The following is a 565,983-nucleotide window of genomic DNA, read 5'->3' on the forward strand; positions in this document are numbered from 1 at the left end:
TAAAACGGAATCACGGGTTGCCAGTGGGCGTGGGCGGTGCAGCAAGTACTGCAAGCAACTACCAAGTAGCAAGCAGCGGACTTACTGCCAAGATGCTCAGCGAGCAAAAGGGGGATGGGACTGAATTACAAACCCTTGGCTCTAGCTGCGAAGACAATCCGATTTTCTTCTGGCCACAACAACAGAAGCTCAGCGGCACTAAGAGAAAAAAAGGTTTCGAGTCTAATAAATATTTAATCTTCTAAATTGTGATTTTTTCTCTGTGGAACTTGAAAACATCTTAAGTAACACGCTAAAAGCGAACTAAATGAAAATAAAAACAAATGAATCCAAAGGAAAAACTTACAATTTTCACCACAACAGTAAAAAGCAAAATATTCCTCAGTGTAGTACATTCAACTCGGTGTTCTCAAGGATGATTGCCACGAAATGATTGACAAATGAAGCAAATACCGTGAGGTGGCGTGAAACTATTAAACAATGAGCCAGCAAAACAGCAAGGGAATCAGCAAAACTTAAGGAAAATCCCAGCGCAGGAAGTGGGCCAAAGGCAGGGCGCAAAAAAGGACGCAGGACGCAGCTCTCACTCTAAAGTGTTGAATAAATAACTTGATCAGATTTTATAAATTGAATCAACTCAGTCGTGGAAGGCACTCGCAGATAATTGTAATTGATTGAGTTGTGGGACTGCTTAGTGGAGAGATTTTAGAGCGGGATAAAAGTACAAATCATTTTCGCTTTAAAGTGTTTTAAGTTTTCTAAATATAAAGCAAATCAAATTGGAGAAAAACTATGAATTTTGCTCATCAAATATTGTTTTTCAAAGCCACTATTTCGATTGGCATTTTCCCAGCCTTGCATTCAATTTATGCCTCATTTTCAGGTGCTTTATGTTTTTCCTCCCCCATTGATATTTTTCTTTTTCGCAACCACTTTTCAGCCCTGACCATGCCCACAGTTTTCCCCTCACTGGTTGGGGGGGTTGAGGAGTTTTCTTTTCAATTTTCCTGCCGCTGCTGGCGAACGAAGTCGGCAAACATCATCAACAATGTGCGAAACAAAAATTAATTGAAATAGCGGCAGCATCACAGCCAAGAGACAACAGCCAGGAAGTCCTTCCATTCTGTTTTCCCTTCATCCCTTCTTCCCTTTCCCCATTTTCCACACACAACACACTCACACACAACACTTTTCCTCAGAGCAAAAAGCCGGGAGGTAACGAGTACATAATAATAATCGTAAATAATATAAAAAAAAAAACAACGTGAACACGAGAAATAATGGTGAAACACTGAAACACTTAAAACGCGGCACTATCGTATATAAACTCGATTTATGGTTGCAAGTATGAGCAAAGCGTAGCATACTTTTAAGGGTGGCCGGGAAGGATATAAATTAGAGCCGAAATTTACACAAAAGCCCATTTTCCCATTTCACAGGATTCCTGAGATTCCCCTCTTAAATCCAACAAAAAATTTAGAACTTTTTCTTAGTTATTTTTGTCAGAACAAAGTTTTAATTTAATCAAATTAAATAATTAATTTAACATAAATGATAAAGTACGAAGTTAAAGTTTGTGATTCGAAAACAAAACTGTCATAAATCCAAGTTAAAAATACCAATAAAACCCATTGAACCAACTTTTTAGTGTATTTTGAGGACTTCCCAATGATATAATGGCCATATTTCAACCTTCCAACCCATGAGAATGTTTCATTATTGTTGTCTTAATGAAGTTCGCTTCAAGAGTTTTGGTCTTTTGCTTTTGTACAAGATTTGTTTACATATTTTTTCCCTTTTGTGGGTTATCCCTTTAAGGGGGGTTATTATATATATATATTCATTCCACCCACTTCAGATCTTTTGCTTGACTGACCGGTGGTAATTTGAAAAGTGTTAATCAGCAGAGCTCGTATCTTTGTGGGCGAGTTTATGGCCGAAACTTTTCCATCATCAGGTGCAGCCAATAATTTCGTTATTCAAACCTTTTTTTTTTTTAGGGGAAAGTGAACTTTTTTTGGCCTCTGCTCGCTTGTGCATAGTTCAAAAGGATACGAAACTCGTGGCTCATGAAATTGCTTGACATTCGGGGTAAATACGGTAGCGAAAAAATACAGTAAAAATGGCCAGAAAAAAAGGGAAAAAGGGCAAGTCGAATAAAAAGTTTTTCCACCTTAATGGAATTGCCAAGCATCCGGCAGAAGTCAGGGTCATGTCATACTATACGGGTACAGGTAGTAATATATATAAATATATATATCCCTGCCCACACACACACACACACACACATGTATAGGAGTATGTAAGTTAATTTCCATTGCCTGTGTCAACTCGCATGTCTCATGTCTGCCGGCAATTTTGCTCATTTTCTTTTTTGGGGGTCACAACTTGTCGCCTTCGCGAAATGCAAACTTCATCTATGGCTGCACTTCATCTCACCCACTTAAATACACAAAAATACACTGCAAGAAAGCTTCTTACTTATATCTTTCATAAGAAAAGAAACTACAACGACAATTTAAACTAATGTTAGCTTAATTTTTATAAATTCCATTTCAAAATATTCTTAAAATGTCCTAATTTACCTCGATTTCTCTCAGTGCCTTGGTAAGCATCCCATTTCTGGCGACGGCAGGCACTCAACTCGATTCCATTTGCCTCTGCAACTCTGCAACTGTTGCACTTTGCGCACTTTGGGGGTTCCCTAACCCTTTTTAAAGCCCCTCCCCATTCAACCCAACCTCGTTTACCGAATCCCTTTTTGCCCTGAATTTTGGTAGAATTTCTGGCTGGGGAAATATGCAAATACAGCTCACAATTTGGATTCTGTGCGGCTCTTGGCCGAAAATCAAAAATGGCAACAAATTCGAATCGCAAATCTCAAAAACAAAAAGCAAAACAAAAAAAAGATGAGGAAATGTGGGAAAATAAGAGAGCTCCATCCAGAGTGCTCAGGCAGGCAATCGAAACAATGTCAACAATGGCGCCCAATTTTCTGCACTTCCCCCTTTTCATTCCCTCCCTTAATCTCACCCAACCAATTTCATCTTCCCTTCAAACTCAGATGGGAAAGGGTTTTCCACAGATGCTAAAGAAAAAGCAGTTTTGGATTTAGTAAGATCTCTAAGAAACTTTTCTTTTCTTTTTTCCTCTATTTGAATATCAAATTTTTATGCATAATTCTATTTGTAATTATTTATTTAAAAAATACAATATTAAATCCTATTCAATTTAATTAAAATTCCATTTTCCACTCTTGATATTTTAAGCCCAGTAAAAAGCAGAGAAAAAAGAACAATAAGTTTTCTTTTGGCGTTGAATTTTAGATTCGCATTTAGGATTTTGCATTTACCATCTGCTGGCAAATCAAATTTTCGCCAAAAACAAAATAAAAAGAAAATATATACCAAGCATTTATAGAAATATGAAAAGTAACAAAAGAGCAAACCATTTAATCGATTTGACTGCCGGCGGAATTTATAGTTTTTCGGCTAACCAATTATGCAAATGCCCAGCGAAAACATGCAATCCTGTGGACCGCAGCACAATGAAAACAGAGCCACCAGCAGAACCACCATCACCAGCACAGCCACCGGAACCACCACTCTTGCACCACCGCACAGAGACCATTTAATAAAACTGACACAAAAACAAGCCAATGAACAATGTACAAAAGTTTTAAATGCACTTGGCAGGGACGAAGGGAAAGAGCTGCCAGGATAAAGGCTTTAAACAAATGGAAACCGAGATTCTTTCCGATTCTCTACTGTACTGCTGCTGCTGCTGCGAATTTACAATTATATATAAAAAATGACCAACTTGCAAAGCACTTGTTGAATAATTTACATCCAAATGGCATCGTTATAAATTCGGAATCAGACTTCAGTTTTTTAAGCGCAAACCAAGGATGCTAATCTCTATTTTTACTGCATTTACTGAGCTAAGTTGTTTACGTTGCCGACTTCTCATTTTCTGATTTATTTCATTAGAATTTGCATTATAGTTATGGTAAATAACTCAGCCAAATATTGTCCAAATATGGAATGGCATACCTCGTTGAATTCGTAATTAAATTTCCAACAAAACTGCATTCACACCTAAAATTTTTAAATTTCTTTCATTTTTCCCTAAAAAAAAGACGATGTTACCCCTTATCGAAAATGCAAAAGTTGGTTTCAGCTTATTTCCCTCTTTAAGTGACGGATTATGTCCATAGGTAAGCCAATATTGGTCCAAACATGGAATGCAATACCTTGTTGAATTCGTTATAAAAATTCTAAAAAAAACTGCATTCACATCTAAAACTTTTAAATTTTATAAATTTTGAGCCAAAAAGACGATGTTACCCCTTATCGAATATTTGATTTCTCCCAAAAATCTCAGTATTTTGATTATAACAAAGCCAAATTGCCCAAATATGGAAGACCGTATTCTTGAAAGTTAAATCAACAGAAAACTACTCTTTGCTATTGATTTGATTTCTAGCGAGTCGGGAAGATAACTTATTTGGAAATGATCACAACATATCAATCGATTGCGTTTAATTGAAGTGGCAACTTGACTTTCGTCCTGGTCACAACACACCATCACATTTTGCAGCCATCAATTAATCGGAAAATTCCGACCCCGACCAGCTCGTTGGCAACGCAAACCAATTAAGCTCAGCCGGTTAAGCCAATGGCTTTGGTAAACATACTCGGCTGGCTATGGGATATGGGATATGATGAGCCAGATACAATATAGTTTCGGATCGTGATTTTTTTTTTATATTTTTTCAAGCCATCATCTCGATAGTATGTACGCATACGTACGCCCATTAAATATTCAGCATATTTAACATAAATAATGCGACAAGCAGCTTAACTCGTATTCTGCATCAAAAGCTCATTAAAATTTTAACGTTTCGAGGGCTGTAAAAATAAATGAAATGCCAATAAATTGAAGGCGTTCCAGTCAAAAGGGAGCAGTAGCTATTTAAGGTATACGAGTATACCTATATAGAGGATATATATATACGAGATAATCAATCATTGGCTCAAACTCATTTGTTAAGCATTTTGCACCTGCAAGCGAGCAGCAAATTTGCCGCTGCTTACCTTTGATAAATGTCAAAACATTTTCACTCGCCGTTCGCTGCATAACAAATCAAACGTTTGACAGTTGTCACGGCGAAAGACAAAAGGACATACATTTCTAGGATATCACAGGGGTATATTAGATACTCCTGATACTTGAAAATATTTTTTCAAAAATACTTAGAAGGTGGAAGATAAGAAAGAACATAAATTGTAATTCTAATTTAAATTAATTATAATTTTAAAGTTGCCAGAAACAAAAATTTACAGTTTACAGTTTACAGTTTTTAAATCTGATCTGCACTATATATACTATATATTCCCACTTAAAACAAAACCACTTCCTTAACACTCAATTTCTATCTAAATAATAATAATTTCCAATTAGCTAGGATATAAACCATCATCAAACCGTTTTATTAACAAATCTTACTCGATTGTTATTTATTAATTGGCGCCCTCACAAATAAATGCATTAAACTATGTAAAACACAAATTGAAATGCCATCTTCTGATTACCGACCGGCAATTAATTAAATAATGTTTATTTATGACCAAAGTGGAGGCAGACATCTCGCATTGAAAGAGAGTCCTGCCACTCAATTAGCAAAGCCATGTGCCATGCATTAACGCAGGACCCTTTCCCATTTCGCACATTTTAGGGGTTAAGCTGCTTAAGTTCATTAGGCCATAAAAATAGCGCTCATTTGGACGCCTTGCAATTCCCGGGGCCATGAAAGTTGAGTGCTCACTCTCTCTTAGCCCCAAGAATGTAACAGTTTCAGGGTCCTTAAAACCAGAAAAAAGAAAACATAAACAGATGAACACTGAATGGGGGGAAACACAAGATGATCCTGTAACTAAAAATTAAGGAGCTAGAATGCAGTAAGTGAAATTACTCCACTTAAAGGAGTTTTTAGTTGATTTTTTCGAAGAAAAAGATATGTATAAGAATGAAAACTAGTTTTCTGTTTTTAAATATGATATAAAAAACAAAATTCTATATAAATTACAGTCATGTTTACCAATTTTCCGTTCAAGATTATTCTATTTGCCATTTTCAAGTGACATGAAGAACCCAATTCTCATTTTCTTTCTGGATTTTCCCATTTACATGCTCACCTTTTCTGCGGTTCTGGTTATCTTCCCTCTTCCACTGCTGGTTTTTCTTTATTTACCGCTCTGTGCAATTAGTAAGGATATAAATAAACAAAAACAACAACAACCAACAAACAAAAAATAGAAGATGGAAAATTGTGAAAAGACTGCTTGTTCTTTTGGCTGGCTTTTTGCCCAGTTGGCAGATTTTCTCAACTTCTCTATTTTTTTTTGAAGTTTTCGCACTTTTAAGGCCGGGCACTTTAAAAGGAAGGCGGTTGCCGAGCTGCTTCCTAACGGTTTTCTAATGAGCTCGACTTATGACGCCCGAGGCTAAGGCCAGTAGAATCTGTCGCCCACTTGCTCCACCTCTTATGGCGTTATGGATAAGAGCCCTTCTTCCCACTCCTCCGACAGGATGCATAAAATCCAAGCAATTTAAGCCGAGACACACACCAGCACCCTTTCCACGCACATGTCGTGTTTTGTGGGCAAAACAATGGGGCACTTTTAGCCCTAACTAAGTGCTCGACCCCCGACTGCCAACGCCTACCTACTCCCCCTTCTACGTCCTGGGAATTGTTATTCTTTAGGCTGCCCTATATGTTTGTATGTGCCTGTGTGTGTGTGTGAGGTGCGTAGGAGATAATTATGCCCAAGGATAAATATTCATAATATCGTTGTTCAGTGCTGCCACGCTGAAAGCCACGAGATGCAATCGTTTATCGTCTCCGGAATGTCGGAAGAACCTTAATGGCAAGCCGAAAAGGTAATGAGGAAATTTTGGTGGAAAATTTGAGGGAAAAGCTAGGAAAATTCATATATAAATGATTTTTAGAAGAAAAAATCTTAAAAATCAAAATAGTACTTAATCCAACTACAAGATGAATGGAGCAAAGCCGTCTAAAACACTCCACCAATCTCACTTAGGAAATGCCATTACAAAATCGCCCTAAAGCTGATAAATTGAATTGTCTCCTCTTGGCCATTATCCCGACCCCCTTTTCTCTTTTTTCCCCAACACCCTTTTCCAGTTTTGATGACTGCAATTTGTGGCCAAAGCGAGGCGAAGTTTCAAAGCAAAACTTGGTCAATTAATTCAGTGCAAATAGAACAACAACCAGAACAGAAATAACAACAACAACCAGGAAAAAAGGAGGAAAACCGAAAAAAAAGGAAAACAATTCCGATGATGACCACTTGAAGGATACTTTTGTTTTCCTGTTGTCCTCTTTTTTCCCCGCAACGGCATCGTTTTCCTGTTGCGTTCTTGTACACATCAGGAATGAGAGGAGCTGTCCTTATTCTGGGTAAGTCAAGGGAAATATTGTTCTTTTTTTATAGTTTAAAAGGAAATATTTTGTAATATTAAAAATAGTATTAACAACTTATCAAATTTTTAAATTTAAAACATATATGAATTTTCAAAATGTTTGTAAAAAGTTAAAGAAAACTGTAATACTTGCCAACACTGCGTATGAGTGATAAACTTAATGAGTGCTCAGATTAAGTTTATCACTCATACGCAGTGTTGGCAAATATTAAGCATACGTGTCGTATGAGTAGTTTCAAAAGAGCTGCATTTTCGGGAAACATTAGATTACGCATACGTATAAATATTCATTTATTTTTTAATAACGTAAACGCTTTAAATCTAAATAAGCAAATAAATTTAATAAAAAACCTCAAAAGTTGATTTTCTTCAACAGTTTTGTTATTTTTCCCCGCATTTTGTTGACTTTCCATGGGCATCACTTTCCCCACACATACACTCACACACAAATGCCCGAGTTTAACTTTTCACCAGCCCTGTTTGACAAATCCGTGGAGCACCCACTTACCAACTCGCCATACCCCCTTTGCCTTGTGCCGGACGCCACTGGAAATGATGGACATACGTGCCCGGAATCTCGACGAGATGGAACAATCGGGATGTACAGAATAGACCGGTCAACACGAAACTAATTTGTCATATTTCATATTTCTCAGCACAAATTTTTAACAAGCATTATTAAGGCTTTGTTTTTGGTCGAACAATAGCAAGTGGAACAACGTTTTCAATTTCTGTTTGGACTATCACTTAAATGTGTTTATTCACAGGAAATTATGTGACAGGAAATTGGGTTAAATAAATGTTATATTTTTGATTAAACTTGCCTTCTACATATTAAAAACAATTTAAGAATATTAAAGAAAAAATGGCCAAAGGCCACCCTTAACTTACTAAGTGTTTTCTTTCTCCATTGTTTTTCTTCTCTAACAAAGACCCTTTCCATTCTCAAGGATTCTGAAAGTATATCCTTCAAATTCAAAGCTTCATTTGATAAGATAATTGATCTGGCTAAATATTTGTGTAAGCATTTCCAACCGGATGTCCGATGCAAGCTCAATTGTTATTTTAATTTCGGTTTATCTTTGGGCTCTCAGTGCGAACAAGTTCAGCTGCAATTTGAAGACACCAACAGGCGATAAGCTCCCACACAGGACACGGGGAACAGGACACAGGACACAGGATACAGGACACATGACATTTGACAAGGGCTTAAGGGCGCAAAGCTTTAAAGGCCAGGCTCAATTCTACTGTTGCCCCTAAGCTGCTACACAGGAAAAATTTAAGGAAAACTTAATATCTAAATTGAGTTAAAATGGTTAAGATGGTAAATTTTCTTGCCTAAATACCATAAAAAACTAGCAAACTAATAATAAATGTTAGCCTCAAAACCGAAAGGAGAAAACCCAACTAATAACTACTATTTTCTCGCCGTGCCATATGTTTGGCCGATAAGAGGGGGCGGCCCCTTTGGGCCATAAAAGTTAAGATGGATTTTATTGGCAAGAATTGAGCGGGCCACACTCTCAGACGGAACTTTATTGGCACATAATTTGTTCGGCCATAGATGGAAAGGCATCTGGGGAGCCTCTGAGTCCTGAGCTCCTGAAGTCCTGGACCAAAGGAAGGCCATTTTCTCAAACGGAAACGGAAATGCACAGCAAAACAATGGCCGATAAGAGGCGTAAACAAATGCATCAAAGGAAACGAACATAAAAGCAGAGAAAATCTGTTTCCGGGCCACTTAAGAAGACAACAGTTTATCTTTTCTGTTTTTTTTCCGTTTAGACAAAACTGAAAAGTCCTTAAAGCCATTTTCCCTTTGCCCAAAAAAATGTGAATGCAAATTCGTGGGAAATTGCAACATTTCGTGGACAACAAAAAAAACAAAGGGGAATTAGTCGTGACCAGGCTAAAAGCATTCGCTGTTTCGTTTGGCACTTTGGGCCAGGTCGAAAATCCCTAAACCCCAACAAAAGCCATTAAAAGCCAGGCGGCGAAGGTTTAAGCGACTCAAATTTGCCGCCAAAAAACAAGACAACCGCCGAAAACCAAACAGAATAAAAAAAAATATATATAAATATATATATAAGCTACGACAAAATCTCGGCGGACTTGCCAAAAAAGGCTTAGCTAATGACAATTTAAGGATTTTCTGATTTTGTTATTAACATAAATTTACTCTCAAACGTAATGGCGGGTCGGGATGGGAGGTGAGAGGTGAAAGCGGGTAATGGCCTAGCGGATAAAGTGTTTTTGCCAACGCCAACTCCTGGCCCTAACCATCGTTCTCAAATCTCTTGCAAATCTTACTCAAAAGTAACAAATGTTTTCGCATTTATAACGAATTTAAAGTTGCTCTAGAAAATGTTAATCGATAAAAGATTTATATAGGAATATAGCTATATTTCTTGAGCTAAACAAGATTATAATAATGTTCAAAGCTGAGGAAAATCTAGAATAATTAACAGGAATATCTATACAAGAACATGATATACAATGTATCCCTTATCCTTTCATTATTATTAAGATTTAGAAAACATTTTTCCAGTATTTTACAGATACATTTTCCTACTGAAATCAAATTGCATGTACCCCTTAAATGTAGGTCCTGTAAATACACAAACACAAATGTTCCGAGTTGGCTTTTCGCACACATAAACCTTAATGCCTGGCGCACTTTAAATGTATGTGGGCCCGGGGTTTTCTTTTTCTTTTCGCAATTTTTTGTTGTTTTAGAAAAGAAAAAAAAAAGAGATGTACACAGCCGTATATATAAACGAGTATATATGTACGCATAACACCTTGGTGACATATGCCAACTTACGACAATGACATGCGAAACATCAGCGCAGCCCACAGGCCCCTGCTCGGTCACGCCCCCTTTTCCCTGACATTGGACTGAGCTGGAGGGGGGCTGTGGGAAATGTTAAAGAAGCAGACGAAGAACAACAACAATCAGATATAATCAGCAAGAAGAAAAAAAAACAAAAAACAATTTACCAATCTTAGATAAAGGAAATGCAGGCGAGAGACCTGCCTGTTGAAAAGTGTTTGAGGAAAAGCCATTATCGAAGGATTAGTAATCGATATGAGAAATGGGTAACCAACTTTGATAATCTGTTAACTAAATACGACAGATAATCCAGATTAAGTAGCATTACTTTAAGTAAGTTACTTTAAGAGTTTCCAAATCAAAATTATTTCTAATAAAGCTAACTATAACGATAACTATATTTCATTACAAATAGCTGATTAAATAAATATACGCAGAAAAACAATAACATTAACATATTTTCCTTATTATTAACACTTTCTTTCTCCCACTAAACTTTAGTATTTTCTTAGGTCAGTGGAAAAACGAAAGCTTATACTTTTACAATCTCTCGCCTCGGCTCGAATCGTAAACAGTTCATTTCCACTTATCCCACACTTGATTCGGATTCGGACTATACCCAACGCTTCCCATATATATACTTTTTCTAGCCCCAAAGCAACATCTGTAGCAGACCTGGCTATAAAGAAAAGTCACACATAAAAATGGAAGCTCGAAAAGTGGGAAATCAGAGCCAAATGTTTACGATTTCATGGCCATGTTTCTTGATTTTGGCCACGCAATACAACTATGGCCAAAATAATAGTTAACTTAGGAAATTAATAGGTAATGTTATGATTTCAATCTATAAAAAATCTTAAATATTAGCAATTTTCCAAGTTATAAATACATAAAACTTCTACTTCCTTAGCTACTCTCTAAAATAATTAGTAACTTGTTTATAAAATACATAAACATTGCTATTATCTCAACCAGCACTGTATGTAAAGTAGAAGGTTTCCCTAGACTTTCCTTAGTTGGTGTTGGGGTGAAGAAGAGTCTGGATAAACCCTCATAAAACACACGGCTAAAAAGCAGAGAGCCCAGGGAGAATCCTCTCGACTTTAGTTTGCTGACGATGTGTTTACTGCGTTTCACTTTCCTCGAAAGATTTTCGCTTACTTTTCCTCTTTTTTTCGGAGTTCTTGGAAAAGTTTTGATAGTAAGTCAAAAATTGAGTTGAGTTTAAACTCCCGATGATAAATGCAATCTGTATAAGTGTCACGCTGCTCGCAGGGGATTGGAATGATGCCCTAGACCTTCAGCCACTTGTATTACTTCATTTAAATCAGACCAAAAACATTAGGCCAGAGTCATAAAACATGGGGAAAATAATTTTTTTCTTTGGCAGCGAAGGTGGAGGTGGAGGCGTAGTAGGCGTCCGGGAGGAAATAAAAATGTAAATGTATCCAAAGGGCAGCAAATGAAATTATAACAGGGAGCTGTGGGTGTCCTTTCTGGTTTTTCGTTTTTTTTTTTCCCAGGGAGGCCCATTCAAAGTTTCCCCAATCCAGAGAAGAAAAAACATAGCCAACTAAATAAAATGCGAGGGCTATAAAATTGAGTGCAGTTGCCGAAACAAGAGCAATAAGAAAATCGCCAACGAAAATGAAAATGAAAATGTTTGTCAAGCACGAAACCAACTGGCCCCCGAAAAAATTCACATTGAACGAACACTTTTGACCGCAATATTTGGCAAATGTTTTGGGCCATAAAGAGCATTCCGGCTAAACAACAAGAATCTAAATCAAGAAAACAAACGACAGAAAGAAACGAAAGTGAAAAAGTGAAATTGAAATACATGCACATAATTTGAATGGGAAAACCTCCGTTTTGATTTCCCGACTCTAGACGAAGGTCAAAGGAAATTCTGGTTTAACCAATTAAGAAACTGCGGTCGACTGAGGTTGTGGTTTTTACTCTGGGATTTGGGAATCGAATTGATTCGGAGCCTAATCAACTAAATAAATGGTATGGAAAACCAGGAGTAAGGAAAATCTGTTTCCAATTTTCACAAATTTAATTAGAGAAAAGAAAAAGTTCAGTAATAAACCAAATAAAATGTCTTTGAGTTGGTTAAATATACAAAATATTCTCCCTTTTCTAATTTGAAAATATTCTTAAAAAATATTACATAGACTTTAATAGTTAATAATCTTTGTTAACACTTTAAAAATCATCTTTGATCTTCAGAAATAAGAAACCTAATAGTAAACTTGAATGTTTTTCAGGGAGAACTCGCGGAAAATCATTGAAAACCCCTCTGGGTCAAAATGGGGAGACAAATAATAGCTGTAGATTAATAATGAAAATATTATTATTATTTTTGTTTGCTGCACATTTCTCTTGCTGCCACTCAAATGACCGCGTCAGCTCGGCACCCTCGCCCGCCCCTACAATTTTCCTATATAATTTTCCTTGGACAATTTTATACGCGCCCCCTCCCTCCCTCTCAGCCCCGCCATCAACGCATTTTGTTTGCTGTGGATGCCAAAAGGACTTGGCGGCGTCAAATTTATGGCTCTTGACTCTCGACTCTTGGCATTCCAGTGCGCGTAGAATGCAGAATGCACCATTGTCAATAAAGTCCTTTCCTCACTCACCCAAACAGTTTGCCCTTCCGCTTTTCCCCAATTTTCCGCTTTAAAAGCAAAGATCTGTAACTTTTTTTGGCGGGCGAGTGAAATAAATTTTGAAGGCAGCCAGAAGAAGTGCATAAAATCAAACACAATACGCGAATAGAGCCGCAAATCATTTTGAAGGATACTCTGGAGTATCCTTGGACCCTTCTCTAATTAGTTTACAAGAAGGGGACGTGGAGAAGGCGAGCTGGCAAATGGAACAGAAAACAAATCAATGACAGATGATGAGTGGTAGCGACAAGCCACCAAGGGTGGCCACACTCGAAGAAAAATCATGTATTATAATGAACAGAATATTCAGAACAGAATATTTCAGAAACTTAACTTTTGTTTAATAACAAAACTATATTAAGTCTTTATGGGAAAAACTCTGCTGTTATTTTAACTTTTTAAAATGTAGAAAAAATCCGTATTATTTAGTTGTATCTTCTAGAGCCTTAATTTAAATCTCACAATCTAAGGAGTTATGTTTTTTTTCCAGTGTAATAAAAGGGCTGCGCTGGGAGGCTATTCAAGCCTCCACCCATAAATATGTATTTGTATATTCCCCCGTTTGTTCGGTTTATGTGACAGCCTCAAAGTGCATTCAAAATAAAGTATGCAGGCATCCTTTTTGTTGCCTTCTGTTTCCAACTGGTTTTCCCTTTTTTTCTTTTTTTCTTTTTTTGCCTAGTTTGAATGTTTTGCAAATAGAAAATCATAAGGGGAATAAAAGCTAGTTTCACAGAGGAAAAACTTCCACAAATTTCACAAAATTTTAAGCTGTAAATAAACTACAGTTTTAAGCTATAATCTCTGGAAGAATTATAGCAAAACAAAAATAAAAAGGTTCTTAGAAACCTCTTGCCACATAGATAATTATTTTGGTTTTCGTATATATTATTATTTTTTAGTTATATTTTAAACAATTATAATTTAGTTGTAGAAAATGTACTCTAATTTATATTGCAAAAGGTACTTTTGAAATCTTTCAGACTCTTTTTAAATATATATTTATATTTGAATATACATTTAACGGCCACAAAAATATTTAATTAACAAAAGCTTGGCAAAAAATGTGAAATGTTATTATTTTGTAAACGCATTTTATTAATTTTTAACACATTTTCCAATAGTTAAGTTAATAACTTTACCACTAGAAATAACACAAACCACAACTTTTAAGATTTCTGTGGTTTTAAAAATGAAAACTTTGAATATTCCTAGCTCACCTTTAACAGTTTCGTTTTCAGAACTTCAAATAAAAGATAAGTTTAGCAATGATTTGCCAATGTATATGAATTTTTCAACGCTTTCCACATACGAAAACACTTTTAAAGAAAAATAAAAAATTTGAAAATCACCCGAACCGTTAACCGTTAATCGGCGTTTTCGAAACTCAACCGTTTCGCTGGTGAACCGCTAAATTTCGGTCTGTGTCCGCTGGCAAGCGAACGCGTCGAAAGCTGAACTGCTACTTGTTGGCGTTTCGTCGTCCTCCGAGTGCCAAGCGGAGATGCTAGGGCAATGCAATAAAAACAGAGAACACACACACAGACGCTAAGGAAAAAAGGAAAACAACACAGACACGGAGTACGCACACAGGCGCGAACAGTTTTCCACCAGCAACCCGAGCCTCCCCGAGAAAAGTTCATTTTCCGATTCATTTTCGGCGAATTCGCTTCACTGCAAATTCGTCTGTTGGGTATTCATAAGCTTTGAGCTTTTCCCATTGCTTTTCCGGCCAAGCTTCGCGCTCGCTGCAAAGGAAAAGCCGGCTATAAAGGTAAACTAAGAGAGAGCAAGCTTAACTGACACTTTGGCGCCAGATTTTAAAAAATACTACAAAGCTTAAAAAAGCGTTAAGGTCTTTAAAACCACTTCCCATGACTAAATGTGAAGGACATGAAATCTTAAATCTCCCCGTTACCCTGATTTTTTATTATACAAAAGATATAGAAGTTAAATTATACAAAATATAGAAATCATGAAAGCAAAAGGCCGGCCCACTACAAAGGCGATCCCTTTATTGATCTTCTTGCTTATAGATTTTTCTGATCTTTTCGGACATTTCATAGAGCTCATCCATAACCTCCATATCATATAGCTTAGCATTCAGATAGACTCGCTGCATGTATCTGGTCATCGGATTAATTATCTTGACTCTAACTAACTCATCAACAGTGACATGGAACAAGTCATTAGAACTAGCTTTTTGCAATTGTGATTTTGCGGAATTTTCGACATATTTTTCTGATTGCTGATCCTTATTCTGATTTCTTGATAAAATCAAAGTTCTAGTTTCTGCCTCTGAGTCCCCCTTTATACTATCAGAATCAAGCTGGAATTTTCCCCTATCCTCTTGCTTTTCAATCTCAGCTTGAACAGATTTCCTAAGTTCATCGGCATTCCTTGCAGTAACCGCTTTCGATTTGGAGCTCTTAGAAGAACTCGATTTCCCAGCAGCTTTAGTTTCTTGACACAGCCTATGGTGGATTTCCTTATAATAATTAATCAAAGTTGGGACAGGAGGTGCTCTAATGCGACTCGAAGAAGACGATGATGGCTCACGTATCCAGGCCTTGCAAATCACACAATACGTTCTGGTAGCTTCTACACATTCTGGCTGAGAATTGGAAGCCGAAACATATTGGCAACGATCTGAATTTCTAAAGAGTTTTTCATCCTTATCTTTACGCTTCAGTTGCTTGATACGGCTCTAGGGATTTCAATTATAAACTATCTATCAATGGTCTTTATAAAAGGGTTTTAAGAAAGAAAATGGAATTGATTCTAGAACCAAAGCCCTTCTTAATCGTAGACGTATACTAGCTCTTAAGTTACTAATTATTAAACAAAATAACTCACCAGTTTTTCTAGTCGAGCATAGAAGCGATGTTCGTCGAATAATGGTGAATCCAGACCCTGAAGAATTTCTTGGCCAACATTAAACGGACAGTCAACATCCCCACACGTGCATAACAATTTCTTTTTCTTTGGCTTTTCCCGGTGCTTTTGCTCTAAGGAAGTCCTTTCCGAACAGTGACGAGAGCGACCGTTCTTCTCCTCTTCTTTGGTGATATAAGATGACTCTCCATCAAACTAATAATAGATTATATATTAAATAAACGAAAAAACTAAAAAATAAACGATAAATTCATTTTATAGTCTCACCCGTAGGCAACCGCACCATTCACACTTAGAAGGCTTAGTTGGTTGCATATCCTTACGATACTTAGCCGGTTTTTCCATCGTTTTAGAGCAATGGGAAAATGCAAGTAAAGATGAGAAGTTTTTCCGGATAACTATTGATTGAAAAATCAGCACCTTTAGAAGTGATGTGTTCTCATATGACATTAGTTTCCAAGAAGACTTGAACAGGACTCAGGAAACAAAAAAAAAGTTTCCTAATTTCGAAAAACCAAAAATAAATTACCAATTTTGTTAAAATTTTGAAAGATAAATTATAAATTTGGGAAATCACTTCAAAAATTATTTAATCAAAATTTAAATTTTTCAAATTTCACAAAACAAAAATTAAATGAAATATTAATTTCCACTCCGAACCATTGAAATGACAATATGTGACTTGTTGTTGTTGTATTTTTTAATTAATTCATAATAAAAGTTTCTATTTTTCGGTTGGTTTTTGTTTTTTTTTTTCTGTTTTGTTTTGTTTTCGACGCTTAGCTAATATATTTATTATATATATATTATTTATATGTATATCTACAATAGTTATTAGCATTATCATTATTAAACTGTTGTTTGCTTTCTTTTTGTTTCGAATCTGCGTAATTCGCAGATCCATTTCATTTGTTTGTTGGTTTGTTTGTTTGTTTCTTTCTTTTTTAGACAAGTTAAGATTTTAAAAAAAAACTCAAAATTACACTTATATACGTGTTTGTTAGTTCTTCTTTCCCCGCGCTTCTCTCTCGCTTCAGCTTTCGCTTCTTCGCTTAAATAACAACAAAATCTTCGCTTCTGCCAAATAAATTATATATGCATATATATCATAAATATATATATGTATATATATATATATACGGTCATATACTTGGTAAGACGTAATCGTAGGGCATACAAAAAAAAAAAAGAAACTAAAACAAATCTTGATGCAATTTCAATCGGAGGTTAAAAAATTAAACTGTATCTCTGTCTATATATAAATAGAAATTTGTGTTTTGTTATATTCTTATATTCTGATTAAAATAACTAATATACATTTTAGGTGTGGGCGGGGCGGGGCGGGGCTGTGAGGGGTTTGGTAAGTTCAAATGAATTAGTAAGTAACTACAAAATAAGAATCGTTCAAATACCAATTAGCAGGATATGAAGCCAATAATCAAAATGATAAACAAACATCTTCGTCCGCATGAATGAAAATAGGTTGGTTTTCAACGGCCTTGGGTCTTAGGATCACCAATCTATATATTATATATACATATATTTATATATATATATAATTGTCCAACTTCCTCGTACCGAGAAGCGCGCTTTCGGCTCGACTTGACTCGCATTTTGGTTGTCATCGTAATCATTTTATCATCATGATTTCTCATATCTAATTATGTTCGCTTGTTGTAAATATACAATCTTTCATATACTCTATTTATATATATTTATTTATATATAATTTGTATATAGTTTAATTAGCTTTTTATTGCAGTTGAGTATACTATGTTGACTTGTTTTTGTTTGTTTGTTTGTTTGTTGGTGTTGTTGTTGATGTTGTTGTTGCTGGTGTTCTTGATCCTATTTCGTTTAATTAACTTTTGTTTTCACTTTTCAGTTTTTAGTTTTGTGTTTGTTTTTGCTTGTTTTGTTTTTTTTCGATTCGTTACTAGGCTTTATCCATATTGCTTCTTGATCTTGATAGGTCTTTGACGGCTCTATTCTCCTTTTGTAGTTATCTTGAGTGTGTTGTTTGTGGCTATTTCTCTGGCTTTTCCTCCGCCTTTTGTTTTTGCTTATTTAAGTTTAGTTTTGTTTTTAATTTACGCTTTGCTAATTATAAATTATGTTTTAGTTTTTGTGTTTCTTGTTGGAGTTCTTGTTGCAGCTGTTGGTTGATTTATCCGGATCTTTCTTGTGCCAAGTCCATATAAGTCCGCTTAACCCAGTACCATATATTTTGCCACCAATATATGGTCGGTTTTACGCGAAGGGGGCAGAATGGAACTCGATCCGAACACAAGTTAATCGCGGGCTGGTAGTGGTAGTAGTAGTGGTGGTGGTGGTGGGGAGAGATGCGTCGCCCAAGTGGAGAGAAGTAGAAGGATGGAGCAGGATGCACGCAGTTTATTAGTCATTGTAATTGGCCCACCGCCAGTCGTTGTCATCCATCTCTAAACCATACCATACCCAGATATAACCATAATAAATTTGGTATAAATTGGGCATGCGAAACGAGGACAAAGGCTAGCTTCTGGCGGCGACCACAATGGACCAATCATCATCGCAATCATCATCAGCTGCGCCAGAATAAGCTCTTTTTGAGCCTGACAGACAGCTTGCGATGTACGCGCAGCCTAACCTGCTCCTGATCCTAAGTATCGTCCGACATGAACGCGTTCTGAGTCTTCGACTCCTCAATACGGCGGATCTGTTGGCGCAAATACATGATTCTACGCGAAGAAAATATATACAACATATAAATAAACATAAGATAGTTTCCTTTGGCAACTTCGCCTACTCACTTTTGTTCCTGCAGGGTGGCATTGATCTCGGTGCTGCGCACCAGGCTGCGGGCGCATTTTAGTTCCGCGCATATCCTCGTGCAGGTGATGTCGCCAAATAGGTGCGTATCCTCACAGCACTTCTGCGCCTTCGAGAAATAATATAAATAACAAATACAATCAGTTCGAGTTTTTAAATATTCATAAGAGTATATATATGAATCTTTCGAGGCCGAATTAGTGACAAATACTACCTCACAGCTTACCTGACGCTCCAGCACCTCCGCTTGCCAGTTAGTCACATGCGCGATCAGGTCGGCGCGGTAGTATTTGGCCAGCTTGGGCGAAATCTCGGGACCACGAAGGTTTGCCGCTTGGCCCGATGAACTCACGCAGCTCTGCAGCGAGCTCAGCGTGGCCGACGAGGTGCCATCCACTGGAATAACCATTAAACAATATTTATTTATATATGCTTAAACAATGTCAATGTTCAAGGACTTACATTTACGCTGCTGCTGGGCTTGCTGTGCCGCCTGCAACTGTAGGCTTGCCGCTGCTGCAGCTACTGCGGCTGCCGCTGCGGCGGCCAACTGTTGCTGCTCCAGCGACGTACCGCTTAAGTCCAGTTCCTGGGTAGGCGTGGGCGGGCCCTCGCCACCCGCCGCCGCCCCGCTGTTGCTGCCCATCGAGGTGATCACACTGATTCCGCTGACAGCGCCCAAGCCGGGCACGATGCTTTGGCTGCTATTCGCTCCACTGGAGCCGGAGGAGGCATTGCCTCCGGGCGTGGCCGGTGAGGCATTCGCCACCAGCACTCCGCCATCAAGGCTCGTCTTTAGGCCGAAGGGTGGATTGCAGGTGTAGGCGTTACTCACGTTATTTGTATGGCCCACAATCGTCGGGATGGGACTCTTGGTGTAACTCAACGGCGGCGAGAGGCTGTGATGCGGATGGGGCATGTACAGCGGGGAGTTCACATTGTTGTCCCTGATATAAATGATATAATTAAAATCTATTGCCCTATGATATGACATCGTTCACTTACCGTAAACTGCCGGGGACCGAGTTATTGACCGAATTGTAGGCATGGTTGGCCACTCCATCTGCCGCCGAACCAACAGAATTGACGCCATGATGTGATTGTACATCAAGGACGCCCAGACCCAGGTGCATCTTTTGGCGCATTAGCAGCGCCTGATCCTTGCCCTTGGCACCCGGTGGCAGTGGAGCATTCGAGTTTAGATGGTGCTGGTGCGGATCCTGGCTCCCCAGTGTGGGCACAGTTGTCTGCAATGCATTGGAATACGGTTAAAACATACAACAATCGAAAAAGTGTCTTATTATAAAAGCAAACTTACGCCGGAAGTGGAGCCAATGTGGCCGACAACAGAATTCCTTAGGCTGTTGCTGCTGGCATTGTTACTGCTGCCGCTGGCACTGTTGCTGCTGTTGCTGTTAACTATTCCCGACGACGACAGTCCGCTGGTGGGCAGCATTGTGGCACCCGTTACTGGGCCACCGCCCGCTCCGCTGCCGTAATGCAGTCCCGCCGCCGATCCCGCACCTGCCACCGAAGCGGAGGAACTCGCATTCGGATGGGAGGCCAAACGCGGCAGGGCATTGCCCATTGGCTGGTCGCTGCTACCACCTGGACCACCACTGCCCGGTCCACCGCCGTGTGTGGTGGGCGTGCCGCTCAGTGAATAACTAGCCTCCGACGTAGGCGTAGAGTCACCGCTTATGTCCATGTCAGCATTGTCGTTATGTCGACCTGTTGATAATAATTTAAGATTAAATACCTTATTGGAAATCGAATGCTGCTCTGTTCAAGCTTTGTAGAATCAAAGTACTATAGGATTCTTACCATCCAAACGTCTTCGATGACTGGGCGGACCATCGTTGTCGTTGTAATTCCATCTCAGTCGTGTATTGTCGCGCGAAGAATTGGAATGTTTGTATGCTGCAATGTAAGAATGATATTAGAATTACATTTTCTTTTTCAAGTGCGGATTTTTCAACATACTCGATCTGGAGAAACGATCATCGCGGTCCCGATCGCGATCCTTGTCGCGATAGTCTTTCTCACGATGCTGATCGCGCGGCAAATTTCTGAAATAACATAACATATGTTAATAAAGGTTTTCTCGTGGTAATAAAATCCCAGCTTTTACCTTTCTCTGTCTACCCATTCCTTTGGTTTCTCCCATTGAGAGATTTCCGTTTTGCAGTTGTAGTAATACATTTTGCCTAAAATCAAACAAATATTGTTGATAAAAAGCTGACAAGAGCAACTTGGCATAGATGGACTCACCCGATGAGCTGACATGCTCGCTCCAGTCGCCATAACGCGCCGTTCGCTCGCCACGATCGCTGCGTTCGCGTTTGTCTGCAAAAAAAAACACAAAATAAGCTTAGTAAATGGTGGAAATTGTAAAGAACATCTATTTCGACTTACCTGCATACTTGTCCTTCTTATACATGTCCCTGTCGCGATCGGATCCACGATCCCGCTTGTCGCGCAGGTCACGCAGGTCTCGATCCCGTTCCCGATCGCGATCGTCGGACCCCGAGCGTTTGTCATTCTCCCGCGAGGAGCAGAGCTTGCCGCTGGCATTGCTTCCACCACCACCACCGCCTCCTCCGCCGCCACCTCCTCCTCCGCCACCGCCACGGCGATCCCTGTCATGGTTGGTGCGATATGACGACTCCGAGTCGCGATCGTTGCCACGCCGATCACGTTTGTCTAAGGATGAAGATAAATATTTCGTTAATGATAATATCTTTACAGCTTAATCTGTCAAATTCAACTCACCTGAATATTTATCCTTTTTGTAAACATCCCGATCTCGATCCCGCATCTTTTGTATGAAGCTATATCGTTCGCCGCTGCCACCACGGCCATTACCGCCACCACCTCCGCCGCCGCGATGATCACTACGATCTCGGAGATCGTGCGAACGGGACGATGGCGAATCAATGTCCGGCGATTGGGAGCGGTAGCTGTTGCCATTGTTTAATGGCCCGCCACCATTGCCGCTACCACCACCGCCGCCACCTCCAGCGGATCCACCGCCTCCGCCACCGCCAGCGCCTGGCGACAGGTCGCGATCGCGATAATTGGAGGAACGATCGCGTTCATAGTCGCGCTTTGAACTGCTGTACTTTGAGCTCTGCACGGGTAAATAGAAGCGCACACAGTCTTTAGTTGATTTACATTCCCAAAAATTAATTGCACAGTGCTACAAAATACAATTTTCGAGGAGTACTTTTCAAGAGGACCCGGTGGAGATTTTCAGATATGGTCGGGAAATAGCTTGATATTCGGAAAATCTCTATCAAATCTTAAAGAACTTTAAATGTAAAATAAAAATCCAATCAATGGCAAACCAAAAGCGGGTTGTACCCAAAAATCCTTGAAAACTTAAAGAAACAAAAAAACTTTTTCGACCATTCTTAAAATCTTTCCAGAATCTCTTGAAAAACACTTCATCACTGTTTTATCCAGTGTTAGTAATTCATAATAGCGGTTGATTTAAGTCTCGGTTAAGTTATAACTTTTTAAATTATTTCATTTTTTGGGGGATATGGTGGTTAGTTGAACTAAATCTACTTAATAGGGAAATCATAAGTTAATGCATAAATGCCAGCTACTTTTGCCAATGTTCTCGCTTGTGATTATTGCCAATGCTAAGTAAACCAAAATAAAAACAAAAAACAAACAAACGAAATGAAATGAAAGTTAAGTGAAATGAAATTCCGATGGTTTGAAAAATCAAACGTGTAATTGACAAGAATTTTGAAATATGTCAAGTATTTGGTTCGGTTTTGTCTTTTTAAAGACTCTAAATTATAATATCCGAAATTAGTGGGTGAATTTTTAAGTTAAATTTTCAAATAAATTATATTTGAAATGAAAATTAAATATGAAGCTTCTTCTTTTTGTGTTATTATTATATTCGCTTTTTGATTCAAGTTGATGGGTTTATTTGTTGAGTAGCTCACGATTTTTTATGGTTTTTAATCAGAATTATCCTTTTTAATTTAGCGATTTATATGATGACTTCTTCATTTGCTTGTTTAAGTGTTTTAGCCAATATAAAATAAGTTATTTTACTTCATAATTTGTTTATGAAATAATAAATGTTCTGTGTTCAACGTCGTTTTGTGTCTTGTTTTGGTCAGATTTTGGTTCAAATTATACAAATTTTGAGGAAATATTTATAGCTGCTTCATTTTTGCTTAATTTTGTGTATAATTTCATGAAGTTGTTGAATGTTTTATTCATTTTACACATTTTTTTTTATATCCTTCTTTTATATGGTTTATTTTATGATGTTTTATTGCTGCATTTAACCGTTTTCGATAGTTTATGGTTCTTAATTTGTCCTTTTCATTATTGATCATTCATTTTTTAGGCATTATTTTTTATGGATTATTTTATTACTTACTTCTAGGCGACAGAGGCCAACTGCTGAAGGCGTCGACGTCGCTGCCAGCGATGATGCTGATGCGGTGCCCTTGCTGCTCGCATTGTTGTTATTACTATTACTGTTATTATTATTATTATGGTTGCTAATGTTGCTATTGCAATTGGCAATTGTTGTTGTTGAAAGGGAGAGATCAACAGCCATGTTGTTGTTGTTGCTGGATTTGTTGGTGCTGCTGCTGGAGGAGTTGCTGTTGCTCCTCATAGATAATTAATTATCTTGAATTAATTAACAATTATGTTGGTTTTCGTATTGATAATCCAATTGGTCGCTTTTGTTCACAACTTTTAATTATTTATTTGTAATTATTTTTGTTTTTAATTTCGCATTTATTATTTGTTTGGCTTAATTGATTGTTGTTGCTTTTTGTTTGAGGCACATTTGTGTTGTTGTTGTTGTTGTTGTTTTTGGTGTTGTCGTTGATATTTTCGTTAAATATTTGTGAAATCTATTTATGTTACTCAGTTGCACATTCATTTTTTGTTTGTAATATTTTTTATAAATTGGTGTATAATTGTTTACTACGTCTTCGTTTTTTAAGGCTATTTTAGTTTGATTAAGTTTTTTAATTGGTTTAGGCAGCGTTTAGAAATTGGTTATTAATTTGATTTCTATTTAAAATAGTTTGATAAATGTTTATATACTTTCGCTTTCGTTATTCTATCAATAATAATCTATATATATATATTTCGATTTAAAGCATATATTTGTGCTGTTCGGTTAAGAATTGTAATTGAATAATTTCATTCTAAATAGGATATTTTGTTGATAACTATATTTCTTCTTTCGTATTCTTGTATATCTCGACCTATTTAACTATTTATTTAAATTGGTTTTAATTTGTTTTTATTTGGTTTCTTGTTTCTTTTTGGCGTTGATGCGTAAAGATTCGTTTCTCAATTTAAGATCAGTTCAGGCTGCAATGCCGCGTTTTTGAATGGGTTCAAAAATGAAACACGAGTTTTGGTCAGTACAAAAATGGATGAGGTTACGGGAAAAGTAAGATTTTGGGATGCACAACAAACACAGCGATTTGAACAAAAGGAAGAATGTGAAATGTTAAACGGAAAATACCCAAAAATCTCAACTTTACAAATTGCAATTTTGTTGATTTTTCAGTGATCATCCAACTACATACTAAAATATCAGCAAATGGCAAATAGGGAAATCAATGGTTCTAGAATCTACGGTTTACATTGGCTTTTTATGATTATTTTTTCGTTTTTCTTTGGCTTTTGGGTGCACTACGAAAGGAGCTAAACTACAAAACCAAAAATATCCACTAAAAGCTGGCATACAAAATGTGATTAATTGCGCTTTAAAAGTGGGATCATGATCGGTCTGCTCACCTGGTATGATGTGTGACTGGTATGCTTCTCAAAGTACCTAAAGAAATGGGAAAGAAGGATGAAAAATATAATTAGTTTGGTTTGTAATGAAGATGAAAGTATTAAACATACTTTTAAACACAATTTTGTGCCCAATTTAATCATATCTTTGACTTTTTCATGGAAATAAAATGGTAGTTATATGATAATTATTCTTTCTTATAATTAATAATTAACCACGATAACAAAAATCCATCAAAAAATCCTTGGGATATGAAAAGAAAATGCCAAACGTAAATCGATTTCCCTTTCCTATTGGCTTTTCTTTTATCAATAAAAGCGCTTATCAATGCCGGCATTGATTTGTTGACACTCATTAATTTTAGTTGTTTTGGGTTCGACGAACAATCGAAAGCCGGCTAAAAAGCGATGGTAAATAAACAAATTAAGGGAAATTCGTATAATAAACAATCGATTTCAACTTGTTTTCAGTGCAACAAAAAAGCAACGGTAAATGTGACAAGAATTTTATTTTTTTGGCCTTTTTTTGCCAGCTGAGCGCGTGCGAGTGAGAGGCAACTAATGTGTGGTGGAATACCTGAAACACGTATATCGCGAGAATGGCAGAATCAAAGGAGAAAAATTAAAGTCACAAACTTAAGGTAAAATTAACTATTTTAAGAAAATCATTTAGTTATATGAAAATATGAAAATTTAGAGGTAAAAACGAAACGCGGGCAGTGACCGCACTGCGAGTTAGAGCGAGATGGCGATATAGCAGAACGTAAACAAAAAAATATACAATTATGGGTGTGTGCGTGCGAGTGTGGTTGTGTGTTGGGGATCACTGTTATTGCCGATATTACGGTATATTTTGTTATACTATATTGTAATAGATATATTACCCATCGTTCATACGCTGCGGTTTTCTAGCATGCATTACCATCAATGCAAGTTTTTCGCCAAATACGCTGCTGCTGCTTCTGTTGGTTTTTCTACTGCTGCTTCCTCCTCCTCCGTCTTCTACTTCCCTATAGGATGCTGCTGCTTCTTCTCCTTCGACGGCCGCTGCTGCTGCTGCTTCCTCTTCCCAAGCAGATAATGCAGCCTTATTCCGATTCTATCCAATTTTGTGGGGCCTTTGGCGCCTCCTTTTTGCTCCTTATTCTCCTCCGCCTCCTTTCGCCACCTCTTCTTCTTCTCACCTGCCAAGGCACGCGCGCTTGTATGTGTGTGTGTGTGTTGTGGCTGCTTGTATGGGAGGCTCTCAGTGGCATGTGTGTGTTGTGTGGCCCGTAACTTTATGTCTGATTGTGTGTGTGAGTGTTCCTAAATTGCGGTCGCCGTTTTATCGGCTTATTTTGCTGCCACCTAAAAGTACAAACGTTCAAGGCAATCCTTTAAACAGCTTCCTTTTTCAATCTCTTTAATGCAATTAGCATTGCGAACGCCTTTAATTTTTCACTTTAAACGCACGCACACACACACACACGGCATTGGCGTGCGTGTGTGCTTGCGAGCATGTGTGTGTGTGTGTGTGTGTGGTGTCGCTTCATTCGTATTTCGTTTTTTAGTTATTTGGCTCGTACCTTACCGCAATTCGTTTGCCGCTCGCCTTCTTCGCCTTGCTGTAATCGCCACATTTAGTTGCTCCACATCGAACGAGAATTGTTTAATTATATGCCGACTTGCTGCATTCGCTTTTTGGCCTCTATACTTGATGATTTTTTTCAATTCTTTTGCATTACGCTTTGTGCGGTCTGTTCGTCGGCACGGCTGTGTTGAGTTTGACAGCCATCAGTCCCGATTTCCATCTCGCTCGCACATTCTCGTTCCGTCATACGGTTGTCCCTATTCCTCTGGCCGCTTGGCGGGTGTTAGAAGAGTACGGCTATGTTATTAATATTGTTGGTTGGCATGGTGAACTCCAGGTGGCGTAGTAGTTTTGTGAGATTTTTTAGTGCGTTCTAGCTTTAGGCGTTGGACGGATAGCAAAATGGTCACTCAGCGGCTTGGCACTGCCAACCTGGCCGATATTTTGAATCTTATTTGAAAGTACTATGAAATTAAAAAAATAAACAATAGAGTTATAGTATTTTAATTCATATTTTTTCTTCTATGATATTCTATTTATATCACTTTTAATTTACGAATATGAATAATACTTCTTCTTGAACATCGATAGTATCGAGTAGAATTCACTACAGCTTTTATTATCGTTTTCACGATAGCCCATGAAAAATCGCCTCCATTTATCGATAACAGCGGCAGGCTGACTCCTGGAATTCCTAGAAATATTAAATAAATATTTAATTTATACGCATTTACAAGGAATGAGTTTAGGCGACTGTATAAATAACTTTATATATTTGACGGGTAGCGAGGATTACGCCCTTAATTTGGCAAAGGTATGTAAATATCCTGTGATTTCCGTTTTGTTGATGTTGTAGCAATGCGTCTATATTGTGTTCTTTTCATTCAAAATAGCTATGCGAACGCTTTGCCTTAAAGGAAAAGCGCGTTTTATTGATCACCAGTCGCCAGCAGGGTATGGCGAAGCGTTATCCATGGGATACGCAGAACTGCAGCAAATATCTGACCATTTTGCAACTGGTGGACGTTGAGAGCACCCCATTGCGTATGCTGGAGATGCAGAATAATGCCGAGTCTTTTCGGATTCCCGATCTGATTGTATTTGATCTGCAATCTCTGGTTTTGGATGCCTTGTTGCGTCCTGTTATGCAGCAATGCTCCACGGATAAAATGGTACGACACATTGCCAAATGCTCGGCATCCTTTGTCAATTATCGCGAAATCCTGACCAATTTGGAGCTCCAGAAGGAGGGTAAACCCATCGATACCATTGTGGTCATGTCACAGGAACCGTATCCCATGTCACCAGCCCAGTTTAAGCTGCTCATCGGTTTGTATTTCCATGGCAACGAGTGTCACACGAATTTCGGCAAACTCTCAGCCAGAATTCTGGTATCCCAGGGATTTGCCTAGCTCAAAAGCACAGGAGTTCTTGGGACCAACACAGTGCCTTATAGAGCTGCCCTTTGGGGTCTCCTGTTTTTGATCGAGACCCTTTATATTCTCTCAACCTAACTGACAGTAAGATGATTTTTGGTCTCTATACCTAAATAGTTATATACTCAAGTAATTTAAGTTAATAAGTTAATTAATATCAGTTTTTGAAGGATAAACTAAAGGCCAGACGAAGATATTAGAAGGAACTCTCAAAAGTATATTCGAATATTTTGGTTATTTATGTAAAAACAATTTAAAAGTTATATAGAATCCTTCCCAAGAAAAAGGAAAACCATATGGAATTTGTTGTTAGGCTAAAGAATAGTCGAATATTTAAGTTACCCATGGATTAAGAAAAGTTTGTAGAAAGTTTAAAGATTTTGCACCCTTTATTATATGAAAATATAATACTGCAGGAGTGCAAATCCTTTGAAGGAACTTTAGAAATACAAAAAGATGGAAAATATTTCCCATACATGGCATCCATGCAAAATGTTATACAAAAATTAAGCAATCGAATGCTCGATCAAATATAAGACTTTATTTTTAGGTATACTATTTATTCTAAAAGGGATTACAACTACCAAAAAAAAAAATGCAGATAATATTTAAACATTATAATATACATACATACATATAACAAATCTCAATTTAAGCAAATTTGAGTAAAATAAAAAAAAATTTGGAATACAGAAATGCATAAAGTACATATATATAATTGCCGTAAATATTATTGGAGAATGTATTCCGGAAATGTGATAACTGATCTCCGGAACGCAAGCCACAAAAGCCCGATCAAAAAAAAAAAAGGAACTAAAACTCTTTCACATGTAGCCCTCCCTGCCCTGACTTGCCCCGAATCCCTGACTGACTTTATCCCAAATGAAGGCTCAAATGTAGTCCAGCATGCCGCTGATGATTTCGAAGGCATCCCGAGCCGTGGGCTCGATGGCGCTGCTGGGCAGCAGATAGCCATGCACTCCATTGTCCGCCAATTGGATCGTATAGCTGAAGGGTATACCGATCTCGTAGGCGGCAAAGGCGTCCGCGCAGCCTGGTAAAAATCAAGATTAGCAAAAGGATTGTCCAGTTTTTATACAACTATAATACCCACCCGATCGCTGCTCGATTAGATCGTTAGAGGCATCGACCTTATATCGAGATTTACTGCCCTTCTTGCGCAATCCATCGGTGCCCACCATTGCCACGTCCAGGAAGTCATCCAATCTCTCTGAATTAAAAGTAGAATTGGCTTTGACTGGATAGGAAATCACTTGGCCATAGGCTTGCAGGGATATATACAGCTAAAAGTTTGGCAGTTTTAAAACATTATATTAGTTATTTTATAATTTAGACTTACCTTGATTTGCGTTCTATAGTCCATGAGGAATTCGGAGACTGCCTTGGTTTCCGGTTCGGAAAATGGAGCTGGGCCTGCGTAGAACTCGTTGCAGGGCGATTTGGAGCTGCCCCGTTTACCCCAATGATAGAGCCAATTCCTGTCTAGATCCACACCATGGCAGACCTTATCCGGACCCCGTTTCTGCTGGAGCCAAGTCATCGCCGAGTCGAGGAGGCCACTGGGTGGCGGAGTTTGGTGCTGTGATCTTGATTTCTTCCAGAAACGATCATACTCGTGGCTATAGGCATATCCATCGGGATTTAGAACTGGCATAACGTACCAGGTGGTGTTCCTTATGAATTCCACATCCTCGTTGCTTTCTGTTGGGTTTGAAAAATATTTTTTATGTTTTAACAATTTATAAGTTCTATATTTCTAACCCATCCACGTAGCCTCATCCCCTCAACTCAGTTTGTATTAGTTCACCCTTCGTCAGTCCGTCAGTCAACAAATTGGGAGCACTTAAAAATCTAGAGCTTAAGAACTTCAGGCATCAACAGCTAGCCACTTGCCCTTCAGTTGGACCAGGATCAGGTGGCGATGGAGAGGCGAAGACCCCGAAAATCATCGCGTCACTTCTTGCGCTCCAAAGCGAATCCCTCTGTTGACGGAGAAGGAGGAGCAGGTGGCGGTGGCTCTGCGCCATCTACCTCTAAGGTGGTCTACCCCAAAAGCGAGGGTGATGAAGCCCCCACGATCACATCTCTTCTGGGCGGTCGTCTAAACCGAGTTTCCCGCTTCACAAGAGTTCCACAAGCCCTGCAAATTACTGAAAATCCTGAGAAAACTGGCGTACCCGAAAGAGAGTCTGTACTATCGGAGGGCTCAGAATCGAATCCCGAATGGACGGTAATTGCAGAATCGGCAAGTCCTCGAGGATCGGCTGTTCATGGAATCGTGGGTATAGCATTTAATAACGTGGGAAGAGATTCGGAAAGTCCCCGTGTATCGGAGGAACTTCCAGAAGTTTTCAGAACATCATCCGTACGGCCTTCAACCGTGACATCGGGCAGTCTTCGTTTCAATACGTCTCAGGATGGGCATCCAACTGGTAATATTAATTTTGCCCCGGATTCGTTCTCTAGTGAGAACAGGAACAGCAGCTTAGTGTCCAATGAAGGCGATGGGAATGTCATTGTGGAACGAACGGCTCCGAGTTTGGGTTCCTGCCCCCAGGGCTGGGTTAATGCTCGATCGCAATCTAACGCTGGACCTTCCGGACGGGATACCTTGGGATTTGCCATCCAACTTGGCGCCGCCACAGTCGGTAACAATCGTTGCGGTTTGGGTGTTACTTGCGATGAGGATTGTGGTTACGGAAATGGTTGCGATGCCGGATGTAGTGAGGATCATGGGATCGAACCGGGAAGCATTTTCATGCCAGCAGCCCAAAATGCGCATGCATTGACAGCAGCAGTGAAATTGGGTGGTCCACCTCCTAATAGCAATCTGCGAGGTGCTCAAAAACCCCAAGTTGCCTATAAGCCCTGTCCAGCCTTACAGCGTGAATCTAATGGCGCAGATTTCGGGAGTGATCCGTTCAGCTTCTTCGTTACCTTTCTACTAGAAGTTCTTGGCGTACTAGTGTGAGAATCTTTTCAAGGAATATCATCTAAGCATAGTCTTAACCAATGAAAACCTTTTACTCTCCAGCTTTTTTGCCATTTGCACTATAACATTCTGGATAACTCTGGGTTACCATGTCGTTCAGTTGCTGCTGGATTTGAAGAACGCCGATCGCAATGTTCAGGTGGCGGTGGGCATTGTGTTTGGGCTGCTTTTCGTCGCGTTTGCCATTTCGCAGGTGACCAATCTAAGTGGTTCCTGCTGCCATGCAAAGGATCGAGCCCGTTCCAGGGCCAAAGGCGGTAGCGGCATTTGTCCCTTTCACAGGCCACCCAAAACCAACGCAAAGGCCAAACAAAAAATCAGTTCCCCCAAACCGAAGAGCTGTCCTCATAAAGCGAAGCTAAAAAAGGCAAGTATTTGCGGAGCCAAATATGATCTCCATTCGCATCGAAGACCACGCTACACCGACTGCGAGGGAAGGGCCATTTTCCTGAGCTCCAGACGATATGCCATACCCACCGAGATGAAGCAGCCGCCAACCATCGTTCTCTGGCTGCGCGATGTGCTAGCCCGGATGATGCAATAATACCATTAAGGATCCACTGCCCCCAAAAACAAACCATGACATCAACTGGATTGGGACTGACAGGGATAAACTATGACACCTCTAGATACAAATTCGATAATATGGATCCAAATTTCAGGTTCAATAAACTTTTCTAAACTGTCAATTAACTATATAACCTTTTTGCGAGATATTTTTAGAGTTAGTTTAGTTAATGTGTTAACTAATTACCTAGCAAATTTCAGGTATAGTAGAATATTACTCACTGTTTGTCTTCATCAGTCGCAGTAGCTCAGCTATCATCCAGGTGGCCGTCGCAGGTCCAATCCAGGCCATTCCTTGAGCTCCGGCCTCCACAAACACAGCGTTAGCTTGGCCAGTCTTTCGCTTCCTCTTGGGTCGCTTGACGGTGTGTTGATCCTCACTATTTGCCATCGCCGCCGACTGTTTGGACTCGATCTTTACCACAATCAAAGGACGCCCCTCGTATGAACGACCGATGTGGATGAGCTCAACCAGTTGAGGATGGCGCATGCGCACCGTCTCCAAATACTTAACGATCTCATCGTGGTTGTGGTAACGATTCCAGTTCATGGGCGGTGGCACTGTGGGCTTTGGTCTTGGCTTCGAAGGACGAGTTGTATGGAGATAATCCTCTTTGGCCAGCTCGTAGGCAATGGCTTTGCCCACATCGAAGATGAGAACTTCGTGGGCAATGCTCTCGTAGTTGAGGGTGCCCTGGAAGTCCACGAGCATCTTGGGGGGCACCAGGACATCGGTGAGGCCTCTATAGATTGCGGTTAATAACATTCTTCAGCTTAAACCTCCAGACTATCAACTCACCGGAGACTGGGTCCCTTCAGCCAGTGCATCTTAACTCCATCTTCGCCCTTCTTGAACTCCTCCAGCGCTCGGACCTGCTCCTCATCCTGCGGCTTGAGTCGCCATATCTGATACTTATCATAGCTTATTCGCCTGGGAACCTCTGGCCTGGATGTGGTGGTTGTGGTGCTTGTAGTTCCCCTGGTCGTCATCCGAGTGGCCAGTGCCTGAAGCAACGGATTACTGGTGGTTGTGGATGCCATGGCATTGCCCGTCGAATTGACAATATGATGGGCCAATATGCCAATCCAATTTTGTGGATTCCTCAGTGGATCCACAATGGTTAGGATGGGCACTTGGGCAGCCGCCGACGGTGTGTGAGTCGTCGTTGTGGTTGAGGTGGTCGACGTGGAGGTGGTGGATCGACGTCTGACCTTACGTTTTGGCCTCGAATCGAACCAGCTGGAAAACCATTCTGTTGGGAAAGAGGAAAAGCAGTCATATATTGGCTTTTAAGACTTTGGTTTCTTTGGTTTTTCCTTTTTGCGGATGTGCAGAAAGCGTGAAGGAAAACGAGAACCTAAACTCGAGAAACCCAAAACACCGTTAGCCATTCAATGGGGTTCTGGGTTTTCCCTTTTATCTCCCTGCTCATTCAGCCGATCTCCCCATTAACCGAGCCACTCATAAAACAAGAACTTGGCTTTTAATTGCATGGTAATTAGATGGTTAGCCAAATATGAAAACCAACAATAGAAAAAAAGGTATTCTAAATATAGAAGTAAGTAAAGGTGAATTGCTAAATCATCGTTACTATTTTTCAGATTTAAGAACTAATCATGCATGTGGTTGTACTCACTGTCATAGTCATCCTCGCCATCTGCCTCCGTGGCGGGCTTGCCAAATCCAAACCAGGATTCCAGCCATCCGGGTGGGTCCTTCGTGGGTGGTGGCAATGGCACTGGCACCGTGGTGGTAGTAGTGGTACTACCGATCTTCTTGTTGCGTCGCTGCAAACCAAACCAAGAGCTAAACCAGCTGCCAAGCGAGGAGGAATCATCGTCATCCTCCGAATCCTCATCTTCTGGCTCGGCATAGGCTTCATTGCTGTGGGCACTGTGATAGAGTGTATAGCTTGGATACTTTGATATGGGTGGACTGGCTGGTTCCTTGTCCTCTTCCTCATCCGGAGTACCAAAGCCATCCATGAATCGTGACATGGCCACTTGGACGGGATAGAAGATCATGCGGAAGAAACCACCTATTCCAGAGTCCTCGTCATCATCGTAATCTTCATCGGACTCGACTGGTCGCCTCTTGATGCGGATCTTCTTCTTGGCCATGGAATTCTTGGTACTAGAGGTGGCATCCTCTTCCTCGCTGCTTGATATAGCCGATGTGGTCGTTGTTTCCTCCTCAACCATTGCTCCAAAATCAGCGCCCTCCTCAGCGGAGCTGCTATCTTCCTTGAGATCACTCTGGGCCTCTGTGCTGCTACTTTGATTGGGTCTTGGTCTGTCCTTATTATTTTCCCCAACCTCGAAATAGTAGTCATCATCATCGTCCTCCTCCTCTTCTTCATCCTCGTAATCCCCACCAGACATTAGTTCGAATATATCAAAGCTGGGCAACTCGGGTCGTCCACGTTTGCGTTCCTTAGTCTTAGTTTTAGTTTTAGTTTTAGTTTTAGTTTTATTCTGATTAGTAGTTAAGGATACTTTGGGTAATTCTTCATGACTATGATTTCGGTGAAGTAGATGTAGAGCAGTTGGAATGTGTAGGACACCACCTGAGTTGGTCTCTTTCTTCTGAGTGGGTTCTGGCGATTTCTGTTTGGTCTTGCGCTTCCTGGACTTCCCCTTGGGTGAGCGTCGTTTAGGGGTATTCACTCGTCGAGCTGCCACAACATTTTGCGATCCAAGGGCTACTTTATTTTGTGAATCCTTTGATCCTGTTTTGACCTCAACCAAAGATCGACGTTGCCTACGGTGAAGTCTTTTAGAATTACCAATTCCTTGGGGGTTCTCTCTTTCTTCCAGATTCTTCAAAGAACGCTTAGTTAGCTTAGCTTCTTTAAATTCTTTTCTTGACTTCTTAAAAGCTTTTTTCACAATTTCCATTTTAGTCAGAGTCTTTAGAGAAAAAGAATGTCTTCCTGGATAAAGTGGCTCTATTAGTTTAGCTCCATTAAATTCTAGCGAGCGGCGTCTTCGAAGATTTAGTGGTTCCACCACCTCGAGGGGTTCCTGTTCTTCCAGTGTTTCACTTTCTTCCGATGGCTCTTCGCCAGTTCTCAATAAATGCTGACTGAAGACATTGGCCGTTGGCAAAGTGGCTTGCGGCATATGTGGTTTCTCCACTTGCGTATAAGCCGGCGGTGGTCGCGTGGTGGTGCTAGTGGTGCTGGGTCTCTTACCCAAGATAATGGGTAAAGGACCCTGGGAATTCCTCGTATTATTCCCCCCATAACCCGGTCTCTTTTTGATCACTTTAGTCTTGTTCTTTGGTTTCTTCTTGCGTCTCTTTCTTCGCGTATTTGGCTTTGGAGTGGTGCTGGTGGTGGTGCTGTTGCTGTTGCTGTTACGGTGGGGCAACTTCAGCAGCTGATCACTTACATGATTGATGGGTCCACTGGTTACCATCACAGGCGGTGGTCGATGATTTGGCTTGGGTAGCTTGTTACTTGGCTTGTTTAGCGGCTTTTTTGGCTTCTTCAATCGTATAATCTGAGGCCTGGCTGTGGTTCCTCCATTATGGACTGGATTCAGGGTGGATATAACCGTGCCAGGTGGTATAGATTGACAGTGCTGTTCGTATTGCCTTCGCAGATTCTCCAGATCGGCATCATACTGTGCCTTGGTTACATAAATGGCAATGGAATTGCTATCGTTTCGACTTTGAGTGGGTATATTACTTGGATTCTGACCCAATCCCACTTGACTGATGGCATACACAATCCCGGTGGTTGGGTGGGTGAAGTATATGGGAAATGTGGTTGCATTATTGCCTGGGGAATGTGGTTTCGGTTTTGCATTGGGTTTGGGTTTGGGTTCTGGTTCCTTAATCTCCAGCAGCTCGCTTTGAACATGAAATTGATCGGAAATTGAGGATCCCGGTTGACTATCCTCCACGGACTCAAAGACATACGGCTGCGATTGCTCTGGGTCCTTATCGAATAGTTGGAAATCCAATTCGGGTGGCTCGAAACGTATGGAGGTCTGGTGCTGATAACGCGGCACAAAACGGCGATCTTGGACGCGACGCTGGATGAGATTACGATCCCATCCCTGACGCACTAAACTATCGAACTCCTCGGCACTCGGATGATAGCCAAAATCGATGGCACCGGTTGGATCGGCCAAGATCCAGACATCGACGACCACGATTAAGAGCAAAACGGTCAACCCGGTTAACATGTCTCTTATTCTCGCCGATCTGACGTTGCTCCACGACAATGACGATGACTACGATGATGACTGTTTGGCTGCGCGGCTGGTTGGCAAATGAAACGAGCCCCAAGTCGCGGGCCCAACTCAGCCGGTCGGTGAAAGCCCCGTCTTCGGTCCCCTGCACCATCACAGTTTCGGCCACTTGGCTTTTGGCCCGTAACGCTGCCACCACTTCCATCTCCTCCTCCGCCTTATCCCCTGTGTAATGCTTTCGAGCTCCTAACCCCTCAACCTGTCGAACGTTCTGGCCACAGTTTGCTGGCAACTCCCAGCTCACCAACTATCTTCTTAACTGGCCTTGCGACAGTTATCGAGGCATGCCAAATTGTCGATCTAATCACCAATGGGGCAAACAAGGGTTAAGTGCTGGAAAAATTATGGAATCGAAAGTAGAAAGAGAAAAAATCTAAGGAAATATGTTTATAAAAGTGGCAATATATATCACTGGCCCTGATCTAATCTAAGTTAAATATATTAAAATGTATAAAAATACAAATATTTTTAGCTGAAAAAGATAAATTTTAAATCGATAAACTTAATTTATATACCAAGTCTTGTTTTTTCCTTTTAGTTCACATGGAAAACTTACAAATGAATCTACTAATTTCTCTCAGTGTAAGCCTGTGTGAGCTTGAGTGCTTCCCAAGTGATTCGGCTCTATGGAGGCACGCATCCCAGCAGATCGGGTTAGCCGGCATGTGGTGGCAATCTTGGCCAGGTCATTTGCTTGTGGTATGCGGCATGTACTATATAGTGTTTCTGTCTGTGTGTTGTGTGACTGAAGCTGTGGCTGTGTCATTGGTGACCCACTTAGGAGACACTGCTTTTTGCCTTTCTGGAGGATCAGGCGCCGGAGGTTGGCCAACAACAGGTCGGACTTGTCCAGTGGTGGGAGGAGGTGGGACTAGGCCACTAGGCTCTAAAAGCCAACATTAAATTGCTGGCAATGGCGACAATTCGATCTGATGGCTCATCATCGGGTCAGCCCAACTGTGTTTGGACTGGAATGGCTGGACATGGCAATATATTAATTGCAAAATGCCATTAGTATGTGGGAAAATTTATATTGATGATATAAACTAAATAAAGTAAAATTGATATTGATTAACATTAACATTATATGAAAAGATATATATTTTATATATTTAATTACGATTTATTTATCTTTCTTTCTATCTTTTAGGCATTTTAATGATGGGAAATTAATCCTCTTAGATTACAATCTCGCTTTCGGATACGGTGACAATGCTGTGAAGTGACTTGGAACGGTCGCAGAATGAGTTAAGAGATCAAAATTTCCGTTTCGGATATGGCGACAATGTCTAAATCCACAGCCGACTCTTCAGATCTTTCACTTTCTACGCATTCTGCAATTAAATATCATATTTTTTCATAATTTTCTGGCGGCTTTAGTTTACTTTTTTTGGCTTGTTGTTGGTGACTTTCCCTCCAGGGGCGGTGACCCCGCCCTTTAAAATCAGGTATGTCTATCTGTCACTGGGTAATTACAAGCACTAAGACAATAATATTCTCTGCTTATACGTACTTACTGGAGCGTAACTAAAAAACGTTTAACGTTTCAAGCCAACGGCAATTGACAAAAAAAAAGCGAAAAAAATACGCTTCGAAAACGCCTCAAGCGAATAAAAAAAAGGGGGAATGTCCGTATGTCTTTTAATAACAATAATAATCCACTGAATAATATAAACAAAAGCCACTGTTTGCTGAGGGAAAGACAACAACAACAACAACAAAATATAAGTAACATTTTTAATTGCAAGTTTTCTTTTTAGTCGGCGATCTAAACAGAAGCCAAGCATGTCAGGGGTTCCACATAGATGTCTAGATATAGAGACATAAAGACTATAATATATATACTCCCATATATATATCACGAGCAGAACTACCTGTTTTGGATGTGTTAAGAAGTGGAAAGACATCGCTGAAAGCGAAAGTCATCAAGGTTTCAGGGGAGTAAGTTTATATACTAAAACTATTTTAACAGATTTTTGTAGAGTGGGATAGACATTTTAAAAGATTCTACAGTTTTTGGCACACAGTAGTGTCAGCCTTTAAAGCAATAAAAAAAAGTATAATATTTATTTATAAACATCTAGTGGAAAGGTCAACCCTGAATAGAGAATATCCAACTTATAATGATAAAAATATTGAGAAGAGAATGTATTTATTCTAGAAAATAAATAAAACCATAAGCTAAAGTTCGACGACTCTTAAATGAAAACAATCCATATTTATTTTCTTAGCTAGCACATTTTAAACATTTTCATTTAATTATTCCTTTTTTTGTTTTGAAAGATTTATAAATCAGTAAAAAAAAAATGTATTTCATCTTTATAAAAAACTTTGAATGCCCTGTAAATATCTAATTTTTATAGAATAGCATATTGCTAGACTAGTGGTAGCTACTTCTCTTAATATGTTTTAATAAAACTTTACCTTTTAAAGTTATTCGATATTACTTTATATACTTTTTATATGTATACCCTCTTCTTTAGCAAAAACTGATGATCTCTCGTTAGGGTATTACCCATATATACTTTCGATCCGCACACGTTCTGACATGATTGTATTCGTCATTGGGTCGGCTGACCCAAAATGTGATTCTTTTTATAGGCAATCCCCCCATCCATCCACGCATCATCTAAAGAAAAAGCGAAAGATGCCAAATCAGAGGACAATGTTCGATCTTGTGAGGTGCCTAGGCTATAGATACACATATATATCTATGGTTTTATGGACTGTCCATCTATTTCCAAGGTCAGGGACAGGGACTCAGGGTCGGACTGGCGTTTCTTTGTGTTCTGAGGTCGCCGCCCGTCTCCAATTGAGCGATCTGCTCAAATAGTTGGCGTGTGTCCCGCGATAGAAGCCCATGGAAGTGGATAAACACTGGAAGAAAAGGGGATGGTACTTCTGGTTTAAGTAATAAACTTTACTAGAGTACAAAATGATATTGTCCCAAAATATACGAAAAAACGTCACAGAAACAATATATTTCCTTTTAAGTTAACACAATTAAGTACTATTTTTTTGCTGTGCACATTTATTATTGGAATTCTTTGTTATCTCACCGCCTTTTTCCATTAATTTATTTTTTACACAAATCAATAATAATAAAGCGAAATTTAAACGGTTCATTTACCCTAGATGTTTAGATATTTTTAGATTTCTTCTAATAGTTTAAGATGACTAAGACTACAACGACTATTAAAGAGAGCTTAAAAAAGGTATTTTAGTTTTATGTTTAAAATATTTGATTATTAAACTGAAAGACTAGTCAATAATATTAATAATAACTTATTATATTCCCATGCCTTTTCTCACTGTTATCTTCATATTTAACAGCCTCTGACGCTCAATAAGCGCAGCACTAAGTTTGTTATCTTTTTACTTATGAATTCCATTCATTAATTGATTTCATTCACTTCGGGCAACGCCACCTGTTGCGAGCTATGTGAACTATGGGATTTAATTAGAACAGCTGATCGACAACCTGTTGGCCAGCCATCTCATTCGCACTTCCATCTGTCGAATATTTTTGTAATGAGCCAGCAAAGGAGTGAGCGAGTGAGTGTGAGAGAAAGAAGAGGTGGGGGCGATGCTCTCTTCTGCTTTTGTACACTGTAATAAGAGGGGAACGCCAATTATTAATATCACAATCTGTATTTAAAGAAAAATCTATTCAAAATTAAATAAGTTCAAATAATAATAGGTATAATCTTTAACTATTTTGTAAATTAGATATTTCTAAAATTCTAATTATTAAGTGTATATACAGATATTAAATATACTTACCAAACATTATATATTTTCTTAAATTTTTCTTAGAATCCTAAAGAATGTGCTAATGTTTTTGCTGAGTGTATGGCCACCTATCTCACTCCCACTCGCTGGCCGTCCGAATAACCAAACGATTGTCGCCGCTTCGCCGGTCGTCAGTCTTGAATTTTTCGTGGAGCGATTAACACACAGCGAACACAGATCGTCAAAAGGCTAAAAAGGCCCCTCGAATCTAACCGCATCCGCATCCTAAATAAATATAAGACCAACAGCAAAGATCGCCGGCCAAATGCAGGCAGCGAAAATAAATCATTAAGATCAAGAACAAATTACGCGAGTGTGTGTTTTCTTAGTTTTTTTCTGCTTTTTTTTACCCGTTTGTTTTTTGCTTAATTTTTGACCGACTTTTGGGACAACCAGAACAACAACCAGAAGAAGGACAACAACCACAACATGGATGCCGAGGTGTGTAATTAAATTGCAATCGTTACGTTTAAGACCTATGCCTAAAAAAAGAAAAGAAAACCAAAACGCAAAAGTGAAACCCAAATAAAAGGCCGAAAAAGAGCCAGCCAAAATTGAAATTACGACGCACAACAAAACGAGTTAATTTTTGCCGGCTGTCGAACAACAACAAAGCCCAAAAATCAAAGGCAGAAAACCCAAAAAACAAAGACAACTTCTTTTGGATGAAAACAAAGTCACAAAATTCAAGTGCAAAGTCAGCGCAAAAAATTAAACAATATTTTAGGCACAGCTGTTGAGTTTTTGGTGGTTAAATCAACAGAGTCGCTGGCGGAGTTTATTTTTAGGGGGAATTTTATAGCGATAAGCCAGTTTAATAACAGCAATTAAGCCATGGAATGTGGCATAAAAAAATATTAGTGGCAACTCATTAAATATGCAAACAAATGTATTAACCTCGAAATGATGTGAATGACTAGGAAGTTTGGTTTTCCAGGGGGGTTCGAATGAAAATTCTATTAGGTAATTTGAAATTAAAAATCAATAAATTAAGGTATCTTTTTAGTTTTTGATTTGTTATCACCATAAGCTTATAATATTGGTGGCATCAACTTCCGTTAAACGAATTTATTGATTTGCACGAAATTCCTGCTTATCTATGGGCTTGGATTTATGGATTTGCTGGCACTTATCTGTAATGAAAGATTACCAAAGATTTATGGCAGCTACCAAAAAAAAAAATTAAAACCCTTTTGGGTTACACCCCTGGATTTTACGCCTCAGGTGTTGTTTTCCCTCTTGTTTTTGTTGCTGCTTGAAAATGCAAATGCAAAAGCTGGAAAATGAAAATTCGCACACTTCTATGCATTTGCTTGATCAAGGTCAGAACTTGTTCTGGCCGAAACACTGTTTTATATTTGCTGTCTATCTGTGTGATTATGCACTTAGCGAAATAGTTAAATATTAAATATAAAATAGTGGTAAATAAATATTTAGCTCTTATAAAAATACTTCTCTTAAGTGTAAACAAAAATAAGAAAATTTAAATACATTTTCTGATACTTAAGATGTCTTCAAACCAAGTTAAACATTAAATGGAATTTTTCTCCCGAATGCATTTGTGTGGCGAACAAAAGCTTTGCCAATAAAAACCAATCAAGGTTCCCTTTGAGCTTGTCAGATTTCCGGCAACATTAATAAAAGAGAAATTAAACATTTTTTTTTTGTGTTCTGTTGCCCAGCAGTGCAGTGAACCCTCGACGGAGTGACCATACCAGACCAGAGCCACACGCACCGTCAGCGGTGGAAAATTTTCCACTCGCAGACATTGCTCAATTCAAGAAGCAAAATAAGAAAAAAAAAAAAAAACACATAAGAAGGGAAATGAGACCGCACATAAATAATATCAGTTCGCAGCCTTGTTGACAGTTTGCCAATGGGAGGTGCCATGGGTTAAGAGAGGCGACTGTGGCGGCGGGGTGTTAAGGGGGTGGACCATACCACGCACTTGAAGACGTTCCTATCTGGCGTTATCTGCCATTAATTGACGGCATGCCAGTCAGCTGCTTTTCCACGGTAAAAGTCTGGTCTAGATTAAAGTCAAAGCTAATCAAGGGTATCTTAACGTCTAGTCACCCCTTCCCCGTTTTCCCATACCCATGGCCTACCTCTATAGTTGTTTCTTATTTAATTGGTGATAGAACTATCTATGACTTCCCCTTTAATACCCTATAATAGTTCCTAAGGAATATTTGATTATTTTATTAACTTAAATCAGTTTCTATTAAGCCATAAAAAGATAGAATATTATTTATGGGCCAGCTTAATCATGTTACAATTCAATAACAAAACCCCGTGAAATATATTGCCAAATCGACTCAAATTGAATTCATAATCGAAATACCTTTAGTACAGTGTAAGATAATAACGATTTATACTTTGTCTTAACTACTTTAAGTGCCGATAAGGAACGGAAATAATTGTCTAGATTTACACAAGGCACCAGGTGTGTGCGTCTGGAGTACCCTTTTAAATATCGCGTATACGTCAGGGGCGCCATGTCCTCCAGTAGATTGCGTATACCACATGTTGGCAGGTAATCTGAACGAGCTCTTGGAGAGGTGAGACGAGAGCCAAATGATATGAAGCGAAAGCAAAATCAGTTTGGCGATAACTCACTCATTATTTACAATACTTAAGATTCACTTGGAGCTCCTTGATAGATATATGAATTCTATATAGCATATGTATTGGCATTGGCAACAGGGAGATTGACACTTTCAACAACTTCATTTGTAGTTCAACTGACAAAGTGGCCCATAAATCATTTGCCATCTATTCCAATCAATATGCTTAATACTGCAGTAAAAAACTGATTGATAAGAACTTATCAATGATGATTTAAATAAACGTGAACGTGGGTTTTTCCTTAAAAAGGTTTTTAGCTATCAAATAAATAACATTAAAACGTGATGGGATTCAATTACAAGGCACGAACTGAATGAAAATGTAGTAAATGAGTCAAAAATAGCTTTCTATGCTTAATTTACAGAATAATTCTTTTGTTTAATGGGTTAATCATTTTTTCCCACTTCTTTAACACTGCCATATCATAATTACTCTCGATCAAAATTCGAACAACGCAATATTTAATAGCAATGTTTTTAGATTGTCGAGAAGTTTCAATTAGACCCATTGAACTTCGATGCTCGAGGCAGACACGTGCTATATAGATATAGATATCGGTGGGTCTGTTTGGCAAACGTTCGTGTGTCATCGAAAGGCCACTTATCTAGCCGACACTATATATAGATAAAGATATAGATAGCATTTAATTTGCTTTGTATTTGGCTTTTATGAATCCGTTTAATTGGCTTTTGATTTAGTTTGTGGCCTTATTTATGGCCCCAACTATCCCAAAAAAAAAAAAAAAACATAGATATCCTTATCATCCCGTATGGGGGAGAACTTTTCCATCTGTCGTTCTGAAATGGAAATCCCCGAATCAATTTATTACAGCCTTAAATTGTCCAGTCATTCAGAACGTTCCGTGATTCCCCGGATAAGATCTCCGTCTATGAACTTGATCATGGAAACTGACAGGCGGAAACACTCGAGTGGTTAGCGTTTTCTAATCGGACAATTAAAGCCCATCAACAGATCGAGGAAAACTACGGCGTTTATTCTATATATATATATTCTATATATTCATTTTAATTGTAAGCTTTTGTTTTAATTGTTCTTTTTCATCAATGAAAAACATAAAACTAAATCGAAAGGCGCCAAATCAACTTGAGAAAAATCAGACTGCAACAGTTCCTAAACAGGAAACTGTCGAAGGAGGAGCAACGGAAGAAACGACAGGAGGAGCAGTGAAGAAGGAGGATCACGATGCGGAGTATCATCCACCAACAAGGTATCACCAATCTTCAACTGCTTGCTCCTCGTAACCAACCTGTTAATCCTACCCCAACAAATTACCCGCAAATAACATCTTAACTAATGGAAATATCATGCTTACTAACCTTAAGAGTTTAAGCTTTAAGTTGTGGCTTTGAAATTTAGATTTAAGACACTGACCTATACAACTTTAGTTTTGAAATAAAGCTAACTATAACTTAATTAAGTATTTACCTTGATCCTGATCTCCTGCTTTAACCAACTAACCCCGCTTGCCAACTATAAGTCTGCTTCAAACGATCCTGACTCCCAGCTTTAAACCAAATAACATCCAGCATTAAGAATATGTTAATCCCGGAAATATCTGCATGCAATTTACCATGATCATGTAATGAAAATCAAACCTTAATTGTCACAGCTTTAACCTAATTCATCAGTATATAACCCCAGCGATATTCCTAATCATCGAATAACTATAAAACCCAAACCATCATCACCAAACCGTAATCCGCAATCCAAATTCCTGTGATGCCCAGTAACAGTACTCCTATAACCAATGTGATCCTAAACTTATCTGCAATTCGGATGTTACCCTAATGAAAATCCTGAATCCCAGCTTACTAACTTCAGCCTCAATAATAACAACTAATGGAGTTCCTATACCAATCCACCAGTGGACAACCCAACCCAACCTAGTTCCTAGTTAACCTCAAATCCCAAGATGATCTGTGTTCCTGTAATTCAAGCTACCTGGAGACGATTGTCCATCTGTTCAAGGGCAACATAGGACCTGGTCTTTTCGCCATGGGAGATGCCTTCAAGAACGGAGGTCTTCTGGTGGCGCCACTACTAACCGTGGTGATAGCCGTGGTCTCCATCCACTGTCAACATGTCCTGGTGACTTGTTCCAAGAAGATGCGGGACATCAAGGGAGAGTCGGTGTGCGCGGACTATGCACAGACAGTGGAGCAGTGCTTTGAGAATGGACCACCGAAGTTGAGGGGCTGGTCCCGAACGATGGGGCGACTGGTGGACATCTTCATTTGTGTGACTCAGTTGGGTTTCTGTTGCATCTACTTTGTGTTCATCAGCACGAATCTGAAACAGGTGAGTTTCGGTTAAAGGAGTTAGGAAGGAGATGGATACTGAAGATGACTTACCCATTTTGAAAGATCCTGCAAGCCTACGACATCGATATGAATGTCCATCTGGTGATGCTGCTGGCCTTTGTGCCCGTGCTCCTTAGTTCACTGATCACGAACCTTAAGTGGCTGACCCCCGTCTCGATGTTTGCAAATGTCTGCATGATCCTGGGACTGGCCATTACCTTGTACTATGCCCTCAAGGACGGACTGCCGGAGGTGCAGGAACGCGCCCTCTGGACGAATGGCTCACAGCTGGCCCTCTTCTTCGGCACCGCCATCTTTGCCTTCGAGGGCATTGCCCTGGTGATGCCGCTGAAGAATGCCATGCGAAAGCCACACCAGTTCGAGCGGCCATTGGGTGTGCTCAATGTGGGCATGTTCCTCGTCTCCGTCATGTTCATGTTCGCCGGATCCGTGGGCTATATGAAGTGGGGTGAGCAGGTTGGTGGAAGCTTAACCCTCAATCTGGGTGATACCATGTGAGTCCTGGCTTTGGAACTTTAGTCATTTGATTATATGAGGCTGTACATCCATCCATCCACAGACTGGCCCAGGCTGTCAAATTGATGGTCTCTGCCGGAGTTCTTCTAGGATATCCTCTGCAGTTTTTCGTGGCCATTCAGATCATGTGGCCCAGTGCCAAGCAGATGTGCGGTATTCAAGGACGATCGCTGCTTGGAGAGCTGGGCTTTCGGACTTTTATGGTCCTGGTGACTCGTAAGTATACGCCATGTGGACCCATTTTGAAATGAGGAAAACTTATATGGTTTTCCTCCAGTTGCCATTGCGGAAATGGTTCCTGCCCTGGGACTTTTCATCTCCCTGATCGGAGCACTATGCTCAACGGCTTTGGCCTTGGTCTTTCCACCAGTCATCGAACTGATCGCTAGGAGTGAACTTAACAAAGGACCAGGTGTCTGGATTTGTGTGAAGAACCTTGTCATCCTGGTGATGGCTCTGCTGGGCTTCTTCACCGGCTCCTATGAAAGTCTCAAGCAGATTGTCAAGCATTTTGGCGAAGAGGAGGTGCACTGAGAACTAACAACTTACCATGAGAAGAGCAGAGCCTTACCTCGCTGAAGATTTAATAAGGACTTTAGAAATAGAAGCACAAAAACGAACAATACAGGAATAGCAGAAGATCATCAATATCATCGATAGTCTATCAAACCTCAAAGTAATAACCAAAAGCTTTAGTTAAAGTTAATGCTATAACTAACCAGAAGCCATAAGAAACAATTTAAACAGAGCCACCAAAAAGCAATGCAACATCACAGGATCCCTTCACTATCTTAGGAGTATTATCAAAATAACACGATCAATAACCACATGGAACAATATACCTTAACCTTAATTATTTACATAAAAACATAACATTATTTGCGAATTTATTATCAACAAAAGATTTGGCCATATTTATATATATCTAAGTGCCTCCTTTTGTGTCTTAGTAAGCGTGCAGCGCATTTTACTTATTATAATTGATTATTTTTTTTTATAGATATTAAGTGGGAATAAACGATGCGACGTTTGTTTTGACGTCATCGCAAAATGACAAGAACCTGACAGATGTGTTTTTTGGGGTATCAAGTACTTGAAAAAGCCGACATAATAACAATGTTTTGCCTTTGAGTGGACATCTGGGAAGCTAAAAATGATGTTTGAATATTCATAATAATCATGTTATTTGCAATTCTCAAGGAATCCAGTTAAGCCAAACACTGAATCACAAATCATTTGCCACAAAAAACGTGCGAGTAATGGCAGTTATAAACTAAATGAGACGAATACTAATAAAGTTGCCGAACAAGTTCTTTGAAATGAAATTAAACTGAATGACGATTATAATTTTGTGATTATTATCCAAATTAGCTTTGATATTGACCCCGTTTCGAAAGAATCTATAAATTGGATTCTGATAGATATCGTCTGTCGACTTTCGCTTTCGTCTGGCGGTAACTGGTTAAGAGCCATACCGAGAATTAAATCTCGTTCTCTATCTCCCCCTATGGGTATTACACTAATCTAATCCGATCCGAACCGAACCGAATCAATCTAATCGAAACCGTTTTGTCTACGACCTTCAACTCAAACGATGAATGGAACTGCAGGCAATGTCGTTGGATATGCAAGGCGGAAGTCAGGAGCGCAGAAAAAGGAGGGTGATCATTAAAATAAGTTAAATAATTAAGCAAGTATTTAGATCTAGTTGTAATATTTTAGCTTAGAATGTTATTCTTCTAATGATAAATATCAATACAATGTTTATACCTTGAAAATTTGCTCTCCTAAAGACCAGAAACTAAGAAGAAACCTGTACTATTATTTTTTTACGATCTTGAAGATATTTTAACCTTTAAGTGCGCCCCTGCTGTCTGTTATGCATTTGTTTTTTAGTACCCCTTATATAATCCAATTGCTGAATTCCGTAAACATCGACAGATCGATCGGTTGGTCGTCCGTTTGATTGGAAGACTGTGAGGAAGAAGTGAGATGCAGCTACCGACCGTAGAACTTTGATTCCGTGCAATTCATTTAACTGGCGCTTCTTCAATCAAGGCGGTAAATTTCCGTACAAGTCCGTACAGGGAAGGGAGGGGCCTGTAGGGGGTTAAGGTAAAGGTGTAACGATCACGAATGCGGTGCTCTTTATGTTATATAGTATATATGGAATATTCATGCTACGCCAAAGAATTCGATGCGATGGGCACGTGCCATATGGAAATTGAATAGAAAACCGAATTCCGGAAAGCAGCCGGATCCTTGAACCTGATCGAACCACTTCCTGCCGGTAGAAACCCCATAACCTTAATGTATATATATATATCAGTAGGCAATGTCGTGACGCAATAAGCGTTACGAATCCAACATTGTACACTTGAAATACACTCGCATAGCCGACAGCAAGCAAATAAATAAATTAACTAACTTTGAATGATGAATGACAACATTTTTAGTGCCCATAAATGTCGTCGTCGCAGCACCTAAAAATAAATAAAGATCGCTTGACTCTTAAATGAATTTAAGGAAATTCCACTCATTTGTCTGGTTTTATATTTACTTTTCAAACTTTTCGTGTTATAGAAATCAATATTAGTTATTACCAATTACTAGCCTTTAAGTCACGTGCGGCAAAACAATATGAAATTAATTTCTTTTCACCATCCAATAAGGTTGTACATATGTACAATAAGCCAAATCAAATTTACATTAATTAGAAACAATATTCAATTCAGTTAATTTGCAAATATTAATTGCAAATTTTATCCAGTTTGTTTTGCTTTGTTTGCGCTGTTAATCTGGTCTTGATCTTTATATAGTATAATTTCTCCGAACTGAAATGGATTTGAAGGGGATTTTTTCTTAACTTCTGCTGAGATCAGCATACAAATTAGAGTACATTAAACTTGCACTTAACCTTAATGCTTTTACTTACCTGGTTATATATAATGTTGTATATAAAGATGTGATTTAATCACTGATCCTTGACGAAATAAGCCAATTCTTATCACTTTATCGATGAGTGATTGCCTGATATTTCCTATCTTTCTTCGGTTCATTGCATTTCCTCGGTAGTTTTCCATTAAGAAGTGGCAAATCTTTCAGGGAAAGTGATTTTGAACTACGTTGAGTCAGCCAATATAGTTGCAACAAAGCTTTCGAAACTACTATCGATAATAAGATCAGAATAGATCTCATACTCCCACAGTCTCCCACGCAGGTTAACCCTTTAATAACTATGAGCTTTAATAATTTGATTATATTGTTGAAATATTTCGAAATGGTCTTGATAGTATTGGATATTTAAAGAATATGTTTTGTTTTTTAAATTTTTTTCCTTGAAATTATTTAATCATATAAACTAATAGTAATATATTTTACAAAAACCCTTTTTATCTTTTAAATAAGAAATGCAATCATAGAGAGTGTTCTAAATTTTGTTTTGAAACGAGTGCAATGGGTTAAACGTTATGCGCATTTCTGCATCGCTCACACAGACAGACGCCCGCTCTTTATTTTTCTACTATTTTTTGTTTTTAATTTTTTTATTTTCGCTTTCTGACTTTTGCCTTTGGCAATTTTGCTTTTTGCTCGCTTCTGTTGGCCAACTCGAGCATTGAGTCTGGTTTGAGTTCTTGCCGCGAGCGGTCGATACCTCGACGATACCTCAAGTGATACTTACTCGCAGTCAATCAGCGCAGGTGAACATCGCTAGTTAGTTATTAAAGAGGCTTAAACACCGGATTGGATTAATTAATGCTGCGTATTCTGTGTCTGATAAATCAAAGAAGAAAAATGATAAATTAAAAATGCACAACTCCCGTACTTCGAGCAAATTGTGAATAATTAAGTGCTGCGGCCTTGACGGTTTCATTTCCAACTTCCCGGTTGTTAAAAGTGTTTTGTTTTTATTTACCCACGAGAGTGCGCCAATATTTTTTTTAATATAAATGTTTATGCAACAACAACTTACTGATATTCAAATTTAACTTAAAACTCGGAAATTGCAAGGGACCGAGTAAAGCTCTTAACACTTGTTCTGCAACAGGGTTTCTTTTGTTTAAACATTTGGAAATTTTATAATAACTTATACATTTGTGTAAAAATGATTTATGATATCAAAAATCACTCAAGGAAATCAAAAGTCTGCATAATTTACTACTTTTTTTAATGGTGACTCTGACATTGATGTGAACTGGTCTAAAAGTGATCTGAATTATAATGAATTAAACGTCTTAAATTGGCATTCAGTGTTTTTTTTTTACTTAATTAACATGTTGTCAATGATCAATCTATAGTGTGTTTTAAGGCTATGATTTTAGAATTTATTTTTGAGTAAAATAAAAGAAACAAAATTTAGTTTGGTTAGGCAATGGCTATAATTCAACCGATCTTGTGTGGAGCTTCTAGGGTTAAAAGCTTGAGTTTGAGAGAAGAAAAAGATAATGCTAAAGAGAGAGATAATGATAACTGTGCTTTATTCCTTCTTCTCTGTATCTCCTTCTCCCAAGCCCAAGTACCGTTGCAGATGAAAAAGACAAGAATAGTGATATAAAAAAAAAACACATTTTTACATTTAACTCACAGCAAAAGCAGCGCAACGATCAAAAGGCCTTAGAAGCAGGCAGCGACATGGGAAGGACACTGGAAATAACGGGAAAACAGCAGGAGAAGAATCCGGAGAAGGGAGCGGAAAAGGGTGCTGATCCTGAGAATGGTGACGCTGTGCGCAGGCGTGGCCACGAAACCAGCGAACTGGAGGCAGCCACACATCTCTTTAAGGGAAGTGTTGGCGCCGGACTTTTCGCCATGGGAGATTGCTTCAAGAACGGAGGATTGGCAGGAGCCACCATCCTCCTGCCCATCATTGCGGTGATGTGCGTCCACTGTGAACGCATGCTGATCCGTGGTTCGGTTTTGGCCGTGGAACGGACACCGGGCGTCGATTTCCTTGACTATCCGGAAACGGTGGAGAAGAGCTTCGAGCACGGACCACGCCCGCTTCGGAAAATGTCACGTTTTATGAAGCTTGTCGTCGAAATGTTTCTCTGCGTTACGCAGTTTGGATTCTGTGCCATATACTTTGTGTTCATCACGGAGAATCTTTACCAGGTGGGTGAAAAACTAACAGAAGAGTTACATAATAGATATAACCATGAACATTATGCTTCCAGGTCTTTCAGCAGAATGGCATCGATATCAGCATGAGCATGGTGATGCTGATCACCCTACTGCCGGCGATGATTCCCTCGCTGATGACCAATCTCAAGTACATCTCACCCGTATCGCTGTTCGCCAATGTGGCTCTACTTTTCGGATTGGTTGCCACCCTGACCATTGCCTTTTCGGATGGACCGATGCCCTCGGTTGGTGACAGGCATCTATTTACGGGCGGTGCCCAGTTGGCCCTGTTCTTTGGCACGGCCTTGTTTTCGTACGAGGGCATTGCCTTAATCCTGCCACTGAGAAATTCGATGCGAAAACCAGAAAACTTTAGCACCCGGTTTGGGGTACTCAACTCCACGATGTTCTTAACCACGGCCCTGTTTATCTTTACGGGATTCGTGAGCTATGTTCGTTGGGGCGAGGAAGTCGCTGGCAGCATAACCCTAAATCTAGTGGTGGAGGAAATGTAAGTATATTCAAATATACTATATATATTAGAATATCTGAACGATACTTACTCAATTTTATTACAGATTTTCACAGGTGGTTAAAGTAGTTGCTGCCCTGGGCGTTTTCCTTGGATATCCCATCCAGTTCTTTGTGATGATCAAGATCCTGTGGCCTCCACTGAAGCGGTCTAATAACTGTGCCCAAAAGTATCCCATTACGATCCAGGTGTGCCTGCGTTTCATCATGGTGATGATGACATGTAAGACTACTTAATATTTAGGAATATAATTTGTGCTTAAAATATTTATAATCTTACCATTTGTAGTTGGCGTAGCGCTGGTCGTTCCCAAGCTAAATCTGTTCATCTCGCTGATCGGGGCATTGTGCTCCACCTGTCTGGCCTTCGTGATCCCCGTGATGATTGATTTTGTGACGCGAGCGCAGGTTCCCAAGGGATTGGGGGTTTGGTCTTACATCAAGAACATCCTCATCCTGACGGTGGCCGTCCTGGGAATCGTCACAGGCACCTACCAGAGTATCGTAGAGATCGTCAAGGAGTTTAAGTAGGCTCTAAGCGCTAGCAAGTATGTTTTTTGTACATAAATAATGCTGTCATTCCTGTAAAGAACTCTACGTAAATGCTTTGCCCTGCTCTATTGTAAGCCTAATTCCTATACTATGTACTTTTTTTCTTCAGTTTTTTTTGTTAATAGTCTTAAGCTGTGCATTTGTTTATATGTTTAAAAATGTTTAATTGGCATTCTAAACAAAAAAGAAGGCATAAAAGAATATGATCTGCAGCAAATTCAAATTTTAATATATGATATGGCTTTGGTTGCGTCAAAGCCTTGGTTTGAAATTATTTATCGTTAAAATAATGTGTTAAACAAACGTTAATGATCGATTTTATAAACATAGTGAGATTTTGTATAAAGTATTAACTAGCTATCAAAAAAAACAATGTTTTACATCGCTATTAGCTATTAAGTTTGCTTAAAATGTGAAAATGAGCTTTTAAAGCGTACAAATCTATAAAAAAACGTTCACAATAAACAATTTTTTATCAAGAACTAATGAAATATTTTATATTTTATGTATATATTTTAGTCGCACACATTGTTTATGTTTTTACACTGTAAGCGTAACTTTAAATTATTAAGTTAAAAGGAGAGAGATCTGTGTTAGGGATTAAAAGTGTCCAGTTTTAGGGGGCTGAGAGAATTAGTGAATCGGATAGGTTAAAAATGTTTATGTTTTTAATATTTTTCAATAGCCTTTAAGCACTAACAAAACAAGTCGCACGGCGGAAAGAAAGAGTTTTTTGTGTAACTAACGACTAAAACTAACAACCACGAAATTTAACATTTTCTATAAGGAGTAACATCGTCTTTTTTAAGAAAAATGAATAAAAAATAAGATTTTTAGGTGAGAATGCAGTTTTCTTGGAAATTTAATAACGAATTCAACGAGGTATGCCGTTCCAGATTCGGATCATTATTGACTTAGTTATGGACATAATACTGTCACCTAAAAGGGGAAATAAGGAGAATTCAAATTTCTCATTTTCGATAAGGGGTCTCATTATTATCTTTTCCGAAAAACTTATTCTAATTTACATTTTTATCTTTGAATACAGTTTTAATAGGAATTAACTTAAGAGCTCAACAAAGTATGATATTCAATATTTGGACAATTTTTGGCTTTGTAATGATAATTTTTAACGAAAAATGAGGATTATGACTTTGAACGAAAAAGTTCAATATTCTTGGCATATAAAATTGTACATTGATAGAAATATTGTTTATTTATATTTTAAAATCGACAGTATTATTTCAGAATCTTTAGAAAACTAGCATTTTTACAAACAAAATACAGTAATATGTATTTATTAATACATTCCTGGTCCGGAAAGACTCTTCTCCATGAACTTTTTCTTGGCAAAGCATATCCACCACTTGCTGGGCTTGTCATCCGGAGTATCAAAGACTTTCTCCAACAATCGCAGTCCGGTTTCCTGTCGCAGTTGCAGGAAATATTGCCGCATAATCTCCGGATCGTCGGGTTTGGTGTAGATGGCGTTCAGGGGGAATCCCGGATCGCCGGGCAGATCGAACCGAGAGATGGCCAGGCTATAGAGCTCCTGCTGACCCTGTGCCTTACTCGTGCAGCGGGCCAAACGCTTCAAACATTCTGTTACGTACAGAGTTATGTAGATAAGAACTCGGTCCACTTCCGACTGTGATTAGATATGGTATAGAGGTTATTTAGGCGGTGGTAAAAAATACAAAAGAAAAAAGCAGAGAAAAAACATTACAAACATTAATTCAAGATTTTTGTTTCATTATTCATTCGAGAAAGATACAAATTTGCAAGCCATATTATTGAAATTTAACAGCGAATAAAAATAAAATGCAGAGATTATAAAATCGACTTTTTTTAAACATATTCAATATAATACACTAACATATTTCTAAAATTGAATTGAAACCTTATCATTTTTAGTTTGATAACATTCCTACATGACTAGTAAGATAACACAGTTTGGATTCATCATCAAAATATTTACTTTTGTAGAGCTTGAATCCCTGGCCTATTTAAAGAATTCTTCGAAATATTTAACATTCTGTGCTGACTATATTTTAAAATATGAAGTTCGTTTAGTTTTATCTCTGTTTTAATTCCTTTGTTTGGTAACTAACCTTAACTTCGTATGTGCGGAAAAAAATGTTTGACTTCCAGAAGTATAATGACTCATCGATGATATCGTTGGGAATATCAACATTGGGCGCTGGTCCTCGGACTTGTGTACGTAATGGCAGAATAGCCATATTGCCCACCGATCCATGGAACTCCTCGATCTCCGAGTGGAATGCCTGGCCATGTAAACAAAAAAGCGGGTTGCCAGTTTTTTCCAGTTAAAAGATAATGGGTAATAAATATTTGTTGTTCTTAATTTTCAAGTACTTTACTCACCGGCATTCTTATATATTTATTTCTTTTTGCAACGTCAACCGTTTAAAATAAACGAAATATAAAACTTTATATTTTATCAGCACTTTTTAGAGATGGGTAAATTTAATCTTTTTGAAGTTAAATAAACGGACCATCGCAGCTTATTACACCGGCCGCAGGGCTGGCAAAGTTTGGTATTTTTTGTCACTACTTAGAAGTATTAAAATTACTTACATGGAATTGTAGGCGACTTGACGGCGATTGTGGCACTGTATTTGGTATTTCGTTCTGGCACTGCTCAGATATATTAAAATTACTAACACCAAAATCGATGTTGACGACTTGAAGGTTGCTGTGTGACTGAGGGACACGTGTCTTTTTTGAATATGAAGAGCAAATTCGCGCCAAAATATCAGCCGCCTTCAAAGTGACCAGCCCATTGTTTATTAAAATGGTAAACAATGGTGTGAGTCCATGGGCAATGATATTGTGTCTTTGCTAAGAGGGATTTTTATAGATGGTTTCAGTCCTTACTTGACGAAATTGTGTCTTTACTAAGGGAATAAATAGAGGCGGTTTGCTATAGGGTGTTGAGTCTTGGCTAAATGGTTTCATGTCTTGGGTGAACAATCGATATCGATAACGATGGCGAACAACTTATCGCATTAACATCGATTTTAGTTCCAGCTCTAATCCAGTTCAGTCAAGTTTCGAACTCAGCCGGAAGAACACGTAAATAGTTAAAGTTGCTGCCGATCGCGTTAATTATCATAAATCTCAACTAGACTCGCCTTAAAACTAAAGAAGTGTTGTAAATATCACCAGGAATCGCAATCGCAATCGATTTATCGTGCGTTTATTGACCGCTTAATTTCCCGCCTTGTTTTGTTTTTGTTTTTGTTGCCAATGGTGTGCCTGTTGCCTTCCATTTACACTGAGAGTAATTCAAACTGCCGATGATGCGGGCGAAGCGGTGGAATTTAATTGCAAATAGCATTTTATCCTTGGCTGATTGCGGTTTCCTTTTCGCCATTGTTGTTGTTGTTCCTGCTGTTTTGTGCAGCAAATAAAACCCGTTTCACCACGCCATAGGGTGTGTGTGTGTGTGTGTGCGTGTGTTTTTGTTTGCTTGTTTGCGCGGCTTTTTTTTTTTTTGTGGACATTGTTTTTGTTATTATTGGATGCAAATTCGACAAAAACTGCAACATCTTTAAGGAACTCCAGAACAGACAGCAACGCAACTCAGACGAGGCAGGAGGTTGTAAGGTAAGTGAAGCTTCTTTTTTAAATATATATTTACATTTAAGATTTCTAAATATTTGAGTCCTGAGAGCTGCTTTTTGCCTTTTCTTATTAAAATATTAAACTATTTTCAAATTAAATAAAAGTGCGACGCCCTTGACAGTCGAGTGAAATGCAATGCACTGGGAAAAATGTTAAACTTATTTCAAAAACAAAACTTAGCTAGTAAGTTTAAAAGGAAAACTAACAAAGTTAATGCAGCTGTTGGCTTGCATACAAGTTACTTATTTAAACGCTGTTAATTGTTTTATTCAGCAACCCTAAATTTTGTTTCTTAAATCAGAAGATTAAGATAAACTTTGGTAAGCAATATAAAAAGGGTACAGATAAGATTATTCAGTTGGCACTCAAATTTTTGACTTATTTTTCTTCTAACAAGAAATGTTTTTTAATAAAAATCCTATAGGCTATTCCTTTAAATTAAATATTTATATAAATAACTTAAAGAAAACACGCAAACTTAAAGCCCAGTTGATAACAAAAACGAGAATGCATCGGCAATGCACTTTTGGTTAAATTCATATGAGAATATTTTATATTTTTCCCTGTGCAAAGAAAGAAAAGAAAAGGCAGGCCAAGAAATGATGACAAGAAGACGAGGCTTTGGCTCTTGGCCCGACTTCCAAATCAAATGGAATTTAGCCGGTTTCCATAAAAAGCAGCTCAGACAGGCGGGAAAGAGAGGGATTCTCGAGTGAGTGGGTCAGTTGTAGTGGCTGCGGCTGGCGAGGGTTAAGCAGCGGACTTTTTTTTTTATATATTTATTATTCATTGTAGGCTTTGGGGGGGGGGTTAAAACGGGGCGGCGAGTTGCGAAAGTTCAGTTGCGCGTTTCTTTTATGCCTTTTCCTTTTGGGGCGTGGCCGGCCGCCACCGCCGCGGATGCAACAACAATGAGCTCCTCCTCCGATCTGGCTTTAACTTTAAGATGGTTATGGATGCACTCCAATTGGATTCCGTATTTGATGTGCCAATTGGATGTGTTAATAACTTTTCTTTGTTTCCATTTCTTGGGATAATTAATCTGTGTTTGATGTAACCAAATTTCTTTTCAACAAATGTTTAATACTAACTTTCTTTTGGAAGAAACCATTTATTTTCTTTATTTTCATAGCACTTTTGATAATCTTTATGAAATGACAAACAACTTTCCTTATAACCACCAAATATATTTTAAAGATATTTCTCATTCTAAATTTATTACTTTCTTACTTAATCCAAGCCTACTTAAGCTTAAAGCCCAGCTAAATTGAAAATGAAAAAGAAAATGACCGAGTCAGAAGTGGAAAGCAGATTGTAATTACTGCATAATGCCAGTGGGTTTCCGCCATGTGGATATGGTATGACGTCGAAAGGTAGTTAGTTAGTATTACTATTGGGCCACAAAGCCCATTCCCAGCGACTGACTGACTGGAATTATGTAAATGGCTCAAATTGGCATCAGTGGGAATGGCAAGGCCAGTAAATGAATAGCCCGGCTAAATACACAAATAACCAGCGAATATAAAAAGCCAAGATACATATTTAATTATTTACCCGAGAACTTGTTCGGGGCTTATATTACCCCGCTGTTATTTTTTTATTTCGTTTTTTTTTATACATTTTTTGGTCTGCGAAATTTCAAATGCGAGTGGAACGTGTCTGAGATCAGAGAATACGAAAAAAAAGGGCAAACAACAAAGGAAGGCGGAAAATAAAGCACGGCAAAGCGAAGTTCAAGACGAAAATCAACGTTTGACTTGGGTTATGAATATATATTGCCAGTTATACACTATCTCAGGAATTAAGCTAAGTGCAAAGAGCAGAAAATGCAAAGCACAGTTAAGAGTTACAAATTGTCATTTAAAGTAGACAAAACACGGCTTAGTTTATAGCTCAAAAACAGCTAGTTAAATGTAAATTCAATTTATTTAAATCTAAAAGATGCTGTGTTTAATTTAATTTCTATTCAAATTAGTAAAAAGGCAATAAATGCAGCAACTTTCACGCTCTGACAGCAATTTATTGGCTTTTTATTGCCATTTAATAATGGGCTAGCTATTAAAAATAAAAAACACTTTAAAACTTATATTGGCTATGTGATCCCCAATCAATTTTAGAGCATTTTTAGTTCGATTTTTTACTTCCTTTGTCTTTTTTTCCTACGTTTTTTACACATTTTGTTAGTTTTTATGTTTGCTAAATTATTGCGTTAGGTGGGCTGGATATTACTGGCTCGAATTTGTTGATTTTCCTTCGCTCGATTGTTGTCATGGCCTTATATTAATTTGTTGCCTTAGCCGGCTCACCTAACAATTGCTGTTTTTTGTCAGGCCGGGCTTTGTGTTTGCTTTGGCTTTTTGCCTTTGCTCTAAGAAATGAGCTCAGTTTGGGCTGCAGACTCTCAGCCCACGTTTAAGAGGTATTTATTTAATTATTCCATGAAACTTGGGCGCCACTGCACGGCAAATAAAGAATTGATAGTACGTTTTCTGAAATGAAGGCATAACATATTTGTTAGCTATCTTAAAACTAATATAAAATATGCCTAATTTCTGAAATAAAGTCTCTGTAGAATAGCCAGTCTTATACAATCTATACCTCGTCAAATATAGTATAGAAAAAATGTGGGAAATCATGAATTAATCTGTGAGGAAAACATAAAAAGCAATGTTCGGCGTGTCATTTGTTTGTCGGCAGACAGCTCGTTTAAACATCAACACAACATTGGCAACGAATAAAACGAAAGCATAAAAACTCTGTTGTGGTTTGGACCCGCTTGCAGTTTGTGTGTCAACAAATGAGCAAACATATGTGGACATTTTTACACTGCCGTCGAAGCAGTTTGCCGACCAAGCGAAATGACTAACTTGGAATTTGATTTTTGCTAAGAGGAGGAGGTAGGGTTTCATATTCAGTCGCTCCGTTTATTTTTTCTGTGTGTGTCTGTCTGTTTTTTTTTTTTTTTTTTTTGCATCCTCGGTGGGTGGCAATGCCATTCCCGAGAAGTTTACTTTATCGTCGGGCATTAAATGGCCTCGCATCAAGTGCAAGATGGATGACGGCGTTCTGGGGAATCGTATTTGGGTTCCCATCTTCCAGTGCTCACTCCTCCTTCTCATCGCTCCTCCAATTTCACTCCTTGGCAAAATAAACCAAAGGGAAAACAATAGCGCTTGTTATGCAAAAATCTCTATAGGAATTCTCCAGAATCGCCTTTGAAGATCTTGTTCCCCAAAAGTCTCGAATTAAAGTGGCTTCTTGAAATTTTAGCAAGCCAGTGAGAACTAGAAAGGCATACCATGGCTTTTTCTGTGTTAATTTCAATGTTTAGCTTTGTTTAAACCTTTTCTAATACTTTAATTATAACATTTACATTATGTTCTATTTAAAAAAGATTTATTTGTAACATTTTGCGACCTTATGTTGTTTGTTTTTATCGCTTCCTTGTGTTGTTTTCATTTTTATTTTTCCAGTTTGAAAGGAGAAAACCTAGATTTTTGGCTCTTTTAATTATTTTTCTCGTTCCCATTCAATTAAGTTTAATTTTGGAAATTTTCAAATGGGAAATTTAACGAGCTTCCGTCTCGTTTTAATATTTTTCGTACTTTAATGATTTAACACTTTGTGACCCACTGTGCCGCATTTCCACGGGCCGCCAGCATATGTTTTGTTCTTTTTTCCCCTCTCGCACTCTCTCTACTTTTCCCTGCCTTTTTTAATGTGTTTTTCCATTTCACACTTTATGGTGTTGCAGCTGGTTGAAAAGCAGAAAAAAGAGCGGAAAATGTGGAAGTGGAAGTAGAAGCAGGAGCAGAAGCATTTTCCACCGCTGCACATGTTTCGATTTCCATTTCCCTTCCTGCGAAAAGTGCATTGCCAATATTGTTTTCTCTCCCCCCACGTTTCGATAACTTTTCTCTGTATCTTTTTATGACTCCTCCTCCACTTTATCTCCTTCTCCTGCTGTGCCTCCAGTTCGTCGTTATCCCCCCGCCTCCACCCACTTTCCGTTGCTTTGCACACATTTGCATCCGACACTTTTTGAAAACCGGACGCACTTTGTCACCGTCGCTGATCTTTAATGGTGCGTCCGTATCGGTGTGTGTGTGAGTGATGAATATACGGCGATGCACTGGGAAAAAGTGCATATGAGAAGGGTTGTAAAGGTAAAAAGAAAGGTACTAGTTTGAACCTAACTATAAAGAACTTTAAAAGTCACTCAGATAATAACAAAATCTGTAAAGATTTCCACTTATTTTTTAGGTCATTCAAAAGTATTTATATAAAGAACTAGACTATATGCATAGATTACAGATAATTTCTTTTAGTGTACATGCCATGTGCGACATGTAGCGATAGTTGGAGGCGACACCTTTGGCAGCGACAACGGTGCTCCCATTGCAATGTCACCATGTCGTTCGTTCCATTTCGCCGCTTTCAGTTTTTCCAGTCACTTCTAGTTCCATTCTCCATGTCATGGTTCCCTATGCCATTCACCATAGATATAGATATATTATATGTATGGATGGCATTCCCTATAGACCCTATAGTCCATAGTTCCATACCCATAAACGCACATTCATAATTCTCTCAATGGGCAGCGCTGTATAAATGCAGACAATAATAAACAATACCAAAACAGGCGCTTCCGTTTTCCGGCCGTATAAACAGTGCAAAAACAAAAGGAAAAAACTTAGTTTTTTGTGTTGCCCTTTTCGGTTTTTGTTGTTGTGGCGGAGAGTTCAACAAACCCCTTCCATCATTAACCCCTGTTCGCCCCTGGAATCCACGCACTTTGCGTGGGACAAAGATGGCCTTCATTTTCATCTTGGGGCTTGACTTTAATTAAACGCATTGCTGCTCAAAGTTGAATTTAATTGAATCAATAGACTAACTAAATTAAGGCAATAACGCCTACCTAAAATTAGGTGAAGTATAACAAAGATAGTGTATACCAGCCAAGTTATTAATTTCAGTTCTTAAAAAGCAATTATTGAGAAGTTATAAGAAGTAAGAGTAATCTTTCAGGCAAAGCTATCTTTTTACTTTATAACAATATAGATATTGGATTTACGTTTTAACAACAAAGTGCATTGGTAATATATTTATAATAATTATGGGTTTGCGTAATGGTTGCGTTATTTTTAAGTTTTTTAGTGGCTTAAATGTGGATGTAAATTCGCTTTGTTTGCTGCGTGTTCCGTTAATGAAGTCATCCAGTCAAATCAAGTTTTGTTGTTTCACTTTGCCTCACTTTACTTTGAATTACTTTACCCCCCACACGGCCACATACGCGCAACAACAACAACTGGAAAAACCGTACAACAAATAACAACAATAAGCCCTGCACAGGGAAAATAATATATTTTATGAGAATAGCCATTTAAGTTAAATATGTTTTCGAATTTATAAGTCAAAATAGGACAACATTTATGTCTAAAAATTGTGTTTAAAAGAGAAACTTAACTTTCTAATATAACTAATTTTGTAATAATATCTATTGATATATATTTCTTTAATGTTAAATATTCCAAAACTTTTTAGTTTTTGAGTACCTTAAAGATATTCTTTAAATATTACTAGAAAGAACCTTCCAAATGGTAAGAAAATCTCTCTCTACCATCTCAGAAGTGCATAATTTTCCATTTTCTACATTTAAATATAATTTTTTTTCTGACTGCACAACAACAACTTGGCCCGCTGATTGTGGTATACGGCATTGTCTTCGTCGCTGTTGTTGTCGTTGTCGTTTTCGTGTTAAATGCAATTGCTGCGATGTTGCTGCCGTTTTTTCCGCTGCCATAGTGATGACATCACGCATTTGTTTGCATTTGCATTTGCATTTGCAAAATGCACTCTACTCTGCAATTTGCCCCTTGATTTTTGTTATATTTGCCACAAATGATTCATAAATGGTGTCCCATTGTTGTTAGCTACTTCAATTGAACTCAATTGGTTGGAGATGAGCATCGGGGCGAGTAGTCAAGCGGCTGAGAATTGCCTGAAATTGTGTGTTAATTAGATTTTTTTTTTCTCTTTTCGTTTGTATTTCCCAAAAGACACGCTCGCTCTATGTGTAGTTTCCTTTTCTCCCCATTTTTGGGTAATTCTCTTGAAGTCATGAGCATAATTAACAAGCCACTTGACACACTGAAAGGCGGCCCCCACATAACCCTATTCGGAGATGGAGGTTCGGAGACCTAGAGATGGCCTGAAAATCAAGTCGGTTAATCAATTTCGTTCCACTTTTTGTCTTTAATAGCTTAATGTTGTAAGAAGATGAATATCAATTGGAATCATAGAGTTATTAAGATTGAATTCATATTTTTTATTAATTTATTTTTAATTAAATCAAATTTTTTCCAAACTGTACACTTCGTGTTAGTGACTTTCTTGCAGATACAAGCTTCCTTTGTGTATTGCTATCATTGTGAGTTTCTGTTTTATGTGTTTGTTGGCCTTTTTGACAGCTCCAAGTGGCGCCCACAATTCACAGTTACCCTTCTCTTTGCGTGGGTGGAGTTTTGAACATGTTAATAGACTTTAAAACTATGTCACAGCACCATAGAACATAAAAAGGGGGACGAGTTGGAAAACCCTTTCCGACAATCATTAATTTTCACACATTATTATTAAGGCGGGGTAGGCGGAGGCGTGGTGCTAAAAGTGGGTTGCATTTTATTATGCATAAGGCATGGGCGTACGTCGTCCCCCTTTTTCACCACTCCCTGCTGTCGCCGGCTATTTATTTATGTTTAATTTTACGCACGTAACTGTGCCGACTGACCTTCGCAAACAAATTGCTCTTAAAATAAAAATACAGGTGAACTTTAATAAGTAAACCGAAAGACTGAAAACAATAATGGAAAACCTTCATGAAAAGTGAAATAAATTAATATGTTTTACTAGAAATTTCTCTGTACTTCTTGGCCTTTTCGAAATTGATAAACTTTAGCTTTTATTTGGATCTCTTTTTTGTTTGCTTTTGCTACGCTTTGCCAGTTTAATTTTAATTTACAATTTGCAAAAAAAGAAAAAAAGAAAAATGAAAAGAAATTAGCAAAATTGGTTTATTTCGGTTTGCATAGATAATTATGTTTGTGTATTTTTATAGCCACGAAATGTGCTCGCAATTGTGTCAGCCATATGCATAGGTTGTTAGTATAAAAACCGTGTTCCACATTTCCACTTTTTCGTATTAATATTATTATTATTTGATGTCCCCGAAGGTCTTGAGATATTTAAAGGTACTCAAACATAGGTAAACAAGAGCATTTATTTATGGTTCGTGCTCTCAATAAGCTTAAGCTAAGATAAGGTGACATTACACATGGAAAACCACAAAGGGCTCTTTTTATAATACAATTACTGGTATTCTGATTAATAGACAACCATTCTTAATAGATCTTACTATGTGGCTTAGGTTAAATATATAGATATAGGTTATATAGTAACAATAATCAAATATATTTTTCATATTAAAATATTAATTTATTATGACCATTTAATGACACGTTTTTTATAATATTTCCTTGAACGTGAAGTGAAAACACAACATGTACTTTTGAGTGGAGTTCAAATTACCGGAAATTCTTAGATGTTTTGAATATACATATATCCAAGGGTTTCTTAATTCCCTTGTCCAAGTCACGTCTCAAGCTGAATTCCACGTTGGCTTACATTTGGCATTTGTTTGGCTTTGAAACAGCAAAATGCCATTAGCAAACGCCCTCAGACCACGCCCACCAGCGCACCAACAAAAAAAAATTAGAAAACTTGTCCGTGGATTGCGTTGGATTTTTGGCACTGAAATGGAGCCAAAACAGACAGCAGCCCCACAAAAAATAAGCAAATAAACAAACCGAGTTTTTTGCCAATTCAAAATATTGACAGTTGGCCTGCTAATGCACCTTGCATATAGATTTGAATTCCTCAGATGTAAAAAGAAAACATCTTTATATATTAAACATTGATGTTATATGATATTCTTTTGGCAAAAACACTTTGAAATCATACCTTAACACTTTGGAGTATCAATTTACCTTATAATAAGAGGCATTGTTTTCTTCCTGTGTAGCTGATGAGGCTGAAAGGGAGGCATATTTACCAGCTGTGTTTGCTCTCTATAAATAAAGTCAACTAAAAATGGCAAAAATGTATTCATCATCAGAGGGAGCTCATCATCGTCTGAAGTCAGATAATTTGTGGGGGATTTCAAGATATGGTAAGGGAGGGAGGGGTAAGGTAAGGGGCGTACCCCACACACATACGTTTGTACATCAGGATAGAGAATCTAGGGGTTAATGAGGGAAACGAGCTGGCTAAAATAATAAGGGAAGAAAAGGAAACTCTTAATTGCATTGACACTTCTTTTGTTTGATTATTTGTCTTGTGAGTAAAGATGTCTCATCGTTATAGTCACAGACCATACCTCTCTGAGTTCCCTGCCCTCCCTATACACGTGTCACATAATGGTCTTGATTGCCATGCACAGCAGGGGTTAAAATAATGGAGTTTTGAAAGTGTATATCTATATGGAAAGATCATTGATTAAGTACCAAAAACTTAAGGAAGTTATCAAGGTTTAGGTATAACTTTTAAAGTGTGTTTCCTTTTATCATTAACAAATATTAACTAAAAGAAAGTATCAAATCTAAATACTTTTAAAATCAAATCATAGGTTTTCTTTATGTGTAGTTAATTTTAAATTATCGGCTTTTAAAAAGTATGTTTGTTATCGCTTCCAAGCTTTTACATAATGCAAGTTCCGCGGCATATCTCTGCCGGCTCTTTCGATGATTTTCCATTTGCCTTTATCTTATCTCAATAAAAATTGAAATACCTTTGTTGTTGGCGGTCATAAAAAGCTTACAATAACACAAATGTTGGTTCGGAGGAATGGAGGCAATTGTGGAACTCATCTTGGCCTGGCCAACTCTTCTGACTCTTTTTTTTTTTTTTTTATTTGTATTGGTTTTTGTTTCGTCTTTTTTCTGCCTCGAAGCGACTATTCCAGGCCATTTGATTCACTTTTGAAAACGCCTTTGTTGTCTCGCCTTTCTTCGGTGTAATTTATTACACATCTTGTGGATTTTTCTTGTGCTTTCCCGTGCTACACCAGTCACACAAGATGACGTGCCACAGAATTTGAGGGAGGGGAAGCAAGAAGAAAAGCCAAAGAAATGAAAATAAAATAAAAGCAAAAGCTAAAATGCATTTCGTAATGTTTTGTTGTAATGATCGGTTGATGATATAGCCCCCAGAGTCCCTCATCATCGTGCTTATAAGCGATGCTGATGCTGATCATCATCAATGATGATGATGATGTTGATGGGGCACCATCAAAAAACTGAAGAAGCGTCTAGACGAAAAGCGAAAGTAGCGTTCAAAGGGTTAAGAAATTGAATTTTCAAGATGACATGCAACTGGAAAATGTATTTAAAAAAAAATGCACAGAAAATGCCAATAATCAATCGAGGATTTTGCAATTGATTTATTACCTAATATTAGTTTATTTCATAATCGTAAATCATATAATTAAACATAAGAAACTTAAGCTTTTTAATAATTATTTTCCATTAAATGTAACTCCATTGCTGGAATACTGAATACGATCAAAGCTCTTAAGTTTATATTGATAAGGAAAGGAAGGAAATCGAGTTCACCTGCCTATATATTAATTTATATATAGCCCAGTGATATGGGATATATATTGTGGAATATATGTTGGGTCTTGAATCATTGAAAGCGAATACGTTATGAGCCTAATCAATCAACAATAAACAAATAAATGAAAAATGCGGCCTTTGATAACGCACACACACACACATATACACTCGAAGAAAACAAAAAAGAGATACAACAGGTGAAAAAGCATGTTTTAGAAGCGGAAAAAGTGAAAGATATATAGGGAAGTCGCAGCACTGGGCATTAAAAGTTTTCACTTTTATTTTTGGGGCGCGGAAATGGTTGCGTTTGAGGGTATCTCCCCGCCTCTGCGTTCCACCTCTAAAGTTTTTTTGTGTGCCCCCTTTGGCCCCATCTATCTCTATCTCCCGGAAAGTATTTCCCCGCACCATTTCTCTCCCCCACCGAAAATCTGGAGTGAAGCAAACGAAGCTGAAAGACTCCGAATTGGGTCATAAACACCAAAAGTGGTCGACGGCAAAAAAGGCGACTGCGATTATGTGGCGGCATCATGATCATCATTATAATCCAGTGGCCTACCATGGGGGATTCTCGGGGGCTTAGCCCGATAATTCCAATAATTATTCGGTTGAAGTTTATATCAATTAAAGAGTTGGAAAGATTTCAGATTTTTGTATCTTTTTGATTTCAAAAACTGTTTCAAAATTTATGTACCATAAACTTTACCCCTTGGAAAAATCTCACTTTCAAGCCCCTGTTGAAATCTAATTTTATGGTCATCACGATCATGTCACTGATAATTCCATAACTTGGGTATCACTGTAGTTTGTTGGACCCCATCGTGTGTGGCGGCTATATGGTTGACCATTCCACATTGGATAACTTGGAAAATGAGAGCGCACGTTGTTTGCCTGATAAAGTTTTCAATCTATAAAACCAACACACATAACCATATATTCATTCATATATATTACTGCGCATAAATCATTTTCCACCATTTCTTGTCGTGGTTTGATTGATGTGCTTGTTGTTGTTATTTTTTAATTTTTTATATACATATACTTTTTTTTACTGTGGCGAGTGCAACTTTATCAGTTACAAGTGCGTGAGTTTGAGTCAGAAATGGGTTGGACATGGGGGGCTCCATTCGGTGCATATGACATCATTCGGAAGTTGGGAAAACAGTTTTAAGGTATGTAGCTTTACAGGTAATAAACTTGGGGATTGCTGGAAACGTAGGCTCGAAAAAGCTGATTTAAAGTTGATATTTTGCAATGTAACCATGAATTAACTTGTTTGTAAAATATAATTTGTATACATATTTAATTTTATACTGAAAGCGGTCTTTTGTCTGAAACATATATCAAAAATTCAGCACAGCTGGGGAATTCCCTCCCTTTCAAGAGCACGTGCTGGCGCACACACACACTCACTTATAATTAGGGAACCCCTGAAATCCCTTAACAGAAAGGAATATAGAAAACCCAATAACAATTACTGGCCAGCTGTCCATGCAACTCCCATATGACACTGGGCTGGGCATTCCTGGTATTTATTCGAGCGCACTTTTAATTCCCGCTCTTTTTTCCCTTTTGCAGATGTCCTTGACGAAAAAGGATCCGTTGCTGAGAGTCGCCGCCTCGGATCCGCATCTCGTTTCTCTGGGCGGCGGACGACTGAGCACCGCCGTAACCATCCACTACATACACATAGGTGAGTGTGAATGCGGCAAGTCCTGGGGATGGACCATTTCTCGTGACACGTTGTGGAGTACAATTAGTAGAAGATTCATTCCCATTTAGTTTTCGTTGTTCAAAGATACATTCGTGACACTGGGTCATCGCTAACATAGCCCAGTGGACACGCACCGGTACTCGGATGCGTCCCTCTCCCTCGCACGCCTGTCATTTGCGTTCAGTCTGTTGCTGCGGCCACGCGTGCGCGTTTTACCTCTCCCTTGCTCAGTCTTTTATTTATTTATTTTTTTTTTTTTGCCCTGGCAAGGTCACTTGTAAAGCGATAAGCAAAGTACCGAAAAAAAGCAATAACAACAAGTAGCAAAGCGGACACACAAAAAGTCTTGCGAAAGCAACGCACAAAAGACAACAAAATTGGTGAACAAACTGCGATAAGCTCAGTTTTTTTTGTCTAAAGTTTACAATGGGATGAAAAGTGTTGAAAAGATTTAAATATCTCGAACAAAAAATTTAAAACAAATTCTTTTTAGACATATCAACATTCGACAAATCTAAATCTAATCTATTTTAACGAAATTTTTCTATTAAAATATTAGTTTTAGAGTTTCTTAAAACTCTATAAATATTCCTGTATTATAAACGTATGTTTTTTCATAAATATTTTTAAATTTTGAATAATAGTTATAGCTTCCACTGTATCAAAACAGAGCAACGTTAAGAATATGCTTTTTATTCCCGAAAATCAGAGAGGCAAAGAGCGAGTGATGTGAAAAGAGATAAGAAATTGTGTTGAACCGACTGTAGAAATATTCCAACCTCACATTACCGAAAACCACCTCAAACGTGAAACTTTCAGTTTCCAAATTAAGTTTAAAGAAGGTTTATTAACTCTGTTTTGATTTCCATTTAGGTGACACGACGATTGGATCGGCGGCCAATTGCAGCATCTCGTTGAATGGAAGTGGGGTTCGTCCGCTGCATTGCACCATCTACAGGTATTTATCTTATAAAATTTACATTTTTTACTTAAAATTAAATTAAAATTCTCATAAAATTTTTAGAAGTGAAGACAACGAGGTAACCCTGGTACCGGAAAAGGACGCCCGCTTGCTGATCGACGGGGCACCGATTCTGGAGGAGACCAAGCTTAGCCAGGGTGCGATGATCACCATTGGCAACTCGAATTATCTGAGGTTCAACAATCCAGACGAGGCACAGATGATGCGTTCGGCGATGGGCTCCAACGAGAGGATTTCGATGCCACAGATCGATTTCACCCAATCGGCAAGGCAAGCGCATGAGCTGAGTCAATCCCTGGAGTTGGAATCCTTCTACGAGAGCATTATTAATCCGTTAAATAACCCATCGAACTACGAGCTGGAGTGCCCCAAGGTATTCTCCTCTGATCTGGTTACAGTCAACATGCCGGCCAAGGATGTTTTGGGACAGAAATACGCCAGCTTTGCCCGTAATCTTGCCGAGAATCATCGCAACGAAAAGCAGCTAAACAATCAGTTTGCCAAGGGTGTGGGCAGCAGTAGTGGTTACTGGAATGTGCCCAGTAATGCGGTGGTCTACAAAGAGCAGCAACACCAACAGGCTCCTCCGGATCTACTAACAAAAGTCAATAACGATCGCTATGATCGATATCCCAAAGCTGGTGGCTTGCAGATCTACTCCATGAATGGTGTGAATAGCGATATCAATAATGGTCTCGTTTCCGGCAATAACTCTAGCACTGGAGGAGCTGAACTCGAGGATATGCTAAAGATATGCACGGAGTACGCGGATAGAAACAATTCCATGGCACCCAACCACAATACTTCGAGTACATCCAGCATAACGTCGTCACCGATTGTCCAGAATCGCATAAAGACCAATGGTTCGTTGCCGCGGGACAAGAATAAGTCACCATTTCCACAGCAGACAGGAGCGGGCAGCACTGCAAATATTTCGCTCTTAAGCAGTTCCTCGGGCTATGAGAATGTGCGATTGCTGGGACCCAATCGTGTCGAGATCAATGGCCAAATCCACGTTCCAGCCTCTGCTGGAGAAGGAAGTGGAGTCGGTAGCGGCTCATCCAGTGGAATTGCCAACAGTGGACTAGCTCCAACGGCAGCAGTCAGGGCCAGTCATGAGAATCTGAATCAGAACAGCTCGGCAACTACTGGTGGGAAGTATGTGCCGCAGAGTCCGAGAACCAAGATCCGCACCAACTGCATGTCGCCCAAAAAGGATGTGTCCTTTGGCAATGCCTTTGCTCTGGCCATTAGTCCACCAGCACAAGCATCCACCGCTGCGGTCTCCACCTCCAAACCCATACCCATTCCCAGCCTGGTAAAGCCACCGTTGGCACCCAAACCACCGGCACCAAATCAGCAACGCGACTACGAGCAGCTTTTCAAATCCTTCGAGCGAAAGCAACAGCAATTGGATCGCTTAGTGCCAGCCAAGCGGAGCAACAAGAACATCAACAATCTCACCTTGAATCTACTGACTGTGGCGTCACAGGCACAGATGCCAAAACCGACCAGGAAACCAGCTCCGGCACCAAGGAGCATTCATCTGGAGCAACGCCAACGGCGTGAACTCATCCAACGACGCCAGCAGCTCAAGCGAGATTTGGCTGAACTGCCGCCCTCAGCGGGAATCGAGGGACTGGAGGTAAGGTTTTTGAACTTCTAATCTTCAAGATTAACTAAAGTATACACCTTTCTTTTAGTTGGAATTGGGTGAGCAGCCTTTGTCCCCCAGTGCCTCGCCGCGTCTGCAACTGCAGGCCCTGCAAAATCGAGTTCGTCGCCTAGAGGCCCAAAGGAACGCCACACGGGTCATGGAGGAAAATCAGCAGGCCAAACTGAAGCAGTCAATCGAAATGAAGCAGGATCAGCAAAAGAAGTAACCCAAATCATAGTCAAAAATAAAAATCATATAATAATACTTGATTACTTTTCCAGACTGCGAGCCATGTTGAAGCAGAAACCAAACAATGCATGCCTAATAGAGGAGCTGAATCTGGTTTGCGAATCTTTGGAGAGCGATAAAAAGACTTTCGAGGATCTGGAGTTTCAGTATTTCGAGGAGGAATCCGAGCATCATGCCAGCCACGAGGAATTCAAGAGACAAGAGCAACGTCTCACGCTGGAAGCCGAATTGGCTGCTCTACGCATTCAAATTGGACCCGATGAAGATGAACCCGGGTCGCCCAGCTCGCCGAGATCCACTGGCAGCAATCTGGTCAATGGCGTTATGTCCCAATCTCTGTTTGGCTCCGCCGAACTGCTCTGCCCGAAACGACGAAACGAAGAGGATTTAATGTCGAAGAGCGTTAACGAGAATATGTTTTATAATCATAAAATCGAGGCCAACACCAGCACGCCCAAGCGTCTGCCGCTACAGCTTTTCGAGGACTTGGGCGGCGGCAGCTGCGAGCAGATCAGTTTCAATCTTTCGCTGCAAGGTGATCGATTTGAGGTGAATCCATTGGAGCGACGTGTGCCTTCGCAGGATGACATCGATCGCAGCTGCAAGGTGGCCAATGATGCACCCATTTCGACCACTCAGGGGGCAAGCACCAAGATCTTCGACAGCATCAAGGAGATCGAAAGGAATCGCAAGCTTCTGCTGGCCCAGCAGGGTAGGAAATCCCATTTATTTAAATCAGAAATTGTATCGGGCTAGGGCTTTGCCAGTCTAAATCTAGTTTAGTTTTGTTAAATCATTTCAAATCCGAATCAATGATTCTTGTTTTAGCTAAGAAAACCTCATGAAAACTGGAATAGCTTCGCATCAGTGGTTCTTGGAACCGATTTGGTTACCTCTTGGTTTTGTTTAACAATCAAGTTGGTATGCAAATTCGGTTCAGTGGTTCCGGAATTCTTTATGTTTTCAATTTTATTACAAAATCTACCTTGAGAAGTAAAGTTTCTGTTAATTAGTCTAGAGCAACCTGTACATAAGAACTAGTTTTCCTACCCATCTCATATAGCTCTATAGATTTTTTAGATATCTATAATATTTGAATATAATTGAAATATTAAAACAATTACTGATACTTTGCTTCACGCTTCACAGGTCATCAGGTCATTGAGCACGAGCGCCAGAAGATGTACGATCTGAAAAAGAAGAGCCACGACGAGGCCCGCACCCAGTATTTGCTCTCCACCCAGCAATCGATGGAGCAGCAACAGCAACTGGAATCGGATGCCAAGTAAGTTGACCCCCATTCTGAAACCAATCCTCTACTCCACTGAAGCCCCAGCTAATTGAAAATGTGCCCCCCATCGAGTTAATTACCCGAACTGCGACGACAAAGATGCACTTCGAGTGCAGTTTACACTTGAATGAGGGGTTGGGTTTGGCCCTTGACAGTAGGCAACAAAGTAGGGGCTTTTAATATACAAAAATCTTACAATCTTTAGGAATTTTAAAGAGCTAAGTCAGCTGTAAAAATATTTTGAATAATATTACTAACCGTATTGACAGTAAATCCACTATTCCCATCAATTAGCATTCACTTTTCTTTAGTATAAATTATTTAATATCTTATCTTTTGGGCTGTGCAAAGTTGAATGAAATTGAAATTGATTGTTGATTAATTAATAGTCCATATATACCTATGTCACAAGTGTCTTATATAAATTAACTTTTGATTGATACTGATTTATTAGAATGACTGTTAAAGCTAAAGTTCTGCTAAATCAGAGATACAGCAAACTTGTTGCTCAGTGTAGGGTTAAAATGCCTTTTGGTTTGCTCATTGAACTCGCGGGGCTCTATAATTAATCAAACTTTGCGGCTAATAGCTAAACAATGTGTGCCCACCACTCCACCCCCTTCCTTGAAAACCGGTTGTTAAATCACTTTGAAATTTGAATTGAAAACCCAAACAAAAAGCAAACACACCAAAATCAATAAAGACGACGGCAATCGGTTTTGGGTGCCAAATAATAAACTTCCAACGATTGGAGTTTTATTTTAGTGCCCATTTGCTGATCGAGCGACGACGTCACCTGAGTAGCTTTTCTTTTTATTTATTTTCATTGATTTTCTCAGTTCCCTTGCAATTTCCTATGCACAGAAATAAATTTTGAAAGGGACATGAGCATTTTTTCATTTCATTTTAAATATTTTTAATAAATTGAGGCAGCAAAAATATAATATTCCAAACATCATCTGCTAAATTAGTACCAAAAATGTATTTTTCCGAAACATAAGTACTTTCATTACAATTTTTCTCTGTGTACCGTTGCTGATAAGCTTATCAGCTGATTTTGTATCCAAGTGTGCGTTCGCCGGAGTATCTATGTGCCTAAATCGTTGGATCGCTGTGTGCCAACTGTTGCATTCACATTCATTCCGTCCGCCCGCTTAGTCAGTTTTCAGTATTTCTGCTTTCGGCTTTCGATTTTGCAGTTGGAACTCGAGCGTAAACGAAATCGGATTCGAAGTATTTGAAGTCCGCCCGGGGAAATGAGTCATTCTAAATAAATAATGTATCGAATCAACGCGATGATTCCCTGCTGGTACGGTGATTAAATTGAAAAGAAAAACAATGACAGTGGCTGTGTGATAGGAATTGTATACATATAGAAGAAAATCCATAAAACATAGAGCTTGTGACTAAAGCTTTCGCATTTGTTGGCTGTATTAATGCAGCAAATTTGAATACACCTAGCAGTGCCGGTTGTGCTTGTGATTAAGAATCAAAATCAAAACAATGTCTATATTAACTAAAATATTTTTTAAATGGTGATTAATTAAATCTAAAGTGAAATTTTTGTATATTTAACTTTTCCAACTTAAAATTAACTATGATTTCATAGCTTTTTATAAGACCAAACCCCTTTTATGATATTTTCTGATTAGCTGATTATGAGATATATATTTTCTGTGCTATATTATATTTGGCCACTTAACCCATTATTCGATTTTCTACATTTCTCTCGTTTTTTGCAGCGGCGGCAAAGATGCCAAATTGTTCGAGAAGACGGAGATGCAAAAGCTCAATCAAAAGCCAGGTGACACATTGGATGAGCAGGTGCAAAAGACCGGTGGCGATAAGGAAAATAGAAAATCAACCGGCAGTAGTCCCACAACGATAGCAGCAACAGCAACAACTGGAACGACGTCGCAACAGGTGAGCTGACTTGACTTGACCCCGCCACAAAATTGATGACCTAGGCCAAACAAAATAATGAAAGCTTTTCAGTTTGTTTGTTATTTTAATATATATTCTTGTTCTCCCCCGGATACCGGGAATGATATTTTCGTGGCCGAAAACGCAATTGACCAGTGACCCCAACCAGTTTCACACCCACCATTTTATAGGCCATTTCCTTTCTGGCCATAAACAAATGGGGTTGGGTGAAGAGCCAGATGAATTTGTAATTCCAAAGAACAACCATTGATTAATGTTGCTATAACATACCCATGACGGATGTGTTTGATTTTTCAAATATTTATTGTTTTCCAATTTCATTTTCAAGACGAAAACTTATAATGCTTTTCTTTAGCTACTTATAAGTCCCAAGTTGTAATTTCTTTGTATATATCTAGACACATATATATATAGTGCACTGCATGTGGGGCTTAGATAAGGCAATGTGTGCATTGTTTTGGGGTTTATTAGACACCTCCGGTCTGATAACACTGTAGTGTAAATAAATGGATCCACAATGCGAGCTGATAACCGATAATGTGATGCCTACAAATGCGATTTTTACCTTGAAGTGGTTTCAGTTTGCCTTGATCGGAATTTATACGATTGCTAACTGAAAAATTCCTCAAGAGTATCATTTCGATTAGAGTTGTTCAGAATTATCTGCTAATATGTTTACAACCTGCTAATTTATAGCAATTAAATTAGAACTACTTGTGTTCTAATTTTAAGTAAGAGTTTATACCTTTTATTCACAGTAAAACACCCGATGACTTTATTTTTGCTTTGGAAACGAAAGTTCTTTGTATGTCTTATCATTTTCTGGAAGAATTTTACAGTGAATCAGCCTTTAAAGTTTATTATTACCATTGATGTACTTTCTACACCCAATTTTTATCAAACTTATATATATTGCACGATCATTTACAATTGTTAATGGTTCAATATTATTTTGATCACTTTCGCAAGCTTTCAAAGAATTAGTCTTAGTCATATTTTTTTGTTGTTTCCAGTTCTCAGTAAATCCCCTCTTTGCTTGTCCAAAGATTCATTCATTAAAGTTGTTTTCATTCAATGTGATTCCAGTGTATTTTGGGATTAATCATATCTTTTATATTGTTTTAATTGCTTTCGTTAGATTTAGCCAACTAATTAACACTGAACCACCCTAGTATTCAAGAACTGTTTCAAGATCACACGTTCATGGAAACATAAGTGCCAAGAGCTTGATGGAACTGGGTTAAGAGTAAGAGATGTAGTGGGAGTAAGAGTGAGATCCTGTGGGTAATTTTAGAAAGATTGTTTCTCTTTGCCGTGCACTTAGAAAAATCAACAAGTTTATTATTATTTACTTAATTATGTATTATTATAATTCTCATGATATGTTAAGTTATTTTTCATTTTATGAAAATTCCTACACAATGATTCCAAAAAAAGAGTCTCGTGTGGGTTTGTTTTCTGCGAAAAGCTTTTGAGTGAACATTTTTTTCCAAGTGCACCTCTCTCAGCCTCCTGGATGACGATCAAATCTATCGCCAGCTCGTTAGTCACGAGTTGTTGGCCGCCTCGGCATTTTTGTTTGCTGTTTTATTTTAGCCCGTGTTTATTTTAAAAGAATCACCACCCCAGCCACCTCGCCGTGCTCTCAATTGCGGATTCTATATGGACTGCACTTATTAATAAGTTTAATATTTGCTGTGGTCTTTGTTTTATTTTGGATCTCGCTCTCTCTCTAAGTTACGCATTACGTGTGTGTTTTTGGCCATGTTTACGTTCTACCTCGATTTAAAGACTTTTTGTTTATACGTTTCTCAAACTCGCCAATAGACTGGCCATCGTTATCTTCTCCCGTTCATTGGCCACAAAAATCCGCGGCCCATTACGGGTATAATTACCTCGATCTGGTTCTCGATCCTCCTTCGACTGCTGGACAATGTTCATGTGCGCCCCATTCGAGATCCGTCGGATAGTCTGAAAAAGCACCGTAGTTGTCGGCGGCGGCGGCGGCGGCAGCAGCAGCAGCCTCATCATCATCATCTTCTCTGTTTTTGTCGGAAAATCGCTTAGTTAGTTGGCCATTTCCACTGGAAGCACAAGTGATTTTTCAAGAGGAATATTTCCCATCCGGTTTTTCTTTCGATCTTCGTTCGATATGTCTGTGTGGATGACTTACGTGCAGCATCGACGCACGGATGCCAATGCACGCCAGCGCAATGAGTTGTATTATCTAGTGAGTGGAGTTGAAAGAAGTTTAATCACAATTATGTTAAAAAGTATAAAGTGGTCTAACTTAAAAGTTGAAACATTGCGGATTAAGTTAAAGGATATTCCTTACCTAAAATCCGAATAAAATGAAGATACCTTTAAAGGATATAAGGAAAGGACATTAAAGAAACCAAAAAGTCGAAAAGTAAAACGCAACTTAAAGACGAAAAGAAATTAAAAGTTAATGAGAACATAATAATACAAGTTTATTGATGAAATGAAATGTGCAAAAACATATACAAAATGCAAAGGCTATTTAAAATTTATAGACCAAATATTATTTTTAGCAGGAATACAAAGCATCGAAGACCTATTAAAAATTGATTATTCTCTTTTGCAGCAACGCCATTCGCAACCGGAACTGGAGCACCATGCCATTGCCCTGGGTATAGGAGGAGGAAGCGGTGGTGGTGGTGGCAATCAAATGGTGGCCCGCAGCCCGCGTCCCCTTTCCGAGGCCAACAATTGCGATGCAACAATTGAGGCACCAAAGTTTGGTAATGGGATGGATTCATCCTCGTCACCGGCCGTGGATAACAAGCGAGCCAGTAGCAATTCACAGGATACGGCATCGGCGGGCAGCGGAAGTGGGAATAGCGGAAGTGGTGGCAGTACGGCCAGCGAAAGGAAGCGCATCCTGCCGAAACACCAGCGCCCGCTCACCCGTTACCTGCCCATCTTCTCGCCAGATCTGAATCTGCGGCATCACATCGAGACCGCAGGCCACCAGATCGATCTGTGTCCCCATGTCTTTGTGGATGCCCACAGTTGTCGCGGGTAAGCTTTAAGGTTGTCTTTTCGAAAAAAACTGGAAATTAATGGAAATCTCTGTTGTTTTAGGTACCTTCATAAGTTGGGCGCTACTTTTCATGCCTGGTCAAGGCGTTGGTTTGTCCTGGATCGCCAGAGAAGCGCGCTGATTTACTACTCTGATAAATCAGAAAGAAAACCAAGAGGAGGCGCCTATTTTGCAGTGAGTATGACTTGGTTACTAATTAAAACAAAGTATTTATAACATATATTTTTCTTACCACAGACCATCGACGAAGTCTATCTGGATCATTTGAATGCCTCGAAGAGCGGTCGACCACATTGCACTTTCATTGTGAAAACGAAGAAGCGAAGCTATAATTTGCAGGCCGCATCCGATTCGGCGGCGCGTATTTGGATCGATGCCATCATCACCGGAGCCCAGGGTAATCTGGACTACTAAAGAGGATTCCGCGAAGGACTACTCTACAAAACCCTTCTGCCCAGTGCACAGTCTCAGCATTAGATGGGATTTATTTATAATTTCTAAGCTCAAATAACTATTAACAGAGAAACAAAAGAAAACCAATAGTAGCCATGTAAGACCAAAAAACAACAATTGCTCAACCACTTAGGGCAAGAGGAACCTATAAACTTACTTTTGTTTGGCGAACTAACGAAATCTGAGATTTCAGTACTGGACCAAAGTCAAGAACGTATTTTTTATAGACCTGTATTATTATGAATGTACATTTTACTTTGTCATATTCTGGTTAAGAACTATTTTTCTATCGCTAGATTTAGAAATGAATGTAAATCAAGGACAGCCCCATGCTACTAACACCGCCATTTAAAATCCTAATCATATGGATTAACTTATAGTGTTTTGACCAATAGTTAGGGGATCTCAGGATTACTAAAGTGTTAAGCCATGTTTTGCTAAGGAAAGTGATTTTGTAAAGCCCATGGTAGCTTGAGTAATCTTGTGGCACCCTGCCATTATTGGTCAATTATCTATATGATCGCATATACATATATCATAAACCCTAGACTATAACTATATACATATACAAATTGTATAACGATTTAAATGTAACAACCAAAATGACTCCTGAACACTTGAAGTTTCATCGTGAATTTACCTATTAACTTTATAATATTTGTATGTCTATCTATTATATTTTATAAAAATATACCATATATTTTGATAAATGTATAATTGAAATAATCGGATAAAGAGAGATATATAAGGGACAAACTATTTGCCCATTACTACGCCTAAGACTAAAACTGAACTTTGAACGATTTGCTCAGGCAGCTGAAAAGGATAATCAAAAGCAAAACAGAAACTGAGAAGCATGAAACTAATTATAAACAGTAACTATACATATGTTTAACAACAAATACAACCTAGTTAATAAAAATAATTGTTTTTTTTAGATAGTCACTTGCTCTTTATTTGATTTGGAAATGGTTAACGATATACAAAAAAATATAAATTTATAACTTTAAACGAATCCACCTTCTATGGATTTTAGTATTGGAGTCTTCGAAAGGCAGTTTTCTTTTTCAACAGAAAATTAAGTCACAACTTTTTATAGAACCTCACTGTTTCTTATATATTATTAAAAAAAAAAAAAAGTATTTGGTATCACATTCTGTCGATATTTAAAGTTTCACTTCTTAAGGTATTCATGGTTTCCACGATGTCATAATATCTATTTTTAATACTATGATAAAGTAATCAGGTTGGAATATCATCACGTGGAGATATTCGATATCACATCGGTTATATCTATAATGGATTTAAGGTAAATTAGTAAAAACAAAAAAAAAAATATAGGCCACACGTGAAATTTTAATATTTGTACCAAAAACAATTTAGAACATTTTTTGTTTCCCAAAAAATAGCAAAAAAAAAAAAGGTTGATGATTAACGATTAACAATGGATCCGGTAAAAGATTATTCAAACAATATGATGGTTCTTGATTATCGTGAATATCACTTTAAGAGCTATCTGCGATTGCCAGTCGATATACACAGAACATATACCGGTTTAATCAAGTGAAAAGGTGTGCGAAAAAAAATGTTTACAAATTTTGACTTTGCTTGAGAACGTTTCAGATGTTTCGCTGTCCGTTATACGTAAATTGTGAATACATTTGAGGTAGCATCGTTCAAGCATCAGGGCCGATTTTGTTTACAAACACAAATGTTGTAAATTCATCAATATAAAACTACAAATGGGTATTCAAAACGTTCCAGTGAGTACTACTAAATCAATGGCGAGCTGGTTTCGGTCTAAGAGGCATGTATACATATAAAGCTTTTTCCCCAACAACGTTTAAGGCATGTCCCAGCTATCGGTGCGTCGCCGCTTGGCCGCATGCATACCCAGTTCCTCATCCTCGTACCGATCCAGATACTCAAGCAGCCAGCGTACGTACTCGTTCATATACGGATCGATGCGGGAGATTACATTGAATGTAATCACAGCTGGCGGTCCTTGCTGATCCTTGGCCCCAAAAATACGCTGTACAAAGTGCTCGCAGTGGAAGATCGCGACACAAACATCCGATTCAAGGACCTCCAGTCGCAGAGCCAGCTTGGCAAAGGATTCGGCAAATTGCTTCAGCACAATGTATGTCTTGCTGGAGAAGACATCTATGGTAAGGAAAAAGATAGAGTTAGTAAGTTGACATCAATTAGAAGAGCACAGAAAATAGGTCTTCAAAGCTATTTTCTATCGAGTAAAAATGTAATTCTTTCGTTTTTAGAATAGTATTATCATGCTTCAAGTTAGTCTTACTCGGTCGTTCTTTCCTTGAGATAACATAGTACTTTTGCAGCATGTGCTGTGCTTTATCAGTGTAAGTTGTCTTTCGCTGGTGCAGCAGATGGATGAGCATGCGCATATCGTCCTCGGGAATGTTTAAGTCATCGTTCACCAAATTTAACCCTTCAATGCTGTACTGCTGGATTATGGAGTTCCAAAGGCTCTCGTTGACCTGATCACCCATATAAATAGGCATGCCAAAGATTCTGCAAAAAAAAATTATTTAATATAAAAGCAAAAGTTTTAAACTGCCTTCGTCTTACGGGCACAATTTGGCGAGGGTCAGCGTTTGATTGTTAGAGTTCTCTGGCTGCCAGTGTGTCCAGACGGCTGCTTCTAAGGGCTGATCGATTTGTAATTGCGGTATTGGCACCGCTCCATTTTCGATGCACTTCTCCAGCTGGCAGCTCTGCTCCTTGGACAGACGAATCCAATCCCCGGCGTAATAAACGCCCTGTTGGGCCATTAACAGAGGGCCAGCAACCACCCAATTGAAGCGCGTGGGTAGGGCATTGAAGGTCGGTTGTAGTCCATAGTCGTGCGGTCCCACGAATCGTGGAGCCAGTTGACCCACTTTATTCATCAGGCGATTGGCCATCAGGCTGTCGGTGGCGATGATGCACAACGAAATCGGTGCGCGCACCTCGTCAGTTTCAATTGAAACGATGCTGGCCAGCAGCACCATTTTCAGGTACACATAGCAATCCATAGGCACACTCTCTTGGCAGAGCTGTGCGCTCAGAGCATAGACAAACGAGTAATCGGAATACTGAGAAGAAATCAAATGATGTAGCTTCTTGATGCTGGACGGCACACAATTTAAATCCGGCTTGGGATAGTTCTGATCGTGTTTGGTTGGCGCACGGAACAGCTTGTGACGTTCAAGTGGTGATAAAAGATGATCATTGGCGACGCTTGCGTTTGGATCGCCGAGTGCGTCGTCGTCGACCTGTGCCTGGGGCGCCTGCGAAACCTTGGACTCCAGTAATTGGGACTCCAACTCCCATTGGGTATGGACAGTTTCCTGGTGATCTTCTCGATCCATATCCAAAAGCGTCTTGCTGTACAATAAATCCTGGTCCTGGGAGATACTTGATTTCGGCGACTTCTGCTGGACCTGCCCCTCTGCCGGCAACGAACTGAGCGTATGGGAAAATTGACTCGGACCTGATATACTGGACGGGAGGCGATGGGGGCTGTGCTGCTGGCTGGGAGGTGGCCAATCGGTAAAGATATCCATATCGGGGGTGCCCACACCAGTGGACGGGAGGCTGGCAAGCCGAAAAACCGACTGGCTGACTTCATGAGGAATATGTGCTTGCGGACTGCTCAAAATGCCTCCCGTTTGCGGATGGTAGTATATCATGGCCGGCGGAGTGCCAATGGTATTCAATTTAATTGTTGCCGGTGGTATCATGGCTTGGGTGGGTGGATTGGCTTGCTGTTGCGGTGGTGATGGAGATGCAGCTGCTACAGGGAGTAGCACTACTGGTGCCAAACTCGGAGCACTATAGTAATTGATAGGCTGTGGCTGTGGTAAGGAAAGCATTCCGTGAATAGGGTCTTGCACCGACATCGGAGCCAATTCATCTGAATTGAGGGTGCGCAAAAACCGTTGACGACGACGCCGTCGCTGTATTGAAAAGAAAAAGTTTTTACCACGATAATAACAATAAGTGTTTGTAATATAACTCACGGTTATTCTGCTACTGCGTGGAATATAGTCTCTTGGTTGATCGAAGAGTACTTCAGCGTCTTGATTTGATCCACCGGTGGCACGCTGCACCCTGGGTCGGAATTCTTGAGCATTTGAGTTCAACACGCTGCGCAAAGCTATTTGCCGGAGGTTACGGATCGTCTGGGTTCCTTGCAGGCGTTTCACGGGATACGGTTGCATTTGCTGATGCACAGATCTCTGCATCTGGCACGGAACCTCCTGTTCCTCTGGCGATCCCTCTGGGGAAGACTGCGTAAACTCTTGGCTCACCGACTGTAGGTTCCGCACCATTCTTTGATTGTTGTTGCGTTGAGCAAATCCCCGCGGCACAAGTCTTTGGCTTTGGTCATTTGGTGTGGGAGGCACCACATCGTCATCCTCGTCGTCGCCGCTATTATAATTTACAATTTCAATGCTCTGAGTTAGCCGGTGGCTGCGCGGGCCGGTAAGTATGCGGACTGGTATTGGGGAACTATTTTCAGTTGATTTTGCCATCTTTTCCGAACTAATAGATGTCTGAGTTACAGATTCAGTGTTCTGAGTTTGCCGTTGGTTGCGCGGGCCGGTAAGTATGCGGACTGGTATTGGGGAATTATTTTCGCGCGGAGTTGTCGCCTTCGCAAGACTCCTCGGTTGTTGCTGGGAGGAATTACCAGATTTATTCGACTGTTGCTGCATGATAGGGCTTTGCCGTTGTGGCTTCTGGTGCTGTTGTTGCGAAGAATGTTCAAAAAGTTTATGTTGCTTTTTTACAGGGATACTTTGCTGCTGTTGCTGCACGTGATTGCCCGGAGGTTTCTGCTGCTGCTGTTGATATTTACCAGAAGACTTATACTGCTGTTGAAGAGATTTTCCAGGACTCTTTTGCTCCTGTTGCTGAGGGTGCAACGAATTTTCAGGACATTCCTGCCTTTGCTGGACGGGCTCACCATGAGACTTTTGTTCCTGCTGCTTTACAGAATTGATAGAACTCTTCTGTTGTTGCTGCGCAGATTTGCCAGAAGACTTCTGCTGCTGCTGTTGTTCTTGGACAGAATACCCAGAACACTTCTTCTGGTGCTGAAAGGAATTGTCAGGACTTTTTGTCTGATGTGATATGTGATCGCCAGTAGATTGGTTTTGCTGTTCAATACAATTTTCTGACCCCTTCTGCTGTGGGCTTGTTTCCTCTCCATTGGATGACTGACCAGCAGCTTTTTGCCCAACTTGCTCGGTGGAATCCTTTCTCAGCAGAACGATCTTCCTTGGACTAGCTTCTAGACTTGTTTCTTGATCGTTGGCAGTCTTCTGACTGACAATAAGATGCACTGAAGCCGAACACTTGTCCACAGTTTGCTGCTTGTTGGAGTCTCCTGAAGAAAGAACCGAATCCGGCAGAAAGTTGGCCAGCACTGGTGGATTGAATATGCGACCCCGACGACCTCGAAAACGTGGTCCAGGATTAGAGTTGACAAAGGTTTCGTCGTCATCTAAATTAGCCACTGATGGCATTGATTGTTTGGCTCTCTTGAAACGATTTCCCAAATCTGGATATTCCTTAGTATCCACGTTATAGTTGCCATCAGGCGGAGTGTTTTCTTCAGTGGAACCCCAGACGTGCACTGGGAGATGCACTGTAAAAGATGCCTTTTCCTGATCCTCGCTTTGAGGTGTTGGGGTCATTATTGGAGTCACATCGCTTTCGAGATGGCCGTTAGATGGGATAGTACTACAAAAAAAAAAAGATAAAAGATATTTGAGTGAAATATTTGTAAGACTGATAAAAGTTTAAAGATAAACATAGAACGATACATACCCAATGGAGCTATCAATGGTCTTTGGAGATTCATTGCTTTGAATTTGAGATTGATTTGAAGATGTTATCGTGGTTTGGTTATGCTCTTCATCGCTGCGCAAAAAATCACTGAGATGAACAACATAGCGCCGGCGACGGCCTTTCTTCTCTAGATTTTTTTTAGGTGGCATGCTTCCAACTGATAAGTTGTGGCCGATGGAGCAAAGTAGCCAGTTATGAGATAGTTAGATCCCAACTTTAAATCACAGTCGTGGGAGTAGGCTAAGAAGGGCAATAAGTATTAGAATTTATTAGTTTTATATTCCAATAGTAGGATACACTAACTCACCTCTTAGGCGGATTAATTTGGGACGATGTAGGCAACCGGTGATACGTGGTGTATGAACTGTGGCACTTGGTAGGATTGCTAGGATTCGAAAGACTTCGGTAACGCGTAACTTTTGGTATTCACTCATGGGCCGAGAGCAACCCGAACACAAAGGAGCTGAAATATATCAAAGGAATGGATTAATATTTCCTACCAAAAATATCTGTTACATGGATTCTGTGAAAGGATGAACATATATACATATATTAATTGATTAATGCCCAGCCCATGATGTGTTAAATCTGCTAAATGGATTTTGTGGATAGTCAAATAACGATTAGAGTGCACAAATGGTATGGTATTAGTGTTGACAGAATTTTGATAACATGATTGGAATTTCTATGGGTTCCTAGTCTATTGGACATACCATCCGTTGAGCTGGTCTGTATGGCATTACGCATACAGCCACTGCCGCAGTACCAGATCGATTGCAGGCTATATAGGAAGATGTGAAAAAAACAAAGGAGATATAATTCAACTCTTCGGTTACCGAAGCTTCAAATATCCCAGCAGAGCAAACATAATTTGTTTTATCAAAGACCCTTAAAGGATCTACAAATAGTAGGAAATAATTTGGATAAATTTGAATATATGATACTACTTTATGTTTATGTATGTATGTATGTTTATGATGTAATTACGTAATACAATGGGTTCCCAATTGGATAACTATTATAATATAATTCGTGTCCAATTGGATTGTTCGTGTAAAATAATTCATATACATTAAAAGATTTTAAAAATTTACATAGATACGGAATCAAATTAAAGGAAACGGAATCAAGCTATTCTCTGCCGGAATATGTATATATGTACTTCAGAACTAACATCAGTGTTTCAGGCGGCGTGAAGGCTGCCAGAATGCCCTGCACCTGGGACAGTCCCAGGCGCAGCGACTGATTCCGAGGCTCGAACTGGATGCCCGGGCTATAGGGCAGTCCCACCAGGCGCCACTGAGCGTGCAGCTGGTTAATATCGATGGGTTTCAGCCCAGCGTTCTTCAGATGTGACCTCACCAGGCCGTATATGGAGTACCGGACAGCCTCTTGAAATTGCAGGGGTTCCTCGACGATTAGCTGAAGGAGTTTAGGCGAGATCTCAAGAAGTTGCTGGTAGTCGAAATCCAGACGCAACTGAATGGGGGCCAGCAGGTCCTCTGGCCGCTTCGAGTTTTTATAATTTGCCACAAAGCTGCCGGAGGACCCCTCGACCAGCTTAAGCAGCTGCGTTTGCCGGCAGAAGTGCTCCACCAGTTTCTGCTCATGAAATCTGCATTATATATCGGTTATGCGGTATGGTACATAGTGTATTTCACAAGCCACGTTTTTTCATGGATATAACATAAAAAAAAAAACATTTTGACGGCCAGGATTTCCGTTTACTTACTGGCTATTTAATGAAACCTCGTTGGTTGCTGCTAATTCCGCGCCGGCATCCACTGTGAACATCTTACACCAAAACACACAATTTATGATGATAATACAACACACACTCGATCCGACCAGCTACCAAAAATTTTTAAAATGAAAACTTTTTAACCTTAAAATATAAAGAAATTTGAACGCTTGTCCTGATTTCGATTACCGATAGAGCTCTGATAAATAGTGTTTCTAAATATCGATTTGTCCTCTGCTAGAGACGAAATATTCAGTATATATTTATTACTAGATCTAGCTGATAGTTTCCGATAATTTTAATATATATGGTTAATTTTATAAAATTTGGGTTTTCTGAAAATTTTCTTTAAAATAAACTTAAGAAGAATATATATTTACTTTATTTTTTTTAAGAAAAAATCGAAAAATGATATATTTGGAATCGCGGGACTTTTAAAAACAGAGCTGCCAGATCGTCCATTCCATGTTCTTTTAATGAAACATCATTTGAAATAAATCATTGTGTTTAGCTTAAATTATGTTATTTAACAATATACAATATAGTCAGTTCTTAAAATAAGCTACTTTAATACTCAACAGTATCGTCAAAAATTGTTAATTTTAAAAGGGCTGTCGAAACACCAAAGAAAAAACCAAACTGCAAACCCTATCCTGAGTATAGTTTCATACACATTTACATAAAGAGATATATATATTATATTTTTAAGATTAATGTAATGTTTCATGCCAAATGGATTTTTAAAAACATCTGCCACCCCATAGAAACGAGCTCAAATAACAGCTTCTTTCTCTGACAACAAAGTTTTATTGAAAAAACTAAAAACTATTAAAAAAAAAGATTGGTCTAAATTGGATTTTTCATCTTGTTGTTTATTTTAAATTTAGTGTATCATTTCGCAGTGTACACACGTTATTTGTATAAAAAAAAACAGACACAGAAGTTTGTTTTTGTTGGTAATGGATGTCTCCTTAACGGTTGGACTTGGCGACACGCTCCAACTCATCCTTCTTCTTGATAGCGTACGAGTTGGAAGAACCCTGGAAATACATTGTTAAATATAATTAGTAATTGTCAAATAATAAATTTAAGTTCTAATCCTATTTAGAGCTATTGTTCTTTTACGTTTCTCGTGTGCATTGAACTGAAAAGCTATTACAAGCACAAGGATAATAAAGGATGAAGATTAATCTTGTCCAAAAGCGAGACTACATAAATAAACCATGATGCAGAATTAGGTTGGACCAATTATTAACCGATACTACTTAAGATTTTTATAATTTGTCTGTTCTTTTACGTTTCTCGTGTGCATTGAACTTGGATATTATCACAAGCACAAGGATAATAAGAGATGGGGATTAATCTTGTCCAAAAGCGAGACTACATAAATAAACCATGATGCAGAATTAGGTTGGACAAAACGATTTGACTATCTGTGTTTAAAATCTTAGTTTTCTAATTGTTCTTTTACGTTTCTCATGTGCATGGGCAGTGTAAAGTGGCCACTAGCACAAGGATAATAAAAGATTTTTAAGATTGATTTAGTCCAAAAGCGAGACTACATAAATAAACCATGATGCAGAATTAGATTGGACTAATTTAAATGCCAGCATTCTTTCATTCTCCCTTAAAATCCTCACCTTAGCAGCGTTGATCAGCTCATCAGCCAGGCACTCGGCGATGGTCTTGATGTTCCTGAAGGCAGCCTCACGAGCTCCAGTGCACAGCAGCCAGATGGCCTAAAAAATAGATACAAAATAAAATCAATAAGTATATAAAAACAATACAAAATTAGCACAGATTTCACATTTTATCTTTTTGAAATCCCAAACATTACTGATTTGAAAATGTCTCTTCGTTTCATGCTCCAAATGTCGGTAAAATTACACATTATGGCGCTACGGATATTAGATAGAATTTCGATCTAGCCAAGTCTTATAAGCAAGCAGTCTCCAATCGAACCACAAGCAATTGCTGCCTGGCTACCATCTAACGTAAAATCTTCCAAGGAAACCCACCTGGTTGACGCGACGCAGGGGCGACACATCCACAGCCTGGCGACGGACGGTACCGGCACGTCCAATACGGGTGGAGTCCTCACGGGGTCCTGAGTTGATGATGGCGCTGACCAGGATCTGCAAGAAATCACAAATAAAAGGTAAAAATTAGTAAGATATCACTTGAATTCAACAATCTTGTTAGGTTGGTCTAAAAGTTGGCTTTATTTATGAGTTTTTGTTGATTTATGGCTTTATTAAGGTTGCATCTTTTAGACAATGCCCTTAAGAGGAATAGCTAATCATGGGGTTTCCTTTAGTCCAATTGAATACTACAACGCTGTGAATATCAACGCTGCAGTTTTAGTTTTGGACGGATAATGAGATCTCTTCAATATATTCATTTCTAATGTTGCCTTAAATTCCAGGAGAGCGGGAAGTGGTTTAATCTTCAAGCACTAGGATAATTAACACTGTTTCCTCTGAGTCTGATAGAAAATATGCTTTAGCTGGGATGGAGTTTCCTTCAACTAGCACTGAGGTCGACTCATTTCGAAATAAAACCCAATTTCTTCATACACTTTATAGTTTCTTATGTTGCCTTAAATTCCAGGAGAGCGGGAAGTGATATAATCTTCAAGCACTAGGATAATTAACACTGTTTCCTATGAGTCCCTAATGAGTTTATGCTTAGTTCGGCTGAAATTTACCATCAACTAGCATTGAGGGGGACTACTTGAGTTTAATTTTTGAATTTCTAGTGTAGCTTTAAGTTCCAGGAGAACCAGAAGTGTTTGCTATCTTCAGGCACTAGGATAGTTAAAACTCTGGTTCACTTTCAGTCCATTTAAGAGTTAATGCTTTGGAAAGTATGTATGAAAACCTATCCAGCATTGAGGAGGACTAATAACTAATACTGATTCGTTTAAATCTGGTTGATTAATGGTGATATCTTGTAGTTTTAAGTTCCAGGAGAACGAGAAGAGGCTTAGCTATCTTCAGGCACTAGGATATTAAAACCTTGTGGATACTCTGCGTGCCCATTCTACCCATGACCGAGTGACAATAATCTCTGGCCACAGTTTAGCATGAGCCGCTCATTTTGGGAATGGAAATATGATATAGGTAAGCGTGTCTATGTACCTGCAGAGGGTTCTCCCCAGTAAGCAGATGAATGATCTCGAACGAGTGCTTGACGATGCGGCAGGCCATCAGCTTCTTGCCGTTGTTGCGACCCTTCATCATCAGGGAGCAGGTCAAACGCTCCACAATGGGGCACTGAGCCTTGCGGAAACGCTTGGCAGCATAACGTCCAGCGGAGTGGGGAAGATAGCGGGCGAACTTCTCCTTCACCGAGATGTAATCCTGCAGAGAAATGTCGTTGACGGTCACATCGTCGCAAGACCAGCGGCCGAACAGCTTGATCTCTGGCAGCTCAGTGGTGGCAACCACATTCGTCTCCAGGATAGTCTCGGCGACCTCGGCTTCCATAGGTGCCGCTGGCTCCTCGAAGGTCTCCACCACGTTTTCAGCTACTTCGGCCATTCTGAAAGAGTTTTCCCCAAGGAAAGTAAATTAGTCACGTGTCTACAAAACCGATATATTAGCATTATGGATATTTGAGGGTTTTGCTATCTATTGGTTATTTATCTATATTCTGTATTTTTAACTAAGAAAAGAGTATATTGTATGAAAACGTGTTTTTGTTTATTGCCATATCTTAAGTATTTCAAAGATTTGTTTTATGACAATCATGGATAATTATTAGGTTTCACAATATAAATAAAAGAAAGTAAAAACACATTTTATACACATTCTGTAGCCTCAAATCCTCTTTAGAACTCTGCAGAGAATAGTTGTTTCAAAGTAATGATGGTTTCTGGATGAAAAATTTAATATTAAAACTTAAAAAAAAAGAGTTATGTTAGTAAATAGTAGTAAAGATTTCAACAGTTTTTCTGCCTTTTAACACGTTTTTGAACAGTAAATGCGCTCTATATGCACATAAACCACCACCACACATACACACTCGCGCGTTGTTGTTGTTGACTTGCGACTTTAGAAACGTTTATATCATTGCAACAATATCCTTAAGCCCGGATTTGTGTAATATATAATATATATATATATGTTACTTTGTGCAGCAAACAAAATATTAAAAAAAAAAATACAAAAAAAAAAAGAGGAAACCAACACGTGTGACGCACTCACACAGTCGCACTCGCGCGCACACACACAAACAAAAAGCCGACCGTTTTTAACCTCATTAAGTTGGGAATTGCATTTTTCTGCAGTTCGCCGCAATAAATTCACAAAACCCTCAATATCCACACTTGGCCCCAACATTTAGCCAACTTTTGGCCAAACTTTGGCCACAATACACATTATTAAACTTCGAAAATCCCTTACTTTGTCACAGAAGAAATCGAGATACGATGTCAGCGCAAAGGCAAACGCCTGAAAAAGAACATGTTACGGCAGTGTGGGGCAAGGCCAGAAAGTCACATTTCCGCCGACACGTACACGGTTGCATTTCGCGGTAGCCAGGGCTACAAAGTAAGTGAGGTATCGTTAACTTTCCGGTGGCGATAGTTTGTGATTATATATTTATTTCTTCACTTTGTCAAATATATTAACATCACAGGGTATATGTTAATTTTTGTTAAATAATAATGTATTCAAATAAAAGATATAAAACTCGTAGTTAACCACATTCATCATGTGCAATGAATGAACTTCTTATCGATATGCGGTATTTCACTGTTTTGCCATTCACAACGGTAAGCAAAGTTTTAAAATATATGGGATATTAATGGTATATTTTGAAAATGTATACTTAATTTGATTAACTTTTTAATAGTTTTCACATGATAAACGTAATTTGCATTATTGTATAAGCCTGGTGCCAGCTGCTACAACTGGGGCTTACTTATAAAATATCCGATAGTTTTTAGTGTTTTTAAGTATATTTTTCGGTATTTTAAGCGGTCACACTGCAAAGTAGGCCGAAGTTTCTCGGCCAATTGGGATTATTTCAGAATTTCAGTTACTAGCTCGTCATCAAAACAGCAACAACTGTTAAATTTTAACGTGAAACCGTGTTAATAGAAAATACAAATTAAAACAAACAAAATGGTTCGCCGTGGACGTTCAGCCAGCCCCCCGCCCTCTACTCGCCGGTAAGAAAAACAAAGAAAATAAAGATTAAAGATTGAGGAAAATGAAGAAAGCACCTGGTAAAAGGAGCATTTCGTAATCACTAAAAATCAATCGGATGATCTGGGTTTATCTTATGGACAGTATTTCGCTTTCCGCTGCTTTTTCCGGCCTTCGAAATGGGTTAAGGTTATGTAACCTTAACCCAATAACATGAGATGTTTCAGTGGTGTTTCCTATTTAGCGAATTTCCCGTCAAATCTAGCATTTTTGGGAGGCCCGGAAATATTCAAAAAACGCCGGTTTTTTTTTTTTAATTTTTCCAATACCCATCTTTTGAGGCCATATTTGCTTTTCCAATAAGATAATTGCGAAAAGTTCTTAAAGTTGATATGCAGTTAGTTAAGTTTATATATATATTACTTCTAGATTGAAATTACTATTAAAAATATTTGTTTAGTAATATGCTTATAAAGTAATCCCCAAGTTGTCAAGGTGGGAACTCATTATAACAGTATATTTCCATCCAAAGTGTTCTTATTTCGTCACAAAATAATTAACAATACTGCGGCAGGGCAAAGTCCAGAATAACAACTGATTGTTTTTGTTTTCATCAACAGCACCGCACCTGTGCAGGCTCGTGCCCCAGCCCCGGCACCCGCCCCTGTGCCAGCCCGTGCCGCTGCCCCACCACCACCACCGGCTCCCGTGAGTGCTCCACCCAGCGCCGTTGGCATGCCGGCACCACAGCAGCCATCGATGTTCCAGCAGATGGCCGCCACCGCTGGTGGTGTGGCTGTGGGCTCAGCCATTGGACACACTGTGGGTCATGGACTGACCTCGCTGTTTAGCGGATCCGGCGATAAGGAGGCAGCTGCTCCAGCTCCGGCGGCAGCCGCTCCTGCACCCCAGCAACCCTACTATGCCCAACAGCAGCCAAATGAACCGCAGGGTGCCTGCGCCTGGGAGCTCAAACAGTTCATCCAGTGCGCCCAGGGACAGGCAGATCTGACCCTCTGCGAGGGATTCAACGAGGCGCTGCGGCAATGCAAGCAGAGCCACCATCTCCAGTAGAGGTACCATCTCCGGTAGACTAGCACCTGGCCAACCACCGGATAAAACCTTTTGGATGAGTTCTGTCCTAGCCCTTCGTTTAGTTCTTAATTGTTTAATTGCAAGCATCTAAAAGAGAGCATTGTTTAATTGTAGTGCAAACTGAAATGTTAAATAGAAAATCCCATTGCCAGCCCAAATAGTCCCTCTTCCAAAAAACCAAAAAGAAATATTTGAAAACTATAACCTATGGGCTGTCAATGTGGGCCAAAACAAAACAATTGTTAAATGAGTTTTATTGCTAAAAATTAAGGAAATGTTGGAACATTACAACTATTATTGAATAACTTTAAAATATGATTTTTATAGTATAATTCATTTTTTATAGTTCTTTCTAGAAGATTTTGGTTTTGAAATACCTAGTTGAAAACTAATTTCCCTTTTCCGTCTTTTTGGAAAATGCAAATTTTGCATTGTATTGTGAAATGCGGCTAGTTATGGTTGCCAAAAATAAGTTTGGTGACATTGCACTTCTATAAATACCCAAATTGATTCATTTTCTTCCTATATCTGAGGTTTCTTTGTCACGTGTCTTCGTTCCCTTTGTTTTGATTGCAATTTGCTCTGTTTTGTTGAAATTCATTGGTAAACAGACCCGAAATATGATAAACATGTTTACCAATTTGTTTAAGGTATAAATGGAGGCCTATACTATATACATATTTACGTCTAATTTCATGATTAGTCATAGTTTGGTCTATCTCTATATTGATAAATGTTTTTTGAACCTCGGATTTTATGAATAGTATTAACAGTATTAACGTAATTTTGAAAAAGTGTTTAGAGCTCTTCAACCTATTTAAAAAATCGTAAAGCTAATATCTAAAAAGAAAACCCAAATAAAAATCGAAATTTTTGAATTTAAGACATCCAATCCGTTATTATTCCAGAAATTTAATATAGTGTCACCACCGTCCATAATTTTTAAGCGTATTGAGTGTTTTTATGTTTTTTGTAATGGGCAATACGTATGGAACAACTACGAATTTGACATCTAGTAACTCTAATTTCTTGTTTTTAACGGAGTCGAAACGGCTGTCTCTAATTATCCAAAAAAAAACAGTATCTATTTTTATGTAAAAACAAAGCTAAAACAAAGAGATACTTGAAAATAGGGAAAAACTATCAAGAAATGTGCCAAATAGATGAGAGCTATCATTTTCTAAGAAAGTTTCCCTGTCCGATTTTTTCAATTTCGATTTTCGAATCTGACAGTGAAGATAATGGACAGCTTAAGTATAGGAATTTAAAGTGAGTGTTATCCGATTTCAGAAAGGTCTCCGGGGAGGAGCATCTATCCACCAGGTGTGTGTATTATGGTGTATATTTGTAGTGTTCACTGCTCAATTTGGAATTCCGTTTCGAATATGGATTTGCCTTTGGTTGTCCGGTTTTTGCTTGTAAAAACGGTTGATTTGTCGTCTAGGTAGGAGGTCCGTGCTCTTTTACCTCCAGCACGGTCGGCTGGATGATTCATGAGATTTTTGCTTGCACTGAACGTCTGGGACTTGAACCTTTGTATTGATCACCGGTTGCCTGGGTGGCTTGACCTTTTTCATAGATCCCTTTGATACTTTATTCGACGTCGAGGAGTTTCGCTTGGCCAGAAAGTAACTCTCTGTCATGTCCCTGACTGAGATTTTCTTAGCGGCATTTCCTTTTCTCCTATACGACGTGGTTGCCTCGTACTTGTAGTTCCTGGCTGCATTCGCCTGCTTCCAGCTAGTGGCCACCTCCTTCTCCTTAATTCTTGGCTCTTCAAGATCCTTGAATGGATGTGCCGCCTTCCACATGCCCAGTTTGCTGGTCACATTCGGAAACTTCTTGATCGCAACGTTGTGAAAATCATTCACCGATGATTGGGTTTTATGTTCGAGTGTGGGTTTGGGCTTGGGTTGAGTCTTGACGACAAACTCCAGGGATGAGGAATTCCGTACCAGCCTCCGCAACGAAGCCTGCTTTTTGGGACGCACACCAATCGAATTCGATCGTTTGCCAGCGGCCCTCCGGCCATTGTTATCCCAGGTGTGGGCATGCTGCCGTATAATAGTAAGAAGCGACGGCTTGACCACCACTTCAACGGGTCGAGGCCGTTTGGCACCGTCCCTGCGATGCAGAGTTGTCACAGCCTGACGTGGTGACTCCCTGACCTCCAGATCCGATGACTGTATGAGCGATCTGGACCTTACGGGCTGCAGATGGATGAACTGCTCGCGGCGCACAGACACATGGCATTTGCCCTGCTCGAGAAGCTGTCGGGTGGGTGCATTCGGTTGATAGCCAATCCGATAAGAGCCACTGGGCTTGGACAAGGGGAACAGGTCAGCCAGATGTTCCTTCAGCATTGCCTGCTCCGGCGTCTTTTTGGCATCTTCTCCGTTGTGAGCAGAATGGTCATTCTCTTCCTCCTCCTCCGCCTCCAGCTCTGCCCTTGCAGCACGGGGTCTGTAGACTATCTCCTTGGGAATCAGTCTATGTTTGGCCCGCGACTCCTGGGCCATCAGATTTGTCGACTTTGCCGCTCGAATGGTGGGTCTTCGTACAGATTGACTACTGGTCAGATTCGTGCGCCCCCACGGCAATCTGTCCTTGGGCACCCAAATCATCTGCAAGGATAAGGAATTAATTACGATACAATAAAAAAGCCTCCAAGTTTATTAGTCCATCCTCACCGTACTGCTTGTTTGGACGTCCTTCATGCTTCTGGCGCTGGTTTTGCAGCTGGCATGCCGCAGGTGCTCTTGCTCGGCGGGTTCACCCTGAAAAAGGGGCACTGGCTGGTGGTTAGCAGATCTCCGCCAGCCCTCTAGCTCGGAGACAACTGGAATCTTTTGGACGCTGGGACGACGGCTGCGGCTCCTTCTTCTATTCCCACTGACCCAGGTTTGGGTTTTCATCCGAACGGAAGGCTGGATCTTCATCTGATGCTTCAGATTCAGCAATTGCTGCGCTCTGTGCTCCTTCTCGGAGCTTTTGGTAGTTATCCACTTGGTGGCCAATTCAGGAGTCATCAGTTCGCTGGGAACGTAGGGCTGTCGGTGGCGTCTACTTTCATCCCTGTGCTCACTGAAGTCGACCTCCCTTTCTGGCACTGGGAACTCCGATTGTCTATTGCGCAGACGACTGCCATCCCTTCGCCTTTGAAGCAGATGCTCTTCGTCCTCAGCCTGCTCCCTGGTGATTCTTAGCTGTGGCACCGCCTGGCGTTCTACCTCCTCCTCTACCTCTTCGGCGGGACCCAGCCTAGGGACATAGAAACGCTGGCTGAGCACACCCGTCCACATGTTAGACGAGGGCAGTAAAAGTGGACGCACCGATGACTTGCGCCAAATGGCCCACTCCCGCCCCTGAAGCGTTTTGGGGGCAAGACGCGTCTTCACAGGCAGGACACATGTCGTTGATTGTTTTGCATTTGGACCCTTCGGCAGGCTGCGGCGCAGGAAGCTGATGCTCGATCCACGTCGTTCCATTGCACCGGACAGTTTGCGGGTAAGACGGGCGTTGAAGTTCACGTATGGCCGCCACAGCAAATGGGTTTGTGCATTCTGCGTCTGCCTGGCCAGCGAGGCCAACTGTGAGGTCCACCGGAATTCCGGCTGGTTGACCATCATCTTAGCCACCAGCTTGTAAACCGCGCTGCTGTTACTAAAGGATTCTCCGCCGGAACCCTTCAGCATCGAAACCAAGCGGGACACTAAACAAGGAGATTCATAAAGGTAAAGTAATCTTTTTATTATTTCTTAAAATCTCGTACATTTTCCATATAAAATATATTCTATATCCTTAGTCAAACTATATTCTTATGTTAATTTATTTAAACTACCTAAGAAGATAAATAAAACTGCTCTAGATTCTTAAAGTACTCCCAAGGACACAAAGACTTTCAATGATTTGCAAAATCCTTAGAGGATTATTAATGGATTTTATAGATAACCCAGGGCAATGCTCAGAACCTATCTAGATTCATAGACTCACCCTTCATGGGCCGCAACTGGTTCTCCGTCTGAGCCACTATACTTTTCATGTTCCAGGCAAATCCTTTTGTGTGGTTTTGAATGTAAAAAAAAACCTTAAAACAAAGTAAAAAAAAACGAAAACACAAATATTTTGGATAAACGGATGCTTTCGCCTCGGAGCTGTTTAGTTGACTGATGTTGACATGGCCTGTCATTCCGGAACTCAAGGCCCACTCAATGCTATACTAAAATTATACATTTAAAACTTATTACAAATACATTTTAGTTACTTTCTAAGAATTTCGTTGTTGGGATCCCGGACTAAAAAGTTAGACTGTCTCGCTCTTTTTGGCCTTTGCCATTTGTCGTCTCACTTATAACTATGTCTTTAACTTAAAAGTAAACTAAACTTGATTTACAATATGGTTTGTTTTTTTGTCTTACATTTGGGCAATATCAGGCATAATTTAATAATAATAATTTTTATATAGATTTGTTACAGGTTATTACCGTTATTAATTAAAATCTGAGCTGCGGCGCATGCGCTTCGGATTGTTTTCGGTGTCAAGTGTTTGGTTTGGTTTGGATGTGCTCTTTCGATTTGCGAATGATCCATTGTTGTCCCGCAGGGTGAAGCGTTCCTCCTCACGCTTGCGGAATCTGCTTAGAACAGCCTCCGCCTTGCTCATGACCTCGTAGTAGTCGAGGTCCTTATTTATCCGATGTGGTGGCTTCATATTCTCATACTCGTCCTCGACCTCCGGGCAATCCTGGACATTTGATATAAAGAGTTGCGGCACCTTCGTCTGGAAGTACCAGGCGCCTAGGAAGTGTTTTTTCATCGAATTCATATCGTATACAATACGCTTTGGAAGATTTGTCTCCTGTCCCAGTATATATTGCAGTCTTTCGCCAGCCAAATATTCCATAAAGTTCAAGAAACCCAGATCATTATCATTCGATTGCAATATTTGGCTACCCTGCAGGGCAACCTCGTCCACCCTTTCCTTACATTGAGTCTTTTGTGTATATTCCAAGACCCAAAGGCAGTGGGCCTCGGACGGGGTTGACGACATCTTTAATTTCGGCACGTTGGGTAGTCTACAATTTTCCAGAAGTTGTACAATCCGTTGTCGTTGCTCGGACAAGTGCCATCCTGGTTCAAAGTACTCTAGGCGATTCGTGGGCAGTGGTGTTTCGATGGGCTGAGGCTGGACAAAGACGCGCAACTCCTCGGGAAACTGTTGGCAGTCGCTCATATCCTCGCCGGCCACAGACTGCAGGCGATCGATTGCCTCATTGAAGAGACGTACACAAAACTGAGGATACAGCTGGCAACCCACTTTAAAAGCTTCATCCTGCTCAGCAGCATGTTTTAGGCGGCCAAACAGTTCCGATACCAGATTTTCAAGCAGAAACTCACTGATCTCGACTTCATGAAATTGTCGCACAGATTTTTCCATTGTTTTGGCCAAAAATTTAACAGCAGCTTGCACTTCAGTCATCAAACGCTCGCGTGCTTTTCCGGATTTTTTAAAGGGAAAGGCCCTAAAAGAGCGCAGCTCTAAATGCTGGTAAGGAAAATCGGTCTCATCATAAACCTTATCAGCTGGATGCTCCACAATTAAAGCAACGTCTCGGCAGTGGCTTACTCTCATCAATTGCTTTAAACGCTGTGGCAGATGAGGCAAGTCTGTCTTTTCAGCAAAACAAATTATGCCATTAGCATTGGCCATATCCGCGGACTCCAGTTCTGGGGAATTACCACGAACTTTAACAACACTCAAGCCTATGCCGTGGGAAAGCGCCCTGATGTAGCCACCTTTTGCAAGCTGAGATCCTGTATCCTGTGGCTCCTGCAGTAGTCCCCTGTCCAGAACGTAACTCAAATGGAAACCCACTTTACTGCCGGGCAGATTTAGCACTAGCTTGTAGAAACGCCTGGCACCCGGTTGCTTTTGCGGCAGGCACTGGCTTAAAACACGCCAAAGATCTAACTTCAGCCAACTCCGCTCCTCCAGGCCAGTCAGAAGTGTGCCATAATTGCAGGGTTCGCCAAGTCTATAGCGTATGATTAGACGCATTGAGCTCTCTACATTGCGTTCATCAACCAAAAGAGTGGGATTAACGGCTCCAAAGCTTAAGGGTAGTTGGTTAAATAGTGTATCCTTCTTGTGTTGGGCATGCCCGTAGTTTCTCCACCGCCTCACGTAGGTCCGCATAATGCCCAGTTCGCGTATGGATTGCTTCATCTCCTGCTCGATCAGACGACGCGTTAGCACGTCCAACACAGATTCATAAATACGACAAGCTTTGTTATGTAACTGAAATTCACGCTTGCAAATCTCTACGAGACTATCATGGTATATATCCTGATAGCACTCCAAAGCCATGGCTTTCTCGCGAGTCTCTTTTTCCTGCAGCTCCACCTGACGCAGACGTTCCAGTTCCTTCCGACGCTCTAGCTCGAGCTGTAGCCTTTCCTGTTCCTGCTGGCGTTGCTTTTCTTCTTGCTTGCGACGCTGCTCCTCTTGGAATTTCCTTGCCTTTTCTTGACGCAATCGCTCTGCTTCGGCTAACTTGGCCTCTTGTATGGCCATTAACTCGGCTTCCCGTTCCTTGGCAGCGGCAATGGCCTGCTGGAGGGCCTGATGCTTGGCCTCTTCTAGTTTCCGTCGGTACTGCTCAGCCATAGCTTGGTCTTGAAGCTCCTGGGCGGGAGATTTGGGCAGGACAAAACTGAAGCCTCCACTGGGAACTGCAGGCTGAACACCCATCGTGCCTGGAGCTGCAAGTCCAGCAGTCATTCCGTTCGGTTGCATGGGCACCTTAAAAAAGTTCTCGCTTTGGTTTGACACTGCCGGTGGCTGCGGCGGGTTTTGTGGCTGCATAGGTTCTTGCTGCATACCAGGCAGTTGATCCTTGGCCGCCCAAGCAATGCTCTTTAGTACTCCATGCTGGTTAAAGCTATTGTGGGGTTGGTGGTTGAGATATAGGTCTCGTGGTGGCAATGGTTCACCGCAAATCACTTCGCCCACACTCTGCTGGCGTTTTGACTCCACAAGCTGCAAATGGGCGCAAAATTAGATGAACTGTCTTTCCTGTTGTCTATTTCTCTTACCTCAAACTGTCGTGACAGCTTGTAATCCGTGTCCACCGTGGGCATCGGGTTCAACGCCACATTGCCCGCATCGGTAACTTCTACTCCATAGTGCTGGACAAAATCCGATGCCTCCTGATCGCTGGCAAAGCTCAGCATGTCGGTGATGTAGGCGAGCGGCAGCGAGGCCACCTCATCCCTACGCGGATGCCTATACGCTAGGAGCAAACGACGCAAGGCATGCACTCGCAGATGTGTAAAGTATGTGACTAGAATGCAGGCACTCAGGTAGCTGGTCTCTTTGTCCATTACCATCTGAAAGAACCGCACAAAGTTTGTGTCCTGCAGGGCCAAGTGGAACTGAATGGCCTGACGTACTTCCGGACAACTCTGCAGCTCCGCGGGCAACTGGCTAATATCCCAAAGGAAATTGGCATCGGCCAGATTGAGTAAAACAATATAGCCACGGAATTCGGGCTCTCTGGGACACTGGACACCCTTTAAGCGGAGATCATGGTACATGTACTTCAGCGTCTGCAGGCATTTGGTTAGATTTTCAGCATTAATTTTGCTGTCAAATATACTAGGATCGGCTGCCACCAGACGGGCGGTACAATGGATGTGAAAGCGGGCACACTGCTCTACCAATTTGACAGCGCCCAGCGAGCACAGCTCCTGCTGGGTAATCTCCTTGCGAATGGATCGCGTGCGATCCCAAACGAAATGAAACCAATCGCCCAACTGCGACTCCTGCCGCTCACTAATATCCATGATTTCGTGCATCAGATAGGTCATAGTCATGTGCAGGGCGGTCTCGTTTCGCAGTTCATGTGGCAGCGGCGTCTCCTGGTCGGCACTGCTGCGCGAGTACTGTTTGATAGCTCTTTCATGACAGATTAACTCATTGGAGCCCCGCTGCAGCTCATAGATGGCCACCTGGCGTTGAAATTCCCTTAGCAGGCGTTCCTTCTCTGGACACATATCGGGGCAATAGCCCTGGGTGGCTCCAGTCAGTTTTCGTTGGCTTTGATTTATACGCAACAGCTTATCGCGAGCATCCAGAACGCGATACCTTTCTTCGCTTGTGTGGGCTGGTCTACGCATCATGCTCTCCAGATCCCTTTGCTGGACAGCTGGCCTTTCCCTAGCAGCAGGAGGATTTTTTGTGACTATGGCCGACGATGAAAGTGTATTGGCTGGAGCCCCACCTGGTGCTGGTTTCGAGGGCTTTCCTGGTGCGTATTCATTACGCCAGCCTGATTGCAGAGCACTCAACTCAGCCTGGACATCGGGATCAACCCATTCCTCAGTTTTCTGGGCCGGTGTGGTCTCATTCTCGGCATAAGACATCTCAAACCGGTGACCCTGGAAGGTACCGCCTTCGTGAAGTGCTCGCTCCGCCTCGTCCTCGGTGGCATAGCTAACTGTACAGGTCATCCGTCGAGGATGCAGGACAAAATTCATGAGATTTCCAAAGCGGCCGAAATGCGAGCGCGCCACGAATTTATCGAGGAACAATTCGGGAATGTGTGTGCATCTGTTGTGGGAATGAAAAGTACAGGTGGTATTCGTGATTCGCGAAAATGGATACTCACAGTAGTGTCTTGTAGTTATAGGCGCCGGGGCGGTTTTCTGCCATCGATTGAATATTTTTATATATTTATATTATTACTAATATTTTTATTATTATTAATATTATGCGTATTCAAACGGCAACAATTAATATACTAAATTCATTGTGGTACCATATTCAAAGATCTTTTTAAATTGACAGCAAATACTAAAAATATGGGCTTACTATTTTTCACAAAGTGAAATAGCCCTTTTCCACGATAAAATATCAAATTGGATTTCCCTACCTTTTTGATGTTAAAATATTTATATATTTAAATAATTAAATATTCCAACATTTAAAGAAGAGATATATCAGTTTAGTAATATAGTCTTAAGTGTAATGTATATATATATAATTTATATAAAATAAGAAAATAGGAAAGAACTTACAGAAACAAGACTTAAAAAACTTTAAATTCTTGAAACCTAATAGACCTAATAAGCTGGTTTAAAAACCTGTTATTTTTGTTATAATCATAATTTTAATAATACTTATTGCTAAAATACAGGTTGTGAGTAATAGAATATAAAAAATATTTTCAAATTGTATATTTTCCCTTTTGTATGCTATTAGAAGTCATAAAGATTGTTCTAAGAAACTGGTCTGAAAACTTTACATTTTTCTTATAATCATAATTTATTATTTCTTATTATATATTCTTAATACAGATACTTATTGCTAAATTACAGTAACATATTTTTTATATTTTAACATACACTTGTATATTTTCCCTTTTGTATGCTATTAGAAGTCATGAAGATTTTACTGAGAATTTTCTAATATAAAAGAAATATGAAAATAAATTGATTAAATAAAGTTTATAAGCACTAAAATAGTATCGCATTAACTCTAGTGTAATAAATATATTGCATCTAATAATTAAATATTTCATATAATTTATATATACAATAGAATTATATGAAATGGCAAGGCTCATCCATTTCGGTTTTCTTAGCAATAATTACTATTCTTAATAATCACACAATCTACATGTTGATAACAAACAGATTAATAATAATATATAAAAAAGCCTTTCTAAACTTGATTTGTATCTTAGAGTTTTATATAATATTGAAGGTACATTTTCGTTAATGCAATTTTCAATTGCTATCTAAAAATTCATAAAAATAATGATTATAGGCTATCGGCATTAGGGAAAATACATATTAAAGAGTTATTTCATTTGCTTAGCACCAAATAAGATGAAATATTCATTAATTTAATTGTTCGAATTAAATTAAATTATATTTATGTTCCATCCCTGGCATAAAAAAAAGCGCGAGAGTAACTTGCAGTGTGACCACTCGAAGAAATATCCCGCCAAAAGACAACGTGTGACCGGGTGGTGTCAAAGGAAAATACCGATATCTATCGATCATATCGAAGAAATATCGTCTTTTAGCCCATCTCCAACAAAATAGTTCATTTGTTGTTGCTCGTCTGGGTGAATTCGAATTTTGAAGCGCATCAAGCAAAGCGCTCTTCGTGTATTTTTTTGCATTTTTTTTGAGTTCAAATAGTTCGTTAATAAGAGTGGCGGTCAAACGTTAGAATTCAATATCCGATCGAAATAAGAAATATATAAAGTTTAAAGTGCTAACACAAATACAAAAAAAAGAGATAAAGAAGCGACGCCAGCGGGCGAAAAAGGAGATAACCGAAAACGAAAAACACGACTAAAGCAACGTTGAAAGAGAGTAAAAAAAATGATCGAACCGTAAATTTAAATGTACGCCAATATACAATAATGCAATAGTATTTAATAATTTGACCAAAACAAATGCCAAGTGAGAGATCGATAGCGAAGAACGTTAAAAAAAAAGAAGTAAATAAATGATCTTGGCCCGTTGTTGTTCTTGTTATTGCTGTTGCTGTTGTAACTCGTTTCTTTCTGTTGTTTTTTAATGCGCGCGTGTATGAATCACACCAACCAACACACAACAAAACAAACAATAACAACACAACGATGCGATACGGTGAAATATGCTAAGTAAATAGCAAAAGAGAGTTCGAGTTTCCAGCAAGAGAGTGAAAGAGATATTCAGCGAGAGGAAGAAGAGCGCTAGAGAGCGAATACAAGTACATACTGGAAAACGGTTCCGATCCTTTTTCCAGGCACGCAGCCATCTCGCTTGCACCCATGCCGCCCTAGACCAACTTTTGTTGCAGCTGCCTAACAACCGAAAACACCAACAACAGTAGAAGTGGAAAGGATAGGAGCAACAAGGATGGCCATAGCTGGAAAACGATGATGATGATGATGCGGTCGCAACAACACCAAGCTGCTGCAGGCAGACGAGCATAGCATCAAAAAAGTAGCTGAAAATAATAATAGAAAAAAATCCAAAAAAAAATATACGGAAAAAATCGAAATAAAAACGATCGCCCAATTTAATCAAGTGCATATGTGTGTGCAAAATAGAAAGTGCATTGCAGCAATCATAAGAAAGCCCACTACATATATATTATCGATAATCGGAAAAGATAATAGTTAATTGTTAATACGAAAAGTACGAAATGAAGGTCACCGTCTGCTTCGGCGACGTTCGCATTCTGGTTCCCTGCGGTTCCGGCGAACTCCTGGTCAGCGAGCTCGTCAAGGAGGCCACGCGACGCTACATCAAGGCAGCAGGCAAGGTAAGTGGATACTATCTATATAATATTTTAGATATATATAAGAATGTTTCATATTTTTATCATAATTATAACAATAACTGAGGTTCCAAAGTTAACATATGTATATTTGAGATTCTGGGGTTCCATTCTTATGAAATATCTGATATAATACTAATATTTATTTTATGACTTGGGTATATCTGCTGCCATGTTTTATAAGCTTATTTAGGCTGGTTACCCAGTTTATTAAAAAATGCTGACAAAATAACATTATTTATGCCGATAAACCCAAAACTATTTATTTTTTCAAGATTGTAAAAATATATTGCTTGTTTGCTATTTTTTCGTGTAATAATAACTCATTTCCCAATGACAGCGAGTTTAAGTTTGTATAAAATATGATTTACGGGTAAAAACATGTAATTAAAAGAGGGTAAAAGTAGGTAATGAAGTGTTGAAAGGGTTTATTTTGTTAAGCATTAACTAGCTTTAAAGTATATAATTAACTTTATGTTAAAAGAGTTTAGGCAAAAGGGTTTAAATTATGTTTCTGATGGTCTTAAAAGATCTTCAACAGCCATAAATCTGTAAAAAAGTTATAAACGAATCATTTGTTAGTCATTCGTCTACCGGCAATTGTATCTTTCGAGTGGTACCCCCCAAAAAAGGAGAAAAAACTGACTTCGTCATTTGTCCCGCAGTTCCGTAAACAATTTTCTCAAGAGCGGAAACGCTGCACTTGAAAGTGATGTAATTACAGGAGAAAAGAACCAAAAAAACTAGAATTAAACCGAACAAGAAAAGGTTCTGTAGCGGCGTCGGCGCTTATCGGGGGTAAGATATATATGAACATACATACATATATAGCGAAGATCAGGGCAAAAAGAAATAGAGTCTAGGTAAAATATTTGAATAATGATAAGCCCCCAAGACGAAGCCATAAAAACAAACCAAAAAAAAAGTGAGCGACAAAGTAAAAAAAGGGAATGAAAAGAAGATGATAACAAGAAGTAACAAATCGAAGAAGAAAGGGAAGAACTCAAAACAAGGAACAGAAGACTCGAATTATAATAAAAGTCAGCCGAGAATCAAAAGAACATTTTTATTTCACTTTGAACTCGTTTGAACCCGATCTCGATCAACAGGTAACCCCCCAAAGAAAGACCAAGGGAAAAAGGGTCGACAAATGCACTTTACAGGGCGAGTAAAGTAGAGAGCGAGGGACGAAGACCTTAATTAATCTGAAATAACATCTGAAATTCGTTGGGGTCCTCTATAATTAATCAAAAGTTCAAGGGAAGGCCTCTCCCCGATTTTCCAGGGAAAATTCTGATTCGAAATCAATTTTTTGTTGCGGGGGTTCTTCATTTTTTCCATTTTTGTTTGATAATGATTATGAGTTGTGCTTTTCTTTGCTTGCCGGAGCGATTAAGTCATTATTTAGATGGGTAGCGCCCTGGGAAATTGGAACTTCCTATTAAAATTTGTTATAAAGCTAGAAAAGAGCGTGTGAAAGATTCTAACAGGAATTTACATAGGAAAACTTATACTTATAACAATGATATTACTAGGATGCCATAGCTAGATATATACTAACTAAAATATACTCTAAACTATACTAAGAGCAACTACCTAAGATAAAATCTGGATGATTTACCATTACATTAGGATATAAAGATCATACTTTTATAGTTCTATGCGAAAGCTTCTTCCAACTACAAAAAAGTTATTGTCGAGATAATTTGTTTATTGCAGCTTAGAGAAAAAGTGCTGCACTAATTAGGCGTTTTCCCAAACCATAAATAGTCCGAAACCGAAGGCTTCTCTACTGGATTTCCGGTGCGGCTTTTAGTGTCTTGCGGGGATCGGGGTCGGGAAACGGCAAAGCTGCCTGCACTGTTGCAACGTGTGTGAATTTTCGTTTGCTTTCATTGTCTGGCCAAAAGACGAAACTGTGTCAGCTGCAATTAAGTGCAAAACAAAAAAAAACAAAAAAATATATATAAAGAAAAGGGGAAACAAACAGATCGGTGGGGGCAGAGGGGGTGGTGGTTACTAACCAACAGATAAGAAGCTTTCCATTTCGCGATCACGTGCTCCGCCCGATTCCAGACCAAAAAACCCCTCAAGAAAATGCAACATGCTAATTATGCAATTTAATGCTTCCACATGCCAGTGCAATTGAGGGGGAAGTGTAATTTGGATTTTTAGTTTAGTTGTTATTCATTATCATTATATTATCTTAAATACTGTTCAAGTACTTCCTATGCCAAAATACAGCTTATTAGCTTTGAAAGACCCCAAGACTTTACTAGAAACCATAGCTCCATTTTCGCTCTTTTTATTTTTATCAAATCTTAATATAATTGGTTAAATTTGAAAATTAAAATTTAAAACAAAGTAAAGACACATTTTTTTTAACCTCAACTGTCAACTGATTTTGTTTTTTGCAAGATCGACGAAATCGAATGACTTGCAGCTAGCTGCACTTCAAATTCTTCGGGCGCATGAGAGATACTATTGTATTTTTTATTTACTTCTGCTATTCCGAATCCGTACTTCTTTTAGTTTTTTATTCCTTTTTTGCAGCTGTGCGATTGTTTTGTTTTTCGCTTTTCGTTTCACTATCTTTGGCTGGCAACATGTGCAAGCTCCACTGTCTGTGAGAGGTGTGAAGTGGAGTAAGGAGAACGAAAACGAGAATAAGTCGGAAGATAAAGTGTTACCAACTGACCTATTGCAATGGCCGATATATAACATTGAAATACCTGCCATATGCTGCTCTAAGTGTGAGGTAATTGAGATTTTGAGCATAGTGTTCTTTGGTAACTTGGGTTTTGTGAGAGGAAGTTGGCTAAATTTCGGTATGGGGCTTGATCTAATGTAAAAACAGATAATTCGTATAAAAACAGAAAGATTGTTAAGGAAAAATTCAGCTATATGACATTATTTCTGCCAAATTACAATGCTATAAACTAGACCCATTTGACATTCGTTTCAGCTCCAATTCCCCGACATTACAAATCAAGGTCAATGTTTTGCAACAATATATGTATAGATACTTGAGTATCTTTAAAGGTATACTCAAGCGATACCTTGCTGCAGGTCTATAAAAGTGAATTTACAGGCGTTTGCATGGCTAATAATGAACTTGAAACTGACTTTTAAGGAGCCAGCCATAATTCTACGAACTCGAACCACATTGCAAATCGAATCGCAGCCTACAATATTCGCATAAAGCAAATAGTTTAACGCTCGGCTTTGGGTTAAGAGTAAAATATGATATGCGCATTCGATTCCTTTGTTTCGAGCTCTCGACTTTAGTGGGCGTTGCTTCTTATCACAACCCAAGCTCAGCTCTTTCCTCATTTGTTTATTTGTTTGTTTGCCTGGGAAACCAGAGATGTGGCATACAAAAAGACAAAAAAACTAAAAAAAAGTTGTATAAATACAGAAAATACCTAAGTTGAAACAAAAAAATTCATTGAGAATTTTTCTTGTCGCTGTTGCTGAATTCTTGGCATTAAGTGGCAACAACGGCGGCGGCAGCAGCTAAAGACTGAGACTGCGAAACCAGTTTTGCACAATTTGTAAATTATTTAGTCATAAAAACATATATCCCAAGCTCTCTTCTCTTCTCGGTTTCGCTCTCTCGCTTCACCGCTGTCCTGCCATCTCGCTTGCACATTTTGTATGATTAAATTTTTTGATTTTTCTACTCACGCTACTAATTGTTAGCGTATTTTAAGTGCGCTCTAATTGGTTTAAGTCAATAATTGCAATGCGAATATGTTAGCAACAGTGAGTGAGTGAGGGGAGAGAAGAAAGGCGGAAGGCGAGGGCGAGGGGGGGTATTATGTTTGGGGACAAGCTTTGACAATGGCAAATAATCGATAAATCCAAGCGTCAAACACCTTGGCCAGTTTCTTTTTATGGCCAATGGAATTTCGTTAGAATTTCACTGGCATTCACCGGCTAACGGGGAAACGTTGGTCGTAATTATGGAGTGAAGGTCGGAAATGACTGGAGTTTTATTAAGTTAAAAGTATAAACGACTAAATATTAATGTTAGTTTAGTAAATAAATGCTTTAATCTTTTAGTTTGTAGTATAATCTTCAGAGATCTTTCAGTTCTTCTCCTTGAAAAATATGGATTACAAATATTTGCAGCTGTTGGTCGAAAAGAAAAACGAGAAAATGCAAGCCAATTATGAGCCAATGAGAGAGGGGCCTTCCAGCAAGCTGACCAAAAAGAAAAACCATTTAAGGTGGACCTACCACACGCACACGTACAACCCACCCCGCCCATTCGTAGATAATCTCCCCTGGCATCTGCATTTTCCCACTTGCCTTCTGGGAAACCAATGGAAAATATGTTGGAAATAGGAAGAAAGAGGAAAATCAATTGCTTTTCAATTTTCTTTAACTTTTGCGGGCGATTGTTTTTCATAATTTCAAATTATAGGATTTTAATTAAAAGCAAACATTGTTACATGGCATAGTTTATGTAATGGCGTTTAGTTTATTAATTTATAAGAAAATTAAGTTCTTAAATTGTATTTTTCAATTTAAACCCCTGCTAAGAAGACTTTATAACTCACATTTAGAAGTTACTTAGAGTTGTTAAGGAAAACGCTGTAAAACAAACAACTCCAATCAAAATTCTTTATCGTAAAAAGTCAGCCAGCAATATAATGAAATGCTTGACTAGAACACCGCTTCCCCTGCCTTTGCCTCTGCCCCTGCCACGCCCCCTATCCTCGACGCCTTTCGTTCGGGCGTCAGGTAGCACTGTACTACGCCGTATCATATATATATGTATATATAAAGAGTGTAGTATATGTAGGCCCGAACCCAAACCCAAACTCAGACTGAAACTCAAACTCAGAAAAACTCGACTCTTGGGGGTTGTGACTGCAGCTATAATAGTTTCTGTTTTGTCGGTTGGCATGACAACAACCTGATTACACGTCAGTATGTTTAGCTATACATATATATATATATATATATATACATACCAATATATATGGCAAAAACAACGAGGTACAACAAAATAGCAGTTGACTGCGTCATTTTCTATATAGCCATGCCAGGCCATAGATATTATTATTGCAGTGCATTGTGGGCTGATTCACTTGGCCACGCTACCAAATTTGGAGCGAGAAATTCAATTGAATTATCGTTTCTCCACTCACATTATGTTTATAGTATATTATTTTCTAGCTTCATTTGTGTGTAATTGAAATTGGAAATAATTTCAATTGACACCCACTTAGTTTGGCGATATCGCCAGACATTGTTCGCCCACTGAGTTCTTTGATTAATTACATTTTATTCTACAACAGACTGCAGCGATCGATTGAATTACTAAACCATTTTTCTTGGGAAAGAACTCTCTGAAAAAGGTTCGTTTGCTCAAGGGCTTCTATGAATTTAAACGATGTCTTGCTTGAGTTTTTCACTTAAAAAGGAAATTTATAACAATTAAAGGGTAGCTTGCCTTTACATAGCTTTGAGTTTCTTATAAGAAATTCTTGATCAAAAATAAAAATAATAAGTATTAGTCACAGGAATTAGTCATTGATTGGAAATTTATTGCACCTTCTCGGCCATCGATTTATTGAGGCATTGTTCTCTCTATCCCCTTTAGTTTTCCCCCTACTATTTATCTCGATTGTTTACTTTTCATACCTTGCTAAATTGTTTTCCCCCTTTTTTGGGAATGAAAAACTCAAATTTGGTTTTGATATTGTGTGCTTGTGAAGGGGGCAAGTTGGGGGAATTAAATGGACATTTTTGACTTGCATTTGCATGCATGACACGACTGCACGACTATTATTGTTGGTGGCTTTGGAAAATTGCTGCCTTGAGCTGCATTTTCTATGAAAGTTTCCTTTAAAGTCATATTCTATTCCGTTTTTTGTTTTTTTTTTTAGATATTAGAGTGAATCCATCCTGAGTTTATCATTTGAAAGTCCGTTTATCAACATTTTTTGATTCAATGATCACTTTTCCTAGTTTTCGAGTTCACTTTTCGTTGCAGCTATGTCAGTGTATCCTAAAATTTTCACATGCTTACTCTGTAGGGCCCAACCTAAAGTGCATTTTTCGTTATCATATCGTGTAGAATTACAAAAACATTTTATTGCCACACTAATTGAGTATCTATTTTTGGTCACGCACGTGTGTGTGTCTTTGTGTGTGCACCCACCGCCCATTACTGCCCCGCCTGCCTAACCTCCGGTCACGCCCCCTCTCGTGCCGCCCCCATCCCTTGCGTGTTTTGTACATACTTATTGGTGGTTCGTGTGCTCCAGATGGGTTTGGTTTGATGAAGTCGCTTCCGTTTTGGGATGCATTTCAGGATCGGAGGGTTAGTGCCCATTATTGGGGTGATTGTGGGACGGGGGAAAGGAAAGGGAGTAGCAGCAGCTGCTATTTGAGTTGCAACAACAATGCCTTCCTTCCTGCAACAGCAAAACCAACAAAGCCAAAGGCAAATTAATTGGTTAATAATGCTATTGGACAAGCTTATGACAGCGGAAACACCAAAAAACACACCTAGCCAGCGACCCTTAACCCACCCAACACACAGCAACCCCACTCTGACTTTTGGCTTACTTATTAATATTACTATATCATTCGAATTAATGAGAAGTAATGAGAGTTCAAGGTGGAGAGCAGCACCGCTCTACGTCATATAGTCGTATTCATGCTTGGTTAGGTCGCCAAGGTGGCTCAAAAAATCATTAAATAAAAAACTAGAAGGAGAGAAAAATTGGGAGGTGGCAGTGCGTGTGTGTCGACAAGCTCCATTGAAGGGGAACCCCGGGGTCAAGTGCATACTGCTTGCCAAATAGTTCAAGTTCAAGTCGAAGTGGCTCGAAAAAGATCTTACGAAATGTAATGCAATTTGAATATATTATACAGCTCACTTAAATTTCTTTACATTTTGTATATTATTATTTGTATAATTACTTAAAAGCTCTATTTTACACATACCTAAACTGAACTCGAACTAATTATGGATCATTTTCAGTTGCATTTTGCATTTCAATTAGTTTTGTCTAATTTCTCTTATTGGTAAATCTTTTTTCATCCCACTACGATTATTAAGTGGTTCCTGTTCCGTGATTTTCAATAAAAAGCCAATCCAAAAAACACCACATACATATTTAATTCATTTTTTAATTGAGCTTTGTTGTGTGGAAAACTAGTTTGGTTTCGTTTTGTCATTAAACAAAAGTCGCAACCGACAGCGCTCTTAACAATGCACCGATCTGCTGGTCAGTGGAGCTCGAGTGGGCGTGTCACCTGCCGCCCAACACCACCGCCCTCTTCTTCCCGATCTATATTATTTTTTATAACGTTTTTTTTTTTCCGTTGCACAAAAGCATTCTCTGTGCAGCAACGTGACGTTTTCGGGAAATGAGTAAGCGCAAAATAAACACGATGTCCCAAGCACTGTTAAAAGAAATATATAGAAAATAATGTAAAATAAAAAAGCATATCAAGATGTGATAAAAATTTAGGGGTAAGATATAAAATTAAATATTTATTATGTACATAAATGTTGACATTCTTACAGTCAAATCTTGAATTTACCCTTCAAAGTTGATGTTAAATATTTATTTAAAATATTTTATAAAATAACTATAAGTTCAGAATAGGATTTATTTATTTTTGTCTTATAGTTTGAGGTTTTAAATATTATTGTTAAATTTTTTTATGTATTTTTCATTGTGTAAATATAGCATGTTGTCTACCATAAAACCGTACCCCCAAAAGCGTTCAACCGATGGCGATCGCAAATGCCTGATACATATAGGCACGTATCGGAATGTATCACACATATATATAATTTTTATTTATTTATTTTTTGCGAGTGTTTGCCAAAAGGGTTTGGGCTTGGGTCAACTACCCAATCCCGCAACCACATTTCGTACCCATCTCCAGTCATCGGCAGTCGCGGCGTCACCATTCATCAGCCATAAAGTACCCACTCATACACGCTCGGGAACGGTTGTTTGGTTGGTCAACTTTTGCACTTTATTCGCCGGGTTCTCTGCCATTCCATACGATTCCATTCGATAATTCCACTGAATTCCCAGCCAACTCAATCGCCGGGTAACCCAAAACCCAGACAAACTCTCTGTTGCAATTCTCAAGCCATTTAATATTTTTGGATGGAGTTTTGGTGACTTTGTTTTCATGATATAAAAAGTAACTTAAATATTTTTAAACATTTTTATGAAATTGTTAATGTTTACCTGTATTCTTATAAGCATTTAATATCATTTTTGTTTAGGAATATCAAAACCACAAATGAGCAGCTAATAGTTTCCAATTCTATGACTAACAATGAGCTTAAAAATGTATTTTTCTGAAATCCCCAACCCGAAAGGGCATTCTCATCTTCGCATTGGCCAGCCTTGAGTGTTTTTGTTTTCTTAACGTTTTTATTTCATTTTCAATTTGTGTAATAACCAAAAACGTAAGACTCAAAGCAGAACGTCGCTCACGTTTCGGTGATAAAGGCACAGAAATAACCAAACAGCAGTTGAGAGCGACAAAAACCGCATTTTTCTTCTCGATGATGCAAAATGAAAAATGAAGAAAAAAAACAAGAGGGAAAAACAACAATGTCTGACTGGCTGCTGCTGGAATGTCGAATGTTGGAATTGGCAGCCAACGGTTATTGAGTTCAAAAAAAGGCAAAGAGCTCGGCTTGCTTTTGGGCTAGGTCAGTATAACTTTGGCGGGCAATGAAAGCCGATACTTTCCAGAAACCAAACCAAATAAACGGAGTCATTAATTTCCAACCAGCTTTCGTTCGCCTCTAATTAATAAATGTTGTTCTTGTTTTCTTTTTTTTTTTGTAAATTTATTTAAACATTTGTCAGCCGGCAGATCGAAATGAACATTTCACAGAGTCTGAGTCACAGTTCCCCCCAAATGAAAACTAGCCGAAGTCTTTTTTCCCCCGCTCTCTATTTGTATTTATCCAGGTGTTTCCTCTAAATAAAAAAAAAAAACTGCGACGTGAAATTTTTACAAATGATTCATTCCAGAAGAGAGACAGAGTAGATAAAGAGAGAGATGAATAAGAAGTAGTGCCAAAGAATGCCGATGATGAAGGCCATCGCAAAAGGCTGTAAAGATAGTCGCGTCTTGGCTTGGCTTTGGCTTCTTTTGGATTTATTTTTTCTCTTTGTGTTTTGTGACCGCTTTTCGTAGGCGCTGCACGTGCAAATGCTTGAATGAAAATGAGAAATAGGAAGGAAGGCGAGCGAAACCACAAAAGGTAACGTCGATAGCTAGAAACCCATCGAAAAGCCCCCGCAATTGGGACACGCCCAGGCCAAATTGCGCACTTGCCTCCCCAGTTTGTTCAATTAATTAAGACAGGCGGTGCTGGCTAAGGTGGATTTAGTGTGAGTATAATAAAAAGGTTTTTTAGACACTACATGCGTATAAGGGTTACTAAACTGTAAACGTTTTTTTTTACATTTTGGCCAGGAAAAAGTAGGTTTTAAGTCTTTATGAACTTTCAGTACTTAATATTTCGAATTTCCACTGTACTTTGAGCGGGGGCGATGCTCTTGCTGAGCCACAGAGAGCTCTGCGCTCTTTTCTTTTTTGCATGCCCGCCACGCTTTTTGTCTCTCTCGCTTGCTCATTCTGCGTTCGCGCAATACGAAAGACTGAGGCGACAAACTCGACGCTGGCGGCAAATGGCGGACGAAGAGAAAAAGTCGTTCCAATTGAGCAGGCTATCGCATATATAAATATGCACATATATACACGTAGGCTTAGTAGGTGTGTGTATAATGCACCCACATGCCGCAACAACAACAATGAAAAGTAACAACAACTTTGGCCTGGCCTTGAAATTGCTTAGCAACAACAAAAAGGCAACAACGCAACTATTTTGCACGCCTTGAATTTAAATCGGAGAGAAAAATAACAAAAAACAAGGGGAGAGACAAAATTCTTCTTTGAATTACAAGATAAGATTAACATATCTGTGGGATTTGATTGGGTTAATTCTACTAACTTATTAAATATACTTTAAATAAGTCAACAAAGAGAAGTCAAGAATACTTCTCCTGTGAAATCAAAAATTTTTAACTCCATTTCAGAAATAAGTTTCGCTTTCAGCTTCCGCTTATCTAACAAAAAACAATTTTCTTGCTTTCCATTGGACTTTTATTTATGGCCCAAAGTCACCCAAGCACTTTCCTTTTATTTTTGGGGAATGTCGAGACAATCGCTCCCCCTCCACCCTCCCCCTGAACATTTTTGGGCATTTAATTTCACTTCCATGAACAATAAAAAAAAACCCCATCTAAAAAGTAAAATTAATTTCTATATAGAAACCTTTTTCCTTTTTAAACCAAAAAAAAAAAAAAAAACGAAGCATAAAAAGATTTGTCATCAGTTTGTAGCTGCCTTTGTGCATATTATTTTTTCATAGTTTTTTTTTGTGGAGTTAATTTTTTGACTGTGTTTCTTTATGATAATTGTTATTTGTGTTGAAATTTTTGTTTATTTTTTGTGGCTGCACAAGCCGACAAGCTTATAAAATAATCTGAACTTTTGCACAGGGTTGTCTTGGTTCAGGGTTTTCCTTCTATTTTTTTTTCTGCTTTTTTGGTTGGAATTCTAGCCAAAAAATGTCTTGGCCGCCCGCAAATAAAGTGACATTTTTATGTTTATGATTCCACAGCACAGGAACCAAGCCCATAAATTTCTCTTCTAATTTCGTTTTAATGCTTATGTGAAGGGAAGAAATTCCTGGAATTGGGAATCGTTTGACCTGAAACTGAGACTGAGAATGAGTTCCCTCATCCATTACAATGCAGGTCTCTTGAAGGCGTAGATAAAAAGAGGGTGTGGTGAGGTATATATATATATATATACCATATATATAGTATAAGTTAAATAGAAAGGGTCTTTGTTGGTAGTTCTATTTGAAGTACATATATTCAAGTGGCAGTTAGCATGAAATTGCGATCCTTTTGTTTGTTGGTTTGCTTGTCTTGGGTTTATTTTCTGACTGGAAAAGGAAGCTTTCATTTAACGCTTTCTTCTGGGGTACAGTATGTACTCATACAGCAGAATCCTAAGAAATATAATTACTTAACTTTATACAAAACCGTAATACATAAACCCAACCAAAGTTGGCATTTCCGTTTGGCCATAAACAAATTTGTTTGTCTTCTTAATTTCACAATAACTTATCGCCGTTCTTCACTGTACCTTGGCGTTCTGTGTCATGCGACACACATAAATGTAAATCTCGGCTTACGCTTCTCCTTTGTGCGTGCGTGTGGTGTGCCGTCTCTTTTTTCAATTCCGCAAACAATAAATTATATTGTTTTTGGATACCGCAGCGATGTGGAGTATAAGAATGAAAATAAGAAGAAGCCTTTCTTCGTCTTGCATTTCTCCACATCGGTGTTTTGCTTTTGTTTGGCCGAGAAGAGGAATAATAAGATAATAAGAACAGTCTTGAAAGAATCTCCAGTTACCGAAATACAGTGGACACTGGTTGAATGCAAATTTTGTGTTTTTGGGAGGGGCATTCTGAAAAGAATATTTGTATGAGCTGTAAAGAGCTGATTTCATTGTTATTGTTTTGGTATAAAGCCATTAAATATTTAAATAATAATATTATTTAGTTTCTAAGTTCTAATTTTTCAATCCAACCTGTACAGATCGGTTTTCTCAGCGCTTTATTGTTCGGCTTTTCCTTTGTGGTTTCTGGGGAGGGGATCCAGTTGATGGGATTACTTTACCCTATACACTTGATTGATTGGATGATTGATTGACTGATTGAGTGAAGTTGCAGCTACATCTCTCAGTTTTATCTCCAACTGGTTTGCCTTGAAATAAATGCGTTTCCGTCGTATCTTTTTGTTCATTTTTCTGTCCCTGTCCGTTTGTCTCTTTGGCTTGGCGGCTGTCTTGGCCTTTTTCCTCTTCTTCATCACCTGTTGCTATCTCACTTTCACTGCGATTGACTATCTCTTTCTGTGTTGGCTTTTGCATAACCGCGATTGAACGAGCTTTTGTAATGAACTCTGACCCCCGGGCTCCCCTCCCACTTTCATCGCCCCTCTAAACATGTTGCTGGCATTGCGGAAATTCACACACATTAAAAAAATAAACCAAAAAAAAAAAAAAAAAAAAAAAAGAAGCAGGCCAAAACGAAAACAACAATTTGAGCTTGCGCAATATCCGATTGGTTTATTGTTGTCTTGTTTCAGCTTAAACTTTTTTTGTTTATAGTTTTTGTTGTTAACTAAAGAGGAAGAAGTGACCCATGGCAAGCCGCTTAGTAAGTTACAATTGGGAGCGCCTTTAGATTCGCTTTTTTTTTTCTAGGCTCTCTGGGTCAGTTTTTTGTTTCTACTTCGATTTGTTTCGCTGGCGCTAAATGACTTGGCCAATAGCAAGGAAAAATGTTCAGAGGAAAACACAAGATAAGTGCTCTAAATGGGACAAATAATGATGAATCACTAGATCATGCTGCTAATGGGATTAGTTGGGGAATAATTACTCATCAGGTTGGTTGTATCTAAAAGAGTTTTATAGGCCTAGCTAGCTATTAAGATATCTACACTATGTTAGGTCTTATAAACTTGAAAAACACCTCTAAGAACTAAGCAAAGATTAGTATTCAGTTAGAGTGCCTTGTCTATTGCTTAATTTCTGTCGCATTTCCCAGAATTACCACGGCGCATTCCCCATGGACATTTGTCCATTAGGTAAATAGTTTCTCACACGGAATATCTATCCATCCAGGATCCTCCTCTGGCTGTCGCACATTTTAAAATTCAGAGCAAGCTGGTTGCATAAATAAACGTCAGAGCTGGCATTCGCTTAAAAATGTCAGAGGTTTGGCTGTGGCTTTGGCTTCGGCTTGGTTCTTGGGTTTGGTTTTAGTTTTGGTTTTGGTCCTACCCATTCCAGTTCTCATTCCTAACCATCCATCCATCCATCCATCCATCCCTCCTTCACTACTGATATTTCCCTGCCTTTGACACTGCAATTCCTCTCACGTTTCCCTCGCTCGCTGCGTGTCAAATCAAAGTGCGACTTGAGTGCGGCTCCCCAAAGAGTTCCCTCCACACCCTGCTCCCCGTAATCCCATTCCATATGGAGGCCCCACCCCCCGAACACACTACAACAACGGCCACGTACAGTGGAAACCCTTTAATTTGAAGAATATGCGGTATTTCTGTGGCACCAACTTGATCTTGGAACTTGGAAAGCTTTTATAAAGTAGTTTAAGTTTTAGGTAAAACATTTTTGTAACTATTTTTGAGCCATCAAAGTTTCTAAAAACATAACAGTTATTTTCACTGTACTACAGTAACCACACAACCACAACAACAAAAGCAGCTAGTCACGAGCCGTCGACTTTAAGCCGCTTGTAATTGATCGTGTCTTTGACATTAGAAAAACATTTTTTTCTTCACTCACCCACGCCTCCTATATTTTCCAACGCTCCCCGCCCATGGTTTTTCTAGTTTTCTTCGTGTTGTTGTTGCTGCTGCTGCTGCTTGTTGCATGGAAAATGTAACGCAAGCACGAGACATCGTCATCCGCCGACCAACTGGTGCACGGTGGCTAATAAAGCGCACGCAGCGACAGTAAATCCACTTAGCGGTGGGTGGTGGTGGTGGGGGAAGTGGGAGGCGGTGAAGCGGGAGTGGGAGTGGAAGCGGTAGCGGTAGCGGTAGAGGGAGAAACAGAAAGGAAGCCGCACAAATGGTCCAAAAGATTCAGAGAGTGTCAAATGAAATGAGACGTGGCCAGAGCAACAGGCAAGGAAAGCAGGAGGAAAATTGGAGTGGGTAATAAACAGTAAGCTTACGATACAGTAAACCCAAGGAAAAATAAGGAGTATATGCTATAAAATAATTTAAATATATATGTATAGCGTTAGATTGGATATATATTGACATTAGATTTGTAAACATTGGGGTTTACATGCTAAAAGTAAAAACAAATAATTTAAACAACAAAGGAAGGAGTGTTCCATGCTAATAGAATGATCACTGTATGTGTGGGAGGTGATGAAAAGATAGGAAGGGAGCCATGACTAATTTGCATTTAACATAAAAGTCACGCTCATTCTTAATAAAGAGGTCTCTTCACAAGTTTTTCAATTTCATTTTGATGTCAAATTGTTGGAATTTAAAAGCTTTGATTTTGTTTTTAATTATTAATAAATGAAGCGGAAATGTAGGTTATTAAGATTTGATATTTAGTTTTACTTCTGATATAATGCATATATAACCTATATTCTTTACCAATTAATAATAGTAGAACCTAGTAACCTAGTTAATAATGTCATTATCGCTGTTCTAATTTAGTGCCTACCCCAAAAAGTAATCCCTCCCCCACCAAAAGTTAGTAATCTAAAACTAATTTTCTTTTCGAATTTTATCTACTTGCAGGTGAGATAACAGCTAGTTAATTGAAACGAAATGAAGGCGGGGGTGGGGTATACTGTACGAACAGGTATGCCGCGTGGATGACCCACTTGAACGAGCATTTATTTCCACTGACAAATGAAAAGCAGGCACCGAACTGACACATGCCATGGGTGCAGTGAGTCGTGAGTTGTAGTCGTAGATGCGGTTCCAGAATGCAGAGATTCCAGTCTATGCACTACATATACTAAACTAAACTAGGGAACTCATTCTATATGGCTGGGTCTTACCTCAGAACTCATAGCCATCATATCTTATCAGCCCCAACCAATCGATGCATGTTGCAAGCTCAACAACCCCAAAAAATAACGAAAAAAATCAACAAAAAACCAAAAAAAACAAGAGGGGAAACGACAAACACTATTGGGGTAAATGGGACAGCAGGGGAAACCAAACAAATGCCAAAAACTAATAAATTATTTATGTCTAGGGACGAGGCAAAGAAAACAAAGACGACACCAAACAAACAACAACAAAAAACCGATGATAATAGAATCAGTTTTGATGTGTTCTAGAGATTGCAGATTGGAGATTGTACGAAAAAAGGAGCTTTAAAGGGGATTTTTTAAGTTCAAAGTAGTAGTCTATTTAAATTTATTCAATTTTGATTTGACTTCTAGTTTTCACTTAGTTTATAAAATTAAAATCAATGAAGTCAGTTTTAATTTTCCAACTCCAAGAAAATTACCTATCTACATGTACTTTACTCACTTTTCTACACTCGCTACCAACACGCCAATTCATGTTTAGCGGCCATTCGCTGTAAGCTGCAGTTGTATATGTGATCTGCTAGGTGGCGTAGTAAGTTAAAAGAGGAAGTACATCTTATAGTTCTATAGGAAGTGCAGCAGCATCTTAATAAATTAAAATTTATATATTTAAAAAATAATCATGAATATAAAATATACATTGCTTATATTCTTGATCTTGCATCAACTATACAGTTAAGTTTTAAAACTATTGTAGGAACATTGTTAGCAGAGTTCGCAACCAGAGGTAACTCTAAAACCTAGATGACAGCCGTTAAATATTTGTGGTTCGTTTTATTTAAAATCAAATTTAAATCAAAGTAAATTAGAAAAGAGAGAGTTCGACCTTGAGGTCAACGAAGCGCTACAATTACAACCCACCACCCACTTCTCCTTCTATTTTTGACGGACTGTAGAACAAAACAAAAGCGAAAGAACCGAAACGGAACGGAAAACAAATCAAAACACTCGAAAAAAGCCATCGAAAATTGGGTGAAATGGTGAACGAACTTAACAATTTGTTTGGGTGCATCTGTGTGCGTGCATATCTATTGTTTTAACACACACACATACACTCTTGAGCATTAAAGCCCAGATGCTGAGACAATGGACCAGTCGAGCAACTTTGTTTTAAACACGCGAAACTGTGAAAAAAAAACGAGACCAGCTGCTCGAAAACAGCTGAGAAGGTTTTCAATAACCAACGCCACAAGTTTTTCAGTTACAGAGGAAAAAACAACATAAATATTAGATTGATTACATAGAAATGCAGATGATTAGATTGAGTTTAAACAGGAATTCAGGGTGTGCTTACGAAGAACTCCATCTGGTTGTACTAGGCAGGTGTTTTATTAGGCTTGTTAATAAACCGTTTTCTATAGGGCTTAAATAATTTATGAAAAATACCTTAAAATTATTAATAATTTTAAGTTTTTTCTGTGTATCTACCTCGTTATATATTTTCCCACCTCCCCGGCGACTTATTGCTCATTAGTTATTGTCTGCTCGCATTTTGGCTGATGACAAAGCTCTTTTTGTTATTTTTTAAAGCCGAACGGAAGTTTGAAGTTTTGGTTGCCTTACAAGTTTTACAGCCATTGGACAGACAATGGGAGTTTTGTAAATGAATAAAAGAAAGAAAGAAAAGCCAAAGAAAGGTAGAACATCTCTAATTGCTGAAGAAAGGAAACTTAAGATTTGATTGATGACTCATCTGATTGAGTGATTGAGTGGTTTGCCGGCGGTGGAAAACCTGTGCATAATGAATTAATTAAATGCAATCAGAACTTCAGAGTTTCAGCTCATGACCACTCACTCTTTCTCTTTTTTGTATGCGGATACATAATAATAATGGCGTTAATAGTACCAGCAAACCGTGTACAGTGGGGACTAGGGAGGAATAACTAAATTATTATAAATATTTCCTTTTGGGAACATAAAATTGAGCTGTAAAATGGCTAAAAATTAAAAATCTTTGAGATACTTTTCATAGTTGTTAAATACAAGCGATTTACTAACCGAATAAGTGCTGTACTAATAACTATAGCAACGAATTGAATTTATACATATACTTCTCCTTTTGCTATTTCGTTTCTCTCATTAATTATGCGAATGTTGCCGAGTTTTTCCTCCGCATTTGCAGTTGTTGTTCGTGGAAAAAGGAAGCTTTCCAGTTCGTTTGGTTTCATAGCGCGAGAATTTCAGTTGAAAACGTTGAAAAAAAAACACCAATGCCTAACAATTGCAAATGCACTTGAAGGCCAGGCCATTGTGGTAGTTGTTGTTGTTGTTGTGGTTGTGTTGTTTTTGGTTCCAGAATAAGTGGAAAAAGGAAACTGCTAATGATGATGATTACCATCCCAACCATCGTCATTATCAGGCGTCGCCGACATCGTCGTCGCCGTCAATCGTTCTTGGCATTTTGTGTCTAGTTTACCTTCCTGCCACCAAACAACAACAGCAACAAGAACATCGCATAACAATGCCACAACGATCCACGTCCTGGCGTCAATTCTGCGTTTCCCTCGGCCTTTTGTTTTTACCCACCAACTAACTTTCCATCTTCAGAAACTCCAGGAACTCCTTCCCATTGCAACATAAATTTGCATTTAGCGAGGGCCTAGAAGATATCGGGGTATGTCTATTATAAGGTTAACTGTGTTCATATTCGATTGTAGGGTATAGAAGAAGATTCTCCTATAAAATATAGATACTTTTATTGTTTTTAGAGGGTTTTCCTTAAGTTTAACCAGATATTACTACACATTGGTGATTAAATTTTGTCCTATTCCGATAACACTTTTATACCTTACAACTTTTTTATATCAAATTCCTAATGTTTATGGCTAACAGAACACGATTTGAATAATCATTTTGTGTTTATTAGTTTGATTCCTTATATAAAGGGTATAATAAATTGTATCCGCATTCTGAGCACTTGTTGCTGCTTCTAATTTTGCTTTAGTTGTTGTTGTTCTGGTTGCATCCCCTTTTCCTACTGTTTGTTTTTGTTTTTGCGCATTTGAGTTTGCGTTCCGCTTGACAAAGTTCTTCTGCGCAGTGTTTGTTGTTGCTATCTTTGCCCGGTGGTCATTTGCCAACAGTTTTAAAGTCACTGACGCCGCCTGCACTTGCCAAACGCAGGTGGAAATGAGAGAGAGGGAGAGCTAAAGCAAAGAATGCTCTCTCAATACACTTTAAAAAAGTCTGTACGATTAAGTACGATTTTGTATATATTTTGCTAAAAAAAATATTTAAACTACAAGGCTGTCCCTCCTTTTAAAATATTTTTATTCTTAATTTTCTTTATGGAAAAACGTTTAAAAAACGTTCAAGGAAGATATAGTTATTCTTGTTTAATCTTTCTTTTGAAAAGTGTTTAATTAACAAAAATCACCTAACTTTAAAGCACTATTTTTCCCAAGTGCATCTTGCTCTCACCGGCTCCCTTACTCACCTGCGATCGCTCGCACTGCCTCGCTCTTTCGCTTCGGCGGTTGCGACTCGAGTGCTTCTGTGTGTGTGTGTGTGTTTTGTTTTTGCGACCGGGACCGCAGTCCGTACATCACTTCGCTTCAGAAATGCGTCGTCGTCGGACGTCGCCGTCGCTGGCCGCCGTCGTCGGTACCGCAATTGTTTAACGCAATTGTTTTAACGGTTCGAATTTAAAGTGCAAAATAACAAAAAATAAAACAAAAATTAATTGAAAAATTTGTATTTTTTTTTCGGTGTTTTGTTAGAGTGCCAAAAAAATAAAGTGAAAAACATGTCATTGCCACAGTTCTGAGACCATTGTGTTTTTTATATCTGAAGCTGCAAGAATCTAAAGTTTATTTAAAGTTATTTGCTATATCTGATAAAGAATGAGATATATCTAAACACGAGAAGGAAAAGCAGTTGAGATTAAAGTGAAGATAAGGCAAAAGTTTCTTATTTAATTATGCACAAGGCGAAAGCACTTGTTGTTAGGGGTGATTCTTCTTTATAAAGGTTTACCTGTGCTTAGTTTCCCATGACGATCGAGGAAGTGCAGGAAACGTCTTGACATGCACACAAATACACTGCGAAAAACTGTTTTACAAATGATAAATTGTTGTTAAAATGGGTGAAAATGTTTGAGACTTATAAACACAGAGTTTGTTTCTTTGGAAACTTAAAGATTTGAAATCTTTAAAAGTATTTCTTGACTAAATTCTTGAATAAATTCCAAAACCATCCCCCAATCTTGTTATTTTCTTGTTAGAGACACCTGTACTTGGAGAACCATCAAGAGTGGGAATCTTCCCACCATATGGTTCCTCTTTTTTTCTTGTATTTAATTTTGTAACTTTTTGTTGGCTTCTTTTGAGGATCGCAATGCGGATCCTTTGACCTTTTCCATTTATCTTTCCCCTTACCTTCGCGTTTTCCACATCCTCTACGAGGGCTAATAAATCCATTTGGGTTTCCAATTTCACTTGCTTTTACGGCGGGTAATTAGAAACAGACATTCCCACATATTTTCACGGCTGTTCGATGGCAGTGGAAATTACTTAACGATAGGGTTTCACGAACAAAAAGTTACATCCCCGGATTAGTTTCTATATATTATGGAATTACTTTACTATATGCATATGTAAGAGTTTTTCGAAATGTTCCTTTGTCGGGCTTGATTTTTGTGTTTTAATCACGAGTTTGATAACTTCAATCATTTTAATGCTTAGAGATCTCGTCAACTTTTTAAGACTTGCTGTTATCAGTTTTTGATGTCATTATATCTGAATACTAGTGATGTTTTCTAGCTGGAATTTCCCAAGTTTTACTGGTCCGAGAAGGACAATTAACATTCTTCAGATACATACATTAGATACTTCGCATGTAGTACAGTTCCAATGACAGGAAGTTCCATTGAGATACATGTGTAATTTTTAGCATATCCCCAACATGCAACTTAAGCCTTGAGAATGGACTATATAGCCTTGATTGGAGCGACTTTCACTTGGCAGGAATGCGCTTGTTGCACAGAACAAGAATCCGCATCCGAATGGGAGCGAGAACTAAAACTGTAGCTCGACAGATCAGGTTGGATGCCAGGGGGCGTGGCCGAGGGGGTAAGCAAAAGGGGGTGGTTCCACCAGTTGGAGTTGCCGCTTGAGTTAAGCTTGTGGTTGGCCTTCACTGACTTCGGCATCGATTGGGTGGGTTTGACCCACTAGAATGTTACTATATGCTACACATATGCTATATATATATATAGAAATCATATAGTATGTATATAATTCGGTGGCGTTCTATGTGCGCTTTCGATTCTTGGGGTTAATCTTATCGTTTTGAACAGATAAAATAACTTTCGTGTTACGGTTTTTCTGGCTTCGATTTGATAAAATATTTTCGCCATTCGCTGGGCTTCTTTATTTCTTCACAACCAGGGTTTTTCCAAGCATTTTTGGTGTAATCTATAGCGGGAAAGGTCGTATAACTATTTATGGATTGCCTGTCGGTGGGTGGGGTCATTGATGGTAATCTTGTTACCATCATTCCTCAATTATTCGATTTTCGTTTTCAAGTGGCTACTTCCCGTTCGGAGGTACTTAATAGTATTTGGATTTAATGATTTTCTATAGATCATAATGGATTTGATAGGCTTAAATGATATAAATATTCCTTAATATCAAATACTATTTGTTTTCTGTTACAAACACTTAAAATTCCCACAAATTTGTATCATTTGTTTGTTCATTTTTCTCCCTAATAAAAAACGATACCAGCTGAAAAGCCACAAGAGCGCCGACATGAAAACAAAGCATAAATACCAATAAATCGCTGGCTGTTGGCCATCAAACAAAACGAATCAAAACAATCGAAAATGCACAGTTAAAAGCCGGCTCTGCTTGATTAACTGTTTTGCTTTTGCCTTTGCCTTTCGGTTGCCAAGTGTCACCAAAGTGGCTTGAAACAAAAATAAATAAATACAAACTTGTTGGTTGGTTACAGACGGCAAAACTGAGTGAAAGTGACAGTGAACTCAATTGACCTGAAACGAATACGAAATACGAGCACGTGTTGAATCTATCTCTCTCTTACTAAACACATCTCTCTTTCTTTTATCATCTACCTGTCTCTCTTGCTGCCTTATCATTACGCTTTTTGTAGATAAAAATAATGCGTATAACTAGGATATTAAATAATGCTTGAATAATGAGAGTTGGTGAAGCTTACTCAAAGAGCATTCGGGTTTAACTACACATGGAGAAAATCGGAGGTTTAATGAGGAACTTATACAATAATATATAATATTTAGTTTAAGAACTAACAAATGTTTAAGGTAACAGAACAGTGGATAAAGTTTGGCTCATTTGTTATAAGAAAACCTCTTATCTTTCTACCACTTCCCCATTTGAACCCCCATTTGATCTCAGTGCGCGCACAGCTTTTACTTTTCTCCCCAAAACTTCCGCACTTCCTCTGCCTTTTCACGTACAATTAAGCAAAAGTCGCAGCCGTTTAAATCAATTAAGATCTGTGTTACTCAATCACAGCTCATTCGCCCAAGACCCACCTCCCTTTTCCCTCGCCAAAGGTTCACTCAACTCTGATTTTGGAGTCAAGAAGCGAACCGGTTGGGGATTTTCCCTTTTTCCACTTCGCCCTGCCGCCTGCCACCCTCTTAAAATAAATATATTTAGTTTTATTTTTTTTTATTTTTTGGCAATGGCAATTACGAGTTTTGAAGTTTGTAAGCAGCTTTTGTTGTTTACCATTCGTCTGTGCCCACTGTACTCACTGGCAGTCGCTTGTCGACGACGCTCCACTTTATAAATGGGTAGGAAAAGATGAAAGTTTTTCCCTGCTCAACAGCAATTAATATTAATACGTAACCAAAAGTAAAAAAAAAAAACTACACCGCATTAAGTAAACAATTTCGAAGAGTACATAAAGCGTCACATTATATGGCAGTTGCTCAAAACTTTTCCCTGTACAATTTCTCAATTTGTCCAGATGTCAAAGTGGGGATTTTTGAATAAGGGTTACGTTAGAAAAAGAGTAGGGTATAGGGTATTATCTATTCCAAGGCCCTGGCGGGTGGGGTAATAATTTGTTTACCTATCAGCAGAAATGTGAGCCAGCAAGCGCGTGTTTGTGAAATATAATTTGTGATTCAACGTTGTATTTACACGAATATCGGGTTGGGATTGATATAGCATATATATACAAAAAGGCTATTGGATGTAAATGCCAGTTTTCACACTTGAATTAGCAAGGGAGATTGCTCGTTGATGAAATAGTTACTTATAATGGATATAGTTTAGTTTAAAGTCCCATGACATGATAATGCCGTTTTGCAATGGTTCTCAAACCATTGATCTTGATTAAAGTGTCGCATAATTACCTGTGCAGTAATTAAGCAGAAAAGGGAAAAGGTAAAAGCTGGGAAAAATAAAGCCAGAGCAAGAAAAGTCAAAAGCAAAAGTTGATGAGCCGCAATATAGTGGATGGTTTCATTTCCCCCTCCCGATCTTTTCATAACACGCATGATGGGTGTTAAAGGTTCAAGCTCTTTTTCTTGTCGGTTTTTCTTTTTAGTTTTTAGTCGTTTTTTGTTTTTTGTAGTAATTATGGAAGGCTTTCTTTGGCCATCAACCTGGAATATAGTGGGGTTTATGGCGGAGCTTGTGTCACTTTTGCTAGCTTCATTGTGAAATATTTTCCCGCGGGCCAGCGACCTCAGCATATGGGAAATACTATACAAAAACTAGATGATGATTGACGCCCACTCCTCGATGCCATTATCTCAGTATCATATCATATCATATCATATCGCAGCGATTGATAATAATTGGAGTGCTTAATGTGATTGGGAAAGCCAAACCGAAATGGCCTGGCCATTAGAAAGCGTTGCAATTGACATTAATAGCCTTAAATGGCTGTCAACTGCATTTTCACCTTCTTCACTTGCGTTTCCCCAGACCGAACAGCTTTTCAGTTGTTTTCCGTTTTTAAAAAAACAGCATCTGCTGTTAACTGTCGTAACTGACCCTCAGTTACCCTTGTCCACTTAACTCCCCGCCTCCCCCCCCACTCACCAAAAAGAAGACCATATGTTTTCAGCTGGAAATCGAGGCAAACAGAAAAACAGACATTCTCGATACAATTATTTGCTAATTATTTGTGTAAATGCCCTCCATGATGCTGTACTATTTAGCTTTCTTTGTGCTATAATCATATGCTGATTTAGCTGGCTGCTAAAAAGGTGCCGCCTCTCTCCTTTCACTCAGCCCAACTCTGGGGTCTTGAAAGCTCGACACTTGGTCGAGAGAAAAGTGTAATTGTCTGGGGTTTCGCTCATGGAGAAATATGGTTTAATCATTTTGCTTGGCGATTTGTGCAAAATCAGATCACTGAAAAGATAAGTTTATTGTTTTTGCAAAGCAATAACAAGCTTGAAAAGTGATTAAAAGATAGAGTTACTCAGTTTAAGTACATATCTTAAAGAAAATTAAATAGTATTTTCTTGTTTCCCATACTATTTCCTTATATTTCCCTTTTACAAATTTCTTGGAAAATTCTTTCACGTTGATTTTCTCCGTTATTTGGCCCCGGCGCTAACAATAATGTGTTTTAAATCAACAATAGACGGCCACGCCCACCACCACCGAGTTGCCGCCCCTTTGTAGCTGCACTTAGCTGTAGTTATTTGTGATTTTTCCTTTTAGTTTTTTTTTTTTGCATACATTTTTTTTCCACTTTTTTTCTGCCTTTTGCTACACTTCATTATGGGGCCTTTTTTTCTGCAGATTTTTTTCCCGCCCTTTGGTGCATGGCATGCATAATGACAACGTGTAATTTGGCCTTTCTTTTCTTCTCCTGCATATTTCTTGCACGTTTGTGGCACTCACATTTTATCCCCCCTCGGTCCATCTATTTCAACATCCCCCCGACAAACTGCATTTCCCTCGAACAGATTGGGACCTCACGGCATCTCGTGGGTTGTTAAAGGCCTGATTGCGAATTATGGCCAAGTCTTTCAGAAAACTGAAAAACTGAAAAAAAAAGCTGAAAACTCTAGCGAAAAGCCACAAAGGAATCAACTCGGTTGGGGGCGGTCGGATTGTTGCATGTCTTAGGGGCGTGGCTGCATCACAAAACTTTATATGATCGCATTTTATGCTAATTTACGAGTATTTTTGCTCTTTTCAATTAATTTCTTCCCAAGGGAGTGGCCCAGAGCGCAGCGTTGATTTCATTATAAAATGCATATGATATTTATATGGTCGGTCGATCGGTGGGGGGATCTACGATCAACATTGTAACGCCATTTCTATGCAGGCAGTGTTTGTCTCTTATTATTTATTATATTTCCAATCACAACCAAGAAGGGTTTTGCTAATTGGTAATGCAAATTCGTGCGTGATCTGTTAACTAAAATATTTACTTAATGAATAAATAGGAAAATCATGCTTAAGTACATGATGAAGGTTAGTTACAATACTTACAATGACAAAGGAGATTTGCAAAGTGCAAGTAAGCTTATTGGCTTGGATTGCTAATAAGTGAATGGTTTTAACATTTAATTAAAATCTGCAATAAATAAATCAGCTTAATGCTGCCTTTTGGTTTACTTTTAATTAGCCAAATGACTGAATGATAAATCAATCAATGAATGAATGACTGAACTCATTCACCACAATGACCACTTCGAATTCAATGGAAATGTTAATGAATGAGGCAGACAGGCAGGTGAATCTCCACCCCTCCTCTGACCTTCTAGCCTGAGCGTGCGAATAACTATTAATGCTCATTTCAAGGGATATTAGTTTATCGTTTCACTTCCACTTTTCTTTCTGTGTAGAGCCAAACCAGTACCATAAGTTTGTTTAATTTCTGCACACGACTCCGGCTTTATTTTCGGCTTAAGCAAATATTGTCTCGGCCTGGAAAAATGTTTATGCGAACTCCAGTGTCTATATAAACATATCAATATATATATATTTGCATGAGTATATATTCCGAAAGTATCTGTATCTGTATCTGTAGTTAGTACTAAGGAGACTGACTGCCTTTTGCTGCGTCTAAAATTTCTAGTAGGCAAATAAATCGCATTTGCTAGCGGGGGTCGCTGGATATGGGAGATATATCTTGTCACGCTTCAGCGCGTTGTTGGCGCTTCAAAAAACTGCTATTGTTGTTGCTGCTGCTGCTGCTGCTGCGAACACCGAACGTCGCATTTATTACAGGTGTGTCTCACCATCCATCTCCCTTGCTCCCACGGCATTCAGGCATTCAAACTGCTCAGGTGCATAATCAAAGCGAATTTGTGTGCGAAATGAGTTCAACCTGCCGCCGTTGCTGCCACTGCCTGTTTGCTGTTGCTGTTGCAACTGTCCGTTGTCAGTTGATTTATCTATATATTAATGCATTATATATATATATTATGGAAGAAACTATATATATATTAAGGCATATGCCTCAACACGAACAGAGTGGCGCGTATGTAAAAAAAGGGGGAAATAATATGGTAGCCGTGCAAGTTGGAAAATTGCCTGGGAAAGGCCTTTGCCTAAGACTCTAAAAGACTCTCAGAACCGAAAAACTAGTTTGTACAAAAATTATTGTAAACCCAAATGAAAAATGGGGTTAAATTTTTGGTGAATGTGCAAAGTGGAAAAGCGAGTTGTTGTCTCTCAAGAATCATGTGTGTGTATATATGGTTTCCTTTTTCTTTTTCTTTCTGTTTATGGTTAATTTGATAAGTGCTTTTGTTTATTATCAATTGTGGTCTCAACTTCCTGCGATTGGGTTTAGATATCTCATTCATTGTTTACTTAAGATATATTCTGATTTTGGAATTTGATTTGTCAACGAGTACGGTTCTTCTGCCAGACAGAAATCATTATTCACTCTTACTTTATGGCGCCTTCCGAGAAGTACTTGTGACTTACAATGCCGTTGGCTAGAGTTCTGTTTTCGAATGTGCCGCAGATAGCATTTCCGTGTGCTTCCGATAAGGCAGCCAATTCACAGTGCAGTTTGATAGCGTTTTTGATAGTGCCGAGAGTGTTGCATCATCGATAAGAGTGTAGAAGCCAAAACACAAATAATAATAATAATGACAATGGCATAATAAAAGGCAATGACTAAGTGTTGAATCATAATTAATATTGCGCCCTTTTAAATATCATTTAGCGGTGAAATGTTCCTCAAATTACACTCAAACGGCAGTGACAAAGAAAAGCCAACGAAAAGCGAACTAAAATAACGTAAAAAACTCAAACGATTCAAGAATAAATATTATATAGGCGTATAAAACCAATAAGCAAATACCAAAGATCGGATTTGGAATGTTCGACGTACCGCCAAAATGTCCGGCACTGGCCAATAAGTTGGGCGGTCTCTTTGGCTGGCGACACACCTACAAGGTGGCCGCCAAGCACGAGGGGATTCCTCATGGGCAGCTCCACAAGTCCTACTCCCTCACCCTGCCCAAGCGGCCGCCCTCGCCCTCGGCCTACTCATGCGTGAAGGTAAAATCATGAAGCCAACCAGACATAATGATATAGGAATAGGCAGAAAAAGCACAGATATTGAAATATAAAAAATGTTGAACAAGTTCAAGATTCGAAAAGAGCTGCTCACTGAGAGAAAATTTATGAAATTATAAGAATTTTATAGATTAATATAGAGCAGTACTAACTTTGAATAAAATCATTTAAAAATTGATTAAAAAATCATGTTAGAGTTACGCAAATATTCCATTAATTTGATTACGGATTTCCATGATAATAATTTTTTACGTGCCGTTGGCTTAGCCATGACAAATCCAATCACAATCTCTTTTTGGCATTCCTATAGTTGGATATGACACTTGTTAGCCCCCCCGCGACCACGCCCACATTGCATTTTCAATCTTCTGTTTATGATATATGAGAACGAGATCGTGTTTGTCTGTTCGTTGCCGCATAATTTCCATTGACAAATGACCATAAAGAAATATAATCAGCCAGCTACAGTGGGTAAAAAGCGATTGAATATGGAGAAAAAAATGTGAGATATTTGTATATAATTTTAAGCTGATTACTTTGACCCACTGTGCCGGTGCAGTGCATTTTCAACGCTCCATTCACCGCGGCGAATCGCGATTTGGAATCCCAAAAATCGGAGCTGCATCCGATAGATACTTAGAATGCCTGAATGTGCGCGCTCTTTGACCCACAAACAAAGGCATCGAACAAGCCATGTGAAGAAACAAACCAAAAAACAAAGGCAAGCTGAACAAAAACATAAAGAAAAATAAAAAACGACGCGAAAAATAGCCGAAATTATTGCGCCAAGTTGACGATTCGTTCGACGTTCCAGTTCTGCAGCCCGTCTCAGTCGCTGAGCCTCCAACGCTTTTGACTGGTTTCCAGTCATGATGCAATTGTTTTGTTTCTTAAGCACAGAAAGAAAATACTGCAGATATATACAAATAAAGAAAATATACAATCTATAAAGCAATTATGAAAATATTCTTCGAAAAAAGTGATTACCAAATGTTAGAAATATAGTTTACGAAAAAGAAACCTTTAGATTAGTTTCTATAACTTTATAAATACTCAAAGTATTTTCTCTAAGTGCCCTTGTTGGCCGGCATTTGGCATTTGTTGTGGAATCCAATGGAATGCCAAAAGCAACACCGCCAGCTCCTTGGCTCTAGCTCTGGGCACAACGAGAAGATTGCAATTTGGGGCGCTGGAGGTCGTCGTGGTCTGGCTTATTAGGCGTCGCTCAGGGAGTTCAAGTTGAGCCCACGTGAGTCGACGATTTCTACAGCGAAAACGGACGACCGATGATATGGTAGTAGTGACTCAACACGTAAAGCGCTTGCTCCATGCGGAAGCACCAGATGTGCTGAGATGGATGTGAGAAGCGAATCCACGAGACGATGCGTCTCTTCCAGATTGATTTTTTTTTTTTTTTGATATAACAATATTAATATTTATTAAACGTCAATCAGCCAACTTAATGGCTATAATACGTTGAGTACTACATAGAACAAAATAACATAAATACCTAACAGGAAGGAAATTAACAAATTTTTATAACTAGATAACTAGAGATCAATGCTAATGCTAAATTTACTGCTTTAGGACTCGAGAAATTTGGCGTCCTCTTGTCCAGAGATCGGCTGGATGCCTTCGCTTTAAACGTCTTCTTATAGTAGTGTGAGCTAGCGAGGAGGCTAGGTGGTTTGTGTGAGCTGTGAGACGATCGTTATACCGACTCGAGTGCCTGTTTATCTGTTCCCTAATAGAGGGAATGTGGAGGTCATCTTCTAGAGCTTTGTTTCTGACGTACCAAGGCGCATTTGCAATCATGCGTAACGCCCGGTTTTGAACCCTTTGAATTTTCATGACGTTAGAATCCGAAGCCAAGCCCCATAGTTGGATGCAGTACATCATCGAGGGCACCACAATTGATTTGTACAGTAGCACTTTGTTAGCTAGGCTTAGCTTGCTCGTTGGCTTAAGCAACCAGTAGAGTTTCCTAAGCTTGGAACGACAAGTAGCTGCTATTTTCGAAGTATGCTGCCTCCACGTGAGGCGCTTATCTAAAATGAGGCCCAGGTACTGCGCCTGTGATGATTGCGGAATGATGTCGTCGTGAAGTTTGACCTCCGGAAGGGACTGCACTCTCCAAGCGAAACAGCAGTGTTGTGATTTCCTTCCATTAATCGCTATGTTCCACCTGTTGGTCCACTTGCCGTATGTGTCCAGAAATTCCTGGGTGATTCTTGATGCCTCGATACGGCAAGAGGAGTTGACTAGGAACGCCGTGTCATCGGCGTAGGTGGCCAGAAGTGTGTTTGGTTCATTCGGACAAGGCAGGTCAGAAGTGAACAGAGTATACAGCACGGGACCCAGGACACTCCCCTGTGGAACCCCAGCACGAGCAGATCTTATGCTTGACCTCACTCCTCTTACTTCAACCATAAAACTTCGACCAAGTAAATATGATTTAAGTAAGAGGAATTGGGCAGTCGGGAGAAGAGATTTCAGCTTATACAGCAGGCCATCATGCCACACGCGATCAAAGGCTTCCTTAACGTCGAGGAAGATAGCAGAGCTGTATTGTTTGTTTTCAAAGGCATTCAGAATATGGTGCACAACTCGATGGACTTGCTCAGGAGTCCCATGTTGCTTCCTAAAACCAAACTGGTGGTCGGGAATGGCGTCCTGTATGGTTCTTACTCCCATAATTCTACTAAGGAATATTCTCTCGAATATTTTAGAGAACGTAGGTAGTAAGCTTATCGGCCTGTATGATCCAACAAGGTTCTCCGGTTTTCCTGGCTTTGGAATCATCGTTATCACGGCACACTTCCATTGGGACGGGAAGTGGTGGATACGTAACATCGAGTTGAAAATGAGAACAAGAAACAGGACTCCCTTTTTAGGGAGAGCCTTAGCAACCCTGCTATCAATGCCATCAAATCCTGGCGCCTTGCTGGAGCGTAGCTTTTGAATATGGAGGCAAACCTCTTTTGGACTTATGTGCTTTATGGGGAGTGCATCCGGAGCAGGAGAGTTGAGAAAGGCCCGAGTGTCAGCGACATCCTCCGAGCTCGCAAGGTTGAATGGCTGAAAGCGTTGCTCTAGTTCTTCGGCAAAAGCTAATGAGATCTCTGAGTCTGATTTGCACCATGTACCGTCTGTTTTCTTAATTGGGATCTTCCTAAGAGGCTGCCTTTTTAATTTCCTTGTAGCTTTCCAGAGATTGAAGCCGTAAGGTTTGCTGGGGTCCGCATTGAGAAGCATTTCCTCAAAGAACTCACGCTTGGTTATACGCAGGAGTTTTTTAAGCTCGTCTTCAGTACGTCGATATGCTCTTTTGTCGACTGGATCTTGGGACCTCATAAATCTACGGCGCAATGATCTTTTCAGCCTTACCAAGTCCATAATCTCAGGTTTTAAAAGTGCCTGAGATGGATTGGAAGGTTTGGAGACTTGCCCGTAGGTTGACGATTCCGCAGCGATATGAATGTTCCGAGCAAAAGTTTCAACTGCATCGTCGATATCTTCAGGGGAGTTGAGCACCATATTGAGATTAACAAGTCTGTTAATTACCGCCTGAAACCGCGGAACACTTGCATTACGAGGAAGAATTTGAGGCCGCCGACTGATTTTTAACGCAGCGACTCTTAATGAAATTATTAGTGGAATGTGATCAGAGCTCAGTTCGAAACATTCTGTAATAGAAAGACTCTCCGGGCGTATCCCTCTGTAGACTGCAAAGTCAATGGCTGTTGGCGAATTCTGGCTGTATGGATAATGTGTGGGTCCTCCAGTTGCAAGGACCTGGAAATTTGATCCTTGAACAAGTTCCGCGAGCGCTCTTCCGCGAGAGGTTGAATTTCGAGACCCCCAGAGTCGATGGTGGGCATTCCAATCACCAGCGATTATGAAGTTTGTTCCCAGATCGTCAAAGAGTTTTTCAAAGTCTTCGGCAGAGCATTGAAAGTTAGGCGGACAATAAATAGACGCAATAGATATTTCACCAAGGACGGTTTTGACTTTTAACTGAGACACATTGAATATTTGGACTTTGTAAACTATAAGACTGGTAACATTGAAGGCAGGATTTTATAATTATGGCAGAGCCACCGCGTTTCCGATCGGCAGGATGGTTCGCTTGATGGGTATCGTAACCATGCAAGTTGTAATATGACCTTGAACAAAAGTGTGTTTCACTAACTAGCATAATATCAATATCATGGCTTTGAACAAAGAGCTCTAGCTCAAGGGCTTTGCTAGTGAGACCGTCAGCGTTCCACACACCAATGTTAAGGCCGATTTGACTCATGGTTGCGTTACATGAACCGGGAGAGATCCAGCGAAGGCTTCAGCTCCTCCTAGAGGGTGTTGTGGTAGCAATTTAGAAACAAGACCCATCATCGACACCATCATTTGGAACATCTTGTCAAACTGAGCTACAAGGACCGACAGTCTTTCGTTCGATTGCAAGAACATTTGCTCTTGACGTTGCCATTGAATCCTGTATTTCCGAGCTCTTCCAGATTGAAGATTTTAAATTCGAGATTTGATTTTTGGGAGAGGGCTGGGATGTTGGGAAAGACTTCCATAGCCAGCAGTCTAATGGGAATAACAGATGCAAGATCTGCTCGTCTGCAGATACAGTATGTGCTCTATAAAGTGAACTTTGCGATCTAAACAAAAATCAAACAAAAAATTTTAATGTTTCCGTTTTTCTTTTATTTTCAGCCCGATTCCTGGGTGACCGTGACACATCTGCAGACACAGTCGGGTATCCTCGATCCGGATGACTATGTACGTGACGTGGCCGATGACCGGGAACAGATATTGGCGCACTTCGATGACCCAGGACCGGATCCGGGAGTACCGCAGGGAGGCGGCGATGGAGCGTCGGGCAGTTCGTCCGTAGGTACCGGTTCGCCAGACATTTTCCGCGATCCCACCAACACGGAGGCGCCCACTTGTCCGCGTGATCTGTCCACGCCGCACATTGAAGTTACTAGTACCACATCGGGTCCAATGGCTGGGCTGGGAGTTGGACTGATGGTGCGTCGCAGCAGTGATCCCAATCTTTTGGCCTCCCTCAAGGCAGAGGGCAGTAACAAACGCTGGTCGGCGGCGGCTCCCCATTACGCTGGCGGAGATTCTCCGGAACGCCTGCTGCTAGACAAGGCCGGTGGCCAGCTGTCGCCACAGTGGGAGGAGGACGACGATCCCAGTCAGCAGCTCAAGGAACAGTTGCTTCACCAACAGCAGCCACATGCAGCAAATGGCGGAGGAGGCTCCTCCGGTAATCATCAGCCATTTGCCCGATCCGGACGTTTGTCTATGCAGTTTCTGGGCGATGGCAATGGCTACAAATGGATGGAGGCAGCTGAGAAGCTACAGAACCAACCGCCAGCCCAGCAAACGTACCAGCAGGGTGGTCATCATTCTGGCCACAACCAAAATGGTGCCTACTCTAGCAAGTCCTTGCCCAGGGAGAGCAAGCGAAAGGAGCCACTGGGTCAGGCCTACGAATCCATCCGGGAGAAGGATGGCGAAATGCTGCTGATCATTAACGAGTATGGCAGTCCGCTAGGACTCACTGCTCTGCCCGACAAGGAACATGGCGGTGGACTGCTGGTGCAACATGTGGAGCCGGGCAGTCGTGCCGAAAGGGGACGACTGCGTCGCGATGATCGCATTCTGGAGATCAACGGCATCAAGCTGATTGGACTTACCGAATCACAGGTCCAGGAGCAACTGAGGCGGGCTTTGGAGAGCTCAGAACTGAGGGTTCGAGTGCTGCGCGGAGATCGCAATCGTCGTCAGCAGCGAGACTCCAAGGTGGCCGAGATGGTGGAGGTGGCCACGGTGTCACCCACACGCAAGCCGCACGCTGCTCCCGTTGGGACTTCCCTGCAGGTGGCCAATACCCGTAAGCTGGGCAGGAAAATCGAAATACTGCTGAAGAAGGGACCAAATGGCTTGGGCTTTTCGGTCACAACACGCGATAATCCCGCCGGTGGTCACTGCCCCATCTACATCAAGAATATCCTGCCACGCGGAGCTGCCATTGAGGATGGACGTCTCAAGCCCGGAGATCGTCTACTAGAAGTGGATGGCACTCCAATGACGGGCAAAACTCAAACCGATGTGGTGGCCATTTTGAGAGGCATGCCAGCGGGTGCAACTGTGAGGATAGTGGTGTCCCGTCAGCAGGAATTGGCAGAGCAGTCTGACCAGCCGGCGGAGAAGAATGCTGGCGTGGCGGTGGCTCCACCAGTTGCGGCTCCAGCTGCTACATCCGTTGCAGCAGCGCCTCCCATTCCGGTCCAGAAGTCCAGCAGTGCCCGATCTCTGTTCACACACCAGCAGCAATCCCAGCTCAACGAATCTCAGCACTTTATCGATGCGGGCAGTGAATCGGCGGCTTCAAATGTAAGTTCAAGAAGAATATCTGGAGAATTGGATCTTTACTAATACAGTTCTTTCCTTTTATACCCACAGGACAGCCTGCCACCCAACAGCAACAGCTGGCATTCCCGCGAAGAGCTCACCCTTCACATTCCCGTTCACGACACCGAAAAGGCTGGACTCGGAGTGAGTGTAAAGGGCAAGACGTGCTCGAATTTGAACGCTTCTGGATCGAGTGCCTCCAGCGGCAGCAATGGACTGATGAAGCACGACGGCGACTTGGGCATATTCGTGAAGAATGTGATCCATGGTGGTGCTGCCTCACGCGATGGTCGCCTGCGGATGAACGATCAGTTGCTAAGCGTGAATGGTGTATCGTTGCGTGGCCAAAACAATGCCGAGGCCATGGAGACACTGCGCCGGGCGATGGTCAACACGCCTGGCAAGCATCCTGGCACCATAACCCTGCTGGTGGGCCGCAAGATTCTGCGATCGGCCAGCTCCAGTGACATCTTGGACAGTCACAGTCACAGCCATAGCAATAGCAGCGGCGGCAGCAATTCGAATGGAAGCGGCAATAACAATAACAGCAGCTCGAATGCCAGCGATAATTCCGGAGCAACGGTCATCTACTTGAGTCCGGAGAAGCGTGAGCAGCGCTGCAACGGCAGCGGAAGTGGAGGTGGTACCGGCAATGAAATGAATCGGTAGGATAAATCAGATTATATAGTAAGTGAATAAGAAATCTAACCAAATCTATTGCCTTACAGATGGAGCAATCCCGTTTTGGATCGCCTAACCGGTGGCATTTGCTCCTCGAACTCAGCGCAGCCATCTTCACAGCAGTCTCACCAGCAGCAGCCGCAGCCACATCCTTCCCAGCAGCAACAGCGACGTCTGCCAGCGGCGCCCATTTGCAGCAGTGCAGCTCTGAGGAACGAGAGCTACTACATGGCCACCAACGATAACTGGTCGCCAGCGCAGATGCATCTGCTAACTGGCCATGGAAATACAGCGCTGCTTATCGAAGACGATGCCGAGCCGATGTCACCGTAAGTCTGCTAGTATATTACCTTCTATATAGAGTTATTACTAACTAACTTTGTTGGATTTTTATTTACAGAACCCTGCCGGCGCGTCCGCACGATGGGCAGCACTGCAACCCGAGCAGTGCCAATCCATCGCAGAATTTGGCCGCCGGCAATCAGGGGCCACCCATTAATCCCGTAGTAGTGCCGGGCACACCGTCGACCTCCAGCAACTTTGATGCCACCTACTCCTCGCAATTGAGCTTGGAAACCAATTCCGGCGTGGAGCATTTCTCACGCGATGCCCTGGGACGTCGCAGTATCTCGGAGAAGCACCATGCGGCGCTGGATGCCCGTGAGACTGGAACCTATCAGCGGAATAAGAAATTGCGCGAGGAGCGGGAGCGAGAGCGTCGCATTCAGCTGACTAAGTCGGCTGTGTACGGTGGCTCCATTGAATCGCTCACGGCTCGCATAGCCAGTGCTAATGCCCAGTTCTCGGGCTATAAGCATGCCAAGACTGCATCCAGCATCGAGCAAAGGGAGACGCAACAGCAACTGGCAGCTGCCGAGGCGGAGGCCAGGGATCAGCTGGGTGATTTGGGTCCATCGCTGGGCATGAAGAAGTCCTCGTCACTGGAGTCGTTGCAAACGATGGTGCAGGAGCTGCAGATGTCGGATGAGCCGCGTGGCCATCAGGCATTGCGAGCGCCGCGTGGACGTGGCAGGGAGGATAGTCTTCGGGCGGCAGTGGTCAGCGAGCCGGACGCCAATAGTGAGTTGGTTTAGAAATGGATATTCCAGTAATTTGATTAATGATTAATGTCTGCTTATTTTTAGAGCCCCGCAAGACCTGGCTTTTGGAGGAGGGCGATCACGAGGGCGGATTTGCCTCGCAGCGCAATGGACCCTTCCAGAGTTCCCTGAACGATGGCAAACATGGCAACAAGTCATCGCGGGCCAAGAAACCAAGCATCCTGCGCGGCATTGGGCACATGTTCCGCTTTGGCAAGAACCGCAAGGATGGTGTGGTACCGGTGGATAACTATGCGGTAAACATTTCACCACCCACTTCAGTGGTTTCCACAGCCACCTCACCGCAGTTGCAGCAGCAACAACAGCAACAGTTGCAGCAACACCAGCAGCAACAGCAGCAGCAACAAATTCCCACCGCTGCACTGGCTGCTCTGGAGAGGAATGGCAAGCCACCGGCATATCAACCACCGCCACCGCTGCCCGCTCCGAATGGCGTTGGTAGCAATGGCATCCATCAGAATGACATCTTCAATCATCGCTATCAGCATTATGCCAACTACGAGGACCTGCACCAGCAGCATCAGCAGCACCAGATTAGGTGAGAGCGGGACCGCGCATCTTTTGCATCCCTTCATTTGGCCGGGTGTCGGAATATTAACCAACTTTTGTTTGTTTAATCAACTTTATTAGCCATTTAACCATGTACATGTCGTGTCTCTTTCTCGCCCCCTTTTTTCTCTGTCTGTTCCGCGTATCTATGTTGTTGTCCATGTGATAACCACCCACCTACACACGCACACTCACCCAAACACACACACCACCACTACTACTACTACTACTATAACAATTACACTGGTAAAAACTAACGAAGCAGTGGAGGTGATTCTAGCAAAGCCATTTCGGAAACGCTTTCGGAGTCAACACTCGAGTGCATGCGACAGCAGGTCATCCGGCAGCGCATCAAGGTCGAGGCGGAAAGGTAACCCACCCACTTACACCCACACCCACACTACCATCATTACTACCCACAAGCAGTGCAGTGCGGTTCGTAGATATAAGGCAGCTTTTTTGGTAATAGGCTTAGAGCATGAATCAAACTAACTTATGATTATAAAATTTTAATGCTTTTGGTTTTCACTCTCAAAACTGAGAAAAGAAACATTCATTTTTGTAAATTACTCATTGACATTCCTCACTTGCTTCCGCAGTCGCCGCCATCACAATTACCATTCCCAGCGGAGTGCCCGCTCGCAGGATGTAAGCATGCATTCGACGAGCTCCGGATCCCAGCCTGGATCCCTGGCCCAGCCGCAGTCACAGTCGAACGGAGGAGTGCGTCCGATGAGCAGCTACTACGAGTACGAGACCGTGCAGCAGCAGAGGGTGGGCAGCATTAAGCATAGCCACAGCAGCAGTGCCACCTCATCCTCCTCGTCGCCCATCAATGTGCCGCATTGGAAGGCGGCTGCCATGAATGGCTATTCGCCAGCCAGTCTGAACAGCAGTGCCCGGAGTCGGGGTCCGTTTGTGACCCAGGTGACCATTAGGGAGCAGAGCAATGGTGGCATACCCGCCCATTTGCTGCAGCAGCAACATCAGCAGCAGCAACTCCAGCAGCAGCAGCCCACCTACCAAACTGTTCAGAAGATGTCCGGACAATCGCAATATGGCAGTGCTGCCGGTTCCCAGCCACATGCCTCCAAGGTGTGACTATAGGTGTTGGCGCAAGCGCGCGCCACTCGCGATGTGCTAGCCGAGAACCGGGTCATTCTCAGCGAGGTCAACGAGGAGGTGGAGGTCTTCTACTTCGCCACCGAGTGCTGAACACATTGCATATAATAAGTTTCTTAGTTTGGATAAAATGGGAATTCCATAAATCACACACACACACACATCAGGGGTGGGTTGATTGTTGTAATCTATAAAGTGAAATTTGTAAATTTAACATCAATTGTAAGCCTTAAATGGGATTACTCACCAAAGGCAGAAGGAAATACATATTTTATAATTTGAGGTTTCAAAATGATGTGTAATTCCAAGAGAAGGTTGCTACTTAACTTATTTAATATCCCCATTAATGAATATATATCTATCCGTGATATTCGATTAAGCAAACAAAACCTAGACGTTTTCTTGCTAAATGAAAAGAATCAGCATTAGTTTTTCATCGTATATTTGCAAAGATCCCCTAGAATGGGACATAAAATTGATTTTATATTTGTAAATTTCCAAGAATACAACTTTGATTGATTCGATTTCAAGCCAATTGACCCACCCTAAAACACACATCTAAGTTAAGTTCACGATATATATAGATATATAAAGATTTTTGCATATTGGGCGAAGCAGAAACCAAGAGAGTATCGAGTAAGGAAAGTATTCCCAAAAGAAAAGTGCTTAGACATAAAAACGATAACGATTTGCGATTGTATTAAGCTTTAGCCGTAAGTCCAAGTCAAAAACGCCTTTGTACATAATTAGTTTACGCAGAAAAGCCAACAAGAAAAAAGAGAACAACATCTACATTTCCAGAACACTACGAAAGGTCTTAATGATTTCCATTGTCATTTAAACTTATATCTTTTTTTCCCCTATACCATTTACATATATACTTTTTTTTTTTTTGATTTGTACATAGAACTTGTTTGTTTGTTTTTTGTTAAGCTTTAAAGCGGACGCCATTTAGTGTGTGCAAACGTTTGGATTTGCAAGAAGCGAAAAGTAAAACTTATAGCCAACCCATATATGTATATCTAAATCATATAGCTATATGAGTTAGTGTAGTATATATATATATATAATTTTTTTTGTCCTAAACGATTTAACGAGCTTAGACAAGAAGTTTTGTGCAGCCGACCGCGGCCCAGGTCTCTAAAAAAGACAAGCAGCTTAACTTAGTTAATACGAACCTTAGATATGACATAAGCCGAACTAGTGGGTAAGCCTACATGTATAGCGAATATATACGATACTTTAATTTTTGTGTCTTAAGTAATTTTTGCGATACCGAATACCGAAGTTGCGAATTAAAAGTTACAAATTTTCATAAACAATTAGTCCTGGTTCCGATTTCCGTTTGACCACAACCACCCAACGACTAAATGCTAAGGATCCATCAACGCTTCACCTTGGTGCTCTTCGTCTTCGTCTTGGACTCACCCTCGGCGGGCGGTGGAGTGGATAGGCCATCGGTTGCCGCTATTGCAGTGGACTTGGACTTTTTTTTTTTCTTGGACGATCTGCCCTTACGGTGGACGGGTGCAACAGTGGGCAGCTTCGTTGGCGGAATGGGCTTCAGAACGGTGAAGTTCTTCAAAAGCTCAGGATTGGGCGTCTTATCCCAGTGCTCACTGGTGATTGGGATTGGAAGTTGTATATTAAATTATTAATGTTATGGAAAATGACTTACTCTGGCAAACTATTTGGCGGCACCACCACATCCAGGACGTTGTCTATCAGCCGTGTCTTCAGCATCCTATCATTTGTGGTGGTCGAGTGCATCGATGGCGATGTATTTATCTCGATTAGCCAGGGCTTAAGGTTATTATCAATGATGATGTCATAGCCATAGACCTCGAAGCAGTGCCGATCGTTGGCCATCACCGGAGCCACTGCGTCCAAAGAGTGCCGGATGGTTTCGGTGATGCGTTTCCACAGCATCTCGGAAACTCCCTCGCCTCGCATGCTGTCCAAATAGAGCCAGAGATTCTGTAGTGGCCACTTTCCACCGTGGATCGAATTGTACTCTTCCTGGAGTTGGGAAATAATGTTGTTATATTGTTAAAATGGTGGATATGAATCCTATCCCTACTTACGTTAGTTTTCTGGATGCTGACATTCGTCAAGTGCATGAAGACGTTGTCGATCTCGGCCTGGTCGTACTTTTCGGTGCAGAAGCGGCAGAAACCCTCCTTATAGAGATACGCCTTCAGCGGATTGAATGCGGTCACCAGTACGAAGAGTCGCAGGTCGAACTTCTTGCCACCGATAAGCAATGGATTGTCGATGTACTTGGAGATGACACAGGTGTCCCGGTTAAATTGCGGATAAAAAGTACGAGCATCGTATGCGAACTTCTTCAGCTTGGACAGCTTGTTAACCAGATAAATGCCAACGCCCTGGGATTTACTACATGGCTTGACGATCCACGTGCTGGCCGGATTGCGATGAAACACCTCTACAAACATCTGATAATCGGAGGGCAGGACAAAGGTCATGGGTATGATGTCCAGATGTTTATATCGGGTGCCTCCAATACCTAGTTTCGTTTCCGGCGGATGGCTTTGAGCCAGTGGATCGCCACGGCGTTCCAGATCCTTGCGATACCGCTTGATATTCTTGATCAGTAGATCTTTGCGGGACAACTCAACGGAATTCGGGAAGTGGTTGATAACCCTGCGGAGAGATCTCTACTAGTTAAGTCCCTGGAAATTTGTAATATTTCTTACTGATCGGATCGCATGCGATACGGATGATCGATGCCAAAGATATAGCGGCAGTTCTGGGTGCACGCCCAGTAGAAGTTCCATTCGCCATTGAAGGAAGGCACCTGTAGCCAACCCCGTTTCTGGAAATTACTGACCAGCGCGGACTTGTCCCAATCCGTACTGTAGTACATGCACTTTTGGCCTTTCGGTGGCCTCAGACGACTCCGGATAAATTGTACTTCGATGGGCGGCTGTTGGATTATTTTGACCTCTGGCGGCAGGTCATCGTCACTGGTGGAAGTGCCACCACATTTCTGGCGAAGATTCCTCAGAGCACTGGACTGACTCTTCATGTTCGTTGGGTGGTTGCGTTTTCTGGATATTCCTTTCTGCAAGACTCCAAAGAACTAATATTAACTGAGAATTTTCTCCTAATTTTAAGGCGATCGTAATTTAGTTGCTGACAATCTAGTTTTGGCCTGGCTGATTTCCCTGGAACTCAGCATCTAGAAAAGGAATAGTAAACCTTAATAGTAGTAAGGTTTATCAGGTAAGAATCGTAAATTTTTTTGAAAATCTATACATTGACCTTCTAATTTGTCAGTTTCCTTTCAGTTTCTTTACAGTAATTGACTTGTTCCCACGACTAATGACCGAGTCTTACTGTTTCCCCCAAAACCAAACCAAAAAGCACATCCGCTTGCATGATGATCTCCCCGTGGTAAAGAAAATGAAAGTGTTAATTCCCTGGAAGCTGCAATGTTTGCTCTAAAATTACGTTAGTTTTCTTGGGTTCTAAATAAATGTGAACCTTCTGCCGAATCCCAAAACCGCAGTGAGTGAAAATCTGACTTTGACACAAATATTTGTGACGCTAGTTCACCTGTCCCGGAGCCCACGAAACCCATTGAGTAATTTCACACATTGCTGGTCTTTTTTGGAACAGAACAATCGCCGACTATTGTCGAGGAACTCGACTTGGCTGGGTATAAAGTCGATGGTATGGTCACCAAAGTTCATCAGTCGTTGTGGCAAAGTCAAGAGTGGATTTTGGATTAGCTGGGACACCGGAGTTAAGTACACATATTACATCATCATGAAGTTCTACATGGGATTGGCGGCGATTGTGATGGTTTCTCTAGTTAAACCAGGAGAGGCCACCTTTGGCAAACTGAATCTTCTGCTTGGAGGAGCAACCACATCGGGCTATGGATCTGGATATGGTTATGGCTCTGGTTATGGCTCCGGCTATGGCTCTGGCTATGGATATGGATCGGGCTATGGATCAGGCTATGGTGCTGGCTATGGATATGCTCCTGAGAACGTGGTGAAAGTGATCAAGGTGTCGGTGGTGCCAAGCGGTGGAGTCGGAGGAGGCTATGGCGGCGGCTATGCTGGAGGCTATGGTGGTGGCTACTCTGGTGGCCTCTCCGGTGGTTTTGTGGGAGCTGCTCCGGCCATTTCTACATCCGCTGTGGTTACTCCGGTGGTCACTTCAGTGTCCACGCCAGTGGCAGCTCCTGTTCTTGCCGGTGGTGCCGGCTATGTGAGTGGTTTCGGAGGTGGCCTGACCGGAGGTTTGGGTGGCTATGGAGGCTCTTTCGGTGGTGGTGCAGCTCTGCCCGCCTCCTATGGCTTTGGAGCTGGTTATGGCGCTGGCGGTGGCTTTGGACTGGGATTCGGAGCACCACCACCACCATTGGGTCTGGCTGGAGGACTTTGCTAGAGAACGAGGAAACTACAGCTTCGAGTGGTACTTTTTTTTTTTGATAATTTTAAAAAACGATTTGTAATTAAAAGTTAACGATTTATAATAAAATGTATAAATAACGAGTAAACATCTTAAGAGACGTTAGAACAAAACTACTGCATTGACAAGCCCAAAAGTCTGCTAACAAAAGATGTACCCAAGAAACTAAAGTTCTATTTTTTAACTGACATTCCAGTTTTTTCTACTCTTTTATTCACCAAAAACTGGCGTTTGTAATCTTGGCATTTTGCAATTTGAAAGCTTGACAATTACAAAATAAAAATTTCGCACCTAATTGAAGAAGCCACCGCCCCCACCCTGATGACCTTCGTTTTGGACCTCTGAATGAAATCGAGAGTTGAGTGCTGTTTACGCACTCAGTTAGCCGGCTTTAACCCTTTCCACCGCCCTTAACCCAACAAGCCGCAGATCGTGAGCCCAACGAAACTGTTAATGGTAATCAAGTGCCAAAAACCAAAAGCAAAACCAAAGTCAAAGTCACAAGAGCCAAGCCCAAAAAAAAGATACGAGAATGTTGTACGCCCGTTGGGTGCAAATTGGTTGAGCTGGACCAGCTCCAGCTTCAGCACCAGCTCTATCTCCACCTCCATTTCCATATGTACATGTGTCGCAGCCACTCCAACCACTTGGGCCACCTCGAACCACAGAAAGGCCAAAGAAATACACCACAAAAAAGTAGACAATCTGTAAATGGAAATGTGTAAATTGGCTATGATTTAATATTTGCCAAGTTCGGACAAGAAAAGAGTTAAATTACAAATATGTTTAGCATACAGATGTAGAAAATACACTAAGTTTCTAAATTGTAAGATTCTTTAGTCTTAATATATGTTAAAGTTATTTTATGATTGGTTTAAGTTTGCTATTTTAAGAACTGTTTCTTATACATATCATGAAGTAGAAATAATTTTGTATAAATGAAGAAAGTGTTTAAGCTACTATTATAAATATTCTACATTTTCGAAACGCACTGTAGTAAAAGAATGTTCAATGGCCAGATTTTTTGGCCAACAAAACAAACAGAATAAGCTTAAGAATTTTGTATTCTGCAAATTTGTAAAATTCCACGCATCTTTCCTTAAATATTGTTTTAACGATACTCTCGTGTTTGGCTAAGAACCAGTTGTCAAGTTATGGGAACGTTAAATTTAGCCAGATGGAGCTCTGTTGGGATGACCCAATTTGCATAAATGTCTAGATCAATAGGGGACAAAAAAATATAAAACAAAAAGGCCAAAAAGCGACATTTACATATATGTAATATTTGATCTGAGATGTTTGGAAATGCGTCAGAAAACGTGGACGTGGCCGACGTGGACAGGTTTTCTGGTCGAAATCCGAGATGAACGAAGATTTCTGGGCGTGCTTGGGTTATTTGGATTTCGGGATATTTAACTATTTGGATATTGGCGAGGCTTTAACCCGTTGAGTTCCACGACTACGTGAAGTCATGCACAAGATTTCGGGGGACTGAATGAGTGACAATGCCAATACACTGGCCACGCACATGTGCCAGCGTGCACTGCGAGAAATTGGAGGTGTTTTTAATGTTTTTATAGTTTGTTTAACTTTTAACTCTTTAACTAATAATGTTACATTGATAGTTTTGGGTTCTTTTCATAATTATTGTTAGTTTGGTTATTATAATCTTATTTTTTATTTAATGAAATGTCTATAAATGGAGATTTCACTTTGGGAACTATATAGATATATCCTATATAATAAATTAGGTTTATATTATTATTATATTCCTCAATATAGCCTCAATCAAATTGGGACAATAATGAAATGAGACCATTAACATGCAACTCACATGGCATTCTCTGTTTGAATTTCCCATCGTTTGTTGACATTCTCAAGAAGGCCAGTCAGAGATGATTAATATTCAAGATATTTATTTAATGTTCTGTAAATTACTTTAAAATTCTTAATATTGTTACTTAGTTTAAGATCACAGATCATAATGCCCTTCAAATTATCGCACTCAATGAAGCCAAACATTTCGCTCAGTGCTAATTTGTGTGTTGGGGAATTACCTGAGCTTCTTGCGAATCCGTAACGCTCTTGGTTTTTGGATTTATTTAACTATTTATGTTTTTTTGTGTTTTTTTTTTTTTTTTGCTGTACCTCGGGAGGAGATGCGAGAAAATATCTCACTTGATGGTTAAGTAGTTGAGGTGACAGACAGATAGATAGATAGATAGATAGACAGCCGGTGGCTCAGAGCCCCGCCCAGATTTGAAATATATTTGGTCTCGTCTTGTCGCTTTTGGCCCATAAGTAACCATTTATGAATTAAGCAAATAGCCATAGTGGCTGGAATCTCATCTCGTTTAGAACTACACAAAAACGAACAGATACGAACTGCTCTGCCGCCTGCCGGGCTGGCCCAGCTTGCCGGGCTGGATGGGTATAAATTAGTGCCCCCTGTCGAATTGGGACATCAGTTGAGTTTCGTTTAGGTTGCGGACAGCATCAGTAGCATCACTAGCTTTACTAGTATCCCCCCCCAGCACTACCATGAAGTTGTACGTTTGCGTTTCACTGGCCCTTTTGGCCATTTCGTGCCCAGTTCCCTCCGATGCCCTGTTGGGCGCCAAATTGGCTCTGCTGAAGGCCATTGGCGGTGGTCTGGGTGGCGGTAGCTCCACCGGTGGTGGCTACTCCACTGGCAGTGGTGGCTATGGAGGCGGCTATGGCAGCGGTGGATATTCCGGTGGCTACAACCAGGGATACTATAGCCAGCCCAGCCGACCAGTCTACAGTTCGGGATACGGAAGCTCCTCATCATCATCCGCCAGCAGCAGCAGCTATGGAGGCGGTTATGGTGGTGGTTATGGCGGCGGTTATGGAGGTGGCGAGCAGGTCATTAAGGTCATTAAGGTGGTGGAGCAGCCCTCTTACGATTATGGACGCTCTTCCAGCTATGGAGGCAACTATGGAGGTTACTCATCGAGTGCTTCCTCAAGTGCTTCTTCCAGTGCCAGCTCCAGCTCCTACTCCGCTCCAGCTCCCGCTGTGACCTACTCCGCCCCGGCTCCTGCTCCCGCTGTAACCTACTCCGCCCCTGCGCCAGCTGTGACTTACTCTGCCCCAGCTCCCGCTGTTACCTACTCTGCTCCTGCTCCAGCTGTGACCTATTCCGCCCCGGCTCCTGCTCCCGTTGTGCGTGTTCAGGCTGCTCCTGCTGTTACCTACTCTGCTCCAGCTCCCGCTGTGACCTATTCCGCCCCAGCTGCTGCTCCCGTGACCTACTCCGCCCCAGCTCCCGCTCCAGTGGTTCGCGTCCAGGCTGCTCCTGCTGTGACCTATTCCGCCCCAGCTCCTGCTCCCGTGACCTACTCCGCTCCAGCTCCCGCTGTGACCTACTCCGCACCGGCACCAGCTGTTACCTACACTGCTCCCGCCCCCGCCCCAGTGGTTCGCTATGCTGCCCCAGCACCGGCGCCCATTAGCTTCGCTCCTGCACCCGCACCCGCTCCCGTTGCCTACGCTCCTCAGCCACAGAGCCAACAGGTGGTGAAGACCATCAAGCTGATTGTGGACGAGGATCGTGCTCCAGCCCCGGTTTATGGACCACCGGCTGTGGACTCCAGTTACTCTAGCGCCTCCTCTTCTGCCTCCGCCTCCGCTGGTGGCTACAACAGTGGTTACAACGGTGGATTCAACGGTGGTTACAACAGTGGCTACACTGGTGGTTCCAATGGTGGATTCGGTGGTGGATTCAATGGCGGCTGGAAGCGTGGCGGTATCTTCGAGAAGCTCGTTGGCTGCTAAACCATGGAGATCCAGCAAAAACCATCCTAACCTAATCGTACTCAACTATTTTTTTTCTAGTTCTAAAACGAATACTTCTATTTTTTTGTTCGATCGATGTGTACATAAAATAAATCATTATAACAGATATAAAACCCTGATATGCATCCATAATGTTATGTAATTGTTCGAGTCTTTGAAGAATATCTCTGTCTGCTATAGATATAGTATAGATATATATAATGTATTTTTCGGGGTTTTTTTCATGGTCTCCCCCCAATGCTAGGGTTCATTGTGTTATTGATTCTAAGCTAAATTAGCACCCAGTTGCTAACTCCCAACGAATCGGTGGCGATTCATATTCCAATTCCGGATCTTGGGAGATCGTGAAGAAGGCCCTGAGAATGGGGCTAAGATCGGTTCGGGTCTATAGGGTCTTTGCTAATTTGCATTTAAATATAAAAACATTTAAGATTATTTTCCTAGTAGGTTAAGATAAATCTAATCTTTGTGGAATCTTTTAGGCTTTTTATTTAAACGTTTGATAGAATTTTATATTGATTTTTATTTTTGTTATATTGATTGGAAAATAATATTAAGGAAAGACATTTTTGAAGAAAAATTGTTATAGTTTTTTTAGTTTTTAACCTCTAACTTGGTGAAAACAAGACGCCGAGCTAAAAGAGTGACTGTTTTGTGCATCTAACGACCAAATCTTACTTCCATATAAGTTTTGGACAGATATACGAAAAATAAATTTTTTGGAAAAATTCAGAATTTTTTAAAAGGGGTAACATCATCATTTTTTGTGAAAAATCTACAAAAATTTGGATCTTTAGGTGTGAATCCAGTTTTATTGGAAATTTAATAACGATTCCAACGAGATATTGCATTCCACATTTGGACCATTATTGGCTTAGTTATGAACACAACACTGTCGTTGTGGGAGCAATCGGCATAAACCAAATTTCACATTTTCGATAAGGGGTAACATCATCATTTTTTGTGAAAAATCTACAAAAATTTGGATTTTTAGGTGTGAATGCAGTTTTATTGGAAATTTAATAACGATTCTAACGAGATATTACATTCTACATTCACACAATTATTTCCATGAAAATCAGGCCGGAAAACTTAGCTTTTGAGTGTTTTTCTGTTTAAAATAAAATTAATTATATTGCCGCCTTATCGATAGAAAATTGCATATAGATTCCGTGATCTTTAGCAATCAAGTGTCATGCAATTCGAGGAGCAGTCATCCAAAGGTGTCACCGATGGGCGTTCAGCCAAGACCAAGAACTTCCGTTCGCCGGAGAATATAAAAGCAGGGAAGCCCAGCTAAGATTTGGTCAAACAAAATGCAAGCGTTTAATCAGCAATTGTTTATTTTAGTTGCTGTGGCTTTTGCGGCCTCAGTAGGTGGTCATGGGGTGGAGCAGGATCATCTGGCCAGTCATGGTAAGTATGATTAATGTTTACTGAATTAAATCATCTAACTATATATATATATCTTTACCATTAGCCTATGGACCCGCCATACACATTAGCTCTGGAGTACTCCAACTGGCTCCCGATACGGAGCCCACTCAATTGCTGCTGGTGCCCAATGTATACTCATCGTCACTGGGAAATCCCTGGCCGCATTTCTTTATGGACACCTTGACGGCATCACACCTGCCACACTCATCGATTCCAATGATCCCGGCCACCCCCTCGATTCATGAACCCCGCATCGTGGTCAATGATAATGTGGACTTTTCGCAGCTTAAATTGCCCCAGCATAAAGTTGTCCACTCCCATGGACGTTGAATGGTTTTATAGTGAAACTTTTAACAAAGTATCATAAATTATTATTTCTTAGCTGGCCCATTTTCTGTTTAGGGTTTTTTTCTATATATTTTTTTTTATTATTATCTTGGATTTTTGATTTGCTCGTAGTCTTACAAAGACATTGAATATATTTTTTCTATATTTTTACTCCACCCAAAAATATTTCCCAAATTCGTTTTAACTTAGTTTTATTTCAACAAGTGCTTAAAAAAAATATAGTTTTAGAGTAAGATAATCTTTGAGCATTTTGCTAGGTCTTGGATGCGACTATCACAGTCTTTAGTAGAGATGCTCCAGATGATGGTGCTCCAGATGGTGGTCATGCTCCGCCTGATGTTCCACCTGCTGTTCGAGTGCCTGGTGCTGAAGGTGATGAAGCTCATGCTCATCCCGATCCTTGAATTCGTACAGGGTGCTGTAGCTAAAGGCACCCTTGCCATGATCGATGCCGGGCACAGCCTTATGATCCTCATAATGGGAATGAACTTCGCTGGCCTCGGCATACTCCTCGCCGGCATCACTGCTGCCATAATCCGAGGGGAAACTCTCCTCGCCCAGATGATCACCCAGTGAGCCCAAATGATCCTGATCTCCGGAAGCACCAAATTCATGAGACGACGAGCTAAAGTCCAGTTTGGACAATGCCTCGCCGCCAGTCAGGCCGCCGGCATAATGACCCAAGAGGCCAGCCGAATGGACCACACTGGAGGACAGATCGTCTCCCAAAGGATAAGACTGGATGCCCAACATCAGCAGTTGGCCCAGCAGGATCATCAGTTTCAGGCGATAGGTGAACATAGTTGCAGTTAGTTAGTTTTTTTAACTAGTTTTGTAGAAACACTCAAAAAAATAATAGATAGTTAAAGAGTTTAACCGACGCGGCGAAATGTTTCGAGTCAACTAATTTACTGCTAGCAACTCCATTTGGTTTTATATGCTCGGAGCACTCACATTCGACCGCAAATACATGCCGCATTTTCCTGCATTTTCCAATGCACACTTTTCCACACACAGTCTTTTGTTTGGCGAAAAGCGAAAAAAAAAATGTTGCAACGGACATCTGCCTGGCGCGGCCGCTCGTTCGGCTGGAGCTGATAATTTGCTGCACTTACTCCGCATTACGTCGACGTCTAAGTGGCGGGGCCATTGAAAAGCCTGTTGCAATGGTGCGTATACGTAATAATTTTCGTCTTCTCTATCATTTTTTTTTTTTTTGGCCACTTTTGACCATTAGGCTGCCCCTGTTCTCAGCATTTGGCCCATTGCGTCATTGGTGGCATCCCTGTAGGCCTTAACCCTCCGCCTATTTGCACTCCCGAGGCGGAAGCTCAAATTTTTTGGCACAGCCCAACTAATTAGGTTTATCAACAGCAAATAGTGGAAGTAGAATGGCAAATACTAAGAGTTAGTCACATATAGCCGTATATATATATATATTTTGGCCCGAACAATGCAGTGAGATATGTCCATTGTGCAAAGCGGCCAAAAAATGCAATTAACTCCTTGAGAAACTTTGCTTTTCACATTTTTCTCACCTTAACTGACCAAACATAAAGTAATCTGAATTATATGCTAATACTTAAGGCTCAGTTCTAACTAAACATTAAACACTTATCTAATATTTTAAATAACTAATTTATGTACAAAAATGCCTAAAACAAAAAACTCTTTCACCTATTACACGACTTTAAGTTTTTCAGTTTTATAAACACATGTTAAAAGAAATTAAAGATTCATGGGAGTATAATTAGAGAAAACCAGTATTACATAAAGCTATAGCTTAATCACATTTGTGGGGATATAGCTTAATAGATATAGAGCAATCTGAATTGATTTCGATTTCATGAGCCACTCGCCTGCAATTAAAAGCCAGCAGAGCGAACAGCCCGCGCTTGATCGCCAGCATTTTCCAAAAAACCACACAGCTCCATGCGTCTGACATACTCACCCATATTCCCAGCCAGATATAGATACTATATACTATATCTATATATATATATACATGGAGCACGAGCTCCTCTGGGAGATTGCAAAAGATGGAAAAGCGAAACAAAACAGCAACCGATGTACATTTGTCGATTGTGCCTGCCGTCAATATGACGTGAAATGTGCGAATAATTTGGCAAAAACAAAGCCAATATCTAACGAAGTTTGTAGGCTCTAAATATTAGTAATAAATTATTTAACAACATATAAAAATATGTTTACTAAAAGTGCTTTAAGGAAACTTAACTAAGCATAATTTACTTTTAATATTATAGAAAATATTTTTAACCAACTTTCTATATTAGAAACTAGCACTAACTATAAGCACTTTACTAATAAATATTTTTATAAATTTATATGGTAGTTAAACCATTATTAGCATCAGCTTTCATATCATACGTTAAAACAGTAATCTGCATAAAATTGTAATAAATTACTAAAGTGGACATCATGCAGTGCTAGAATGTCATTTTTCTTTGGGTGTAGCCTAACATTCCAGTATATTTTCCAAGTCGGTCAGTTTGATTAATTGGCCAGTATTAATTTGCGAGTCCATCATTCAAATGGCCAACTGGAATGGAGGCACTCGCACTTGCGCTCTTAACGCTTCTGATTGCTGCTACTTGCTGCTTGCTTGTAGCAAGTAGTTGCTGCTGGATTGCGTGCCGGCAACATCAACGACGGCAGCCACGGCAACAGCAACACCAACAGTGGGGCACACAAATTACCAATGTAATAGCACCGCTTGTTTTCTGTTTAATTTTCAACGGTAGTTGATGGTGGGGGCGGTGGGTTGCGGATCGGATCGGTTAATTGGGAACGGAGGCGGAGCAAGGTGGTAATTAGGTGGCTCGCTTTTTGGCAGCCGGAGCAAACATTTCCTAACGCAACAAATATTTTTGGCTTGGAAATTTTGCGATCGCTACCTGGATTTTGCAAGCCCAGTAGTAATACTAATTCGTGATGATCGGACACTTGGAATCGTGGGTGATATCGTCGTTGAGTCGTGTCATAGAACAGCAGTTCTATATCGCCAAAAACTCATAAATTTCCCTTGAAATGACCAAAAAGAAAGGTATCTAACTGGACACCGCATATAAAAGGTAGACATGAGTTGGTTCTCTTCCAGTGTCTCTCGGATTACCATGTCTTTTTGGATTTTAGTGGTGTTGCTGGCTGGGATTTTAGAGCCCATTGTGGCAGATTCTCTGAAGGAATATAGACCATCAACTTTGGCTATTTCCGAAGCTTCCGAAGTGAAGAATCGAAGTGATTCTATAAATCAAGATTTGGAAAATAAAAGTTCAGTTAAATCTGATTCCGAAAAGGAAATCATTTTAGATTTTTTAAAGTCCGCCAACACAAGCTATTGCAAAAATGGATTTCTCAAAGATTGGCAAAACACAGAACAGGATACAGACAGCCTCAATCTGCGACAGCTGCCGAATCTGTACAAGGACATGCTCCTCGATCACCTGCAGGACCAGATGCGTCAACTATTCATTGGACTGCCCCTGGATATAGCCTTCTCCACCCTCAACTATATATGCAGCACCATTGTGGATCTCGGTGTGGTGAGATCTAAAGTTATCCCGGATGTGTCGCGAATGAAGTTTCTACTTCGGACAGAAAACCACTGTCAGAATACCAGTATACCATTGACCCAGGCAGAGGAGCTATGGAATACTCCAGGATTCTATCAGGATCGTCCGACGGTCGTGTTCATCACCGGCTGGAAAAGTAGTATCAACGATTCCAACAGTGGTCCCGTGGCCAAAGCTTATACCTGCCGCAATGATACAAACATGCTGGTGAGTCTTAATAGTTAGTAATGTTAAAAAATATATATTAAATAAGCTTGTTTTAGATTCTGGATGCCGCTGACTTTATAGACACCCTCTATACATGGTCGGCCTTGAACACTGAGGTCATTGGAGCTAATCTGGCCAAGGCGCTACTCCGAATGAACACCACCTATGTGACCAATCAGTTCCATTTGGTGGGTCACAGTTTGGGAGCCCAGATTGCTGGCTCGGCGGGCAGGAACTATCGGCAAATGTCGGGTGGATTAACCTTGAAGAGAATCACCGGATTGGATCCGGCTAATCCATGTTTCTACGATGGGAACGATCTGGAGGGTCTACGAAGTGGAGATGCACGATTCGTGGACATTATCCACTCGAATCCCGGCATGTTGGGTACCTCAAAGCGAGCTGGAGATGCGGATTTCTTTGTCCAGGGACGGATTCCCTTCAAAGAGGGTTGTGAGGGTCTAACCACGATTAGCTGTTCGCACCAGAGAGCGGTGGACTACTGGACGGAGACGGTGTATCCGACGAATGAGAATGACTTTCTGGGCAGGCGTTGCGATCGGTATTCGGAACTCCTGCTTGGCAGCTATTGTCGGGACACGAGGACTGTGATGGGATACGCGGCCAAGCCAACGGAACTGGGACTGTTCTATGTGGGCGCTAATAGGGCTGAGCCCTACGGTCAGAATGCCAATCTAGAGACGTTTACCTACTCCACCACAGAATGTGGAGCCTGTGAATGAGTTCTTTGACTGGGAAAAGTGTCTGTCTTAGCTTATTCTAACTAGTTTTCATCAGATATACATTATTATTGATTATTCTATCTAGTTTATTATATAAAACTTTCCAATTTACATCCCTTACATAAGCCATCTAAATCAACCTAGTTAATTTATGGCCTAAAAGATGAAAGATATCTTGGCATTTTTCAATCTGCTGTGACTTATCTCTTAATTGTTAAGCATCGCAGATAACCAAGGATTTTTTCACCGATAATTTCAAGGACAAATCCGCAGTCGAGCCCCTCTCCCTTACCCCTTTTTGGCCGGATAGCTGGCCGTTTGGTCCGTGATTTGTGTGAGAAATCGCCGAATGCTGATGTCAACGCAAAGTTAATTCTTTTGTGACGTCTTTTTTGGTTGCTGTTGTTGTTGGTGGGCCACTAAAATTGGCCAGGGCACGTTGACGGAATGACAATGGTTTGGAGATCGGGAGCCGAGATCGGGGAATACGGAATGGGAAATAAACGGTGAGCAATGGGCCCGCATTAATATGGCCCTGTTGTCGTAACCGGCAGCAGCATTTGATGTTAACTACGTGAGAATTGACCTTACACTGGGAGAACAGAATGTTAGAATATGAAATTCAGTTAATCAGATAACTATATTTGTTATTTTGAAGCAGCAAAAATAGACTAAAGTTAAGTATTAGGACATATTTTAGTTAATTTATTTCTTCAGTTTGTTATATTTCTCAAACTACTACCCACCAAACCTCTTCTCCTAGTGTATATTTTGATACACTACCGGCAAAACGGGTCATGCTACTGGTCTGATGATTTTTGTTAAGAAACTGAAAGATTCCGACGTGCCATTATCAGTTAGCGACGCCACGCGATGATTAGCGTCAGCTGAAAATTGGGGAATTCCAAGATTTAATGTCGTTTCCTTTTTCTTTTCGTTGAGATTAAAATAAAATCTATTTTTGGCCTGTAAGAACCATCAAATTTAAGGTCAAACTTCTCAGCTGATAATAGACTGTATGTAATAGGGTGTTAAGTTAATCGACTGGATCCCCGGGCTGCAAACCAGGGCGTTATCTTTATATTACGACTGGAACTGGGATCTGCTTTAGTTTTCGATTAGAATTGAAATAAATGCAGATGAGCTCGGCAAATGCGAATGCAGTTAGTTCTGGGCCAGATCTATCGATTTCTCGGCGAGATGTGCTGAAGGCGACGAATCGAAATGGAACTAATTAAGTGACAAGTGCACCTTATCTGATCGAAACACACATCGATATGGTCACAGTTGAGTAGAATCATATACATATATATATATATGTATATATAAGGCAATGTGTTCGCCGCACGAGCCCCTCCCTCGGGAGGCTATAAAAACAATTGTCATTTGCCTTCCGGCACTTAGTTCTCGTCGCGTTCTCGCCCAGGATGGGAGTAATTGCCATGAAGATGCTTCCGATTGTGGTGCTCATCCTTCTCCAGCTTCTGATTCCCTCGATCCATTCCATTGAGTGGACTCTGCCGGATGTTATCGATACCATTGGAAAGGTCAGCACCAGCATCGTTGATCCCAGTCTTCTGCCCACGCCCCAAGGCCTTCTCGATGGCAGCAAACAGCTCATCGCCGGTTACCCCTTTGAATTCGTTTCCAATTCGCTCAGTGTAATCTGTGAGTATCCTAAGCAGAGCTTAAATATACTAATTAGCTAATTTTTTGTACTATTTATTCCATTTTTAGGTTCCCAGGCACTGGCATCGAACACAATCAAGTCGAAATTCTCGCCGGACATCAAATTGATGAACTTCCAACTGCAAACGGCCTGCGCAAAGGTCAACTTTCCGCTGACCAATCCGGAGAGCATGTGGAAGAGTCCACTGTTCGATCCCAAGAAGAAGGTCGTCATCCTGGCAACCGGATGGACCACCACCATCAATGGCTCCGACACCATCGATATGTTCTCAAAGGCCTACAACTGTCGTGGCGATGTCAACTTTGTGGTGAGTACTAAACTAATATATATATTAACTGAAACAAATCATGGCTAAGGGCGTTTATTAACCTATCGTTAATCAGCAGGGAAACAAGTTTGTAATCTACATTTATATTATTAGTCTTTTCTGATAAGGTTCTTAACAGATTAGTTTTGCTTACAAACAGGTTTAACCTTTTAGCCCTGGACTTAATCTGTATGCTTTCCGCGTTTTGTAAATGTAATGCCAATCTACTCAACCTGAGTTTATGTTTTCTTATTTAAGTTTAAATTTATGTTTTAGGTAGAGAGTAAGTAAACAAATAACCGGCTTTCATAGCCATTCATTGCAGTAATCAACTTAAATCAAAGTTATTTGCAAATTTACTGGGATATAAATATTTGAATGTTGGGAATAAGTCAATCGAGACAAGGAATAATAATAATATTCAGTTAATGTCAAATACGTGTTAGAAATATATATTTATTATGATATTTGATTAAATTATTATTCATTTGGAATAAATTTTAAATAAAAAAGGGAAAATGAAAAGAATTTATATAAGAGAAATATATTTTCAACCTACTAAACCTACCCTTTACTTACAGGCCGTGGATGCTGCTCGATTTGTGGACACCCTGTACACCTGGTCGGCCTTCAATACGGAGGAGATTGGCGAGAATATTGCTTTGGCATTGGTGAAGCTGCTGGATCTGATGCCGGTGGAGAATATCCATCTGATTGGCCATAGTCTGGGTGCCCATATAGTGGGTTCGGCCGGACGGCATTTGCGTCGTCTGACAGGTCGGATAATACCCAGGATCACTGGATTGGATCCGGCCAAGCCGTGCTTCAACGAGGGTGAAGTTCTCTCAGGATTAATGCGAGGAGATGCTCGATTCATCGATGTGATTCACAGTAACTCCGGAGTGCTGGGCATGCGGGATCCATTAGGCGATGTAGACTTCTATCCAGGTGGAATGGGACCCCTGCCGGCGGGCTGCTTCTCAGTGACCTGTGCCCATGCCAGATCTTGGGAATACTATGCAGAGACCATTTATCCAGGAAATGAGAGAAATTTCCTAGCTGTACGTTGCAGTTCGATGTCCAGACTTCGGGAATTCCGGTGTCCGGGAGATCAGGTGGCCATGGGATATCAGGTGCCGCAAGATATCAAGGGCAACTACTTCCTCGAGGTCAACTCCAATTCGCCCTTTGGCACGCATGCCTCGATCGTGCGATCCAGACATTTGGAGCAGTGTGGCAAGTGCCCGGATGCTGAAATGGCGAGTTCCACGACCACAGAAAAATCTGGTGGATCCTGGTTTTAACGAAGAGGAGGAGATCTCCTCCAATACCCCACCCGTTATTTATCCTAAGCTAGTGTTAGGCCTTGTTTTCTTTTTCCTTTTTGTTTTTTTTTCTTTTTTGATTATTTTGTGGCTCGTCTTGGCCCCCGACACGATTGCGGTCGATATGCAATATACAATTTGCCTTCTAAGCGTTGACAATTCAATTAAATTCGTGTTTATTACGCTTATGTAAAGCCCAAACAGCGAAGGCAGAAGGCTCACGATTTTGGAATACCCTATAAATGTGATACCGAAGGATGGTGATAAAAGTAAATAAAAATAAACTAATTAAAGATTAAAGATAATGATAATTTAGGAATATTTATAATGCCAAACAAGGTAACATATGTTCATCTTAAACTGACAAAATTGTAGATAACTCATAATACCCAATGGAAGAAAACCGAAAGATAAATAACCTGTGGAAAAGAGGCCGCTGTGTCGCCATTCTCACAAGCTCATGATTGTTGACTGTTGACTGGACTGAAGTTGGTAATATTTTGTTGACTATTATCCGAGTGGCGCCCAGGTACAGTGGGATTGGATGTCATCTGGTCGGGGCCCCTGATGAGTTTTTTATGGCCGACTAAGGTCAGCCGCCTTACTTGGTGAATGTTGTCAGGGGAGCGATGATTTCATCTCTCTCTCTGGGATCGATGATATATATATAATTCTAGGGGTTCTTTAATGGCCTAGATGTCCTAGATGGATTTGCATCTTTACGACTGGATAGTTGATTTTTCAATGAGTCAAATTGTGTTATTAATTACGACTGGCTTTGCTCTATAAAATCTAGTTTTATTGATCAAGTTATATTTTTTATTTTAGCCATCACGTAGACATTGAGTGTCAGGGCTTTCCCGTGTCCTTCGGCTGACTGTCATGATCAGGAAATGCCTTCGCCGATATCCAGTTACCTTTCGAGTTCATCTCCCCACTGTGCCATTCAGTTTTGACTTTTATTTTTGTTTTTTCTTTCAGCCCCTTCACCTGGGATCTGCATCTGCATCTCGGCTTCTCCATCTCCACAACTTACTGCAAGTGTCTCCGTTTGCGGCTTAAGCTGCCAGTTTGACAAATGACTCACTCGACGCCAGCTTCTCCAGCAAGATTCCCCCTCTCACCGTGCGGTTTAAGCCAAAACCCACTGCACTGAGAGATAAAAGTTAAAATAAAAATTAAATTAAATAAAATAAAATGTTAAGCTAAAAAAATAACAGATAAAAAAAAAAAATTTTAATTCCATGTTCAGGCAAATTTTGTGCACTCCCGGGTATATATAATTCCCAACTGGTTTTAGCCCAACAGTAGCCAGTAGGGCCCGCGGACCACCCAAAAATCAGTCAAGTCATTTCGGTGTGTGTGTGTGTAGAATGTGTTAGTAAAAGCCCTCCAAGTGGTATGGTGATGGTACCCCATCATATTGGTGGTACCTCATCATGTTGGTGGTACTCCAGGTTGGACTCCAGGAGGATGCAGTGCAGCATGAATAGAGGTGGCGACGCCTACTACACTACTATCATGCACTGGACTGGGCTGGCAACTTCGGCAAGACGGAAATCATGGTAAGTGGCAAGCTGTTCTATATTTTATTGCATAAGCCTAGGGGCATTTTTGCCTAATAATCCGCAGTTTTTGCGACGGCTTGCATGCCGCCAATAAAATGTGGATAGTTAGATAGAAAACGTTTAGTTAAGTTAAATTTACCCGGCTGTGTTCACCTTCAGTTCCAAGCCTATGTGAAGCCTAGAGACCGGGTACTTCTCTGGATTTGTTGACCTCTTTTCTGCTACTGGGAACTGGGAACCTGGCTCTAATCTCTCCCAGTCCGTCGGAATTGCATTGCATTATTGGTCAACAGAAACTCCACATTGCTATGAAACTATATTGAAGTTAGTTTCTCAAGCCCAGCTTTTCGGTCAGTGTAGATCTGGTGCAGTTTCCGCCAGCAGCGAGGCGAGGAAATGATCCATCAAGCGTGTGAGTTATGTACGAATTTTGCAACTTGGCCACATGGTTGGCTGACTTGATGGCTACCCAGTTGCGGCTTCTGCTTGTAAAGCGGTCGACCCTGGTCAAGAATCGGACGCTCAAAGTGGTTTAATAAACTGCAATTACCCGACCTGGCCCAGCCACCCGCTGTCGGAGATTTATTTTGTGGATTCTCGTCCAGATTAGTCTGGGCCACGCAGTTTGCCGTATTTTTTTTTCGCCATAAATAGCGAGTGGCGATCCAGTGGTTACAGCATTCGAGTGCCAACACTTCGAGACGCACTAACTCCTTAGTCAGGATATAAAACTTAAAACTTAAAACTCAAAAAGCCCAAAACTCACAGGATGAAGGTGTTCATTGTACTCTGCGCTTTGGTGGCCTGTGTTTCGGCCGGAGTGGTGCGATCCTCCGGCTGGGGATCGAGTCCTTGGGGCGGCAGCAGCGGAGGATGGAACAGTGGCTGGACGACTGTCCAGCAGCCTCAGATCGTCAAGGTGATCAAGCTGGGAGGAGGAGGAGGCGGCAGCGGCATCTGGGGAGGTGGTAACTCCGGATGGGGAGGCAGCAACTCTGGATGGGGTGGAAACTCTGGATGGGGAGGCAGCAACTCCGGATGGGGAGGTAGCAACTCCGGATGGGGCGGAAACTCCGGCTGGAGCAGCGGCAACTCAGGATGGAACAATGGCTGGTCCAGCTCTGGCTCCAGTGGATGGTGGTAAAGGATCAGGATACGTCACCATCTCTAGGAGACCAAATCCAAGTGGAAGTCCCAATCCCAACCTATAATCCCAATCCCTATCCCCCCGATCCCCCTCTCTGCACCTGGTTCACAATTCACGATTTTGTAACATAGATCTTAAGTACCTTTTTTTTGAGTAACAAATAAATAAATGTACGAATCCAATGCATAAAATCAGCGATGCTGCTCGTTATCGCCGACTAGTTTAGCATTTTTATGATGCATCTGTGAATTATTGATAGCTGCACTCAGAGAAACGAAGTTCTGTAAGAAAGATTGTTATGAGTTTATGGATGGTAATGCTAGTTTAGAAACAAAGTTGTAGAATCAGTTAAAGTTCTAATGTTAACTCATCATTGAGAAACATTTTAAACTTTCTGAAAGAATAATTTTATATAGTTCTTAGTACTTTTTATTCTTTGTGCACACAATTAACATTCTAAACTTGAGAACCGACTGTATCTGACTGAGCAATTATTAATATTTTATGCATTTTGCAAATGATTGTGGAACAGCGTGTTGGTGGCCAAGGTGCTGATGCGAGTGGAGTTCAGCGAAGATCATCTCGAGGCGGTGGCACAGTGGTTTTACTTTTAAAACCACATTCAATTTATGTGTTTTATGTCATTATTTCTTAGCTTTGTTTTACAAGGAAGCCAACTTACTTTAACTTCTTCTTTTTACAACTAAATTAAGTGTCATAAAAAGATTTAACTGCCTAGCCTTTATAATATTTTATTAACTCTACTTTGAATGTAAAAATAGAGGTCTTAACCTTGATGAAAAGTACTTAATTTTTTAATATTCTTAACATACGGCCATGCTCTTTACCTCACCCAAAGAAATGTAAATATTTTCTTAATTTTCTTTCCAAGGAAACCCAAAATTGCTACCACTGTATGGATTTTTACCATTTTCTTGGGCCCCGTTGAGGTCGTCTTGTGGACTTGGCTTTGGCTTCAACCGCCAGAAAGCCACCAAGCCACCGCAAGCGTTGGTAGCCAAGAAAAGCTATTTGGCCATACACACAGCGGAGTTGTTGATGAAATTTATGGTAAGTAATGCACTTGAGCATGCACCTAACCATGTTTGCACGCCAATTGACATTGAACCAGTGTCTGCGGAGTCGTGTCTCGTATATTTAGCGATTCAATAGCGGCTGCTGTATAAATGAAGATTAATTGACGCAAATATTGCATGGCAATAGCGCGAAACGATGCCGAAAATGAACATAAATTCGAAATGAAAATTATAAGGAAAATCGTTTGTTTATGATCACCATTTAAATGCTCTGCGGCATGGGAGAACTCTAGGCAGTTTGAATTGAATCGTTATTTAGGTTAGTTAATATGTTAATTAATTGCAATTTCTTATATGATTTGAATTAAGAAACATCTTTTAATATCTAAAAAACATGAACCACGATTCTCACACTCCAAAACACTGTCAAGATGTTCGCCATAAGTTTCATATTTTACTTAAACCCGTCAAGCGGCAAGACTTCGAAATTCCTCAAAATAATAATTAAGAAAAATTGAACAACAAATTGCATGGCTGCAGCGCAAAATATTCTTAGAATTTCGCATGGAAATAGTTAGTAGACTTGTAAGACAAATTGCAAGGCGTTTCGTGGCCAAATGTACTATGTGAGCTGGCAATTAATGATGCAGCCATGGCTCAGCAGTTTGCAAGTGCTGCGGTGGCGTATACGCGATGTTCCCAGCCAGCGCACATTGCGTATCCGCCGAGTGTGGCAGCGTACTTGAGAGTTTTGAGTTTTTCTTTTCGTGTAAGGCAGACACAAGTTGCTAGCAAAGTCGCATTGTGCCGACATGAAGTGCAGTTCTCAACCTTCCTTTGGGAGCTTGGCTGGATTGGTTGGAGGGATGGCAGGCTGCAGCTGCTCAGCCGCTGACTCAGCCGAAGTTTCCGCCTTTCGGAGCTATAAAAACTTGCCACAGTTCTGGGTTGGTTCATCAGTGGTGTTGAGCCTCCAGCAGTGTTTGCACATCGGTTCTAAGTCTTCGAAATATTCGTGTGCTCATTTTTTTTGTATATTTTTGTTTGAGTGATATCTAAGGATGCGTCACGCTCTGGTCCTTGTTTTCGTGTGCGGTCTGATGATCGCCTTTGCCTCAGCCGGTTTGCTGGGTGGTGGAGGCGGTGGTGGTGGCTACGGTGGTAGCGGTGGTGGTGGCTATGGTGGTGGTGGCGGCGGAGGCGGTGGTCAAGGTGGCTGGCAGAAGAACGGAGGAGGCGGTGGTGGCGGCCAGGGAGGCTATGGCGGTGGTAGCCAAGGTAAGTGTTTCTATATTTGGATTTCCATATTAGATATGTTTGATAATGTTCATTCTTTTAGGTGGACATGGAGGCGGCGGCCAAGGAGGCTGGCAGAAGAATGGAGGAGGTGGTGGTGGCGGTCATGGCGGTGGTGGTGGACAAGGAGGTTATGGAGGCGGCAGTCAAGGTTTATCTATGGAACATATATTTCAAGGATTAGATTATATATACTATTAAATTTCAGGTGGCCATGGAGGTGGACAAGGAGGCTATGGAGGCGGTGGCCATGGAGGCGGGGGTCATGGAGGTGGTAGCAAATCCTTGGCTGGCAATCGCGGCAGTTCCGTGTCCTGGCAAGGTGGCAACAACAAGCACGGAGGCGGCGGCGGTGGTGGAGGAGGCGGTGGTCTTTATGGAGGCGGTGGCGGCGGTGGTGGCAAGAGCCACGGCGGTGGCTGGTAATTACCACACCGAGAGCAGCAAATCCACCGGCTGATGCTGACTAGTGTTCCATGGCATAGAGATAGAGACAACTCCCTGGATCTTCCCGTTTTTTTCTATCTAAAGTCCTTCTATTTCTGCTTTCATTGTTTTTCTACTAATAAAGTTATTTTATGCATTTTGTAAATAAGTTTGGGCTTGATTTTTGGCTTAATATTAAGATTAATATAAAAGAAAGTTTAGAAATTGTTATTATTATTTTTATAAAGTGTTGTCTATATAGAAAGTGCTTGATATTTTTTTGACTAATAGAAGAAGTTCTAAAGTTTTGAAAACTTAAAACTGTTTTTAAATTGTTTGTAAATTCTGTTGATATATGAAGTTGAAAACTTTCTAAAGTTATTTAAAAATGACTCAAGACTTTGGGTTTTCATACCTGTTCCTTTTCGAACTCGATCAAAACTTTTTTTTACTAATTAGTAAATAATTTGAATTAATATAAATCACGCCTGCCTCTCAAGAAACAACGCTTATCAAAATTACTTTCTCATAAGATTTATTCACAAATACACAAAAAAAAAAGGTTGATTAAGTTTAGGGCAGAGAAATGTTATATACAAGTTGAGCAGTATTTTCTGGTATCGTCTCGTCGCAGTTTCGCCTCGGATGGATGTCGTCTCGTTTCCAGGATTGCTTTACCAGCTCCAGCCGCCGCCTCCTCCACCGGAAGACCAACCGCCTCCACCGCCGCCAGAGGACCAACCGCTGCTAATCTTGCTAGGCCAAGCGGAGGAGGATCCGCCAGAGGACCAGCCACCAGAACCACCGCCGCTCTTCCAACCACCACCTGATCCACCTGATGACCAGCCACCGCCGCCGCCGCCGCTCTTCCAGCCACCACCACCGCCGCCGCCGCTCTTCCAGCCACTGCTCAAGCCGCCCAAAGCCTGGGACTTCCAACCGGAGAGACTGGACAGGGCACTAGATAATCCACCGGAGGACCAACCACCTGAGCCACCTCCGCTCTTCCAGCCACCGCCTCCTGATCCACCCGATGACCATCCACCTCCACCGCCGCCGCTCTTCCAGCCTCCTGATCCGCCGCCGGAGGACCAACCGCCGCCGCCACCACTGGACGGCCAGGCACTGATAATGACCTTGCTGCCTCCAGATCCGCCTGAGGACCAACCACCACCGCCTCCGCTGCTCCAGCCATGTGGCTTGCCCTGGGCCACTATGCAACCCAGCACCACCAGCAGACCGAGAAGGCCAAGTCGTCGCGTTGTCATCGTGGATTGCATCTCTGTAGCTGCCGTGCACTAACTAATGCCCCACTGCAACCACTCTCGACTATTTATACCCATCCAAGATTCTGAGCCACTCAGCCACTGAGCCACACAGCTTCGCCACAGCCGCTGCCTCGTATAATCAGATGTAATTGCCAAAACTGCCAGCGACCAGCTTACAATGGCCAGCTTGGATTGGCTGCTTCGGGGTAACTCGGCGAGTGGGTCGGGTGGTGGTGGCGGTGGCTCAATTCACCTCAGTACTTGGGCCTCATTATGCCAACTCTGACTTTCGATTTCGTACGCTTTGTTGGCCCACACGTAGGTCGACCGTTCTGCGCGCTTGGGGCACCAGACTTACTATATCAGTCACACTAGACTACAGTTCAGCCCAGCCCTACATTATCCTAACCTACAGAAAGGAGAAAGGTAAGTAGGTAACTTATGATTTACTGAGTAGTTTTCTAAAGGATAAAACACTAAAAGTAATATTCTTTTGTAGTGAAGTGTAGCCCAGACAAGCTGATACCGCATCATGATCATCGATCTATTGGCTCTCGATTTTTATGTAGCAACCGCAAAGTACTTAATTGAGTACGCCTGCCGGTGGTTGGATGGCTAGATATAGAGCCCGAGGAGCCAGGGATCGGATCGATCTGGCAATTGGTTCTTTATGCCTGCCCATTATTCAGAATGGCGATGGTGATGGCGATGGCGATACAGATTGGTATTGGAATGGCAGATTGCAGGTGGAGGAAGGTGTGTGATGGTGATGGCGGTGGAAATGGAGATCGAGATGGAAGTCAGCTGCGTGTTTGTCTTTGTGGCTACCGTGCTGCTGCTGCGGTTGCACATAATTCGTGCTGTCTGGCAGCTGCAAATCGGGTCGCCGGCAAATCAATCAATCAACTCGTTGCAATTGTTCGGGTGCAACTTATGAGTTGACACCGAACCCATCACGAAAGATTGACGTCTCTCACAAGAAGGTGTCTCGGCCGATGAGCTGGTAATGTGTTTCCATTATTCCAAAGATCCAAAGATGCAGATCATTGCCTTAGGCCAAAAAAATGTTTCGATTTCGTCAGCGACATAAATTAGAAAACAAGAAAAGAAACTGCAGATTTTTATATACCCTTGGCTATATTATCGTTTCGATATTTATTTATAGATTTTTTATGGGACACGAAACGTTTAGCGGTGAATAAATTAAGCATTATAAATGAATATCAATTTGTAGAAATAAACTTGAGGTGTAGTTTATTTTATAAATATTTCTAGAAGTACATAAACTCCTCTTTCATAGTAAAGTCATTTTTAAGACTCATAAAAACGGCTACCGCATATGATGAAGAGATTTATTTCATTAAAAACCCACTAAAAAAGCAATCAATTTAACAACTAGTTAATAACTACATCAAGGGGAAAATTCTATCAATAAAAAAATCGCATTTATTTATGCTGCTGCCCTTCTTTTCGGACAAATTTATTCACAGAAATTAATCCTCCAGAACAAAGAGTAGAATGAATATTTTGTGGACTTAAAAGTCAGCCTATCTTGCCCCAAAATGCTAATTATACACCTTTGATAGGCCAATTCAATAGGCCAAAGAATCAAAAATAACCACTTGAACCTTTTGGCTTTTGCACGTTTCCACCGCTGGCCGGATTTTAATTCATGGGCGGCATAAAAATCAAATTTGGGTCTTTTGTGCGATCGACTGACAATCGTTTCTCTCTTTTTTTCTCGATTTTCTTAGACGGAATGATCGATGGCTTGGAAAACAATAAAATGCGCTTTTTGAGTCGCGAAAGAGCTGCAGAAAAAGCCGAAAATCGTCTAAGTACCTGTCCCATTAACTGCTTGCTTCGATTGGCAGGTGATGACCTCAACCATTTGGCCATTGGGTCAGAGTCAGAGTCAGAGTTAGAGTTAGAGCAGGAAGCCAAAGTCAACCGGTTCCCCTCCCAGTCACAAGGCACTGACAATTAAAAATGGAAATTCTTTTCTTGTATATTATTGCATAAATTCTAACAAACAAATACCTCTAAAAAAAAAATATTTAAAAAATACTAAATTCTAAGCTGCTTGGCCTTTTCGTTTTGGCAGTTTGAACTATTTGTGGTTGGTCCTTGGGTTAGCCAATCTTTACCAGCCCTTGTTCCAGCCGCCAGACTGAGCACCACCGGAGTAACCACCAGAGTAGCCGCCGGAGTAACCGCCAGACTGAGCGCCAGAGTAGCCACCGGAGTAGCCTCCAGATTGACCGCCAGAGTAGCCTTCGCTGATGACCTTCACGATGACCACCTTCTCAACGGGCCTGGGAGCTGGGGCAGAGTATCCGCCACCGCCGGAGTATCCACCACCGCCGGAGTATCCACCGCCGCCAGAGTAGCCACCGCCGTTGGAGTAGCCACCAGAGTAGCCACCACCACCGCCGCCACCGCCTCCACCTCCGAGCTTTCCTCCAAAGCCACCGCTCAGACCGCCCAGGCCGCCGCCCAATCCACCGCCGAGACTGCCCAACTTGCTTTGCAGCAGCTGTCCAATGCCGCCAGCACCTCCGCCAATGGAGCCACCGCCGCCACCGCCGCCGCCTCCAAGAAGACCACCGAGCGAGGCCTGACCAACGGACAGGATGGCGGCAAGGATCACCAGAATGCAGGTAAAGGGTTTCATCTCGAGTAGCGAATGGGTAACAATCGGTTTCAAACAGCTGACCAAACTAATTCCAACCACAGCCGGAGCACGCACCTTTATACCCCCGAAAAATCGATGGATCGATCCGAATGAGATGGGGTCCAATTAGAAGCCATTGATGGGCAGAGCGGCCAGAGCAGCATCATCGTTTTGGCTGCGATTTCATAATAACCCACATTCGGCTATGCTTGCCGGCGGTTCTTTTGTTTGCCTATGCTAATCTGTGCGCATGCGCGGCTTACTTCGGATGAGGAACCGCTTCTCCTCCAGTTTGCACAGTGGTTTGGTAGGTGTTAAATCGTTGTAGGAAGGGGAAATCTCTTGGGAAATCCACTGACAACATCATTTTGGTAAAGATGAGTACATCAAACATTATGTTTTATTAGAAAATTAAACTTAGTTTGGCCTTTTGGGTTGGTTATTATAAATATTGTCTAAGAAAACTTATGGCTAGTAACTACCCATTTTGGCTTTGCCTTTGCCAGCTTTGTACGTTTTATACTCTTAATAAGACTCTAACTATTAACTATATATATTTTAAATTTATTTTGCAGATCTGATGGATTAACCACTCCTCAACCACTGTGCAAATCGCCGAAAGTCAAACAAATTATAAGCATTTAATCACCGCAGCCGGCAACGGGCAACAATGGGCCGACAATCAACATTTATATCAATGTTTTGTCAGTTGGCCAGCTGAGATTTTGAGTATTGGCCAAAAGCAGAAGCAGAAGCAGAAGCATCCGAAGTGACAAACTGATGAATGGCCCCGAGGTATTGGTCTTAAAACATGAGTTCTGCTCCAAGGTTCAAGTTTAACTTTAAAGTGGGAAAACTAAGGCATCTTCCTGTTTTAGTCAAGAACTATTTATTCAATAGCTCGGAGGCCTATTGTATGGCCAATACCAATATCCATAGCCCACATCATCGCTTATTAATACGAAAGGGAACCGGTTCGAACGATTCTATTTCTATGCTTCAGTTTGGCATATATTTGCATAGTGGCTCGGCGGATATGGCAGATTTGGCCTGGGAATATTCGTGGGTCGTCTAGTTGTCGGTACTAACCCGAAAGATAAACACTATTACTATAGAGAACTCTCCCACAAGTCCAAGGGTTCAACGTACTCCTATACCACACGCCTCATATATGTATATGATCTTTGCCAAAAGAAAGATAGTTTCTGTATTCTTTTTTTTTTTTTGCAAGTTTGTTTCAGTATTTGGCATTTACATACCCGTTCTTGGCTTTATGAATATTCATATAATCGCATTATTCGATTATACTTCAGGCTGTGAGCCACCAATTCGACGACAGACCGACAGCAAACGATGGGTAACTTATCAATTAGGTGGAAAACAAGTTGGCAAGCCACTAAGAAGTAGCAAATTGAAGTATATAAAGTGCTTTACTGGGCTTAAAAACGATGACTGATGGCCACTTGGGAGATCGAGCGATAGGAAGCATCAGTTTTAATTAGATTTCCTCATTACCGATTTATTGACTTTATCATATATTTAATATCGAAGATGTGCTCATAAAATGGGATTTCAATTTAATGGTTTAATTAACAATTCACAGAGGGAAACCCATAAATGTTAGTTATTGATTTTAATAATTATTATGATTATGATTTGCGGTTAACCAAGCAGGAATCAATTTAATGATATCTTAAGCTTTAATATTTTATGGTAAAGGAAGCTTGTTTCCAGGCAGCCAGCTCATCTAGCCATATCAGTTTGGATATAGATCCCACTTAGTGCCAAGTTAAGATACGATATAATCTCCCTTACAATGGCGACTACATTACCGGGGCTGTAATGACCGAACCTACAAAACTATTTCCCATCGCTTCGCCTTCGGACGTCTGAAGGCTTTCATTAAAAAACAACAGAATTAACATATTTAATTGCGAGTTATGTACCCAAACGAAATTACCAGTGCAATAGTAAACACAAAGGCAAATATGGATAATACTATATCTACAGAGATATGAAAACCAAAAACTCCAAGCCGAAAAGTGAACGGAGTTCATGTTTTTTCTTAAGAGGAGAACTTTAGATAGAGTCATCGTCATCTCAGCTGGAAGGGAGGGCACTGGGCACATTACAGCTGAAATTGATGACACTCATAAATAAGTTGGTAATATGTAATGATAATAACTAATATTCTGCGGACATTAATTCAATTCCAAATGCAAAACCTGCAAGCTTGCATAGAAAATTGCCTGAGATTCCAGCAGACACATAAATAACTGCTATATATATTACTTCTACAAATGCAATTTGCTCATCTGGGAGCTCTCAGATCTCGTACATATGCAAAAGGCTAATTGATGGCAGTCCGGCTCATATAAATATAAGCTAATTGCACTGCCTTGCCAGATCATCGTCGAGGGGGTCGTAAAACATCGATAGTTAATTGCAGGTTAATCGATTGCATTCTCCCATCAATCACTTAGGGATCGTGGGGGTTGGTTTAACTATGGAATCATAATACTTAACTACAGATGAAACATAAAGCAAAATAAATAGAAGAATAATATTAATAACTACCAGATGTAAGCTTACTTCAGGAAGTACTTATTCTGTAACTGCCACTAAAGCAGTTAAAACCTTCGTTTGCCGCCTTAAAAATGCCCAAGGCGTTAAGAATATTAAATCTAGCATTAATTATTTCTCAGTTTCATTGACCAAATTAGTTTCAAATAAATTTCCCAATCAAAGACATTCCGCAGTGTTAATCTCCAAAATGTGCATCAAGAGTTTGTCAAATGACCAGAGATCAGAAAACCCAAAACCAGTTAAGAAAAAACTAATGCAAAAACCAAAACAGGTTAGCACACACGTACGCATAATTTGTCCAGATTGGTGTAAATAAAAGTGAGATGCCCATTTGTTTATAAACAAACATGCGAATCGTAATGCGCTTTGTCCAAGGCTCCCTGGTAACTAAAAACCGAAGCCCCCCCAAGAAGAAAAAAAAGAAACTAAACTGAAAACGAAAAAACGCACATGGCAAAACTCAGCCGAGACTGGTCGACGCCGCAACTTCATGATTATCGAATCAAAGACAATGGTTAGACAAAGAAAATCGATGGATTCAAAGCCAAACAACGATCGCCAGCGGAAGTAAAACAAAACGAAATACGCAAAATAAAACACAAAACTGAAAAGCAAAGAAACTGATTTTCATATAAATCAATGACAGCCCATAAACTGTTTAACTTCATGTTAGGCACACACACTTGACTTGAGTTGTTTTATGTTTTATGTTTTATGTTTTATGAGCTAGTGTCAAGGATTAACACCTTAAGTTCCCCTTAATATGCGAATATGCTATGTACTTACAATCCTTTGGCATACTCCACTGTTCTCTTACCGTTTTTAGCCTTAGTTAACTTTCGCTTTCGGTGGCAACGGCTGGTAATGACCTTGAACTTCAGCAAATCCATCGCAAGGGCAGGGCGTAAAGAGCAAAGTTGTAAACTGGTTTGCTGGTGCCAGCAAACGAAAGACTTAGGCAACGAACTTGGCCACAGCGCCATCTAGCGCTTATTGCCAAGAGAGCTTATTGCATGAAGTAAGAAATCGGTGTAGATAATCTTTAAAGGTAGCTTAAAACTGGTATTATAAAGTTAATAACTTGTCTAATCGGATTCCGATTTGTAAAATGAAATACCACAACACTTTTATATAATTCTCTTTTGATATGGGTTCATTCTTTAAAATTTTTTTTAATTTTTGTATATTACTTTTACATTATCTATATCAAAGTGTCCAAAAACCAAAACATAACCAAGACTAAAAGCTTAGTAGAGCTTACTACCGGTGAAGCTCAACTTAAAAGCCAGTTCAGGAACCCGTCTTGTGAAAACGAAAGACTTAAGAAACGAACTTTAAGATAATTTCATGGATTATTTTTTACAAAAACAATTTATTGGTCAGATTCGTTAGCACAGATTCGATTTGAGTTGTCATATATGCCATTATTTAATCGTTCCACCAGCCAGCACCGCCGCGGGAGCCACCACCGTAGGCGCCACCAGCACCACCGTGAGCGCCACCAGCACCTCCGTGAGCACCACCAGCACCGCCGTAGGCTGCACCAGCACCACCGTAGGCGCCACCTGCACCTCCGGCACTAGAAGCATGGTTGACAGTGTAATCGAACTCAGCGGGGTTGCCCCAGGCGTTGCCTCCAGCTCCTCCGGCACCACCCTGCCAGCCACCAGCTCCTCCAGCAGAACCACCCTGCCATCCTCCGGCTCCTCCAGCACCACCACGGCTAGCTCCAGCTCCTTGCCAGCCTCCAGCACCGCGTCCACCGCCGTATGAGGCACCAGCGCCGTGAGCAGCTCCAGCACCACCGCCATAGGAGGCTCCACCGCCGTGAGCAGCTCCAGCACCGCCGCCATAGGCAGCAGCACCACCACCATAGGCAGCACCGCCGCCAGATGCGCCACCGCCAATGTGGACCTTAGTGTTGCCCTGTGACTGGGAAACATGGGACACTAGACCAGCTCCAATGGCCGGACGGCCACCACCGCGTCCTCCACCGGGCAGATAGCCACCGCCAGCACCACCGCTGGCACCGCCGCGGGAGCCACCAGCATTGGCCAGAGCCAGGGATGCCAAGACGCAGATAAACACCTGAGGAGGATTTAATTAAAGAGATTAAGTTTGCCAAATCCTTAAGGCTCCTCGACTTCTTACCTTCATTCTGGATTTAAAAGTTGATTAGATTTGAGATTCTGATCGAAGCTGAGATCCAATGGTTTGTGATGTCTTCTGGCCAAGAAACAGTTGAATTTATAGTCCAAATCCTATGGATCTTCTTTGGCTAATGATTCGCTCGAGGAAACAACAAACAAACAGAAGAAACCAAAACAAGCACGCAAAAAAACGACAATTTCGATTTTCAAAAACCAAAACATCAATTTGCTCCGCTCAATCATTAGATTCTCCAGCCCTCTGAACTCATCGTTATCTTTAGCTCTTCGGAGGCTGCTCTTCGCATTTTGTTTTCCTTGACATTAATTAAAAGTCACAAATTAATTGCACGTTGGCAATACGCCTTCGGGCTTCCGATTGCCCAATCTCTGTGCCAAGCTGTTTGACTTAAAAGCCCGAAAATTGGACGCAGTGCGTCCAGTTTATGGCCATGTTGCTACGTGGGCGCTTCACCCACTCCTGGCTGCTCCTTCACAACTATTTGTTTCCTCTTTTTTTTTTTTTGGTTTATTTTGTTTTTTTGAAAGTGAACAATTTGTTTGTTATGCAATGGCACAATGCAGAAATGCAACACATCAACTTGACAGAAGTAAAGTGGAAATCTTGCCGGGCAAAAATGCTGTGAATGGGAAATATTTGAAATGGGGAAGTCAAATATTTTGGCATCCTACGGGGCCAAAAGCGAAAATTGTATATCACCTGTTGTTGGGTCACCTGCAATGAAACAGCACTTTGAGTTTTGTGAATGTTTTCCTGGCAATGATTCCTGGATGTTTATTGAAGAGTTGATGTAAGCAAATTACATTTAACATTCACTGCCGAAGCATTTAGTTTTATGTTTGAAGGGTAAATGCTGATTTCTTGGCTGAAAAATATCATCAATATATTTAAGTGGTTTTAGCTAACTAACTAACTTGGTCAAATAAAGACCCACAGCTAAAAATAGTGACTGTTTAGTGCATCTAACGATCGAATTTGACTTCCATATCATTTTTGGGCAGATATTCCAAAAATTCATTTTTTGCTAAATTTCGGATTTTTGATAAGGGGTAACATCATAATTTTTTGTGAAAAATTGATAAAAATTAATAATTTTAGGTGAGAATGCAGTTTTCTTGGAAATTTAATAACGAATTCAACGAGGTATTACATTCCACATTTGGACCATTATTGGATTAGTTATGGACTGAGGGAGAAATGTGGATAAACTAAATTTCACATTTTCAATAAGGGGTACTATCATCAAATTTTGATAAATATGACTTAAAATCAAGATTTTTAGCTGTGAATGCAGTTTTAAAGAATTTAAAACCGATTACAACGAGGTGTGGTATTCCTTATTCGAACTATTATTGGCTTACTTATATCATTTTAGGGCGAAATGAGGAGAACCCTAAATTAGCATTTTCAATAAGGGGTACCATCATAAAATTTTGCGAAAAATTGATTAAAATTAAGATTTTAAGGTGTGAATGCAGTTTTGTTGGAAATTTTACAACGAACTCAGCGAGGCATGGCATTCCATATTTAAAATAATATTGGCTTTGTTCTGATCAAAATACTGATTTTTTTGGGCATATAATCAGGATAGGCCAAAATTTCGCATTTATGTTAAGGGGTAACATGTATAGTCTTTAATTTCACCTTTATCGGCAATCAGTTTCTTTTCAAACACAAAACAATATTTTTCCATTATTAAAATTAGGCTGATGGCATTATAAAGTAAACTACGAGGTGTGTTCAAAAAGTAAGGTGACTCTTCAAATTTCGCGAATTTCAAATTTTTCGATTATCGATTTTTTTGTTTTGTTATATTGGTACACTCTTCCCTAACATCTGTACCAAGTTTCAATGGAACATCCTCTTTTGTTTGGTTGTGAGAGGCGTAAAGTTACAAGTTGTTTTGCGAGCTCGGCGATTTTTTGCTATCGAAAAATATGGATCAAAGGATTTGGATTTTTTGGCCAAAAACAACACCACAATAATGCCTCAGCCACCATATTCACCGGATTTGGCCCCATGTGACTTTTTCTTGTTCCCAAAACTGAAGATAATCGAAAAATTTGAAAAATTTGAAATTTGAAAAGTCACCTTACTTTTTGAACACACCTCGTATTAATCGTTAGCTGAACGGATTAGTTAAAATGGTAAAACCAGTGGGACTGTAAGTAGCCGATGATGAAGTGCATCTGTCCGCACAGCGTTATCTCTAATGGGACAACTTGGCTGGAAAAATTAGAGCTGGCCATAAGCGATGGAAATTTATGCGAGGAAAAGCCGAACAGAAGCCAATGGTTTGGTTCATAGATCACCTGCGATGTAGGGTATTCAAAGTGGTAGACTGTGATCTCAGCAACACACTCTCATGTCTTTTCATTTTAGGTTTCTTTCTCAGCCGGAGAAAGCCTCTCACCGGGGCCATTTTCTTGGCTCTCTGGCTCTCTGTTTGATTTGCCGGCTTTCGCTCTTTGGGATAATTTCGGGCTTCGTTGGTGCCGCTGCAGATTTGCCCAAATCATTCCGTTGCCAACGTTGTAACTGGAAAACGTGTTTGCCGGATCGTCGTTTGACGGCGTCGCGTCGCCTTCCTTTCGCAGTTTTCCATCTGATTTTCCAACGCGACTTGTGCATTTTTTCCAAGTGATAAATAGCCCTTCCATTATCGGCAATACATATATATACATATATATACATCCTCTTTCCCAATGTGCGTGCCAACTGGTGTTCTTTTGTTTATTTTTTAATGTTCATTTGCTATAATTGGCAGCCGCCAATCATAAAAGTTAATTAAAAAGTACGAAACAAGATTAATATGTTGTGGCAAAGTTGAGGAATATTGCCAAGAGGAATATAGCGACGACAGCTCGAAACTTGAATTTTTAAATCATTTTTTACGGTGAGTTAGATGATGAAATATAAATATAAAAAAGGATAAAGAGTGAATGTATTTATTTATACTCTAAAAATAAAATCCAAGATAAATATGCAAATGGAGTTAATCAAACAATAGTTTGAAAAGTGAAAAAAAGCCATCTAAAAACTATAATTTTGCATACCCAAAGAGATTCGAATCGTTAAGTAATCGCAAATAAAATAAATTTGCATTTATAGACATTCAGTAAAAACATGCTAAATTTATGTAAATATTAATTATATATATTTTTAATGATTTTCTCTTAGATGTACTCTTAGAATGAAAAATCTCTGCGAAAATAGAAAAGCTCCATCGCAATTAAAGGCACTTAGTTATAGACTTTCGACTAGATTGGTTTTTTGGGTCTTAGTTGGTTACTTGATAAGTGCGCATTAGTCAAAGTTAAGTTAATGCTGGATTTAGTGGTGCGCAGTTTTCATTCGTCTAGCAAACTGTTCATGGTCTATTAATTGCCGAAGCAGCTCATTTTCTTTTACACGTCGAAAAGCGCACATACTAAGTATGAGTATACATATATATATTTATATATGCTATGCCTCTTTATTTTTTATGGCCTCCATGGGCTTTAAATTATATATATTAAAAATCAGTGAAGATCTCGTGCCAATGCCCCGCGGTGCTGCTCACAAATTTTCCTCGATTACGATTGACGATTGAAACCGAAACCGCGATTAGGGCAATTCCCTACGCAATTCACCATGAACCATGTGCCGTGGCAGAACAAAAGACTGAGGCAACAAACTTGAGTGCTCTTGCGGTTTCTGCTGCCGGGTTTAGTATAGTATCATATCGTATTGTATGCTATGCTATGCCATAGATAAGTGGGCGCGAGACGACAGGTGGGACAGTTGACAGCACAACCTCTCCATGTGCATTCAGCTGGATGACTTTCTCCCTGCTCCAACTTCTAAGTGGCATTGCTAATAAGCCACGGGGAATTGTTATTTGTTGTTGTTATTTTTATTTTGTTTTTTTGTCGCTGCACTTGTCGTGGGTTCCTATCGCGCCAACTGGGTAGCAGGGGGTATGCCCAGCAGGTGTTTTATTGCCCCACCAGCTGGTGTCGAAAATTCCAGGAATTTCATGGAACTTCCTTAACATAACTTGGTGATGATGTTACTATGAAAAATTTACAACTAAGCTATACTCAATCTGATGTACATTTGGTTTTCGCCTTTACTCTCCTTTGATTTAGCATTTCCAAAGTTATGGAAAACCAATCCGTTGGGAATCGCATAGCTTACTCCGCTCTTTAACCCTGAGCATCGAAGGGTCTAACCTGCCGGCGACGGCATTTCCATTTGGGCGACTCGCTCACTCGGAAAACCATCGCGGTGGCTCTCGCCTCCACATTTACATCCACAGGCACAGCTACAGCCACAACCACATCCACATCCACGCTGAAATGATATTAATTGCCCCGCACACTTACTATGGAGTGGGTACTTAGGTGACTTTCATTGTCTTGACGACGACGGTGGCAGCGTCTTATTATGCGGCAGGTGGGTTTTTTTTTATGCCCCACACACATGTGTGTGACTTTGACTGCAGGCTCCAGTTTAATCACACTTTTAACTCCGTTTCACATAATACTAATTTCATAATTTACACCACCCAACCAACCGCCCGGGCAAGCAAACGCACCACCACCGCAGTCGGCTGCTGCATTTTCACTTTTACACATCGACCGGCAGGTAGTGTGATTAAAGTAAATCTCGCCCGTTCATTTTGCATAAGTAGTGGGCTTTTTTATTTGTAATTTGTTTTGTTTTTTAATTTTGAATTTTTCTTACCCACCATCGTCGATGGGAAATTGGCCCCCGGGAAGTGCTTCCCAGAATCCCGCAGATTGGCAGCCAACTAAAAGCTTCAAGAGCTCGGTCCTAGGCGTTGACATGCCTTGTAGGCAGCAATCCGCAGCTAGCGGATCATAATTGCAGCTAGATGGGCAGGTAGGCCAACTCACCCGGTAGGCGGAGGAGCTGAAGGAAGCAGAAGCATTGGATGATGGGAGATGGGGTTCCTCCTCGAGAAGCAATTGCCTTCGTGTAAAACAGCGACGCAGTCATGATCATGGCCATGATTATCATGATCATGATCATGATCAAGTTGTAGCTGTTGATGTGGTGTTAACTTTGTAGCGGGTCCAATAACTTGATCAAGAAATACGTGTGGGTTGGCTAAAAGCAAACAACTTCATATTAGGAAACTAAAGATGTGAGACTTTACAAGATCAATTAATTAGCCAGCAATTGGACGACAGATCTTAGCTATTAAATGCCTTAACTATGCCACAGAAATCTGTTCAATTAAAAGAAAGTCATCTAGAATTCAGGTTTTCTAATGATATAGTAAGAATAGGCTATAGAAATAACTTGTAAGCCTGATTGTAGAGCATTTTCAAATTCGCATTCGCTTAGCCTTAATCACCACGTCCCAGAGCCCTCCCCTTGGGATGTCGCTGGTTGTCTTGCGGTTGGCAGTTGTGCATCTTTGTATCTTGTAGCTTGTATCTGTCGGCGAATGAAATAGCACGTACCATATAATTAGGCAGGCAACCCAAAAAGCAATGGAGTTAAGAGAAATAAGCCAACAAATATAAGAAACGGCAACAGCCACAAATCAGTGACTAAGAATGAAAGTTAGCGAGTCTATAGTACTTGTAAACAATACGAAAGTCTTTGTTGTCAACCTGAAAATGTATCTTCTGTATCTTATGGACGAACTCATAATTCCCCCCCTAGTTTAGACCAGACAATTATCATAATTATCAATGCACTTTTCACACTTTTCACACTTTCCATGATCTCTCGCCGTCGTTTTGTGGCATTTGTCACAGAAATTATGCATAAATTTCCGCGCCGCCTGCTCGCTTTCGAATTGGAATCGCTTAGTCTTGGTCTTGTCCGGCGGCTCCATTGTTACAATTCCAGCCAATTTCGATTCTATGGCCCATTGTCAACCCTTCACCTTACACCGGAATGGAGTCAAATGGCACATAAGCCCCATAAATTTTCAGATGCCCCTCGACGCCCAAACAATGACAAATCGATGATGATGATGATGACGACGACGACGGCGTCAACAAATAAATATTGTGCGACATTTATAAACAAATTTGTTTGGTTTCGTGTGTCAATTTCTTCGTCAGCCTTTATCCGATCGTAATTGTGTGGCTGGAAAGTGAAACCATCGTTAATAAATAAGCCTTGGTGTCCCAATAACTCAGCACAATGGCTTGGCTGGTATTTTATTTTTGAACTGGAAAACCTGTAACTTTCGAACGCATTTCGATGTCACACATAAGGCGATTAGACCGAGATCAGACTGGGAAACAGTTATCGGAAATTATACAATTTATATAATACTTGTTGGGCGGTTGATTGACTCGGTTAAGCGGATCGAAAATCAAATTAACCCCAGACGACAGATCTGAATGAGTTTTAAACCGATTTTAGCTGAGTTTTTATTGAGTTTGGGAAAATAAAATCATTTTCACTAGTGAAAATATTGGATTATTTTCTTATTGATATAAAAAGTAAAAGTTGATATGGATTATGCCATAAAGGATTTGAAATCAATTTTAAATTAATATTCAAAGAAAATACTTTTGACCTATAACATGCCATAACAGTCTGTCATATTTTCCTATTTATCTTGAATTTTCCCCATTTTTCCTGTAAACAACGTGAACTTGCAAAAACCGAAAAAGAAATGGGCAAATGCTTGTTGTATAAGCAGACAGGCTAAATTAAATCTTACGAGATTAAGGGGGCTATATATCATGGATAGCATCTCATAATCATGACAGGCAATTCGTGCCTGGGACTAATCCAGCTTTTTACTCGTGCCCCGGAATCCGATGACCTTTTCTCTGGATGGAAGAGAGGTGGCAGGTGGCAGTTGGATTCGGTGGGGACTGTAGCTTCGAATGGAGTGCCGGGTAGCGCGCAGATCTTGACCAGACAACCTGTCACATCTCAATTGGCGCTTGACCAAAGCAGAGGCTCTTGACATCAGACTATGCAACAAGTGGCTGCTAGAGAGTGTTGCTGTTGTGTATTTTCTTCATCTTGCTTATGTACACTCACAAAAATGACCATAATATTGCTTTCAATCTTTCTATAAACTTTACTTACCAGCATTTTTAAATTATTTTCTTAACACTAAGCTTGGGAAAAGTTATAAATTTTAGCTGAGTGTAAACCGTTTGGGTTTTTTCTGTTGTCCAGATGTTGTTGTTGTTGCCATTGGAGAGCGGCTGATATTGCAGATGTTGCAGATGTTGGCTGGCCAATGTTATCGCTGTTGTTGCCACTGATTGGCGCCGTTGCTGCCACGCCTCCGGTCATCCATTGCTGCATTGCTTTTGCAATTTCTCGCCTCGACTTACATAAACACAGCTATATAAACATGGATTATCAGTTTTTTGGGGAACTACCGAATATTTACCATGGAATTGGCAACGCTTTATGGCACTTTAATGACCGCAAAAAAAGAAATGGCAAAATTATTCGGCCCCGTCATTATGTTGTTGTGACAAACGAAACAATAGGCAGATGTTACACCATATTTTTGAATCGTGCATAAATAATGATAGATCAGCGGCATATAGCCACCGATATTGATTGATTGTCTGGTGTCGACTTCCGGGGGTCACAACCTGACCAGATTTCCGGCTCCTGCTGTTGATGTTGCTAGTTGCTGCTTGCTGGTGGCTCAAAGTTGCTGGCCGTTCATGTTGCCAGTTGCTGTTGGCCATGGCCAAATGCGAATCACGATCGCAGCGTGTTTTGCCATCACTTCACTCTCGTTTTGGCTTTTACTTTTCGTTGGCCCCAAAGACTCGCACATGACTTCACTTTTACCGCAGTTAAGGTTCGTCATGGGTCGCCGAGGTTCCCCATAGCCTCCTTTAGTCTTTAATAAGATCCACAAAACTGCTCCTCAAAGGTATTTTGTTTGTCTAAAAACATAGAATATAGTTTTTAGTTAGCAAACTAAACAAAATCATAAAACCATTTACCCTAAAAATGTGGAATTTTAATAGCTAAAATAATAATAAGAATTTGCCTTCAAAAACTATAATTATTTAATATTATTGTTTGTTAATTAATAAATTGCTAAGGAAATAATCGTTAGAAAATTAAAAAATTATCTTTGGTGTCATAAAAAAAAGATTGAAAAATAATATATAAAAAATATTTCAATAATAATAACAGATTAGATTATTATATCTCATTTGTCCTTCATAGCTTTCGGGTTATCTTTGATGATCTCATTACGAGAAGGTTATTTAATGAGTGGAGAAAATATTATTAAAAAACAAAGATGATAGCATAATGTTTTTTCTACTTTTAATTGAAATCACTGGCCAGCTTCTCACAAATCGTCATTAAGAAACGCACACAAAAGCCAAGCGTTTTAATGACATAATTAGGCGTTGTTTTTGGAAAGGTGTTGCTCTCGAGAAAATCCCCGAAAATCGCGGGGTATCTTGTGGCGAAGAGGTGGGGGAATGAATATTCGAGTGCCACCCAGACGTACAGACAGTTCCCCAAGTAGCGTTGGGTCACCGCCCAGCCTGATTGATTTGACCCCGCTAAAGGGGCAGACTTTCACTGGCGTGATCTCTGAGTCTTACCTTCGGTCCAATCCCTCTACGTATGTATACCTGTACATATTCATGATAATACCCCCGTTTGGAATTCGGAATATGGAATTTGGAATTTGGAATTACCAAAATGCATTCCGTGATGCACAAATGTCTGGGATTATTGCAGATGTGCGATTATGTGAGATGATGTCATCTCTGGGAGCCCCGGGGCCATGGGATCATCGGGCATGGAGCATTGGGAGCAGCGTACATCTGGCGGCAACTTCTGCCGAAATTAATTTGCTGTAATTATGTAACAGTAACTGACGGCCCAGAAAAAACGAAAAGAAAAAAATAGTCAGCCGCTCCAACCGATCATCAATCAGTCGAGGGCCCGTGTCATTAGCTAACTGCGATGCGATGCCCATGCGCCCGGCATCCAGTGGGATCAAGTTACCATCTCTTAGCGGAGCTCGAAAACGGAATGGTGTTATATCTTAATCCTCCGTTGGATGCTAGAAATACCCGTTTAGAAGGTTCTGAAAGAACCAGCTTGCAAATACTGCAAATTTAATCAAATTCATAAGAGTTCTCACAGTCAAAAGATTGGATTGAGTTGATAAGAAAACTTGTGGCGCCTTACAAAAACAACTATTAACAGGTTGTTAGCAGTTTTTAAGAAGAAATTGGCATATTGTAAGGTTTATTTATGATTGAAATTTAAGCAAAGTTATCCCTCAACTTAAACTCTGATTGTTTCGTAAAGCGGACAACCTCAGATGAGATGCAGATTTGTTAAGAATTAGAAAACAAGCTCAACGAGGTATGACATTCTATATTTGAACCATTATTGGCTTAGTTATGGGCATAATACTGTCATTGTGAGAGGGCAATCGGTATAAACCAAATGTCGCCAAATTTTCGATAAAGGGGTAACATCGTCTTTTTCCAAAAAATTGACAAAATATAACCATTTTAGGTGTGAATGCAGTTTTCTTGGAAATTTTATAACGAATCTAGTGAGGTATCACATTCCACATTTGGACAATTTTTGGCTTTGTTCTGCTCAAATCATTTAGCATTTTGGAAGTGATTTTATCCTGAAACTCGCTGTGCATAATACAACTATATCTGGTGGTATTATTGGCATCTCCGATTCCATTCGGTAATCTCCGCCTTCCTGTCCGTGGACAATGACAAAGACAAAGAGACACTTGCCGAGCTGGTTGGCAACGGAGATCCGATCCGCGACCAATTTAAATCGGAGTTGATGGCGATGGCGAGTGCATTCAACTGGCTGCTTCCCCATGGAAGCCGAGCCACTTGTTGGCCAGGTTTATGGTCGATGTTGGTCTATTAGTGCTGCCTGCGCACCGGGCCATTTAACTTTATTTGATTTCGAGAGCAGATGCCAGATGCCAATTGGCGATTGCCATTCATTTGGCACTCAACCACCTCCTCCAGAGTCATTCTCATCCTTGCTAGAGTTCAATGGCAGCCGCAGCCCCCGACAATGGAGGAGTTGTCTGGGAAAATTGATTTGCGGCTTTTCTTGGTGGCCCCCATTTTTCATAGCTTCTTGTGGAATTCTATCGGTGAGCCAATTGTTGGAAATTCGAGGTTGGGCAACTGTGATTTCCCGCAATTTCCCATTGATGAGTTGCATATTATTGGCTAGTCACTTTGTGGCGCACACCATTTGGGTCAACTCAAACAGTAGTCCATCCTTTTGGTCATTATCTTAAAGCTTGGAAAACAATTTTCGTTCTTTTCGAACAACTAATCAAATTTTATTTAAAAATACGCAGTTGTAGGTACATCAAAAATATTTCACATTTACTTTTTATATACATTTAGTCAAAAAAAGTTTTAGTACAAACAGATTTCCCATAAAGAATTCATTTATCGGAATAGTAATTTTCAGATTAGTAAAAATATGTTTTCAGTTTGATTTGAGGTGGAAGAATAATGTCATCTTTATTGAAACTAACTTTTTGAGACTAGGACGGAGATTTCAAGAGATTGCGATGCTTAAAATAATGAAATTATTTATTGAAAAGTTTTATAAATGTTATTTATAGATATCGAAAATAAGCATGTCTCATGTAATTACAAAAATTAATGCAGATGCTTAGAACACCTTGAATTCCATGGCTAAAATATAAATATGAAAACTTCACCTTGGAATATATACATCTCAATTGGTGTCTTGGAATCAGAAGCAATATGGATATTTTGTTTTATGATTATTTTAAACATACAGTAAACATCAAATTTAAAGTATTTTCATTCATTATTTTGCACATACAAAACATTCTATGGGAGCAAATACATATACATGCAGTAAAAGACATCAACTGTGTAGGGCGACCGTGGAGATTGGCCATGCTCTCTCCCAGTTTTCAAAGGCATCGCTCAAAGAGCCACAATCGACCGAAAAATAACAAATTAATTTCACTTTCTTTGTAAGTAAGCTGCCGTCTTTTGCTGGTGTTGCTGCTGGAACGGTGTCTTTGTTGCCATTGTTGCTGCAGCAGCGACAAGCTCGACTTCAGGTTTATTGACTGCGTCGTCTGTGCAATTAACTCATTTTTTTTTTATCTATTTGCCCGCTCTTGTTTGCGCCTGAATGGGCAGTAGGAGGCAGGTGGGGCAGGTGGAGCATAAACGCTAGCTCCATGATTGCCATGGCCCAATGCACCGCAGGGGACTGCCACGCCCACCAACTGGGCTCGCTGACACTGACACTGACACCGACACCGAGTCGCGATCTCCCTGGCATCTCGTGGCACTTGTGGCACACATATTTTCACCCAGCAATTAGGGAGTGTTCGCAAATGCAATCTTCAAAATGTATATTTTTGGTTTACATTTTTAATTCCCTGTGTGTCTCCGAAAGCTAAGATGTGCTTACAGTACGTTTCAGAGCTTAAAGTAGTTCTTCGTGCGTTTTCTGATTTCCTCCTCCTTGGGATGCTTTTAATTCATAAAATATCTTACAGCTTATCATTATAATAAAACAAATAAAATATAATCGTATTCCGATGAATTGACACTTTTCACAATATTTAGAAAAACTTTCAACTTAAAAATACTTCAATATCCGATAATATCCCTATTTCCGTATTGGCGCCTTATTGTATCACAACATTCAATGAATTTGGTTAAGATATTCTGCGTCTTATTTAAAGAATAAGTAGAGAAGAGCCTTTAAAAAAATATCTTGAAGTCTGATGGTTTTTTTTACAAATGGTTGGATTACAAATTAAATGCTTTATGCTTCTGCTTAAGTCAGCCAAAAATGTGTTTCTTACACTATGCCAGTGCATAACTACGGTTTCTTCAATTCGTATACGAATATTGAAAATTCTATCAAAATAAACGAAATTCGATGTAAGTACATAAATGTTTTTCGGAAATATTCGTTAGCCTCGTTAGTTATGAGTTTATCTGCCCTAATCAGGTACGATCGGCTGGCTTGGGCTTATGAAACGCACAAGTTTTGCGAATACTGCGAATGGAAGTTTCTAACTGATATCCGAAGCGTTAAATTTAATTGTCGTTATCACAGTTATCGTTGCTGGGCAGACTCTTGCCCTCGGCCAAGCAGACTGAAGGCACATCCCCCAGCATCAGTCGTCGAAGCATCTCCGGACCAATCCAGTCAGCAGCGCCGTCAAGCTTGCGCGTCTTAACCATCTCAGCGACCTCGCGTTCCACAAGACTCCGAAGTTTGCGAAGTTTATAGCCAAAATCAGTTGGACATTGCAGACGGATCCAAGAGTCCAGACACAGGAGTGCGCCGTCGTCATGCGACTCTATTGTGAATTTCTTTCCACCTACGAGAGCCACCATCAAGCCACTCACCAAAGTGGTATGCTCCAACGAGGACATCTGCTCCACATTGCGGGTCTTCTCAACGAACACGATCCAATCAGTGGCCAAATTCTTCTGTTTTTTTCGGCCCAGAAGACAAGAGTTCCTCGAAACTTTAACACATGGATCTCCTTCAGAAATCAGCTGATGTTTCCTCTCGCGGTCAATGTAAGCCAGCTTGGGATACAGACCTGCCGTCAAGGCGAGGCGAATCATATTTGTGTCACTGTCAAAGGAGGACGCCAAACGTATCATCGTCTGATTGGCCCGAAATATACGGATGACAGTTTCGCGTAGAGTAGCGACTGCAGAGACAAACATATCCAACGCATGGCGACACACGAAATAACGCTCACAAAAGTCATCGATTTCGTGGCGCTTCAAGCTTCTATAATCATCGTAGAGCTTAAGGGCCGCCAATGAATCACTCATCATATCGCCAGCGAAATGGAGTCTGGCGTTCTGGTGGCCAGATTTCTTACCTCGTTCTGTGTTCAGAATAAAAGGATCTCTTACCGAATGATAGGCCGCGATGATGGTCATGCTGCCTAGGCAGCGGAAATAAATAGAGTACACCAGACATTTGCCCAATTGGACGCCAAGGGGCAGTTCGGCAATGATGTGTCCCAGCGGTGTGAGCCTTTCCTCCAGTTCTTTAAGGACGCCAATGAGCTGCAGTTTCAAACAGGCCTGCACCACAGCCTCCGGTTGTGGAGGATCAAATGCCTTAGCTAGAAAGGATGCTATTAGCATGTCCGGAGCTGCCACCTTGGTCAATAGACAGATCTCTTCTAAGGTACGCCTTCTGATCTCCGGAACTGTGTACATATCCATCCTGGCCAGGCGATCACTGTCGAAGAGTCGATAGCATATGCCATGCCGCAAGCGTCCAGCTCTTCCTGCCCGCTGTTTAGCATCCGCCTGCGAGATCCACGTACTGCATAACTGTGAGGCATCCGTGGTCGGGTCATAAGTTCTCATCTTTACGCGACCCGTGTCGATGACGTAGATTAGATCCGGAATAGTTATTGAAGTCTGGCCTATGTTTGTACTAAGAATTATCTTCAAGCGGACATCTTGATAAACACGAAAGACCTTGCGCTGCTCATTGTTATCCACCTGGCTGTGCAGCAGCATGATTTTGACCTGGTTTCGCGGCAGAGCCCTATCCAAGCGGTCCAAAAGCATAGTCATATCGTTGTAGCCTGGTAGGTATACAATAACCGCTCCAGGGTCGCCGCGGCACAGTAGCAATTCCAACAGCGAAACTATCAAATCGTTGTCGATATCCGGATCTATGATTGTCCGACCACCGTTATAGGCTGCCAGTAGTTCCTCGCGAGTTTCGTCCCCCGTCGGCTCCCCCAAAAACTGCTCCATTCTCTGGGTCAGGTAGCCAGTCTCACTGAGAATATCCTCCAGATGAAAGATCCTCACCCCAAAGCTGCGACCCTCCACATCCATCACAGTAGCTTTACCAAAATATTCGGACAAAGCGTTCAAGTCCATGGTGGCAGACATGAGCACCACGCGAAGATGGGGATTCCTTTTCAGTTCCAACTTGGTGGCCAGCAGTAAGAAATCTGTGTCCAAGTCTCGCTCATGCACTTCATCAATAATTAAGTGGGTGGTGTTCTTAAAGAAATTCTCCCCATCCATGGCTAGAGCACGCAAAAGGCAACCACTGGTAGTCAGCGTGAGAACCGTATGGCTGCTGCATTTGCCTGTCCGAAAATAAAGATTGTTTAAAAGTTCGATTTCGTGGACATCTGTTACTTACTGTTCATGCGAATCTGATAGCCCACTGTGCTGCCCGGCGTCTCGCCGCGTTCTCTGGAAATGCGCTCTGAAACACTTATCGCTGCAATGCGACGCGGCTGACTTACTACGATCCTAACCGGCTCACGATTCTCAGCGGCCCTTTCGAGGATGTACTGCGGAAGTTGGGTGGACTTTCCAGAGCCAGTGGCTCCCTTAATGATCAAAACCTTTGAGGGAACGTCAGATAAGATTTATTTAAATAGGCTTGAAAAGCATGACTTCTTTACAGGGAAGGAAACTCCTAGTCTTTTTTTGAAGAGATTTTGGCCGCGTAATTGCACTACGGCTATTGGATAGATTTTTCGATAAGGAAATAACAAATAAAGGATAAATGTTGGTCACCTGCTTCTTCTGCAAGACTCTCAGGATGTTTTCGCGCTGCTTAAATATGGGCAAGGACCGTCGCTCCAGTGAAAAATGCTTACTGCAGTTGCTTATTAACGGCGGAATAAGCCTTTGTCCGACCAGACCGAAGTTGGATGGGTGTCGTCGCTGCTCTTTCGCACGATTACGGTCCGGAACAGATGTGCTCAATCGATGTTGCACGTTTCCGTACATTTGGCTGATAGCTTTGAGGAGCGCCGAACTCATGGGTAGCTTGGCGTTGTCCAATAGATAGTGCTGGAGCCCGTCGGATTGTGGAGGACGCGTTATGGTCAGAACGCGATCCTCCTCGGGACCTGTGCTGATCGTCTTCAGGCCGCGACCATGGGCCAATCGGTGCACGTGGCTGCGCTGAGTTTTGTTAAGACCATTGATCTGCCGCTCCGGTTCCTGGCTTTGGACAAAATCGTTGACCAGCTTGCGCAGTACCTTCTCGTCCTCGGGAGTCAGTTTTTCGTTCACGCCGGCCTTTGCCTTGCCATTCGCCTTGACAGCGTTTTTAGCTGCAGTTTGCTGCCCGTTGGTCAACAATTCCTGCGGATGTCCTTGCGCCGGTGGTCCCTTCTTCTTTCCCTGACGACGGAAATGTCTCGCCTCTTTCCTGCTGTCCGCCATTCGCTATTTTTAATCCCTCTGCGCTTTTCAACTCAATACAATTTTTAAATGTTGTTAAGTTCGAGTGATGGTAAAACGGCAATAGTTTCTTCGATAACACCGATGTTAAAAAATAAGCATCCTATCGATATTTTAATAGCTCAGTTTATATCGATACTAAAGCTTAACGGCGTCTCAAACCGAAACAGTTACTTTTTCGTCACATATAAATTATCTATTTTAAAATTAAACAACGTGTAATAGAAACAGCTCTTTCACTACAGTTAATAGAAATATCTCCGGCTTTAACATTTTAATTTCCTTGTGAATGTGACCAGATTCTGAGTGGGCTTTTGCCGGTTATTTAACTCGCGCGCTTAGTCGTCGTCGTGTAGTTTAGAGGGCAGCATTAAATTTCTAAGAACTCGTATTTTCATTTCGCATTTAACAACAACTAAATGGATATTTCTGATGCTTCGGTTGCTTCCATGATTGAGATATCCATAAACAATGTGGATGCAGTGGAGCGGTGCAGTTCAAGTTCTATGCAAGATATGGTGCCCAAGGAGGGGATGCCGTCAACTTCGCAAAAGGTGAAGGACCTGGAGCAGCATAGACCAGCAGTGGCCACTTTCAAAGGTGTCCTCAAAGAACTGGCTGCGAACCCACCGCCAGTGTCCCGAGCTGCGGCCTTTTCTGAGGTTCTTCATTTGGCCAGTGAACAAAAATGGCGTCTGATTCCGAAAGGCGACATGAAAGACTTCAAAATCGTGAGGATCCTGGACGAGTAGCCGAAATAAGACACATAATGTGCCACACACGTATGTATGGAAGCATTCCGGAGGGGGACATGAAAGACTTTTAAATCTTCAAGATCCCGGACGAGCATTCGAAATAAGACACATAAACAATCCGGTAATCAGATCTCTACACATTCGATAAACATTTAATAAACAATATAGTCCAAGCTGCACAAACTGTAGCATGCTTTTAAATATTCTTTTCTAATATCAGAGCTTTAATGTGGCTCAATAGATTATATAGTAGCTACTGAAAATAATGGTCTAGCATTCATAAATCTAGTCCGCAAAAACAATAATAATATACACTTTTGTTAATACTGAATCAGAAGTAGGTGTTCCTATACAATTTTTTGAAAATAGCTATAGCTATATAACAATTTAGTAGATATCCCCACCTGTAAAAGCTTTTTGAGTAATACATGTATGTAAGTCAAAGAAATCTTTTTATATACATACAGGTAAAGCTTTTAAAGATATTTCGATGATTTTGAAACTAGCTGAGCTTGCTACACCTCTCACTTTGGCTTCAATATTTATTAGGCCTTAAATTATTGGTTTATTTTGTTTAGCATAAATTTGCGTCTTGGCAATTCGTCTTTTTGTATCTATCAAAGTCTACTGGTCGTGTTTATTTCACCTTCTTATCTTGAAATGCTGGTCACCTTCCTTTGTTTACTACTTGCAACCGCTTCTCCAGCTTACCCTCCCCCACGTAAAGGAAATCCGAGACCTGCTACCTGCTCAGCAAATTGGTTTTCGTTTTCCTTTTAGCTCATTAAGTCGCAACTTATCAAGTACTTTGTTTAATTTTTTAATTTAAGACTTTGAAGACTCATCCTTAACGGAATCAAGTTGGGAGTCATCTTTCTCTGCTCCACAAACAAAATCTAAATCATTCTTATTCTATTCTTTATCACAAAGATCAAAAAAAAATATTAATTAAAAAAAGAAGTTTATTTCGCTTTAGTGGACTTCTGAGGCGCGGGTTTCTGTGGTTCATCCTCGCTGTCGTCGTCCTCATCATCCTCAGAATCAAATTCGGAATCATCCTCATCCTCCTCCGAATCGAAGTCCGAGTCATCCTCCTCTTCTTCATCCTCTCCGGCAAGATCTAGCTGCTTGATCTTGGCCAGCAGCTCGTCGCGTGTATGTGCCACACGCTTGGCCTTCTCCTCGTTTTCCAGCTGCTCTTCATCCGGTTCGCCCTGAGTTTTCTCCTTCTCCTTGCCCTTTTTCATGTAGCGCAGGAAGGCACGACGCTTACGCTCTGAAAATGATTTGACCAGTCGGTCCATCTCGGACTGCAATTGCTGCTCTTCCCGGGGCGTTGGCTGTGGCTCCTCGATGTCCACCTCCTTGGCGCTCTTCAGGCACTTAGCGCAGGCATTCGCCTTGATGGCACAGTCGCGGCAGACCACATGGTAGGCCTTCTTAACCGTACGCTCCTTGCAATGGGCACAGGTCTTGGCCTGCGTCAGCGGCTTGTACTTCTTGTATTTGATTTTCCACTCGATCTGCTCCTTGCAGCGCTGGCAAACTGTGGAGACGTGCATAGCATTTAATCGCAATTGCTGAGGCGTCTTGTCGTGCAGATCGTTTTTGAAGACATGACGATTCTTATGCTTCTGCGCACGTGTGCGACTTACATTGCCGCGCTGGCTGCTCATCTTTGGCTCTTTTAAATAGCTTTCGCTGTAATTACAAAGTTAGTTCAGACTACGTTCACATACATAACTAATTTAACGGATTACCTGGTTTAATTTAGCTTAATCGATCACAAAAACAAAGATCCTCGTGTTTTGCGTGCAAAAATGAAAATTATTTATTTTGTTCAATGTGACCATTGGTCGTTGAATTGAAAATGCTGTAAGCTTTAGCACAGCCTTTCAACCCAATGGCTCCCAAACAGTTTAGCCGTGACTCTAACCATGATGCCAATTTAATTGTTTACATTTCATTTGTAGAAACCGGAACTCCATGAGGCCATGCGCGACCTTAAGCAGCGCCTCTTTGATCTACTGCGCTCCGGCGGCAACAATAACAGCAGCACCACCACCAACAACAACAGCAGCAGTAGCAACAGCAACACGAACAACAGCAGCATATCGCATCACAACAAGGTGAATATTCAGCAAACACATGTTCCCGCCCAAAAACCGAAGAAACTACACGAATACACTGCCGCCGATTGTAATGCGGCATTCCTGCGGAAATACCATGATCTCAGCATTAGCAGGGATCGAGAAATTGACAGAGCAATGGGCAGGGACCGGGAGAGGGAGAGGGCAGGTCCTGGCCAAGCGCAATCGCCCAATGTGATCTACTTCAATGAGAACCTGTCGATGGCCAGCAAGTACAACGTACGACCCTTTCCCCTCACCCGGTACCCCTCGTGCCCGCTGAGCAGCTTCGGGAACTCGCAGGGAACTGTACGCCAGGATGGCAGCGCTGGCAGCAGTTTGGGCGAAGAGGAAGACACCGAAAGTGAACCGTATCACTTTTGCTCCGACGAAGATCACAGTAGTCATACACAAACCATAAAATTGCGTCGGAATCACCATGGCCTGGAAATGGATCCATCTGTTAACGAAGACGCCGACCTAGAGGAGGACCAGGCCGAATCGCAGCTAGACTCGTTCTGCACCCTCTGCACCTCCACCTTTAGCTACAATAAGTGTTGTCGCTTCTGCGAGAATTCACTGTGCGGCTCCAAGTGCAATTCCGAGCGGGGATCGCATGCCAGCCGTATGAGCCGCATCAGCCAGATCAGCAGGAATATGGCCAGTGGCTATCCGCCCGATCCGGAGTTCGATCCGCACCACAATCAACTGCAGCAGCACAGATTCGGAGGCAGTATGCGAATGCTGGCGAGTCATCAGTCGGCGGCCATTAGGTGAGTGACTCTCAGAATATTTTAAATATGTTTTTTAAGGCTTATTTAATATTTAAAAACTGCAATAGTTTAATGGTAATGAGTAGTAAGTTACGCAGGCTAAGAGTTATTATTTTGACGATACATTTTAATCTCATCAAACTTAAGTTTCTCTAATCATGATTTATGGGTTAGACATTACCAAATCCATTAAGAAATTAAGTAATTGGTCAATCGTGGTGTCAATTATTAATTAAGTTGCTGGCAATTTGGCACGCTTAATCTTTAAATTTCAATTTGATGTAAGCACACCATAAAGCCTTAATGTCGATCGATTGCAATTCGATGCACTTTGTTGCATTAACAAAGTTCAAAGTTCGGAGTTCGAGTGGCCGGGCGACAAAGTAAACACATCGTAAAACGATGTTGCCTCATTAGTGGCATCGCTAATGAAGTGTTTTCGTGTTTCTATTAAATTGCAGTGGCTAATTAGCCATAAGTCATTGATTGATTGCATTTAAATGGGTCTTCTCTCTGCAGTAAGATGAGGTAAAAACGACAGAGGCAAAGACCCAAAGAGCTGAAGAGCCAAAGAGCCAGAGCAACGAACGACTCAAGCCAAACAATTATGCACAAAAACCTTAAACTGGCCATAAACAACCGTTAGCGATGAGGTTTCCGCGCATGACGCGCCGCCAGCTTGACCATAAAAAAGCATAAATTCTATTGAATAAAATTATACCCACCACAGCAACAGCAACAACAACACTAAAGCGGCAACAAATGAAGAAAAATTCCAGCATACTGAAAACTACTAAAAGACGAGCAAGAAAAAGTCTAGCAATGTGCAAAAAGCGCATCGAAAATCAACTAAACACAAGCGCATTACTCGAATGAGCCGATGTTTACATCAACAGCAGGTGTACCACGAAAACTATGATACAAATATCGGATACTCTTTCCAAACTGCTTTAGGATATATATTTTAGAACAAGTAGTTTTATCTACTTTACACACTGTTATTTCGAAATATAATAATATCATTGTTTTGATTAAGAATTATCCTTCCGATAGGGTAATAGTTATAATGCTAAAAATCAGAAAAAGCTTTCCTTAAAAGATCTACCTCATAAATATAACTATGTTACCCCTTGAAAGAGTATATATATAAACATCAGCGGCTAACAACAAGAAGAAGGCCCGGCCGAGAGCTTTCTCGCTCGGCACTTCTTTGGGGTCCGCTGCTTTTGGCTTTTACATTTCTTCGTCGACCGCTGGCCAAGCTGGTCCAAATCTTCGCCGTATCGTCTCTGTAGCTTTTGCCATCTCTTTCTCCGGCTTCATTTGCCGTCTCTTTCGCTAACTGCAACGCCATCTCTTTCGCCGATAGCCGCGTTGAAACCTGCGACTCAAACAAGCCGCGACCATTGTTCGTTCAGCACGTGCCGCGCTCCACGAGTAAAAAAGAAAAAAACAAAACCTTTTTACAGACACCGTTTATCGCCAGCAAAACAAAAGACTTAAGCAACGAACTAAGATTTCATTTCGAGAAGATGCAAATGCAGTTGCAAGTTGAAAGTAATTTTTTTTGTTATCTTATTTTGTGAACTTATTGAAAAACAGAACATGAAGTTTTATCTTCTGCCAAGCATGTGCTTTTCTCTGTGAGTGTGCGTGTGTCAGTGCAATCATTCAATCAATCGATCAATCATTGCTGGCCAATCAGGTTATTGCAGACCTCTTGAGGAAATGCCTTGCGGTAAGCTCTAAAGAACTAAGAGAAGTGTGTATGGAAAACATATCAGGTTTGTAGTTCAAAGAAGCAGATTTAGCAGTAAAGTTTTGTTTATTGATTTTAAATTTTTAAGTTCTGAAAGGAAAAGAAGAACACAACTGTAAGGAATGTAGAAATGCAAAACTCTACTTAGAAGCTATGCAATTTATCTATGAAAATGGGGTACTAAGTACTTATTTTTCTAACAATTTTTATATAACTACAAGGAAAACTTCGTATACTAATAAATTTGAGGAATATAATGTCGATTTAAATCATTGACTTAACAGATGTAACATTCTTAAGATGTATATCATCAGAACCTTCATTTTCTTTCTCAAAAAAAACCTGCTTAAAAGCAAGAACATTCACAGTTTTGCATATAAACCTTTTTATATATAATTATTTACTTAATATTTCTAATTACCATAACTTTTTGTTCGATTTCTTACATCAAAAGGGTTACTTTCTTATACAAAGCCTTAAAGAACATAGTTAGTTAACTATGAAAATCTTCCAAGCCGTAGGCCATGGCGAAACTGCCTTAAAATAGTTGATGACTTTCTCCGCGAAACGCGATATATCATTTGCCTTGATTTGCCTAAGTTATACAACCCTTTTTTGGGGGCTGGCTCTGATTATACGACTTGCTGTGATAATTACGACGGTTGTTCGGGTGTTGTAACCACCGAATGCGTTTCTATGTGCAACGTACCGCCATGCCACATGCCATTTGGTTCCAGAGCGTGTGCCGTGATAAATGAACGGACCACAGTCGTATATCTATATGGCCATATCCATACCCATATCAACTGACGTGCCGCAGCGTAGAATCTGAAAAATGGGTAATAATAAAACCGCATAAAATTTGTGTTTTGTTTCGGAGTTGCACAGACACACACACACACCGATTTCCCCTTCGGAAAACTCGCTCATTATTGCATGGCAATCGCTGAGCTTCATAATATTTCTTGCATTATATATGATACTCTACTTGGGGGGTATTCTGAATGTTAAGAAGATGGAGGGAATTAGTTTCCTCAGATTTACGTAGCAATATGTTCTGTGGTTAGTACTAGATTTATATATATTATTTTAAGATTATAAAGTTAGGATTTTAAACTATTTTATAAGACAAAAAGCATTTTCTTCCAAAGAGCATCTTCAAAATCTTTAAATATTTCTTAAAAACATATTTTTAACATAACAACTTTTCGTAAATTTCCTAGCGTACTTCAATATTCGACTTGTTATAACTTTCTTTCGATTTTGTTCCACACTTTGTTCACCATAATTTTTGATTGTTTGTTGCTGGCACATTTTCGGTTAATTCGATTTCAATTTGACTAATAATTCTGTGACTAATTTCGACACGGGGGAAGGGGGAAAGAGCCAATCAAATTGAGATTATCTTCTGGGACGGAAAGATGTTTGATTTTCCCTGCTATTTTCAATTCATTTCCGTTCGTTCAACTTCGGGTTATTAACAGATATATATCGCAAGTCCAGCGCAATCATTGCCAGACCAGACGCTCATTATTTTGTGGTATAATTTATTTGTGTAATTTTGCGATTGCTTTAATTAGCAACGCTTTTGCTGATTTCCAAAGGAGTCCATCTTAAACTGAGCTATACCCAAGCCAAAAACCAAGAAACGGCAAAAGAAAAAGTGAAATTTCTGGGGGAACTTGTTTTGGTTCAGAGGGGCGAAACCCCTTCCATCCTTTTGCTTTCGTTTGCCCAGACTCCAGACTCCAAGGCGCTGTATATATATATATATATCTGTTTATATATCGATGCGGTCAACAACCGGCTGGCTGTTGCAACTTTCCACCAATGTCGATTATTAAGGCAACCGTTTACATACGACATTTTTAGCTGCATTTTCATCTTTTCCATGTTTTCTTCCATCGCCTCGAACGGGTTATTTCCCACCACCCAACAGTGTGTTGTTCGGTTGTTCGGTTGTCGCCAATCGTAATTGGCCATTTGTCCATGTGCTCCCAGCCCCACGTTCGATTTGGCCAAGACCTGCACGCATTTGGTCATTAGCAGAGCGCAGAAAGCCGTTGCCGAGGGAGTGCCATTAATATTAATCCCCCAAGTTCATTGATGTTTAGCGTTTGACGACTCGCCAAGTGTCGTTAATCCACATCCACCCAGTCCATTAAAGGCCACTTTAAATAATATGCGCACTTAGGTTGTTTGGACAAATTCAGAAACTTCAAAAAGGGTATTGGCCTCGCGAGGTAATAAGTTAATATGCTTATTGATATAACTATATACAGATATTAAAAAGCCTACAACTTTCAAAATTAGAGCACTCTCCATCGTATTTCCTCACAGTTTCAAGACTCAACTTAAGACCTGAAGTAGCTGGCTCAGTTCAAAGTTAGTCAGTGAAGGGTATTCTGCATATTCAGATTTGCATTCATGTTTGCCAGGCTGTTGACTCATTTGCAGTCGCCACTTGAGGGCAGGGCATTCACCGGTCTCCTCCTCTTGGGGATTTCATTTTTTGTTTTGTTGTTAACTCAAAGGGGACAGCGACAGGGACAGGGGCAGCAGCTGTAGGTGTCAGGGGGAGGGCTGCGGGAATGGACCACGACCTGTCACAACTTAGGTGAGTCTTCAGGTGAGCGGACAGATGCCGCGTCTTGTTTGCCCATTCGTTGTCGACGGATTGTTGGACAAATGTTTGTTCCTCGGACTTTTGCCATGGCTTACTTTCACAGGCCAACTTCATTTGAATCGCATGAATGAGTGATTGAATAAACGCGGTTTTGCATTTGAATGACACGCTGAAGATTCGTCGAGAGAGATGGGAGTAGATAGTAGCGAAAGGGACAGATAGATGGCGAGCCAGTCACTAGGAGGAATAAAGGGTGTACATTGTAGGGGGCATTCAGAGAAGAAATATTGTAGTATTGCAACATATTCTGATCTTGAATGCTGTTTAACTATATTACTATTAATTTTCCATATAAATATTACAAATTTTTAAACATTAAGTTGATTTTTCTCTCTGTGTGAGCTTTTAAAAACTGTCTTTGTCCACTGATGATGCCCGAAAATTCTTAATAGTTCTATCGCTCATCAAAAGTCCAATAGCTTAGCACATTGACTTTTGCTTTCTAATTTTTCTCTAACATTTTTTCCCCTCTTCTGGCAAAGTCGTATACACGAAAGTGAAAACCTCGATTCTCGGCCGTTCGAAAATTTGAATTTGAATTGACGGATGAGGCGAGATATCGCTGTGCGTTGTGAGATCTTGGATCTCTGCTGTTCGATCCGATGGATAGGTGATGAAAACGAAGCATTAACCGTTAGATCGAAGGCTAGCGGACTGTTCTGCATTTGATAGGCAAAAAAAAAAAAAAAAACCATAAATAGAAAAAATGGAAACAAAAGAAACAAAAACAAAAGAGCAAAAAGTAAAAGTTGGGGTCGCAAAAGTTCGACTCACGGAAGTAAAAGAATTTTGTAAAGGAAATAAGTTTAGTTTTCATATTTTTAAGGTTTACATTTTGCTTGCTATTTATAAAGAAACTTATTTAAGATTGCTTAAATTTTAATCTAAATTCATACTTTTCATGAAGTTATATTTGTTTTTTTAGATTTTATTAGATTTACTTTGTGTTTAAAAGGCTTCTAATGTATGCTATTTAATTGGACTTCCCTAAAAAAACTTGTATTTTTCCAACTAAAAAATCATTTATATTCCCTCTAAAAAAAATGACCCAATTCAGATGGACATTTAGTCAGTCGTATATATTTTCCCCATTTTTCCATATTGCGCAATTACCCAAAAATCCGTAATTAAATGGATCAAATACGAATACGAGCAACGAACAACATGATTTTATTTTCTTCTTTCGTTTTTATTGCCCCACCGTACTGTTATTAAGGCTTTGGTTGTTGTTGCTGCTTCTGTGACTGGTGGTGCTCTTTATGTTCATTTCCCATCCGCCGAGTGGGCCACACAGTTACCCAGCCAAAAGCTAAATAATAAACAAACTGTTTTCCAGCTTGGCCCAAAAGAAATGATTTTCCTTTTTGCTTTTTATGGCTTTACCCTTCAAAATCACTGGAGCATTCGTTGCTTGGTTTTGGTTTCTTTTTGGGATTTTAATATTTTGATATTTTGGTGATTAATCTAGTCTAGACTTTAGTTAAGACCAAGATTGGGTGAGAGGCATATCTTTACATATTCTTAGCTAAATTTGCAATGCTTGTGTTTTGATTTCAATAACAATAACTAATAAGATCTAGTTTTTATTGCATCAGGAAGCTAAATTTTAAAATGAACAAAAAGCCAAGCCTTCAATACACACCGAGAAATAAGATAGTGAAATATATTTATTATTATTATATTATATAATACTCCAACCCACAGTTTTAATATATTTTTTATGAGTTTTAAAAGTAATTTTACTACGGAACTAAGGCCTTTGATCTTTTTGGCATTTTCTCTGAGAGAAATCTCTTCAAGACAATATTATTTAATTTCCTGTTGAGATTAGCAGACAATAATTATTGTTTTTAATTCTCTTTATATTAATATAATATTATTTATAAAGACTTCTAACGGTTCTGCGTTTTCCAAAGTTTTATTTTGATTTATGCTAATTGGCAAAGTTAAAGAGAGAAAAAGTAGAAATCGAAAACAAACTCCTTGCGCAATTTTTTCGCCGAGTGCCCGTGGGCAATGTGAGCCAAGAGTAAATACAATAAATACTATATATTATCGATATGATTTTGGGATGTATGTCATACCACTTTGACGGACTGAATGGATGCGCGATTTGGCCAACCTTCGGACAAATTTGAATTTGAATGGGAAATATACGTGAAATGCGGATGAAGAGCCAGCCGGCCATTATAAGGTGCTCTGTTAGATTTGCATTCAAAAAAAAAAACAACGACTCTGGCTAGCCTTTCCAAGTCACCTAATGGCTGTCATCTCTGCCATTTTCATTTTCATTTTCATTGCCCTTTGTGGGTCACATGGCCAGAGATATTACGCAGAGCCTGAGGTTGATATATATATTATATATATATTTTTAGGGACTGACTAGCACGTATTGTTCGTATGACACCCGTAGTCTGAACGCCATTGAACCAGAAATCATGAAAAACTCTTCACGCCATTTGCACACACTTTTCATGACTCACACAGGTGGAAAAGGCAGTGGGGAGGGGGAAAGAAAATGCAGACAGAGTTGCCCAATTGCCACTCAAGAAGCTGCAAGCCAGCCCCTCCATTTCGCCACGCTTGACTTAAGCCCATTCTAGGGGCAGCAACTATATAGTATTTAGTATATATATAGTATAGGTATAGTATAAAACATAATTGATATTTTGCATGGTTCGTGTGCAAAGAGCTTTCCATGTGGAAAATATTTAGAAGGCAATGAGAAGTCTAAACATTAGGCGGATATTTTGCAAACTTAATTACATATTTTCTATGGAAATTAGTTAGACTTCGATTGAGGTGGATTAGAAACGATGATGAAATTGCCCTCAACTAGCTGAAATTAATTATAGGATTAAGGGTTCTTCGAATTTATTATTAGTTTAAAACATTTACATGGAAAATCTTTTTATTTTCTTTTTATAAATATTTATTATATGAGGAAGGTTTACCCCTTAATTGCTTCGCGTGTAAGGCTATGGGAATTATTAGTAAGGCTAAAACCTTGTTCAACATGTCATTGGTTTTGTAATTTAAAGGCTTGTTCAGTATTTAACATTTAAGTTTAAAGTTGTAAAAGAATTCAGGAATTCTAAAACAACAGAGCCCTTCGTTTTACATTCTCAAGTTATTAAACTATTTAGTGAGTCATATATCTCTGGGGGATGATTACTATATCTATCATTACCATATCTGTACTATAAAAATGTTTATTTCGTTGCCTTTGTTGGTTAATTTGGAATTTGGCCGGTACAATGCCAATGGCCCGATGTTGTCAATTAGCCGAGAATAGAATTCTAAACTCAAATTGCTGAATGCCCAGCAAACAGCGCCGATAATTCCAGCAACTATGGAGTTTAGTTAATATTAGTATGCCTATTTGTTGTTGTTATTATTGCTGTTCTTGTTGTTACTGTTGTTGCTGACGCGTGCGCAGCCATGTGAAGCGACGTCGGCGCTGGCAGAGAGTTGCCCCAGAGCGGAGTTGACATGGCAGTGAGCGTGAAAAATAAATAAATAATACAATCAAAGGGGGCAGCTAAGCCCGCGATGCTCCTCAATGTTGAGCAAACATCAGTAGAGATGCACTGAGAGAAAAGGCGGCTAACTAAGAACTGAAAGTGCTATATAAATCTGGTTAAAGGTAATGGAATTATTAATGTACTCAAATACTGAGCATCTTAATCTTTCTAATTGCCATTAAATATGCATTTTTGGCTAAGCTACCTTATTTTTGAGCCGTGTGGCAGCAACAACAGTAGCAGCAGCAACAAGCAGCAATATCAGCAAACAAAGCGGCAGCACTAGCAACACCAGCAACTCCAACAAAACAGTCCATAATCACAATAACAATAACAAAAACAAAAACAATAACAGAAAACAGAAAACTCTTAATCATGAGTGGCATTCGTTGTTGTTGTTATGGCTGTTGCTGTTGCTGTTGGCAGCGCGGGGCAGCGCAGTTGGCGCAACTTTTTTGCATAGTGTAGGTAATAGGAATCGACTGCGGATTTGGAGTTTGAAGTAGACGTAGCAGTTTTTTTTTGGCCAGCCAACATTTGCGTCGCCGGCGTCACGGAGCGCGGACGCGACAAACGCGACATTGCCGAACGGAAACCGGAAAACGAGCGGGGCTATTCGGGAAAATAAAAAATAATAATACACGAAAATTAAAAAGCCAAAAAGAAAGAACTTTCGGGGTGGCTAGAACCAAAAGCAAAAATACAAAACAGAAACAGAAAGAGAAAAACGAGAAACAGAATCCAAATGGCCAGTTGTGCGCCGGTGATCGTGTGGAACGGTGCTCAGTTTACGGCCAGCAGTAGGGAACTGGAGCAGCTGCGTCGGGATTACGGTCTGGATGCCCGGATGTTGGAGGCGACACTGGTGCCGCGATATAAACGCCATAGGCCGCAGGCAGCGGCACGGAATGATCACGTTAAGGTCACCAAAGAGCAGCAATCGGATTGGATTTTGAAGCAGGATCGCAGCACCAACGTTAGTCAAGTGAACTTTCATCCCTGGGCCGGGGCACATTTCGATTTGGTGCCCTGGCGTCGTACTCGTTCGGCCTTGGATCTCACCTCCGTGGCGGACTATAATCACGGCCTGGTCGATCCCAAATCCCTCAAAGGCTTGGAGAAATTGGAATTGAGGCAGCAGCGAAGGAGGCTACAGAGGGCTAGATCCACGCATCAGGGTCTGCGGAGATTGGTACGCGTCCGACTGATCTTCTCCATTGAGTTGCGCCACAAAAGGATGGAGGTTCTCCGGAAAAGTGCTCTGCCCGTCCGGGTTTTCGAGCAGCGTTTTGCCCTCTCCGAAAACGAAAGTGCTGCTTATGAACGGATCCTTTTGGACGCCAATGCTGGCGTGGATCAGCATGTGGGCTATTTTAGCAGGAGGCAAATGAATAGCCAGGAGACCAATGAGGAATTGGTGGTGGACTTTGCCAGTGAAACGGAGGCGGATGACAAGCCAACGGGGCAGGAGGAAAAGGAGGGCAAGGAGGAGGATCAGGAGGAGGCCCAGTATGCCACGATAGCCCCGCCGGAAAAGGCAGGCAGTGCAGCACAGCAGACCAAGGAATCAGCCGGCCAGGTGCCATGCGTCAAGTGCCGTGATATTGCCATCAAATTGAGGTAAAAGAAATCGCCACCAACCGAAAGCCAAAACCAGAACACAAAAATTAAAAATAAATATAGACGCGCGCCAAAATCGATTAGTTACAGTGGGGTGTCGATAAAATCAAGCAGAAAAGCAGGAGAACTTTTTAAAAATTTTAAACAAGAGTAAAACATATTTCAAATTTTTTTTTTTGAAAGTGCAACAAAGATTAAAAGGTGTGACTATGTGCTACCCTTAGGAAAACCTCTACCATTTCCAAATGGGTCCAATATTTAACGAGTATTCCGAAGTAAATCTTTTCTCTCATCAACACTCTTAAGGAAATCTGGGATGGGCCATATTTTTTATTGATTTGTCCATCAGATTTTGTGCGAAATTTTGAGAAAGAGTCATCTAAAGCCGCTAGTAAATTTCCCACCAGCTTTCCCATTCCGCAAAAACCAACAGAGCTCCGCGAGTATAATTTCTTAAATGATTATTTTCTTCCGTTCTCTGTTCTTCTACCTCTTTCCAAGCTTTCAACTCTGACTAACCCCTTCCCCATTTCGATATATATTTACACAGATATCAACATATATTAGTAGCTAATTGATTTGGGAATATGTTTCTAGTAGTTATCACATGTGAATGATATTAAGATTTATGGAAAAGAAAATCTCTATAATATCTTTTGATTATTATGAATCCAAAGATTGCCTTGGTAGCGTATTAATTTGGCAACTCAAATTGCTGTATTACTCGCTTGGCTGCATTTGCCTTAGTTATTAATATTTAAACTAAAAATAGATTTCGTATAAGCAGTAGTATTAGTACTAGAGTTACATATTTCAAATAGCTGCACGCAGCAATGAATGAGTTCGTTTAAAAGCAGAGAGTTAGCCGAATTCTTTAACAGTTTTTATGGCTATTTAATTGGCAAGTGAATTAGCCATTTATTAAAGGTATTTACTAAGGAAAATCCTAGCTATATATATTTAACATTTGTTATATCACAAGCTAGAGATCAGTTGGACCACAAAAGGCAGTGACATCTCTTAACACCCTTAAAGATCATAATAGTTTTCCTAACCCCCTTTGCCACTTTGGTTGACCAACTGGCCTGCAATGCTATTGCCAAATCGCTTATTTCACTTTTTTTCTCTCTTAGCTGAATGTTTTTTGTGGGTTTTTGTTGTCAGATTTGTTGGCTTTGTTGGGCTTTGTGGTTTTTGTGGCTTTTCTGTCGGGTTCCGTGGGTTTCGTGGGTTTCGTGGCACTTGCCCTGTTTTGTTGACACCTGCTACCGGCCCGCTTCCATTTTCCCATTTGCCATTCCTACCGACGATGCCACCGTTGATGCAATAAACTGGAAGAAAGTGTCGTCTTTCTGCGGCTTTCTGTTTCTTTTTATGTTGCCACAGCCGCAGGTGGAAAGCAGCGACAAACGAGATTCAGTCACAAATGCCCGGTATTTTCGCATTTTAATGCCGCTTCTCAGCTTTCAATTAATTTGTCGTCGTGTGTATTGTTTCTTTTAGCATTATCATTATGATTATGTTTGTATTTTTGTTTTTGTTTTTGTTTTTGCCGCGGAAACGGCAATCAAATGAGTCAGCAGCAGACTTGACCTGGTTTAGTGATTCGGAAAAGGGCACCCAGTGAATCCAAGTGCAGCCGCAGATGCTCAGCTGAAAAAGATGCAATCAAAATTAATAGCCAGCACTTCCCTTTTTGGATAATTAATTAATTACCAGGTGTGCCTAAATGGCTGTCAAAGGGAAATTAAATATTTTGCAATGTATGAAAGGAGGGAAATTAAAGGGCATTTTTCTTGGGCTATGTTAGTACAGAAAACCGAATTTCTTTAATGATTTCAATCACTTTTATATTGCCATTGTTTTCGGTACAGATTTGTCCTAACTAATGTATTTATTAAGCAATTTGTAACCTTACTTGTTCGTTTTTCCTTTAAGTTTGTGTCTTAAGTCTTTTGTTTTGCGTGCAGAAAAGTTGACTTTTGGTTGAGTTATACTGCAGCCCAAAAGTATGCAATATTTGTTGGCTTAGCAAACCGTTTCTCCTTCAGCAAAGTTAAATATTGTTTTTAAAACACATAAATAGTTAATTTTATGCCTTATTTCATAATCTTCGTAATGTTAAGAAGTTTTGGGTGTTCATTAAAAACACGTTCATAAAACATATTTTAAGTAAGCTTATTTATACGACCTTTACATTGCGAAATCACCGACTTACTAATTGCTATTTATTAAGTATTAAATTTAAATTGTTTTCTTGTTATTTCACAGAACCATAAACGATTATGCGCTGAACTCGAATCTGCACAACAAACTGAACAATCTGCACAGCAACAAGCTAATCCATAGCAATCAGAACTATAGTAGCAACATCAATCCGAGCAGAATGCACGCCCACCAGCTGGATTCGTACCTGGGCGGAGTGGGCGGTATGATTAATCTGGGGAATATGGGCCAAATGGGTCAGATGCATCATCCGGGGAGCGTTTCCGGTAGCGAAAGACCCAACGGAGGTGCACTGGCCCTTCACTATGCCGCCGCACGTGGCTGCCTCGACTGCGTCCAACTGTTGGTAGCCGCATCCGTGGATATTTGGTAAGTGGATAAACACCTGATCCCCAAGTTTTATATACATATATACAAACATATATATATATGTGCCAAAAGTTGCATCGTGATTTGAGCGCGGGGTGAAAGCTTTTTTTTTGCCGCCGTTCTTTCTGTTTATGTGTCGGGGAAATCTGTCGACGATCGGGGCTCCACTTTGTGTTTTATTATTTCCTCGGCCTGTCTGCATTTCCATTCGATGCAGTTTCTTTCCATTTACTTGCGACAATTATTCTCATTAGGCGTTTCTTATCTGTTTCGATTAGTCGAACAGCCAAAACAAGTGGCTTATTAGTGCTGGAAATCATGGCAAGTCTATTTTCCATAGTATTTTAAAGAGATATGATTGGTTTTTGATTGAATTTTAACTTAAGAATGCAAATAATGTAAAAAAAAAGCACATTAAGTGCCCATTCTAAAGCCCGTTTAATATGCTCCATTTTAATACCAGCACTTAATGATGATTTTAATACAAGAATCAGTTGAAGTGTCTAAGCCACTGTAACGATCTGATTATCATAAACTAAATCAGCAAAGAAGTTCATTTAAGAAATTATTATCATGCAGCCGAGCTGGGAGCAGCAGCAGTCAATTAAATGCACTAATTAAAACTTATTAGCTCATCCAGCAAACTAGAAAGAATGAAGCTGGCTGGTGAACAAGGAAAAGGCATTGGAAAACTTGGAGAATCTTGGAAGAACTATACACCAAGTGGGCTAGCCAGCCGTGGCCAGGTTTTGATTCACCTAAATTCCTGTGGCCCGAACAGCAGCACGCGTCCAAAGCTGATTCATTTAATTGGGAAATGATAATGGGAATGGGTATGGGTATGGGAATTCATGTGGCCAAGGCGAGCCAGCCAAGCGAGATGCACTCGCATCTAAGCTTCCCCCTCTGACAGCTGCCCCTTCATGGCAAACCATCCAATCCAATCCAATCGAGTCCAGGCCAGGCCAGGTTTGGTTCTATCGTGTGCTATTTTCAATTGGAGTCAAACTGGAAAACTCACTGCCTCGGAAAAGCACCGTTGCAACAAGTTTTCCCCACTCGCCACGAAGTGGAGCAACTCTTCGGACCAGGCCAAGGAATCAGAATCAGAATTGGACTCGGAATCATAGTCAGAATCAGTGTCATAGCCTGATCTCCGCCTGCCTGCCTTCTTCAAGCTCTCTCTCTCTCTCTCTCTCTCTCTCTCTCTTTCGATCCAGCAGATCCCCATATCTCCAGATCCCCGACTAAATCCATATTTACAAAGCGCCTGGGCAGATCAATTGACATGACAACTGACACGGCGACACAGAAAGCAACGAGAGATGAGAGCGAGGGCGGTTTCACAGATTAAACTAGAACTATGATAGGAAACTAGAAGAAAATGTTCAACTTATAAGTTCGTTATAAACTCCTCCGCTGATTTGGTTTATGATCTTCAGTTCGTAATAGCAATGTACAACAGTTTATCTTCACCCTATAACTTAAACTTATATAACTTAACTACGCATTTTGAGAGTTATCAATGATTACTTAAATATTGAGAGAGAATCGTGAAACTTGTCTGTATATTTACTGGTAAAGTTTCACATTTACAGGTTTAATGTTGACCTGAGCAATATTTGCTTAACATTTCAAACCACCCTCGTCGCAAACCGTTTTGATAGTTTTGCGTACAAAGACACCTCGCTGAAGACTCTTACTGCTTCTTGTGTTTAAGCGGCAGAAGAGGAAAGCGAGGGGAGTTTAAAAGGTTTTCTAAAGATAAATAAACATAAATGTTTTTAAATATTAATTTTTGATAATATTTTATGTTTTAACAACTATAAAATGAACTTAAAAACCTTTAAAATTAACACAATTTTACTAGTCATGAAACTTTTGTAAACCTTTCCATGAATGGTTTTAATTTCCTTGAGATTATCATTTATTAGAAAGTAAACTTAAGGAAACTGTAATGATAGGTTTGTTAACTTTGAAGGTTTATAAATGAGAAGGTGTTAACCATCTCTGAAATGGGCGCGACGATTGAGTGTTACCAATATCCGTATGACCATTGTTACTCACCTGTTGATCCGCCCTCGCCGCTGGCCATTTGATAATATTGCTTATGGCGACAGCTCGGTGTCGAGCTATCTGGTTTGCCCCGCTCCGCCTTCCCAGAAGTGGGAAATGGTGATGATGACGATGACAAAGAAGAAGAAGAAGAAGTGGTGGCAGAAGAGGTAGAGGAAGCAGCACCACCGCCAGTCGGCGGTTCACGGTGGCCACTCGATGGCGCTTGGCGTTCGGTGGTGCTGGCTATTCGCGTTTGGCTAGTCGAGGCGAACGGTGCTTTCGTTCGTGGGCAACCTCTCCTCGGTTTTATATATAGTATATATATAGATATATATATATATATTGTGATAGTTGGTGTTAAAGTTGTTACCGTTTACCAGCAACCGTTACGCGCAGCAGCAGCAACATGCGGCTGTAGAATGAATTTGAATTTTGATTTCAATGGTGGATTTAGTGCGGTTTAGTTTTGAAGCTCAATGCAGCAGCACGGCCACGCCCCCGCCCCCGCGACTGCCCGTTGGTCAGCCAGCAGTAGCTACAGCAACATCAGCAACACAAGCAACATCATCAGCAAGAGCATTTATACCAGCAACAACGGCAAACAAAATTTCGCGCTTCAAAGTATTTCAAATGCAGTTAACGAATCGGAACGCGAATTAATTAACAGTTTCAGTGTACCAAAGAACTGCAAGGCAGAAGAAAAGCCTAAGCTTCAGCTTCAGCTTCAGCTTCAGCTTCATCCTCATCCTCATCTTTACCCCCCAAACAGTAGCCGCAACATTTGGCTTAATGCCCAAGCCAACAGCAACATCCGCAGCAGCAGCAGCCGCAGCAACCGCAACCATGAAAAGGTAGCCACGGCTGCTTTTGGCCAACATTCAGTTGCCACTAATCGATTGGCCAAGGCAGCGAGGAAATCCGAATGGCCACCGGGAGGCCACTAAGGATTCCAAGTCAATCTAACACGTTTTTTTTTGCCAGTGTGTGTTTGAGTGCGGAACCAAATCGAATAAAATCGAATCGAATGCTTTAAAAAACATACAAGTTCAGGTGTGAGTGGTTTTGTGCTTGGTCGGAAATTATGAATATATGAAAACAAAGTGTAGATGGTGCTGACTTATCAGCAAGAATTTGTAATATATTGATAAAATCCATTCATTAGAATTGGTATCTGAAATTATTTATCAAAAAAGCAAGAAAGAGAAAGCTTTAAGAACTAATAAAGTTCTCCAAGGAATTCGTTATAAATTAAGAGAAGATTCTTAAGCTTATTTAAGGTGCTAGGCTGGACTGTGATTAAATAGCTCAAAGTTTATGAAGGAGAAAAGCTATAGAAAGTAAGACAAACTGAAGACTAGATCAAGTCATACTCAGTTTGATTAGCCTCAGAGGATCATAACAATTAAGGATTTCCCTTGATAAAAGGAAAGAAATAATGCCATGAACTATATAAAAAGTGAAAAGCTAGAATACAGGAAAACCCTTATTAAGAAGACCCACAAATCCCTTTGTAGGAACCCCTTGAAACCACCAAAAAAAGGCTTGCTAATTGCTAGAGAATCTAAACCAAGAAGCGGCACTCACTGCCCACATATGTAAAGAGGAAATCACTTTAAGATTTCCACTTATCTTCAGTTATTGTATAAGTTTGTATCTTTGTGTCTCTGTAACTCCCTGGAGTCCATTTGTGTCACTCGCGCGGCTTTCATTCTGCATTCTCTCAGCACTGGACAATCGGCGGAGTCTCGATGATGGACCGCCAATTGCTGATCGTCCATCAATGGACCCGAGCACGCAAATCTTCAATTAAATAAACGAGTCTATAACTGTCAACTGGCATTTCTAACGAGGCTCCTGCTTCGCCTCAATTATTTCGCTTTTTAATTCCATTTTCTGCTTGGCCCACCTCTCTGGGAAGGGGAGAAGGTGCCCCCCCAGACACACATTAAATAAATTAAAAAATAATTATTAAATTGCAAATCGAGAGAGGCAAAAAAACAAAAAACAATACAGCAAAGATGAAAAATTGGGAATATATATATAGTATATATATCTTTTACTGTATTTTCACCTACTAAAGAAGATACAAGATACGATAAACAAAAGGGGAGGCGGGGATAAAGATGAAAAATCAACTTTAATTGGTTTACAATTCATTTCTAAGCGAGAAAAGCTGGAAAATGTAACAAGTAGTCCGAAGTCGGACGAAGAAAGCCAAAGCTGCCGTGCGCAATATCCATGAAGTCGTAAGCCAGTTGACTAAGTGAACAGATACTAGTATCCGTACCCATATACCCATCATCATCATTGCCTCCATCGCCTCCATTGCCTCCGTTCGGCCACCGAATCTTCTGGAGCACACAGGGGGCGAAAGCACAGTGGGACATGACAAAAGGTTGGCTGGAAAATTGAATTATATTGGAATTGGGCATAAGGGAACTTAGGAAAATACTTCTTAGACTTCTCTTTAGTTAGTATTATACTTCCAAGTTGGCCAGCAATTTCCTTAGGCAATCTTAAGTTTTGAAAAGCCTGACCAAACGTATGCCTCTGGTGGGCTATAATTTCGGCGATGGCTAAATTGCCGTGATCACAGTGATCAGGGGCCATTATAAATCTCCCGTTGGATGAAGCGATCCAATTCGATCCACACCCACTCTTGCCCCACTGTGGCGTGTGGAAAGCCAGGCCAGCCAGCTAAATGGTAACAGCAGCAACACTAGAAACACGAGCAACATGTACAGCAGCAACATACAAGTGGCAGACGCCAAGACAAGTGCAGATTTTAGACTGGGAGTCAGGCGTAACTACTCGGCGAGAGAAACCTCCTCCCCTCGACGGTTTTTGTTTCGCTTTTAGGCGTTAATTTCACCTAAAAAAATGAAGAAGATTTATATATAGTATATAGTTATAAGATATACGCGAGCAAGAAGCAGAAGTTTGTCGAGCAGATCGAGCATCGAGCATCGAGGGTTTAATCACAGCCCAGACACCGCGGCGAGCTGTTCGGGTAATGCAGACTTTCGGTTTCAGCAGGTCCAACGGATATATTTATGATCCATAAAAATGATATGAAAAAAAGAGGAAAACAAAAGACTGCAGGCCACGAAAAACTAGCTATGCAAATCAAGGCATTAAAGTGATTTTTCCTAAACCAGTTAACCATAAATCGAACTCTTTTTTTCTCGTGTGTGTATAGTACCAGTGTGTGTGTGTGTGTGTGCTTAACGGTACAAGGAAAATCAAAGATACAGAAAAACCGGAAAATATAAAAAATCAAGTGACAAACGAAAGTGAAAATCGAAAATTTCGAACGTGAACGGTAAGCCCAGGCGAATAAATTAAAGTCCACAAAAATCAAAGTCAAAATCAAAAAACTCAAAAACACGAGCACCAAGCGCACTGCCTATTCGAATCCTTCAATTAAAGATATATACTATACATATATGTTAGAAGCAATTGATCCACTCAAACACACACCTCCCAGTCACCTGACCACCAATGCCAACCAACCCACATCCATCTCCCACTCCTCCTTCACCGCCAGCTACTTCTCCACCATCAACGTTAAGAAGGGCCTCCTCGGCCGCATGACCACAAGTCTGACCTCCTACCGTCGCAGCAAGCAGAAGTCCAAGTCCAACAATGACATCCACACGATCATCGCCACGGAGGTAACCGCAGCCATACTGAGCAGCAGTGTCCACAGCAGCACAGGATCGGAGATCGAGGACGGTCAGACCACCACTCTTATCGAGGACGCTGCCCAGGATCAAAGGACTGAAGAGCAGGATCACCAGCAACAGAAAACCAAGGACCATCCAATCCAAATGGAGACGCATCATCCGCATTTGCATCACCAGCAGCGGAAGAGCAGCGCTGTGGAGGTGGTGCGTCAGCGTTTGGACGACGACGAGGATCAGGACTCCAACGAAGATGACGAGGCCACGCCCATGATGAGCGGCGTGGGGCGCAAGGAGCAGAACAACCGACGCAGCGTCGTCAGGTGGGGAAAATCAAAGGGGGAAATTCATATAGAGTTCTAGATACCAGAGTTTAAGGTTTCTCTAAGAAAGTTCAAGCTAATCTGATTTACCTTCTCCCACAAATCCATATTTAAACTTTGATAGAAAACGATAACTAGTGGGAACGAAAGCTATAAAATGAACTTCCAAGTTTGTTTTCGTCTTAACTTCTTTTTCAAATGGTAACCTTCTTTGTTATGGCATCTTTTCTTCAACTTCAAACCCAATAAATATCAAATCCATAGCAACATGTCAATGCATTCAAAACGATAACGAGTTAATCTTAAAATTTGTTACCCAATTCGATCGATATTTGATGGGAGTATAATCCTCTTGACAAATCGGTGAATAGCTTTTCCCACACATTCACCGCAGATTACCATGCCATTGATGGCCGCTGTTGATTAATCTCTCTGCGTACCATCATCCACTCTATGTAATCGATCGATCAATGATATTCCGCAATAAAAAGAAAAGAAAAAAGAGTGGAAAATCGGTCAAAGATGAGGAAAACTACGAGAAGCGATTTTCCAGTGACCCAGTGCGTTTCTAGTGATTAACAGCAGTTATGTACTATATACTATACACTATATACTACTACTACTATTTACTATATACTATATACTATATATACTCGCTTTTGATTGCCAATGATAGGTGTTTGAAATGAGATCAATCTTAGCTGATTTCGGTGCAACTTTTTGTTCATTAAAGCCTCTTATTTTTGCCAAACTAATTGGACGCCAAGTAATGAGTATTTTGTAAATTACAGCGCCAATACGCAAATGGACAACGATGTCACACCCGTCTACTTGGCGGCGCAGGAGGGACACTTGGAGGTGCTCAAGTTTCTGGTGCTGGAGGCCGGCGGCTCTTTGTACGTCCGTGCACGCGATGGCATGGCACCGATCCATGCCGCTTCACAAATGGGCTGCTTGGATTGCCTCAAATGGATGGTGAGTGCTCCGCTTTCCGTTTTAATTTCGGCCTTTAACCGATCTGCAGACTGCCAACTTTGGTTAGCCAAAAACTTGGCCAACAGCGTCAGGCAATGCGGGTCAATTGACAGAGTCAGGTTGCACTAGCAAAAAATATTAGTTAAGTTGGGAAAGTATTCTAGATTCTAGATTGGCCCATCTGTCCATAGATTTTTGGATTTCCGGGTTTTCTTTTGGGTCGTGTTCTTGAGATTAGTTTAAAAAATATTTAAGATTAGAATATTAAAGTTAAAACTTGATAATTAGGGCATAGAAATAAGTAAGGGGGAGATTAAACCATGGCCTTTAAATGATAGCAAGTATTAGTATTATCCATTTTGCTCAGTGTGCTGGTGAACCCGTTTCTTTTTACTGGTATCTGCGGGTCCTGTTTCGGTGGCTTCTTAACGGGGTTCTCGAGTGGGATCCCCGGCCAGTTTGTCGTCAGGCCAGCGCCATTTATCACCCGGGGAATGCGTCCAGTGGAGGAGGCCAAGGAGTCAAGAATCCACAAAACCAAGAATCCCAGTAGCGGAGAGAGTGGCTTATGCAAAGCTTTGCCAAGGCTGACAATGGCTGCTTCCCAATAACCAGAATGCATTTTCAAGATCATCACAAGAGTCGATGGCGGTGGCGATGGCGATGGCAGCTGGAAACCACCTTTCTAAATTGAACTAAATAGTTTCCATTATAGCCGCAACGCCTCACGGCTGGCAAACCACTTTCCACAAACAGAGACTCTGTGGGATACTTAAGCGCTGAATGACCGGCGAAGACATTGCGTTGAGTTAGTGGACAAGGAGCTGGCAACTGAGTGAACGGTGAGGAATAGATGCTTCAACGTCTCGTCAAGACATAAGTGGAGTACTCAGGCTTTAAGATGGATTAGCAGTAATGGCTGTGGCTGGGAATAACAGTTTGGTTTACCACTAAAGAGACATTAATAGATCGTTTTTGAAATAGATGTGTTAAAGAATGTTTTAGCTTTTTTATGCCTCCACTAGTTTTAAGACATCGGGAAATTACCATCTTTCCTTGATTTATAACTATATTTAATGTAATTTTCGTTCCCACAAAGGTCCAAGATCAAGGCGTAGATCCCAATTTGCGGGATGGAGATGGAGCCACACCGCTGCACTTTGCCGCCTCGCGGGGTCATCTGTCCGTAGTCCGTTGGCTGCTCAATCATGGAGCCAAGTTATCTCTGGACAAGTATGGCAAGTCGCCCATCAACGATGCTGCTGAAAATCAACAAGTCGAGGTGGGTTTTCATCTTATAGAATATTTAATTCGAAATCTTTTTTAATCACAACCCTTCCCTTTCAGTGCCTGAATGTCTTGGTTCAGCATGGCACTTCGGTGGACTACAATGGCAAGAGCAGCTCACAGCGGCACAAGTCGCAGCAGCAGCTGCACCATCAGCAGCACCATCAGCAACACCAGCAACAGCAACAACAGCAGCAGCAGCAACATCTGAGCAGCAGCTGCAATTCTAACTCGAATTCGTCGAAGCAGACGAGTCGCAGCAATACGATTAAATCCAAGTCATCCTCGACTCTGAGCTCTGATGTGGAGCCATTCTACCTGCATCCACCGGCTATGGCAGGCGGAGCTGGAGGATCAGCAATGGGCCTGGGCATAGGCATTGGCATGGGCATGGGTCTGGGTATCTCGAGGAAAAACAGCGATGCCCTGTACTCCCAGCAATCGAGAAGTTCATCTGAGAAGTTATACAATGGCTCATCCTCTTTGGGTGGCAATCCTGGTGGAAATAGTTCTTCGGCAGGCGGTGGCGGAGGAGGAGGTGGTGCCCTATTGCCCAACGATGGGTTGTATGTAAATCCCATGAGGAATGGAGGAATGTATAATACACCTTCACCGAATGGCAGCATCTCCGGGGAGTCCTTCTTCCTGCACGATCCACAGGATATTATCTACAATCGAGTAAGGGATCTATTCGTTGACTCCGATTGCAGCAGCAGTGTGAAGCAGCACGGCAAGAGTCATGCCCACGGCCATGGCCACCAGCTGCTACAGTCGAAGGCTGGCAATGCCATGACAATCCAGGCTGATGTCCACTCCAGCTCAAGTGGAGCAGGCAGTGGCTCCGACGAGTCCGTGTCCATCTCGTCCAGCTTCAACTCGCCGAAGCAGCAGCAACAGATGCGCAGCCAGAGCTTCAATCGCCACGGCAGCAGCAGCAACATCAGCAACATCAGTGCCGGCGGTAACATTAAGAACAACAACTACAAGCCGCACAAAGGCATCACGAGCAATCAGAACGGAGGTGGGGATCATGACTACGAGGATATATATCTGGTGCGCGAAGAGTCGCGCAAGCAGCATCAACAGCAGCAGCAGCAACACCAGTTGCAGCAGCAACAACAGCAACAGCTGCAGCAGCATCAGGCCGTGCAACAGCAGCAGCAACACAAATACAATGTGGGACGCTCCCGATCGAGGGACAGCGGCTCCCATTCACGATCGGCCAGTGCCAGTTCCACCAGGAGCACGGACATTGTGCTCCAGTACAGCAATCATGTGAGTTTGCTTTTCGAGTCTAATAACTTTGGTTCATACGAAAATACTGCATACTTTTAGACACTTTCATATATTATGTTCTACATTCCTATACCGGAAGCTATGTTCAAAATTTTAAGTGTAGATTTTTAATATTTTGCAATACTTTGCCAAACAATCGAAAATACCTATTCTCACTGCTAAAACAATGACTGTTTTATGCAGCTAACAACCAAAACTTTAAACCCCTATACTAGCTTTTTGCGTTATTGTTCTGATTTGTTGCTGCGAGTGCCGATTTAATGGCTAAAAAAGCAGAAAACCCATTTTTAACAGAAATTCGCAATACTATGTTCGGGTTATTAGCTCTAGCTCGGTCAAAACAAGACGCAGAGCCAAAAGAACAACTGTTTTGTGCTGCTAACGACCAGCACTAACCACCCCTATCACTCGTTTTTTGATTTTGGGAATTTCAATTTTGGCCCAAATTTCGCATTTTTGATAAGGGGTACGTACCATCATCAAAATTTTCAAAAATGGGCCAAAAATGAAGTTTCCCAGATTTGAATGCAAATCAATTGGGAATCATGGCAATCAAATTACGAGCCCTACGAGGTATTACATTCCTCATTTGGGCCATTTTTGGCTGTGCCATGGCCAAAAAACTGATTTTTTTGTGCCCAAAGTTATGCTACATCTTTTGCTAGCAGAGAGCACGGTTTTGTTGCCGTTTCTTAGCTCTAACTTTGTCAAAACAAGACGCACGGCTAAAACAATAACTGTTTTATGCAGCTAACAACCAAAACTTTAAACCCCTATACTAGCTTTTTGCGTTATTGTTCTGATTAGTTGCTGCGAGTGCCGATTTAATGGCTAATAAAGCAGAAAACCCATTTTTAACAGAAATTTGCAATACTATCTTCGGCTTTTTAGCTCTAGCTCGGTCAAAACAAGACGCAGAGCCAAAAAAACAACTGTTTTGTGCTGCTAACAACCAAAACTTTAAACCCCTATACTAGCTTCTTGCGTTATTGTTCTGATTTGTTGCTGCGAGTGCCGATTTAATGGCTAAAAAAGCAGAAAACCCATTTTTAACAAAAATTTGCAATACTATCTTCGGCTTTTTAGCTCTAGCTCGGTCAAAACAAGACGCAGAGCCAAAAGAACAACTGTTTTGTGCTGCTAACAACCAAAACTTTAAACCCCTATACTAGCTTTTTGCGTTATTGTTCTGATTTGTTGCTGCGAGTGCCGATTTAATGGCTACAAAAGCAGAAAACCCATTTTTAACAGAAATTTGCAATACTATCTTTGGCTTTTTCGCTCTAGCTCGGTCAAAACAAGACGCAGAGCCAAAAGAACAACTGTTTTGTGCTGCTAACGACCAGCACTAACCACCCCTATCACTCGTTTTTCGATTTTGGGAATTTCAATTTTGGCCCAAATTTCGCATTTTTGATAAGGGGTACCATCATCAAAATTTTCAAAAATGGGCCAAAAATGAAGTTTCCCAGATTTGAATGCAAATCAATTGGGAATCATGGCAATCAAATTACGAGCCCTACGAGGTATTACATTCCTCATTTGGGCCATTTTTGGCTGTGCCATGGCAAAAAAAACTGATTTTTTTGTGCCCAAAGTTATGCTACATCTTTTGCTAGCAGAGAGCACGGTTTTGTTGCCGTTTCTTAGCTCTAACTTTGTCAAAACAAGACGCACGGCTAAAACAATAACTGTTTTATGCAGCTAACAACCAAATTTGCAATACTATCTTCGGCTTTTTAGCTCTAGCTCGGTCAAAACAAGACAAGAGCCAAAAGAACAACTGTTTTGTGCTGCTAACAACCAAAACTTTAAACCCCTATACTAGCTTTTTGCGTTATTGTTCTGATTTGTTGCTGCGAGTGCCGATTTAATGGCTAAAAAAGCAGAAAACCCATTTTTAACAGAAATTCGCAATACTATGTTCGGGTTATTAGCTCTAGCTCGGTCAAAACAAGACGCAGAGCCAAAAGAACAACTGTTTTGTGCTGCTAACGACCAGCACTAACTACCCCTATCACTCGTTTTTCGATTTTGGGAAATTCAATTTTGGCCCAAATTTCGCATTTTTGATAAGGGGTACCATCATTAAAATTTTCAAAAATGGGCCAAAAATGAAGTTTCCCAGATTTGAATGCAAATCAATTGGGAATCATGGCAATCAAATTACGAGCCCTACGAGGTATTACATTCCTCATTTGGGCCATTTTTGGCTGTGCCATGGCCAAAAAACTGTTTTTTTGTGCCCAAAGTTATGGTACATCTTTTGCCAGCAGAGACCACGGTTTTGTTGCCATTTCTTAGCTCTAACTTTGTCAAAACAATACGCACGGCTAAAACAATAACTGTTTTATGCAGCTAACAACCAAAACTTTAAACCCCTATACTAGCTTTTTGCGTTATTGTTCTGATTTGTTGCTGCGAGTGCCGATTTAATGGCTAAAAAAGCAGAAAACCCATTTTTAACAGAAATTTGCAATACTATGTTCGGGTTATTAGCTCTAGCTCGGTCAAAACAAGACGCAGAGCCAAAAGAACAACTGTTTTGTGCTGCTAACGACCAGCACTAACCACCCCTATCACTCGTTTTTTGATTTTGGGAATTTCAATTTTGGCCCAAATTTCGCATTTTTGATAAGGGGTACCATCATCAAAATTTTCAAAAATGGGCCAAAAATGAAGTTTCCCAGATTTGAATGCAAATCAATTGGGAATCATGGCAATCAAATTACGAGCCCTACGAGGTATTACATTCCTCATTTGGGCCATTTTTGGCTGTGCCATGGCAAAAAAAACTGATTTTTTTGTGCCCAAAGTTATGCTACATCTTTTGCTAGCAGAGAGCACGATTTTGTTGCCGTTTCTTAGCTCTAACTTTGTCAAAACAAGACGCACGCCTAAAACAATAACTGTTTTATGCAGCTAACAACCAAAACTTTAAACCCCTATACTAGCTTTTTGCGTTATTGTTCTGATTTGTTGCTGCGAGTGCCGATTTAATGGCTACAAAAGCAGAAAACCCATTTTTAACAGAAATTTGCAATACTATCTTTGGCTTTTTCGCTCTAGCTCGGTCAAAACAAGACGCAGAGCCAAAAGAACAACTGTTTTGTGTTGCTAACGACCAGCACTAACCACCCCTATCACTCGTTTTTTGATTTTGGGAATTTCAATTTTGGCCCAAATTTCGCATTTTTGATAAGGGGTACCATCATCAAAATTTTCAAAAATGGGCCAAAAATGAAGTTTCCCAGATTTGAATGCAAATCAATTGGGAATCATGGCAATCAAATTACGAGCCCTACGAGGTATTACATTCCTCATTTGGGCCATTTTTGGCTGTGCCATGGCAAAAAAAACTGATTTTTTTGTGCCCAAAGTTATGCTACATCTTTTGCTAGCAGAGAGCACGGTTTTGTTGCCGTTTCTTAGCTCTAACTTTGTCAAAACAAGACGCACGCCTAAAACAATAACTGTTTTATGCAGCTAACAACCAAAACTTTAAACCCCTATACTAGCTTTTTGCGTTATTGTTCTGATTTGTTGCTGCGAGTGCCGATTTAATGGCTAAAAAAGCAGAAAACCCATATTTAACAGAAATTTGCAATACTATCTTTGGCTTTTTAGCTCTAGCTCGGTCAAAACAAGACAAGAGCCAAAAGAACAACTGTTTTGTGCTGCTAACAACCAAAACTTTAAACCCCTATACTAGCTTTTTGCGTTATTGTTCTGATTTGTTGCTGCGAGTGCCGATTTAATGGCTAAAAAAGCAGAAAACCCATTTTTAACAGAAATTCGCAATACTATGTTCGGGTTATTAGCTCTAGCTCGGTCAAAACAAGACGCAGAGCCAAAAGAACAACTGTTTTGTGCTGCTAACGACCAGCACTAACTACCCCTATCACTCGTTTTTCGATTTTGGGAAATTCAATTTTGGCCCAAATTTCGCATTTTTGATAAGGGGTACCATCATCAAAATTTTCAAAAATGGGCCAAAAATGAAGTTTCCCAGATTTGAATGCAAATCAATTGGGAATCATGGCAATCAAATTACGAGCCCTACGAGGTATTACATTCCTCATTTGGGCCATTTTTGGCTGTGCCATGGCCAAAAACTGATTTTTTTGGTGCCTAAAGTTATGCTACATCTTTTGCTAGCAGAGAGCACGGTTTTGTTGCCGTTTCTTAGCTCTAACTTTGTCAAAACAAGACGCACGCCTAAAACAATAACTGTTTTATGCAGCTAACAACCAAAACTTTAAACCCCTATACTAGCTTTTTGCGTTATTGTTCTGATTTGTTGCTGCGAGTGCCGATTTAATGGCTAAAAAAGCAGAAAACCCATTTTTAACAGAAATTTGCAATACTATGTTCGGGTTATTAGCTCTAGCTCGGTCAAAACAAGACGCAGAGCCAAAAGAACAACTGTTTTGTGCTGCTAACAACCAAAACTTTAAACCCCTATACTAGCTTTTTGCGTTATTGTTCTGATTTGTTGCTGCGAGTGCCGATTTAATGGCTAAAAAAGCAGAAAACCCATATTTAACAGAAATTTGCAATACTATCTTTGGCTTTTTAGCTCTAGCTCGGTCAAAACAAGACGCAGAGCCAAAAGAACAACTGTTTTGTGCTGCTAACAACCAAAACTTTAAACCCCTATACTAGCTTTTTGCGTTATTGTTCTGATTTGTTGCTGCGAGTGCCGATTTAATGGCTAAAAAAGCAGAAAACCCATTTTTAACAGAAATTCGCAATACTATGTTCGGGTTATTAGCTCTAGCTCGGTCAAAACAAGACGCAGAGCCAAAAGAACAACTGTTTTGTGCTGCTAACGACCAGCACTAACTACCCCTATCACTCGTTTTTCGATTTTGGGAAATTCAATTTTGGCCCAAATTTCGCATTTTTGATAAGGGGTACCATCATCAAAATTTTCAAAAATGGGCCAAAAATGAAGTTTCCCAGATTTGAATGCAAATCAATTGGGAATCATGGCAATCAAATTACGAGCCCTACGAGGTATTACATTCCTCATTTGGTCCATTTTAGGCTGTGCCATGGCCAAAAAACTGATTTTTTTTGTGCCCAAAGTTATGCTACATCTTTTGCCAGCAGAGAGCACGGTTTTGTTGCCGTTTCTTAGCTCTAACTTTGTCAAAACAAGACGCACGGGTAAAACAATAACTGTTTTATGCAGCTTATAACCAAAACTTTAAACCCCTATACTAGCTTTTTGCGTTATTGTTCTGATTTGTTGCTGCGAGTGCCGATTTAATAGCTACAAAAGCAGAAAACCCATTTTTAACAAAAATTTGCAATACTATGTTCGGGTTATTAGCTCTAGCTCGGTCAAAACAAGACGCAGAGCCAAAAGAACAACTGTTTTGTGCTGCTAACGACCAAAACTTTAAACCCCTATACTAGCTTTTTGCGTTATTGTTCTGATTTGTTGCTGCGAGTGCCGATTTAATGGCTAAAAAAGCAGAAAACCCATTTTATAACAGAAATTTGCAATACTATGTTCGGGTTATTAGCTCTAGCTCGGTCAAAACAAGACGCAGAGCCAAAAGAACAACTGTTTTGTGCTGCTAACAACCAAAACTTTAAACCCCTATACTATCTTTTTGCGTTATTGTTCTGATTTGTTGCTGTGAGTGCCGATTTAATGGCTAAAAAAGCAGAAAACCCATTTTTAACAGAAATTTGCAATACTATCTTCGGCTTTTTAGCTCTAGCTCGGTCAAAACAAGACGCAGATCCAAAAGAACAACTGTTTTGTGCTGCTAACAACCAAAACTTTAAACCCCTATACTAGCTTTTTGCGTTATTGTTCTGATTTGTTGCTGTGAGTGCCGATTTAATGGCTACAAAAGCAGAAAACCCATTTTTAACAGAAATTTGCAATACTATGTTCGGGTTATTAGCTCTAGCTCTGTCAAAACAAGACGCAGAGCCAAAAGAACAACTGTTTTGTGCTGCTAACGACCAGCACTAACTACCCCTATCACTCGTTTTTCGATTTTGGGAAATTCAATTTTGGCCCAAATTTCGCATTTTTGATAAGAGGTACCATCATCAAAATTTTCAAAAATGGGCCAAAAATGAAGTTTCCCAGATTTGAATGCAAATCAATTGGGAATCATGGCAATCAAATTACGAGCCCTACGAGGTATTACATTCCTCATTTGGGCCATTTTTGGCTGTGCCATGGCCAAAAACTGATTTTTTTTGGTGCCTAAAGTTATGCTACATCTTTTGCTAGCAGAGAGCACGGTTTTGTTGCCGTTTCTTAGCTCTAACTTTGTCAAAACAAGACGCACGCCTAAAACAATAACTGTTTTATGCAGCTAACAACCAAAACTTTAAACCCCTATACTAGCTTTTTGCGTTATTGTTCTGATTTGTTGCTGTGAGTGCCGATTTAATGGCTAAAAAAGCAGAAAACCCATTTTTAACAGAAATTCGCAATACTATGTTCGGGTTATTAGCTCTAGCTCGGTCAAAACAAGACGCAGAGCCAAAAGAACAACTGTTTTGTGCTGCTAACGACCAGCACTATCCACCCCTATCACTCGTTTTTCGATTTTGGGAAATTCAATTTTGGCCCAAATTTCGCATTTTTGATAAGGGGTACCATCATCAAAATTTTCAAAAATGGGCCAAAAATGAAGTTTCCCAGATTTGAATGCAAATCAATTGGGAATCATGGCAATCAAATTACGAGCCCTACGAGGTATTACATTCCTCATTTGGTCCATTTTAGGCTGTGCCATGGCCAAAAAACTGATTTTTTTGTGCCCAAAGTTATGCTACATCTTTTTGCCAGCAGAGAGCACGGTTTTGTTGCCGTTTCTTAGCTCTAACTTTGTCAAAACAAGACGCACGGGTAAAACAATAACTGTTTTATGCAGCTAATAACCAAAACTTTAAACCCCTATACTAGCTTTTTGCGTTATTGTTCTGATTTGTTGCTGCGAGTGCCGATTTAATGGCTACAAAAGCAGAAAACCCATTTTTAACAGAAATTTGCAATACTATCTTTGGCTTTTTCGCTCTAGCTCGGTCAAAACAAGACGCAGAGCCAAAAGAACAACTGTTTTGTGCTGCTAACAACCAAAACTTTAAACCCCTATACCAGCTTTTTGCGTTATTGTTCTGATTTGTTGCTGCGAGTGCCGATTTAATGGCTAAAAAAGCAGAAAACCCATTTTTAACAGAAATTCGCAATACTATGTTCGGGTTATTAGCTCTAGCTCGGTCAAAACAAGACGCAGAGCCAAAAGAACAACTGTTTTGTGCTGCTAACGACCAGCACTATCCACCCCTATCACTCGTTTTTCGATTTTGGGAAATTCAATTTTGGCCCAAATTTCGCATTTTTGATAAGGGGTACCATCATCAAAATTTTCAAAAATGGGCCAAAAATGAAGTTTCCCAGATTTGAATGCAAATCAATTGGGAATCATGGCAATCAAATTACGAGCCCTACGAGGTATTACATTCCTCATTTGGTCCATTTTAGGCTGTGCCATGGCCAAAAAACTGATTTTTTTTGTGCCCAAAGTTATGCTACATCTTTTGCCAGCAGAGAGCACGGTTTTGTTGCCGTTTCTTAGCTCTAACTTTGTCAAAACAAGACGCACGGGTAAAACAATAACTGTTTTATGCAGCTTATAACCAAAACTTTAAACCCCTATACTAGCTTTTTGCGTTATTGTTCTGATTTGTTGCTGCGAGTGCCGATTTAATAGCTACAAAAGCAGAAAACCCATTTTTAACAAAAATTTGCAATACTATGTTCGGGTTATTAGCTCTAGCTCGGTCAAAACAAGACGCAGAGCCAAAAGAACAACTGTTTTGTGCTGCTAACGACCAAAACTTTAAACCCCTATACTAGCTTTTTGCGTTATTGTTCTGATTTGTTGCTGCGAGTGCCGATTTAATGGCTAAAAAAGCAGAAAACCCATTTTATAACAGAAATTTGCAATACTATGTTCGGGTTATTAGCTCTAGCTCGGTCAAAACAAGACGCAGAGCCAAAAGAACAACTGTTTTGTGCTGCTAACAACCAAAACTTTAAACCCCTATACTAGCTTTTTTGCGTTATTGTTCTGATTTGTTGCTGTGAGTGCCGATTTAATGGCTAAAAAAGCAGAAAACCCATTTTTAACAGAAATTTGCAATACTATCTTCGGCTTTTTAGCTCTAGCTCGGTCAAAACAAGACGCAGATCCAAAAGAACAACTGTTTTGTGCTGCTAACAACCAAAACTTTAAACCCCTATACTAGCTTTTTGCGTTATTGTTCTGATTTGTTGCTGTGAGTGCCGATTTAATGGCTACAAAAGCAGAAAACCCATTTTTAACAGAAATTTGCAATACTATGTTCGGGTTATTAGCTCTAGCTCTGTCAAAACAAGACGCAGAGCCAAAAGAACAACTGTTTTGTGCTGCTAACAACGAAAACTTTAAACCCCTATACTAGCTTTTTGCGTTATTGTTCTGATTTGTTGCTGCGAGTGCCGATTTAATGGCTAAAAAAGCAGAAAACCCATTTTTAACAGAAATTTGCAATACTATCTTTGGCTTTTTCGCTCTAGCTCGGTCAAAACAAGACGCAGAGCCAAAAGAACAACTGTTTTGTGCTGCTAACAACCAAAACTTTAAACCCCTATACTAGCTTTTTGCGTTATTGTTCTGATTTGTTGCTGCGAGTGCCGATTTAATGGCTAAAAAGCAGAAAACCCATTTTTAACAGAAATTCGCAATACTATGTTCGGGTTATTAGCTCTAGCTCGGTCAAAACAAGACGCAGAGCCAAAAGAACAACTGTTTTGTGCTGCTAACGACCAGCACTAACTACCCCTATCACTCGTTTTTCGATTTTGGGAAATTCAATTTTGGCCCAAATTTCGCATTTTTGATAAGGGGTACCATCATCAAAATTTTCAAAAATGGGCCAAAAATGAAGTTTCCCAGATTTGAATGCAAATCAATTGGGAATCATGGCAATCAAATTACGAGCCCTACGAGGTATTACATTCCTCATTTGGTCCATTTTAGGCTGTGCCATGGCCAAAAAACTGATTTTTTTTGTGCCCAAAGTTATGCTACATCTTTTGCCAGCAGAGAGCACGGTTTTGTTGCCGTTTCTTAGCTCTAACTTTGTCAAAACAAGACGCACGGGTAAAACAATAACTGTTTTATGCAGCTAATAACCAAAACTTTTAACCCCTATACTAGCTTTTTGCGTTATTGTTCTGATTTGTTGCTGCGAGTGCCGATTTAATGGCTACAAAAGCAGAAAACCCATTTTTAACAGAAATTTGCAATACTATCTTTGGCTTTTTCGCTCTAGCTCGGTCAAAACAAGACGCAGAGCCAAAAGAACAACTGTTTTGTGCTGCTAACAACCAAAACTTTAAACCCCTATACCAGCTTTTTGCGTTATTGTTCTGATTTGTTGCTGCGAGTGCCGATTTAATGGCTAAAAAAGCAGAAAACCCATTTTTAACAGAAATTCGCAATACTATGTTCGGGTTATTAGCTCTAGCTCGGTCAAAACAAGACGCAGAGCCAAAAGAACAACTGTTTTGTGCTGCTAACGACCAGCACTAACTACCCCTATCACTCGTTTTTCGATTTTGGGAAATTCAATTTTTGGCCCAAATTTCGCATTTTTGATAAGGGGTACCATCATCAAAATTTTCAAAAATGGGCCAAAAATGAAGTTTCCCAGATTTAAATGCAAATCAATTGGGAATCATGGCAATCAAATTACGAGCCCTACGAGGTATTACATTCCTCATTTGGGCCATTTTTGGCTGTGCCATGGCCAAAAAACTGATTTTTTTGGTGCCTAAAGTTATGCTACATCTTTTGCTAGCAGAGAGCACGGTTTTGTTGCCGTTTCTTAGCTCTAACTTTGTCAAAACAAGACGCACGCCTAAAACAATAACTGTTTTATGCAGCTAACAACCAAAACTTTAAACCCCTATACTAGCTTTTTGCGTTATTGTTCTGATTTGTTGCTGCGAGTACCGATTTAATGGCTAAAAAAGCAGAAAACCCATTTTTAACAGAAATTTGCAATACTATCTTCGGCTTTTTAGCTCTAGCTCGGTCAAAACAAGACGCAGAGCCAAAAGAACAACTGTTTTGTGCTGCTAACAACCAAAACTTTAAACCCCTATACTAGCTTTTTGCGTTATTGTTCTGATTTGTTGCTGCGAGTGCCGATTTAATGGCTAAAAAAGCAGAAAACCCATTTTATAACAGAAATTTGCAATACTATGTTCGGGTTATTAGCTCTAGCTCGGTCAAAACAAGACGCAGAGCCAAAAGAACAACTGTTTTGTGCTGCTAACAACCAAAACTTTAAACCCCTATACTAGCTTTTTGCGTTATTGTTCTGATTTGTTGCTGTGAGTGCCGATTTAATGGCTAAAAAAGCAGAAAACCCATTTTTAACAGAAATTTGCAATACTATCTTCGGCTTTTTAGCTCTAGCTCGGTCAAAACAAGACGCACGCCTAAAACAATAACTGTTTTATGCAGCTAACAACCAAAACTTTAAACCCCTATACTAGCTTTTTGCGTTATTGTTCTGATTTGTTGCTGCGAGTACCGATTTAATGGCTAAAAAAGCAGAAAACCCATTTTAACAGAAATTTGCAATACTATCTTCGGCTTTTTAGCTCTAGCTCGGTCAAAACAAGACGCAGAGCCAAAAGAACAACTGTTTTGTGCTGCTAACAACTAAAACTTTAAACCCCTATAATAGCTTTTTGCGTTATTGTTCTGATTTGTTGCTGTGAGTGCCGATTTAATGGCTAAAAAAGCAGAAAACCCATTTTTAACAGAAATTTGCAATACTATCTTCGGCTTTTTAGCTCTAGCTCGGTCAAAACAAGACGCAGAGCCAAAAGAACAACTGTTTTGTGCTGCTAACAACCAAAACTTTAAACCCCTATACTAGCTTTTTGCGTTATTGTTCTGATTTGTTGCTGCGAGTACCGATTTAATGGCTAAAAAAGCAGAAAACCCATTTTTAACAGAAATTTGCAATACTATCTTCGGCTTTTTAGCTCTAGCTCGGTCAAAACAAGACGCAGAGCCAAAAGAACAACTGTTTTGTGCTGCTAACAACCAAAACTTTAAACCCCTATACTAGCTTTTTGCGTTATTGTTCTGATTTGTTGCTGCGAGTGCCGATTTAATGGCTAAAAAAGCAGAAAACCCATTTTTAACAGAAATTTGCAATACTATCTTCGGCTTTTTCGCTCTAGCTCGGTCAAAACAAGACGCAGAGCCAAAAGAACAACTGTTTTGTGCTGCTAACAACCAAAACTTTAAACCCCTATACTAGCTTTTTGCGTTATTGTTCTGATTTGTTGCTGTGAGTGCCGATTTAATGGCTAAAAAAGCAGAAAACCCATTTTTAACAGAAATTCGCAATACTATGTTCGGGTTATTAGCTCTAGCTCGGTCAAAACAAGACGCAGAGCCAAAAGAACAACTGTTTTGTGCTGCTAACGACCAGCACTAACCACCCCTATCACTCGTTTTTCGATTTTGGGAAATTCAATTTTGGCCCAAATTTCGCATTTTTGATAAGGGGTACCATCATCAAAATTTTCCAAAATGTGCCAAAAATGAAGTTTCCCAGATTTGAATGCAAATCAATTGGGAATCATGGCAATCAAATTACGAGCCCTACGAGGTATTACATTCCTCATTTGGTCCATTTTAGGCTGTGCCATGGCCAAAAAACTGATTTTTTTTGTGCCCAAAGTTATGCTACATCTTTTGCCAGCAGAGAGCACGGTTTTGTTGCCGTTTCTTAGCTCTAACTTTGTCAAAACAAGACGCACGGCTAAAACAATAACTGTTTTATGCAGCTAACAACCAAAACTTTAAACCCCTATACTAGCTTTTTGCGTTATTGTTCTGATTTGTTGCTGCGAGTACCGATTTAATGGCTAAAAAAGCAGAAAACCCATTTTTAACAGAAATTTGCAATACTATCTTCGGCTTTTTCGCTCTAGCTCGGTCAAAACAAGACGCAGAGCCAAAAGAACAACTGTTTTGTGCTGCTAACGACCAGCACTAACTACCCCTATCACTCGTTTTTCGATTTTGGGAAATTCAATTTTGGCCCAAATTTCGCATTTTTCATCAAAATTTTCAAAAATGGGCCAAAAATGAAGTTTCCCAGATTTGAATGCAAATCAATTGGGAATCATGGCAATCAAATTAAGAGCCCTACGAGGTATTACATTCCTCATTTGGGCCATTTTTGGCTGTGCCATGGCCAAAAACTGATTTTTTTTGGTGCCTAAAGTTATGCTACATCTTTTGCTAGCAGAGAGCACGGTTTTTTTGTTGCCGTTTCTTAGCTCTAACTTTGTCAAAACAAGACGCACGCCTAAAACAATAACTGTTTTATGCAGCTAACAACCAAAACTTTAAACCCCTATACTAGCTTTTTGCGTTATTGTTCTGATTTGTTGCTGCGAGTGCCGATTTAATGGCTACAAAAGCAGAAAACCCATTTTTAACAGAAATTTGCAATACTATCTTTGGCTTTTTCGCTCTAGCTCGGTCAAAACAAGACGCAGAGCCAAAAGAACAACTGTTTTGTGCTGCTAACAACCAAAACTTTAAACCCCTATACTAGCTTTTTGCGTTATTGTTCTGATTTGTTGCTGCGAGTGCCGATTTAATGGCTACAAAAGCAGAAAACCCATTTTATAACAGAAATTTGCAATACTATGTTCGGGTTATTAGCTCTAGCTCGGTCAAAACAAGACGCAGAGCCAAAAGAACAACTGTTTTGTGCTGCTAACAACCAAAACTTTAAACCCCTATACTAGCTTTTTGCGTTATTGTTCTGATTTGTTGCTGTGAGTGCCGATTTAATGGCTAAAAAAGCAGAAAACCCATTTTTAACAGAAATTTGCAATACTATCTTCGGCTTTTTAGCTCTAGCTCGGTCAAAACAAGACGCAGAGCCAAAAGAACAACTGTTTTGTGCTGCTAACGACCAGCACTAACCACCCCTATCACTCGTTTTTCGATTTTGAGAAATTCAATTTTGGCTCAAATTTCGCATTTTTGATAAGGGGATTTTCAAAAATGGGCCAAAAATGAAGTTTCCGAGATTTGAATGCAAATCAATTGGGAATCATGGCAATCAAATTACGAGCCCTACGAGGTATTACATTCCTCATTTGGGCCATTTTTGGCTGTGCCATGGCCAAAAAACTGATTTTTTTGGTGCCCAAAGTTATGCTACATCTTTTGCTAGGAGAGAGCACGGTTTTGTTGCCGTTTCTTAGCTCTAACTTTGTCAAAACAAGACGCACGCCTAAAACAATAACTGTTTTATGCAGCTAACAACCAAAACTTTAAACCCCTATACTAGCTTTTTGCGTTATTGTTCTGATTTGTTGCTGCGAGTGCCGATTTAATGGCTAAAAAAGCAGAAAACCCATTTTATAACAGAAATTTGCAATACTATGTTCGGGTTATTAGCTCTAGCTCGGTCAAAACAAGACGCAGAGCCAAAAGAACAACTGTTTTGTGCTGCTAACAACCAAAACTTTAAACCCCTATACCAGCTTTTTGCGTTATTGTTCTGATTTGTTGCTGCGAGTGCCGATTTAATGGCTAAAAAAGCAGAAAACCCATTTTTAACAGAAATTCGCAATACTATGTTCGGGTTATTAGCTCTAGCTCGGTCAAAACAAGACGCAGAGCCAAAAGAACAACTGTTTTGTGCTGCTAACGACCAGCACTATCCACCCCTATCACTCGTTTTTCGATTTTGGGAAATTCAATTTTGGCCCAAATTTCGCATTTTTGATAAGGGGTACCATCATCAAAATTTTCAAAAATGGGCCAAAAATGAAGTTTCCCAGATTTGAATGCAAATCAATTGGGAATCATGGCAATCAAATTACGAGCCCTACGAGGTATTACATTCCTCATTTGGTCCATTTTAGGCTGTGCCATGGCCAAAAAACTGATTTTTTTGTGCCCAAAGTTATGCTACATCTTTTGCCAGCAGAGAGCACGGTTTTGTTGCCGTTTCTTAGCTCTAACTTTGTCAAAACAAGACGCACTGGGTAAAACAATAACTGTTTTATGCAGCTTATAACCAAAACTTTAAACCCCTATACTAGCTTTTTGCGTTATTGTTCTGATTTGTTGCTGCGAGTGCCGATTTAATAGCTACAAAAGCAGAAAACCCATTTTTAACAAAAATTTGCAATACTATGTTCGGGTTATTAGCTCTAGCTCGGTCAAAACAAGACGCAGAGCCAAAAGAACAACTGTTTTGTGCTGCTAACGACCAAAACTTTAAACCCCTATACTAGCTTTTTGCGTTATTGTTCTGATTTGTTGCTGCGAGTGCCGATTTAATGGCTAAAAAAGCAGAAAACCCATTTTATAACAGAAATTTGCAATACTATGTTCGGGTTATTAGCTCTAGCTCGGTCAAAACAAGACGCAGAGCCAAAAGAACAACTGTTTTGTGCTGCTAACGACCAAAACTTTAAACCCCTATACTAGCTTTTTGCGTTATTGTTCTGATTTGTTGCTGCGAGTGCCGATTTAATGGCTAAAAAAGCAGAAAACCCATTTTTAACAGAAATTTGCAATACTATCTTTGGCTTTTTCGCTCTAGCTCGGTCAAAACAAGACGCAGAGCCAAAAGAACAACTGTTTTGTGCTGCTAACGACCAGCACTAACCACCCCTATCACTCGTTTTTTGATTTTGGGAATTTCAATTTTGGCCCAAATTTCGCATTTTTGATAAGGGGTACCATCATCAAAATTTTCAAAAATGGGCCAAAAATGAAGTTTCCCAGATTTAAATGCAAATCAATTGGGAATCATGGCAATCAAATTACGAGCCCTACGAGGTATTACATTCCTCATTTGGGCCATTTTTGGCTGTGCCATGGCCAAAAACTGATTTTTTTGGTGCCTAAAGTTATGCTACATCTTTTGCTAGCAGAGAGCACGGTTTTGTTGCCGTTTCTTAGCTCTAACTTTGTCAAAACAAGACGCACGCCTAAAACAATAACTGTTTTATGCAGCTAACAACCAAAACTTTAAACCCCTATACTAGCTTTTTGCGTTATTGTTCTGATTTGTTGCTGCGAGTACCGATTTAATGGCTAAAAAAGCAGAAAACCCATTTTTAACAGAAATTTGCAATACTATCTTCGGCTTTTTAGCTCTAGCTCGGTCAAAACAAGACGCAGAGCCAAAAGAACAACTGTTTTGTGCTGCTAACAACCAAAACTTTAAACCCCTATACTAGCTTTTTGCGTTATTGTTCTGATTTGTTGCTGCGAGTGCCGATTTAATGGCTAAAAAGCAGAAAACCCATTTTATAACAGAAATTTGCAATACTATGTTCGGGTTATTAGCTCTAGCTCGGTCAAAACAAGACGCAGAGCCAAAAGAACAACTGTTTTGTGCTGCTAACAACCAAAACTTTAAACCCCTATACTAGCTTTTTGCGTTATTGTTCTGATTTGTTGCTGTGAGTGCCGATTTAATGGCTAAAAAGCAGAAAACCCATTTTTAACAGAAATTTGCAATACTATCTTCGGCTTTTTAGCTCTAGCTCGGTCAAAACAAGACGCACGCCTAAAACAATAACTGTTTTATGCAGCTAACAACCAAAACTTTAAACCCCTATACTAGCTTTTTGCGTTATTGTTCTGATTTGTTGCTGCGAGTACCGATTTAATGGCTAAAAAAGCAGAAAACCCATTTTAACAGAAATTTGCAATACTATCTTCGGCTTTTTAGCTCTAGCTCGGTCAAAACAAGACGCAGAGCCAAAAGAACAACTGTTTTGTGCTGCTAACAACTAAAACTTTAAACCCCTATAATAGCTTTTTGCGTTATTGTTCTGATTTGTTGCTGTGAGTGCCGATTTAATGGCTAAAAAAGCAGAAAACCCATTTTTAACAGAAATTTGCAATACTATGTTGCTTTTTTTAGCTCTAGTTTTGAAGCTCGGTCAAATCAAGACGCACGCCTAAAACAATAACTGTTTTATGCAGCTAACAACCAAAACTTTAAACCCCTATACTAGCTTTTTGCGTTATTGTTCTGATTTGTTGCTGCGAGTACCGATTTAATGGCTAAAAAAGCAGAAAACCCATTTTTAACAGAAATTTGCAATACTATCTTCGGCTTTTTAGCTCTAGCTCGGTCAAAACAAGACGCAGAGCCAAAAGAACAACTGTTTTGTGCTGCTAACAACCAAAACTTTAAACCCCTATACTAGCTTTTTGCGTTATTGTTCTGATTTGTTGCTGCGAGTGCCGATTTAATGGCTAAAAAGCAGAAAACCCATTTTTAACAGAAATTTGCAATACTATCTTTGGCTTTTTCGCTCTAGCTCGGTCAAAACAAGACGCAGAGCCAAAAGAACAACTGTTTTGTGCTGCTAACAACCAAAACTTTAAACCCCTATACTAGCTTTTTGCGTTATTGTTCTGATTTGTTGCTGTGAGTGCCGATTTAATGGCTAAAAAGCAGAAAACCCATTTTTAACAGAAATTCGCAATACTATGTTCGGGTTATTAGCTCTAGCTCGGTCAAAACAAGACGCAGAGCCAAAAGAACAACTGTTTTGTGCTGCTAACGACCAGCACTAACCACCCCTATCACTCGTTTTTCGATTTTGGGAAATTCAATTTTGGCCCAAATTTCGCATTTTTGATAAGGGGTACCATCATCAAAATTTTCCAAAATGTGCCAAAAATGAAGTTTCCCAGATTTGAATGCAAATCAATTGGGAATCATGGCAATCAAATTACGAGCCCTACGAGGTATTACATTCCTCATTTGGTCCATTTTAGGCTGTGCCATGGCCAAAAAACTGATTTTTTTTGTGCCCAAAGTTATGCTACATCTTTTGCCAGCAGAGAGCACGGTTTTGTTGCCGTTTCTTAGCTCTAACTTTGTCAAAACAAGACGCACGGGTAAAACAATAACTGTTTTATGCAGCTAATAACCAAAACTTTAAACCCCTATACTAGCTTTTTGCGTTATTGTTCTGATTTGTAGCTGCGAGTGCCGATTTAATAGCTACAAAAGCAGAAAACCCATTTTTAACAGAAATTTGCAATACTATGTTCGGGTTATTAGCTCTAGCTCGGTCAAAACAAGACGCAGAGCCAAAAGAACAACTGTTTTGTGCTGCTAACGACCAGCACTAACTACCCCTATCACTCGTTTTTCGATTTTGGGAAATTCAATTTTGGCCCAAATTTCGCATTTTTCATCAAAATTTTCAAAAATGGGCCAAAAATGAAGTTTCCCAGATTTGAATGCAAATCAATTGGGAATCATGGCAATCAAATTAAGAGCCCTACGAGGTATTACATTCCTCATTTGGGCCATTTTTGGCTGTGCCATGGCCAAAAACTGATTTTTTTGGTGCCTAAAGTTATGCTACATCTTTTGCTAGCAGAGAGCACGGTTTTGTTGCCGTTTCTTAGCTCTAACTTTGTCAAAACAAGACGCACGCCTAAAACAATAACTGTTTTATGCAGCTAACAACCAAAACTTTAAACCCCTATACTAGCTTTTTGCGTTATTGTTCTGATTTGTTGCTGCGAGTGCCGATTTAATGGCTACAAAAGCAGAAAACCCATTTTTAACAGAAATTTGCAATACTATCTTTGGCTTTTTCGCTCTAGCTCGGTCAAAACAAGACGCAGAGCCAAAAGAACAACTGTTTTGTGCTGCTAACAACCAAAACTTTAAAGCCCTATACTAGCTTTTTGCGTTATTGTTCTGATTTGTTGCTGCGAGTGCCGATTTAATGGCTAAAAAAGCAGAAAACCCATTTTATAACAGAAATTTGCAATACTATGTTCGGGTTATTAGCTCTAGCTCGGTCAAAACAAGACGCAGAGCCAAAAGAACAACTGTTTTGTGCTGCTAACAACCAAAACTTTAAACCCCTATACTAGCTTTTTGCGTTATTGTTCTGATTTGTTGCTGTGAGTGCCGATTTAATGGCTAAAAAAGCAGAAAACCCATTTTTAACAGAAATTTGCAATACTATCTTCGGCTTTTTAGCTCTAGCTCGGTCAAAACAAGACGCAGAGCCAAAAGAACAACTGTTTTGTGCTGCTAACGACCAGCACTAACCACCCCTATCACTCGTTTTTCGATTTTGAGAAATTCAATTTTGGCTCAAATTTCGCATTTTTGATAAGGGGTACCATCATCAAAATTTTCAAAAATGGGCCAAAAATGAAGTTTCCGAGATTTGAATGCAAATCAATTGGGAATCATGGCAATCAAATTACGAGCCCTACGAGGTATTACATTCCTCATTTGGGCCATTTTTGGCTGTGCCATGGCCAAAAAACTGATTTTTTTGGTGCCCAAAGTTATGCTACATCTTTTGCTAGCAGAGAGCACGGTTTTGTTGCCGTTTCTTAGCTCTAACTTTGTCAAAACAAGACGCACGGCTAAAACAATAACTGTTTTATGCAGCTAACAACCAAATTTGCAATACTATCTTCGGCTTTTTAGCTCTAGCTCGGTCAAAACAAGACGCAGAGCCAAAAGAACAACTGTTTTATGCAGCTAACAACCAAAACTTTAAACCCCTATACTAGCTTTTTGCGTTATTGTTCTGATTTGTTGCTGCGAGTGCCGATTTAATGGCTACAAAAGCAGAAAACCCATTTTTAACAGAAATTTGCAATACTATCTTTGGCTTTTTAGCTCTAGCTCGGTCAAAACAAGACGCAGAGCCAAAAGAACAACTGTTTTGTGCTGCTAACAACCAAAACTTTAAACCCCTATACTAGCTTTTTGCGTTATTGTTCTGATTTGTTGCTGCGAGTGCCGATTTAATGGCTAAAAAAGCAGAAAACCTATTTTATAACAGAAATTTGCAATACTATGTTCGGGTTATTAGCTCTAGCTCGGTCAAAACAAGACGCAGAGCCAAAAGAACAACTGTTTTGTGCTGCTAACAACCAAAACTTTAAACCCCTATACTAGCTTTTTGCGTTATTGTTCTGATTTGTTGCTGCGAGTGCCGATTTAATGGCTACAAAAGCAGAAAACCCATATTTAACAGAAATTTGCAATACTATCTTTGGCTTTTTAGCTCTGGCTCGGTCAAAACAAGACGCAGAGCCAAAAGAACAACTGTTTTGTGCTGCTAACAACCAAAACTTTAAACCCCTATACTAGCTTTTTGCGTTATTGTTCTGTTTTGTTGCCGTTTCTTAGCTCTAACCAAAACTAATATTTAATTACTCTGTAGGTCTGAAAGCAATAGTGATAAGTGCACCAAAAGCATTATTTCTATTCAATTGTTGCTAAAATATTTAATATAGTTATTATCCAACTTGCAGCATTTGAACAACAAGCGCAACATGAACAACAGCAGCAACATGAACAACAGCAGTAGCAGCATCACACTCACCAACAACAACAACCACAGCCTGCTGAATCGCAATAAGTCGCATTCGATTATTGGATTGCATAGCAGCAAATACGAGTCCTCGGTGAAGGACAACTACAGTTCGAAGAATGTGAATCTGAAGAATCAGCTCCTGAACGGCGGCATCAAGAGCGATACCTACGAGAGCGTCTGTCCGCCCGAGGATGTGGCCGAGCGGACCAAGCAAACGCACAAGAACTCCATGATCCGTAACAATCTGACGGATGCCTCGACCAACAACAACAATAACAATAACAACATGAGCGGCAGCATCAGCAACTTGAGCAACATGAACGGCGGAAATCAGAGCAGCAGGAATCTCAAGCGGGTCTCCTCGGCTCCACCAATGCAAAATTTGGCAGTGGGTAAGTTGGCACCTAAAAGTGTCTTGCTAAGGCTTTAGGTAATCTAAAATCTGTCTCATATCCTTTAGTTAATGGACCTCCTCCTCCACCCTTGCCGCCACCACTGAGGGCTCCCGTTCAACAGCAACGCAACAATTTGAACTCCGACCAGCCGAACAATATGAACGGCAGCAATAGCATCTACAAGAAGAATGTCTTTGGGCCGAATCAGGGTCCAAATAATGTCAATGGGGGAGGCGGTGCAGCCCCTCCACCAGTTCCAGCTCCTAATCCTGTGGCCACTGAAGCCGTCGATTCGGATTCGGGACTCGAGGTGGTCGAGGAGCCCAGTCTAAGGCCATCAGAATTGGTGCGCGGCAATCACAATCGCACTATGTCCACCATTTCGGGTGAGTCCTAGACTAGAGCCACTTTTTAAAGGGGGTGTGCAAGGTAAGAGAGGATACTAAAGGATACTACTACTTAAAAGCTGATGAAAAGAGGCAACATTATTAATTTATTAAAGTTCACTGCGAACGTTGGCCAGGTCTTTGAACTCTGGGAATATAGGAGGTGGTTCCGCATCGTCAATCGCCTGTGACTGTCCAGTGTCCAGTGTCTACTGTCCACAGTCCGCTTTGATTGATCAATTAGGGGAAATTCGCCAGTCATGTTCAACCAGAGAGGGGGAAATGGCAGTGAAGTGCCCTGCAGTAAAGAAAAACTGAAAACGAGTTGGCCAAAGCAGAACCTGATCTCTCAGCGGTAGTCGATGGCTGTCCATCAGATGGGATAATGATTACATCTTGATTGAAGTGTTGGCTTTCGAGGAGTGCGAGCTATTTGTGGTGTTGGCAAAGCCATACAAATAACGTCGTCAATTTGGCAAAAATTATTAATTAGGAGGTTAGTGAAGGATGAGCAGGGGGTTTCCCCTTTGTAGCTAAGATCTCTGCCATTTCAAGACCTATGACTCAAGGGTAAAATTCCTACTAATTACTCTAAAATCTAAATAGTCGTTTTCCTAGTCGATTTGCTACGAAAAAAACAAAACAATAATCCTCATTATCACACAATAAATATCAGGTATTTACCTAATTGCCACAAAAGTCGTAACTACGCAAAAATAAACAACATGAAAAAGCGAATGAAAAACTGAAAAATGCGAATAATACTTGCCATGTTTGACATGTGTTGGCTCCGATTTTCCATTTGTTAATTGCCCATTATGTCCGATGGGGCAGGTGAAATGGAGAGAGGCTTTAATGGAGCCGACGTTCACACGATAAGGCGGCAAAGATCCGTGGAAAATGTGGCCAAAACAAAGAAGTGGAAGTTGGGCCTCACGTTGGAAAAGTGGAAAAGTGAAAAAGTGAAAAAGTGGAAGTGCCAGCGATTGAAAACAATCCCAGCCACTTGACTGCCGTATGAGGGGCACAAGTCATGAGATATGAACTACACTGGGGGAAAACTTAAAGCAATCTTAACAAAATGTATCTCAAATGTGAAGTTCTATGTAGGAATTAGAGAGCAGACAAGACTACTAAGGATGTTATATATATTATTATATATATTTCCTTCTAGGAATTTATCTTCGACCTTTCCCTATGTATGGCCACCTTACAGAAACTTATTATGGGAAAACCTCTTCCTTCAATCGATAACTTCAGCTAAGTGAAACTGATTATGGGAAATCTTTTTGTTGACTCTCTGAGCCAACCTTATTGCCAATTGTCGTTGGGTTGAGAGGCCTTCAAAGAGACATGCATGCTTATACCATAATACCATGTCTGCACTGGTCATATGGCGTATCCCCGATTTGCGATGAGGAAGCAATTTGCCAGCCACTAGTCGCAAATGTCCCACACACACTCACTCTCGTATTGGCCATAATAATTGGCGACCGGTGAACCACCACCCGCACCACCGCCCACATATATGCCACGCCTCCGTGGCGGCAATCGGCTCGTGGATCTGCAGTCTGCGAAACTTTTACCCACGAAAGTGAACGTGTTTTGCGAAGCGGTCTCTCTCTCTCCGTTGGATATCCAATGTGGCGATCCGTCGTCGTCGTCGTCGTCTTGGGTGAATAACTTTGGCGATGGCTTGAACCCAGTTCAGGTGGCCAACGGAGCTCGCCCAGGCAACATCGTCACCCGAAGTTAGAGCCGCGTCTTCAGGGTTTTCCTTGCCTTGACTTTTCCGGTCATAAATATTAACACGAAACTCCTGATAATGTGCTTGGTTTTAGTACAGTAAATACGCGTACACAATGAACATGCTGGGCTCGGTTAAAATGCACAAGAATTCGCGTCGAAATTATTTCACGCTTAGCTTTCATCGGTTCGATATATTTCGGTGTAAGTGATTGGGAAAACTATCTAACGTATTGTGAAGGATACCGAAGGGATGTGTGGCCTGTGAAGTGATTTTTGTTTTATATGTTACGATATATCTTACGATATCTGTGATGGGATGGCTGCTTAGAACAGCTTCCCAAGTTAAGGGCCTTTGTTATTTGTCATAACAAGTTTGAAAGTGGTGCCTCAAAGTGATAGAAATTTGTATTTGCCTTCTTACAAAACTTACTTAAGATAAAGTGTTAAACTTTCCTACAAATAATAATAAAATCCTTGGTTAATGTTTTCCCACGGAAGTTCAAAGGAAGAAAGTGGCAAACTGAAACAATATGTTCTTCAGATTGATCTATATCCTTTCCAATTTGTTTTTGGTGTTGATTTAATGAACTTCTTAACTTCAATGAGTCAAACCATCAGCTTGTCAATCCTTTTGCCAGCCTATAACTTTAGTTAACAACACCCAATTAAAAGTAAAAGCTTAAACAGCACTTAAAGTCAACCAACAAACTATACTATCTAACGAAAAGAAGAACACAGCTTTAAAAAATGTACAGCTAACTATCTTTTTTTGGTGGCATCTCAAGAGCGAGGCACATAAATTAGTTTGATTTATATCTCACTGCGCTGGCCAGGCACATTCAACTCGTAAAACAGCCAACGATACCGAACTGGACTTGCACTCCAGTTTCCAATTTCACCGCGAACTTGACAAGTACAAACCGCTTTTAAAGTTTTTTGTTTTTAGTTTTTTCTTCGCACAAATTAATAGATAAAATGTGTGGAGACATGTGGAAAAATGCGCATTTCGTTCGCTCTTTTTTTGAGTCTTTTTGTCCGATCGAATAAATAAATGCAATGCAAACTGGCTGGACTTGATTGGCAGTGGTTTTGGCCATAACAGTCTGATAGCCATGAATCCGCAGCAACCACGTAATGATTGGCATGGAAACGGGTTAACCAAAAGGCCGTGAAAGTTGGGGACTCGCGATGCGATCGGGTTTAGATGGTGTATTTGGCCAATTAACCGGCTGCCAGGAAAATTCAATACGGGCGCGACACAAAGAGGCGACCCATGGTTATTTCCATGGAAACGTCGGGCAATTCAATTTTTATGGGCATACTCCCACGACAACGACACCCCCAGCTATTCTTCCGTGTCGGGGGATAATCAGCCAGCCGTCAGAAAGTTTTCCCAGGAAGCTGCAAGCCTTTCATCTTAATCGCTTAATCTTTATCCATGCTAGCAATAGGGAAGAGATTTAAGTATATATGAGGTATGGTTAAACCCAATCTCGAATCTTAATTAGGTTCTACCACAACCAATACGAACCTTAAGCACATTTAAATTCCTATCTCGTGTAGACTTCCTTATCTTATCGCCTGTCTAATGGAACTTTTTGCTCTGCTCCCTCTTTAGGGTCTATCTAATTATAATACATGATTACATTATCTGTAACCAATTAGCAATCATATCCCAGGCTATTCAACTTTAAGACTGAGGAGTGCTTTCAGTACTCATGGACTTGGATGTATAGGCTTTTATATCAATAACAAGATTGTAGGGAACTTAAAAGGAGCTATTATTTATTACGTTTTAAGCAGTTTAATTAGCCATTAAAATACAAAATATAGAAATCATTAAGAGATTATGGTATATCAAGCTCAGCTCATGACTAATTTGAAAATCAGGAAACGAGTTTAATTTTATTACATTTTTAATACCCAGAATTTATTGCCCGTTTAGTGGCTCCGTTTTTCTTAGTTACTGTTATTAGGCTACTGCCACAATGTAATTTATTTGATTTAGTTAGTTTAGATGCAACTCTTGGTTTTATATGCAACTGGGTCTCCGTCTGCGTCTCCCCTGGAAATCTCCGTCTGGTGAAAGGCACCTACGCAGCGATCCATTGTGGTTGGCTTTTCGGATTTTCCTCTGTTTTCTGTATTTTAACTTTATTTGCTGGCTGCTCAAGTTAGCATGACCAGAGTCAGACTGATAACTGCTAACCCACAAAACTCATAAATAAATTGGTTCAATTCCAGCGAACAAGAAAGCCAAGCTCCTCAATGCCAACAGCACAAATGGAGTGAGTACGGTCAATGCGGAGGAATCACGAGGATCGGGAGGATCGGGGAATGCTGCTAGTGTAGGCGGATCGAATGCCCATTTCTATGGCTATTCAGAGGGACCCAAAGGTCAAAGGAGCATTGCGAATGGCAATCCCAATGGCAACTATCCCAATCAACAGCCACATTATCCGACTGGCCAACCGCATCAGTATACGCCCAGTCTGTATGGTGGTGGCTCCTCGGCCGAGGATCACTACGAACTCACCCAACAGCAGCAGCAGATCTACGGGGAAACCGGGCATTTGGCCGGCGGACAACGGACCGGCGGACCCAATCTGGTCAACAAGCAGCTCGTGCTGCCGTTTGTACCGCCCAGTTTTCCCAATAAATCACAAGACGGCGTCACGCATCTCATCAAGCCGTCCGAGTATCTCAAGAGCATCAGCATCGACAAGCGTTCGTGTCCATCCTCCGCCCGGTAAGTGGTCACTCCTCTCACTCCCCTGATCTCCCATAGATATATCCTCTATCCTCCGACTTTCAATTAGCACATGGCAGCCGTTTTAATTTGGCTGCACATCTCGTGCAGCGGCTTTTATAATTAGTATCGGCGGTACAGTTGCCTCGCCTCAATTAGCCAAAATCCAAAAAGCAAAAAAAAAACATATAAAATAAGATACATGGCTGGCAAGACGGTTGACTGCGGCTGGGCAATTAGCAGCTAGCAGATGGCTAGATCTCAGTGCTGAGCAGGTTTTTCCAGCTGGAAAATAGCTAAAGAAAATCTAACTAAATATCTATTGTTTAAAGAAATGTAAGCCTAGCTTCGGGGAAAAGCTAAATGCTGAGCACTTTAGCTGGAAGATTCGCCACTTCCTCTGCCGCTCAAGAGTGCATGAAATTTTATGCGTGCCACTTTGCAGCCTGCCACTTTTCTTGCCACAGTTGCGATGTTGCTGCTGCCACTGCAACTCAGTTGCAATCCAAAGATGATACTGCGCACACGCCACGCCTGGTGCAGGTCCGCCTATCGCCCACCGCCCACCGCGCACTGTCCATAGCCCATAGCCCATGACCAACTGGTCAACACCACCACCCACCTCCCATCATTTCCCAGTGAAAGTAGCCAAGATCTCTCTCGGTAATCCAGCACTTTTCCCTCTTCTTTTCGTCCACAAATAGCTCCACGGATACGGAGGACTACATGCAGATACAGATCGCCCAGCAGCAGCAGGTTCACCATTCGCAGCTCCACTCGCAGCATCCGCAGTCGCATCAGCATCCGCACCATTCCCATCCTCACCCACATCCGCATCATCCTCATCAGCTGCATGGAATGGGCGAGCAGCCGCCGTTGCCTCCACCACCGCCGCCGTTGCCCCACGGAATGTTGCCACCACAACCACCGATGGGTCCACCGATGGGCGTGGCAGGCGGCCAGGATGCCACCATGTCTGGCAAATCGCACAAGCCCAAGAAGCCGCATGGATCGGCGCCTAACAGCCAGGATACGGCCACCAGGAAGCAGCACCAGCCACTCTCGGCCATCTCTATTCAGGATCTGAACAGCGTCCAGGTGAGCGAACCATTTTTGTGTTGAGAAGTGCAATTAATAATCCCTCATTTCCAATCTCAATACCCTCCAGCTCCGTCGCACAGATACCCAGAAGGTGCCGAAGCCTTACCAGATGCCCGCTCGCAGCCTGAGCATGCAGTGCTTAACCACCAGCACGGATACCTATCTCAAGTCCGACCTGATTGCCGAGCTGAAGATCTCCAAGGATATACCGGGCATCAAGAAGATGAAGGTGGAACAGCAGATGGCCAATCGAATGGACTCGGAGCACTATATGGAGATTACCAAGCAGTTCTCGGGCAATAACTATGTGGACCAGGTGAGTTTTGGCCAGCTGATGGCAGCTGATGATCAGACGAACGGTGGCTAAGAGGCGAGTCAAAGATCTACTTGCAGATTCCGGAACGGGATCAGGCCGGCAATGCCATACCCGACTGGAAGCGCCAGATGATGGCCAAGAAGGCGGCCGAGCGGGCCAAGAAGGACTTTGAGGAGCGTATGGCCCAGGAAGCGGAATCGCGCCGTCTCTCCCAGATACCCCAATGGAAACGGGATCTATTGGCCCGGCGCGAGGAAACGGAGAATAAGCTGAAGTAAGTGGGTGTACGGCTAGTGGGGAGTCTCCTGACCCCTGGCCTCAATTGTCTGACCTTCTTCTAGGGCGGCCATCTACACGCCCAAGGTGGAGGAGAACAACCGGGTGGCGGACACTTGGCGTCTGAAGAACCGCGCCATGTCCATCGACAACATAAACATCAACCTGGCCGGCATGGAGCAGCACTACCAGCAGATTCAGTTCCAGCAGCAGCACCAGCAGCAGCAACTCCAGTTGGGCAACAAGGAGAATCATGGCGATCTGAAGGGTGCTGATCAGGACCAGGAGCAGGGCGGCGTTGGCGGTGGCGTCGGTGGAGTTCAGGAGCTTAACGAACCATCGGAGGGCAGCCAGGGCCATGCTGAGGAGGAGGAGGACAACATCATCCCGTGGCGTGCCCAGCTGCGCAAGACCAACAGTCGCCTTAGCCTGATCTAATAACTGATATATCCATATATCCAAAACCCAAAAACAACCCATCCTAACACTCGACTCCTAAGCGGTGCATTTTTTTTTTTGTTTTTTTGTTTGTCGACTAACTTAAAGAGCATGTGCAATTATTATAAAATTAAAATTGGGAACCCTAATATATAAAAAACAAAAACTAAGCCTAAGTTGTAGCTACTTACATTGTACTATATGCATTATCGTATAACCTATTAACCTATTACTACACCTAATTGTACTCGAGATATTTTTTGTGGCAAAAAGAATGAATATTTGTTATTCCTACTAGGGGGCAGTTCGGTATCGCAAGGCGAACAACCGTATATATCTAATCTTAACTGCTGTCCTTGAGTTCTATTTCGGTGTTGTATTTTTTATCACTTTTACTCTCGATTATTTTATATTATTTTTTTTTTTATCATTGTGACTCGGCTTGAATTTATAAAGTATGGCATTAATTTAATTGACTCGGTTAAGCATTTTTTTATTGTTATTTGTTTTTATATACGCGGCTCAAAATAGATTATTATTAATTACATAAATACATATTACATCTATGAATAAACAAGCGAACGAATGAATCAATAAATAAATATATATACAATTTAAGCGCCGATACTTACATAAAAACCCTCCAGAAATCACCTTACCAAATTCCCAAACCAATTAAAAAAAATCATTTTCCCAGTCAATTTGGTTGGGAGTTCAGATACCAGGCGAACAGAAACAGCAGCAAGCAGCTACTGTTTTCTGTGAGCTTTGTTTTTTTTCAAGATGGCTACCTTTTTAAGATGGTTGCCTTTGCAGCCCAAAACATAAACAAGAGATGAGCAACCACGTTGTTTTCTGTGTCGTCTCACGAGTTCAGCACGATAATCACGAAAAAGCAATTAAATCCTATGTATTTCATTCGATCGTGTCGAATACCACGGCTCACGTGGCCATCTCTAAGTGTCACTCCTGTCTGGATGGAAACCGTTAGTCTGGAGCCCAAAACATAAACAAGAGATGAGCAACCACGTTGTTTTCTGTGTCGTGTCACGACCTTACAACGACAAGCACGAAATAATAATAGTCCCATGTAATTTATTCGGTCGTGTCGAAAAATAGTACTCACGTGGCCGTCCCTATGTGGAGCTCATAAATTTCAAGATGGCTGCCTTTTCAAGATGGTTGCCATCGCAGACAAAAACATAAGCAAGAGATGAGCAACCACGTTGTTTTTTGTGTCGACTCACGAGATTAGCACGATAATCACGAAATAATATTAAGGTCCCATGTAATTTATTCGATCGTGTCGAAAAGCAGTGCTCACGTGGCCATCCCAAATTGGAGCTCATAAATTTAGCGATTTCCACCTACTACTCGATTCTGTTCGCCTGGTATTTTAAAGGCATCAGCTAGCCAAAATGCGTTGAAAATTTTGATCAGAAAATAATTTTTTCTCGGTCAAATTGGTAATTTTAGGAGTTCAGATACCAGGCGAACAGAAACGGCAGCAAGCAGCTACTGTTTTCTGGGAGACTGTGTTTTTTTTTCAAGATGGCCGCCTTTTCAAGATGGTTGCCGTTGTCACTGGATGGAAACCGTTAGTTTGCAGGCCAAAACATAAACAAGAGATGGGCAACCACGTTGTTTTTTGTGTCGACTCACGAGATTAGCACGATAATCACGAAATAATATTAAGGTCCCATGTAATTTATTCGATCGTGTCGAAAAGCAGTGCTCACGTGGCCATCCCAAATTGGAGCTCATAAATTTAGCGATTTCCACCTACTACTCGATTCTGTTCGCCTGGTATTTTAAAGGCATCAGCTAGCCAAAATGCGTTGAAAATTTTGATCAGAAAATAATTTTTTCTCGGTCAAATTGGTAATTTTAGGAGTTCAGATACCAGGCGAACAGAAACGGCAGCAAGCAGCTACTGTTTTCTGGGAGACTGTTTTTTTTTCAAGATGGCCGCCTTTTCAAGATGGTTGCCGTTGTCACTGGATGGAAACCGTTAGTTTGCAGGCCAAAACATAAACAAGAGATGGGCAACCACGTTGTTTTTTGTGTCGACTCACGAGATTAGCACGATAATCACGAAATAATATTAAGGTCCCATGTAATTTATTCGATCGTGTCATAAACAGTGCTCACGTGGCCATCCCTAATTGGAGCTCATAAATTTAGCGATTTCCACCTACTATTCGATTCTGTTCGCCTGGTATTTTAAAGGCATCAGCTAGCCAAAATGCGTTGAAATTTTGATCAGAAAAAATAATTTTTTCTCAGTCAAATTGGTAATTTTGAGAGTTCAGATACCAGGCGAACAGAAACAGCAGCAAGCAGATACTGCTTTCTGGGAGCAAAAACTTTTTCAAGATGGCTGCCACTTCTGCGTGGTATATTTTTCTTTTCAAGATGGCTACCATTGTCCGCCATCATTGTTATTGAAGAAGGCAGAAGCTAGAGATGGGCAACCACGTTGTTTACTGTGTTAAATCACGAGATAAGCACGAAAAGCACGAAATAACATTTAAATCCTTTGTATTTCATACTTTCGTGCCCAAAAACAGTACTCACGTGCACACCCCTAGGAACAATGTAAATAATCTCACCAGCTGGTCGTTTTACACTTGCTAGTTGCTTCTGTTCGCCTGGTAAAATCAAGAAATCTCGCTTTTTCGCTTCCAATTTGGCCTTATGGGAATTATGCGAGATTTTTACCTACCTTTTGAAGGAAATTCCAGTATGTTTATTTATGCAAACCACTTGTCAATAAAAGTTAATGTGTTTATGCTCAAAATCTCATGGTTTTATTTGAAATTTTTTTTTACGAATTTACGTCATGCTGGCGATGCAGGTCTTGACGTTTGGCACGAAAGCGTTGCAACCATCAACAACCTTATTGGTGGCATCGACGTAACAGGCGGCAGTCTTGAAGGGCAGAGCGTGTCCGTCCTTGATCATTACGTTCATGTTGCGCACAATGGACATGGTGGCATAGAAGAGCTTTAGGGTGCAACGGAGGAAGCTCTTGGTAGCGGAGACAACGCCTCGGGAAGAGCTGGCACAGATCTCGTCCAGGTTGAGGATCTTTTGGCTCTTGACGATTATCTGCTTGGCATTGCTCAAAATAGCCTTAACATCGGTGGGAATGTTACCGGTGCAGGTGGCCAGGTCGTCGACGTACCCGGTGCAGGTCAGCAGAAGAATGCCGACCTCCTCGACGATGCACTTGGTGCCGTTGATGCCCTTGTAGCCAGCCCACAGAATTTTGCGGCAGTCATTGATGAAGCCGAACTCCTCGACGCCCATAAATTCTTCCTCCATAGCGTTCAGCTCATAGGCGATCATCTCCTCCAGCTCGGCATCGGTGAAGGTGTCAAGAGCAGCTAAGGCCTCAAGGGCATCGAATTTCTCGTAGTTACCCAAGGCATTGGCCTAGAAATAGACGAGTATTTTGTTTTAAGGCACAGAATTATTGCTTTGTAACCAAAAAATAAAAAATAAAAAAAAGTATAAAATAAAAAAAAAATTGTTTTTTTGATTTTGTTTTTGTCACACTTTTTGGCTTCATCAACTTTCCGACTTAGGCACTTCAAGAATTTTTTGTGTTTAATTTTTGGCCACTTTCCGTGGCAACCGACTGACTTACGTTAGCGGTGGTCAGGATGAAGCTGGCCGAGGCCACGATCAGGAGGCACAGGTTGATCACTTTCATGTTGCTGGTGGATGGTTTCACTGGCGAATGTTTGTTGATCGATCCGTGGGGTTTGTTTATATAGAAGATCCAAGGTGGCCGTATCAGTTAAGTGGCGATCCGACTGCTCCGATTTGGCCATATACTTTAGTAAATGAATATACCATTGATATGTATGGTTTAATTAAGACACCACCCAAAGTCCGAAACTAATTTGGCATTATCTATGCAGCGTGGACACACAATGGGTGATAGCCAGATAGCCAGATTGCCGGGGGCTTCCACCAGAGAGTGGTGCTGATATCAAAGGCTCGGGAAGATCGCCACCAGATAGGTATGCCCATATCTTGGACTCGTTCTCGATGCTGCACCTGCACAATCGACTGTTGCACCCAGGAAATATGGGGCATTCTATTTTAGAGCCTTGCCATCAAAACAAAACCCTTGGGAAAGTCACCTATCGCTGTTTCTTATTGGCAACTGACAGGTGTTCGTTTCAATAATAAAGTGATTTAAATCTAAATCTAGTATACCCTTGACTAGTAACAAAGGAAAATCAAGTTTGGCTGAATAAAATGTCATATAAGTTATAAAATCAATTAATATGAGTGGACCTAGGCTAAAGCGATCAAATCCGTTTCGAAAACTTTGTATTTGTCACACGTTTACTTCTTATCAATGATCTATGGTGATAGTAGGACCCACGCGCCACATATTCGTCTGGAAAGTCGGGCTAAAGTTATTAATAAACCATGTTGGTAACAAATGGATTTACTTTACATACTCATGGCTTGTGGGCATGATTTACTTAAAGTTATTCTACCTTTTCATTTAAGTAGGTTGTCTTAAGATTCTGTTTGTTAATTAGTATTAAATCTGACTTTACATTACGTTAAATTACCCCCCACAAACTTGTAAACAAAAAACAGCAATGGAAAACGCAATTCAATTTGGCCTATCAGAACAGTAATTTTGCCAATAATTGATCAACTGGGCTGAAAGGCATTAATATATAGATAGATAGGAAATTGGAGATTCCAGAAGTGTTGGAATTTCTGCAAATATTTCGAGTCTACTCACAATGATACTGAAGATAGAGCAGCAAGCCAAAGCCAAGTTGTGATATGGTCATAGGTATCTGTCGAGACGATAAAGAAAATATATATAATTAATGTGTATAAGTAGAGTATACTCGTATAATAATAATAATAATAATATAATATAAATACTGATATCTTATTATATTGGTTTGTTTATGATTTAAATTTTGAACTGCCGGATGAAAGGTCATATCCTATTCAGATAAAACTCTGCCAGCTTATTGCTTCCACTTCCCGGAAGTATTTCCGCATATTGTTTATCGGGTAGAAAGAGTTTTCATTATTCTTTTCTTTAATCTCAGGCTGGTCAATGGTATTAAAAACTTTGATTGAAAACAATAAGACGGGCAGGAAGACTGCAACGACTGTCCAAGTATCAGGAGTCTGACCTAAGTTGGACTATCTATGCTAATGGACCCATTTTAAGCCAGCTCGACCATAAGATGATACGATCAACAGCTGATTGTTAATTGCCTTCTCAATAAAGTTTGTTGTAGAACATGCATCAATATATAACATATATACAACCATAATTAACAATTTAAGGAGTTTGTTACATAGAATCAATGAATTGTTTCTCGGATTGTAAACAGACTTATCCTTACGCACCAGAAAGTGACAAATACATATTCTAAGCAAGTGTATTGATAAATATTCTTACTTAGAATCTATGCCATAGATAACTACTCATTTAAACTTATTTTCTAACAAATAAAAAGTTACTAAACAACCAAAAGCTGTGCTTAACACCTTTTTTTTATTGCATGCTTGAGAAAGTTAAGTGAAAACACCTTAAGAGGTGAGCTTGGAGCAGGAGACGATGTTCTGGGGGAACTCGGTGTAGTAGGCGGTCAGGGTGTTGACTGCATCGCTGACACAGGTGACGGCATTTGGTCCGGTTTGCGGGATCTTCTTGGCTAGAGCGATGGCATTTTCGACCTGCTTCTTTAGAGACCAAACCTTGCGCAGAGTCTTCACAAAGCAGCTGTTGGTGATCTTGGCCTGTTCGCCATCCACTTGGGCGCAAGTCTTCGACTTCAGATTGATGATGTCGTCGCAGGTGCTGAGGATCTTTTTGTTGGCATTGATCAGATTGGTCACGTCCTGGCTAGCAGTGACTCCGCAAGAGAGCACGTTCGTGTTGAACTGCGTGGCACTGCTCTGGATACCTGCCACCCACTTGAGGACGCAATTGAATCCCTTGATGCTGCGCAGGGCAATCTTGAGGGAATTGTAGATAGCACCCAGAGCACTGAAGTTCTCCACCTCCACATTACCATCGGTCAAGTCGGTCAGTTCCGGCGAGGAGTTCTCGTTGGAATAGGTCGTCACCGTGGCGTTAACCTGGATTTTTAGTGATTTGTTATTTGTATTAACTAAGTCATAGTTATTTTATAGTTGCTATCTTACGGCGAGAAGGCACAGAGCCAAGGCAAGAATGGTGTACTTCATATTGTCGTTGCTTTTAACAAACTATGAAAAGGCCTTTACCATTGTGGGCCTTTTATATCGTCTGATTCCTTAACCCTCTACTATCGACCTTGTTTTTAAGCTCTTTAAAATACGTTAGTTAATCTAATAATTCTAAGGCAATTGTGTTGCACAGCCGTTGGTTGTTATACATGTAATATAATCCTTAAAATTTAAATACATTTTTAATTCATTTTCCCACATATTTTGTGTAGTAACAAAAGGGTTAAGACCAAATTCAACTTGAGCTAGTCACATTGACGCCCCGATAACGCCTTAAGCCGATTGATCAATTGGACATCGAATTTATCTATCAGAATATTTAGAAACCCGACGAAAAGGACAGACCGCACTTATCTATAGATAACGCTTGGCCTTTAATGACTATATCAGTTTGGTGAAAAGTAGTTGGTCTTCCAAACATATTATTAGGCGGACTTTCTTATTAGAAAAGCGTTACCTTCAAATTATGTTGCTTACTTTTCGGCTGAGAATGAGTTTTTGCTATAAAATTATAGGAAGTATACAAATTATGATGCCTTCGTTTCGGCTATTATTATTAAACTTAGAATAAAATGTGTTTTTTCTAGATATCTGAGTGATAAAATGCTCCTTTCTACCATAATTACTTTCTAATCTTCAAATCATGACACAATAATTATCGTTTTCCCTTACAATAAATCGTAAAATTCACAATTTATATCAGTTTACACCATGACAACATACTTTGTTCTAATTCCAGTTTTATAGCGTTAAAATCAACGCTGGAGAACTAAAAGGCGATCTGATTTAAGTGCCCTTCCACTCGATTTGTGTGCCACGTGAGAAGCGTCTTATCTGATAAGCCGTTCGATTAGATGGAGGGTTGGAAATACTAGAAACCTTATCGACATGGCTCCATATAAGCAAAGCCTTTGCTGTTCATATCTGCCATATAATTGATTTCCAAGGAATACATTATATGGGAATATAAAATAAAATGGAGTGTTAGTCATCGATAAGAAGCCTTTCCTGATCTCATGCTTGGATGAGTCCTAAATGTGATTCAACCTTAGTTATGATTTGAATGCGAAATTCTACGAGTTAAGAACTTAAAATATAATAACATAGCTAAGCATTTTAGCTAGAATAACAATAATAACATAAAAATAAACACAATGTTGATGGGTCACAGAAATATACAATTATGGAATGAGCAATGTTTTGCTTTTACAAATAAAAAATAAACAACTCAACTTCAGTGAAGTACATAGAGTAGAAAACAAATAGTGTAGACATAATAGAGTAGTATATAGACACATTTTTGTTTTACATAATGTCTTAAATGAAACATTTAATATTTTAGTACTTTTTTTTTTAGATTTACTTTATTGTTTTACTTGTATTATGCATATAGTATTACTTCATCTTTTTCTTATTTCGTTTTCGTTTCTTCTCTTGGATTTGTATGTCGCCTCATTGCACTAAAAATGTTTGTTGCTGCCCTCTCTTTCTACGCCGTGTTGGCGCCGCCTATTGCCACCTCGCTCTAACGCACTTAAACGCAAAATTATACAAATATGTAAAAAGAAATAGAACAAACACACGCGTTGGAAAAAAACATAAACAAAAGCGGCTTACAATTATTTGCAAAAAAATATATATATATATTAAATACAAAATTATTTACTCTTTACTCTGTTTGTTGTTTTGTTTTTCATTATCTTTTGTTTCTGGATATATTCCCGGTCCCGATCTTCGTTCGTTACTCATCTCCCCTTCTTCAGGCAACGCATAACGCATTTATGCAAAAATATATATATCGATTTATGTAAATATATGTTATGTATATAGGCGCATATCGTAATCGTATATAAATATATATGTATATATTACAAAGTTAATTGTTTTCATTGTGTTCGTCGCAATGTTTAATATTATAATCCTCTTCTATCCCTCTCTCTCTTTCTTAATCTTGCACGCTCAACTTTGTCGCCTATTCATTTCTCTCTTTCTTTTTGTTTGTTTCTTTTGTTTCCTTGTGTTAAGGAAAGGATCTAAAGCGGAAAACGCAAAACCTCTATTTATAAAATAAGGTTAAAGTTGTATAATTACACAATCGTTAAACAAAACTAATAAAGAAACACCTCTCTCGCCGGGCTCGAAAACAGATGCGCGCGCGACACTCTAAAATCTGTTTGCTTAATTACAATAGGGGGGAAACTGATACTCGTACTCAAGTATATAATATATAAATATATAATAAAAAAAAATTACAAAAAGTAATCGAAATTATAAAAAAAAAACACAAAAATGTATTGGTAGCGCGAAGGAAGGAACGCAATCGAATCGAATAGAGTAGTAATTAGTAATTAGCGAATACGACAAGTCTACGTATTTCCCACTATTTTCTTCTGTTTTCCTCTGCTTTCCCCTTTCAAAATCCCATCCTCTTGTTTATGTATAATTGAGTTGCGGCTGCCGTGGCGCCTAATTGCTGTTGTTGGCGGAGCTGTTGTGGTTGTTCTGGTCCACGCTGTCCATGTTGGGAACGTAGTCGAGGGCCATCATGCAGGCGAAGACGGTCATCACCATCTTGGGCTTCACCTCGGTGATGTCCTCGGGCAGGGCGTAGACGCGGGCACCAATCTTACGGGCCATGGAGATGGCATACTTGGCATTGGCCAGGTTATCCTGCGGATTAGTTAGTTGGGGCAATTAGTTTAGTTGGGGCAATGGCCAGGTCAAGACACCGAAACTTACCTCCTGCGTGCCGCTGGTGCGCACCAGCTCGTAGTTGATGCTGCCCTCCTTGATGGCATCGATCAGATCAATCACGATCTTGCCATCGGCTATGGCCGGGTCGTTGAAGTTTCGCAGCTGCGACTGCTTGCCAGCGTCCGACAGTCGGTTGTTCACCCACTGGACGATCTCCTTCTCGATGATTGGGTTGCCAGTGTTGGCCAAGCGGGACAGAATGGACAGGGTGTAGGCGCGCATCAGCTGCCAGATGAGAGCTATAAACACAGATTTACATTAGTACTTTATATAACAATATAGAAAACAATAAGTGGAAAGCTTACCCAACGTCAGTGTGGCATTTCCATCGTTAAGATCCTGGCCAGCGATTCCGACCAGCGAGAATTTCAGCTGCTTGCCCAGATCCACGGCGTAATTGCAGTTCTCCAGCTTTTCCATAAACTTGCGCAGCGGGCTGAAGCGCTTGTGCACGCGGTTCCAGTTGACGATGCCCGGCTTGATGACGTCGAACAGCTGGAAGATGACGAGACCATCGGCCAAATCGGAGTACAGCCAGTTCACATGCGGCGCCACTCCCATCGAGTTCATCCAGTTGCGGTAGGCTAGAAAATGAAGAAGATATAATTTAGTTAGTAGAACTTCGTATATAATTCCTTGTTCCTATGAAAACATGGAGACTACATTTCCTTCTAAGTTTATATACTCGCATGATCTTGGGAACTGCAATTTCCAAGTTTTTATGGCTCACACTTCCTGCGCATAGTTTGTTGATAAAATATTATCTTTATAATTATAAGAAGTGATTTATTTATGCTATAAACTGACGCCTGCCTTGTTCTTTGGTATTTGTATTTCTTTAAAAATAAACTTCAGTTCTTGACTAAAAAGTCATTACTTGTAATCTTTTCAATGCTAGTTACTTTTTAACTGCCATATATCTTGAAAGTTATATAGATACAATGCCTGAAAGATTGTTAAGACTATTTGTAATACTTACTCTTCTCCTCACGCGTCTCCTCAATGGATTCGAGTCCCTCGATCTGCTCGGGCTTGTCCAATCCCGGGTGGTTGTTGAACAGATTGGCAACGAAGGCCAGATTGAGTTTGTAGACGCCATTGACGACATCCTGTGGCGTGAGGAAGCTGCGGCAGTTAAGCTTGGCGGCCTGCTGCAACATGATCTCCGCACGCGATTGCAGATCAGATTCCCGCAGAGCATCCAAATTGACATCAGCATCATTCCCGGCAATCTGCTTCAGCAGATGCGAATAGATCTCGGAATCAACGATGTCTGACTGGAAGTTGGTGCACCGCCTCGAGATGCCGGCACGCTCCAAATGATGGTTAACCCAACGCAGGAGAATGGCCTCCGGCGACATCTTCATCAGATCCTCCAGACGTTCGTTGTCGAAGAGAAGACCAGCCAGTCCCGGACAGCTGTCCAGGGTGATGTGGCTGAACAGACCGATGCGGATGATCTGCCAGAGGAGACCCAGCACAAGATGTGGCTTGCCCTTGGCCAGATCGTGGGCATCGATGTTCACAATGTTGCAGCCAATTGCCTGGGAGGAAACCAGGGCCAGGGTCAAGTTCTCGAACTCCCGGTAGACGGTGAGGTTCTTCTTGTTGATCGCCCGCTCGTCGATTGTGTCCGGGCAAGAGTGGTTGATAATTTTGCACAGCAGAATACCATCCTTGATGCTCAGATACAGACGCTTGCCCTCGCTGTCGATAGGCAGCAGATGCTGCAGATCCTTGTCATGGCCCAGATTCGAGTTGATCCAGTCGGAGAAAGCCAGCTGCTCCTCGAGGCGCACAGAATGGGTGGTGCCCTCCGACGAGATGCTCGACATACCGCCAAGAGTCTCCAGATTCTCCTTCTTGGAGACGACCGTCTTGAATGTGCTGGCCACATCCTTGCTCTTCAGGTCCAGGCAAAGTGCCTCGAACTCCTCCAGATTCAGCTTGCCCTGGAAGGCGGTCCGCTGTTTGCTCTTGTACTCATCGATCATCTCGCGGACCTGGTAGCCGGCCAGCTTGAATCCGACCTGGTTGAGCGCATCCTTCAGCTCGTGCAGGTCGATGAAGCCATCCTTGTTGGCATCCAACTGGAAAATGAAAAGGATTTCAGTTAGTACGAATCTTCTTTATCAGTTTAAATAATTATCAATGAAATGGCAATCCCAAGCCTAGTCTCATCATCAAAACAAACAACTGGTGACCTCTTAATAGCTTCTCTTATTCATTAGTTTGCATAGCGGCCTTCTCGGAACTGAAAAATGACTTAAAAGGGCACAGCGATCGAGAAAGAGGAGAGATCTATGAGTAATCCTCGGCCATGAGTAAGTGGTCCGCCGATCGCCCCGATCAATCGGTGAGTCATCATCAATCAAATCCGAATGCCAAACACACAGCCGCATTCCAGTGGCCCCGCCGCCACCTGTTTTCATATACGGAATGTGGTATGCAAAATGATATTTCCCATCTCCCGCTACCTTATCGCAAATACCGCCTCTTATCGAATTCAATTTCCACTTTTCAGTTTCCACTCTTCGAGCTGCACTATCTTTCACCTGACTGACATATCGCTGATTATCGAAAATTGCTCGCTTCAAATTATACAGTTCAAAAGCGTGAGTGGGCGCCGCCAGAAAAATAAAAGAAGAAAAAATTAGGAGCCCCAATAATTGAAGAGTCTTTGGGGGCAGGAAAAAAACTATAGAAGTGAAAGCCTAAACAGATTTTTGTAAATCACCCGATGAATCAGTTTGTAAATACTTGAAATTAAGTTCCTCTCTTGATTATTTCTTGCCAAATTCAGTGACTAAGAGCTAAGCGTTTAAATACTATTTGAAAGCCAAATGTTTTCTCTTTTTCTTACGGTAAGGAATCATATTTATCAAACTGCTCGATTTAATCAATAAATATATAACTCTGATTATCTGGTTTTCACAAGCTTTCAAGTTATTAGTCATATTTAAAGGCTGAACGCAATTATTGGTCAATATGCTTGAAATATTTTAGATAAGGACAAGCTTTGCCAAGCTCTAAAGGTTTCGCTTTGAGGATTTGCAAGACAATGTTCTACGATTTTGGTTTGAATTATTATTAAATCTATGCTTTTCAAACTTGTTGTTACCCATCCTTAAAAGATTTAAAAATCTGTAATTTATAAGATTTATAACTTTACTTATGGACAACTAACCTTACTCAATACTAAGAAGGTTATATACTAAAAACTTAGATTTTATCCTGAAATATGTTCATTAATGTCATGAGTTGACCACCTAAATCATAACACATTTCAAAAATCCTTTATCTAAACTCTCTAAGCAAACATTGGGCTAAGCTACCCCCCAATAATGATCAATGTTTGTCCAATATGTTTGGTAGTTAACCTTCCCAAAGCCGCCAGATTGTTGCGAATTTCCTGGAACCCAACCCAACCCAAGCAGAAATCCAAAATTGGGGAAAAACCAAATATTTAGCCGGGCGGTGTCATAAAAGGTAAGCATTATTTTGTTGCCATTTAACGTATGCGAAATAGGGAAAATCGATGGGGGGAAAATAAGGAGCCAGGTGGATGGACTGATAGACTGGACTGTGGAATTTATGGCTCAGTGGTTGGTAACGCCGCTTTGGTAGTGGTGCGTTGATTGCTCCGCTTTTGCTGTTTGTCGATAAGATAAATTTTTGTTCTGTGCGCCAAAAAGCTAACATAAAATCGAAAAACAGCACTCGATTACGTATATGGTAATGATATGATGGACGGTTCTTGGGTTGTCGGGTTCTCGAGGGGGGGAGACAACCATGAAGCCATCGAGGGTGTTGTCCTTGGCCAAAAACGAGGCTATATCGAATATATACTGATAGGTGGGAAATACTTTTGGCCAACATATGACTGACATCGAACGGAAGTGATTTTGATTTTTGCTATATTTTTGCAGGAGGGGGTGGGGTACTGCAATGGGTCAGTTTGGGGCGCGTGCTCTTTATCGGAGGTGTTCACTGTAAAGGCCCTGCTTATGGGTATTGGTATGCGTGTCACCTGTCGGTGTTATCGATTAAAAAGCCATAAAGTGCCCCGAGAAAAAGCGATAGGGAATGAAAAAAAAAAAACCACAGACATACCAAAATCGAGAGGGAGTGATTACGTGAGTTGTGAGTAATAAAAAAATACATTTCGCCTATGTACGGTTTTTGTTACTCAAGGGAGTAAATTAAAAAATTAAATGTTTTAAAAAAAAAAACTTCTTTCCGGTTCCTTAAGCTTGAAGGCGTTTCAAAACTAATACCAAATCTTTGAACTCTTGGTTATCCCCAATCTCTATCTAACTTATCATTTTCTTCAATATATGATAATTTGCTTTAGCGGTTATCCACTGTAGCTGCTGGAGTGGCGCCACCTACATTGGGAATCATCTCCTCGAGATTCTGCTTGAACTCCTCGGTGGTTTGGTGCTGCTCCACGTTGATAATATCGGCCATTATTCCAATGTATATTTGCACTCGGAATTAATTTGATTATTTACTAAATTCCTTCTTGTTTTCGTTGCAAAAATAAACAAACAACAAAAAATTAATTGATTTGCACACAGATACTATAGTACACACACACACAAACAGAGCCACAAACACAAACACGCGAGATAGATAGCGCGTGAGAAGAAAAGAATTGAATCGAGAGAGCGAAAGAAAGACGACGCGAGAGAGCCAAGGATGCGAGCTTTTACTTTATAAGATACAACAACTCCTTTCTTTCGTTCTCCTTCTTGGGTCTTCTTGCTTTCTTTTTCTTTTTCCTTTACCGATTCGCTTTCCACGAGCTAAAGCTGAGTACTAATTGAGTGTTTCAGTGGAGCGGACTATTTATGCCTTTTCTTTTATCACACAAAAGAGGCGAAAAAACACACAGCACTCCAATCGAACGGTTCCTTATCAGTGACTGAGAGCGGAGCCAGAGAAACCAGAGAGAGGGAGAAGAACACCTTTTTAAAAAACGCGTCATCCTGAATCACAAAAAGAACGGGTTGATAAAAAGTTACTCACTAACTACCACAGCTGGGATAAAATAGAGCCAGAAAGTAGTGCGGGAAATCTGCAGAAAACATTTAATAAAACAAGTTCTTAACTGATTTTTCCACTCTCCTCGTGGAATTGATAAGGTCCACTCTTTGTTATAATGCCGTTCTTCGGCGATAAATCAATTTGCCACTCTCTTTTTTCGCTTATTCTCAGGTGCGCTAATAATTACAGGGTTGCCAAGTAGTCATAATATGCAGGTTAATGGGAGGTCCTTTAAAGGATTCAAGCATTTAACCCTTCAAACATTTTTCGTTTTCAAGAAGACATCCTTTAGAAACTAGTAATATTTAAGTGGAAATTTTCTAAGAAAGAAACTATAAATAACTTTAAATTAAATTCATAACTATCTTCCTTGAAAACACTATTTAAATTTACATAATAAGTACAGTCACAGTGTTGATTCATTTATTAAACAAATAAACAACTTTTATGTTTTGCTGGAATGAATTAATGTAATCACTTATAGTTGAAATTTCGATTTGAGTCATCGACTAATATTCGGATTCGCCAGTGACGTGGCAACCCTTTTCGCAACATTCTCAAGAGCCCGAAATCGCTGTCAACAAATTGCTTACGCATCAAAAACTTTTTGGTTAATTGCAATACAACTTGACTGGTAAAAAACTTACAGAGATAATGGGAAAATGAGCGTAAGAAACGAACTGAGAGAGGTGGAGGGACACGGTATTTAAACGTAATTGGTTTTTTAATAGCCATTGTATCAGCGAACGAATTATGTGGCAATTGTCATTTCGGTTAGGTTATAACTTGTAGAACATAAATCTAATTCCATTCTGATAATGAAAGTTCGTGACGCGATAAGACAAGGAAATGCGATAGTAAACGTTTAGGACTTCCTCTACAACATACAATTGGGGGGTTTACTCAAGGAACGCAAAGTGATTTTCTTAAAGGAGTTCCGATTCAGGAAGCTTAACCAAAAGGAGGGTACTTTAGGTAAGTAAGCACCGCTCTTTAAGCCCATATTAATATCTCATATTTTATAGTTATTTTCTTTCAGTACATCTAGACACCATGGTCAGTAGTATTATCGATCACTTACCCGCGATGACTAATCGCTGGACATACAAAGACTTCTGTTGTCTGTCCGTAAGTGGTGCCACTCCCCGATCGACCGATATATCGAACTAAATTGAATAAACCCAGCTGAGCAAACTGCATCTTTTGTTTTTCCCTTTTCCCGCGATGATAAAACAGTTGTGATTACATAATACCATCTGCTTTGCGCAAGTGCAGCTGCGCTTAGTAATAGTATTTAAGTTATCAGATTGCACACGATCTGTTTTCGAGGAAAGAGCTAAATGCTAAATGCGTTCTTTATATAAAATAATTTCCATATTATTGATTCATTTTTCAGCAAATTGTTAAGTTAAGCTGTATACATTTACCAGTCATTAACCCTACTGAACAATGTTAGCCTCCTCAATAATTAACCCAAATTGTTATGATTTAATAAATATTTACCACAGTCCATGAGTTGAGTTTGTTTTACCCGAAGTCAATAATAAATTGCGCATAATTAACACCTTGAATTCCTTCCTTTAACAAAAGCAAGAATCTTTTCTTTGGATTTTTCAATTTGCTATAAGGCACTTCGAAGTTGATTTTTACTACGAGACCAGCTGTAGGAAATCAAAGACCAGAACCGCACACGCCTGACCCCAAGCAACTTTCTACGGGTTCACTTTTGGTGTCACCGATGTTTGCTAACCCTTCACCTGCCTCTTTTTTCAGCACTGCGAGAAAAGTTAACAAATACGTAAAAGTTAAATTGTTATTTCTATAATATTTTTAACATAATGTAAAACATTTGTAAATTAAACTTGAAAAAGATTTTTAAACTTTCTCAAAACATATTAAATTCCCTAATAGTTAGGCTAGTATTTCTACAAGTGTAGCTTCTCTGCTTTTTATTTTTGGAACCCAGAAGAGAACTTAGGCGGCAATCATAATTATGACAAACAACGCGCGAAATTTTTGTTAATGAACGTTTTTCCTTGTCTTCGTTTTTTTTGTTTATTTTTTCATTTTTTTTGCCAGCGTCAATGTTTGCCCCGCTATTCGGGGCTTAGTCACTGTCATTTAAAGGCAATTTACAGCAAATGAAGTTCATTAGCAGAGGCGAAACAGAATAAAAAAACAATCGAGAGAAGCAAGAAAATATATGCTAAGCGCTGTGCTTATATCTATAGTTTTCAAAAACTTTTGTTTGCCCCGGCTTTTAGGGGGAAAATGTTTGAGTGACGTAATTGCAAATGTCACCTGGCCGAGAAAACACTAACTACTATTTGTTCCACTTTTTTCGCTTTCGTTGAACCGGTTTTTTGGTTTTTTGAGTCGAAAAAACAAACTAACATTTCGTATGCTTGGCACGACAAGTGGATTTACCCTAGCTTTTGCATATCAAGTAATGCCGTGCGATAATGCAAACCCCCTCTCCCTCTCTTGGGTCATCCATACAATCATACAATTTTAGCCCATTCCACCCACTTTTTCAGTGTGTCGCGACCTCGACAACAAAGGCAGCATTACATCAACATCAGCTGAAAAAAGGCAACAATACAACGCCCGCTGATTGAACGTGAGTCAACAGCATTCGAAACATGTTAATCAGCATTGTTTGATAGATACTCGTTCGTACCGCTTTATGCATATAAGACCCCACAAGTACCCAAAGTGCGCCCCCCCTTTGACCCCTCTACACGACTATCTTGGAGGTCGTTATAAAAAGTCGCTGTTCAAATACAGGCAAAGGAAATCAATTGAACAAAAATTAATAATGCGTTGGCATAGGCATCGATGATGGCGATAATAATGATGATATGCTAGATAGTTGTTTACCGTTGCACGGCCGTAAAAAAAAGACCACCAATAGATACTTTATGAGCGTGCACCTTACAAAAGTGTAGAAGTGCTATGGGAATATCTTAAGAGATCTATTTAAAGATCACATATTTGATATTTTTTGATATAACAAATCTTTAATTTGACAACAAAAACAATAGTTTTGATCATAAAATATATTATTTATCTTTTAATAATAGAGTTAATATTCTTAGGATACTCCTGATTAATATTATATATACTCAAAATGATATTTAGCATACCTATTCTTCTTTAGCATGGAATAAGAGGAAATTTGCATTCCTAAAACATTCTAATATACTTTCCAACACTTCAATATCCCAAAATATTATCTCAAAAGCATGAAAAACTTCAATAAATGATCATAAGTAAACTCAGAATCCAAAATTTGCAAGCTAGAACAGATAATAACTGATCTTTTTGAGACTTCCGCTCCAAGTTCCGTCCAGAATTCTCATCCAAAAAACCCTATTACTTCTCAATATTAAAAAACGACTTTGGAAAACTTTTGTCGCCTGTCGTGTCAATCGGTGGCAGTGCGTTACTTTTCGTTTCTCTTGGTGTTGTTGTGGTTTTTTTTATTTTCTGCTGTTTTTCTGGTTGTTTGCCGGTCGTTGTTCGCATTCAACTTGGGCTTCGTTGTCGTTGTCTGTTTGTTGTTTCTTTTTTTATATTTTTTTTTTTTTGTAAACCTTTTCGACGTCGTTGTCGCAGTCAATTGAAATTTGTAACACGTAAAGCAAATTTTGAGTTTTCGCTTGTCTGCGATTACTCGCAGCTTTGAGTGTAATAAATATTTATGTAGAAATTTGCAGTGCGTCCCTCCAGTCAGTCAGCCAGCCAGCCAGTCAGCCAGCGCACGCAAAAAACCAACAATAATAACAACAAAAAGAAAAATGTTAAGTAAATTGTATAATCAGCAGTGACACATATCCGTTAACTAGACAGCCAGACTCGCCAAGTTTGTGGGCGTGGATCCAAAGACAATTGCCGCTAACAGAAATAGTAATTGTGGGCAGAGTTTTTGGGTTCCATTAGAGGGTTTTCCAGACTGGGATTTACGAGTACCTAAATGGTGTATTTTGAATACTTTAAAATAGTATTTTTACTGCGAAATTAAAGTCTAAACTGTTTTAGCAATTAACTGATAAAAGAGTTTATAGCTTTCTTGAAAGTGATCAGTAATCATAAATAATAAATAGCAATTGCCTCAATTTTGGGGGAATAATAAATCAAATTATTCTATTTGGTATCATATAAAAATCTTCATATAGGAGGAATATATATAAATATATATCAAAACAAATATTTCATTTAACATATTTATAGTTTTTCCAGCTGGATAGCTCCTAATTTATTGCCCTTAATTATAACTTTAAATGACGAATAAGACAGGGTGATTCCGACTAGTTTCCACTAAACTGTATTTGGTGTTTCGTTACTTTTCGCCCCCCAAAAGCCTCGCCTTGCCGACTGATTACACTTTCGCGAGTGATATATAATATGGGTATTAGTCAGGGCGGTCAGGATAAATTACCAAGGCTGAGTCATAAAGGCCACTTGCTAATTAGGCAAGCGAACACCCTCAACGAACTGAAACATACGCCGCGACATCATATCGCATTTAAAAGCTGTCATTGATAATTTGTGCGGGTCCGTATTAAAGTTGTACTATCATTTAAAGGTTTTCCCTGGGGTTTTTCTTGCATTTTTTTCAGATTAACAGAAGGGGAATCTCTTCAATGTCTTTAAAACATATGAAAATGTGTCATGTGCTAGTAATCAAAAGAAGTTGACCCATAAAATGGTTTTTAGTTCTCAGGATAATAAGTAAGTAAAAGTAAATCTAAAAGGCTAGAAACAGCACTTAAAAACACCTCTATTTAGTGATAAAGAAAGGGCAAGTTAAGTCTCTTAATATACCAAAAATAACTTCCTAACAACATCAGTATTTTCTCTCAGTGCCCTGCTAATTGAAGTGCATCCCATTGTGACCATCCAATTGTGCCGCTAAAAGGAGCGTTTAGTTCGGCTAATGAACTAGTTCCCCGCTCGGTTGTGGGTGTTAATTGTATTGGCCGCGCCTCAATGATTTCCCACAACAGCGCAACAATGTTTCGTCAAGTGTATAGAGCACGCGACTGTGAAAGTCAACGCTGCTGCACTTCATTATGACAAATTTACAGTTAATCAACGACACACACACACACACAAAAAACAAAAAAAGCGAAGGGGAAAAGTGTGGAAAAAGAAGGGTATCGGAGGTGGGGGGATACGTTACACTCCGGTAACTATTGGAAATGAGCCACTAAATCATCCGTGTCTCTGTTTACCATACCCATATCCATATCCCCCTGTTTTACCCATCTCCCTGTCTCTCTCTCTCTTCCCCCAAATATCTGTCTCTTTCTGCGGTGCCAAGTGAAAACCAAAAATGGCAAAAACTGATAAAAAGAAATGACAAACAATCCAACGCTGCCCCCAAAAGGTAACTGGCCAGAGTTCAACAAACTCGTCACGCAAAAAAAACAACCATCGAAGGCGCCCAAAAATGGTGCCCGGGACTTGAATACCCTTAAGGAGAATTCCATTATAGAATTGGTCATCTAATTGGAATTTTTGTACATCGGAAGATCTATTATTCTTGATCATAAGAATTGAATATCTTAAGAGCAGAAATCTATATTTTTAATATAGGTTTATTATAAATATTGACCAACTTCAAAGTTAGAATACAAAAAGATACCATATTTGCTAAGATTCTTAAGGTTTCTTTATCTAACTCCAAATTTTATAGATGTAATAAAATGCAATGGCCCATAGAAAGATATGCAAAGTAAGATAGCTTTATCTGCTGTTCAGGAAAGTTTTATCCAAGGAAAACCCAAAGATAACTTGATATTCAAGAAAATTCATTGCAAGACAGATTGGAAAATTGGAATTACCCCCAGAGCAAGAGTATAAAAACGAAAGGAAATAAAATGCGTCAACTTGAGCGAAAAGGACAACCAAATAAGCGAGAGAAAAAGTGGTAAAGTGAGGGAGAGGTTGCTGCAGCATTAATGCAGCTGCAACTTATCGCATACGAAATGCAATCAACGCATTACGAACACTTTCACTCTTGATAGCAATGCACAGTGTATCGGCTTGGATTTTCCAATAATTTCATACATAAACACTACATTTTACAGTGATGAAATATATGCAAATTCCAAGCTCTTTTTCACAGACTGGCAGATTGGCAAACATTTGATGTTGATTTAATAACCATATTCTTTTAACGACATTTTAAATGAGCCTCTGAAAATAATTTCCAACATTGGATTTGTTTACTCTCCAATCACGTAACACTTACGTGTTTCTTGGACTTTATAAACACAGACAGTCTTTGGTTTGAATGATATCATCGCCGTTTAATCACGACCCACTGTGCGGCACGACTTTTGATGGACACTGTGTGCTGAGAGTGTGTGTTTGGGTATTCAAAAATCTTTGGCATGTGCATTAAAATGACAAAGAAATCAAAAAAGGAAATAAATAAAGAAAGCGTTTTTAGCGCTAAGTGCCCAAGTAGCCTGCACTCAAAATGCACTTGAAGGCCCCTCCACCCGAAAAAACAATGTTGATAAAAGCCAAGCTGCAGCAGCACATCCCGAGGAATTATATATTCGGAAGAAGACAACAATAAGTGTTGTTTTTTGTGTGAATGGGAACAGCGCACAGTAAGTAAAAGCAGGAAAAATCGAGAAAGAAAATATAGCAGCAGCAGCAGCAACATCAGCCCGAAAGACCTAATAAACGCAGCCAAATGAATTATGTGCCTGCCCATCAGCTCTTCAAAACAGCAACATGCAATGCAACAAAGGCGGCAACACAGCTGCGGTTGAAATAATAGCATCAACGACGAGCCATAAATTTCGTGGAATACAAAACACAGACATCAGTAAGCTAAATCATCCATACAATATGATTTTTCAGATTAAATGCTTTGAAAATGATACAAAATTAGATGATATAATATGTACATATAGAGTTGCGTTTTAGAGGCTGCATGGATTGGTTTGTTTTGAAAATTACTCATTGGATGCAGTCATCAAAATGCTAAATTGTCTGCCGTCATTGTTTATCAAGTATGCAAGCCCGATAAACCATAAAAACACATTGCATATCTCCTTCACATCGGGGCACTCAAAATGCGGGGCTTTGTGGCAATTAACACTGACACTCCCACGCAGAAACAGAAACCGAAACAGAAACAAAAACACTGCAAGAATGAAAAAGAAACACAGAAAAGCGGGAGAAGAAAACAAAAGACAAACAACGCTTTGTATGTGGGTGTGGCAACTCTGTCTTGCTGTTCAACATAAGCAAATGGCAACAATGTGCCACTCACATGCGATAAATAATAATCCTGTAGGCGATCAACGGATCTTTAATACCCTGCATCGCATAGAAATTGTATATATTCCAATAAGATTTATCTCATTGTCTCATGAAGTAAATTATCTATAAGATTCCATGAATAACTTTATAACGATTAGCTTATCACACTACAAATATTACCCGCAGAGGGAAACTACTGTATTTCATAGCTAATACTTAGTCCCCAGATAATAATTTCAGCAATATCAAAAAGAGTCCCCTTGGGATAAACAAGTTTGTTTACTATAATTCCAATATATCTCGTAGTTTGCAACCTTCATTGAGGAAAAAAAGATTGCGGAATTTCATTTAATTTTTGATCGTTTTTTCCTTTTTGTTGATCTCAAGCGAAGGCATTTATTATTAGTCATCGCACTCGACAGCCAACAACAAGAGTGGAATAACGAAAACAGATTCCAGCTTTCAAGTGTCAATCAGTACAGTGATTGTTCACCGCCCACACAAACTCCCAACCATTAAACGAGCGTATGTAGTATACCGTTTGCCAGTGTTTATCCTGATCTTGTTTGGAATCCACATCTTGCAAATCGTTCCGTTGGCCATACAGATTCATTGGAGTTCCAAGCACAACAATGGATCCGTATTGTTCGGCCGATTAACGCCAAGCACGCGTGCGACAGGAGCTGCCTTAAACGGTACACTCTAATAAAAGTTGGGAATTTTAAATGGAAACAAAAATCAGACGAAATGGTAGGGTTTAAAAACATCAAATAAATCCAAAATTCTTCAAACTTCCTCACTGAAACTTTCAAAACCCTTCTTTTTATGCCTGCATAAATTCCGCTCTTTCCCCTCCGTTGGCAATTGCAATCAAGCAAAGTCTTTTTTTATGTCTTTCAGCATATACGGATTTTTATGGCCTGCACTCGAAGCAATTGCAGCGTGGGCGTTTATTGTTTCTTTCTTTTTTTTTTTTTTTTTTTTGGCTTTGGAATTGCCGGGAATTACGAGCTCAGCGAAAAGCCAAATGCAGAGCGGGATTCGAGAAGTCAGGCGAACAAAAATCAGCAAGAAACAATTGTAAACTATTAAATGTGTGCATAAAATTGAACGAAAATTGCTCGACTCGGGTTGCCCCTTGAACCAAGGTGACGAGTGCATAGTGGGCTATAAAGAGATCATTATAGGGTAGTATGATGCACGAACTAATATTTGTATATGATTATTTTCTTAAATATTAGATACTTCTTCAGTAAAGGTCATAAATTTATATAATATAATAGTAACTCCAGAACTAACTACAATATCATAGCTCCTGCATTCTTTCTTTTGACTTCTATAATCTGTAAAGGGGATTCCCAATGACAAGCTTATAAGCCCACTGTGCGACTTGTCTTGGGTTTGAGAGCAGATATCTGAATCTGAATTGAAGCTGGAGCCGAGCTGAGACGTAGTTTTTCACGCTCTCCCGGTGACGGGGCTTGTATATGTGCCTTGGCCTGTGATTTTTATTTTTATTTTTAGTTTAAGCAGAAACTGGTTTTCCATGGTATTCCCCCCCTCCGGCCCCTTTCAGAAAAAAAAGGGGTGGCAGCGGAGCGACTTTTACGTGGTGTCATGGTATGGAAATAAATGCACGTTATATTCGTTAACGTTATAACGCTGGCCTTGCCCAAATATTATTCTCGCGAAATTCACGAGAAGTATTCGTCAAGTGAAAGATGGTTTGTTGCCGTCTATGTTTTTCTCTGTTATTTGTATTTTTTAGTTTGTTTAGCATTAGTCACTATGTGGGGATGGGCAGCGACGTTGACAGCGGCATTGAACTTGCGCTTTTTGGCGCATGCGCTGCTGCTGTTTATAATGAATTTGTTCTTGCTTTTGCAGTTGCAAAGGGCGCCTCCCAAAAAAGAGAAGTTTTTTCTGTAAATATTTCCAGAAGTTCTCACAGTGCGATAAGAAATATTTGCATACTTTATGAAGGGGTAATGAGAAAAAGTTAAGTGTCTACAGTGGAATTCGGAGATGTTGGCTTTTATCTATTTTTATGTTTGTTTATGGAACCAGTTTTAGAAACGGTTTGATAATTTATTTTTTTTTTTTGGATTCTAACTTCATCTACCAACAAAAAGTATACATTTAGTATTCAATATATTAAAATGTTTATAATTAATCTAGCAGATAATCTATATACCAGTTGATTTCAATAGTTTTTCTTATCAAAATCATCTTTAAAACGAAAAATAAAGGAAAAATTCAAGTAAATATTTTCCTTTTTTACTTTCTCATACTTGATAACAACTATCCACTGTGCGAACGAGTGAGAGATAAGAGATGCGGGAAAGGGAAACTTGTTTGCTCATCTGCTGGCCCCCTTCCACCCACTTCCACGCACGCGCCCCCTCTTTCCACGCACTACCATATGCAGCAGCGGGCGCAGCGCGTTAACCGTTAGCTGGCGATACTTTGTCTCTGCTCCTCTCGCTCTTCAAAGTCTTTGACCAGTGACGAATCCAGGGGGGATAAGGACTGGTTCTAGTTATCTCTTACTTTTTATTTGTAAAATTTATATGTAAGCCCTGGTACTTTATCTTTTCATTGACTTCGAAAAGAACTTTTTTAAATACAGCTAAATTCAACTTGAATTTAAAAATATAAAAATATGTTTGGATATTTAAAAAATCAGACAACAAAACCCCGTCCTAAAATCCATCTTTAAATCCGCCCCTGTTTTCCTCCTGCTCCTTCCACCTCTATTTCTTCTTCTTTTAAGTCCACTTCATGGGGGGTTGCTTTGCACTGTTGAAGGCCAGCGTTGCTGCCAGCGTCGCAGTCGACGTCGCTGCTCCCCATTGTCAACGACGACGCCCACATGCACCGCTTAACGGTTTTCTTCCTGCTCCCCCTGTGTGTCAGTATGTGTGTATGTGTGAGTCATTCAATTTGAATTTTAATAATTTGCCACCTCTTTTTTTCTTATTGATTGAATATTGCTATTGCAAACTATTATCTCGCTTTTTCTCGCTCTTTTTGTCATCTTACCTCTATGAATTTCTCCTTGATCTCGGTCTTTTCATCAATGGACAGCGTTTTTGTGAATTTGTTTAGTGTTGCCATTTTTGCTGTGTATGTGTGTTTGCTCGCTTTTCTTCTTAACTTTCTTAATTATTTATAACTGCCGCCGTTGATTGGTTATTATTTTAAATAAATTATGATGCGTTTATTATCAATTTCACTTTGTCGCCGTTTTCGCAGTCGGCGTTTTTCTTCTTCTTTTTCTTATGCTGCTCTTTTTTTTTTACCGCGCGCTCCTTTTTCTATATGTATCTATGTATTTGTGCGTTTGTAGATGATTTCTTCTTAAATTTCTTGATATTTTTTCTTAATATTACACCCACACACTCTTTCGTTGGTGTTTGTGATTTTGTTTGTTACTGGCTTTCTTACCAAAAAAAAAAAAAAGATTTAGTTCTTAAACCTTCTTGTTTATTTACAATTTCAACCGAGCAAGCTTTGTTTTGAAACGTAATTAAGCACGTCTAAGTTCGCAATCGACCGGCTACTGTGCGTGCGAAGCGTTTTTGTTAACGATATTTAACAATTTTGTTAAAGCGACGCGACGAAGTGGGTGAACAAAACAACAATGCGCACGATTTCCCGTCGACCGTCGCTTTCAATCGATAGAAGGGAGCGTGATTTTGCACAGAGCAATCGATAGATATCATTTGAGGTATCGTTCTTTGATAGTCGAAACAGTGTGACCGCATACTGTTCTTTGTAGGAAATATACTAGACTCGTTAAGTTTAATAATCGGTTCTCGATAGATTTAGATAATGAGGCGGTTTATTTAAATTCTTATTAATAGTAATAAAAATAAAGAATTATGTGAACTTCCACAGTAAGTTTACAAGGCTTACTACATTATTTTTTTTGAGTTCTGTTATTGCAACTTAGTTTGTGCTTTTGAAATGTGTTTTTTAATAGATCAGCAACTGTAGTTTGAAATACTTTCCAGACAACAAGATGAAGGTATAAGTAAACACGAATGTATGGAATAATGACAAAGTATTTATATAAAGCATTCCCTGAATATAGTTTCAGAGAAGGTTATATTTTTTAGTATATATTGTAATCGGTTAGTATTAAAGCTTACCGGATAACATTTTCAAAATAACCCTAACACGGTTACACTTTTCGCCACCAAAATAAGCCGCCTGGCCACACCAGAACTGTTGCCTTTTTATTTTATTCCCGCATTTCTTCGCTTCAAAGCGATCGCTTTTCGGCTTTAATCGAGGTCACAGGTCGCACTAGAACACGCCGAAAGCCGGAACGCACCCCACTTCGCCCCCTTGGACGAGGTGACCGCCGCTGTTGTTGTTTTTTGTTCGCCCTTAAAAACCAGCTGCTGCATCTGTGTGTGCGCGCGTGTGTATGTGTGAGTATTTCCAACCGCGTACACAGATGTGTGTGTGTTTGTACAAGTGCTCAAACAACAACAAAAGCGTAAAACGCATTTTCATTTGATTGCGATTTTGATTTGATATATTAATTACAGAAAGAAAGGGAGAGAAAGCAAACAAAGGAGACGGACAGAGTTAGAGCTAGTGCAATAGAGGGAGAACGAGAGACCGAGCGAACGAGATGGATGTGGAGGAGAATTACGAAAACGCCGCTGAGATGCAGAATATGAATATAAATCCGAATTCGGATAGCCAGCAGCAGCAGCAGCAGCAGCTGCAACAACAGCAACAACAGATGCAATGTGAACCGTTATTCGGACTCACAACCAATACAACAACAACCACAAATCCAATGATGGCCATACCCCTGCCTCCACCACCAGGAATGCTGCCGCTGCCCCATTCCACTTCGAGCATCAGTCCGAATTCGAATCTGAATTTGAATTTAAACTCAAATCCGAATCCCAATTCGAATCTAAGTCCCAGTCCATCCGCTAACGCATCCGCATCCGCCTTGAAGGGTCTGCCCACGAATGACTTCGACATCGATTCGCTGCTGCTGCAACAGTTCAGCTGCATGGGCACCACGGATCACGAGGATCTCATCAGCCAGTTCCAGAGCCTCATGAACAACCAGATGAACCGGGAATCGGCCAGGTTTTACCTCGAGATGAGCAATTGGTAAGTGTAACGTTGCGGGGGCATCTATTTTTACTAAGTCTTGAAGTTAGGAACTTTATTAAGAGGAAATGTATTTTAAATTTGATTTGATTTGTGTATTTCGGATCTATAATGTATGTGAATCTTCTATAGGCAAGTTCTGAGGATCAGAATGTGATGTTTTCAAATATCTAGACACTTTTCCTTGAATATCCGGGTATTCCCCTAAATCTATTTATATCTCTGCTTTTAGTTTACTAAAATTGATTACAAATTTCCCTCCTTGAGTTAGTTTTTCTGATATACTTCTACTTAGAATGATTCCTACAGTTTCTAGTATAGAAATGTTCCCTTTAAAGCCATATCTTCAAACTGAGTTGATTTTTCCCAGAAGTCCATAAAGTTTTATAATCTTGAAGTTGTCTTTATCTATTTACAACATATATCAAGTATCAACACATGTAATGGAATATAAAGAGGGGGCTGTCAATACTGAGATTGTGATTCATCTATAGAACTTCGTATTCTTTTAAGATAGCAGTCAAATCATTACTATAACACATTAATTAAACTTTTCCTACCATTTTAGGAGCCTGCAGACGGCGGTCGGCTGTTACCTGGACTTCTGCAGCCTGCAGTCTTTGCCCTCGATGAAGATTGTACAGGGAAAGCACCTGAATGCCCAGCAGCAGGCATTCCAGCTGCAAAATGACGGCACCGAGCGCTGGCCAAACAACTGCTATCTAACCTCGCCCATCCAGACGCAGCGCATTAATGTGCCCGCCCTGCGTCCCGGCGAAACATGTGATATTCTGGCCGATCTGATGCCCACGCAGCCGCCGATCATGTGGCGGTTGTGCACTCCAAATGGCTGGTACTTTGGCGGTGAGCAAGAGACACCCCTCAATCTTAGATCTTAGGGCTAAGCAGATGATTCTAATCAAGTCACTTAGGACTTTGATTTCTTTTTAGTCACTATATGAATGCTATATGAGAACATCTTTAAAGAACCCCCTTCTAATACTCTTTTTCTCTATCATTACCCTAAAAACAGATGCCATTTGGATGATACCGCCAGGCACGCAGGCCAGCCAGGACGAACTGCAGCAGCGGATGGTGCAGCTGATTACATCGGAGGCCAAACCGGATGTTTATCCGCAGATCAACATCGTGATAACCGCGCACACCCAATGAACGGGCCGGCGTCCAGCATCCTACACCTACTAGTCCGCCCTCCAGCGGAGTCTTCGGTCCTAAAACTCATCGATAGCATTTCATAAAAACAAAAACACAAACCTGCGAATGCGACTAGACTCTTACCTCTCCCTCTATTCACCCTCTTTTTCAAATAGGCTTAAAGTTGTTCTTAGTAGTGGATTTGTATACAGACAGGATCAAAAACAACAACAACAAATAACTTTTATACACTTTACGCCGTGCATACTCGGGAGTATTTAGTAGCCAACGCCATTCACGTGTACAATACAATATATATATAATTATATATAACTGATATATATATATATATATATATATATACGTACACAGCCCCCCATGTTTAACTAGAGTTTTTGAGTTGAGATTGCGCGGCCCTTCGTTGCTACCACCTTTAACTTCACCCCCCTTACACTCTCCAGTCCCTAAATTTGGTGTCAGACGGATCAGCTTTATATATATAGAGAGATAATATATATATCTTTTGGATTGGCAGCGGAGGGCTAGCGCAGTCATAGAAGGAAAGTGAAAGAAGTGAAAATGAGTATCAGATTATGTTCTTCTGTTAGTTTCTTTTTAGGCGGTAAAGTTGTGTGTGCGTGCGATTGTTTAATGCATATGAATTATATATTTTTTTCTTTAATTTAAAGTCCTATTTTTCGAGTAACCTAGAGAAGCATGATGATTAAGCAGAAAACCTTGTAACAAAATTAGAATTAAGTGTTTTATTGAGCAAAACAAATGAAAGAAGCGGAACGAATAAGATACTTGTTTGTCTTTTATTTTGAGGGACTGGAAAAGCTATTAGTTGACTTCAAATTTTCAAAAAGTTGCCATTCAAATTTAAATTTCAACGGAATTGCCTATTTAAAAATTTAAATTTATGGGCAGCATTCCGCTAAAGTTCTTCCTGGGCAGCACTCTCTGCATATACTTTTATCGATCTGGCAGCACCCTTATTTAAACATTCCCACAAAACGAAAACCTGTAATTCAAAAACTTCCCGCCCATTTGTTTCACCATTCACAGTAAGCACATATTCCAATTGGAATCTGTAAACTAAAAAATAAATCCAGCACGAAAAATCTAATTTGAATGCAAATCAAGAAATTCGCAAATTTCAAAGGAGGAAAAATGCGATTTCGTATTTTGATCACATTATGTAATCCGATTACCAGGAATATTACTTATGCCTGCGACTATTTCTCCTCCCTTCCCACTCTTCGCCTGTTTTTCTTTTTCCATTTTTTTTTTCTACTGGTTTTGCATGAAAATTGTAATTGAGTCAAAAATGCAAAAATACAAAGTACACAATTACACACACACACACACACTCACCAGATGGGATCAAGGGTCGTTCGTGCGTTGGCACGGAAATGAAATGCATTGAAACGGAAAAGAAAATTATAATCCGTCGAGGAATAACAGCAACAACAACAATAATAACACCAAGGACCAGTCGGTGAAGGATACTTTTTCGATATGATTTTGAAATACCCTACAAAAAACTAGTATTATTCCTTCTAACTTGCTAACTTTTGGCATATTTTATGGTTTTGTTGTAGTATTTTGGAGAAACAGTTAATTGATTTTCGAATTAAGAACTTTACTATAGTTTTTGGCAACCTTTTATAGCTACGTATAAGATGGAATCTTTTGTGTTATTTTTCTTTGAAAATAAAAGGTAGGCCATATAGAAATCGGAGTAGGATTGGTAAAGTTATAGGCTTCAGAAGTGGAATTTTGTAGCTTTTAAGCAGAAACTCTTTCACAAACTCCAAGGCTGGTAAGCTAAATTGATCACGTAAGCCTAAATTTCATGTTAAAAACAAAATTAAAGATACTTTACTGTGAAATAGGTATAGGATTGATCTAGTTACCATCTCTAGAACCTAAGTTTTGGGTCACCTTTCTTCAGAAACTTGGAAAAAGCTTTGAAATTTTCTAAATTATAACCATATACCATAAAATATTAAACAAGATAGTAATCTAACCCAGTAGAAAACTCTAAATACCCTTTCCTGAAGAGTATAACGACGACAACAACACCATCGACTGCCTTTTGACTTGAATTACAAATGGCGTTCATGCAACCAGAGGAGGGGATTTCGGAATATGGGAATATACTCTCCTATATGAACATGTATAGCGTATGGCTGGCTCTTCTGCTGAGCGGTACGAAAGGGAAGATGAGCGGATTGGGACCCCGTCATGTCATGGACAATCAAATCAAAAAGGCGTCAAAGCACAAGTCCTCTGCCGCCGTCGTCTCACTCACTCCCCAAGACCACACCCACCCCCTTCCATTTCCACCAAAACTTTACCCGATTTTGCCATCCTGCTCTGGCATAAATTGCGCGTTTTCTCGTTTCATGTAACATTGTAAAATTGCATTTGCGCCTTCACTACCTTCCAAACTCCGGATGTCCCTATAACCACTCGCCGCATCCTCGTGCCCCTCCCTATCATCCACTTGTTGTTGTTGTTGTTCCTTGCAAATTCAGATTATGATTTGATTGGCAAACAAGGGTTGGGGATTTTGGGTCCTGGACGCGAGACCCCGGCCTATTTGATATTCATAGATTGGGAATTACAAGCAGCCATTGGCAATTGTCAACAATCTTTTACACATTCAGGCAGAGGCACAGGGAATGGAAGTTCAGGGGGTTTTGGGTAAGTTTCTAGACTTTCTACTGCAAATTATAATCCAAAAACATGGAAACTCTTTGATAAACTGATCGAAAATACCCTTAAATGACTATAAATTGTTGGGAAACTTTAGGGATATCTAATTTTGTATTTCATAAACTATTGTATTGAGTTTAAGATCTTAAATCTTCGTAGTTGAGGAGATAAACTCTCTAGGACAAAGCATAAGAAGGGAATAACCAAAGTCTTCCTTGTAGGGAATATATATACAGTCTTGAATTTGATAATATTTGATATAATACTTGAATACTCACTCTGAATGTTCCTTCTCCTAGGCATCTCCTCCTCGCACGCCACTGCCTCTTGCCCATTTGGCACTCACACAAGGGCACGTGCTGATGTCAAGTTGTTACAACGCCGGCAATTTGTTTGTTCATTTCGTTTCGTTTCATTTGTTTTTGCCCTCGCCGGTGCGACCTGGGGGGCGTGTCAATTGGAAAAGCAAATAAAGATGAAAACAGCCCGGCATTTCCCGCTGGGGTTTGAGGCGAAGTGGGCCAACTAGGCCTAGCCTGTTTTCCATATGCGAAAGCTGTGTGCGAAAACAGAAATATTCACGGTTAGAAAAGGGAAAACTAATAACAAAACTGTATAAACTTTATGGTTAAACTGTTTAAACTTGAATTCCATTAGGCAGAAACTTAGTTACTTTAGGTTTCGCACTCTGAAAGTTGAATTCCGAATGTGAATTATTTTTCAATGCTTGATTTTTGAAGGTTTTTTATATTAAGCATACACTCTCTTTTGAGTACCCCCCTAATATCTGGTTTACTTTTGTAAAGCCTTTGCCTTATTATCTCAACTTGCATTCCAATCAAGCTGAGCCCCTTCGATGTGCCCGCCTCCCACAAAATGGAACCCATTAAATGCATAAAACAATTGCCAGACAGTTTGACGCTGTTGGGCAACCTCGAAATGCAATTTCAGACCCAGCTCACTGCTACAAAATGCACCGCAAGAAATCTTGATTAGTGAATTGATTAGAATTAAAATATAAATAGCAAGTTTACTTTTTTTAGGGACAAACAAGAATCAGAAATCTTGCAATCCGTTCTACGTTTCATATGTAAGTCAAAAGTCACGAGGAAAATGTCAAGATTACGACTGAAAAATTTAACATTTTTTTAAGTTTTTTGACTATACCTTTGTGAAAAAAAGACGCAGAGCTAATAGAATGACTGTTTTCTGCAGCTAATAACGAAAACTAACTTTCCTCATCATTATTTTGATGATTTTGAGAAATTTATTTTTAAGAAAATTTCGAATATCTTGTAAGGGGTAACATCGTCAATTTTTGCGAAAAATGGATAAAATTTTATTTTTTCAACTTTGAATGCAGTTTTAATAGAAATCAAATTTCGAGCTCAACGAGGTATAAAACTCCACATTTGTACCATTATTGGCTAAGTTATGGCCATAATACTGTCATTCTGAAGGAGAAATCGGATTAAACCAATTTTCGCAGTTTCGATATGGGGTAACATCGTTTTTTTGAGAAAAAATCCAAAAATTGTACATTTCTAGGTGTGAACACAAAAATGCTGGAAATTAAAAAAGAAACTCAACGAGATATCAGATTCCGTATTCGGACAACTATTGGCTTAGTTATTGGCATAATACTGTCATTTTCGGGAGAAAATAACGAGAAACAAAAGTTCGCATTTATGATAAGGGGTAACATCGTCTTTTCGGGCAAAAAAATTTACAAAAATTTACAATTTTAGGTGGGAATGCAGTTTAGTTAAAAATTTATTACCGAATCCAACGAGATATTAGATTCCGCATTCGGCCAATATTTAGCAAAGCTGTGGTTATGGACAGAATACTATCTTTCTGACGTAAAAATCATGTAAAACCCAATCTAGTTGTAATTTTTTGTTTCTGTGTCGATTTAGGCCCAGTTTTTGATTCGATTCAGCTCGGCTCGATCCGATCCGATTCGATTCGATTCGATTCCGTCCGTTCTGTCCAACTTGGTGGTCGATTTTTATGAGCGCCGCGCGTTGACAGCTTAAAAGTCTCTTAGCATGAAAAATATTGTCAACGCCAAATGGCCAAATGGCGATATTCTTGGCTGTTGTTTTGGCTTGAGGATTGTGGGTAGTTGGTTTGCTGGCTGGTGGAAAGGCAATGCAAGGCAAGACAAGGCAAGGAAAGGAAAACTTTCTGACCGCTGATGTGTGGCGGCGATAAGATTTTGATAGGGGGCTCCGATTTATGCGAGGCAGCCAGCCAGGACTTTTAACTTATCGGCAGAAACTGACAATCAAACAACGTATCGCCTGCCACGGCATTAGGGGCACTCATAATTACCTCACTCAAATCACTAAAGTCCAGCTCGCAAGAAAAAACAAATAAATAAAAAGCGAAAAGATAACAAAAACAAAAAAAAAACATACAACTTCGAAGCGAGTAAATTAATTTCACAAATTGTGCGGCGATAAATTCGATTTGAGATACTAACTCTACTAACCCGTTGGCGTTGCTCTGCCCGTTGCCCAGTGCCCAGTGCCCAGAGCCCGTTGGCCGTTGGCCGTTGCCCGTTGGCCTTTTAAACAAACATGATTTTGTACTTTTATTTTATGCCATATTTAAACTGATTTAATTTGATGCTCGGTCTCGCCTTTCGATTGGATTTGTTTTTATGCATATCGTCTATGGTCTATGGTCTATGGCCTGCCTATGGACCACATGGCCAATGGCCCCATAGTCCATGGGAATTAACATAAAAACTTAAAATTACCCCGCCCGGGGAAAAGTCTTTCGTCTTGGCCCAATCTCATTTCTCGCCTTTATTTGTGGCTCTCTTTGTACGATTTTGTCCGTTGGCCCTTTGTTTCGGTCATCGTGATATATAACAGCCGATAAGGCCTAATCGCCCCAATGCGAGCATATATCATTCGGTCGGGGATGGCTATTCTTTATCGAAAGTCTTGGGAGGTGCCAAAAAGGTGTCATCTGGTTACATTTTTGTAAATAACTTTTGGAGTTTTTCAATATTTAATATACATTTACTATACGCTAGTATAGCCAAAAATGTTAAAAAAAAAAAGTTTAACATTCATCAAGAATTAAAAACAAAACCGAAACCAATTGAGAAAGTGACGATTTAATCGAGATCTATCAGGTTTCAGCATAACTTCCTTTCTCCCCCCTTTCTGAATCATCTAAACCAATTAGTCTGGCCGAGATATCAACTCCTTGATCTGCCCAATTGAGGCTTTCGAAATATTTCCCTAATTTATCTTCTGAATGAATTCTCGAAAAATGTTTATAAATTTCATCAAGGGGGCAGGCAAGGCAGGGCAAGGCAAGGCAGGGCAAGGGCAACTAACGAGGGTCGATATTATGCTCAAACGTCAATATTATTAAATATAAATGCAACGAGAACAACAACAACAACAGCAATACAGCTACCAAAGTTTGACTGATGAAAAGAGCCGCGTTGCCTTATGTTATTTATATTTTGTTTTTAACTTTTTGTTATTTGCCGTGAGTTTTAAATGCGGACGCGACATTGCGTGATGAACAAACGTCGAGCATTTCTCAATGGGATCAACGGGATGATTGTGTAGGGGTACGCGATGGGGGATGTCCGGGAGGGGAAAGCCGAACACCGAACACCGAACATCGAAAACCGAAATGAAATGACATGACGTGTTGTTATTAAGCCGCATAATCAAAACAAAAACAAAGCCCGAATTTTTATGAATGAGCCAAGAGTTTTCGGCCTGCCTGGCTGGCTGACTGGCTAGCTGGCTGGCTGGCCTACTAGAAACGATCCCGGAATTTCAGGCCCAAAAGGCCACTCCCCGATCGGAAAGGAACAGTGGGTTAAGGTCTCTTTGCTTAAGGATTGGTAATTAAGTAGAAAACATTTGGAATAAATTAGCTTTCATAGGTCTTAAAATAAGTTTATAAACTAGCTAAATAGAAGTAATGTTAGGAAATAACCTTATTTTCCCATTAAATCTTTAATTTTATCCAAAAAAAGTAGATTAATCTTTCGCATTATCAAAGTTCTTAAAGAGGGCGATATAGTAACTCTCAAAACTACAAAATATATCGCATATCTGAACTCATCTAAACTCCATAACAGGCTATAGGACAGCTAATAGTCCTGATTTCCAACCACTGTGCATCTTCTTAAGACCCATCGAATCGACGTCGGCAGCTTCAAGGCGATTAGCGAAAAGCGGTAAATGTTGTGTTAAACCTCAATTAAGAGCCAGCGGGGGCACATGGGGAACTGAATATCTGGGGATCAGGGAATCAGGGAATCAAGAGTGCCCATGGTGGAGGATAGGGATCTCGACCAGGTAAACGACAGGCAGGCACCACCGCCAAACAGGATGTTAAACTCTTTCGGGCAATTTGAATTCGCTTTGACTGACGCCACACGCCAGGGTCAGCTTGAGAGGATTTACGATCTGAGTCCGAACTGCTAAATGATCTCACACAGGCGATGACGACGACGACGACGACGAATGGCGCCTAGAAGGAGCATCATGGCAAACCTTTCTGTATTTCGAAATATTCCCCCACCCTGCCTCACTTATGAAGTCCCCCCCCCCAACCCCTGTTAAGTGCTTTTTAATTTGTTTGCATTCGAAATCTGAATTCCCTGTGTTCCGCTTTTATCGGGAATCAAGTGAGCTGAGTGCAATTACGACACCTTCAAAAAGCCAAACAACCCAGGATACAACGGAGGTTGCTCATCCTCAAGGCACTTAAGCGCATCCCCAGGGGGGTTTCTCTTCCGCCCACCCATCCAGCCACCCACTTTTCCAGCCACTTTTCACCATCCCCGCACACAACGACTTCCCATTACCAACCATGGCGGGTGGTTGGATGGCTGCCTGGGTGGGTGGTGAGTGGCAATGGCTAATTAAAATTACTTTCCACAGCGACACTCGGAAATTTACTGGATGTGGATGTGGATGTAGATGTGGGGGAGGGGGAAACACACACACAAGTCAAGGGGTTGGGGGTCACGTTAATGGTCAGCTGGTCAGTTTGCAGCCACTCTTAATGAGCGTCCCCAGTCATTTGCTTGGGAACGAGACCTTCTCGCACCGTCAACTGGGTATTTGTCATTTTTAATGTCTTTTTAAACCACGCGAAAGGTGAACCACACTCTAGCACCGCAACGGGCTTAATGGATGTCTTGTACGCCTCGACTGGCCCATCCGAACTGGCCTTTCACCTGAGCTAGCCTCCTGAAAGTTGGTACTCAATCTGAATTACTCTAATGGGTTCATATAGTTTAGGTTCTGATACGATATGTTGCTGTATATGGATTATAGCTTAGGTTATACTATAGGAACTACCAGCTATATCATTGTGAAACTTGGTACTTGGGTTTTATTACCCTTAACCTTCGCTATCATTTAGTTCTGGACAGCTCTGTGGAGGTTTTTAAGGAACCGTATCACTTTCATCTATGGTAACTTGGGATCTCCTTAAGATATTGTTCTAAAATTTGGTACTCCGATTATTCTAATCTTTAAGATAGTTATAGTAAAGGTTTTAAGAAGATTTCTTAAAAAGCTTTTGAATCTCATGAAGAATCTTTCCCCCAGTTAGGGTATTCCCATGTCGTACTTCCAGTTCGGAACCTTCCCACCAAGCTCATCTTTAATTAACTTATTTCGCAGCTGTGTATTATATTTCGCTTTGTAGCCGCTGAACGAGCGGCAAGTGCCGTTAGTTGGATGCCGACAAAATGGCGGACCCAGCTGGAAAATGAAAATACGTTGAATATCCGTGTGATTTTGGTTGATTATGTGAGTGTATGTGTGTGTGTGGGAGAGTGGCGAAAGTCAAGTTGCCTCATTAGCAGGCAAAAGGAATGCCAAAAGATAAATTATTGTCACATTTTTACGGGAATCTCATTAACGGGGTGGTGGCAATTTCCCTCTATGTGGAAAAGGGGAACGAGAGAGAGAAAGAGCGGTGATGGATGGGGAAATCACTTGAAGATGGATAGGCTTAGGGGAGTTCCAATTAAAATTAGAACACGTGCAGTAAATGACTAATTATGATGAATTTATATACATTTTTTGGGAACATGTGCTATTTTGAATAAATCACATTTAGTTTTAAATTTGTAGATAAATATTTATCTACCACTGTACCACTTTAATCCTTATCTTGGTTCTTATTATATGGAAAATGGTAGCCTCTTGCTAGGAAAACATCTTCTTAAACACACAAATCCTATATAAAAAGTAGGCTTTCTATAGAGTCTTACTTTCTAGAGCCAATTTCCTCACCTCAAATAGTAAAAACAACAAATAAGAATCACATTTCTTCTATGAAAAGTTATAAAAAATAAATCCAAGACCCCCATTTAATGTAATATTACTTAATATCACCAGCAAACCCATCAATTCAACCGCCTGAATATGTTTTTACCCCAAGAAAAACTGAAATTGCAGCCTTTTGATCCCGGTCACGTCTTCGCTTTTCCTGCCGCCGTTCGATCGTTTGTCAGGTCGTAAATGCTTGGGCCATAGCTATGATTAGGTGAGTAAATGGCATTCCTGGAAGCGTTTGGCGACAGGAACTGCTGGACATACCAAAGGCAAACAGTAATTCCCGACAATTGACCATTGCGGGGCCATTTTGAAAAGCTAACCATACGGTAAGCATGTGTAGTAGTCGGAGCATCCGCCTCCAGGCGCTCAAAGACGGCCTCCTCGAGTAGCTCCTGCCCACCGGAGAGAGATCCCCGCCGTAATATACAACAGCTTCCCCCTCCCCGGAGACCCATTCACTTGCACATTAGGCAGCAAATTGGCATCGATACAAGTCTAAGAAGTAAACCAGAGAAGTGGCTGGAAAGAGAGCGCACTATCGCGGCGAGAAAGAGAGGGAAGGAGCGTGCAGCATTTAACTGCTGCCAATTTACTGTTTAAATGCCAAACAAAAAGTGTTAACAAGCGCAAAAATAACAAAAGACCAACAACAACAAAGTCCCAAAGAGCGAGAGAGCGAGCCTCAGGCGGTTCCATGCCATCCTATGACAAGCCTTAAGCCAGAGCGAGACAGTCAGATGCCATGGCCGCGTTGCCTCTCGCTCACGGAACCAGTTTAAGGGGGCGTGGCCTGGCCACCAAAACAGGGTTGACAGCATCCCATCCATCCATCTTGCCATCCGGCTATCTGTCCATCAGCTACAACAGCAACAGTAGCCGGAGCAGCTGCCCTGCTGCCTGCCATAAGCGTGTTGAGTTTCCAGTGCTTGCTATAAAAAGTTTATAGCAAGTCATGGCTGGGGAATATTCTTTGACTATCCTTAAAGAACTTGACTTTTAATAAGTATATCTTTAAGAAAATTGGTATTGGGTTGTTATTAAGCGAATGCTTTCTTTTGGTAATGGTTTTAAGGAGTTTTTTTGGATAATTCTGATAATTCTATTAAAAAACAAATTAAGATCTTGATATATTATGTATACTGTTAATGATTATAGTCATTATCTCATTGGAAACTAAGTTATCTCCATCTATTATCTATAATTTGATTAAAATATTTAACAAAAGCAATGACTACTTCCTTCTAGCCTTCCCACCCTTAAACTCCAATTTAACCCTTAAATAAAATTGAAATATTTTTCTAAAAAGAATAACAATAAATCATATCGCCCATCCATTTCACCCCTAAACCATAATTTAACCCTTAACATAACAAAAACGTTATTTAAAACTTCCTGAACTTCAGTACAAATGCAAAACTAATAAATATTTGAAAAATATGATTAAAATTTGAAGAGTTTTCTTGATAAAACAACTTAGCTTACGAAGATTTTTCTAATTTATAAAAATTAGACAAACATTTCAGTGACTTAACTCAGATTACGCCCTTTCAAAAGAACTTAACCCATAACTATTATGTTTAATATAAAGTTAGTTAGTTACTTGCCATAGCCAAGTCCACCACGCGCCATAAAAACAACCGTTAGATGCGCGGCCATTGCCGGTGGAAAAGCCACCACACTCGCACACTCTTGAGTGCCGCTGATTGAAGCCTAATGAATGTCAATTGCTGCCAATTACGACCAATAAATGCGGGCAATAAATGTGGGCAGCTAGGCGAGTGCGAGCGAGAGGGCAACGCGGGGCGACAGAGAGGCTAACTCACCACACTGCCACTTGGCCAGGTCAGTGGGCGAGAAAGAGACGACGGCAGGTGGCGCAGCTGATGGGAAGCAGTGGCTCAACTGGTTTTTGCTGTTGCTGTTGTTGCTGTTGCTGCTGCTGCTGCTGCTGGCAGTTGCTGTTGCTGGCAGCAAGTTTCAGTTTCGGTCGAAAGCCAAAGGCGAGCGGTTGTTGCTCCGCTTTTAAACACCCAAACAGTGCGCGGACAGCAGCAACATTTCGTTAAAACTCAAGCTGGGCTTGGAAAAGTCAATGGAAAACAAAAACTAATAAAAAAGCAAAAGAAAATCTACGAAAATCAGTAGAGAAAACCCAGTGACAGCAGCAACATTAAAACTTTACTTAACAACGAAGAAGAAAAAGTGCTAAAAACTCGCGTTGCACATTCTAGTTAGATATTTTTTTTGGGTGCAAAGTGCAGGTGCAGCAGTCGGAGTCGTCGGCTAACCACACATGACCACAATGCCACCGGAAATGTCCGCAACAACGGCAGCTCCCGTTGGTAGTGCACCGAGTGCCACCGCTCATCATCCCGCTGCCGTCGGCGGCGGTATGCCGCGTCCAGCCTCTCCGGCCGTCGGCAGCAATACGACAACAGCAACGGCAACAGCGGCCACAACGGCAACGCGATCCCGTTTCATGATCACCGATATTTTGGCAGGAGCTGCGGCTGCATCGGCGGCAGCAGCAGCAGCCGCCGCCGCTTTAGCAGCCGCCTCTTCCGGCGGTGGGCGTGGCAGCCCAACGGATTCGGAAAGAGAACAATCCTTGGTGGCCGCACATCATCCTCATCAGCAGCAAGCGCATCATCATCATCACCAACAGCAGCATCAGCATCAGCAGCAGCATCAACAGCAGCAGCAACATCAGCAGGCTGCCTTGCAGCAATACATCGTGCAACAGCAGCAATTGCTGCGCTTCGAGCGTGAAAGGGAAAGGGAGCGGGAGCGGGAGCATTATAGGGAACGGCATTCGCCACCTGGCAGCAATCCCTATGCCCACCACCCCATGCCGCCTCACCTGCTAGCCCACTTTCCGCCCGCCCACTATGCCGTTCTGCAGCAGCAGCAGCAGCAGCAGCAACAGCAACAGCAGCAGCAACATCCCCATCCGCATCATCTGCAGCTGGAGAGGGAACGATTGGAGGCACTGCATCGACATGGTCATGGCTTGCCCGGTGACCCTGCCCAGCATTTGAGCCACTTAAGCCACCTGAGCCACCAGCAACACCACTCCCATCTGCATCATCCCATACACGATGAGCGATCCCGATCGCCTCTTATGCTGCAGCAACTGGGCAGTGCCGGTGGCAACAACAACAATAACAACAACAGCAGTAGTAATAACAACAATAACAACAACAGTGGCAGTGCCAACAGCATCGTCAACAGTGGCAGCAACAACAACAACAACAACAATGGCAGTGGCAATGGCAACATGTTGCTCGGAGGAGCCGGCAGCAGCATCAGCGGCGATCAGGCCAGCACCATCGATGACAGCGACAGCGATGATTGCGGTAAGTCGGTTATATAGTGTATATATAGTTACTTGATCTGAAGTGATGTTTGGGGAATTATATAGAAGTGTGATAAGATTGGGATTTAGTCTTTATCGTCTTGAAAAGAGCACAAGAAATTATTTGATTGCAGATGATAAGGGTAGAATGCTATTGAGATAGCTCTCTTTTTTGTTATGAATAGGTAGACCAATGTAGCTAAAACCTTAATCAAATTCCTATGATTAAAGGTTGCCCTTAATATGTACAACTTAGCTTAAGCTATTCCGGAGAAATCAAGCCTAGTTAGTAAGCAATTTTTCCGGTTTCTCAATGAATGAGCTTCTTAAACTCAAAACTAGTTAGTAATTAGCAGAACAAATTAAAGGATTTAGCATTACTTAAGTAACTAATTGGTAATTTATGTATTTGAACTTAATTAAAACCAAAACGGCTTCAAGATTTTGCATTACAGAGCTGAAGTTCAAGTTTATAATCAATCAAATTACAGAAAGGAGTTCCTAATTATGACTTTTTAAAGATTTTAACAAGTTTCTACATACCAACAGCTATCATAATCCTTTCCTCTTCACATATATTTAATTTTTATTTATAAAAACCTATAAAGTTCCTTTTAATTTAGTAACCAGAGTGAGAATACATTCCAAAAATCCAAAAACCAATTTACACCTTTCCACCAATGACCCTTGACTTCGCACCACTTTAAATTTACGATTTTTCGCCTGCAACCGAGATATATCATATATATTGAGTGCCAAGCGTGGTTGTTGTTGATGTTGTTGTTGTTATTCGTGTTGTTGTTGTGGCTGTTGGCTAATAGATAACGGCCAACAACAACCGCAACAACAACCACCATAAATTGTGTGGCTCGAACGAGGAAAATGCTGGCTTGATAGCCCAAGACTCTCGAAAGAAAAAACACACAGGTGAGTCTCCTCAGTCTAAAGGCAGGTGTCTCTGTGAGTCTCTCTCTTTCTCTTTCGCACCCCTTGTTAGTTGTCTCTCTTTTTGGTTGTTGTTTTTATTCAATCTCCCCTCAGTTTCTTGGCCAGATTAACCAAGTGTTGGGCTTATTTTCAGCTTAACTCCAAGTGGAAACTGTCAACGGAATACCCTTGGCAGCCACACCCCCCGCCCTCGCCTCCTCCCTCGCTTGGCGGGCAACAATTTAATTGATTTCGCTGCTAGTTTAAATATAGTTTGTTGCTGTTATTGCCGTTTTCCCTCTCGTTAAGTGCTTTTAAACGTTATGCAAATTATGACAAATTACTATTAAATAGCAGTAATCGTGCGTTCTCAAATGATTGCCTGCAATACGATTTAGAAAGGTCGAGAATATATATATCTATATAGTTTTGGATGAAGAACATGAAAAATGTTGAGTTTTTTCTCTGTTTTAATAGATTTCCTACCTTTTTTTGTACTAAAATAATTTAAAAAATGATTTAGCAATATTTTCTACCACCATTTAACTCCCCACAAAGGTCAATAAAATCTAATCTGTGCTCCCAAAAAACACCCAACTCTAATTTTAGTTATTTTAATAATTGCTCATTCTCTGTTTGATCTTTTTTTTTTAAATGCCAAATTACTAGCCCCTGCCCAGACCAATTTCGTTGTCGTTTCAATCAAAAGCTTCCCCAATTTCATGCACAATTTTCACATTTCTACATACATATTTCTTTTCGTTTTTTTGACTTGTGCCAAAATCAATTAACAAATTAAACTATAACCGAACAGCCAGAGAGATTTCACCCTCCAAGGGTGACCCCCTTCTGTGTTTTGACATCCCGCTGTCAATTTTTCCAAACCGAAGCTGCCTCGATTTGAGCCACAGGCCAGGCAAGCGGTGCCACACAGAAATAAAACTAAAGAAATCAAAATCAAAATTAAATTTAATCTGCTGGCTGGGCAGTCGAGCCAACCCACACACAGTCTCTGAAAGAAGTATATGAACACCCATATTGACATTCGGGCTTTCTCCGCGTCCGTCCCGCTCCTTAAGAGGGCCCACGCTGGGTAAGACAACAGAAACTAAGGGGAACTATGGGAAAGGGAAGGGTCTAGGCTCAAAGATCGAAGGTTCTTATACTCTAGGTTTGAAATTGGAAAAGATTTTGTCAAGAATTTGACTAGAAAGTGCCATTAGGGCTAGGAATGTTATGAAAATATCTAAAATTATATAAAATTTACTTAATTTTCTTATTTTCTTAATTAAAAATAAGTGAAAAATAGAAAGAAATAGCTGATTGCCTGGTGAAAGAGAAGGATATATCCTCACTCGCGTGTCACTTGAGACGCGTGCGAGCGACAGTTGTTGCCTTGTCTTGCTCTTCCTTCTTCTCCTCTGCTTTGCTCGCCTTATTCTTTATCTTCTCCTTCTACTTCTGCCCTTCTACTTCTTAACCATCTCACCGAGGCGATCCTTGCTGGCACCGCGTTTGAAATTGACCCAAAAGCTTGTTCCCTGCCCAACGAACCGTACACTGATCGAAATAAAGTGGGGACTGCGAAAAATAATCACTGGATCAGGATCAGAGAGAGAGAGAGGGGGAGAGGAGGGGGCGAGACTCCTGCCACTTCAATGCCTTCAACGAGTGCCACAGGAAAAAAACACGAGTTTCCATATTGAAATTGATATTTTCGGGCATCATCTTTCACATATTTTGGTATTTGAGGAATGCCAGACTTTTGCTTTGGCTTCCAAGATCATATCTGTATATATATATATATATATATATATTTATGATCCGAAAGCAGGGCAGACGAAGCTCATCTACTTAATTCACATAATGTTTAATGGATATCCACGAAATTCACGTGCGCCACGAGAAACCAAACCAAAGCTAGCCAAGTTCGTTGCCCAAGTCTTTTGTTTCTATTTTGCGGTCTGCTTCTGCCTTTTTGGCTTTAGCTTCTTGGGCGCTTCTCTTTTTGTTATTTAACTTTTGATTGATATGGCTAATTCCCTGCTTTAGAGCTAACTAATGGGTGTAATAATGTAGTAGAATTTATTATTACAAAAATAACACAACTTAAGCAGAAATTATTTTCTATAATTTTTTAAACCAACTCTCAAAGACAAAATTCTCATTGTTGGCGTTAGGGAACTTAATGGTTCGTTGTTGATTTAGCAACATTTAATTTTCCGGGCATTTTCCGTGAAGGAAATGTTAAATCGCAGACCCAAACAGCCACAATAATAATTACAAATTATAATGCAGGTAACACGAAAAGCCAACAACCGTTATGTAAGCGCACTCGCTTCTCATGTTGCTGTTGCACTTGCAATGTTGCTATTGCTGTTGTTGTTGTTACTGCACTGCACTAAACGCCAACATTATCAAAATGTTGATAAACGTTTAGCACAAAGAGGGGTGAGGAGTAAAGAGAGGGGGCAGGGGCAGGGGCAGGCAGGAGACCTTCTCAAAGAACGCTGCTTTTATTCTTTAATTAAAATGCAAAAAGGCCAAATTGCGAATGTGTTGGTGGTTGGCTCTTCTTCTTCCCATGGTTACTGCCGTTGCGCAATTAAAATGCAAACACAAGAAAGAGGAAGACTAAAAGAAAGAGACAGCAGCACTAAAACAGACAGAGACAGAGGGGGAGGAAATAGGCGCTGCACACTTAAGCATGTTTAATACAGTTTAGCCACAAGCACTTAATTACAAATGCGAATGTAAAAACTGCATAAAGGGGGCTTTTAAGAGGGGGTGATACTATCTAAAAAGTACAAGCAGCGAATGCGAGGGGGTGGCGGGAAGGGGGGTGGCATACTACAAGCTCTGCAAGTGTGGAACAGAAATTGCGGAAATGCTTCGAAAGTCAAACTTCTTCTTCTTCTTCGGGGAACGGTTGTTAATGCATTTCAAAAAGGTGGGGGGACGGTAAAGGGGCTGAGGAGTGGGAGTCGGGAAAAGAGGAAGCCAGAAGGCGGAAGATGGGGGCGTGGCTGGCTCCAGAAAGTGCCTCAGTTATTAGTGAAGCATTCAACAAAGTAAAACAGATTTCTGGAAGACTTTCAAGCTCAAGTGAGCTCGAAAAAGATGCACACAGAGAATTTTCCTAGCTAACTTTTCAACTTTTCAGATTCCAATTCTATATCTTTCGATATGTTTAGCATTTTACCTTAACTTTTTAAAGGATAACCCTCAAGTAGATAACTTTTGACTAACTCATTTAAAAACCAAATCAAACAGCGACTTAAAATTCAGATCTTGAAGCCATAATGATGGCCACCTCATTAGGCCAACTTGCAAGCCAATGAAATACAGGTCGGGGGTTGGGGGTCGGTCATCCTTTAGCGGCAGTCTTCACTGTGCTGCACATCCATCAAAGTAATGCTGATAATTGTTTGCCGTTGTTGTTGTAATTTGTGCTCATAAACTGTTTAATTGCAAATTAGCAGAAGGTAGCAGCAGCAACGGCAGGAACAACAGCAACAAAGTTGCCACATGCACATGTTACTGTTGCCGCTGTTTGTTGCTCTTGCAAAGTTGCAACAGTTGCTGCTGCTGGTGCTGTTGCTGCAGTTGATCTTGTTGCATGTTGGCCGGCCATAAAAGAACGAAAAAGCGCGTAAATGTTGCAGAAAATTGCAAATATATGAGAGATGTCAGGGGGGATATGGCCAAAGGGGCCCTCTCTGAGAACAATAGGCATCTTGTCTTATCTAAAAATTAAGTACACAGAGCGAAATTTATAGATAGTACTTCTGAAGAAGAGTTTTAAAAATACAAATTTAAATTTCTAATTTCTATAATTTATATTTCCAGGCGGCAAGGACGATGATGGCGAGGACAGCTTGAAGAACGGCAGCTCGGCGAACGGCGACTCTTCGTCCCACTTGAGCCTGAGCTTGAGCAAGAAGCAGCGGAAGGCGCGTACCGCCTTCACGGACCATCAGCTGCAGACGCTGGAGAAGTCCTTTGAGCGGCAGAAGTACCTCAGTGTTCAGGATCGCATGGAGCTGGCCAACAAGCTGGAGCTGAGCGACTGCCAGGTGAAGACCTGGTACCAGAATCGCAGGTGAGAGCGGCTTGCTTTGTGGTTAAACATACAGTCCAGGGGGGAGGGTTGAGGTTTCAGGGGGCCTGAGTGGCTGGTAATCAGCGCCTTTAATGCGTTGCGCCCATTTCTTCGCGCAGTTTTCCAATAAAAATCCTCTTAATGGCTGCTTTTCCTCTTTTTTTTCCTGCTCTTCTGCATCCATCACCTTATCGCTGGCTGTGTTTTTTTATGCTGATTGCTTAATTTGCTGCATTTTGCGCTGCGAGTCGTTAAAAAACATTCTCCTCAATAAATGAGCCGTCTTATATATTTTTTTTATGTTTTGTATCTCTTTTTTTTTTTCTTTTTGGTTTGCCTTTTCTCCCAGTGCAAGTTTGTTGCCTAAGTCTTTCGTTTCGATCGCCGCCTTATTACGTTCGATCGCGTTTTATTTTCGTTTTTAATTATTGCCCAATGACTTGTCACAATTTCGAGCACAGAATGCTTACCACAACAATTGGGAATTGTGAATTGTGAATTGGGAGTAGGAGATGGCTGGCTGTGTGGTAGATGAGGAGCTGAGGAGCAGCAGGCCAACATCTTGCTTGCCTGACGGCGCAAAACCCAACCGGATATGACTGTTGGCTGTCTGTGAATTCTCCAAGGGGGTAGCGGGTCTTTTTTATACTTTATTTCTTATTTATTTTTAGATGTTTCAAGATTTTTATATCTTCACTAAGCTCAGTTCTTGCGGAAGTTTGCGGAATTTATTAAGATAAATACAAACTTTTGTATGGAAAGTCTGTTAAGATGAAAATTTGTTTAAACTTCACTTATTGAAGGGCCATAAATCCTTTATACATCATTTTAGCTTAACACCTAATCAGGTCCTGCATTTCTTAATCAAAATCCTTGATAAAAATTAAGGATATTTCCCATTTCTAATCGAATTTCCCCTCTTGCAAGGCCTGACAGAACTTCAATGAAATAAATTTAAAATGAAAAACAAACAGAAACCTTAGGCTGTCATAACCCCGCCCGAAAGTCAACTCATGATATCTCCCATTAGGCCAAAACACTTCACAGCTGCTCTGCGCTCTATCCTTACGATGAATGGGCAGAAAACGAAGCAAAAAAACATTGTAAAAAGAACGAAATAAACGAGCCTGACCTGGTTCTAGTTCTAGTTTCGGTCGAGGTCCTCCTGGCGCCTCAGACAATTAAAGGATTTGCCAAAAAAGAAGGGCGGGTCGCTGCCAATTAGGCCTTACTTTTCGGTTTTCAGTTTTCAGTTTTTCGTTTTCGGCTAAGAGTATTTCCAATTTCCCTTACTTTTTTTTTTGTACATTTTTGGTGGGCTGGCAGAAGATTAATGACAAAACAATTAAGTGCGAAATATAAACAGTCGGGGCGGAATCCTCGAGGCCGCTCGGCGGGATACTGTGGCAGGAGAGGGCTCGGGTGACTCGGCAATACTGGGCCATGATTAATCGAGAGGATGAGGATGAGGATGAGGATGGCTTCCTCTGCCTTTTACAGTCGCTTCCTTAAAACACTCGTAAAAGAGATTAAAAATTAAGAAGAAAGAATTTCCTTAAAAAATTTTACTAAATTTGTTTCTTAAATTTTATCTCATTTGCAGAACCAAATGGAAGCGTCAGACTGCCGTTGGCCTGGAGCTGCTAGCCGAGGCTGGAAACTATGCCGCCTTCCAGAGGCTGTATGGCGGTGCCACGCCCTATTTAAGCGCCTGGCCGTATGCGGCCGCCGCTGCCGCCCAATCTCCCCACGGTGCCCCCATTGATATCTATTACCGTCAAGCGGCAGCCGCCGCTGCTCTACAGAAGCCCGCCCTGCCCGCCTCGTACCGCATGTATCCGACGAGTATGCCGCCAGGTATGGCTTTGCCCGGTATGCCCGCTCCCCCGCCCCCTGGCGCAGCTCCGATGCTCAGTGGTTACTATGCTGCTGCAGCAGCAGCCGCCGCTTCTGCTGGCGCTCAACAACAGCAGCAGCAGCAACAGGCGCCGGCTGCCTCCCGCTCGCCAGCAACTAGCCAGAGCGCCAATAGTGAAGCGGACTGCGAGCGGACCAGCAGCAGCAGTCGCCATCGTCTGATCACGCCCAGTCCGCCCTTAAATCCAGGCAGTCCGCCGCATCGTGAGCGGCTCAACGAGGAGGAGGACAGGGAGCGAGACGAGGAGCGGGACAGTGAACGAGAAAGGGAACGGGATGAGGAGGATGACGAAGAGCTGGCCCTGGAGGTCTGAGGATCCTCTTGAGCAAAGATAGCCCTCCCGCCCACAGCTGGATCTCACAAATTTGTCTAAAGAATTAATCGAGTGGGTGGTGTGATGGTGGATATATGGTGGACGAACTTCTCCTTTTTTTTTTGGCTTAAACTAATCCGAAATGTTGTAAAAATAGTAAAGTAGAGGGTTAAATTGAAGAGGACACAGAGTGGGTTAAAGATTTTCAAAGACATACAGCTGGGTTCAAAATAATAGCAGTTCGAAGTCTTAAAATTTGTTTTAGATGATTTTTTGAGGCATTTAAAATGCCACAAACACCTTAAAGACTTTCCAAATTTAAAAAAAATACATAATTGAAATCCATAATCTTATTTCTTAAGTTTCAACATCTTAAGAACCAAATAAATTCTAACTTTTAAGCTTTTCCACTCTACTACTATTATTTTAAACGCAGCTGGAAAGCCACTGAAGATGTGTAACTTAAAATTCTTTTTAAAACTCAATTTAAAATTGTATAAAATCCCAGAGAAAATCGAAGAAAATGCCCAGAGAAAGGCCCAAGAAGTAACAGTATTAGACTCGCCCCATGTTCACCTGTCTCTCAGAATTAACCGCCCTGTAATTGTGAAGAAACCCCCTAAAGATAAAACCATTTTTTTGTCTATATATAAAAATCTTAAATTAAACCTAGCTTAGATGAATTTTTGTAAATTTTTGTAAATGATTTTTGTACATACGCAGCAGACCAACAAACATAAGCAACAACGACACATTTTTTTCCAAACAATTATTTTTTTTACGAACTTTTTTTTTGTGCCTAGTCTTAAGACGTCTATTGTGTGTAGTAATAATAAAGCGAAGAAAAAAAAAGAGCAATCCAGAACTGGCCTTTGTCTTGCCCGGCTAAAGGACTGCGCGAAGGACTCCCCGAAGGACCTTCCCTCCTCCTTTTCCTTTTTTTTTTTTTGCAATCCTGAGCCTAATGCGAGCTGACACACGAGCCGAAAAGTCGCTGTCGAAAATCTGAAGGGCTCGAGAGTGGAACTCGATAGGGGCACTCGAGGAACTGTTGCATTTTGGCCTGGGAAGCGGCCACTAAACTGCTCACTTAGAAATTGTTAACATTTGCCAAGGGCCTTGCTCGTCGTCGCAGTCGTCGCAGTCGTCGCCGTCGTCCTTGTTCTCATCCTAGTCCTGCCAAGAAGTGAGCCCCACTCCATAGCCCAATTGTGATTCCGCTTCCGTTTCCGCCAAAGACGCCGCTCGCCGTTCGAGTGTCGCAAACGTTTCTAATTGACTTGCCGGGAACGGAACCACCACCCAGCCTGGGAAATGCCACTCTAGAGATGGCAACGTGAGGCGGTCATGGGTTAACTTGATGGTTTCAGGGGTTGAGTGTTGAGCTTGCTTTGGAATAATTTATAGATTTATCCTTGTTTAATGCTTCAAAATCGATAGCTTCTAATCGATAGGAGTAACTTGCAATGATCAGTCATTCAAAATCCGTAACATTTTCATCTGCTATTCCCATAACGAGCTGGTTAAAAGGACTTTTTCGATCTAAAATCTTACAAACTGGCATATCTTAGTAAATCCCAAACTTTTTATAACCCTTTATAACCCCTATGGAAATCCCATCTCTAGCTGGTGGCAAGGCAAGGACCTACCCCGTCGCTGTTTGTTTTGCCTGTTTACATGCCGCTTGGCATTTTCGCTACTTTTATGACAATTTCAATTTCTGCACAGCGCCGCCTTGGTTAATGTTTTGTTAATTTATGGGGTTGCGGCTAAGCGAATTCAATTTGCGCTGCCTTCGAGTGGCACACACACACAACCCTCTCCTTCTCCCTATCCCTGATCCCAATCCCTATCCGGATCTGGATTCTCAACCAAACTGGCATCAATGTCGACTTTGGAACTCTGCGTGAAGTGCCTGCGTCGTCATCCAAGTCAAGTGTCCCTTTTTCCTCCTCTCTTTTTTTTCTGGAAGGGATTTTGTGCGTATCGACGGCCACTGTGGCAGTGCCACTGCCACTGCTACATCCCGTGGAAGCGTCTGCATAACGCCTCTGTAACAAATTGATTATTTGCCGCTGCGGTTTGAATACAATTTTGTGTTTTTTTTCTTTTCGCATCGATTTGAAATTTTTATGAGTAGCCCAAAAGAGCGACGATACTGAGTACGAGTGCCGAGTACTTATAAATTTATGAGTGGCCCGTCAAATCGCCAGACCGTGCGAAAGTTTTCACTGAGAACCCCGAACAGGACCAGTGGGAGGTTATATATAGTATAAAGTATAAATTATATATATTTATAGATTGGTGGTGGAAATTTGCATAATTTTGTTGTCTTCTCACAGTTGATTGGGCAAACAAAGTGGCTCCAAAACTCCAGCCAGCTAGTCCCAGAAATGGGAAGTTTTGGGGGTATGAAAATGAAGGAATTATGTCTTGTGGTTGAGGGAGAAGCTCAGTTTGGGGATATTTAATAAGCTATTTATTAACATTTATTGTTAATTTTATTCAATATTTAAAAACTATAAAAATTCCTCTGAAAGAGTTCCTATTTTTAAAGATAAAACCATTCTTTGTCTTACATTTTCCAACTAAGAGCTACTTTAAGCCACTTTCCTGACGCCATTCCCGATGACTTCAACTTACTTCTAAAATCGAACATAAATCCCTAACAACTCCAGTTAGTTCCGCTTAAAATACAACTTTATGACCATCTTTTGCTATGCAAATATTTTCCCTTTTAATCGTTCTAAATCTTCGCCCCATTTGTTAACAACAATTATTTGTATTTTTGCAAAAATCACAAAGACATAAATTTAAATGGTTATCCGATTCGTTGGGCTGTCTTTTAGCCTATTTAGGGTTAATGTTCTCGATACAGTAAGCATTTGATATCATGAATTTAAATGGCTCTCTTTGATTTTATCACTCTTTGCCATGATTAAGTCCATTGTGCGACTCCATTGGCCGCATGCGGCCAGTTCGTGCGTCTTTTGTGCATCCGAGTTGACAAAGTGCTTTCACACCGGAAGCAATTGCAATGCGTTTGCCGTCGTCCTTGCCACCCAGTCACCCAACTAACCAACCACCCAACCACCCACTCCTCTACTGAGCATCTTTTCCCCCCTCAGTTAATTGACAACTTTTTGGCCAGGCTGCGCCTTCGTTTTTTATCCCAAGTCCCATTCTCAGGCGACTTCTTTGTGAGGCTAATTTGTCACAGGATATGCCAGGATGATGTCAGGATGCCAGGATGCTGGCAGGCTGAGATGGAGGATGGGGCAGGCGATGCTGCTTCATTACACAGGCGATTTGTTGCGCACAAAGCGAGTATGGAGAATCGATGGGAATGTACTAAATACACTGAGGTAAAAGATGTCTATGAATCTAATTAGGATGTATGATAGGTTAATATCTTCAAATTGTTTTTAATCCAATATTAACTAACACTTTTTGATGCTTAATGATTGAGACTTTTCATAGTTCCCTTGATTTCGAATGATTTGCTATAGGAGTTAACCACTTTTTCTCTCTCTGCACCCATATAGCATCACCAAGTAGCACGAGACTTTCGGGAGCTTCCGTTATCAATAAATTTTTGCGCTTAAATGCGTGTGTTTATCGAATTAGATGCCGGAGGTCAGGAAGTCAATGGAGATTTATGGTCAACAAGAAGGGAAGCTGCAGAGGGGTGGGGCGTGGTTTTCCCCAATGCAAGCTTGTGTCAATGCCAAGATATATGTTTAGTAAATATATATAAATTTATACTTTTTCAGCGGACTGCCAATGCCTTTAAATTACTGTAAATGGGCACCGTGGCGCCAGGGATCAGAAAAATCGATTTGTCGGTCGTCGCCGCCAGTTAAACGCTGCCAATTTGCCCCTCTGTATCTCTCGAAAAAGTTACTTTTCTGATGGATCGGAGAGGTATCTCGATTCTGGACCTCAAAACTGCTCAACATGCAGCGCCAGCAGTGGCGGCTACTGGTTTTGAACCTGCCACAGCCACTGCCACTGCCAAAGCCGCCGGCCCAATTTGCATGCGTTCGATTTGCAATTCGCTCTGCAATTGCATTTGCGGTTTTCGGTTTTCGGTTTTTCAATCAATTCTAACTGTGCAAACTGCAAAAGGCAATCATCAGTCTGTGCATGAAATTGAAGGAGCTTAAATCAGCTGGGCCAAGGAGATATCCTGGAAAAGCCAACCCAAGTCAAGGATATAGGATGTAAACTTTGCCATTTCAACTTTCCTATTTATCACCTTTAAGCTTAATTCTTTAACTTGACTTCTTAGTTTCCCTCTGAAAGTCAAGGCTATTCCCTTCTAGCTTACGCCCAGCTTAGCATACCCTTTTATAGGGTATCCCAAAAACTTGATTCCTTCGTGGGGCACACGCCAATGTCAAAAGGTTCTCACAGCCGAGCGACGGCAATGATGATGCGATGTTGATGTCTCAAAAGGCGATCCCATACGTGGCGATGTGATATGGCAGTAAGTCGATACTTTCCCGTGGCATGGATATTCCTTGCTCTCCATATCTTTTTTGGGGCCAAGTGCCGTTAGCCGAGCGTGTGTGTGGTCTCAATATATATGGATATACCCCCCCATATATATATACACGAAAGGCGCCAAAAGTCAAGCTTTTGTTTGGACAGGGCCAGGTCGAGAGTGCGGCACGTGGCAGGCAAAGAAAAGGAAATACGATTACCTACTCATGCAGTTTGTTCTGTGCCTGTTTTTGGGGGCAACTGAAGTGTGACTAAACTGCGCCCGCGGCCATGTAAATCGTAAATGGTGCACAAATACTAAGAGCAAGTCCTGCCCGTTGCCGCCTGTCTGTCATTCATCCATTCAGTTCAGAGTTAGCCACTCAGTCAGTCAGCTAAAAAGTCCTGCTGAATGGACCTCAAGCTGTGCGGGAAAACAAAGGGCCGCGGAAAGCAAACAGTTGCCACATCGGTATCCAATTACTGCATTCGACTTGGGCTCGAGTTGAGCCAATTTCGAGGCACAATTGTGCCAAGTCAAGGTCCAGGAATAAGAACATACAACAACAATAGCAACAGCAACAAAAAAAAAAAAGGCAACAGCAGGCCCAATAAGTCGGCACGCAAAAGGCCCAAAGGCAAAAAGGACCAAGCGAGGGTTGATCGATCGACGGGGCGGGGCGGGGAAATTGGTACAGAATAAATGTAATGTAATTTTAATTTACAAAATGTTGTTTCTATAATTTGGAGTATTGGAAGTAATGTTTAGAATTTGATTAGGAAGATTATGTATGATAAAAATCATTGAAGTTAATACAAAAATGTAAGAAGAAGTACCTTTTAAAGACATTTTTACTAATTAAATCAGATTTAGATCAGAGGCTATCTTAAGAATAACCTTTCTTTTCAAATTATGTATAATATAACTTGAAGAGTTTAGTTTAACATTAAATATATACTATTGTAGACTATACAATTTTAAGATATTTACATATAAACATTGCTTAAATATTATCAGAACTTCAAACTAAGAAGAGATTATAAAAGAATCTCATAGGTCAACTTAAATAGCTATCAAATCCCAAAACAAGCTGCCTAAAATCAAACAAAAGTACTGTGTTAGAAACCTTCTAAATCCCCCCTCCGAAGTAATCTCATCGTGTGGCACTCGAGAAGCCCTCGATCAACCCCCGCGTGCTTGGCCATTGTTTGTCCATTCGTCCTTGGCTTTGTCCTGTATGCAAAATGGTAATTCCTGGCCTTAATTTGCCATTGTTGTGAGTCGCTGCTGGCAGATTGCTTTGCTCATTTGCTAATTTGACAGTTGTCAGGCGCGTCAGTTGGCATACGGACTTTTCAATTTCATTTTCATTTTCATTTCCATTTTCCATTTGCCTGTCGATTTTCACTAGCATTTTCCATTTCCATTTCCATATATCGCACATTTTCCATTGCCATTCCGAATTCCATTCATCAAAATTGGCTTTGGGTGCGAGGCGGCAGCTCATAATAATTTGTCATCAATTAGCCGAGGGTGTTGATGTGCGCGGTAAACCAAGTGGAAATGGAAGGACGAGAGCACCCCGTCGTCCTGTGGCATACGGTATATGCTTTTGTATGGGACCCCTTCTCAAAAAAATAAAAGGAACTCAAGTGGCCGCCTGTCGCCCATTTGAGAGTTGGCTGTTGCTGTTGCTGTTGGTGCCACTGCTGTTGCAAATTACTTTTGATTACTATTTTGATGTACTTTTGAGCTGCCACAAGGAATTCCCACTGTGCCACTCTGTGTAACTTTGTAAGCGTTTCGAATTACCAAATGAATGGCAGCAGAACGCTGCTCCTTGTGGAGCAATTTCGATATTTGATTACCAGCAGACGATAACAATTAATAATGGGAATTTACATTCGAGTTGGTTTTACAATTTTTTTTAGAAGTTTTCTTCTTTCCCGACTAAAACATAACTCGATCTATTATGTTATAACCAAATTTATAATTTGCACCACTTAAAGCCCATTAAGTATTCCCATTTTCATCAAGACTATTCATATACCAAGTTTCAAGATCGAATCGCAGCCACAAGTCAAGTTCCCCCCTTAGTCGGTTGAAAAACAAAGAAAAAAAACAGAGAAAAAAGTGTGAAAAAACGGTCTTAATAATGAAAGTTTATGGCCGGCAGCGGCACATTCCACCTATCCACCTATCCACCTGCAAAGCATGAATGAACCACAGGCTTAATCCGGGCCAAAAAGCCACCAAGTTGGACACCAATGACCAAGCCCCCAGAGACAGAGACATATACGGCTATATACCCGCCATTCATATCCTACACACATTATACAAAAGACCACTTAAAATCGAGGGTAGCGGGTAGAGGTTAGCGGGTAGCGGAGAGAGTTAAATGAAAAACTAGATAAATGTTGTACAAATTGTTAACTGCTTTTTTATGCTAATCGCAGGCATATTTATATCAACAAGAAAAATGACAAAATCAAAACGCAAAACGTTAAAGGTGAAGCAATCGGGCGCTGATTTGTCAAGTGGCTCCAAGATCGCAGATCCGAAAGATCCGTAGATCCAAAGATCTCGGAGCCCCGAGAGGCAGGGAGAGACAACTCTTTGGGGGGGTTAATTTATTAAAACACAGCCAAGTCGCGCTTCAAATCGATGACTTTCCTACAAAAGCAGCACGTACTAATAGATGGGACAGTGTGGGACATAACTATAGGGTTGGTAAGTAAAAGAAATGGGAAATATTTCAGTTTTAAAATGGGAATAAATCAATATTTAAGTAAAAAATTTCCATCATAATTGTTAAAAACCTTCCTAACAACCTTATCTCAACGAAACGCACTGTCCATTCTATTTGGCTTTTATATTTTTGTCAAATGAAGCGATTTCTGACAAAGGCTTTACGCATATAAATGATTTTGCCCTCGACTCGGGGGCATTGTGGATGTGGAATCGGAATTGGATGTGGATTTGGATTTCGATGTGGATGTGGATGTGGATGGGGATATGCCCAGCGGGGGGATGTGGATGTGGCTTTGGCAAATGGCTTGCTAAGTGGTTTTAACACTTTTATGGCGTTAAGTTTTTAATTTTATTCGCTAATAAATAATTTAAGTCAATTTCCAACAATATAAAAGATTGTGCATTAATTAAGTTTCAGAGAGACGACGACGACGACGACGACGACGGAGACGACGATGATGATGGCGACACGTTTTGTTTTCAACTCGATTCGAATTCGATTCGATTCAGTTCGATTTTGGATCCATCTCCTCCACCTCCCCCACTCCCTTCTCTCCTAATCATAATACTGAGTCTGTGTGCGTTAATGCCCCGATCGGGTCTTGGATTACTTTTGTTTTTGGGATCGAAAATATATCGAAACGGAGTGCGACGACAGGGCATTTGTTTTTGTTTAAAATGACATTAAAGTAATTATCTAATTAAGTTAACATTTTGCTTAAAGATAAGTGCTAAATTATTTATTTTCCCAATTCGAATCTCATTATTCGATATTCGCCATTCGCAGCCGCATTCGTGCATAAATATTTTGTCTGCTCATGTCTTTCGGTTATTTTATATGGTTATGGTTATAGATTCCAATTCCGATTCCGATTCCCATTCCGTCTGCGCATTGTTCGAATCAATTTTTCTTAAGATCTCTTTCTTTGTCATGGTAAAGCCAAGCCAATATCTATATACTATAGCTAAGCGACTTTTGAATGGCTTCGCTTTTCGATAATAATCGGAGTGGATGGTTCCTTATTTATAAGTTCAACGATGCGATGCATAATGCTGGGGAATATTGTTTTCTAATTTAAGTTTATATTTAGCTAGGTGACAGCTTCGATATGAAGACCACAATGGACCAAAGAGAGAGACAACTTTGTGATCATTTAACAAACTGTCAAGTTTAAATGGTTTTTGGCTTGTCTTTAGTTTAATAATGATAGAGAGAGGAAGCTTTCTATATATTTTTATTAATATTTCCAGTCCAGAACTTCCCTTTACAACCCCATCTGGCACTCTCTTTGTTACACATCCAGCATTCCTCAGCTTCGATTCAGCCTCGGTTACAGGCATCTACATAAATCAAATAGTTCCTGTCCTCTCTGCCTTTCTTCTTGGCCAGATTGATGCATTAACATGGCCCAAAGAGGGCAAAAAAACAGGAGAAAAAGTAAAGCAAAGGCGAAGGCAACGCTCTCTGGACTCTCGGGCCTCTTGACAACGTGCAACTTTATGACGCCCCGAAAACTTTGGACTGCGATAAGCCCACGCGTCCACCAGGATGACGTGCGCCAAAGTCCTCCTTCGTCCTCCGTCATCTGTCTGTCCCTCTGTCCACCACTCTGCACACTCTCATCCTGCATCTCGATCTCCTCCTCCCCCTCCTCGTCCAAATGCAGATGGCGAGATGGGGAGATGGCACATCAATTAGCACACCTACCTACCTTCGACTCAGCTCAACTCATCTCGACTCCGGTGCGGAACTGGACTCTCCATGTGGCCATTCATTAAAGCTCTGCCTTCCTATCAGTTCGTCGGTGATGAATATATTTTAGCGGAGACAAGAACCTAAGGAACCTCAGAAACTGGATGAACGATAGATGATGGCTGAGTAGATACCCTTTAAAAACTTATGGGGTGATCACTTGTCGAATGAAGGAAGCAAATGCTGATTGCTAGAGGTTTGTCATGCCAATCATTTGCAAGCTATCCTGAAGTTATTATAAAATCGATAAACAAAATCGATAAATTATAGAATATTGCTCTTGACTAACACTGATTTAAGACTATATTGAGCTGCTTAAGAACTTAACTTTCTTATGGAATTATTTTATATCCAAATTACAAATGAGATTTCATCAATATATCAACATGAATTATCGATAATATCGATATCACCTTTTGCTAATTTAAGGCATCTAAGTTTCCTGTTGCTCTAGCTTCTACCTTAACTACCTTTAACTGAGTTACCTAACAGATATACCTTTCGTAGTACCCCTTTCTTCCCCAGATGACTACAGCCCAAAGACTTCGGCTCCAGGTCCAGAACTCGAGTCTTATCTGCACAAGATGTATTCAAAAGTGCATAATGTAAAAGTTGTACGCGATTGCTCCAGATACAAACACACACACACACACACACAGCCCAGAGATCCGCATTATATATCTGACTATATATATATATAAATCCACATATATAGTGTGTCCCAGGCGTTGTTGCTGTTATCTGAAGCATTGCTGATGCTTATCGGCGGGTTGTAAACGTGTGAGCTAAAAATACCAACCCGAAACTGAAACCCTGGACCCGCTGGCCGTCATAAAAGTTGCATCAATTAGCCAAGTTCGGTTACTTTTTGGAGTTAGCTGGATGGATCGATGTGTGTGAGTGTGTTTTGGTTTTATTTTTTCTGTGTGTTTGGACCGCTTTTGTTGTCGCTGCCACTAAACTATAACGATAACGAGAAACAATGTTAAACTTAAACATCAACACCTTTTAAGAGCCTGAAACGAAAAGCCAGGCCCGAAACCTAAGAGGCCAGGCCAAAAAGCAAACCCAATTCCAGACTGAGTGTCTGCTGCTGGCCCATGGCCTCTTCCAGTTTTCAGTTCAGTTTTCAGTTTTTCGTTTTTCGTTTTTATATTTTTTTTTTTTTTGTCCAGCCTCCTCCTGTCCCTGTTTTGTGATATATTAAAATGGATCTGGGTTCGGCTCTGCGGTCGCGGCCTTTTTCGTTCTCGTTTTTTATGGCACAGTTTAGGAGATAACAAATTTTTGTTACAAGCAAATTAAAAGGTTTTTCCCCACATCCGCACCTTTGGCCGGGCTCCCAAGCGAAGAATTCACTTTTATCGATTGTTTTTGCTTGCATCGTTTAGTCGATAATTTTGGTAATAAATTTTAAAATAAACAGCCTACACACACACACATTTACACACTCGCATACAGACAGAGAGTGCGGCCTTTTTTTTATTTAGCCCCACTGATTTTCTTTGACTTTGGCCCGCTTAGTGTGCGCGTGGCATTAATGCAAGGGACATCGAACGAGTCTTGAGATGGGCCCTCTTTCTTTTTTTTTTTTGGTTTGGTTTGGTTTGGTTTTGGTCAGCGGTACGAGACCAGACGCCGCCTCAAAATTCCATGGCCGCACATAAATTCAGAACATCAGATTAAGAAAGTGTTAATGTCGCAGCAATTTCCTTTTATCTCAACATAATTGAGCGATAGAATTTGAATTTAGCTAAGAGCCAAACATAAATTTAACAACCACAAACAATGCCCGTTGCCTGCCTTTCATGTCCCCCCAACTTCCAACACCTAACACCTATTTTTCGAGTAGGTAATCCAATCGCGCTGCCACATCAAAGTGCCACAGAAGAGTTTTCATTGTCACAACAGAGAGAGAGAGGGGGAAGGAAAAACTAAGGTGGAAAGCCTAGAGGAGGGCGTCCCATAAATTTGTCACTTTTCCATTCTTCGAGCTGCGCCTGCGCACATTTTAAATCAAAAATGCATAATTGAATACCCTATATAGGGGGTCTATGAGTTTTTAGAAGAACTTTTGACTTTGTAAACTTACAAAATGAGATCTTCAACAAAGCTCAAAGTAGGTTCCTTTAAAGGAAGTTAGATTAATATTAAGAAAAGTAACTGAAATGATTATTAAGTTTGAATATCTTATAAATATTCCTTACTAAAGGGTATTTTCTTATCAACTATTTATTAATTTCCCCCTAATTTAATATGCTTCCCTTTAGAAGATGATATATGGACAGTTTTTAGTTTTCGAGCTAGTAACCCGAGACCAAGAGCCCGCTTCTTCGCGCTCTTTAAGCCATCTTATCCAACTTCTCCCCCATTTTTCCACCAAGATTTAGTGAAAGTCTCTTAGAGGAGTCTGGATAATCTCGAAAGTGTTTCAAGCTGTGTCATCTAGAGGTCTTAACCCTTAAAGCCAGCCGGAAGTAACCCCCTGCCCTGCTTAACAGTGAAAGACAAGCATTAGAAAGAGAACGAGGATGGCCACATCCTCTCTGGCTGTGGGGGCCAGGCCATGGTTAATGATTAATGAATGGAATCAATTAAGTTTCATTAACGAACACTTTTCGGTAGCTTGGGCACGGAAAAAGAGTTGAGGAGTTTGAGAAAGAAAGGCGTCGACGTTCTCTCCTCAAGTGTCAATAATTTGGGTTTTTGATTTCGATTTTTACCCCATTACGACAACGTCCTAACCCTAACTCTTCGATTTCCATATATATATTTATATATATTTAATACCCTGAACTCAACAGTAGCTGATGAAAAGGCCGCGGGCTTCTTGGCTTCTGGGCCTCGGGCTTGGGTTTCGCATTATAGTTGATTGAACTTGCCACTAACCCCCGACAATATGCAAAATCATCGTCTTCTTCGGCGAAAGCCCAGCCCAACAATAGATCGCTAAATAATATTTGTGTACACACACGCAGATAGAAGGCACTGAGAGAAATTATAGGGTTAAGCATTAACCTTATTGGTATAAATTTTGATACTAAATAGTTGAAGTTGAACTATAACTTTCTGGTATTATTTAAACCCTTTGAAAGACCATGTTCATCTTCTAAAGTTCATCTCTCATGTCATCTTTATACCCACTTTTTCCCAGTGCCAAGTGGGGTGTATTCGATTGAGTGACTCCCGTGTGGTCCTCACATTCACTTCACTACAGTCCAGTCCAGTTCAGTCCAGTCCCGTCCCGTCCCGTCCAGGGCAGGCATGTGAACTCGCTCTGGGCTCTGGCAAAAGGTAATTTAATAACAATTAAAAGGCATTCGGTGCATGGCTTTTGAAGCCAATCTCCGTGTTACGCATTAATGAGCACTTAACTTGGTCAAAAGTGGCCTGCTCCACATACTCGACTCGATTCATTCAATATACCTACGCGTATATATCCCGATATATGTATATATATATATGACCGATCACAGAGTTGCAGGTATGGGTATGGTTTCGTATGGGCTATGGTGTCGGTTTCGGTTTACGCATCTCGCATTGATTACATTTTGAACGTTTGTCAATTTGCTTACCATTCACTCTGAACACCTCAGTAGGCGACCCGACACCCTCCCTTCTCTTCTCCACACCACTCCTCTCCTCTCCTATATATAGCCCCTGCTAAATTGCTTAAAATTATTCAGTCGTTAAGCGTGCGAAAGTCGTTGATCGGCGATCGACGATCGGTGATCGATAAACCTGAAGACATCGCTAAGACGAGCCACACACCACAGGGGTTTCCCTCAAGACAACACCGGCTAGATGGTCGCAAAACGGAGATACCCTCCTCGATCACACTATTTATGCATATCTCCCTTTGATTTATATCGCTATTTCGGGGATGTTAAATAACCCGAGATCATGTTTAACTATAAAGTCTCACCAGCCAAACCATATATCATTCTTAGCTACTTTCGGTTGTATTACTTATCGAGATGAAGAATGCCTCTACCTTATCTTGCTGATCCTATAGACTATACTATATGTATATATATACAAAAACGGATCCAAAATAGTTCACTTTACGTAGGCGTGTCAATCGAGGGCTGCCCACGCAACGCCAAATTGATTGATGATAATTTGTCACACGGTCGACTATCAATTTCGGGCAGAAAAGGATGCGGCGACGGCCATCTAATGCCGTTCAAAAAGGCACTAACACGGTCCAGATGATGGGAGGAAGGGGTAACAGCAGGGTCACACGTTTACTCGAGTGAGTGTGTGTGTCAGGTACGGGGAATGCTTAGACTTAAGAACTAACATGGGCGTAGATGGCACAGTGGGCAGGCACTTAACGGAATGCCAGTGAAAAATGTTCAATCATTACGTATCACTTAACCTAGTTGGGAACTCATAAAGAGCCATTAAGAATGACCTTGAGTGAGGTAGTTTAGATTCTTAACAGACTAAAACTGAATGATAAGAAAACGCAACCTTAGCTCAGATATTGAGAAGCGCAGAGAAAGGCTCATTTGGGGAACATTCAAAAATGTATCCTATCAAAAGGACTTTGAAAGCCCACAGTGCCAGGGCCAAATTGGCCTCAACTTCCAGCTCCAAAATAGCCTGTCCGCTCCTGCTCCTCCGTCCAGTGGATGATTGTCCGCTCGGTGGTTCGGTCAAGTGTGCATGATTGATGAATTATTTTGTTTTGCGGTGAATCAAAACGACACCATTTTCCATCAGCCCCCGCCCGATTTGATGACATACTCGTGTACGTACCCCCCCGACCCGGACTCCGAAAAGCCGAAGGTAAATTGAGATGAGGTCGATGATATGCCCCAGACCTTGGCCTCCCTCTCTCTCTAAGGTAGATGTGGAAAAGGTTTGGTCACTCCGCTCAATTCGTATCATTAAAAAGGATATCGATAGGCGATAACATGGCTAAAATTGATTGAATTGTCTCTGTCGCCGTTGTCGTTGTCGTTGTCGCTGACTCTTTTTGTTTCTGGCTTGTTGTCGTGTGTGTTTTCCCCTTTAAGTTTTCTGCTTTTTTCCTGTTTTTGTCTTTATTTCAGCTGCTCGTCGATTCAAATTGAAATGTACAACACGCAGGACGCGGGGCACTCAATAGACCAAAAGTAATTAAGATAAATACGCAACGATAAAACCAAATAAATATAATTGTTTTCCCTTTCTTTCGTTTTTCTTTCCGCCGAACACTTGACAATCAATTGGCCCGGCTTGATGGTTAATGGTATGTGATTAATGAAGAGCTGGCTAAGTGGAAAAGGCTTAGAAAATCGTATGGAAAGGGGGGAAAATCAGGCATAATGGATATACGTTAATTGGTCATCAAAATATGCGATTAAATAATATTTTTCTATATAATTTTGGAGGGTTTTAAGGGATTTAAGAGGGGAATTCACTAGAAATATTTTCACAGATTTTAGAAATCTTTGAAAAACTCAAATCTTAACCCATTGAATCAACTACAATATCTTCCTTCTACAATCTCTTCAACTACAAACTTATATAGAATACATTTCAGACTTTTCATGGGGCATTTCCTGGCGACTCGACGCCATTTTCCACAGCCGTGTGATTTTTAATAAAGCCAACTAAAATGTAATTAAACCTAATTTATGCGCTAATGAAGAAATTTTCATAGAAACAAAAACCGAAAATTAACAAATAAACCGGGTGAGCAGTAAAGTCAGTGGAAATGGGATTGAAAAATGGAAATGGAAATGGAGAGAGGTGGTGGTAGTGTGTGTGCGAGTGTGCATTCATTAGCTGGCAGGTTTTTCATTTTTCGGGTGACAAAAGTTTCCGGTTGGCTCCACGGCTATGAACTAATGGCCAAACGGCGGAGGCGAAAATCACACGAACAAAAGACATTTTAATTGAAAATTTTTAAAGTTAATTAGTGCGAGTCTCTCGGCCTTTTACGCTTGAGGAAGGATCTCGCGGATCTCGAGCGGTCGGTGGGTCACCTGTTACCTGTACTAATGAGACCGCGGCTTCCCCTCTATCTCTCACTTTGCTTCTCTTTTTTATGGCATTGTCTTTCTTTTTTCTGAAATTATGATTTAACGTCGGACGAATAAAATTTATTTCCATTTCAATGCTTTGTTTTGAATGGCATAAATTGTCATTAGATAAAGTTTATGACTCAATTATCGTTAGAGGTTGACAAGTATTTGTTTGTCGCCGGTTTTGTTGGCCCGCTTTTAATGGTGACATTGAGTGCTGTCGCCGTCTCCCTCTTGCACTTCTGGGGGGATGTATGGGGCGTGTCTGGCGATTTATGACACTTCCCCACCCCTATACATATATATATCTTCTATATATACTGGATCTGCTTAGGTGCCTGCTGCTGCGTTTCGAAAGTTCGCTGTAATCGCCTTTTATGGCGAACTAAAAAAATGAGAGTTTCATTGAAATCGGTTGACCGACAATGACACGACTTATGTAATCTGCATTCAGTCAACGGAAATGATTTATGCCTATGAGGGACTCAGACATGAAAGTGCGAGAGAGGTCAGCTTTAATGGAAAATTTTAATTACAAAAAATTCTAAAGAACTTGAGCAAACTTGATACAGTTTGGAAAGCATATCATACCAAGCTTAGGTTTGGTTTTCCTCTGCTAACTTCAAATTTTCTTTGTAATATCAAATATACTTTCTGTGGCCCTTTCCTCTTCCCCTAACACCTTGTAAAATAAAACATAATTCGCTGCTTTTAACACTTAAACTTGATACCCGGACCGTCGTCATGGATTTTTAACATGTCTGCCTCGGTCCTCGTTCCTCCCACTCATTTGCTGAAAGCCCCCGCCAAAAAAATAACGCAGAGAGTGCGACTAACATTAACATATTTTAAGAGCCAAACGGCATTTGCATAATTTTCGATCCCCTCCACGATGCCACCATTTTGTAGGTGCCCACCACTGCCCTCCTCTAAAAAAAAGTTGAAGAAAATGCTGCAAAATGGCGCGCACTTATGCCAAATTAAACTTTTTAACAAAAATGGCGCCCAACGAGGAAAGTGATGATGCCAGGGGGCTGTCGGGATGCTGCAGCATCTCTGTGGTCCCTGGCTTTCCTGGCGGTGCTCCCGTCTCCGGGCTCCTGGCTCTTCTGGCCACCATTATGTAACAAATTACTTTGGCAAAGTGCTCGTGTATTCGCTTTTTAAATATGCAAAAAGAGCGCAATTTGCATAAATTTTTGCCTCTCTCTTTCGCCCGACATTAAAACAATTTTAACTCGCAACACCAACAGGCGAGGAAAAAAGAAGAAGCCCAAAAAACAAGGATTCGCGAAGGGCATGGACCTGCCGATACCCATTATAAAGCTCGTTTGGTAACAAGACAACCGTGGGCTTTTTTAACTTTGAATGCAATTTTAATAGGAATCAAATTTCAAGCTCAACGAGGTATAAAACTCCATAGTTGGACCATTATTGGCGAAGTTATAAAGATAATACTTTCATGAAAACGGGGAAAATAAGGAGAACTCTAAATTTGCATTTTCAATAAGGGGTACCATCAACAAAAAATTAAAATTTTACACGTTCTAAGGTGTGAACACAGATCTACTGGAAATTAAAAAACAAACTCATCGAGATATCGGATTACGTATTCGGACAACTATTATCTTAGTTATGGGCATAATACTATCATTTTGGGGAGAAAACAACGAGAAACCAAAGTTCGCATTTTCAAAAATGTTACCATCATAAAATTTTCTTAAAAATGGCCAAAAATTAAGAATTTTATGTGTGAATGCAGTTTTGTTGAAAATTTAATAAAAATTGTAACGAGGTATCGCATTTCTCATTCGAACTTAGCTTAGTTATGATCAAAATTCTGTCATATTAGGGGGGCAATGAGTAGAACCCTAAACTAGCATTTTCGATTTTTATCTGTGAATGCAGTTTTGTTGGAAACTTCATACTGATCACAACGATGTATAACATTCAACATTTAGATCAATACTTATTTTGCTGTGATCAGAAAACTTCGGGACTGAGGAATTTTTACAACATTCGATTTTCCAACATATTTTTTTATCTTTACTTGTCTAAAAAGGGTCTAAAAACTAACAAATGTTCCCCGTTTTGTGTTAATGCAAAAACCAATCCACCCATTTTCGAGCAGGTTTTCGAGCCTTGAAACCTGAACACCACCCACTCAAGTGGGCGTGGGGGGTTGCCTGTTGCTGTTACTGCTGGTGCTGCTACTGCTACTGCTATTGCTACCATGTTACCATATTACCACCCCACAACCACTTCCCCACCCACTACACCACCCAGTCAGTTGACTGGTACGTGGTGGTGGCTGTTGGCTGTTGGCTCTGGACTGTTTTGGGTTGGTTGTCATCGGTGCCAAATTAACAAATTTACGCCAACATCTCCAGCTCAAAAGCTCCGAGGGTGTTGAGAGATGAAGTGGGTAGAGGGTGGATGGGTGGTTGGGTGGTTGGGTGGTTCTGCCGTTAGGAGGGGTGGTGGCATTCACATTTGACATGCTCTGCGGCGGGTGGTTGGTCCTTAATGCGAATTCGCTTTTCGGTCCCTTCATCTCCATCTCTATCTCGTCGCCCCGCTTTTGGCGTCCTCAAATTAAATATTCCGGCACCATTAGTGCTAAAAGTGTTCGCATTAAAAACATTTTGCATTTTTTCTCGCCTCCTCTTCAGCTTTTCCGTTTTTTCCTCTACTTTTTTTGGCTGTTCTTTTTGGCTCGCTGTGGAAAATTAGCTGGAAATTTGCTCACGACAACTTTGTTTTTAAGCGCGGTCAAGTTTGTTTTTTTTTTTTTTTTTTGGGCTAACACTTTGTCAGGTGAGAGATGGTAACTTTTGCATTAGCGCGAAGGTAATCAACGATGGAATCGAGGCAATCACCGAGAAAGTCCATCGGAAAGTTAGTCTTCGTGGTAATTACTTGAATTTGAAGGTAGAACAGGTCTATCTATGATTCCCTTTCCCTAGTTTCAAGTCTTTAGCTAGCCAAACAGCCAACTTGACCGCATATATCACCTTAATTTTAACTGATAAGATCGGCTTCCTGTTTGGCCAACTGAAAATGGCGTTAAATAGGGATGAAGAAGGTGGCCAACAACGACTTGCTAATGATCCCGGCAACGCCTTGACTTTCGATCATCGAATGTTAATTCGAAAATAAATGAACGTTAATTGCACGGCTGGACATCCGGCACTTGTAACTTGCCCAGAATATATATATATATATATATACAGGTATATATATATATCTAATGTCTGGGACAAATCATGTCTGGCCTTTTGATGTTATCGCCTCACTCATTAAGCGCAGCATTTTGGGGCGTTGAGGTGTGAGTTGGCCTATAAGTCGGCGCTGACAGCTGGTAGCACTTCTAACGAGGACCTCCTCTATAGGTGTGTGTATATATGTATGTGTTTTCCTCCTGCCTGGTGACAGCTGCCAGTGCCAGTGCCAGTGCCAGTGCCAGTGCACTTAATGTCCGTCCTGCATACCTTTCACACCTTCTTCTCTGTTCTTTTTCCCTGTTTTCCTTCTTTTTTTTTTTGGTAGGTGTGAAGCGGAATTTCCAGTCTGTTCGCTGCGGGCCTTATCTAAATTGCTTTTCAAGTATCAATATTTTAGCTCAAGTGTAAATTATACGCACACGCTGAGACTGCAGAAAAGACCAAAAAGAAAAACAACCAAAAAATGAGTTAAGAAGAAAAGAAAAACAGAGATCATCCATCCTGGTTGGTGGCTTATTTAGTGCTGGGCCACAGATAAATCTAAAAGCCTTCTCTTCTAGCCCCCGGAGGCAGGGGCCAATTCGAACGTGGTCGAAAGCATTTCCAATGGCATAAATTACGCACGCCAACGTATTCATAATTCTATTTCCGGCACCATTAGCCGCCGCTGCTCCCCCGGCCGGATTCACATGACCCCAGCAGAGACGGAGCCCAAGATTTGTCGCTGACACGCAATCCCCATACGATCCGATGATATGATGAGAGATCCCAAACGATATGGCGGGAGGGAATGGGATTGGGTATGGGAATGGCATCGCATCGGCGACGACTGGCAAACGGGATGTGCTCCATTAATTGGCCACCACCAAGTCAAGACCATAAAAACCGCCCAGGTAAAAGTTTCTTAATAAAATGTTAAACCAAAAAAAAAAACTAAAAATCAAAATAAAATATAAAGCAGAAACGGAGATCTACTAAAACAGAGTCAAACTGAGCGCATTATAATCAGATTATGAGCACTAATGATCCTTTAATGATCGACGTTTAGGTATCGGTCTCCCTCTCTCTCTCCGAAATTGGTTTTAAATTGAAAGACTGGTGGAGCAGTAATCTATACGAAACCAAATCAAATCGAAGCGTAACACTTTTATTTAGTGATACCTCTGGGCTGTATACCTTATACCTTAACTTAAGAACGGATGCGGCATAGGGGAATAGGAAGTGGATTGGTTTAAGTAAGAAGGGTATTTAAGTATGCCTAAAGAGGGTTACTAACTTAGTTAATTAATAGAAGTTTATAGTTTTCTAATCACTCATATTACTAACTCTCTTATTAGCATATTTTTCACTCACCTTTACTAACCCATAACCCTTAAAAATATCCAAAATTATTCTTTAAAATCCTTCATATATCTTAGAAACCCATCAAATCCCAAACACAAAGACACCGCAATTGGGGTTTGATTGCTGTAAGAAGATACTTTTCTTATATCATACTTTCTCAAGATCAAAGTCAGCTGGAAACCCGATACCTTTCTACTTTGATAGCGTATCTGAACTTCTGATTAACCCTTAACCCAAACCTGCCCAAAGTCTGGCTGTGATGTGAATGTTTCCATGTTTCCATGAATGAAAATACCCGAGAAACGGACACTGTGGGGCGCCTCGGGCCTCGATCTGGCAGTGGCTACTGTAAAATTCCCTCCGCTGTTCCCGTTTTGGGCAAAGCTAATTATCAACACACCACGTTCAAAGCCAACAGCCCTGGTGGGCCAAGAGCTGGACTAGTTTAGTCGGATCGGAATGGATCGAAATGGATCCGAATAGACTCTTTTAGTTTTCGCCTCGGACATTTCCGGTAGCGGGGCTGCGCAGGCGCGTTAATGAACTTTTAAGCGGTGGCAGGAACAGGCCAAGACACGGCGAAAATTACTTCTTAATTACCTCGTTTAAATATGAGTTACTAAGTAAAGTTAAGTTAAGTTTTTTAAGCAAACAAGTTAGTAAAATGTCTCTAGAGTTTGCACAGGAAGTGGGTTCTTCCTTTTCGTAGGTAAAATAAACTAAGTTGTCCCACTATTTTCTCCCAGTGCAGAGCCTAGAACTCTAGACTGTCAGAATATAACAAAAAAAAAGGAAAGCAGAACTCATAGAGCCAGGACAAAGGACACAGGACAAGCGGCAAACTGGGACAGGTGTAATTTAATTATGCAAGCCAGGCAGGCAGCGAGCGAGCATAGAAAGTAGCCAGGAGTAGGGTAGGGGAAGGGGGAGCGGTCCTGTTCCCAAAGCTATTGTTGTTTTTGTTGTTGTATAGCTTGGCGTGTTCATTAAACAAAGTGCAGCAAAAGCAAACGAGAAGCAAGCGAAGGCGAAGGTAGCGCGTCCAATTTTAATGACACATAAAATTGGTCACTTATGTTGGCCGCAAATGAAAACAAAACTGGCCAGGACATGACAGGCAGGACACACACTCACACACACCAGCAGACCAGGATATAGACTAAGAGGGATCTACGAGGTATGTTGCACATGTTGTGTAAAAGGCACAGAGAGAAAATGTGGCTAGTTTTAAAGGATGTTTAAAAGTAATATAAACTAAATGAGATACGAAGACTTTTGCTAGCCTGAAATATTTTTTTCAACTTAGAACATTTCACTTTTTAACATAAATTCCTGTTTATATATCAACTCAACTATTTCTCTCAGTGCCCTTGAGACATTTCTGTGGCGTCATTGTCCTTGTGACTAGATAAACACAGCGACATGTCCTTAAAAGCCGCTTAGCGCACTCAGCGCTCCTGCTACCTATGTGGGTAATGTGAACTTGTTCCGTGGCCAGGCTACTACAACAACAACAACAATATGGGGGTCGGGGGATCCGGAACGGAGAACGTAGAACGCTGAAATAGGCAACAATCTCACCCCCCTTCGCGCTCCTTTTTTCAGGTGTTATTTGTTTGGCTTTCCCTTTTGCGGTGTCCCTTTTTCCAGGGGCCTGCGCGACAGGCGTTAAAATCATGTATCGCTGACTCGTTTAATTACAGTTACACGTAACAGCGCTTCGAGGAAAAGCGGGAAATGTACATAGAAAGATATCCTTATGGTCAGATTTTAAACTACCCCAGTTTACACATTTTTCTATATATAGTTTAGGTTACTCTAGAACATTCTTGAGCTATATAATAGTTATGTTCCTAAACTAGGTAAATGTTGAGCCTATTACTGCTATATCTTTTCGATACCAAACCAATTAGATTAAAAAATGTAAATGAAACTACAGTTTTACCTCATAAATAATAGCCCATAAACAGGCAATAAACATCATTCAAAATCAACGACTAAACTTTCTATTCTTTCGACCAAATCGATGGGCATTCTGGGCTGTGTTTTGATCTGCAAAGCGAAACAAAGCTGGAAAACAAAATAGTGGCGGGAAACAAAGCGAAAATGCGAATTATTAAAGCATTAAAGTAGAAAAATTAATTAAAAAATAATCAGCATTACGTGTGCGAGATGGCGTGACAGCAAATCATATTTAATAATACCCTCATAATATTTATTTGCCCCCAAAGATCCCCCTAACTAACATGGGTCTAGCCGAAGTTGCACTGGCAATACGAAACGAGCTGGTAAATTGGCTATAAGAAGATATAAATACCCTTAAATATGGTTTTAAATATATATGCAAAATAAATAATTAACTTAAAATGTGTTATAAATATTATGGAATTGGCAGAAATAATCAACATTGTGTTGAAGTTAACTTAAAACTCCTTAGCTAAGGGCATTGCGAGAGAGGTAATAAAAATATTTCCAAAGTTAGACCCTCTCAGCTGGCACGCCCCATACCCCCATTTGCCGCCCATCTTGTTGCATGGCCGCAAAAATTAATTGCACTTAAATTGTCACTGGCAATTGCCACAACTTTGTTGCTATCCCGTGTGTTTGTTTATCGCTTTTTATCGACGTCGGTCATTTCATTAGTTCGTTTGTTGCTGTTATTGTTGCTGCTGTTAGTGGCACTGTTTAAATGCAACTAATTAATGGTAATGGGTCATTTTGCATGGCCATCGCCAACATTGGCCGCCTTGTTTGTTGATTTTGTAAGCAATTTTGTGTGTCGCTGTGTTTATATAAAACCATTCCTCGCTATCGATTTTCCCATTATTATTGCACTGGCCATGTTAACATGAAACATTTGGCAGTTAACAATGTATTAGTACATGGAAATGGCCGTTTTAACGATGTTCGTTAATGGAAAACCCTAGCAACTCGAAGGATTTTCATGATAGTATTTTCGATTAAATAACTTTGATTGGAGGTCAAAGGTTTTACAAGTATTATAAGTAGCAAAGTAAGTTAAGTATAGAAATCCAAAAATAACTTAAAAGTTGTATCAGAAAAACCCTCAAAACACTATAGATCTGCCTGGAAGTTTAGAAACCCCAAGCTGGCACTTCCATTAGGCATTGTGTAAAGTTGCAAGCCTTATGGTTGCCCACTTAGTGAGCTATGCCCCCGGGACTCACCCAGACTCTAGCCAACCTTGACAATCCAAAGATTTGACGTCATATGTGCTTTTCGGCTGGAGTGGCCAACCAACCTCAACCCTCGACTCTCCAAAGCCCATGAATCCTTCTTTTTTTTTTTTTTTTTTTTTTGCTCATTTTCGGTACTTGCCACATGCCACGTACTTGCCATCTAATTGTATAAAAACGTTTCCGTTACGTTCGCCATTTTTGCCCAAAAAGAGGGGGCCAAGCAACAACGGCAGGATGTGAGGGAAAGAAAGAGAGGGCGCAAAGAGGGAGACGGCTGGAGTGGCAAACTTTGAGTCAAAGTATCTAAACGCACAGTTTTTCTGTATCCAAAACTGCATTAAATGCCATAAAATAACTTTTAAAATGCTTTTTACTTAACATCCTGCTCGACGTCGACGCCGGCAGAGCTGTTGGCCGAGGAGCGAGCGAGATGGCGATGTACAACGGGTCCACGAAGATTAATTAACAATTTGCCAAGTTCTCTCTTTTTTTTTGTTGGTTCACCCTACTCACCTCTCCTCCCCTTGTATTTATTTAACTTTATTTCTTCTTTTTTTTTTGGCACTCTTCTGATGTCGCTGCTGTTTATTGGTGCGAAAGAAGTGAAAGAGATGGCCATATGTGCTGCGGCATGCCCGCTGCCGAAGTGCGAAAGAGAGAGCCGAGCGAGTGGCTGGACCAAAATTATCGACAGCGGAAGTTAACACACTTTAAATCAATTAGAAAATAAAAGGCGGAGTTTAAGGGGAGGTCACGAACTCACCATTCGGCATAGCCGTCCAGCAGCACTCACCGCGACTGCGCAGTTGGGCCGTCTGGCTGGTGTGGTGAGTTTTATAGCCGGATTTTATGGCACCTCTCTCTATCTCTCTCTCTGTCTTCTGGCCACTCTCCCCACACATAATTAGCACTGACCAAACGGAATCAAAATCGGAGTTTTGTCTCTGATTGTTACTACGTGGTTTGGGCTTTTTTCTAGTTTTATTTCCCCCAATTTTCTATTTTTTTCCCCCGTTTCCCGCCTAAGGTCACACAGCTGTGTCAAACAACAACAATGAGCCAGCAAATTCGGGGCAGCGGGCATGAATGAATTGGATTTGAATTGAATTGAATGGCTTCGGCTTTGGCTTCGATTTTGGTTTCGGTAGGAGAAATTGCCGGTGGTATGAGGCAATATTTGTTACAAATACTTTAGTATACAAATTGTATTGGGAATCCCACGCATTGGGAACAAGATATAGGACAAGTTTTGTGGTCATATCCAAAGAACTACTATGGATTGATAGGAAAATTGGGATACTTTATCTTTGATATCTTATAAATCATTGTGTGGAGTTAGAAAATTTAAGAACTTGGATTACTAATGATAATCCAGTTTGTTAGAATCCTTAAAGTTTCTTAAGTTTTTCTTGTTTCCAAGTAAGTATTCCTTAAAGTCACCCCTGGCATGATATCATTCTGTTAGAAACTCTCCCTTAGAATACGAAACATAATTCGATTTAAGTTCCAGCGAATTCCTTTCGATTTTTGCGGCCGGCTTGAAAGCTCATCTCGAGGAATACCCAGCCGAGGGGATCATTGGCGTTGATGATTCGATTGGTTCTGACAGAATTCCTGGCGACACTTGACTGGCACCTTTGGCACATCGGATTATTAACGCTTTGCCGGTTTGATTAAGCGTCAAAACTTTTGCGGTTTTCGGTACTGTCGCCGCCGAGTCTCGTTTGAATTTCCACAGCTGGCATTCTTTTCAATGCAGATACATCTTATGGGTGTATCTTATAGCAGGAAAGCTCTATGCTTAACTTATATTGATTACATAAATTATCGTTATTTCGATAATAATATCGATCTTATTATCGATTTATGGATAGTTAAACACGCCACTCCAGGTCACATCTGGCTTTTACTATGTTACACTTACTTCACGTGTATCTCTTTTTATTTTCTTCACTTGATTGTTGTAAAGAGGCCTCTTTTCTGCCCTGGAAGTTTACTTTTAAAGTTTTTACCTCGTCATCGTCTCAATATGATGGCATTTTATAGTATTAAACTAAGCAGCAAGCAGCAGGCAGCAGGCAGCATCGGCATGCCTCCCTGACTCTTGGCCCCCCTTCTTGGCTGTCAGACATCCCAACGTCTTCGTCTCATTTTTTTCTTCTTGTCGTATTTTCTGCTTGGTTTTTTGGTTAATTGGCTAAAAATTTTCTACCAAATTACTTTAATTATGACAGTTACATAGACCTTTTCTTTATGTTTTTGTTGGTTGTTTAGCCGCGCTTATTGCCTTACCTCCATCATTTCCCCTAAAACCTCGGAAAAAAAACTCGTCGTTTCATTCACCATCTCACGACTTCGTCTGGCCCTGTCATCTCCACTCGACAATTGGTTACAAAATGTGTTAAATAATTGCCTCGATTATTGTTAATATATACGAATATATATATATATATATATATATATTCTTCTAGCATTGTCCTCTCTGTTTGCTTTGGGTCTGCGCAAAATTGAAATCTGGGTTAGTTTGGGATCGGGGCTCTGAATGGCCAGCAGTCGGCGGAGGTCAATGATTCGCTTTATTAGCTGCCTTAAATTACCATTTGTAAGTCGTATAATGAGAGCTCATGACATGATGACACATGGAGGCCGCAATTTAACTCGATAGCTTGCTGTTTCTTTGTAAATTACCAACGTGTTTGCAGAGCTATGAACATAGCTTTTCAGGAGATTTTCACACATTTTTGTAAAGTAATATGGCTACAAAATACTCAATTATTTTCCCAATATTCAGAAGAATGAATAGTCCGAGTATGGAGTCTTATACCTTCCTTAAATCGGAATAAAATTTGCATTAAAACTATATTCACACCTTAAAATATTAATTTCGTTAACTTTTTAGAAAAAAAAATGCTAATTTTGGGTTCTCCTCATTTTCCCCCTATTTTGTTTATAACTTCGCCTATAATGGTTCGAATAAGGAATGCCATACATGGTTGGATTCGTTATTAAATTTCCATGAAAACTGCATTCACAGCTAAAAATCTTGATTTTTAGCGAATTTTAGCAAAATTTGATGATGAAATGAGAAATTTGGTTTATCTCGACTTTTCCCCCAAAAGGACAGTATTTTCACCAAAACTAAGCCATAAATTGTCGAAATAGGGACTGTTATACCTTGTTGAGTTCGTAATTTGATTCCTAATAGACTAACATTAAAACTTAGAAAATTATATTTTCGACTATTTTTGTCACAAAATTCATAAAATTCAACATTTTTCTAGTTAAATGCCAGTAAAAAGCTTGCAATATCAGGTTTTTGTTTACATTGAACTGCGCCTAAGCTGCGATGCATTGATGTCCTGCACTCATTACCCGTTTATGGGATTATGACGGAGCCAGAAATCGAAATCGAGTGGCTGGCATTATTGCGTTGGCCATTTAGCGGCGATTTAATACTTAATCCGCCGGCGATTGCGGCTAAAGCGACTTTGTGTCAGATGGCATCGTCTGGGTATCGTTTGGTATCGTATCGAATCGAATTGGTTGGCAAATTTAGCACTCGAATGGCCAACTGGGTAAGTGGGCCGTCGTCGTCGTCGTTATCGTTGCCGGCGTTGGGGGAGAGGGATTTTCGTCCGTTTGTCAAGCACGAGGTGCGACTGTACCCCGAAATCGATTGCATAAGGCAGAAAAGCGGGCGCTTTTAATTGCTTCAACCGGGTTGCATGCCTCACGGAATTGTGGGGCCCCCCCAATTAAGATGCAGTTATTAAAATGCCCGCAAAAAAACCAAAACAAAATATACAGAAATAGAGGAACAAAAATATAAACCACTAACTGCCAAAAAGCAAAGAAGAAAACTTCCGCGAATTTGAAATTGAAACGTTTTTGCAGTCACTGAGGCACGAGAGCAGCTGGCAGCGATTACAAATTACGCATACGCCGCTTTGTACCCACCGCTTAAGGCCCCCACCAAACCGCCGCCTTTTTCTCCTTCTCCTGCTCCTTCCCTTGGCCCACCATCGTCGTCGTCGTCGTCGCCACTCCACTCACTCACTCACTTGCTGTTAATTGTAAAATTGTAAAATTGCAAACGCTCGCAATAGCTCGCAAAATGCACTTAGACAGAGCGCCGCAGACAGAGACACGCTCGGCCAAGCACAAAACATTAATAAATACCTGCGGTTTAATTCGAAATAATTTGTTTAAACATTTCCTTTTGTTTCGTCTCGCTGCCATCCATCTCCTCGGCCAGCTCATTCTCACCCAATCCCGATTTTTAATTGCCGAACCAAGTGAAATGGGAAAACCTATGTCTATTTTGTACAGTTTGACTGCCTATACAGAAGGAAATCGGTTAGTAGTTCTGCTTAAAAGTTAAGCTAATAACTTTCTGACCTTAATCTTCAGTTTGTAAAACCTTAAGCAAGGAGTGGAATTGATTTTTAATCAGTTTATAGGAAACATAACGAAACTCAAGCATTTCTAGCATACATTTCCTCCCAGTGTAGGTCATCATCGCGTGTGTGTGACCCAATCACCTCCCCCTGCCCACTCCCCCGCGCTGGGTAATCAAGGAAAATGAAATGCATTCGCAATACAATACATAAATTGCAAATTATATTGGAAATTTGTGTTCTCCACGCGGCTAATAATAATATTTTAGAGGGGGGAGAAGGGTTTAGCCGTAGAGATCATCCCGCATCGAATTGCAAATTGATTGAGGTTTAGAGGCGGCCTGGAAATAGAGGGCGTGGCAGCTAGATGTGGGATACAACTCAAGGTCGCAAGACACATTGTCTTTCTTTTACAAAGGCAATGGGGGAAGATTGTGAAAAATCTTACTCTATAGAGAATAACTAGCGTAAGTCTTAAGGTAGGTTAACTAATAGCAAGAAATAAATATAGTTAAAGAACATTAAGATAATATTTAAGTAGTGGCTAACCCTTAATTTTATATTAATTTATTAAAAAGTTGAAGAAAAATCAACCTTTAAAATATAAGGAAAAGTTTAGCCATTTTTACTTTAACTTTAAGTTTTTCGATAATGATCATTATTATTTCTGACTAAACTAATATATATACTAATTTCCTACTTCAGGGACTTTCCCACACTCGAAAACTATATGTGAAATAAATCCCACTGCCAAGGCGAACGCATTTAAAGTCACTTAGAATGTTATAATGTTAATCGCATGTCCGATTTAATGACAAAGATTTGTGGCCAACACTATATAGAAGTATATACATAAATATATACACTGACTTTGAGTAATAATTGTGAGGGGAAAGGGGTTGGCTAAGAGCCAGGGAAAATAAAAACTTTAATTAAATTGCTGGGCGCATTTTGAGATCGAATTGAAAATCGTTTTTGTTCTGCTTTTTTATGTCATGATTATGGCCGCAACGAAATCTGTTTTGACTCTGCGCAAATAAGCATTAAATCTCACAGTTTTCGTAGCAATCCCTCCCCCCTTCCACTTCTGTGTATATATACGATCCGATTCCGATTCCGATTCGGATCCAATCTGATCCGAAGCCCACTCCCTGGGATCCCGCTTTGATCTTGCCCCAACGTTTGCTGCCTGCCGTCTCTTTCGCTTTCGGTTCGCCCCCTCTCTTTCATTCCGATTCCGATTCTGATTTGAATTTTTATGCATTTTGACAAGGCTTCGGTGTCGCTTTTAGTCTCTTTTTTACCCTCCTTTTTTTTTTTTTAGTTGCTGGTGGCGGCGTGTGGCCAAAGCTGTGTTTGGGGGCCTCGTTGTTATTTGTCTGTTTATAGAACGTTTCATTTGTCTCAATCAGCAATCAAAATAAATGTTGTTGTTTGTCGTTTGTTGTCTGTTGTTTGTTGTTGCGTTCGCGCGGACTAACATGGTTTTTCAATTTTCGAGCATAACTTTTTACGGCTCTATTCATTTGTCGAACGGTGGTCTTTCGCTGCTAGCTGGCCGCTCTAGTTTGTGACTTTCAAAATAATTAAGTGTGTGCAAATTAATCTGCCATTCCCACGAAACTCTGCTCCTCAGTCTTCCTATCTCTGTCTTCTATACGGGTCTGTCATCTCTTTCACTGTCTTTGGCAATCCCATCAAGAGTCGCAGTCGCGAGTGTCACATTTAAACCTCGGACTCAACATTAAAGACGACAAAAAGCCAACAAGTTCGCTTTGCACTTAAGAAATCTGATAAAATGCAGAGCGGCGCAAAGGCAGCGGCAGCAGCAGAGGACACTGCGAGAAAAGTTGGTGGTTTTGTGGGATTACAAAGTATCAGATATCAGAAGGATAAGTAAAGAAGGTTTAGTGAATAATTTCCATAAAAAGGCTTCCTAATACTCCTCAAATTTTCTCTGAGTGTAAGATCTCATCAACCTTTCCCAGCATCGTCGTCGTCGTCGCTGCACTCGTCACGTGAGTTTTAGCGCAAAAACAATTTGAACGATTGAATGCATCGGGCGATGCGATGGGACGCACCTCAGGATCTTAACCCCCGTCCTGGCCACAGCCCTTTTAACCCCCTTTGCGCCCAGTCACCTTTTTTTCGTTTAGCCGCTCTTCAGAAGTGTCACACACAATCCGCTTGCATTTTGGCATTTGTCAACTTTTCCATGCCCTGCGCATGCGCAGCAGCAGAAATACCAAAAAAAAAAATGAAAAGAAAAAACTGCATAAAAAAAGGGGACAATAAGGTGGACTTTTAAGCCGCTCGGCTGCTCACTTTGCCCGCTCTTTGTTGCCAATTTCGCTTTGGTTTTTCGTCCTTTATCTAAAATGCTTTTTGCGTAAATTGTGTATTGAGTTTAAATTAAATTTGCCAAGATTAAGATAAGGAAATGCAGTTTTTTTTTCTTAATGTTTTTTAGCAACAGCAGCGGCGGCAGCGGCAGCAGCACCTGGCGACTGCAGCGCATCGATGCGTAACAAAAAAGGTGTCTTAAACGTTTCCCGCTCTTCATTTTTTCGGAGTCGGGGAATCCTGGACAGGTAAAGATACTTTGGCATGAGATACTTGTCCATGAGATACTTGCGCTTAAATGCAAATTAAAGCAACGCGAGGCTAGAAAATGGGCAAAATGTAAATTCTGTATATAAAAGTAGTCATGGATCGACTGATATTCAAATTAATCAGACTCTCATATGTTATTAAAGAAGCTAAACTATGAAATTAGTAAAAACTATTTTAAGAAACAGTAATATTGCATTAGTTAGCCTAACATACTATTAACCACATACAAAAAATGCTATCTTCTTGGCTTATTTTTGTTTCACCTTATACTAGATACTCTTATCAAAACTCTGCTGATACTAAACCTAAGACTATTAAACATTAGAAATACATATATTCCAACGCTATAGACGATCATAGCAAGTTTGGTCAACCTATGATAACCCCAAGGGATAGTACTTGCAAGCCAAAAGGGTATTCCCCGCTTCAGTTTCGTTAATTTTTGCTTTCGGCCTGCTCACTCATGGAACGCACTTCCTCTGCAGTGGCGAGTATTTAGTGGGGCAAGTTTACCTCACTCAAATGTTTATTTTTATATAGACCACTGCCCCTACCTCTGCCCCACCCCTTGCCGCTACCATTCCCTTCCTTCGTAACGTTAACGTGTCAAATGTCTGAAAACACTAATCCCCTAAGCAGCTTAAAGATCGCGATGCGTTGCGTCTTAAGGGCCCCGGATCGTTGATGTCTGTTAGCCAGAGCGAGATGGTAGCTCTGTCTGCTTGACCGGACGAGAGTTCGATATATATATATATATCTTTATATATATACTTATGGGTTTTCTTTTTCTACCCATTGACTGCTGCTGACTTACACACGTTCATTCATCGGTTCATACCGTACGTTCGTAGGCCTTTCTTCTTGGCTTTCTCCCAAACTGTTTTCGGTTTTTTGTTTACTTTTTACTTTACGGATCGATATGTATGGTGGTGCTACTTCTGGTTGATCTCTTCATTGATATCACTTTTGATTTTTGTCGTTTTAATTTGATAAGTTGTCAGGAAATCATAAGTAGCCCGTCGTCTTGGTAATTGAAAAATGATTTCTAATATGCAAGAAATTAATCACATTTTGGATTTTGCTCTGCCCGCGATCATGTGGCATGAACATTTGATCGCCAGTTTGAGCGACAGCTAACACAGTAGCCACTCTTGCGAGGGGTAGGGGTAGGCTCGTATATATATGTTTATGTTAGGAAGGGGGCACAGAGATCGGTTGAGGAAAGAGCAAAGCCAAACGGCGGTGACTGACTTAAAAGCAGGAACTTTAAACGGCCATTGGCAATGAAGATACATCTTAAGAAATAAGTTGGGAAATAGATAACTTAAAGAAAAGTTAAAATAAAAGATATATATTAAAGATAAATATATCTTAAGATGATCAACAAATCATATTACCATAAATACAAAACTAATTTAAGTTTTAGAAATATTTAAATAAATGTATTTAATGGACGCTTTTTATTTCCTATGAAGCAACATTAACCAATTATCCAAAAATCCCCCACGGAATGACACTTTTTGTAGGCACTGTAAGGCGATGGATTTACTTTTGGCTGGCTTTTGAGCTCTAAAGCTGTGAAGCTGGGACTGTGGTGCTGGAAAATTAACTCGCTCATTGGTGTCTGTCAATTGAAATGTCAGAAACGATTTATAATTTCTGTCGCTCACCGTTGCCGTTGGCTTTGGCAACAAGTTTATTAAGCACTTTTGGGGTCTGATCCCGAAGTCGCCGAGCTAACTCCCCCCCCTTAACCATCCCCCTTAAGACTTGGGACTAAGCCAACTTTAGCAAAAACATAATGCTGTTAATTGAAAAAGAGAGAAAATGTCAAATTGATTTGCGTATTGATGATTTATGTATGGCAATGCGGATTCTTAGTTGAGGATCCAGCACTGAGAGGAAATCTTCTGATAAATAAATATATTAACTAAAAAGCTTACCCATCATTCTGGATTTCATTCAGCTTGTAACCCCCATTATCTCCCTGTGTATAGCTCATTTAACGCATCGGGATTGGCAATCTCGGCGCAATTTTCCCGACTTCTGGGTAAGATCATTAAGCAAATGTCCCGGCTGTTGTCAGGTTTGACACTTTAGCCAGCGGACGAGCTTAACGAATATTGACAGCCAGCCTAAAAGTTCGCCATTTGTCGGAGGTGCGATCGTCCGATCTCGTCGAGGAGAGGAGCCAAGAGAGGGGAGCAGGAGCAGATTGCGAGGCTAAATTGCAATCAGACGGTTTAAGGCTTAAAGTGAGTTCCAGGCGATCATGAACGGGTGATCAGGTGATCAAGCGATCGGTGATCGTTGGATTGGGCACACAAAATGTGTTAGCGTGTTAATGCTGGTGCTCAATTAGTGCGATCGATAAAATCGATTGGTCAGGAGTAATAAATCGATAAATTGCTAAAGATCATTAAGGCGATCAGTCATATGTACTATTTTGTAACGGGAAAAGTTGTTAATATAATAACCAACTTGAAAAAGAACCACAAGAACTATCGATTATCTTTAGATAAACAAACCGATAGACAATTACCATACAAAGTACAGTTGCTGCCACCATTCACACATTTTGCAGGCATAATTATGACTTTCCATCTCTCATGGCTGGCAAACTGGTGCAAAATGTTATGCAAACAATTCGCAAAGCGGGCCAGCTGAATGCGGCGGCGATATGTAAATACTTTTCAGCGAGCGATGCGAAAACCGCAAGCTTGGAAATTAACTGCAAATTAAGCGCTTTTCTTGCTCTCCTCCCCCCGCCATTACTTTTCTCTCCCACTCCCAGCTTAATTAGTTACAATAGATTAAATTTCAAAGGAGATCTGCAACCGCAGCAGCATCGCTTTGGCCTAGAGATGGCAAAGAAATCGATAGTTGATAGTAAATATTAAAATATTCTTCCTTAAAGGGAAAACTAACTTGCAAAGGGAACTTAGGCACTTGAAAACCTTAATCTGAAATGAAAATTTACCTAAAAAACTGCTTAGTTATGGAAAGGATCGTGTCACGCGACCATCGCCAGCTGATTTGTTGCCGGCAAGGCCGCCTCAGCTGCTACTAAGTATGACTATGACTAATTATGAGCGAGTCCCAGAACCATTCGAGGCTCATTAGCGCGGGCCGAAGGAGGGACGAGGGGAGAGGAAAGGGGAGAAAAGAACGAAGACTGAAGAGCCAGTCTGCACTGGACAAAATAAGAATGAACTAAGATAGTTAAATGATAGTTTCTTAAGAATCAAAATCATTGAAAGTATCAACAAAAGTATCAACTCTTGATCATAAATGAGGAACTTTTCGGGGAAATATCTTTTTCTATTTTAAGATAATTTATGTAGCTTCCCCTTTTATTTTTTCAGTGCTTTCCCCGGAGGCTCAGCGCAGTTTTGCATCGCTGGCAGAGTCCATGGTCATGGGCTTCCTCTGGGATTCCGGATCCCGTTCCCTCCACCACTCCTCCGCTTGCCACTTGCCACTCGGATTCCCATTTCCCAGTTCCAGTTTGAGGCCGAGCGGAGAGTGAATTAAATTGCGGTGGCGTCAGTTCATTACAGGTGGTTGACTTTAATGCCGCGCACTGTTCTAGCGAACTGCCCCTGGCCTGCACTTCTCCACTCCGATCTCCGATCTCCCGATCTCAAGTTATTTTGTTCGTCACTCCACTGCTGTTGCTGTTGTTTCGCCCTGTATGTTTCTTTGGTTTTTCTCGTTTTTTGTGAAAAATTTACGAAGCGTTAACGAAGCATTAAAGCGCGCATTTAACAAATTTACTTAAAACTGCATAAATTTCCAGACACAGTCGCCAGTTTTAAGTCTCGGCCAAAGTCAAAGTTTTCGAGCGGAAGTCGGAGTTGGAGCTGGAGTTGCGCATGCGCAGACATCGCAGCCTGGAAAATGTTAACCATTTTCATTTTCCTGCGCTCGTTTGCTCCGCTTTTCGCCTGCTTTGTTGTCGGTGCTCAGTCAGCCGATCCGGCGACATTTTCACGTCTTGTTAGCTTAAAAGCCAGGCCTGAGGAAGTGACTCCCCCAAAGGGGGGCTCTCCAAGGCAAGTGCATATTTTTCAGGCGGAAGAAATGGTTTGAGACTCTCGTTAGTTGGGATTTGTGATAGATAGAAATGCTATCTATAATATTACCAAGTAAAAACTATAAATCTAATAGAAAACTCATAAAATTTATATTTCTTCACCCCCAACCTTTTCTTGGCCATATCTCCAGCGATCTCGTAGGACATGGTCCCGTTTAGATAAACCCCTAAACCTAATATGCATATCAAATATTTATGGCTGCTCATCATCTAATAATGCGTACTTCGCCCGTGTGATTAATTAAGGCCACTTAATCGCTGGACCGGAAAACGCTTGGAAAATTTGGCTAACTAAAAGAGCGTTAGGGAATTCTTTTTTCAAAGACTTCTAGGCCTAATTTATGGGGATGTTCTCGGAGCCAGCGAACAAGTGTTACTCCCCCGAAAAAGTTGGACCCAGTCGGTCATTACACCAACTGAAGCGCGTCTATTATTACCGCATTATTTAAATTTTAGTCGGCCTTTGTTGTTTGGGCTGCTTGGGCGGCTTGGACGGCTTGGTCCGCTTGGTCCGCTTGGTCCGCTGACCAGATGGGAGGTCCATCCCGAAAGGGAGAAGGTGAAAAGTGGAATTTTCGAATGATTTATAGTAATTTGGTTTAAGAGTTATGTTCACACTAGACCCGAGCTTCGGCCGAGCATTGCATTTAATCTAATCTTCTCCCATTCTCGACTTTTTTTCGTGTGTTTCTACTGGGCGAGGGTGAGACAGGTCACTGAGGGAAATTAGATACAAGGAAGTGGTAAAGAAAAAACTTTTATACCTCATCTATTCGAAGGAATGAGTGAAGATTCTTTTACTTTTTACATTTGTTTTATAATTTAAGTTGATTTTATAAAACTACCTTCTTGATCTTTCTTTCTCTTTCAATCTTTAATCCCATATTCCAAACACACAACACTTTCTCTCAGTGCAGAGATCGTCTTCGGTCCATATCCATTTCTTCTTTTTTAGTTTTTGGGGTGGATCCCCGCTCCTTGGCCGTATGCAAATTAATGACAAATTAAGGTGTGTGTTTTGCAGTCTCGAGAATCCGTGGCGCGTTAATGAGCCAGCCACGAGAAAAGGAGGGCTATACTCGTCTAGAAAGAGATGGCCTGAGATGGGCCTGTTATCTGCTGGCTGGGCTCAAATTGGGTGTGAGAATAAATTTCTCAGTTTTATGAGCCACTCGCCGGTCGCCGGTTCTCGCTTTAATAATGGCCACTCAATTGGTTTTTAAGCCTTCTAAATACCAGGCCAGACCAGGAAAATCATGAGGAAAACACCGGTCTTAGGGCCGTTAGATTTTTCATTCAAGATTAATTGTTCATTTTTTTTATTGCCGGCCCAAAAGAAATTAAGTTGAGTTTAAGTAGGCCTGCGACTCGGCTAGCAAACGGAAATGTTATCGCCGGAGCCAAGTACCATAATTTGTAGCCATAAATCTTTTAATCTAAACACCAAAAATAAAATCCAATTTTCGGAGCTTCAGAGATGGCTAAGATGCTTTACGGTGATGGCTAGAGAGGAGGGCTACTTTTCGGGGCCGTATAATCCCAAGACGGCGTAGGCGTGGTCGTAGTCTTGGCCAGGTGTGGAAAGTGATGTGTGATCTTTTATTATGGCCACTTGAAAAGTTTTTTATTCGTTTTTTTTTTTTCGGAAATTAGTTTGAATGCCTTTTGGCTGGGTTCAAATGGGTTTAAGCCATAATGCGAGTTAATGGATGGAATTTTGGGCTTAATTATTGCGGTTTTAGCTTCGCCATTCGCCATTCCAGTTGATTTTTAGAGTGATCTAGCAGTTAGTTAGATTAACTAACTAACTTAGTAACTAACTATATATTAACTGTAGGTTAGCAGATTAATAAATCAAAAAACCAGCAAAGGCTGTTTAAACAGGAAAATGGAATAGCTTAAGCTGGAAGTGGGACTTGGAATTCGTAACGCTAATCCAAAATCGCATGCCAATGAAAAGCCAAAGAAAAGCGCCAGGGGGAGGAAGGGCGATCAAAAAGGGAGTTCGGCGCGGACCATCAAATTAAATTCAAGAAAAAACGGAGCGATTAAAAAAGTTTTTAATTGTTGTATGTCGTGTCGAGATTGCGCCAGCCGCAAACAGCAACAACACGCATGCCATGCCAAAAAGCTGGGCGGTGGGCGTGGAGGTGGAGGTGGAGGTGGAGGTGGCAGGGAGTTGGAGGAGAGGGGCTGCTGCATACCACCTTGGACGGTCCGAACATTTTTGTGTTAAATGCGATTAATTGCGATATTATATTCTTATGTAATCGTAAACGTAATCGTGGTCGTAAAAAACGCTACACAAAATATTATACTTGGCCCCGAGGAGAGCGAGCAATGGGCGGACTTACTTGGTGGGTGGCACATGGTAGCAAAAGGGGAAGGGGGCAGGTGCAACGGCGGCAGGCAAGTGCAGTGGAGCTTGGTTTTCGGGATCTCAAATTGGATTAAATCGCACACTTAATGCGCTATGAATCTAATTTAAATTGTAATTTGATATAGATTGGTCGTAAGTCATGAGATTTTGTAAATTTTACAAAGATAAACGACTTATCAAAGTGATAGAAGAGGAAACTAACTTAATATTAGCATTTTCTGCTGCTTAACTAATTAAATGATATGAAATTAAACATAAACAAATATATAAATGATCATAATCAATCTAATTTAAGCACCTGAAACTGGAAATATACCCCATCTACTGCCACCATTTCCCAATTTCATTCCGACCCACAAAACAATCCACAAAAACTGCTCCACTTCCGCCTTTTATGTGCTTATATTTTAGCTTTTTTTCCTTTTTGTTTTTTAAATTTCTAATTTAGTTTTTAAGCCCGACTCTAGCTACCGGTGGCTGATGTTGCTGTTGCTATTGCTGTTTTGGCCGCACGGACATGCAACTCTGCTTTATGACTCATGACAACATGCAACATGACGTTCGCAGCTGATTTTCTGTTTTTCTGTTTTTTCTGATTTTCTGATTTTCTGATTTTTCTATTTTTCCTTGTATTTTCTGGCTTTTAATGCTCCTCTAACGAGCATAAATGGCAGATAGAGAACCGAAACAGTTAGGCATTTTGTCTCCCACTCGCAGGGCAGTTCGTTGACTTCCCCGATAATTGCCACTAAAAAATGTCAGGTGCTAAACGCTATCAGCCAACTAGAACCAGCTAGACTAGTTGGTAACACCGCACCAAACACCACAACAAACACCACAAATTATAATGACAATAAAAACAAATTTACAGATTTCCATTTTACAAGTCGAGGGGCGTCAGAGGGGTTCGGGTTCAACTCGGTAAATTAAGTGTAGGTACCAAAAATTAGTATCGCATTCTACAATCGGGGGAGGATCGTGTTGGCCAGAGAACACGCTGTACACTGGCTGTTCTAGCCTAAGAGATAGGCGACGCATTTTTATGGCCCTATTCTGTTCTGTGTTTTTTTTTTGGCGGGGTTGGAGGTGCCACAGACCCCATTTGATACAGCCGACTAACCGCGGGCCAGTTTTAGCTGGGTTCGAGAGCTCGAGAGTTCGGGCCAAGAGCAACACCAATGCCCAGACCGGAAGCGATGCTTATCGGGGACCCATTCTCCGGCCAAGTCTGCTAAGTCTGGTCAGGTCTCATGACCCCACCCCCTCTGAAGTGTTTTTTCCCAGTGCAAGCCATTCGGGATTTGCCAAAAACTGGCCTTTGCACCCCGCGGTGATCTAATTGTCTGAGGTGAGGTGAGGTAATTGCCTGATCTTGAAGGCTAGCTAAGTAGAAGGATAAGTACTCTTGGTTACTGTGTTCCTTAATATATAAATAAGAAGGAGAGAGTATAGAAAATGTGTAGTAAACCTTAAGGGTAATCTTAACGTATAGATCTACGTAAAGGGTTTTCTAAGATTTTAATCTAAAATAAATGATGAAAATGTAAACTTAAGCTTGAAATTTTAATCCATGTCTGTTATATATATTTTATATATCTTAAAATGTTAATAAAGCTAGTAAGAAAGATCAAACAACTTCCATAAAAAGCAATGCTAATAAAGAACAAAAGTTAAATCCACCTTTTCAGGGCATTCTCAATTCGTTTAGTTTTCCCCCCTCCGCTGACTCACTTTTTAATTACTTTAATGTACTTTTTTCTCTCTCTATGTGTATGTGTCTGCCGCCACTAAACAAACCGATTAAAATATTTAAATTTCGTTTGTCGAGTGCGAGAACAATTTCGTTTCAGTTCGGATTCGTTTACTTTGTGCGCCTGCGCGGCTGCTCGGCTGTGCGGCTCAGCGCCTGATAAATGAGACAATTTCCCTGCCCAGCGGCATTAACATATTTACAGAATGAATATATATATATATCTAGATAGATATGTACATATATATACATATATATAGAGCTGAACAACTGAACAATTGGGATGGAGGAAGGGGTGTCATGGTCGGCTGCTCGTTTAATTGTTCCTGTCGCGCGAATTTTTGGTTCCTGCTTATTGTGAAAAAAAAAGACAAACCTCAATTTAGGTTTCGGAATTTCCCGCTTTCCCTGACGACAGCAACACCCCTCCCCGCTATCGCTTGCGTGCGTCGTCGTCAGCTGCCTGCAATTATTTAAATCATTAAACAGAACTTAACCAACTGTTAAAATATGAACTAAAATGCATTTAACTGTTTTCGAGCTGTTTTGTCAACAAAGCGCTGTCATCATCATCATCATCATCATCGCCGCTTGCTCAGCCCAGTTCCCCGTTTCCTGTCACTGATTCTCCTCTCCTCGGGCTCTTCGTTTTTCGTTTTCGTGTCGTTCGTTCTGTCAGCACGTTCAACGCAATTACCTGGCCACACTAAACACACTCCCACACACACTCAACCACACTGTAATTGTCATAATCGCATTTTGAATGCCATTTCAAGCAGGGAATGCCATGGCAGGAAGTTCGCTTTGTCCTCTATAAACTAAGGTTAACACACAAAGCAGGTTCTATATCGTATTTAAGATAGTTTAGAGATAAATTTTTCAGATGAAGTAGATGAAGATGAAGTATTAACCTAACCCTATTTACCAAAAATCTATTTATTATTTTGTAAACTAAAGTAAGCAAAATTTCATCAAAAAATCAAACTAATAAAATTTTTTTCCCTTTCAAATCAACTATTTATGCACATCAAAAAGTCACATAGTCAGCAACCCCTTCTCCCCACTTTCCCTGCCATTTATTAGCATTAGTAATTCCAAATAAAATTGCTTTAGAAGTGGAAAGTCTGTTGTTTTTTTCTCCTTGTTGCTTTGTTAAGATACATAGTGGTCGTGTGATAAATCTATTTTAATATTTATACACATTTCCAACTTGTGCACACTTAAAAGTGAATTTAAATAAATTTCACGCTTGGTTAAGTACGACAGATACAGAGACAGATACAGATACAGATACAGATGCAGACACAGATGCAGATACGGATTCAGATTCAGAGATACAATTGCAATTATAATAATCATTTACATTTGACATTGGCCGTCTGGCTGAGTGACTGGGCTGGGGAGGTGGATAATTTATCATTTAATTTTTATAATATATATATTCTGTTTTTTTTTTTACGCTGAGCTATGACTTTTGATTGTGCCGGGGAATCGAATTAGCGGCGAAAGAGCCTGCTAATGATCCTGCAAGGACGACCTGCATTTGCATAAAAAACGCATAAAAACCGAATCATTGCTGGGCAGTCGAGTGGAAGGTGAAGTGCGGAGAGAAAGAGAGAGAGAGAGACAGCGAGGCCATCTTCCCTCCTCATTTATTTGGCAGCAATTAATTAAGAGCAACAAAAAGGGGTTACAATTGTTGCATTAACTGCCTTTTCAGAGATTCCGATCCCAGGTCCCAGGGTCCGGCGTTTTGATTCGCTCCGTAATTGCCAACGGGAGCTTGTTAGACGCGTTTTGCGGTCTGCATTACAGCTACAACGCTTCTCGTTTTTTACCCATTTATTTCCCTATTTTTTTTTTTTTTTTTTTTTTTTTTGGTTTCTAGCCGTTGTTCGTATGGTAGTAGCGTAATTATAATTATATCAAATTTTGAAACCATTTAAAACGCATTAAACGCGCCACAAAGCCGGCTCCAGCTCCACTTTGGGACAAGACAAAGGCTAACCACAAAGAGTTGAGCGGGAAATGTATATCCCACACTGGGAAAAATTGGGGATTGCAAAAGGTTAAATCGAGATAGGGAACAGGGAAAGGTAATCAAAAACCTTAAGTATTCCTTGATAAATCTCAAATCGAATATAAGTTTTCTTTCCATGACTTATTTACGATTATTTCCTTTAGAATTTGTATTTGAATTCCTTTAATAACCCACTAATATATTTCTTGCAGTGCCTGACTTAAGGTAAAGGCAAAAGACAAAAGGCCCAGAGCTCGGCTCTTCAGTGTAATTACGCCAACTCTTTTCCGTTCGAGTTCAATTATTTATGGGCTAGTTTATTGGGGAGCTGCGAGGGAGAGAACCAAATTAACTCAAAATAGATGTAATGGGGCCCCCTTACAAGACCCCCTTCCCTGCCTTCTCAGCTACAACACTGTAAAACCCTTTCTTTTTCATTCATAAGAGCTGTTAATCGATGATGAATGGAGGGGAAATGTGAGGAGTAAAAAGATTTGATGGGGAAAAATGTGTAAGAAATTTTGTGGGAGGAAAAGGACTTTTCTAATCATTCCAATTTTCTTAGTTTTCAGTTTCTATATCTTTTAGTCACTTAATAAAATGTATACAAAATGTTAAACCGCGACATTAACTCGCCTGGGTGATTCCCATGACATTTGAAAACTTCTGCTAAGCCGGAAACGTTGGCCACTTAAGTGATAGCTGCCTCTTGAGACCCCCAGTTGCCTCCCCTTCTTCTACACCTTGAAAACCCACCCATTTTCCAGAAAGGTGAACAAACAAAATGAAGAACAAAGAGTCAGCAAGGTAAAAAACAAAAAACCAAAAACGACTTCACTTCATTAAAAAACGACGCAAAGATTGCTTATGAAAAGCCTTAAAACGTTTTCGTTTACGAGAGGAGTTGGCCAAATGATGTGTGGCTCAAACATAAAGGCCTCCATTACAGACAAAGACGGGACTACCAGCTAGCGAGAGAGATAGAATGGGGCAGCAGCAGCAGCAGCAGTAGCAGCACCAGCAGCCATCATGGCCAATTACAATAACAATTGCGAAAATATATAGTAGTAGGCAGTAGCTAGCCAGAGAGTATGCAAACGAAAAAACGGAAAAACGAGTTGGAACGAACGAACGATCGAAAGACTATATAATTTGGCTAACGACTTTTGGTGAGTAAATGCAGCTGCGTGATTGTGATTGGATTAAAAGCTGAAAACGAAGCTGAAAACCGAACCGATCCCAATCCAAACATCGATCTTCGGCCCCATTGCGATCGCTAATTTTTCGCGTTTATCTCATTATTCCACAGTTTTTGAGCATTTATCTGGAGGATTGGATAGTATAGCTATAGGTATAGTATCTTGGCAAATGCAAAATGCATCCAATTAGGGCGCCCCAAAGATCAGCCCAAGAAGTGATCGTGCTAAACTTCATTAAATCTTTCGGGGGCTTTCCATTTTTGTGGAGAATTCTCTGTCTGTGATTATCTCTCTCTGGCACTCTGGTAATCTGGCTGGATGGCTGGAAATTTATGCAAAATTGTTTCAAGAAATGATTCCCCCTTTTAGCCACTGGCTTATTTTCTCTTCGTTTAAAGTTTATTTCTTTTTGGCTACTGGTTTTCCCCTCTTTGGGCCCTATTATTATTCAGTTTTTAGGGGAGTTCAATAATCAGAAATTATTTAAATACGGTGAAAAGAAGCTGAGATTTGGTGAAGTTTTGATCGATTGATTTGTGACCAGTAGCTGAAAGTTGAACGTTGTCATTGAATATTTATAGAAATTTGTTAATAACTTAAAGTAATTTCAGAGGAAATGAAAACTTTCGATATTTTTCCCCTCTAGAGCCCATAACCTTGATTCCTTACAACACAATTTACAAGCATCTTTAAGTTCTTTCCTTGCAAAAACCAAGTTAATCAGGCAATTGATTGGCTCACTGATCACATTGATCTCGCGACCTCCGATCGATCCTTTCCTGGCATTCCATCTCGACCAACCCAACCCATTCTCATTCATCTTCCCATTGAATCCGCAGATCGTACACTTTTCGCACCTTCCATATAATAGGCAGTCGGATAAAAGCCCAGCGCAATTAACAATCCGCATCATTACGGAAAGACTTTTGAAGTTTCCCAGAAGCGATCCATCAATGGCTAAATGTTCCAACAAAAAACAACTAACGAGGTGTTATAATTATCAAAGAGATATATACATATATAGTTAATCTGCTACAAGGGCCTGGAGAGCTGTTGAGCAGTCATTAGAATATATTGTTCAACTCTCGCTGATCTGTTGACTTTGTGGATGTGTCTAATAGTCGTCGGATTCTCGGGCATTTTGCCATTTCATTGATCAACTTTTTCATGAATGAACCGCCGATGAGTTTTCATTGATCGCAAACGCTGAAGAAACGTTTCAATTCGTCTCGACATTTTGCTGCGTAATTTGTGTTAAGTGGTTTCGGCCCACTTCAAAACTTGAACCCCAACCTAAACCCAAACCCAAACCCAAACCCATCTTCATATTCGGCCTTTCGATTGGGATTCAGATTCAAGAGTCGGCGGGAGCTACTGGCCCAGCTTCCGCATGGACTTTATGGTTGGGAAAATAAACCACAACAAGAGGTGAATAGAAAGGCACTCGAAAAGAAAAGGGTGGGTTAGAAAACCAATCAAAAATATTCCTTAACTAATAATCTATCACATTTTAACTTTCCTTATATCTTAAATATTTCCATTAACAAACTTCTTTATCCCCTTTTTCTTCCTGTGTAAATCAAGGAAATTAAAATGCGGCAAACTGTGCATTTATCCCGTCATGCCACGCCCCCAATCGGCCCCTCCAACAGACTGAAGCTTGACCAAAGTGGAGAGATCACTTTGATCTAAGCCGTGCGATTTTGTTTATTTTTGTTCATAATCGACCCCGCGCCCCCATCTGAACAGATATATGTACATATATATATGGATGATCTTTCTTCGGATCGGCCTGCCTTTTGATCAGGCGCGAAAATTGTGCGCCTACTGGAGGTTCTTTTTCTTTTTTTCTCTGAGTATAGGTGGGGGGATCAAGATCGGTAGTCGGTAGTTGGTAGTTGGTAGTTGGTAGTTGGTAGTCGGTAGCTACCGACGATGACGCACTGCTATTTCGACCACGAGATGGCGTTGGCTATGGCGATGGCGATCATGATGATGACGACGATGACGCAGTCGTTTGTCGAAGGCGAGACAGTAACCGACATGGGCATATATCCACAATCGCCAAAAGTGGGCAGAGATCAGCGAAAGATCAGCGCGCTCACCACAGATCACAGATGATGATGAGTTGAAGATTTAGGCTTGGAGTTATAGATTTTATATGCCTGAACTTCTGATGTCAGATGACGGTTCATTAGCCTAAATGGTCTGTATGGAATGTGTGAAATCTAGTTTGGCGATAATCGATCATTTAGAGATCTCGTATAGATGCGATCGCCAGAACAGAAGTTACACAAATGACTTTTGAATGATAGGTGATTTTGGAATAACAAAGATCGGAGGTAATGAGAAGCTGCCAGCTGTTTCTGGGTGGTTTTTTATGGTTTTCTTTTAGGTATTTATAGTTTTAGTAAGTTTACATGATACTTTTTACTATACAAATAGTTTAGAAATAGAAATTTTAACTTAAATAAGAAATAATGGAAGTTATAGGTCATAGTATCTTATATCCCTCAGCATTTCCCTAGTTTAATAAAGCTATTACAGCCGCATTTATAGCTTGCAATTAACGGAAGCATCTTCTGTAAACCAACAGCAGCTTTAACAGTTACCCACTGACTTCCCATAGACACCTGCGTGAGTTGAAATGAAAAACCGCAGAGTTCTCTGTCTTTTGACTACAAAAAAAAAAAAACCATATAAAAAACTATGTCAGTTGTTGTCCCATTCCGATCGGTCATATATATATAATTTGCTACGCACCGACCACAATGCCGTGGGTGGGTGCATTGCCACGCTTCACTGTGCCCAGAAATTGCAGCACTTTGGAAAATGTTTAAACATTTTTCTACTGAAATTTTTCTCTCTCCCATTTTGCCGTCCGATCTATTACTCTTTATAGCTATTTTCTATAACCCTGCGAAAGCGAAACGGAAACTGGCAATTTGCTAAAAAGAATGTAAAAAACTATCTATAGTAAGAGGAAGGGGAGGGGCTTACGAGAGGGGTTCATATATAATGGTGGGGTAGAAATCGGTGCATTGACATTATGCGTTTAGTTACGCACACGCATTTTGCCAGCATTTATTGCACGCAATGCGCAATTTTGATGCCTAAACTGGACAATTTAGACTTGGACTTGGCTTGGTATCTTCTCTTGACTCCGCTTCTTCCCCTCTTTTCATTGCTTGTTTTTCACCCACTTTCCCAGATTGCCATCCCAATCTGAATCTGTCCCTCTAATGTAGACATTTTCAGCGCAGATAGCCAGCCAGACAGTCCCAAGTAATTTGCTAAATAACCAGCTTAGGCCCTTGCATTGTTTTCGCAATGCGTCACTGCGTTTTCATTTTCCAGTGTCGTCTTTGGCTTTGGAATGCAAGAAAATATAGCGGAAAAATATTTGCATTTTTAACTGGCAAGGCAGCAAGTGAAAGATTTTTATTAAACCATTAAAGATCCATAAAATACCTTTAAAACCTCCCATAAAAACCTTCCGAGAGACTGCACACCGTCAGCATCCCATGTTAATTTCCCTTTAAATATTATGTAGACAGTCGGTGATTATCTGTCGGCTCTTAACTTATATACAAATATATATTTCTGGATATATCTGGCTGTTTTTTATGCACATCGCAGCCTCCTGCCCTCTGCGCCTGAGATATTTAAATGAGCTTTTAAAAATGGTTAGCTACTGTTTGACGCACTCGAGAAAGACCCCAAACGCGAGACCCCAAGCCCGAAACCCGAAACCCGAAACCGAAATACCCAAACTGATTCGAGATCTGTCTCTATTGCCTGGAGGTGCCTTCCAAGGGGGGCGGTGAGGTGGCTATACCTCGGTTTCTATACGAAATTATGAAATTGCTATTATTAATGATTATAAACGTTTTTTGTACACTTTACTGGAAATTGACAAGCGTTTATTAACGATTTTATAATAGCCGCCGATCGCCGATCACCGATCGACTGATCATTGTCCTCTCTTACCCTATATATATATATCTTCTATATATCTTTGAAGAGTAAGAAAAAAAAAACGTGACGTGACTTCAGGCAGCTTGACGTTTGACTTTGAAAACCGCCAGCAGGCCAAAAATCGAGGGGGTATATATAGTCTCGCATATATATGCATTTATGGAAAACGAGACAATAGAAAACTTTGAAATATTTTGCTCAAGACAGGAAGCCTCTTTACATAATTAATCAGTTTATAAATGCTTTCTGCTTTTTCGTAAAGTCATCGACTCTTTGGGGGTACACTGGGGGAAAGTTTTGGATGGAAATTGAGAGGAAATATTAATGAGAAAATATTTCTAAGTCGAAAATAGAAAGTTTACGTTATAAAGTTCTTAAATATAAGTATAAATATTTATAAACTAAAAGAAAGTGCTGTAAAAGTAAGCTTCTCTTATAAGATATTATTAAAAATAAGAAACAAAATAAGAAAACTTTAAAATTACCATTTAAGATAATGAATGTATATATATTCCTGCCTCCTTAAGATATATTCCAACCTCATAAGATCTTATCTGATTCATAAACCTAACATTTGCCCTTATCTACTTACACCATTTCCATACTGCCAAGACCTTGACCCATTACCCTGCACCTACAGATTGCCAAACCGTTTAACACGTCCACAAAACCCCGATCCCTAAGGTACTCAAATTCATATATATATATGCTATATACCTATATAGCAAAGGAGTCGGGGTAACGGATCAATGAACCTGAGCGGCTCAAGGCGTTGCTGTCGGCAAAGTAGAAAGGTAAGCAGGAGGGAGGCCTCCGCTGGCCGAGGTTTGTGTTTTTTTGCTTTTTTCCAGTAGTCCAGTGCGAGAGATGCCCGGGCGCCCATTTAAAAACCTTTTAAGTCATCAGGCACGCCCACTTTTTTCAAAGGCCAAAAACTGACTTTGCGCAGGCGCCACCCTGACGCCGTCCGGAAATAGAAAGAGACGGCCACAAGAAGGAAAAATGGTAAGAGAGAGAGAGAGATGGGGGGAAAATGTGTGTAAAAACTGTAGTAGAAGAAAAACTACAGCCTAGAGGAAAGTCGCCTGAGCTCCTTGACTAATTCGATTGCAATTAGTTGCGAGGCGGGGGGAAGAGCGGCGGTGACAGGATTTGGCTTATAATCCAATTAAATGCACGGCACTACTCTCACTCCCCCAAAAACCAAGACCAAAAACAAATTCCCAAAATTCGCTTCCTGCTCGCACCTGTGCGGCCTTTTTTGGTTTTTAATTTTCTCTGGGGATTTTCGGTTTTATTTCTCGATTTTTCTTGTTTTTATTATGTTTTGGATTTTTTGCGCGGTGGCTATTGATCGATCGACCAATGATTTTGCATAAATTACGGTGGCCGCATAAAATGAAAACGTAAACTTCGATGGCCCACAACAAAGGCCAGCTGAAAGGCCGACCCCGGCGAATAAATATGAAATCATAAAGAATAAATACGCAGAGCAGGGAGATGAAAGCGAGCTTGAGTATGGCAAAAAAAACAACGAATTTTAAATTCACTTTGTTAGTTAAGAGGTATAAAAAATGGTTTATAAAGTTCCAATAGGTTTTTAGAGGAAAATTCTTCAAGTTCTTCAAGTATAGAAATTTATCATTTTGATGATTGAAATCTTTTTAATAATAATTAAATTATTTTTATAATATAAAAATACAAATATTTGATTAAAATTTAATTTAATATACTTAAACTTTAACATTTTGCTTTACATTTATTAATAAAAACGAATCTTTAAAAGATTTCATGATCAAAAAGTTAAACTAAAAACCCAGCAATTTTAATCACTTTTTAGTAAGTTAATTGCTGATTTTATAAATTAATTTTAAATATATATAAAAAACTATAAAATCCAGAATTAACTTAAATCATTTTCAATATCGCACGCTCTACTTCTAATCGCTTTTCTTTCCATTTTCATTACCATTTCCCTTCAATACGATTCGATACAGTTCGATTCGCTTCAAACCGACTGATGAAGTTGTTAAGCTCAGCTCTCTTTCGGGCGAGAAGAGTCGTAAAAAACAGTTTATACTTTTTGGTGGATGCCACCCAGGCGCAGCTATTAGATATAGATACAATGTGTTCGCCCAGCTAGAGATACAAACTGTTACAGATACAGATACGAGGCCCTCATTTGGAAATCCGTTCTATGGCGTTGCTAATTCGCATTTTTGCATGCGACAAAACCATTGAGAAATTATTATTCAATTGTGCGTCATCGTGAGTCAGCGGCAGATGGATATGGGTATATATATATATATGTATATGTATATAGCATGGATATATCCCCCTGGCAAACCGATTGTTAACAAGCGGCTATCTGGCAGTGCAGATCTCCAGCTTTTGTGGCCTTAATTACAATCTTTTGAATACATTTGGCGCTTAATCACGAGGCCATCCTCTGAGCTCATCTCTCTCTCTCACCTGCCTGTATTTTCATGACTTGATATATAGATATATATATATATATATATATATATATATATATATATCTGGATATATATATGTTCTGTATGTTTTTTTGGCATCCCCGAGCTGCAATCATCAATCAAAGAGTCGCTTGGCTTTCGGCTTTCAACACATTTAGCCGCGCTCCAGCGGTTTGAAATTTCAACTGGCGACGTCTCCTTTTTGGCCACGTCTAAATGCTTGACCACTGGCCATAATAGTTGAAGTTGTTGGTTGGCCAGCTATACAGCGTCTTCGCTTTTGTGGCTTCATCTTCTTCGGCCAGGTTCGGTTCTTCGGCAGCTCCTTATGCTCCCCTTCTTCTTTTTGGCTTCTTGGGCTTTTGTCAAGTGGAAAATGTTGGTAGAAATGCGAGGTACTTAAGTCCGGCACCACCGCAAAAACCGCACAATTTAATACCAAACAAGAAATTAACAAAACTCGGGCAAAAAACTATCACTTAGAAGAAAAATATGTTTAATATTTCAAACAGAAATATTAGTATTTATTATGGTTTTCCCTTTTGTTTTTCACAGTGCATTTTGAGGCGCAAAAATATGTGAAATGAAAATTTGTAACTAACTGCGAGTTATTGTATCTGGCAGATACGTTTTGAACGACACCCGATGAGTATCTTCTGACACGTCTGCGGGTGGTTCAAGAACAGGTTGAGGGTGGTGGCTCGGATTCGTATTGAGATTCTTTCAGTTTGGTAACCCGATCGCCCGTTGCCCGCCCTGAGGTATTGTCCGTCAATCAATTCGCCAATTGAGCAATACCCAAAAGGAGGGGAAACGTATCTAGATGGCTGCCAAGTGGCTTGCAATGGGACATATGTGCGAGATATTGTATTGATGATCTTTATCTAGTAATAAATGGTAAATGGAATGTTGTTTTTAAACTTTAATGGCTCTTACTTAATCCAGTTCTCTACAATACCATCAGAATTTCTGCCTTCTTCCAGTAGCTTGCTAGTCAAAGGTGTAATCATAAGCTGACAAATCGCCAAAGGTCTCCCTCTTGCTGTACTTTTTGTTTTTTTTTTTTCCATCACTACCTCTTTTCCCACTTTCCCTTGTCTACCCAGCTCTGGGTGCTGTCGTCACCACAAAAACCGCACACATCATCGACATCAACGCTCGGACAATGGCCAGTTACCGAAAGCCCCCCTCTACGACATTTCGACCCTGATCCTCAAACTAAATTGGTAACTAAATACTTAAACTAATTTTAAGGTTTAACAAAGTCCAAGAGAAGTTGTCGCTGACAGGAGTTTGCGGGTAAGGCGGGGGTGCTTATGGCTGAGGGGTGAAGCGAGGCGGTTGACCGCAAGCGATGAAGTGACTTGGTGTATGTGAGTATGTGTGTTAGCCAGCCCTACCCAATACCAATAGGTTGTGGTCAAACTTGGAGAGTTCTTTTTACTGCCTAAGGAATGTATTTCATAAATACGATATATAGGGAAAACGTTATCGAAGGAATGAAAGCTTAAGAAATCGATATATATAAATAATGTTTTAGTATTATTATGGATTTAGTAATGAAAAAACAGTAACATCTATCAAATAAGATAAGTAACAGGGAGACTCATAAGAAATATCGATACGATAGTCATATATCGAAGCTCCTGGCCATCTCTACGCCGCCTTCTTCAACTTCTCCAGCAGAAAGCTGACATTTCACGAGGGAATGGCCAGCACTTAAGTATCTACTAACAGTTATTTACATTGCTTACTAATTTCCCATACGAAATACTCATAACTTCTATGGTTTCGCGAATGCACGAAAAAAACGAGGAGAGAACGAAAATTCCAAATATGAAATCCAATACAGGGCGGCCAAAAAAGCGCAGAGCAGCGTGAAAAATGTAAAAGAAGAAACTCAAACTCAAGCGAGCAAAAACTGCACTAAAGAGATTGCCTAACTAAAAGTAAGTAACGTAATTATAGGGGAAAAAAAATTAAATTAATAAAGTAAAATGGGTTAACGAGCCCTTATCAACACCACCCCCATAAACCTGCGAAATTTAGAACTTTCCCAGTCACAGTTTTCACAGGCAGGCGCTCCCGTGATCGCTGTGATTAATGGGCGGCCAGTCACTGTTGGCGTTATAACTATGCCCCGATATCACAGTATATACATCTGCCTGGGATCTGCTAATTATTCATCGGGTTCATCACATCGTGTGAACTCGGTTTGTAGGTTTTTGTTATAAGTTGTTCGTTTTTTTAATGTATACTATATAGTATAGTATAGTTTTTTTCCCCCCATTTTTCCCGAAGCTTTTTACCGCAAATGTCTAATGAAGTTGGCCCGCTTTGATTGAGTGGGTGCAATTAAGACGGCGGTCGGTGGGGATGCATTTGCGACAGATACAGATACACATGCTATATACTGTACAGTGAGTATCTGGCAGATACAGTTGCTTGCCGCGCATATTTCTCACTCATAATTAAGTCGTTTTGAGCGCGTTTAGAAATTGTTTTCGCTGCTGCGTGTTTTGCACTAAGTCAGCCAGCCAACTTCTTGTTTGTAAAGCGAGCAGCTAATTGCAACAGATTTTCCCATGGAATCCGTATCCCAACCCAGCCCCCACCAAAACAGCTGGCAATAGCAACAGCAACGATCCCAGGCGAAAGTCACGGGGCCGAAAGGGGCCCCCGTAGACCAAATTGGGTTATTATGTGCATAGTTATGGCCACGATGCTAACGCCTCCAACGCTTCTCTCGCATGCGACACTTAATTGCAATGGAAAAACTAAAGAAAAACTAAAATGGAAAATGCACCATTCCCCATCCCAGATTAGGGTCAGAAACTGGCACAAATCTCAGCGCAAATTTCCTTCTTTAATTACTGTAGAAGAAGAAACAGCGAGCATGATAGTAAATTCCTATGCTAATTGGCAAGTGAGTGAGTCTTCCAAATAAATAATGGTAGGCATTCATTAGGTCAGCCTGTACTTCTGCTGGGAGATACTAGTTAGTTAGTTAGTAAGTTAGTTAGTGCAGGGGAACTAACTCTTGGTTTTGCCACAGCACGAAGGCCTTTTGTAGAAAGTTATGGAGTAAATATTTTAGATATTTCCCCAACCTTCGGTGCTCTATTTTTTTAACTAATCTAACTTAAGAACATTATTATTGGTTTAGCAACTTAAAACAGTGTTAAGCCTCCTAAAATCATTGGCAAGTTCTTAGAAAACCTCATTTAAAACTCCGTTTCCCGCTTTTAACCATAAATTATTACGCATACGACATGTGTGCCGCTCATAATTACCAAACCAAAAAGGTTATTACGTCGCTTTTGGTCGACGGTTATTTTGTTATTTCGAAAATTGGCCCATGAGACTGAACACGCACAAAAGATTGGCGATTTTAATGTCATGATCAGAAGCGGAAATCCATGTTGAAATTTCCATTTAATTTTCTGTTAAAGTTGAGATACATATACTATACAGGCGATATATAGTTGTGCAGATCGGCCAGAAAACACACATACCATATTCAACCCCGAAAACTAATAAAAGAGAAAAAAATCGGTCCAACGCATAAATTGTTATGGCTCATAAAGAATACAAAAAAGCGGAGCCAAAAGCCAAAAGCCAAAAGCGTTTCGTGACCAAATATGCTAAACAGTGACAATTTCACAAATGCCCATTGTTGTTGTTGCTATTATTGCTCGACGAGCTGTAATTATAAGCGGTAGATACAGATACAAAAAGTATCCGAGTTTGAGTTTGCCAATTAATTTGTGAAAAGCGTTGGGTGTCGGGGCGTTGGGCGAGAGAGACAAAGGAGATATAAAGTTATACCGTATATAGTATAGCGCAAGGGGTAAGGGGTTGGCCACATGAATCTAATTGAGTTGGACGATTCCGAAAACCGAAACCCAGACTCAATTATGCATGCACCACCCCCTAGTCTCATTTGATATCTATTGTTTTAATGCGACTCTTTATCTGCTTTAATTAGTTTCTGTGCGCTACCTTAATTCCCATTGTGATGCAGATGCAAAAGGCAAAAACGCTTCCCCTTCCCGTTTCATCTCAATTTTTCTATCTTTTTTTTTTTCCTATTTCGAAAGCAAATTAGTTTGGAAATTATCGTGTTACACTACTTTACCGGCAACAACGAAACTAAAAAATCATTTCATTATACACGGCCCGAAAATGACTTCCGTTTAGGTTCGACTTTTGTTTTAATTTGGACAGCGGACAGCAGTCAGCAGTCAGCGGGCAGCGGTAGCGGTAACGGCATTCCGAAAAGCGGAAATCTTGTAATCATCCACAGATCGGAAATATCACAGGGTTAAAAAGAGATTCGTGGCAAGGGTTAATCGCATTTTGATGGCTTTATAAAGTCGCGGCCAACATGAGTTCCGCTTTTCTTTCAAAGGGGAAACTTTGTTTTGGTCATATGTGTGCGGGCACAGGGAGAAATTTTTAAGGAAATTTTAACATTTAAATAAATTTTTGAACATTTAATAAGCAATTGAACATTAAGTGCAGGTTAATATGTGTTTCGAGGGATATCTCTCTGTTCTTTACTGTGGCAATGTTTCCCTAGATTTTTGGCCACCCCCTTCCTGGCTTATTGGCAAAATCCCACATGAATTGCTGCTAAAATGCTCGACCTTCTCCTCTCTCTTCTTGGCTTGCCAAGCACTTAACCAGAAATTTTATTTTGAATGCTACTCTAATGTTCGATAAATCACAGCCAATGGCAGGCATACAAACATACGAGTATAGCCACGGAATAGTTGACTGGGCTCTTCCGCTTTCCCTTCCTCCTCCTCCTCCCACTCCTCCTTGATTTTCCACAACCTATATCTATCGCACATCAATTGAATTTTAATGGAAATCGACGAGGAATAAAAGAGACTAAAACGCTGTAAAAAGAAAATCCAATCGGAAAAAAAGAACATTAAAGAAGCTGGGCCATAGTGGGGGGAAAAACTGTTGGAAAAAAGGGAAAATTGTACGTGAAATTAAAATGAAAATGGCAATGAGCAAACGGTTTTTAAAAGTGCAACGGCTCGTGAATTTGTCTAAAAAAGGGCGATTTGCTAGAAGGGGTTAATGGGGCTAGGAGGAAATTCGAGGGAAATGTGATATAGTAAGAGATATTTTATGAAGGGGAAAGAAAATTAGGGAAAAGTCTCATTGAAATCTTCTTAACTCCTTCTTGAGATGAATTCACTTTCACATATAATTCACTTTCTTTTAATCTTTAAAAGTTAGTTTTTTAACTTATATCTTATGATTAACCCACAGAATCCTCAGTTCCTGTTCCCCTAACTACCATACCCTCCTTCCAGTATCTTTACAGGGTATCACCAAAAAGCGTCTCGTTCGATTCGTTCATTTGCCAACGATTTTTTCCAGCCGCTCAGCGGCTACGTTCTGCTTCAATGCAGTCAAATTCTGTTATAGAGAGAAAATCCCCAGTAAAGCCCATTCCCTAAGTTACCGCCACCCTGGAAAATAGTCTAGCCAATCGGCAGGATATACCAGGACCCACTCTCTGCTCTGCATCTCACCATCAACCATCCCAGCCATTGCCCAGCGTAACCAAAAAGCTAAAATGGCCAATTTTACAATTTTCAAGTCTCGCCGATGACAATTTTTCTACACAATCCTGCTCCTTTTTTCCTCTGCTCTGCCCGCCCGAGGACTTTCCGTGGGGTGAGAGTTGTTCCGTTTTTTCTTCCTATTTTTTTTCTTTTGGCTGGCTGGCTGGCTGGCTGTTTCCCTCTTTTTGCTGTTTTTAAATGGGCTTTTTATGCGCGGCAGATCAATAATATATATAAAAGATAGCGCTCATCGCGGCGAAAGGGAGGGTGGTGCGGTGTTTTTGGGAAGGATGAGTCGAGGAGGAAGCGTGGACAGGATATGCGCGCCAAGCGGAAATGTGCACATTTATTTATCCTGTTTCGATTTCGCTTTGATTTCGTTTTATTTTCATTTTCGGATTTTTATTTGCCTTGTTTGTCCTGGCGACGCTAAACGAAATTTTCAAATGGTTTTGCCTGCCCCTGGGGAACGGGCATTGGGTGGGCGCTGTTTAGTGGCTTGTGACCGGCTGGCAACTGGACCTCCTCTTCTTTTTTTTTTATGCCCCCCTCTTTGGCCCAACACACACACGTGCTGGGCTATATAGGCTCGTTTTAGAGAAGGAAAAGGGAGCAGAAGGGGGATGGGAAAAAGGACTACTAGTCCATGTTTAGGCAGGCACAAAAAATGCTGTGTAAAATATTTGAAAACGAGATTTTTCACGGCTGGTAGTTTGCATGTTCAGCACCGTTTCATGTCGGCACCGGAGACGATGGCGCGCGCTGGCCATTTGCATAAAGGAATATCTACGGGGTCTCCTCCGGTTTTGGTTTTCGGTTTGGATATGGATCCAATATGGATCCTCCACCATCTCTCCTCTCCCCTTTAACCCACCCCACCCCAACATATTTCACCTTTGAGCGGGACTCATGCAATTATGCGGCTGCAAAATACAATCAGAATCGGCAATGTCGACCGCTAATTGGGTTTTCGAAAGGTTGCGAATGCAAATCCTGGGGTGTTATGAATTTCGAACTGATGTCGTAGGTTATAGTGGGGTTAGGGTGATGATTCTAGTCACTAATATGGATAGTATAATGACTGTGCTTAAAGGGGATTCTAATAGAACTGTTAAGAAGACTGATTCAGTCAGTTATATTGACCAAAATTAAGATTTACGACTTTTGACAGAAAATTACAAATTTTTTATCTAATTTTTTACTATAACTTTGTTAAAACACGACGCAGAGGTAAAAGAATGAGTGTTTTGTGCAGCTAACAACCTAAATAACATTTCCTCATCATTACTTTAATGATTCTGGGAAAGAAAACTTTAAACCAAATTTTACATTTTTTGTAAGGGGTGCCGACATTGTCAATTTTTGCGAAAATTAAAAAACTTTTAAATCTTCAACTTTTAATGCAGTTTTAATAGAAATCAAATTTCGAGCTCAACGAGGTATAACACTCCACATTTGTACCATTATTGGCTAAGTTATGGCCATAATACTGTCATTCTGACGGAGAAATCGGGATAAACCATTTTCGCAGTTTAGAAAAGGGGTAACATTCGTTTTTTTTGAGAAAAATTCCAAAAAATGTACATTTCTAGGTGTGAACACAAAAATGCTGGAAATTAAAAAAGAAACTCAACGAGATATCAGATTCCGTATTCGGACAAATATTGGCTTAGTTATGGGCATAATAATGATATTTTGTGGAGAAAATAACGAGAAACCAAAGTTCACATTTTCGATAAGGGGTATCATACTCATTTTTCGAAAAATGGCCAAAAATTAAGATTTTTAACTGTGAATGCAGTTTTCTTGAAAATTTAATAACGAACTCTACGAGGTATGACATTCTACAGTTGGACTTATAATGGCTTTGTAATAGACAAGATACTGATTTTTGGGTCATGAAATCAGAATAGACGAAAGTTCCCATTTTTGATAAGATTTTGGCACAAAACCTGAAGTTTCAAGGCGATTTTGCTTTCAAAATACGTTAAATCAGGATTAGAGTCTGTATTTATTTATAAATATCTAAAATTTGAAGTTCTTGCGCCCAGTTTTATAGCCAAACCCATCACTAAGATACCTTCCTAAACTGCCTTTCATAACTTTCCCGGCACTAATTGAGAGCAATCGGTGCGCGGGATCAGCTCGTGCCCTCCGCCCAATTGCAATTGCACACATTTTGTAGCATCGATGGTACTGGCTACTGGCCTTAACGCTCTTAACTCTTAACCCCCAACCGCTTTGGCCAAGAAGAACACTGTCCGTGGCGACGATTAATGAAACGTGGCTAAATTAATGATCAATGCAAGAGTTATTAATGAAGAGGGGCATGGGCATGGGCATCTCTCCTTGTTTTTCTTCTCTTTCCTTTCTTTGGGCATCTGGAATCGACTTCGGCAGCTGCCGGCCTGCGTTTGTTTTTTATCGGAATCTTTTAGCCAAATGTGGCTACTGTGCACTCTTTGTTGGCCCAAGTTCTTGGAGTTGGATTGAAGTTCTTCCACAAGTCCACCTCCAACTCCATTCTCCACAGATAGCATCTCTTTCGGGGTCTGGCCGCCAACGCAACGCGCCGTTCAGCCATGAATAATGTTGGCATATATGCATTTGGGCCACTGCCACATCTTCCACTGCCACCCTGAAGCTGCCACAGATCTATGATCAATCCGAATCAAAATGCAATTAGTTGGGCGTTGGGTGGCATGGCTGGCCGGCAAACCTCAAAAGGAAAAACCCATCGGCAAAGTGTGAGGTAAATGCAGGAGGTCCCAGACGATTAATATAGCGGATAAATGGATTTCATTGATAACTTGTAATTTTTTGGCATCTCCGGCTCTAATACCTGAATATTAGTTAGAAGCTTAAGCTTAGGTCTTATAGTTTGTGGATTTAATTTTCGGAAAATTCGAATATTAACGCTTTCAGCAGGATAAAATACTAACTCACTGACTTACTAGCTCATCATAAAGCCCCCAGTCAGGTACAGTTGCGCTCAAAACGACTACTATCGATGGCAATTGATACCAAGATATAGATATAGATATATATACACTCATCTAACTTGCCCAACCAAGCCATTTAGCTCGATTGCCTAGCCGCAGTTCCCCATCAAAACGAAACCAAAGCGAAACCAGCCAAGCCGCCCTCACTAGATCATCATCAGCCTAACGCGCTCTCAGATTTCCCTCATTGCCGGCCGCAAAATGTTATAATTTATTGTAAATTTGTTAATAGTAAATGTTTAAGCGCTTGATTACATAAAAATTCGCAATTCCCGCCAGACCGCAGGGCCCTTCGTTCGATTGCCAAGTAAGTGTCTAATGAGCTGCGATCGATTTACACGGTTAGCTCGAGAGGAGAGATCATTATAAAAACTACAACCGATAACCCTAACCCAAGCGATCTGGAAGCCGCAGCAACAATTACAACAATGAGATTTGTTCGTGTTGTAAGTAGCTGGAAACAGTTTTGCGGCCTAAACTGTTAAGGCTACACTGGGGGAAAATCAAGTCATTTACTTCTTAAAAAGCCTTTTAGAAGGGGGAAGTTATGCTGTTTATCGACTTCCTTTAAGAAAATCTTTCCTTATCCATTTCGTTAAGTGTACTTTTTGTGATCCACACCCAGCTCCATGCCTCCTCCGTTTCTCTCTCGCGATGATTAATGCAAGGCAATCAGTGGCCGGACTACTGCGCAGCCGCCTCCAACTTGGCCTGAGCTTCATCCAGCCACTGAAGTGCCTGCTCCAGGTTCAACTTCTCTCATCTGAAGGAGATCCATTACAAATGAAGCCAGTTGACTTGTTTTGTTTGGCGACTGATGAATGCAGATAAAGCGACTGGCCAGTGGAATGCCTTTGAAGGCTGCGCCGTCGGCGATCGTAGGACAAAATGCAACAATGAGCCCGAAAAAGCACTTGACGAGCCGGCTGTTAATGAAACCGCTTCTTGGGATCTCTCTCTGGATATGAAATGGAAGAGATGGAGATGGCAATGGAGAAGCTAAATGATTGATGGACTGGCAACCGACAAGCGGCAACTGGCAAACTGGCAAGCTGAGGAGCGGAATGAAATGGAAGCGCAAATTAAATCGAAATTAAATTAACGCATCTCTTGGGCGCAGTCGTGGAAATGCGATCAAAGTGTGAAATTAACATTTTGCGCTAATCAGACGGGGCACGCGTTTTGCATCCGAGAGGATCGCCCGCTGGGCAAGATCACACCTTTTCCCTCTACTATGGCCATTGGCCCACCTACCGAGTATCTTCTGCTATATCTTCAGTTTTTTAGTTGATTTAGAGCGGCTGCTAGAACAAATCCTCTGCTTGATAGGCATCATCTGGCATCTGGTATATCATCTATATAGTGTGTGGTATCTGGTGTCCCGCGTCTCCTCACTCCATCGAAACTCAAATGGAAATCCCCTCCCTAGGCCTGCAATTGCACTTTTTGTGGTAATTTACATTTCGCTGGGCGATCTTATCGCTGCGATTGTATCTCAAAAATAAAAAACTAGCAAAGGAACCAACATTCAGGTCAGGGTCGATGGGGTGGTAATTGCAAGGGGTTGTCGGCAGTTAAGGGTGCACTCAGAGAAATACTTCTGTTATAGGAAAGCTGTATATGAATCGAGTATAGAAGCAGCTTTAACCCATACTTTATTTCTATTTCGCTTTAATTTTTTTTCCCCCGTGTACTTAGCCACCCCAAACTCGTTCGATTGATGTTGCGGCTCTTCTTTAACGGTTCGTCGCTTGAAATCGGACTATTTTGGCTGATTGAAAGGGTGAATGAGTGACTGATTGAGGCAGCAAATGAGTGAGTGAGTGAGTACTTGAACGGTTAAGTGAATGAGTGATTACTCAAGTGGCCAGCAGTGGGAGTTTGCAGTGGCCAAATGGTCAAGTAGAGCAAGTGAATTCAGGACTAACACCATACTGCCTTGATTTATATATATAAAATATGGAAAATATAATATTTTCCAAACTAAGTAAACTAGTTTTGAGTAAGCTTAAGCTTATGCGAGATTGCGCTGGCACTCATTCGCTTATTCATTCACCTGGCATTGTCTCCGAACTTTTCACACAATTAAATTCATTTAAGTGCTTCATTACGATCATCTCCACCTGCTGCTGCTGCCGCTGCTGGTGCTGCTGCTCCACTAAGTAAATCTCGTTTGCAACTAGCAACTAGCAACATCAACTAGCAACTAGCAACTAGCAACCTGCAACCTGCAACTTGCTGCTAATTGTTGCACAAAGTTTCACCAAACAATCAGCCATGGCTGAGTCTCATCTGCTGCTACAGCGACAACATCTTGGCCGATATTCCAGTCTTTGCGGTTTTTCCTTAATACCCTGCAGTTCTATTTGGGGGATATAAGTTTGTGCTAAGCTTAGTTTTGGCCTAAAAGATCCCATTCTGAGTTTGTAGAAGAAATAAATCAGATTTCCCTCCTGTTAACTAAGCTAACCTTCCCTAAACTATCTTCAAATCTAAGTAATAGATATCTATTTAGCCCATCACATTGCTGTAACTAGCATAATTGTTGTTTTGGCTGTTTGCATTTTCAATTAGAGTGGCGAGCATCCATCGCAGCAACCTCCGCGTGCAGATCTCCCATTCATAATTAATTTTTATCGGGCTAAGATCTGGCCGCGATTAGACCTAGACTCCATGGCAATGGGAAACGATGTCAGAGCAGATGGTATATATATATATATATGAGATATATACAGCATATATAAGCAAAGGAAAGGGGGTCCCAATTGGCGATTCCCCACCAGCAATTTGGGCCATTTAATTTTCGCATAAATTCCTTATCGTAGTCGGGTAATCGCTTGCTGGCCAGAGACCCGAAACATGTCCGGCCAATTTAGGCTTTGCTAAGTTTTCTCATATAAAAATGATCGAAAAATATTGCAAATTACAGGGCTGGCTAACGCCAAACTATGCTCTCTCTGTCTGGCCATTTATTTCATTTCATTTCGATTCAATTCGAAATGTGGGGAACGATGGTTTGATGGTTTGATTGTCTGATTGTCTGACTGTCTGATTGTCTGATTGCCTGATTGATGGCGGAGGCATTTAATTTGCAGCATTACAACCGATAATCAATACAATGAAGAAATATTGCAGGCCTCCATCCTCCGTCCTCAATCCAAACTTCAAGCTCTAACCTCGATCCTCCGTCCTCCCTTCCTACAAACTCCCTCCATCATCCGTTGGCCACATTTCAAAATTGTTGCATTTGCAGCGTTGATGGCCGAAACGTGATTTCTATGTTTCCCACTCTCTGACGAGCGGTTAGCAGTGCCATCGACATCCACCAATCCATCTAGCCAGCCAGCCAGCCAGCCAAGTCCACATTGCGGCCCAACGATCTGGCTTATAGCAGGTTTGGCTCTTTATAGGGGTTGTCAGCCCCAACATTGGTTCGCAATGAACGAAAAATGATCTCGAAATCATGTATATAGCTTATATATATAGGTTATAGGATATGTATATGGTAAAAAAGGACAAATCTAATAGCTAACTTCAAGTTTCCCCTTAAAGTTATGATTTATTTTCGAATTTTCTTTAAATTTCAAAGACTTTTTTAATATTTTTATAACTTTCCGATTTTTATTTTCCTGTATTTTTATTATTTTTCCCCTTTGCGATTCCTTTTATTTCTCTAAATTGCAATTTTTGCAAATTATATGCCTGGCAAAAGGCCACAAATGCTGCCCAGCCAGAGGCAGGGGGAGTGAAGGAAGATCGGACGTGCTGCAGAAATGCATTTTATTTGGCCAAAATCCTCGAAAAACAATTGGCCCGTCGCTGCAAATTATAGACGGGCCAAAAGGAAAATGTCTGCAAAACGTGGGCCAAACTGCCCGGGGTCGAAAAACAGGACAGCCAGGCAGAGGGCTATCAAACCGTCGATCGATCGATCGGCCATTATATCCGATCTCAGTTTGTCGAACAGTCAGACTCAGACTATATATATCCAGAGGGGGGATACACAATATACAATGTACAAGGTATGACTGCTGACTGCTGGCCAACTGCAATTGGCAATTGGCAATTGGCAATTTGAGGCCAAAACGTTGGAGGACCATAATGCGATTGCTGCATTTACCTCGCGTCCCACTTGGTGGACCCCTTTTTGGCCATCATCGAGTCACGCTTTGTCCGCGAGGCGGCCATTTTGGAAACTGCCAGCGGGCCCCACAGCAGCTGGAAAAGGAAAAGGCAATGGAGATGGAGATGGAGGGATGGCGTTGGAAATGGAAATGGCCATGGAAACGGGGAGAGCTCTCCAGGATGCGGGGAAGCTGCGCGGATATGGCTGGCCATAAAATTAACAATTTCCGCGCATTTACAAAAATACAAAAAGAAAATCGGAAAAATAATCATAAAAAAGAAGGGCAGGGGGGGGGTTCTATATATACAAAGAAACGACATTATAACCCTTTCACGCAAAACAAGCAAAAGGGAAGGGAAATCAATTCGTTTTAAACCAAATTTTATGCGAGTTTTCTTAGGCAGTGAAGATTGGCTATGATTCATACCAAGAAGCTAAGAAATAATATCATAAAATATGAAATTTAAAGGTAAAAAAGGTAAATACAAGGAACTTTAGGGAAGAGTATCATATTTTAAGTTTTAAAAATGATCATCTAAAAGCCAAATAACCCTAATCCTCACTGTACCATCTCCTCCGATTATATATGCCTGGATTATCTGTGCCAAAAAACGCCAAAAATATCAATTTCCCGTCGACGACATTTTGTGCCCCATAAAAAGAGATAGAAACGACGACGAAGAGGGCGAGGGCGAAGGCGGCCAGAAGGGTGAAAGAGAGCGTAAATGTTTAGCTTTGAAATGGCAGTAAATTGTATGTGAAAGGAGGCTAAAAGCCCTTCAGAAAGAGGGAGGGAAAGAGACAAGCTGTGGCATTAGAAGAAGAAAGTTAAGGGGGTGTACAAAAAAAGGCGGCCAAAAGTAGCAGACTTTGGCCAAATGCCGGAAATGTGCGCTAAAGCGAGATGGCGCTCTCATTGTTGACGGTGGCAAAAGGGTGTGGGTGTGGGAGCCTTGATAGCCTTCAGGGTGGGTGGTTGGTTGGTTGGGTTGCTTGCTTAGTGGGTGGTTACTGCGTGCGCCAAAATCCACAATAAAGTTTTTCCCAGCCCGCATTTACATATTTCTGGCACATAAGTGTTATTTTTCTGCGCTAGAAAATCGGAATAATAAACGTAAATGACGACAAAGACGTAAAAACAAACTGCCAAAGTCTGTCGCTCTCTGCCCGCCTCTTTCTATGCCCAGTCGCCCCGTCTCTTTCCGTTTCCCTCTTCCCACTGAATAAAACTAAATCAGCGGCACTTTGTGCAATTTATATGTTAATATCATTTGGCTTTGTTGTCGAATTTTCTCTCGTAATTGCCAGGATATATGCTTGTATGTATATATCCTTGTATATGGCAAGGATATATGGCAAGGATATATGGCCTGAAAAGTTGATGAGCTAGAAGATTTCGATGCGACAAAGTTGCGACACCGAAAATTCAGTTAGCCTGGAAAATTCAATTAAAAGACAACCCCGACGAAAGATCTAAGGAAAAAGGATATCACACACACACACGCAGAGAGCAGACAGAGAGAGAGATGAAAGGCGAGGACTGGCTGACATGTTGGCTAATATCCTGATTTTGTTAGCTCAAATAAATTGCGGATAATCAGCATTTAATGAAGTGAGAAGAAGTAATGCAAGAAAAGATAAAACAAGATAACTTAAAGGTTTTTAAAGAACTTAGATATATATAGCTTGGAAAATATTGAAAAATCTAATCAAACTTTCTCATTTATCCTCCAAACAATTTCCCTGCAATCAAAGTACCCAATAAATAAGTCTACATTACTTACACCCACCCAGTTAACACTATAAAGCCCGGCTAATTGCATGCTAAACCAACAAAGGTATTAAATAAATAGTTGGGAAAATATGCCCGGAAGTTGCGTATGCGACGTGTGGGACCGACCAGTGAAAAATAAAGCATTGAAATGGCCAGCTCTGGACTATAAATACTGATGACGAGACTGGAGACGGAGACACACAATGTGGATGGATACTGGGGGGTTAAGGGTTGAGGAGCTTGAATAGCTTGAATAGGGGGTTAAGAACGTGCGGGGCATAAAATGTCACACACACACACACGTGGCAGGAAGTCAAGTGGTTGGTCATAATGCGGCTGACACTCATAAATCTAAACAAATGCCAGGGCAAACAAACGTCGTGAGTGGGGAGGGGTTAGGCTAAGGCGGTGGGTTAACCAGAGTAGTGGAGAGGGGGGTGGTTGCTTTTGCATATGCGCTGGCCATGACTAATTTGCATTATGAGAGGCAGCACATAATCTCCCTCAAATCGTTTTTATTGTTCGCACTTAAGTTGCGTAAAATAAAAATCATGTTTCTAACGCCAAACTCCCAGGCGTCCGCCTTAGCCTTAACCCATGTGGGAGCTGGGAGCTCTTCTTCTTTCGGTCGCTTGGTCGTCCTAAGCCCCATTTGGCTTGAATGCCATAATTTTTATGTGAAAGCATCACGCATGGGTCCTGCAACCTCAGCTCCCTCCAGCTTTATCAGACTTAGTTGCCCTTTGTTTGGGGGGCCAAGGAAATCTGCGTCGGGATTTTGCTCCGTTCTTTGTGTGTGTGTGGGTGGGAGGCTATGGGTTAAGGCAGTGCCAAGACCCCCTTCATTATTACCATGTTTGTGTGTTATTTGCTTCTTTTTTTTCTCTCTGCCACAAAGTATTTTTATAGCTCAATTAGCATATGCAACCGCTGGGGGTTGGGGGTTAAAATGGCCTGTTCTTTGGCTTTTACCACAAAAGCCCCGTAACCCTAACCCTTAACCCTTTACGCCACAGCCACGCACAGAAATTCGGCCAGTCAATTAATCAAAGAAATATCTTATTTAGGATTTTGGACTACGTAACTTTGTTACGGTTGAGTTTGGGGTTTTATGTAAGGGGTTTGATTTACTTTTAAAATGGGAAAACTTTTCATTGGAAAATCTCAGTAAAATATAAAGAAAATACCCCTAACTATGACACTTTTCCTTTGTTTTCACAACTCAACTTCATTTCCCATTTCGACAACCATTTTTAGGCTCATTAAGAGGAAAAACTTGGATGGTGGGAACTATATAGTGCACCCTTAACCCCTCGATGGGCCACAAAACATGACTCACATTGCCTACATTTGTGCGCAATTAGAAATTAATTTCAGGCCGCGCCTCGTGCGCGCAGAGTGGGTTAAATGACTTTAATCACTTCCCATGGCACCACACGAGCCACTTGAGCCACCGAAAAACCAAATCCACCACCACCATGGAAAGTCAAGTGGTCCTTAGTCCTGTTATTCCTGAACTATACTGTATATATATATGTATATAGTATATGGCTGGATGATTTATGCTCGACTGTGGCAACAATAACAAATCAACGACAAGCGACGGCAACGGCGACGACGACGTCAGAGAGAAAAAGTACAAACGGAAACAAAATACCGTTGGAAAGCACTTAAGGACCTTTTCATTAAGTGCCCGCCGCCCGTGCGGTGTGCTCGGTGCGAGCGGGAAAAACTTCGGGAAACTTCGGACATGAACGCTGGCGTAAAATTTACTTTGAGCCTGATTTGACATGTTCACAGGCAAATTAGTGTCGCCCTGGCTGGCGGCACATTAATTTCAACGCCCCCCTCAGGCAAGGCGGGCTACACTGAGCCAAAAAGTGAGAAAAGTTTCTCAAATATTTCTTAGTTTAATATAATAGACTTAAACTGAAGAATCAGTGTAGAAAGTCAACTTAACAGATTATTAAATACTATAAGAAAAACCCCCATAATTTTCTTTCACTGCTAGACGTACACCCCCGTAGTTTCCTGTTTGCTAGCAGCCTAAAAATGTTATTTAGCGCATGTTTTAGCGTTATTTATTAAAGCGAAATTATTGTTAATGAGGTGAAGTCGCGGCTGAAGTCGCCTTCGGACGCCTTTTCGACGTCCACAACAATAACAAACTAATTGCGTGAATTTTCCAGGGAGCGCAGGTCCTTTTTTCGTAGGCATTTTGCCTTATCGCTCGTTTAAACGAAGGCATTTGATTTTTGTGCCGATAGTGCCACGGAATGATTTAAGCGAATGCCTTCAACACGGCCGCACAATGTGGCAAGGAGCTACCGAAAACAAAAAAAAAACAATAATCATAACTATGCCTGTTTTTGGGGTAAGTTGAGGAGGAGGAGTGGGTGGATAGCCTATAAAAACTGGAACAAAAGGAAACTCATTTAAGATATTTATGAAGTACTTAAGCGAGAGATTTGTAACAACTTCGGGGAAAGTTTGTGTTCAATGCTATATCTTAGCTGATAGATAGGGAAGTGGACAGATCGATGTCTGTTGGTTTTTAATGGGGGTTATGGGTTAAATAAGTGGGGATTATAAGATTAGCCTGGTGAGACTACTACATGATACATAAGATAGATTCTTAACAACTTCTTGAACTTTTTTAAAGACTTTTTTCAGGAAACTTTCTACTTAGATACTTCTCATAAAGAGCTCTTAAAACTTATCTCTATCCATATTATCACCCTTCTTATCCCCCATTAACCATAAAAACCCTCATCTATTGACTTAACTTAAACTACCATTTCCTTTTGCATTTTTCCCGGCTTTTCGGATCTTTTGTTTGAAACAGCTTCCCACACGACTTGCCACGCCCACCAATCAACATAAAGCCCATAGCCAGATATCTGCATAAGTACTCCTATCTTTCATTTTCTTCTTTCGTTAATTTCAGTATCCCAAAGATGGCAGCAGCCTATTTCCGCGCCCAAAGACAATGGCGCACCCACGAAGCTTCAAAGATTCAGAGAGAGAGATATGGCCAAAGATATAGCTTGGGGAAAAGCAGCCACACACGGAGAAAAAGCGAGATGGGTAGATGAAAAGTGAAAGATAGAAGAGGGGGGCAATTAAAAAACCGCCGTCGAAAACAAGCAGGAAGATGAGAGGCCTTAATGGCCATGGCAAAAATGAAAAGAGGAGAAAAAATATTGCCGCATCATTTGAAATTCATTAGTTAGCCGAAGAAGGGCGTGATGTGGCCCTTGAATTGCTTCCTTTTTTGCTGCCAGTAGGGTTTTCTATATTTCCAGTTCCAGTTTTTTCCCTTTTCCATTTTCCCTTTTCCCGGGCATAAATAAATCAACAGCCTCGCGTGCTCGTCAATCATGACAGCGAGATGTGTCAACAAACGTCAAACAACAGTCATGGCCACAACTCACTCGGCTTCGCAAAAAGAACCCAAAAAACACAAAAAGTATAACATAAACTGAGGTCTGAGGAGAGAGAGTCTTGGATGCCTGCCTGGACCACAGCTTCATCAGCTGTCACAGGACATGGCGACGACCAGGACCTCCGTCAGAGCCACACAAACTTTTGACTGATGATTCGGCGATGATTTGTCACAATTTTCGAGAGGAGGGCAGGGCAGGACTCAGTAGAGTCATTTAATAAGTGTTACGCCCCTTAAATAATGTCATAATTGCAGAGTAATCTAGATTAAATGTTACTAACATTTATCTACTACTAAGGGGTTAGTTTTTATTGCAAACTTAAAGATAAGCCAATTCTTATCATTTTCCAAGTACTTTAACAGCTTTAAAAAATATTTAAAAATCAGCTTAAGGCAGCTTCATGAATTATTTATTATTTTTAAAAATATTTATTACAACCTCTCACTATAATGCTGCTAATAAAACTAAATAGATATTAAAACCTTAAATTAAATAAACTCTTTTAACACCTGTCCTAGCCCGCTTTGTAGCCATAAAGCCTAACTATTTCTGTTTAATAAATATATATATATAAATTTCTAAAATAAATATTATTATAATTTATGCAGTTTACACGTTCCTTCAGATAACAGGTGCCACTTTTCGCTGCCACCGCGTTGCACATAGAAACACCGTTTGGGGATTCGTTCTTATCGCCAAAGGGGTTCGTGTTTCGTTCTATTGATATCCATCCGTCTGTGCTTTTCCGGCTGCATTTGCAGTGGAAAAAGTGAGAAATGTGAAAGGTTTTGGGTGGAAAAACTAAGAGGGGAGAGGGGACGAACTACAAGAGGCAAACTCACAATGAAACGAATTTAATGCGTTTTATGCGTGCCGCTGAAAATGCTAATCAGACAAATTAAATGCCACGCAGACGCGACTCCCTTCTTCAGGGTCCACTAAACGCCGGTTTGTTGTTGTGCACCTTGCCATAGCCCCATCCCGCTTACACCCAGCCCATCACCATCTCTTTCTGGCTTACAAGGCTAAGTATGGCAAACTGCGATAAAGTTTGCACTGAGAGAAAAGTTCTTAAAAAGCTAGCTTAAAGAAGGTGCTCCCAAAGGGTCTTTGATAGCAACTTTAGTTAGGTTTAAATATATTTTTAGAAAAAAAAAATATTTCGAATTCAAAATGCAATTTTGTAGTAATTTTATCATTTATAAAATACAAATATTCATTTTTTAAAAATATAAATAATGTAAACTTCCTTCCTTTTAGGTACCAACTAATTTCTAACCGCATTTAATTTTCTTCCTCCCTTTTTTTTTCTACTCTTCTGTAACAACTTTTCTTTCAGTGCAAAGGTAAGGGTTTGAGATTGGCTTTTGCATGACCAGCAAACCGTTTGTTTTGCTGCTGCTGCTGCTGTTTTTTTTTTTTTTTGTGTGTGAATTATTTTATGTACATTTGATTGCCAGCGTTTATGGCGGAAAACGCCAGAGAACCGCAAAACAAACTAAGCCAAAGCCAAAGGAAAATGAAAGCCAAAAGAAACATTTCTTTACTTCATTTATTTGGCTTTTATTTTTTATTTTTTGGCAGCCACTAACACGAACTTTTGCTTCCGAATGCACCAGTCAGTCCCCTATTTATATTTTTTTATCCCCCCCCCAACACTTCCCCAAACCCTTTTCCAGTCTCTGTATTAATCATAATTATGCAAATTTGCGGCTAGGCGGGCTTGGCCGTTGGTTTGTTTGCACAATTTTCCACCTTTTATAGTACAGTTAATTTTCGTGCTCGTTTTCATTTTCCTTTTCTGTTTTTCTATTTTTCTACTTCTGCCTCTGCTTTTTGCAGTTTTCTTGCAAAGAATTTCCCCATTTGCCGCCAACATTCGGAAAACGTTTTTATGCAATTTATTCAAGTTGCGATTAGCGTCGTCGTAGTCGTCGTCGTTGGCGGCGATATTTGTTAGCTTAATTGCTTTGGCAGAATGGCGGGAGAGGGGGAGGGAAAGCATTCACTGAAAAGGAAAAATCCAAAGTGCGTGAAATGCGTTTGTTACACACACACACACACAAGAGGAGGGAGATAAAGACGCTTTTCCTTTGGCGTTGATGGACTACATATCTCTGCTGCATTCCGAAATCGTGTGGAATGGTTTGTCTATATGCCACAGCTTAGCCACCTAATGGACAGGCACGCGAGGAGCCACTTGCAACGAGTTTATTAGGTAAGTTGGGGAAACGCAAGAGAAGTTGCCAAGAGGAAAATAGGATACAAAACTTAGTCCATTTTCCCCATTTATCAAACTATAGATTAACAAAAGGAAATGTAGGCACTAAAAGATGTTACATTATGGTTAGTAAAAACATTTATATGTTCAAATTTTGTATTTTCTTACATTTTAATGTTTTCCAACTACTTTTCACTGCTTTTCCTATATTTAACTCGCTCTTCCTGATTCCACACACAGAGTTTTTCATACATTTTCCTCTGCATTTTCCGCTTGCCTTGCCTCCCCCCGCTAAAACTGCTTCAAATTGCCTTAGTTAGCGCGCCACTCAAAACAAAAAATAAACCCAAAGCAATAATCGCAAATAATAATTAACTAATTAAAACCAAAAAAAACTAGAGGAGGTTGCAAGTGGGCGGCTGTAATGGCAAGTTATGGACTGAGCTTTTCCCGCAACGGGCAAACAATGTGTGGCAATATTTTAACAGGGAAAAACATTCGGCTGTGAAAAACCACAGTGATTTTCACACAATTTGCAATGCGAACACGTTGAACCCAGTGTCGACTTTTCCCCTATTTCCGTCTCATTTGCTCGGATTTAAGCCAAAACTTATGAAAGTTCATTTATCTGATTTCACCCGTAGCTTACTTTAATTTTATATCATTTTATCTTGGTTTACTCTGTTAATTTATAGTTCAGGTAAAGGGTGTAGTATTTTAGCTATGACCTTTTTAACAAAAGAAGTCGTGTATGATATGCGTAATTTTATATATACCCCGATTTAGTCCCCAAAATATATATATATAAAATATAGGTATTTTGATCAGAACAAAGCCGAATGTTGTCCGAATCTAGAATGGAATACCTCGTAGGGTTCGTTATCAAATTTCCAAGAAAACTGCAATCACAGTAAAAACACAATACCATTTTCAAATAGAAATCATTAACTCTGTTAGAAAATGATTCAATTTTCCCAGAATTGTGATACTTTAAATGTGATTTTGCGTAGCGAATTAAAAGCTGATAGGAAATAAGTAGCATAATACTAGATTTTTGCTCGGGGGACTCTTAGCCACTTAGCCTCACATTAATCATCCCGCTGGAGGGGTCAAGAGGTCACCGAAAGGGAAACGGCGATGGTAATGGAAATGGAAATTCCATTGGCCACCTTGCCGCTGATTGATTGACTCATTGCACTTGGCCGCGGGTCGCCTAATGCGATTCCGTCATTAATCACCGTTGCTCCAATACGGGGAATTCCTATCGGCTGCAATCCGCCCTTAACCCACCACGGCCGTCTCCTTACCATCCTCCCTAACACCACCCTCCTGCCTCTGAAAATGCAAAGCGCAACTAAACAGCGCTAAAGAGTACAAAGTTGAGTGCCTATGAGCGTGTGTATGTGTGTGTGGAAATTTGCACGCGGTCACGTTAAACGCTCGAAATTAAAAAGGGGAAAAAAATAAAACCCCAAAGCGTAGCTTAAATGACCTCCCATCCCAGCAACACAACCCCTCACCACCATCACCACCATCACCACCACCCACAACTACCACCCCCTTTCGGTGGCCGTAACAATCCACTGACGTGACACCAAAAGGCCGAACCGTACTTAGGCTAACAACGCAGCGACAATCAGCGGAGCCAACTGCACGACTCGGTCCGGTCCTAAAATGCCTATTTTGTAGTGCAACAACAGCGCGAAAAGGGTACGTCAGTACACTGAGAGAAAAGTGGGAGATGAGTGTTCTTGATAAAACCAATTTTAGTGGTAAAAATCACTTAATAAAAAGATGTACCAGCAGCTTGAAAAATCTTGATAAATTAGTAAATCTTCTTAACTTTCTTTCTATTTTATTTTGGAAAATTAAACCATTTAGATCCTTATTGAAGAACTACTTCTGACTCTTTCCTAGAAACCTTTTCAAAATATAAGACTATATTCTAAATATTTTGGATTCTTCTCAAGAAGCAGTTTCCGCATTTCCGCTTTTCATTTCTTTCACTGGCAATCCTTTCACCTGCCCTTAAACCATTTCCCCTGCTTTTCCGTTTTTTTCCCTGCAGACCCCTTTGAACAATTATGAAGCTTGCATGCTAACATTATAATTGATTGCCTAAGCTGGGGATTACGGCAGAGGCAGAGGGGTATGGGGGTTCTTGACGGCCGAGGGTGCCTGGTAATTTGATTGCGCAATTTGCGCGCATTGTGTTGCATAGTTTTTGGCGCGCGAACTTGCACCCATGCCAATTTTCCTTGGGAAAATCCTTTCGAACGCACGAAACAGAAAACAGGCAACGAACATGACATGCATTTATGTCACGTCACATGTGCAACACGAACACCCATACCAACACCCTCTCTCGCTATATATATGTTTGTGTGTGCAACAATTTTAATTGGCGACATTCCGCAATTTTATGACTTTTAAAATTCTACATATATTTCCCATGCCCCTTCTTCCCCCTCTGAGCACATGCAACGTTGCCGCACTTCAATTGGCCTTTTCGAAGGACGTTCCCCCTGCGACCAACCTCCTACCATCCATACACTCGAAGAAAAGGAGTGGAGCAAGGACATGCCTGACTGCCACTAATTCCCCTGTTGTTGCCCCTTTGCTGTGGTTGTTGTAATTAGCGCACTGCATTTCTTTGCCACTTTCGGCCATGGCAATTAAGCCACAAATTCTTGGGGGCAGTAGGGGGTTAAGGTGTTCGCTGTTCGCTGCTCGCCGTTCAACAAATGAACAAAGGCAAAAAAAAAATGGGAAGGAAAACCCAAGAAACCGAATATGAAATTATGCAATTAAGCTGCGAGTTTAGTGGGCGTGGGAAGGGGGCAGACTACGCAGAGGGGTAAATTCCCCACCCAGGCCAAGGACAAATGGGCGTTAACACATTTCCATTGGCCAAAAGGCTGTAAAAGCTTGTCAAAATATTTTAAATACAAGAGGATGTTGGGTTTTATGACTTATTTTTAGCTAAGAGAAGTTTTTGAGTGTTTTTGAAACTTTTTTTTGTATAAAAAACATTTTTTAAATATTATTTTTGAAGGTTTTTAAAGTTTTCATTATGAAATGAAAATATAATATGAAAGTCCCAAAAGTTCTGCCTAATTGATTCCCCAGTTTATCCATTCAGCCAACCCTCTGCCCCAAATATATATCCTATATAGCCCTATATCTTCTGCTTTCCTCAGTTCATAGTCCTAAGCGGGTAAACAGCGGGATGCCTTCTCGATGCATCTGCATCCGCATAAAGCAAGCTATAGGAGCTCTGAAAATCGGTCAGTTGGAGACCTTTAAGGTTAACCCTTCGGATCCCTGACAATGAGCGATCAGCAGCTGCCCGCAACTTCAACACCTTGCCCACTTTTATGGCCCATCAACAACGGGTATATGCCACAGTATCTTTCTCCACATTGTTGCCTTGCCTTGCTGCCGTTTTTTAGTTTTTTATGACTCAGCCAGGCGAAGATGCATTTTGCATTTCACTTTAATTCAAAACGACTTAATTTCTTTCCCGACTCGATGAGTGGGAACTGAAAGAAGTGGTTGCCTTGCCCCCCAACTCTCTCATATCCCAGGTTGCAGGTTCCTCTGTTGGTGCGAGAAATGCTTATAAATGCTCAATGGCGTAGCCGATTAATTGCACATAAAAATTAACAACAATCAGCCGAGCGGCAACAATAACTATCGAACTGCAGTTGCCCCAACTACCAGGGGAAATGTGAGATCTAGAGATGGCCGAGTGACTTAGGTTTAGAGATTGAGATATAAAATTTGGTAAAACAAAACCTTTCAATAAGTTTGCATTATTTTTTCAAAATATTTACAACTTTTTCCACCTTTTCTGATCTCATAACCCACCTTCGATCACGTTGTCATCGCTACTGATCACACCTTGGGAATCGTTATATCGTTATCGCTTCCCCCCTCAGACAATGTTGCACTTTGTATGGCTTAGGCCACAAAAAGAAACCCTCCTCCTCGTGGCTCGTTTTATGTGCACCAAATTGAGTCATAAAATACATTTTCACTTCGTCGACAGTTTCGGTTTCGAGCCATCCGACAGTTAAGTGGTTGCATTTGGAAATGCTTTAAGCATATTTTTATGGCCAATGCAAATGTGGCAAATGTCGCCTGGTCGGTCGTTTAGCCAACTTGCTCTCCTAATTACGAGCCCCATCACCAGATAAGGCAAATATGCGAGAGAGCCATTAGTTTATCTACAAATTGGTCAAGAAAATTTCAAAGATATTGAAGGGGTTTGGTTCTGAGGCAGTTCTGTTTTTGGCACGAGCTAAGATTGTTAGCAGGAATATAGATGGATTTTAGGGCATATTAAAAAGATTTTTCGAATAAATTGAAGGCAACTTAACAGTTTTTAACATCTAAAATGCAGCTTTATGAAAGTTACACTAAAATAAGAGCTTATACCATCATCCCCAAAGTTATTCCTTGAAATTTTATAGCTCTCCCTCCCCGAAAAGGATTACCTTTTTTGTCCAGATTGAGCTATCAAATAAAATCAAAGTGAGATCGCAGCGAGGTGTTGATTAGTCGACCGGGCTAAGCTGGGCCATAAAAAACACAAACCAAGCCACGAATAAGCCCCAAATCCGGACAGGTGCCAAAAGGGGGAGGACCAATCGAAGTTCGGATTCGGAACCCTTCATGATCCTTACATATACACACATATATAGAAGGATCCTCCAATGGATTTATAGGTGCCGGCAGGCAGTAAAAAATTTAAATAGCATCCATTTAGTAGGGGGGGCCGGGCGACATCAATTTTTAAAACGAGCGCCGCCTTTGGGGAAAAGAAGAAGGGGGAGCCCACAGGCCAACGAAATTGGAATCAGGGTTTATGTTTATCCTGCAGTATAGTTGCTGTTGTTATTGTTGTTATTGTAGCTGGCATGCTGACTGATCTGGAGCAGCGATAAATCGCTGGTCAGGACGGCAGGGGGTTAAAGGGGCAGGAGAACACCTTTGTTGGCCACGTTGTTGACAAATCAGTTGGCAACAACGTCGTGGCCATCGACGGCACACGCGACCAACAAAAACAAGAGCCAAATAAAAAACAAGCCAAACAAACTAAAAAGCAAGTCAACGTTGTGGAAAACGAAAGGTTAAATACCCTAGAAAAGAGGGAAAACTTACATACTGAATATGCCTTTCTTTATATTTAAGTTGGATTTATATTTTAGTTTGGATTTAGCTTGATTTTAAATGAAATCTATTTTTATATTTTAAGTTTCTTTAAATATCTTATTTAATATCCCAAATAACCCCCCAGAAAAAAGAGTATTTACGATAAAAATGAAACCAAACCAAGGCAAGTCACAGCCTCAAGAAAGAAGACCTTGTTTCGAGACGGCCCAGCAAGAACCTTTGTCACCTCCGGAGTCCGGACCCATTTACCCCCACGTTGCAAGATCGCTGACTGTGGCTGTGCCTGTGGATCTGGATCGTTGAGGGTTTTCTCGGCGAGGGCAGCACATTAAAAGTAAATTAACTTATCAGCGACAACGATCAGTTATTTTATTACGTTTGTCCACGCAGTAACACGAACATTATAATATCAAAGATGCCGATTAAGATTCCACACGGCCCCGCAGGGTCTCCCTGCCCGCTACATCTCCAAATCCGAATCCACAGAAACAGATCAGAAATGGAAATGGACGTACTTTGGGATCAGCTTGGACAGGAGTTGGGCCTGGAGAAGGTGCATGTGGGTTGCTGTTGTTCAGGAGTAGGAGTATATACCGGGGAAATGTATATCACATTTTGAGACAGAAAGTTTAAGGATTCATAAAAGACTATAACGCCCTTTCTTCCCTTTAATCTTAATGTGTCTAATAACTCTTAATATGTATATTTCTCCTGAACAGATATTTGCAGTGCAAAAAGAGCTACTCAATGGACGACCATTTGGCCAATTAAGGCGACTTTCAGATGGGTAGATCCCAAGATAGATAGTTAGATAGATGGATAGATATCCCATAGATAGATAGAAGGCTGGCTCCTCATGGACAACTGTTAAGCAGTTCGTAGAAGAGACCGGAAAAACGCTGCCAACTGTCCAAGTTGGCTGGCAACTGGCCAGTAATCGAGGGGCAAAGGGGGTGTGGCATTGGGACAACTGCGCATTGCGGTTTCTGCATTCGTACATTTCTTTTTCATAATTTCTACCAGCTAGCACTTAAAGAAAAATAAATAATACATATTTTTCTATATTTTATATATTTATAAGAATTTTTAGTAATATTTTCTATATCAAATATATAAAAAAAAAATAATAAAACAAAGAATTTTATATGGAAATAATATATTAGCTCCTTTTTAAAAATATTTTCAGAATACAGATTAGATTTTGGAATCATCAATTTGTAAAGAAATCTATTCCTTAACCCCAGAAAATTCCCAAATAATATAAAGAATCAAATTTAAAGATTAAAGTAACACATATTTTCTCTCCGTGCTGACATTGCTGCTCAAATGCAATTATTTTAAGCATTCAATTGGCATTGGCAGTTCGAACTCGTACTCGTACTTGAATCGACCGCAGACCGCAGGATATGCGACTGGGCTGGCAATTATATGCATTTAAGTGCAATAACCGTCATCAGGACGAAGGACTCGGTTGACTTTTCCTCGCATTTGATGCTCCGCCAGACGCTAATTATTTTAATGCGCTCTGGTAATTGAAGCGCGCGCTTCAGTCTGCAGTCCCTCCTCCTGCCTCCTGCCTTCTGCCTCCTGCCTCTCGACGCTCTAATTTCCCCGCCACTAATGACCTTTCCAGGTCACCTGACCTTTTCCCCCCCTGTTCCGTTTTCTCAGCTCTGAGTTCTTGTTCTTCTTTGACCGGAATCAATATCAATCAAACGGAAACCGCCGCTCTCGACAAATTGCATTTGTTCATCCTCCGCTCCGCTTCCCTTCCTGCAATTAGTCCTTGGTTAACATGTGGCCACCGACACCCAAAAAGAACAACAAAAAAGGTGACCCTAACCGGCCTATTGGCGTGAAATTTTAATTGCCATCTCGTTGTCTGGGAGCGCGGAGTCGAAGAGAGAGCGACGCCCATTTGTCGGTGGCTGAAATACTTTCAAGGTTTCCCATCAGGAAAATCGAACACTTGTCTTTCTTACTAGAGATTCAAAAATTTAGAGCCTTAACTCTTTTTAGATTAAAGATAATATTACCAAGAGGTCCATAAGAAGAAATATAACAACATTAAGTCAGCAACTATGAAAGATAGCTTTTAGCTGCTACCTTGAGGCCTCTTAAAATATAACTTTTCATGTAAATTGGTAAGTATACAGACCTTCAACCAAGTTTTTTCTAATTTTTTATAATTTTTTTACACTTTTTTCTTAATGAAATCTTCATAAAACAACCAAAAATGAATGTATTTTAATGGGAATAACATTTTCTTAAATGTTTTTTAGCCCTTTTAAAAGTTGCATTCAAACTTTATGCAATTTGGAAAAATAAAAATTTTTCATTTTTTAGAAAATGTTGTAAGGGGTACCCCTATCCTAAAATGCAAAATTTTGAAAAAATTTGAAAACTCCAAAATCCAAAATTCATGAACGCAATTTTTTTTATTTTTTATCAATTAACATAAAACTATTTACTTTTTTAGATTCCGATAACCCTGGGCTGAGCTACAGGCATTAAAAGTATAGAAAGAGGAGGTTTTTGTGAATTTTTGAGAATTATTTTTCAGGACTTCCTAACCTATGTTTAGGACCTATTTTTCTGGTAATTTCCTTAGTTAACAATCCCTATATCCACCCTAGAGGAACCCCAAATAAATTACAGCCCCATTTTGGGCCACTTTCAAGGCCCCAAAGAGCCGAAAAGAGAGCAGATCCATGCCATTTGACCGACATTTGATGCTATAAAAAACTCCGCTGAGAGACCATATAGCTTATTTCACCACACTTCGTGGTGGATTCACCACAAACGCCGGCAAACATGGCGCTGTGTGTAAGCGAGACACCACCGATGAGATGGCAATAGCCAAAGAAACGAAAGGCAAATACTCAGCGTTGGAATAGCTGTCTCTTTCTGGCCTTTTGTAAGGCTAAGCGACCCAACCACCACCTATGACAAAGTGGCAAAATTGTTGCCGCCACTGCTGCCTCAGTCGCAGTCGACGTAGACAGCATCGCTGGCAGCGGCGGATCGGGCAGGTGCGTTTCATAAACGCTCAGTCTCGTTTTGGCAGTCAAGCCGCTCACGACGTCGCTGGGTGAAAAGTTCAGATAAAGGCCAAGAAAGCAAAAATAATTCACAAAACTCAGAACTCAGAAAATCCCAAACAAGAAACTCCAGTGAATGTGCATTTTTTTAGTGAAGTGTTAAAAAAAAAGTATAAAATATATATATCAAAATATATAGAAAATACGACAGAGGGCAAGAAATTGTTACCCAAAACCCTATGAAAGACTCGATGAGCATTCTCACCCAAACGCCCAGCGAGCCAAACGCAGCGCATACCCAGCTGCACCATCTGAATACGCTGCAGCACCACCACCACTACGGCCTGCAGCCACCGCCGGTGGTTGGCATACATAGTACCACCACCATGTCCTCCGGCGGCAGCACCACCACGGCATCGGGCCTAAAGCCCAATCGATCCCGTTTCATGATCAACGACATTCTGGCGGGCAGTGCAGCGGCCGCTTTTTACAAGCAACAGCAGCAGCAGCAGCACCATCAGCAGCAGTTGCACCACCACAGCAACAACAACAACAACAATTCGGGATCCAGCGGTGGCAGCAGTCCCGCTCACAACAACAACAACAACAATAATAATAGCGAAAACTTTGAGACACCAAGTGGCGGTGTTGGCGGTGCCTTGCCACCTGCCCTGCACCTTCCACAACCACATCCACATTCACATCCGCATACGCATCCACATCCGCATACGCTTATGCATCCGCATGGCAAACTGGGGCATTTTCCACCCACCGCCGGCGGCAATGGGTTAAATGTGGCCCAATATGCGGCGGCCATGCAACAGCATTATGCCGCAGCTGCTGCTGCGGCTGCTGCACGTAATAATGCTGCTGCCGCGGCGGCTGCTGCGGCCGCTGCTGCAGCTGCAGCAGTTGCTACACCAACCGGCGATGTTGGGATCGGGATTGGATTGGCGCCACCATCGGGCGGCGATTTGGACGACAGCAGCGATTACCATGAGGAGAACGAGGACTGCGACAGCGATGAGGCGGGCGGCGGAGGAGGCAGCGGCCACATGGACGATCACAGCGTTTGTAGCAATGGTGAGGTGAGCCTCTGTACTATGAGGGCGGGTGGGAAGTGGTGGTAGTTAGGGGTCAGGGGATGCCGCTTAGTCATTTTCGATATTCTAGCTTCATTCTTAAAAAGAAACTCGAAATTGTTTCTAGTATTGAGTCAACTTTGGCCGAACTTAATATAAGGAGTTGACTTCTTTCCGTGTTTATGTACATTCGGATTAGTATTTGATATATATTATTATATAGTTTAAATATTTCAACCAGTTCTAAAATCTTGTATAAGAAACACAAAGAATTGAGAGAGAGAGTGACTAGTAAAAGCTTACAAAAATATGAATAATGATCAAAATCAAAGATCAAAAGGGCGAAAACCTGAAAAGTTCGAATGAAAAACAAACTATATTAAATATTTTCCATTGAAAGGCTAGGACCTACAGTTAAAGTTTACAATATTAAATTACCTAAAAGTGAACTTTATGTAGTTCTTTAAGTATCTTAAATCTTAAATGTTAGTAAACCAACACGAAAACTACTCTTAATAAGAGTCACTGCTCTTTATCATTTATTAAATAATAGTCATTTGTTTCATAAAAGTTAATAAAAAAACAAAGTTACTACAAGCTTAACTTTATAGAAGAATTTTTAGGCTATCAACAATTCCAACTTTATAGCATGAAAAGCTTAAACAATAATCCCAAATCTCTGTCGTCTTCACCACATTTTTCCTTTCAACAAACTTCCAACTGCAATTATTCTTGAATGCCTAAAAATCTAGACTGAAATAACTTGAATTCCCCCTTAAACCGTGTTAATGTTTCTGTTGGGAAACGCATTTCCCCATCGCCGATTGAAAAACTAATTCAATTAACTGAAAACCAAAACAAAACAAAAACAAAAACCAGGCAAGACCGTTGTGCTGCAGTCAAGTTCGTTGCCTAAGTCTTTTGTTTTAGAGCGTGCGCCTCGGAAAACCAAAGGAAAATGTGGGGGAGAAAAGCAGGGCAGAAGCACGGCGGCCCTCGTCGATGTCGCTTTGCAAAACAAACTGTAAAAATTATTGCATGACCATTTTACATTCTCGTTCTCTCGTTTTTTTTTTGTTGTGGTTTTAGTTTAGTAAAAAAAAAATGCATTTTCACGCTTTGTTTGCGTCATTGCGAAGCTTCTAAAGACCCAACACAGCCCCGGCCGCTTGGCCCCCGTTCAACTTCGGGGGCATGCACCTGCGTATCTATGAGTTATTATGGCAGAATGGGGGGCGTGGCCAGAGCAGAGGAGCTGGCTGAAATGCAGCAACAAAATGCAGTTTAAAAACTGCCGCTGCCGCAGAAAAAATCTCAAATAATTACACACATCTCACTAGCTTCCCCTCTCTCTCTCTCCCGCTGTTCTTGCCTCCTGTTATCTCACGCATATGCCCCACACTGCCCCCTTGCGATCATTTAATTGTGGAAATTGTTATAAAAATGCATTTAACCCCCTTTAATAGACGCCCCATGGCAATGGCAGAGCAAAAACAACAACAAAATGTTGCAGTCTGTTTGCTCATCACATCTCCGCTTTTGGCCAGCTTTGCAGGTTCCCTCTGGGCCCTGTTTTGTGCCATTTATTGCCGCAATTTCCTGTTGCCAATTGCACTTTTATAAACGGTAGTCGCGTCCAGGCCAGCTTCTTTGGGCCCGGACAGCCACCGGGCTGGCAAGGCGGCAATCCGTCAATTCATCGGAATTTCACAATTGCCAAGAACTGCAGTTGCAAAACAACTAACAAAAATAAACGATTATCGAGCACTGAAGGATAAACCATAAAAATTTAATAGAAAATCAATTAAATGTTAAAATATTGCACAGCTTTTAAGACAAGTTAAGCTAAATACTGTCAATTTCAACATATTTTTATTTGACTTTTATTTATTGGCTTTTGAAAAAGAAAAGGCAATCCTTTTTAAATCTTCCACAAATTATCGCCTCTGCAAATCGATAATTCACTAAGTCGGCGCCAACATTCGTGAGTAATTTTCTTTAATTGAAAATTAATTTTATTCAATTGCGGCATTATCGCTCATTTATCGCTGCCATTAATCATTTATCGTTTTCGTTTTATGTGGCTAACAACTTTCGCCTTGGCGGCAATGTCTAAGCTCTTGATTGCCGATGATTAATACAAATAATTAAAATTTTGTATCTTAATTTGTTTCATAATGCAAAGTTCAACGCTGCTGCTAGCTAAGACCAACTTCCTGATCAAATTTAAAATGAATATAAATTAGTATGTGCCATTTGCCCCTTTGCTACCCTCTAACTAAAACCAACCTTAAACGCGGCACTTGGCAAATTTTCGCTTTAAATAATTTAACGCTTGAGAGTTTGGCCCCCTGTTAGCCCACCCCCTGAACGTGGCCCAAAAACTCGCTCTCGCTTATCGGGTAACCACAATCGCTTGAATTTACATAAATTTTATATACTAAATGGCAGAGCCAGAAAAGGCCGCTTTTCCACCTTTTCTTTGCCGAACAAGAACTCTTCTACGACGACAAGGGGTTGCTTACTCTATCTCTCTTGCGCCTTTTTGTGGCAAGTTTAGACATTTTGCTGCACGTTTTTATTACACTTACACACACAACCCAAACCAAACCGCTTTGTGAGCGGAAGCGGCAATTGCGTGGCCATAAACGAGCCTCTCTAACTGTAACTGCAACTGTTCTAATAGATGGCTAAGAGATCTGAATCGAATTAGCCAGAGACGTAGACGGTCGATGGGCCATTCAAAATCGCCATCAAACGATTAGATCTCATAAGTTGGGATCCAAAATGGTTAAAACTAGAAGCTTTATGGTTTAAAGATGGCAATTATTCGGTATTAATTTTTAATACTTGCTATCTAATAGATACTGTTATATTTTGGGGCTTTTAATTAACTTTCTTGTAGAATAATAAACATAAATTTAAGAATTAATTAGTGAAAATATCCGAAAATATATTTCTAAACTTCAAATCTCCATCTTTTTCCTTTCAGGCGGTAAGGATGATGACGGAAATAGTGTCAAGAGTGGTTCGACTAGCGACATGAGCGGTCTCAGCAAGAAGCAAAGGAAGGCACGTACCGCTTTCACGGATCACCAATTGCAAACACTAGAGAAGTCCTTCGAGCGACAGAAGTACCTCAGCGTCCAAGAGCGCCAGGAATTGGCCCACAAGCTGGATCTAAGCGATTGCCAGGTGAAAACCTGGTACCAAAACCGAAGGTAAGGATTACGAACAATCGTTAACAATTATTAGCAAATTTTTAAATGGCTAAAATATTAAATATGGCTAAAATATTAAATAGAAAAAAAAACCTTCTAACGCAATCGCTATCTATCACTTTGCAGAACCAAATGGAAGCGACAAACTGCTGTGGGTTTGGAACTCCTAGCCGAGGCCGGCAACTTTGCTGCCTTCCAGCGACTGTACGGCGGATCACCCTACCTAGGCGCCTGGCCATATGCGGCTGCTGCCGGAGCCGGTGCTGCCCATGGTGCCACTCCCCATACGAGCATCGATATTTATTACCGCCAAGCCGCCGCCGCTGCGGCCATGCAGAAACCACTGCCCTACAACCTGTACGCCGGTGTACCATCCGTTGGCGTTGGCGTGGGCGTGGGTCCTGCCCCATTCTCCCATTTATCCGCCTCCAGTTCACTGTCCTCTCTAAGTAGTTACTATCAGAGTGCAGCGGCCGCTGCAGCTGCTGCAAATCCGGGTGGACCCCACTCCGTGCCACCGCCAGCACCGCCTTCGGTGGGCGGTGGATCCCCGCCTAGCGGTCTCGTCAAACCGATTCCGGCCCATTCCGCCCCCGCCTCTGCCTCACCGCCACCAAGGCCGCCATCGACGCCGAGTCCAACGTTGAATCCGGGCAGTCCGCCAGGACGTTCCGTTGACAGTTGTTCTCAGTCGGACGAGGAGGATCAGATTCAAGTGTGAGCAGTACAGGAGGAGAAGTCTGGGGATTGAGTGTGTGTGTGTATGTGTCTATCATTGGGTTATCGGCTCGAAAACGTGATTTTTCAAGGGGATTTTTTTTGTATTTAATATTTATTATATATTTAGGTAGCTACATATCATAATTTATGTTTGTTTTTTAATGTTTTTTCGATTAGAAAACAAAATTAAAAGCTTCCTTAGAAGTAATATACTTTTATGGCATTTAAGTTTGTTGAAAAGAATCACAAATTGCATTAATCTTACACCATATCATCCTCTTGCTGGTTCAAACTTAAGTACAAAACTGTTTTGTTTTTAAATTCAAATTAATAATTAAATATTTTAAAGCATTTATGAGTTAAGAACAACAAGCAATTTTCTAAGTTAACTCAACAAAAAGTGGCACAAAAATGTTCAGTATTGAAAAAGAAAAGCAGAAAAATCCCTTAAAAATCACGATTTTTAAGACCAAGCTAAAACCCATTTTGTACGTGTGTGTGTGTGCCTGTGTATATATCCATATCTCTGTGTGTGTGCGTGTGCTTGCTTAATTTATTTGATTTGCTTTTAGTAACTTATTCAAAATGTTTTTTAACACTTTTTTTTTCTAAACATACGATAAAGGAATAAACCTAAACAAATATTTATTTAAATGTTGTAAAAACTAGCAGCCAAAAAAAGCAAAAGAATTTTGTATAGTTAAGACTAACCACGAAATGTATTATCGGATAAAACTATATATATATAGACGAATATATATATTATTTTTTTTTGGTAGCCTAGAACCATAAACGTTGTAACTGTAAAATGTAAAATATATTTAACCGCATATTTTTTTGTCTAAATAAATAAAAAGAAAATAAAAAATAATACTATGAAAATAGAGCAATCGTAGTGATGGATTTCAAAGCGAGAGGGGCTGTCCCTGGGCAATTAAAATAATGACCAACAGAAACAATTTACAAACGATGTGGCGGGTGGGGGAGAAGGAGGTATGTATATATCGGAGGGATATATATATATATGACGACGTGCGAGCCAACCCCTAATGATAATAATTGCATGCAAAATGCATTTAACCGCAATTAGTGCATTTATTAGGCCAAAAGTTGATATATTGAATAACTGCCACCGTTGGCCACCAGTTGTTGGCCAAAAAGCAGGGGCGTCGGAGGGACTCTTTCGCTGCTTTATGGCCATGTTCGGCATTGCGTGCCTGCATGCAAGCCGCCGCTTGCTGCAGGCGAAGGACCAGCAAACGATCCTTGAAGTCCAGGACCAAGGACCAAGTATGCTACAAACTATACTATATGTATATATATGTTTATAGGGATCAAGAATAGCTAGCTGAATCCAAGGGCTTTCCAGATGGAAATTAGGAATTTCAAGCAGTTCTAAGTTCAAAAATCTCTAGAAAAGTACGTCTAAAATATACTCCTTAAAAGTTTACTTTGAAAACTCCGAGAATGTCCCAAAACCGAACAATCTTTGTAATAAAAATGTTTGAAAAATTATCAAAGATGGAAAAACAAGATAAGAAAACTATTTAAAATATATTTCTCTTCCCTTAACGCAACTTCAGTTTATCCTTTCCATTAGGGTATCTCAGGGTGGACTTTATTCGTACCCTAAGAACTCTCCTGTACTTGCATTATGTTCTGTTTTTGCTGGCAGCACGCGTGTTCTGGCTTTTTGGCCCGAACTAAGTCTCGAGTTTCCTCCTTTTTTTTTGCGCCTTCATCGACAAATTGGCCGCAATGTTCAAATTGCTGTTGGCCTAAAACAAAAGAGACGCTTGGCAGGATAATGAAATGACAACAACAACACGACGGTGGCCAGCGGGCAACCGTTCATTAAAGACAAATGACACAAAACCGAACTGCACGTCCGTCTCCTTCCCTCCACTATCGCCGTCCCACTCAATTAAACACGACCTGGCTGGCTGGCTAGCTGTTTCAGTTTCAGTTTTAGTCAGATGTTTTGCTAATTATGGTTAGTAATGAAAATTAAAAACAGTTAGCAGAAAGTCGAAGGAAAAGTGAATTGATATTTAGCAAGAAAATGAGATAAATCCCTAGAATTTTCTTCGGAAAACTCAAAATTTTTAATATGCCAGCTTATAATTTTCGCAAGTAAGCAGAAAGAAAATTGCCTGCGGTTTCATGTATAAATTAAAGACACATCATCAGTCTTTTGATATGCAAACTCATCGAATCCAAAGAGCTGGAAGTAAGCCATTGGGGAATTGGAGGACTTGCTGGATTGGAGGATTGCAGGATTGGAGGAGACGACCCCGGACGCATTTATGAAATGAAGCAGAAATATTGCCTGCTTACTGTGCTGTAACCAATTTGCATGGAAATCAGGCGCCGACTGTCAAAGTACCTGCCACACATGGCCGCGCCATCCTCGCATATAGACATCCAATTAGCCGCACATTTTTGTGGGTGGACCAGCAGTGTCATCATCATTGTTATCATCTACCACCTCATCTTCCCCATCCTCCCACGCAACCTCATCCTGGCTTCTCATCTGCAGCCACCACAATTCGCTTAAGCAGCCAATCAGCACAGAAGGGTGGTTGGATCAGAAAAGGCGGAGATGTCAGGGAAATTGCATGAACAGCAAGGAAACTCCCATAAAATGTTTAAAAATTATAGTGTAAAATCATAAATGAATGTTTAAAATTAATTATGAAAAAAACAGCATTTAAATGGATCCTTTTGCTGATTTTCTATTGTTTCTTAGAGTTTAATGGAACTAAAAATATAATTTTCTCATCTATTGATTTTTTTTTATAATTTTTTCAACTCACTCAACCTTATTTCCCTCCCTAAAAACTTCCAAAAACTCGCAGGTTAAAGACAGGGCCGAAAAACCTTTGGGGGCTGGACGAGCGGACCGGAAGAACGCCCACGATTCGCGGATTTTCCCCCAAAAATTGCAAACGGAAGTGGCCAACCACTCATCACACCCAACCACCCAGCTTCTACCTGAAATTTTCGTTCAGCGAAATGTGTAATTTACAAATAAAAGGGAAAACGAAATTAAAAGTTTATGCCCTCGCAGGAATGGGAAATCAACTTTGTTTGCATTTAATTTCCACTCTTTTTTCACCTTTGATTCTGATTCTGATTTATATATATACATATATGATTTCGAGTGACAGTGGACATATGCCATTAATAAGTGGCTTGTTTTTGCTGCTGCTTATTTAATTTAATTCAGATTCTTTTTTTCGATCCCGATTCTTGTAACAAATGGTCCGGGGGAGTTAATCTCCGTTCTGTATAATTTGTCACATTTTGCCATTTGCTGCATTAACTATTTACCCTCGCCCACCCCGACTATTATATATATATATATATATCTGAGTATCTGAATATCTGTATATAGATTGCATTTTAAATAATCATTTGACAGGGAACGGAAATTGCGCTTAATTGCCAGCAAGTTGGGTTTTTCATTTGATTTTTACCCTGTTTTATCTGTCGGCCTTTTTTTTTGTGTTCCTGTTTTATTATTTTCAACTCGTGTTCGGATAATTGCGCTTAAATAAATATTTGCCTGATAATTGCAAAATGTTTGTTATTCTCTCTGCGCTGGCCCAAACCGCTTTGTTGGGTTAATTGAACTTGGTCATGGATTTTGAAGAACGAAAAAGGCGAAAAGCTGTGAATTTTTCTGATTTTTTTATGGCCAAATTTTAAAATTTAGTTAAATATTTTGAAAACTAACTAAGCATCTGAATCCTTGGCTTAATATTTCTATAGTTAATATACTTTAAGAAAATGTATTCCTATTTTTCAGATTTCTTTAGATATTATAAACTTGAAATTTCTTAAAATTAACCAAAATTTGTATAGAAAAAGTAATTAAAAAATAATTCCCTTAATTACAAAACTATCACAATTTCTTGTCAAGTATTTCTATACCAAAAACTTCCCTACTTCAGGGCATTCCCCTAGCGGCTTTCCACAGTTTTCCCGCTCCTCCTCCAATTTGCGAAGCGCAGGAACGCCTAAAAGGCGGCATGCAAAAATTGAACGTGTTTGTTTTTCGCTCCCTTTCAGGCTTACAGCTCTTCAGCTCTACCAGCTCTTCCAGCTCTTGGGGCAACGATTATATTCAATAATTGTGTGCATTTAGATAAGTTACAAGCCTCGAGGGCCGCAGACAACCGGGGCCGGCCACTCTCTGGGCCACTTTCCCGGGCTTTTTGGCCCAAATGGTGGCCAGTCACGCCATCGAAATGCAACTAACTGACTAACTGACTGGCTGACTTGGCTGACTGGCTGCATGGGAGCCCATGGTGTGTAGGTGTTGAAAGCGGCTGCAGGCCAGAGAATCCGGTGGAAATACTTGGCTATCCAAGAGGGGGGGCATTGCAAGAGCGGTGGGGGAGACATCGCCTGGCCTGGCAAATTGGCCGGCGCAGAAATGTGTCGGAAGTCTTTAGTAAAAGTTAAATAGAAAGCATATAGGAGATTTATATGCCTTCGCCTTCGCCTGTAGTTATGCAAATTATTCGCCGCTTAAAGGTTTTGCATTTTGAGGCAAGTTTAATGATAAAAACTTGTTCTTTACAGATTAGAATGTACTAAAAAATCAAATTTAGGTATGTGAAATCAAAGAACTTCTATCATTTGGAATGAAAACAGAAAAGAAAAGATACTTTAACTAGAAAGTAGCAAGTTTAGAGTAATCTACAGAAAGGTTTCCTTAAGATTTCATCTTCTTTTTTCCCATAGAACACTCCCAAGTTTAAAATAAAGTCTAAAGAAAACCCTAAACTAACCCAATCTGTGACAAATATTAGCCATTTGTTACAAATTGAATAGGCTTCCGAGAGGTGTAACCTCCGAAGTTCCCTTTTCGAGACCATAAATCTCCGTTACTTCCGGTGGTTCGCACACTCGTCCTTATGCATTCCTAATGGCTTCCCTTTTCTGGCCGCTCTAAACTGCATATGCCTTGAGATCCCCGAGTGCAGTGGGTGGATTTAACACCCAATAGACGAGCAGACTTTCGAGATTTTCCGCGAACTGTCATCGTCTTTGTCCATTTCGGCAGCCGTTGCCTTGATTTATGTGCATTATCTTGGCCACGTGTGCGCACAAATTGATCCTTTATGAGCATTTTGCGGTTAATAATGCAACGGCACGTGCCGCACTGTCGAAATGCCCAAAATGCCAAGCGTTAAGTGTAAATGATAAGCTCGTCCTTGAGTGGGCGGATCAAGTGAGTGTGTGTGGATGTGGGGAGGATGAGGTTGTCCTTTTCTTGGGGGGTTAAGTGTTAGTTTGTTTTTGTGTGTGTGTGTGACTATTCCGAGTGACTCGAAGTGCTTGACATGTGACACCTTTTGTGTGTGTTAGTTTTTCCTTTTCCTTTGGACTTTAAAGCGCTTAGTGCCCGGGATAAATCCCAAATGCCACTTCACACTTAATTTGCTCATAATGCCCAACGTAATCCCTTGACTGGGCCGTAGGACAACAACCCCGCTTTCCCTCTCTCTCCCTGCCTGCTAATATCCTGCCAATTACGCTGGCAACAATAATATTTTCCCTGCCATTTTCCACCACCGAAACGGAAAGGGAAGGGAAATCACCACCGAAAAACAGTAGCAAAAAGTTTTAAAAGGAGATTTTGACAAAAACCTGGCAAGGATCAGATCAGATGGGTTAGATCTTATCATTTTCCCCTCAGTTCACATATGTGCCCGGTCTAATGTGACAAATTCATCGAGTCCTCGATGTCCTTTTTCCAGCATCGCTGATAAGGCAGCAAATACCTTCCTTTTTTGGCCGCATTTTAATCCTTCGAACCATTGACAAATTGAGATGGCTGGCCGCCGATAGAAAATGGCAACAAATGTTTTAATTTGGAATCTTTCCTCGGCGCAGGATTAGGCCAGAAAAAGGACACGGCCAGTTGTTCAGCTGTGAAAAGCGTTTGCCAGCCAATCTGATCGGTTAAATATGATCTCGAAACTTTGTAGGTTTTATGAGATAGCAATCGGATTGGTCTTTTACACAAATTATTCAAATTGCTTGAGGTTTTTATATGAAAATATATTTAAATATGATTTTAAGGGTTCTTAAAATATAACCAAAAAGATTAAAAAACCTAGAAAATAAGTTAAGAGAAGGTCATTGCCTTAATGAGAATCACATTTTCCAAGACCCACACCTTTACCTTCCACCTGATCACGTTTCCCCATTCAATTTCATAAAAAAAAACGTTCACAAATCAAAGAGAAAAGCCAAAGTCAATGCTGCCTTTTAATAATTTATATTTTTTTGTGTTTTTTGTTGCCATTTTATGGCAATTTCCAATTGCCAATTATAACGCAATACGATTGCGTGCCACAAATGACAAGCTCTTACGAATTCGCGAGACGTTGGCCGGGAATTATGATTTCATATGCCAAAAGCCTGAATGATTGCGGTGGCAAGAGAGAAAGCCCTTAAAAGGATCCCTCCTTGATGGCAGGGCAGCACCCACACAGGGCCAAAAAGGATGAAACTCGAATTATGCCCATCGACCACATCCTAACCAATTATGGTCATTAAATTGGCATTTGAAATGGCTCAATGGCTGAATGTTGGAGGGCAAAGGAAAAGGGACCATAGCTTTGCCCAAGGAATACCAAAACTATTTAATTCTGATTTAATTCTGCTGCGGCGACGACAACGACGGCCGCGTTGGCGGTCATCGGAGCAGAATGCCACCCGTACGGTGAACAACTGTCATAAAAATCACGCAGCGGAAATTATTTTGTCACCATTTATAATTGCATTGTCACAGCGCCCAGTCAATAGTGCTCTCTGCGCTGCTGCTGTTATTATTGTGATTGGAGGGTGTTGAAAGTAACACCCCGCACATTAAATCAAGTGCCACCCAAGCCCAAGCCCCGAGCCCAAACCACCCACCGTCATCGTCATACATAAATTATTGAAAAATCATTCTACAAATAAACCCAGCGGAGAGCCAGCAAGGACAACGCCAGACAAGTAAATAAAAGCCACCACCTTTTGGGCCACGGGCAGGAAAAAGGACACGCTCTGACTGTGTTGATTGCTTTGACAAGACCGCAAATAAAGCAGTAAATAACTGGCTAGTGGGTGGGCTTGGGTGCCTTTCGGTTGACATCGGACTCTGGTTACATTGCGCATACGCCGCGTCGGTCGCGGCTGGAAAGGAGCAAACGATACAGTATGATCTATGAACAGATTCATGGGGGGAATCTTCAAGAGTATACAAGGAGATAAGTTTAGATTATGATAGAGGTATATATGTTGTAGTATTCCGAAGGGCTTTTCAGAGGGGTATGATATATCTTATTGTATTATTTATTATAAATACAATAAATATCATATATATTTATAATAATCAGTTAAATATATATTTAACATGCCTTTTAGTGCTCTATTAATACTTTTTCCCATAACTTTCGCTCCACTGTTCCTGGATGGCCTCGCCGCAGGCAAATCCAATTAATTTCATAGCGCCTAAAAACTTTAAGCGCAAGCGTCGAAGCACAGCTAACGCAGCCTCCTTGTGGCGCCCCCTACCCTCCCAACTCCTCCCCTAACCCATGGCCAGGCCCAACCCCCTTTGTTGTTGGCAAATGCCAGGATTCGTGGGTCGTCAGCTTCCGTTTCCGTTTGAACGAGTGCCCGTCTATTTATTTGCAAATGCAACTTGTCCAATTTGACAGTTGTCGCTTGCGAATGTCACCCAGTAAATCGCAATCTCAATCCCAATCCCAGTCCCAAACCCAGCCCAGCCCAGCCCCCTTTTCCAAACCTCCTACTCCACTGAAGCGGAAAGTGTGAAGGCCTGTAACGAGGCATATTGCGATTGGATTTGTGTAAATTTATTTATGTTAATTAGTTTCAATTTGATTTAATTTGCCCGACGAGGCGAACTCAAATGAACGGGCTGAGGGGAGGAGGATTCTTGACAATTAAAAGCACGTTAAAAACGCATTTAGCAAAGCTATGTACGAATATATATATATTTATGTTTGCGATACGGATGCCGGGGTGGCTATATCTTGGGACCCGTTTAGGCCGAAAACGAAATCGGCTAATGACAGCCGCATCAATCCGCTGCGCTAACAAAGCGTTGAAGAAATCACTTTACCAGCGGCGTCCCATAAAACGCAACGTCGCCGGCTGAGAAATGAGTGCCGAAAAGGATCCGAAAAAGATCCATGGATCTGAGATCTCTGGATCCCCCGATCCCAAACCCAAACCCAAACCGAAATGACAACGAGACATGCGAGCAAATGAAATCAAATCAAAAGCAAATGACTCGGAACCCGCGAGCCCGTTTCCTTCGACGAAAACTCTAATTTGTTGATAATTTGCGACCGCAGCTGAGACTTGGATACTGTACAGTGGATACTGGTCACTGAATACTTCGACTTTGTCTTCGTCTTTGGGTATATATCAGAGGTCCGCTGACCGCCAACGATGCCCCACGGGTGACTCTTGGGATCAGGAATGGAGGAGTATATGCAGGAGTATGTATGCTATAGGAGATGCTATATGCTCTGGCGGATCGGCCGGAGGCTGAGCAAACTTGCCAAGCGGTACTTCCGCTGGTTGGCCAAAATGAAAAGGAAAATTGATAAAGAGCTTGTTACCAACTAGGAAATACCCAGCAAGTAAGTATGATCTTTAAAGAGTTAACATAAGTTGAAATTTTTTAATTAATATAAGACAATAGAATGATCATAGACCGTCTTAGATGTTTTCATAAATCAAAAGATTTAATTTACTTTAAAATATGAAAAAATATACCCCTTATATACGTTTTCCCAAGGTAACAACACTACTCAAATCAGAACGAGAGAAGTGGCTAAAAAGCCAGAAAAAACGATGACTGGTGCTGCTTGGATTTATGGCGCACAGCGCCAACTGCCAATTTAAAGACAATTTGGCCAAGAGGCGCGATTTCAGCTAAATTGCAACACAAATGCAAACAATTAGGGACTTTTTTTTTGCGTTTAGCCGCAGCAGTTGCAGTTGCACCGGCTGCATCCGCCCCACTAGAAGGTCACCAGCTTAAGAAGATGACCATCCCAGATCCCTCAGATGACAGATGATCTTTCAGTACCCACGAAATATCGCCCCAGTTGAGCGTCGAAATTAATTGGTTTTTAACGCGAGGCGACGATGGATAAAAATGAGAATAAGAACGAGATGGTTTGAGATTCTCAACATGCGTAGAACAGAAGCACAATTGGGCTTAAGTTCTTAAGTAAGCTTCTTGGGTGAGAACACCCACGGATTTAGAGTTATATTTTACAAATAAGAAGGAATTTTTAAGTCGTTACTTTGGATAAGATTATATAAACAGATTAGCTTGCTACTAAGTATGCTAAGTAACCACCTAAAGACCTGTCTTGCCTAACAAAATAACAGTGAAATATCACACTTAATACCCTGATACCCCAATAATAAATAATAATAGGAAAACAAATATAGAAGGGCCTCCCACCTTTACTTCCCACGTTGTTATGGGGATTGTTGAATTGATGAGTTGATGTATAGTTGAGTTGCTGAATTGATGAATTGATGAATCGTTGAATTGCTGAATTGGTGAATTGCTGAGTTGGTGAATTGATGATTAGATGATGTTGTTATCCCTCGGTGCCCCATTTGTAGTTTGCAGAGCAAAATTATATATTTATCATTATTAGAATTTTGTATGGAAAATAAATTTAATTCATGGACACATACCTCAGCTTTCGATACCATTTAAATTTCAAATTTATTTTTCTAGTTTACCTTGATTTTCGTTACAGAACTCCGTATGCCATTTTCTTTGTGAAAGAAAATTTCTCCATCAGAGTACCATAGCAAATAGATAAATTTATCATTATGAGAATTTATATTTTAAAAATTTAAATTTAATTTATGGCCACATACCTCAGTTTTCGATACTATTTAATCTTTATAATTATTGTGCTCGTTTACCTTAATTTTTGATACGAATCTTGGCATTTCCGTATGTCATTTTCACTTCCATTGTGAAAGAAGATAAGAAGATTTCTCGTACATTTGTATATTTAAATTTTCCTTTGAAACTCCAATTGTATTTGGCAAAGCATATCCCTATTTTTGGGGCTATATATGTGTATATGTATGTATATATTTACATACATGCTTCGTCGGACCGCCGATTGCATTTGGCAGAGCCCCCGTAAAGCCCCACTTGTGGTTTGCGCAGCAACTACATATGTAGATCGGCATATTAATTTGTCCCACGAGGCACCGATTCATAGCTCGGCAATTAGACAAATTTATCATTATTAGAATTTATATTTTCAAAAATTAATTTATGGCCACCTACCTCAGTGTTCGATACTATTTAAATTTCATAATTAGTGGGGTTTACCTTGATTGTCGTCACAAAACTTAGCATTTTCGTGTGTGATTTTCTTTGTGAAAGAAGACTTCTCATGTATGTATGTATATATGCATACATTATTCTTTGATCACCAAGCATTGGCATTGCATTTGCCACAGCTCCGCAAAGCCCCATTTTTAGTTTGCAAATAGATAAATTTATCATTATTAGAATTTATATAGAAGCAACTATTTTAAGGCCACTTACCTCCATTTTCCATATTATTAAAATCAGATAATGCTGCACCTACCTACCTACCTACGTTTGTCAAATTACTTTCAAATTTCTTGCCATTTCAATATAATAAATATTGATTTATATACTTATATACTCATACGTATGCGCCTTAATCATATAATATTTTTACAAATATGATCGGTTTTACTACTTTTCTTTTGATTTTCTTTGAATTACTTTAATGACCCTAATGACCTTTCTCTTAACAAAACCAATTTTGTATGTGATTTATCAATAAAAAATAACCACTTACCCCAATTTTGTATATTTTCGAGGTTTTTAGGGAATACGTAGTTGTTGAGCTATTTACCGTTTATTTCCTCTTCGTACAAACATACATATATTCTTACCTCCATCCAAATCTGCATATGTGTGTACATGTGTATGTAGATGGGGACTCTATATTTTCACTTGTCCAGCGGAGCACCCTTTGCAATTTGGCATAAAAAATTAGCTAAGTTCACCATGTAAACGTTTTATATTAAATATACATTGATCAAAATTCAAAACATAGTACTTCTATCACTTTATCTAAAGTTTTAAGCTAATACTTAGCATTTTTTAAACGGAGTAACAAAATTTGCTTACAGCTCCGTGCTGCCACTCGTTAAAAATGGCAAGTGCAAGAAATGGGAGAGCGGGTGGCGGCTTAGGAAGCTATTCCAAGATCCTCTCCTTACTTCGCCTCTCTCAAAGTTCATCCTCTCCTTCTTTGACAAATCAAACAAATACAAATATACCCATCAAATGTATGTACATATGTACATATGTATGTAAAGGAAGACGCCCACACCTACAAGGGAAAAAAAGCAGCAAAATTCATAGAGTAAAAAGTAGATGTTGATTTACCTTATTTACTCCTACAATAAAAACTAAAAGCACAGCCCAGCGATCACCATATTTTACGTTTCTAACTATTAGTTACACTATTTACGCACAATTTTAAAATTTGCATGCAATCCAGCCTTGCCACTCGTTACCACAGACAATTATAAAACAAGGCAGAGGGCGTCTCTCTCAAAGTTCTCCTCTCTCCTCTTTGACAAATTTTTCAAATACCAATAAACGCATCGCCATTTAAATGTTTGTATGCATGTAAGAGATGATGACGCGCCCACATCAACGGTGTCCCCGTCGGGTACAGCTTGCATTTAAACATAAAAAACATCTAAACTCACCATTTTAACAATAAATATTGTTACCAACTTAAAGCACAGTCCTGCGATCACTTCTTTTTATGTTTTTATCAATAATTAACACTTCTTAAACGGAGCAACCAAATTTGCGTGCACTCCAAGGAGCACAATGTTGCCAACTTAACAGAAACTGAAAATCAAATTACGCCGTAGACGTGAAAGAGAAGGCAAGATTTCCGTTGATCTACAGTAGCTCCAAGCTTATTTCGTGCAAGAATATATCAAAGTTTAAATTTGAAACCGCTACTAAACTAGCAGAGATATCAAACAAATTTAAACGCAGTAATGTTAAGAATGTCGCACAATATAACTTTGATTTATTCTTGCACGAAATAAGCTGGGAGCCACTGTAGGTTTCGCATCTGTTGTCTTCCATTTTTTACTCTCCTTTTTCACAAGGCAATTTAACCGTTGCAAATTCAAATTTAAACTTTAGAGAACAGGAGGAGCTGTAATTATTACAAACAAAACACAGAGATGATATTTATTTCAGGTTAATTAAATTGAATGTAAATATATAGAAAATTATAAATAGAAAATGCTAGTTAAAGCGCCCAAAACCATCAATAAAAAGAATTAAGTTTCGGATGAACATCCTCAACTCTAGAACCACCAAAAATGTTGGTTAACAGCCAACATCTGTTGGTAATCCCCTTTTCAGCCCATTCGATTGATTTAAGCCCAGTGTTCGCAAGTGTGATTAGGACCGATCTAATTGGATCAACCTCCTGCTGGCCAGGATCTACCGAAGGAAGGGAAAGTGAATGTGGAAAAGTGGCTTTTCACCACCCTCTCTCCTCGTCTCGTTGAGCCAAAAAGGGTTGGCCGTGGAAAATTGCTAATGTGATTGCACTAATGGCTCGAATTATAGACGCATTGGGGTAAATTAAAATCCTCCACTCGATTGGAAGACCATGTCCAAGTCCAGGTCCATGTCGATGTCTATGTCCAAGCGGGGGTGGTAATAAAGTTGTAGTGCCGCACTAACAATGCCCTTTTGTTTGGTTGGTCAGGTGCAAATGTTGCATGTTTTTCCTCAGTCACTCCCCCACATTCTCCAGCTCTCTTTTTTGTTATTGAAATAAAAAAAAAGGTGGTTAGGGTTGATGGGGGGCTTTTTCCCGTCATCGAGTACAACCCAAAACAGCTGTCAGCATTTTTTGTCGTCTGGAAAACTCTAATGTGGCCCACGGCGTTGACAACTGGGTGGAGCTGAATATAGAAGGGGGCTCTTCTATTGGGGTAGAGGGTGGCTAAGTGACAATTATTTGTGCTAGTTGCGGGCTCGGTTGCCCAAAGTATTAGTTACGTTACGCGATTGGTTAGCGTTAAGTGGACGCCAATCGCATTTGTTGATCAGAAAAGTGAAGTTATTTCAAGGTTTTGACTTTGAGTATTAAATATAAGTAATTAGAAATGTATAAAAATATAAAAAATATAAATTTATATTTAAATAAACTAGTTTTTATTATGTTTAACTCAAGTAAGCTTATAAAGTTGAGTTGGTATTGAAAAACTTTAAATATTCATCTAGTAATATAATTTAACAAAAGAAAATGTACTAAAAACCAATAAAATGATCATTTTCTGAGCATACAGAATAACTTTTAAGAAAAACGTAAGCTTTTCCTATTAAATTTCCCTCCTAAATGGTAATATTACACATAATGACATACGTTTTCCAGCTAGACTTTCGCCACTATTTCCACCTTTCCAGAAATACGCCTGACCACAAGTCCTCAACTGAAGTACACCCCATAATTTCCCTTTCCCTTACCAATATTCCCCCCCATAAGTTTCCCTTTAATGGACGCATTTATACCAAAATATTATTTCATATGTTGACACTCGCACGTAATTAGGAATACAAGGTTCATGCCTGATTGACTTTGACTTTGAGTGACATATATATAGTACACTATATAGTATATAGACTTGGCCTAATTAAAAATCAATCGTTGAGGGGCTAATTAGGGTCCTTTCATTTCCACCATCAAAAGGCCGCAATTAAAGGCCATAATACCCAACGCCCCGCGCCACGTGTCCTGGCCAGAAAATTGAGAACATAAAAAACACAGAGTTTGTTTAGTATTTATATTTATCTGATATTTATTTATGCCTTGTCCAACAAATTATGCGCTTCAGTTGCATAAAAAGCCAACACGTGCCGACCTCTGACCTCCCGCCGCCGTCACCGCTCGGTGACATTTTCAAAACTGAATGAATCTGCAGTGAGCGGAAAATGGATTTCTAATATTTTCCTCATACAAAAAAAAATGGAACGAACATATTACGGCGCAAGTAATCAAAAAAACAAGGAAAAAATAAGGAAAAACTGTTGGGAAAAAATAAAAGAGGAAGCTTAAAATATGCTGGCAGGCGGCCACAACTTTTCCCGCAGGACGTCCGGGCTTAAAAGTTGAGAAAAATGAAACTTTTATGAGCGCATCTCCTTGGGTTTTTCTTAGATTTTCACTCATATATATATAATATATATAGAGCAATTTTCTTTTCGATTAAATGCTTGAGCAGGCACAGCGGACAGGCAAAATGGCGCGCATAAAGTGCCGCAAAATGCTCCGAACTCCATCCGGACCATCCTCGTCCTCCTCCTGGTCTTCCTCCTTCTAATCTTTGCAACTGATATCCTCCTCCTACGCCTGCTTTCGCCGCTTGGCAGGTCCCTCTGCCGGCAGTCCACTGTCGAACTCGGACATATTCAGGGTCCTCGATTTGCCCATGCTCTTCATGAAGCTGCTGCGGCTCACTCCATTGCCTCTGGGTCCCTGGGGTCCCGGTTTCCGGTGATCAGCTTCCTTTGCTCCTCCATCCCGCTGCTGACGCACCTCTCCACTGACCGTCGTCGTGAAACGCCGCTTGGCCCGCTTCTGAGCCTGAATCTTCTCGGGATCTCTGTAGGATAGAAGTAAATCCATAAGTATAAGATCATATTGTGATCCTTCGATCCCTTACCTTTCCGTGTAGGTCAGTCGATTGGTGGGCGGTGCTGCCTTGGGGGCGGCATGCTGGGCGGCGAACTTGGAGGGCGCCTCCTTAAGTGCAAAGCTCTTGGCAAAGTGGCCCATGTGGGCGACGCGCACGTTGAAGATGGGCTTCAGCTCCTTGGGAAATGTCGAGTAGAACTTCATCCAGGACACAAAGGCTGAAAAAAGAACAGAAGCGGAGATGTTAATGCCTTTAGAATTAATTGATGTCTTGGCTTAAGTGCCAGGGCATGTGTGCATGTGTGCGTATGCTTTGTTTGTGTGTATGTGTGTGTGAGCCGCATTCATTACAAAATAAATTTGTTAAAATGACAAATGAGCAGTGTCAGCAGCAAAGGATTTCACATCACAATCATCCACAATAGACACAGGAGAGGCAAAGGAGGGGAAGAAGGGAATACATGTACATTGTGTACATGGATGTGGTTGGCTGTTGTGGGCATGTCCTTGCTAATTACGCAGCACTTATGCCAGGCAATTCCAAATTATACAACAATGATATCAAATTACCAACGGAGCAAGCAGCCACTCAGGACCACAATTGTTACCCCGGATAACCATCTCCATCTCCATATCCATGCCATGGAGTGGAGGTTATGTAAATGCGATGTGAAATGAAAAATGCAATGCAAATGGCTCAAAGGACGACACTTTCCAAAAATGAAACCAGACAGATGCGAGTGCTAGTTGTATATCCTTTTTTAAGGATATTCCTTAATTTCAAAGATTTTGGATGGGGGTAGAAAGTTGTTTATTGTTGGTTGGTCGAACTAGGATATAGGATAGGATAAAGTATAGGCTAAAAAAGTTTCTTATGATCTTCCTTTCCAATACTTTTTTAACTCTTTTAACCCTTAATGATACACAAACCCCCTTAAAACCCTTAACCTCCTGACTAGGCCTCTATTATTCATTAGTTAGTAAGCCACTAAATTAGCTTTAATAAACTGCTCGCACATCCGGGGTTCCCAGGAGTTGGTAATTGACTACCGAAGAACCGCATATCCCGGCCACAAGCATACACTCCCACTCACAACACACCCACCGAAACCTCCAGCTCCAGGATGACTCCGAGCTGAACTCGAGAAATCCCAAAAACAGGAAACAAAGAAGGAGGAGACGAGGCACAAGCCAGCCGAAATGGATGCAAAGACGTTCCTGCCCCGGCAATTAACTCGCAGCAGTCCTTTCTGCATCCCGAGTGTCCTTCTTTTGGGAGGGGAAAGAAAGAGGAGAGGGTGGTGACCCCCGCCAAAGTCTCAAAGTCAAGCTCTGGGCTTTCTGGTTCTGGCTTAATTGCCGCAAATGCGATTACTGCCAAGTGGCAGACATTAGGCAAACAAAAAGTATGACGGCAGCGGATGTTTAGAGACGTCTGCCAGCCGGAAGTGACGAATAAAATAAATGTCATTCGGGGGTAAGAATATATATATATATATGTATGTGGCATCCACCGCAGAAGCCGCACAAAATGGCTTTTTATATGCCATTGTCTCTGTCTCTCGGTGGTTTTTCGGTCTTCACTGGATATTTTTCTGGCTTTCAGGAGTGGGTTTTCCCCCGGATTTTTGTGGTGGTTTTTGTTTTTCATTTTTCTTTCTTTTTTTTTTCGTCAGCGCGTGTCCATGCGGTTTTGTGTAGGCGTGGCAAATTGTTGTGATTGTTTTTCTCAGTCTACCCATTGCCATTTCCTCAACACCCCCCAGAATGATGGGATTTCCACGTATCACTCGATGCCCAAACCGCAGAGGGGGCTTAGTGTTATTTCACCCATCAAGGGCTTAGCTCGGAAAATGGCATTAACAGAACTCTTTTTCATCGGGCTGAGGATAAGGCCAAAAGGACAAAGCCGGCAGAGAGTAAGCCATTAAAAGTGCCAAAAATGATTGTAAGTCAAAAGGGGAACTATGAGGATCAGAGTGGATGTCACAGGATTATCCATCATTTGGAAACAGATGTCTTTTGGGAGAGATAGAGATATCAGAAAATGAGGGGTTAGTCAAGTCTATCACTAAAAACTTCTATCAGAAGTGTTTTAATATTGTTTAAGAATATTTCTTAATAGGAAATTAACAGAAACTAATAACTGCCTTACAGCTCTGAAACGCACTGTAGCACGAACTACTGCATCTTGAGAAAAAAAAAACACAAAAAGATGAGGACAAAAAGTGAATTGCGAGTTGAAAATTGTTTCAATTACCGATGCAATGCCAGTCCTCGCAGATGTGCTTCCCTCTCTCTTTCCCAGCTTGTTTGTCTTAGCAATCGCCCCGTCTCTCTCTCCCTGCCTGCCTGCCATCTCTTTCTGGCTGCCTTTTATCTGCTGCTTTGTACAGTTTTGTTCAAGCGTAATACTTTTTAATGGCTTTTTGATTGGACGCAGCAGAGCAGCAGCAGAGCAGCAGCAGTAGCAGCAGAAGTAGTAGTAGGAAAACTGCATCCTACAGGAAACATTTTGGCCCCCCAAAATGGGCGGCTTCTTCCTTCTCATTCTCTCAGCCTGCTATAGCCATCCCTTTCGGGCATTTTGGCTGGCTCTGCTCTTAAGTTTTGCCAAGTGGCTTCCTGTCTTGACGCTTGACTCGGCGCTTAAGTGCAATTTGCGTTGCCATTTTGACCGACTCGGGACTCTAGATTCTCCCTATTTTAATATATATATATCTCTATATATCCTTTATCCTTTATTTATCTTGCTGTTTTGCCATTGTTTTGCGATATTTCGCTCAGTTTCCGTTTCCTGTTTCGAGTCGCCATTTCAGCCATCAAAGGAGTTTTCCTCCACTCTGACTTGTGCTTTTTGGGTGCCTTTCCCCCACATTTATGATTCATTTTGGCTGCCTGGCTCTATCTTTTCGATTAGAATCGTTTCCCTCGTTGCCGACCCCTTTATGTGTCAATCGCAGGAAAATGAGGAAAAACATCGTCTGGTTTTTCCGTTAACCCTTCAAAACGCGCCTTGGTAACATCTAATTAACTGGCTCTCTTTTTTTCTAGCCTTTTCCAACGCTGCAATTACATTTTCAGCAGGATAGTAAGGGTATAAGTAGGTGGTCGAGAGAAAGATACCTCGTAAATAGATTCGGTTAAGGGTAGCTTGACTATTCACTTGACTAGGGTGAATGATTTAGTAAGCCATCTTATATGCATTTTTAATTCCTATTTCTAGGACATGTTTTCCCCTAATAGTATGCCAAACCTCCTCTAAAACCGATATACCCCTTTTCTCAAAGGGTAGCCACACCCCAACTCTCGGTTTGAAAAGCAAATAAAATAAAATGTGGAAATAACTGGAGGCAGGAAAGGAAAAAAGGATCAGGCGATGAAAGAAGTCGCTGCTGGTCACTTGCCACGATGACGGACGAGGGTGGGCAGTGGGAGATTCAGTGGGTGGCAGATATAGCGGTGGTGAGTTCATTTGACACGCAATCGAAATTAACTTCAAATATGAAATAATTTTTGTGTTTTTAACGCGCGCTGCCCCGCAGGATGATAGCTGGGCTTCGAAAGAGTGGGGGCGTGGCTCGGGCTACCAACTTATAATTGGAAAAATAGCCAAGCGTTTGTATGTTCCTGTTTTTCCTCCTTTTTTTTTGTATTGTTGTTGTTGTATTTTAGCCACCCGAGTGTTGTAAAAAAAAACTCGTAATTACAAAGTTAATGTTCTTTGGTGAAAGGATTAAATTGCTAGTTTGTTCAGGGATCAGAGTTGGGGCAATTGGAAAAGTAAGTGCCATGGGAACTCCGGCCAATGGCACAGGACAAAGAAGGGTTCTCTCTCTATATATATTTTTCAAATAGGAAAAACCGAATTGGGTTCTGGTGGTAATGGAACGATTAAATGGTATTGATTGAAGGTGATATCCTGGAAAGGGTAGATAGAAAGGAAACCCACCTTTGCAGGACTTGTCCCGCAGCTCGCGATCATCTTCAAGCAATGTCTGGAACTTGTGCTGCAGATTGGAGGCCGCCTCTTGCACCGTCCTGGCCTCATCATCCTTGGGCAGCAGGGTTTGCAGATAGGCATACATGTCACCCTGTTGGATACGAATGCGTTTCTTCTCCAGATGCCTCACGAACTGTGCCTCGCTGGGTGCCAAAAAGAGGACAGCTCTACCCTTCCTACCCGCTCTGGCCGTTCGACCAACGCGGTGGACAAAGTCGGCTGTAGTCTGAGCCGGTGTATATTGCACCACAAGCTTGACATCGGGAACATCAATGCCGCGACCCACAACATCGGTGGCCAGAAGAACGCAGCTGGCACAGTCGCGGAAGCCACGGAAAACGCCCTGCCGCTCCGTTTGTGTCATGGAGCCATGGAGTCTTGGAAGAGGAAAAATCAACAATTAAAAGATGAAAATCATTTGGAAAACGAAAAATTTACTTAAAGAAGCGCAGACCCTGTAGCAAAGGTGTGTCTCCCTCATCCGAATCCTCTTCCTCCTGTTCGTCTTCCTCGTCCAGAACTCGTCTCGTCAACGCCTCGTTTAACATGTCATGATGGAAATTAACCATCTCCGTGGTGCTCATAAAAACAATTGCCTTGAACTCCTTGGGACTTGCGTCCAATTCCTTGGCTAGCAGTGAGGACAAGGTGACCAAGCGGAGTTTGGGTGGGACAACCACATAGCTGAGCTGGAGATTCTCAGGAATACTCAGCACACCCGTCACATCCTCCTGGTATTCACCCAGACCGTCGTCAAGCTCCATCAGAGCCTCAATGGTTTCCTTTTGATAGCCATCCTTGTTTTTTATAGCCGCACTTGCCGCCTCATCGCTGTTGTCTATGTACAGGGGATTCTTTAGCGTTAGGCCAGCTAGTTGCTGGACCTGTGGGGTCAGTGTGGCACTCAGAAGCATTCTCTGCAGTTGTGGTAGATCCTTGTCTTCGCACTCAGAGCGCTGCTTGTCAATGGCCTCCACCAGTTGCTTGACATCACGTTCATAGCCCATTTCCTGCATACGATCCGCTTCATCCAGGATGAGGAACTGCAGTTTGGTTAGCTTAAAGGAGACCGTGTGCAACAAATGATCCACCAGACGACCAGGTGTGCCTATCAGTATGTTGATGCCTTTCCGAAGTCTGGCCTTTTCGCTTTTTCTGCTCTCGCCACCCAGCAATGATCCCGGCACGATCCAAGTGTAGGGCTTGACTAGCTTCTGGACAAGTTCGTAAGTTTGTATTACCAATTCCCTTGTGGGCACAATGACCAGAGCCAGTACACCATCTTTCCGCTGAATTTTGGGCTGCTGTTTCTGCAGGAGTTCCACCAAAGGCAGGGCATATGCCAGGGTCTTGCCCGATCCCGTTTGTGAACGAACTAGCAAGTCCTTGCCCTGAAGTATCTCCGGTATCGCCTTCTGTTGGACAGTGGTAAGCTCTCGTATGCTAAGCAGATCTTCTAAGTTCTTAATAGAGTGTGGATGCAGTCCTAGGGTCGATATTTTGGTTCCCGAAAAGATGGTCTCCTTGACGGGCTTCACGGCCCGTTGTCCAAGTTGCTTGAGGGCCTCCACATCGCTTTGGTCGAAGAGGCCGACCTTCTTGGTGCGAAAACGATTTGTGGTTGAGGTTTCCTCAGCTTTTGTGGGTTTTTTAGAAGGTTTTTCGGTTTTAGCTGCTTGTGGTGAGGATTCTCCATCAGATTCAGCTGATTCTTTCCCGGACTCAGCTGATTCTTCATCTGCGATTGACTTCTGGGGTCTTTTTCCAGTTAAACCCTTGTCTTTTCCTGGCAAATCTTTTGTGGATCCTTTCTTCGCATCTTCTTCATCTTCAGTGTCTTCCGGATCCGCGCCAGCCTCTTCCTGTCTCTTTTTCCTCCTCTCCTCCTCGATTTGCGCCCGGAAAATGTCGCCTGCCCTTGGCAATTGATTGGGATTCATCGGTTTCCGATGGCTTTTCAAGGCACGGGTGAGCTGCTCATCGCTGAGCTTGCCCAAGGGCTTTCCCTGCTTCTGTTTCTTGCCCAACCTTTCAGCTCTGGTGATTTTTGGCTTGGCTTTGGCTTGGATGACCACCGGTTTTGTGGTTACATTCAGCATAAAATCATCGCCTAAAATGGGTTTAGCAGGTGGCTTCGAAGGGGTAACATTAGCAGTTTTAGCAGATGGCTTCGTAGGGGTAACATTAAACATCAGATCTCCAGTGGATAATGCATCTTTGGGTGAAGGTTTTGTCGAGAAAAGGGAAGGAGTAGAAGGCACTTTGACGGAGGAACTCGCAGCTACCGAAGGAATCTTAGATCCCACTTTCGCAGAAACTGCCTTTCTTCGCAACACAGTTGCCTTAACTTTAGGGCGCTCGTCATTGAATTTAAAGTCAAAATTCATAGAGTTTTGTGCACGTTTTTTACCCGATTGCAGTGGCCCTTCCTAAAATATAATAAACAATGTATGAAAATGTTTCTTTTCCTTCAACAAACTCCACTTACTTGCGGTTTTCTCTTGGCCGACGGCTTAAGATTTACATTCAGCGTTATATTATCTACCATTCTTGCGCATTTGTGGTGGAAAAGCGAAGGAAATCAAAGAAATTTTTGTAAATAAAATAAAACGTGCGCGCCTCTTCTTCTTTCTTATTGCCAGTCACAGAGAAACGTTTTCCAGTCAGCTGTAGCGGTTCAGTGCGGCCCATTGGAAATGTTATTGGTGTTGCCAGATAAACAGAAAACTTCCGTGCGCGCGAAGATTTCAATTTGGCCGTTATTAATATTAAGAAGTTTTATTATGCTGATTCTTCATTTACTTTTAAATTTGATTTAAAATGTTTATGTAGCTCTTGTTACAATTTATTTCCCTTATTATTTATTAGAATTTTTCAACTTTAAATGCCATATTCTTCTCAAAAATCCCACAACAACCGATTTAATATTGTATATTAATATATTTTATATTTTGGCAAATTCAGTAACATGGTTTGTTTATCGTTAAAGTAACTTTCTCTAAATATATTATGCTTACAACGAGATACGCAGGTGACACAAAAAAAAAAACAAAACCAACTGCCTTGGGCAGCCACGTGGTTTTAGGTTCCATCGTAATTGTGGTTGTGGTGGGTGTTAGTGGGTGTTGGTGGTGGGTGGAATGGGTGTTGGTGGCCTTGCTTGCGTATGTTTTGTATATATTTAGCCATGTCAGCCCCAGCTTCTTGCGCCACAGATGTCAACCACAGTCCAGTGCATAACCGTGACGACAGCCTGTGATCCTGGTGGTTGTCTTTCCCCGGGATCTCCTTCAGATTTCTCATCTCCCTGTTGCTCCACATCCATTGCAATGACTAGATTATGGGGATTCCCCTGCTCCTCCGTCGTTTGGCAGGCAGCGTACAACAACTATGCGGTCACGTAGTACTCCCGCTGCCTCTTCTGGCACTTCTCGCGGGCTATGTAGCACAGGGCAATCGTGATCAGGAGGACTATGGTCACGCCCATGCCGATGCTCACCCACATGATCTCCTCGTTGATGCCCACATAAGAGCGACCTGAAAAAAATTTTATATTATACAAGTCTTAAAGCCTATTTAAAAGACTCACCATTATAGTAGTGATTGGAGTAGCCGGCTTTGCCAGCCACTCGACCCGCTGGCATTTTGCTAAAAGTTCAGCCAACTAATAAATAAAAATGTGCGCTCCTTTTTTATTTTGTTTTTCCTTTTTTCCTCCTTGGCTCGCTGGCCAGAAAAGTTTTACTAGCTATTTGTTGCTTTTGCAGCTATTTGGAATACTTCTACTTGTTTTCTCTGTTTTTGTTTCTCTTTTTTTTCAATTTATTTGCCCTTGTTTAATTACAATTTATGTGTTGGCCTGCATTTCGCAGTACTCAAGGTCATTGGGTGGCGTCAGCAGGATCTGAAAAGATAGAAAATTCGGATAAAACCATTAATGAAGCTTTTGCTTGGTTTTTCTTTCGTCATTCAAATGTTCGCGGGTCGATAGTGTCTTGCAGCACTGTCCTTGTCGTTTTACAGCACTGCTGAATACGAGGAAGCAGCGTCATCAGCTGTTGCTGAGTACAAAGAAATCTAACTTTGGCAAGTTGTTTTTATTCTAAATTATGTGTTCTTGATTAAATTAATTGTTTAAAAGTGCGCAATGTATGACTTAAAGCCTATAGGTGTAGAAAACCCCAGCAAAGTAATGGAAAACAAGGAACTTAGTGAGAAAAACAAGGACGCCGGTAATAGCGCGGACGCCGTTCCCAATAAGAAGCAAAAGCTGGATGAAAGGGAAGAGTGTGAGACAGGAAGAGTGCAACAACAAAAGTGCTTGAAAGGAGACACCTGTAGATGCTGTAAGTTTTTAGCTCTTGCAAATATTACAGTTATAACATCTCTTCTGGTCTTGAAACAATATTGTACGGTAAACTAGAAATCAAAACAAATGACTCCACTGCACAGTGTTACCTCAAAGAAGTGAACCCCTTGACTAAACAATAACTTTTACTTTATCTGTTAGATTAACATCACACTTTTAATTCAATACACATTATTTAATTTCTACATTTGAATGAACACTGGTGGCTTCTAAAAGTTAACTTTATCGAAGAAGCACTGTATTGCTTATCTTGCCTATCTTGCTTGTCTAGCTCCCAAGCCTTCTATTACTCATTTAACAGTTAAACTAGTGGCTTATATTGTGCACGCTGCATCTACATATATATATGTACATATATACATTCACACATATATAAATCAGTTAACCGAATTTTGCCTTCTCTTTCCGAACTATTTTGCTCTTAAGATAAACGTTCGCAAATGCAATGCTTCTGAACTTAGTTTTGCATTCTTATTTATTAGGTGTATTCCTAAAACTGTAAGGGTGCATTTAAAACTGTAACTAGCACTTCTTGTCGTATTTAATTGATTAATTAATAATTTTTCTACAATTGGCTTGTCTGTTCTTGATATTGACTATTTTTAAAAGACATTTCAGTTGTTTTTTAAGCATTAGTTTAATCTCTTTTTTTATTACCTTCACACATCTCCAACAATGTTCTAGTGAAACCTTGGGAAAAGTTCATATTACAAGGAAAAGTGCAAGCTGCAAGTTCGAAAAAACAATAGTATAGTTATGTCCATTGAGAATCGTTTGTGCCACACCCCTTTCATGTTCTTTCCCTTTCGCAGCGACTGACCGAAGATAATGTCCAGACATGCGGTTCATTCGTATGCACCGATTGTTCCTGACCAGAATCCATATCCTGGCATCCGTGATAGATTAAAGTTACGCCCAGGCACAAATTGCATCAAAGCGTCACGCCTCCCTCTTTCCAACCCTTTCCCTTTTATCTATGAACAAAGTTTTGCACAAATACACTGAGAGAAAGTACTATGTTATGTAGAAATATGAATATTTAACATAAACATTGGCTTAGGCCAATACTAGGTCATCTTTTTGGCATCTGCAAAAATTTCTAAAAAATTAAGTTTACACAATTTTCTTCCCATATTTTCTGTCAGTGCATCAGCAGCAAACACAACAGGAAACGGAGCATCCTTTCGTTTCCATTGCTGCACATTCACTAACTGCAACTGAAACTGCAACAGCAACTGCAATCGAAATGAGTGCGAAGGTCGCTTTTGACCAGGCCCAAATGCCCAAATGCCCAAAACCCGTTAGTGAACTTGGTTTTCGACTTGAATAATTCATGCCATAAAATGGCTAGCAACCCAATGCAATTTCCACCAAAAAATAAAGTTTAGAGTTTGTAAAACCAGCGATAACGGAAAATCATTTGCTTTTCCGCTTTTCCCGGGTAAAACTTTAACTTTAAAGGCAAAATTCCTCGGTGGTAATGAAAATAAAGCGTTTGGCCATTATTTAACCGCGCATTAAGTGCAGTTGACGTTGCCGGCGGCAACGTTGGCTAATTGAAAAGCGCCAACTGCATGCGAAACGTGGGTTAACTTAACCCCCTCTACAAAAAACACATTCACCCTGATTAAATGGCAGCTCACGGAGCATAATTATTAAACGCTTTTCTTTTCTATTAAGCTGCTTGCACAAGCTCATTAAGATTGCTAGTTTGGCCCTTTTTGGAAGGTTTCTTGGGATTTATTAATGATTGCCTAATTATGATTCTTTTGAGTCTGTTGTTAGAAATTTCTATAAGAATTCATCCAAAAAACTTTTAAGTGTTTAATTTATTTAGTTTTTATATTCATTATTACTTGTTAATATTATTTAATGGAGCTTGGCATTTGCATAATAGCTGCATGTAATCTCCGTTGCATTTATCTGCCGGAAATAAAAATCAACCCGAGAGTTTGACCCTGACACATTAAGCGCTTTTGAGTGCCAAGTGTGGGACAGAATTTTAAGTGCTTATGTGGAAAATGGAAAATTGTTAAAGAAAAACCAATGAAAACTCTCATTATTGGCCACTAAAAATCACTAATTAACTTCCCTAAAGTAAAAAAGTTTATGGGGGCTATATTCAAAATATTTACTTAAAAATTTTAACATTAAAAAAGAGTAATAAACCAGTTTATTGGGGAACATTTCTCGCTGTGCAGCTCGCTCCTTAGAATACCCACTTGCCACATTGCCATTTGATAGCCGCTCACTGCGGAAATTATCATGCTAAAAAACGCATTTAGCTAAGTAGAGTCCCGCATTCTCGTTTTCCATTGCCAATTGACCCGTCGAGCGGCTCGCATTCGCTGGAAGAGATCTTTAGAGAGACAATGTCTGGACGCCGACCGCTTTTCATATCTTCAACCCTTGCAGCTCAACTGGAGGCGGAGCCCATTAAGGACAATCGCCAGCTATGGGATTTCCAAGTTCGGAGCAAGGACATCGACTGGCGGCAATATGTCCAACCAATGGATACCACAATTCGATCGGGAGCTGTCTATCTGGAGCGCCAGGCGGACTTTGTGGGCAGCCATCGGGTGGCAGTGACCGAAGATAATCGCAGGGAACTGCTCGTCTGCCATGACATGATGGGCAACTACCTAGAGGATCGGTGAGTCTCCAATAGGAGTAGCTACAGCTTTTAATAGTTTTCTATTTTTTTCCAGACATTTTCACAGCTCGGAAAAGTACGACGACTATCGATTCCTGCACTGGTCAGCTGTGGATTACTTCTGCTACTTTAGCCACGACTACGTGACCATTCCGCCCAGCGGCTGGCTAAATGCCGCCCATCGTCACGGCGTTCCGGTGTTGGGCACGTTCATTGTGGAGACCTCCCGACTCCTCGATGAGGTTCTGGAGAACGAGGAAAGAGTTGATAGGACCGTGGAGGCCTTAACCCGTCTCTGCAAGCATTTCAGCTTCGAGGGATGGCTGGTCAATGTGGAGGTGGAGGTGCCCCAGCGCAATATGCCCAATCTTTAGTGAGTTAAATAGGATAGGTTGTAAGCTTGTTAAAAAGTTTAAGTTGATGGAAGGAAATGCTTTCATTTTCTTTTTAACAAATTTTCTTCAAGTGTTCAATTTATCAACTGCTTTTCCAATTCAATCGATCAAAAGCTGTCAAAAGTGAAACTGACTTTTCTATTTTCACACCAAAACGAAGTGCAACACTTTCAACAATTTCTCAGAAAATATAGAGTTTCGCTTAAATATTTTTATAAATTAATAATAATAATACTATCTCTCTCCACCAGCCGCTTTGTCCGGGAACTGACCAACGCCACGGAGTCACGCGTGCCCCATGGACGTGTCCTTTGGTACGACAGCGTGACGGAAGATGGGAAACTGAAGTGGCAAAACGAGCTCAACTCCAGAAATGCGGAGTTCTTCCGGCGCAGCCATGGAACTCTAATAAACTACGCCTGGGACACGGGCCACTTGGAGAGGAGTGCTCAGCAAGCCAAAGCGGAAGATTCACCGCGACATCGCGTCTTTATGGGATTGGATGTGTTTGGAAGGAGTCGAAAAGGTGGCTTCCAGAGTTTAGAGACGATGGAACATATTGCGGATAATGGATTTTCGGCAGGCATCTTTGCACCAGCTTGGACCTTTGAGACCCTTAATCGTTTTGGATATAATATCAAAAATCCACGTGGCGAAGAGGAAGTTAATTCAGCTTTCTTGGCCAGAAACGAAACGTGGTGGGCACGCATATGGCCAACTTTGGCCACACACCCATACCGTTTGCTGCCGTTCTTCACGGACTTTTGTGTGGGTTCCGGACGAGCGAGCTATGAGCGCGGATTTCGTATTTCTGGCGACGATTCGTCCTTCTTCAATCTGTCGCGACAGTCGCTGCAACCTTCAGTGCCGCTGGACAAAAATGCAATGCATAATTTCGATGATGCCTTCTCCGGCGGCTGTTCCCTTCTGCTGACCAACTACGAACGTGCCTTCCGGCTTTTTGTCACGGACTTCGAATTGCCCCAAGGCGTTTTGCTTCTGGGTTATGCCTATAAAATCAATGGCACTGCCGTGACCACCAACTTTGATCTGCTAGTACGAGTCACTCCGCTGCAGAGGACCAGCGCAGAGCTTTACATATTTTGCGGGGAATATAACGGCTCACTGGTGGCTCCACAACGTTGTTATCTCTCGCCATATGATAGTGTCCTGCCCCGCGTACATTCCCAATTGCCGCAGGACCCTAGATCCCTGGCAGCTGGATGGAAGGTGCGTTACTACCTGGTTAAGTTTGATGGACCCGTCAGAGTTCAGGATATTGGAGTTAAGTGCCAGAGGCCAGCGGAATCGAAGGCGGAAGCTCTGTTGGGCGGTGTTTATGTGGAGGCTCTGTCCCTGGAGGATTTGCCGGACACGCATGCGGATATTCCAGTCTACGGCAAAAACATGTGGAATGAGCTGCGGTCTTAGAGGCCTTGTTGGATTGATATATAGACATTTACTTATACTATCTGATTTCTTTTTTTTTTTTTATCAATTTTTTGATATGTAACTGTGTTCAAAATAAACTAATCAAAATGTACAAAACTGTATGTAAATTCTTGCTAAATTTTGTAAATTTGTCTTTCTATCTGTACAAAATGTTCAAATATTCTTTAGTCATTCCATTTGGCCCAAACCATTTTTCGCAAGTGGCCTCTACCATTGCCAGTCATTTATCAAATGGTCCATTGTGCCTTTTGTGACGAATACTTTGGCGGATGACTCACGCATCCTGGCAGCTCCTTTTGGCCCAACGTTTTGCCAGAAATTGACTTCAATCGTTTAGTCACCGCTCCTGGCACTCGGCCACATCATTCAACTACACTTCACTTCACTTGGCTCCGCACCAATGGCCCTCAAACTTACTCTTGGCTGGCTGCCAAGCTGTCTGGCCTTTGAAACGTGACTGTGAAACTGTGATTTGTATGTTTTTTGCAAAAATGTTTTTATGGGAAATGATTTAAAGATATCTGATATTACCTTCTCAATATGCTTTATTTAAAAGCTAATTAACGTTAATTTGTAATCTGCATTCTCTGCTTTGATTAACATTAACCGTTATTTGCCCGTTTAATCCACAGTTAATCAACCAATTAGCCTTTTTTTGTTTGTGGTTCATGCTAATGCATATAAAACTGTCTAATTATTTATGAAACTGAATAAATAAATGCCGGACATAATGTGTAATCTGTTTTTAATTTAAAATGCATATTTATTTTGTAGCAAAACGTGACCAACTGACCACAAAATTTCCATTTAAATTTCCTGGAAATTCGAGCTCTAACACCTTTTGCTCCGACACCACGACTCTTAGCCTTGGCTGAGTAATTTTTTGACATTTTTAATGCAGATTTTCCGACAGCACACGCTGTTGACATCATTTCTGTTTGCATGACAGCATCTGCAATTCCCCCGCTCGACTTTTTCCCCCACGCCCCGTCAGTTTTCCACAGTTTTCCCTAGTTTTATGCAATTTTATTTGTTTAGTTCTCAGCTTTCTGTTTAACTTTGGCTTTGGCCTTCCTCTTCAGCGAGGCTGCTTTGAATTTCCGCGCCTTTTTGGAGGCGCCGAAGCGGAAGTTAAGGGAAAAAAACAGAGAAGAATGGGGGCTATGGGGTGGCATTTCCGGCCCAGCCGGGCGGCTGCTAAGTCATCTTGCTAGCTCCCTTTCATTGCGAATACATATTATCCTCTGCTTTCTCTAGATGTCAGCTTTTTGCTGAATTTATGTTCAACTGTCGCAATTAGCCACGCCCCGAACACCGCCCTTTACCCACTGGCCACTGACAGCGGGCTAAATCCCAGCCACTGACCGCATTTCAAAGTGATTAACGTCATCAGACGGAATGCATTGATTTAGCTGCTGGATTTTCCGATAGAAATATGATGCGAAATGGGAGATGATGAAGTCAGGATTTAAATCCATGAAACATTCGAGAAAATGTATAACTTATCGGTGATTTAATTAAGCAATTTAAATTTTTCATTACTCAAATTAATAAATGGTATTTTCTTTTCGTATTATTGCTTACTATTAATCCGTTTACTTAATACCTTTATGTAATAATAAACTTTCCCCTCGCCATTCGATATTACTCAATATTAATATTAATTAAAAGGTTTTAAATGCATTGCCAAAGAGAGCGCGAGACGGGAAGGGCAGAACTTTGAGAGAGTCGAAATATTAAGAAGATCTTGTAAGGGCCACGTAATCCTCTCTTTCCCCTCAGCTGCTCTTGGTAAAATTGCCAGCCATCAGTCTGCCGGAGAGGCTTTCCGAAATCGCACGTAAATTTTTAACCCGCGTTTGAAAAGTGTTAAAAAGTCTTAATAAGTGTTAAAAATTGATAAAAATCATTAAATATAGTGATCGCAGTCTAGTATTTTGTGTTTTGATCAATATATTATTAATATATAGTCATTTAATAGTAAATTCTTGTGTTTTTTCAGCCAAATCGATAAAAGTGCGTGAGTGTTAGTGTGTGTGTGCCGCTCCATATATATGTGTACATATATATGCGTACATATCTATGCGTATATATATATGCGTACATATATATGGAGCCACTTGTGAATGAACGAAAGGAAATGCAAGAATCGAAGAAGTCACGTAATTGAGGAAGGTCAAGGTCAAGGTGAAATAATCCGATATTCATCAAACCCCAATAAGAACATTCTGCAATGTGGAAATATAGGGTAAGTGGCTTTTATATATATTAATTAAATTTATATTTATTTCGAAACATAAGAAAAAGTGCATAATTATTGGTTAAACACTTTCCCAAAATATTATCACAGCCAAAAACCTTATTATTTGATATTAACTTACATTAAAAATGATTTAAATGATTTGCGAAAACATGGGAGAGCGGGGAGAAAAAGAACTTTGAGAGAGACGAAGAAATAAGAAGATCTTAGAAAGGCCACCGAAATTCCCTCTCTCTTTCCCCTCAGGTGCCATTACCAAATTTCCCAGCCTTCAGTCTGCCCGAGTGGCTTCGTAATCATTAAGTAAATTGATTCCAGTTTAGTAAATAGTTTTTTGATTAATATATAATTTGTGAATGAAAATTTGCATGTGCATACAAAAGGAAATGAAAGAATCAAAGAAGTCACATATTTGAGGTAGGTCAAGGTCAAGGTTAAATAGCCATATATGTATTTTTTAAATCTTCATAAGAACCCTCTGTATTATAGAAAATCAAGCTAAATGATCTTTATATAAATCTCTTTCATAGTTATTTAAAACTTAAAACTTTCGAAAAAGTTCATAATTATAGCTTAAACACTTTCGCAAAACATTAACACAGCCAAAAACCTTATTATCAGCTATTAACTTGCATTTAAAATGAATTAAATGATTTGCGAAAACATGGGAGAGCGGGGAGAACAGAACTTTGAGAGAGGCGATTTAATGTGAAGATCTTAGAAGGGCTCCGAAGTTCTCTCTTTCCCTCAGGTGCTGATATCTTAGGAGGGCCTCGAAAGTTCTCTCTTCCCCTCAGGTGCTCTTGCCAAATATACCTACCTTCAGTCTGCCGGAGAGGCTTCCCGAAATCGCACGCAAATTTTTAACAAGCGTTTGAAGAGTGTCCAAAAAGCCTTAATAAGTGTTAGAAATTGATAAAAATCATTAAATTTAGCGATCGCGGTCCAGTATTTTGTGTTTTGATCAATATATAATCAATTTATAGTGGTTAAATAGTAAATTCTTGTGTATTTTCAGCCAAATCGTATAAAGTGCGTGAGTGTTAGTGTGTGTGTGTGGCTCCATAGATGCGTACATATGAAGCCACTTGGGAATGAACAAAAGGAAATGCAAGAATCTAAGAAGTCACGTATTTGAGGAAGGTCAAGGTCAAGGTGAAACAGCCCGATATTCATCAAATCCCAATCAGAACCTTCGGCAACGTGGAAATATAGGGTAAGAGGCTTTTATATATATTAATTACATTGATAAATATTTTAAAACGAAAGAGAAAGTGCATAATTATTCGTTAAACACATTCCCAAAACATTATCTCAGCATAAAATCGTATTATTTGATATTAACTTCCATTAAAAATTAATTAAATGATTGGCGAAAACATGGGAGAGCGGGGAGAGAAAATACTTAGAGAGAGGCAAAGTAATAAGAAGATCTGAGAAGGGCCCCCGAAATTCACTCTTTCCCCTCAGGTGCCCTTGCCATCAGTCTGTCCGAGTAGCATATAATCATTAAATAAATTGGTCCCAGTTTAGTAAATTGTTTTTTGATCAATATATACTAAATATATAGTGTTTTAATAGTGAATTCTTGCCTTTTTTTTTTGAGACAAATCGTATGAGGTGCGTGAGTGTTAGTGTGTTTGTGTGGCTCCATATATATGCGTACATATTTATGCGTACATATGTATGGGACCACTTGTGAATGAACATTTGCATGTGCATACAAAAAGGAGGAAGGTCAAGGTCAATTTTAATAATTTTAATTCATTAAATCCCAATAAAAACCCTCTGTATTATGGAAAATTAAGCTAAGTGGCCGTTATTATATATCTTTCGTTGTTATTTAAAACTTAAAATTTATGAAAAAGTACATAATTATTGCTTAAACACATTCCCAAAACATTATCGCAGCCAAAAACCGTATTATTTGATATTAACTTGCATTAAAAACGAATTAAATGATTTGCGAAAACATGGGAGAGCGAGGAGAGAAATAACTTTGAGAGGGGCGATTTAATGAGAAGATCTTGTAAGGGCCACGTAACCCTCTCACTCTTTTCCCTCAGGTACTCTTGCCAAAAGTTCTCAGTCTTCAGTCTGCCCGAGAGGCCTTCCGAAATCGCACGCAATTTTTTAACCCCCGTTTGAAAAGTGTTAAAAAGTCTTAATATGTGTTGAAAATTGATAAAAATCATTAAATATAGTGATCGCAGTCTAGTATTTTGTGTTTTGATCAATATATAATCAATATATAGTGTTTTAATAGTAAATTCTTGTGTGTTTTCAGCCGAATCGTAAAATGTGCGTGAGTGTTGGTGTGTGTGTGTGGTTCCATATATAGATGCGTACATATTTATGCGTACATATGTATGGGACCACTTGTGAATGAACAAAAGGAAATGCAAGAATCTAAGAAGTCACGTAATTGAGGAAGGTCAAGGTCAAGGTGAAACAACCCGATATTCATCAAATCCGAGTAAGAACCTTCTGCATTGTGGAAATATAGGGTAAGTGGGTGTTATATATATTAATTACTTTGATATTTATTTCGAAACGTAAGAAAAAGTGCATAATTTTTGGTTAAACACATTCCCAAAACCGTACTGCAAGCAAAAACCCCGTTACTTAACATTAAATTGCATTAATAGTGATTTAAATGATTTGCGAAAACATGGGAGAGCGGGGAGAGAGTGAACTTAGAGAGAGACGAAGCGGAGATAAGATCGTTGGAATGACTTTTCAATCCGCTGCCCTCTCTCCCATGTTTTGCACTTGTCATTCTTGACGGGTGGCATCCCTGACCTGCGGTAACTGTTGTTTTTTTGTTTACAAAGTGTTAATCAAAGATAAAACCATTAAGAAAAGTGATAGAACGACTGCGTTTAGAGTTTTGATCAATATGAAGTGTTGTAATAGTAAATTTGGCTGAATTTATTGCCAAAATTAAAACGTGACTCAGTGAGAGATGTGGACATGCTGGCGCCTCAGCACATACATCTGTATATGTGCAAATATGAATGAACGTACATAGGTATGCACATGCATTTCGTGATGCATATGTATATGCATACATAGGAAGTATGTATGCAAGGGAAATAGATATGAAACACGAAAATGCAGCGCCTTCTGAGAAAAGCCAAAGTAAGAACAATGCAAAATATAGAACATTTTTATTAATTAAAAATATTATTTGTTTCCAATAAATTCTAATAATGATAAATGTTTTCTCTTGGTGCACATATAGCTTCACGGGATGAGTGAAAATCTATATACATATGAGATTACCCAAAGAAAAAGGAAATGAAAAGCGGATGTATGATGGTCAACTATCTAATATGGAAAACTTTTTATTATTTAATTACAAATATTTGTTGTTTCCAATTGATTCTAATAATGATAAATGTTTTCTATTGGTTAAAATATAGCTCCCCGGGATAAGTGAAAATCTATTTACATATGAGGATACGCAAAGAAAAAGGTAGTGAAAACCGGAAGTGCGATGCTCAACTATAAATTAAACCCAATAAGTACCTCGATCAAAATGGAAAGACGGAGTAATATATTTTTTCTATTGATATTTAATTGGGTGAATCACAAACTAAACTGCTTGTATAAAAAGAAAATTAGTCATTAGGTAAAAAGTTTCAAGTTTTATAGTTAAGCCTTTCATGTTTGGCTTGCCAAACGGCTTAAGGTAGCTCCAGAAAGATCAAAAGAAAAGTTATAGGTTTATATAAAAGCGATCATATATATAGAAATATGATCTGATTAATGAGTAACTAGTACATTGAAATGCCAAATTTGAAACTGATTCTACAAACGCAGTATAGCCATTACCTGCACTGAATAATGCGGAAAATAATGGTAAATAACCCGAAATATTTGTTTCTATCTAAATTCTAATAACGTTATATTTATCTTTGTGTTGTGCAAAATTAAAATGGGGCACCGCGGGACAAGTGCATATACATATGGAAATGTATATGAAACCAGAAATGCGATCCATCAATCAGCCATCAACTAATCCCCATTACAGCCTCGACCAACATGGAAAGTTGGGGTAAGTGACCATTTTATATGGTTTTTCAGTGATATTTATTTGTATAGATCATATACAAATTCCGTTTTGTAAAGAGAAAAGTCATTAGGAAACAAGTTCAGTCCTTTGCCTGATAGTTGAGCCTTTTATGTTTGGCTTGCCAAACGGCTTAAACTAATTCTAGCAAAATCAAACTATAGGTTGTAGTTATAAGAGCGATCGTATTATTAGAAATAAGATAGGATTATGGAATCAAGATACTTCTGAGTATATAAGTAGATATACTATTATTTATTACATTGTAATGCCAAGAAGTTAGATATAGATTCCACAAACGCAGTGCATCCTGTATCTGCACTGAATACAGCGAGAAATAATAGTAAGTAGCCCTGAAATGTATTTTCCTTACAAATTCTTATAATGATAAATTTATCTATTTCCAATGCCCAATGCTAATGCACCTCCGCGGGATAAGTTAAAATTTCTGTGCAGAAATTGTGAATGAAAAACTTAAATTCGATGCTTAACTTTTACCGAATCCCAATAAGGACCTCGATCAACATGGAAAGTTAAGGTAAGTGGCTCTTTTATATGTTTTTGTATTGATATTTAATTTGACAAATCCTATACAAATATGATTTTATAAAGATAATTACCATTAAGAATTAAGTTCTTTATTTTATATTTCAGCTTTTCTTGCTTGGCTTGCCAAACATAACACCTACTTTAGTATTTCTATTTTGTATCATACATTTATACTTTCAATTCTAACTTTCTAAGTCATAAACATTGTTTTACTACATTTTCCCTAATGATTGTGAAATCCGTCCGCTAATATTATCATTTTTTGATCACAGTTCTTTTGTTTTTGAGTTTTTCCTTGTCACTGGGTAAAGTATCTAAGCAAGCGCATTTCTACATAATCACATGTACTTATATATCTAATATACCCACAAGAAATACAAATATATACATAACTTGAAAATTCACATGAAGGTATATTAAAATTAATATAAAATATGAAATACTAGAGTAAGTGGCTCTGAAATATTTGTTTTATATAAATTATAATAACGTTACATTTTTCTATGTGTTGTGCAAAATGAAAATGGGGCACCGCGGGAAAAGTGTTCATAATTATATATACAAATGGAAATCAACATAGGACTACGAAATGCGAAGATCAACAATCATCAATCATCAATCAGCAATCATCAATAAACAATCAACAAATCCCCATTACAACATCGACCAACGTGGGAAGTTAGGGTAAGTGACACTTTTTATACTTTTATTTATTATTATTTATAGTTAGTATTAACTCTTTTTAAGTGTGAGTTTCCTCTTTGTTATTTTGTTAGGCAAGAAAGGTCTTAGGTGAGGTCTTAGGTTATTGTATAGCATACTTATCAGCAAATCTGAAGTGAAGTTAGAATGCAGGGTTCTTAACCAATTAGTAAATGAAAGCTTTTCGTTTGTAACATTTCTTGGTCAGGGAAAAGCCAGCAGTAGTCGTACTCTTTGTGGATTAGCTATTAGGTAACCAATAATCTCCCTACTATAGAATTCATCTGCATTCATGGTTGTGCGGAAGGTTGTTTTGAAAGTGTTTTCCCGAGTAAAGGGAGTCAGGGCGTTAGACTATGGGTTTCCTTTCGTCTTCGTCTTCTTAACGGAAAAGGGTTTTCTAGGAATAGGAATATTTTTGTAAATCTTTTTACTTTTTTCATATTTAATACGACTTTTTGTGATTCGAATTATCTATGATTATTCCCTCCCTTTGACATTTTCATTTTACATTTCTATATTAAACCTTTTGATTTTAGGTATGAATTCTTTTTGTGGTAGATTTCCTAAAAAAACAAGAATAAATTCCAGTTAAATTTGCTTCTTGTGCATTTCCCAAAGCCCTTTTTAGCTGCAAAGCTAGATTCATCACTCCAATTCCCCTTAAAAGTTTCCCCGTCGCTCTTTAAACTCACCCAACGGTGGTCAGTGGGGCTCATATTTAAGCAATTTATTGCAACACAAACCCATATACAAAAACAAAAAAAGGGAAATGGGGGGAAATCCCAAACAAGCTTGGGGCCTGACCTAGATAGGGATTTTTTGGTTAGAGAATTCCGGGACAGGTGGCTTTAATGTGGATTTTTGGCCTGGGATTTTATGCATTTAAATGGAAATGTAAAATATAAATGTAAATGGGAATTGAAATTGAAATTGAATGTGCTGGCAGCAGGCTGAGATGTATCTCCTCTCGGCCATTGTAACTCGAAAATGCAATTTGCGGTTGCCCGGGGTCTTCGGCTTTTTGCTCTCCAAATTAAACTGAATTGCAAATGAGCCGAAATGAAAGATCACCAACGGTGTTAAAATATGCCAAAAATAAGCTAAAAATATGTTAACAAAAAACTAGCGAAAAATTTTGATTTGTTTGGCTATTTTAAGGGGACTTTTTGTGAGAAAAACTTGCAAGTTTCCAATTTTCTACCTAATATTTTTTATTATTGAAGACATTTTGTTCTTTCTTTCTTATACCAAATAACTTTTATGATTTCCGTTTTCTATAACATCTATATACATCTGCCATTACCTTAGCTCTTGAAAAAAGCAATAAAATCGAACCAAAAAGGCGAAAGCCAAGAGCCAACACTTGGCCGTAATAAAGTATTTCTTATTGCCATTTTGAGTTTGTGTTTTTGGCCGCGGGGAAAATGTGAAAAGGACGCAGTCATTTTCCCATCATTTTCCCATCTATTTGAGCCATATTTCTCGTGCTGGCCGAGTAGCATTTCAGTCTAATTGTCGTATCCGGTTGCAGATTGGCGGAGATGGAATTGTCGCCGCGAGAAATCAAATTAAAATCGAGTGTGGGTGCTGATATGCAATTTTAAATTACCTTCACGCACAGCAGCTGGCCTGCTATGTGCTCTTCTTTTTCGCCGTGTGGGCGTAAAGGCCTTCATTAATATGGCCAACACGCACACACACACACACATACTAATGAGTTCTCTGATTTTCTCATGGCTGCCGCATCAGCATAAATTAAAGCCTACTTTTCGGGCGGGGCTTTAATTACGGCCAACGCCACAGCAGCCCGCGGGCAAAGGGCAAAGTGATCGGAACCACAGCCAAAGCCACAACAAAACCCTGTCAACTCGTCCCTAAAACTCATCAAATTCCAATAATAATAGATGTGGGAATGTGTTAGAAGAGAAATCCAAGGGATAAATACCCTTTAAAAGGGCTAAAATGATGGAATTTAATATTAAATAAAATGATTTCAAGTGAGAAGATAATAATTAATGGCAGAAATGATTTATTTTGATTTATTACGACAAGTTAACTTTATTAATTAAGTGTTAAATTATATAAAAATGAGATTTAAATGCTATTTTTACTGTTTCCTGTCATAAACTATAACTTTTCATATCCCTCTTATGAATGCATAGTCCAGCTATGCTATTAGATTTCCACTTAACCCATAACATGACAGATCTTAGCTGCCAGAAAGCCTAACCCATAAACCCTTTTGGCTGAAAGCCCCATCAGGCTAAAACAATCGCATCTAAATTTGCTCCTGGCTTTGGTTAATGGCTTTCAGTTTCAGCCACAACCGACCGCCATTCGGCTCAGCATAATTTGGGTCGAAATGTAGTTTTTGTTTTTTTTTTTTGGCGTTTTTGGGTTTTGGCTTCTGGCCTTTGCGGCTCTTTGAGCCATGCATCAAGTGTCGGACAGGACATTGTATATGGATTTATTGGCATGTTGGCAAACAGGCTCTTCAATTTTCATTAGGCCCCATTGATTAAAGTCTTCAGATCCATTTCAATCGATGAATGGCAGAGCGAATGGTAGTAATAGATTTCCGCTGTGGCCGCAAAATCCACTGTCGAATTTATTTGTGGGGGAAATTGTGTGAAAATGCGATTTAATGCAAGGCCAATGGTCTGCTTTCAGCCCAATGTTCCCTCCCCTTTTCGCCTTTCGCTTTCCGCTTTTCTCCGCAGGCAACAGAGCATCAAATCCTTGAGGCCTGAGCTCAGTTTTTCCTCCTCAGGATGTGTGCGTGTGTTTTGGCTCTCGCGGCGCCTCATAACTTTTCCACATGGCCAGCACAAAAAAGCCAAAAAAGCCAAAAAAAAAGAAAAACAAACAAAACAGCACGAGACCAAAAAATATTTCGGCCCTGTATTTGGGTTTCCCCCCCATTTGCCTTTTGCTAAGCAGGGGAAAAAACTGAGGAAAATGTGTGAAAATGCATTTGTGGCTGGCTCAGTTCTGGTAATACTCTCTGGACCACTAGAAAAGTTGGAAATTGTTTGTTAAACAAGTTATGGACAGTGTGAGAAATTATTTAAGCCAACAAAAGTAATTTCAAATGAAAATATTACAGAAATTACATGTTTTGTTAGGAAAACAAAATACCCTTTCGAGCCAGTAAAAAGAGGATATTGGAGGGGATTTCTGGGGGATTTCCCTGTACGAAAAGAAAAACCATTTCTCTTCTTTGTCGTCACTTTGCCTTTCCACTAAACGTTCATTGCTTCGCCTTTGGTGTGACGAGCATCCGTCTCGCATCCATCCGCTATATCCGTATCCGTGGGCATATCCTCCGGATCTGCCGACTATATCGGCTATATTGGATACAATATATGTTTTCTGCTGACGCTGAGTAAGTGTTTGTATTTTTCGCTTTCCACTCGACAATCAGTTGGGCAAACAGCAGCAGCAGCAGAGGGACAAAAGACCAAGCGGGGTTATTATATGCCAGGAAAAACCAATGGAAAATGCAACAGGCATAGCACCTAGGATTTGGAAGACATTGTGATTGTGTTTGCTGAAAAACAAGGCAAGTTTTCTAGTCTAATGTTTGGAAAAGCCTTGGGGTTTAGCTTTTATACCAACTTGCAGTTCAAGTGGATGGATTTTCGTGCTAGTTTTACTTTATCAGCATAAATCACATCATTCTAAAAATATTTTATGTTTCGATAACCTCCTGGAGACAGCCATTCCCTGCCAATTTATTGGGAATTTAAAAAGCACTTAATTAGTTATCTTAACTTGTCTTTTCTAGAAGTTTTCCCTAGTTTCCTTCAAACTACTAGACATTGCAATTGCTTTTCCAGTTGAGCTCAAACTGATTGCAAGCAGCTCAACGTCGCTCAATAACATGTCATTTATCAGGCTGACAAAGAGTCTTAACGGCAGGAGGAAAAATCACCCGCCATTTCGTCTCCCTCCCAACAGCTTTTCCGTCAAGATTTTCTTTTCACTCTTCAGACATTTTTTGTGCAACTTTTTTAAATGCTTAAGTTGATTAACAAATACTCTTACACCCTTAAAAGGGGTTTTGTTATAGAGTAAACAGCAGAAGGAAGTGTCTTAACAATCTTTGAGGAACCTTTAAGAAATTAAAATATTTCCAGGCTAAAAATAGTGCTTATCCCATAGTGAGAATACCCAACAGTTTCCCTGCTTTACCCACAAACTTTTATAGCTTTTTTATGGCTACCATTTCTTAATTTTTAATGGCCTCCATCAATTAATTTAAACATTTTAATTGAGGACAAACTTGGCCAAAGATGGTGATTTGCAGTCAAATGGCTGTCGCTGCGCTGTCGCACAGTTTGAGCAGCACTTTGACGTCAATCGCTGTCCTCGTTGTTTGGCTATAAAAAGAAAACATCATTGGAGCAAGTTTCGCCAGCGCGAGAAATGATGTGAAGTTTCCTACCCTCTCCTCTCCTTTCACTCACACACCCACGCACACTTTTCCCCCTGCTTGATTTTGTGTTGATGAGAAAAGGCTAGGGAAAAGTCATACAAATACACAGGAATAAAAAGAAGATTCGTTTTTACAACCGCAGTATGTCGGAGGAAGGATCGTATATTCTGACAATGTGTCTACTTTCTAGGCAAGGAATTCAAGTTTAGTTTTTATTTACTTAAGAGTAATCCAAGAAGTGGATTTTCTTAGCCATTTTAAGATAACTTATCTAATATCTCGAAATATTTTTAGATCTCTGTACTCGTTCTTTACTTTCCGTGTACATCACTGAGCAGCTCCTTGAGTTTGTTTATTATAATGGGTTTGTTGTTTACGAGACACGCACTTTTTCATAATAGAAAACTAAAGTTGGCTGTCGGTTTTTTCTTCTGCTTTTTTTTTTTTGGCTGAAAGACAGAAACTGTAACTGAAACGTTGCCATAAATAAGGGCTCAAAGCGGCCAGCTGTCTGGTCGTCTGGCCTATCTGCGGCTCTTTTTGTATCCTTTGTGTATGGTATATACGGGAGATATGTAGATGTGTGTCCTGGCAGCGGTTCCGACGTGACCGAGTCCTTCCATGTGCCATAGCGACATATGCAAAAGGCCGCATAAATCACAGGATCCTACGGTCTCGACAAAGGGCAGGGGAATCACGCCCTGACACTGACTAACTGTCAGGAACCGATGCCAGGACATTGTTGCCAGGACACCAGTTACCCAGATAGCAGACACTTGCCAACTTGCCTGTCCTGGACAAGGTCAGAGTGGTCCTTGTCAGCTGGTTTCTCCAGAGAAGCCGGTTCAAATGGGCCAAAATAGGGGGGAAGGGAAAATGGCAGCCGGAAATCAAGCGTTGAAGTTGAAGGTCATCGAGAGGATGCAAGTGCAAGCCGGAAGGATGAGACCTTAATCCGTTGGGAATGGCACAAAAAACGCTTAACTTAAATGCATAAATATTAACCTTAAATCTCCGATTTATTTATCAGAATTTTCTGTATTTAAGAAGCGATTTTCCTTCTTTAATTTGGAAAATTAATTATCTTTTAGTCTCTAGTTTTGTCTCTCTTCTTAGTCAACGATTTCCCACCTGAAGGTGAAGAAATTAAGTCAAATTCCTAGTGATTGATTCGATAGCCAAACTGTTTGTGTTGGCCAACTTTTATTGACCATTAGTGTCCACATAATGGCTTAAAGCAATTAAACAATACGTGTGTGTCACTCTGTCTGGGTGCCTGGCGAAGCATGTTTCCCAATCGAAGGACTTTTCCGACTGCCAATCACCTGTTCGATGTGTCATCTCGAGTGACATTTTGCGGGTATGTGCGTTGAATAAAATATATTCGGCCAACGCCCACGTTTCCATGTCGACAATGCAGTTTTCCTCACTTTTCCTTTAGCTGTCTCTTTCAATTAAAAATTTTCCCCCGTTTGGCGGGGGGTGTGGAAAGTAGGCTATGGCGGGAAAATCTACTTTTCGCCAGACAAAAATGAAACAAAAACTTTTTAAGTGACATTTGCCAGCTCAGCGAAGTTACGTCACTCTCCCCTCTCGTATTTCCTTAAATTATTTGCAACTTTTTTTTATTTTGGCCAAAAAGTTTCAACCCCTTGCTTTGGAACTTTCTGAGCGAACCTCGCTGTTTGCCAGAATACGGAAAATGCGCTGAGAATTGAGGAAGTTGAGAATCAGAACACGAAAATCCCTGCATTTTCTTCTACTAAGTTGTCTTTTTAGACTTTTCTAAATGATTTTTCAGAGAGGTTAACCCCTATCTGTTTCCCCTCTTGAAACATTTTCAAAAATCTTCCATTGTGTTTTAATTAACTTTTCCAACTGGCACACACGCACATTTGTTTGTTTGTGGGAAAATTGCATTTCCCTATTTCCTTTACGCCATTTTCACCCTGGGAAACAGAGATGGCAGAAAATTGAGTGACAGAAATAGAGAAAAAATGTTGTAATTTTTGGGTATTTTTATTCCAAAAATGTTTACAAAAATGTTATAGAGAGCTCAGATTATAAAGGTTAAAATTGAACAAAGATTAGAAGTTGCTTAGATTTTCAGTTTGTTAAAAGAAAATTAACAAAGTCTTAACTTTAATTTGCAATTTTTGGATTTGTCCTGATAAAACCCTCATAAAATAGCCAAAATTTTCGTTATTCGAATGGAAATGAAAGTTGATTAATGGTATATAATCGTATCATAATCATATCACAATCACATAACACCATAGGATATACATTTATGATCTGCTAGAACTGCCAACCCTATATCCCAGAAGTAGCCCCTCGCCATTTTGGTGCCACCGGAAATCGTTTTATTTCAGTCCGGGCTTGTGCCCCAAAATCTGTAATTACATTCATGCCCCATGCATGGACATGGGCCATGTCAGCTGATGCTAACTGGCCAGTAAGTTCCCAGCGGGATGGGATAATAATCGTAGTTGGGCAGGGAGAGAAGGGAACCCAAAATTAATTAGACAGATCCAGCAATGAATGTGGCAGTGAGCCGCTGCCACTGCACTGTAAACTTTGGGAGTTCCAGCAGAGGAAGTTGGTCAAAACCAACACACACTGAGAGAGAGAGAGAGAGAGGGCCAGGGAAATGTCACACCAACAATTCCAGTGAATTATGCGGTAGTTTGGCAAGTGAATTATGAATTCTGAATGGAAAACTTCCTTCTTCTCCTCCCAAGGCTTAACTAAATTTGGGGATTACTTACAAAAGTGCAATAATTCCAGGAGACGTGCAAGGAAAAGTTAATAGCGCTTAACTTTTCCCTCTTCTACATAGAAAATCTTTAAAATTTAATTGATTTTTTCTCTGGAAATGCCATAATTTATTTGCTAAGCCACAAAAACCTTAAAGAAAATGAGAAATCTAAAAAGAAAAGCTTGTTCTAGGAACTGCAATTTGCTTGGGGTCACTGCAGGCTGGTGGAAGCTGGGACCCCTTAAATTAATATCCCTCGACTTCTAGGGAACTTGAGTAATGAACTCCGGTTGGGAGAACAGCTAAAGAACTGCCAAAAGAACGCTCGGCAAACAATTAGCAGCCAAATGAATTGTAAGTCTTTGAGATGTCTAAGAATGGCAAGGGATGGGCTACGAATGGCAAGTGAAAAAGTTTCAGTGGGTTGAGGAAGTTTCTGGGGAATTTTCTGCTTTCTCCTTTAGACACTTTGGATGGGATTTGTGAAGTAAGTAAGTCTGCTGACGGCAAAACCAAGTACCTGCCACATTTTATGCATGTAAGCAGGTGACACGACCAGCGGTAAACAAATTGCCAAGTCTTACACGAGTGGCAACATGAATTTTATGTGGCGCCTTTCTTCTGAGCAGCCGGAAAAGGGCTGATTTCTTTGACCTTTCTTTCCATTGGCTTTATAAATATTTTATGCTAAAATATGCCTCGTCGTCGTCCCTTCGTCATGTATTGATTTACTACATGCCCAGGAAAAAAGAGAGTGGAAAAACCCACAGAAATGTTTTATAAATTGCTTTAAATTCGGCATAAGCATGGCATAATTTGTGTGCCCGCATTGACACAATTACCGGGTAATGAAATGGGAAAATGAAATGGAAAATGAACATAACTCTATCTCCCTGTCTCTGTCTGGCTGAATGAACCGAAATTGCTGGGCTCTGCTCGGTCAGGCCAAATGAAAATTTCGCATATTTCCCTGGCCATTCAGGCAGCAACAGAAACAAGTATGTCCTTGTTTGGCCATGGCATATACATATTTCGGATTTTCCGATGGATAAACAGGGGGCGTAGGTTGGAGAGTAGGCGTGGCCTACTCGAGAGTTGTCATAATGAATAAATATTACTGGCAATTAAAGTTTGGTTCGCCTGTCTGATTTATGTCCTAATTAGGCAGTGAAAGAGGACCCAAAGTGGTCTCAGTGTCTTTTCGGTTAGGGTCAAAGGTTAGGCTATAGGGCGTCTCAAGTGGTTTTCACTTTGGCTTTGGCTTTCCATTTGATTTGGAAGCCAAAGGCGAGTGTATTTTGTATCCACCATCATCTCTGTCTGCACGAGGTCTTAACTGTTTGGCAATTGGGTCAAAATGTCGTTGGCTCACACAGAGACGCACTCACACTTTTGCATCTGTAATCTGCGTCTTTATCTCCTGGCTCTAAGGATACTGTTTGCTTTGAGATTCATACCGTTTGCCGGCTCCTTCACAACTTTTTTTTTAGCCCACTTTTAGTCCACTTTCTGCAAATGATTCACTTTCTCTTTACCCCCTGCCTTCGAGCACTTTCACTGCTCTTGAATAGTTTAGATATATATATATAGGATATATATAGGATAATATTTACTTTGGTCTACTTTTAGTTTAGTCACTTTTAAGCTGTCACTTTCGTTGCTTTAACTTAACAATAATATTTGCCATAACGGGTCAATTTAGTACAGCTCGTATTTGATTTTCCTGTTTTTAGATTTATTTTCCCCGAAAATATAGAGAGATTCCCATCCGGCTTTCCCTCCGAGTTAACTATTATTTTTATTGTGGCTTTGGCCGCTGTCTAACGACGTCTCAAGTGCTAACAAAGCTGTCTAGAAACGCAGAGACAGGCGGTGCTGCTTCTCCTCTTCCCTCTCTGCCATTGCCATTGTCAACGTACGGCTCCTCCGGCAGCACTTTTCCATTTTCCATTTCCCGACCACTGGGCTATACACCGCCCCCTCTACACCCACCCACCCCCTTGTTTATATTGTTCTGTTTTGCATTATCTGCAGGTTTCTGCACAGATGCCTCCGAATGCACGACTCATACCCCATTATCCCGCTCTTAATGTGGCCGTTTCAGTGGCGTTTGCCAGGACTTTTCTTTGGGGGTTTAACAAATTGACATGTCAGTCTTGTATTTTGATGAAAAAGTAAAACATTTTAAGGGTTTCTCAAGGTATTATATAAAGTATAAAACACTTAAGAGGCTTCCCCTGAAAAGAAAGAAACCCCTTCCTGAGTCCTAGCCCTCGTTTGATGCTCAACACGACATCCCATTATTGTTGCAACTGTTTACAAAGCGAAAAAGTTGCGGGCGAAAATAAATTGCGGCTCGATAATAGAAGCTGGGAAATTGAGAAAATGCCAAATGGGAAAACCCAACACGTGTCGATTCGCAAAATCGGAAACTGTGAAAATTCCACCTTCCCTACCACCCCACCCCCGCCCGCTCTCAGAGAAAACCTTGACAACCCCAAAAACAGGAGCCTAGATAAAAAATAATAAAGGAAAGGGGAAAACGATGTAAAGTTCGCCATGCCGGTCCGAAGTTTTCTTTACGCAATCATCATAAATTAACGACTCTCAACAAGTGGCAACAGAAATTGTGGAAAATGTGGGGGGAAAAAGCGAGAAAGTGTGTAAAAAGGAAAACTGAGAAGGTGAAACTTTTCCGGAGAACAGGGAAAAACCTACAACAAGCGGGTGGATGGATGGGTGTGAAATTTCAAATCCCGAATCCTTTTTTCTTTATTTTCTTTTAGGGAATTTGTAGTTTTTTATGGAGATATATATAGTATATATATATCTGATTTTGTGGAATGACAACTTTTTGCTATTTTGTTTTGGACAATTATTGGTAGGGGGGAGGAATACTTAATGATGGGAAAACCACTGGGGAAAAAATAGGGAAAGCAGATCTAAGAACTTGGAAAAGACATAAATTTATAATAGAGATATCTTTTCTTCTATGGAAAATGGCATTAAATGTTGTTAAGACTAAAAATGCTTTCTTTGTTTGTCGAACTCGAAGAACTTTTTATCTTCATAAAAGTGATTTTAAATATTTTAATAATTTTACAAAGATTTAAATTTTGAAATATATTTGCCAGCAAATTGATTTTTTTCACAAAATTGCTTAAATTTAAATCTCTTTTTCATTTCAATTTAAGGCACTTAGTTCCTAAACTTCTTTTAGTTAAATTATTTAGAGAATTCCCCCAACAAATTGCAATTAGAAAACCAAAAGAAAAACTGCAGCTCCTTTAGGATATTCTCTGTGTGAAAACTCACTTTCAATTAGCAGGACAGCAGCTTGTCCTCGCCGGCAGTTGCAGGGCCAAATTATGTTCATGCATATTTAAAATACTTAATGAATTTGATGAAACTCAACGTTGTCTGTTCGAGTTTGACGAGTAACAGAATGTTTTTCGGACAGGCGGGAGGGGGGGCAGAGCGTGGAAAAAGTGGGTGGCGGATAGTGAGTGGCTAGGACAAGGACACCCCTGAGCCTGTTGCTGCTGCGGTGATGGCATAATTGAGGAAGCATGTACTCTACTTTGGGGAGTCTCTCTGGTGGGGAAGGTAATGGAAATGCAGTAGCGGGAAAATGGAAAATACAAACTATAGTTTTGGTGGGATGGAGGAAGGCTTAACTACCTCTCGTAGGTACTTAGATCCTTCGTCGATTTGCGAAACAATCCACGAACGGGTACGCAATTAGACTTGGTAAAATGTAGTCTACTTTTGGGGATTGAAGTTTTCAGTTTTTAAGGGTTTTCCCGCTGATTGTCCACCGCAGACTCACAATTAAAGCGAGGCGAAAGTGCAAACTACTTTCAGCGAGAAAACGTGACCAGCTTTTGTAGTAAATGAAATATTTTCACGAGTGCATTTGAAGGGGGTAAATTAATTAATTCAAAAGGGTTAATTTGCTAAATTTAATATGCAAACTATAGAGTAAGGCTCTGTTATTTAAAAAGCAACTTTAAGCTAGACAAAGGCAACGTTATAAACGAACAAAAGACGTGGGGAAAAATCCGTCAAGGAATGGCAGGAGGCATGCGACATTTAACCGTGAAAAGAGCTGAGGAAAGGCAAAGGAAATTCTTAGAGAGGGGTTGGGGCGCAGGCTGATGAAAGCCCACAAAGAATGAGTAGATGCCGCCCTTTGAGAAAAGCCCATCTTATAGAAAAGGAAACCAAAAAAGGGAGCCGGAACAAGATGACTTGCCCCACGGAAACTTCAATCAACTGAAGATTTCCCCCAAGAAACTTGCAAATGACTAAAAATTTGTCACCCCTGAGACTGGCATTTATTTTAAGCACTATTTAAAAGCAGTCGGAAAAGTTCAACTGAAAACTGCAATGAATCTGCAGGAAGATAAAGAAAGTTTTCCACAAATTTCACAAAACAATTTCCATAAAATTTAAATAATTTCCATGGAGATTTCCCCTTGTATTTTGATTGTTTTCATTAAAAGTAACTTAATTTTCCAACGAACCAACTTAATAGTTGCTGGAATATGTTCGAAATATTTCCCCAAATTGAACCCTTAACCCCTTGCACACTCCTTAACCCCGAAAAATTGATTAATTTCTAGCTAATGTCCTAGACTGTCAGAAATGAAAAACAAATTGTTTTCTTTTAATTCGCAATGTTGAGGCATTAAGCCAGGCAATTGGTTGTGACTGGAACCCCTCACTCCCGCCTAACATCTAGTTAGCCCCCCCATGTTAACCCATGATTCCCCAGAGAAGCCCCCAAAGATATGCAACAGTTAACAGTCCGACGTCTAATTTAATTGGCTTAGCTTGAGCTCCGGGCTTAGGGCTCTCGTCTTTGGGCATTTGGCCTGTTGGCTTAGGGTTCCACCATCTCCTCCTCCTCCTCCACCACTGCTTTACAGTGCTGACAAGCGACTTGGTGGGGCATTAACCTCCTGATGGCCAAAGGGGGTTACGGTGTTACCAGGCGACCGGGTCGCCGAAAGCATCGTAAAAACGCTGCGTATCAAATTATCGTTAGATTTATTGCCAACCAGCCAGCCATCCAGCCAGCCAGGCAGGCAGGCAGTTGCTCGCCATTTTACATTTTTATGGTGGCAACAAAATAAAACCGAGAAAGTTGTTAAAAAAATGTATATATTTGTTCGAATGACAGTTGAATTGCATGGCTCTCGATTTATATGTTCTTGGGTAGGACTTTACCCTGCTGATATAGTTGCTATATGAACTTTACCAGCTGACAAGCGGTTAAGGAAAATCCGAAAGTTGTCAGTTAGCTTCCTATATGACCCAGAAATTTATTACATTTTAATGTTTAAATATGCGAAATAATAAATTTGAAAGGTCAGAAGTTATTTATAAAGCATATGTTCTGGCTTAAATATAAAAAGTTTTAAGTTTTTAGAGAATTTATCAAATATTTAAATATTTTTTTTTGCAATATGATGATAAAAATATGAAGCCTAAAGGTTAAGGGCCAGCCTCAACTGCCCAACTAATTGACTGCAATTTAAGTACATTTTCCTGGAATATATTTTTAAGCATATCCAATGTTTTCCCTTAGAATATTATCTTAAGAATGTTGTCTTAAGTCCCGCCTGACTTTGTTTTAGGGAATATTAATGAGTTTAAAGACGAACTGACGAACTGACTAACTGATTTTATTGGAGTTGAGTTTTCCCCTCTATGATCTGAGCTGATATTTGCAGAGATTCCATGGGCTGTGTGCCATTTAGCCAGTCGATGGCATTGCAGTTTTCAATTTTCAATTATGCATGCGTTACCCGACAGGTGGCGCCCAGAATCACTCGAAACGCGTCATGAATTTTTCATGATGTGTGGGCAACGCCTCTTCCTGCTTTTTTCATTTCCCTTCAGTTTCCATACCCCTTTCCGTTTTTTCTATGCCACAGCACACACACACACACACACACACACGTTTAGCTGGCTGATATGGATGATTGGATCGGTATTATGCAGCAGCTCTTTCAGCTAGAATTTGAAGCCAATCAGTCAGGGGGCAGGTCGTGGCAGGTGCATTGTCAGCTGCGTTGCAATTCAACTGGCTGATTACCGAAACGCCAACGGAGACCCGACAATTGTGAGAGGAAATATGAGAAAATGCAGCGATGCGGCATAAATATTAAGTATACGACGTATGGGCCAAATGCCATTGTCTTTTGTCTGTTATTGAAAGTGACAATGGAAATGGAAATATAATGGAATAGCTGACATTCAAGGATAGTATATATACCACTTGATTGCTGTTTGTCTTTTACTCCTCAAAAATTCCAAGAAATTTCCATCAGAAGCGACGTTAATCCTTCAGCAGGCACTTAGTGCGGGTTATATGAGTGTATTTATAGACTTTTCTTAGAGATTTCTGTGAACTTGTGAAGGCAAAAAGTGTTTTCTTTGAACATTTAAGTAAGAGATGTGAAACGTTCATATGAATTGGAAAATCAAACTGTAAACACAGTTTTAATCTACAAAACTGTCAACTTCTAGTTCTTAAACTTGAATCTATTCTTGATAGTAATACTAAAACCCACGAAAGCAGTGCTATTAACAAAGCCTATCTGCCTTTTTCCAAGCATTTTCACAATGCTATTTGATTACATTTTCCTATTTATTTATGTTTTATGGTCCTTACTTAGTTACAAGAAAGAAGAGAGCCCACTTTATTGCCACTTTTATGTTCGCTTAGTAAATCCTGTATTTTGATTTGTGGTCACACAAACTAGGCCCCCATCTCCGTATCAAATATCCATGTAATGTCCATGCCTAGAATGTGCCGGAATAAGCCGAAGGCATTGGCACGATTAACCCACGCGTGATGATAAAAGTCCACGAAAAAACTAAGACAAAACAAGACAAAGACACTCGTGGGGCCAAGATACTCATAAAAATGTCATCTACGAAGTGGAAATCTCTGTTGCAATAATAAGTATTCTCTTTCTGGGATGGGGTGAGGGGGACACAGAAAGTGTAATGAAATGAAAGATTCATGTTAATGGTTTTCGGCAAGTCGGCCTATCTTCTAACTAACAAATGCAAAGTGTTTTTGGCCGGAAAAACGAGCCAGCGAATAGGCACACACTTTGGGTTTATAAATAATAAATCGAACGGGGATGACAATCGCTCACCTCGAAAGAGGCCAGACAACGCCTATCTTTCCGCACTTTTCAAATGTGTTCAGCCGAAAGTTGGCGCACTTTTCGTACTTTCGTAGATTTTTCGTATTTTGTTAACGGGCCAACGGGGCGTATGAGCGACGGTCGAGAGGAGATATCAAGAATCGGATATCAAGTAGCCGACTGCGGAGGCGACCTGCCACAAGGCGACACAAAAGCGAACTGAGGCGCCCCATCCGGCGACTGTTGGCCGCCATAGCCACATGGAAATGATGCTGCCTGCTGCCCCATGCACGAAGCACCATAAACAGTTCGGCTCCGAGACTCGGATCTCGGGATCTCTACGAGCTGCTGGGGGCGCCAGCAAGAGGAGGCAGCGGCGGATACAGTCGCGGCAGGATACGCACCGTTTTTTTTGGGCATACACTCGTGGGTGGAATATTCGAACATGTTCTCATTAGCACTAAAGGGATTAAACTATGAAAAGGGTTTTGGGTTTCACGGAATTTGCATCTGATTGAGTTTATAACTTAAATCAACGTACTTTAATTACTCCTGGAATAAAATTGTGAGTTATTTTATTTGCTAATTAAGGTTAAGCTAGAATTTCCCTGTACAGTGACTTCCCCTTAGACCTGTACAAGTTTTCCGCCCACCACTGTTCCAAGGCGTAAACTTGAGGCCTGTCTTTGGGCCAAGTTGACGTCTGAACATAGGGCGATGTACAGGGAAAGTCCGGCTAATTAGCCTAGTGTCCGGTCGTATTCGGTGGCACTTGGCGGCACGTTGACCATGTCCTTGTGGTCCTTTGTGCTCTCTCCCCACCCCCAACTTGGCCACTTTTCCCTTCGTGTTTTATCAGTTGACACAAAGTCAACGTTCAGCGCCAGCTGAACTCAATTTGCGCCTGAAAACGCCAGCCACACCTGGCCATGTGAGTTTTTTTTATGGACATGCACTGGGAGGAAAGGCAATAATTGGAATAATAATTATAGAAGGAAAAAGGATCACTAAAAGTTTAGATAAGATATATTAATAGGAGGAAATTTAAAATATTTCTTTTGATATCTCAACCCCCTTTTTCTCACTGTGTATATCAGTGTAAGGTGTGTGTGCTTAAGCCGCAGAAAGTTGCTGTTTCAGTTGCTCTTTCTCCGTCCATTTGCCCTGTTGCCCCGACCGCCCCTTGGCGTTGATTTGGAGTACTGTTTATGCATGCAACAGGGCGTATGAGTGCTGGCTAATTGGCTCGAGGTGGCAGCGCTAGGTCGCAGGTAGAACACAGCAACAAGTGCGGCTCAAACTGCTGAGTGCATCAAAGTTATGACAGCACTGGTTTGTTGCTAGATTAGTTAGGGAAAGAACATTAAAAGTATTATAAGTTTAAGAATGATTATAATATTAGAAAATATTATTGGTTCTTAAACTTTTGTGGAGTTATAGCTCATAAATTCTTGCACTGAAAATAGTTGAAGAGTCAACTTCTCAGAGTAGATGTTCATAATTTAAAACTAAAGCAGATTATTAACTTTATCAAAACTCTTTTTTAAATGTTCTTAGCTGATATAGCTTGTAATGGTACTTAAAATGTGTGCATATTAGTCAGAACTTGTCTTAGAGTTCTTCTTCCATTTCCTTGCGATTGTAAAATCGTTTAAGAAAAACATTTTCAAAGCCCTTTGGAATATTAAGCAGTTTAGGAACTAAAAACTTAGCAATTTCTCCGGCAGTTAGCCGGCACAGTTTGGCACGCACTGGGCGGAAATGTAATTGAAATGCAGCGGGCTTGGTGGTTTTTTGCTGGACTTTGCTTGTTTCGTGCTTATTTATTGCTTTCGGTCGCATTTCGGCGACACTTCGCATGGCTTGTTGCGCTATTGCCAAAAACGATAAAGCGGCAAAAGCAAAACATTTAATTGGCGGCTGCCCCACAGTCCATCTCACAGTTTTTTCTTGTTGTATTTTTTTTTTTTGTATTTTTTGGTCGGATAACTTTCTTTCCGCAAAAAAAGCGAAATAAAAAAGCGTGGACACCCACACTCCCGCTGGCATACAAATGAAGAGTAATAGTCGAAAAGCCCCCCTCCTCTCCACGCCTCTGGCTGCTCCCCTGCTTATGCAAAGTTTAAAACAAAAACAAAAACAAAAACAAAAAAGCCGAAAAAGACGAAAAAATACAAAAGACATTCGCGGCTGATGTGAAAAATAAAAGCAATTAAAAATTATAAATAAATATTGTAATAATTGTCGTATAATCGCCGCCACAAAAGGTAAAGGTAGACGATAAAAACTACATAATTAAATAATTTCGTTGGCTTTTGGCCGTTGGCATTTGAGTGTTATATAATATTGCCCGATTATGTGGGGTTATTGTTTTTCACGGCCCTAATGGCCGGCCCCCCTTTCTTTGTAGTTTTCTTTGTTGTTTTTTTTTGGTTTATTCCCGCGCTGCGCTTACTAATTTAGCCATTGCAACATTTTGGGCCAACACTAAATGCTGTGAAAATCCAACACTTTTGTTACGAAGTGCTAGCGTGGGAGAATTCGCAGTTAACCCAATTTCTATTTCAAATTGTAGTTTAAGTATCTAAAACTGAGGAAAATAGCTTAAACTTCAAAAGGAAAATCAGCTTAGAAAGATAGAAAAATATTTGTTAACCACAAAAATTTATTTACAAATCAAATGGTAAAAACCAGTAGCTATACTTTAAACTAGTTGCTTTAAGATCTATACTATATCATGGTTAAAATGATTAGTAATTAAGACCTTAGGGCAACAGTTTATAGTAACTAATACTTGGAAGCTAGACTAATAACTGATGCCTGAGTACTCAAGCCGTTGGGACTTCGTTTTCGGGGTTTTCTTAGTGATATATCCGAGTGTCGAACTTGCCGCATGCTCAGATCGTAGGCGTTGACATTGATGCACAACTCTGTATAGGCCACCAGTTTGGGAGCCTTCAGTTCAGTGGCCAAGCGGTAAGCCTTGGCCAGGGACTCCTTCAGCTGCTCGCATCTGTTTAGCACGGCATAAACTTGGCAGCCTAGGAAAATGCTGTTGAACATCCAAATCAGGCAGTTGCAGCTGCGTGCCTCTAGATGGGGTTAGTTAGTAGGGTTAAAGATAGGCTATAAGGGGTTAAGGTTAACTTGCACCTTTGAAGGACTTGCGGGTTACGACCAAGCACTTGTCGAAACGCGACTCCTTGAAATGGCAGCGGGCGATCTCGAAGAACAAATAGGAACGTTCGATGGGATAGCGGGAGTGGCGCAGTCGTGCCTCCAGGTGCTCCAGCTTCTGGCTGAGAACAAGATAAAAAGAAGATATAGAAATCTGATCTTAGTGATAAGTTTTTCAAAAGTCAAAGCACTCACTTGATACGACTGTGCCGCTCCTCTTCCCTTTCGATTTCCAGATAGATATTAGGCCCACCAAAGCTAATGTTTATGTCGCGCACCTTCTCCGGCTGCAGTAGATATAGAGTAGGTCGATTCTTGGCCTCCAGAAAGTTAACATTGGCAGGGACAGCGCAGCGATCGCAGTAGGCCATGGCCACGGTGTTGTAGATGTCGTTGAGGAGTTCCCATTTCCAGGGCAGAGCTCGATGGTTCTTTAACTCTATGAATCCCGACATTATGGACTCTACATAGTCCGATAGCTTCTCCACATTTCCCTCTCGCCTTCGCCTGTGCACCTCGTGCAACATCCTCAGGCAGTCGCGTCGTATCTGGTGCTGGGTGTGGAACAGGTGCACCTCCCTGCGCCGACGCAGCTCTTGCTCATCAATCCTCCCGTGACGCTGCCTTACATGCCGCCGGTTGTACAGCGGATTACGGGCTTGCATCATTTTCTAGTTTGCTAGAAATGATAAATGGTTTTCCTAATGGTAATCCGTGGGTTAAAACTCACCATGAACCGCCTGACAATGGAGTACTGCTCCTCGCCCATCTGGCGCATGGTGGGCGTGGTGGCAATCCTCAATGGGTCCAGGAAGTTGCTGTCGCTGCGCAGTTGCCGGAGAAGGGCCACGTCGATGGCACTGCGACCCATGTAGTTATAGCTGTACAGTCTTTCACTCGCCTGTTGGCGAGCCTTTTGCAATGGTGTCCACTGTACTGTCTCCTTGTCGAGGACACTCTGTACATCGCAGTGCTGCCGGTCTCTTAGGGTTTTCCACAGTGGGCGGGTTTCGGAGACGTCCAGTTCCTTCTCCCGCCGGCTTACCTCCTCGAAGACTCCTATGTGTTGTTGCATGAAAGGTCGCAATGATTCGCCCAGGGTGTCTTCGAGAACGGAGAGGGTCTGAGGGTGGCAGTAGGGGTAACTAGTGATTAAGGGGAAAACCTGTGATTTTTAGTACCTTTTAAAGAATTTTCCTAAACGAATTCTTTAAAACTGAAAAATTCAGAGCGAAAGTTAGGTTTCCACTTACCCGATGCTTGATCAGTTGGAATCTGGAGTGGCCAAAGGGTCGGCCCTCCATGTAGGCTGTGGTTAGGGTTTTCTCGAATTCGTTGGCGTCGAAGAGGTCATCGCACTTCTCGGCAACGATAGCGGCTGATCGAGGAACATTAGAATTCGACTTTTTCCGATGGCTGAGCATCATCTCCAGGGCTTGCTGGGCTCTTTGGATATCGAGGAGAGCAAGATCCGGACGAGCCATCGTACGATGGCAGCGACCGCGAAGGAATAGGGACTTGTAGTCGTCACGACAGATTCCCATATCGGCCAAGCCGTCATCCAAACAGCTGCCACGGCGGGAGTTGGCGGCATTGGATGCCATGGGGCAGGTTAGACGACCGGGATGTAGACGCTGGTCCTTGCAGACGGTCACCGCTTTACCGAAACTCTCCAAGGCCATGCGATTCTGATGGCGACGTGTGTAGAAGACGCCCCAATCCCTGAAGATTTGCGATTGGAAGCAGGGTTTCCACTCAATCCGCTGCCAGGGGCGGAGTTGAGGGAGCAGGGAGCCGACTCCCCCACTGTTTAGGCTACCTGTCCAGGACATAATGACGCTACTTAGAATTTAAGCCAACTAGAATTTGGCAAGGAATTAATGGGGAAAGGGGTGCTGGGTCCACTCAGAACTTTAAGTGATGGAGCAAAGCCAAGATGATGGGCAATTCTGAGGAGATTTTCTATTTTTATACCCTAGGGATTTATATTTTGGATCGATTTTTAGGCGAACTTTGTTTTTAATAGCTATTATTAACAACTTTCGATTTTGCAACTATTAGGTTTGACCAAACTGTGATTACATTTAACTTACCAAAAGTTTCTCTTTGGCTTACCAGATTATTACCGAAAAAGTACAAATTTTCGCAAGTTTTCCTCTGCTCTATGCTGGCCTTGTAAGATCCCAGCTATTAAGTTTGAATTTCAGTTATTAAATTACAATTATCATTTATTTCGCTTGAGTTTGGCATTGAGTTGGTTTCAATAAATACAATAAATACGTATTAATTAACAGGCTTCAACGTTTAGCATTAACAATTCATTAACAATTACGAATTACGAATTACGATTTACGAATTACGAATTACAATAAATTAAGTTAAGGAGGGGCATTTAATGGGCTTTCCTCAGGGGGCGTGGCAGGCGGCGATGGCGCAGACGTCGACGTCGGGACAACGACTTGGCTGCCGGCGTCGCCTTTTCATTTTCTTTATCATTTTCATTGGCATTTTCATTCCCATTTCCATATGGATTTGCATAGCCATAGCCATAGCCATAGGCATTTTCCTCAGTTTTCACAGCGCTTTCTTCGAGCTTTGCTGGCTCAGTGGATTCTTCGGCAGCCTCTTCTTCGTCCTCGGCATCGGCTTCATCCTCCTCCGCCTCCTCCTCTTCAGCGTCCTCTTCTTCCTCCTCGTCATTTTCTCCTCCTTCTTCATTATCATCTTCTGCCTCCGCTCCTTCCTCTTCCTCAGCTGCTGCTTCCTCTGGCTTGACCTTTTCTTCATGACCTGTCTTCACCTCTTTCTCCTCGCTTTTCTCTACCACTTCGACCTTTTCTTCCGCCCCTTCTTCTTCCTTTTTCGTCTCTTCTTTTGCCACATAGCTGGGGGGTTCCTTCACCTGGTTTTTTTTCTCCACCTCATCATCATCATCATCGTCCACGTTTATCTCATTATCGCTATCGTTTTCCATTTCAGCAGCCACTGTTGTCGCTTCTTCTTCCTCTTCTTCGGCCTCCTCTTCCTCAGCTGTCTCCTCCTCTTCTTTCTCCGCCTCCTCTTCTGCTGTCTTCTCGCCCTCGTCTTCTACTGTCTTCTCCCCATTGTTCGTGTCATCAATAACAACAATGTTTGGCTTGTTAAATGTCGTAGCCGTTGTTGGTATTTTTGTGGTTGTTGTTGGTATTTTCGTTGTTGTTGTCGTCGACGAAGCTGTTGTTGTTGTTGTTGTTGTTGTTGTGGGCGCCTCAGTGGCTTTTATTGAATTGGTAATTGTTTCAATTACCTGACTTGGCCTCGGGCCACTCTCGCCATAACCATTGTCATTGTCAGGTGTCTCTTGATCGGAGTCCATGCCCGTCTCTTTCTCCGCCTCGTCTTCCTTTTCTTTCGTGTCTTCTGCTGGCGTTTCTTCGGTCTCGTCTTCGAAAGGTGCTTCTTCTGCCTGATCGCTGGCCATTAGCATTTCACTTTCGATTGGCAGGGGTTCAGCCTCTTCGAATTCTTCCTCCTCCTCCTGATGAACTTCACTCTCTTCATTCTTCTCATCTTCACTGTGATGATCTACGGAAAGATTATGTTCTGGTTGAATTTTAGGAGGTTCCATTTTGGGGATTTGGGAGGGATAGCCCGTTGGTTCATCTTCTTCATCTTCATCGGAAAGTTGTTGAATCTTCTCTGGCTGATTCTCCTCGGGTTGTTTTTCCTCAGTTTGATATCCTGGTTCTTCCTTATGATCATCATCCTTCGAATGATCGATTTGACCCAGTGTTTGATAACTTTGTTCTTCATTTTGTTGATCCTCCTCTTTGTCTAGAGGATCGATCAGTGTTTGATTCTTCTGAGGTTGGTCTTCTTTCTGCTGATCAATCGCTGCCTGGGGCTTTATCAAGATTGGATAACCTACAGGTTCTGCTTCCTCCACTTGATCTTCGTTAGCCTGATCACTGATCTGCGACTGATGCTTCTCTGGTTGATATCCCTGATTCGATTGATCCTCCACCTTGACTTCCTCTTGCGATGGATACTCCTCCGGCTGATCTTCCAGCTCAGCATACTCGTATTCCTCGGGATCATCGCTTTGTCCTCCTCCAGCTGGCAGCACAGGCTTGCCATTCTTATCGACATACTGCAGGCCATCCAGGCCCATTCGCATGCACTGGAAGTGCATCTCGAAGAGATCCGTGGTGGCCAGACGCACCACAAAGTCCATGCACATGTTCAGGTTGTTGCCAACCATAGTGACATCGGTCATTTGGACGCACATGGCCATGGGTACGCCCATCATGACGGGAATGCAGAAGGGCGCCGGATTTCGCACCGAGATTCCATACTTCGAGGAGGGTTTTCCGTTCAGATACACCTCCAGTTGGGCCTCCTCCAGCTGGGGCACAAAGCTTACATTGGCACAAACTGCAAAAAGAGGTAAAATGGGAAAGAAAACGTTGAATATACAAAAAAAATTTCAGATAGGCACAACAATGAAACGATTCCATTCAATGAATGAAAGTGGCGGGTGGCAAACTGTCGACAGATCCCAGGCGGACCATAGATGAGGGGGTGGCCAACGCTGGAAGCGCCAACAATTTGTGGCATTTTGATTGGCAAATGCTGGCATGTCACGAAGCGAAGCGGAGCGAAATGGAAACCGCCGATCGCATTCGCATTGTAGTCTCCGGCATGCGCCGCAAAACTCGCGGCCAAGATCGGTTTCTTCTTGGCCAAGGAAATCGGCCTGGAATCCAGCCCAAAAAAAATATATCTATCTAGCTGGTATCTACCCTTAGGCCAGGAGTCATGATTCCGACCAGGTTAAGTGATCCTAATCTATGCATAATCATATGGTTAGGGGATTACTTCGCCCGAAAGGGTATAACTTGGGTAGTGCTTATTACTGGTTATTGAGATATTAAGGCTAATCAGCCTGCTGAAAGGGAAACCTTTTGATTGGTTTTTCTCCGAATGAAAAGCAGGTGCAATGAGGGAAAACTATGTAGTAAAGACTAAGAATGGTTAGAAGGAATGCAACTTCTATCCTTCTTCGGATTCGTTTTAGGAACTAACACTTAAAGCATCGCTAAAGCTTGTTTGTTAGCCTAAAACTAGAATAGAATTTCACAGATTTCTTGGGGTTTTTCACAAACCTTAGAAAGGTTTTCTGCTCAAATTATTATTTCAAAAACATTCCTTAACGGAGTCTATACTTGTTAACTTCTGATATATGACAACTTCTTCGATTCAAGGATACTGTAAGTCCTGCTGAGAAGGCCTAGAGATGTCCCTTAAACTTCTTCTAATTATCCCCCTTTTCCCATCTCACAATAACCCCGCACATTCTTCTCACCTTTCTGATCGAATCTATATTGATCGACCTTGAGACCCGCACAGCATCCGCAGGTTGGTCCGTTGCACTCGCAGGGCTGTCCAAAGGTGGACCAGATGGAACCCTTCTCCGAGTACTTAACACTGGCCAGGTTACGACCCCGGGACACACTGACCGTGGGCGGTAAATAGGGTTGGTGGGACTTCAGTTCGTAGAAGATCAGGCCATTGCTATAGCTGCGCGAGGATATTTGCAGGGGGCAAAGGACCAGCACTAGGGTTAGACTTAAACCGATCCAAGGAATCATGGCCACTGATTGTTAGATTAAAATCCACACTCAAATGATCAAAATAAAAAAAAAAAATGAAAAACAGAATCAAAGATCACTGAACAAAAATGCTGATAATGCGGACGCAAGGCGGTTTTGGTGGCGCTCTTGAGGAATTCGCGGATCACTTCACGAGTCAGCGGTAACGGTATAGCCGTGGCAATCCAAATGGCAATTCCACTTATTCAGAGCTCCTCGTACTGGAGCAATGACAACCGTTCGCGATCGACGACAATTAAATATTAAAACGCTGAACGCGACGAGCGTTAGCTTAAAAATGAAATGGAAACCGCCGGCCGAAGAAGTCGACAGCGGCGGCAGCAGAGGCCAAAATGTTGCTGCTGGGAGACAAGGCAGCAGCAGCAGCAACAGCAATACCAATAGCAATAGCAAAAGCAACAGCAACAGCAACATCAAACGGCAGCAGCAGCAACCTCGTTAAATTGTCGCTCGTTGCGGCTGTTTGCTGTTTTTGCTATAGCAAACTATTTGTACACTTCCCAAAAATGGGGTAGATTAAAGTTATGAGTTAGTTAAAGCATAAACTTAAACTTTTTCATTATTTTTAGGAACTTTAAAATAGTTTTCAGTGCTTAAAGGGAAGGGGAATTTTTTCTTTAAAGTCTTTTTGTTTTCATTTAAACTAAAGTAAAGTCTATCTTTACTCTTTTTTTATTTACCTGACATTAATTCTTGATTTTTCTTAAGGAGTTTATATAATTTTATCATATTATTATTGGGCTAAAACCCCTACTTAGAGTATCAAAGATTCCCCCATAAATTCCTCCAACAATTTACTTCTTATCAGCAGCGGCAAATCGCCAGTTGCTGTTGTTGCCGCAGCAACATTTATTCTGTTTTTGTTTTTGTTTTTGCTGTTGTTGTTACTGTTTCTGTTACTGTTAGTGGTGCTGTTCGTGTTGTTGGAGTTTTTACTGTGACCGCCGCTTTGTTTATTTGTCTTTTAAGTCGATGTTGCTGCTGTGTCTGCAGCAGTTGCTGTTGATGTTGCTGTTGCTGCTGTTGATGCTGCATTGCTTTGTTGCGTGTGCCGAGCGTTTTTTTCTTTTATTTTTTTGGGGCGACAGTGACAAGAAAATTGCGGCGATCGTGACTGGCTGGGAAAGCCAAAAACAACAAAACTCCACAGTCCACAGTCCACACTCTGGACTCCCTGGCACATTTGTTGTTGCTTTTGGTGTTGCTGTTGGTGTTGTTACGCAAAGCACTTGGGGCAGGTCATGGCCTTATGGACTCCTCAGTGCTGTGATTTTCGAACTGGGAACCATTACAGCCGACGGGAGTTACGGTTATGGCCGACGCTGTTGCCACAAACACCGCTGATTTATCGATCCAATTGTCCCATCTGCCACTGTCACCCGACTATTCTCTGTTGGTTTTCACCCTTTCCCTAAGCCGCCCTTTTCCCAAGTATCAATTGGCCAATAAACCAAGTTGCTGCTTTCGTACGTTTGGTTAGAAATCTTTATTTGTTTTTTTTTTAAGGATTTCAAAGTTATTTTTATTTTTTATAATAGTTTTCTGGGTACCATGGGCAGGGTTAAATAATTATATCAAAAATAAACAACTTTTCAGTCCAAATTTAAACATTTGAAGGTATTAAAAAACCCATTTCTTTGATAGTAAATTGTGTTTTCTTTTTACCTTTTAATGAGTTTATGTTATGGCCAAGTTAACAAAAACTATTTGGACATCATTTGATTTGGATGTCGGCGTATTTCGGTGGCTATTTCGGTTACCGGTGGTCGGTCCCAATCGCCTTAGGGCCCTGCTATTGCATAATGTCTAACCCAGACTCATTTATCAGCCAAATGCATGGCCAATGGCCAATGGCCAATAGAGAGTCTCGAACTGCAATCTTGTTAAGCGTTAAGGGGGACAGACACTTGCCAAGTTGGAAGGCTGAACGGGCGGAGAGTGAAATGAAGCGAAATGTAAAATGTTAAATGGAAATCAAATTGAAAATGAAAATGAATTTAACAAAAATGGAAATAAAAAGTGTCGCCAACAATTAACACTAATAAGCCGCCGGTGCGGTGCAATGTGCTTTCGTTTATGTAATGAATGGTCCATCCATCGTCGCATCCGCCGGCATCTGGTCATTATTAACTGGCTGGCTGGCTGGCTGACTGGCTGGCTCGCTTATTGGGCATTATTAATTCATTACTGATAATATCAATTTGGCACGCCAGTGGCTGGCTCTTTCTCTGTTGGTTTATTTCAGTTTTCTGCTTGGCCCTTACGCAAAACTAATGCCATGGCTTAAACTCAACTCAAATCTGGGTCAATATACAAAGTAGAGCTTCCAACGGTTTTCAAATGCTTACATTTCCTGGTTCAGAACATCCTGAAAGCTTTCCAAGGACGAACGCATAGATAAGTTTGAAAAGCTCAGTTAGGAAATGAGGTTGGTTTTCTGGCTAAAGTTTGTCTAAAGTCAAAGAAAGCTGTTAACATTGGTTTTGGTTTATAAATCAGAAGCCAAATCTGCATTTTAAAAACTTCTTTCCCAACCTAAAACGACTTAAGTGATTTGAAAAAATCATCTAATGATCACAATGATCATCATTTATGATGAGAATCCAGTTCTTCGATTTGATTTACACTCGATGCCCTGAAGGTATTTCCCTTTTACCTCTGCAAACTCGCAATATTATAAATGCATTACGAACTTTCGCTTTTCGCCCTGCCATGTGCATTGTCATTTGGGGTTATGTAAAATGCAACTAAACCTTTTGCTGTGCACAAAATAATAAGCAAAGTGAAAGCTTAGCTTCCGGATTAAGTTATTAAAATAGCAATTGCAATTGTACTTCTCAGTATTCCTTGCACTTTTTGAAATTCCAATGGAGATTAAACAAAAAAGAAAAAGAAAAGGTTTTATGCCCAAAAACATTAGAATTTAGTTCATAACTTAGCCAAATATTGTCCGATTATGGAATGCCATGCCTCGTTGTAATCGTTATTAAATTTCCATAAAAACCGCATTCACAGCTAAAAATCTTGATTTTTGGCCATTTTTAACAAATTTTTATGAAATGAAAATCGAAAATGAGAAATTTGAGTTCTTGTTTCTTTCCCCCCCCAATATGACAGTTATTATGTCCATAAGTTAGCCAAATGTGGTCAGAAAAAGGAATTTAATACCTCGTTGACCTTGTTTTCTAACTCTTATCAAATCTGTATTCACGGCTTGAAATGTCAAATTTTGGGCCATTTTTCGGAAATTTGGATGATAGGTACCCCTTATCGAAAATGCGAAAATTGGTTACTCCTGTTTTTCTCCCCAAGTCGCCAGTATTTTGCTCATAACTTGGCCGATAATGGCCCAAATATGGAATGTAATACCTCGCTGAGCTTGTTTTCTTATTCTTATCAAAACTGCATTCACAGTTTGAAATGTCGAATTTGGGCCATTTTTCGAAAATTTGGATGATGGTACCCCTTATCGAAATTGCGAGAATCGCCTTCTCCCAAAGTACGCCTCAAAATGAAAGTATTTTGCCCATAACTCAGCCAATAACGGTTCAAAATCGGAATATAGATCCAGGAAATGCTTGTCTTCTTGTCCTTTGTAAATCTGCATTCAAAGTTGAAAAAGTCAAATTTGCGCCTTTTTTCGGAAATTTGAATGTTGGTACCCCTTATCAAAAATGCGAAATTTGGATTATCCCGATTTGCCCCTCACAAGACAGTCAAGACAGCATGTCCATAACTGAGCGAATAATGCTCCGATTATCGAATGTAATGTCTCGTCAAGTTGGTAATTAAATTTCCAACAAAACATAATTTACACCTAAAAATCTTCATTTTTAGGAATTTTTCGAAAATATACGATGTTACCCCTTATCGAAAATGCGAAATTCTGTTTCTCCCTTTGTCCTCTTTTGAGTCACAGTATTATGCCCATAACTAAGCCAATAGTAATCCGATTCTGGAATGTTATATCTCGTTGAATTTGTTATTAAATTTCCAACAAAACTGGATTCACACCTAAAAATCTAAATTTTTGTAAATTATTAGCAAAAAAAGACGATGTTACCCTTTATCGAAAATGTGAAATTCGGTTTCTCCCTTTTTCCTCTGTTGAGTTATAGTATTATCCCCATAACTAAGCCAATAGTAACCCGAATCTGGAATGCTATATCTCGTTGAATTCGTTATTAAATTTCCAACAAAACTGGATTCACACCTAAAAATCTTAGTTTTTGGCCATTTTTAGTCAAATTTGATGATGATACCCCTTATCGAAAATGTGAAATTTATTTCATGCCGAGTTCTGCCCAAAAACGACGTATTATGTTCATAACTAAGCCAATATTGGTCCAAATATAGATTTTAATACCGCGATGAGCTTGTTTTCTAATTCTTAACAGATTTGTATTCAAAGTTGAAAAAGAAAATTTTTTGGCATTTTTCACAAAAAAGACGATGTTGGTCCTTATCAAAAATGTGAAATTTGTTTTTTACTATTTTGCACTCGAAATCACATTATTTTTCTATAGCAAAACCAATGCCACTTATCTTTGAACAGTTACTCTAAAACTGTAAGCTATTTAAAACGTTGCCCTAAAAGCATGCTGTAAAACTTTTCAAATTAGAGCCGCTCTTTTCAAACTTTCCATTGAAAATTGATTGTATTTCGAAACTATAAACCAATTCAAGTTTCCCACTCCGGTTTTTGAGTTAAATAATAACACACAGTAAATATATATTTTTTTGTAATATTTTAATACATTTTCTTTGTTCTTGAATACATACAATGCTCTTGTTTCTGTTTTTTTGTTTCATTTTTTTTTGTTTGTTTTTGTTGTATAACACCGACAAAGCAACTGGTTTCGCTGTGGATAGACAAAATTCACAAGCGTTGCCGAATAATATGCCATCCAAGTACATGTACATGTGGGCTCCCCGGGGAACCCGTAAATATGTTGTGATATATAGGTAAATATATATGTATATATATTATTTTCATATATGTCGATGAGTGCGTTAACGCTTATGTGTTTGTGTGTGTGTGTGTGTGTGTGTGTGTGTGTGTGTAAATATGCACAATGATATATAAAAAGTTACATAATTGCATTATGCCTGACTTCTATATGTGTATCCAAAAGATATCGTTCACAAAAAATATCTTCGATAAAACATTTTGTTTCAATCTTTTTTCATTTTTTTTTTTTTTTTTTTTTTATTATTATTATTATTTTTTAGCTAAATATGTTTGTCGTACACACGCACATGTATATTTGAATAGATGTAAATCGTATATAAGTATGTTCTGTTTTCTTTTTTTTTTTTGTGTATATATATAAGATATATTCCTTGTTCTTCGCTTCATTACTCTTGTATACATATAAATTTACTTGACAGACAAAAAAACCTTTTGTTTTTTGTTTTTAATATTATTTCTTGTTTGCAAATGTTTTGTAAATGTTCACAAATACAGGCATTAGAGTACTACAAATTGGTTTTTATCCATAATAATGGGGAATACGATTAATTCTAGGTTCGTTATATAATACATACATAAGGAAAGTGCTGCCAGCTGCTCAGAGTTTCCACTTCGAAAGGGTTAACAGAATGAAAGAAAAACCAAAGAGGGGAAATCTTTCATGGTCATGGATATACACCTTCCAAAAGGCCTACTTCTTCGTGACAGTTTCCCAAATATTTTAACAATTAATTTTCGCTTTTTTGATCTCTTATTGTACAGACAACATTATTTCCCTTTAGCTTGTTGGCTTGGCCGCTCTCTTGTGTGTGTGTGAGTGTGTGTGTGTGTGTGTGCTCTTATCTCTTATCAACCTAGTCCTATAGCCTAAGTAACATATTATCCTTAAAGAACTAGCGAAAAAAAAACACTTGTATATTTGGATATTCAGTTATGAACTACATACGATGAAAAAAAAAACATTTCTCTAGGGGCTAAGTTTCACATTCTAACGCATGAATAGAGAACGCAGGGAGATAGTTGGCTGTTCGAGTTTGAGAAAAAGCTGACTAAGCTCTAGGATTCTACATAAATCAAGAAAACCAGAAACATTCGCTGTTTATACACCCCTGTGACCAATTCCGGTTCCAAATCAGAGTCAAACTTAGCTTTTCCGAGAAAGTTTGCTGAATTTTTCACATGGATTTTGAATGAATTGCGAAATGAACTTAATTTAACTTTGATTTTCAATGATTTTGGTTTTTTAACAAAGAAATATAAAGAGAAAGAGAGAATTTTGAAAATATTTAAACTTTATAATGATTTTTGAGCTTAAAACTTTGAAAGTTTTACTTGCGAAATTGCGAAATTTTGACAGTTGTTAATTGAATTTTTAATTTAAGATTTTAAATGATTTTATTAGAAAGAAATGAATGAGCTAATAGAACCTCCGAATTGGTTTGGAAATGCCCACAGGGCCGCTAATAAATATATTCGAAATTTTCCTCTTACAGCAAACGCAAAAAGAAATCAAGGGATGTGGGTGGCCGCCGTGATTTGTGCCTAAACGTAATCCTACGAGCTACTAACTAAATTTCGAAAAACAATGTACACGCGAATCTAGAACTCCTTGAGGCTGCCGCCGCGCTTCAGTTTGGTCAGTCGCTTTAGACTGGCACCCAACATGCCACCCGATCCTCCAGTTCCTCCACCGCCGCTTCCCGATCCTCCATCGTGGCCGGCACTGCGATCTCGCTGAATGAAGGAGCCACGGAACCGAACGCGTCCACGTCCACGGCGTTGCATCTGTTGCAATTGCTGTTGCTGCTGATGGTGCTCGCCCACACGGCGCCACAGCTCGGTGAGCGGCGGATGGTGCTGGTGGGGATGCTGCTGAAGGGTGCAGCAGCACACCAGCTCCTGCGATTATAACTTCTTCTCCCACACCACGATGTGGGCGTCATTGGAGTTGGCCGTTAGCGGAGAGCAGCTGGGATTGCCCGACTGCATCGTTTGGCCACTAGAGTTGGATCCACTGCCACCACCACCGCCGGAACTGCTGTTCTTATGGCTGGGCGAACCACCCGCCCCGTTGTACCACATCTGACGCCAATAGCCTCGTCCACCCATCAGGGTAATCACTGTCCTTGGTCCATCGGCGTTCTGTTGCTGCTGCTGCTTGGTGTTCTGCTTCTGTTTCCGCTTCAATGTGGCCACCGCAGCGGCGGGCTTGTCCAGTCCCTGATTCACTGTACCCAGCCTGCTCATTTCCTCCGGCTTGGCTGAGCTATTCAGCTGCTGTTGCTGCTGCTGATGGTGATGGATATCCGCTGTGGTCATCAGGCCATTCTCGGATATGTTGCCCAGATCACTGCCCGTGCCGGAGGTCTTGTGGCTGGCACTGCTGCTGTTGCGGGACACGGATCGTCCGCCAAAGTGCCGGATGCCCATGCTCTCTTCGCTGCCCGACGACGTGTACAGGCTGGAGGACTTGGAGTCCACCGACCAGTTGGATAGGTCCAGTGATCTCGGACGCGAGGCCTTCATCCGCAAACGTCTGTCCAGGGTGCACACCTTGCCGGGTATAGCTGCCAATTCGGGATCCGATCGTCGCATTCCCTCGTACATCATGTCCATAAGGTTGCCCTGGTTACCGTCCTCGGCATCGTAGTCTTCCTTCACAAATATCAGCTTGCCATACAGGCCGTAAACATCGCAGATGCCGTGCTCGCCATGCTGCGAGGTATTTCCACTTGCAGTTCCTGTGCTCACAGCTACGGTTCCTACACCTCCTCCACCGCCGGCTGCAGTGGCTCCCAGGCCACGGGGTAGAGTTTTGGACATTCTATTGGGATCATCGCGGAACCGTTTGCGGTGGAACGCTGGTGAATTAGCCAGCGAGGCGCGGATTTTGGCTGTTAGGCTCTGATCCAAGGAGTTCTGCTTATCCAGCTTGGAGCTGCGCGGTGATGAGGCCGTCGAATCTACACCGTGATTGGTGGCAGCCACTTCCTCCTTGACCAAATCGCGTCGCAGAACTACAGCACCATCGTCCAGTTCCTGGATCTTGGGATCCGCATCGATGGCCGGCAGCTGGAGGTCATCGCCCATGCTGGGCACCAGCGGAGCTGCACCCACGGGCGGTGGCTTGTAGGCGGGATAAACCTTCGGGATCAATGGTAGCAGGAAGGTGATAGGTCCAAAATGCGCATGGCAGGACATGTTAATGCCACCGCTAATGATGGGCACGCCCTCCAGTCGGGGCAGCGGAATGGTCACCGCAATGCCCACATTGGTGCCGACCCACAGTAGTCCCTTGCAGGCCATCAAAGCGGTCACATACACCGAGCTGTTGTTCAGCGGCTGCTCCTTTTTGCCATCGTGCCGCAGGACACTGGAGGCTATGTTGATGTCCTGCAGGTGCTTAAACGTCTCCGTGTGGTACAGGCACAGCATTGTGGAGTTCTTCAGCGATATCCACAGACCAATACCCGAGTGGGCCATCAGATTCACCTGCTGACTGGCTCCGTGCTGCACCTCGAAGCTACGCTGGATCTCGCCATTCAGGGCGTTCATCACGTACACCCGGTTGCCGCACGAGGCGTAGATGCACATGTTGATCGGCAGCAGACTGGGCACTATTAGATCGGAATCTCCCAAACGGATGATCTGTGGATCCCTCAGCTGCCAAACACCATCGTTTCCACGTCGGAAGATCAACACCGTGGCCCCTGACAGGGCCACGTAGACGGCATCGAAGTGGTAGAGAATCCGCTGCACTGCTCCCGGTACAGAATAGCTGCCTAGTTGCTCTTCCTGCTCTGGATTCCTAGCAGAGTAGACCAGAATCTTACGACTATCCGTGCCCAGCCAAACCAGATCGCCCAGCAGACTGGCCGGCTCATCGCGTGTCCTCAACTGATCCAATCCCTTGACAAATTCCAAGGCAGAGACCTGCGTTTCGAAGAGATCAAAGGAACCAGCCTCGCGGAGATTGCCCGCTTGCTGAGGATGCTGGGCCAGAACGGTGATGTGCGAGGAGGTTCCGTCGCTGCTGCACATCCACAGGTAATTCAGCTGCTTGTGCCGGCGTCGCGCATTTCCGCTCTGCTTGGTGTCATTGGCGATGCTGTAGTAACATCCACAGCGCACCTGGAAAACAGAAAGACCGGATTAGGGATCAGGATTAAAGGCTTAGAGATAAGGAAACTCACCTCGGTTTGATGCTGTGACTTGTAGACAGGCATCGCCTTGACAAAGAGTGGCATTTTGCGCGACTGCTTTTGCTGGACGGCTTCCTGCAGCTGCAGTTGCTCCTGCGTCTGGCGGGGATCCCCCGCTCCCGTGTGCGGATGCTGCAGCGTATGATGATGATGATGGGCAGGCTGCGGATGAGAGCCACCACGTTCCCAGGCCGGTGAATTGTTCGGATCGAGAGCCAGCTGGGCCAGACGCAGCTCCGTGATCCATTCCTTCTTCACCGACGGCGTTTGCGTCTGGAATGTGAAGGTCTCCTCCTTGCCGGACTTGTGGCGTCCAGTGAGCTGCAGACAGCAGGAATCCACCCAGGCCATCTCCTCATCCTTACGCTGAATGGAGCCCTGAATGAGATTGAGCACGTTGCGTGTGGTATTGGCGTTCAGTTCCTTGTAGCTGCCCTTCAAGCTGGACACCAGATCCTGGATGCGGGAGATCACCTCATAGTCGTACATCAGGGTGCTCATCTCGCTGCACAGATTATCTGCCCCGTTGGTCAGTTGGGCAGCTGGCGAGCTGTGCGGATCCCCGTAGCCGCTGAAGCCTGAGGAGCCACCATGACCTGGTAGGGTGCTGTTGGCATATGGACTGCCATTGGCCCCGCTGCTGCCATTCGACTTCAAGCTACCGCCACGGTTAAGACCTGGAAATCAAATCTCGAGTCAGTTTCAAATGGTATACGAATGCATTTTGAATCCTTACCCGCTGTGAGAATCCTCGAGAGCGTAGCCGACGTGCTGTTGTCCACGATCTCGACATCGTTCACCGGGAACATCCATTTGAAGGTTAGCTTCTCGGTGGCTCCGAAATCGTGGGATTGCTTGGGCGCCACCGACACACAGATGACCTTATCGTTGAGCAGGAGCAGACGACGTTGTTTGCATTTGACAATGAACCCGGCCTGATTGAACTCCATGTGGGTGACATTGTCCTCGCGGAGTAAGTACCTCGGCCGATTGCCACCGGCTGAATCGCTGACACTGACGCTACTCAAGCTAAGGGATCGGGCATTGAAGGTGCCCGAGATATGGCCAAGCATCTCCTTGAATGCCTGGTACTGCTCCGCCTCCCGTTTGCTTTCGTTGAGCAGCTCCGCCAGCAGTTCCAGCTGCGACAAGGCCAACTGCAGTGACATCCGATCGTGGTGGCCCTGCGGCGTGTACTTCAATAGATCCTGCAGGAAGAGTATGAACTGGGGGAAACGCTGCACTGGCTTTACCATCAGGCCAAAGAACGACAATCGATCATGGGCACTGATCTGTTTGACCTTAAAGAAGTCGGCCAGTGCCGATTTGCGTTTCTCCTCCATTTTGGCCAACTCCATGGCCGCGGAGAAGTTATTGATGAAACCAGAATAGATCTCCAGGAGCTGTGGCTTCCCAAAGGCGTTCACAAAGCAATCGCCAATCTTCTCATCGCGATCCCAATTCCGGACGCACTCGGCCAACGAAATGCGGAACAGCTTGTGCGAATGAAGGATGTCCGGCAGGCAATGGAACAGGGTGGCTATCTTGACCGGATTCAGCACCGGCGGACTGCACTCCTCCAGCGGTTTCTTGTAATCCTGTTGGATGGTAAGAGATTAAGACTGTTTAGTGGGTTTCACGACTCTTTTTCAAGGAGTTACACCAGACTGTTTGGGGTTTTCTTAATAAATTTGGAAAACTATCTAACTTTCATCTTAAATTTGCAAATATTTATTTAATTTTTAAAGGTTTGGTGCAACGCCTTAAGTTAAAAGTTTTTACCAAGCTCTTTGCGCCGGATTTTCTAGCGTTTTCTCACACAGTTTTTCTATTTTTTTGGGCTTAGATTTAAATCTGGTTTTTGTTTTTCAAAGAGTATTCAAGTGTCGTGGTTTTTCTAATTTTGTAACTACTTGTGGGTGAAATATGAATTTGGGTTCAGATCGGAGTGTGTTAGTTAGTTTGGTTAGTGGGTTAGAGTTAGTGAGTGTGATTAGTTAGTTTGTTTGGTTGGTTGGTTGTTTTATGACGGTGAAATCGGCAGTTATGGCATATGGGAAGAGGATGGCATGTAAAGAGATCAAATGATTTGATATGAGATTAACATTAGTCGGTGGTTAACTAAGGGCTATCTAAGGTTGTCTAACTAACAAAGGCATGCAGTGATATTATGTAAGCTACTGAAAGATTTAACTTGACTTTGGCTTGGGTTTACTTTCTTTTTACTATCAGTTAGTTTAAGCTTCCATCTAGTATCCTTTCATTCCGAGCTAATAACTTCTCTGTTTCTCCCCCATCTAGTTTCCGACCCTCTGGACTTCATCACACATCACTTCATAACGATATCCCCAACCTAGTCAACATCCTATATATTTTTGTAGAAGACCAATCGGATATCTGGAACGTTAAGAACCATGTCGGACCTGAAGGATCTTAACCTGACAAAGGAGCAAATGGAAAAGCTTCAGGAGCAGCTGAAGGACGTGTTGAAAGACGGTGTCGAGCCGGACTGGAGGATGGCGGCCTTGTTCAGCTCCATCGATAGTGTTCGCCTCTTTGTGGAAGCTGACAAGCCAGAGACTTACGTTCAATTTAAGGATCCGAAACTACACAAGTTTATGGTGGTTCGTAATGGAGATGCAATGGGATGCTCTGATTGCGAACGTTTCGATCGGGAAAACAGGAAGGATCTCGCCCGCTGGGATGTGGATAAGGTGTACGAAGTGAATCTCGTTAAGGAATCTGATGCCGAGCAATTTGGAAAGTTTCAAATTGACGAAACCACTGGCGAATGCTATATGATGTTGCCCATAGACATTAGCTTACTCATCCGGGGGGTCAGCTTATCATCCGAAAAGTCCACCGCCTTAAAGAGGGAACCGGGACCAGGACCCACTTTCTATCTGTACGATCTCGATGACCAACCTGAAAAGGTAGCTGATCTCGATGATCATTCTTTAGACCCATCACAGGAAGCTCTCGATGATCATCCCCAAGAGGTAGGATCACAGGAAGCTTCCGATGAACATCCCCAAGAGGGATCACAGAAAGATCTTGATCAGAAAGCAAATATCAACCAGGATGAATCGGTTGATGATGAACCGGTGGAGCCAGAGGAACAATTTTACTGGGAGTTCGCCTCGCACGTTTTCGAGATGCCCAAAACCTGTTTCCCATTCGAAGTGTCTTTCGATTCCGAAGGGGATCGCATGTCGGGCGGCGCAGACGATTTGGAAGCCCAGGAATTGCCAACAGATGACGATTTGGAAAATACCGATGGATACTTGAGTGAGGCAGTGCAGGTCATGGACGATCTCTACAAGTATCTGGATAATTTGGACGACTAAAGGTAAACTCCATCTCGGAAAAGGTTATATCTAAACCAGAAATCAGATCCTACTTCCAACTTCAGTGTCTGGTCGAAACTTTCTAACTAGATCTGTTAAATTTTCAAAGTTCGATTAAATTAAAAAGTTACAAGTTAAAATGGAAACCTTCTCATCTAATCTACTATATATCCTGGATTCTTGGGATCAAGGGGTTACTATATTGGCATGCGGTAAGCTATACTCGTTTATAATCCGATTTTGTAACCGATTTAGTGGCTATAATCAAAGTTGCTTAAACACTCACATTGACTAGTCGCTGCAGGGTGGCCACATACGAGTTCTCACTGTGCACGATGGCTGCCACAATGTGGCGCCTCTTCAGCTGCTGCTGGGACAAACCGGCGGGGGCGGGCGGCAGCATGGGGACAATCAACCGATTATGGGCGGTACGAGCTGTTCCATTGGCCCGACTCCCCGGCGTCATCATCAGGTCCATATCAAAACGATTCGCGGTGGCCTCGTCATCCTCCGACTGCAAAAAGAAGAATCAAATTTTGAGATTTTCCAGGATTTGATTTGGAAAAGAAGAATCTTCGCCTTACCTCTGGCACTCCGGGCATCATTTTACTGGCTCCCAAATTGGCCAATTTTTGTGGCGAAGCGGCGTCCAGCGCTGCTCCTAGGGCTACTCCGCCGGTTCCCGACCCGGAGCCAGAGCCATTTTTGCCCGTGTTTTGCGAATTACCCGAAGCCGAATCGGGCGTATCGAAACTGGAGGCTGTCGAATGGCGTCCATCACGTCCTCCCACATCGTACTGATGCGACGAACCGCGCCTGATTGAGAACCAGCGAGACAAACGTCCCCCGGGCGATTCACCCGGTGTGGTGGCCTCATCCCGCTGAGACCCACCACCAGATCCTCCACCTCCTCCGCCATTCGATGGCATCGTGCAGGCACTCGCTCTGCGCATAATCATGTTGCTGGCGGCGTTATTGTTCTCAGTGGATGATGATGATCCCGGAGCGGTGGCGGATGCGGAACCTGTTGCGCTTCCGGTGGCGGCCGTGCGCCATTTGTCAAACGACAAATGCTGCTTGGCCTTGTTGAAGGTTGAACGCAATTGGGAATTGCGTTGATTGCCGGCGCTTAGCGAACTCACGCTGCTGCTGGTCTGCTCCTCCTCGGTGAGAACCTCCTCCTCGGCTTGTTCTTCGTTCTTCTCCCGTTCCCGTTCCCTTTCACGATCCCTGTCCCGGTCGAGATTCCGATCTCGTTCGCGGCAGGGCGATTTGGTGTCCCGTTCGCTGCTGCTGCCGCAGCTACTGCTACTGCCAACGCCGACACCAACGGCAGCCTGGCCACCGTTGGCGCTGAAGCTTCCGCCGGCAATTGTGGCTGCGGTGCAGCCCGCTGCGTCCCGCTGATCCCTCTGATCACGCTGATCCCGCTCCCGCTGCTCAGCAATCCGCCGGCTAAACGCACTATGCAACTGGGCTGTGGTGATGCTAGCACTAGATGGCGGTGATCCAATGAACGAAGTCTGCTGCTGCTGCTGCTGGTGATGCTGCTGGTTGTGCTGATGTGGCCGCTGACTGAGGTGCGAGTGATGCTGGTGGTGCGTGTGGTGGGCGTGGTGGTGGTGGTTCGGCTCGTCCAAGGTGTCCTCCCATGAGCCAGAGTTCAGTTTGTGTTCATCTGGAAAGGCGGAAAAGAAACATAAGTATAAAAAATATATTTAACATAAAGATATAAACACGAGTAAGTATAAATATTAATATTTTAGTTTAAATTAATACATTTATGTTTTTATTTTAGATAATTACCAAAAAAAAAAAAAAAAAGGGGAAAAGTCGGATTTTCTTCCATTCAGAAGAGTGTAAAATGGTTTCTGATGGTGGGAAACTAAAAAGCTTTGCAGTTTTAAATTCGGAACAAAAATATCTAAAAAACTGCATTCAAAATATAAAAAATTTTCAAAAAAAATATTTTTTCAAATTTTCACTTTTTGGCAAGGGGTACCCCTTACAAAATTTTTGAAAAAAAAATTTTTTCTTTTTTAATTTTTACATTTTGTTTTAATTTAAAAAACATTAAAAAAAAACATTTCCCATAAAAAAATCATTTTTGGCTGTTTTACAGCATTTTTATACCCGTAACTCGTAGAGTAAAGCGTTTCCGACCCTAAAAAGTATATATATTCTTGATCAGTATCAATAGCGAAGTCGATTGAGCCATGTCCGTCTGTCCATCCGTCCGTCCGTCTGTCTGTCCGTCCGTTCGTCCGCTGCCTTATCGTTTTTTATGAAGAAATTTAGGTTATAAGGCCTTACATGGCCAGTATCCTCACTACTCAAGTCAAATTACTCAACATGCTTTCTCCGACAATAGGTGGCGCTTTGTGAATTTCCACTAGCAAAATGAATATTTTTAAATAGTGTAAAACAGTAACGCGTATCTTATAGTCACGGTACTCGAATACAGTGTTCATTTTTGTTATGGTTAAAAATTAGAAAACAAATTGAACTTGAAAAATGATAGATGACATTCCGTATTTGGTCGCCCCGTAGGCTGACGTCATTCCCTCTAAAACATTACCAATTATGTGGCGTTGGCCAAGTGAGTTAATTGCCAGCAATTGTGGGCCATATGCAGATGAAGTCGGCCAAAACGGCAGCACAAACAGGATTTGGCCATGGCCGTCAGGTCTCCGTTTCGCGATTACCGTCAATTTCTGTGGCGTGGGACTGGGATTGCGACTGGATAGAGGGGAGGGAGATAAAGGGAGGCGGCGATCAAAGCCAGAAAGCCGCCAATTCTGGCCAAGAGTAATTCTGGCATCGTGTGGGTTACTTGCCAAGTGGCCATGGCCAGAAAGCCAACAGCAACTCCCACACTGGGCCAGCCAGGCCACGTACTCCGGCACTCGAGCCACTTAGACTGAACTGAATAGACCCACAGCAACCACTCCGCCAGAGCCACCAGAATGGCATTAGAGCGACAACTGTCAGGCCCAAAGAATGCACTGTGAGAAACTGGGAAAAGCCTATGGGATATAAGGATTTAAGAAGTGAGGAATGGATAATAATCAGCTTTCACTTTGCAAGGTTAAACGGCTTAAGCCTTTGAAAATACAGGAAAAAGGTTTAAAAGAAAATGGAATTTCCCCTTAAAAACCTTCAGAAATATGTGATTCTACATTCATTTCTCTCAGTGCAGCTAGAAGCCACGCTCTAAACAAACATTAGGATGGCGATTTCCGATTGAGATTGAGATTCAGATTCAGATTCAGATGGAGAAACACAACTATGGCCGCAGAAACAAAACAGATTCGAGACAAACTCGATGTCATGTTCACGACCATTAATCATCCAGAGTGGACAACGGAGGAGGAATGGGAATGGAGACGGAGATGGAGCTGGTAGATGGGGATGTGGTGACAAGTCGGGTTCAGTTAGCTGTGATAATTGCAAATTCAGCTCAGTCCGTCGCGTTAGCCTCTACATCTCAGCCCCAAACCAGCAACAGCCCAGCCCAGCCCATTACTCCCCTTTTAATCCCCTTTTTCAAATGTGTGTGGAAAAAGAGAAAAAACCGAAATCTAAAAAGAGGAACGGGAAAATTGTGTAAATATTTTGCGCAAAATGTGAAAACATCTTCAAAATTACATTATATATACGGCCCAAAAAAAAAAAAAAAAGAAGAAAAGGGAAACCGAAAAGGGAGACAAATTTTGCTTTTACAAAATTGAGTTTGTGTAACTTTTGAGGAGGCAGGGCTGAGGAAACTCGCTTTTCACATATTGAAAAGAGCAGTGGAAAATGTCGGGCATTAGGGGCGTGGCAAGGCAGCATTTAAGTTGATTGTTGCCAAACATATTTTCTTTTTTTTTTATGTTTTTTCTGTTTTTTTTTTGCATACACTTGGTTTAACATAATCTGTTAGCACGCGAATGCGGCCGAGGGAGAGTTTATTAATTAATCTTAAATAACTTTGAAAGCGGGGATGATGTGATGCGGAAGCAATGGGAAGTCTGAAATGCACAGGGAGAAAATCTTTGAGGGCAAAGAAATATCTAAAAAAATTCCAGTGATTAACTGGCACAGTTTACTTCATCCATCATCTCCTTGGTTTATGGAATTTATTAGATTTTTTGAGATTTTTTTTTGGAATTTTTATTTTGCTTAGCCTGTTACGACATCACGTATACGCACCATGGGCTCATTAATTATCATCACGGCAATGTGCAACAGTTAACGAAAACCGAGAAAACAAACTCCTGCCATCGCACGCAAAAATGAAAAGAGACCCCTCTTTTGATTCGATGCATCTAAGCCACCACCACCTCCGCGACTTTTTGCATAATGGAAAATGATTGTGAAAAATTAATCATACGCCATGTGACCCCGCGGGGGAGTCTTCACCAAATCTCCCATGCAATATTACCATTCGATTCGTTCGTGTTTCGTTTTGTTTACCTTAGTTTGGCACAACTATTGCCTGTTTGGGTCCATCATCCAGTCAATCACTGAGTCAGTCAGTCAGCTAGGCAGTCAGCTAGGCAGGCAGTTAAGCAGTCACCGGGTTATTCATTCGCCGCATTTCGCGCTCACTTATTCATTCCATTCGGTACCAAGCAATTGCCGCGAGTGATTAATGAGCCACTCATTAATGCCAATGCAGAATATGCTCGCTGGCAAGAAGGAAATCTCCGCACAAACAAATGCTAATGCTCACTTAAATTATACAAATTACAAACATCTATGGGATATCCACATCCACACACGACGTTGCCATATCTTTATATACTCGCATATATGTTTGTTCTTTATTGTTTTGCCAACTCATTTCACGCCCACAGGCGATCACAGCCAGAAACAGCAGAAACAGCAGAAACAACAGAAACAGACCCCAAACAGTCATAGAAACAATGTCAGGCGGACCCCGAGAGTCCATTGCTAATTGAAATGACAACCACAAAGACTGAGGTTGTAGCCACTTTTTGAGGCGCAGCCTCGCCGGGTCAAAGTGACTCCTCCAAATACACTCATTTTTCATCTTCTCTTTGTTTATTCATATAGTTCATACAATTAACAACCCGTTTAGCCTGTCAAACTTTGTTTGACAACAAATACTGCCTTCGTTCTTGCTTAATCAGTTCATCCACTCCACTCGACATTTTTCAAAACTTTCTCACCACAAAAACTAATAGAAAAACATTCCCTCGTTCCGCAGGGCAAAGTTTATACATTTTGTCTGAAACTTTCAGGGAATGCACTTCCCTTCACTAATCTAAGGTTTGTCAAACAAGACCAACCAATTTGAATTTGAAACTTTGTTTAATAAAGAACAGACTAGCCCTCACTTTATTCATTTCAAAACTAAATCTAGATCTAGTCTAGTATTCCGAATGAATTGCCAACTGGGAAGCTGGAAACCTGGAAAGCTGTGAAACTTTTGGCCAAAATGGAAAGCCCCCGTGTCAAGGGTATTTACGGTTGCAACTAAGAACTCGACTCGAAACTTTGGGCTGCATTTGATGTGCCCCTTCTGGACCACCAACCCCCATCCCGCCCCTTAGATGGCTCATAAATATTTCAGTCCAGCGCAGAATGCAGGCCAGAATGGTTAAGTAGCTGGAAACTAGTCACCTGCTGTTACGCCCTTTCTACCGCCCTCCTCAGTTCCCTTCTCTTCGCCGATTCTCCATTTCTCCATTTCTCCAGAGGGGTTCTAATGAGGCCACAAGGCTTCGTGCGACTCTCTGCCACGAGTTGCAAAGTAATTTCGTGTGTGTGTGTGTCTGAAATTGAGCAGCGGGCAGCCCTCCCCCCCTCTCTAATTTTCCTCCCACATTTGTGCTTTGTACTCGAGGCAAAAGTATGGCTCAGAGGCAGAAATTCAGCAAAGTTAGCAAGTTTTCTAAGCCAGCTGCAGGGAAAAGCTGCTAGCCGAAAGGAGTTTAAAGGGTGGTCAGGGGCGAAGGGGGTTACACTGAGAAAGAAATAGCAAGCAGGAAGCTATGAAATCTGCTTGAAATTTGGGATTATCAAGAGGGTTCTTTCAATCTGAAAAAGAAAGTTTGACAAACTCATGATAGAAAGCAAATCAAGTACTCATAATTCCCATGCCTTTTCCCTGTGTAGAAGTCAAAGTGGAAGCTTGCGGAAGCTCATTACGCGCACTGCCAAAAAGGAAAAACCCAAAATCGTAGGAGACAAGGGAATCCATCCCAGACATGGATATATGGCAGAAACCCCTTTCCTTCTACCCCACACCCCATCCCACCCAACACACACGTGGCCATAATAAGTGTGGAAATTGCTTTCTATTTGCAATTTTGATGGCCAGGACAAAAAAAAACCGAAAACGAAAACGAAAATGAGAACGAGAACGAGATGTGAGTGAAAATGTGAGGTGGGACTGGAAAAATAGAGGGAAAGCCAGCCAAAGCAGCGCGTGCCTTTGTCATAAACTAATTATTATAATGTAAATCACACACGCAGAGGCCACTTCTAACGGCAGGCCACGACAGCCTCCAAGCCAAACATCGGACGGATGGATGATAATGAGCTAATCCTGCATATTCATGAGCGGAAGCAGGTGATAATGAGGGGGCGGGCCGGGCGCGGAAGTGACACAGAAGTGCTGGATTAAGACGGCAAATTCCTCAGATGCACTGAGAGAATCTTCTTATGAATCTTCTTATTCAACCCAAAAAGCAGTTTTTAGTGAGAGTCTTGAAATCATTTTTCATGTCTTCTGTTTTGAGGACGGATTAAAGATCTCCGCCTGCCTTGATCACGCTCGGTTCTTGGCCAAAACGCATGCTGATGAGGAGAAACCCAAAAGCCAATCGATCTACCTCTCCTTCCCCTGCTCGTCGGGAGGATTGCGTGTCTGAGCCAAAAGCAGCAAACCGGGCCAAAAGAAACTGCAAACGCGGAATGGAAATGGAAATGGAAATGGAGATGCCGATAGAGATGGTCAAAATTAATGACATCAAAATTAGGCAGACAGACAACAGAAGAGCAGAGGCAGAAAAAGATCGGAAAATGCCTGGCTAAAGGGGGAAACGGGGGCTTTATCGCGTAAACCTGGCCAACGCAGCTGCACAAAATCGCAGCCGAGTGATAAACTTTGGCAACTTTACGACTTCATTAATAAAATTTGAAACTCTTAACTGGCCAACTGTCCGTCCGTCTGTCTGTCCGTCTGTATGCTGGCAATTAAAATTGCTTTTTTCAAAATTGGGTTAAAATGCCAAGTAGCCGGCGGGGAGGGGTGGTCTGGGGGAGGGGGCTTGCCAATTTTGGCCAAATGTTGTTGACTCAATCGCCGTGGTGAGTGGTGGAAAATTGCTAGCTGTCTGCTGGCCAAAGCCATGCACTCACTCACTGGAAAAGCAAACTCACAGCAGCCACCGCCGATCGAAAACGTATTCTTTTCGGTGTGTGAAAATGTGATTTTCCAGCAAAGTGTTTTTTAAGTTCTCACAAATAGAAAAATACGCAACAAAACTGAAAAACTTGCCAGAGATTTTCCCGAAAGGTGTTAATGTGCGAAGTTGTTGGGGGATGGGAAATTGAGCCAAGACAGCTGACGGTGGTGGGTGGTGGGTGTGGGGTTGGGCAAGACTCTGCTAGAAAAGTTGATGAAAAGCTGCAAAACAAAAAAACAAGCTGATGACCAGGTGAAAGAAACGAGGAAAAGTCTCAGGTTCAGGAAAGTTGGGAATTATTTTTCATTTCCTTGCGGGAAAAGCCCTTAAGGAGTGGCAATGCTTTTAAAGAACTCTCGCCCAAAAGGGGGAAAGGAAGACAACATTTTATTTTTCACTCAGACAAGACTTTACTCTTTGTTTTTCTTCGGTTAATTACTGGAAAAGGAAGACAAAGTATACTTTCTTCCAATCACTTTAAAACCTCGAAAGCATTTTTTTAAAATTTATTTAAATTAATTTAAGAAAATCGCACCTGTTAGTTTCTGCATTTCCGTAGCGGTTAAAAAATCGCGACCGAATGCCTTCGCATTTGGCCAGAACCGGCAAAGGGCAATCGTTTGGGTCTCGACTGCATCTTCATTAATATTAAGAACCCGTTTAGTTATAGAAATTCGATTGCAAATTGCCAAGGCACATACACACACACACACACACACCACACTCCCGCGCTTAGCTGACCTTGCTAATGTCAGTCAAAAGTTTTCCGATTTTCCAATTTTCCGATTCCCCGACATCTCGCTCGGGAGCAGAGTATGCCGCCGCCTTACGATTAACAATGGGCCAGGCCAAGTTGCGAACTAGTTTCCCAGTTATCCAGCGCATTTGCACCGTTAGACGTTAGACGTTAGACGAAAGACGTTAGACGTTAGACGTTGGTCGTTAGACAGGTGGAAATGGCATTCAGTCAGTCAGTCAGTCAGTCAGGCAGTCAGTAAGTAAGTCGGCGGTACAGATATTCATTGTCCCACATGAATTATTTAGTTGCTGCTCTGATTGGATATACCCGTACCTATATATATGCTATATATATCTATATATATATACTATATATATGGCCCTGCGAAAGACGCCAGATCCAAATTAAACACAACGCGTGGCATGTAATTTTGTTGCCATTCCATGGCCTTTTCCGCGACTGCAGCTAGTACACTGCGAGAAAAGAACCAACCGCAGCTTTCTCTTTTCAAGGGGAAATCTTTGATTAGAAATGTGAAAATAAACCAGGCATGAGCAGTGATTAGGCTTGCGATTAAACTTAGTTTAGAACCATCATTTAAATCAAAAAAGTTCTTAGTTTTTCCTTGCTTAAAATCCAGAACTGATGAGTTAGTCTATAGCCAAGGGTCTCTGGCTGATGGGTCTGAGAGTCCGTTCAAGTGGGTTATGCCCCCCTTCCCTTTGCCATTTCCCCATGCCTCCCCCTTAGGGCGAAGTCAACTCGAGTCAACTCAACTCAATTGCTTTGGCAACTTGACGCGCAGGGCCGTGCACTTGACGATGACGCCCTGGGATGCCTACCAATGTCCAGAAGGGGAGGGGGGTTAAACAAAAAATATATACGGAAAAGCCAGAAGAAAACTCTGACTGTCGCCTGTCCTTCTCGCTCTCTATAGCTATATAGCTATCTCGTTCGCCCCGTCCCTGTTGCTCCACCTTTTGTTGCCTATTTTAAGGCATTTCCTTGCAGGCCGCTTTGAAAAAGGAAACTCGTCGCGTCATTGTGCGATGTCTTTTTATTTTTTCGCCTACCCCTTGATTTGGTTTTGGAATGTGTGGGGTATAATGGGCAGGTCAATTGATTGGACTTGTGATTTTTAAGGTTTACCTATTAACTTAAGGAATTTTATATTTTTTGGTAATTTTTAAGCAAGATCTTTGTAGGTTTAAAGAGTTTATTTAAATTTCATACTTAAAATATTGATTTTATTTTTATGCTTCGAGAAAGAGGCTTTTCTAGCATACAAATATCATTTGATTTGAAATATAAATTTAAATTTCAGCTTGAAAATGTTTAAAAAGTCAGCCTGTAAAACCACCTCCCATATATCCTTCTCCTAAACCAACTTAAAATGGTTTCCCATTTACCTAAGCCACCTTTCTGGGCTCCTGGGTATCTAGTAAGTGCTTCCTTCTGGTTGACAATTTTCCCTGTGTGTGTGAGTTTTCTTTTTTCTTTTCTTTCTGTCGCTGGAGATGCCTTTGCATTTGCCTGTGGCAAAGAGCTGCTGCTGCCACTGCTGGTCTTTTTTCGTTGCAGCCGCAAATGCAGATGCAGATGGAGGGCACATGCCTTTGACTATTTTTAGCGGGCGCTGAGCTGAAAACAATGCTGGCGACTTCAAGTGGCCCACACCCCACACCCCCTCACCCCGCACCCCAGACACAAAACCAAAAAAAAAGATATCAGAAAAAAACGATAGAAGTAGAAAGGGGAGAAAATGAAGGAAAGCCAGGAGCTAGTGCAGGAGCTGAAGCGATTGCCCTTACAGCTCTGACTTAATTACAGTGGCCAATGTCAGGGGGGAGGGCGGGTGGTAGGTTTACTCAAACGGGGGATAAAACTTTGGATTTCCAGGGAGGAATTTGAAAGGCTTTTTCACTCGGAAATTAAATTTCCAGAGTAGGATGGCTGTTCCATTGAATTAGCAGCCAAGTGCAGGCAGGCCGAAAAAATGGGGATTAAAGATGCACAGCAGATGCGTGCCAGAATGCCAGAAAATGCCAGAATAAAAAACCGAAAAAAATAGGGAAAATTGAAAATGGAAAATGTAAAATTTCAGCAAACTGCAAAAATGTCTATTTTTTGTGGCAGCGTCGCCAGAAGAGGCTTCATCAGGTGGCATTAATATAAATTGCCTCGCTTAGTTATTCAGATCAACAATGGCGGCGCTGTCAAAAGAGCTGACCTCGCCTGGCACAATGGCGCCCTCTGCCGGCTAAAGCTCTCTCTATTCATTGAATAATTAAATTAACAATAGTTGTTGACACTTTTCATTGATTTGACACTTTTCGGCTTGAGTTTTTTGCATTATTATGTTCCATGACAGCTTGGCAGACTTCTACGTTTTTGACAGAGTGATTTTGGGGCTTAAAGTTATATTTTTTATGGGTTTTTTAAGGCCATTAAGTCATTAAAGTTCAAATTTAAAGCAAAATTATACGATATTTCCAGCTGAAACAGAAACTTCAAACCTATGAAAGCATTATTTTATTTTTACTTATCAATCAATTAATTTAATTGAGTTTATAAATCATAATTGCTTGGCCCAATTCGACACAAATCCTTATCTATTGCCTAATTAAAAATCTATAAAATACTTATTAAAAGTAAATAGAGCTCCGTACTCCGCACTCCGCCATAAACTGGCCACCTTCTTATCGCGCCCGTCAACACCTTGCTAGATGGCCTTATCGCCAAAACGTTTTGTAAACTGTTTGCCATTCAAAGAGCCAACCAGAAGTAGAAGTTGAAGATAAAGAAGGGGCAAGAGAGCTATCGTTTTGCGGGTTAATTTGCGGGGGGTAGAGGGGGGTTGGAGGAAGTGCAACAATTGCGAAATGTGAGTTTTCCTTGTCGTATTTTCAACGCCTCACAGCAACACAGAGCTAGCTGCCTGGTTTCGATTTCCATTTCCATTTCCATTCCGCTGGGTTGGGTGTTGTTTTTATGGCTTTTACGGCTGTTATTTCTGTTGGTTTCTTTTCATTTTTATCGGAGCTGCATTTGGTCTCTTTGTGGGCATTTTCTTCTTGTTTTTCTTTCTGCTTTTTGTGTTTTTTTTTTTTTTATTTATTTATGATATTTACACAGAGCAAACACAGCAACAACTGTTCAATCTGTGACATGGTTTCACTTTCATTGGCTCTCTTATCAGCTGAACGAGTTTTCCTCTTTGGATATCGTTGTCGGCGGCGCTCTTTTATACATATATATATATCTTTATATATATGTATTGTTAACATATTTTGTATATATTTTTTATTTTGTGCCGACAAAGTGGCGTAAATGCAGTGGCAGATGAGTTTTTGAGCAATTGCAATTTGCATAAATTGTCCGCCGTTCGTTGTCAGCTGTCGTCGCCGCAATTTGTGGATATTTTCATTTTCATTTTTATTATTACTTTTAGTTAAAAACAAAACGGAATGCCGCCAAGAAAAACTCCAAAAAACACAACAGATTTTTTCTTTCAAGTTTGTTGCGCCTGCAATTATGGCCAACAACATAATTTATGTGGCAGCTGAGAGATGATGATGAGCCAGGCAGCCAAGGAGCCAGGAAAAAATACAAAAGCCAATATGGCTTTAATAAAATAATAAGACGGAGTAATAATTGATCGTAAACGTTGCAAGGAATGCAGTGCACAGAGAGAAATGCCAATGAAAAGATCTCTTGCAGAGGCAAAGCCAGGCCGCGCGATTTTCTTTCAGTGCCTCAAGTGGCAGCTGAAAGTCGAGTGCTTTATTGGCCGTGGTTGTTGTCAATTTGCGGATGGCCAGTGGCCAAGAATGCGCTGCAGTTCAAAGTGAAAGTCGTTGTACCTCACAGGTGTCTACCCCCTGCCTCTGGGCCACCTGTTAAAAGGCCAAACAAATGACCAGAAAAAAGGGCGGCCAAATCTCAGACTCATTTCTAAGGCACACTTTCACGGCAGCCAAAATGGGATAAGCCAAAAAAAAAGCAGAACAGTAAATTCTTTGAAAAATCTTCGGTAAAAGGTTATTTCCCTTTTACAGTAAACACTAAACAAGTTAGACATGTTTTCCCTTATTAAAAAGAGACTTGGCTTAACGGTTGACTTGCTTTAAGAGGGATTTAGGGGGGAAACTATTTTTCTCAATTAACTTAAGACTTTGTAAGACAACTTAATCAATAGAGATAAAGATTAGGCCATGATTAATATTTAGGAATTATAGGAAATTTTCAAGATTTTTCCCTTAATTTTCTTTCCCACAAATATTTTGTTTACATTTCCACAAGTCCAATCGCCCTGATGGATTCCATATGCTTTATGTTTTCCAACTCCCTCTGCCATGTGTGTAAATCGAAACCCATCGGAAGTTGGGTCTTTGATCTGCATTGGTTTTCCTTTGGTTTTTCCTTTTCCCCATCCCCCCCTCCACATCCCTCTGCAGTATCTGCAGTATTTTTGCAGTGCGTGAGGGCGGCGGTGACTTCCCTGTTATTATATAACAATGACAGAGGGCAGCAGACAACAAACGGATCGTAAAAGGCATCATCGAAATGCATTTCCATTTCCATTCCCAGCCAACTCCGCGCTTTTCATCGCTTTTTTCCAATGCGGTTACTTGGGTGGTTCCCTAAGCAATCTCCAGCCGATCCACCAATCCAAACCGATCCGATTCGAGACACGCAGTCTGCTGTGCTGGGCTGTCGTCTCTTCCATCCAAAGCCATCTAATTTCTTGTTTATACTTTTTTTTTTCTTGGCCTGCCAATGCCCTTTACTGACTCTACTCTTTGTTTACTTTGGCTGATTTGCTTACACACACTCGCTGATTTTCCTCGTGCTGCATAATTGCAGCGTGGAAAATGGCACCCACAACATCCAGATCCCAGATCCCGGCATCGTCGTATTGGGTTTCACGCTTTGCATCTCCAAGTTGAAGTTTAACATCGAGCTTAGCTCAATTTGCATATCAATTTCTGTGCTTTGATTTTGATTCCGTTTTCGTTTTCGATTTTGATTTTGATTTCAATTTCAATTTCCTTGATTTGAAGAGCATTAGCCTTCTTTGGAAGTTACATAAAATGTAAAAATATATGCCTCGAGGCAAGTTATCTATCTATCAGCCTTGATTTTCCCCCACCATACAGTGTAAGTTAAACATAAATCATATTTACTTTAATTTGATTGCGATCACAGCCCGATATATCGATGCGATCAGCAGCCATGGGGGCTAGCTAGCTCGTTTCTCTTAATTAGCAAAATCGTTCTCACATTTCCGGAACAATGCGGGCAGCCACCGAGGGGGTAGAATGACAAATCCCGATCTCGAATCGCTTAAAGCTCTTAATGGGAACCAAAAAAAAAACAAAACTGGGCAAGAACTAATGCCATAAATATTGTTTCATTTTTTTTTTCTCTTAGCCATTTGTTTATTATTTATTTTGCCATTTTGGCAACAGGTTAAGCCAAGCGGCGGCGGCAAACTCGTTTGAGATCTATTAAAAGACGCCGAGTAAGCCCGAAAAGTAAAGGGAAAAAAAAGGTAAACGAATATTGCTAATATTCATTAATGGCTTTTCAGCGACTGCGACACATTTGCTGAACTTCTGTCGTTAATGTGAGCAGTTGATACCCAGTGATGGGTTAGGGTATCTTGGCACTTCTTATCAGTGAAGTTTTTAACTCTTTTTCACATATTGCCTATCGGAATTAGATACCTTAACTTTAGTCTTATCTTATCTGAGTAACAGGGTACTTCACTCGTCGATCCTTTATCTAGTTCTTGGCTCCTGCTAATCCTATCTCACAGCTTGATGACTTTGCGTGGAAGCTGCTGAGTTTTTGAGAATGGCAACAATGAAATCAGAAATTTTATGATTGATTCTTTGTCTCTTTTTTATATGCCACCACTTGCTATCCACTCCCCCCTGCCCAACGCCCTCTTGCTGTGGCGACATGTGGCGGTGGCAATCAAAAGATTGCAACACGCACCGCCGATGACGATTACGATTATAGCAAGAAAGATGATGATGATGATGGCACGCACAGGCGACAAACTTGACCTTAATTCGCTGCCTATCGCTTGCCTATCGACTCGGCAAACACTAAAAAAAACAATCATACTGCGTGTGGGGGGGCTGCCAAAAAAAAAAATAAATAAAAAATAATAAGAAAAAAGCAAGCGAGGAAAATAGAGGCAACAATGAAGAAATTGCCACATTAGTGGGCCACTTAACCTTTATGGCTCGTGCAGAAGACGACACCTGTGTGGCAGCACCACCTAAAAAGCCACCTGAAAGCCACCTCTCCATCTGCAACTGCTGTCAAAGTCTGTCTTCCTCTCTTTGGGGGACTGACTTTTAAGGGGAAAACTCAGCTGCCAGCATGTGGTCAAATGCAATAAAAGAAACATATATCCACATGTTGAGGCCCAGAAAGCTATGTAAACAAATGAAAAGTGTAACAACGCACAACCTTGAACGCAAAATGAAAAACGAAAAAAAGGAAAAAAAGATATAAGATACTATAAGTTGTGCAATGGCCCGGCCCACTAAATAAAAATCGAGGAAAATGTAACCAGTGGGTGGACGGATTTTGTAAAAAGAATTTCGTTTGGCGATAAAAACATAAACAAATACCCGAGTGGCGCCACTAATAAACAAAAATAAACCAACTAATAGAAGAGGAAGCTTAACGAAAATTGGGGAAGAAGCACAACAATAAAAGCGATAATTCAAAATGTCAGTACGCGCGAGTAATGTATCTCTGAGATACAGTGCCCGATTCGAGGGCATAAACTAGACAAGGTGCCAGGCAAATGAGCTACAATAGTCACAAAGAGTCTGTTAATTTGATGTGCAACAGCTTTGGATGAGTTTAAATCAATAGGTTTTTGATTTAGGTATGATTTTTAAGGTTGTAAACTAAAGCTCGTTGATGGAAGTTAAGTTCTTTTTTATTTCATATATTCAAAGGCATCTCAGACCTTTTTCTGGGTATTTTTCTCCTCTCTTTTAGACTTAAAAATCACTTAGTATACATCCCCAATCTGGGCAGATGTTTCTGGCTAAAAAGTCGAACCGATTATCCGGCGCTGGCTGAGCAAACAGCCAAACAGCCAAACAGCCATTCAGAAATTCAACAATTCAATGCAATTACTTAACATTCGTCAGTGGACGCGACTCTGAGTCGACAACAAGTTGCAGCAACCGTTTACTTTTCTCATTTCAATCTGGTTGTTGACTTTGAAAGTTGCCGCCAGCGCCACTTGGGTGACGCTTTACCAGGTAGCAGGGGGTGACTACTACTACCTGTTTTTACCCGGCCATTTCACCAAACATGTCGACAAGTGAACAATCCAACAAATCGTTTATCGATTAACAATCATCGATGCTGCAGGTGCGTGAGCAGATTTAACAATAAAAATGCAACTGGCATTGATCGGCAAATCGATTGGGAGAATCAACTCGACTCGCCTTTCAACATCAATAAACAAATTGGGAATAGCAAATAAATAGCAAAAATCAACTGCACGATTTCGGTATTTAAGTAGTGGAAGTAGCAGTAGTAGTAGTAGTAGTAGTAGGTGGTGTGAAAAGCACTGGGATGTATAAAAGTTATCAAGTGGATTGATAGACATGATATTAAATACCCCAAAACGATTTCTTAAGTTCATCCTAGGGTAAAACCCTTGAAAACGCTATCAGAAACTGAAGTTTTAGTTATTTTCAACGTAAAAATTAAACTCCTTCTGAGTAACTTTTGGTTTTACACTTTCTTATCTCAGTGTAGGCCACATTCTCCACATTCATTTGGCGGGCTAATTGATTTGGTAAACGTTTTGCCAAAGAGTTCACAACTCTAACAGGGCCCTAACACACTCACACACCAACCAGCGATGATTAGCATAATTTTCCAGCTTCTTGCAACCACAAAACTTGTTGAATCGATGCGCTAAATGAGCAGGCAAACTGTTTTAACTTGGCTGGACTTCTTTTTTTTTAAGCTGGAATGGCTTCATTAGCCCTCCTCTTCTGCCATGAAATATGCAAATGCTGCGACATTTTCCACATCAGATGATCCGACAACTTGCTCGGCTCCTCCTACTTCTACTCTTACATAAACCCAAAGACCTAAAAAACTCAGCAAGATCATGACATAATTTACAATTAATGAGAGCGCGTAGGTTCGAAAACTAAAAAAAAAGAAGATATGGGTGTGTTGGCCAAGAAAGAAATTCATGTCAATTTCTAGGCCTATTTCAGGCCTCCAGGTGGTAGAGGTGGCGGTGGCGGTGGCCAAGGAAGGCAGAAATATAATAATAAAATGCAAATTAACCATAATATTTACAAGGCAAACTGATACTCATTTCCATTAACAAGGGCAGTTAGCGTGGCAGAATAACAGATTTCTAGTAGCTGGTAAACATCTTTTAATCACCGCCTGGGAAATGGGTCAATGGGAAATGGGTTTCAAGTATAAACTTCCAAACTATCTCCCTGATAAGTTATAAATAAATCAGGAAAATTAAGCTTGTCTCAGCTTAATCAGGAATCTGGCTTGGTTTTTTGGTAAACTAGCAAACCGCTTTAAGACACCACAAACTTAATTTGTTTGGGCTAAAAATAGCAACAGAGAAACAACTAATTAGATTGAGCCGCCTCAGCAATTTGGTTTAGGGTTTGGGGGTATTCTGGTCTGGTTTTCTGGCCAGGATGAGGACAACGACGATATAGTCAATGTCTGTCAGTGTCAGTTGCCGGAGGAGCTGTGCCCCCAACTGCTGCTTAGCCATGTAAATGGGATAAATATTTGAGTTTGGGATCAGGGCCCGAGCAAAACAAGGACCTAAGGACCCTTAGATGGACAGACGGGCCAAGGTCATGGCTCTGGGTTAAAAGTACAATGGGGTCAATCAGTGTGAGGGATTGCGACAGGATAAGCCAGTCTTGGGCAGCTTCAAGGGCTTACAGCCAAAGGCAGGCACTCTTCCAAGAAGTTGCTGGACTTTAAAGAGTTTCTAAAAAATATTAAGAAAAATCTGTGGAAATGTTGAGGAAACTTAGCTAGTTAAATACCAGAAATATGACTCATAGATACCCTTTACCTTCTATCATTAATAAAGGGTACATTCTATTCCGATTTTTCACGACCAACAACCATTATCTCTCCATGTGAAGCCACCTTAATCATCATCTGCCATCGCCAGCGATTTTGAGTGGAGAACCCTTTGGGCTAATTAGTCTCATTATAAGTCAATTTCTCAGCGATTTAACTCTAACTAATTTCCACTGGGCTGGCTCTGGCTCTGGCTCTGGCTGACTAACCTCCAGCCTCCAACCTTCCAACCTTCAACCTCAGCAGCAACGGCAACCAAACAAACAAAACGATACACCGAGGGGCCATATACCTCTGGAAAAGTAAAAGGAGGCCGTGCCAGTTTCCCTGCCGGCTGGAAAATGTGAAATAATTTGAAATTATGCCTAATATAGAATTGTGTGCGCTCCGCTGAGAACTCTGGTCTTGTAATTTTAGAAAATTGTTACAGCAACTCGTCTCTCTGCGCTCGTCGCTCGTCTCTCGACTCCCCACCAGCCATTAAATAACACAAAATTATTACAAAACAGTGAAAAAGTCTAGGCAAAAAGGGAAAATGGAAAATCCTTTAAGCTTTCGCGGGTCTGGGTTTGGCGAAAAAGGTAAATTTAGCCAGGGAAATTACTGTCGGGCGGTTGACTCTCTCTTTCTCTCTCGCTCTCTTTCTTTCTTCGTATCTCGTTTTTGTTCTGCAAATTAGCCAAGGAAAGTCGAGCCTGGTTTTTATATATTTCCTTCTTCTTTTTTTTTGTTTTTGATACCCATAAGACCCAGCTTAGTTGGGTTGCCGCCTCTTGGTCGCGTTTTCAGGCGTGGCTCGTAATTGAATTTCCCCTTCAGTTTTCCCCCCCCAGCTCTCACGGCAAACAATTAAAACATTGCGCCTAACGCACCCACAAAAAACGTAAATAAATACTGTTGGAATGTTCTCGGAACTCCGAATGACAAACGCTGGGCGAATGAAACATCTGAAATTAATGAGAATGGCACACACATGGAGCTGGAGTGGGAGCTGGTGGGTCGGGGGAATACCCAAAGTTTTCCCTTTTTTAGGGGGGAGAAGGTGAGCAGATTCCATGGCGACCAAAGAGGGCAGCCGAAACTTAGGTCACGAGCTCAGTTAGGCACTGAGAGAAAGTCAGGGGTCTGCTATTTTGAATAAGTTTCCCTGTAATGGAGTTTGAACTAGTCAAAAGTTAGACCGAAAGCTTAAGCTTTAATAACTTCAAAATCTAAGCTAAACACCCCCTCAAACTAGTTAATTTCCCAACAAATCTTCCCATTACTAAACACATTTTCTTTCCAGTGCCTGGAATACCAGGTTGTAAGGGGGCGGGGGCGGTAAAGAACAGAAAAACAAAACCCAAAAGCCAAATAGACCATGACAATGTTGTCTCAATGTTGTAAAGGAAAAACGAAAAAAAAGCGCGTATGTTGTGTGTGTTTTTTTTCCCCATTTTCCTTTTGGTTTTTGGTTTTTTGGGTGTGTTCTATTCTATAAAACCGAACCCAGAACCCCCCTTCTGCTTCCTCCCCCTGGGCACATGACTCTGGGTAGTTAACTAAAACTTATCCAAGTCCATGCAAATGCGTATGAGGAAAAGGCCAAATGGTAGGCCCACGAAGAAGGCCTTTAATGTGTGTCACAAAGAGAGGGGGTCGAGCGGCAGGGTTAGGGGGCCAAGTTTGGGGGAAATATCAGTTTTCAAATGCTCAAAATGCAAACATTTAAACGTGCCAAACGACAACGAAACGTGGCTAATGCTTTGGGTCAAAAGTACGAGCAGCTAACAGGGGTTGGAGGGGCCTCAAGCAGGTGCGTAATGCGGTCGTTGTTATGGCTACAGGTACAGGTCAAGCTCACTAAGGCAAACTGTAGATTATAAGTCAAGTTTGTCAAGTTTGAATTAGCTAAGAAGATTCTCTGATAGTTTTCTCATAACAAGAAGACAAAAAAGGTAAAATTATTAGATTAAAATTATCTAATAATATCAGTTATTAACTAATCTAACTTTAAAAAAACAACTTTCATCACGTTTACTTCACGTAAACACTCTCAACTAGTAAATAGTTTAAGTTTCAAAGTCCCTTCTAGCCACGTTCCCCTGTTGCTGGCCACTTTTTCACGGGCTTGGCTGCAACAAGTGATAAGTGGAAGACAGAGATGGAAACACAGATAGAGCAAGAGAGTTAGAGAAAGAGAAAGGGGAAAGGGAGGCGTTAGAGATGGAGAGATGGAATTAGGGGGCCCACAGACAAACTGTTGACACACGTTGCAGTTCGGCTTAATTAAGATAACCCCAGTGTTTACTCAACTAGCTGGGATTAGCCATGTGGCGCCATCTGGCGGCATTGTTGTGGCGGCTCGTAGAGCAGGGAAAGTCGACGACGAATGCAAATGACTGACAATAAAATGAATTACATGTGCTTGGCAAATTGATCAGTTATGGTTTATGTTAAGCTTAGCTATTAGTTACCCAACTTGACCGGACTTAACAAGAATTTTATAACACGAAAACTAGATTGATACCAGTAATGATAGTTAGATTCCTTCAACTGATGCTAGCCAGCTAATTCCATTTAATAGCCATAGAGTTTAGGGTAATTTCCCATCGTCGTGGCCTTGACTCACCTGCAATGAGACAAACAGAGAAGAAGAAAGATTTTTAATTAGTTTCTCCAGCAAAATGCAAAACGCAAAATCCAAAAACAGGTAAATTGGTATTTAAAATGCAAGGTCTAGTCAGAGGTGAGACTCTCAATTATCCTTCCTTCCCCCAAGCAACCTGCCAATTACGGCATTTTCCGCCTACGCATTTTCCACTTCAGTTTTTTTTTACTCAACGCTGCCGCCCACGAAAGATGCGTAGAAATCAATTTTCGGCATGGGAAAAACGCGAAAAAAGAAGTCACAAAAACAAAAAAAAAAAAACGAAACTCCACAAACGAAAGCGAAATTTTTCTTCTTTTGTTCGGCGATTCGGTTTTTTCGGTTAATAAGATTAATTTGCAGTCGTCATCGAAGAAGTCTCGGCGCTTAACAAAAATATCTTATGCTTTTCCCACATCTCATGTGTTAGGGGAGAGGGGAGAGGAGTATAGTAGAGGGGAGGGTAAAACGTGGGCGACATGCAAATTGAATTGAATGGCATTGTTGTAAGGCGCAACATATGTCATGTCCAGATGTTTAAACAATTTGGTAGATACTTTGCATACACAGTGCGTTTCGCAACTGCAGTGCCAGTTGCCAGTTGCCTGTTGCCAGTGTCCCCAAAAGATAAGCAAACATTGGTGGAAAGTGTGCTGTGGGCAAACATTCATTTGAAGGTTGTCTGGCAATGGGAATTGTGGTTAAAATTAAGGGGAAATTTGAGTTTTCTCTGCTACTTATGGATTACAATACTTAAGGTATTGATATTATAAATCCTTAGTGAAGTTGAAAGCCTAAAAGTTGCTGTTCTTAAGTTAAATTTCCCCATTCGCCTTGCACTTTCGGCACGCACTGTCCCCGCCCGGTCACCAGCTTCACCGAAATAAATAAATAAAAGCCACAAGCCAAAAATTAATGACTTTGCCGCGGTGTATCTTCAGGTTTGCGTCCTCTTTTTTTTTCATAAACTTAACTATGCAGCGCTGACAAATTGCATTTTTGTGCGCTTCGTTTGGGTTTTTTTTTTATATATTTTGAATTAATTAAAATCAAAGCAATATTATTGAAACGACAAACGGCCAACGGGAAATGGGCAGCGACTCCCACGGCAGTCAGAGAGCAACACAAAAGCGCGACTCAAGAACGGAAAAATAGTATTTAAAATGAAACGCCCCCGACATTGACATTGGAAGTTTGTCATAAACATGACACAAGATCGAAGCCAGATAAAAAAGCCAATTGCAAAAACTGGCGAACATAAAAAAGCGCAACTAACTTGACTTTGAACGGCCAACCAAAGCGGTAAGGCAGTAAAAAAAAAACAGACAAACGAAGTGCAATTGAATTCAGTATTTGATATTGATTGATCTCGGCTTAATTGTGGAAAAACGTTGCAGGAAACGTTTCTCAGCGAAGGCTGCATAATGGTCACGTGTCTCGGCTCGGCTAGACTATTTATTTTCTAAGCTCTCCTCTTAAACGAAATGTGAAAAAAAAACTAAAGACAACAGCTTGGGCAGAAGCCACAAAGTATCTTTGAAGTAGACGAGAGTAGGCAATTGGAAATTGATAGAGCAGAGGATATATAGATACATTTTGAGATACATTTTGAGATACAACATTAATAACAATTATGCGGCAATTTCAATGGCGCGGGCGGACGCGGACTTAACGAAGCCAAAGACAATATTCAAATTAAATTCTAATTTAGTAGCTACTAAAGGTCGCTGCCAGCGTTGCCAGCTCTGCCAGCGCCTCAAGTTGAAAGTGAATTTTAAGCGTTTTCGGTTTATTTTTCACCCCAGACTGAGACGCCGACAGCAGCAGCGGCAGCGGCAGCAACAGCGACAGCAAATTAAACGCTCATTAGCATATTCCAAAGTCGGTACGCGATGGGCGGTAGCAAAAGGGGGGGGCCGGGCCGGATTGGGAATGGGAATTCGGGAACTTGGGAACGGGATCCAAAAGGCAGCCGAAGCATGCGAGCACGCACGAAATCACCTCTCAAAGGCAGTTACAGGAAGAACTCACTACAATGAACCGAAAAGGTTTTACAAAGGCAAAAGCTAGCTATGATTAAAGTTACATACTTTTGGAAATTGAAAGCTTGAACTTTCTTAAAATTACAAATTTTAAACAAAATATCAAACTTAAGCTTGAAAAAATGGGTAATAATCTCTATAAAATTTCTTACAGTGTACATAAGATAAAGACGCACGTTTTAAAACATCAGAAGGAGATAGCTAGCTTTAACAGGAAGTGGCTGCCTCTTTGGCAGGGAGGCGAAAGAGAGGGCGTCCGCTAGTGGAGGAGCCAGAGGGGGCCAGCGAGCTGAGGCGGCAAAATAAATTAATTTTCCTCAACCGCTTACCTATAGGAATATATATATATATAAAGGGATATATATATATATACTACTCCTTACCATATGGTTTATTTTATTTTGTATTTTCGCAGGATGAAAGGAAGAGGTAGTGGCCGCTCTTTCTCTTTCCATCAAGTGCTCTTGCTCTTGCGGCCACATTGCGTGTCATTCAATTTACATTAATTTAGTTGATGTTACACTCGCGGCAGCCCAGAAAGGGCCAGCGTTGGGTAGGCGAGTGGGGGCGTGGCCGCGTCAAAACCAATTTGATTAGGCCAAGCTCAAGGAGGCGGTGGAAGTCAAAGCGAGTCAAGCAGATTGAAGACAGTTTGTCAATCACTCAAACTTAACGGCCAGGCGGCAGGAAGAAATAAAGGGGGAAAACTTAAGGAAAATCAGGGAGAAAGACAGCTTTAGTTGGGATACAGTTTTCATTAGTAGGTACTAATGGAAAGGATTAATATCTATAGATTTCAATGCCAGTTTATTAAGAGTTTAAATGCGAGTCGAATGAGGTATTATATTCCATATTTGGACTATTAATAAGTTATTTACGAACAAAATACGACCGGAATACAGCGGAAATCAAAGAAAAACCGAATTTCGTATTTTCGATAAGGGGTAACATCGTCTTTTTTGAGAAAAATGGATAAAAATTAACAATTTTAGGTGTGAATCCAGTTTTGTTGGAAATTTAATAACAAATTCAACGAGATATAGGATTCCAGATTCGGATTACTATTGGCTTAGTTATGGGGATAATACTGAGACCCAAAAGAGGAAAACAGGAGAAACCAAATTTCGCATTTTCGATAAGGGGTAACATCGTCTTTTTTTGCTATAAATTTACAAAAATTTAGATTTTTAGGTGTGAATGCAGTTTTGTTGGAAATTTAATAACGAATCCAACGAGGTATTACATTCGAAATTCGAAGCATTATTGACTTAGTTGTTGGCATAATACTGTCATTTTGGGGGGCAATTAGGAAAAACTAAACTTCGCTTCCTCCATGAGGGCTATCATTGTCTTTTTTTCGAAAAATGGTCAAAAAATAAAGATTTTTTGGTGTGAATGTAGTTTTGTTGGAATATTAATAAGGAGATATCGCATTTCTTATTCGAACCATTATTGGCTTAGTTATGATCAAAATTCATTCATTTTGGGGGAAAATGAGGAGAACCCTAAATTACCATTTCCGATAAGGGGTACCATCATAAAATATTGCTAAAAATTGCCAAAAATCAAGATTTTTAGCTGTAAATGCAGTTTTTTTTTGTAAATTTTATAACGATTACAACGAGCTATGCCATTTTACAATCGGACAATAAATGGCTTAGCTATCATCATTAGCTATGATCAAAATACTGCAGTTTTGGGAGACAAATCGAAAATTTCGCATTTTTTGAGAAAAATGACAAAAATTTCACATTTCAAGGCTTGAATGCAATTCGATTGGGAATAAAATTACTGGACTAATGAGCTATAGCTCTTCGTAATTGAAGGATTTTTTGCTGTGTTATGTTGGGAATAAAATTCGAAGGTGAAATGGCAGAAGCCTAACGTGGATGAACAAAATATAGCCCTTGGAAAACTAAGTTTGAGTTTAAGTTCAAGTTTAATAGCTGTAAAATATTTTAAAGATCTCCTTAACTTAAAGCTTAAAGCGTTGTTTGACACAGATTTTAAACATGTCCCAAAAACACATCTTAAAAGTGTTATTTATTTAATCCAGTTAAAATATGACCGTGTTTTTAAACATGTTCTCTTTCGAACTGACTTATTGACAGACTCAAACAGCATTATCAGAATCGAAGTATCGCAAAGGTCAATGTCTGACCCCCTTAACCCCGTTTTGCCAAAACCATATCTGATTCAGCTAAATAAATAAGAACAAAAATTCTGCGAAAATAGTGAGGGAGGAGGAAATCAAGGGAGAGGGTGGAGAACTCCACAAAAAGCAGGGGAGTTGTAGATAGTCTTCTGAAGAATTCGAGGGAACTCATTCGGTTTCCCCAGAAATCCGTTGTTCAATCGCCTGGAAGCGAGAATCCGTGGATTCTGGATTTCGTCAATGGATATATATCTATATATGTGAGTCATATGGTCAGACCCGTTACCCCTGGAGTAACGGTAAAGCGGACCAGAAAAGCAAAAGGAAAGTGTGAGAAAGGAAAAATGAAATATGTAAAATGGCAAAGGCAAGCGAAAAGCAAAAAGAAAACAAATCCCCGAAAAAAGAAGGTGAAAGAAACGAGACAAATGAGTGACAAAAAGTGGAGACAAGTCAGTAGATGGCGAAGATAAGGTGAATGAAGAATGGAGAAAGAGATAAGGCGGGCGGATTGGAAGGAGATGGAGAAGAGGTAGAACACCCTTTTTTTCTTACAAGTACTTTCAAGTTTTTGTATTTTTGCCTTTTGATCTTCTTGCTGGAAATGTTTCTTTTTTCCCCTTGATATCAAAAAGTTTTATTGGCTTGTTAAAAAGCAGAAAAAAATGAAGCTTAAACTACTGTTTAACGTAAAAAAATAAATCCACAAATTAACACAAAACTTTTTTAGTTTAGAGCAGCAGAAAAGTTTAGTTTTTAAAAAGTTCTACCTGGGCTGCTAAATAAATCCGCAAATTAACGCGAGTACAAACTTTTTTAATTTTAACATTTAAAAATAAAAGCTACATAAAGTTAAAGGTTACCTAAATGAGTGCCATGTCAGGATATAAACCCAATTTCTAGTTAACCCCAAAATGCTTTTAGCTGTTGATTTTATTCCACATACGCCAAGTGGGCCTCACTGACACTTGAACTCTGCCTAAATGTTAATTTTTATTTTTGCACATTATTCTTGTTATTGTTGTTGTTTAACTTTTACATATTATATTATATATATCTTTATGTGGGATTTTTTTTTTTTCGTATTTCTTTGTCGCTATGCGAGGGAGAGAGAGAGAGAGAGAGAGAGAGCTGCGTACAGATTTGAGTCAAGGACGTGACTTTTATAGCAAGTTTGCCCTTCGGCAGTTCAACTTGTGATTACTGTGATGATGATGATGATGTAGCTACTTCTCCGCTTCTTCTTCTTCTTCTTCTTCATCGTCCACCTACTCACTCAATGGGTTAACAGTTGAGGTTTGTTTATATACCAATAATTGAAGGGGGTCTCCAGCCAACAGCCAACAGCCAGCAGCCATCCATTCAAGTTCAAGTCGAAATTGAAACCAGTCAGAGTATTTTTGCACCTGTTGTAGTGACTCCCCACCCCAAAGTTGATTGCGAATTTATCAAAAAATATTCAAATTGCCTTTCAGGGGGCTGGGTCTTTAATTGCCGTTGATTTTTTCTTTAGTCACTTTTCTGGCATTACACGTATGGCTTGTGTATTAAATTACTGGGCTTTGTATTTCATTCGTGAAACATTTTTCTCGTTTCGACTTTCATTTCGGAATTCGATTTTTGGCCAGCGGTTAAGTTGGATTTTTTTTTACTAACACATTTCTCGACCTGTACAAATCGGTTGTTAATGTTTTCTATATCAAATTGCTTGGCATTATATTTGCCAGCACTTGAAGCTTTTGTATTCTCCAACATTGCTTTGTGTGTGCACCTCTTTTTTTTTTGGGGCAGGTTCAAGTGATGGGTGCAGCTTTTATTTGTTATGGAAAGGGAGTGTTTTTTGTTGTTGTTGTTGTTGTTGTTGGTTGAAAGGGTGCGGAGGTTAGAGCCAGCCCTCTCTCTCTCTCTCGCCTTCACTTGGCTTTTCCATCATCATCATCAATAGCGGAACTCCGCTTCAAAGGATGTTCTGGAATGGAAAGCTAACCAAGCGTGGTCACCAGCTCGCAGCTGGCCATCTCTTTCACTCGACCAAATCCCCTCTCTCTCTCTCTCTCTCTGTCCAGCCTTTGGTTGCAATTATATGCAGATTTGCTGGCTTCAGGGTTTAAGCATTCTCGCTTTATAATCTCGATGAAAACTTGAACATGAATCGGAAAAAATCGCCATGAAAAGAAGGATTTTCTTTGGAAAAACTTTTGCACTAACCATTTGGCTTTTGCCTAGTTTTCCTAACAACTAATTAGTTGGCCATTGCAAATTGTAAATTTGTTTTCGAAATATTTATTTCGTTTTCGGGTCAGTCGCCCAAGAAAGTCGATCAATCATCGCCAAGTGGGAAACGAAAATGTGAATGCAAAGCTCGTGGAAAGAGAAATGTTTCCCAATGCGTAGAGAGCTAGTTAGTTAGTGGGTCTAATTAAGATCAGGCCTATATATATATATATATATATATGGAAATGAAATAAAAGGCAGCTATAGCCAAAGCAGGAAAATGTTTCGAAAATGGAGTAAATTGGCTGGCCATATAAAATCAGCAAATCGAGACTAATAATTGGGATACGTAACCGGGAGAATGCGTAATAAAAGTATTTCGATGAGGTCATTTGATTTGATTTCTAGAGATATTAGTAGTTCAAAGTGTAGTTAATATAATTTCCTATTTAATAACCAAACATTTCATCCTGCCCTGCCTTACATTCCACTTCCCAAACTGATAGGCTGATAATTTCCTCAAAACAATCTTTCCCTGAAAATGAAAAGCCAACCGTTCATTGCACTCAAATGAAAATACCTTGGTTGGAAAGCCAAAAACAGGAAACCTTCGGCTGAAATAAGTGGGGGTCACGAGTACGTACACCCATTAGATGATGCGAGAAAATGAGGAGGGGAAATCGACATTAGTCCTTCGCTAAGTTCCCAGAAAGAAAAAAGCGCAAGTAATAATAATGAGTGTGGGGCACAAAAACAGAGCAACAAAATAAGAAGAAACCGAGAACAGAGCTAAAGCTAAAGCTAAAGCAAAAGCAAAAACAAAAGCGTACAAAAAAGCAAGAACTTAATACGCTTTAAATGAGTCGCAAACTGTCATAAAGTCGAGTGTCAAATGGGTTATCTGGCGATGTCTGCGGGGCATAAAGAACCGCCGGACGGCCAACGCAGAGTTCTCAAGATCGCAGATCGCGGATGGCGGATCGTCAAAGATGGAAAAACTTAAGACGGAGGGAAACATCATATACATATATATATATATATACATTTTCACCCCCCTTGAAGCTAAAAACGCTCCGCGTTCAAGGTTAATTGTGCAATAATTTATGAAACTTTATGAAATGGCAAATGCGACAAAACAAAGCAAACAAATTAACATACAGCTGGCTGGCTGGCTGGCTGACTGACTGCTTGGCCTGCCCTGGCCATATAAAGTAGCGATACAGATATATAGATATATAGATACTTTTTACAGATACAGACACCTAAATCATAGATGCAAAACACACCGAAATTATAGTTCTTGAGCTCGCTTGGCGAGCATTTAACAACAATTATCGCCACATTACCGAACATTTATTTGAACGGCGAAAAGATACAATGAGCACGTATGTCTTATATCGCCATTAAGTCGGTTGAGATATTGTAATGGGAACAGTGCGTCACATTTGATATGTTTATATCAGACTTAGTGCTAAACCGAATCACTTTCTTAGGTTTTATAAGAATTGTTCCTGTATTTTTTAATCAGTAAAGGAAAATATAAAATATTTCCCTTACAAAAGCCTGACCTAAATTTGGGCATAAATTCTCTAAAATCAAATTCTATGCTTACACAACCGAAACGCACTGTACCAAGTGCTAATTCTGCTTACAAAAACATTTAAGAATTAAAGCTTTTTGAGTCATAAGCCGATTGCAGGCGCAATGAAAAGCGCCAGCGCCATCGCCAGCGCCAACGCCAATTAATTGCAAAAACATTTTCGTTTTTACTTCGAAAGAAAAAGCCATAAACAAGGCGAAAAAAAAAACAATAACAATAACACTTATAGATTCGTTTTCATGAACCGATATACAGATATTTGTATAATCATCAAAATTTTTGCAGCATTTAAAAAGCTATGAAAAAAACCGGCAAAAACAAAAACATTTGCCTAAACTTCCGGATTCGAAAGAGACAGATGATTTGTGTGTCCGAAAGAGAGACGGCAAATAGCTGGCAAGAAACTTTTTGAAGGTTCAAGGCAGCATTTTTCTTTCGCTTCGGCATTAAATGATATTTAATTTGCATTTACCGCGGGAAATCAGAAAGGTGGGTGGTGCGGTGGCAGCGACTGCCGAATGCCCAATTAAGTTTGACGAGCAGAGAACGAGGCGCAAGATGACATCCGTTCGAGTTCAAGAAACCGCCGACAGCTGCCACTGACGCACCGCCGCCGCAACACAGTGAAGCTAAGTAGATGATTTCTTAAATTTAAAATATAATTCTATATTTATTTTATGGATTTATTGCTATAAAAAAATCTTTTTAAACTGATAAAGCTTCTGATGAAGATTACAAATCTATCTCTAATTTGCTAAAACTTTGAATCTTCTTGTATTTTGGAAACTCAAGCTGCTAGCTTTCTTCTTGCTTTTGCCCCACTGTTCAAGAATTTTGAAAAGAACAAACAAAAGTATTCGCAGATAAACATCTCTTTCGTCACAGCCACAAAGATAAATCCTCAAGAAATTAGCCTTTAAAAATTTAATGGAAACAAAAATATATTTTCCTTTGGGAATGAGAATAACCCAAGAAGGCAGGTAGGCTAGGAATTTTATAAAATATTTATAAGGAGATCAGCTTTTGATATTTTTTCAAACTAAGCATCAGTTCTCCATCCATTCTGATTTCAATTTCAAAAACTTTTATTAGCTAATAAACCTTTAGAAGGGTATTACCTTTACTTCCTGTAAATTATCTTTGTAAAGAGTGATCTATAAAGTATCATAGTTCCTCTCTTTTCCCCAACCCTCGCTCCACTGTGACTCTGTGTCATGTCATAGGCATCTTCACATTGTTCTTCTCTGCTTTTTGACAAATTATGAACACGTTTCGTGCGTGTTTCTGTTTCTGTTTCTGTTTCTTCGCCGGACAGTGGATTGTAGATTTGGCATTTCAGATTTGGGATTGTGGGGCATCGAACCATTGGTCACTCTCAGTTGATAAGATCGCTGAGAGAGGGGGGGGGGGAGAGAAGGCAAAGCGAGTGGGTGGGCTGTATGTACGTAAAGATAGCACTTGGTGGGGCCGGTCAGGGGACCTTCAACCCAAATTGCTTTGCGGATGGTCAGAGGTTAGTGAACTGCTGGCCAGGCTGGGATTACCCAATAGCAGCGGATCAGCTCCCTATAACCATTAATATATCTGTATCTATAGCTGTATCTATATCTGTATCTGCATTTCCTCCAATTGTAACCATGACTGATAAAAGTGAAAGGCAATTTGTGAACTTTTCATTGCTTTTGTCTATTTTGTGTTTTTTTCTTTTCGTTTCTGTTGATATATTTTGTTGTGGGTGACCTGGCGGCGCCGAGGGCGGGGTCGCAAGGTTACCCTTAAAAAACCGAAAAATGGTTTTTAATTAAAAAGAAAACAAAAAGAAGAAATAGTGGTAAAAGAGAGCTGGGTCATTTGGCCCCTTGAACACTCATCGCTGATGTCAGCTGCAGCGCCGCATCTCTAACGGATGAGTCAGTCGCAGTCGGTCAGTGTATCTGTGTATCCGAGAGATATAAATTTGTTTTGGTCTTTGCCAAGTTCTTTTCAGACCGGCAATAAATGGCCAAAAGCAGCAGAAAGACTGAAACAAAAAAAAAACACAAAACAAAACTGAGAATCGCAGGGCACAGCAGAGGGTCGATTGATAGTCCCCAACTTGAATTTATAAGCTATCCTGGCCAAGCTAAGTCCCTTTTTTTTAACTGCAGAAAAATGAAATAATTTCTTAGGATTTCTTTTCTGGCTGCTCCTATTTTTCTGCCCCTGCTGTTGGCCGTTGGCACTTATAAATGTGTGCGTGTGAGTCATGCAGGGACTGCAGTTAGACAAAGATGAAAGGCAGTGGGGAAGGGAAGAGAGCGGCGAGAGAAACGAATTGAATGTTCTACCATGAGTCACTACCCCCTTCCTGGGGTTGGGAGGTAGTGGCATCAAGAAGGAACTCTTGCCGAGATTAATGGACGTGCTGCTGCGTTCCCTTGAAAACCGTTAGCCCACTTACCAAAAGATGGCCAAATCGAGATTATCGAAACGATGGAATTACTCACCTGAAAGAGAGAGGAGGAGAGGAGAGACGGAAATTAGCACGAAATATTCGCAAAATTAACAAATTCAAAATACAGAAAGTAAGTTTCTGGAAAAGTGCAAGTAAAAGTAAAAGCGCAACAAGTTGCGTGTGGGCGTGGCAAGTTGGGAAAATAAATAGAAAACAAATATAAAGGAAAACAACGAAATGAACGCAAAGTGAAAAGCCAACTTCGGGAAAGAAAAACAACGAAAGAGACGGGGCACTCTTAGGTGGAACCAAAAGTTAATAACTTAGACCCAAATGAAAGTGAAAAGGGCAAATAAAAGTAAAAATAGAAATGCAAATGGGGAAAAATAGTAAGGCCGAGGCGAGTTGAGTTGGTTAAATGGGAAAAGCGCCGAAATGGGAAAGGGGGAAAATGTTCATCGAAATGAGGCCGACCAGTCGACTGACTGACTGACTGACTAAATTACAAATCAATATAAGCAAATACAATATGCACGGTCAGACAGTGCGTTTCACTGTCATAAGGCCAGGGCACGCAAACGTCGGAATCGTAAAAAATATATATATTTTCATTACTTCTATCGATAGATTGTTTAGGGCTTAAGTCATAAACATCGTTGATCGATGAACGTCATAAAATGCAAGGCTTGTAAAAATTATAAACTCATTTTGATCAATTTGCTTGGCATGAATGGGGTAATTAAATCAAATAACTATCTTTCATCGATAACAATCGATCATTTTGATAGTTTCTTAAGCTTACATATCGATAAAATAACTTATACTCTCCCTAGTAAGACCGACTTACAAAGTTGTGAAGGACTCAATCAAAGTTTCCCATAAAACTCTCATAAAACCAATGGGAAAAGCCGGAAAATATGCGTTGTGCTTAATGCCTTGTCCACTATCTCAACAAACGTCAATTCCCACACTTGTGTTTTGTAGCACAGTGTACGTAAGTACGACCTTTACGGGTCGTAAACTAACTCCCCCAACCTTGCGGCTTCGATTTTGGTTTCTGTGACGCAGACAAATAGTTAAAAATAGTTGTCACTTTTGATGGACTATTCTGAAGTTAAGGGCCTCTCTCTCAGAAGGCCTTCTAAGGAGGGAAAAGCTGCCAAGGAAAATCATGTTGCATTCGCTTTGGCATTTTTCCATCAGCGGCAAAGTGTCAACTACCAAAGTTGCCAACATCCGCGGGCCGTGATGATTAAGATGGCAAACCCAGAAACGCCAGAAGATGAGCGGAAAAAGTCGGGAGACGGGAGACGGGACAAAATGGCAAATCCCAAAGAGTTTTGACATCGACAAGGCGCGCATGATAAAAATAATCATAATGCAAACACCAAAAGGTTGTACCCGCAAAAAGAGTAGAAGATACAAAGATAGAAAGATACAAAGATACAAAGATACAAAAGTACAGAAGAAAGGCAACAGACAGACAGACAGACAGATAGATAGATAGATAGATGGGGGAGAATCGGTGGGAAAATGGATGTGCGGAATACGTGAATAGAATTTGTCATCGTCCAATGGAGATGATGCAACGTAAATGGCATCACAGGAACCAGTTTCCATCCCAAAGACATGAGAAGGAGAAATCGCATTGTATAAGCCATAAGACGAACAGCTCTTAACTCATTTCACTCGGCTTTCATCTTCTATCATCTATTACCTAAGAGCTATCTTTATAAGAACCCAGCTACCAATGCCAATTCCCATCCGGACTTCCCTTTCAACTTCACTTACTTTATCGCCCCCCAATAAATACTGCGGGTTAATTAATCCGGCACAAGTTCAACTTGAAAGTCAGTTCCTTGGCAATTTTCTCTCTCAGGAAAACTTAATAACAGATGAGCTGCTGGATGGATGCAGTCGAGTGAATAACTTATCAATTTGTTAATTAATTCCCGGCTAAAAACACAACGAAACCAAGAACGACCAGTCCGAATCGGTTGTCAAGTGCAAAGAAACAAAAAACAAGAAACAAAAATCACTTAATTGTCGTTTTGCATTTTACAATTTGCCCTTTTTTTTGTTTGTTTTTAATCGTTGTTTTTGCTGGTTAAAGGAAAGCCTTACTTTTCTTATTACAATGACTGTAAAAAAGAGTGCCACCCAAGTGGAAAACAAAAGGCGAGCAAAACAAAGGCGTTGAGAGCCAATTAATGGGACCGCCTCAATAACCGACTGTCGGAATCAGTAATTGACAAAAGGACTGATTGACTGACTAGCTGACTAACTGACTGAGTGACTAACTGACTAACTGACTAACTGACTGACTGACTAAATGACTGCGAACGAGTGCGTCAATTGGCAGCGTCGTTAAAATGATAGAGACCGGCAATTCTATCAGCGCGTGCAATTGTCAATTAAAGTGCGAGCTGCAAGTAATTAATGGCCAGCGAACAGAGTCCAAACAGCAGGCACACTATCAAGCTGCTAAAAATCATACACACTCTGGGAACTTGATGCATACACAGAGAAAAATAAGATGAAATACTCCCTGAAATGTAATTCATCTTAAAACAAGCACTTCAGCCCTTTTGATAGCTTGTTTTCCACTTAAATTTGTTGTAATTTCTGAATAATATTTCTTATTTTAGTTTATCAAAGCAAACTTGGCTTAACACTCATCACACTTCTTAGGCTCCCAAGAACTTAGAACAAGTAATTATTAGAAAACAACTTCAGTGATTAGAAATTTGAATCCCAAAAGACCCTTTTCCCTGATTTCCCTATCAAAGATAAACTTTGTTTAGTCAAAGCCCTTAACCATATATATTTTTAGAATAATTCCCAATCAACAGCTGGGACAGCTGTGCCCAGTTTCCGTGGAATAAATAATAAATTGAGCATCGGATTCATTGCATCGGCAGATGCTGTGCTGTAGGGAAGTTAGCACTTTGTCCGTGACTTTTCAATTGCTTTCTCCACTGCCGCTGCTGCTGTCGCTGCACTTTCCTCCCAGTTTTCCCCCGGAGTTGTTTATGTTATGCTGTCGCCTGGCATTGATAATGAACAACTGTGGGTGTCTGTATTTATATTTATATTTGTACATATAGTACCCATATATATATATATATATATATATGTATGTATGTACATAAGTACTGCCTCTTATCGGCCATCATTACAAGACATTTTACAAAGTCAAGCGCAAGGCCCCGGGTGAAAATAGGGGTAAAATTTGAAATGAAATGTGGAAATTGTTGGTTTTGGAATGAAAGGAAGGTTCTTTTTCACTTCCCAAGGTATTTTGTGCAAAAATTGTGCGCAACTAGTTCCAATTAGAATCGCCAGTAGGGAGGGGGAGGTTCTGTTTACCATCTGCAGCTGTTTTTCCCTGCTTCCACTCATTCAGTTTTCCTTCATGCTAAAAACACACCACCCGCTAGGGAGGTGAAAGTATGTGTCATTAGAGATTTAGATTAAATATCAGCAAAGCGTTTGACAGGTATTGTTCGCAATCAAATAGGTAAACCTATAACGATGTGGGTCAGTAGAATAGGAATTCTGCAAATAATATTCCCTGATGGGTGATAACAAACTTAACCATTTGAAATTTTGATAAATTTATCACTTAATTCATTTTAATATATATTTCCCTTTACTATCACTATTATTGTACCCTCGACTGTACTTGCCTACACCCCCTTTGCATGCACATTCGCATCGGAATCGTTTTCATTGTTGTTTTTATTGCTGTTGATGCGTGTCAAGCAGTTGGCTCTGTATCATTGAAACCCCTCACAACCTCCCCCCTCTATCCAACCCTCTGTGCGCCTATATAGTATATATGTATACACGATATCAGCATAATATATCTCCATTCCACTTCTCAACTCCCTTCAATTTCCAGGCATTAGTATGATAAATGATATCGGAGGGATATCGGTAGGAGGTTCTCTGCAATTCTCAACAATTCTCCCTCATTCTCATCGGTTTCTCTTTTCTCTGTGTACCCCCTTTTGTTCCTCTTTTGGTTTTTTGGGTTATTTTGTTTCCTCTTTATCACTTTGGTTACTCCACTCTTTCGCGGCTGATAGCCAAAATCAAGGGGGTGGTTTATAAACTGCTAAAAATTATAGAACTGATCTTAAAAAATCCAAATTAAATTAGTTTTTTTTTAATATTTAAACAAAGAATATTCAAGTTTCCTTCTTTAAGTAGCAAATATTATTTTGTCATTCTTTCTTATAGAATTTCTCTCAGTGCTTAAAAGGGTAAAGTGGAACTGTCTAGTTTATGATCCATGAAACTATCTGCAAAGCATATCTTTATGGCTCCTTACACGCTCTTTCCTATCGGAAGTGTAATAAATAATCGATAGCCGGTAGGCATTTTTGATATTTCCGCATTTTCGATATGTAAACTGGCGATAAAATAAACCCAATAGTTCTTCTAAACGCTAATCATAAATGCAGAGAAGGAGGGTTAAGGCTATGATTGTTGGGTGTGAATTTTGGGTTTGTTTAAGTTCGGCTGTTAGGGAGCTTAAGGGGGCTGGAAGGGCTGGCTTTTAGTTCAAAGGCCAAACGATTAAAAGGTATTTAAGAAGGTCGCATTAGGCAAAACGCTTTTTGTTTGGCCAACAAAACCCGAAAAACCAAAAAACCGAATAACCGAAATTATGCAAATCGGCATTCGAGCCACGCCCCGAAAAATAAATAACTAACTAAACGTTTTTGATGAGCCGTTTTATTCCAAAAATTTCAATTAGCGGACTTAATTATTTTCCTATTACAACGAAGATTTATGCAGATGGAAGGGGTGCGGCGGTTTGGTGGTGGTAACCAAAGGTCGTCAAACAAAGTCCAGAAGCACTCGTTGGCATATAAATAAAAATAATAAAAGAAAAACAAAACAAAACTCAAACGAATTCAATTCCGAATCCGAATCCGATTCCGAATCAACAAAAGGAAACAAAGTTCAAGGGCAGTTACAGGCCAAGAAACGGTAGGAAACAATTTGTTGGCCCTTGTTATGATTTGGCAAGGCCACCGAAAATCATATAAATCAATAAAAAAATAAAGGGATTTCGTATTAAATATTGATTGAAAAGTTTACTCTTCACAAATCGCACCGAACGCGACATGGGCCCACATGGGAAAATGCCAAAATTGAGAACAACAAAATTGATTTACACCAAAATTTCCACCCACCGCTGCTGTTCCATTTCTGTTTTTTCTCTCTATAAAAAATCTAGTCAAGAAATTGTTTGGAATCGATGGGGGGCTGGTTGGAAAACAAGTGGGCGTGGCACTTGAGTCGATTACCGTCCAGCTCATTTGGCAGCCAATTAAGAGTAAATCTAAGCTTCCCAACGGGGGATTCTAAGAAGTGTGGGAAATGAAAAGATTAATGAAGGGCTGCCCTTGCACGAAGGAAGGGCAGTCGAGCCCGAGGAATTAAGTCCTTAAGTCAGTTTAAAGAGGGTTTAAGAGCGGCTTAAAGTCACTCTGTAAGTACAGTAAAAACTAGCCTAGAAAAACGAATATGAAAAATGGTAATAGATCACTCTCATTAACGACAATGGCCTTTAAATTTTTCTTATTACCATTTTCTGGACAACTTTCTGGCATTTTCAATTAACAAACTGTCGTACTAACTTAAAATTATGAATTATTTTTATGAGGGACAAGCTTAGAGAGGCTTCCGCTTCCGCTTTCGATTGACTGAACATGGCCATAATAATAATTTGAGCCTCACGGAATGACAGGAATCCCGGTTGCATGTCACAAAAGACGCACTCGGCACTTGTTGGCCAACATCCAGCTAGCCAGCCAGACAGCTAGCCATCCTATCCATCCGTCCATCCATCTATCCATCCATCTATCCTAGGCGAAAACCAACATAACCAATAAGCCACCTCTCGGGTTCTCCGGAAAATTCCCGCTTTGACATACATTTCCCAGAAGCCAGATGTAAGGAAAATACTTTGGGGGGGTAGAGGAGGTGTTGCCAAGCCAACCTATTAGCCCACTCCATCAGGCTCATCAGAGAATCGGTCGTCATTAGCATGGGTGCCTCGCTAGCTCGTCCGTTGTTGCTGCTGTTGTTGTTGTTGTTTGTTGTGTGGCGTAATTAATGGCTTTCCCACTTTCCCATCGCCATCGCCACCAACCAACCAACCAACCACCCACCGCCCAGGTGGCAACAGGTAACCAGAACAGTGTAACGGTAGCACTCTTCTTGGTAACCACAAACCCAAACCCAAACCCAAACACACACTCACGTTGCCATCTAATTGGTTACATGGAAAAATTGCAATCATCAGATGAAAATGATGTTGCTGCCGATATATCGTACATGTTCGGTATATATAGATGAATTTCCCGATATATATATATATATATATTTAGATCAGCCATCCATCGATTGCCCTGACCCAAATTACAATGATTTTCCTTTTTGGCCTCTGACGATAATTGAATTATGGCAAAAATTATGAATGAAAACCTTGCAGAGACAACGGCATTTGGCATTTTCACAGTTTTTCAGAAAATTGCAAATTATTTTACAAGCGGAAAAGTGGAAAAACAGAAGAGTAGAAAAGTAGAAAAGCGGAGATTCGCTCAATTATTTTCACTGCATGGCAAACAGCATGCATCATTTAGTTCTTTCTGAATTTCTGAACATGTTTCCCTTACAAAGATTCAGGTCAAACAGAGATATATAATAGATATATATATATCTGAATAAGTTGGCAAATTAAATCATGGCTAAGAGATAATACTCTGAAAACTATTCGTTATTTTCCTCAACTCAACTCCTCAAGCCCAACGAGTGGCTGATTAATCGCCGATGGAAATCGTGGACTGTGCTTGCGGGTGAATGACTGTCAAAAGGCAGTCAGCGAGGCTGTTAATTACGTGCGACCGATGGAAAAGGTTAATGTTAACATTTGTTTAACATTTCGCAGCCTTTTCGTCGGGCATTTGTCAAACACTTTTTTTTGTTTTTTTTTTGTTTTTTTGGGTATCATTTACCTCCCTCCTTGGTTTGGCATTTGCGCCTGCGCTATCGCATGATTGATGATGCCAAGAAAGGAGCAGGCCCGGCGACAAAAAAAAAACACAAAATACCCATGGAAAAGTTCACAGTCCCAAAGTCGTCGTACCCCCCCGCCAGCTGATGAGGAAAATGCTGATGAAAATGCCCAAAAACCAAAAAAAAAAAAATATATAAACACAAAATTAAATGAAAAACGACTTATGGTGACAAAGGAATGGGTGGCAAAGGGGGTGGTTGGTTGTGGCAGAGTGTGTGAACTGTAGCAAAGTGTCAAAAGCGTCGAAAAGTAACAGCTAAGGTCGTGAAATTAGTAGCTCTGTCAGCGCAGTTTTAATTGGAAAGATTAATGGCTTTGAGATAGTTACAGATTTTCATGATTTTTTTTGGGAAGTTTCATAAGGTTTTTGATTTTAATTAATTGGTTTTGCATTTGTCTGGCAACTTAAGAGGAATTTTTCTGATAAGCAACTCTACTTTTGCCACCACAGCTGTGGCTTGAAATTTATGTCTTTGGATGTAATGCACTTAACTCTTTGTTGACAGATATTTTCGTATTGTTTTTATTGCTGGCCACCATTAACCCATCGACCAACTGACTTTTAGCCAAAAAATAGCTTTATATATATATATATATATATATATACCTAGAAGCAAGGCAAAAGCACAGCTGAAAATTTGTCGTACGTGGCTGCCCTGTTGGTGGCTCTCCGCCCCCTAAAAACCGCCTTCAACTCCCCCTTTTTCCGCCTCACGAAATGCAAAATCACGTAGTGAGTGAGTGACTGAGTGTGTGTGTGTGTGCCACAGAAACTGTCATAAAACTGAGATAAAAATCTCATGGAAATGCGACAGCGACTTGAGCTGATCTGAGAGCTTGAGCCTGAGACAGAGACTGAGATTGAGCTGAGAAAAGGAGCAGGGAAAAGCTGAGAAGTAGATTAAACAAAAATCTATTAGCCAGGGGTCTTAAATTTCATAAAATTTAACATTTCCCAGCAAAATAACCTAAATTTAAACCTAAATACGGCTGGCATGGTCACACTTATCCACTTATCAGAGACTGAAAGCATCAGAAGTTGCTTAAAGAGATTTATTCGAAAGCACTTTAAATATTCTGTAAATAAATTAACCTTCAACTATAACTATTTCGCGCAGTGTACTCATCAGCGTTGACAGCGGCAGCCCAGAAGATTTACGCCTGTGTGTGCGTGTCTTTGGGGCCGGGCAATAAAAAATAGTTGAAAACAATTTATAAACAGCAGCCACAAAAAGTGCCGCCGTACTCTTAGTTTTTTATGCTTTCCTTTATATTTTTTAATGCCCGAAACATGCAAAAATTCAGCGGCTTATATAGTGGAGTAAAAACTAAGTACATATTACATTAGAGGCAGCAACAGCTGGTCAAGAGTTCAAGCGAATACCGCCCAACCATTACCGCCGCCTATCTGTTTGATCAAGAAAAACAGCCAACAAATGTGGGCGAAAATTACAGCTGAATTATTAAAGTTTTCGTTTTGTTTTTGTTTATAATGCAAACAACTATGTGGAAAAGGCTGACTGGCATACGACATAGTATTGTGACTTAATTAGCGCTTAACTTTAATCGATCAAATATTAAATCAGTCAATCAATTATGCAATTTTCCAGCCACACAAGCATGAAATCTGCCGTCGTTTTTTCTTGCTTAAATGGATTTACATTAAAAGCTGCAATTGCTAATGAATACTAATTGAAATTATGTAATATTTGCAGAAAAATTAACTTAATCTTCGTCGTACTGCCTGGGAAGAAACTGTAAACTAATCAATTTTTGAGTGGATTTATTGGGATTTCTAAAAAGTTTCAATGGCATTTTGACTCCCACATTCTGTGGATTATCCACATGGGAATTCTCTTCTTTTTTTTTTTTTTGGCAATAGTCCCACATTTATGGGGGAGAAGACGGGGATTTGTCACCATTGTCCTCTCTCCTCCCGGAAAAACTACACCCATGTGTTGAGTTGATTTACGATCCGGGACCCACTGACTCAACAGGCTTCCTTCGGCGCCAAACATAGATATATATATATATGAAGAGAGATAGGAGTAGATAGATATATAAGCTGGATTCTAATGCTGGCGACTTGGGCTGAAATACAAACACAATCCTGACCCCGGCGACCCCCCCCTACAATTGAACAATTGAACGTGGGAATATTGAGCTTCCCCACATCTCCCATCTACCATCTACCATCTTTCCCATTTTCCATCTCCATCTCCATCTCCATCTCCATCATCATCAGCGTCATCTTTTGTGCGGCACTTCTTCCATCGTAAATTACAATTTGTTGGCCAATTTTAGTCGATCTGAGCCAAAGATTTATCGGCCAAATGACATTAAATTCAAGTTTTCCTGAGAACTTTTTTCCTTCTCCTCTTCTCGTCTCGCAGTTTGCTTGCCAACTTGGATTTAATTTTTGGGTTTTATCGTTCATCTTGCAAGCTTATTTATTTATTTGTCTTTCTGCCCTCCGCCGAAAGCTTTCAATGATGAAGAACAGTTAAATAATCGTCTGGCAATTACAACATTAAAAATCGATCAGAAGCAATAGGAGAATGAAGGCTTAGATAAGGTTTCTGCTTTTCAATTCTCCGCTTATTTACTCAAGACCCGCAGCTTTTGCTCAAATATGGGGGGTGTGTGTAGTATATATACTTATATCTATATAAATGGCAAGTTAATGAGCTCAAGTGATGGAAATGTGGGCGTGGCAGGGGGGGAAAAACAAAGCCCAGGGAGCAAAGACAATAATAAAATCAAATGAAACTAAATTAGTTGTGAAAATAAGGTTTGGGGGGGCAACTCCGCCTTGCCTTCTGCTTCTCCTTCCTCCTTTTTTTCTACGCCCGCATACAGGCAACAAAAAATATAAAATTTAACTGGACATACACTGAGGAAAAAACTTGGGGGTTTATAGAAATTTTCTAGATTTTTGTAGGGATTTTCTCTTTAAATGTAAGCCAATTGAAAAGAAAAGTTTCATGTTTTACATTCTAAACTTTATCTTAACTTAATTTTTTTATGATTTTCTAGCAAATTAAATATTTACTAAGTTTTACTGCTGTGTAGAGCAAAAGAGAAGGCCATAGACCTAGACCTGGTAGCATTTCCCATCAATTAAACTGACAGCAGCATGAGGCCATTACACGCTCATCAAAACACTTAATACACACACACACAGAGCCAGAGTGGGTGTGGGGTGGTTATGGTTAGGTGTGGGTGGTAAAAGTGGTGGTGGTGGTTCGTAGGGGTAGGGGCTGCATTTGCCGTTGCAAGTTAAGCAGCGGTGACCTTTCAACTAAGCAAACACCACGATGACCAGCTGCACGCACACAAAATTAAATGAACTAGTTCACCTCGGAGGGTCGGCTAAAAGAAAGCGCTTAAATAATTCATTAGGAACTAGATTAAGCCAAGAAACTTAACTTAACTCTTTAACAAAGGTTAAGAAAAGGTCTAATTGAGGGATATATAAAGATATATAACTTTATAGAAAGAAACCTATCTATCCCCCCAAGTTAAGTTTAAGAGCAATCCATCTAATTAATACCCTTTTTTCCATTTTCCAATTTCCCTTTGCTGCCCTTAAAACTCAACAGCATTCACTTAATTGAAAATAATCAAATTCTGAAACGATGATTGGCAGGCTTTTTGCCATTTTCCCTCCTCGCATTTTCCCTGACTAGTTGCTGCAATTGAGGAAAAGAAGTAGAAAAAAAAGACGAATGTGACTGGTGAATAGGAAAACTTTGACCGTTTTGCCACTTGAACTGCACTTGTTGGGGCAGTCGCGCGTGCCAGATAAGCCTATAGAAACTAAAACCCCCTTTTATCAACCCATTTAAATACATCTATATATATAGTATATATATAGTATATAATGTCCCTTTGTGTCATAGTACAAAGTTCCCAAAGCGGATTAATAACGCTAAAAGAAAAGTTTTGCCAGCAGTTGGCGGGCAATGGAAGGCCAGAAACCGGAAAGGAAGTGGGAAAAGCATTTCGTTTAACACTTTTCCATTGGATAAAAATCATTTCGAATTTGTTCTTTAATTGATTTGGAAAACAACAACACCTCTGTTTCTTAATTGAGATTATACAAAATTCGAGTTGGCCAATGAAAAGCATATTAAAGGCCGGACTTTCGGTGGAAATTTTGATTTCAATTAACTTAATGCCCCAACAGAAATTAAGTCAAAGAAATTTCCAAAAACAACAACGACGACAACTCTAATTTTTTTCCAGTTTTGTTTTCTTTTTTTTTTTTTTTTTTTTGGTTGGTTGTTAATGCATTTCCACACGCAAATGAAATCGAAACCTAAAAATCGGGTTAAAGCAAACAAACCAAACCAAAAAAAAATAAAAGAAAGATGCAATCTGTTGGGGGAAGAGAGGAGGACGGGACCCTACACATGTTTCCACATTCTGTTGAATGCCGGGGAAAATTGAAAATTGTCAAAATGCGAAGACAACGAAAAATAGATGCAGCAGCAACAAGAAAAAGAAAAGAAATACGACGACGACGACGACGACGGCGTGAAAAACAAATTAATCAATGTTAAAGGGATCGAACGGGGTGGCGGGGGCTAGGAAAGTGGGCGGGGTGAAGGATGAAATCGGGAATGGGCATGGCTATACGCAAAGCGTTTCAATTCCATTTGTTGCGCTTCAATTTCAACCCAAAAAACTACGTAAAATAACGAGAAAAAATAAATAAACCAAAAGGGGCAAGCAACGGGAGGAAAAAAAAAAATAAAAACAACTTTCGTTTTCCTGAGCGCTTAGTTGAAATCATTAAAAAATAATCATCTTTCTGCTAGGTTTTCGTTTAATGTATTTTCTGCGTTTTCCACACACTTGTGTGCACTGACTTTTCCAGCCCACTGTGACCAAGTTTCGGTTCGTGTTAGAAAAGTAAATCACTTTCTCCGGTTTCTCGGTTGTAGATCATTGGGTTTGGATTGCTCGAATGTTGTTTTTTGTGTTTTTTGTTTTTTGTTTCGTTACCTGTACCTGTACCTTCAATTACATCTAAGATTTGGTGACACACACAAGATGACGCAACCTTCTATCGTTTCATCTAACCTGATTCTAGTTATTTTCGCTCAGTGCAGCGCATTGCACGAGTCTGCTTTGTTTTGATTTCGGTTTTCTATTTCTGTTTGTCGCTCAATTTCCTCTTTTTCAGGTGCCAAGATGTTTCGTGGAATGAATGGGTATTAAGTATCCATTATCTCGTATCACAACTTACCCAAACTAACTAATATTCTGATATATTATTCTTTATAATCTCCCTCTGAAACATCCCCAACGGAAATCATAAACGAACGGATATGGAAAACCATCAGCATTAATGCTATGGTTAAACCAAAATACATTTTCTTCATAAATACAATTTTGTCAAAGATATAATTCGACCACTGAGTAACCTCAAGTCGTTCTATATGCCTATATCTTGTTTTTTAAATAACTCAATTTGTTGCCGAGCCCTGTCAAACGTCAGCCGATGTGTCTTTTCTTTCCTCTACTCTTTGAGTTCCTTTTACCCCACTGCGCTACGTAAACACACACAAGATAGATAGATACATATATATGTATATATATACACTCCCCGATTTCTTCCTGTTTACGTACGTATGTTTGTAGCCGTTGTATATTTCGGTACGGCAACAAATGCCAAACATGTGTGGCAAACGTGCGACATATTGGGCATTCCTCGAAATCTGAAGCTGAATCTCAATCCGAAACCGAATCTGAATCGGAATCCAAGACGCTTGCCCCGCTGTGCGAGGATGGATGCTTGATGGTTGGGCGGTGAAGAATCAAAAAAAAAAAAAAAAAAAAAGGAAAGAATAGGGTGCATTCAGTGGGTTAAGGAATCGCCGAAACAGCGGGCGTTTAACTGCACGTTTCCTGCCATTTAATTTGATTAAAGCCTGGCGAACGAAATTCAGCCACGAGGCAAATAAGAAAAAATTATGACGACCACAGAGGGTAGAAAAACCTCCGATCGGAGGCCTCAATCTTGAAGAGAGAAAAAAAAAAACATCATTACTAAAACTAAAACCTTAACCTTCAAAGACGCGCGACAACCAACGAATCCAATTGCAATTCTTAGACTCAGATTTTTGGCTTGGGTTTCTTTTTGTAGCCTCAAGATATCCAAAACCGAGACGAAATGCTGCACTATGAAGTACAGTGATCACAGATGATACGCTAACCAAGAGTTTCTAGGATTTAAGAATCCTTATTTACCTTTAACTCTTTGTGATTTCTGCTAAATTTTAATCTCTTTTAGTTTTAATTTTCAAAGAAATTCTTTAGAACCCAAAAGAAGGACTAAGAGGCTGTCTTAATCAGATACTTCAGCTAATGGAAATGATTTTCACAACGAAAGGACCACTGTACTTCCCCCCTGCCAAAAAGGGCAAAGGGAATGCGGATCAATTGCAGGTCTTTGGGTATGCGTTGCATATAGTTTTGTTGGTTTAGCCAGAGGCCAAAATTGAAAGCGGCACGAAGTGCACTTGATACGTTATGGTCATCGGGTTGCCGCATGAATTTCTGCACATTGCTTTGTTGCACATTAAAATACCCTTGAAGTGGGTAAGTTTTACGTGCAACAAAATGATTTTACATCAAAATTAAACATAACTATGTTGTTTTTTATGTTTATGATGTTGCAAATTGGGTTTTTGTTAAGATTAATAAGAATTCAAGTCGTATCTAGTTTTTATGAGCATAACTTTTTCTTGCATGTAACATATGCCTAACTTTCTGGTTTTTCCTTATCCTGGTAACATCCCTAATAGGCATCATAAATCATAATCATATTAGAAAAGATATAGGTAAATTTGTGTATCTTAAGATATTATGACTTTGTCTAATAAACATCCAATTGCCTGGCATGCCAATAGGGTATTTAAGCCACCGTTTTTCAAAACTGAGCCATACTTTCCTGCCCCTTTTTTTGGGTCTATCCCTGGGGCTATCTGACTTTTTGCTTGTCCTTTTAATGGGAAGAAGGGGGGTTTTTATTCAGTGGGGGGCAATTGCAGCCACACACACACACACACACCATGATTTTGATTTCTTTATCGCTTTCGTTTGTTATTTTTTTGGTTTTATTTCTACCTTCTTCACGTTCTTTCTTTCTGGCAAGAATAGTTCCAGGAAAAAATTAAAATGCAACTGCGTGTTGAATTTTTAAATATGCAACTTGGATTTCGGGCGTATTTTTTTGTTTTCGAGGGCCAAGAAAAATTACAACAATAAATAAGGGTAAGGGTCTCGAATGAAAAATAAAAAAAAAAACAAAACGAGGAAGATGGGGCAAAAAGGGTTAAGTGCAGGAAGCTCTCGGTCTCTCTCTTTCGATCGTTGGATCGTAAATTAAGTGAACAGAGGGAGGGAGGTAAGTTGGTACAGTCGGAGAAGGAGAAGGAGAAGGAGGAGCAAAGGACTGCAGCAATTATCAATAAGAAAAAGGAAAAAAAAAGCGAAGAAGCAATGAAATAAACCAAGTTTAATTGCACACAAATACATAGATAGCACTGGTTTACACACAAATTAGTCACAGTTCGATTTTTAATCTCAGATCGTAATCGTAACTTCCACATCTCCCCATGCACTTTTCTCGCCACTTCTCTTTCTCTATTTAAAGATTTGTTTTTACCTTTTTTTCTGAGCCGACAATGATGAGTTGTTCTTGTTTCTGTTCTGTTCTCTTTACTACTTTTCCTTTATTCTCCTTTCTTTTATTGTATTTCCTTTTTTCTATTCTAGAGACGATCGCTTCACTTTTTTTTCAAGTCACTGCACTTTTGTTTTGCTGCTTTTTATATTGACAGCTGTGTTGTGTGTTGCGACTAAAAAACCGCATAAAAACAATAATAATTTGCAGCACGTTTCGGGCTGTTTCTTTGGTTCGCACTTGTTGCTTGCCACAAAAAATAATATGAATTCTTGAGAGCACTCGCGTACAAATCCAAAAAAAAAATAGAACAGAAACCGTTTCGCTTTTCGGTGATTTGAATCAGCAGATTTTCGAATTCGATTTCGGTATTCTCAACGCTTAAGCACGATTGCAGTTGTTGCACTTTATCGCAACCGTTTTTCAAAAATATTCAAACGCAGACGCGCGCGAAAACAGCGAACGAACCGCTCACGACGAAAGTTGAAAAGCAACAGAAAACGCATAACAGAAACCAACGGTCTCAAGCCGCACGGCTCTCGCGCTCGCTCTCTATATACCCTCACTCTCTGTTAAGCGCTCTCTTAGAGATGCCCACTTGCTGAGGCAACAAGTAGCTAGGATTCTGGAGGGGCAGCTAGAAAATAGCTAGGCTTAAAGCAGAACTCAAACGGTAAATCGAACTATTGGCAAGGTTTATGCAAATCCCAAATAATCTCGAAGTAATAGAAAACGCTTACAAATTTTGTTACGCTTTACCAATATTCATGTTATTTACGTGTTACCCAGCTATTATATTTAGCTCTCGGGTTAATATGGCCATGAAAAGGCTGCATTGACAGCACTGCGCCTTACACTCTCGTTCGCTCTCTCGCTACAGTGGGCGCCTGTTCATTGGTATGGCCTGCAATAGGCACGAATATTCAGTTTATAATATTTTGCGCACTACAAATCGGATGCCTTACATTTTATTTACAACTGCTTCTGTGATTTATAGATGAGCTCGATGGGTTTCCAAAATTCCCTGATTTTTTTTTACTCTGTTCCGCTCCATTTGCCGCCACTGTAGAGGCCGGGTTTTATGAATGAAATTGTTCTTGTGGCAATGTGGGTAAAGGGGTGGGTGGTAATAACATAATGGTTAGTTTCGGGGAATCGCCAGAAAACCGCAAATTTAATTCGCATTGTGTGACTTTTATACACATTATCTGAATTTTCCCTCGAATTTTAGCTCATTTGCATAAAGTTTTTCATTAGCCAGCTTTTCATTAACAGAAGTGATGTTTACTTTGAAGCTATGACAACCAAGGGAGAATACCTATGATAATTATTCTTATTTGAAATTTAAGAATTTCTTTAAAACCTACGGGTATTTGCTTGACATACAGTTTTGTTAACCCCCTAAAGCCGCATCCTGTTAATTTTGATATAAATCAAATGTAGTCAAACGGTTAATGAGGATCTGCCAGGATATTTGCTTTATTCCCCTCTTATTTTCAGTTTTTGTAACTGCGCAGACGCAACCGCTGCACATTGTGTTGGCGAAAGGAAGATGGAAAATGTGAGATGTGCACACATCTCTTCTCTTCCCTCTCTTTCACACCACAGCTATTTTGCATGACGCACCCGCATGTTGAAGAGGAAGAAGACACAAAACAGTCGCGTCTGCGCAAAAAAAAATAACACTCCACCAACAGACAGAGACACATAGAAGCGGGGATGGTGTCAGAGGAAAAGGGAGAGGAGATGGCGTTAGCCGATTGAGAACAATAGCACCGGAAATTGCTGCATCTGTTGTTGTTTTGTCGCCGTCGCCTCTTCTTCTCCTTCCATTCTTTTTGCTCTTCTTCTTCACCATCGGTTTGCCACACCCCCCGCCTTCTATGTATATATTTTTATTCTGTTCTTTTTTTTTGGCTTTGTTTTCTTTGCTAAACTGTCGCTGCACTTGAAGTTAGCACTGTCCCTTTCTAGCCCATTGTTCCTGTTCTTATTTTCCATAGAAATTCTCAATTGCGGCCAGTATACGAAAATAAACAAACAAAGCAACTACAAAAAATATATATACGTACATATAAGGAGTAGAAACAGAAAAAATAATAGCGAAAAGGCGTTGACAGACAGAGGCGAATGTAAAATCAAGTGCAAAGTGCAACAGTTGCGTACAGTCGCGTCGCGAATAATTGCCTCACACTAAGCAGCCTTAACCCACCCACTCAGCAAGATATAAGTAGGTACACTGTCACAAAACTATAGCTTATGTTTCCTTTACACTGTGTAAGAGTAACACTTTTAGTTTTACTAAGACCTATATTGGCTAATAAGGATTTTCTTCTCTCTGATAACTGATTAAAGTAATGAAGTTATGAGAATTAATAAAATTAACCTAGGTAAATCCTTTTTCTTCATGTGTATCTAAATCAGGAAGGCCCCTTATTTCGATTTCCTGTAATGTTCTGCGCATGATTGCCAAAAATGTTGGCCAGTTACTGTTTGTTGCTGTTGGCCAATGCTGAGCGCCCGTTATTCAAATTTTGGAACATGTTCCCTTTGATGTGTGTTGGTTTCATAGAACTCGCTATCCTTTCATTGACATTTAACATTAGAAATTGATTTTAATTATATATTAAAGTCTCATTGCTATGAAATTAGTAAGCTGTAAGCTGTAAGAGCTTATCAAGCCAAGTACTATCATTATCAAGCCAAGTGCTACTATCTTTCATTTTAATTTATATATTATTATCCAATAGTAGTTAACGTACAGTTATTCAAGTGCTTGTTGACTCATTTACCGTATAGTACCTATAACTATTCCCCTTAAACTAGGCACTGAGTTCTTTGTCTGGGAGTGCAAACAGTTGGGACCACGGGGCGTATGTTTGTTGTGTGCGCAGTGATAACATGATTAGAGCTTTCAGTCCAGCAATGAATGCACCTGCATTGTCGGAGCCCCTGAGATCCAGGTAAATATGTATTTAGCAAGTGCTGCTGCCTCTGCTGCTGCTGCTGCTACCTCTTGTTCTTCCATTCGAATTCACCTGACGCACAGAGACAGAAATCATAAGAGATAACTCTCATACACATACACACATCTTTGCACGCTCGTTCATTCATGTAATTTCGCTTTTAGTTTTTCCTGTTTTTTCCTATAGTTTTTGATCTCCACTTCTTGGCGTCCATCCCTCAGCTGGCTGTTAAAAATTAAAGATAATTATGATTACCAACAGACAGAAGCAGCAGCAGCAGCAGCAACAGCAGCAGTCGCACTTGAAGTTGCCAAGCAGAAATCATTCATGCAGGCAGAAGCAGCCCCACACAGATACGTCTGCGAGTATCTTTGAGATACAGATACGCATCGGACAGCAGAGGGCCAAAATAAAGGAAAAAAGCGAACTGATGATGGGATTTTCGACTGAAAGTTACCCGTTGTAGTACTGAGAGTTCAAGTTAGAAGTTATTCTACGCCTGGAAGTTAATAAAGAGACTCCTTATATCATAAATTTAGCCTTAAAAGGGTAAAAGATTTTAGGCACACTTTCCATAACTCATGTAACATTTGAAAAACACATCAGATCGTTGTTAATTTAAACAGACAAGTGTATTATTGCTTTATATCGGCAGAAGTCAAAGATCAAGAAGTCATACCAAAAACTAACCAACATATTCAAGTTGCAATATTGAAATATATTCAGTTATATAAATCTGTAATATACCCCATACCACATACAATTACTGGGTAGAAGAACGACGAGCGGCCGAGAGACAGCTTCAGTTCACAAATGATTATGATAAAAAACACAGCCACAAGAACGACAACTCTGGAACAGGTAAAGAACATCCATCGTTGTGTTTTATATGTTTTGTTGTGCCCTTTGTTGTTGCGTGGTTTTTCTTTTCTTTCTTTTTTGTTTTTACTACTATACGCATATAAATAAATTGAAAACAAGAGAAAACTTCGAGCTATGGGCTACGGTATACCCTGGAAAAAGTTTAAATTGTGGAAAACCAGAGGCAACTTTAATAATATTGGACTAACAGAAATTTAAGGTAATATTTATCATATATTTAATAGTTACCTTTCAATGTAAACCATAATACCCAGATATTCCTTTTACAGGGTGGCAGACAGATGAAAGGAAGGAGGAGTAGGAGGGTCGGTATAAAGGGAATTGAGGGTAAAGAGGCTTAGACAGGCTCACATGCTGATGAACCGGCGCTGATAGCGAACCTCCGACGAAACAGAGGCGTGGCTCAGTAGGGGCGCTCTCACATCAAGTACACTGGGAAAAACATGTCAGAATTGATCTAAAAAAAGATATATTCAAATTCAAATCCTGGTAAGCTCTAACAGAACTAACATAGCTATCAGGCTTCTAATGTTTTTTACACAAATTTTCAGCTAGTTCATGAAATATCGTTCAGTGTACCCAACTACATGTACGATAACGCCACAGGCGCAATAAAATTTTCGGCTGGTGGAAGAAATTAAGACAAATCAAACAGGTTTCTCGCCGGTCCTGTTCCTCCCCGAGTCCCCCGCCCACCCCTCTATATTTCTTCGATCCAGCTCTTCAAACAGCGTACCGCCAAAAGGTAGAAGGTTACATATATATATACTCTTATATAGTATATCAGGTAGGAGACGATGTTGCCAACGACGATGAAGGAAAATGATTTCGTAATTAGAAAATTAACAAGTCATTTCTCAATTGCGAAGGGGTGGGAAAAGCCGAAAAGAAAACCCGTGTGAAAATGAGTGTAAAGGGAAGACGACCCTTTTGGGATGTCGGATATTAGAGAGCGGGATAAACCCCTTTTTCCGGCTAACCGCAGATAAATCAAGGCAAACACAAAGCTCAGCCCGGTGACAGGACGGCGGACCCGTGTAGATGGCACTTGAAATGCGTCATAAGCCGCCTGCATTCAGGCGCAGAAAGCGTAGGGGAAATAGCACGTGTTAAGGACCAGGAACGCCTGACTTACTACGATTAAAATCGCAGGGTAAACAGGAAAACAACTGCTGAAAGACAGTTATGGGGGGATGTTAAACTAAGGAACATGCCATAGGAAAGTGCAGTGAAAAACTAAAAAGATTGCGCAGATGTCATCGCTCTCAGGACATGCCTTGACATTGACCAGCTGACGTCTTGGCCTAAATAATAACTAATCTAAAGTCAAACAGGTGTAAGAATAACTTGTTTACAAGCAGTTACTATCCAGGGTAAGCTAGCAAGTCTTTTTTTGTAAACTAATTTAAGATTCAATCGGAACACAATTGCTATTTCCCATCACGTACTTCTTCCGTTTTATTTATTTACTGCAATTTGTGTCCCTTTTAGCCATCGCTCCTTTTTCCTGCCTGACCCTTTTCTCTCGGTATTTCCTATAATTTAGTCTCAGGCTCTGACTAAAAATAAAAACAACATCAAAGCGGATTCCTTTCGGTTGTGATTAATGATCCGCACCGCATCAGCTGTCAATTGGCCATCAAATGGCCCATCGAGAGCCAGAAAAAACAGGCGGCCCACTTGTCAACCCATTTCAGAGTTTTTCCCTTCCCCTTTCTCTCTCTCTCTCTGTCCCTCTATAAAATCCGCTGATGCATCCAACATAAATATGCATTAAATCGTTGCGAAAAATACAAACAAAATGCTTTCTGGTTCTTTTCGGACTTGGCATTAATGCAATATTCCCCACTCTATCGCTGGTTTTTTTCCATTCTTTTTCTTTAAGAAACCTGACAAAGGTCCCCGAGACAGACGGGAGGATCCCTATATTTCAGGAATGACCACACACGCTGGCAGGCTGGACATGTCTCTCCGTTCTGTAAGCGGTGTCTCTGCCCTCGGTCAAAGGTTTATGCGGGTTGCAGTGATCCATTCTCCTGGAGACAGTTCCCTCCCCTCCCCCCCTTAAAAACTTTCAACACGACTATCAAGTGGGCCATAAAAAATGCTTCTAGACACACGCATAAAATTTTCAATTAATTGAGCAGTGGAAGTTGGGGCAGAAAAGCAGGAGAGATGTCACCTTATTTTCCGAATCGAACGCTAATTAAAAACCCATGAAATCTGTGATCCGAAATGGTTGGGGGGGGGGACTAAGATGTCTGCTTATTAACCGGGTCAGGTCTAAAATGATATTCCCTCATTTAAAACAGGGTAATAGTAGAGGTAGAGGGTATACTATATCTAAGACTAAGATAAAAACTTACTTTTAAAGGTTGTAACTTGATCATTAGTACATCGATTATAAAAGGATATACCTCTGGGGATTCATAGTTTGACTATCTAACCATCTGCCAGCTAATAAGCTTCATCAAGACCTGTACCAGGTACCTCCAAGTCTATAACACTCATAACATAAATTCTTTTCTTTCTAATTTTGTATTTCATTTCTTAGGCAGATGAGAACGGGAGGCGGCGCCCTGTCATAATTATGGCCAGCACTTTGGGCGAATGAAATGATTGAAGTGCCGGGCCTGCATTTGCATAATGAAGTCGTTGGGGTCACCACTCCACTTCAGATCACTCTCTGGATCACTTTGGAACACTTTTGGGTCACTTGACGACGCCACACAGATCGATGTTCTTATCTATCTCTTACCATGCCCCATAGAGTGTCTCCTCCTCTTAACATAGAAGAAGAACTGAAGAGATCTGGCTTTATAATGATCATTGTTATTGCTATTACTCTTCGAATGCTAAGTTGTCCCAGAATGTTTGATTTGGTTTTATGCATTTTTAACGGGGTTTTCCCAGAAACTGACCCAATGAAAGTGTTATAAATATGTATGGATATTGGAAATGATGTCCGAGGAGGAGGAGGTAGATCGATCGATCGGCAGAAGCTTTCCAAGTCGTGACCGAAAGTGAAAATATTCGTTAATTGATGGAGTTTTCGAAATGGAAAAGCCTTCCATTAACAGTTTTTAGTTAGTTAGTTATAGGGAAATATCTATCGATATAGTTTTCTCGGCTAGCAGATAGATCTTTCAACTTGAAAACTTGCAGACTTTCAAGGTCTTAATTTGTGCAGTCCACTATTCCGAATCGATTGGGAATAAAGATGATCTGCTGATCGCATCAACAGGAAATCGAATGCAATTAAATGGGAATCGATGGAAAAGTCTCGCATCCACTCGACCAAAATGAGTTCGCCTTGCACGAGCTGAAATCGAAGTACAGAGAGAGAAAAATGAAGTTTCTCTGGGTAAGATATTATGAATAAGAAAACCTAGTTCGATAGTTACTTCTGTTGAACTTTTTGTATTACGTATCTAAGAAGCTTATAAAAACTAAAAACTAAAAACTAACAACTTTTTCTCGCAGTGTCAAGTACTTGGGAACGAAGCGGAATAGAACGCGTTACCCATTGATAAATTTTACGAAACGGAATTGCTTTTCTTGCCATGCCTTCGCTTAATGAAAATTTGTTTTTCGGGACGCGTTTGTTTGTTTGCCCAACACAAAAACAAATACTCGCCGCACACCACAAATTGCCAGAAGCGCGAAGATCAGAACGGAACCAACAGAAAGGAAAATATTACAGAGACTGGCACTGAGCGTGGGGAAAATGCAATTCGAATTCCATTGGACATGGAGATGCATGGACGATGGATTCACAGATCTAATTCAATTAAGATCCATAGATCCATAGATCCAAAGATCCATAGACAAGCCACAGCGTTAAATGGCGCCCTCGATGGGGTGGCCCGTCGTTCCTGCTTGGACATCAAATGTGGCCGCATTTTAATTTCGTTTAATTATCATTAATAAAACGTTGATGAAAGTCAAAAGAGTCGAGCGAGGCAGAAATGGAGCTGCCTTGTGGCCAGATCTGAGATATGGTTGGTCATAGGCTCTGGTTGCAACTTTTGGAAGGAATCAGGGTCACTGTAAGGCAAGTTTGAACTTCTTTTTATATAATACTAACTTGAATAGTTATATAATTAGCTAACCAAATAGAAAACTAGCTTTAACAATTGTCTTCTAATATATTCCAGTGTCTCCCACCTGCATTTGTGGCCATTTATTAGATGCTCCACTACCTCTGGCAGAACCCATTCATCTCGCAGCTTGATTCCCGATTCCCGATTCCCGCTCTCTCTCTCTCTGTTTTCCATGTTTTTCATTTTATTCACCGACTTGTAGGTGTTAATTCCTGACGAGGGCACACACAGTACCTTCATTAGCGGCCAGGCCACCTCCTCCCCGCTTTGCTTTTGCATTGTCCTCCGCACGACTCTCTTTTCACACCTTTCCCGGGGGAATAGTCCACATGGAGAATCAGTGAATTGCTTGCAAAGGGAAGGGGGAAGAACTGGAGAACCTAGAGAACGTAGAGAACGTAGAGAACCCACAGAACCTCAAGACTAGAGCAGACAATGACAACAAATGAAATCCATACATAATCATAATACATAATACATAATAATGAGCACAATGCGGCCTAGAATTTTCCCCTTTTCCATTCATATTCTAATGGGCCACTTAAGATGCACAAGCGAAAAAAAATATTAGGTATATATGGATATATATCGTATATATGTACGATGGAAACCAATCCAGACAATGATGGAGATGGAGTAACCCAAATATTTTCCACATTAAGCTTAAGTAGCTTTGCTCATTAAGATAACACAAAACGACGAAAGGGGGAGACCTCGAAGTATTGGCGTTTAATTGCTACTCCCTGGATTATGTAATGTCTGCCCCGCCAGCCCCCTGAAATCCCCGGGGAATCCCCATTCCCGCAGGCAAGGTGTGCGGAGTGCTTCAGTTTTTTGTTTTTGGTTAAATGGGTCAGGCTGCCAGAAGATCTTAGCCACCAAGCAACCACATCTGATCAATATCAAAAAATCCCATTAAAAGTGCTTGCGAAATCATTATCCAACCTCTGGAAGATCGGGAATCGAGTGGAGTTTCAGGTATAAGTTATATAGATATATATAGGCCAATAAGTATAGGCGCCGTCTGGCCGCTTCAAGATGTTGCAATATTTTGGTAATTACTGCCACATGAAATACTAAATGGATGGGTAAATGGAAGAATGGGAAAACTAAACACAAAAACTTTAAATAATAAGCAGAGAAATGGGTCAGGAAGGAACAGGAAGGGGAACTAAAGGTCAACTATTATTCTTCTGAACTCACATGTCTGCATATCCCTGAAAGTCCCATTCAATGTCAGAAGTTTTTCCAAGGAAAAGAAAGGACGAAACCCAATGCTATTTTTGCACTTCAAATGGAACAAAGCAAGCATTCCTTTTTCCTTTAGAATAGTTTTTCCAACTTCCAAGCTTAAGCTGCCTTATGCATGCAACTTTGTTTGCCATCGCCTTTCCTGTCTGTCTGTCTGTCTCTCTGTCTCCCTATGCTAACCTGTTGAGGCCTGACAATTTAAATGGCAAGTGGCTTAAGCTAACGAGCGATGGAAAAACCAAAGGAAATGGCAAATTTTCCAGGCACGTGGACGCACCAGCACAAGTAAAAGAAGAAAGAGACGCCAGGATAGCCGAAGACAAGACAACGCATTCGGCATACGGCATTCACGTGTAAGTCTTTCACTAAGCTGGAAAATCTCTGGTCGTCTACTGGGTTTCCTGGAGGAAAAACACCCATACCATAGCCATCATCCGTACTTGTCATTTCCCGAACCGAAAACGAACTTGAACCTCTGGCCGGACAACAAGAAGTCAATTCAATTAAAAGCTCGTGTTTCATTTCAGGCACGCTCCCAGCGGTCGGTCGGTTGGTATCCTTCGTGGACAAGTGGGCGGGCCAATGGGTGGTGGGCGATTAAAATGGGCGGCAGTTTCGTTCGTTCGGGGACAATGCAAAAATCCAAACAAATATTGCGGCTGCTGTGGCAATGTCAATGGAATAATAAGCGTAGAATAAACAACGACAAATTGCTCTTTTACGCAATAAATGAACAACAACGTTGCACGGCAAGAAAACTAGTCTGGGACTAGACGGAAGATATATAGTGTGGAAAATATGCCAGCTTATATACCCCAAAGAGATCTCTAGATCTTCATACTATAAAAGGTATTTCCCAGATAAATTCTGCCCTCATTCTTATTATTATTAACGAGTATTTATTTTCAGATCATTTCTCCCAGTGCATCGCCTTATCCGTACCACATGGACCCGAAGAGCACACACACGTTGTCGGGACACGTTTCATGCTGATTTCAACCGCTTCTCAGCCCGCTCCCCCTTGCATCCGAAAGCGAGCAAATGACGCAGGACTACAGTTCCTGCCACTGATAACACAGCATTCAATTCATGGCAATTGGGAAAGCTTATTTGCTGCAAGCGTAGGATGAATCACGGGTGAGATATCGGGCGGCTATCAGCGGCTGACACATGCCAGCTAATGGGGTTAGCATCGTACAAAGCGGTGGTAGACTAATCGATGGGGAATCCTGCCTCGTTTCATGGGTTTTTCCGCCAACGAAACTTTCATATTTTTCAATATTGGGAAATACTAGCAAACAATGAGAACATCATTTCAATGGCTAAATCGATTATCGGCATAAAGTGCAAAACAATTTTATGGCATCGAAGTAGATCGCGTGGGGCTATAATTTTACTTTGTGGCAGCGGCGGCGCCTTGATAAACAAATTTCCAAAAACAAAAAATATATGACATTCCTGGGTCATTAAGAATGCCTCTTCGAATCTCTTCGAATTGCTCTAGAATGGTACTTATTTATAAGCTTCTATTCGTGCCCAAATGATTTATTTCCATAAATCAAAATACTAAGCTAGCGGGAATTTAATGTACATACCAAGAAAGTGTAAAGGGGAGAGCACAGTGCACAGGAATGCAGTGCAGCCGAAAGTGCTGACAGCTCCTGGGCGAGGGATTAGCAATCCAGAGTCGTCGCATCGAGAATAAAAATAATAATTATGGCAAAACGGGCGACATCAACAACAGTTCGTACCCCATGTACCCCTTTCCTCTGATATTTTGCACATGCAGAGAGAAAATATCTTGGAGATATTTGGTTTTCAGTTTCTAAACCAACCCAGTTGCCATTTCTGCTGTTAGCAAGGCCACTCTGCCCAATAAGTGTGACCAACTGGCTTGGTAATGCAAAGTTACTGTCATATGACTTGAAATTATCATCTAACTAGACCCCTAAACATTTCTCTGAGTGTATTACCGCCTCTATATCTATATCCACATGCATAATAATGCACGCACCAAGTGGGACCGACTTGGAAACAGCATTTGGCATTTGGCAGTGAAGACGGTGGATGGAGATTGCCGATCTGCGGATGGAGGTTGCAACTTGCAAGTATTATATGGGGATGGATGGCAGTGACCGACCCGCAGACGGTCCGCAGATTTCTTCTTTTCTCATCGTCGTCGTCGTCGTCTTCGTCGTGTTTGGCGCGCTTTGATTTTGCCTGCTCCGCGTTTTCAGCTAAAGTTCAATGCGCCCCCTGACAGACCCCTGAGCGCCCTTTTGCGATGCCTGTTCAGTTCCGCATAGTTATGCCTTTGTGGACTGCCCATTGTTTGCTTGCAGTTGGGGTATATTAGTTTTAGAGGTTTTATATTTGGTTAAAGGTTCTTTTTGAAGTGTTTTGCCTCAAAATGATACCTAAAACTAATCAGTTTCTGCAATCTGCAAGGTCACACTTGTACAAAACCTGAAAGAGATGTGACCAGCTCATGAAAGAAAGCAAAGTTAGAGTGGCTTCTAATGTTTGATAACATTTACAGCAGCAAACGGAGCTACTTTCTGTGAAAACTGAAACAGCAATTAAGTTAAAACGCAGAAAGAAAGGGTATAGATCAGGTCGATCCCCCTTCCTTTGCCACTCTGTTTGCTCGACGGTGTCACAGCAGGTTGGCTGCTGACTCTGGCTTATCAGCTCTGCGTTGTGGCTGCTGCGGTCTGGATGATTTCTGATTTCTGTTCTCCGGAAGGGGGGGAGGAGGGAAGGCCAAGGGGGCCGTAGGTGCCACATACAATTGTCGACCGACACGCCTTGCGGTAATTATGTAAATTACCTATCAACAAGCCAAACAACAACAGCAACAGCAACAGCAACAAAGGCAATTGCCACAGCGACGACAACTTATCAAGTCGACTTCGGTTGTTTTTCATGGCCCGCGGTATCGAAAACTTAGATAAATCTCTCACTCTCTTGGCAACAAAAAAAGGAGAAAAAAAAACTAGTAACAGAAAACAAAAACTAAAAACAAAAATTATGAGTATGCATCGTTCATGTCCGAGAGTATCTGGCATTCAAATCGCCAAATTGGCAACACAACCGCTACGAGACTGGCCAAAACAAAAACATTTTCTTTCTGCCCAAGGCAGAAATAAAAGGTAAAAGAGAAGGTCGAGGAAAATCCAAAAACAGCAATGCACAAAAATTTATAAAGCCCAGACAGCGATGCTAGCAGATCATGTGAAACAAAAATTATATACATATTTATAGGTACGTACCCCCCCATTATAATCCAAACAAATTCCTGGGGTCTGGAAAATCTTGAAAGCCTTCTTCTTCCTCTTCTTCTTCTTCGTATCGATAAACAAAAAAAAAAAAAAAAAAAGAGAACAAAATATTCTAATGGTGGAAATTTCGCTGAAAATGTTCGATTAATTAGAGATCAAAGCACGAGGGGGGGGCCAGACCGAAATTTGAAATGTCTTTAAGGCACGCAAGCCTAGCCGAGCCGAGTCGAGCTCATCGACCGATCGATCGATCCATTGACCAACTTGCACCCAGTCCCTCCTCCTGATCACTCTTCTCTCTTCTCTTCTTTCTCCAACCATTTCTCTTCGATATTCTCCCTCCACACCCCTTTCATCTCGGCGTTTTTATCATCTCCTAACGAGGCGTGAAATTGTTCATGTTAACTAATTGGTCCTGACGGTCAACGGACACTATGAAGACCATTGATCGGCCACAGTGATCGCAAAAAGTAGGCAGACAGTCAGCGGAATTTGCATAAAGTCTAGTATTTTTGTAAAGTATTTTAATACCAACTTAATACTATGATTTAAGATCATATTTCGGGCAGAATTTCAGTTAAACTTCTTTCTAGTTTCATGTTTTCTAAGACTAAAAAGTGATTATGCATCAAACCAAGGTTATCCCAGAGATTTACTCATCTGCCGTACATTTTTTTTCGACTTTTTCAAAAGCCCGTTAATTGGTTAAAGCCAAAGTAAGCCGATTTTGATAAATGGGTGGAGGAAATCGCACTTAAATGCTGACAGCTGCTCGTAATGCATTCAACGGCTTAGAAAATCAGCTTCACATTCAGCAATGACAACTCTGTTCAAATTTTTCATCTACTTCTTCCTCTTCTTCTGCTATTTTCATTATTTATTTTGATATGGCTTGGTGTTGTTTTAACGCGGAACTTGGCCTAGGTTAAGACTGTGGCCCTGGCTAAGGTTACACGTATGCCCATTCCACTTTAAAGGGGTTAAGGTGCGGGCGTTGGGAAATGTCGAAGAAGCAGGAGGGGCCTTAACACCTGGGTGGCCAACGTGTGTGGCTGCCGCACAGGTAAAAGGAGACAATTAATTTCATCTTTCGATTGAAAATCAACTCGCAGCATCAATAAAAAAAAAAAAACAAAAATAAACCTTAAGCAGGAAAACGCTTGAAACTTGAGTGAGAGGCTGAGCTCGGTGGGTTTTCGATAGTGTCAGGGAAATGCTGTGAGAAAACTAAGACGAGCTTTAGATAGAGTGTGGAAATGGAAATTTAATATATTTAAAGGCAACCTATAAGATATTTGCGATTAAAAAAAGAAAATGAAAACCTTTAAATTAACAAAACAACAATTTGAAGTCTCTAAAATCTGAGATTTCTTTTTTTTTGGCAGATGGTGATTCATGGAGATCAAAAAATAATCCCACCTATATAGAATCAGGCAGTATCTGCTTGATTTGCTAGATGCCCAAATCAATAACAATAACAATTTCCTGGTAAACACAAGACCCGGGTCGAGAATCGTTAAATGTATTATTATTTATGGGCCATCGGCGGTATATCGATGTTTACACTAGTGATATCAATATTTGGCGCACACTTCGGGGTGTGCGGTGTGGCAAAATGGCAAAAAACTTATTCAGTTGGAAATATCTATTGGCAAAGCCAAAACCGCAGGATATATAGCTTTACCTCTTTTGACTTTTCCAACCCCCCTTGCGATCGTTTACCCCTCACTCCAATGCAAATGCAACCCTCTGTCTGGTCCTGCAATAAAAATAATTTCGTGTAATCCGGTGCGCGTGCTCTCAATTATTGTGAAGCGATTTTCTGAGGGGTTAAGTCTGTCCGAGGGGGAAGGGGGTGTTTTTTGGGAATAGAGGGAAGGTAGAGTGGCGGTAAGGAGGAGGGGTGCTTGTCCATCAGGTCCTGAGAGCGTGTGTTGTTCTCGGAACCAGTAGTTGGCAGTGTAGGTTTAGGTTAATACCCTTTCCTACTCAAGAGTTATTGATGTTTTTCAGGTTTTTTCAAAATAAGTAACAAATTTCCTTTATAAAGTAAGTTTCTTAAGCTTTTTAGTAACTTCTTGTTGATTAAGATAAGTTCAAAAAGTTGTATGTTATCCCCTATTCCAACTTCCAAACTTAAATTATGTGAAAATTTTGTGAAAATCTTCTTAAAATCCCTAAAAAAATCAAGTTTATAGTCTTTTAAATTAACTTTTTAGTATTTTAAAATCATTTTCAAACTAGATTTTCCTCATAAGAGAGCATCCATTTGTCGTCACCTCAAACACCTTGAACTTTCTGCTGAGGTTATTGTTTTCCCTTTTGCCATTCAAAAGCATAAATACAGACACACTCCTCGTACACATTTCCATAGACGGGCAATGGAAAATGCATACTATATTTGCTTATATTTTAGCTGTTGCATACCACATACGAATATATCATCAGTCGTGTTGGTTGCACTTTGAGCTGCTTGAGCAGTCGGGAAATTCTATGGGGCGCTCTTTTCAATGGAAAGGCAAAAGTGAAATTTCCTGCTCTTAATTACGTTCTATTTTGGGACAACGAACTGCGAGGAGCGCAAACAAAACAAAAGAAAAAACAGATCAAAAGACAGGACAAAGGCGAAATGCTCTCCTTTTTTGCAAATCGCATTTCATGCCATCCGATTAAGCCTTTCGATGTTTTTTTTTTTTTTTTTTTTACCAGCTTTTTGGCTTTTAAGCTGGTGAACTGGTGAGCTGGTGAGCTGCTTTTTAAGTCGCAGTTCGGAAATTAATTTTCCTTCTCCTCTGATATCTGCCGCGATTTCGTATGCCTGAGTATTTGACAAATTTCTTGACACTCCAACATGTTTTGCCGAAAATCAGTTAAGGCATTGCCTGTTGGAGTGAAATGACAGCTGTGAGGGGGATTCTTAATGCAAAGGTACAGGAAGACAGGTTTAAACTGAGACCCTTGAGGCTGTGGTTTAGGCTTAATCCTTGTTCTAGGTAAAAACTGGCATACTTTTTATATATTTCCAATTAAATCAATCTAAGAATAACCCAATTTAAGGGTAGACACATTGAAAAATCCCCAACTAACAGTCATGTCATAACCACTCTCTTTCGATACCCACCAAATCAGGACAGTAGCAGCTGTCTGGTTGCGGATTTTAAATCTGGATCTGGAACTGAATCACTGGCACAAGTGGGCACAGCTTTCCAGAACAGCCAACCCCGGGACTGAAACGAAATCCCTGACACCGATCCACCTCCTCCTCTCCTCCCCTTCTCCTCCTCCTTAACTCTCAAAAAAAAGATCGTGTTACAGGCGTGCTTTTGACGCGTTTCAAAAACAAGATGCCAAAAGCAAAAAAAAAAACAAAAAACAAAAACTGAAGAAGGAAGCCGAACTTGAGTGGCCAAAAAGGGGTTCAGTTTGAAAAACCACGTTCAAGTTCATTCTGGCAGCATAAATCTGGCAGCTGGAATCCATCATATTGATTCGTTGGAATATCGATTAAGTGAGGCACAAAAAAGAAAACAAATATTAATGAAAATTCATGAGTTTTGATATTTTGTAAACAATAACTGCACAGGCAAATGTTTCATGCCATTTTGCTCAGGTTAAAGGACTTTAAACTCTTGGAATTTACCCATCAATATTGGCAATAAGCTTTTCCATGTGAGAAATCTAATGAATGATGAAGCACGAAGTGCCAAACACGTGTGATTAGAGAAAAATCACGACGGTTCTTAGAAGAGAAAAGAGAAGAGGTACAAGGGTGACTAATGGAGCATGTGTCTGGGTATACACTAACATAGCTTGGGGTAGTCACTAAACTGTGTTTGTTAAGTTTTAAAAATTAAAATTTAACACTAAAACTAAAACTGTAAAAGTTTCTGTCTGTTTCTATCTTCTTCTATTTCTTCCCAATTCGCATATTTCCCTTCTACTTTTAATATTTCCTTTAATTTCCCTGATTTGTTCCCTTTCTCAGGGAACTGCCAGCTTCATCGTGCTCCAGCATGCTTCTTCAATTTTGCTTTCTATTTTTCCCCTGATCCTTTCTACTTTGCGTTCGTATTTGTTTTTGTATTCCTTTGTTGTTTGAGCTTTCTGCATTTTGCTTTATTTTGCCTTCTCTTTGCTCGTTTTTTTTTTTGCTATGACGCACAAAAAAACAAATAAGAAATAAAGGAAAGGAAGGTTAGAACCGAGGCTAAGTGGTGTAGTGAATACCCTACTTTAGGTTATGGGAAATATTTCAGATGCTTAAATTCTATAAAAGTTTAAGGCATTTTGATAATCTTTCTTTAAGAAATACTAGTATTTAACAAGTAGTATTAGCTAAAAAGTTAGTCACTACTTAAGCTTATGGTTAACTAAGCCAAAAACATAGCTAAAACCGAAAGACTTCATTTGACAGCGAAGTCACCTGTCTCAACTTAACATTGAAGATGTTCAGTGGATTTTGTAGTGGCCTCCCTTTCACCTACCCGCAAGCCTTTGCTTAAAACGAAGTGCCAACTTTTTAAAGGGTGTTTGAAGGGGACATGGGTTTGGCTATGAGGTACGGGGCTTGGGGTTTTGTTATAATAAAGGAACCAAAGTGGAACCGACTGCAAAACTGCTGTCGGGAGCTGCTGTTTCTGTTGTTAATTCATGGAAATTTATGTTTTAATGGCAAAAACAACAAAAACAATAACAAAAACAACAACAGCAGCAGCAGCAAAAGCATTGGCAAACTGCAAGCGCAGGAAAATTGCGAGCGTCGGCGGCTGCGCTTTTTGGTTTCTCATTAAAAGTGAATTTGCCTGGGCGACAATAATAGCCACTCATACTGGTGTACATGCAACAACGTCGCACTGACCAACTGAACAACTAAACTGTGTTAAATAAGCACCCAGGCTGTGGTTGTTTTAGTTGTTTTCCTTTGCCCGTTGCCCGTCTGAGAATGCGGGCGGAGGATTGGGGGTATCTAAGAGGAAGTGAAGCGGCAGGACGAGGGCGCAGGCAACCAAGTGCGTGGGCAGCGACACCGAATCGGAGACCGAAACCGAAAGTGCAACTTGCAACTTGCCACCACAGAAAAGAAATAGCCACTTTTATATATATACCTACTCGAAAAGAGCTCTACTTCTTTGAAAAGCATTTTTTAAGATAGATTCAAATAGAAAAAGAATTTTAATATCAATTTAGATGTTTGAATATTTTGGATATAGCTGAAAGGGAAGTTAACTTACTAACTTCCAATATCAAGAAACAGATTTGGCGCATCTTAAAGAATATTTTACATATTTTAAAGACAAAAACCTAAGAAAATTTCAAGGAAACCCCATTAAAACCCAATATTTCTTCAAACAAACTATTCATAAATCAACTAACATGTTTCAATTTATGGAGACCCCACTGTACGTAGCTTTTTTGGCTCTGAGATGTAGCCTGGGCGGGCCAGCAGCACAAATTGCAAAGAGCTTTATGACACCTGGCATGCAATTACATGGACATTCCATTCTCGTCCCCCCACAACGAGTAGCAATCAATTATGCAATATATATATATATATACTCCCGATAAATGGCATATTTTGTGGGCCGATTTCATCCGGTTGAAGCAAAAAAAAAAGAAAATTAACTGGAGTCTAGAGTCACGAGTAAATATTCTCGAGAAGGATGGCCAAGATGGAGATTAGATCGGGGCGGTAAGCGATTAATCAGTTTGGATGTATTTATTATAATTGCTTGCCAAGTTATTGATCTTGTGAAATACTAAACTAGCTTGGTGTGATTTTTCAGGTATGGAAAATGTATACGGTTTAAGGAACTCGAACTAAGCTTTTCATTGTCTTGCCTTGATTTAGCTTTCTTCTGCTGCTGGCAATCCATCATGAGACCCTGACTAAAGTTATTAACTTTAACTTCAGGCTTTGAGGGACTGCATTGGCTGCGCTGCAACAAAGTAAGCCAAAGCCAGAACCAGAACTTGGCATCGCAGTTCTAATAAGCAGGAAATAGTCGCCTGTCTGCGGTTTTCTTCTTGTTTTTCCATGCTGATTTCAATGCACTCGGAAAATGAAACTAGAACTTGGCTTAAATTGAGGTATTTTACTCGAGATTCAGCTATATTCTCTAAGAATATGAATATTTTTCAACTAAATTTGATCTTTTCCATATCTTTAGGTATAATTCTACCTTTCGGCTCTAATTTTTAAACCATTTTATAGGTAATTTTCCATTTCTTGTTCTGGTTATGAAACTAACGATCTGTGGAAGTGTGATATTTTGCTGCGGGATCTTGTCTGGAGCCTGTCTGTCATAGTTGGCCGCTTCTGACCAGCCATCCAGCCATCTAGGCAACCATCTGTCCAGGTTGTCCATCTGTCCGGCGCTCGTCTGCTTCCGGCTCAAATGCTCCAGGCCACGCCCAGGCTCACAGCTCGGACATAAATCATGTTGTTGACCAACAACGGCAGCCGCGGCCCACTGTCATCAGCATTCAGCATTTGAGCCACGTTAAGAAAACGGCAACAGCAACAACAACAACAACAACAACAGATGCGTGCCAAAAACGTTTTGTGCCACAAAATGCTGGCCATACGCTTTTTGGTTAGACACATTCGTCGCACACTGCCACATTATATATGTACGATATATATTTTGTAGTTTATTTTCAACTATTTCAAGTCAATCCAGTTGCTGACAGTCGAACACAAAAACTTAATTAAGCCTCAGAGTGGGGCAAGCAGAAAAAAAAGTAAAGAAAAAAAAACCGAAAAAAATAAAAGAGACGAGAAGGAGGAGAAGTGGGGATCATCGATCTGCACTTGCTTGGCCCAGTTTGCCATTCGGATTCGGATTCTAATTCCAATTTGCGATTCTGAGGCGAAAGTAATGCGGCTGGGTCAACGGTGCGTATGCGCAATGCGGCTAAAATGACTGGCCGTTGGCCAAATTTCGTTGCAGCGTTTATGGTCACAGGGGTTAAGGGGGGGCTGTACTTGGAGGAGGGAGTACCTAACGCATACTTGCCACACTAATCTCAGGCAAATAATCAGCAGCAGCATGCAACCGGCGACGACAGAAGTCTTTGCCTCAACTTAATTTAATTTTTGTCTTGTTTTTTCTTCACTTTGTTTTCAGTTTTTCTTTTTTTTTTTCATTTGCATCACGTAAAGTGGAACAAACTAAATGAGGTGATGGGGGATGAGGGAGAAGGAGCCAAGACAATTGGCCAACTATTTGGCGGCTTTAATTGGCTTGCACAATGCCACCGAAAAAGTCACACGACACCGATGATGCCTCAAAATGATACGGAAAATGTAAGTCTAGTCCTTGAAAAACTATCCTACAATAAAGACAAATTCTAAATACCATTAAAAACCTATAAAATATTAAATATATTTAAAAAAAAAACGAACATAAATCAAACCATTTTAAAACCTTTTCCAACTTCTCTATGTCCAAGCCACGTTCGTAAATCTCGTGGCAGCCACAAGTTGCGGCCTGGCTTAATGGTGTCAACACCGAAAACCAATTGGCAAATGTAGATCTCGTGGCGCCCAGCTATGCCCCGCCCCGCTGCCCCAGCGACAATTGTCCAAGACGAATGGAAAGAGGGAAAAGCAAGAGGCAAGTTAAAAATTTATGGCTTTCAATTGGCATTGACAGCGATAATTGGCCGCGTGTGCCGAACTAAGCCAAGTCAACACGGAGCCAGAAAAGAGGGTTACCGAGATGCAAAAAGAAGGAGAAGAAAAAAAAAATACTGTGGATATATGGTTGGCCAAAAGGAGGGTTAAAAGAGGGGAGGGAACGACATATTGACAGCACGCGGGCAGAAGCAACAGCAGCAGCGGCAGCATCAGCTAAATAATGTCCAATATATATTCGGCCATTAATCATCTTGGCCATGGCCTACAAAAGTAATGTATTTAAAACGGCGCAGCGGCGGCGGCAGCGGCGGCCACTTTCCTTGCCACAGCAGCAAAGAATCGCTGGCGAAATTTATGGTGGCAGATAATTAAATCTGGACTTAAAATCTAAATGGGGAATGGCTAAGAAAAACTAACAATCGCAGATGATGGAAAAATAAACATCATTCTAAAGGTTAGTAAGTTTAAGATTATTAACACGATTTTTAAGTTTCCAATTAGTTAAAATACTAAATTAAAGTTTAATTTAAACTTTGTTTGTTAATCATAAAACTTACTTTGCCCAGAGATTGTGTAAAAAAAAGTCAAATATTCACAGGAAACCGCAAAACAAACGAAATTTTCAAGCAGAACCCACAAAAGCAGGCAAAGTTTGGCAATGCACTTAGAGAAAAGGCATATAAGAACTTTTAATTCCACTAACTATTATTATTTTCTTTCAACTTTAGCAGCTCACACGTCGTAACCCAATCAATCGGAAATTTGTTTTTCCATTACTCTTCCCAATCTCAAATCATGTAACTTAACAGATGGCACTTTTTCTGTTTCGCTTTTCTTTCTGTTTATTTGTTTTCCGTTTTTGTTTTCCACGCCACCAACTGCCCCCCATTCCGTACAACAGTACGTATGAGCATTGTCTGCGTTGTTTGTTATAATTTCAGATAAGTTGAGATTGCCGATTGTCGGTTACATTGTTTTCTTGTTGCGGTTGTTATTATGCAAATTTTTGGCTAACAACCGCTTACAGAAAAGAAAAAAAAAAAAAAAAAAAAGTCGACTCTAGTTTGAATTTTAATTAACGTTGCGCATACGCCGCATGGTACACCCTGCAACTGCCATCCGAGGTGTGTTCGATGCCGTTGGGCAAAAAGTATGCCAAGTAAATACTGTTTTCAAAATGAAATAATGAGCACACTTTTTTTTCGGCGGTTCAGTTTTTGTCTCTTTTTTGTGTGCTTAGATGCAGGCTTAGACTAAACACTTTCACTAAAAATCCACCAAAGGCTACACGAATTTCGTGTCGTACATGACAAACTCTCAACTCGCTTTGTTGGGTCTGCCAAGGGGGGCAGGTGAATGGTGGGCTGTGGGTGGGAGGACAGCTAAGTGGCTCAGAAAACAGCCGATGGCTCATCCTCTAGATTTCAAGACAAAGTACAGTGGAAATGGTGGCTGTTTAAACTCTTTTTTTCCACTTTTTTTAAAAGTGATTTAAGATTAAATGATAATAATTTCATGTAAATACTAATATTTGTAGTTGATTAACCAAAAGAACGTAATAATGCTGATAATATTCCCAACTAATGAGAACATTAAGCCCTGCCATAAGCCCCCTTTGACACATATCACTTATTGCCCAATTTGGCTTGCCGCAGAGTACTTAACCCCACAAAATGTCGACTAACTTGACAACCACCAAATGCCACATAATTCCATTGCGAGCACCCCATTTGATATCCACTGTAAAATATCGGCAACGATAGCCGAAAGAAATGGCGATGGCTGGGATATGGAAAATATGAAAGAGGCAAAAATGAGACTCTCTGGCGACATTGATTAACGAGTGCTTAGTTAAAGCGGCACTCAAACACGCGCTGCTAATGCCACAGATGCCAGCCATAATAGTTGCAGATACAACAACAACAACAAGCAACAGCAACAACAACAAGCAACATCAACAAACAAAAGTCAACAACAATCGCGGACAATAAACGGGGAAATAAGCGACAACAAAAGTGCAATAATAATTCTCTCCGTTTTTTATTCGTCTTCATATAGATACTTTTTTATGATGAATAATTGAATGGAATCTAGGAATAAGTTTGAAGGAGGGAGCACTATATATTTATTGCCACTGCCCCTGCCCCTGCCACTGTTACTGCCACTGCCTTTGCCTCTGCCTCTGCCTTTGCATCTGTGCAAATATCTTTGAAATATGTTTATTAATTGCCGAGTGAACACCCTTCAACCCGCCGTTAATTTCAAGTTAGTCTGTTGCTCTGCGGGTAGCTATATAATATTATATATATATTATATATATTTGAGGGGTATATGCGACTGGGCACTGACCTGCATTGCCCCAAAAGTGTAGAAATGCAGCTGTGCGGGAAATAATGGTGAAAAAATAGGCTTTTCTTATATAAAAGTAAAGTTCTTTGAAGTTAAAAATCCTTAAAAAATCTAAAAGAAATATAAATTAAATCTTTAACTTTGTAAATAACTTAAAAATCATATTAACAAATTAAAAACTAAATGATTTATTACTTTTTGTGGCTCTTATTTTACTTTAACTTCTTTAGAAATTGCCTTTAAAATATTTTTGCTTACTTTATGGCTGCTGCAGATGTTGTTTTCCTTTTTGCCAGAATATTTTCTTAGGGAAATTTATGTAGCGGTAAATTAAGGCAAGTGTTTACAAAGCCTTTGTGATATTCATGTGGAAATTGAAGGGGAAAATGATAATTTCCTTTACATTTTCATAGCTTTAATTGAGTTGTAAAATAAACTCAAAATTTGTTTCCCCACCCCACCAAAAAACTGATTTCTATTCCTGACACATTTTTCCCCGCTCTTAATCTATTGATTTATTTTTCCAAATAAATAAAACACGAACTTTGATCTTGTCTTATTATTTAATTAAATCAAATGATTCACTTGCCTTATCAGCTTTGCCCTTTTTTCACTTTTTCACTTTTTCATTTTTTTCTTAAATTTAATCTCCCAAAAATAGAATTTATTTTTGGCAGTAGCTTTGTTCTTTTTTGTCAAGAACAACTACAAATCGTACTATTAGTGAGTCACGCTGGCCAACAACAAATTACGCACTAAAATAGCGTAAAAATCTAAGGGGGGGGTGTGTTTATGATTCATCTGGCCAACAGCTGGCAGAAAACTGTTTCGAATAGTTGGCTGAAAGAGCCATCAAAAGGGATTTGTTACCAAATACTTAATTTTACTTAATTTTAGACTTTTTGTTAACTGAAAACAAGTGTTTTTTGTTTCTAGTTTAAGTACTGAATTTAAGTCATTAACTTGTTAGTTGCTTTTGTCTTTTTATAGAATTTTCATTAACTAACTTTAAAACCTCGCTAAATGCACTTCTTAGCTAGTCAGCCACTTTAACAACAGCCTTCCTAGCCTAGTCTTTCTGTGTTAATTATGTTTGTTTATGTTTATTTACATTTTGTTTATTATTGTTTTTCAGTTTACCCACATTTTAGTAGCACAACTCCTGCCGCATGTTGATGGGGCAGACCCAAGTTGCTGTGTCGCCTCAGCAGCTGTTGCTGCTGCTGCGTTGGACTATCCAAAGCGGACTTAATCAGCTGAAAGGCCATGATAATTCCGCACTTAATTCCAGGCCAATTTCACAAGAACATCACTCAGTTGGTATTTTTCAAAAACAACAAACATTACTCGAGTCCTTTTTTTTTAACTTCTTTAAAATTTAACCCAAAGAGTTAATAGAATTTGAGGCAAAGCCCGCGTTTTTCTTTTTTGGTTTGGCACACACACGAAAAAAAAAGCATGCGGCATCCACGACAAGATCGATTCTACTGAAACCGCATCCATGAATCCATCGCCAGGGCGAACGTGAATGGAACGTGGAGCCCGAAGCGCAGCACAACCGACCGAAGTGTGGGCAAAAAAGCCGAAAAAACCGATGGAAAAAATCCAACAAAAAATCCAACAAAAATCGAAATCAAACAAAACGAGACTGTAAACTGTAGACTTTTGTAGACTGAAGCCAGTGGAGCAAAAAAAAAAAAAAAAAAAAAAAAGAGCAGAAAAAAATAACACAAAAAGCGGGACCGCAAAAGCGGACTCATGGATCGAATCGCTGGGACCGAATTGAATGGGGTTCGCTCTCCGTTCGCCGTTCGCCCGCCCGATGATGCTCGCTCTGCATGCAAAGCCGCTGATAAAAATATATAGAAAACTATATAGATGGAAAAGGCAAAATAAAGGGGGCGTTACTTGCCGTCCAGGGGAGCGATAAGCTAAATGATGAGAAGAAGTGCAGGAAAAAAGTGGAAAATGTGTTTGCTCTGCAGAGTGCACAGTGTCGCCATCTATCAGCAGAGTAAGCAAGCTGATGCCCGCCAGCTAGCGATTTTCTGAGGAGGCAGTGCCGCCACCTATAGAGTTTACCAGGAACTGGCGAGACATCTAACGTGAGTAGTACAGTTTATTAGCACTTGGTGCGCTTTCGTTTTCATGTAGGGATATTTTGCAAAGGGATTTTAGTTCATGGAAAAACTGTAATAATAATAATAATAATTTGCTATTTCTTTCTAGTCTTCGTTTTTAACTGGAATTGATGTCTATTAACATTTACCAAAAAACTCATTGGGAAGTTAACTGAGATGTATTAAAACAAACGCTCTGACTTAAAGGACTTTGCCTTTAGAACACTAGTAATTTAGCACACTCTTAATAACCAGCCTTGTTATACTTTTTAAAACCATCTATTGGAAAAACATAAGAAGGCAAAACAGTTCCTCCATCTACAGAGTTTCTTGCAAAGTGCGCGGCATCTAACGGCGGAACTAGAAATACGGCCAACAGGGGCGCTCATTCCGATTGACTTTAGAGCCCTCTTTAGAGTTCTTTAGCAGTTCTAAAACTTGTTGGTACTAAAAACTCACTTTAAAGGGAAATATTACAGTTTTCTGGACTTATACCGAAGCTCGTTACCTGACAAATATCTAAGTAAGTGATTTATGAAGATAGTATAAGGATTGTAAAGTTAACAGCAGTCAATATTAGATTTTTGGTTTTAATATTAATTTATCTCTTCAGTTTCTTTCCTAAAAACAAGTCTTTCTAAACTCTTCTGGTCTTTTAGACCACAGAATCTTAGTACCAAGTTTAAATACTGGGATATTAACTTTAGCAATAACTTTAGATCAAGCTTCTAGGGAAAGTTTATCTCGTTCCTTTTACTTTATAGGACTAATATCGTAAGTTAAGGTCAAGGATTTTGTCCTAACAAACATCGGGAAATAAAAAAAGCTTTCTTGGAAACTCACCTGATAAGCCCGTATCATTGATACTCGATGTTGAGGTGGAGAACCCGGGCAGTTTTCGCCATCCCTTGCGACTCCAGAAGCTGCGCGCCTTCGACTCTGTGGCGGTACTTTGAACCGTTTGAATGCCATTACCACTCCCACCCATCCGATGATTGGGTCCGGGATCCTCGGCTGCTCGTATCCTGGCGCAGCTGAGAATCCGGCGGCCACAGGAGGCTCGAGTGAGGAAGCTACTGCCACTGCCGCTTTGGCCACCACCACTGGACATCCCAGCCTCATCGTATACAGTGGCCGCTCGCTGGAACGAACGACAACTTTGAGTGCCCACTGTGGGCGTTTGGCGGGCGCACTTGATGTGCTGCGTCTTGCTTAGCCGAAGACTGCCAATGTAACTGGCGCCGCTGCTGCCGCTAAAGCCGCTGTCCAAGTCGCCGCAATTGGTGGTCAGTAGCTGCTCCACACCAGGAGCTCCTTTGGTCCTTTTCCCCGTCTCACTCCCGCCAACGCCGACGCCAACGCCACCGCTATCACAGATGTTGTCCGCCGAGGCGGAGGTCAGTCGGGCCAAGATCGTCGGCGGCTGGCCACTGGCTGCCGTTACACTAACACTTGGCTGGGGTGGCGAGATTTCGGATCCACCGGAGCCACACGATCCTCCAGAGCCCCCGCTGCCACCTTGTGACTGATCCATGGACTTGGGCGGACTCTCTGGCATCAGCATGGCCTCCACACTGAGATTCAGTTCACCCAATATCTTGTGATGCCTGTTCTGGACGCGACGCAGTTCCTCCTCGACCAGCGTTTGATTCAAGGAACCCGCTGAATGAGAGCCCACTGTACTGCGCAGATGATTACCACTGTTGGTCTGCAGGGCAGCTGCATTGATCTCCTCGTAGAAGTTCTCGCTCTGGCCCAGACCCACCTTGGTCGTCAGCTTGTGGTAGCGCGTCTGGTAGGATTGCAAGGTGGCGGGGCTTACGAGCTGCTTGTTCTTCTTGCCCTTGGAGAGCAGGGCTCTTATGGAGTTCGGCGGTGGCTCGGCGGTTGAAGATGAGGCTGACGAGGTGCTGGCCATCACCGATGAAGCTCCAGCTCCTACTCCAGCGACTGCTCCTCCGGCAGAGCAGCCGGCCCCCGGCACATTGGAGTGCCTCATGGCAGCACCGGGCTCGTAGTAGGCATACGAGTAGTCATGATGCAGGTGAACTGAAATTAAGGAACACTCTTATTCTCTGGAAGTTTCCACAGATTGTTGCAAGCTTACTGCTCAGCCTTAGCCTTACCTGTGTGATGATGCTGCTGCTGCTGCTGCTGCTGCTGGTGGCCTAGGTTCCTGCCCAGGCTCTTGCTATGCCGCGCCGCCAGCTGCTTGAGATGATGTGGCGATGTCTCCAGAGCCGACGACTCATTGCAAATTTCGATGGCATCCGGATCTGGATCGGGATATCTCGGCAATAGCTGCCGCCTGCCTGGGGTATTGCCCGGGGAACTACCACCGGTGGGTGGTGGATAGTCCGGTGGTGGTGGAAATTGCAGGCAATGCTTAGCCACGCCTCCGTGCACCGCCTCCAATTGCTGTTGCTGCTGCTGCTGTTGCTGTTGTTGCAACTTCTGTTGCTGGTGCTTGAGTCGCTGCAATTGCGTTTGCTGCTGCGTGTAGTAATTCTGATTCGAATGCTGCTGCTGCTGTTGCTGCTTTATGGACTTTGTATGGACCAAAACCTTGCCGGCCACGCCCCCGCCGCCGACCACGCCGCCCTGGCCCGTTGCTGGGGCGGCCGTCGAGTTGCTGCCATTGTTGCGTCTGCTGCCCAGGCCCAGGCTCTCCATGGCACATGGTGTGGCTGATGCCCCAAAAAGCTATAATCTGAAAGGGAAGGAAAAAATGGGAAAATAATTAGGAAAATCATTCTCATTAAGTTAAGTTTTTTACTTAAATCTTTTAAGCTTGGTAAAAACAACAACTTAAGGTGGCAAATTAATTGCCAGTTAAATGGAAAAACAAATTGCAGCAGCTGCTGCTGGTGGTAGTGGCAAGAAGAAAGAAGTGAAAGAAATAATTTCCTGGAACTTTGACCATATTTGTGGCATATTTGGCATTCGCCCTTCAAGATGCCTGTGCGAGTTGGAGTCGAGGAAAGCCATTCCCCATTCCCTGCCACAATTCACATGTCGCTGTGATTAATTGCCGCTAATTCAGCAAAGTCTCCACTTAGGATGGCCAAAGGGTAGCTGAGTTTTTTTGTTCTTTTTTTGTTATTATTTTACGGACGACTCTCTTCAAAGGCCTAGCCGGGCTGAGTAATTGAAAAGCCAGGCTAAACGAGAAATGAGCCTGGCCAGTGGCCACAAATGAGTCAGGTGGAGTCGGGACTGGGATGATGGATCCGCAGCTGTCACAGGTGAGTATCCCACAAATAAATGGGCTAAGAGCTCAAAGCCTGGCTTTTTGTTTATGAAATCAAATCGATCATGGAGTGAAGATTTCAGAAACAAAAGGGGATATATTTTTAGTTCTTAAAATGTGTTCTTAGAGGAGCTGCAAATTGCTGAAAAAAAACTCTAAAATTAACTAACTAACTAACCCCTTTTTTTGTAGATTAATTTCCACTGATCAAGTTCGAGGAATGCTCAGGCTGTTTCCCTTTGCCACTGCCAATAATTTCAGCTATTTTACTACGAAACCAGGCAGCCTTCTCCTCCTCCTCCTCCTCCTGACAAATGATAATGTCAGTTGTTGGGCAAGATTATGATCAAGATAAAGGACAGAACTCCAAGGGGAATGCCAAGATGAAGGAGAAGGAGAAGGCGAAAGAGAACTCCCTCAGGGGAGGGGACATAATAAAGTTGACGATGATAATGCCACCAAGTTATGAGTGGTTATCCACCGGGCCAAGGATTCTTCGTGGTAGCAGACAGAAATTCAATTGGTAATTTGAGTAGAGGTCCATCCCGGTTCTGGTTCTTGTTCTTGCTCTCTATCTCTATCTCTCTCTCTCTCTACCTATCTCATTCTTTCTTCTCCTTTTGCGCTGTAACCTGAGACAAGTCTGAGAACTGGACACGATCTCGTTGGCACAGCAGGTCCCCAAATTAGCGTCTAAATTTAGCTACTCAACAAATTGAATTGAGCCCAGCGAGGGGCAACCTGAGGCTATCTCTTTCTATCAGCTCTCTATAGCTCTCTCTTTCTTTTGTATATTTATTAATTTCTTCTGGCTCTTCTTCTTGAGTCTTAAAGCTCTGCGTGCACTTGAGGTCTTCGAAAGGGTAAGGCTGGGTATTAGGGGGATTAAGGGTTACCAACTTAACAGCGGGGGAGGCGGGAAAACATCAAAAAAAAAACCAAACCCTAACGCATGCCATTGTCAACAGTCAGATACAACAACAATGTGTGGAAGGGGGTGTGGCAGGGGTATCGGTAGGGGGTTGGTGGTAGAGTAGAGAGCATAAAAGTGGGAGTTTGTCAGGGAGTAAAGCACTCGAAGCGCAGGGCAAGGATGGAACCCCTGGAACCTCTTGAGCTCCCCCAGCCCTCCCTCTGAGATTCCTCATCATATAATATATATATATATATATATATACTATATATCCTAGAAGGGAGCCTTAAAGCTTCTGGCTACCCGGGTAAACTTTGTGTTTGCCGACGCTTCAACCCACTTACAAGGATTCATGCGTGGCTGTTATTTTTTATGCGCTGTACACTCTCTCGTTAGTTTGCTTGCTTTTGTTTTGTCTTTTCCTGTTTTCTCAACTGTTTCGCAATTTTAACAGGTACCTAGTAAGTGGGGGGGATATTGGGCTAAGTCGAAAACTGTCCACAATATCCATAAACCATAACACTAACTATGAAGTTTCCTAAAACTTTCCTTTTTTGCGATTTCCTTTTTCCATTTTTATTTTTGAAAATCCCCTTAAGAGGTATCTGTTAAGTCTATTCCCTCTTTCCTTGTTTACTTTACCCTTGTTTCTTCATAATTTCCCTTCGTCCCTCGAGCACATTTTCCTTCCATACTTTCCCCAAGGAAAGTGAACCAAACGGAGTGGCAGTGATGCGAGCGAGGAAAAGCGAACAAAAGCCATCAAGTTGCGTCTTCCGCAGATGCGTCAAGGAAGTCTCGACTTCCTTTGCCAATATTTTGCCACCGCTCAAGTGACTTTCGCTGATTGATTGGGTGGTGACCCCGATGGAGCACTTAATTAGAAACACACGCATACGCGTCAACCGAAAAGAAAGGAGTTGCCGCAGCTGTGCCGCCGCAGCAGCAGCTTTAATGGGGTAAACGAAGGCCAGCACTGCGAGAAAATTGTTGACTTTTTTCGTTGATTTTTCCTAGCTAAATTCTTTCTTTCATGTTAAGAAGAGTGAAGAATAGTGTAGGTACTTTTTATAGAAAATCTTTCTAGATTATTGGAAGTTCTTTCTGCCAGTGTACACCTCCCCTTTGGCGTCCTTCGAGTGGCTGCGTGGCGCGTGTTTTCTGCCACAAGGGGCCGGGCAACAACAGCAAACCGAACAGAAACGCATTGCAATAATTATATGCTGAGGCAGCATGCAACAACTGCAACTGCAACTGCATCGGCAATGGCAATGGTAAAGGCAAAGGCAACAGCAACATCAACCCCAGCAGGCTAGCTGGCTGGCTGGCTGACTGCCCCCTGGAAAAAGTGTTGCATGTTCTTCTATCATATTTGCAATTTATGTGTCGCCAATTCACTCAGACTCCTCCTGCTGCCCCTTTTTTCGATGCACCACTTCCTCCTGCTGCCCCACCAACCATCCAGAATCCTCTCGCTGCTGCCACGGATTCCCCCTTACCATTTATGGCATGTTGATGCCCGAGTGCGAACAAGTAATTAGAAAACATATTTCGAAATTGTTTCGCCATCCGTTTGTGCAACTTCGCGGCTTGCAGCTGTGCGGCATTCAAAGGAGGGGGGGTTAAGAGATGCCCCACAGACATCTCGTCTTAAACTTCCACTGGGATTCTGGGCAGAGCTTCCTATTTTATTTCTCAGAAATGCATCTTTTTGATGTTGTTAAGGGAATTTTTTTTAGATATTTTTTGGGTTTTAAAATGAATCAGAATTTGAAAATTTTTAACTAAATTAATTAATATTTTCGCTGATTTAAATTGATGACTATTTTATAGATTTTTCCCTGACTATATAGACTTTTCCATTTACCAAAAATTCCCGCAAAAAACAAACTTCTTTTCCTCTACAAAAACTCTCCATTCAGAACCCTTTCATACATTTCCCTTTGAAACTGAATACGTTTTTCCATCTCTTGCCTGATATTAAATTGATATTCCATTAATAAGATGACCAATTAAAGGGGATAAAGCCAGGCCCCCTTTTGGCCAGGGACTCACCATTATCCCCCCCTCGAGCTGCGTTGCCAGGCATCGGAAAACCGACGCTTTTGGACCCTTTTCCTGCCCTTATGTCACTCGCTTTCGTTGATTGTTCGACTGGGTACTGGGTGCATTGACTTGCATTGCAGCCCCTTGTTTTGCACCCACACCCCCTTGGAAAACCCGCCCCTGGGCATCCAGTTTTCACCCGCATTGCGTGCTGCATTGTCAACAAGTGCGAGTGAAATAAAAGGCCGGGACAGCAGGCAAAGTGAAAGGAGAGAAATTGTTAAAGGGTGTGTGTGGGTGTGTAGAGAACATAGAATATGAGAGTTTTCTGCTGCTGTTTTTTTTTGCGGAAAAGGAAAATGGTGAAGAGCTAGTTTCCCCTAAGTTGCATCTTTACATCCTTCAACATGATTTCCCTTCATTTTCCGCATTTTTCACCGAGTGTGTGTGTCTGGGCAAGAAAGTAAAATGAAAGCATCCGAAGGGAGTTGCGCTGAATAAAAGATAGTCACGCTGATGATGATGATGATGATGATCAGTGATGGGAAGGTAACTAAATATACTAACTAACTGTTAAGTAAGTAACTAAATAATCATTTAAAATAAGAAATTTACTTAATTATTAATTGAAATTTTCAAAACTTTCTTTTTTTTCCATCTCCCAGATGCTTCTCTTTGAGATTTCCCTGGAATAGGCATAGATAATGGCATACCCGATGTGCGCTATCTCTTAGTTAGCAACTCTGCCGCATCCATCCCCCTTCTGCTGCCTTGCCTCCCCGCCTTTGTAACTCCCCACTTCATTCATTCCTCATTGGCCGATAAGCCACATTCACTGCATGTGCAGTGCTTTTCCTGTTTTTCCTTTGACTTTTTCTTTTTTTTGCTTTTTTTAGGCCTGATCTGGCTTTTGGCTTTATCTATGGCATTAGCCTGCTTACCCCAGCCCCAGTTGTTGTTGTTGTTGTTATTTTTTTTTGTGGATTCTGGGCATGCTAAAGTGTCGTTTTCATTGGAACATTTTGTCAATTGCTTCGCTTTCACTTTTTGCCCACAAGTCCCGCCCCCCTGTCCCCCCAAAGGCCTCACATTTTCCATTGAAGTTGACTTCGATTTTTCGTGGAGAGATTTCGGAGTTTGCTTAAAGTTGCACCCAAAAGTTTCCAGTTTGTGAAGAAGCAAGAAGAATCGAGCAGAAAAGAAAGTTGCAAGGAGGTGGTTTTTATATTTTTTTAAAAGATTTTAAAGTTAGTTCTTAGAATAAACCCCTTTAAGTTCCCTTTTCTAATGACTTCCTCTTGAAGGAACACCTCCTTGCCTGCCTATCATTGCCACTCCATCTCTTTGGGGATTCAGGGTCAAAGATCTGGCTTTTCCTTCTTGGTTTCAGATACATATATATATATATATATATACAGATATATATACAACTTGACAAGAAATTATGCAAAATGAGAGTTTTTCCTTCTTTACATTTTCCGGGAAGGACTTCACACCGCGTTTCGTAATTTTGTAAAGAGCAAACTACACATGCTCCACATAATTACATGGCTCTCGGTTAGGAGGAGTTTGGGGTGGGCATTTGTCCATTGTTTCCCCTTACAAAACAATGCCACATGCCACGCATTTGGATTTGTTATGGCCCCTAAGCCTAGGCATGGGTCACCTTCGCTCCTCATCATCTCAATGTGAATCTGAAACTGAATCCCAGCTTTCTGCATTCGCATCCTGCCACTGCCAACGCTGCCAGCTTCATCTTCTTTATTTTTTGTGCACTCAAGCGCCTTTTACTTTGTGCATAATTTCTTGGGGTGCAGGATTTGGTAAGGGGGAGAGCCTGGGGATGCCTGTTAGATGAAGGTCACTGACCCAGGATTCGTCTTTAGACCTTAGATCTTGGGCTGTGCAAGTGGTCAACGGATGTGAATTATGCATAACCCCTTCCTGCCAGCACAAACTTTCGACGTCTTTGGGGACGTTTCTTTTAAGAGTAATTAAACTTGCTAAAAAACACAGAGAGAAAAGTGTAGCTATCTGTTTTTTTTGTAACCATCTGTTCCCATTCCCTTGTCCTGATTTCATACTCCTGCTCCTGCTAACATATCTCTCTCCCTCTATCTCTTTACATCTATCCATCTTGCAACACCCATGTTTGTGTGCACCATTAAGAGTAGCTCTTGGGCATGAATGAATGTCATCATCCTCGTCGTCATCTTCATCGTCAGTATACCACTTCCATACCCCGTTGATAGGGACAAGTGCCTGGCGGGGCTCCTCACATGGGACACCCGCGAGCCCAAACCAAATCGAAAAAGGAAAACCCTTTTGCGGAAAAGCCAACAACGCTGGGGTGAAAGTAAAAATTTCACTTGGCGTTCCCTAAACCCCCTCCTACCTACCCCTCTCTCTATATACATATATATTTTTTTTTATAAATTCTTTTTTTGCAAAACGTCAAAGAGCGAGAAACGTTGACGTTTGTGGTCCTCGCATCCGAATGACACGGAGAGATGCCCCCCGCGAGTTCGTTAAACCTTCAAGCATCGAAGTTTTCATTTCTTCGCCTAGCAGGACTAACTAAATCCTTGCTACCTCGTTTTTCTTCTTGTTCTTGTTTGTTTTTTTTTTTTCTATTTTTAGTATTTCTAGAGCCCGCGGCAGGTCGCGACTCTCCCTGGCAGAGATACTTTGATGCCAAGTGCTGGGTAACTGGAGGATCTGCCCCACCCGCCTTCATCCCAACCGAATCCATGGTAACACTCGAAAAGTTAGTGGCGCTGACAAAGCTCACACGACAAAAGTCAATGACTGTTGTCCCCGTGTCCTGGGGATTCCATGGGTGCACTCCATGGTGTGGGCTCCCACTCAGTCCCCGGGAATCCGGCATGGATTCGCCTGCTGTTCGGGGAGGTTAAACAACCCGGCGCGAGTGCGTTGCGTTAAAATTTAATTAACAGACGACAACACGCACTTTTCCATTTTCCATTTTTCAGTGATGTGACGACGTTTGGAAAAGCTGACAGCACTTGACACCTCTCCCCAATTGATATGCACCCGGCGAGTCTGCCATTTTCTAATTGCAACCAACACCTTTTCACGGACTCAACAACCACTGTCCGCTGATCAATTTGAGTCTGGGAAACAGTTTTAGCTTTTCATTCGATACCCTTTCACAGGGTATCAGCAGCTTGAATAGAAGTTTGTGACATCCAAGAACACAAAAGAAAATATTTCAATTTTTATGATTTTTTCGCCACAAAAAATCAGAATTTTTATCATAACTAAGCCAGATATTGTCCGATTGTAAATTGTCATACTCGTATATCGTTGTGATCGTTGTTAAAATTCTAGAAAAACTGCATTCACAGCTAAAAATCTTGATTTTTGGACATTTCTAGCAAATTTCGATGATGGTACCCCTTGTCGAAAATGTGAAAATTAGCGGAAAATTGATTTTCCAAAAATCGGAAAAGTGATAGGGGTTGTAAGTTTTGGTCGTTAGCAGCACAAAACAGTCGTTCTTTTGGATGTGCGTCTTGTTTTGGCCGTGCTAGAGCTCGAAAACCGAACATAATATTGCAAATTTCTATTAAAAATGGGTTTTCTGATTTTTTTTACCATTAAATCAGAGCTCGCACCAAAATGTCAGAAAAGAAATGATAAAAGTAAGTATAGGGGTTTTAAGCTTCGGTAATCAGCTTCATAAAACAGTCATTGCATTAAGCAAGCGGTTTGTTTTGACAAAGTTACAGCTACGAAACGGCAACAAAGCCGTGATCTCTGCTGCCAGAAGACGTATACTTGATTTTTGGCACAAAAAAATCAAATATTTGACCTCGTAGGGCTCGCAACTTGATTGCCATGATTCCCAATTGATTTGCATTCAAATCTGGAAAACTTAATTTCTGGCCATTTTTTGAAAATTTTGATGATGGTACCTTATCAAAATGCGAAATTTGGGCCAAAATTTAATTTCCCAAAATCGAAAACGAGTGATAGGGGTGGTTAGTGCTGGTCGTTAGCAACACAAAACAGTCATTCATTTGGCTCTGCGTCTTGTTTTGACCGAGCTAGAGCTAATAACCCGAACATAGTATTGCGAATTTCTGTTAAAAATGGGTTTTCTGCTTTTTTAGCCATTAAATCGGCACTCGCAGCAACAAATCAGAACAATAATGATAAAAGTAAGTATAGGAGTTTAAAGCTTCGGTTGTTAGCTACATAAAACAGTCTTTGCCTTAGCCGTGTGTTTTGTTTTTACAAAGTTTGAATCGGAAAACCCATAAAAATATTGCAAAATTCTTTGAAAAATAGTAATTCAAATTTACCTCAAGAAAGAGTTCTTTTTATTTTTCTTAGATACTTTTTATGATACATTTTCAGCATACCTATCAAATGCCTTTCTTCTCTTCCCTAAACATATAATAGAAACTTTCCTTAGATTTCGTTTTTCACACTCAGCCAAGTGTGAAGCGAATCCCACACAATGGCCAAGCTCTCTGAGTCTCCTCTGCCCCGAAGATGGCCAAAGACCTGTCTGCTAATTGTAGCTTGTAGAGTTGAATTGCAGGGTTAGATGGGTTTATCTAACACCTGTCAATTGATTGTCAATCTGACACGCGATCGAGGGAAGTGTCATTAAGAAGACGTTTCGAGTTATCCGCGCGAGCAACGTTGGCGAGTTTCTCAGGTTCCCTTGGCATGCTGCGGCGCATCTTTAGGAGTTTTCTTTTCCTTTTTACAGATAAATTAATAAGCAATAAGTATATGAATTTTGTATACCCATCAACCTAAAACATGGGAGGGCAAGGCAAAACAAAAAAAAAAGGTAAATATATATCAGAAAATTGCGCGTATCATCACTTTACCCCATAATTACGTTGGGTTTCGTGGCTGGCATGCCAACGAGGCATTGGCTCACTTGACACCTCCTAAATGATGTCCTGCCCCCGGGGCCGGTGTCCCAGTATCCCAGTATCGGATCGCACACATGATTCCCCCGCACCCTTCAAACCACTCTCTTCCTCTCATCTTGGACATTGTCCGCTAATTGATTTTGCCGCTTAAGTTTACAACGCGTAAATTTCCCGCTGAAATGCAACCGAAACCGCATCCAATGCAGTCAACTGGATGCCATGTGATGCGGCTGACCTCGAGTGTTCACTGTCCACTATCCACTATTCACTCTCCACTATCCACTATCCACCAGCCAGTGTCCACTGTCCACTGTCCATTGCACAGTTGATGGTAATCGGCTTATGACCGCCTGGTTATTGTGGTTTCACCGCCCCAGAGTTTCCCCCTTATATTTTTCAGCTGGACTTTTGGTTTTGTTTTTCCTCGCTTTTCTGTTTTTCTTTTTTTGTAAATGATATGCGTGCAAAAGTGACAGCGCTAATGGGCAGCAAAAGCTGTCCTACAGTCGGGATCCATCTCAAAAGGGCACTGAGAAAAAGCGGTAACTTTCGTGGATTATCAAGTTATCAGGGTTATTACCTAAGGAAAACCTTATATACATCTTGGTTTATCCTTAGTTTATCTTCTATTTTCCAACCTAAAACTATATATTTCTCTAAGTGCAGGCACGTCGTGGTCCATCTGCCTCATCCTAGAGCTTGATGAGACCGAGGATGATGCGCTCAATCAGATGCGCCCAATAAACTTTGCGGCTACTTGGCATTGTTCGAATGCCGCAACGGCTATACCATGGTTGCAGGAAAGGAAAGGAGGGGGGGGGTTTAGGGGGAAGCTGATGGAGCGGATCGGACGGACTGGCCCGGAATCCCTCACTAAGTGGCCAAGTGGTGTCCCACCAGTTGTTTGTCGGTTGATTGCTGTTATGTGCTGGTATGCAGCGCTTAACACGCCAAGTCAATTAAATGTTCGCTTCCGCAAGTTGGCGACTTGGCCGAAAGGAAAGTGTAGCAGCCAGCAGTTGGCAGTCAGAAGCCAAGAGGACTTTGCTTTTAGCTGATACAGTGAGAGAAAAAAGCTAAGAAATGATTGGGTAAAGTTTGGCAAGCTTTTGTATAACTTTAAGTCTTCATTTCTTAGTTTTTGTTTCTAGGAAATGAATATTTTTAATGGAAAATACATTAATAACTATGTAATTAAGATTAACTTTAACCCACTATCTTTTCTTCAAGTGCCTTGCTGCCTTACCACTGGCCTCAACTCAAAGCAGCAACAATGAGCTTTGTGTGGAACTCATGTTTGATGTATCACACACTTGGACGTGGAATTGGATGAGGATGGGGATGACTCTGGAGATGGGAACGGAGAAGCCAAAGTTAAGGATATGGATATGGATGTGGATGGATGTGGACGCTGGGCAAAGTGTCGATGAAGTGTTTATGGCCAAACAGCAAATATTCGCCGAGCAGGGGAACAAGGTGCCCGCGTTCCTTTATGGCCAACCAGCTAGCCATTGTTTTTCTCCCTTCTTCTCTTCTTAGCAACATGGCAACATGCAGAGGCCTTTTAAGCCCAACATTGTAGATGTGCTTGGTGGATATTGATCGGGATCTCTCCATCTCGATCTCTCGATCTGGATCTGGATCTGGGTTGTTGCCACACGGTGAAAGTGATACAGTAAAGTGGCTGCCCCGACTAATTGATTGGCCAGCGAAAATCGTTGGCATTCCCAATGGGTGAGTGTGAATGTGGGACTTAAAAGGGAGTTTTTCTTTGAGCTTTGAACATCAACTTGAGTTTTAGTAATGACTTTGATAGATAAAATTCCATTAAAAAGTAAGGAAATATATCTAATCATTTCATTTTTCTATATATTCTATATAGAGGGGAGAATATCTTCCTCTTTTAACCGCTGAGTTCAGTAGAAACTAAGAGAAGAGACAGGGAAAACCCTCTCAGAGGCAGTGACTCGACAATTGCCACACTCAACATTGGACATTCAATTCGCGCCGCGTCATCGTTTGCAGCCATTAGAAGCCGTGGAAGCCGTCGCTGTGGCAGTGGCTGTTGCAGTTGCAGTTGCAGTTGCAGCTGAAGTCATCGCAGCGGCATTAACAATTAATGTGCCACAGCTACTGCTGCTCCACTTGGCTCCACTCCGCTGCACTTCAATCTCGGACAGCTTTTGGCTAACTCTTTACACAGCTAACAAAATTGGCAAAAATGTTTCAAAACAAGAAGAAGGCTAAAAAAAAGGTTAACTAACTAATTAGTCTTAAAAAATTAAAACAGTTAACTTCGTTTGGGGTGCTATAAATTAGTAACAAAGTTTTTCTTTCAGTGCTTTAACCCTCCTTCTGCCAGACATTCATTAAAAACGTTTAAGGCGGCGGGTAAATTATAGTAATTGCGCATACGCCGCGTTAGACGGGCATGACAATAGCAAATTGTTTGGCATATGACAAAATGACACCTCCTCCTCCTCCTCCTCCTAAGCCATCAGTCTCCTGGTGGCAGGGGATTCTTCATAGCTTAGGCCAGAAGCTGCCTTAATCTTAGCAAAGTAAGGCTGCATGTCTAGGGAGAGTCTTAAGTCAGGGAAAAGGGAGTAGAAAGCTCATCAAAAAGTTAAAAGAAAATGTCAAAGGAAAATCTTCTAAGACAATATTCCCTTCTTTCATTAATAATATATTTTAACTTATTTTTTAGGCTTTTTAATTTATAAATCCGCCTGTAGAACCCACTAAGGAAATCAATTTGAGCCCGCTGAGCGTGGAAACTGCATTTTCCCACATTACAATTCACACAAAAACCAACCCCACCGCCCCCCCCTCATTTGTTTGCCTAGTAACGAACGCCCCTGCGCGGCCCTTTATTTTTGTTTTTTTTTTTTGTTTTGTTTTTTGCGATGGCCTGTGGCACACATTAATTAGCCGGCACTAAAGCGAGTCAATTTCGCTGCACATTATGGCTCAAATTATCAATGCCCATAAAGTATTTCCTCTTTGGCCAACGGGGAGGGAAAACTTGGTCCACAAAAGCACAGCTAAAGAAAGAAGATGAAGAAGAAGAAGAGGCAAGAGCGGCCTCCACACAAAATGCGTTCATCACGTTTCCTCTTTGCCGTTTTCCTTTTTCCTTGTTTTTTTTTTACCTTAAAAAATAAATTTGAAGGAAAGAGTTTCGTCCTCTACGGGAAGAATCTTTGGGGGCGGTGAAAAACAGGGGAAGGGGGGGTGTGATCAGGGGAAGACTGCAAACTGAGACGCCCACAAATGCTAACAAGTGAGCGAGATAGAAAGATAGAGGGAGTGAGAGGCAGAGGCAAAGGCAGAGTGAGGAAGATGCAGCGAGTCTTCTGGCTTCACGCTTCAAAACTTAAGCTTCCTTTGCACTGCGAAAAATATTGGGTTTGAAGATTGTGATTTAGAAAATTAATGAAAAATAACAACTAATCTGAACTTATTTTAAAAATATTTTAGGGATTTTTTAAAAGGTTTTTAAATCAGTTTCTAAATTTTTAAAATAGTAAAAGGAAATTTTACTTTTTTTTTTCAAATTTATAAACCCTTCTCTAGTTTTTCCAAATTCTAGACAAAATTATAACTTAAAGCCTTAATAAAAATGTTTAATTTTCATTTTAGTATTATAAATATCAATAATTTATTTAGCAACTTAAAAAAGATTTAACATTTCCTTATAAAATTTCATTAATAACTAACCTCAAAGTTTAACGACTCTTTCAGCTCTTAAAACTGCTTTTAAAAATTTAAAAAAAATCTAAAATAAATAGTAATTGATTTCTTTTTTTTTCTGTATATATCTTTTCCCCCCCTTTACGCCCCTCCCCCTTTACAACACCGTTATAAATAAATGCACGTATTGCCATTACATTTCATTGTTCAGCCAACAGCTGCCAGCGAGCCCCAAGCAAAATCATCTGTAAGAGAGTCTGTAAGAGTCAGTTTCCCTCCACTACCCCACAACCCCACCTTTCCCCCTACATTTTTTTGTGGAAAACCCCCCTCTCATACCCCAGGGGCATCCCCATCCTGCTGCCTAAATGGCGTTAAATATGGCATTGATGATCATTATCAGTGAACCGACTGAATCCGCATCCCGTTTTCTTCCTCCTCGACTTTGGCCATTTTTTTTGGTGTAATCCAATAGCCCCATCACGTCCAGAGCTTTATGTTGAGGTGTTAAAAATGTTTTCTTTTTTATTTTTTTTGGCTTTTTGGTTTTCGTTTTTTATTTTTGGTGCAGGCGCTAATGAAGTCGGGCGGCTGGCAATTCAAATCGTAAAGGAACAAAAATAAAGGAACGTTTCTCGTCACGAATTAATATTTGCCATTCCCTTGGCTACACCTTTTCGGTCGCCAGGGGCGGGGTCTCCATATGGCTAAAACAGAACCCCCTCTTGGACCTCCTCTTCGCCCTCCCCCCTTTTCGAAGTGGCAGCCGTCTAATGAATGCTCCTCCAACGCCTGTTGCTGCCGCTGCTGCTGCTGCTGCTGCTGCTGCTGCTGCTGCTGCTTCATTTCCCGATATCGGGAAACGCCTACCCAGAGGCTCATTTATAATTTTACGCGAATTGCCAGAGATATGCTCCTTCCTACCCCCAACCACCCCTTTTCAGATCCCTCTACCGATCCCCTCTGGAATCTACAGACCTGGCAGTTGCAAGTTCACGATCGTGCTGCACGTTTTGTGGCATTATTTACGGATACTCTGTGAGTGCAGATGTACAGAGAAAGAAAAGGAGGCATATATCGATATGCTTCTGATGCAAGCTAGACCTGGCAAAGCATCGATAGTTCAATCGAAAACATCGATTTTCTACATTTTGTGGAGGTTTTTATAATATTTTTCCCAAAAGCAGACGTTTTTTTCCCTGTGTACCTAAAACACAGTAAGAAAAGGTCTCTGAGTAAGTATATATTCAAGATCCAAGCTAAAAGATCCAAATTATAATGAAAATCTTATTCGAACTTCGATTTCTTTTCTCTGCAGTTAGTCGAACTGCTTGCCGTGGCCTAACAAGTTGCCGATTGGCCTGCTCCCGCTCTTAACCCACTGCTCTTAACCCCCTGTCGCCGTTCTTCTTGCACATTAACTCCTCTGCCAATAATCATAATAATTTACGACCACCCAACAGCGGATTTCGCCTGCGCCAAGTGGGAGAAGAAGACTTTTTGTAGTCACTTTGTTGCCATTTTTGCCATTTTGCTCGAGCTGCCACAAGGGGCGTGGCCCATCTAGGCATGTAGCAGTCGCATCTCGAAATGAATTCATGGCAAAAATATTAAATGCCGATCACAGTGGGCACTGGCAGGGGTAAACCTACTCTGTTACAGTGGAACTAATACAGAACCCTTTCAACCAGAGCGTGATCCATCCTCGAGTGCCTTTCTACGAGTGAAAAAACTAAAAGCCAAACTTTGGCCAACTTTAGTTTGGCACTCGATCGACGTCTAGACACATTGGTCCATTGAGAACTGGCGAGTGGAAGTAAACAAATGTGAGGGCACTGAGAGAAACAACGTAGGTAGTTATCAGAAAAAGGGGGATTCTAGGGAATATTCGTAGTTCTTGGTTAAATTTAAAGCTGATTTTGTGATATTTTTTAGCTTACTATGGAATATATTTCCCAGTGCATTTGTAAAACTTTTCCGATTGACTCCCCCGCCCAGCTTTAGTGGGGTGTAAAATGTTTTGTGGTTTTTGGATTTTCCGTTTGTTTTTGTTCGTAGAACGAGAGCTTCATTAGAGTTCCAACTTTCCACATATTTGTTTGCCATTTTCATGCGATTTTTCATTTTTCAGTTTTCATTTTAATATTTGTTTAATTGCGCATAATTAATTGATTTATAAGCCATTGTTTGCCCTGCCATCTCTCTTTTTATGGTAACTTCCCTCTCCCTCTCCATCTCTCTCTGGGTTTTTGCTCCCTTTGACTCTGTTTAACCGCAAAATTCATTTCAATTTGCGGTTTAAGTGGATACCCAGCAAGCGCCAGGCACCTGACCCAAACCCAAGCTACCTTCTTCCCCAACTCATTTGATTGTGCGGTTAGTTTCGGGCCCGTAATTAATACAATTATGTTGCAGGCAACAAATTGAAATCAATTTCGCCTGATGGGACCCCGAAACATCAGGCAGCTGGAACTTGCAGACTCAGCAGATTCCCTGTTCTTATTCCAACGACGGCCGGCCGTCGGGGAAAGCAATTTTCATAAAAGTTCCTCATCTCTTGGCTGTCAAAGGATCCAAATGCCGCGGGAATCGCTGCCTCCGAGAGTGAGAAAATGATATTTAAGTGCAATTTTTTTTTTTACTAACTTTTCAAAAAGAACGAATAGGGAATACTCTCAAAGAAGGTTTTATTATATTTATGAAGCAGGTTTCTGGTTATGAGCAATATGGTAAGCCAAAAAGTTAAAAGCTTTCATATTCCCTAAGACAGCTTAACCGCAGGTTAACTTTGATTTTAAGTTAGCCACAAAAATGTTTCGTTTTACTTTTTCATGGCCATATTATATGATGAAAAGATTATAAACAAACTTTAAGTTCCCTTACTAAGAAAGTTACTTAACCGCCGGTTAAATCTCCTGTTAAATCCTTAAAATAGAACATTTCCTTTTTGGTTTTTGACCAAACCAACAATGGCCAAAGCTCCGGTCTGCCGGGTTTTTCAATTCTCATTTCCCGAGCGCCACCAGCAAAGTCAACAAACCAAATTGCCAGAGTGTATGAAAAGTGTTGACAAACACGCCCATGTTGCTGGAGCAGGGCGAGAGGGGTGTTTGATGGCAAACAAACAAAAGACCGGCAGGCAGAGTGGAGCAGGAAAAAAACAGAAAACAGAAAAACAAAAAACAGAAATGATTTAAACAAATGAAAAGGAGAAGAAACAAAAACAAGAGCAAAACGAAGCGATTACATAAATTCATTAAAATTAAAATGTTTGCCAAATGGAAGTCAGGCAAACAGCAGCCACGAACAGGCAAACAGAAGGAGGCATCCCATATAGACAGGAAAGGACTGGGCAACAGGACAGTCCAGACCAGTCCAGTCTAGGACTGGGAGTTGGAGTTGGAGCTGGCATTGGGAGATACAGATGGAGCTGAAGCTGGACCATATCTATATATAAACTGTAAAGATGGGTAGGGAATGGCATATGCCAGATGTCAGCTGTCGAGGACCCAACGAGTCGAGACGAAATGGCACGTATGCAGAAAAGGAGTCGCGTCTCAGCTCTCTGGAAAGTAAGCAGAATGCAAAGGAGGAAAGGCCTACCAAAAATAAACGGAAAATCTGATGCCTTTTAAACTGATTTATTGATATGAAAATAAGAGATTTTTCTTTTAATTAATTTTCTTTAATTTTCTCTTTCCCTTACAGGAAAAATATGGAAATTTACTGAAAAGAAGGAGACTTCAAGGGAGTTTCAAGTAAGAAATTTAAAGAAACCTTAAAATAAATATATTCTAAAAAATATTTCTGCTAAAAATGAAAATCTAATTTAAACATATTAAACTAAAAATTATCAATTTTTGTATATATTTTTTAGCTCTAACTTTTTAGCCAAGTGTAATTGCATTCTGTGGATAAATCCGAGTCGCTGACTTTCGGCCAGTCATTCAAGCCGGAATGGAGATTCGTTTGGAGGCTGTTGCCTGATTTTGTTGCCAGACAATACTAGGCCTAAATCCCCTCCCGCACGCCTGCTGCACCCTTGCCACTTCTTCATATTGGCAACAATAAAACACTGTGAATGACAGACAGAGAAGTTCACAAGTTCAAATGCAGACGCGGCTTAGACAACAGTCCAGTCCGAATGTCCAACGGGAAACGATGGGGTTGCATTTCCGGATGAAGGTACAGTGAGGTCTCGCTAGATAGGAAGGTATTTTTCTAATGGAACTTTAAATTTTAAGTAAAGAAAATATTTTAAAGTTGAAATTACTTCACATTTTCATGATAATTTCTTTGAATATTGCAAAAAATCACATTTTTATCTTAAACTTTCTTAAGGTTAACCACTGTTTAAGTTGCCTTTATGTATGTTATGTAATTGTTTGTTTGTACGTGGGCCAAATTGCAATGCCATTTACAGGAACAACAACCACAACAGCAACAACAACAGCAAACTTCTTTTCAAACTCCCTTTCTCATTCTTCGCTTTTTTATAAGCTTCTTCTTCGTTCGCACAAAATGATGCGTATAAAATGCGCATAAATAAAACGGTTGGTTGGTAGCCCACAAGGAAGGCAAGAATAAAATGGGAAAGAGGAGAAAATTAACTGTAAATCTGGGATACACTATCTTACTTATCTCATCTTAAGAACTTATTTTTAGGACTATAAATATATTTTCTATTATTTTTATTCCTCTACTACTGCTCTTTTGAAAACGAGAAAGCTCTTTGAGTAAAGGCTTGTCGATAACTTATCGATAAAATCTTTCAAATTTGTTATAATTTTCATGTAATTAATATATAAAACTATCTAAACACCATCTAAAGACCCTATATAAGAGGAAGTTAATGACTAGAAACATACTAAATAAACATTTTCCAGGGAAAGGTCAGAAATCTCCTTCAAAGAAGCTAACTAAAATCAGCTCCCAACTCCTTTAAAGCCTCAACCCCCCTGATCGCATAGTAAACCAACTCCATAGACAGTGTAATTGGGGTCTTAAGCTAAACGGTACTTCTTCAAAATACCCTAAGCACGAGAAAAAAAAACGGCCAGTGGAGATACAAAAAAATGCCTTCGAAGGCTGCGCATGCGTGGAGCTTAAATGCTTTTGGCATACGTCAAGTGCCAAGCGTTGCTGTCTCTGTCTGTGGCGTTGTAACTATCTCTGTTTCTCTCTCTCTCTGTCTCTTATTCTGTTCCTGTTCCTGTCCTTGTCTCTTTTCCTGTCCAGAAGTCGCATCCGTGTCTGAGACTTTGGCCCGTGAGCTGAAGTGACGTCTCGTTTTCGATGTTGCCCCGGCAACAAAATGTCATTCGTTGCGCCCGTTGCACGCATTCCTGCACCCATTTTACCCATCCTAACCATTCAGGTCCTTGCACTGAGAGAAAATAATATGTTTATTTGAATATTAAAATCAGTTTTAGGCTATAGAAACTTAAAGACTTTAAACTTTAATATTTGTTATGCTTTCTTCTGGTGCTTCTCTTTTTCCCTGTAAGTTTTTCTCTCAGTGTGAATATCCTCATGCGTTTTGTTTTTTCGCATTTTTCTTTCTCTTGTCTCTGACTTTATTTGGCTTTTTTTTGTATTTTTTTTTTTTTTGATTTTTTTCGCCGCTTCAATTAGAAATTCATGATTCGTGGCGATTTCTTCATGCCCGTAACGGGTTGATGAGGCAACTCTGCTGTTTATTTTCACTGCATTAGGGTTGCCAGGTCGCACCTCCGCCTGGATATATTGGAATATATTGGATATTGGGCATTTGGCTTTGGGGAGTGGCTCAATGGAAATTTATACCAGTCTCAGACACATCATTATAAAGTTTAATTTCCTCTTTCTCCCTGTCCGTTAGTTGCAAGTTAGCTGCTGCTCTGCCACGGCAAGGGTTCTCCGGGGGATTACCTTTGGATGGAGCATTCCCTCTGCCTTGTTAACTAAGCCACTTGAGATTTAAACAAACAAAAATGCAATTTGTGACAATTTAAATATAATAAAATTAGTAATTTCAAAGTAGTTTCATTTCGATTGCCTGGCAAATGGCATTTAATTAACAAACACACAGACACGCTGGGATACAAACTGTCATCGTTCATTATTATCGTGGCCATTAACGTTCGCATTTTGCATTCGAAATGAAGTCATTACAACGGCCAAGTCCTCCTCCGACACTCATTACATAATGCTGATAATTTCATTAAATCCACAATCGCTCAATTCCTCAACGCCAATAAAAAAAATGAAGTAGAGAGAGGAGGGAGGAGGGAGGAAAAAAAGAAAAGCTGCAACACTGCAACGATGCAACGATGCAACGATGCAACGCACTTGATTTTCTCATTTATTGCTGATGAAGTGGAAATGAAAAAGCCGGGCTAATTTGTCGTTTCATTTTAATGACGGAAATTGTTGATTAAATTTTCCTTTTAACTGGCGAAGGGAATATGAGGATTAGTCCATGCTGCTGGATCATTAAAGAGCCTACATTGTGGTGGCATTAAAAGAGATTTAAAGATTTAAAGATTTCAATTAAGGCCCAGAAACAGCAAACAGCTTACCAGAAAGTAAGTACAAGCAAGGAGTCCAGACTTATATTTAATGATTTTTGTAACCTTAACTTCTTTATAGAGTATCTCCACTGTAACTAAGCTAGGGAAAAACGGAAAATGTGAAAATGTGGGGGAAAGTTGTTTAGAACAGGACTGGAAGCCGGCAAAGTCCCCTCAAAAGAGAGCGGCAATAAAAAGCCATTGAAGTCAACTCTAGTGCAAAAGTCAATGAAACTTTTATTACCAACATGCCACACACACACACCCGCACACCCCGGCCACCCCACTTAGCAAAAGGATTAAGGGGGCGGTTAGCTAACCCCCGCATTGGAGGCGCCACAAAAGAAGTGCAACAAACGACTTTTGTTTCAGGCTAAAGTTGCGTAAAGAAAAAATCCTCAAAAAAAAAACATGGCTCGGTGCATCACACTCAGTCCTTTCCCCTCTGCAACTTCAAATGTCAACTCTGAACTTTCCGCATTAACCCACCAGAAGTGGCCTACATAGCCGTTAAGCTTGTTTTCCCGCTTATTTTCCAAAGAATTTTCATCGATTGCAGTTCTATAACAAAAGAGGAGGGAAGTTGCAATTTATAGAAATATTACAGGTCAGGGAACAGCAATCCTTGCTGAAAAATGCGAAAGTTTTCAATACCGATACTGATACTGATACTTGATCAGAACAAAGCCAAATATTGTCTGAATGTGGATTGTCGTATCTCGTTGTGATCGTTGTTAAATTTCCATGAAAACTGCATTCACAGCTAAAAATCTTATCTTGTCTTTTTGTCCATTTTTAGCTAAATTTAATGATGTTACCCCTTATCGAAAAAATTAAATTTGGCTTTTCCCGATTTCCTCCTCAAAATGATAGTTTTCTGTCTATAACTGAGCCAATAATGGTCCAAATATCGAATGTTATACCTCGTTTGATTCGTAATAAAATTTCCAGCAAAACTGCATTCACAGAAAAAAATCTTAATTTTTGTCAATTTTTAGCTAAATTTAATGATGGTACCCCTTATCGAAAATGCGAGAATCGCCTTCTCCCAATGTACGCCTCAACATGAAAGTATTTTGCCCATAACTCAGCCAATAATGGTCCAAAGTCAGAATGTAATACCTCGAAATGCTTGTCTTCTTGTCCTTAGTAAATCTGCATTCAAAGTTGAAGAAGTAAAATTTGGGTCTTTTTTCGGAAATTTTGATGATGGCACCCCTTATCAAATCAAAGATTTGGCCCTCAACAAGACAGTCAAGACAGTATGTCCATAACTAAACCAATAACGCTCCGACTATTGAATATAAAGTCTCGTCGAGTTCATAATTAAATTTCGAACAAAACAGTATTCACACCTAAAAATCTTAATTTTTAGGAATTTTTCAAATAAAAAGAAGAGGGGTAAACCCTCATTGAAAATCTCAGATTTGGTTTCTCCCTTTGTCCTCTTTTAGCTCACAGTATTATCCCCATAACTAAGCCAATAGTAATCCGAATCTGGAATGCTATATCTCGTTGAATTCTTAATTAAATTTCTAACAAAACTGCATTCACAGCCAAAATTGTTAATTTTTATCCATTTTTCTCAAAAAAAAGACGAAAATCGGCCAAAAATTTAATTTTCAAATATCAGACCAAAAATTGTAGGAATGCTAGTCTTGATCTTTAGCTGCACAAAACTGTTGTTCCTTCAGCAGTGCGTCTTGTTATGACCAAGTTAGATATTAATAACCACTAAGAACTTTGGCTAAATCCTAGACCCTATGCCATCTTTTAATGCCTATAATAGGGCTCAAAAAGTTTTATGTTTTTAATGGAAATTAACCTCATTTTATAAGACTTTAAATACCCAGCTTATAACATAATAATTAATGCAAAAAAATCCTTAATTGTATAGTAAACTTCCCACTTAATTAGTGATCTCTGTTAACGCCCCAAAGGACTATAAAAAACTCACCAGAATATATTTCGTTGTCTCCTGTTGGCTGGCATTAGATTCCTACGGGGATCTCTGAACTTTTGGCCACCTCAAATGGCAATCGAAATGTATAATTTAATTGCGTAATTAAGCCGACGGCAAATCGGACTGCAATTTAAACTCTAGGGAGTGCTGTTGTTTATCTATATTTATTTATTTATTTTCGATTTTTAGTTTTTAGTTTTTGTTTGTTGTGATTCAGTCTTCGCTGCGGGTGCTTTTGCAGGCTGCTACCATTTTACTGACAGTTGGCAGTTTCTGATGTCGTTTTACTCATGTTGCTGTCGATCTCGTTGAATGCCCCACTGGTGTCCCTCGTTTACTTGGCATTTTTCATACATTTTTCTTAACATTTTCAAATTTTTTATTTTATTTCTATTACACAGAATTCTTGCAGCTTAAGAAAAACTTAGCCTTAAATACGAATTTGGCTTAATTGGCATTACATTGAAATGGTTAAAGACATTTTTCTGTGGCACTTTAATTTCTGCGGCATTCCGGTTGCACAGCTTTTTTTTCGATTTCAACTTTTGTGGCTTTTGTTGTACACATTTGTGGTATTTTGATTAGTAGTTTAATATCTCTACTTGTTAAAATATGTTTTAGTTTCGTGCTTGTATGCTAAGTAATTGTGCTGAAAGTGCAGTTTAAGGAGAACTTTTCATCTGATTTGATTTTGAGATTTTCTTTTTTTAGAGTTTTCATCACAATTTTCAAGTATTTTATTGTTATAATTTTAAAGTAGCCATCACAATAGAATCTACTTTAAAGTTTTCTATAATTTATTTGTATTTTTTGTTTGCTTTTTGATTTGATTAAAATTTATATAAAAACCGGTTTGAGTATTTTGGTTAGCCATCACAATTTTCCATCTTTTCTAGTCACTAAAAATCTGCAGTTTTTCTCTCCTTTTTTTTTTAATTAGTCCTCCAAAACCTATAAAAGACAAGAGAAATGGTTTATTAAGAGTAGTTTAGGCCTTTTTGCCAGCATTTTAGCCCAACCTCTTTGGGCCCCCCACCAGCCATTATTTATCCTTTGGCCTATAACGTCGATCAGCTGAACTTGTGGGGGTAACCATTAGAGTGGACCGCGAAACACTTAAAGGCCACTTAAGCCCGTGGACCCCTTCCTTCCATCACCCATCTCCATTACCTTTTGCTCTTAACTTATCAACATGGCTATTTTTTTTTATTCCCCCTTCTCCTGCATATTCCTTGGCTTGGCAAAGTTCTAGGTCGAAATTTTAGTTGCCAAAGGAACCCGCCATAAAAAACAAAGACAAAAAAAGAAGGGAACAGAGAGCAAAGTTTTTCAAACAGGCAACCAAAAGGGGAAGGAGAGAAGGAAGAGCAGCTTAAGATGAAATAAAAAGCGGCAGAAAATAACGATGTTGAAATCACTTTACTTACAAAATGCAATAATATGTACAATTTCGCCGACTTCACTCCACGGCAGACTATAAACATGCACTGGGAGAAAAGTTGGACAAGCTTTTAAGTTTTTAAACTTGAACTTTTAATAACTTTCTTAAAAATCCATTATAACTGAATTAATATTATTAGAAATTATGATTTATTTAACTTTTAATCACATTTTAGTTTAGTTTTTAAACTTTCCTAGATTCTTTGAGTGCAGCTTCTTGCCACTCCCACTCCACTCCCCCAACAGTGCAACATTAGTAACGTTTACAGGCTTTTGTTGCGCCTTCCCCTCAAACTTTAAACTTCAACTTCAAACTAGAGATGGTTAAGTGATGATTCCTTTAAGAAACTCCAATAAAATGAGAGTGAAATGAGCTATACTTCATAAGATATCACATTAACTACGAATATTTTGAATAATCTTAATAATATTAAGTAATATGAATATCGCCAGAAGTCCATCTCTAGCGATTACCCATTCTCCCAGCTAGTTCTTCGGCTTTACCTAGCTGTTGGTATGAAAAAAGCCAAAGGGCATATGTACAAGATATGCAAAATAGGAGAAAGGGAGATGGCAGATGGTTGGTGGGGGGGGGTAAAATGTAGGGAACAGAAAGAAGCGGTGAAAGAGATAGGGAAAGGAGAAGGAGCAGGAGAAGGTGAAGGAGAGAGCGTGGAGAAGAGCAAATTGAAAGCCAAAGCGGATTGCCATTACTTAGAAGCGCGTTTCAAGCTTCATTGAGCGCTCTGGAAAAGCGTGGGAGGAAAAGTGGGCTGGTAAAGGGGGCGGCAAGTGGGTGGGTGATGCCGATGTCGATGCCATTGCAGTTGTAATAAGCAATTCTTGCAACTAAAAGCCGACAGGCTATATGTCTAAAAAGAAGAAGAGAAAACCACCAGCCATTCTCAACACTCAGACACTGGGAAAGTGCTTAAAATTCACTTGAAAACTTAAAGTTTGTTTTTTTTTTAACAAATGTTTTGTTTGTAATGAAGTTACTATATTTTATAAATTTTTAGTAGCAATTATGATTAAAACCTATAATTTAATTCTACTAGAAACTTGATTTTGCACTTTAGAAATCGAAAACATTATGACAAGATGCTTTTCTGTCTAACTGAAATTCCGCTACTGGCTGCGTGTCTGGAGGAGAGGGAGGAGAGTGGAGAGTCTTGCAAGCTCCAACACCACCATCCACCCCCTTTAACCACTAGTCGTCAACCAACTTTGCTTTGTGCAAAAAGTCAAATGCGCTTATAACACTACACAATACCAAAAGCCGCAGTTTGAGTTCGAGCTGCTGGTGCTGCAAAGTCGAGTTTCAGTGATGCCTAACTATCTATATGCAGGGCTAGCTATTAATAGGGGAATTTAATATGAATTTAAAGCTAAAATTTAATAAATTATTGTTTTTGAAATATTTATCACTCATACGTCCTGTGGGCCTCAAAACATCTATCTTTCAATTACTGAAAATGGCTTAGCTTTGATTTAGAAAAATACAAATAAATATGAAATTAGTTAAAATCAAAATTATGTAAATTATTTCCACAATTTCCTACTCCTATATATAACCAAAATATGGCAACTACTTCTCTTAAAAAAACCTTTTCAAATTACAAAAAAAAATCCCGTAAAAAACCCACCAATTGGCCAGCTCTAGTGAACAGTTGAGGTTGCCCGCCATGGAGGACAGGGGGGGTCAGCTGGGGGTCACGGGGGTTAGAGTACGCCTGGCAGTGACAGCGATGGCGACAGTTGCACTGCAGACTGAGCTTACGACTGCCGGGCGACTAATTGGTTTACTTATGGCCTTTATTTTTTGCCAGTTGCAGTTGTTGGACCCGAAATGCCACCAACACTTTTTAAGCCATAATTGCGGGGGGATGATGGGGGTGCTGAAGGGGGTATACTGCTGCTGAAATGGAGGGGAACTCCCCCGCATTTCCTGCGACTCAATTTGCCAGGGTAACCAACCAGTCAAAGCAACAAAAAAAAAAAACAAAAATGAAAAATACAAAAAACTACAAAAATTACGAACCACACACGAGTTAACAATCAATTAGGGTCCGAGTTTCCTGCGCTGCTTTTTTTTCTTTTTCTTTTGTTCCCATGTTAACCCATGGTTAAACTTGCACTGAAAGGGGGTGGAGTAAAATCAGGGGGGGAGGGGCAACGTCTGAGCTTATGTTTGCATTCGCCTTTAACCGTTAACCAGTCGCCTTTCGCCTTTGACGAAACTCCTTGCCTGCCAGCAACAACATCAAGTGATTACTTATTTAAAAACTCCATTAGAACACGTTCAATTTTCAGGGTAGGGGGCCTTGTGGGGTTAAGGCTTAGGGTTAGGGCCTGCAAGGTGCCAGACATAAGCTTAGGATCCTTTTTCTATTGCTTTTAAGCCTATTTTACTGCTACATTCTACTCGTTTTTATACAACTTACTAACTGACAGTTGCCTTACAGTTTTGTCACTCGCTGTACTTTCCATAGCCAACTCATTTCCCATTTTCCCATTAACTTGGGCAAATACTATGTCATCATCAAACAAGCCAAGAACGAAGGAGTCTTCGCTGGCAGCTTCAGACTCAATTTGCCTGAATTTGGCCAATAAAGATTTTTGGCCCTACCACAAGTTTTTCAACTAGCTGAGATTGATTTCAGTCTTAATTAGATTGTATTTTGAAACCTAAGTTTATTAGAAAAGAAAGTGTTCTGCTCAAGATTGACTTTTTTTAACTTTTTTACATTGAATAAAAAATAAACTCAAAAATTATCAAAATGATTAACTTACAAATCACAAAACTGCAAATGCAGAGCAATAAAATAGCAACAAAAACAGCAAGTAAAACCAAAAATAAATTCAATTAAGCCCTGGAAACATTAAATTGATATTTGATATTAGTTTTCCTCTGGCCCGTGGACTATCTTATTAATCGCCGTTGCCATTCTGATGCGTTCGTTCGGCTTTGTATTTTATGCTGCCTCCTCGAGCTCAGAATTTTCTATTTGGCGATTTGGTTCGATGGGGTAGGGGGTGCGGGGCTAGATATCCAAGGGAGTGGGCTAAGAGGGGGGGTAAGGCAAACAGCTTTAGACACTTTAACACATTCCACTGGGAATGAATACTCCGTGGAAGAAGCCACTAGTGCACACACAGAGCCAGACATTTTAGTGGGCCTTCAGCATCGACATCGAAAAGTCTCGGACTTCGACTTGGATGGGGATAAAAAGAAGCACCGTAAAAAAATCGAATTAAATAAAAACTAAATCAGGGAAAACCTTTTAACAATAATCTATCATTAAAAGTTTATTTCTAATCACTGCCATTCATTTTTTAATATTTTCAAAACAAATTTGTTCTTTAAAACTGTTAGAAACTATGAACATTATTATTTATCTAATTTACTTATAAAAGATTTCTCACAGTGTCTTAGAGCCAAGAGAAACATTTAGACGACTTTCCAAGACCGGTTCTTTTGGCTCTATGAACTCGCCTTCGTCCGCCTCGTACTAACTAGAACTTGTGGCCAAAATAAAAGGCAAACATAAAGCAGCAGCAGCAGCAGCAAGGAAAAAATAATAAAAAAAAAAAGGCAAAACAGGGAAATGGTCAGCTAGTTGGCCAGTAGCACTTGGCCAACGGCCCTGTCCTTCTGCACCTTTCCGTTGGACGGATTTATTTTAGTTAATAAGCGAAATCAGCGAAGGGTCTCGCAAATAGCTGGCATTTTTCGGTTGCTTTAAAGTCTTTTTTACATGTTCTTAAAATGAAAACAAATTTAAGTTCAAATGTGAAGTCTTTGTTTTAAAAATTTGAATTTAAATTATATTTTTAAACATTTTTTTCTACTTTTTATAGGATTTTTCTCTTTTTTATGATCATATTTCATATATTTCTTGGAAAATATAATAAAATTTAAACATTCTTCATTGTTTTTCCCTTTTTTGATTGAAAACAAATAAAAAGTGTCAACTCAACGGGTTCCTTTTGGCAATTTCTTTGATTTTTTAGTTACTACATCTGAGGTTTAAGGACCTCCTTTTTTTAGCACCCCCTGCTGAAGCTGCCAAAACATTTCAACAGTTTAGCATTCGGATTTTGGCCACCTTTTCTTTTGACTTGATTTTTTGTTCTTTGTTTATTTGATTTTTTGCTACCTTTGTGCGTGGCGGTGGAGTCCTTTGATGATCGATCGACTTTTTAGAAGCAATCAGGCAGCCAGCCAGGAAATCAGAGGACCCGCCACTCCTACACTCGGCACCTTGTTGGCAAACTAATTAGATTCCCTCACAGTTTCCAGCTAATTGAAAGGTGAGGAGTGCGCTTGAACTCCTGTCAGTTAGCAAGTTTTGAGCTGTGGCTAGATTGGCAAGAAAAATTAACAGTTCGCAAAGAGATTTTCCAGACAGCCAATCATCGCAAAGTTTCGACAGTTAAAAAAAGATAAATTGTAATGATTTAACTTCATAAATGTTATATTCAAGTTCTTATTTAGCTGATGTTATAATTTATTCAAAAAACATTACACATTCAAAGCTCTTTTCAAAAAGCGGCGACGTCTGCATGTTCTTCATCTTAATTAAAAGGGATCCTAATGGCCGCGCATTAAACAAAGGATTTAGCTGACGGCAACGCGACAACATTTCAAGCCAATTGCTTGTTAGACAAAAGAGTCAACTTATTGTTGTTAAAATATAAAAATAGTGACTGCTGACAAAAGAGAGAACTCCCACTCAGAAACATTCACAGCACTGACATTTATTTATATTTCATAAAAGTGACTCAAAAGAGATATAAAAAGATGAATACAAGAAGAGTTTTTCAATTAAGCTTGAATTCAAATTCTGTTCATCAACTTTACCACTTTCTTTAACTGTTCTAATGATCTTAGACACATTTTTTTCGAAATACTTTCCTAAAACGGTGCTAATTTTTTTGGCGGCTTTTCAGTTTAGCGGTTTCTGCAGGTGGCAGATGCCACGTGACCGCAAATGTCCTGCAACACTCGTATCCTTCTTGGCAACTTCAAAAACCTGCACTTACGTTTTTCAGCGACGGCGATCGGTTGACAACGCCGAAAGTAAATTGAATTAACTCGAAACTAGTTTGGCACATAAACAAAAATCGCAAAAAAAAAAATACATATAACGAAAATTAACGGTAAACCGCACACACGCACACACAAAATTAAAATATATTATATTTCACTTTATTTTAATTCCTTTCCTTCGTTGCTTTGCGAAAAGAACTGTTAAAAATTGTGTAGTCCCTTTTTTTTCTCTGCTTTAGTTGTTGTTTCTGATCGCGGCTTAAAAACGACGCTCTTTGCAGGATTTGCGCTCTCTGCGAAAAGAGGTTTGAGGTTAAGGATAAGCAGAGGAGACGTCCTCTCGCGAGCAGCACCAAAATCCAACTGCGGCCGAATCCCACGGACGCAGCAACGTCGCCACGACGACGACGACGGCAGCGCCGCAAATGCAGTTCGCTTATCACAGGCGCGGCCGAGGCAATAGTGTTAAAGTTTTTAAATTTATACGCTTTACTATATTAATGATTCCGGAACCTTACTTTCTGGTAAGCTATATGTACAATTAGTAAATTACGTAATGTAATTTTAATTTATATTGCAGTTAAAGTGAAATTTGTTTAAGATTTTCAGCTACCATTTTATTGTTCGCTGCTGTACGCGTGAGTGCCTGGCGAATAGAGTGCAGAAGGAAAGGAACAAGAACTGCCAGCTGAAGCAAAACAAAAAGCAGCCACAACAACAACAATAAACTGATGCAGTGGAGCTTTAGTTGTAGAATGAGGAGAAGGAGAGCTCGAATTGGACTTCGGAGTTCCAATCAGACGAAAAGCAACTAGCGACGCGCGCGCTCTTGTCCGCTCTCTCTCTCTCATCGTCTGCCCCTCTATCCCCTTTTACTCTATCTTTTGCCATTACGTATAAGCCAAAAAACGTAAAACTCAAACCGGCATTTTGTTAAGCGCACGTTTGGGCCTGCAAAAAGAGGGATCAAAAGCAAGGGGAGAAAGACAGAGAGCAGAAAGGCAACAGAACAGGTGCGGATCAGATTCAAAACGGTGGTTTTACGTATTATTGCTTGTAGGTTTAAAACCCGGCTAAGTAGGCAATACATTTTTAAAAATTTGATCAACTTCTTAATATTAGCTAACATATTTGGTTATTACAAGTGAGTTGATTTTATTTTCATAGGAAAAAGTATGATAAAACAGGCATATCTCATTTTTTCATAAATCTTCAAGATTTAAGCATAAAAACAGCCTATTCCAAAGCCCAGTTATCTTAAAAGCTTCGCTAATGCTCACCCGCAAATCCGCTCCTGGAATTTTGCATTTTCGCGCGTGCAGCAGGCAGTGCAACAACAGCAACCCCATCGCCGCAGGAGAGTGCATAGTTATGTGACTGTGTGTGTAGGTGGATGTGTAAGTGCCAGTGTCTGCGTGAGGTTTGTTAGCTGCAGCTGGCAGCGAGCTTCCTACTTTATTACTGGTTTCCAACTTAATAAAATATGTGGAGCGCTTGATTTACTCTCAACAAGGATACTCTCAACAGTAGAAAGCAGTAGCGAAGCTAAGAAAGAGAGAGGATAAAGAGAGTGACTTTCTTCAGCCAGCTGTTTCGCAGAGCTTCTACCGTTGCTTTTTGTTTTTGCCGCGCATTCGCCGGCTGAGATCTCTCTTTCCCTTTCTCACTATCTATTCTCTTTCATCTGCCCCTCGCTCACTCGCACACCAGCTGTTGCTCCTTTAAGCGCCAGCGTGCCTAACTGTACTGTAAAAAATGTTGGGGCCTTGCAGATTTGAGGGAAAAATACTAAAAAATAATTAAATTAAAACACTATAAAGTATCTCTCAAACTACTAATTATCTCATCTTGACTCTTCTTCACATTCTATAAATATAAAAAGTGTCAAATAATCTAGAGGGCTTTTGGAACCAATTTCATGTTGACTAGTGTAAAAAGAACGTTAAAAAATTGATATTTAAAAATTCTGCAAGTGTAAGAACGGATTGCACTCTGCTGTGCTGTGTCTTGTAGTTTATTGCAATTTCTTATTAATAAGCGCCTTTTATGTGGAGCCGGGCGTTAGTGCCGTCCCAGGGGCGACATTAACGTTAATAATAATAAAATGTGTAATTGCATACAGCGAAGAAGAAGAAGAAGAAGCGGAGCTGGCTCCAAGAGGAGCAAGAAGAAGAAGTATAGCAGCTTCTTCTTTCAACCAGTTTCGCAGACGTCGTAAGGCCCATCTTTTACCCCAACTTCTTTGCCTTTTTTTGTTGTTTTTGTTTGCAGCCAGAGGTGTAAATCATTTTCTAATCGCAGCCAGCAGATCACATGCACACGAATCAACAAGCCAACTAATACATATATAGTCTATACATGCACATAGATACTGCAGACACACAGATGCTAGCACACATACACAAGGGGGGGGGAAACACAGTTGGACACTCGAGTGGACTTGACTTTTGTTTTTGGCACTGCATTTACTTTATGTTTACGTTGTCGAGCTAAAACTTTTCAGCTTTTTGGTTTAAGCCAAAAAAGACAATATTCCTGCTGTCGAGTGGGTAGAAAAAGGAGGGGGGGGGGGTATTTTGGGAAGGGGGCTGAACTGCAGCCAAAAGTCGAATGCAATCAAAGACCCAACGGAAACAGAAGCACTTGCCAGACTGTCAACGTCACCAGTGATGCAAAAGTGCCTAAAAGTGATCAGAAAAAGTGAAAAGCTTACATAAGAATAGGAAAAACTAAATTAAATAAGAAAAATCAATTGGAATCAAAATATTCTTTAGTTTTTAATATATATAAAAACTTTAAAATTCAAGAAAAACAAGCCAACAAACCAAAAGGACTTGAGCTAGCTCCTATATTTTCCTGTTACCAATGAAATATAGTATGTCTGGTGAGTTTTCCCTCCTGAAAACCATAAACTTTATTGCTGACATATGTGTACAATGCGCCCAAAGGATATAATTCAATAAACTCATCCAATGCCTTGTGGTCCTGGCATTTTCCAATCGAAACAGCTCGTAAAAATCTGTAAGAAATCTTCGGACTGATATGTCCTTCGTCTGGCTGGATGAAAAACTTTGGCGACTGGAAAACTTTCTCGTGGCGTTTTGTGTCTTAATTTCAGCATTATCCTGGCCATCTTAATTAAGCTGCCTGTCAGAGAAGGCGTCACGCCCACCGCCGTCTGCTCATTTGTTTGCCGCCATGTTTCGTGGGGTGTTTGGCATTTTTTTCTTTAGATTTTTCTTCTTTTTTTATTCTTTGTGTTGAAGCTACATACATAGTACACACTGTACAGAACTTCCGTTTCCGGTGAGTGTGGCACATTGCGTATCCGCAGGTCACATTTCAGCTATTGTCATGGTCTGGGCGAGGTTATTTGGTTGTTTTTTAACTTCCCCAACTTACTAAGTTTTTAATTTACTTATTAGGCAAACATTAGCTAGACTGAATACGAAATTAAGCTAGTATTTTCCTAGAATTAATATCTAAAAAAAAATTACGTATACGTCATGGGTCATCACTTTGGCTACCATTATCCGTAGCTCAATTTTAAGTGCCGATGCTTAAAAGGTTCTTTGGCAGGAAACTTAAAGCAAATCACCGGTGAAAAAGTGGGAATTGGCTGACAATAAACGGCCCACACCTTTCTCTCGGCCACCTCTTAATTGTTTAATTAGTTTTTTTTTAACAACTTGGCAACGGCCATCAAGTGAATCAAAGCGATTTCATTAGTTTTAGCACTTTTATGGGCCATTTTAGAAATGCAAATCGAAAATCAAGCACACAAGAGCTCTCAAACGGAATGCGGAAGAGAGTTTCTCTGTGTTTGTTTGTTTGTTTGTTCTTTTCCCCCTCTTTCTTTTTTGCCTCGTTTTCGGAAAGGGTGGAGCATGAGGTAGGGCAAAAGATTTGAAAATTTGTTTTCCCGTTTTTTTTAAGAGTATGCAAACAGCTCTCTCAACTCGCTTATTTCAATTAACTTTCCTAAATTTATTTATGCACGCGATGCATATGAAGAAAAAGGGAAGACTTTAAATTAAAAAATCTTATTTAAGCTGATTTAATATTAAAAAACTTGTAATAACAAGGAAAATCTAAAAATTATAAAGATTTTTACAAACCAACAGATTAAGTTTAGCAAGAGATAGTACTTGTTTTTTCCCAGTGTATGGCCATGTATGTGCTCTTATTTATTTGTGGGCGTGTGTGTGCATTGTCAACAAGGCCCGTTAGCAGTTAACAGGCACTAATTGTTTTTTGTTTTCTTTGGCTTACTGGCGCGGGCATCTTTTTATTTATTTTCTGATTGTTTATTATTTATTTTTGTTTATTTTTGCCTTTAAATTGTGCGCTGGTTTTTAATCCTTGCTGCCGGGGTCATAAAGCGATCGTTGCATCTTAATCCTAGCCATCCACACGCCTCCTTTTAACCAGTAGGAGAGTTAAAAAAGAAACACAAACTATGCGGCGGTTTCATTCACAGAAATATGCAAATGGTGGGGGTAGGGGGATGCAAGGGCAGTTGTAGTTGGGAAATCGTGCAAATTGAATGCGAGGCTGGTAAAACACACACACATACACACATCCATTCCTCGGAAAAGCGGAAAAGCAGACTTTGCTGCGTACTACTACGCGGCTTACAACTGCAATTACAACTGCGAAACACCCATGCTCCACCTGTTGGCCGTTCTCGTAGTCTTGTGTGCCTTCTCATTCGCGTTCCCTTTCTAGTACAAATCAGTGCTGTAATTACAGCTACTTAATAGGTATTTACTTTAGAGGGTTTAGCTATAGCTTATAATATTATAAATAATTATTTTAGGAGCTGCGAAAGTTACTTTTGTAAGTTTTCAGTGCTAAACTTATTGTTTTTTGAATGAATTTAATAATAATTTTGTTCCTAGTGCATAGTAAATCCCTTCCTTTAAGTTCAAGCCATAATTTTTGATCATTTTTTATTAACTTTCTTTATTAAAGTTTACCAAAAACTTAAAAATGCATACCCACAAACCTTTTTCCCTATATAATTCTCATGAAAATAGGCAAAATTTCATTTGTAAATTAAAAACATACATTTAGCCATTTTAATGGCCATTACTAGCCAACACTATCGGGAATTAACAATGAGCCAGCAACGATGTTAACTGAAAAATGCTTTTCGCCTTTGCTGAGCTGTGGCTGAATGCCGGGGATTTGGCAGTGGGTTTGGGTTTTCGGGGTTGGGAGCCACAGATGCAGTTGGAACTGAAGATGGGAGCTTTGCGGGTGGCTCGGCGGTTAGTTTACCATACCCTTCGCCTACCTTTTTTACCAACCACCAGCCAGTATGGTGCAGTGAACCCGCCGTGGCGCCGCTAAGTATGCAGCACAGAACTGAAGTTTAATTGGGAGCAAAACCCATCGAAACATTCCAGCGGCAGTCGAAAGTATTTCACTAGCGGATATTTCTTTATTGCTGGTGCACATATATATTATATATATCTGAGTAATACAATATAAAGATATTATTTTCAAAAAAAAATATATAAGTAAACTTTAAGGCAAGAGGCTATTTCGCAGCAGCTGGTGCAAGTTTATCTTTCTTGAGAGTTAGCATTATAAAATAATTGATTTAACGGGTTTTTGGATATTAATATATTAGTTTCTTCCGGATTAGTTATATTTTAGTTTATTAGAATTGTTTTTAGGTCGATTTTGTCTTGATTTTACATGCTAATTAGATATTTTTCATGCTCTTCTTTGATTTAAAAAAAATATTTTGATAGTTAAATATATTAAGATATTATTAATAAAAGAATTTACTGTCTTAACTTTAAGGCATATATTGCGAGTGATCATAAGTTGTCCAGGGAGTTTTCGTAGTATCTGTGTGTCCATAGCCTTGCAGGACCTTGGGTGTTTTATAATAGTTATTTGTGTAGTTAGTATAGTCCTGAAAAGGAAACATTTCAGAAATATATCTTCTTCTAAGGAAGTTAGTTTCGCCCGCAGACTAACCTTATCATGCCTTCTTTGATAACTGCCCAAGGGATTTGATCCCCCCAGAGTGTCCTCTGCTGGTTTTACCCTCACCACAGCCGAAGTGGGCATATCCTTAACCTTTGAATGGGACATCAAAGAGAGTTGTAGATCTATTTTAGGTGGTGGCTCCCGACGAATTTTCTCCTCGATTTCATAGAGTTCTTGCTGAAAGTGATCAATTTTTCTTAATAGAAATAATTGAAAAAACAAAAAGTTAACTTACTCGATTTTTATAGACCATGCAGCAGGCACGCAGGGTAAAGTAATAGATTATCTCCACACCGGAAAGCAAAGAAAAGCCAAGGAAAAGACTGGCAATACCGCCAAAGGACACCAGCAGATCCACCCAGCCGAAAAGTACCTCACGTTTGTAGCGGATAATGGGCCAGGTGAGGAACTCCACCAGCACACCTGAGGTATCAGCTTTATCGGACCTAATCAATAGGATACTTTTAGTTAGTAACTAAAGTGATGTCTATATGATATGATAACTAACAGTTTGATCAGCTTATCAATGTTGAAAACTGTTTTCGAACAGCTGAGCTCGCACTGCAGGCAGTCCTTGATGTTGGTGATGTTCGACTTAAACTCATCGAGGCAATCGAAATCTTTTACACTGCACATGGGTACATTAGCTGCAAAGATCATAAAAGATATATAGGAATTATAGTTATATAACCATAACGAAACCCACGTATTGGCTTGTAGAATGGCGGATTGCATTTGCATAGCTTTATGGCCTTGTTCATTCGACACTGTTTCATGCAGGAGGAGAAGGTATAGGCATCTGGAAAGTAGTTGAGTTTCACCTCGTCGCTGAAGATGCACTTCCTTTGGCCAATCGACAGCTGTCGAGCATCGTCCGTCGTATAGGTATTCTTCTTCGATATCCTCACTTCCACCAACTGTGGATCTGACCAATCGATATGTGCATTGAAATCTGCTCCGAAATATTCCTCATTGGAGAAAATGAAGATCTGTTAAGGGATTCAAGTTAGGAAAGGTCAAAGTACACTTTACAAGAACTTACACTCGAAGTGCTGTTTGGAATAAAGAAGAGCGCCCACTTCTTGTCCGTTTCGTAGAGATCATGAGGTGCCCCGGTCTTTATACTACAATACATAATGTAAATATAAACCCATTAAGGTCCAGATCAGTTCGCAATACTCACTCTTCAGTGGGCGTGGACTTGAATCGGCTATTGAAAGCATAGCAGAAGCCATGCTCTGTGTAAATGGGCTCAAAGTGTTCGCAACAGGGTATCTCCTCGTCGCGATACTTGCACGACACAAATGTGCTCTCGCAGCTGATGTGTCCCTCGAAGGCCCATTCCCGGATGGTGTGTTCATCCAGCAGATTCTGCGGTATCGACTGCGACAGTACCTTGGCATCCCGAATGCTCTCGAAGTTCAAGGATGTCAGCAGCCGCATGAACGGCGTGTACATTTGAGCCTGCGTCTCGTCGTAGTTACTAATCAAGGTAAAGACACAAAGTTTCATCATTTTTTGTTTTTCCATAACTTAGCCTAAGGAAATCTGCATTCAATGTTGAAAAAGTAATGTACTTTTTCCAATTTTTTCAAAAAATGCGAAAATGCTACCAAAAATTGATTTTTCAAATATTATCCCAAAAATAATAGGGCAAGTTAGTTTGTGTTAATTTAGACACAAAAAACCGCAAAAAATATTCAAATTGTTGGTGAAAAGTGAAAGTCCTACTTACGCCAGCGTTTTGTAGACCTTCTCATAGGTCTTATCGTGGTCAAAGGCAGCCTCCGGACAAACGACGGTTGTTGGGAAGACCACATTCTGGTTGTGAAAGTCCGTGTCCAGACCGGTAATAGTCGGATTGGTCTGGAACTTCTCCCAGAGGCTCATAATGATGACCAAAGCGGTGACGGCACCAATCGATGTGAAACAGAACCACATAAACTTCTCACCGATGGGTCGTCCCGTTTCGGCAATATAGCGTACGCCATGGAGCGTTGAGTTCTGGAAGAATTCCTTGGTCTGATAGATGAGGCTGCGTCGAAAGATGACCAACGTCTGGAGGCCACGCTGCCTCCTGGACTCCGACGGATGGCGTTTCTCTTGCGGCATTTCCGTTTCAGGAACATCGCTTGCCAACGCGGCACCGAATCGAATCTAAAATCGATGCCCTAGCATCCAAACCAAAGTCAACAATTAGACTGAATACTGAGGCATATTCTATATGGTAAGCCACCAAATCGATGCGTGGGTCATTAGTTGACCTGCGTGCTGTTACATTTGCAGGCCCTAAAAGGCTTTCATTGTTTATATAATGTCAACTTGCATGATTATTCATTTTGGGGGCAGTTAAAATGGGCTATCTTGATCTATATACCCTTAGAATAAATGTCATATCAACACTGATAAATATTATTATAAATTAAATAGATATTAAAAACTTTTCAACAACATCTTTGAAACTAAGAATACATCCAGCTAAGAAGATAAATTTATATCATAAATATTAAAAATCCACTCCTTTTCACTCCTTTGTAGTGTATTTAATGCTCGGTTTCATTCAAGTATTAGTCTTACCAACTTTACCTAACGACATCGACTAGATTAAGGTCAGGGATTTGGTCAAAAGTCATGCGCAATTGTGGGTTAGACCAGCTACCAAAATGCAGCTGCCTTGTATGGATTGATGGATGGATTGATGGATTGATGAATGGATGGCTGGTTAAATGGTTGGCTAATTGGTCGAGGCTGTCTGAACAGCTTCCGGCGCCGCCTTGCATTCCTTGCAAAAAATCGCATAAACGAATATATATATATATGTATATAGGGATTGGTTTAGCCACTCCAATGGAAGCCACTTCACTCCAAGGATCGGTGGAACTTCACAAGTTTTGTGTGAACTTCTGACACGGCCCAGACTCTCTTTGTTCGCTCTTTAACCCGCTCTTTCCCTTCCTTCATTTTTGTTTTTGTTTGTTTTTTTTGTTTATTTTAATCGTTAAGTGTTCTCAAGTTTCACAAAGAGTCCAGAAATGGGTTTTGGATTTTGGATTTTTCGGGTTTTCGCTTTTTTGGTTTTTGGTTTTTGGACTGGGGACGAACAAAAGAACTGCTGGAACGAGTTGACCCTGATGGCGGTGGTCAGATAATCGCAGCCACTGGCGCCAGTCGCTTGGACTCCTTTTTCCCTCCGCTTTTCCCTTTGCATTAACCCAAAGAAGTTTGAGTTTTGCATAAATTATATTGTTTAAGAAAACTACACAAACATACACATTGTTAGTCCTTGTTTTGTGTCAAGAAAGCTTTTATTTCTGACTATCTGAGCCTAATAACTAAGAAGTACGATTCTTGATAGATTTTGCACAAAAATAATACCTAAAATACATTTCTATATCTTTCCTGAATATTTACCAAGTTGTTTTGCAACTCTAAGAAGAAAACTGAGAGGCACATCTTGGGTTAAAGGAAATCCTAACGGACCCTAGCATAAATTATCCAACCCCAGGGATCTGCCAGTGCACCTGTAATGAGGAAAGGAAGAAGTAAAAAACAGGGGAAACATTTATAGGATACTAGCAAAGTTAGTAGCAGAAGCTACAATTTAACCTATAATATAAAAACTTAAAGAATTCTAACAAAATATCTGAAAATATTATTCCTCTAGGAGATATCCTTAACCATTACCTAACCAATTTGCCAAGATCCGAACCCACAATAAGCTGAAGCCACAAGAAATACTCCCAGAACCCACCAATACCCTTCTAAGCATTGTATAATCTTTGATACCAGGCTGGCTTTGCGACCCACTTATGGGCCAAAGCGCCCCCCTTAACTCCCGCTCCACCAAATCCCTTCCATATTGCCTCTCAATTTGTTTCGCTTTTAGTATTCTCCCTCGGTTCGGTTCCTTATCAGCGATCATTTGTCAAAGCCCTGCCATTGAAAAGTTGCCCGACCGCTGAGCGAAACGGCAATTGCAACAAATTTGTTCGCTACTCCTTTGGACCCGCTACCCCAGCCACATGCCACATGCCCCTGCCCCACCGCCTTCTGCTCCAGTTGACAAAAGAAGAGGAGCAGAAAATAAAAAGGAAAAAACAAGGAAAAGAAAATAGTCGCGACTTAAAAATACCTCGGAATGAGCCGGTTTTATGGAATATATACACGCAAAATCCTTAAAGATTTAGTGGCGCCATCTGTGATGGCCTTTTATAACTGCAGACTACAGACTGATTTCTGTAAAAAGGCCTAAAGTAGCTTAGAATCAAACTTGCAAAAAGGTATTTTAAAAGAAGAGAAGAGGTGGACGAGGGGGCACTATCTGTAACTGCGACTGCTGCGACTAAAAGCGAAATTACCGCAACAAATTGTGGCAGAGCAGCGCCGTAGAAAGCCATAAAAGCAATTACCATTAATCACACAAAAGGACGGACAGTGGAATGGACACCTGGACGCTGGGTAAGATCGCGGCTCAAAGGAACATTCTTCGCCACCGATCGATCTTGGATGCTCCTCGATGCAATGCAAAACGAGAAACTAAAAACCGCTCGGCACAGGTAACAAAATAATAATAATAAAAAAAAAAAACAGAAAACTAAAGTAAAATAAATGTTAAGAAAAGGAAAGCAAAAGACAAAAATGTTTATCGAAGCCAGTATATATACCCATAGATTCAGGGGATCCCCTCGACCAGGTCTCGTTTACTCTCAATTTCTTATTTATGAGAGTGCTCCCGACGATGGCAGCGCTGATTCTTGGCGTCCAAAGATCTTGGGTTACAGTGGGTATAGCCAACTTTCGTTGGGTATCTCTGACTACAGGATCAATTCAATAATACCCTATATAATCACATCCGATTATCCTTTTAATCCTCTATATTAATATTACAAAGTATTTGTCCTTAAGCATTAACCTTGAAAAGTTTAAAAACCAATCGTAAATTGTTCATTTTAATAGCAAGTTAACTGCAAGTTAAGTTTTGCATGTGAATCGCCAGTTAACGGCTATACTAGTAAACTCCATGTTAACCGTGTGCACTCCGCGGCTCTTGTAATTCCCAACAGGTTATACCACAAATGTTGTGACTAGGGCGCTGTTGGCCGGTGAAAAATCAGTCAAGTCATTTTTGTGTGTGTGTGTTTGTGTTTGTTCAGTGCTTCCAAGTGCCTCCAAGTGGTCCCATGGTAATCACCATCATATTGGTGGTACCTGGACATGGCCTCCATGGAGGATGCAGTGCACCATGGATTTTTTTGGGAGTACATATTCTGGACTTTTGATGACGTCTGATGCTGGATATAGATGACGATGCCAGGACTGGACTTCGGCAAACCGGAAATCAAGGTAGGTGGCAAATTTCTTTGATATTTTTACTGCATAAGCCGAGGGGTATAGTTGGTCCATAATCCGCATTTTTTCCAAACGGCTTGCATGTCGCCAATGCAATGTGGATCTTTTAAGAATAAGTTAAGTTAAGTTAACCTTGTCCGGCTGCGGCATCACTGCCAGATCCAGTCCATCGGGCCATAAGGATCAGGTACTGATCTGCTTTGGTTTTTCTCTATGAGAGCTACCATATAACTTAATAGTGAAACCGATTATTGAAACTAGCTAACCAGAATCTTATTAACTTCGGCATGTAATGCTCTGATCTTGCCTTGAACTCTCTAAACATAAATTGTACATTGATACTATCCTAAAAATAAATATTAAAATAAATTCTTTTTAGGGTCGAAGTCTTGGACCATTTAATTATCTTTTTGCCATTTCCGAAATGGAGCCTAACCCGTTGACTAACGGGCCGAAAACTTTTCTATTGACCTGTTTTACCTTTCCATCGTTATAAATATCAAGTTTAAATGGAAGTGTTCAAAGATGTTGTTTTGAAATATTTATATATATATAAAATCATCAAATCATCACATTATATTAAGTTCTCTTTGTTTAGCAGTGAATAAATTAGTAGCAAAAATTTCATGTTTTATTTGAATTGTTTTCCATGACTTTCAGTTTCATAATGTATAAAAAAAATAGCATACATGCGACTAACTTCGTAATGGGACAATGGTCGACACAGGGTAATTAAGTGGTAATTAAAACGGCAACTTCTCATCTATCAGTCGCTATTTCCTCCGCTTCCGCTTTCAGGACTGCTCCCGTTCCTGCTGCCAATCGGTGTGTCCACCTCGTTATAGGAGCGTTGATCGCGATATTGGCTAAACAATCCACGTACCTTGTTCAGTGGTGTTTGGAATGACGACGAGGATGTTAAAGCTGCAAAACTTAATATCGGCGATGAAGTTGCTGCGCTCACGGATTTGCCGGAATCGCCATTCAAGCTGGTTGAAACTTGAATACTAGCCGCGGACGGTGTACGCGGCAAACGTGGCGGCATTGGCGGCGTCGTTGGTCCAGAGCCGCGTCTTCCGGCTGCCGCTGAATTCAGCTTGGGCGTGGCAAGAAGCCGCTTGGGATGCAACGATGACTGGCTGTTGTGGTTAGCACTGGTTCCCGAATGCCACGGTTCTGACTTCTGAACCTTTACATTCCTCGGCGATGGGAAGCTGTAAGACATTAAGTTAGCCAACGCAATTCAATTAGATTATTGCTTCTCCACACTTACAGATTCATTTCAGCACTGGAGAAACTCTCCATGGCAGCTTTCCAAGCGTGGACGTGCGGCAACGTCTCCTTCTCAATGTCCACATTGGCAAGGGCGTTCAGCACGTCTAAATCGCGTTTCGTTGGCTCGTTTCTGCAAGATTAATACATTGAAAATATAACTTTATAACTATTATAACTTTTTGGAATCTTACCCAAATATAAACAAATTGTAGCGCGGCTCAAGGACAAAGGACGTGCGTGGCGACATGCTCTCCGGCGGCGTACGGAAGTTATCCTCATCCTCGCTGCTGCTTCCATACGGCGGCGAGAAATCAGAACAGTCGAACTTTAAGGGAAAACAGAGTAAGCTATTAAATAAGAAATTAGATGAACATCTGAAACTTACAAAGTTAACTTCCTCATCGCTTTCATCGTCTTCGTCGTCGCTTGGGTGACTACGCCAAGCAGTTTTCGAGACGGGTGATGCCACGACGGCCACCCTTGGTGATCCCAAGCTGGTTGGTCCCAGACTTAGAGAGGAGTGCAGAGTGGAGGATCCCGCTGTATCCTGACCCTGTAACTGTGACTCAGCGGCGGCCGCCCGCAGCGACTTCGTGCGCTTGCGTCTACTGGTCTTACGGCTGAGATTCGCGTCCCATAGACAGGCACATCCTTGCTCCGTCTCCCAGGCGGCTGAGCATAACTCTTCGGTCTTCAAAGTATCCGGCAGATGAACGGCAGTGGTCGGTGCCTGTTCCAGCATCAGCAGCAGGCTGCCGCACACGCAACTCAAATGCTGCTCCCGGCCGTGCTCGTCGGCCAAAAGTTTGCGCAATGACCGGAGCATCTGAAGGAGCTGCAGACGCATGGCGACGCTTACCTCCTGCGAATGGGTCACATAGCTGGCTACCAGGTGGGCGATACGAGAATGTACCTTGCTAAAGTCGACGCTAAAAAAGCGTGTATCGTCCTAGAAAGTTTACCAAATTTGTTATTTTTTTAAACACCATTGTTAATCCTATAAATGCTCACCTTAAAGCTGACTATCAGCGATTTCAGTCTTTTTAGCTCGCAAAGCAGCGTGTCATTAATAGACACCATGTTGCCGATTTTGTTGATCAACGTCTTCGTGATGCGTTTGGCGAATACCTGCAGCGACTTCTCCACGCATGTGTACGGAGTCATGACGCCGGCGGATGGTGTAGTTGATGCCGCAGTCGCATTCCTGTCCTTTCTGAGCTGCTGATCGCTAGCCATCAAATCAAAATACTGATGCAGATGGGCAAAGTTCCAGACCGTTTCCGACTTCTCTGCCTGCTGTTCGGACTTCTCCACAAAATACGCCTCCAGACGAGCCAGACCCTCGGTCGTGGACACATCTATAAAGGTGTCAAGAAAGTCCCAATACTCGCGCCACTCCAAACGTTCTTGGCGTGCCAGTTGGCGTCCCACCACCTCCAGACCCTTCTCAATATCCGAGTTCTTAATGTGACGCTCACGAAAACTGTCGTTTAGCGATGCATTCAGGCTCTGGTTCAGGCTGATGTCCATCAACTGAGAATCATCGGCCATCGAGGCCGAGTCGAAGCTATTGTTGTTGCGATATGCCATGAATAGGTCCGGTCTCATCTGGCGTATTGGAGTGGCCGGAAAGTCAAAGGCATAGGCAGGCTTCACATTATTGTTGTTATTCTCGCACTCATTATTGCCATTGGGCACGTTCGAAGAGCGCTTAGGTGAGCTGGTGGCCGCCGCCAGCGGACTAAATAACTCCCTGCGACCAGACTGCACAGGACTCGAGTTGCCAGTGCTGCGATTAAAGATTGACTTGTTTGGCGTTACCTTCACCGGTGAGCTGAATGGCGAGCTAATCAGCGAGTTAGACATCACATTGCTGTTGACACGGGGTGGTGTCTTCCAGCGGCGATAGAAATTCATAGCTTTTTCGCGGGACATGGGTCCCGCCAGCGCACAGATTGTCAGTTCACCGGTAAGACCCTCGCATTCATCTGTCTTGTGTTGCAGTTTCTGAAAAATACATCCATTAGTTCGTAACTCAATATTTCTTTCCTTATTACAATTTCTGGAAATGAAGCAGTAATAAGATTCTCACATGAAGCTTATTGTAACTTAAATCTTTCGCCATGAATCGATTTCTTAATGTAAACGATAATCCATAGGAAAATAACCGACATATGATAACCAGTTCCAAGAAATTCGAGGTTTAAGTTCTGGAAATGTACACTCACCGGCGGCTCTTTGGGCGAGAAGGGTTTGCCCACTTTTGGGGACAGTGTGTTTGTGGTGCATCTTAATACGGGCACAAAATGCGGATCACCCAAAAGCAGCTCCAGCTTTGTGATGGTGACCTGGCTGGCCTGGGCATTACGCTGACAAATAATCTGCAGAGAAGAAAACATATTAATATTATGCTATATGAGGGCTTCTAACCTAACTCATAACTCACTTCCTTGGGCGTCTTGCCCTCGTGATTTGGCAACGACTTGCATTCCGGATATGAAATAAGCACCTCGACCATGCCCACATGACCGTTCTTTGAGGCAAAGTGTAGAGGCGTTTCGCCACGCGCCTTGTCCGGCATATTCAGGTAGTAGTCTAGCAGACTGGTGGTTAGGGCGGCGCACATCTTACCGCTGCCCTTCTTTCCGGCATACAGCTGGGCAAATTCCCGATCCGATACGGTCTTAAGCAGCAACTGGGCGATCCTGGACTTATTAACCTGGGCGCAGATGTGCATGGCATTATAGCGACAGCCTTCCTTTAAGCTGGTCGGCGTATCGCCACTGCTGATCAAAAATCGTGGATTCTCCCATATAATCCTCTTGACACGTTCAATGTGACCACCTTCGATTTGCTTGCGAAACTCTACCAGTTCCTGTTTGGTGGGCGCCCGAAACGGAGGACGTTCTCCAAACAAATCCTGCTGCTGTTGTGGCTGCTGCTGATGTTGCTGGCGGCCATTGGCAATGCTGTTGCTGGTACTGCTTGGCGAGGATGTGGGCGAGCTGCTGAGTAATATACTGGACATTGAGGGACTGCTCCCTAAGGGAATGATGAAACCACTGCCGTTTCCCGTCGGCGAGGAGGAGTACGAACTGTCCGTGGAGCCAGGTGAGCTCTTATAACCTCCACCACCACTACTGCCTCCGCCGCTTATCGGAATGGGTTCTAAAAAATGGTAATAATATCTAGTTAAATAGATGACACATTTGACAAAGCAATTGTATTGAACTCACTGCTTTCGGGCTTGGCTTTGCCAAATCTTTTAAGAGCCTCGATGCTCTCGAAACCAAACTGAACATAACTCTCCGCCTGCTCCAGATTGGGGAATTCACGGAGGCGGGCCTCCTTATAGTGCCGCAGGACGTCCAGCGCCTTGGATTTCTCTGTAAAGATCAGCCAGAGTGGCGAGTCCGCTGTTCCGTCGTACCGTTGATAATGTTGATGATGATGTGTGGGCATCGAGAGGGATAAACCATTAATAAATGAGCTGGCTTTTTGGTCACGCCATCGGTGTTGGCAAATAGCGAACGAGTGGCGAATGACATACGAGTCGAGGAATGTGTTGAGCAAAACAAAATCAAAACCAAATACGAGGGGGCGTTAGGTGGTTAGTGGGTGTTGGGGCATATGCGTGTGACGCAGTTGTTGGCACAACGCCGGCAAAATTTTCCGAGGCCCTGCCTTATCAGAAGTATCATCAGTTTTGGTCTCAGATTGTCATAGATTTCAAAGATATGAACATGTACTTTTACCAGTTCGGAAAACTCACGCACAATCTTTAGATATTTTCACAATTATTTAATTTATTTTTCACAATCTTTAAAGACACTTTTCCTATGATCACTACTGGCTAACTAGCCCACTCACTTGTTGAATTTATAAAAAACAAAAGTTCATAAATTTAGAACGCAGCTGCGGCGTACAAACTTTTCAGATACTTTTTTCCCCCAAAATTACCTCTCGAAATTAGCGGGTATGCCATAATTAAATTTACTTTCAACTTCTCTTAATGTGCGAGCAAAACAGAAACATAAATAAAACTAGAGGAAAAAACACTTGGTGGTATGGTTCTAATCAAAGATCTGATAAAAAACACTTTACATATAGCATGTTCAACTATCAGCAAGATTGTGCGTATGGAAGTTCAAATAGTTAAGGCATAAAACATTTTTTATTTGAATAATTTGACACTAATTAGGGTTTTTTTTTTTATTTTATGAGCTAATTGCTGAAGTTTTCTGACAGCAAAGTTTTTATTTCTACACTGGGAACTAAAATATACAATTTTTAGGGTATTCCATAAGTCGACTAAATTCGATTTGACTTTTTGCTTTCTTGTTTTTTGCGATTTTGTTTTCTTTTTTCTGGGCAACGACTGTTGACTTGGGCCAAAAGACAGGGACAAGGGTGAGGGACTGGGACAAGAAACAGGGACAGACACAACCCACAATAACACAAGCCGGCAAAGCTGGGGGTATATAAATATTGGATCCGGGGACTCTAAAAGTACACGCACACACTTTTTTGAGGGTACTTGCTCTGCAGCTCATAGTATAAATAAAATTTCAACAAGAATAAGAGAGTTGGGGAAATACTGGCTAAACTACACAGTAGTGCTCACATAAATAGATGTTCCTTAAAATAGTATTAGGAAATTAGTGTTAACGTGGCTTTCAAGTTTATATTTAACGACAGAAAGAAAACGAATTTATTAATATTAAAAATCTCAGCTCAATTTAAATATATTCCAAAAGCATTATTGCAAATTAAAAAATAACCTATCATTTTGACCGGTGCTGTGTGACTTATGGAAAAAAAAAGAAGGGGAGAGCGCTGACAGGTCAAGGTCCTAGTAATGCATCCGTTTTGGGCATTGCCTGGAATGGGAATGGGGAATTGGATGGGGATGTGCATGTGGCAGTGGAATGAACTCGCCCCAATCGGTTATTGTTTTCGAATCGCATTTAATTGGATTAAAGAGAGAAAGAGATGCCGCCAGTGGGCGAGCGAGAGCGGGACAGTTGCATTTAATTAAGCAGGTAATTCCAATTGTTCACCATTTGTTTATAATTAAATCGAAAGACCGCTCCCAGACAAGGAAATCGACTGTGCGAGCGAGATAACTGCGATATGCAAGCTCTATGTTTTTGTTTTTATTTTTCTCAGAAGTTTTTTAAAAGCACAAGCATTGAAACTTCTTCATGGGCAGTTAGTCATGGCGCGAGTAACAGCGAAATGGAGAAATATTGAAATACGGAATTTTAAATACCTTGGAGATCTTCTGGTTAAATGTTCCTATTTACTACAAACAAGAAAGTTCTTGTCAAATGGAAAAGAAAGATCAACCCCTAATGCAACAGACAGACTGCAAGGGGTTAAAAATTAAACCGAACTACAAGTTCCTGCAAATTCTTAAACAGTTTCAAAACAAAAACAAAATCGAAGATATTTCTGAACACGAATATTCTTGTTGCTTGCCTCGGTAAGGTCCAACCACCTAATATATTATCTTAAGAGAATACTATTTAATATATTATATTCTTTCCACACGACTTACTACAAACCGACCTGCTAGCCGCACATGCCCCACAGATTACAGGCTATCACAATAGCAACAAGCGGCAAATAACTGGAACGCAACACATATACACACTCGCTCCATCTCGTTTCGACTTACGTGGATAATCGGGATCCTCGTATTTGGCCGCATTATCACCATCAGTGGTAGCCGATTGAAAGGACAACCCTGGACCGGGTGGTGTTGCGGAACCCGATGCCGGATTTAATGGCTTAATGTTAACCGCCGCTATGGAACCGATGCACTGCGCCGTCGATCCTTCAAAACAGCCCGCTTTGGAGGTCGGGATGTAGACCCCGAAATAGGTCGACATCTCTGCGAAAAATGGCGGATGGACTGCAAAGAAAACGGTAAAATATTCACAAAATATCACGAAATTCCAGGCAACTTTGCCCCGATTTGTTGTTGTTTTCGGCTGCACTTCCCACACACATACAAGCACAAAGACGCAAAAAAAAGTGGGCAAAAAAAAACGCGATTTCATTAGACTTGTAGAACGTCACCATTCGGCGGTATATCACTGAAACACGTCCTGATATTCTTACCTCTTACAACATGGAATTAAAAACATCAAACAACAACCAAAATCTTTAGGCGTCTTTCAAACAAAATGTGCACAAACCGAGTGAAGTTAGAGGTGGGCATTCACTAAACATAGGTGTGTGGAAACATCGATAGTACTATTGACTTTTTGACTTAAAATATCGATATAAAATACTTATAAGCTAGCATTCGTTTTTGAATTTCGCATTATAGTGAAATATCAAATCCGCGAAATGAGTTACATATCTTTTGTAAAAAGAAATGTATTACTACTATATTATTTTCCTTAAAACACGCACCATGTGGTTATGGCATATTGATAGAATGCGATTCTACCAAGACAAAATATTTGAATTCCCCGCCAATTATTAAGTGAAATTTTATATCTAAAAGCCTTGCCCATTTACTCATCTGTTAATTGTTATTTATATTATTTAGTTTTCTACTGTTTACAAACTAATTTTTACGTTTTTATTTACTAAGATTTATAATAAGTGGTTTGGGTCTGAATAGATATTTTTATTTGGTATTTTCTTGGTATATTAAGAAATCCCCCAATTTATGGAGGGATTTTTCTGTCATATTTGAACGGCCCGCCGACGGTTGCAAACATAACGTTCGTGAATTTCGAAGGGAAAAGCGGTTTTCTCGTGCGGTCTTCGCTTCTTTTTTTTAACGTGTATATGTGTTGTGTATGTTTGGCGTGCGGCTAACTTTGTTATACTTGTTGTTGTTCTAGTGCTGTTTTTGTTGTTGGTAACAACGTGCGGTGCGCGCCTTAATTAACAACAAAAAAAAGAATACCATTTTCGAGGAAAAGTTTATAAACAAAACACTAATTCTTCTTACCAAATTCTAAAAGGTTTGTTTTATGACTTAAGCTGACTTTTAGTTAATTAGCTGATTTTATTGTTTGTTTCCTTGGATTTTTTATTGTTGGTAGTTCAGGGATACACATACAGAGACAGCGAGGGTGTGTTTTCCTGCGTGTGGGTGTAGGTTTGTGCATGTGTTTGTGTGTGTTTTGAACCTGTCTCTTTTTCTTGGCTAAAAATCAATAAAATAAAGCAAAAGTCGAAACAACAAAAAGTGCAGGTCCTTTTTGTGTACATGTGGGTGTTTGTCTGCGCGTGTATGTGTTTGACTTTTCAATTTTTGGTTATTTGTTTTTGCTCAGCGAGCAGCTGCAATAACTAAATAAATAAAAGACCGTTAAACGAGGCTCACTTAGTTAGTCGAGCATGGCCAAAAAGCCCGAGTTGCCAATTGCCAATTAGAAGACCGAAAAAAAAAACAAACGAAAATACAGTGAGGCACGGCTAACGGTAATTAGGCGATTACCCCAATGGAAATTGCACCTGCATTAACCGTTCGTTTTTACAAACATTTCCCGTTTCAAATAGCCAAGTTAATTGCCACAATTTTAAGTACCTAATTGTTTTTGATTTTTCGCATTTCATTCATAACTAATAGTAAGCAATCCTTAAATTGTTTTGAGTTTAATTTAGGAATATTTCTTAAATGAGTTATTTGTTAGTTATTAAGCCAAACTTGTTTTTCATATTCTTTAGCTATTGTATAAAATACAATTTGTTATTTATTTCGAAACTTAAGTGATGATATTCTGGGAAAACCAATAATTCATCAAGAACCATATTCAAATTCTTTATCTTGACTTCCGGAAGTATTCAAATTTCCTTTACACGTTTTTCCCCAAACTTAAGAAATCCCTAATATGACTAATATCCAATGATTGCTAGCCCTAGAATGGTAAAAAGAAAACAATTATTTAACATAGTAAACACGAGTGATAAGAAAAGTTAGTTGGTTTAAGTTAGGAACCCATATCAAGTCTTTAATTTCATTGATTAACCGATATCGTACTTGTTTTATCTATCAACCGCTAGCCACTGTTGTTGGCCGCACTTTGGTGTTAAGTGATCTATGATAAAGTGAGTTAACCCCATAGAAAAAGCTGGGTAACAATAATCGCAAGACCCCATATTAATAGTAATGGCGATTTTATCTCTCCACCACTCGCCGTTTTGTTATGATTTTCTTTACAGTTAGCGAGCAGCTTACTGTTTTTTTTTATTATTATTACTTAGTTTTTTAATGCCTTTCTTAACTGGATTGGCAATTGCTGGCTGTATATATTAAATCATTTACACTTTGCCAGCTGCCATGCACTGATTCTGATATTGCCCCCCATTCCTCCGTTCCCTGTGTTTACCTCTTTTTTTTTTTTTTTTCCTTTTGTCTATATATTATAGTATACTATATTATCAGTTGTTGTGTTGTTTTATCTAATCGGAAAAGGGTGTGAAGATTCCTATAGCCCAATGAGTCATACAATACTTTGGCTCTTGCCATATTTATATCTGTATATATATCAAGTGCATTTCGGCTGGCTGTCAAGTCCAAGTGCAGCCTCAATTGGCTGATTAACATTTTGTTGTAGTGCCTAGTGCATAGTGCTTAGTGCCTACCTGACTAGCTATCTATCCTGCTCTGTTTCTACACCGCTTAAAGCCTCTCTTTCAACCCCGCTGCTTGCCTATAGAACGTTAAGTCGTTAAACCAGTTTATGACTGGCCGGGCATAGAGGCCATACGTTAAGTAAGTAGAATCAACAGACTCTGAATCAGCTGCGGATCTTACGGCCATAGCTACTGTGGCTGAGTTGGTTACCTGTAAAGAGCTTGCGGGTAAGGTGTATAAGTCAGAGGGTAACCTTATATTCGATCCTGTAAAAGTTTACACCCTTAGATTTCAAGATTTATCTAAGCTAGTGATATTAGTTTTGGGTTGCAAGTTCCTTATGATTCATATTAAGTCCCTTTAAGAGGTATTCTATCAAAGGGTATCTCCAAGTTGAAAAGCCCCATTAAAGCGTTCTTAATAGTATTTTCTTTGTTGCTTTTTAGAGGCTTGGAAAAAGAGCGGAAGAGAAAGGGGGGGGCAGAAGAGTATTCACTTTATATGGTTGGGGGAAGCGTGCCAGTTGCAACAACTTCCTCATGTGTGCGTTCAACGAGCGGCGGCCATAATCGCTTTTCACAAAAACAATAATAATTAAAATTAAATTTTCATTACCCCCCCGTCTCTCTCCCTTTCGGTAGCTTCAAATTATTCCCCCCTCGTTTCCTAACCAGATGTGTCACCTTTGTATGTTTGATTCTAGGCCCTGAACAAATTGAGATTATTTTAGTTTAAAAATTAAATATGATTTTTGAATTTGGGCCAATGTCAGATGAAGAGGGGGTGGGGGATATAACTGAAATAATTGAGCAAAAACAATAATCAGAAAGATGATTAAACATTGAGTGATCAATGGGGCAAGTGAATTGCCGGCGGCGAGGATGGAAGCCTCACTTCTCGAGTCTCGAGTTTCAAGCAACTTCTCAACAGCTGCGCCCGATATATTTACCTCTCTTACCGTTTTTTATTGCTGTATTTTCTGTATTATTATTTCATTTGCTTAGTGTGGCATATTTGTTTGGTGGTTAACTTACTTCACACTTCCTTGTTGTCTCGACTTTGAACTTGGCATCTTCTCGAATCTCGATGATCGAAGATCGTGGGGCTTTTGACCTTCCTGGCTAGCTGGGCTTTCTAGGATCGATTGAAGGTCACCTGCTCACCCGTTGACCCAAAACAATAATGGATGACTACCACGCAACAAACAAAAAGACAGAAGATAGATAATATAAGCAACTTGGGCATTCAACGGATTGCAAATGCAGCCACAATGGTGATAGTTTAGTTTATTGAACGCACAATAGGACTGAATGGAGCATGAACGTTGAATGTTTAGCCAATTCGAAAATTGTGTCAGCAATAACAGCATTCAAAATTCACGTGCCAAATGGCCCGAAATTAATTTGTATAATTCCCCAATATCGAATGTTGACGCAAATCAAGTCGCACGATCATAAAGTTTGTTTTTGGTTATGAAAGTTAGAATTTATGGCACTTTAGTTTTGATTTTTGTGGGGGAATAACTTTAAGGTTTATCAGTATTTTATTAACTTTAATATATGATAGCCTTCCATTCCCAAGCCACAAGAACTGCCTGTCACTTTTGGCCAAATTTCTTTCGACCCTTTTTGTGGGAAGACAATGTCAATGACGTTTTCTAGTTTTTTCTAGTTTTCGTCCAACGATGACGAGGGCGATCGCCAATGACTTGTCTTTCGGATGCCAAAAAACTTATGAACATCATTATGGGAACGTAGATGCCTTGAAATGCAGATTTAGATGCAGTTGCCGATGGCGTTGCCGTTGCAGTGGCCGTTGCAGTTAAACAAAATTTCATTGTCGTTGCTTTATTCATATATTTTTTGCATATTTCTTTTTCGTATTTGATTTTATTTTCTATAGTTTTTGTAGTAGTGGCTTTGTGAGAACAATGGGCATGGTTTGGTGTCTTCATCGAGGGCCCTCTGTCTGTTATCGATTGTGCTGCATAAATTACACGCTTTGTCACCTCGATTCGATTACAAATTTATGCAAATCGCGCTTTAATTTATTTAACAGCCACGATCCATCGATGATGGCAATTGTTCATCACAGTTCCAGCCAAGTGGGTGGCTATAGAAATACCTATACTCGTACTATAACGTAAATACGGTTTAACTATGATGTCACCGCCAGTGCATTCCGGGCCAGTACAGTGGAGCATAGTTTTTGATGACAATGGCTAATCGAAAGCACCGTTCACATGCAAAAATGCAATAATAATAGAGAGCAAAATCGTGCACAGCGGGAAATTGAGTTGGTTTTATTAGAAAATTGCAATGGATTTTGTTTAGAAATAAGTTGGAAAAAGATTAATTTATATAAAATTAACTAGTAACTAACTTTAACTTTCTCTAAAATCCCTTCAGCAACTGCCATTAGATTCAAATATTTTTTTCTCTGTGTAGCTGAAATAATTAGCTCACATACGTTTTCCACTCTAAGCATTTAATGAGGCCTCTAAGCTATTGTCTGGCCCCTGTACATCCCATAGTCCGTCCCCCCCCTGAATGTTGTGCAATTTGTTGTTAAACTGTCAATTCAATTGACGTTACTCATACGACCCGTGGTGCAGCGGATGTTTAGCGCAGCGAGAGATTCCCCCTCTATCTCTTTCTACCGTTAGCATTTCTATTTCTATGACAATTTACCACCCCTCCCGCTGACTAATTTCTGGCCCAACAAAGGCTAAAATGCGGAAAAGGTTTTTCGCAGCCTTAACTTTTGCCTTCGATGACCGAATGGTTGCATAAGAGATTTTCAATTTTAGATTTTCACCGGCTTTAATCAAGCTGTTTAAGACCCCACTGGGATATTTTAATTTAGTTTTTCTTTCGTCTCTTTGATGTTGTTGTGCCATAAATTTCCACCTCAAAAACAAAAAATTAAAACCTGGAGCCCAGCCAAGAAAATTAAAAAGAAAATTCAACGTAATCCATCTGGGGGAAAGTATAAATTTTCCTTAGAAAAAATACAAAAATCTCTTAATATAAATACTGCTTGTGTTTCATTTAAGAAGCGATGTATCTCACTTCGTAATCAATATGTTTTTTTTTTTAGATTACGTAAGGGTTTTCCAGTAGTCACCCAACGCTTTTCTTATATTCAAAAGGCAACCACAAGCGGAACGAGTTAAGTGTCGCTCCAGCGACTGTCTGTTTGTTTTTCTTATTATCTTAAGTTGCCTTTTGTTATGTTCTATGGTCTTTTTCTTTTAAGTGTAAATGAATCCTTGAGTCTGGTAACCTTTAATTAAGTTGTAATTATTAAAAAGGTCGCTTAAATCAGCTTTCTTTGTCGCTGCGGTGATGCAATTTGTTTATCAGAGGATTGCAGAATTATTTTCACCTTCAACTGTCTTTTTTAATACTTTTCAAAAGGTTTTTTGTGTACTTTTTTTTTGCGTTCGCTGTTTGTTTAGTGAGTCAACTGTCTGGGAGACAAAAAACAAGATTTTACATATATTCTTAGGCAGCGGAAATGCTTGGAAATGTGTCATCTATGGGTAAATTATATTGAAAAGTGAATGCATTTATTACTGAATATTTGCTTAGACTATATAAAAGATCTCCCATGACTGCTGGATTAATCTTAACTTAAGGAAACTCTTGTTTTTTCCTGTAAGGTACTAACTAGTTGTACTTCCTGTACCCTTTAGTGAGAGTCATTCCCCTCATAACATCCGCCTCGGAAACAGCAAAGAGGTGTTCGAGAGAGTTAAAGACGCAGAAAAAAACAGGAACTAAGGTATCTCCATTATAGTGAATAGCGCCTCCTCTCCTCCTCCTCCTCCTCCAATTATCTATATTTAAAATCATGTAACGCATTATGACTTCATGATATTAGACATGAGATGGCAAATTGATTAGCACAATTAATTGTAATTAATTACAAGGAGCCAGCTGCCAGCTGCCAACTGCCAACTGCCATTATGTCACCCCATCCAATCAATTTGGCCAACTTGTCTTTTGTTAACCTTTCATTGGCCCTTTTCTTATGCTATTTTTAACAAAAGGAAATGGCTTTTTAAGAGATCCATATTATATTATTATTAATTTTGTGTTAGGTTTTGTGTTTGGGAAAGTGGCGCCGCCTGCTGGCCAAGTAGTGCAATAAGCCGAAAGTAAAAGTGGGCTGCACTGCGGGGAATCGGGGGTATACTCGTATATGTACCTATATAAATGCGGCATTTGGCTATTGTCTGAAACGGTAGCGCGAGTGGAAAGGTTTTCCCCAAGCCCATTTGAATGGTAGTTAGGTGTGTGAAGATGCAATGTTTTCGGATCTCTTTGGTTCGGTTTTTGGTTAGATATACGTATATATATATATACATAAAGAGATATATCTTTCCACATGTGAGGCTCGCGTGCAATCATCAATAACCAGATTTCAATGCCAAGACCTCTTGCAGCCCCCCCAGAAAGTCATTAACATTAGTCAAAATGAAAGTTTTCCCAGCGGACAAATAGTAGCCTTGAGAACTTTACACTGCTAAAAATGTTTAAGATTAGAATGAGCAGGGTTTTCGTTTCAAAAACAATGCAGTTTTCCATCTACATACTTTAACTTTAACTAAGGAATGGAATTTATTTGCCTTTCAGTGTAGTTTTTAACTTTTAAGAATATGAATTCTTATCTTTGTTTACAGGAATTTGCTGTTTTAATTTAGCAACGTGCTTGCTTGTTTTGTTTTTAACACTCTTTCAACTTTAAAAATCATTTAATTTAATTTTTATAACTCCATCAAAAATGTATAAACATGTAATTTTTAATATTTTAGCGCAGTTACGTGCTTCTTTCGAGATTCAAGCGATATTCTTGATATCACAACACGTCCCAAAGGGTCAGAAATCAGAACGCAATAAGAAATGGTGAAAAATCTAGAGAAGGGCGAGGTGGTTCTTGGGGGCGGGTTCCAGTGACGTCAAAGCCTTTTGTGTCTGCCACATTTTACGTGATAAATACGTGATTAATTCGCGAATAGAACGCGCCGCGACCCCAGGCATTTGCATAATGAGGAAGAGTTTGATGGAAGGAAGGAGGAGGTGGAAAAGGGGTAGGGAACTTGGAACCACAATTATGCAATTTCCTGCCTAGCTCTAAGCACTTAATTATGGTTATTAAAAATTTGGCAAATAGTTTCTTCGCTTTTGTGTGCGGCCCAAACATTTGCACATAGTTAGCTTGAAACATCGGAATTGGCCATATCATTATGGTTAAAATATGTATAGATATATATATATATATATTTGTGGTGGCTCGGATGTGGCGTGCCAGCTTTTAGCTCTTAGCCAGATTTGCAAATCCGAAAACGAGTTGAATGAACGTTTGGCAGTGATGTTTTGACCATCATCGTCAGCCATCGGAAAGATGACAAGCTGAGAAATATGAAAACGGTAGGAAAACTGTAAGGAAAAGAGTGGTTTAATGTCTTTATAAGTTTAAGTTGCCAATTAAATTGGTTATTTAAGTGGCCAATAAAAGGGCCTGCAAACTTCATTTTAAACAAATAAGAACTTTAACAAGTTAATAAGCTATGAAAGTCCATAATAATTGATTAAATATTGGTCAGAGAGTTAGCTAACTTGTTGTTTATTCAGTTCATAGAGTGCAATCAGCGATTAGTGTACTATTCACTTATTAAACTAGTTCAGGCCATAAATTATTAAAGCCAAAGATAGGCCAGGTTAATTCTCCTGATGGACCTCCCCTTCTTTTGGGGTCAAAAGCCCTTTCCCTCCCCCCTCTTTATGGTAGTTCCTGTAGTTAAACCTTAGCAAACTTTCGATTGAATTTGACTTGGCCCAGTCTCTGGGGCAACTTAACTGGCGTTATCAACCGACGGGAATCGGTGTCAGCTAATCGCACCCACAACGAGCCGCACTGACCCCAATCGAGGAGCACCATTTGGCCATTCCAACCACGTTGTCGGTAAATGGAAAATGAAAATGAATATAGAAATAGAAATAGAAGGCAAACAAACTTAGAAGCCGAAACCAAAACAGAACAAGAAGCGCCAGTCCAAACATGGTCAGCGGAATTGGTTTGTCACTTTCTCAGCCGAAAGCCAAAGAAGCCCAGAAAACAGAAAACAGAACGCGTCATATGGGTGCGCCCTTCAAAAAGAGGAACAAAAACAAAAACTTACACACTCTTGGTCAGCACAATAGGTATACCAGTTAGCTAGTTCACTTACTTAAATTTAAAAAAAGTTGAATTAAACTTTACCGAATTATCAATGAGAGTACAGAAATTGTTTGGCAAGTTGTGAAAGGGTAAAGAGGTTAAATAATTGCATATAAAAATATGAAATTTATGCCATTTAATATACTTTGCTACTAATTAGCTTACCCCCGCTGTTCCAACGACGTCATTCGGCTGGGTTCTGAACCCAGCCCAGAGCACTTCACGTTACACTCGAGCACGTTCTTATCTCCATGAACTGCCTCGCATTGCATAAGCATAACAAAATCTTAAAAAATAATAATAATAACATAATCTGTGACTCAGAGCGGTGGGTTTTTAATTGTAATTAGCCAAAGCCAAGGCAAGTCTTTTGGCTTTTTCATTAACCAAAAAGCGAGACAGAAAGGCTAAACAAAAACGAAGCTACCTTACAGTGAAGATCAAAGGGGTAAGGGGGCGATATCTGGCAGAGATCAGCGGGCTTAGCCAGCCGAATCCGCAGTGGAGTGCAACTGAGTGTGTCCAAGTCAGCGGGGCATCCAAATCAGGGCAAAAATCTTCAAGATCCGAGAGGAATCTAGTTAATGTCCTTGAAAGATTAACTTGGTTAAAAGGTTGAAATTTTAATTATAATTTTTTTTTGTAATAATTAAAAGACATTTCTAACAATTTGATTTATTTACCTTGCAGTTGCAGCCGAAACAAAGAAGGAAGCTTAGGCAAATATTTACTGGGAAAACTCAGACCGCCGTCGAGGAGGAAATCCAAGTAGGAACGACCACAACTGTGAGTGCCAAGCGGGGGAAAATGAAAACAAACAAATCTGAAAATCATATGCAGAGGGGAGTCGCACTTACATATATATACGACTATATGCTTTATGGGAATATGGGAATGAGACTTCAGATTTTTGTGACCATATCCGGTTGCCAGTCGGCAGTCGACAATTGCATTTGCAGCTTCCATCAAAACAATAGGGGAAAAAAAAAAAGACTGCAAGACGAAAAGCGGAGCGAACTGAAAACGCAACTTGGTCTCTTAGGGCTCCATGGAAATCGCATCTTGGCATTCGGCATTGTTGCCCAGGCAGGGGGATCTTTATTTGTGGAAGTGTGGAAGATTTTTGAGGGGGAAATTGCGTAAAACGATGATAGGTGGAGCGATACTATCAGTAGAGGATGGGGAAATCAAAGGGTTAACAATCAATAAATTGTCTCAAAGGGTTGTAGGAAGTTGCTATAGAAAAAGTCCATTCATTTGCACATATTTCGATACAACCTGTAACCACTGATAAATTTGATTTATTATCAAATTAAAACAATGATTAGTGTGGCTTAAATTAGCCATTTGTACTTGGCTTTGGGTTTGGCTAATCTAATAACAAGGTTGACAAAATGATGTGGCCTTAACATTGGACAAATTGCTAATTCTATAATAAGTTAACCATTTCAGTCAGTCGTGTGTATCAGAAATTAAGTTAAGTGCTGTTTAAAATCTGTATTTTAAAGGGCTTACACCTATATCCCTAGCTAAACACACACATTATATACCTGCTATATAGCATATGCTTCCGTGTTAGTAACTCCTTTTCCTATATGCAATATATCTATCAGAGTTTCCATCAAAAAATAATATAACCCATAGAATTGATAGGGTTTCCACATGAAAACTTTTCTTTTCAACGCAATATATCGATAAAGTTCAGTCCAAAATCTGACATCCGAGTAGCCTTTGGGACTTTCAAAGTTAAAAGTCATTCGATTTGGCCTGAACTCGTCCCATTTCGGAAACCTCTGTCCAGGACTACACATACAAAATCGTTTTGAAAGCAAACATATTTTGTAACTAAAGTAGACTGTGCCATTTCCAAGATTGAATTTCATAGGATTCGTCGTGCCATATCTCTATTCAGTTTGGTATAACGCCTGATCAGGTCGACACACAAAAACTTTTGTAAATAAAATTCTAATCAAGATGCCACACAAGAAATTTCCTAGAATGTCGCAAGCGCAGCTAAAACTTTTGATTAAGAACCAAAATCAAAATTTGGAGAAACCGACGACTATACTCGAGCCGCCAAAGTTCATACAGCAGCCGCTGAAGAAGAAGAAGTGGCCAAAGACTGAGGCATCTATCACTCCTGGGCCAGCTGGTAGGGAAGAGCTGCAGCACGAGCCGTTGCAGCAGGAAGAGCTGCAGCAGGAGCCGCTGCAGCACGAGCCGCCGCACCCAGAGCTGCCTCAGCAAGAGCCGCATCAAGAGCAGACGCTGCAGCTTGAGATGCCGCATCCAGAATCGCAGAAGCCGCTGCACGAGAAGCCTCTGCAGGAGGAGCCGATGCAGCAAAAATCTCAGAAGCAGAGCAACAATAACGAGCAGCTGCCCCAGGTGAGCAACCACAAGCAGCCTGGCAGTTCCCAGCAGAAATACTACAACTTCTTGGAGGATACCAAGCAAGGACTTCTCAAGTTTCTGGATTTGGGCCAGCCAATCACTAAGAAGAATGATCCGGAAAAGCCAAAGAAATATCATACATCTGGATATAACCAGGACCGGAATCAGCCGACGGTATCTCCACAGCCATCCAATGAATGGCGGCGCAACAGCAGTCCGGATGATATCCAGAAGAAGCCAGGGCCCAGCACCTCATCGTCGGACAAATTCAATTGGCCAAATGGAGAGAAGATTCCATCCTATGAGAAGTTACGGCAAACTGCTTGGGAATTCTTCTCGTATCCTGCTTTTCAACCATCTGAGCCAGGGCCCGCGTCCACGGCCACCATAACACCCAAGATCCGGGGCGTTACTCAACCTCAATTGGCCACAACCATGGATGTGGTTTCACTGGGCTCAAGCCAGGCAACACCATTGGATCCCAGCGTCCTCAATATGGCCTTTGAGACCTTCTCGTTTATGGATATTTCAGAAAGAGAACACCAGCCCGGTGAGCCAAGCCGACCACGAGGATGCACTGTCTATGATGCGAATATGTCTGACCATATCCAATTGA

The 565,983-nt window shown here is 40.6% G+C and overlaps 48 protein-coding genes and 5 non-coding genes across 77 annotated transcripts in view; 22 read left to right on the forward strand and 31 right to left on the reverse strand.

Annotated features, from left to right (window-relative positions):
• Window positions 1–14,172: 14,172 nt before the first annotated feature.
• LOC108105326 lies at window positions 14,173–16,391 on the reverse strand. Its single transcript, XM_017211820.1, has 3 exons — window positions 16,174–16,391; window positions 15,868–16,101; window positions 14,173–15,718 (listed from the first exon to the last, which is right to left on the reverse strand). The coding sequence occupies exons 1-3, from the start codon at window positions 16,354–16,356 to the stop codon at window positions 15,026–15,028; spliced, it is 1,110 nt and encodes a 369-aa protein (XP_017067309.1). The 5' UTR covers window positions 16,357–16,391; the 3' UTR covers window positions 14,173–15,025.
• Window positions 16,392–17,603: 1,212 nt separating this feature from the next.
• On the reverse strand, window positions 17,604–26,289 carry LOC108105368 (WW domain-containing adapter protein with coiled-coil homolog). 3 transcript variants are annotated; one of them, XM_017211903.2, is made up of 15 exons: window positions 26,087–26,289; window positions 25,398–25,863; window positions 24,514–24,550; window positions 21,490–21,847; window positions 21,133–21,420; window positions 20,989–21,063; window positions 20,849–20,924; window positions 20,701–20,786; window positions 20,542–20,637; window positions 20,036–20,448; window positions 19,723–19,964; window positions 19,180–19,664; window positions 18,944–19,113; window positions 18,699–18,820; window positions 17,604–18,626 (listed from the first exon to the last, which is right to left on the reverse strand). In XM_017211903.2, the coding sequence occupies exons 2-15, from the start codon at window positions 25,436–25,438 to the stop codon at window positions 18,548–18,550; spliced, it is 2,568 nt and encodes an 855-aa protein (XP_017067392.1). In that variant the 5' UTR covers window positions 25,439–25,863; window positions 26,087–26,289; the 3' UTR covers window positions 17,604–18,547. The 3 variants fall into 3 exon arrangements, with proteins under 3 accessions (XP_017067392.1, XP_017067390.1, XP_017067391.1); XM_017211901.2 differs by having other exon boundaries at window positions 18,699–18,826; XM_017211902.2 differs by having other exon boundaries at window positions 18,699–18,826; window positions 26,082–26,289.
• Window positions 26,290–26,748: 459 nt separating this feature from the next.
• On the forward strand, window positions 26,749–28,218 carry LOC108105388. The gene is made up of 2 exons (XM_017211932.2): window positions 26,749–26,900; window positions 26,980–28,218. The coding sequence occupies exons 1-2, from the start codon at window positions 26,826–26,828 to the stop codon at window positions 27,496–27,498; spliced, it is 594 nt and encodes a 197-aa protein (XP_017067421.1). The 5' UTR covers window positions 26,749–26,825; the 3' UTR covers window positions 27,499–28,218.
• An 84-nt stretch (window positions 28,219–28,302) lies between these two features.
• LOC108105386 lies at window positions 28,303–35,296 on the reverse strand. The gene is made up of 6 exons (XM_017211930.2): window positions 32,740–35,296; window positions 31,902–32,355; window positions 31,325–31,845; window positions 28,883–29,244; window positions 28,637–28,826; window positions 28,303–28,576 (listed from the first exon to the last, which is right to left on the reverse strand). The coding sequence occupies exons 1-6, from the start codon at window positions 35,294–35,296 to the stop codon at window positions 28,413–28,415; spliced, it is 4,248 nt and encodes a 1,415-aa protein (XP_017067419.1). The 3' UTR covers window positions 28,303–28,412.
• Window positions 29,380–31,224, forward strand: LOC108105387. The gene is made up of 2 exons (XM_017211931.1): window positions 29,380–30,510; window positions 30,578–31,224. Exons 1-2 carry the CDS (start codon window positions 29,465–29,467, stop codon window positions 31,077–31,079), a joined length of 1,548 nt encoding a protein of 515 aa, XP_017067420.1. The 5' UTR covers window positions 29,380–29,464; the 3' UTR covers window positions 31,080–31,224.
• Window positions 35,297–39,486: 4,190 nt separating the features above from the next.
• On the forward strand, window positions 39,487–45,698 carry LOC108105370 (proton-coupled amino acid transporter 1). The gene is made up of 6 exons (XM_017211906.2): window positions 39,487–39,595; window positions 42,874–43,010; window positions 43,741–44,101; window positions 44,167–44,618; window positions 44,684–44,856; window positions 44,918–45,698. The coding sequence occupies exons 1-6, from the start codon at window positions 39,584–39,586 to the stop codon at window positions 45,172–45,174; spliced, it is 1,392 nt and encodes a 463-aa protein (XP_017067395.1). The 5' UTR covers window positions 39,487–39,583; the 3' UTR covers window positions 45,175–45,698.
• Window positions 39,508–51,115, forward strand: LOC108105369 (proton-coupled amino acid transporter-like protein CG1139). 2 transcript variants are annotated; one of them, XM_017211904.2, is made up of 5 exons: window positions 39,508–39,595; window positions 49,228–49,752; window positions 49,815–50,272; window positions 50,340–50,515; window positions 50,582–51,115. In XM_017211904.2, exons 1-5 carry the CDS (start codon window positions 39,584–39,586, stop codon window positions 50,821–50,823), a joined length of 1,413 nt encoding a protein of 470 aa, XP_017067393.1. In that variant the 5' UTR covers window positions 39,508–39,583; the 3' UTR covers window positions 50,824–51,115. The 2 variants fall into 2 exon arrangements, with proteins under 2 accessions (XP_017067393.1, XP_017067394.1); XM_017211905.2 differs by lacking the exon at window positions 39,508–39,595 and adding an exon at window positions 48,246–48,341.
• A 209-nt stretch (window positions 51,116–51,324) lies between these two features.
• LOC108105371 (actin-related protein 2/3 complex subunit 3-B) lies at window positions 51,325–53,373 on the reverse strand. Its single transcript, XM_017211907.1, has 3 exons — window positions 53,230–53,373; window positions 52,956–53,129; window positions 51,325–52,492 (listed from the first exon to the last, which is right to left on the reverse strand). Exons 1-3 carry the CDS (start codon window positions 53,233–53,235, stop codon window positions 52,145–52,147), a joined length of 528 nt encoding a protein of 175 aa, XP_017067396.1. The 5' UTR covers window positions 53,236–53,373; the 3' UTR covers window positions 51,325–52,144.
• A 550-nt stretch (window positions 53,374–53,923) lies between these two features.
• Window positions 53,924–76,451, forward strand: LOC108105358 (pleckstrin homology-like domain family B member 1). Of its 3 annotated transcripts, XM_017211874.2 has the most exons (11): window positions 53,924–54,474; window positions 65,739–65,853; window positions 66,748–66,832; window positions 66,899–68,501; window positions 68,560–68,735; window positions 68,795–69,474; window positions 69,912–70,047; window positions 71,796–71,976; window positions 74,603–75,039; window positions 75,103–75,235; window positions 75,299–76,451. In XM_017211874.2, exons 2-11 carry the CDS (start codon window positions 65,739–65,741, stop codon window positions 75,473–75,475), a joined length of 3,723 nt encoding a protein of 1,240 aa, XP_017067363.1. In that variant the 5' UTR covers window positions 53,924–54,474; the 3' UTR covers window positions 75,476–76,451. The 3 variants fall into 3 exon arrangements, with proteins under 3 accessions (XP_017067363.1, XP_017067364.1, XP_017067365.1); XM_017211875.2 differs by lacking the exons at window positions 53,924–54,474; window positions 65,739–65,853; window positions 66,748–66,832; ... (2 more) ...; window positions 68,795–69,474; window positions 69,912–70,047 and adding an exon at window positions 71,184–71,362; XM_017211876.2 differs by lacking the exons at window positions 53,924–54,474; window positions 65,739–65,853; window positions 66,748–66,832; ... (3 more) ...; window positions 69,912–70,047; window positions 71,796–71,976 and adding an exon at window positions 74,090–74,227.
• A 580-nt stretch (window positions 76,452–77,031) lies between these two features.
• On the reverse strand, window positions 77,032–81,531 carry LOC108105357. The gene is made up of 5 exons (XM_017211873.2): window positions 81,362–81,531; window positions 79,546–81,274; window positions 78,113–79,482; window positions 77,823–78,055; window positions 77,032–77,677 (listed from the first exon to the last, which is right to left on the reverse strand). The coding sequence occupies exons 1-5, from the start codon at window positions 81,529–81,531 to the stop codon at window positions 77,358–77,360; spliced, it is 3,822 nt and encodes a 1,273-aa protein (XP_017067362.1). The 3' UTR covers window positions 77,032–77,357.
• Window positions 81,510–83,303, reverse strand: LOC108105359. Its single transcript, XM_017211877.2, has 5 exons — window positions 83,115–83,303; window positions 82,557–82,997; window positions 82,096–82,163; window positions 81,690–81,845; window positions 81,510–81,622 (listed from the first exon to the last, which is right to left on the reverse strand). Exons 1-5 carry the CDS (start codon window positions 83,174–83,176, stop codon window positions 81,510–81,512), a joined length of 840 nt encoding a protein of 279 aa, XP_017067366.1. The 5' UTR covers window positions 83,177–83,303.
• A 671-nt stretch (window positions 83,304–83,974) lies between these two features.
• On the reverse strand, window positions 83,975–87,617 carry LOC108105385 (40S ribosomal protein S5a). The gene is made up of 5 exons (XM_017211929.2): window positions 87,530–87,617; window positions 86,264–86,666; window positions 85,142–85,258; window positions 84,764–84,862; window positions 83,975–84,163 (listed from the first exon to the last, which is right to left on the reverse strand). The coding sequence occupies exons 2-5, from the start codon at window positions 86,663–86,665 to the stop codon at window positions 84,095–84,097; spliced, it is 687 nt and encodes a 228-aa protein (XP_017067418.1). The 5' UTR covers window position 86,666; window positions 87,530–87,617; the 3' UTR covers window positions 83,975–84,094.
• LOC121530332 lies at window positions 84,235–84,373 on the reverse strand. The gene has a single exon (XR_005993912.1). It is a non-coding gene; the product is annotated as a small nucleolar RNA psi28S-1192 (small nucleolar RNA).
• LOC121530333 lies at window positions 84,407–84,545 on the reverse strand. The gene has a single exon (XR_005993913.1). It is a non-coding gene; the product is annotated as a small nucleolar RNA psi28S-1192 (small nucleolar RNA).
• Window positions 84,581–84,723, reverse strand: LOC121530334. The gene has a single exon (XR_005993914.1). It is a non-coding gene; the product is annotated as a small nucleolar RNA psi28S-1192 (small nucleolar RNA).
• On the reverse strand, window positions 84,967–85,112 carry LOC121530331. Its single transcript, XR_005993911.1, has one exon. It is a non-coding gene; the product is annotated as a small nucleolar RNA psi28S-2876 (small nucleolar RNA).
• On the reverse strand, window positions 85,350–85,504 carry LOC121530330. The gene has a single exon (XR_005993910.1). It is a non-coding gene; the product is annotated as a small nucleolar RNA psi18S-1854 (small nucleolar RNA).
• A 502-nt stretch (window positions 87,618–88,119) lies between the features above and the next one.
• Window positions 88,120–89,610, forward strand: LOC108105376 (coiled-coil-helix-coiled-coil-helix domain-containing protein 2). The gene is made up of 2 exons (XM_017211911.1): window positions 88,120–88,299; window positions 88,897–89,610. The coding sequence occupies exons 1-2, from the start codon at window positions 88,253–88,255 to the stop codon at window positions 89,348–89,350; spliced, it is 501 nt and encodes a 166-aa protein (XP_017067400.1). The 5' UTR covers window positions 88,120–88,252; the 3' UTR covers window positions 89,351–89,610.
• Window positions 89,611–89,719: 109 nt separating this feature from the next.
• On the reverse strand, window positions 89,720–93,560 carry LOC108105375 (protein xmas-1). The gene is made up of 3 exons (XM_017211910.2): window positions 93,365–93,560; window positions 92,062–93,083; window positions 89,720–91,995 (listed from the first exon to the last, which is right to left on the reverse strand). The coding sequence occupies exons 1-3, from the start codon at window positions 93,558–93,560 to the stop codon at window positions 90,835–90,837; spliced, it is 2,379 nt and encodes a 792-aa protein (XP_017067399.2). The 3' UTR covers window positions 89,720–90,834.
• On the reverse strand, window positions 93,107–98,151 carry LOC108105374 (protein xmas-2). Its single transcript, XM_017211909.2, has 3 exons — window positions 98,041–98,151; window positions 96,467–97,982; window positions 93,107–96,410 (listed from the first exon to the last, which is right to left on the reverse strand). Exons 1-3 carry the CDS (start codon window positions 98,082–98,084, stop codon window positions 93,861–93,863), a joined length of 4,110 nt encoding a protein of 1,369 aa, XP_017067398.1. The 5' UTR covers window positions 98,085–98,151; the 3' UTR covers window positions 93,107–93,860.
• A 1,321-nt stretch (window positions 98,152–99,472) lies between these two features.
• Window positions 99,473–138,177, forward strand: LOC108105345 (partitioning defective 3 homolog). Of its 4 annotated transcripts, XM_017211848.2 has the most exons (9): window positions 119,015–119,088; window positions 126,595–126,932; window positions 131,670–133,364; window positions 133,434–134,047; window positions 134,111–134,392; window positions 134,464–135,143; window positions 135,209–135,722; window positions 135,999–136,103; window positions 136,333–138,177. In XM_017211848.2, the coding sequence occupies exons 2-9, from the start codon at window positions 126,750–126,752 to the stop codon at window positions 136,832–136,834; spliced, it is 4,575 nt and encodes a 1,524-aa protein (XP_017067337.1). In that variant the 5' UTR covers window positions 119,015–119,088; window positions 126,595–126,749; the 3' UTR covers window positions 136,835–138,177. The 4 variants fall into 4 exon arrangements, with proteins under 4 accessions (XP_017067338.1, XP_017067340.1, XP_017067337.1 ...); XM_017211849.2 differs by lacking the exons at window positions 119,015–119,088; window positions 126,595–126,932 and adding an exon at window positions 99,473–100,697; XM_017211850.2 differs by lacking the exon at window positions 135,999–136,103 and having other exon boundaries at window positions 119,016–119,088.
• Window positions 138,076–140,429, reverse strand: LOC108105346 (probable tubulin polyglutamylase TTLL1). Its single transcript, XM_017211852.2, has 4 exons — window positions 139,573–140,429; window positions 138,940–139,519; window positions 138,534–138,874; window positions 138,076–138,474 (listed from the first exon to the last, which is right to left on the reverse strand). Exons 1-4 carry the CDS (start codon window positions 139,902–139,904, stop codon window positions 138,240–138,242), a joined length of 1,488 nt encoding a protein of 495 aa, XP_017067341.2. The 5' UTR covers window positions 139,905–140,429; the 3' UTR covers window positions 138,076–138,239.
• Window positions 140,430–140,543: 114 nt separating this feature from the next.
• On the forward strand, window positions 140,544–141,855 carry LOC108105347 (glycine-rich cell wall structural protein). The gene has a single exon (XM_017211853.2). It carries the CDS (start codon window positions 140,549–140,551, stop codon window positions 141,275–141,277), a length of 729 nt encoding a protein of 242 aa, XP_017067342.1. The 5' UTR covers window positions 140,544–140,548; the 3' UTR covers window positions 141,278–141,855.
• A 1,894-nt stretch (window positions 141,856–143,749) lies between these two features.
• Window positions 143,750–145,239, forward strand: LOC108105323 (glycine, alanine and asparagine-rich protein). The gene has a single exon (XM_017211817.1). The coding sequence runs from the start codon at window positions 143,843–143,845 to the stop codon at window positions 145,097–145,099; it is 1,257 nt and encodes a 418-aa protein (XP_017067306.1). The 5' UTR covers window positions 143,750–143,842; the 3' UTR covers window positions 145,100–145,239.
• Window positions 145,240–146,315: 1,076 nt separating this feature from the next.
• On the forward strand, window positions 146,316–146,887 carry LOC108105334. The gene is given in 3 exon segments (XM_017211827.1): window positions 146,316–146,417; window positions 146,419–146,536; window positions 146,601–146,887. Coding segments are annotated over 3 exon segments (507 nt in total).
• A 300-nt stretch (window positions 146,888–147,187) lies between these two features.
• LOC108105342 lies at window positions 147,188–147,706 on the reverse strand. Its single transcript, XM_017211839.1, has one exon. It carries the CDS (start codon window positions 147,704–147,706, stop codon window positions 147,188–147,190), a length of 519 nt encoding a protein of 172 aa, XP_017067328.1.
• Window positions 147,707–150,039: 2,333 nt separating this feature from the next.
• Window positions 150,040–151,448, forward strand: LOC108105318 (phospholipase A1). The gene is made up of 2 exons (XM_017211810.1): window positions 150,040–150,705; window positions 150,762–151,448. Exons 1-2 carry the CDS (start codon window positions 150,040–150,042, stop codon window positions 151,446–151,448), a joined length of 1,353 nt encoding a protein of 450 aa, XP_017067299.1.
• A 1,397-nt stretch (window positions 151,449–152,845) lies between these two features.
• On the forward strand, window positions 152,846–155,063 carry LOC108105389 (vitellogenin-1). The gene is made up of 3 exons (XM_017211933.2): window positions 152,846–153,116; window positions 153,186–153,445; window positions 154,027–155,063. The coding sequence occupies exons 1-3, from the start codon at window positions 152,876–152,878 to the stop codon at window positions 154,747–154,749; spliced, it is 1,224 nt and encodes a 407-aa protein (XP_017067422.1). The 5' UTR covers window positions 152,846–152,875; the 3' UTR covers window positions 154,750–155,063.
• Window positions 155,064–157,001: 1,938 nt separating this feature from the next.
• LOC108105325 (protein FAM98B) lies at window positions 157,002–157,667 on the forward strand. The gene has a single exon (XM_017211819.2). The coding sequence runs from the start codon at window positions 157,108–157,110 to the stop codon at window positions 157,480–157,482; it is 375 nt and encodes a 124-aa protein (XP_017067308.1). The 5' UTR covers window positions 157,002–157,107; the 3' UTR covers window positions 157,483–157,667.
• Window positions 157,668–159,492: 1,825 nt separating this feature from the next.
• On the forward strand, window positions 159,493–160,410 carry LOC108105329 (ctenidin-1). Its single transcript, XM_017211823.2, has 3 exons — window positions 159,493–159,800; window positions 159,862–159,969; window positions 160,027–160,410. Exons 1-3 carry the CDS (start codon window positions 159,584–159,586, stop codon window positions 160,242–160,244), a joined length of 543 nt encoding a protein of 180 aa, XP_017067312.1. The 5' UTR covers window positions 159,493–159,583; the 3' UTR covers window positions 160,245–160,410.
• Window positions 160,411–160,762: 352 nt separating this feature from the next.
• On the reverse strand, window positions 160,763–161,537 carry LOC108105327 (loricrin). The gene has a single exon (XM_017211821.1). The coding sequence runs from the start codon at window positions 161,522–161,524 to the stop codon at window positions 160,919–160,921; it is 606 nt and encodes a 201-aa protein (XP_017067310.1). The 5' UTR covers window positions 161,525–161,537; the 3' UTR covers window positions 160,763–160,918.
• A 1,958-nt stretch (window positions 161,538–163,495) lies between these two features.
• On the reverse strand, window positions 163,496–164,215 carry LOC108105332 (glycine-rich protein 23). The gene has a single exon (XM_017211825.2). The coding sequence runs from the start codon at window positions 164,184–164,186 to the stop codon at window positions 163,656–163,658; it is 531 nt and encodes a 176-aa protein (XP_017067314.1). The 5' UTR covers window positions 164,187–164,215; the 3' UTR covers window positions 163,496–163,655.
• Window positions 164,216–168,200: 3,985 nt separating this feature from the next.
• On the reverse strand, window positions 168,201–168,982 carry LOC108105333 (ctenidin-3). Its single transcript, XM_017211826.1, has 3 exons — window positions 168,924–168,982; window positions 168,335–168,860; window positions 168,201–168,280 (listed from the first exon to the last, which is right to left on the reverse strand). The coding sequence occupies exons 1-3, from the start codon at window positions 168,927–168,929 to the stop codon at window positions 168,201–168,203; spliced, it is 612 nt and encodes a 203-aa protein (XP_017067315.1). The 5' UTR covers window positions 168,930–168,982.
• Window positions 168,983–171,042: 2,060 nt separating this feature from the next.
• Window positions 171,043–237,389, forward strand: LOC108105360 (probable serine/threonine-protein kinase DDB_G0267686). Of its 8 annotated transcripts, none has more exons than XM_017211878.2 (13): window positions 171,043–171,837; window positions 186,915–187,843; window positions 199,704–200,027; window positions 206,883–207,066; window positions 208,166–208,348; window positions 208,414–209,628; window positions 229,068–229,521; window positions 229,590–229,910; window positions 233,904–234,408; window positions 235,113–235,506; window positions 235,577–235,825; window positions 235,891–236,099; window positions 236,167–237,387. In XM_017211878.2, the coding sequence occupies exons 2-13, from the start codon at window positions 186,936–186,938 to the stop codon at window positions 236,537–236,539; spliced, it is 5,319 nt and encodes a 1,772-aa protein (XP_017067367.1). In that variant the 5' UTR covers window positions 171,043–171,837; window positions 186,915–186,935; the 3' UTR covers window positions 236,540–237,387. The 8 variants fall into 8 exon arrangements, with proteins under 8 accessions (XP_017067367.1, XP_017067369.1, XP_017067374.1 ...); XM_017211880.2 differs by having other exon boundaries at window positions 235,903–236,099; XM_017211886.2 differs by lacking the exons at window positions 171,043–171,837; window positions 186,915–187,843 and adding exons at window positions 196,558–197,432; window positions 205,633–206,091 and having other exon boundaries at window positions 235,903–236,099; window positions 236,167–237,389.
• LOC108105362 (3'-5' RNA helicase YTHDC2) lies at window positions 180,311–184,232 on the reverse strand. Its single transcript, XM_017211888.1, has 3 exons — window positions 183,512–184,232; window positions 183,129–183,336; window positions 180,311–183,072 (listed from the first exon to the last, which is right to left on the reverse strand). The coding sequence occupies exons 1-3, from the start codon at window positions 184,166–184,168 to the stop codon at window positions 181,025–181,027; spliced, it is 2,913 nt and encodes a 970-aa protein (XP_017067377.1). The 5' UTR covers window positions 184,169–184,232; the 3' UTR covers window positions 180,311–181,024.
• LOC108105363 (uncharacterized protein C9orf85 homolog) lies at window positions 185,746–186,797 on the reverse strand. Its single transcript, XM_017211889.2, has 2 exons — window positions 186,702–186,797; window positions 185,746–186,642 (listed from the first exon to the last, which is right to left on the reverse strand). The coding sequence occupies exon 2, from the start codon at window positions 186,615–186,617 to the stop codon at window positions 185,904–185,906; it is 714 nt and encodes a 237-aa protein (XP_017067378.1). The 5' UTR covers window positions 186,618–186,642; window positions 186,702–186,797; the 3' UTR covers window positions 185,746–185,903.
• Window positions 237,390–239,326: 1,937 nt separating the features above from the next.
• On the reverse strand, window positions 239,327–240,300 carry LOC108105355. The gene is made up of 2 exons (XM_017211870.2): window positions 240,192–240,300; window positions 239,327–239,977 (listed from the first exon to the last, which is right to left on the reverse strand). Exons 1-2 carry the CDS (start codon window positions 240,255–240,257, stop codon window positions 239,375–239,377), a joined length of 669 nt encoding a protein of 222 aa, XP_017067359.1. The 5' UTR covers window positions 240,258–240,300; the 3' UTR covers window positions 239,327–239,374.
• Window positions 240,301–242,074: 1,774 nt separating this feature from the next.
• Window positions 242,075–242,818, reverse strand: LOC108105356. Its single transcript, XM_017211871.1, has 2 exons — window positions 242,747–242,818; window positions 242,075–242,680 (listed from the first exon to the last, which is right to left on the reverse strand). Exons 1-2 carry the CDS (start codon window positions 242,786–242,788, stop codon window positions 242,129–242,131), a joined length of 594 nt encoding a protein of 197 aa, XP_017067360.1. The 5' UTR covers window positions 242,789–242,818; the 3' UTR covers window positions 242,075–242,128.
• A 1,327-nt stretch (window positions 242,819–244,145) lies between these two features.
• LOC108105353 (plastin-1) lies at window positions 244,146–261,594 on the reverse strand. 3 transcript variants are annotated; one of them, XM_017211868.1, is made up of 6 exons: window positions 250,354–250,369; window positions 249,956–250,087; window positions 246,543–247,653; window positions 245,869–246,147; window positions 245,549–245,802; window positions 244,146–245,479 (listed from the first exon to the last, which is right to left on the reverse strand). In XM_017211868.1, the coding sequence occupies exons 2-6, from the start codon at window positions 250,031–250,033 to the stop codon at window positions 245,276–245,278; spliced, it is 1,926 nt and encodes a 641-aa protein (XP_017067357.1). In that variant the 5' UTR covers window positions 250,034–250,087; window positions 250,354–250,369; the 3' UTR covers window positions 244,146–245,275. The 3 variants fall into 3 exon arrangements, with proteins under 3 accessions (XP_017067357.1, XP_017067358.1, XP_017067356.1); XM_017211869.2 differs by lacking the exons at window positions 249,956–250,087; window positions 250,354–250,369 and adding an exon at window positions 260,942–261,594; XM_017211867.1 differs by having other exon boundaries at window positions 249,956–250,385.
• A 485-nt stretch (window positions 261,595–262,079) lies between these two features.
• On the forward strand, window positions 262,080–265,005 carry LOC108105392. Its single transcript, XM_017211935.1, has 4 exons — window positions 262,080–262,338; window positions 262,459–263,044; window positions 263,613–263,908; window positions 264,078–265,005. Exons 2-4 carry the CDS (start codon window positions 262,545–262,547, stop codon window positions 264,215–264,217), a joined length of 936 nt encoding a protein of 311 aa, XP_017067424.1. The 5' UTR covers window positions 262,080–262,338; window positions 262,459–262,544; the 3' UTR covers window positions 264,218–265,005.
• A 10,255-nt stretch (window positions 265,006–275,260) lies between these two features.
• On the forward strand, window positions 275,261–284,800 carry LOC108105393 (homeobox protein B-H2). Its single transcript, XM_017211936.2, has 3 exons — window positions 275,261–276,623; window positions 281,399–281,651; window positions 283,255–284,800. The coding sequence occupies exons 1-3, from the start codon at window positions 275,561–275,563 to the stop codon at window positions 283,880–283,882; spliced, it is 1,944 nt and encodes a 647-aa protein (XP_017067425.1). The 5' UTR covers window positions 275,261–275,560; the 3' UTR covers window positions 283,883–284,800.
• Window positions 284,801–359,973: 75,173 nt separating this feature from the next.
• LOC108105322 (homeobox protein B-H1) lies at window positions 359,974–365,782 on the forward strand. Of its 2 annotated transcripts, XM_017211815.2 has the most exons (3): window positions 359,974–361,026; window positions 364,018–364,246; window positions 364,373–365,782. In XM_017211815.2, the coding sequence occupies exons 1-3, from the start codon at window positions 360,183–360,185 to the stop codon at window positions 364,965–364,967; spliced, it is 1,668 nt and encodes a 555-aa protein (XP_017067304.1). In that variant the 5' UTR covers window positions 359,974–360,182; the 3' UTR covers window positions 364,968–365,782. The 2 variants fall into 2 exon arrangements, with proteins under 2 accessions (XP_017067304.1, XP_017067305.1); XM_017211816.2 differs by lacking the exon at window positions 364,373–365,782 and having other exon boundaries at window positions 359,974–361,031; window positions 364,018–364,160.
• Window positions 365,783–378,909: 13,127 nt separating this feature from the next.
• On the reverse strand, window positions 378,910–386,399 carry LOC108105391 (probable ATP-dependent RNA helicase CG8611). The gene is made up of 5 exons (XM_017211934.1): window positions 386,262–386,399; window positions 384,212–386,202; window positions 383,723–384,150; window positions 379,799–379,988; window positions 378,910–379,738 (listed from the first exon to the last, which is right to left on the reverse strand). The coding sequence occupies exons 1-5, from the start codon at window positions 386,319–386,321 to the stop codon at window positions 379,480–379,482; spliced, it is 2,928 nt and encodes a 975-aa protein (XP_017067423.1). The 5' UTR covers window positions 386,322–386,399; the 3' UTR covers window positions 378,910–379,479.
• Window positions 386,400–387,040: 641 nt separating this feature from the next.
• On the reverse strand, window positions 387,041–414,785 carry LOC108105341. Of its 2 annotated transcripts, XM_017211837.2 has the most exons (4): window positions 414,603–414,785; window positions 395,723–395,796; window positions 387,363–387,677; window positions 387,041–387,310 (listed from the first exon to the last, which is right to left on the reverse strand). In XM_017211837.2, exons 3-4 carry the CDS (start codon window positions 387,415–387,417, stop codon window positions 387,162–387,164), a joined length of 204 nt encoding a protein of 67 aa, XP_017067326.1. In that variant the 5' UTR covers window positions 387,418–387,677; window positions 395,723–395,796; window positions 414,603–414,785; the 3' UTR covers window positions 387,041–387,161. The 2 variants fall into 2 exon arrangements, with proteins under 2 accessions (XP_017067326.1, XP_017067327.1); XM_017211838.2 differs by lacking the exon at window positions 395,723–395,796.
• LOC108105338 (cytosolic endo-beta-N-acetylglucosaminidase) lies at window positions 387,810–392,733 on the forward strand. Its single transcript, XM_017211831.2, has 4 exons — window positions 387,810–388,119; window positions 390,558–390,795; window positions 390,851–391,168; window positions 391,442–392,733. The coding sequence occupies exons 1-4, from the start codon at window positions 387,921–387,923 to the stop codon at window positions 392,619–392,621; spliced, it is 1,935 nt and encodes a 644-aa protein (XP_017067320.1). The 5' UTR covers window positions 387,810–387,920; the 3' UTR covers window positions 392,622–392,733.
• LOC108105340 lies at window positions 394,673–436,088 on the forward strand. Of its 3 annotated transcripts, XM_017211834.1 has the most exons (6): window positions 394,673–394,890; window positions 395,921–396,118; window positions 397,190–397,409; window positions 398,147–399,515; window positions 400,070–400,210; window positions 434,897–436,088. In XM_017211834.1, exon 6 carries the CDS (start codon window positions 435,010–435,012, stop codon window positions 435,940–435,942), a length of 933 nt encoding a protein of 310 aa, XP_017067323.1. In that variant the 5' UTR covers window positions 394,673–394,890; window positions 395,921–396,118; window positions 397,190–397,409; window positions 398,147–399,515; window positions 400,070–400,210; window positions 434,897–435,009; the 3' UTR covers window positions 435,943–436,088. The 3 variants fall into 3 exon arrangements, with proteins under 3 accessions (XP_017067323.1, XP_017067324.1, XP_017067325.1); XM_017211835.1 differs by lacking the exons at window positions 394,673–394,890; window positions 395,921–396,118; window positions 397,190–397,409; window positions 398,147–399,515 and having other exon boundaries at window positions 399,552–400,210; XM_017211836.1 differs by lacking the exons at window positions 394,673–394,890; window positions 395,921–396,118; window positions 397,190–397,409; window positions 398,147–399,515; window positions 400,070–400,210 and adding an exon at window positions 434,154–434,203.
• LOC108105339 lies at window positions 417,241–419,511 on the reverse strand. Its single transcript, XM_017211832.1, has 5 exons — window positions 419,024–419,511; window positions 418,501–418,893; window positions 417,966–418,441; window positions 417,747–417,892; window positions 417,241–417,685 (listed from the first exon to the last, which is right to left on the reverse strand). The coding sequence occupies exons 1-5, from the start codon at window positions 419,450–419,452 to the stop codon at window positions 417,381–417,383; spliced, it is 1,749 nt and encodes a 582-aa protein (XP_017067321.1). The 5' UTR covers window positions 419,453–419,511; the 3' UTR covers window positions 417,241–417,380.
• On the reverse strand, window positions 419,981–423,667 carry LOC108105337 (myb-like protein X). The gene is made up of 2 exons (XM_017211830.2): window positions 423,115–423,667; window positions 419,981–422,183 (listed from the first exon to the last, which is right to left on the reverse strand). Exons 1-2 carry the CDS (start codon window positions 423,398–423,400, stop codon window positions 420,163–420,165), a joined length of 2,307 nt encoding a protein of 768 aa, XP_017067319.1. The 5' UTR covers window positions 423,401–423,667; the 3' UTR covers window positions 419,981–420,162.
• Window positions 428,824–535,864, reverse strand: LOC108105335. 2 transcript variants are annotated; one of them, XM_017211828.2, is made up of 9 exons: window positions 535,507–535,864; window positions 529,015–529,971; window positions 507,815–508,398; window positions 506,532–507,737; window positions 436,527–437,620; window positions 436,229–436,456; window positions 433,332–434,193; window positions 432,587–433,272; window positions 428,824–432,524 (listed from the first exon to the last, which is right to left on the reverse strand). In XM_017211828.2, exons 3-9 carry the CDS (start codon window positions 508,359–508,361, stop codon window positions 430,299–430,301), a joined length of 6,849 nt encoding a protein of 2,282 aa, XP_017067317.1. In that variant the 5' UTR covers window positions 508,362–508,398; window positions 529,015–529,971; window positions 535,507–535,864; the 3' UTR covers window positions 428,824–430,298. The 2 variants fall into 2 exon arrangements, with proteins under 2 accessions (XP_017067317.1, XP_017067318.1); XM_017211829.2 differs by lacking the exons at window positions 506,532–507,737; window positions 507,815–508,398; window positions 529,015–529,971; window positions 535,507–535,864 and adding an exon at window positions 504,713–505,581.
• Window positions 535,865–540,418: 4,554 nt separating this feature from the next.
• Window positions 540,419–543,696, reverse strand: LOC108105321 (sodium channel protein Nach). Of its 2 annotated transcripts, XM_017211813.1 has the most exons (8): window positions 543,255–543,696; window positions 542,703–543,002; window positions 542,562–542,643; window positions 542,226–542,508; window positions 542,028–542,166; window positions 541,755–541,965; window positions 541,508–541,696; window positions 541,234–541,442 (listed from the first exon to the last, which is right to left on the reverse strand). In XM_017211813.1, exons 1-8 carry the CDS (start codon window positions 543,629–543,631, stop codon window positions 541,323–541,325), a joined length of 1,701 nt encoding a protein of 566 aa, XP_017067302.1. In that variant the 5' UTR covers window positions 543,632–543,696; the 3' UTR covers window positions 541,234–541,322. The 2 variants fall into 2 exon arrangements, with proteins under 2 accessions (XP_017067301.1, XP_017067302.1); XM_017211812.1 differs by having other exon boundaries at window positions 540,419–541,696.
• Window positions 543,697–547,477: 3,781 nt separating this feature from the next.
• Window positions 547,478–554,366, reverse strand: LOC108105381 (ankyrin repeat and LEM domain-containing protein 2 homolog). The gene is made up of 10 exons (XM_017211922.2): window positions 554,270–554,366; window positions 553,824–554,060; window positions 551,380–551,559; window positions 550,590–551,311; window positions 550,372–550,524; window positions 549,155–550,150; window positions 548,529–549,092; window positions 548,335–548,468; window positions 548,142–548,273; window positions 547,478–548,082 (listed from the first exon to the last, which is right to left on the reverse strand). The coding sequence occupies exons 2-10, from the start codon at window positions 554,035–554,037 to the stop codon at window positions 547,635–547,637; spliced, it is 3,543 nt and encodes a 1,180-aa protein (XP_017067411.1). The 5' UTR covers window positions 554,038–554,060; window positions 554,270–554,366; the 3' UTR covers window positions 547,478–547,634.
• Window positions 554,367–554,860: 494 nt separating this feature from the next.
• The window catches only part of LOC108105379 (mucin-4), a 19,278-nt gene continuing 8,155 nt past the window's right edge, over window positions 554,861–565,983 (forward strand). The window contains exons 1-2 of one of the 2 annotated variants that reach the window (XM_017211921.2): window positions 554,861–555,129; window positions 563,664–563,759. The gene's annotated coding sequence lies outside the window, so the exon portion shown is untranslated. The remainder of the gene's footprint in view (window positions 555,130–563,663; window positions 563,760–565,983) is intronic. The other variant, XM_017211920.2, reaches the window with a different exon arrangement.
• Window positions 564,588–565,983, forward strand: part of LOC108105378 (pollen-specific leucine-rich repeat extensin-like protein 1) — a 2,500-nt gene continuing 1,104 nt past the window's right edge. Inside the window, exon 1 of the mRNA XM_017211919.1 lies at window positions 564,588–565,983. This exon is cut by the window's right edge and continues 1,104 nt beyond it. Within this exon, the coding sequence (XP_017067408.1) occupies window positions 564,948–565,983 (1,036 nt within the window). The 5' untranslated portion in view covers window positions 564,588–564,947.

This window comes from Drosophila eugracilis, unplaced genomic scaffold (genome assembly GCF_018153835.1).
Source record: "Drosophila eugracilis isolate 14026-0451.02 unplaced genomic scaffold, ASM1815383v1 contig_498, whole genome shotgun sequence".
In the NCBI taxonomy this organism is placed as follows: domain Eukaryota; kingdom Metazoa; phylum Arthropoda; class Insecta; order Diptera; family Drosophilidae; genus Drosophila; species Drosophila eugracilis.

Excerpts from the sequence above, each read along its gene's own strand:
- LOC108105391 (XM_017211934.1), bottom strand. The coding sequence starts at position 386,321 with ATGGTAGATAATATAACGCTGAATGTAAATCTTAAGCCGTCGGCCAAG. Across the intron at positions 386,203-386,261 it reads CGGCCAAGAGAAAACCGCAA|GAAGGGCCACTGCAATCGGG; the intron begins GTAAGTGGAGTT and ends ATTATATTTTAG. Across the intron at positions 379,989-383,722 it reads GCGGGACAAGTCCTGCAAAG|CCTTTGTGTCCTGGATGAAG; the intron begins GTGGGTTTCCTT and ends TTCTTTTTTCAG.
- LOC108105376 (XM_017211911.1), top strand. The coding sequence starts at position 88,253 with ATGGTTCGCCGTGGACGTTCAGCCAGCCCCCCGCCCTCTACTCGCCG. Across the intron at positions 88,300-88,896 it reads CCCCCGCCCTCTACTCGCCG|CACCGCACCTGTGCAGGCTC; the intron begins GTAAGAAAAACA and ends TTTCATCAACAG.
- LOC108105327 (XM_017211821.1), bottom strand. The coding sequence starts at position 161,524 with ATGCAATCCACGATGACAACGCGACGACTTGGCCTTCTCGGTCTGCTG.
- LOC108105368 (XM_017211901.2), bottom strand. The coding sequence starts at position 25,438 with ATGGTAATGCATGCTAGAAAACCGCAGCGTATGAACGATGG. Across the intron at positions 24,551-25,397 it reads CCGCAGCGTATGAACGATGG|GTACTTTGAGAAGCATACCA; the intron begins GTAATATATCTA and ends CCATTTCTTTAG. Across the intron at positions 19,965-20,035 it reads ACATTGGCTCCACTTCCGGC|ACAACTGTGCCCACACTGGG; the intron begins GTAAGTTTGCTT and ends AATGCATTGCAG.
- LOC108105347 (XM_017211853.2), top strand. The coding sequence starts at position 140,549 with ATGGTATGGTCACCAAAGTTCATCAGTCGTTGTGGCAAAGTCAAGAGT.
- LOC108105371 (XM_017211907.1), bottom strand. Across the intron at positions 52,493-52,955 it reads TCCGCACATACGAAGTTAAG|TCGGAAGTGGACCGAGTTCT; the intron begins GTTAGTTACCAA and ends ATCTAATCACAG.
- LOC108105321 (XM_017211812.1), bottom strand. The coding sequence starts at position 543,631 with ATGCCGCAAGAGAAACGCCATCCGTCGGAGTCCAGGAGGCAGCGTGGC. Across the intron at positions 542,509-542,561 it reads TTCCAAACAGCACTTCGAGT|ATCTTCATTTTCTCCAATGA; the intron begins GTAAGTTCTTGT and ends ATCCCTTAACAG. Across the intron at positions 542,167-542,225 it reads GCCATTCTACAAGCCAATAC|CTAATGTACCCATGTGCAGT; the intron begins GTGGGTTTCGTT and ends TGATCTTTGCAG.
- LOC108105322 (XM_017211815.2), top strand. The coding sequence starts at position 360,183 with ATGAAAGACTCGATGAGCATTCTCACCCAAACGCCCAGCGAGCCAAAC. Across the intron at positions 361,027-364,017 it reads TCACAGCGTTTGTAGCAATG|GCGGTAAGGATGATGACGGA; the intron begins GTGAGGTGAGCC and ends TTTTCCTTTCAG. Across the intron at positions 364,247-364,372 it reads ACCTGGTACCAAAACCGAAG|AACCAAATGGAAGCGACAAA; the intron begins GTAAGGATTACG and ends ATCACTTTGCAG.
- LOC108105388 (XM_017211932.2), top strand. The coding sequence starts at position 26,826 with ATGAGTTTAGGCGACTGTATAAATAACTTTATATATTTGACGGGTAGC. Across the intron at positions 26,901-26,979 it reads ACGCCCTTAATTTGGCAAAG|CTATGCGAACGCTTTGCCTT; the intron begins GTATGTAAATAT and ends CATTCAAAATAG.
- LOC108105341 (XM_017211838.2), bottom strand. The coding sequence starts at position 387,417 with ATGCCAGCGGGTCGAGTGGCTGGCAAAGCCGGCTACTCCAATCACTAC. Across the intron at positions 387,311-387,362 it reads CTCCAATCACTACTATAATG|GTCGCTCTTATGTGGGCATC; the intron begins GTGAGTCTTTTA and ends AATTTTTTTCAG.
- LOC108105386 (XM_017211930.2), bottom strand. The coding sequence starts at position 35,296 with ATGTTAACCGGGTTGACCGTTTTGCTCTTAATCGTGGTCGTCGATGTC. Across the intron at positions 32,356-32,739 it reads TGGCGAGGATGACTATGACA|AATGGTTTTCCAGCTGGTTC; the intron begins GTGAGTACAACC and ends CTTTCCCAACAG. Across the intron at positions 28,827-28,882 it reads ACTATAGAACGCAAATCAAG|CTGTATATATCCCTGCAAGC; the intron begins GTAAGTCTAAAT and ends CCAAACTTTTAG.
- LOC108105385 (XM_017211929.2), bottom strand. The coding sequence starts at position 86,665 with ATGGCCGAAGTAGCTGAAAACGTGGTGGAGACCTTCGAGGAGCCAGCG. Across the intron at positions 85,259-86,263 it reads CTGGGGAGAACCCTCTGCAG|ATCCTGGTCAGCGCCATCAT; the intron begins GTACATAGACAC and ends GATTTCTTGCAG. Across the intron at positions 84,164-84,763 it reads AGCTGATCAACGCTGCTAAG|GGTTCTTCCAACTCGTACGC; the intron begins GTGAGGATTTTA and ends ATGTATTTCCAG.
- LOC108105342 (XM_017211839.1), bottom strand. The coding sequence starts at position 147,706 with ATGTTCACCTATCGCCTGAAACTGATGATCCTGCTGGGCCAACTGCTG.
- LOC108105356 (XM_017211871.1), bottom strand. The coding sequence starts at position 242,788 with ATGAAGTACACCATTCTTGCCTTGGCTCTGTGCCTTCTCGCC. Across the intron at positions 242,681-242,746 it reads TGGCTCTGTGCCTTCTCGCC|GTTAACGCCACGGTGACGAC; the intron begins GTAAGATAGCAA and ends CTAAAAATCCAG.
- LOC108105326 (XM_017211820.1), bottom strand. The coding sequence starts at position 16,356 with ATGTCATATGAGAACACATCACTTCTAAAGGTGCTGATTTTTCAATCA. Across the intron at positions 16,102-16,173 it reads AATGGTGCGGTTGCCTACGG|TTTGATGGAGAGTCATCTTA; the intron begins GTGAGACTATAA and ends ATCTATTATTAG. Across the intron at positions 15,719-15,867 it reads ATGCTCGACTAGAAAAACTG|AGCCGTATCAAGCAACTGAA; the intron begins GTGAGTTATTTT and ends TGAAATCCCTAG.
- LOC108105357 (XM_017211873.2), bottom strand. The coding sequence starts at position 81,531 with ATGCCACCTAAAAAAAATCTAGAGAAGAAAGGCCGTCGCCGGCGCTAT. Across the intron at positions 81,275-81,361 it reads ACCATTGATAGCTCCATTGG|TACTATCCCATCTAACGGCC; the intron begins GTATGTATCGTT and ends TTTTTTTTGTAG. Across the intron at positions 78,056-78,112 it reads ACCCTCGCCAAATTGTGCCC|AATCTTTGGCATGCCTATTT; the intron begins GTAAGACGAAGG and ends TTTTTTTTGCAG.
- LOC108105359 (XM_017211877.2), bottom strand. The coding sequence starts at position 83,176 with ATGTTCACAGTGGATGCCGGCGCGGAATTAGCAGCAACCAACGAGGTT. Across the intron at positions 82,998-83,114 it reads GAGGTTTCATTAAATAGCCA|ATTTCATGAGCAGAAACTGG; the intron begins GTAAGTAAACGG and ends TATATAATGCAG. Across the intron at positions 81,623-81,689 it reads CAAATTAATCCGCCTAAGAG|CCTACTCCCACGACTGTGAT; the intron begins GTGAGTTAGTGT and ends TGCCCTTCTTAG.
- LOC108105332 (XM_017211825.2), bottom strand. The coding sequence starts at position 164,186 with ATGAAACCCTTTACCTGCATTCTGGTGATCCTTGCCGCCATCCTGTCC.
- LOC108105337 (XM_017211830.2), bottom strand. The coding sequence starts at position 423,400 with ATGATTCCTTGGATCGGTTTAAGTCTAACCCTAGTGCTGGTCCTTTGC. Across the intron at positions 422,184-423,114 it reads ATATAGATTCGATCAGAAAG|TTTGTGCCAATGTAAGCTTT; the intron begins GTGAGAAGAATG and ends CTCTTTTTGCAG.
- LOC108105358 (XM_017211874.2), top strand. The coding sequence starts at position 65,739 with ATGTCCTTGACGAAAAAGGATCCGTTGCTGAGAGTCGCCGCCTCGGAT. Across the intron at positions 68,736-68,794 it reads AAGCAGGATCAGCAAAAGAA|ACTGCGAGCCATGTTGAAGC; the intron begins GTAACCCAAATC and ends TTACTTTTCCAG. Across the intron at positions 69,475-69,911 it reads GCTTCTGCTGGCCCAGCAGG|GTCATCAGGTCATTGAGCAC; the intron begins GTAGGAAATCCC and ends CACGCTTCACAG.
- LOC108105323 (XM_017211817.1), top strand. The coding sequence starts at position 143,843 with ATGAAGTTGTACGTTTGCGTTTCACTGGCCCTTTTGGCCATTTCGTGC.
- LOC108105339 (XM_017211832.1), bottom strand. The coding sequence starts at position 419,452 with ATGGCCTTGGAGAGTTTCGGTAAAGCGGTGACCGTCTGCAAGGACCAG. Across the intron at positions 418,442-418,500 it reads CCATTGTCAGGCGGTTCATG|AAAATGATGCAAGCCCGTAA; the intron begins GTGAGTTTTAAC and ends CTAGCAAACTAG. Across the intron at positions 417,686-417,746 it reads AACCCGCAAGTCCTTCAAAG|AGGCACGCAGCTGCAACTGC; the intron begins GTGCAAGTTAAC and ends AACCCCATCTAG.
- LOC108105362 (XM_017211888.1), bottom strand. The coding sequence starts at position 184,168 with ATGGCGGACAGCAGGAAAGAGGCGAGACATTTCCGTCGTCAGGGAAAG. Across the intron at positions 183,337-183,511 it reads GAGTCTTGCAGAAGAAGCAG|GTTTTGATCATTAAGGGAGC; the intron begins GTGACCAACATT and ends GTTCCCTCAAAG. Across the intron at positions 183,073-183,128 it reads CTATCAGATTCGCATGAACA|GCAAATGCAGCAGCCATACG; the intron begins GTAAGTAACAGA and ends ATTTTCGGACAG.
- LOC108105381 (XM_017211922.2), bottom strand. The coding sequence starts at position 554,037 with ATGTCGACCTATTTCGGGGTCTACATCCCGACCTCCAAAGCGGGCTGT. Across the intron at positions 551,312-551,379 it reads CAAAGCCAAGCCCGAAAGCA|AACCCATTCCGATAAGCGGC; the intron begins GTGAGTTCAATA and ends ACCATTTTTTAG. Across the intron at positions 548,469-548,528 it reads GCGATGAGGAAGTTAACTTT|TTCGACTGTTCTGATTTCTC; the intron begins GTAAGTTTCAGA and ends TTTCCCTTAAAG.
- LOC108105345 (XM_017211848.2), top strand. The coding sequence starts at position 126,750 with ATGTTCGACGTACCGCCAAAATGTCCGGCACTGGCCAATAAGTTGGGC. Across the intron at positions 133,365-133,433 it reads GTGAATCGGCGGCTTCAAAT|GACAGCCTGCCACCCAACAG; the intron begins GTAAGTTCAAGA and ends TTATACCCACAG. Across the intron at positions 136,104-136,332 it reads ATCAAGGTCGAGGCGGAAAG|TCGCCGCCATCACAATTACC; the intron begins GTAACCCACCCA and ends TTGCTTCCGCAG.
- LOC108105374 (XM_017211909.2), bottom strand. The coding sequence starts at position 98,084 with ATGGCAGAAAACCGCCCCGGCGCCTATAACTACAAGACACTACT. Across the intron at positions 97,983-98,040 it reads TATAACTACAAGACACTACT|ATGCACACACATTCCCGAAT; the intron begins GTGAGTATCCAT and ends TTCCCACAACAG. Across the intron at positions 96,411-96,466 it reads AGCTGTCACGACAGTTTGAG|CTTGTGGAGTCAAAACGCCA; the intron begins GTAAGAGAAATA and ends GCCCATTTGCAG.
- LOC108105387 (XM_017211931.1), top strand. The coding sequence starts at position 29,465 with ATGGAGAGGCGAAGACCCCGAAAATCATCGCGTCACTTCTTGCGCTCC. Across the intron at positions 30,511-30,577 it reads GAAGTTCTTGGCGTACTAGT|CTTTTTTGCCATTTGCACTA; the intron begins GTGAGAATCTTT and ends TTTACTCTCCAG.
- LOC108105363 (XM_017211889.2), bottom strand. The coding sequence starts at position 186,617 with ATGAGCAGCCAGCGCGGCAATGTAAGTCGCACACGTGCGCAGAAGCAT.
- LOC108105333 (XM_017211826.1), bottom strand. Across the intron at positions 168,281-168,334 it reads TAGTGCCGGAGGTGCAGGTG|GTGCTGGTGGCGCTCACGGT; the intron begins GCGCCTACGGTG and ends GTGCTCACGGAG.
- LOC108105375 (XM_017211910.2), bottom strand. The coding sequence starts at position 93,560 with ATGACAGGCCATGTCAACATCAGTCAACTAAACAGCTCCGAGGCGAAA. Across the intron at positions 93,084-93,364 it reads CCAGTTGCGGCCCATGAAGG|TGTCCCGCTTGGTTTCGATG; the intron begins GTGAGTCTATGA and ends CTCCTTGTTTAG. Across the intron at positions 91,996-92,061 it reads ACGTCCAAACAAGCAGTACG|ATGATTTGGGTGCCCAAGGA; the intron begins GTGAGGATGGAC and ends TTATCCTTGCAG.
- LOC108105360 (XM_017211886.2), top strand. The coding sequence starts at position 196,558 with ATGGCCAGTTGTGCGCCGGTGATCGTGTGGAACGGTGCTCAGTTTACG. Across the intron at positions 200,028-205,632 it reads GCCGCATCCGTGGATATTTG|CTACTTCTCCACCATCAACG; the intron begins GTAAGTGGATAA and ends CTTCACCGCCAG. Across the intron at positions 229,522-229,589 it reads AATGCAAAATTTGGCAGTGG|TTAATGGACCTCCTCCTCCA; the intron begins GTAAGTTGGCAC and ends CATATCCTTTAG.
- LOC108105338 (XM_017211831.2), top strand. The coding sequence starts at position 387,921 with ATGTATGACTTAAAGCCTATAGGTGTAGAAAACCCCAGCAAAGTAATG. Across the intron at positions 390,796-390,850 it reads GGCAACTACCTAGAGGATCG|ACATTTTCACAGCTCGGAAA; the intron begins GTGAGTCTCCAA and ends ATTTTTTTCCAG. Across the intron at positions 391,169-391,441 it reads CGCAATATGCCCAATCTTTA|CCGCTTTGTCCGGGAACTGA; the intron begins GTGAGTTAAATA and ends TCTCTCCACCAG.
- LOC108105318 (XM_017211810.1), top strand. The coding sequence starts at position 150,040 with ATGTCTTTTTGGATTTTAGTGGTGTTGCTGGCTGGGATTTTAGAGCCC. Across the intron at positions 150,706-150,761 it reads GCAATGATACAAACATGCTG|ATTCTGGATGCCGCTGACTT; the intron begins GTGAGTCTTAAT and ends AGCTTGTTTTAG.
- LOC108105335 (XM_017211828.2), bottom strand. The coding sequence starts at position 508,361 with ATGGAGAGCCTGGGCCTGGGCAGCAGACGCAACAATGGCAGCAACTCG. Across the intron at positions 434,194-436,228 it reads CCCTGCAGCGACTAGTCAAT|GATTACAAGAAACCGCTGGA; the intron begins GTGAGTGTTTAA and ends ACCATCCAACAG. Across the intron at positions 433,273-433,331 it reads CTCGAGGATTCTCACAGCGG|GTCTTAACCGTGGCGGTAGC; the intron begins GTAAGGATTCAA and ends TTTGATTTCCAG.
- LOC108105369 (XM_017211904.2), top strand. Across the intron at positions 49,753-49,814 it reads TCACGGAGAATCTTTACCAG|GTCTTTCAGCAGAATGGCAT; the intron begins GTGGGTGAAAAA and ends TTATGCTTCCAG. Across the intron at positions 50,516-50,581 it reads CATCATGGTGATGATGACAT|TTGGCGTAGCGCTGGTCGTT; the intron begins GTAAGACTACTT and ends TACCATTTGTAG.
- LOC108105353 (XM_017211867.1), bottom strand. The coding sequence starts at position 250,033 with ATGGCCGATATTATCAACGTGGAGCAGCACCAAACCACCGAGGAGTTC. Across the intron at positions 247,654-249,955 it reads TCGAGGAGATGATTCCCAAT|TTGGATGCCAACAAGGATGG; the intron begins GTAGGTGGCGCC and ends TTCATTTTCCAG. Across the intron at positions 245,803-245,868 it reads AAATGCCACACTGACGTTGG|CTCTCATCTGGCAGCTGATG; the intron begins GTAAGCTTTCCA and ends CTGTGTTTATAG.
- LOC108105346 (XM_017211852.2), bottom strand. The coding sequence starts at position 139,904 with ATGAAGAGTCAGTCCAGTGCTCTGAGGAATCTTCGCCAGAAATGTGGT. Across the intron at positions 138,875-138,939 it reads TCAGCATCCAGAAAACTAAC|GAAGAGTACAATTCGATCCA; the intron begins GTAAGTAGGGAT and ends TCCCAACTCCAG. Across the intron at positions 138,475-138,533 it reads CCGCCAAATAGTTTGCCAGA|TGAGCACTGGGATAAGACGC; the intron begins GTAAGTCATTTT and ends CCCAATCACCAG.
- LOC108105392 (XM_017211935.1), top strand. The coding sequence starts at position 262,545 with ATGGATGTGGAGGAGAATTACGAAAACGCCGCTGAGATGCAGAATATG. Across the intron at positions 263,045-263,612 it reads TACCTCGAGATGAGCAATTG|GAGCCTGCAGACGGCGGTCG; the intron begins GTAAGTGTAACG and ends CTACCATTTTAG. Across the intron at positions 263,909-264,077 it reads AAATGGCTGGTACTTTGGCG|ATGCCATTTGGATGATACCG; the intron begins GTGAGCAAGAGA and ends CCCTAAAAACAG.
- LOC108105393 (XM_017211936.2), top strand. The coding sequence starts at position 275,561 with ATGACCACAATGCCACCGGAAATGTCCGCAACAACGGCAGCTCCCGTT. Across the intron at positions 276,624-281,398 it reads CAGCGACAGCGATGATTGCG|GCGGCAAGGACGATGATGGC; the intron begins GTAAGTCGGTTA and ends TTATATTTCCAG. Across the intron at positions 281,652-283,254 it reads ACCTGGTACCAGAATCGCAG|AACCAAATGGAAGCGTCAGA; the intron begins GTGAGAGCGGCT and ends TCTCATTTGCAG.
- LOC108105340 (XM_017211834.1), top strand. The coding sequence starts at position 435,010 with ATGTCGGACCTGAAGGATCTTAACCTGACAAAGGAGCAAATGGAAAAG.
- LOC108105389 (XM_017211933.2), top strand. The coding sequence starts at position 152,876 with ATGGGAGTAATTGCCATGAAGATGCTTCCGATTGTGGTGCTCATCCTT. Across the intron at positions 153,117-153,185 it reads CAATTCGCTCAGTGTAATCT|GTTCCCAGGCACTGGCATCG; the intron begins GTGAGTATCCTA and ends TTCCATTTTTAG. Across the intron at positions 153,446-154,026 it reads GTGGCGATGTCAACTTTGTG|GCCGTGGATGCTGCTCGATT; the intron begins GTGAGTACTAAA and ends CTTTACTTACAG.
- LOC108105355 (XM_017211870.2), bottom strand. The coding sequence starts at position 240,257 with ATGAAAGTGATCAACCTGTGCCTCCTGATCGTGGCCTCGGCCAGCTTC. Across the intron at positions 239,978-240,191 it reads TCATCCTGACCACCGCTAAC|GCCAATGCCTTGGGTAACTA; the intron begins GTAAGTCAGTCG and ends GTCTATTTCTAG.
- LOC108105325 (XM_017211819.2), top strand. The coding sequence starts at position 157,108 with ATGAAGGTGTTCATTGTACTCTGCGCTTTGGTGGCCTGTGTTTCGGCC.
- LOC108105329 (XM_017211823.2), top strand. The coding sequence starts at position 159,584 with ATGCGTCACGCTCTGGTCCTTGTTTTCGTGTGCGGTCTGATGATCGCC. Across the intron at positions 159,801-159,861 it reads CTATGGCGGTGGTAGCCAAG|GTGGACATGGAGGCGGCGGC; the intron begins GTAAGTGTTTCT and ends TCATTCTTTTAG. Across the intron at positions 159,970-160,026 it reads TTATGGAGGCGGCAGTCAAG|GTGGCCATGGAGGTGGACAA; the intron begins GTTTATCTATGG and ends ATTAAATTTCAG.
- LOC108105370 (XM_017211906.2), top strand. Across the intron at positions 44,102-44,166 it reads TCAGCACGAATCTGAAACAG|ATCCTGCAAGCCTACGACAT; the intron begins GTGAGTTTCGGT and ends CCATTTTGAAAG. Across the intron at positions 44,619-44,683 it reads CTCAATCTGGGTGATACCAT|ACTGGCCCAGGCTGTCAAAT; the intron begins GTGAGTCCTGGC and ends ATCCATCCACAG.